This window comes from Bos indicus x Bos taurus, chromosome 6 (assembly GCF_003369695.1).
Source record: "Bos indicus x Bos taurus breed Angus x Brahman F1 hybrid chromosome 6, Bos_hybrid_MaternalHap_v2.0, whole genome shotgun sequence".
Taxonomy (NCBI): Eukaryota; Metazoa; Chordata; class Mammalia; order Artiodactyla; family Bovidae; genus Bos; species Bos indicus x Bos taurus.
This window is the reverse complement of record NC_040081.1, coordinates 12,374,413-12,951,128: the sequence shown is the minus strand read 5'-3', so window position 1 is coordinate 12,951,128 and position 576,716 is coordinate 12,374,413. Positions and strand designations below refer to the sequence as shown.

The following is a 576,716-nucleotide window of genomic DNA, read 5'->3' as shown; positions in this document are numbered from 1 at the left end:
TTCAAATCTGTAATTAATTCCAACACCTTGAATTCTCTAAATGTTTCAAAACTCTCATATCCTTTATTCTTTTCATCTGTATTGTCCTCATCTGTAAACTTGTTAGACTTTTACAGATGTAGCTATTTTTATTTAGTAGCTTGAAAGCTCTGCTTGGAAACTCTAGAGAAGTAGTGTTTGCAGTTTGAAAAGAGATCCAAGTCTTAATAAACATGGTACAATTTGCTATGAAATTTAGATGTAATAACATCTTAAAGATACGTTTTCTGTATGTATGTTTTCTTATATTAGGGAACTTTTCACAGATACTATTCTATGTTCTTTTCAATGGAAATGTTTTATTGCAGTAATAGCTAACATCTTTAGTACTTACTTGCTGCTAAGGACCTCAGGCACGTGTTACTTTGAGGTAGATTCTTATACTCATCTTGTAGAAGTAGAAACCAAGGCTTAGCAAGGCTGTATAACTTGTTTGGATAACGTCAGTTGTGGCATAGCTAGGGTTCAAATCCACATCTGTCTTGAACATAAACATAATGAAATATCCATTTGTGTAACACTTACTACAACCAGTCGATGATAGAATTAACATAGTTATGTGATGGCATACTGTTTCTAACATGAACTATAATCTGATTCCACACTTGCTTACTGTTGTTTCTGTAACCCGAGGGGGGAAAGACCCCAGCATACGCGTGTTCAGATTGAGAGGCAGTGGCACCTGTTGTTTCCTGTAAGTTAGAGCTTATAAGGGTCTTACAGAGCAGTCCAACCCCTGTTATCTTTAACATTCAAATCCCTAACTCACGGTTAGTCTAGGGTAGTCTAGGAAGAACATAATGTTTCTTCTGTTGGAGGTGAGATCTGTTGAGGATACATGAAGGAACATGTGAATTTGAAGATGTGAATCCTATTTTTGGAAAGCTTAATGCAACACTGTATTAATGTTAATGGTAATTACTCGGGCTTCTGAGGCTTTCTCAGTGACTGCTAGTTTCTTCTGAATAGTTAAAGAAATTACATCTAGACTAAAGGGTGTGACGAAATTTAGTGTCTTTTCCCAAGATAATAAGTCTATGACTTTTAGTGAATTGAATTGAGCCACAAAAATTAGATTTTGATTTCTTCTCTAGTTATTATTGCTCTTTCCATTTCCTGGTTTGTTTTCTAGAGAAAGCTCTTTCAGAGCAGGAGTCTTGTCCATTTTCTTAAGCTCAGGATTCTCAGTGCCTTGGAGCTCATGATGGAGCTTGGTAATCATATTGGGGTAAACAAACGGCAAATGGCAAACTAGATTTAAAGAAATCTTTGCCAAGAACAGATTTGACAGGAAAATTAGACTCCAAACAGATTTTGCTTAAAAGAATAAGTTAAAATTGTCAAAGCAGAATATAGGATGGAGTTCATCTTGAATAATAATTTTGAATTTTAAAAACTGATAGCAATATAGTATAAATTATTTTTCAGTTTGTGTTAGGTTTTGGTATTGCACTTGCTTTCATGATGTAGGCTTTGCAGTTTTGCTTCTGGGCACATGACTTTGCTTAGTATAATTACTAAGTCTAAATGTACTTAGTGTAACTTAACGTAACATTTGCCTGTGTATATCCTTAGTTGCTCAGTCGTCCAACTCTTTGAGACTCCATGGACTGTAACCTGGAGAGGCTTCTCTGTCCATGTGGATTCTCCAGGCAAGAATACTGGAATGGGTTGGCATTCCAGGGGATCTTCCCAACTGAGGGATTGAACCCAGGTCTCCTGCATTGCAGGTGGATTCTTTACTGTCTGAGCCACCAGGGAAGCCCAAACATTTGGCTATTAGCACAGAATTTTGTACCCAGGCCATCAAAATTAGCATATGGAAATTTTTTCCTTTCATGTACACTTTTTAGTGTTTTTAATTAATATTTAGCTTTGCATTGAGAAAAACTGATATATGACTTTCATCAAAATAAAAAAGTTGTTCAACTATCCAATATATGTTTTAGAGATCAAATGACACTTTTGGTTTGTGGATTCTAAACGTTACAATTCCTGAATTAATAAACCAAACACACGAATCTGTGGAATTTTTGTGTTCCAATGTGATTTGATGGGGAAATGGGCTAATATTAAGATCTAGTAGTTTATGGACATAGGTAATAAAGATCTGCCTTTGACTTTGTTACTGAAGGTTAATGCACTAAATGTACTATTGCATTTTTACCACTGAGCAGGACTCGGAACCTCAGTAATGGAAACCTTGAAAAGTGAGGTCACTTATGGAAATCGTCTTTGATGCACATTATAATTCTACTCAAAACTATAGTTATAAAGCAGAGGAAATTGATATATAAAGACTTGATGAATAACCAACGCATAAATTAAAATTTCTACCTTTAATCTATTAAGTATACAAGTATTTCAATGAAATATATGTAGTCTATGTATATTTTGTAGGAATTTGGTAATGAGAGTATAAGTATCAACTTGCTGCTAAGACCGTACTCTCCGTATAGTCTTACGGTACAGAGAGTACTATAATGGTCAGGACTGTGTCACTTTCATGTCTCCCATTCCTAGCACCTGGTCTGACACATTAAAAAGGTAAAAAACTAAAATCTCAATACGCATTTGTCAGATAAGTGAATAAATGAATATGTGTGAGAATATCTACAACCATTATATTGCATCAGGATTTCCACTCAGTGTATTTTAATGAATAATTCAATGATCAAATTACATATTTCCTTACTATATATTAATACAGAGTAATGTTACAGCACTTTAGTGGAATTAAGATGACTTAAACAGGGCTCTGCTTTTAAGGAACTTACAATCATAAAGGAAATATACACGAACAACTTGAATTCCAATTCCATAAATGCTGTGGGAGCAGAGAAGAGGGACGCCTTGAGTGAGGGACAATGGATATTTCAGAGGAAAGGAAAAGTGTTTGCAAAGGCACAGGAGTATGAAGAAAATGCCAGTTCCAGAATAGCAAGGGATTCAGAAGAACGAGTCCTCAGGGCCTGTGCACAGGGTTTGAGTAGAGGGTCCAGGAGTCATACAACTGCTTTCAGCTACCATCTTTCTGCACAGCATCAAACAACATGTAAAAAAGAACTCCTAAAAATCTCTTTATTGATAGCTCTCTTGGATATAAACTCACTTTGCATAACATTTAACATCCAGTTCTATAAGCTTTTGATGCTCCTGCTTCTAATGTTATTTCTCATTCTCCTGTTTTTGATGTTGCTTCATGACTTTAGATATAATGCATCCTATGCCCCCCCACCAACGCTGCCGTGAGTGGTACTCCTGCTGTTGGTACTAACTGTAGGAGGTAAGATTATAAAAAAGATGGGCTTCGATCACAGGGGGCCTATTTTCCATGTTGAGGGTCTGGTGAGAAAGAGGTAGCATTAGCAATAAACTTCAGCTGTTTGGTTGTTATGATGGATTATAAGATGGCATAGATCTCAGTGAATCCATCATGATTTTGTATTGAATCCTTACTTTGTAGGATCCTGTGGAGGATTCATTTCGATATTTGGCAAAACCAATACAATATTGTAAAGTTTAAAAATAAAATAAAATTAGATTTTGCATTAAAGAAAAAGAGTAAATCTCTTAGGGGTGAATTTCATGTTAACTGAACTCACAGAATGTGGTATCTAAAACAGGATTCCACTATATTGTTACAGCTTTGGGATAGTGCCAACATGAGTTTGATATTCTGACTATAAGCAAATGAAATTATATGGGTGTCAAATATTTACAGAAGATTTTTCCATAAGCATGAGACTAGAGGAAGAGGAAGATACTTATGTAATTTAATTGTCAGGGACATTAGCCTAAGACACCCAAGGTATCCCAAGACACCATCTGCATAAAAAGTGTTATCTGGCTAGCAGGGTAGGAGTGCAGGTGACCTGGGGTCCATGCATCACTTCCTTGCTTGGACTGGCACTGTCCATATGTTTCTTCTTTGACTCTGCTTTACCTGTGAGGCCACCATTGCCCAGACCCTCCTCTGGTCAGAGCATTCTCCTGATTAGCAGTGTATTCAGGAGATAAATAGGTTTATTGCATGGGCCATCTCCAACTGATTGGAAGTTGCTATCGAAGCTGTCTTGAGAAGGACTTGGAGACTCAGACAAGCTTAGAGGATTAGAGTGCCTGGAAGATTGTGGTTGAAGAATGCTCTGGGCTCCAGGAGGGGAGAGTAGAGATAATTCACTATATTTTCTTTCTCTGCATGAATAATTCATATTCTGTACTAGTACCTGAAAGAGCATAAGCAGAAAAGTGACCTCATCAGATTTTCCTTTAAGGAGGAACCAAGATAATGCAGTTGCCTCCCCAGTTTTGATGTACCCAGTATCACTGAGGGTAAGCTACTTGGAAATAGCCAAGGGAAATCGCAGAAACATCTAACCTTGGAGACTAATTTTCTATAGTTGCCTTCATCATGATGGCATTTGTTGTCCAAGTGAATACTGTTTTTCCTGTATGAAGAATAAGGAATAAGGAAAAATATTGGCTTTGTTGAGCAAAGCCGAGGGCCTTTTTATAGAGTCAGCGCTCCTCAGTTTAGTGGGAAATTCTTGCTTAATTCTGAGTAATGCTTAACTGAAAGACAAGTCCATCATACTTTATGGCCTAAATCTACTGGTGCCTTTTAATTTGAACACTGCCTGGTATTATTCATACCGTTCCACTAAGTGCTTTTAATGCTCTCTCCCTCATTGCCACGTCCACATCCGAGGATTTATAGTTTTGTTTGTTGCTTTATTTTATTAGTAAGTGGAGTCAGTTTGATAAATCACTACCTAATTGATAAAGAGGGTCGTTTTCATCAGCTTTGCTGTAGGCAGAATTAGGCAGTCCCTGACTGTAGCATGAGCTGAGGGCACATCTCACTAACAAGGTTGAGACTCTTTCATGAGCAGCTTTTTTTTTTTCCCCAAACATAGACTTTTTAATGACTGGAGTCTCATTTGTCCATTAAAGAATATTTTTAAAATGTTGTCTATGAGACACCTGGCTTAGGGATATAATTTATTGTAAGACATGGTGTTTTTGCAAGTAACTACCAGCTAGTAGACTTGGGTCTTTTATGATCCAGAACTGATTTTTTTTAGTTGATGAGCCAGACATCATAATTGATGCTTTTTTTTTTTCAAAATATTTTTATTTATTTTTGGCTGCACTGGGTCTTTGTTGCTGCGTGGGCTTTCTCTAGTTGCAGTGAGCAGGGGCTACTCTTCACTGTGGCGCACAGGCTTTCCATTGCTGTGGCTTTTGTTGCATAGCATGGCTTGTAGGACACAGACTTCACAGGCTCAAATAGGGGTACACCAGGCCTAGTTGCTTCGCAGCATGTGGGATCTTCCTCGTTCAGGGATCAAGCCCATGTCTCCTGCACTGGCAGGCAAATTCTTTACCACTGAGCCACCAGGGAAGCCCTGATTGATGCTTTTTATGTGCTAGACACATAGAAGATACTAGAAGGTATACTAGCATCTTCCATTCATCTGCTGATAGACATTTAGGTTGTTCCCATGTCTTGGCTATTGTAAATAGTGCAGCTATGACAGTAGGGGTACATGTATCTTTTCAAATTACAGTTTTGTCTGGTATATGCACGGAAGTGGGATTGCTGGATCATATGGCAACTCTATTTTTACTTTTTTGGGGAACCTCCACACTGTTTTCCATAGTTGCTGCACCAACTTATATTCCTACCCGTGGTGTAGGAGGGTTCCCTTTTCTTCTCACTCTTCATTATTTGTTATTTGTAGATTTTGTAACGAGGGCCATTCTGACTAGTATGAGGTGATACCTCATTGCAGTTTTTTTTTTTTTAATTAAATTAAAAATTTTTTTTTAATTTTTAAGTTTAAACTTCTTATTTTGTAACAGCTGATTAACAGTGTTGTGGTAGTTCCAGGTGAACAGTGAAGGGACTCAGACAGGCATATACATGTATCCATTCTCCCCCAAACCTTGCTTCCATCCAGGCTGGCACGTAACATTGAGCAGAATTCCATCTGCTATACAACAGGTATTTGTTGTTTATTCATTTTTAGTATAGCAGTATGTACATGACCTGATTTGCATTTCTCTAATAATTATTGATATTGAGCATTTTTTCATGTGAGAAGCATGTTTTATATTAAATGAATTTGTAGGTGACAGTGAAAATTTATAGCAGCTATATGGAAGTGTAGTTTATACTTCCATTAACTTTAGTCAGATTTCATTTCTTTATCACAGATGTTTTTCTTTATAGGTATTAACTATACTTTTAAAAAACATGATATTTTAAATAGAAACTTAACTTGAGAAGTCATTAACTGTCATTAATGTTGATTGAAATCCAAACTTTCAGGTGAGGAAATAAAACAATTAGTTTATTTCATGAAAGCCAATAGAGGATAATTAATGTAACTAATTTGGATATATATTACATTATTTTTAATTTTCCTAAATCCTAAGAATTTGAGATGCATAGAGTCTCTAATAGTCTATTTTTCCTAAGACAAATGAAATAAGTGCATTATTTTTGCTAAATAGCAAGCAGAAAACTCATAAGCCAGCATTTTGCTCATACTTCTGTAATAGGAAATAACCTTTTATTTGCTTTAGTCATATTAAGTGTCTTGCTAATGCTTGAAAATTTAAGTGCAGCCAAACTAAAGTTCTAGTTGGGAAATGAGAAAAGTGAATTTTAATTGCATTAAAATGTCTGCCATCAATGAAAATTGAACATCTTAATGAAAAAATTATTTTGTCTAGAAAATAAAAATAGTTTTAATTAATCAATCTGCTTATAATATTTTCTCATGCAGATATTAATAAAATTTATTATATTTTAGAGTAGAATAAGCATATTAAAAAGCAGAGACATTACTTTGCCAACAAAGGTCCGTCTAGTCAAGGATATGGTTTTTCCAGTGGTCATGTATGGATGTGAAAGTTGGACTGTGAAGAAAGCTGAGTGCTGAAGAATTGATGCTTTTGAACTGTGGTGTTGGAGAAGACTCTTGAGAGTCCCTTGGACTGCAAGGAGATCCAACCAGTCCATTCTGAAGGCAATCAGCCCTGGATGTTCTTTGGAAGGAGTGAAGCTAAAGCTAAAACTCCAATACTTTGGCCACCTCATGAGAAGAGTTGACTCATTGGAAAAGACTCTGATGCTGGGAGGGATTGGGGGCAGGAGGAGAAGGGGACAACAGAGCATGAGATGAATGGATGGCATCACCTACTCGATGGACATGACTTTGAGTCAACTCCGGGAGTTGATGATGGACAGGGAGGCCTGGTGTGCTACACAGTTCATGGGGTCGCAGAGTTGGACATGACTGAGCGACTGAATTGAACTGAACTGAATAATAATATTATAGGATTTTAGGTCTCCTAGAAAAGACCCTTATAGATCATTCAGTCCAGTCATCTTATTTCAAGTGCATTAGAAGTGAAGCTTTTCCACCGGGCTAGTTAGTGGCAATGCTAGGTTTAGAATTCATAGCTCCTGTCTCTAATCTCAGAATGTTGTTCCTCACTCAATGCTACCTCTGATTATGTTAATAATATCGATTAAACCTTTTATATTACACAAAATCAGTCTGCATTCCTAATGTTGAGGAGACGCAACTCACTTTTCTTTCCTTGAATATTTGTAAAATACATTATGTGTTGGCAACAACTCCTGAGATGGTGTCAGGTGAGAGACGTGATCTCATGACATTTGAGTTGGAAATGTCAATGTATACATACACCTTCCCACACTCAAACAAAACGTGTTCCCTATGGAAAAGCAATTAGCTAAGAAACGATAAATGTTTCAAAGATATTACACACATATCAGAGGATATAGAATGTAGTACTAAAGAAGATTTGTTTTTTTATTAAGAGCTATGCTTTTAAAATCTGAACAAAATAAAGCAATATCAATGAGTTTTGATTACAGATATACATTATTTTCAGTTATGAATAGTAATTTCAGCTTGAATATTTTATATTCTCTTGGAATTTTGAAAGATTTACCACAGTGGTTATAAATAATGTGCAGACTGGCACAGAGAAGCCATTTATTGCTTACCTGCTTCATAGATACAGTGTGTATAGACTTTGATAATACAGAGATGGTCTTTGATAATCAAAGATGGTCTGTTCTTTTTTTATTTAATTGAATCATCATGTTTACTTTGTTGACTTGCTTTAATTCTGGCTATGCCTTATTGCACACATACATACTTAAGGTTAAAGAATTTTCCTTGTACCTTCCCTCGCTTTCTGTTCAGTGTTGCTTTAAATGCCAAATATAAAATTGTTAAATTTTACATTTAACATCCAAACTTAAATCAAAACTTTGGCTTGGATAGCTCAGGGATTTCTGGTTAAGAAATATTCAGGCAGTCTTATTTATTTAAATACATCCATGTTATCAGAGTGCTTTTAATGGTGATTAGCCTGAATGAATAATTCTAAGTATTGCCTTCATGTGAGAAAATTTTCTGCTTTAGATTTCTTTTTTTTTAATAGTCACTATTATATGCTCTGATTCAGAGTTAAGTAAGGTGCCTTGAGAAATATGAGATACCGTTTCTCTCTAATTTTTATTAGATTTTTTAAGAGTGACTTTATTTATTTATTTTTTTAAGAGTGACTTTAAATACAATTCCACATTTTTACATTTCTATTTGTTCCTGTGTTTAAATGTTTGTGACCATGGCAACTAACAAGAATTTATTACTTGTTTCTTGTAAAATGTCAAACAGCATGATCTCCTGTATATAGTGCTTAATGCACAGCAATTCAGCTCTGGGTCTTTTGTCCTTGTATACATCTGCCTGGGGACTATTATCTGACACACAGCAGAGGGAACAGAAGTCTGGTCTGGAAGCTGGAAGACTGGGATGCTAGTTCCAGCTGGAGTGCTGTTTAATTTTGTGGCCTTGAACACCTGACCCACATGTTTGGGCCTCAGTTTCCTAAATTGTTAAATAAAGGTGTAGGACTGGATGATGGAAGAAATGCAAAGGGCAAGCTGCCGGGGTCCAGCCCCGGTGGATCCAGGGAATTCGAAGCGGGGACGGCGTCGGCGAGGATCAGGAAACAACTGCTTAATTAAACGTTAATTAAGGATATAAAGAGTAATAGAATGAGGATAGCTCAGTGAGGAAATTCAGTGTAGAAAAGAGGCTGAATAATTCAGCCAGAAGGTAAGAGAAAGAACGACATGGTGAGATCAAGTTTCGGTGAACAAGGCCCGCACTTTATTTTCCAAAGTAGTTTTTATACCTTAAGTTATGCATAGAGGATAATGGGGCAAGGGGTAGAGTCATGCAGTAAGCCAGGCTTTCTTCCTGCAAACTTATCATATGCAAACGTTTAGGTGATTTGCATCATTTTCTGGCCCGGAGGCCTTTTTCTCTAAAGGTGATTATTCTAAAGTCAGGCGCCAGCCTCCAAAAAGCATTAGATAAAGTTGCATTCCTACAGAGCAAAGGTGTGGTGGGCTATAACAAGAAAAAGAATTAACTCAAGGGTCCCAGGTTACAAACATTAAAGCTACTACTTACACCAATTATATTAATCAATACACTGCCAGGGACACAGCAGATAAGGGATATGGAAACTTAGCAGCAAACATTGGCCCAACAAGTGAAAATCCCTTCACCAGTACAATTTCTAATCAATCTTTTAACTGCTCAAAGGAATCTGTATTTAGACAGTTTAGAACATCTCATGCCTCTCAGTTTGGAGGCTCTGAGCAATCACATGTGGCCGGAAAAACCTATTCAGGCAGGCTAGAGGACTTCCAAGGGAGTTTGTAGGTTGAAACACTGTCACACCCAGGAATTATTAACTGGAGCTGTAAGCTAACTCTTTTTTCAGAGAGGTAGTGGGGGACAGCCCCCCCGTAAAGTCAGAGGTGTAGGTGAAAGCACAAAGCAGAAAGTAGGCAGACTCTGGTTTGGGGGGTAGATTGCTCGAGAATTTCCAGGGAGACTCCTGAGGCAAAGGCCGGAGCCTTTGCGTATGCCAAGCCTCCTTCCTCATGACCTTTGCCAGGGGCGGAGCTCGCTCCCCGCAGCAAGCCCTATGGGAAGGGGAGACATCTCACTGTTCACCAACCAAAGGGAAGCTCTCCAAACCCCCTATTTTGGGGATGTTTTTGGAACTTCATCATGTAGTAGGATTCTTCATGAACTCCCATTTTCAGCCCCTCTCCCTTCTCTGGAGAATGGGGGATGGTGGAGCTGAAAATAACAAGCTTTTAAACAAGGCTTGGTGTTTCTGCTGATCTGCCCCCATCTGGGATCTCACTAAGACTCACCTTTTTAGAACAAAAGGCACTCCTGTCTCACAGGGAAATTCCAACTAGTGTCAGAAACTGGGGCCAAAGATCAACTATTAGAACAGAAAGATTATCTTTTTCAGTTCTTGTTATTTACATGGATTTTAGGCTCTCTGTGCCAGGAACCAGTGAGAGACCAATATATATATACACTTTCTATTATCTTACAACACCGAAGTGCCTATTGATTAAAGTGTGTTTTGCTTGGAAATACTTGAGATCGTAGCAAGAACTGCTCAGTCTGGTATGAAAGATTCAGAGGTGGGGTGAATCACTTATTTTGAGCAAAGGTTTTGTAAAGAGATTACTTAAAGTTTCAAAAAGGTCTTGAAGTTTAATGTTGGCTTTTGAACTGTGGTGTTGGAGAAGACTCTTGAGAGTCCCTTGGACTGCAAGGAAATCCAACCAGTCCATTCTGAAGGAGATCAGCCCTGGGATTTCTTTGGAAGGAATGATGCTAAAGCTGAAACTCCAGTACTTTGGCCACCTCATGCAAAGAGTTGACTCACTGGAAAAGACTCTGATGCTGGGAGGGATTGGGGGCAGGAGGAGAAGGGGACGACAGAGGATGAGATGGCTGGATGGCATCACTGACTCGATGGACATGAGTCTGGGTGAACTCTGGGAGTTGGTGATGGACAGGGAGGCCTGGTGTGCTGCAATTCATGGGGTTGCAAAGAGTTGGACACAACTGAGCGACTGAACTGAACTGAACTGAATACATTAATCAGTTCAGACAGTTCAATATCAGTGTCACATTTTAGTTAAGTATGGCCAAACTCTGAAAAAACAGCTGTAATTAAAAATGATTGTCTAATATTATTGTCACTGACATCAGCCTAGTAAAACTCAAGATACACAAGCAGAGGGAACAGAGTTACTTACGGTTGTTTCTCTTTTTTCTAGTATTATAAAAGATAACATTTTAAATGTTCCTTTTAAAAAAAGAAAACTTACATAATTCTAAGATTATTTTTCTAACTTCAAAGAAAATAATACCTTCAATTTGTTGTTAGAAAAACATAGATTTAAATTTCATCAACAGGTAAGTATAAATAGTTTCAAAATGGAGATCTGGTTTTTCATTAAGCAGTATATTCTATTGGACTTATTATTCTATTTTTGGCATTTTTGTATTTTGACATATAATAGTGCTACAGTCAAAGCCAATCCCACTTAACACATTAATACTAAACTAGAGACTGGAGAAGGCAATGGCACCCCACTCCAGTACTCTTGCCTGGAAAATCCTATGGACGGAGGAGCCTGGTGGGCTGCAGTCCATGGGGTCGCACGGAGTCGGACACGACTGAAGCGACTTAGCAGCAGCAGCAGCAGCAGCATCAGCAGAGATTAGAGAAATGAAATTTATTTATATTCCAATAATTTAAATAATTCCTGTAGAAGATAATAATGAAGACTTTTTAAGAATGTCTTTAATGTTGTTGCTTCTTTCCCTTTCCAAATAAAATACTAAAGCAGTCGCTCTGGTAGAGAGTGTTGTATGTTGTAGGTACTTAAACTGCTAACTAAAATATTAAACTCTATAGTATAGTTTTGGAAGCTGATTATTAAGCTAATTGGTGCCATTTTGTTTTAAATGAGTGTTGGGCCAATAAAGTGCTAACAAATAGCAAGCTCAAGTTGTAGATGAAGTTGGGGAAAAATAACATGAACTAGATATTTTTTAAAATAAAAAAGACTGTGTTTTGCAAATATGAATTAACTATTAAGTAAAAAAAGTTCATGACTGCTCTAAAATTAGAATGTTTATTTTAAATACTCCTAAGGGCCGAGTGTTGAGATTGGAACAAAATGGGAACCAAAATATTAATATTAAGTCATCTCTTGAGTAAAGTTGTAAAAAAGAAAAAGAATTGGTCACTTTTTCTATGTTGTTAAGGCACTTTAGATATTGAAGTAGAGAGGAATGAGGATTTGGAAAGGAATACAATGCAACGCCCAAATTCCTGGAATTTGATTCAAACCAAAAGGAAATGATCTCTGAAATTTAGCACAGATTTAAAAATAATGGTTCTTCCAGTTGTGATGCACTGTAGTCACACCTCTGTTTTCATGACCTCAAAGGTACTTCTGTAAGTCTTGGTGTGAAAAACTAAGAGATGATATGTAAAAATGTTTTTTCCTTTATAGTTAATTTATTTTTTAAGAATCTTTTTTCCAGTTTATTGAGAAACAACTGACATACATCACTGTGTAAGTTTAAGGCATCCAGCATGATGGTTTGGTTTACATACAATGCAAAATTATTACCACAATAGGTTCAGCTAACCTCTATCTCTTCATATACATACAATAAAGAGAGAATGAAGAAAAAAGGGGAAAATTCTTCTTATGATAAGATCTTTTATAATTTGTTTTCTTAACAATTTTCCTATGCCTAGCTTATAGCAGTGTTAGCTCTCATCATCATTGTGCATTATATCTTTGTGCTTAATCATCTTATAACTGCAAGTTTGTACCTTTGACCAACTTCCTCCAATTTTTTCTCACTATACCCTACATGTCTGGTATCCAGAAGTCTGATCTCTTTTTATATGAGGTTATTTATTTTTTTTAATTCCACATATTAGTGAGATCATACAGTATTATCTTTCTCTCTCTGATTTATTTCACTTATCATAATGCCTTCAAGGTCCATGTTGTAGCAAATTCTTATTTTCTTTATGGTTGAATGATATTCCATTGTATTTATTTGTGCTGCAGTTTCTTCGTTCATTCACATTGATGGGTGCTTAGGATGTTTCCGTATCTTGGCTGTTGAAAATAATGCTGCAGTAAACAAAGCGTGCAGGCATCTTTTAGACTTAGTATTGCTGTTTCTTTTGAATGTATTCTCAGAAGTGGAATCGCTGAACCAAATGGTAGTTCTTTTTTTATTTTATTTTATTTTATTTTTAAACTTTACAATATTGTATTAGTTTTGCCAAATACCGAAATGAATCCGCCACAGGTATACCTGTGTTCCCCATCCTGAACCCTCCTCCCACCTCCCTCCCCATCAAATGGTAGTTCTGTTTATAATTTTTGAGGATCCTTCATACTGTTTTCCGCACTGGCTGCACCAGTTTTCAACAACAGTGTGCAGTGGTTTCCATTTCCTCTACATCCATGCCGGCATTTGTTATCTTTTATTTTTCTGATGATGTCCATTCTAATAGGTGTGAGATGATATCTCATAATGGTTTCTGTTTTTATAAAAATGATTTTTAAATTAATTAAAAAGAATATACTGATATTTTAAAGTTATGAGCTCCTTAGATTTCTTGAAACATCTCCAGAAAATTCAAGTAGTTTATCCATGGGTGACAGTTTTAGATGCCTAGTGCATAATATGGATAATGCTTGTTGAGAAAAGAGCTTTTTAAAAGCTATTTTATTATGACTCCAAATTAAAAATGATCATATATTTAATAATAAGGAAATTGTTAAATAAATTACGGTTTATCTTTATCCATGAAATGGAATATTATGCATCCATTCTTAAAGTCTCTTTTGAAAGAAAAGTTAATGATATAAAAATGCTTATGATTTATTAACTTTAAAATTCAGGATGAAAGAAATGCATCCAATATGCCATCAACTATATTTTTCATATGCATAGAAACATACAAAAGATATATGTAAATAGTGGTTTTATTGGATACTTATCATTTTTCTTTAACCTTTTAATTTCAAATTTTTCTTAGAATGAACACATTATCTTTATAAATTGCAAACTGCATTTTTTAAAGCTTATTTATTCCAAATCTTATTTCAAGCCACAGTGGTGAAATAATCATTATCAATAGTATGTGTTAAAAGTTAGGTTTTTTTCTGAAATGTGTGGGGGGAAAAGCAACAATGAATGCAAAAATACCTTTGTTAACCTGAAACTGGGATCAACTGCTTCAGTTCACCTCTCAGATTAGCAGTCATGATCTTAGAAGAATAACATTCATCTGTTTTCTATCTCCCATGGTAAATTGTATGACATTTTTTCATTAATACAGAAAATATATCTGCCTAATGTAGGTTCCATTGCTTATATGAATTATGTTCTGAAAGAAAAATTGCACATGGTTGGGAGAAAATAATAGCTTAATTCTGGCAAATCCCCACTTGGCATAGTCCTCCTAATACATAATGATAGTGATAGTAAGTAACTCAAAGAAATTCTTAATTAATAAAATCTGATGGTGCAAGTATACTGTAAACATTTTAGGGTTTTATTACCTGAGTGTAATAAACTTGGAAGAACTTTGAGAGGTTATTCAGAAGAGTTAGCTGGTACAGAATATAAAATTAATTAATGCTGTAGAGCATGGAATAAGTTTCTTTCCTGGGCTTCTCTGGTAATCAACACATTTATCTACTGTTGACTATAATTATGATAGTTACAGGGGAAAATTTATAGTGATCATGAAAAGGAAATACAGTGATACTTTGCTTTTGATAGGATAGTTGCAACTAAAGTCAGCTGTTAGTTTGTGTTCTGGACTCCCGCACAACAATTTCAGAAATAACTTCTTTGAACCTTTTCTTTTCTGTCAATCAACAGTGTGTCTTTCCTGTGGTCACACATCAGGATCATTAAAAAAGTCCAGAGACTTGGATTCTATGCCTGGAGAACTGGATTCAGTAGATTTCAGTAGGATCAGAGTGACTATATTTAAACAAAACAAAACAGAAAATCTCCCCTAGTCATTTTGAAGTGTAGCCTAGTCAGGAAGGACTGGGCTGTATGTGCAGAGCATTGAGAATATGAAGAGGTAAGACGTCCACTCGTCCTCAAAATTGTTACTCTCTGAAAGAGTTCAGAGTCTACTCTTTAAAATAGGTATATACTTATTTTTTCTGATAGAAAACAGATCTTTCTCTTATGAGTGCTCTCCCCGCATATTGATAGTTTTTATGTCTATTGTCTAAGATTCTACTGTGCCAGGAATACAGTGACAAAGAACAGGCTGATTGATTCAACTATGTCAGAATAAATTGTCAAAGATCTGAAATGGGCAGAAGAGATTTCTGGGTGTCTGTTCAGTGAAGTGGTAGGTGTTATCAACCAGACCTTCCTAGAATTATCTGATTTTGTAAGGCTTTGCATATTTAATTCTCTTTCCAGGCCATTTTATAACTTTGTAGCAGTAGAAGTTAATTTGTAGAAAACTGATAGGAATGCAAATGATTGTTTTCCTTAGAAATGCTAATAGACTTTGTCCAGTTTGAATATAATTAATTTCTGTTTTATATAAAAGATAATCCAAAACAATGTTTTTGTGTCAAATAGGATAGTAACCAGTTTTGTACATACTAGCCAATTATCTCAGCACTTAGTGTACATAGCGATCCATGTGTAAGTCTGTTCTTCAGATTCTCCTCTGAACCAGTTTTACTGATCTTGTCATTAATTGGATACATAAAATCTTTGACATAGATCATCAAATATTTGAATGATAGTTATGATTTTACCTTTTCAAAAATGATGCTTTCTCAACTGTAAATCCTCGCGTGACTTAGATTTGCCTTTGGAAAGGATTTCCTATCAGAAATATTTCTGTACTTGCCGCTCTTCCAAGTGGTGGCTGTTTTCTCACTTAATCACTACTTGGGACTGAAGGTGGAGATAGGATATATATCTTTCTTGCCCATTACTGCTTCTTTCATAAGCTGAGATGAGTCTGTCTCTGATATCACACAGAAAAAATTCTCAAAATCATCTGCTTTTTCATTTTCTAAAAATCTATTCTGGCAGATTTATTGAGAAAAAAAATCAACCATTCTGCAGCTTTTAATTACATCATAATCATTCTTACATCTTTTGCTAAGCTATAGTCATAAACTCCATTGTATTCACTGGAGAAACTTTCCTGTTGCTATGGCAATAGGCAAAATATGTCAGAGCTATATGTAAGTTGTAATTATTTCTTTGACCTGTTGTGTGGAGATGTGACTTTGCTTCTGAAACAATTCAAAGATCCTCTCTTGCTTTCCAGATCAGTAAACTTTCTCATACCAAATGATCAGAGCCATTATAAGGCTATCTCTATAGATATTTTTCATGTTTAATTAAGAAAGTCTCTTCTCTGCTATTAGCCTATAAAATGTATAAGCATTTTCTGATTGTCTTATTGGTTCATTTTTATCTTAAAAAATAAAATAAATTAATATGTACACTTTTGGAAATATCAGGAAAAATTTTGCTGTAGAATCACCTGTGACAACATGTTTAAGTTTTGAAATAATAAGTATAGCTGCATTTTAAGTAGTGCAAATATAGAGAAAATAATAATACACTGGAATTCACAATAAAACAGTTGCTGTGTTTTTTTTTTTTTTGAACTAGCTTTTGCAATAATTATAATTGATAGGAGGAAGTGTCTTATTTTCCTAAGCTGATGCAATCAGGAAATGTTTTAAATAGGAAAAGAATATATTCTCAAGTCATTAGCACTTACAATGGAAAACACACATGACACTATGAAATATTTCCATTATCAATCATAAAAATGTGCATTTTTCTTTTTTTTTAATTTTTATTTTTTAACTTTACAATATTGTATTGGTTTTGCCATATATCAACATGAATCCGCCACAGGTATACACGTGTTCCCCATCCTGAACCCTCCTCCCTCCCCCCTCCCCGTACCATCCCTCTGGGTCGTCCCAGTGCACCAGCCCCAAGCATCCAGTATTGTGCATTGAACCTGGACTGGCAACTGGTTTCATATATGATATTATACATGTTTCAATGCCATTCTCCCAAACCATCCCACCCTCTCCCTCTCCCAGAGTCCAAAAGACTGTTCTATACATCAGTGTCTCTTTTGCTGTCTCGTATACAGGGTTATTGTTACCATCTTTCTAAATTCCATATATATGTGTTAGTATACTGTATTGGTGTTTTTCTTGCTGGCTTACTTCACTCTGTATAATAGGCTCCAGTTTCATCCACCTCATTAGAACTGATTCAAATGTATTTTTAATGGCTGAGTACTACTCCATTGTGTATATGTACCACAGCTTTCTTATCCATTCATCTGCTGATTGCATTTTTCTTAAAACATCTAAGGTAGAATATTTTGGAATAGTAACTGTTATGGACTGAATTGTGTCCTCTCAAAATTCGTATGTTGAAGTGCTAAGCTCCAGTACTCCAGAGCATATTTAGAGATAGATCTTTAAAGAGATAATTAAAATGACATCATTAGAGTGGTCCTAGTCCAATAGGACTTCTGTCTTTGTAAGAAGAGACTAGGACACAGACACATCCCGAGTGAAAACCATTTGAAAATCTAGGGAGAAGATAGCCATCTATAAGCCAAGGAGAGAGGCTTCAGAAAAAACCAATCTTGACTACACTAGATTTTGGACTTCTGACCTCCAGAATTGTCAGGAAATATTTTCTCTTGTCTAAGCCACCCAGTCTTAAGTTTTGTTTTGTTTTCATTGAGTTCAAGATAGTATGAGGAACCATGTGTATTTAAGTTTATAAGTAGGTTGATTTGTGCTTACCAGTCAACATTTATTTGACATACTTTGGTCAAAGTTAACTTCTGTATTTAGGAAATCCCTGATTTGTACTGCTATATACCTCTTCATTTCAGAGAAGGCAATGGCACTCCACTCCAGTACTCTTGCCTGGAAAATCCCATGGATGGAGGAGCCTGGTGGGCTGCAGTCCATGGGGTCGCTAAGAGTCAGACTCGACTGAGCGACTTCACTTTCACTTTTCATTTTCATGCACTGGAGAAGGAAATGGCAACCCACTCCAGTGTTCTTGCCTGGAGAATCCCAGGGACGGGGGAGCCTGGTGGGCTGCCGTCTGTGGGGTTGCACAGGGTCGGACACGACTGAAGCAACTTAGCATACCTCTTCATTTAAAGATGATCATACCATTCTATAGACGTATATCTATTCTAAACAGTTTGCTATGATGAAAGCAAATTGTTTTTAGGACTATGGGAAAAATGAAGACATGAGGAGAGTTTTGTGGAAGGGACGTTGCTGACCTAGTAGCCTTGCTGTGACAAGTACACATCCTGTCCTTTGGATTCAGCCTGTAACTGTGTTCCTATGCAGCCTGTGCATTCATCTTTCTTTTTTTGTTTCTATCATGATCAACCTAGGCACTAGCCAGCTGCCCAGGCTGATTTTCCCCTTACCAGTCTTTGATTTCTTTACCTCAATGACTCTTTCTAGGTGACTGTCGAGATAAATGAGTTTGAATTACAATGAGCCATTGTTCTTGCATCCCGATGCAGGCTCTCACCATAACCATCTGATCCACAGATTAAACCTTGATTCTCTGATGACCACAGGTCTAGTGATATCCTTCCATAGGATGAGGACTGGTGTTGTGGCCTGTTCTCTCTTGTTACCAGAAAGTAGAGGCTGATATAGGTGTTGGAAGAACTCTCCTATACCTGTTTACGATGAGTTGTTACCTGGTGAGGAGACTGTGACGGAGTTTCTGACTCATGAAGTGCAATCTCTAAGTGATTCTCTTGCCACTGGCAGAATAATGCATTTTTTGCTTCCAGACCCATAAAATGGAGCTGGTGAATAAGATGGCACTGAGCGGGTAGAGGAATAGAATATTTGGTGGTGGACGTTCTTATCAGGATGGGAGCTCACCTTGTACAGTCATTTTCCTGATTATTGAAAATACTCAGGTGTTGTTTAGGGTGCTACCTATGAATACCAACCAGGGTATGAGGGGCAGAGAGAGAAGGTGAGATTGGACTGTATATGGGGGAAAAAGTGAGATGTAAGACTGAGACTCAAATTGATAAAGGACAGCAGTCAGGAATAGCAGGTGGGGTTGCCTTTGACAGGGAGAAGGCAATGGCACCCCACTCCAGTACTGTTGCCCGGAAAATCCCATGGATGGAGGAGCCTGATAGGCTGCAGTCCATGGGGTTGCTAAGAGTCAGACGTGACTGAGCGACTTCACTTTCACTTTTCACTTTCATGCATTGGAGAAGGAAATGGCAACCCACTCCATTCTTGCCTGGAGAATCCCAGGGACGGGGGAGCCTGGTGGGCTGCAGTCCATGGGGTCACACAGAGTCGGACACGACTGAATCGACTTAGCAGCAGCAGCAGTAGCCTTTGACAAGTGTAAAATGTCTTGGTGGGGAAACTGTATTAAGCAAGGATTGAGAATAACTGCCAGGATTTGGTCAGAAGAGCACATGTGGACCAGGACACCGAAGTTTCAAGGTGTTAGGTGGAGATAAACAGAAAGTTATGTTTTGTAACAGTACTGTAATCCTTTCCTCTTGGTGATAGTAAGGACTTTTAAACCCTTTATGGACTCTGCATGTGATAGGGAGAAAGCCTGGGGCCGTTTCTGGGAAAGTGGTTGAGCAGAACCAAGCCATGGAGACCAGAGTCTTAATGGTTGGAAATAGAGAGGCCGGAACCTGCAAAGTTGGTCTTCTCCTCAATCCCATGTTATCATTGGCTCACAGCATAAATGAATGGGGGTGCAGGAAGCCCTGTGTTTTTTGTAGGTTAATGATAACCTTGGTTGTACATACTAATATTACATAATACATACTAATAGTACATACTATTATTATGTACATACTAATATTATGTACTATTCCAGGATTTCTACTTTAACCAGTTCCATAAAGGCTCCTCTCTCACTTGAAGTTACTGCAGGTTGGTCTTGATACCTTGATTAGAGAATCAAGTGATAATTCCATCAGACAGCATCCCATAATGATTTATATCCCCAATCCTGCTATCTCTAGTTATCTTAATAGGAATTGCATATTTTTTCTTATAGACGAAATTAATTTTCACTCATATTTGGGAATTGTGATGAAATCAAACACTCAGGCTTATAGTGACTCTAAAAAATTGGAAACTGCTGCTTAATATAGGTGCTGAAGATTTGGTGTAATTTGTATTTGAAAAGACAACAGAATATCATAGTGTTCCTACTGCCATTGACTAGCTATCTATCAACAACTGTTAATATGTTGTTTAATAAGTGCAAGGTTTAGCCCCTAGCCTGATGAAAGTGATAAAGGTAAAACATTTGGCTGAAATATTGAACAGTCTTAGCAAGCCAGCCTCAGTCATATTTGCAGCTGTGACTTTCTGCCTACAAAGGATACAAGATTCAGTGTTAATCCAAAGTTTCAGTTGTTTGTAATCAGATTTAGTAGAATATTTTAAGACTAAAGACAAAGAAAACTTGCTGAAAATATTTCCCAGATTGCTACATATAATTTCACTTTTCAAAGTGTGAAAGTGAAAGTCGCTCAGTCGTGTCTGACTGTTTGCAACCCCGTGGACTTTATGGTCTATGGAATTCTCCAGGCCAGAATACTGGAGTGGGTAGCCTTTCCCTTCTCCAGGGCATCTTCCCAACTCAGATTGAACCCAAGTCTCCCACATTGCAGGCGGATTCTTTACCAGCTGAGCCACAAGGGAAACCCAAAACCTCTTTCAATTAGTTTTCAAAGTAGCTTCATGCTAGGTAAGATTCAAATTTCCCTAATGTAAAGCTAAAGGAAAGTGACATGTTAGTAAAAAACTTTATTAAAAGTGCTAATATAATTTTCCTTCATTTAATCAAAGGAGTTAACTTCATGTAGCCTTTGATATTCTGTTTCTTCCTATACTCAGGAAAATGTAAATATCAGTTAATTGATTAATCAATTTCCTCTTTCCTCTTTGTCTCCTTAAGCATATCTTTTCCCGTTTTGTGTATGATTTCCATGGAATGGATCAGGAGTTAGGGGCAGGCTGCCAGGCTCCTGTGTCCATGGGATTCTCCAGGCAAGAATACTGTAGCCATTCCCTTCTCCAGGAGTTCTTCCTGATCCAGGGATTGAACCCTGGTGTCCTCCACTGAGGGTGGATTCTTTATTCTCTGACCCACCAGGGAAGCCCCAGTTAAAGGATATGACTCATAAAGAAAATTCATTGCAAAAAATCCAGCCATTTTGGATATAAGAGAAATTAGAATATGGAGTGGATAATTAGGTGATATTGAGAAGTTATTGTTAATTTTGTTAGGTGTGATACAGTTCATGGTTATGTAAGCAGAAGTCCTTATAGTTTAGAGATGCATATTAAAAAATTTAGTGATGGAATGCCAGGATACATATACCTAGAATTTGCTTTAAAATACCACAGAATAAAATAACTTATAATTGTTAAATGTAGGGAAAGAGATATGGGTGTTCACTTAACAAACCTCTTTGCTTTTTGTATGTCTTGACATTTTTCATAATAGAAAGTTAAACAAAAACAAAACTAGAGACAGGTGTTTGATATTGGACCCATACTCTGGATATGTTAATGAGCCCTTCTGATTCTCAGTTTTTCCAACTTAAAATTGAAAAAAAAAAAAAAAGCATTGTACAGTGAGGATTGAACCATAGAACTCATGTAAAGAACTCTGAAGAAAGTAGAAAGTGTTTTCATAAATAAGGTACAAGTTATAAACAATCATTTAACTTTAACCTATCCTTATGCAAATTTTTTTTGAAGCAAACAAAAAATTATGATAGATATAAAGGAGATTGACTAAGATAAAAGGATGACTGTCTAGAAATGATATCATATTAGAGAGGCCAAAGACATTGTGGAGCTTTAGCCTAGAGGAGGAATGGTTGGGGGAGATGGGGCCAGTTTGTTGCTTTTGAATATTTGGAGATGTGTGGAAAGAGAATCAGTGTAGTTCTGGAAGGCAGAATGGGACCAGTTTATGGGAGTATAAAGTGGAAGGTTTGGGTTCAGGATTTAAAAGGTCTACTTAATGAGAATATCTCCAGATAGAATTTGATTATCTTGTAAAATAAGACTGTTTCTGTGGTTGAAGCTTTCAGTGGAAGCTAGTGACCTCCTGCAAGCCCTGCTAAGGCGTTTCTGTATTTAAATGGCAGGGGCGGGGGGTGGGGGTTGGATGCTCTTGAGCCTTGAGGAAACTTGCAGCTGTTTGTGGTTTTGTTGATCCCTGTAGCTCCATATCTTTCTATTTTTCATTTTATCTAAGTCGTTATTCTCTCTCAGCGTTCTTTGCTTCTCCCTCTGGTCTCCTAATTCCTTTCTACTTGAGGTTTTAGTCAACATCTCTATTTTTCCAGCATTTAAGTCAATTCAATGGTATTTTATTAGGTTCCATATTTTCTCTGTCATTAAAGGTCACTGTCAACCCCCCTCCTTCCTTCTCCCAGCATTTACTGAATTTATTTATTCATATCTTGTTAAATACATAGTTATACTTTAGGAAGATGATGGAAAATAAACTTAGAATAAATAACTATTAGGCATTTTCTACATGCCAGTGGTATTTTGGGTACTGGAGGTACAGCACTGAACAAAATTAGCAAAAGATTCTTGCTCTCATGGAGTTTATATTCTTGGAAGAAGACAGAAAGCAAGCTAATAATAATATATTTGTTAGATAGTAATAAGTGCTATATGTGAAGGATAGTTTATATGGAAGATATGTAAACTATATATGTAGGATAGTTGTTGGTTTTTTTTAACATATAAAATGGACAGGAAAGTCCTTTCTGATTAGAAGACATTTAAGCAAAGACGGGGGCTTCCCTGATAGCTCAGCTGGTAAAGAATCTGCTTGCAATGCAGGAGACCCCCATTTGATTCCTGGGTTGGGAAGATCCCTGGAAAAGTGATAGGCTATCTGCTTCAGTATTCTTGGGCTTGCCTGCTCGCTCAGATGGTAAAAGAATCTGACTGCCATGCAGGAGACCTGGATTCAGTCCCTGGGTTGGGAAGATCTCCTGAAGGAAGAGGGCATGGCAACCCACTCCAGTATTCCTGCCTGGAGAATCCCCGTGGACAGAGGAGCTTGGTGGGCTACAGTCCATGGGGTGGCAAAGAGCTGGATGCGACTGATTAACAAAGCACAGGACAGCACAAGCGAAAATCTGAAGGAAGTAAAAGAACAGTGTTAATGTTGGAGGAAAGAAGATTCCATATGCAGGGAAGAGTGAGGGCGAAGTCTTTAGCTGGAGTGTGCTTGGCTTGTTCCAGGAATTCCAAGGGGACCACCGTGGTTGGAATGGGGTAATAAGCAAGGGATAGTGTAGAGACTGCAGTCAGAGATGTGTGTGTGTGTGTGTGTGTGTGTGTATAAGGGTATAGCTGGGGTGCTGTAACACACAGAGTCAGGGAAGGTCTTTAGCTTTTCTCCTAGTGAGATATAGGGTGCCATTGGAGATTGCCAGCTGAGAAGTGACCGGAGCCAAATTGCATCCTTTTTTATTTTGGCCTCACCACACAGCATGCAGAACTTCTCTGGACCAGGGATCAAACGTAAGTCCCCTTCAGTGAAAGCTCAGAGTCTTAACCACTGGACCACCAGCCAAGTCTCAGATTGCATTTTAATGTTTTCTTTACTAAAGATTTATATTCCTGGAGGTGAAAGTAAAAAACAAAACAAACAAAGAAAAAAGAGTGAAACTGTGAAGGCGAACATGATGCAACTTTTTGTTTATTTGAATAAATACTTCGGGGCACATACCATGGGACTATGGGGCTTCCCTGGTAGCTCAGCTGGTAAAGAATCTGCCTGCAATGCAGGAGACCCCGGCTCGATGCCTAGGTCAGGAAGATCCCCTGGAGAAGGGATGCGCTACCCATTCCAGTATTCTTGGGCTTCCCTAGTGGCTCAGAATGTAAAGAATCTGCCTGCAACTTGGGAGACCTGGGTTCAAAACCTGGGTGGGGAAGATCCCCTGTAAGAGGACATGGCAACCCACTCCATTATTCTTGCCTGGAGAATTACATGGACAGAGGAGCCTGGTGGGCTACAGTCCATGGGGTCACAAAGAGTCAGATATGACTGAGTGACTAAGCAGAGCACTATAGGACTATAGCACCTACAACAATATCAGTCATGAGAGAAAAAGATATTTAAGCCACAACCCTGCCTTTGAGATCATCCACCTTGTCTTCTCAGTTCTGTGATTTTTAGAGACTACAATAAGCATAACAAGGATGACAACAAACATCCTTTTGAGAGTTTTCTGTCTATCAGTGACTGCTCTCACCATCTCTCAGTGGGAGATGCTTTTCTTCTAGAGCGTTACTTTGTCATCTCCGTAATTGTGTTAATAGAAAGTCTGTAAATGGAGGAGCTTCTGTATTGTATAGCACTAAAGGGAAGATGATTTGACCACCAAGTGCAAAGAGTTCCTGTGATTTGAGAAGTGGGAACAAAAAGAATATTGTTAACACTTACTGAGCTGTTACTATGTCCTAGGTCCAATTCTAGGCCTTTTCATGTATTAACTGATTTTACTCTTGCAACTTGAAGAGATACTATTACTGCCCCTGTTTTACAGATGTGGCGGGTCAATAACTTTCCCTCAATCTTTTAACTGGCAAGTGGGAAACCAGAATTCTCCAAAATAGTCCATACTCTACAGAAGTCATGTTCCAAACTATTATTTTTACTTCAACAACTTAAAAAAAAATTATCAACAAATAAATCTGAACTTGTTTTCAAAGAGCTTACACGTATATGAAGGGTTGGATGAAATAGAGGTAGTGTGAGGCAGGAGGCAGATGCCCCCTCCACAGCCAGCGTAAAGCAACTGGAGATTCATTCCCTATTGACCGAAATTCCAGAATGAAAATAGCAGGATGGTTAAAAGCGGGGAGGCTGGGCCCTACTCAGACCACACATTTCTCTAAGTTGGGAGATCTCTCTGACCACACATGCACAGAAGACACTCATTGGAAGTCAAAGGGGAGTTATGTCAAGGGATGTTCTCTACCCATACGCCTTTTTGGTAAAATCCATCTTCACTAAGAGATGCATGCACACATTGGAAGATCCTGAGATATACCAAATATGGACTGTGAGCCAGGCAAACCAGAATGATTGGCCAAAGCAAGCCCGAAAGAAATACTCCATAAAAGTAGTTCAAGCTGCCACGAGGTTGTGAGTCCGCTGCTCTCTCTTTGCTTCGGTCCATCAGCGTGCCTGTCCACACATAGAGTACTCTTTTCCTCCTAATAAATGCTTTGTTTCATTACTTTCCGTCTTCTTGGAAATTCTTTTTTGCAGAGCTGAAGGCCCAGAGCCCTTGTCACTGACCGCTGATCTAGGGGCTAGGATCTGGCGCTTCACTGCTGCGTCCCGGCCCCAGTCACTGGCTGGGAGCCGAGGCCCTACCCCAAGCTATTGCAGGATGAGGCCCCTGAGATAAGTAGGTGTTAAAAATCTTACCTTTCATTTCTTACCTTTGGGATGGCAGCTCTGTGCTGAAGCAGCTATAAAAGTACCCAAGATACGTGAGTAAGACTTTATTTGTATGATCACGGTTCTTATCTCTTTCAGTCTGGGCATCTTTAGGTCTGAACAGCTTGATTTCTGTATATGAAGCATTCATTACTCTGTCATGTTCTGGAAGAAATTCCGGTAGCATACCCTAAGTGTTCTGTTGGCTGTGATGTTTTCAGTGGTACAGGGGCTCCTCAAACAGCTCCTGTAATGGTTGATTTATAAAAATGGGGGAGTCTTTGGGAAGAGATGAGCTCTGCCATTTAATAACTGAGTGACCTCTGATAAGTTATTCTCGCTCTTTGTAACACAGTTTCCTCAGCTGTAAATGAGGATAATAATAGTATCGACCTCATAGTGTTACATTTAAAATATTAAGTGAGTTGATATTTTTAAAGCAGTTCAAACAGTTGAAGATAGATAGTAGATAGTAAACACTAATTAAAAATGCTATTTATTATGTTCATAATTCAAAAAATCCTGTATCTTCTCCTAGCCAAATTACCAGAACCATATAGCTAAATGTGTTCAAAATAGCACTTTCACAGATTTTAATCATTTGATCTTTACAAGACCCCCTTAGATGAGTAAGGAAAGTTCATGGTGCTTAGGTGAGTTGTCCCTGGTTGCTCACCTAAAGGTGGGTTAAAGGTGAGCTAAAGCTAGGACTTGAACGTACAACTCTAGACACCTTCTGCTGACTTCTCTTCCGTCATTCTACACTAGTTTTCAGAGGTTCTGTCCATTTGTGGTGAAGAGTCTGTCCACTGTTATATGCGTTGGGGTGTGACTAAATGATGGATCATATCTTATGTTAGAAGGTGGAATGTGTCAGCACACTTAGACTAATAGGTCTTCTTTTTCTATACTTTTTGTTTTCCCCCAAATGGTGTACTTTTAAATTGTGTTTTGGTCACAAAAAATGCAGGTTAAAAATAAAACCAAAGGAGAGACAGAAAGAATACATTGTGAACAACCATTTACATTTATTCTGATCAGTGAAAACAGTGCCACCTAGTGGAGTTTTTCTAGACAGCTCTGCACCTAGAGGAAAAGTGGAAATAATGGAAAACAATGCAAGGGGACATGTAATCACGGAGTCTGTTTACTACTTTTGAATCTCTAGTGTACTTTTAACCACCCATCAGTGGAATATTACACTGGAATGTAAGCACAATAATTTTTCCCTTCTGTTCACTACTGTATCCCCAAATCCAGAACAGTCCGTCACACGTCACAACTCAGTATTCATTAAATGAATTAATTAATGAGTTGACTTCTCATTTTTATGTTAAAAATATTATTTGTATATTTCCTTTAGCTGGAAAATTTTCTATAGTTCATATATAAAAACAAGATTGAAAGTCTTATTTGTACTTAATAATTTTGAATTCTATCTCCTTTTACACAGTCACTTTGCTAATATATAAACTTGAAGCGTATTTTTCAAAAAGACTAAAATAGGGTTTGTGGAAATGACTAGTTCGTTAAATTTGCTTGGGAAATGGCAAGTCAGTCAGTAGGAAATGGGAAAGCTCATGGGCAAAGTAATCAAGTACAAAGGAGTCCATTTAAAAAACAAAAGGTCAGGGAAAATCATTCTTTAAAAGTACAATTTTATTTTAAAATTTGGTAGTCGCTAAAGTGACTCAAAATTCAGAAAGTGCAAAAAATGTGAAAATTCTCCCTCCCTGTCTCTGTCCTCCAGTTTCCCAGCTCCCTTACCTGGAAGCCACCAGTGATGTTTTACTGTGGTCTTTCCTGAGTTGTCTTATATGTTTGCAAGTGAATACACCTGTCTGTAAGATTGTACCTCATATTATAAAACTACTAGACAACTTAAACCTATTATTATAAAGAACAAAATTTGATGGAAAACTTAGTCATCTTAACTTTCATAATATGCTTTTAATTATTAAAAATAGCAGTGTTTTCCCACTGAAAAAATTCCTTTAGGTATTCCCTGAATCATGTTTCAATAGGAGTTCTTATTTTAGTTTTGTCAATTTCTTAAGTCAGTTGTCACAGTACATTTACACTTGCGTGTACGTTATTTACAGAGAGTCTCTGTATGTTGTTTGACAGTTTGACCAGGTTGTTGTAAATGCCCACCAAGCACTTCATGTTTCCAGCGCCTTGGTGCAATCATAACAGCAGGTAGGAGAAACAAAGTTACAGGCATTTTACCTTATCAAATGTTAGTTGCCTTTTAACCTGGCCAGGTTTTTGCCTAATTTCTTTATTTTCCTATTAAGAAACCAGTGAAGACGCACAATACGTATTCATTTGACAAGTCATTCTTAAATATGCCTGTAAACCTAAAACTATGCTGAAGACTAAAAATCACGTAGTTATTATGTAGACCATTTGTGGTAAACATTCTACCTAGGGACACGTAAATAAAGAAACTAGTGACATTTTAAAACTTGTCTATATTTGAACACACACAAGGAATGTCTACTTAAAAAAAACTTACTGACACCAGATCACTTTCAGTCTTTGGATAATGAGAAGTGATGTCATGAGCTTTTTAAGACTCTTCCAAATGCTGGAGGCATTGTGCAGAAAACTTGGGTACCTTTTAATATCATGCAGTGGGGTTCAGACTGTCTGACACACGGTCAGTTGGATAACTATTATGGGACTTCATTTAACACAACAGCCTCTGAATCATACCTGCAATGCCTGCTCAGTATTTTGAATAAAGAACCCAAAGTAAAGGAATATATTGAGAATCTTTGAACTTTTTTTTTTTTTTGGTTTGTGTTTTGCATGGGAAAGCAGCATTAAAGCACATTGATTTGTCCCTGACCCATCCGTCTCTGTCTTGGTGAAAACGTGGCCAAACAGGGATTCTTGTGTCAAGCTGTAAGATTTATTTATGAACTGGAGCACAAATTTTAATGCTTGATTTCCCATTAAGAACTTAAGAACAACGGGTGAAAGGGACAGATACTTTCAACCCACCATACTGCTGTAGATAATATTTTGGCGTTTTAAAGGTTGAGAAAACATACTGAAACTCGACTGTCAGAGGAGTTTGGCTACTTTGCCATGAATGTATTAAAAGCATCTTTAAGATATTTATGGACTTCCCTGGTGGCTCAGATGGTAAAGTGTCTGCCTATAATGCAGGAGACCTGGGTTCAATCCCTGGGTCAGGAAGATCTCCTGGAGGAGGAAATGGCAACCCACTCCGGTATTCTTGCCTGGAAAATCCCATGGACGGAGGAGCCTGGTAGGCTACAGTCCATGGGGTTGCAAAGAGTTGGACACGACTGAGCGACTTACACTGAGATATTTGTTTTCTTCATTTACGTAATATGTACTAAAATTATATGGCACTAAATTATATGTACTAAAATTATAACTAAGAATAGTTAATAATATGGGAAAACGTTCATGCTATTTTGTTGAGTAAGTAAAACATATTAAAGCATATTAGGAAAGAATATCAACTGTGTTAATCTCATCTGGTTAAAAAGAAAAACACTTATACATGCACAGACAAAAACTGAAAAGTGTATATCAAAACTTTGATAGACTTCTCTGTGCCTCAGTTTCTTCAGTTTAAAAGTGAGATCAATGACAGGACTTATTTCATGGGGTTGTTATAAAGATTAAATAAAATAATAGTTATAAAATGCTTAGAATAGTGTCTCCTATAAATATCTATTATTGTCATCTTTGTTGCTATGAATAGTCTTTTATAGATTGTTATGTAGATTTATTTTCTTTTTTTCCTTACTTTACTTTTTAATTTTTCTATAGTCAATATATTAATTTTCTGATTGTTATTTATTATTTAGGGACTTCCCTGGCCATCCAGTGGTTAAGACTTCGCCTTCTAATGCAGGGGGTGTGGTTCAATCCCTGTTCAGGGAGCTTAGATCCCTCATGCCTCATGGCCAAAAAACCAAAACATGAAACAGAAGCAATATTGCAACAAATGCAACAAAGACTTTAAAAATGGTCCACATCAAGAAAAATCTTAAAAATGTATATATATTATCTATTTCTAGGAATTTTTTTAGTTCCCTAATGTTGTCATCCAAAGCTTAGTGAGGTAGCTAGGCCCTCATCATTCTCCTTTGCAGCCTATACTGATACTGTAACTCAGTATCTGAGGTTTGTTGTCAGTGAGCCGTACACTTCACTGAGAGGGCAGTGAGGATCTTGCTGATTTTGGTTTCCTTCGTGTCTAATGCTCTTCCAGTTCCTAGTCTGTGCTTAGTAAACATCTGTTGAATGAATGAAAGCTAAGGATGTGTTCAAAGGCATTTATAGCCGTTTAGCACTTTGTGCTTTGTCATTTAGTGATAGTACTCCCACTTCATAGATGAGAACACCAAGCTGACTCACAGCGAGCAAGCGGTGGGGTCAGGATATGGGGTCGCACAGAGTCCGACACGACTGAAGCGACTTAGCAGCAGCAGCGGCAGCAGTGTTATTACAGGGAGCTGTCTCTCATGAGAAAAATGAAGAAAAGTGATTAAAGCAATACTGTTAAGGAATTACACCAGTAATATAAGACATTCTTGAAATATCTGTTGGTACTGAAAAATAAAACTGGTTAGAACAGAACAGAATGTGTGCATATCGAGCATGCTTTACAGATGGGTTTGCATGTGTACACATACCACAGTCTTTCCTTATAATTTCCCAAGCCAATCATTTCTATTTATGTCAACTTTAACTTTATTTGCTTATCTCTTTATATTACCTCAGATTCATAAGATGAAGTTAAGAAAATAATTTTCTCCATTAATTTCTTACATGCTATCTCTTTTGGGGGAGGGAAGCCTTTAAAATTAACGGTAATCAAAGTATCAGCAACAAGACAAATGGCAAAATGGAACCTAATTTTACTTGCCCAAACATGTAAATAATTAACCTTGGTAGCCATTTAAAAAAAAGATTCATTCATTTAAGCTTGGCTGTGCTGGTCCTGGTTGCTATGCGGTCTTTTCTCTAGCTGGTTACGGTGGGGGCTGGTCTGCAGCTGTGGTGCGCTGGCTTCCCGCAGCGGTGGCCTGTCTGCTGTGGAGCGCAGACTCTAGGGCCTGCGGGCTTCCGTAGTTGTGGCACATGAGCTTAGTTGCACCATGGCACGTGGGGTCTTCTGGGCCAGGGGATGAACCTGTGTCTCCTTCATTGGCAGGCAAATTATTTATCACTGAGCCACCAGGGAAGCCCAAAACATAGTAACCATTTTGCAGCTCTTAATCTTTTTTTCTTTCTCTAGACTGAAAATGGCAACCCACTCCAGTGGTCTTGCCTGGAGAATCCCAGGGATGGGGGAGCCTGGTGGGCTGCCGTCTATGGGGTCACACAGAGTCGGACACAACTGAAGTGACTTAGCAGCAGCAGCAGCAAACTGCTGTGTACAGGGAGATGGCAGAGTCTTAAGTCTCATATTCATTGCGCTGTGTGCTCAGTCACGTCTGACTCTTTGCCAGCCCACAGACTGTAGCCCACCAGGTTTCTCTGTTCGTGGGATTTTCCAAGCAAGAATACAGGAGTGGGTTGCCATTTCCTTCTCCAGGGGATCTTCCCGACCTAGGAATCGAACCTGCCTCTCTTGTGTCTCCTGCATTGGCAGGCAGATTCTTTACCACTAGTGCCACCTTGGAAGCCTAAGTCTCATAATAAACCCTTAAGTCCAAGTTCAGCTTTAAGCAGAAAGATGGGGCTCAGTGGGTGGCTAAGTCTTCTTATTCTAGATGCTAGATGCTGATGTCCCAAATGTACAGCTTGAAAGGAAAGTGTATCCTCTGTGAGAACTCTCCCATTATAAACATAGTATCTCTCTGTGTCTCCTCGCTTCCTTCTCCCTCTGTTGGAGAAAAGTAGAGGTTATTGGGAGAACTAGATTCCTGTTAGTCTCCGTTCTGTTTATTTTCACTTGTGACCACTGTGCCCTGTTGGGAGTAACTCTTGACTAGAAGTCATATGATCTGAATTCTAGTCCTGGATTTGATTTCTGTAGGATTCTGTCTTCTCATCTTCACAGTAACAGCATTAGGCATCTGGAGATCCTTTCAGCTTTATACTGTTCTAATTTTATTGTATATTAAAGGGGTGTGTGTGTGTGTGTGTGTGTGTGTACACAATAATGTCAAGATTAATGACATTTTACAAAAAAGTAAAGTGGAGCCTATAATAATTTTTTTCTGTCTTCTCCTCTACCTCATTTTGCTATAAACATTTGGAAGATGAAATTGGGGTGGTGGAAAGATATGATTACTCAGAGAATATAATTTAATTCATTTTCTGGCATTCTTGGGTAATATTTTTTAATTAGGAAGGCAGAGTTGGCATTCAGTAACAGGCTTGATGGATTCAAATCTAATTTGTATGTCCGATGTAATTTAGATGACTTCAGACTACTTATATGAAATGAGAATGGATTTTGGTAGCCCTTCATTAGATAGGTCTAGGTTTTGTTTGCAGAATTTTCAGTCCATTGAACTAATATTTATATTTAATGAGGACTAGGGAAAACATGCATCAGGGTTATCTACATAGAAATCAGCTTTTAAACCCACTTTCCATCCTGGACAAGCCTTTCACTTATTGTTCTGAGAGGGCTTGGGCTTGGATGAATCTGTTTGTTATAGCCTGTTCCTAATTGAAAGATGATGATATATTGTATTAGCTGCTTTGTCTATTTGTCTACCATAATCTTATCCTCAGACTACTGTATAAGTATTTCCATTTCCAGTTAATAAACAGGCAGTGATTTTTGCAGTTGATAGACCTACCAAACAGTATTTTCTTTAACTTGGGTAAACAAAATCATGGGCTAATTTGGAATTTTTCCTAAGATGTAAACATTCTACCTCTTTGTGATAGGATAATGGGAAATTATTATTATGAATAAATACATTTAGTGAGTGATGTAGCACATAAAAGGTACCCTTAACTTTAAGAGCGTGGGCCTTATAAACTCTAATTTTCTCTTTTATATTCATTTCCTCCATTGTTGATGGTGTAAATGGGTGAATTCCTGAGGTCTGATGAGCCAGGTGGTTGCTTGCACATGGCAGTTGGGAAGTGATTCCAAGGTTAAGGCGCAATGTAGAACAAGAAAGGAAATGACAGCTTATTTTCAGCAGAGAGGGCTGAGGCAGATAGTGTAGAGTAAAAATGCAGCCTGTAGAGGACATTAGAGGGAAAGACATCAGTGGACTGGTGAGGACGAAACCTCACCTTTGAGGAATAAGATTTAGTGTAGGTATTTCTCCCTCTAGTGGCTGATTACCTTTTAGGAAAAAGCAGCTTATTGTATAGGCCAGTGCTACAGTGAAAGCTAATATTCTCAGACTAAGGATTTGATAGCCAAGGTTTTATACAAGTTATTACATAGTATTGAACCAGCTGTGTACCAGTCAAAATGGACAAGGTTATACTGAAAAATGATGACAAAACTTAGTGATTTACAGCTGCAAACATTTATCTCTTGCTTTTATCACATGTGCATCTTGGGTTGGTGGGGCCTCTGCCTCACACTGCCCTCGTTCACGGCACAGGCTCATAGAGCTTCCCATCTGCATATCACTGTGTGCCATGGCAGCAGGTGACATGGGCATTGACTGAGAGGCTTCTCCTTAGAGTAAAGGAGTGTTACTTCTCCTCATACTTTGGCTAAACCAAGTGCAGGAAAAGGACAGATCCACCTTGGGCCCAGAAGGAGGAGAACCAAAAATACTGGTGAATTGCACCAAGCTCAGCTGAAAAGAGCAAAGTTTATTCCCAATGACTATTTAGTATCAAGATTTAAGGAAAAAACAGACATAGTGACTAATCACAAAAAGTTATTTAATAAATCCCTGAGTTAAGGCTACTATTTCCTATCGGTAACCACATGGCAGTCACTTTGAGAAGTGTACCTGGAAACGCCTCCGTGGACAACAGACTGAGGAACCCCAATTTACGAAACTGAAGTTTTGTTTTCTGAAACTATTAATTGCAAATTATCACTAAGGAAAAGTTTGTTTCCTTGGGAAAGGGGTATAATAATTCAGCATGAGTACAATAGCAGACACAGGACTGCGCTCCCACCTGCAAGCCCCAGCCTCAAGAATTTAGATCAACAGACTCTAGTTTGAGAGATAGAAGGCTGTATCCTATCGTGCTTATAATAAGTGATGGTGGTGCTGTGATGCCTATTTTATGGACACAGAGCCCAGGCTGGAAGAGGTCAAGTCACATCTCCCGAGTAGCACGGAGCTTTGCCTGTCTGGCCTCGAAGCACGTGTGAAGTTCAACCACACACTCTGCTGGCTTGCAGCAGGCCCAGCGTCATGGGACACCTGGCTTCCGGGGCCCTGGGGAGTCAGGACACAGCGTGGGTATGGCCGGATCAGCTGACCCCCCGGGGAGAGTGACCGATCTTGGCACTCTGTAGTAGTTGTGCTCGTAATCTTACCAGAATAAAGTGTTTTTAAATGAGTGACTTTCTAGACTCCTGCTACAGAAGCCCAGTTATTATGGTTGTTTGCCCAGGGCCTGGGAGAAAGGCCTTGTCTGAGGCTGGGAGCCAGGGATCTCCCAGAAGGTGAAGACCAGAGCCCTTCCTGGAAAAGAGCCCTTGCCCGGCAGAGCTGGCTTCCTGATATTGGATGTGGTGGGGCTGAGGGCGAGGTGGGCTTTTAGGAGTCGGAGCTCTGGGGAAATGAACAGGCTGACCAGTATGCCCTAAGTACTGCCAAAGTGAGAACAGGGGTGTAAATAGCAGAGGCTGTGAGGGTTCTTGTAAATTGAGGACTCTCTAATTTGATTAAGGCACAGTCAGCTAATGGACCTTTAAAGGGGTGCTTAAAGCGAACCAAGCGAGGAAGAAAGCACTCAGGGAGAATTAAAAGGCAAATAGGGCAAAATTGTCAGTCGACCAGATGTAGCTATCTATTATTCACCATTTCTAACTTAGAAATAAATGAGGTCTACATCATATATATTGTTGTTGCTGTTTAGGTGCTAAGTCATGTCCAATTCTGTGACCTCAAGGACTGTGGTGCACCAGGCTTCTCTGTCCCTGGGATTTCCCAGGCAAGAACACTAGAGTGGGTTGCCATTCCCTTCGCTAGTGGATCTTCCCAACCCAGGGATCGAACCACATCTCTTGCATTGGCAGACAGAGTCTTCACCACTGAGCTATCAGGGAAGCCCTATATCGTGTATATATATACACCAGGAACAATATCAGTCCAACTAATTTTGATGTTTGCAATAGTAAAAAAAAATCTGCTTTTTCTTAAAATTGCTAAATAATGCCAGGTTCAGTTCAGTTCAGTTCAGTCACTCAGTTGTGTCCGACTCTTTGCAACTCCATGGACTGCAGCATAACAGGCCTTCCTGTCCATCACCAACTCCTGGAGTTTACTCAAACTCATGTCTGTTGAGTCGGTGATGCCATCCAACTATCCCACCCTCTGTCGTCCCCTTTTCCTCCCGCCTTCATTCTTTCCCAGCATCAGGGTCTTCAAATGAGTCAGTTCTCTGCATCAGATGGTCAAAGTATTGGAGTTATGCCAAATATAGCTTGTTTTATTGACTCCTCACAACAACCCTATGAGAGTTGTTGATTATGATTCCATTTTATAGGTAAGCAGACTGAAACTTAAGCAAATAATTTTCTCTACAGTTATACAGCTGGAAAGTCATGGTTCTAAGCTTCAAATATCTGCTTTTCTTTGAAATACACTTGAATAGGTGATTATTTTCAGTGGATCAATTCTACTTTTAAGTTGAAGAATTACAGCTTTTCTCGAAGTCTCTGCTCACCCCACATTTCTAGACTCCCTTTCCTAGTTAACACTGATATGAAACGGATGCAAAAAGAGCAGTGTTTTCTCTCGAATGATTCACTCTTATGAATGGGTACTGCATTAATTAAGTCCATATTATTTTACACATAATATGCCCTTTGGGAGTAGGAACCATAACTAAGCAGTTATTTAACCCCATTATTAATCTCAGTGTGGTGCCTTTCAATTAATAGCTGATTTTATGAAGTGTAGTTCTTTTATGGTTGGCATTTTACTTATTTCATTAACTGATGACATATGCCCAAAATTTAAATAAAAATCTTTGCTTTGGGATCTTGCTATCAAATATGGTGCTTATACTTTGTTCTGAGTTATGCCAAAAAATGAGCAGAATTATTTAATTTGCTTTCATAAAATCAAGATATGAGTAGTGGTGCTAGTGGTAAAGAACCTGCCTGCCAATGCAGGGGACATGAGAGACTCAGGTTTGATCCCTGGGTCAGGAAGACCCCCTGGAGGAGGGCATGGCAACCCACTCCAGTATTCTTGCCTGGAAATCCCATGGACAGAGGAGCCTGGTGGACTGTGGTCCATAGGGTTGCAAAGAGTTGGACACGACTGAAGCCACTTAGTATGCAATATGCAAGCACACAAGAGAAGCATGCAGGCATCTAGAGCAAAGCCACAGAGCGACGGCCTCGGAAATCTGTACAATTGAAGATGGTAATCTTACTGTTTCCAGGCAGATAGTATATGTTTAGCATAGATGTTATATTGATAATACATATGTATATATGTGTGTATATATATAGACACACACACACATCCCATGTCCACTTTCTATTTATAGTTCATTTTTGTGAGAATTGATGTAAAATTTTAACTGTTTGGATTAAAGTTGAACATATTTGCTGTTTGTGTTTGGGCAATTTTAAAGCAACAGTAATTCATCATTGAAATGGTCCCTGGTAAAGGGAGAGACAGACAGATCAATGAGCCAGGATAGAATCCAGCAAGAAATCCAATTATATGATAGATGTATAGCTGGCTTGATTCAATGAAGGGGTTGCACACAGGAAACAGCTTTGACTTTTCCCTAGCATTTCATTCAGGCTCTGTCATCCTTAGCTCTGGACGTCATCTCAAATCATCTGATAGCTTTTGGTCACTTTCAGGTGACCTTTTTAAGATCTTATTTTCAGACCTTTCAACAGTCTAGTCTATGTATATCGAAGCTGTATTTTGATATCTGGTCTAAAGGCTCCGTGTGCTTTCTGCTCAGGTCTGACTTTTGCTTGGATGTGGTGTCGGCAGGGGGTAAGGAGGGGTAAGGCCTGTGCTTTCACTCTCGTCCCATATTATCCTCACTTTCAATCTTCTCGGGTTGGGAGAAAAAGGATAATGAGTCATGTCATTGGTGGCACTCCCGTTTTGTATCAAACGTCCTCTTTATTTCAAGTATTCAGCTGCTGCCTCTTTTGTGAGGCCACCGTCAATAGAATTCTTTGAGGATCTCCCATGAGATTTCTTCAGTGAGTTTCTGAGTGTCTCTCACCCCTCAGCTTTTGTCCCAGGCAATTCAACCCCCACCATTTCCCGTTGGGTCCCTCCGTCCCACCAAGTAGCAGCTTTCTTGACAACGCCTATTAGTTACTTAAGCTACTTGAGTCTAGTTTCATTGGTCTTAGTGTGAAAGAAAAGATTGGTCTATCTTCAGCTGGGTAGAACTTGGAACCATCTCCCAGGTGGGTCCCTTGGTCCCTCCTTTTCCTACAAGGCTTGGTGGAGGGGAGATATCGCAGAGCATTCTCTTCTTAAAATTGTCTTCAGAGAAACAGCCTTAATGTGTCTAGCCATGTTGTATATATTCACTGGCTGACTCGTGTATTTTTTGATTCTTGAGGAGATGATGAATCTTTATTGGTTATTTTTAGAATATTTGTAGACACCGCTGACCTACTGGGGCTTCGACTTAAATTCTGGGCCAAAACAGAGAGTTATATTCCATGGTATTTTTTGAATATACTAATCATACATGTTAGAGAAAGTTCTTTCCATGGTATGGTATATCTTGCTGACCATCTGGAACAAAAATAGTACGATCTCTATTTTAATACCAGACACAAAAATAAACCTGAGGTGGGTAAAAGATTAAAATGACGAAAAAGTTGATAATAAAATAAATATAGTAGAGAAAAAGAGATATTATCATTTTAGTCTGGGAAAAGCCTTTCTAAATTTGATGCCAAAGTTAAGAAACTGTAAAGGACAGCGATGCTTAATTGAGATATGCAAAAGTAAAGACTTTTGTATGATGTGCACCATTTAAAAGACTAATTATACAATAGATAAATAATTTGCAAAATAGGCTAATATTCTCAATATATGAGATTAAGAAAAATAGAAACATGATAGAAAAATTAACAAAGGCTAGAAATAGGCAACTCAATAAAGATAAATATAGCTGTGATTATGTATTCAGTCTCACAAACGACTTGGCTATTTGGTTTGTGTTAAATGTTTCCTTCTTTTCCTCACAAATTTTATAGGCTTGATCCTTTTCCTTCAGCTCTTCACTATAATGCCCCTCCACTCTGTGTCACAGCCTGCCTGCCTCTATTTGAATAGAAACTTTCTAGGATGAGGAAACGAATCTCTGTTTATTTATTTATTTTTTACCATTCTTGCCTGGAGAATCCCAGGGATGGAGGAACTTGGTGGGCTGCCGTCCATGGGGTCTCACAGAGTCGGACACGACTGAAGCGACTTAGCAGCAGTGCTTGGTCAGGGTAGATTCTCAAATGTTTGTTGAGTAATTGTATAAATGAATGAAGGAGTTAATAGAAGGTAAATTGAAACATAATATTTACCTATTGAATTGAAAAAGGTTGAAAACAGAAGGTGCACAGTGTGGGTGAAATAATGTATTCTCATAAACTAGCACAATATTTCTGCAGGAAAATTTGGCAGATTGAATCAAATTTTTAAATGTATATGTCATTTTAGTCAAGTAATTTCACCATTTGGAATTTATTCTAAGAAAATTACTGGACAAATTATGCACGAAGATATATGCATATGGTTGATTATAAAAGTATTACTTATGATAGAGAAGGGTTATTAGTAAGTGAAGTGCTCATTAATAAATAGGAAATGATTTGTTGTAGCACATCCAAACAACCAAATATTACACAGTCACTAAAAATGACGTATAGATCTTATTTCTTGGCAGAAAACAATGTTTGTGATACAGCAGGGGAAAAATAAAATTATAAAAAAGTATGCATAATATGATACTGTTTTTGTAAAATGTATACAAGGATTTTCACCAAAATATTGACAGCAGTTAGTTCTTTAGTCATTTTATGGGCCATTTTACTTAATTTATATGGCCTTGTTCATTTTCTCAATTTTTATACTGAATGTGGCTTATTTTGATAACTAGCTAGTATGCGGGCAGCCTCAAAAATGGTCATAATTTTCTTTCTCAGTATTATTTAATGAGTCAATTGAAAAGAAAACAGATGAAGTAATTTCTTTGTAAATTCCTTTTCCTCTTAGTTTTTCTGTGATTTTCATGATTCTCGTTACTGCCACCTAGTGGATGAGGAGTTGTTTACCGTTTTACTATTTGAGGTTATAGCTTCTTTTTTCTTTCCCAAAGATAGCTCTATTTTTAAAGCAGTTTAAAAAAAAATGACCAGTGGTGTACTGGTAAATGTTTGACAACAAAATTTCCAAGAAACTATATATATTCATAAATTTTAACAAATTCTGCTCACATAAAAGATGCACACAATTAATGTAAAGGTAGCACACAATGTACAAGTGATAATAAAGTAGGAAATACTGTTTATTTAAGCTATATATACCTAATTGATTATCACAAAATGCTTTCATTGATTTTTTTGCCGACATCATGTGTCTGTAGCTAAACGATGGCTGCAGTTCAACCATAACTTGAAGTATAATTGATTTACAGTATTATGTTAGTTTCAGGTGTACAACAAAATGATTTTGTTACATACATATGTATATATACACACACACACATATATAATTCTCAGATTATTTTTCAATATAGGTTATTACAAACTGTTGACTATAGCTCCCTGTGCTATACACTAAATTCTGTTGCTTCTCTATTTTATATATAGTAGTTGGTGCCTGTTAATCCCATGCTCCTAATTTATTCCTGCCCCTGTCCTCTTTGGTAACTACAAATTTGACTGTCAGATCTGTGAGTCTGTTTCTATTTTGTACATAGATTCATTTGTAATAGATTCTACATATAAGTTATATCATATAGATTTGTCTTTGACTTATTTTGCAAAGTACAGTATTCTCTAGGTCCATTCATGTTGCTAAAAATGGTAATAACTCATTCTTTTTTGTGGCTGAGTAATATTCCATTGTGTATACACCACATCTTGTGCCAGTTTTCAGTTGATGGGGACTTGGGTTGTTTTCATGTCTCGCCAGTTGTAAATAGAGCTGCTGTGAATGGTGAGGTGCATATATCTTTTCAAATTAGAGTTTTTTCGGATATATGCCCAGGAGTGAGATTGCTGGATTTTATGGTAGTTGTATTTTTCATTTTTTAAAAGAAACTTCCTACTGTTCTGTGTATTGGCTATACCAATTTACATTTCCAGCAACAGTGTAGGAAGTTTTCCTTTTCTCCACATCCTCTCCAGCATTTATTTGTAGACTTTTTGATGATGCCATTCTGAAGGGTGCTCATTGTTGAGTTCAGCCATGATTTGACACATAGAGTTGTGTTCCAATCCACTCTTTTCCCAATTATATCTGATTTACTCTATAACTGTTTATCACTCTTGTACAAATTATGTTCATTAAACTCAAATTCACCTTTAGCACTAAACCAAGTCCCTTTTGTATAGCAGTTATAAATTTCTGCTGTGTAAATATTCCCACATGGTCAGTCTTAATCTAATCAATGTGGCCTTTCTAAACATGAATTTAGGAACAGTGGAACACCATTATACAGTATTTTCAACATAAACAGGTATAGTAGTACTATGTAGTAAATGTGATAAACAGGAAGAGATAGGTTTGAAATATGCAGTTTTTTTTAGTTTTAATATAATGTATTTAATTGTAAGTTACCATAATCTCAATAATTGTTACAACTGACTTGCAAAATTCTTGAAAAATTGACACTTGGCTCTTGCAAGCCTGTGTTAGCCAGTCCTAGCACATCATTGAATATAGCTTTTATCTTTGCTTTCTGAGTTATCTTTATTGTTCTGGGAAAACTGCAGAACCATGAAAGAGAACCATTCTTTGAGTTTCTAATTTGCATTTGTGCAGCATATTATGGCTTGTCTAATTGGTATCTGCCATTAGTACATGTTGAAGAAGAGTAGTTACTTACTTAACATGCATTAATTAAGAAGACTCTTGCTTGACATGTGTCTTTTAAATCTTTGAGCTTCTTGTTAAAACAGAAAGGTGGGGAGTGCTTCCCTGGTGGTCTGGTGGTTAAGAATCCCACCTCCCAATGAAAGAGACACCGGTTCCATCCCTGGTTTAGGAAGATCCCACATGCCTTGGAGCAACCAGACCCACGTGTCACCATACTGAGCCCAAAATCCACAACTGCTGAGGCCCACGTGCCTAGAGCCTGCCTGCGCTCCACGACAAGACAGAAGCCGCCACAAAGAGCAAGCTGTGAAGTGCAGTAAAGAATAGCCTCTGCTCACAGCAACTAGAGAAAGCCCACATGCAGCAACAAGACCCACCTCAGTCAAAAATTAAATATTAATTTAAAACGGGGGAGAAAAGCATAAAAGATATATGCAAAGTTCTCAGTTACCGAGTGGAATTATTATCACGCAGACACAGTTACCCAAAATAAAATATCTCTTGGGGATAGTTTTATGAAATCTTTTACTTTTGAAATTGTTTCTTCATGTTGTCTCATTTGATCCTGTTAACACCCCGTTAAGAGGGTATCATTACTCCCATATTATAGGTTAGGAAATGGGAATACAGAAGGTTAAGTGGCTTGACCAAGGTCAGGAGAGATTAGGAGAGTTATAATAATAAAGATTATAATAGTAGTATGTGAACCAAGAACTTCCAGATGTTCAAGCTGGGTTTAGAAAAATCAGAGAAACTAGAGATCAAATTGCTAACATTTGCTGGATCATAGAGAAAGTGAGGAAATCCCAGAAAAACATCTACTTCTGTTTCATTGACTACGCTAAAGCCTTTGACTCTGTGGAGCATAACAAAATATGGAAAACTCTCAAAGAGATGGGAATACCAGACCATCTTACCTGTCTCCTGAGAAACCTGTATGTGGGTCAAGAAGCAGTAGTTAGAATCTTATATGGAACAGCTGGCTGATTCAAAATTGAGAAAGGAGTATGACAAGGCTGTTTATTGTCACCCTGTTTATTTAACTTATATATGGAGCACATCATGCGAAATGCCAGGCTGGATGAGTTACAAGCTGGAATCAAGATTGTCGGGAGAAGTATCAACAACCTCAGATATGCAGATGATACCATTCTAATGGCAGAAAGCAAAGAGGAACTAAAAAGCTGCTTGATGAGGGGTGAAAGAGAAGAGCGAAAAAGCTGGCTTAAAACTCAATAAAACTAAGATCATGAAATCCGGTCCCATCACTTCATGGCAAATAGAAAGGGAAAAGGTGGAAGAAGTGACAGATTTCTTCTTCTTGGGCTCTAAAATGACTGCGGATGGTGACTATAGCCATGATGTTAGAAGACAATTGCTTCTTGGCAGGAAAGATACTACAGACCTAAACAGTGTTTTTAATACAAACAGTGTATTAAAAAGCAAAGACATTTTGCTGACAAAGATCCATATGTTCAAGTCTATGGTCTTTACAGTAGTCATGTATGAATGTGAGGGTTGTGCCATAAAGAAGGCTGATGCTGAAGAATAATGCATTTGAACTGTGGTGCTGGAGAAGACTCTTGAGAGTCCCTTGGACTGCAAGGAGATCCAGCCAGTCCATCCTAAAGGAATCAGTCCTGAATATTCATTGGAAGGACTGATGCTGAAGCTGAAGTTCCAATACTTTGGCCACCTGACTGAACCTCTGACTTTTTGGAAATGACCCTGATGCTGGGAAAGATTGAAGACAGAAGGAGAAAACGGCGACAGAGGATAATATGTTCGCATGGCATCACCAATTCAACGGACATGAACTTGGGCAAACTCCGGGAGATGTTGAGGGACAGGGAAGCCTGGCGTGCCGCAGTCCATGGGGTGGCAAAGAGTCGGGCACAACTTGGCGACTGAACAACAACTGGAACAGCAGAAACAGTGTCGCTACAGGAATTGTTGGCCAACAACTGGAGATACACTAAACGCTGTGGGTAGTGTTTCATTTAATCCCTTCAGCAAAGCAATAAGTCTCCATTTTTCAATTAAGGAAATCTGACCATAGAAGAAGAGCAATTTGTGCAAGATTATAAAAGAAGTGATGCACATGAATTTCACAGCCAGGTGTGTCTGTCTCTTGAATCTCATTCCAAGAGTTGCAACAATCTCCTGCCCCCCCTATTTCTAACCTGTACTCTGTACTCTATGCAGATAAAGAACTGGAAATGTAGTTTAATATCTGACTTATTTCTCAGGCAGGTATAATTTACTATTTATTTGAATGTTACAAAATAGTTCCAGGGAAATATCATTAAATACTACCTTTCTCCTTAAACAGGATTGTTTTTTATTTTCTAAAATTTTGGTTATTTTAAGAGCCTCTGAGGAATTTTTAGTATCTTTCCTTTAAATAAATAAAGACATCGTGATGGATGGCTTTTAAAAATATTTTCAAGTTTGTGATAGAAATAATACTGACTAAAACTTACTGAACTATTTTTAAACCATAGTTTCTGTTTTTATTTTTAACAGTATTCATACTTTGTTTCCCCTTTTCTTTCTTCAGACACTTTTAGCCTTATCTGAGTGTCTTCTTATCCAAGCTTTGATGTGTGTAGTAATTTCTCTTTAAATATTTTAACATCCGGGAGGAAAATACATCATAGCTGTTCTTTTTAATACCTAATTAAAGCTGATTTCTTGTAACACATATACTCTGTTGTACCACATCTTTGTAGAGTTTTGTTTGCTCATTGACTTTTGTTGCATATGAGTTTCTCTCTGCTAACTTACTAAAGTTAATATTCTGCTATTTAGGGGATTGTATATTTTCAAACAATTAGCCACTCAGTAATACAGCTTCATTGTTCTCAGTTTCTATTTTGCATCATTCCAGAAAGAACGTGCTGAATTCAGGTATTTGATTCTATGTGAAACTCAAAGGCTGGAGTTCTCTTCTGAGGTTCCAGTGAGGGAGATGGTCACACAGAGGGCTGCTCTGTCTCCCATTCCTGAGCCTTGTCACCTGGATGTAGGGAGAATCCCACCATTAGCTGTTGAGAGGATTACTTGTTTCAGTTCAGTTCAGTTGCTCAGTTGTGTCCAACTTTTTGCAACCCCATGGACTGCAGCAAGCCAGGCCTCCCTGTCCATCACCAACTCCCGGAGTTTACTCAAACTCATGTCCACTGAGTTGGTGATGCCATCCAACCATCTCATCCTCTGTCATCCCCTTCTCCTCCTGCTTTCAATCTTTCCCAGCATCAGGGTCTTTTCCAGTGAGTCAGTTCTTTGCATCAGGTGGCCAAAGTATTGGAGTTTCAGCTTCAGCATCAGTCCTTCCAATGAATGTTAAGGACTGATTTCCTATTTAGTTTGCTTTAATTTCAGAGCTTTGACCTTAGTATTTCTCATATGTGACTCTTTCTGATAGATAGTAAATTCCAATTAAGGAAATTAAACTTTTGGCATTCTCTGCAGGTCTAAGCCCTGGCTCTCCACTCTGCAAGAAGGTAGTTCTTTTGCATGATGGCACTAGAGCTTACCCCTTGAATTTTGTTAAGGATATTATCAAATGTTTGGTTGTCCACTTTTAAGCATCTTGTACATCGTGAAAATAAATAGGAAGTAGCCACAGAGATCTTATCCAGTTTATTCAAGTATTCCATTTTTTAAGTCTTCAGTTAGGTGATTGAAGTTACACAGATCTTTTCTTCTTTTGTATAAACGAAAGCAAAAAAAAAAAAAGACTAGAGAACAGTATAGTTTGATACTTTATAGACTAAGAAAAATGCCATAATTTCTGTCCACATTTTAAACCCAAACAGGATTTTATTGCCTAATTGCTATTCCTTTGTGAATAATTTGGTTCATTTTTATGGTATTGTATTAGCCATTGACTATTGATACCTCCCTCTGCCGTCTTCCTCCATCTCTACCTCCTCCCTCCCTCACCCTTCCTTCCTTTCTTCCTCCCTTGCTTCCATCCATTTATGTATCCATCCCTTCATCCCTTCTTATATTTCCATAAATCAATTCAGTAATACATCCGCCCTAAAAAGGCATAGTTCCCTCTACAGAGTTAGAATGGCAAAAAGCACTTCCATTAACTTATTTCCTGAACTGAGGCAGAATATTATTTGAACTCCAGTTATGCCATTTATTGTCCATGAGAATAATGTGATAAAGTATTTAAATGGAAGGGATGGTGCACCAGGAGCCCTGATGGCTCATATCTAACACACAAGTCAAATATAAGCACACTAGTAAGAACTCTAAATTGTTAAACAGGTGGTGGTTTTTGGGCTTCATTCAGTAGAAAATTGTACTAGCTACCTAGACCAGTAATGCCTGGTTTTTAACCTCCATTGATTTCTTAATAGATTTAATTTTATTTGAGCATTAGCTGGCATTTATTTCTAAACAAAAAGAATAGCAGTATATAAGTATCGTCTCTAAGAAGGATCTTGATAAACTAGAAAGGCGCTAGTTTTAGAAATGGAAAAGTTCAGAGAATTGAAGTGTAATCTCTGCTTTTTGTTTGTAGGTATAAATTCTGTGTAGACTAAGTATTATAAATAGGGTTTGCCTCCTGGCATGAGCATAAGATGGGTAATATGTTTGGAAAATAATTTTGAAATATGTATTAAAAACATGAAAGTGTACACAAGCAAGAAGTCAACGTCTAGGAATTGGTTCTGAGGAAATAACCCTAAATATATTTAAAAAAACTCTACATGGCTAAATATGTTTATAATTGTGAAAAATGTAGATCTCTGGCAGGAAATATGAAGTCACATTAACTATGCTCATATTACAATTATATTAACACAAGCAAGGCAACAAAATGAAAATTTATGGCAATGTAAGTAAAAAAAGTAGTAATCATTTTCTTTGATACAAATTATATAAAGTTCACTAAAAATAGGCAAAAATTTAAACTTTCTATGGAAGAAAATGATGTGTTAATAGTGGTTGTGGCCTAACATTTTCTTTTTTTTTAATTAAAAAGATCATATTATTTTTATAATAAAGATCATGAAAAATAAGAAGCTGCATTCTTCATTCAGAACTAGGCATCTGATTAACCTAGGCCTAATGATTTGTACAAACCATCTTTCATCCCTATAATCATTTAAGATTATACTGAAGGTAAGAAGTTTTAATAGTGAAAGGGCCAGAACCTTAGAGACACATATTCTAAATTTCCATTTGATATGTAGATGTGACAGCATTGTAGCAAAAAAGGCTAAAACTTAGTCTTTTAATTCTTAGTCTAAAATCTTTTAAACCCCAAAACATCTTATTGTAAAAACCTTTTTAAATGAAAATGAGGTTAACGTATACTGGATTACATAAGGAATTACCAATTTACTACATGCACGCATATAGCCTGATACAATGGAAGTCCAGTTTGTAATGTCATGAGTGTTATTTACTAAAAACAAGCATATTATATGCAGTAATATGCTGGGCATATAAAACATCAAATATGTAATTGCCAATATTTATGGACTAATCTTTGAATAGCAGGATTTGAGGGATGAGGGGAAATGAAGGATCTGTGTCTCTAGTTAGGGAAGTTTGTATGGATGTCACCCTTGTTTCCTTAAGAATTTTTTTTTGTTGTTGCAGCAATACAGGCATTTATTAATTTATTCATTTACTTAATAGGTACTTATCAATCACCAGTTGCAGTATTTAGTGCAGGAAAGATAATTATTAAAATTAAATGATTTTTATTTATTAAAATGATTTTTATTTTTATTCTTCCTTCAAAGAGAACTAGTGCATTTTACAAATATTAGGCATCCCAAGATAATCATTGAGGATGACGTCTAAGTCATTTTCTCTTGGGGTCTTGGTGAAACAGCTAAAATTGAAAGAAGGGAGTCAAGTGGATAAAAGATATTGAGTGCTCTGGGTGTCAGTTAAATATGGCTAAGGATAGGAAGGTGCACACTATCTATACTATGTAGTTGATGACATATTTCTTTAAAGTGGCCTCTTAATTTCAATATAGTGTATCTGCAATATTGCCCTTGTCTTGAAGATTTAATATGTACCACATAAGGTTGAGTTGATTATACTTGAAAAACAGTTAATGATCAGATCAGATCAGATCAGTCGCTCAGTCGTGTCCGACTCTTTGCGACTCCATGAACTGCAGCATGCCAGGCCTCCCTGTCCACCACCAGCTTGCGGAGTTCACTGAGATTCATGTCCGTCGAGTCAGTGATACCATCCAGCCATCTCATCCTCTGTCGTCCCCTTCTCCTCTTGCCCCCCAGTCCCTCCCAACATCAGAGTCTTTTCCAATGAGTCAACTCTTCGCATGAGGTGGCCAAAGTACTGGAGTTTCAGCTTTAGCATCATTCCTTCCAAAGAAATCCCAGGGCTGATCTCCTTCAGAATGGACTGGTTGGATCTCCTTGCAGTCCAAGGGACTCTCAGGAGTCTTCTCCAACACCACAGTTCAAAAGCATCAATTCTTTGGCTCTCAGCCTTCTTCACAGTCCATACATGACCACAGGAAAAACCATAGCCTTGACTAGACGAACCTTTGTTGGCAAAATAACGTCTCTGCCCAGTTAATGATAAATTACTCTTAATATGGAGCCTGGTAGGCTGCAGTCCATGGGGTCGCTAAGAGTCGGATATGACTGAGCGAATTCACTTTCACTTTACTCTTAATATACGGAGTCAAGTGTTTGTCCCTATCCAGTGATAACAGTTTCTCTTATTGGGAGAAAAGGAGGCGGAAATTCAGACCTAACCCCTAAAGAAGCAGATTTTCTGGGGAAAAAAGTGTCAGAATATGAAATATTATTTTGTTAATGAAGTGTTCCCTACTGCCACAAATAAGAGGATGTTCCTTAGGGATATTAATAAATTATTTTTGATTCTCTGATGCTTTAATCAATGTTTGCCTAAATGAACTGATGCAAAGGTGAAAAATGAAGGCTTAGGAACTTCACGGAGATTTCATAAGACACATACATGCATATGGATAGCTAGATGGATACTAGCTTATTTTACTTGAGATAGTCTCTAGTACCACCTTTTATGATCAGAATTCTTTCAAATTTGTTGATGTTTAGAAACATATGTACATTCAAGTTTTCTTGTTTGCCATTACTGAAAGTGCTGGCAGTAAGATTAAAGAATGGAAATAAGAAATACTAGCTGATGAACTCTAGGAATATTGGAGAAATATTGTAAAGTCCGGGCACCAGTCCTTGTGTGGTCCATGAGGAGTACCCTGGGACTTTCCTGTGCTCCAGTGCTGCCCTGGTGCTCCGCTACTCTGTGCTTGCAACACAGAGGGCGAGGGTTCATACCGGGTCAGGGATCGAAGATCCCGCATGCTGCCTGGGATAGCCAAAAAAAGAAAAACATGAGGAGAACCGTATGTCAACCCAGTTTGAGACACCCCTGTTTGATATCTGCCTCAGAACTGTCAGCCATTACAAATGCTCCTGCAATCTGGAGGTCAAGGCTTAGACTGATTTAAGATTAAACAGCTGAAATAACTTGAAACCAGACAGAGAAAGTGCATAATGGAAACTATGATGAGCCTTTCATTGTGTTGATCTCCTGTGGTAACACTGGTAATAATTAAGAATTTATTTAAAATAAACTAGGTGAAGACAAAAGACTGTGTATCCATGCCTAACAACTTGGACGAATAGTATCATCTAAGAGAAAAACTTTTGAGAAAACCTTACTATAATAGTACGAAGCCCATCTGTGTCAGGAATGTCAGGAGGTGCCCCTAGGCTTTAGGGGCTTCTGTATTGTCAGAAAGCCACTTTCTGAGGGCAAGGTTGTCTAAACATGATGACCGTAAATGAAATGTGTGTAGATTCTGGTAGATTCCAAATCAGAGAAGGAACAGTGTGAATGCTGCATTTTAAAAAATACTGTTATCTTTTGGTATCTCATTTCCAAAGTGACTCAAAATGACAGAAAATAGTTGACCGTCACACCAGACACATTTGTTGTTCAGTTGCTCAGTCGTGTCTGGCTCTTTGTGACCCCATGGACTGCAGGATGCCAGCCTTCTCTGTCCTTCACCATCTCCCAGAGTTTGCTCTAATTCATGTTCATTGAGTCAGTGGTGCCATACAGCCTTGTCTTCTGAGATCTCATCCCAGAGGATAGACACATAAAAAGTTTCTATTTTCTGATATGGTTTTTCTAGTTCCCAAGTATAATCCTTTCTTTTCTAATTTTTTAAAATTTTATTTATTTTTGGAATTTTTAGAGACATCCTTATTTCATTCATTCTTAAATATGTCTCTACAGCCATTAGAAAAAGCATGTGATCTCTATTCCCTGTTATAACTGTTTGCAATGCAGCTTGCAAGTGCCGTGTTAAAAATTAAGATATAATCGACACCAGGCATTGCAATAGAATGGGGCATAAGATGATGGTCATATCCCAGGTCTCAGGTGAGTCCCTGGGACATGCCACCAAGTAAGGGTCCTTGGCTTCTTGCTGGAAAGAATTCAGGAGTGAGCTGAAGCAAAATGAAAGGAAGTTTATTTAGAGAGATACCCATTCCATATATAGAACATAGTTCAAGTCAGAAAGTGAGAGTGACTCGTTTGTTTTTTTTCTGCTTTTTTTGTTGTTTGTTTTTTTAAGAACCAGAACTCAAAACATCTTTTATTTTAGAAGAAATTACTAGCCCTAATCTTGAATGCAATCATAATGCCCCAAATTAGATTGTGTTTAGCTCAAGACCAGAATTAAATCAATTTAAAATAAGCAAACACTATTATGTTGATAAATATATTCTTTAAAATAATAAATTAGTGATAATTCTTAAAATAAAATTTAACTCTACCAATATTTTCCTTAACTGCACCATTTTTATAGTATTAAGAGTAATTTATTTTATATATTGGCTTGCCAAGTTTCCTTCTGTGCTTTTTCCCCTCTTAACCTTTGTAACATCCCCATGAGGATATTGAGGATAGGTATCATTACTCTAATTTTACCGAAAAAACCAAGGTTCCTCAGAAAATAATAATTTGCTTTTTTCCTTAGGATGTAAGTTCCAGGTTATTCTCAGTTTGCCACATTGCCTTATCATCAGAGGCGTTTACAGATCATCAGATTTGTAAGCTATTTGCAAAACTCAATTTCTATGTGAATCTGTGTAGCATGGTTATTTTTTAAGATATATTGTAAATTCTTTAGCTTATGTAAATTGTTTAAGTAATTGCTATTATAATAGTGGGCTGAATTGAGGCAAATAGGTTACAGATAAAATTCCTTTACAAAAATTCCACTACAGGGAAGAGTTCTGTACAAACAGCTATTTCCTTGCCTGGGCAAACAGCCCGTGGAAAGTGTTTGTCTGATCTAGTTGCAATGAATTCTGTGTGAAGAAAAGCTGTCGCTTTCTCTGGATTCTAAAAATCAGTATATCATATGCAGCAACACTCCTGTGTGCTACTTTCAACACTGGTGGGCAAAGGAGAACTGACTTAAAGGATGTTTTTTTTTTTTAGGTATATAAGTGATCATTACTTCTTTCCATCACAAAGATACTACCAAACAGAATCTGTTTTTACACCAGAATTATCAAAACAAAGTTACGAACATAAAGATTCTGAACATAGGATGGAGAAAGGAAAATTCTGTATTTAATCAGCTTATTTCTTTAGTAGGTTCTAAATGCCTTAGAGACTGGGCATTGGCTTACCTGTAGGTACTGTAGCTAGACAATAAAATTTGCTTCTTGCAGACTATGATTTCTATACCCAGGATGAAAGCATATTGCATTTGCCTTCATTTTCAAGACCACTGAACCATGTGTCTTTGGTCAACTTCTTGTTAAAAGTTTTCTCCCCTATGCTGATGGAGCTTTCCAGGTGGTGCTAGTGGTAAAGAACCTGTCTGCCAAAGCAGGAGACATAAGAGATTCTGGTTTGATCCCTGAGTCAGAAAGATCCTCCCTGGAGACAGAAATGGCAACCCACTCCAGTATTCCTGCATGGAGAATCCCATGGGCAGAGGAGCCTGGTGGGCTACAGTCCATGGGGTCCCAAGAGTTGGACCCGACTGAGCGACTAACACTTTCACATTCACAGAGTAGACTTAAGAGCTTTCAAGAAAACAAAAGAATGCAGTGGTTCTCAACCTTGTGTGTCCATTATAATGACTTGAGGGGCTTTAAAAGGTACTGGTATTTGAGTCCTTCTTCAGAAATTTCTGATTTAATTTGTCTGGAGTGGGACCTGTGCTTAGGAATTTTTGTGAAGCTTTCCTTTGGAAGCTTCCTACCTACAATATGCTGTCAGAGTTAAGAACCATTAATCTAGTCTTTAGTCTTCAAACCTTGGTTCCCTGTAGATGAAAGTTAAAGTGTTAGTTGCTCAGTCTTGTCTTAGCCATGACTTTTTGCAACCCTACAGCCCGCCAGGCTCTTTGTCCATGGAATTTTCCAGACAAGAATACTTCCTGTAGATAATTGGAAAACTAAATATGGAATATATATCTAGTTTAGTTCAGTTCAGTCACTCAGTCATGTCTGACTCTGCAACCCCATGATCTGCAGCATGCCAGGCTTCCCTGTCCATCACCAATTCCCGGAGCTTGCTCAAGCTCATGTCTATCGTGTCGGTGATGCCATCCAACCATCTCATCCTCTGTCATTCCCTTCTCCTCCTGCCTACAGTCTTCTCCAACATCAGGGTCTTTTCCAATGAGTTAACTCTTTCCATCAGGTGGCCAAATGTTCGAGTTTCAGCTTCAGCATCAGTCCTTCCAATGAATATTCAAGACTGATTTCCTTTAGGATGGACTGGTTGGATCTCCTTGCAGTCCAGGGGATAAAAAAATTACTATTATAAAATTTAGAAAATTATTCACGTTAGTCACATTGCTGCTGCTGCTGCTAAGTCGCCTCAGTCGTGTCCGACTCTGTGCGACCTCAGAGACGGCAGCCCACCAGGCTCTGCCATCCCTGGGATTCTCCAGGCAAGAACACTGGAGTGGGTTGCCATTTCCTTCTCCAATGCATGAAAGTGAAACGTGAAAGTGAAGTTGCTCAGTCGTGTCTGACTCCCAGCGACCCCATGGACTGCAGCCCACCAGGCTCCTCCGTCCATGGGATCCTCCAGGCAAGAGTACTGGAGTGGGGTGCCATTAACTTCTCCATTAGTCACATTAGCCACCTAAATTAGTGTTAGTATTTTATTTTTCTTTCTAGTCCTTTTAAAATGATATATATATAGGTGTGTGTGTGTATATATATATATACCTATATTTTTAAAAGCAAATTTGTGATCATGTTGAAAATTAATCTTTCAAGTTAATTATATAATAGGAATTTCTTCATGTTTATAAATATGCTCAGAAAATGTTCAGTGTTGCCTTTTTTTTTTTTTTTTTTTACTATTTCAAGTAGTGCTACAGTGAATATTTTTGTACATATAGTTGATTTTTAGAGAATTAAAAATATCTATGCTTGAGTATGACTGAAAACCATAGCCATGCGTAAGATGGTATATATAGAAAACAATGTATTCTATGTAAGACTTTGAAAATCTATTATGAAATCATTTTGTAAATAATTGAAAAATCTTGATTGGTGGTATTTGATTGACAATGCATAAAATGTTGTAAAACCTATTAAATAAAAGTGTTACTCTTCTGACCCTTTCCTTTTGGAATGGCAGACTCTCATTTTCAGCCTGAACAAGCACTGTCAATAAATGTAAGAGAGCTTGATGAGAGCCTTGGGGTTAGCGTGTCAAGCGAACTGCAGGTTCTTTTGGCATAATAGTTGTTTGGGGATGTTCTTAAGACAAACTGAGCAGCTTTGAGTGGTAGGAGAAAATATATTCTCTACAGATAATTTAGAAATATTCTTAGTTGATCTCTTCATGAAATAAGAGATCTCTTCATGAAAAACAATAAGATCTCTTCATGAAATAATTTTATTATTTTAAAATGTTGCAATATTATGGTATTGTACTGAGTTTCAAATAAGAAATATAAATGAATGTCATCGCCACCCTCCAGGAGTGTGCACTTTGCATGTTTGTGCACATGGCCTGGCTCTCTCGGGCTGAAAACCAAGAGTCAAGATCAAGATTAAACTAATCCAGATCTTTTTTTTTTGAACGTGATTTTTAAAGAGGTGAAACAGTTTCCCCCCAAGCCACATTATTCTGTGTCAGAACTGAGACTTGCATCTGAGGGCTTGCGTTTGCCACCTTTCCTCTCCCCGCCACTGAGTGTGGAGGGTCAGAAGTCTCTTTCCTTTATTTGATAATCCAAATAGTAATTTAGATGATAAAAGTTGTCCATTTTTAAATGACTTTTGCCCTTTTAGAAAAATCTGTGAAAATGATTACTGAAATGTATACATTTCTAAAGGTGTAAAAAAATAAAAATGAACAAAGATGATACCAAGGTTGTAGCAAGTCAAAAGGATTAATGGTTTCACATTTCTCCTTAAAAACTATGTCAAGCCAATATGTTTTTGATGTTATATTGATTTTTATTTTAGTTAGATCCTTTATTTTTAGCTTATTAGTCATACTCAGACACCTCTTAAATGTAAAATCCTTAGATGTGGGTGGCAGAGAGACATAGCAGCTTGCTTATTTTAAATTTAATCATTTCCCCTCTCAGTTTGAGGTGAATAGACAGATACTTGTGGACATATCAAGGAAGACTGTCAAATCCATTGTCTCTCAAAATAGATAAAATCTAACTGATCCATTTTCTTTACCATCCAGACATTTCCCTAGAAATTGATGGTAAATTACATATGTTAGAAGATAAAATTAGATGATTCTTAGAGTGATTTTTTATTCATTTTGACATTTTAAAATTTATTCCAAAGAGATTTATTCAGTGATAGAATATGTAAATTTTGAAGGCATTGGACTTTCTTTCAGTTGATTATTTGTCTGACGGACTTTCCTATGAATCATTAATTATAATTTAACATGAATCATTAGTGGGTTAGTGAAATTCTTAAATTGAAATCTGTATCACTGCACAGGGTTCAAAGAGGTAGTAGTACTATTAAATCATGGTTAGATGCATTGATCCTCGCAGTCACAGATTTTATTCTCCGATGTTAGAGCAATTGACTGGGACATCTGCCACCTCACCATTGACAGGGCTCATCAGACTGGCTGGTTGGTGCTTTTTCCTGTCTCAGCTCTCCTATGCCATGCTGTTGGCTGAAAGGGATGGCCATCCCAGAGAAAAGCCTGAGTCTTTGGTTGAGGAATTGCTCATGTAGCCCTAGGCTTGGTTTTTCCTTCTACTTCTCTTTAGGAAATTTATCCTGCCCCCAAAATGAAGAACAGAGGAATAAGGATATAGAATTTCTGCCAAGAGAGATTCCCTATAGAATAACTTCCTTTTTCGTTTTTCCTCTTTTCCTACATTCTGACCACTGTTGCCAATAGCAATTACTGTTATAACACTCAAAGCAATTTTTACTACAATGGGAAGGAATCCCAAGTTAGAAATTACATGCTTTTTCCATAAGGGACACAAACATTTATTATATAATTATCTTAGTATACGGTTAAAGCATTAAATGATATGTCCTAGAGACATGTTTAGGAAATACAATTCAACTGAGTATCCCCTAGAGGAGGGCATGGCAACCCACTCCAGTATTCTTGCCTGGAGAATCCCATGGACACAGGAACCTGGAGGGCTACAGTCCATAGGGTCTCAAAGAGTTGGACATGATGAAGGAATTTGGCAGGTGCTCACATGGTTAATAAATGGTGGTATCAGGTCTCTCAGACTTTAGGCACTGAAGCTCTTTTTTCTTGACTCCACAACACTCTAGTGAGAGCTACTTGCATCTCCACTTAGATTTCAGGCCATAAAAATGCCCTGAATATTTTTTGCCCTGGACATGCAACATTTCATTTTTCCTGGGGAAGAGGCTACCATTTCCTAAGTGTCCAGAGAAGAGGTATTGCCGTTTCCCAAAATTTTCCTTCTTATTTTCAAATCTCTCACTTCAGTTCTTAGCCTTCTTTTCTGACTTCTCATGCTACTGGCCGTGCCCGGGACTTGCGTGTTGAACAGTTTATGCTGTTTCCAAACTACGTTTAGATGTTTCAAGGGAAAGACTTAAGGAAATGAAGTGGTAGGGAGGAAAAAAAAATGGAAAAGTGAGCTTGAGGCAGATGCTTTGAAAAGGCGGAATATGAACTGCATGGTGTGCAGGAGAAAAACTCAAGCAAACCTCATTTCAGTTCAGTTCAGTCGCTCAGTTGTGTCCGACTCTTTGCAACCCCATGAATCGCAGCATGCCAGGCCTCCCTGTCCATCACCAACTCCGGGAGTTCACCCAAACTCATGTGCATCAAGTCTGTGCCATCTCATCCTCTGTCGTCCCCTTCTCCTCCTGCCCCTAGTTCCTCCCAGCATCAGGGTCTTTTCCAATGAGTCAACTCTTCACATGAGGTGGCCAAAGTATTGGAGTTTCAGCTTTAGCATCAGTCCTTCCAATGAACACCCAGGACTGATCTCCTTTAGGATGGACTGGTTGGATCTCCTTGCAGTGCAGGGGACTCTCAAGAGTCTTCTCCAACACCACAGTTCAAAAGCATCAATTCTTCTGCATTCTGCTTTCTTCACAGTCCAACTCTCACATCCATACATGACCACTGGAAAAACCATAGCCTTAACTAGATGGACCTTTGTTGACAAAGTAATATGTTTGCTTTTGAATATGCTGTCTAGGTTGGTCATAACTTTCCTTCCAAGGAGTAAGCATCTTTTAATTCATGGCTGCAGTCACCATCTACAGTGATTTTGGAGCCCCCCAAAATAAAGTCTGACACTGTTTCCACTGTTTCCCCATCTATTTCCCATGAAGTGATGGGACCAGATGTCATGATCTTCGTTTTCTGAATGTTGAGCTTTAAGCCAACTTTTTTACTCTCCACTTTCACTTTCATCAAGAGGCTTTAGTTCCTCTTCACTTTCTGCCATAAGGGTGGTGTCATCTGCATATCTGAGGTTATTGATGTTTCTCCCGGCAATCTTGATTCCAGCTTGTGCTTCTTCCAGCCCAGCGTTTCTCATGATGTATTCTGCATGTAAGTTAAATAAGCAGGGTGACAATATACAGCCTTGACGTACTCCTTTCCCTATTTGCAACCAGTCTGTTGTTCCATGTCCAGTTCTAACTGTTGCTTCCTGACCAGCATACAGATTTCTCAAGAGGTAGGTCAGGTGGTCAGGTATTCCCATCTCTTTCAGAATTTTCCACAGTTTATTATGATCCGTACAGTCAAAGGCTTTGGCATAGTCAATAAAGCAGAAATAGATGTTTTTCTGGAACTCTCTTGCTTTTTCGATGATCCAGCGGATGTTGGCAATTTGATCTCTGGTTCCTCTGCCTTTTCTAAAACCAGCTTGAATATCTGGAAGTTTGTGGTTCATGTATTGTTGAAGACTGGCTTGGAGAATTTTGAGCATTACTTTACTAGCGTGTGAGATGAGTGCAATTGTGTGGTAGTTTGAGCATTCTTAGGCATTGCCTTTCTTTGGGATTGGAATGAAAACTGACCTTTTCCAGTCCTGTGGCCACTGCTGAGTTTTCCGAATTTGCTGGCATATTGAGTGCAGCACTTTCACAGCATTGTCTTTCAGGATTTGAAATTGCTCAGCTGGAGTTCTATCTCCTCCACTAGCTTTGTTCATAGTGATGCTTTCTAAGGCCCACTTGACTTCACATTCCAGGATGTCTGGCTCTAGGTGAGTGATCACACCATCGTGATTATCTGGGTCATGAAGATCTGTCTTGTACAGTTCTTCTGTGTATTCTTGCTAGTTTTAAAAAATATTTTAGAACAATTTTGCTTATAGACTATTGTATTGTTACATCTAAACCAACATTTGCCCTGTACTGTGCTCCAATAACCTCTTGTTCTGTCCTTGGTGGATATGTATAGCAATAGTTCAACCTTCTTATGTGTTTGATGATAAGTATTATGTTTCTTCATAGCTGAGTCCTTATATGGTGTTTTAATATACTAATCCCATTGGTGATAAGTATAAGAGGGCTAATATCAAATTCTAAATACTATTTTTGATACAAGACTTTATCATATCATTTTAATTGATAGTGCTGCCAAACTATATATATATGTATATATAGGTACCATATAAATCTTTTTTTATATGTTATCTCTATATAAATGATATTTGACATATAAATGCTAAATGATTCAGCAGAGGTTACAAAAGTACATATAACAAAATGGTAAACTATAAATGGAGATTTAAAATCTTGATTACATAAAATATCTTAGTGATTTTAAAAATGAAAAACCCTAATTCATGAAAATATAGAATGAATGCATATTGCAGATGTCGTTCATCATATTAATTGATGACGGAACAAGTAAAATGTTAAAAATCAGTCCAAATTTATTGTAAATTTATTATAATATATTAGATTACTAAATTAGATGCAAAATTGATGACTGTCCAACAGGGCTATAAACCAAAACATTCCAGTTCCACTGGACAGAAATTATTTGCAATTCTATTGACAGAATCTACATTTTAACTTCTGTCTCTACACAGTTGTAAATAGTCACTAAATAGAATGTCAAGCCCAGTACTGCACAAAATCATATGCAGTAATTTCTTTTGCTTATTTCCAAGTTTCAGATAATTTTTCTGACAGATAATTCATAAAATTAGTGTAAAGGATTAAGATAAAGGTGGGACATTGACTATATATAAGTTCATAGACTAGCTGTAAGGTCCTATATAATTGATATGTTTGAAATTTGTAGTTAGTTGTAGGTCTTCTGGTATCCAAAGAGAATAGAAGAAATGAAAGGTTAGAAGATTTTATGGCTGCAAAGAATACATCAATTCATAAAAAAAAAGACAATTTTATCCTGAGGAGCCTCTTATTAGGGGTCAGGGAACGGGAACTTGGAATTTTACATCTCAGTCCTCAAAACAATTCTCCAGAAAATGCAATAACAAATGTCATAGGGCTGTTTTCTTAGTACCCTGTGATGGAAGCCTCAAACATGATGTGAAAATCCACGCAAGTAAAGCAATTCTTACTGGGACTGAGATAGGGTGAGAATGGAGTGGGAACAATAATTATAGTTCAAGAATCTGACTTTAAGATGGCTTACGTGATCTACCTCTAGTAATGGTTCTTTTCAAAGAGATGTAGAAGAATCACCCAAGGTTCAATGAGCTCTTTTTACAGTTGAGCCAGGAGCAGTGTGAAATTTAAGGGAAAGGAGTGATAGCTTATGGTGAACGATGTTGGATTTGTGATCTCCGAAGCAGCAGATTTAGCTTCGGGACAAGGGACCAGTGTTGATCACTCGAGAGCTTCTGTGTAGCAGAGTTTTATTAAAGTGGAAAAGGGACAAAGAGCGCTACTGATATAGACATCAGACGGGGGACGGAGAGTGCCTCCCTTGCAAGTCTTAGAAAAGGGAGCTATATACTTTTTCGATTGGTTATTACAATAAATCAAAAGACTGTTTCAAGGTTGTAAAGGTCTTACCAGACCCATGCACACAATATACATTTTAAGATAATGGGATTAGAACTAACACTAGAAAGGTCTTACCAGACCCACTCCCATAATATACATTTTAAGATGACAGGATTAACTGGAAGGTTTTTAGGAAGGAGAAACCGTCCTCAAGCAGGATACATTGTCCTTATATAATCCTTAGTACAGAGTTTAAACAGAGTTGTTTGTTGTATAATCATCAGTTCCCTTAAAGAAAAAAAAAAAAGTTTTATGTAACTAAGACTAAGGAATGTAGAGAAAAAAAGACAAGACATCTGTCCTTTCCTCCTCCTCGAGAATTCCAGACCCCTTTCTCCTCCTCTTATCAAGCTGCCTAGGCATTGCCTCTCTCAGGAGGCAATAAGGTGGTATTGAAAACATATGCTGTATAGTGCCTGACATGAGGTAAGGGTTCAATAAACTAACTGCTATTATCATCATTATTCTTATTATAAAGTAAGCTTAGCCGTGCTTCTTAGATATGCAGGTGGGGATGTTAGGTGGACTGAATTGACTGAGGTTCAGAGCAGAGAAGGGATCTGGTGGTGAGTGTAGAGAGTCGTCATGCACAGATGTTACTCTAAGCCACGGCAGGGCCTGGATGTGAGGATGAGTGGCTGGCAGTGGCCTCGGCAGTAGTATTAGCACAAGTAATGCAAGCAGTCTTCCATAAATGTAATCCCCTCCGTAAAACTCCCATATGAGGAGGACAACAGAAAACTGAGGTTATTTTCTCTGGAATGCACGTTTTTCATGTTTTTATTTTTAAAATCGAGTGAACAGATGCAGTTTGAATTTCACAAAACTCTAGCAGATAGGTATAGGATATTTTTATAGTTGACAGATTATAGAGAAGCAGAGTGGGGATACACTCAAGACATAAATATATGTTGTAAAATATATATTTATACTATATAGTTATAATATGTTAATAAATATGTATTATATATTTATCTGTAGATGGCAGAGTTAGGTCTTGACCTCAGAGCTCTAACCAGCTTAGTGCTTTTCTCTCTTATCTTTCTTCCTCCACTGTGTCTATCTGACTCTCTTTGCCTAGTTCTGTTGTGTTGCTTTTGATAAGGATCCAATGAGACATGATCCCAGAGAACTGATTAGTATTTTCTCAGGTGTTGGCCACTGCCTTCCTTCAAACCTGGCTTCCTCTTCAGACTTAATAAGCATGTCCCTTGAGCTGTCATTTAAGATACTGACTGAAATGTTAACTCATCCAGTTGCGGGCCACTTCCGGCCATTGTTCCTTCAGTCTCAGTTGTCACACTTCGGATGATGGGTTGTGTGATGTAGGTTGTGCTCTATTGAGGAACAGGATTAAAATCAGAGGTGTATTTCTTACAGGCCACTGCACTGTTGTTAAGGGTCAGTCACTGTCCATCTGACTGGATAGATAACTGAAAGTAAGAAATATTTCATTATAATCTAGGAAAGCCTCAAATTCCTTACGCCACCAGCTCTAAATCTTGAAAAAGCAAGTCATTAAAAGGTACAATGATTAAAGCAGTGCCTCACAGTGACCTTGTCACTTGATTCTCTGAGACATAAAAATTGTTTGCAACCTCAGTCAGCTTTTGATTCGTGGTGTCTTTGAAGAACAATTCGAATCATGTATTGGAAAGAGGCCAGGAGACCCATCTGCTTGGAGTTTGTCTTTCTAAATTGGGTGCAGTGCGTAGTGCTGAGGGAAATGGCACACCTCTCTCATGAATGTTTTCATGAGCCTTCTCGGTCTCTAGAGTCCACCCATGCTCTGTGAAATTGTGTCATTTGTGGAAGCACAATGACAAGGGCCTAAATTGGAAAGCAGTGTAGAGTTAGCAAGAAAACATTTTCCTTTAAAAGAGGACCTTGCTAATTTCCTACGTCCAATATAAAGAGCCTAGAGGGATCAAATAAACATAAAATGCTAATTCAAAAGGCCTACTTTCTCTTGTTGCTAAATTAAAATACCACTTGACATTTCGTATAGATCATCACAGTGAAGTGGAACTGTAGATGTTTGCGAGGAAAGGGAAAAAAAATAAAAGGAAGAAAGAGGGGATATAGATGATTCTGGACTTGTCTTATTTCTCCTTCTACCTCCCTACTATAAACAAACAATAGCAATAATAGCCAGAATTTATGAAATGCTTTCTATGCAGCAAGGCCTACATATGGATTATCTCAATCCTTGGGCTAACTTTGTCATTTCACGTTATAGATGGACACAGTGAAGTTTAGGGAGATTAACAAACTGGTCTAGTTTCATTTCTCTAATTAGTGTTCTTTAAAGAACTCACATTTTCCATGGAAATGTCTTGTCTGTTTCTTCTCTCCAAGTTAGTCCCCAGTCTTGCCTTGGCAAATGTAGAAAAAGAAGAAAGGAAGTTAGCATAGGGAATTGATGCTTTTGAACTGTGGTGTTGGAGAAGACTCTTAAGAGTCCCTTGGACTGCAAGGAGATCCAACCAGTCCATTCTGAAGGAGATCAGCCCTGGGATTTCTTTGGAAGGAATGATGCTAAAGCTGAAGCTCCAGTACTTTGGCCACCTCGTGCGAAGAGTTGAGTCATTGGAAAGGACTCTGATGCTGGGAGGGATTGGGGGCAGGGGGAGAAGAGGACGACAAAGGATGAGATGGTTGGATGGCATCACTGACTCGATGGACGTGAGTCTGAGTGAACTTCGGGAGTTGGTGATGGACAGGGAGGCCTGGCGTGCTGCGATTCATGGGGTCTCAAAGAGTCGAACACGACTGAGCGACTGAACTGACTGAACTGAGCCTGTGCTTACTCAAAAGTGAAGAAGCAGGGTTATCAAAAGAAGAGAAGAAATACCATAGGAAGGATATTTCAGTTTCTCTAGTCCAATATTTTCATTTTCAGATGTTTTAACTATACTTTCAAGATGATAAAATAAAACATTTAGTTAGAAGTAAGCCTGGTCTTGAAACTAGTGTTGCCCATTTCCAGTCTAGTACTATTCATATGCTGTATTACATTGCTTTTCTTCATTTCAAATAAAAAAAATGCCCCCTTCCCAGACAATTTAAGTTAGATGCGGTTATTTAACTGTCTGACATAGACTTTTTGTAAAGGAGTATACTGGTTAGGAACTTCCATTCAGTTGCTTGTATTAGTATATTTTATTGATGTTTATGTTCACTTACCAGGAATTGTAATTTTCCTAAGTTCATGATGATTATTTTTTACAATTTTTTTCTTGCTAGAGTAAACTTGAAGTTGCCATTGCTGCTTCAAATAAAGTAATATAGTTTTCAGACTGTCAAATATCATTGAAGTCAATATAAACTTGGAAGGGAAAAACACTTACTGGATCCTAAAAAATTTTTTTGGAAAACATTACACAGAACTTCAAATGATTTTTCCTTGTTTGGTAGTACAGAAGGGCTTCCCTGGTGGCTCAGCTGGTAAAGAATCCACCTGCAATGAGGGAGACCTGGGTTTGATCCCTGTGTTGGGAAGATCTCCTGGAGAAGGGAAAGACTAAATACAGGAAAAAATGGGTTTAATTAAGCTAGACGAAATAAATCAAAAGGAAGGGCTGACAGTTTTATCTACAGTGACCTATTAATTGAAAGCAAACATCATCAACCACTCTAATGCTTATTCCTTCCATAAATAATATACAGCAGGATTGGAAGCAAACTCTCTTTTAGTGTTCTCTACTTATTTTTTTTTTACACAAATGCTTTTCTTAGTGTTGACAGTAATTAGGAAGCATGGCTTACAGTAGTTCTTCTATATTGTGGTAATCAGATAATTTCAATTAAACTACTAGTTTATTAGATTACAGCAGCAATTAATTACTTTTCAGAAAATTCTCTACACGTGGCGAATGGCTACCATTTGTGGGTATATTTGAATATGTCAAATCTGTGTCTAGTGTTAGTTAATCTTTCTTTCTTTTTTTTTCCTTTATTCAGAAAGCCTCAGAAGGATAAGAGGTTGTTTCCATTTCACTTTTAATTGATGTTTCTCAATTTGAAAATGTGATATACCAAAACTTGCTTCTGACATTTTTTTGTTTCTCATAGACTTGTTTCTGCAATCCACAATTTCCCTATGCCTTTGTTTTGTGACTATGTTGGTGTAAGTGCAGTGAAGAAGCAGTTTAGGAATTAAAAGAGTTTATCATGAACAATCCTGGGCTTCCCAGGTTGCTTTTAGCGCTTCCATGGTGGCTTAGATGGTAAAGAATCCACCTGTAATGCAGGAGACCTGGGTTCAATCCCTGAGTTGGGAAGATCCCTTGGAGAAGCCAATGACAACCCACTCCAGTATTGTTTCCCAGAAAATTTCATGGACAGAGGAGTCTGGAGGGCTACAGTCCATGGGGTCACAGAGAGTTGGACACGACTGAGTGCGCACACACACACACACACACACACACACACAGAGGCCTCCATGGGTTGTTTATATCCAGCAGTGTGTGAGGAATTGCTTAATAAATTTTACAATGAAACATAAGGTGATATTAGAAATGTAAGGTGATACTAATGTTTATACTGGCTTTTTTCTAGACATCCATTCCAAACTATGTGCTGTGCTGTGCTTAGTCGCTCAGTCGTGTCCGACTCTTTGCAACCCCATGGCCTATAGCCTGCCATATTCCTCTGTCCATGGGGATTCTCCAGGCAAGAATACTGCAATGGTTGCCATGCCCTCCTCCAGGGGATCTTCCCAAACCAGGGATCAAATGCAGGTCTCCCAGATTGCAGGCAGGTTCTTTACCGTCTGCATTACCAGGGAAGCCCATTCGAAACTAGAGAGACTTGTAATTTTCTTTTTTTTTGTTTTCCTTTAAGAGAGCTCCAGAATCACCATCTTCAAGTTGACTACTTCTTTGTGTCCCTACTGTACTTTGAATCTACCTCTGTTGTTAAGTCTACTTCTTTGAATCTCTGCTCACAACACAGAGATGAATTTACATGCATGTTGGTATTTTCCACAGACTTAGTTCCTTGAGAACAGGAAAAGAAGGTCTTAGTCATCTTTGTAGCCTTAGAGTCTCATACTGGGTTTTCCCAATTGTATGCTCTTGCAAGTCTCTGTTGAATTAGATTTAATTTGCAAGACAAGAGCGCAGGAATTGTGTATTCTATTTTTCACTTGTTTATCTTTTCTTAAATAAAATAGAGGTTTGCTCTGCTAAAAGAAAGTTTATACTGAACCAAATTTATTTTAAAGATTAGATGTTTATGGAAGGAGAAGCAAATAGCAGGTATTAGACTGTAATCATTGGAGAAGGAAATGGCAACCCACTCCAGTATTCTTGCCTGGAGAATCCTGTGGACAGAGGAGCCTGGTGGGCTGCTGTCCATAGGGTCTCATAGAGTTGGACACGACTGAAGTGACTTAGCATGCATGCATGCAATGGAGAAGGAAATGGCAACCCATTCCAGTGTTCTTGCCTGGAGAATCCCAGGGATGGAGGAGCCTGGTGGGCTGCCGTCTATGGGGTTGCACAGTCAGACACAACTGAAGTGACTTAGCAGCAGCAGACTGTAATCATATAGCTTTCTTTCATGTTTATTGTAATCTTTAAAGAAATGAATTTACAATGTCAAATATGCTGTTTTGATATGGAAATAGTTACTTTTAAGTTATTTGTTATGGATAATTACCTTTCTCCCTTAGAGAATATTGTTGAAATTAACAATAGCAAAGTACACTTTTCTTTATCAACAAGGTACAAACTGTTAGAAAGTACCTTTTGAATTCATTTTCAAGAACGATTTATATTAACTCTAAAACAAAGAAATTTGAAAAGTGAGCTTGAATCATTGACTGTAATGTCTTTTCTGAATTTCTTTTAAATGTGATTCTTTTTCTAATGTCTGTCATCATTCTTCTTTAAGCACTTAACATTAATTTGTTGATTTTTTCATAAAATTCTGATAAAAAGTATTTATTAGTCTTTTTTGAAAGTTTGTTTCCTATTACTTTCATTTAAAAATTCCTCTTACTCTGAGTTTGCAAGGTAGTTTTGATCTATTTTTTATTTTATTTTTAAATTTACCATTTAAGCATTTTTAAGTGTATAGTTCACTGGCATAAAGTACATTAGCATTTCTGTGAGAAAGTCACCACCATTCCTCTCTAGAACTTTTGCGTCTTCCCAAACTGAAGCTCATATCCATTAAATAATAACTACTTTTCCTCCGTTTTCTCAGCCCCTGGCAACCACCTTTCTTCCTCATACCTTTATGAATTGGATTATACTATATACCTAATGTAAGTGGAGTCGTATGATGTTTGTCATTCTGTGACTAGCTTATTTCAGTTATTGTAATGTCTTCAGCGGAGAAGGCGATGGCACCCCACTCCAGTACTCTTACCTGGAAAATCCCATGGATGGAGGAGCCTGGTGGGCTGTATAGTCCATGGGGTTGCTAAGAGTCGGACACGACTGAGTGACTTCACTTTCACTTTCCACCTTCATGCATTGGAGAAGGAAATGGCAACCCACTCCAGTGTTCTTGCCTGGAGAGTCCCAGGGATGGGGGAGTCTGGTGGGCTGCCGTCGATGGGATCGCACAGTGTCGGACACGACTGAAGCGACTTAGCAGCAGCAATGTCTTCAGAGTTCATCCATGTTGGAGTGTGTGAGAATTTCCTTACCCTTTAAGGCTGAGTAATATTCCATTGTACGTGTTTACCACATATTGTTTACTCATTCACCCTTCAGTGGACATTTGGTTTCCATCCCTGTTGAAAGGAAAAACTGGGAACTGTCGTTTTTTTAGACTGAAGTGGGCGTCTTCATGGAGGACATTTTGGAAAACATGGTGAAGGATGAGGTCACTGAAACAAAAGATGATAGAGAAGAAAATTTATCAAAAGAAGAAACTTCAAGACATTTTTCTGTTTTAAAGGGAAAGGTAGAGAAAGAGGAGAATGGAGGAGGTATGGCCACTGAGAGGTACAGGGAGAAGCATAAAGCTGGAGGAAAGTCTTGCCTCTCTAGAGGTCGGTGATCTCAGGCATTAAATTTTGAAAAAGGATCGTCATCTTTGACAGACACCGAAAAGCCATTATTGTCTAATATGCAGCTATCAATGTGAAATGATCAGAAAAACAGAATAATCTAGTTTGTATGACTCGCATAAATTGAACTTGTCCTGTAGATGGGGAGACAGTGACATAAAAGCTGGCCAAATTTGAATTGAACCACCAAGAACACACTGTTCACACCTTTAGTTTAGCAGTTCTAGAAAGTACCATCATTTAGTTATCTTCTGTTACTCCTCCTGATAGTTGAAGGAAAAAGCAGATATGGAAAAGCTGTTTTGCAGTCTGTGCGCTGGAATTTACTTCTTTCAGTCTTTGTTATTGATTGCAGAACTGTTTTATCCTCTTTTGTGAGAAGGCAACAGTATACACCATAGCAACCAGTGTTCCAGACCCACACGGCATTTCAGCCACTCCAGCAAGACTAATAATAGCAATCATTTTCATTTCTCTCATTAATTCTAAGTGATATTTTTAGCTATCTTTAAAGTCAAAATTCTCTTTATTATCTTGAAGGAAAACCGTCATGCTGAATTAGAAAAGAATACGCATTTCTCAATATAATGTGTTTATTTCCTCACATCATTATATATTTTATTTTATTCAGCATGCTAGATTTTTCTTATTTTCTAGATCATGTATATGTATATAATTATTCAGATAATGACAAAGATGATTATGTTTCCTTGGCATTTGCGTGCATTAAATCTCTATCTGAGGGGCATAGATTTTTAACATCAGAGTGCAAAATGTGGGCTAAAAAAATTGAACTTCCTTTATAAATGTATCTGCTGCAATTTCTTTTCCTCTTTCTCCCTATTTTAGTGGATAAAATGGAACAGACAGAACTGAGTTCTAGAAGAATGAACAGCTGTTTTCCCCTTTTGTCCCTTTCATCACCATGATTCAGGAGCCACTTTAGAAATTTTTGGGACCTCAGGGTCATCATTCAACAACCCAGATATTTTTCTGTAGATGTATGGAAGTTAATATAGAGTCTGCTTAAAAGAATTTATCTATATTTCTAATATTCTGAAAAAAATAGTGATGGTAATTTGATATCCTACTGCCTAAAAGCAATTTTAACAGTTAGTCCAGGGCGAAGCTCAGTCAATATGAAATCATAACCAGACTTCTCCTACCCTGTGCTCAGTTGTGTAGAATTGAAATTAGTGCAATACTATTTACAATAGCCTAGATTTGGGAGCAACTGGAAAGTCCATTGACAGAGGAATGGATAAAGAAGATATGGTACATAAATACAATGGAATATTAGCCACAAAAAAGAATTAAATAGTGCCGTTTGCAGCAATGTGGATGGACCTAGAGATGATCATACTAAATGAAGTAAGTCAGACAAAGACAAGTATATAATATCACTATGTGGAATCTAATTAAAAATAATACAAATGATGGTGGTGGTTTAGTTGCTGAGTCATGTCTGACTCTTGCAACCCCATGGGCTGTTGCCCGCCAGGCTCCTCTGTCCAGTATTCTCCAGGCCAGAATACTGGAGTGGGTTGCCGTTTTCTTCTCCAGGGGATCTTCCCAACCCAGGAATCGAACCCAGGTCTCCTGCATTGCAGTCAGATTCTTTACCAACTGAGCTATGAGGGAAGCCTCTGATAAAATACAAATACAAATGAACTTATTTATAAAAAATAATAATACAAATGAACTTATTAAAAAAAGCAGACTTATAGATTTCAAAAACAAACTTATGGTTATCAAAGGGGAAATGTTGGGGGGAGGGTTAAATCAGGAGCTTAGGATTAGCATACACACAGTACTGTAAATAAAATAGATAATCAAGAAGGACCTACGGTACAGCACAGGGAACTCTACTCAATATTCTGTGATAACCTAATGAGAAGATAATCTGAAAAAGAATGAATATATGTATATGTATAACTGAATCACTTTGCTATGTACCTGAAACTGACACAGTATTGTAAGTCAACTATACTCCAATAATGTTAAAAAAAAAAAAAGAGGAAAATCAAGAATGCTTCAATAAAAAGTATATTTTCAGAGAAAAAAAAAAATTTAAAAAATTGAAATTAGTGTCTTTGTTTTTCTGATGTATGGGGAGAGGATCAGGAAGATTGATGAGTATAAAGCGGTAGAATCAAGATCTGAACTATGATCCAGAGCCCAGGTTTTTATTACTAGATCCCTGCTTTCCATGTAAAGAATAAAGATGACTGGGTGTGTAGAGCCCCAGAAATTCATCTAATCCAAGTAGGTTACTGACTAATTTTTTAAAATTTCAGCTTTACTGAGATATAATTAATGAATAGTGATTTGGTATGTGTTTTAATATACATTGCAAAAGGATTTCCCTTTTCATCCTTTAAAGAAATTTCTATTGTTGTTGCGACTGTTTGTGTTCTACTCTCTTAGCAAATTTCAATTATATGAAATGTTATAAACTCATAGTCATAGTTTTATGTTAGGTCCTAGAACTTAGTCATCTTACAGATGAAAGATTGCACCCTTTTACCAACCTCTGCTTGTTTTCTCCACCCCCCCAGCCCCTGGTAGTTAGTTTTCTACTTTCTCTTTCTGTGTCTTTGATTATTTTTTAATATTCCACATATAAGTGATAGCATTCAGTATTTGTCTTTATCTGGCTTTTTTTTTTCACTTAGCATAATGCCCTCAAGATCCATCCATGTTGTTGCAAATGTTATTGACTGTTATTAAAGTTCATCCTAGCAGTCAGGAGTGAGCTCATGCACGACAGCCTGCAGAGAACATTCAGCCCGCCTTTAGATTCGAGCTGCTCAATTATGTTACCAGTATGTATCGAGCCGCATGTAGCCCCTGATAAACTAAGCTCAGTGAACTAACTCCTCTGTAGTGTGGTTTTTCCTCAACAGTGTCTAACATTTTATTATGAAAAATTCAAATATATAGAATAATTGTATTGTGAATGTACATATGCCTACAACCTAGATTCTATAATTAAATTTTTACATAAATTTATCTATATCTGCTGTTATCAAGGTAGCAATATTTGTATTTCTAACCTACCTACTAAATTACTGAAGGGCCTCCAACAAAATACCCACTTTTTTTTGGCAGTGCCATCTGGCTTGTAGGATCTTAGTTCCCCAATTAGGGGGTTGAACCCATGCCCCTTGCAGTAAAAGGGCAGAGCCCTAACCACTGGATCACCAGGGAAATCCCCAAATCTACTTTTGAATTCTGTCTGTGCCTAAGCCTCTTCAACTGAGATGAGTGTGTGTCTGTGTGCCAAGTCACTTCAGTTGTGTCCGACTCTGCGACCCAGTGGACCGTAGCACGCCAGGCCCCACTGTCCATGGGATTCTCCAGAGTAGAATACTGGGGTGGTTGACTTTTCTCCTCCAGGGGATCTTTCTGACCCAGGGATCAAGCTCGATTCTCTCATGTTTCCTACATTTGGCAGCCAGGTTCTTTACCACTAGCACCACCTGGGAAGTCCTACTGAGATAGAGCTCCAGCTATTACCAGTTGAGTGTTTTCTGCAAGCGTGTCATGTTTCACTCTCACAGGTAAGAAATTCATATTACAAATGCGACTACCGCACAACACCCACCTGTACCAGTATACTAAGAATGCTAACACAAGCCTGTTTTCTTCCCCCTTTCTCTCTAGTCATTTTTCCAAGGGTGGAAGATAGGCAGTGAGAACAAAAGGGCTTCTAGTGAAGGCTTTCAAAGTGATGTGCTTTCCCTCTGAAGCTATGTTGTGGTTTTAACAGAAAGAAACCTCTTTCTGAGCTTTTATTAAGAATAGTCCTTTTTTTATATTAATAAAATGGTTCTCATCTGGAAGTTTATAAAGATATTCACTCTTCCACAGGGATCTGATTGGCTTAATGTTAATTCTTTGAAGCTACTAGCCTCAGAAGACATCTGTGTATTACTTTAGTAATATAGCAGTCTACCTGTAAGTCTCATTATTCAAGTTGTTGGAGGGCCATGCTGATTAGGCTTCACAGCTCCCTTAGGAAGGCAGGATTTGGGACTGAAGATCTAGGGACCCTAGGCTCTGATTAAAGAAATATACTCTGGTCCAAGTTAATAGAATCAGGGTTTAAGATCCCAGTAAAGTCAGTTGGTTTCTGTTTGTAACTGAGTTCTACAATATATTTAGAAAAATGTACGATTCCTGTATCAGTTTCAGTTCAGTTGCTCAGTTGTGTCCGACTCTTTGCAGCCCCATGGACTACAGCATGCCAGGCCTCCCTGTCCATCACCAACTCCTGGAGTTTACTCAAACTGATGTCCATTGAGTGGATGATGCCATCCAACCATCTCATCCTCTGCCATCCCCTTCTTCTCCTGCCCTCAATCTTTCTCAGCATCAGGGTCTTTTCAAATGAGTCAGCTCTTCTCATGAGGTGGCCAAAGTATTGGAGTTTCAGCCTCAACATCAGTCCCTCCAATGAACACCCAGGACTGATCTCCTTTAGAATGGACTGGTTGGATCTCCTTGTAGTCCAAGGGACTCTCAAGAGTCTTTTCCAACACCCCAGTTCAAAAGCATCAATTCTTCAGTGCTCAGCTTTCTTTACAGTCCAACATTCACATCCATACATGACCACTGGAAAAACCATAGCCTTGACTAGACAGACCTTTGTTGGAGAAGTAATGTCTCTGCTTTTTAATATGCTGTCTAGGTTGGTCATAACTTTCCTTCCAAGGAGTAAGCCATCTTTTAATTTCGTGGCTGCAGTCACCATCTGCAGTGATTTTGGAGCCCCGCAAAATAAAGTCAACCGCTGTTTCCTCATCTATTTGCCATGAAGTGATGGGACCGGATGCCATGGTCTTAGTTTTCTGAATGTTGAGCTTTGAGCCAACTTTTTCACTCTCCTCTTTCACTTTCATCAAGAGGCTCTTTAGTTCTTCACATTCTGCTATAAAGGTGGTATCATCTGCATATCTGAGGTTATTGATATTTCTCCCAGCAATCTTGATTGCAGCTTGTGCTTTATCTAGCCCAGCGTTTCTCATGATGTACTCTGCATATAAGTTAAATAAGCTGGGTGACAATATACAGCCTTGACGTACTCCTTTCCCTATTTGGGACCAGTCTGTTATGCCATGTCCAGTTCAAATTGTTGCTTCCTGACCTGCATACAGATTTCGCAGGAGTCAGGTAAGGTGGTCTGGTATTCCCATCTCTTTTAGAATTTTCCACAGTTTATTGTGATCCACACAGTCAAAGGCTTTGGCATAGTCATTAAAGTAGAAATAGATGTTTTTCTGGATGATCCAGCAGATGTTGGCAATTTGATCTCTGGTTCCTCTGCCTTTTCTAAAACCAGCTTGAACATCTGGAAGTTCACGGTTCAAGTATTTTTGAAGACTGGCTTGGAGAATTTTAAGCATTACTTTGCTAGCGTGTGAGGTCAGTGTAATTGTGTAGTAGTTTGAGCATTCTTTGGCATTGCCTTTCTTTGGGATTGGAGTGAAAACTGACATTTTCCAGTCCTGTGGCCACTGCTGAGTTTTCCAAATTTTCTGACATATGGAGTGCAGCACTTTCACAGCATCATCTTTTAGGATTTGAAATAGCTCAACTGGAATTCCATCACCTCCACTAGCTTTGTTTGTGGTGATGCTTCCTAAGGCCCACTTGACTTCACATTCCAGGATGTCTGGCTCTAGGTGAGTGATCAGATCATCGTGATTATCTGGGTCATGAAGATCTTTTTTGTACAGTTCTTCTGTGTATTCTTGCCACCTCTTCTTAATATCTTCTGCTTCTGTTAGGTCCATACCATTTCTGTCCTTTATTGAGCCCATCTTTGCATGAAAATGTTCCCTTGGTATCTCTAATTTTCTTGAAGAGATATCTAGTCTGTCCCATTCTATTACTTTCCTCTATTTCTTTGCACTGATCACTGAAGAAGGCTTTCTTAATTTCCCTGCTATTCTTTGGAACTCTGCATTCAAATGGGCATATCTTTTCTTTTCTCCTTGCTTTTCGCTTCCCTTCTTTTCATGGCTATTTGTAAGGCCTCCTCAGATAGCCATTTGGCTTTTTTGCATTTCTTTTTCTTGGGGATGGTCTTGCTCCCTGTCTCCTGTACAATATCACGAACCTCTGTCCATAGTTCATCAGGTACTCTATCAGATCTAGTCCCTTAAATGTATTTCTCACTTCCACTGTATAATCATAAGGGATTTGATTTAGGTCATACCTGAATGGTCTACTGATTTTCCCCACTTTCTTCAATTTAAGTCTGAATTTGGCAATAAGGAGTATATGATATGAGCCACAGTCAGCTCCCAGTCTTGTTTTTGTTGACTATATAAACTTGTTCATTTCCAAGGCAAACCATTCAATATCACGGTAATCCAAGTCTATGCGCCAACCAGTAATGCCGAAGAAGCTGAAGTTGAACGGTTCTATGAACACCTATAAAACCTTTTAAAAGTAACACCCAAAAAAGATGTCCTTTTCATTATAGGGGACTGGAATGCAAAAGTAGGAAGTCAAGAAGCACCTGGAGTAATAGGCAAATTTGGCCTTGGAGTACAGAATGAAGCAGTTCAGTTCAGTTCAGTTGCTCAGTCGTGTCCGACTCTTTGCGACCCCATGAGTTGCAGCACACCAGGCCTCCCTGTCCATCACCAATTCCCGGAGTTCACTCAAACTCATGTCCATTGAGTTGGTGATGCCATCCAGCCATCTCATCCTCTGTCGTCCCCTTCTCCTACTGCCCCCAATCCCTCCCAGCATCAGAGTCTTTTCCAATGAAGCAGGGCAAAGACTAAAAGAGTTCTGCCAAGAGAACGCACTGGTCATAACAAACACCCTCTTCCAACAACACAAGAGAAGACTCTACACATGGACATCACCAGATGGCCAACACTGAAATCAGATTGATTATATTTTTTGCAGCCAAAGATGGAGAAGCTCTATACACAGTTACTGTATATAAATAGCCAATTTTTTCTAACTGAACAATTCATGACTGTATATTCCATTTATATGCATTTTAAGGCTTAAAAGCTTCATTTATAAAAAAATATGAAGTTATAGTATTTTAAATGCTTTCAGTTCTAGTTTTAAATGAGGGCATGTATTCTGGTAACCAACATGAGTATAAATCCAGCAAATTGTAAAAACCTCACAAAGGTGGTTAGCAGAGGGTTTTTCTCCTAAGTTACTCTAGCCAGGGAAGTGCTGAGAGTGGAAGAAGAATCACATGCCTAAAAACACTGGCTTTGACTTTGGAGAAGACTCTTCCTAGTAACATTCAGCTTGGAAAATCCTCAACATGTCTGAGATGCCCTATATATTGTGTGACTGACTGCAACATATCTCTCTGTAGATGACATTTTCCCAGAAGACAGTAACAGAGTGTTTGCTTTTAAGGCGTTTCACTATTAAGCATTCCAGCATTTCGGATTTGTGAGATATCAAATTGCTAAATGGTATTATGGGTGTACTATCTATCTATCTATATAGATAGTAGAGTAATAGTATTTTGGGTGACAAAATTGGTATAGCTGTTCAGAGGGAACATTTAGTGCTTGTAGACAACAACACTGTGCCATGTTACATCTTTTCTGTTCAAATTTCACTTGCACTTTGATACGCTAGATGGATATCAACACAGATTGCATGTATCTAATTCAGTTTTTCACAAATCAGCTTCCCAATTATTTCAAGATCTTGCATGGTTCTCTGGTCCCGTCTTCCCATCTTGTTCACCCTAGGTTGGCATACAGGGCAGATGTCTGCTCTTCCGGCTGAGACTCCCTGTCCTCTGGTGGGCAGTGCTGGGGTGTAAGCAGGTTATGTGCTCACCTCTCCAGGTGAGGTTAGTGGAAGAAGAGGGCGATAGAAGATGAGATGGTTGGATGGCATCACTGATTCAATGAGCGTGAACTTCAGCAAACTGGGAGATGGTGAGGGACAGGGAAGCCTGGCATGCTGCAGTCCATGGGGTCGCAAAGAGTCAGACAAGACTTGGAGACTCAACAACAACAACAGCAGCGGCTTATCCTTTGTTTCAGGTACTAGCCTGGTTCAGATTGGAGGTTGGCTTCGGGACCCACCTTTGTTAGAAGGTGTTCTGTCTTGGGGAAGGGAATGCCTGACTAAATGTGGCAGGACACAGGAATGACCTTCATTTACTGAATGATAAATGAATTGAATGATAATAATATCATTTCAGATTCCAGGAAGTGACAATATTAGTGTGTAACAGAATAGGAAATAGAAGAGGGAAGGTGACTCAGATACCAGAGCAGAACTAGCATAAGAAAGAAGGAATGGGCTCCAAATTAGAATATCATTTATGCTCTGGTGCTTTCTCAGTGCCCAAGTGAAAAGAAATCAGTCCTTTGCACTGCAGAGTAATAATAGCTATACATATGTGACTGCTATGTGAGAAAAGAATCTTTTAGAAGTTGCTAAGATAGCATACTTGAAGCAGGTTAATTTGTTCACTAGACATTTGTTGGGCACCTTCTATGTGCCAGGGTGTTCCCTGGTGGTGCAGCCGGTAAAGAGTCTGCATGCAATGTGGGAGACCTGGGTTTGTTTCCTGGGTTGGGAAGATCCTGGAGAATTCCATGGACAGAGGAGCCTAGCACACTACAGTCCTTGAGTTTGCAAAGAGTTGGACACAACTGAGCAACTTTCAGTTCACTTCTGTGTGCCAGGCTCTATTCCCAGAACTGGGTGCAACATTAAAACAGAGAAAACCCTTTGTTCTCTGGCCATTTACATTGTGGTAGGAATCAAGTGTCCTCAGCAGAGCTTGTCCCTGTTATTCTGGTGACCACATTAGGAGCATTGCTTACAGGATGATGGCTGAAGTACTTTGGGGGATCTACTTCTTACTTATGTGGACTTGTTATTCCATGTTTTACTCCAGCCCTCCACTTGGGTAGATTCTGAGATGTGGAAGTGAGGCTTTACGAAATCAGTGGAAAGAAGGATTGAACTGAAAAGAAATCCGGCATATACTTACTCTCAAAGCAAAAGGAAACAATTTGCTACAGGGCAAGCATCACCTCCAGTCTCTAGACTTAGGCACGGAAATTGGAGAATCCTATCTGGAGATATAATGACTGATTAACTTGGGATCTATTTTAGCTTTGTTTACTTGTTGTTTGTTAAATTGTTGTTGTTGTTCCATCACCATGTCATGTTCATGTCTGTTAAATAGTAACAGCTAAAATACATACAGTGCCTTATGATCTACAGTCTCCTTTCACCTAATTCATGCTTTTAGAACCTAACAGAAACCCTATAGGTAAATGGAAAAGGTACGTTAACCTGTATGTGTGTGTGAGAACATATAGATGAAATAAAGGTTAGAGTCTTTATTCTGCTTCTAACTTTTAATCAACTTCTGCTGAGTAACCCAAATGGTTAAAAAAAATCTGATGGGTGTCAACTGCAAATAAAGCACACCCTAAAATTTGAGAATTATTATTTTTAAAATATTTATTTATTTGTGTATTTATTCGGCTATGCCAGGTCTTAGTTGCAGCACTTGGGGTCTCTTAGTTGCTGCATGGAGGATCTAGTTCCCTCTGCAGGGACCCAACCCAGGCCCCTTGCACTGGGAGCACAGAGTCCCAGGCGCTGGACCACCAGGGAAGTCCTAAGAATTATTTTTTATTCAGCAGACGTACTGAGAGGACTTGACGCCTGGAAGACAGCCTCTCAGACAGCTGTGAGGGGCTGTTCTGAAGAGTTAAGGAGCAGCCAGGATACATAGGCATTTGGCAACAAAACCCTGGTGGTCTGAACATCAAAAGATTGTTGTTAATTAAAGAAAACCCAGACATCTCAGGTTAACGAATTTAGCATTTTTCAATGCATGGGAAGATTTTGCAAGAGTCTGTGCTCTCTGAAATCATTCTTTTGATATGCACCTTTACTGTCTAGGGTCAGTATCCTGTTTCCTGGTTTGTTTTTTTTCCCCAATCTGAATCCCCTCAGGGTACACATGAGGCAACTTCAGTTGCTGAGGGCTTGATGGGCTGCAGCATCCTTTGATTGCTGATATGGGAGGTGACTTTCTTCATCCACCTGGGAGAGTTAAAGGTCTTAGTCTGATGGGAGGAGGCAGATTTTCTAGGTGAGCCACATGCCAAGAGAATGATTCTGCTCAGCTCTCTGTAGACAAATGTTACTTTCATTTATGTGTAGATGTGTCTCCATGTTGTGTTTTTCTTAAAGCAGATAAAAACCAACACATGACTAGAGGTAAGCCTAGAGATCTAGTTCTTCTCAAACTTTAATAGGAAAACTGAGACACAAAGAGGTCATCAGTTTCCCAAGTTAAAAGTTTAATAGTGTAACAGAAACTCATAAAATAGGACAATTTACATTATAATATTGATGAAAATGAAATCTGTAGACACAAACATATGATACAACATGTGGTCTTACTGATTCATTGATTCCTCTTAGACATAATATTTACCTACCAAATTTCTATTTGTGGTGCTATTTTATATTTTTTGTATCTAATTGATTCTGGGGATAAAAATAAGCCCTAGTGCCTCTGACTCAGTAGTAGCCTTATACAGTACGTTCTCACTATAGTTTCATAAAATATGTCTCAACCGGGCAAATTGAGAATCCCAGGGACGGGGGAGCCTGGTGGGCTGCCGTCTATGGAGTCACACAGGGTCGGACACGACTGAAGCAACTTAGCAGCAGCAGTTTTGGAAAATACCCTGCAGCCTCGTGGTGTAGTCTTGTCAGCTCCCCAGAATGGGAAATTCATGAGAGGTCTTGGGAAGAGAAGAGTTTTAAAGGGAATGGTGGGAGGTCAGCGAGCTTGATGGTAGTATAATCGTGTGCCAGGTTTTGTACTGTGGGAATAAAACCTGCTTTTAAACCAATGGATCATAAGGAAATATTTTTTTTTTAACTTTGGATAATTCATGACTGTATCCTTCCAAGATGAAATTGAGAATTAACATTGAATTCCATAGCTCAATAGCTATTGTGGAAATTACAATATATTAGCAAACTGAATTCATAATTTTCTATAATAAGGTATGTATTAAGCCAAAACAAGAGCTTTGAGGCCCTGAGAAGGCTGGCATGAGCAGAATCTCTAATGTATGAGCCTCTATTCTCAGAGGGTAGATGACACTCTACTCTGAGTATTATTTTTGGATTAGGCCCAGATACTTCTTTGTTCTCTAATGTCCAGCATGTTTGTGGTTGTATACCTTCTGTATGGCATGCATTGTCGTGGGTACTAGGAACACAGGGATAAGAGAAACAGTCCCCAGGTACATGGAGCTTACGTGCTAGTGGCAGTTGCACTCCTTACAAACATATTTCTGTCTGATGGACTCTCATCTTATTGGAACATCTAATTCATTGCTAGATCTGCATGCTGATGCTTGGACCTGAGTGGATCAGTGAATGCAATAATAAAAACAGATAGTAACCAATTTTCTAGTGATGGTTTTGACTTTATCTCAGAGACATCTTTACAGGTTCTCTTTGACACTGAGGAAAGGAATTTCTTCTTCCATGTTTTTGTCACATATTGCAATAAACAAGTAGATAGATAAAATCCCTTTCACTGGTAGATTCATTACAATTAATAGCAAAAAGAAAAATGATGTGATTGTTTACAGAATTTGAAATTTACATTCTAGGGCCAATAATTCATAAGAGAATTAGCGAAGATTACTTTGGGTTTCCTCTACTATTAATAATAAAGTTTGGCAGGACTCAGACTGCAAGATTTTATGAGTAAGTTCTTCATTAGTTTAAAAAAATTCTTTGTCATCTATATGTTGGATTTTTGATAGTATGGTCTATTTTCATGGGATATTGGTGAGGATTCCACATCCTTTCCAACTTTCATACAGTGCTGGTGGGAATGTAAAATGGTACAGTCACTCTGGAGAAAAATATGATTGTGTCTTAAAAAGTTAAACACACACCTACCATACCCAGCCATTTCACTCCTAAATATTTACCCAAGATAAGTGAAAGCATGAATCCATACAAAGATTAGTATGCAAATATTTACAACAGCTTTATTTGTAATAGCCACAAACTTGAAACAAGCCAAATATCCATCAACTGGCAAATGGGTAAACAAAAGGAACAAACTATTAATATCTACAACAACATAGATTATCTCAAAATAATTTTCTAAGTTAAAAAAAACAGACATAAAACAAACACATACTGTATTATTCCATTTATATAAAACTCTGCTGCTGCTGCTGCTGAGTTGCTTCAGTTGTGTCCGACTCTGTGTGACCCCATAGATGGCAGCCCACTAGGCTCTCCCGTCCATAGGATTCTCCAGGCAAGAACACTGGAGTGGGTTGCCATTTCCTTCTCCAATGCATGAAAGTGAAAAATGAAAGTGAAAGTGAAGTCATGTCCGATTCTTTGCGACCCCATGAACTGCAGCCTACCAGGCTCCTCCATCCATGGGATTTTCCAGGCAAGAGTACTAGAGTGGGGTGCCATTGCCTTCTCCGATAAAACTCTAGAAAACGCCAACTAATCCATAGTGACAGAAAGCAGATTTGTGAGTTTCTGGGGACAAGGTTGGGTATAGAGAGGGTCAGATTTTATTATAAAGAGACATCAGGAAATTTGGGGGAGAGATGGATATGTTCATTATCTTAACTGTGGTGATTGCTTAACATATGTTATATGTATATACATAAATTAAAGCTTCTGATTGTATACTTTAAATACATGCAGGTTATTTTACATAAATTTTACCTCAATAAAACTGTATTAAAAAGGGAAAGCATATATATTCATTTTACACATCAAACATGGACTAGGCTCATAGAATGCAATAGGATCATTTTCTTTTATTGCACTGTCCACTTAATTTGTATCATAATATTTCATTCATTTCAACCCACATAAATTTTAGGGTTTTCTCCTAGTGCTTTTGTGCTAAGCATATCTTCACTAGTCAAGAGCATCAACTAAAAAGATGCACAATGTGAGAGTTGTGAGTTAAGTTTTATTTGGGACAAAATGAGGACTGCAGCCCGGGAGACAGCACCTCAGAGAGCTCTGAGCAACTCCTCCAAAGAGGGAGTGGGGGAAGGTCAACATATAAGATTTTGGTGAAGGGGAGTTCCATGCAATCAGTTACTTACTTTACAAGAGGTTTTCTGCTGGTCACAAGGAGCTGATGTCACCATGAAGGGATTTAATGCTTTTCTAGATATGAGGAGATGCAAGGATTGGGATCATGAAGTCAGTTCCTGAGAATATCTAACCATCTAAAGACCTGTCCCATCAGTGTCCCTGGCGCACAGAGTGCCTCAGTCTCCACCCTGAACTCCCTTCAGGGCGCGCTGAAGGTCAGTAGCTGCAGTAGCACAGGGTCCAGTCTCCATAGAAGCAGACGGCAAACGTCCTTGAAAAGCGCATTTGTAGGTGACAGGAATATGATGGAGTTTGTTTTCCGGTAGTAAGAGTAGTAAAAATTTTCCAATCGAACATGTATCACACTTTGTGGAATCTGGCAGAATCAAATCTAGGAGCTTGTCTCCCCTAGGCCCCTCTCCATTTCGCCCCTCCTCCTTTTCCCAGGAAACCACTGCTAATACAACAAGCTTCAACAGTGTCAACCAGGTCTTCATCTTGAAACCCTTCAGAGGCTGAGGTGATTTCTCCATCACAGTTCAGTTCAGTTCAGTCACTGAGTTGTGTCCGACTCTTTGTGACCCCATGAATTGCAGCACGCCAGGCCTCTCTGTCCATCACCAACTCCCAGCGTTCACTCAAACTCACATCCATCGAGTCGGTGATGCCATCCAACCATCTCATCCTCTGTCATCCCCTTTTCCTCCTGCCCCCAATCCCTCCCAGCATCAGGGTCTTTTCCAATGAGTCAGCTCTTCGCATGAGGTGGCCGAAGTACTGGAGTTTCAGCTTTAGCATCATTCCTTCCAAAGAAATCCCAGGGCTGATCTCCTTCGGAATGGACTGGTTGGATCTCCTTGCAGTCCAAGGGACTCTCAAGAGTCTTCTCCAACACCACAGTTCAAAAGCATCAATTTTTCAGTGCTCAGCTTTCTTCACAGTCCAACTCTCGCATCCACACGTGACTCTTGGATTTTTCACCCTTGGGAACTCATTTCTACTCAAACACTAAAAACACTCAACAGAACCCTTGTTGTTGGAGAGTGTAGCATTTTGTTTTATTCTCACAGTATGCATGTACACAAATATTTTGGCCATTATTTTCTAATTGTAGCATCAGTTTTCACAAAACTTTGTTGAATTATATAGCATGTGGAAAATTGTAACATACATCAAGGTCATCTTTTGAGCATGTGGTCCTCCTAAACATGATGGTCTTTTTTTTTTTTTGACTAAACATGATGGTCTTAATTCCTCATATTTTATTCTCAAAAGTTAAAAGAAATTTTAAAAGGTCTATTAGTTGAGACTAATATTTTTATAGAGTCTGGCACACTTTGAGTTTTTCACAAATCTCAGAAAATCCAATGGTAATAAATAATTGCCATTTTCAAGGTACATTTGGCTGTTTTGCCAAGGGCAGACTGACTGTTTCAAGCAGAAGTCAATTACGCCTGCCTCATATTAGGTGCAATTTTCCCCTTACCCCCTAGGCCCTGAGGGTATAATTCAGAAGCGGTTTTGTGTCCAAAATGACTGATGGTGTTTAACAACTGTAATACTTTGTACCATTTGCCAGAAGTGTCCCTCTGCCTTTCGTTCGATCTCAGTCACGTGGTGGCATGTTTCGTTTGCATTTGTCGGGGTTTTCCAGGATGACTTTTAGGTTGAAATGTTAGTGAGGAGAAAAGAGCTCAGCAAGCCTAGTGTAGAGTCGACACTGGGTGTCTTTTATTTTATAATGACTGTTTCATATTTGGAACAGGTTTCAGCATTTCCTACATTTTATTATGCAGAATACTGGAGGTTCATAAGCTATTAATAGGCGGTTAGTTAAAAAAAAAATGAGTGTCATGGTTAAATAAATTTGGGAAACCGTGTTAAATGAAGTTGAACAGATTCCTCTGTTGCAAGATTTCTTGGAACCTTTCATAAGTTGCTGTATTTTTAATCTGTAAGATAAGCATAGAGTCCACAGTATAGACTAAACATATTTGATCACAGCACATTTTTTTAAATTAAAAAATACCAATTTTCATCTTGCAGAAAATAAACACATGTCTAAATTAATTTGGAGAAATCTTTCTATATATGCTCCTTTTCCTATATATTTTATTGCAAATCAAAAAAAGGAGAAATCAGGAAGATAATCAGGAATTTAGCAAGAGTAACCTTGTTTCTATTCTTGTATATGTATAAGGTACACACATATATAAACTATTGCAGCACATCTATTAGACAAAATGCTCTGTACGTGCACATTATGCCTTTTTAAATATTAAAATAAAATTGACATGCATTGTACTCTGCCATTTTCCTGTGTGATGCAGATAGATGCCGAGATCATTCGTCATGGTTGAAAATATTTTGCTCTATTTTAATAATAAAATAGTGATAAAGAATACAATTTCAAAAGAGTAACTAATACCCTATATTAGTATGTCACAGATTACCAAGCAATTTTAAATGTATCATTTAACTTAGTCCTTGAAATCACACTGTGGAGTAGACAGGTCCAGTCTGACTTCCTTTTACACTTGAGGAAATGGAGATCAGAGAGGTTAAATGACTTGCTGAAGACCACACAGCCTGATGATCTAGGCCTGTCTCTCAGGAGGCAAAGGGTTAAAAAATCTAAAGTCTATATATAGCTTTGAAATATTCGGTTCACTGTTTTTGTTCACTGAGGAATATCTAAAATTGCATACTGCAAAAGCGGTAGGAGATTTCCAGCAATATGTCGTCTTCCCTCCACTCCTCAGTCCACTTCCCCTTCCTAGAAAAATTAAAAAAAGAAACAGAAAAGAGCCCCTGGAATACCGATCACAAGGGGTTTCACTGTGAATTTTAATTTTATTTGAATAAATAAATTTGAATTAAAATAAATCAAATAAATCAAAAAAACTTCCCGGAATCCTTTCTGGCTTTTCTTGACAAACATCGTAAGAAAGTTGATTTGGGGCCGTGAAATCTAGAGGGTCTTAGAAATGAATAAGGGCTAGAGAGCTAAAGAGACTTATTCAATAACATATAATAAAGCTAGGGCAATCTAAGGTTGTTAATACACCACCCAGTATTTTTCTCATACTACACTGGCCAGTGTGTTAATGGAGGACTATAATCTGATAAGTGGGTGGCAAGTTTCAGGGATATAGAAACAAATGAAGAAAAGTCGAATCTGGTAGCCAAAGACAGAGTCATAATTTGAGTAAGCCAGGAAAACTAGATTTGTGCACACAGCTTCTGATGAAAGCGTGTGAGTGGTTCAGATCAACTACCAACAAATTGACTCAAAACTCCAGATGCCTTCACATGGCTCCTTGTTATAGGTTCATGACCGAACAGTGTTGATTTTATTATTCTCCGTATTACCCAAATCATCATCTCTGTAAGGAAGACTGTAAAGACATAATTATTTGTCACTTTTTCTAAGTGTTTACAAAAAACACAGGAATAATTTCTACAAAATTTTGGTCTCATATCTGTGATGGTAAAGATATGAGATGAATGTTGAACATTTTCTTCCTTTCCATTGCATTTTTCTTGCTTCTTTTCTTTAAAAACAGTGTGAACCTTTTAATAAAAATACTTTTATTATACAGAAAAACATAAAGCAAATGTAGTTTATGAAGCAAAACTACTAAAGACAAGATTGCAGTCAAATGATTGACATATTCTTGAATATTCTGAGAGTGTATCAGATTAATAAATATTTAACTAAGATTTTTCCTTCCCCATCCCACTCCATCCCCCAAAACTAAACCACTCAAGTGTGCCTATATTTCTGATTAGGTGAAAATTATTCAAATATTATTTACCTTTGATATTAGTGACCACTCACTCTTTGTGAGTTTGGTCCTGCACTGGATTCTGAGACACCACTGAGCCAATGCCACTTACAATTCTGCTTATTGCTCAGTCTTACAAGGATTCCCTTCCTCCCCTTGACACTTAAAGTCTGGGATTTCCTAGGTCTCTGCTGTCACACTTGTCCCCTCGACCTCACCACTCGAGTGAATGGTAATGAGATAAACCACCACCAAATGAGTATCTTGACTTTGACAGTGTGTTTCATCTATCTCCAAATATTTACTGTCTTGAAGTTCTCTCTCTAGTCCTTGCCTGGTACATGCTCAAGGCAGAAAGCTGAAATCCTCCTTCTTACTTTACATATTCTATTATTTATAAGTCCTAAAATTCAAATTCTACTTCCTGAGAATCAGTTTAATCCTTTCATTGAACTCCATATTTCAGATCTTTGTTATTTCCTATCTTGAAGTTTGAAATATTCTCCTATTTTCTTAATTTCTGGGCTAGCTCCTAATTTCTGGGGTACTTTGGACCTTTTTTGTTTATAACCCTTAATGTCTATACAGTTTAAACACCTCGCAAGGACACAGAGGTCCCTTATGATTGGACTCTTACCCACCTTTTCAGCCTCATCTCCTCCTAACTCTCTCTAAGGTTCTGACAGATTTGCTCTGAGAAACTATTTACAGAACATCAAGTCACCTCTTTCTCTCAGGCATCTGTACAGATTTTTTCCATCTGAAATGCATTTGGTCTTTTGGGACTCTTCTGTGTGCTGTTCTCCATGGTCCCATTTTCATAGAGTGCTTTTACAGGCTTTTTAAATGGCACACATCACATTATATTTTAGTGGTTCTAGTAACCTGAATTTTTTATTATTGGAGTTAAACTCTTTTTAGGTATCTTATCGTGCAATTCTTTGTACTCCCAATTACAATAGCAACAGAAAAGATAAAATACTTTAGAATAAATAAAGCAAGAGATGTATGAGCTTTTATGAAAAAAAAAAAAAAAAAGTTATATCTATTCCTGAAGTCTGAAAGATATGAACAAATGGAAAGGCAATACCATGTTTTCACATAGGAAAATTCTATATCATATACATTTTTCCCAAGTTAATCTATACATTTAACAAGATGCCCAAAATAATATTATTGTTTTTTTTTTCTATTTCTTTTTTGAGCAAGACAAGCTGAATCTAACATTCAAATGAAAAAATAATCAAAAATTGACTAAAAGCTTCTATAAAAGGTGAACAATACACAGGGGAAGAGAGCTGTGCGTGCGTGCTAAGTTTCTTCAGTCGTGTCCGACTCTGCCCTCCAGGCTCCTCTGTCCTTGGGATTCTCCAGGCAAGCATACTGGAGTGGGTTGCCTTGCCTCCTCCAGGGCATCTTCCAGACCCAGGGATTGAACCCCTGTCTCTTATGTATCCTGCACTGGCAGATGGGTTCTTTACCACTAGCGCCACCTGGAGGCTGGGTATTTAAAATATGTTAAATATTTAAAATGTTAAATATTTGAAAATACTATAAAAGCATGAAACATAGAACATAGTTTTGGAATACGAAAAGAAACAAGTCAATGAAACCAACTGGAAGATGAAGAAATAGACTGGAATACATATGAGGACTGAATATACGATTAACATGACATCTCAAATCTGTAGGGACCACTGATCAGTTAGGAAAAATAATCTCATGTGACACCACAATAAATGGCAATGAATTAAAGATTTAAATATTTAGAATGGAAGCATAATATAAATCCTTCAATAAGCCACAGGAGAGTATTTTTATAAAACTGGAGTAGGGAAAAATCTTTCTAAGTATGACATAAAAACAATAAGCCATAAGAAAGAAAAATAAGTTCAACTACATATAAAGAATTTATGCATGCAGAGATCACTATAGTCAATTCAAGTAATAATCTCTTAATAAGGGAAACATTTGCAACTTGTGTCATGGACCTAGGACTTATTTAGCAAATATATAGAAGTGAAGAAGTGAAGTCGCTCAGTCGTGTCCAACTCTTTGCGACCCTGTGGACTGCAGCCTACAAGGCTCCTCTGTCCATGGAGTTTTCCAGGCAAGAGTACTGGAATGGGTTGCCATTTCCTTCTCCAGAGGATTTTCCCCACCCAGGGATCGAACCGCGGTCTCCTGCATTGCAGGCAGACGCTTTACCGTCTGAGCCACCAGGGAAGCCCCTGGTGTATAAAGGACCCTCATATATGAATAAGAAAAAGTCCAATGAACCAATAAAAATAGGTAAAAGAATTGAGATAGTTAACAGAAAATGAAATGTCTTGGACGTATGAATAGAGGCATGATTTTACTCATGAGAGTGGTACACATTGAAGCTTATTGGGGTATCATGTATCATCTTTCTGATTAGCAAAAATGAAGAAAATTCTGATAATTATGCTAGATGATGTGGGAAAACAGTTTTTCTCATAGGTTGTTGGTAGGAGTGTAAGTGGGTACAACTTTTATACAGGGTAGTTGGCAAAATTTGTCAACATTACAAATAAATATGCCCTTTGATTAGGTATTTTTACATGCAGGGATTAAATTCACGGATATATTTAGAACTGTATTAATGTATTTCCTATATTAAAATATAAATGCAACTTTATTTTATTTTTAAAAACCTTTCTTTCATAAGGTTTTAGTCTAGCATTGTCCTTTTCTCCCTACTACATTTCTCCACCACCAGCTAGGGCAGTGTGTCTCCCTATATTTTGCTTCAAACATGTAAGACCCTCATGAATCCACCATGAATCTGACAAATGCATTTCCACAGAAACTCATACTTTAAAGACTGCTAGCAATTAGAAAGGAGAAGGCGATGGCGACCCACTCCAGTACTCTTGCCTGGCAAATCCCATGGATGGAGGAGCCTGGTAGGCTGCAGGCCATGGGGTCTCTGGAAGTTGGACATGACTGGGTGACTTCACTTTCACTTTTCACTTTCATGCATTGGAGAAGGAAATGGCAACCCACTCCAGTGTTCTTGCCTGGAGAATCCCAGGGATGGCAGGGCCTGGTGGGCTGCCATCTCTGGGGTTGCACAGAGTTGGACACAACTGAAGCGACTTAGCAGAAGCAGCAGCAATTAGAAAATTTACAGAAGGAAAAGAGTTACTCTTCCTATCTTCTATTTTGAACCTGAAATGCTAGCATTTTATTTAGCCTGAGAAAAATAAATGGTCTAAAAATTATAGGTACACCATACACTGGCATGTACTATCCATTGCTTTTCTAAAATATCTGTTTTTAAAGCGAGTTGTATCTTTTAGAGTCCATGCTTTGATTTTATAATACAAGTGGAAAATATATATAATACATGGAATTTCTTGACTTGTTTTGTGGAGCTGTTGGTTGTAAATATTTTGACCTTGGTCTTGGCCTCTGGGGAGTAGAGTAAGCTTTAAGCTTTTCAAGCAGGTGGCTAAGTCTGACCCTGGCCCACAAACCCCTAAAGATTTAGCCCTACCTGACAACTATATTCAGAAACTGTGAACAATCAATAGTTCCATTACAGGACACCCAAAGTGCCATCTGCCAAAATGGGTAGATGCATTTTTCCCGTGTACTTTATTCAGAGTGTTATATTCTCCCCATCCCAGGAGAAAACTATTATTCAAAGAAAAGAAAGAGCTCTGAAGGACTTTGATGTAAGAACATATTATTTAGCATCACATCACGTTAATGATTTGGGTTGCTAAACAGAGAACATGCAGGGTGCAGATTTGTATCTGAAAGTACAACATTAAGATTTAAAAACAGAAACAAAAAGATAGAAGTGAATAAAAAGGCAAGGTTATAGAAACACAAGCATAACTCAAATGAAAGCCAGGATTAAAGTGGGTTGCAAAATAAATGTGGCACAATACTGTCATATGGTAGTAATATGGCATGAAAATGCAGCATACAGAAATTATAGAGTGCTATTTCTCCACACCATATAAATACAGCTAATGAGCTTCAGGATTCCAGTTCAGCTACTCTAAAATCTTCCAGGGTTAAGAACAGCAAATATTTTCTTCCTTGGAGCCACCATCACATACAGTTTTTATTCTTACATTTTAGAGTAGTTTTTACCCTGATAATATTGTATCTGCATCATTCACTTCTTAAGCTTTTTTATTTATTTTTTTGAATGGAATTTTTTCTTTTTCCTTATGAACTAAGTTTTAATGGAAATAAACTCAGGTTATAACTTCAGGATTTCCCATTTGCATAGGACTGTATAAACACTGCATAAAGCCTTGTGTGCTACGCTTTATTGGCTATTAAAGGCAGTTAAGTGGAGGTTTTTGTACAAAAGTCTTGTATGTGTAATTAGAGGAAAACCTCACATGATTGTCATCCATTTGTTTTTGCAAGTGTAGCCTTAGAATTTAGTTCTGATACGCCAATAGGAATGTTATTTTAGCTTTAGTTAAAATTGAAGTTTTTAGACAGGAAATTTAATTCTCATACCAGAAGGAGTATTTTTGACCTCTGCTTATGGCCAGTTTTAGGCTAAAAATTTGAAAATCATTTACAAAAAAATGGAATAGGTGATGAAAGAATTTAGTTTAATTCATGCTTATTATGTAGTTGAGGGGGGAGTTCCCCTGAAATAAGCCTTTGGTATTTGGTGTTTTAATGTGAATTTAAAAGAAATGAGGTCTTCTGTAGAAAAGTTAAACATAAGTGTATCCAAATACTATTGGGAGAACATCGAGCAGAAAATTATTGACTCAAAGGTGATTTTTCATTTTGTATCATTAGTGGGATAATTTTATTATCGAATATCCCAGACACTCCATTACTTAAACAGCACGCTTGTTGGCGGTTGGCAGGTGTGGCTCTGGGGTTCTGTATCCACGTCTGGGGTAAACAGGAGCAGTGCTGTCCAGATGCTCCCCAACCCCCAGACCCAGCCTGTTCATTAGGGAAAAGGGCTCAGTGACCAGAGCTAACAATGACACGCTCGGAAATAAAGCAAAAAACTTGCAGCTGCTGGTCTTCAGCTGCCTCACTTAAGGGGCCTCAGAGAAAGAATTCTGTGTTCTAAACAGCATGTTTTAAATAACAATACAACACACCTGCGCACAATAGTCTAGGCAGAGGGCTGGCGGGAACTGATTCCTCCACCAGGCCTGAACCAGAGATTTTAATTATAAACATTGCAGACATGCAGATAAAGGAGAACTCTGTTCTGGTGAGTGATTTGGTTTTGTTTTGCTTTTTGAGCTGCTATTAGAATTAGAGAAAGACCTAAGTGAGATGGATGTGGTGTCAAATGATTCCTCAAAATGATAGCATATCCATACTGTTCTTGATTTAAACGTATCCTGGAAACTACAGTGTTCACAAGATCCGGAGCTGTTTTAAATATGCATTAGTTACTTTAAAACTGTATGTGTTTAGGATGTATTTCTTCATTGTTTTGATACCTTTTCAGTTGAAGTATCTCTAATTTCATAGCAATGGTCCCAGGTACATTAATGTGAAAAAGGTATGAAATACAAAACAGAGTGTGCAAAAAATACAAAACAGAACGTGCGGAAAAAATACAAAACAGAGTGTGCGGAAAGTCTGCAAACACCGGGATATATCGAGGTGGTTTCCTGAAAACGTGTTTGGAGGTTGAAGAAAAGCATATTGAGAATGTTTTGTGTAAATGTGGCTGTAATATAATGTAGCTTTTCTGTTTCCAGGCGCCCTGCAGTTCTCGAGGCTGTGGGTGGCTGGGTCAGAGGACAGGGTGCTTTCTCTTGCTCTGTGCTGGACTGCTTCTCAGGATAAAATGGGTCTTGGCAACGAATATGGAAATTTTAGCATTTGGTTGTATGTGTCCTTTGTAAAATGATCCACAGTAACTCAGCATGATGAATCCATTCTAGAAATGCCTCCTTGTGGATTTTAAAAATGTTTTACCTTTATGAAGTAGGTTTGTGTTTCTAATTCTCAGCCTCTCTTCATCAATAGGAAGAGAGTGTTTGGCCCAAAGCGTTTGGTAGATTCTGTGGTTTTCAAGGCCTTGTTGTTGGGAAAGATCGCATATACACATGCACACACACCGTTATGCTGGTGGGACAGTATGGGTAGTGCTTTGGTTTGAGAATTAGGCAGGAGAGCAAATAACATAATAAATCCACACTTGGTGAAAAATTGACAATTTGAAACAGTTGAAGAAAAAATGTGCAACATCTAGAGAGGTTTACTTTTTTGTCGTTGACAATGTTTCTAGTTTCTGCTACACAACAAAGTGAAGCAGCTGTATGTATGTTAAGAGAGGCTTACTTTTATCTTTCATTTTTATTTTGTGTGGTTTCACATTTTGGTGGAGCTGTGCTGTGTGGTCCTGACTTGAAGAAATTGATAGTTGTGTACTTTTTGTAATTGATAGTTGTGTACTTTTTGTAATAGTAAGTATTTTCAGAGAAGTGTTTGGTGTAAGTGAAAGTCTCTCAGTCATGTCCAACTCTTTGCGACCCCATGGACTATATACTCCATGGGATTCTCCAGACCAGAATATTGGAGTGGGTAGCCGTTCCCTTCTCCAGGAGATCTTCCCAATCCAGGGATCGAACCCACGTCTCCGGCATTGCAGGCAGATTCTTTACCAGCTGAGCCACCAGGGAAGAATGTTGGTGTAATGTGAATCAATTTAATCATGGACAAGTGTGCGTGTGTGCTAAGTCGCTTCAGTCATGTCCGACTGTTTGTGACCCTATGGACTATATAGCCTGTCAGGTTCCTCTGTCCATGGGGGTTCTTCAAGCAAGAATACTGGAGTGGGTAGCCATGCCCTCCTCCAGGGGATCTTCCTGATCCAGGGATCTGACCCAGGTCTCCCATATTGCAGGCGGATTCTTTACTGTCTGAGCCACCAGGGAAGCCCAATTGTGTGAGTCAAATAAGGTCTGTGCCCTCCTAGAGCTAGTTAGGGGGAGACAGTCCTTAGATTTGCAAGCCAAGAAACAAATGAGGTCACCAATGGTTGTAGGAAGAACTGTGAAGGAAGAATAACCAGCATGTGTGGTGGAGAGTAACTACAGGGGTTTTGTTTAGACTTAGATGAGAACCAACACTGAGAGGAGACTTACGAAGTCCAGACCTGAGGGATGAGAAGAAGCAAGTCATGTAAAAGTCAAGAATCTTGACAGTATGTCAGGCAGAGACAACACCGTGTATATCACTGTCCACTTTTTTTTTTTTGTATAGAATTAAGGAATTTTTAAACTTTTGAAATCTAATATGGTTAAATTCTAATACTAGGAAACATTTTCAGCAGTGTCTGTGGTAGCACTCTGCAATCAAACACATGAGTATTTCTGCAGTAAACCATAAGAATAATCACACTGTGTGAGACAAATAAAGCCTCTGAATAGTCTCACTTCCAGTTAGATTTTGGTGTCAAATGAGTCCTGGTCAGATCAGGTTTTTCTGCCAGTTAAGTTATATATAAACTTTCGATTTTTTATATTTTTTTAGGTTTCAAGATGACAGGTAAGGGGGCTGTGGAGCAGGATTTCATGATACAAGACACCATAATTAATTTAGTCAATGCCATGTTTTTATATATTTAGACTGTTAGCAGTGAAGTTATTTGTTATTTTTGACTGCTGGGTTGAACATTCTTCTAACCATGCATATGTGCACGACAATAATTTTCTTATATTAAATTTTTATATAGGGATGTGCAAAAAATTTTCAATGCAGAATTAACATAGAATTGAAATTTTAGAATAGATATCAAAATTGGAGATCTCTCAAAAGGGTTTTCTAATTCTGTAGCTTAGCTGAGAGTCATTATTTTCAGAATATTGTATCCATGTCTCAAATTTAATAACTTTCAAAGGCAATGACAACAGCAGCAAAAGCTTCTGGTTATTTTTCACCTTAATTCCTTCCCACTGTACTCCTCTATTTATAACAGAAACTGTTTTTATGGAGAGACTGGGTTATTAACTGCCAGAGTATAGCCATTCAGGGGAGGCTAAGAATGTAATTGGGCTCTTTTCCATATCAAAACAGAATGATTCAGGATCTCAGTTTATAGAAAAGCACCCTTTATTTAGTTATAGAATCATAGACCGTGTTTGTAGCTTTCTGGGCTGTTGTTTTCTTTTCTGAGCCTTCCTAGATCTGATCCTGCTTTTGACCTTCCTGTTATGATCAGCCTGGAAATGACTCCAGAATTTGGTCTTCAAAATCTTATCCTGCTCAGGATGTGACAGATCCTTTCCTGCAGAGCAGTAACTCAATCCATCCCTTGTATCAGCTCTGGCTTAAGCACGTGTGACAAAGGCAGTATTTCTGCTGTGCACCCTCATAATTAGCCATACCCTCACTCTCAGTAGTGCCTGTGGTTTTTCAAGTGTGATACAAGTTTTGATGAAAGCTTTAGAATCAAAATGTCAAATTATTGCTGTAGGTCACAAACATGAAAGTTTATTGTTATCCCTGTTAATTCAGTATGAAATATACTATTTGAGAAGCATGTAAACTTTAGCTACTACAGTATGAAATTGAAAGGTTCTGCTGATTTACATATACTCCAAGGGCCAAATGAAACATCTTCAATTTTTAGCCATGTAGAATACACTTTTACATGTGCTTATTGTATGCATATAGGATGTGTTCAAGGCCCAGGTATATTATTTATTAACTTGCTCTTCCGTTGGATCTCACAGGCCTCTCATCCGTAGATGTCTGTCACTGAATTCTGTATATTTTAGAGATTGGAATGTCAACATTATTCTTCTTGGAATAAATGAAGGGACTCCGTGGGTGTGAGTTGTGGCTGGTTGCTAAGAATATCTAATCAGGTTGCATTGCTATAGCAACAGTGTTGCTAGGACTTTAAAGTTTCCCTGCAATCAGTTGGAATTCATAAGTGAAAGACATTATTTATCTCAGTGGTATTTTAAAGTGATCCTCACTAGCATAACGGAGAAGGCAATGGCACCCTACTCCAGTACTCTTGCCTGGAAAATCCCATGGACGGAGGAGCCTGGTAGGCTGCAGTCCATGGGGTCGCTAGAGTCAGACACGACTGAGCGACTTCACTTTCACTTTTCACTTTCACGCATTGGAGAAGGAAATGGCAACCCACCAGTGTTCTTGCCTGGAGAATCCCAGGACGGAGAAGCCTGGTGGGCTGCCGTCTGTGGGGTCGCACAGAGTCGGACACGACTGAAGTGACTTAACAGCAGCAGCAGCTAGCATAAGGCAGGAACTCCATACTTTGGAAAGGAACTGATATCCCCAATAAAATGCACTCTAGTTTATGGTTAGTTCAGAGTATGTAATCATCAGTACCAGGGTGGTAACTTAGCAACCTGTTTTTTGGAGTGTCTTGATTTCACAGATACTACCTAAGTCAAGGTCAGTACCATCTGACTCTTCTAAGGGCTCACAAAATAGTCAATCCATCAATCCTCACACATTGATTATTTGAAAGAAAACTATTATTTCATATTCTGTCATACATCAGAATGCTTGAGGACTCTAAAAATAATATTTGTATTTCTCTCTTTTTCAAAATGAAAATGATTTTAATTTTTAATTATACTTATTACATATTTTTTAATCTAAAATACAGAAAGTTTAGATCAAATAAAGCAGATAGTTAAAAATCTCCTAGAGCTAACTGCTTTGTGCATCTTATGGTAAAAATCGTGTATATCTATAGCTGCTAAATAAAGAGATGTACAACGTGTATTTGTTTCTAAGGCAGTATGTTTTTAAAAGATATCTACATTGAATTATCTTGTGATTTTAACATTGTTTTTCCTTCGCAAGTACACTGAAACATTGAAATGGTCAGGGCTTAGTCATAAAGTTGAAATCCTCTATGTTTACTAAATATCTGCGCTGTCCTGTTTCAAGAGGTATTCAAAATATTTGGCTTAAGGATTTGGTTAATCACCATCTTAATAGAACACAAAGCCAGCATTTTTTCTTGTTTTGGTCACTAAACTTTTGAACTAGGGAAAGAGACTATGTAACTGCTTTATTTCAACTTTGTAATGAAGAATGTTACTCAATTTATGGAATTAAAATAAGTACATATTTTAAGAGGTTGAGCACTGAAGCCTGGAGAGTTGGTTTTAGGTTGACTGAGTACGGGGTTGAGTCAGGCATGGACTGTAAGTGGCATCCTTTGTCATTTCATGGAGACCATGAATGAAAAATAAAACAGCATATCTTTGATTTCATAGGATGACTGGCTAATCAATAAAAATTGAGATGCTTGTGAATCTAAGAGAAATTACTAATAGCCAGTATTTTTTGAGAACTAAGTATGTGCTAGACACTCTTAAGAAGATTCCACTTCTATTAATAATAATAACCCTAGGAGAGTTCTATTATTATTCCTATTTTACAGATAAGAACACTGAGGAAGAGTGAAGTTGAACACCTTTCCAAGGTTGCATGACTACTAAGTATTAGAGCCAGAATTCAAACCTGGAGTGTACTTCAAGACCCCTCTTCTAAAACCTCTGTTCTTTGCTCTGTGGGATACTGGATGGTTGTATTAGGCTAAGTCATTCATTCTATTGGGGATATTCATGGCCCATAATTTTGTTCATAGTTTTGCTTGTCCAGACATTAGTTTTTGTATTTTTGTTAATTTATCCAGGGGCACACTATTTTTAATGGTGCGCTCATAGTAAGTACATGCATAGGGTATGGATTGATTAAGCCATTCACGAAATAAGATGCCACATTTTCAGATAGACACATCATCTGCACAGCTTGTTTTCTTTGTGCAAATCTACTCAGGGAACCAAATTACCAATCAGAAAGTTCTGATGAAAATGAAATCAGAATGACTGTTTCTCAAAGTATATTTTCAATTTCACTGTATCTGGTTTTCTTTAACTCTGGGGATTTATTACTATCAAAGAATAAAAAGTTGATGTAAGACCAAAGCACTTAGACTTCACAATGGTACTAGATAAAAACTGGCCAGTTAGTATTAACTGGCTGTTCTTCATGCATTTAGCTTACTTTCTGTTTTGAAAAATGAGAGTTCAGTTCATTTGCTGACCTACTTAAAGAGGTAAAGGCAACATTTCAAAGTGGTTTAGCATCATGGCTATTGTGGGCCAAGAGACTGGGTCCAATCCTGACTCAGCCACTTAGTAGCTACATGTCTTTGGCTACTTCTTTCAGCTGTTTTTGGACATTTTTATATATTATTTTACTGACGTATAGTTGATTTCAATGTTGTGTTACTTTCTGCTATACAGCAAAGAGATTCAGGTGTATATATACATACACACACATATATATACACACACATTCTCTTTTATATTTTTTCCATTATGATTTATCATAGAATATTGAATATAGTTCTCTGTGCTATACAATAGGGACCTTGGTGCTTATCTATTCCATGTATAATAATTTGCATCTCCTAACTCCAACCTCCCTCTCTGTCCCCCACCAACCCCATCCTCCTTGGCAACTACAAGTCTGTTCTCTATGTCCATGAGTCTGTTTCTGTTTTGTAGAAAGGTTCATTTGTATCATATTTTAGATTCCACTTATAAGTGATATCACATGGTATTTGTCTTTCTTTATGACTTCACTTTGTATGATAATCTCTAGTTGCATCCATGTTGCTGCAAATGACATTATTTCACTTTTTATGGCTGAATAATATTCCATTGTGTACATGGACCACATCTTCTTTATCCATTCATCTGCCAGTGAACATTTAGGTTGTTACCAAGTCTTAGCTCTGTAAATAGTGCTGCTATGAACATGGGGTTGCATGTGTCTTTTTGAATTAGAGTCTTGCCTGGATGTACATCCAAGAATGGGATTGCTGGATCATATGGTAATTGCATTTTATTTTCTGAGGAACTGCCATACTGTTTTCTGTAGTGGCTCTACCAACATACGTTCCCACCAACAACGGAGGAGGGTTCCCTTTTCTCCACATCCTCTCTAGACACTAATGCTCAAAGCCTCAGTTTTCTCATCTTAATAAATGGAAATAATAAGTAACTTTCTTCTGTGGATTGGATGTGTTTCCCTTGTCCCTGTTCATATGTTGAAAACCTAATCCCCAAGGTGATGATATTAGGAAGCGAGCTGTTTGGGAGGTGATTAGGTGATGAGAGTGAAGCTCTCATTAGTGGGATTAGTGCCCTTTAAAAGAGACCCCAGAGGGCTCCCTTACCTCTTCTGCCCTGTGAAGGTACAATGAAAACTCAGCAGTCTGCAACTCAGAAGCGGGCCCTCACCAGAACCCGACAATGCTGGCCCTCTGATCTTAGACTTTCAACCCCTAGAACTATGGAAAGTAAATTTCTGTTGTTTATAAGCTACCCAGCCTGCGTATTTGTTATAGCAGCCTGAAAGGACTAAGATACTCGCTGACGCTTACTGTAAAGATTAAATGAAAAAGTGTATATGAAAAACTTTTATTATTTGCGTCACTCACGTAGTGCTCTTAGTACATAGGAGCCAACATTCTTGTCATATGGATTAAACTTGTGAGATATCATTTCTGTAAATAGAGATTATGAAAAATTTTATCTATTGTTTATGGAGCAGGTTTAAAGAAGTTTTAGAAATTTCTGGCATCTAAAAGTATATGGCTTCTGGCAAACCCCTAGCCTCTTTTAAGCCTTAGTTTCTTACTTTCTTTGAGAAGATGTAGTGATACCTGATTTTCAAGGTTGTAATAGAGTTTAAGGATGAGATGAGAATAGACTTAGCTCAGAGCCCTAAGTAAATGGTTAAGACCACTTTTTAATAGTGTAACTAATTGAAATTTCAAAGGCTCTTATGTTCCTGATCATATGCCCAAACTTTGAGAGCATCTAACTCAGCCCTCTTGAGAGTCCCTTGGACTGCAAGGAGATCCAACCAGTCCATTCTGAAGGAGATCAGCCCTGGGATTTCTTTGGAAGGACTGATGCTGAAGCTGAAACTCCAATACTTTGGCCACCTCATGTGAAGAGTTGACTCATTGGAAAAGACTCTGATGCTGGGAGGTAGTGGGGGCAGGAGGAGAAGGGGACGACAGAGGATGAGATGGCTGGATGGCATCACCGACTCGATGGACGTGAGTCTGAGTGAACTCCAGGAGTTGGTGATGGACAGGGAGGCCTGGCGTGCTGCGATTCATGGGGTCACAAAGAGTCGGACACGACTGAGCAACTGAACTGAACTGAACTGAACTGAACTCAGCCCTCTGTGTGCTGCCCATTGCATTTTCAGTTGTTGAATTAAATGTCATGATTTAATATGTTCATGAGGTCATTAATATGAATTTATTAGTTTCCTTTTTTGCTGCCTGCAGTTTTGTTGCTCTTTCTTCTACTTCATGAATAGTGTAAAGTATATGGGCTGTTGGATCATACTGAATCATGTTCCGTTTTCCATGCAAACTACATGGTCTAACGATTACTGTTAGTGAGGATGCCATTTCACATAAGCAACTTACAAGTATTGTAAAAACTTGACAGATTTTAAATTCTCAATTGTGCATATATTTTTTGGTCCATATGTTTTTTACTTTCATGAATTTTTGCTCATATTCCTAGAGAGCGAAAGACAATTTAGCATAGATTTAAAAGGTTATGCTCAAGATTTGAGGAATAATGTCCTGTACAACAGGGGAGGCAAGCAAATGATTAATAAGGAGATTATGATATGGCCTTTTAAAAGTCAGTATTTGCAAAACACACAGGTAATATTTTTCAGGGAAAAAAAGATGTAGAAGCATTTGAGAGAATCATCAGAGAAAATGATGATTTTCCTCACATTGTTTTGTTTTTTCCAAGCAGGCTTCAGTCTTTAAGGGCTTTTGGAGAATGGTCAAGAGGGCTTAGCAAGATGGAAGCCCATAGAATCTTTCATGTGCATTCTTAATGTCCAGGAAGCATAAACTCTTGTAGGTTCTTTATCCACCAAGTCTCTGCTCAGCAACTCATAGCTCTTATGGTGATGCAAGGCAGTTTTGGGGAAATGGCAACATTGTCATGCTGTTTTGACAACCACCTGTTTCATTTTTCAGAGCTCCTATGTCTCTTTGCTTCAAGATGCTCTTCCCAGGCCTCCCATTCTTCCCTGGGTTGCCACCTGGGCCCTGCAAAGGCTATATACTATTGAAGGGTTAAAGTGGTAGTGTGGCACCTCCTTCTGCCTCTAATGGCCGGGACCTTTCTCCTCCACCACAGGGTTTTTGCTTCTTAAATGGTCAAGACCCAAAGGAACGAAAAGTTACACAATAGAAAGTAGGTCCAAGGTAGCAGTGTGAAAGGAAGCTGGATTCTGGTTCTGCTGCAGGAAAGGGGACTCCTTCCAGGGTCTGAAGGGCTTCTCTTGTGGCTCAGCTGGTAAAGAATCCCCCTGCAGTGTGGGAGACCTGGGTTCAATCCCTGGGTTGGGACGATCTCCTGGAGAAGGGAAAGGCTACCCAGTCCAGTATTCTGCCCTGGAGAATTCCATGGGCTGTATAGTCCACGGGGTCGCAAAGAGTCGGACACAACTGAGTGACTTTCACTTCACTTCACTTGCAGGGCTTGAAAGGGTGAGCTTGTCTAACACTCGGAAATGAATTGTCCGAGGAGACACATGTGTTGACAAAGGAAAGGATTCCTGGGCAGAGAGCAGTAGAGCAAGGGAACCCAAGAGACCTGCTCTGCCGCATGGTTGCAGTCTCAGGTTTTATGGTGACGGGATTGGTTTCTGTATTGTCTTTGGACAGTCGTTCTGACACAGGTCCTTCCTGGTGGTGCTCACATTGCTCAGCCAAGATGGATGCCAGTGAAAAGGATTCTGGGAGGTGGTCGGACATGTGCAGTCTCCTTTTGAACTTTTCCTGGCTTTTTAGTTCTGTGTTCCTTACCGGGATCTCCTGTTATAACTCACGCAAATGGTTACTATGGTGCCTGGCCAGGGTGGGCTATTTCAGTGAGTTTGCTTTCCTAACAGTTCTGTAGAGCTCACCTATACGTTCTGCCAGAGAGGCTATAGGAGGTAGTGAGGGAGAGATGAGAAGAGGCTCCGTCTCTGAGGGTCAGAAGCGTGTGGCTTGTCCCTGATTGCCCTACCTCACAGCAACAAGAAGGGCTTGGGGGCCACATCTCCATACCCCCAGCCCAACTCCTCTCTCCAGCAGACAAAGGAGAATTACCATTACCATTCTCTACCATCCCCTTCATTTCTAAGCAAGTATGTACTTAGAAAGGGGGCAGACCACTTCTGAAACAGCAAATAAATAGCTCTTAATTTCTAATGTAAAAGTATCTCAAAAGACTTTGTGGCTGATTTTTGACCTCTACGTACGCTACTGAATTTTCTTTTTGCAAGGGTTAATTTTCCTGTTTTGTTTAGCTAAATATTAAACTTTCATATTCTTTGAGTACATTGTGTAACTTAAAATTTCCCAGTAACCATTGTACTTTCAAGAAGTATCTTGGATGTTTGGAAACTCTGACTTGATCAGTTTTCTGTTTTTTGAATAACTATGGTTGTTATGACCCACCTAGATAGCATATTAAAAAGCAGAGATATTACTTTGCCAACAAAGGTCTATCTAGTCAAGGCTATGGTTTTTCCAGTAGTCATGTATGGAAGTGAGAGTTGGACTGTGAAGAAAGCTGAGCACCAAAGAATTGATGCTTTTGAACTGTAGTGCTGGAGAAGACTCTTGAGAGTCCCTTGGACTGCAAGGAGATCCAACCAGTCCATCCTAAAGGAGATCAGTCCTGGGTGTTCATTGGAAGGACCAATGCTGAGGCTGAAATTCCAATACTTTGGCCACCTCATGCGAAGAGTTGACTCATTGGAAAAGACTCTGATGCTGGGAGGGATTGGGGGGAGGAGAAGGGGATGACAGAGGATGAGATGGCTGGATGGCATCACCAACTCGATGGACATGAGTTTAGGTGAACTCTGGAAATTGATGGACAGGGAGGCCTGGCATGCTGCGATTCATGAGGTCGCAAAGAGTCAGACACGACTGAGTGACTGAACTGAACTGAACTGAATGGTTGACAGTATGAACTGTGCAAAAAATAGAAAAAACAAAAAGTGAAGCCTAGTGTGCTGCATGTATAGCATAGTAGTCTTTGATCCTTTTACATTAAAGAGAGAATTTTGCAAGACTGAGACTTCTACTTTGGCCTATCATAAAAGAGATAAGCTAAACCAACATTGCAGAAATCAGAACCCTAATACATTTCCCCGGAGAAGGCGATGGCACCCCACTCCAGCACTCTTGCCTGGAAAATCCCATGGACGGAGGAGCCTGGTGGGCTGCAGTCCATGGAGTCCCTAAGAGTCAGACACGACTGAGCGACTTCACTTTCACTTTTCACTTTCATGCATTGGAGAAGGAAATGGCAACCCACTCCAGTGTTCTTGCCTGGAGAATCCCAGGGACTGGGGAGCCTCGTGGGCTGCCGTCTATGAGGTCGCACAGAGTCGGACACGACTGAAGCAACTTAGCAGCAGCAGCAGCAATACATTTCCCAAAGACTCTATAATTTGGTTGATGGAGTCTCTCTTCATGAAGTATGCTGCAACTATAAATTTTTTAGAAACTCATATTATTTGGGTTCCATCCAAACCTTGGATTTGCATCTCTCATTAACATGCGGATTTTCATGTGGACCTTTAATGCTTCAGTTGTTTTAAGTGCACCTAAAAATGGATTAGAGATACTTGGCTAATGGGGTTGAATTTTAGCTGCAGCATGCAGTTTTTACAGAAGCCCTTATTAACTACACACTCTGAGCCAATGGTATATGATGCAATGAGATCCATACCAATTGCTCTGAAAAGCTTTTTCTCCCTACGTTTACTTCAGTGTCAAATGGCCCAGCAGACCTGATCATTAGATATAGAAAACATTCACTTTCTACATAATTGGATGTGGTGGGTGTGAGGGCAAAGGGCCACTGAGGCACTCCTTCTTATGTGAATGTAATGGATACAAAGAAGAAAAGTTCAAAGTCATACGTGCGAAAACAATGGGGATTTGTCACAATTCTCTGTGATGCTTCCCTTGAAAATAACAAGATGAAATGTTCCGTGTTTGGTTTTTAAAGAGTGTTTTATTTGTCAGTCATTCTCGATGTCTCTGTGTTCAAACTGACAAGGCCAGTATTCTGCTGCCTGAGGCAGCTGGCTGAAATTAATGATATAAAACACGGGCAACTTGACAGGAAGCCATTTTGCAAAGCTAGTGGTTGTGACTTGGAGGAAATTTGAAATTAAGTCTATCTTGGGGTGAGGGCCATCCTTTGAGGGATAGTAATCATTGACCATCCATCAAAACATCAGCTTGCAATTAAAGTGCATAATTTTGCTTTGGTAGCACAATTTCGAAGGAACCATTGTGTTAAAAATCAACATCATAGGAGTGGATCATATTCTCTTAGGAGAAAAGTCTGTATGAATGGATGAAAAATTAAACCATTCTTTACTATTTGACAGCTCACCAGTCCAGAAACTTAGAGTTTAAATTTAGAGTCTAAAGGGTGCTTCCTTTAGTGCTTCTGCCAAATGTGGTGAGTGAGATGATTTTTTTTAAGGCCATAGCCAGGGCTAATCAAAGCAAAACTGTAAGAAATAAACCAGCTCTAGCATCAGCATGGTTTCCCCTCTGATCATGTCGCAGAAGCAGTGGAGCCCAAGGCCTGGAGGCTGCTTCTTCAGGCTGTCCCTGGTGGTACTGCTCTTTTCACTTTCCACATTTCCTTGGGATGTAAATGGACAGAGTTGGGTTGATGATTCTTGCAAGAATATAAATTTCTTGTTTAATTCTGCAGTTCCCTCTGATTATCTATTATTCTTTTCATCCAAGTAGACACATAAATTAAAGGTGTAGCTGAATGTCCTAGAATATTGGACTTCACAAATTAACCAACTGAGGAGAACTATGTGACTTTCTTATTCTTGAGCATTTATGATAGGATTTCAAACACTTTTATTTAGGGTAACAAAGATGTGTGTACATATTTATTTTTAAAGATATCTGTACTTACAGATTCTGTGCTTAAGAAAAGGTAGTTAACCTACTGCCGGTAGGTTTGAAAGAAATTAAATATTTTAGTTAAGATATTCTGTATTTTTCAACAATATTTAGTTAAAAATTCTCATCAGTTCTCTGTCACTATACTTATAGTGAAGTAGATACACAGATACTTTAATCACACTTTTAAATAAAGTTGTGAGCACACATTTTGTATCTAAAATCTGCCCTAGGTATAAAAAGTCAGTTCTTCCAAGCAAAATATTTTCAGTTATATGTTTTTGTTTGATTTTTTTGAATAGAAAGAAATCAGGTGAAACAAAACACACAAAATATTACAGAAAAAATCATTTTAGTTTTTAATGACTGAGTAAATGCAACTATTTTTGCTCATATTAGTACTTGGATCCTTTTTAAAAAAATTAATCTTAAAAAGGAATTAAAATGTATTTTCATGAATGCATATTAAAAATTTGAACACAAAAATACCTTCTGTATATGAAAAATTATAATGCTATTCAAAAAGATTTAAGTACTTCTGAGAATCTGGTTTTGTAGCTTTATAATGTTTTAGGGAGAAAAGTTCCAATTTTCTGTTTTATGAAAGAGATCACTAACTTAAAATCTGAAGTAGCCAAACTATTTTTTATGACCATAAAAATCCAGAAAAATAGTGAATATATTGCTAAATACAACTAATATATTTATGCTATAGATTTTATTTCTGAACTAAATATAGATTAGTAAGGTATTATCACCTAATTAATATATAGATGCAATTGTATAGATAAGGAGCAAACTTCAAAGACTAGATCTTGTTAGTTGCATCAGTGATATATTGGTTCTTCTGTGATTCGGAACATCTGGGTAACTGGTTAGGCTTTCAGTGATAAGATTGTGCTAGCTGTGCAGAATTGTTCTGTTTTGAATGTTTATCATTTAAAGAATTTATATGCAAGACATTTCCCATTTTCACTGTCTTCAAATTTTCTTCTTTGTATTTTTTGGCTCCCTGAGACAAAGAAGTCTTTTTCACTTTTACTTACGAAACAGCTTTAATGATAAAATATTTCTGGTCTGTATTGTAGCAAAAGACAAGGGAGGATTCTTCATGAATTTATTAGAAAAATGGAGAGAATAACATAGCAGTTCATTTAGAAGATAGGGATATAAAATCAGATATTTTTTTGGGTTAGGGAAATAGAGAAAATATGTAACTTTTCTCCCTTTTTATTCTTTTTGACATATTCATTTACTATAAGGCAGGAGCTATAGCATTAATTAATAAATAATGACAGAATGGAACACATTCTTTGGAATGCAGTTTATGGTTCTTGCCCACGATGGCAGAACAGCTGTTTCTGCTGAATTATTGGAATGTGAGAAGAAATGATGTAAATGCTTCAAAGCACAGAGAGTAAAGGGGCTTTTTTTTTTCTCTTAAGTCCCTGTGAATAGAAGCTTTTATACACAAAGAAAGAATTCAGAGAGCCCTGTACTCTTTGAGCACAACACTTCTCCTTGTGCATTCCCATTATTCTGCCAGATCCTCAGGGTAAGATGTTTCAGGGGCTTCTGGTCGCACAGGACTATTCTGTTCTCCCACGGATCACTCAGAACCAGAAGACCCTATATTCCCCTTTGGGTGAACCTGTATAAGATCTCTGCAGGGAGAGGGTGGGGAGCAATGGCAAGCTGGGGTTGATGCGGTGGGGTAGTTAGGGGCTCTGGAGTTGAAAGACCTCAGAGCAGACCCCAGATCTGCTTTGTAACAGTGGGACCTCTGTCAAGTTACTTAATACAGAGAGCATGTTACTCAACTGTACCTCTATGTTTTATCAATAGCATGAGGATAATAATAGAATTGATCTCATAGAGTCTTTAGTGAGTATTATCAGAAATGATTTATGTAAGGGAAAATGTCTGGCTCATGTAAACACTGAATAAATGGTCGTTATTTTTATTAGGCATTTTATTCCACAGCACTTTTCAATAGGTCTGTTGTACAGAAGGTGACATTTATGGCATTGAATAATTTCTATACATTTAAAAAAGATACTGAAATGGAAGTCAAACCAGATCCTGATCAGACACCACTAAATACCTGCTGTGTGATTTAGCAAAGTCATTTAAATTCTTCAAATCTCAGTTCACTTACCTGAAAAATGAAAGTAATGATTTCTATTGATTCTATGACCTGAAAAATGAAAGTAATGATTTCTACTGATTCTATGCTTATTACATTCTAGGTGCTGTGCTAAGTGACATTATAGGGCTTAACGAGGTTTAGTCACCTTAACAACCTTAAATAATAGGAACTATCACATTTTACAGGGAAAGAAACAAGTACAGAGAAGGAACCTGACTCTATTCATTTAAACAGTATTTGCTGAGCCCCTGTTGCCTGTTAGATACCTCTTCTTGATGCTCGAGATGTAGCCATGACCAACTCAGACAAAAAAGGCAGGGTCTTATAGGCCTGTGTTCTAATAGGGAAGGGGAATGAAGGATTTTTTAAAAAAGAAAATATATCATACGTTGGAGTGATAAGTGCAAAGAAGAAAGAGAAAAAAAGAAAAGTAAAGCTGTGAAACATGTGGGATGACTTATAATTTTAGGTAGGGTCACCAGGGATGGTCTCACAGAAAAAGGAGGCATTTTGGAGGTAAAAGCCTAAAAGGATTAAGGAAGAGTCCCAGAGAAAAGAGAGAAGCAAGTGTTTGCATTTTCAAATGCTCCCTTATGTTTCTGGTATAACTACCTACCTCTTTGGGCTCTTGAGAAAATCAAGGGAAATAATATGATTAAACTGTGTAAACAATAAAGCACTAGGTAAGTGATAATTATTACTATTCAAAAGAGGAGAACATTGCGATGCAGTTTAGTATCAGACAGAGGTCTGTCAGGTTTTCTCTACTGTTTTCCTGTCCTTTTGTTCCTTAAAACTACGTTTTCAAAAAATGTTCTCGTACACACGATGTGAATTCACTTCCTAAGGCAATCACAATAGGAAAAACACTTCACTGCTGTTCCACCTGATACAGACTCATCACTGAATTTCAATAGCTCTTTAGAAACATTCAGAATAGTTTTCTGCCTGTAATGGAGACCAAACATTTTTTTATAAAACCATTCTTGGTTTCCCAAATGAAGGCCATTTGGGATATCAGAAATTTCCTCATCCTGTTGCTGATATTATCTTCAGTGAGACAGCTTGTTCAAAGTCACAGATTTTTATTAAAATGCTCCATTAATTATTAGGTCACCCATAGGATTCAGTCAAGCCTGACTGAAAACTAGCACTGAAAACACTTGTAAATTTTATTTCATGATTCTCTAATGACCCAGTTGAGACCAAGTTATTAAAAATGACTGACAGCTCACTCTTGTGATTGAATCCAGGATCCTCTTATTTTTCGTTCTTGTTTTCTTTTTTTAAGGTAGCTTTAAGTAGAAATTCTTTCAGTATTTTTTCAGTATATTTCAGTATATTTTCTGAAGTTCAGGAGTCTCAAAGGAATTCATTAAAGAGAAACTCATAGAACTGAAAGAAGGTTTTCTTTCAGGGGTGCAAAAATTGCAGGTCATGTAACCTACAAGGTACAAGGCCTTGTTTTCATTCTGAAAATAGCGAGTACGACTCTCATTTAAGTAACTGTTAATGCCCAGTGTGATGCTTCATTTCTTTTACTTTTTTAAAAGGAACTTTAAATATAAATATGAATTTCAGTTTTGTGGTAAAAAGGCTTTCCAAGCATCAATTCTTCTGTGCTCAGCTTTCTTTATAGTCCAACTCTCACATCCATACATGACTACTGGAAAAACCATAGCCTTGACTAGATGGACCTTTGTTGGCAAAGTAATGTCTCTGCTTTTGAATATGCTATCTAGGTTGATCATAACTTTTCTTCCAAGGAGTAAGCGTCTTTTAATGTCATGGCTGCAGTCACCATCTGCAGTGATTTTGGAGCCCCCCAAAATAAAGTCTGTCACTGTTTCCACTGTTTCCCCATCTATTTGAAATGAATTTTAGGGTTATATCATTCATTTAGGGCTAGCCATGATAGAAAAATTTAAAACTGTAAAAATATAGTTGCTACTTGTCTCAGCGTGGCTGACACTATTTCACTTAACCTTGAGGGGTTTCAGGGAGTGGCCTATTTTTAGCAGAGATTTCATTGCACCTTTCATTGGGTAATGCAGTGATGATGAGTCCTGAAAAATTAGCCAAATTTTTATCATTGTGCTTTCTTCTGTCCTGACAGGAGCAGTGTTGCTAAATTTCAAGAGGTTAGCATAATCAATACAATGAAGCTATAGCCAAAGAGATGATTTCTCCTTCCATTACTTGAATTTTTATAAAAGTAATACATGTTTGGATTGATTTTTTAAAAAAATCTGTGCATAGCTCCAGGTGGTGTCTATTATTCAAAAATGGCTTTAAAGTATGGGTGGGATAGGAAATTAGGAGTGAGTCAGTCCAAGAATATGAAGCAAAGAATAGAGTGAATTGAGGTCACAGCATAAAACACTGTTCTTTCTCATTAAATCCCCATCTCATTTCACAGGTTCCACGCCAGCATCTAACCCAGCAGTCTAACCCTATTTTCTAAAAGCAGTTCTAAAAGCAGTCCCTAGCCCAGAGGAACCAGGCTGTCCATGGATGGCCCTGGCTACCTCAGCCCCATCACTCTCTGCCTCCTATGCTTCACTCCATCCACCTAGACCTTCTTGGTCCTCACCACGTTCTCCATGCAGGCATATTCTAATCTGCTGCTTGGAATGCCTTGTAAAGAAAGATGTGCTAGTGGCTGGTTCCCACACTCCATTCAGGTCTTTGAGCAAAAGCCACTTTCTCAGAGCCGTTGTGTCTGAATACCTCATCTAAGACCTCGCCACCCTCACCACACGCTTACTGCCTCACCCTCTGTTGTCTTCGTGTTACCACCGGCCATATTCCGTCTTCATTTGTTTGTTTTCTGTCTCTTAGCTCTGTTACTCAAGCTTCATGAGTTGGGGTCTTTGTTTTGTTATTGTTGTATCTCCAGCATCTAGATCAGTTCCTGGTATTAAGTAGGTGCTTAATGATAATTGGAGTAAAATCAGTGAGTTCCTTCATGAGAAGATAATTTTGAAAGGCAAACAGTGAAGGAAACCAGCAAAGTTCCTTCCTTCATGGAATTTAACATATTTAGCCTCTTATTTTAGTAACTTTACATACGTTCTAGTCCATTAAAGTAGAATATATATCAAGCCTAGAAACCAGGAAATGAGACTAGAAACTGAAAAGGATACATATAAAGGAATTCTTTAACTTATTTAACAGCCTAAAATTGTATATTTACTCAAACAGCATCTTCTTCCGTTGCAGAATCAGGGTTTAGTAATGAACAGTATATGTTCCTCAGTTTAGTTTAAGGATTACAAACATACTAGACCATCTCTCAGAGACACAGGTGAGATAGTCTGTTGTTTGATTTTAGGATACCAGATTTCTTTTCTCCCATTAAAATTTTTTTCTCTCTACTAATTTATTTTGTTAATTTGTCACGTGAAGAAAGCACTCTTAAAAGGATGCAGAAAATTTCTTTTATCTACAAAAACAAACAGTAAAATTAAAAAAAAAATAATCCAAAACACTTTAAGGAATACTCCTGCAGAGTGTGTGTGCCAGAAGTTCTGTAACTACAGCAATAGTCACCTGACCTGTGACCCGCAAGACGCTGTGAAGGTCCCCAGGACAAACAATTCTCTGTGTCTTTGTGAGGAACATAGAGCTTGTAGATTAATGACCCTGAGGACATAATGCAAATTTAAATACACCTCCATTTCCCAGCCTTACAAAGAATATACAGGGAATGCCATGTATGAGTGATTGTTTGAGACTGGAAGCTCGTACGATTTCTGTTATTGGTTCTAAATATTTGTTAGTCACAAAATTTCAGTCCCTGTGATAAGAGTAAAAAGTATGAAGAGTGTATTATTCAAAATGTTAAAGATTAATATTTTCCAGCATGTACTTTCTTTTACATATCAAACTAAAAGGAATTTCTTTATTTTAAAAAAGAAAAAGAAACTATTTACTTATTTTGACTACACCATGCAGCATTCAGGATCTTTAGTTCCCCAGCCAGTGATGGAATCTTAGCCTCCAGCAGTGAAAGCGTGGAGCCTTAACCACTGGCCTACCAGGAAAGTCCCCAAACTATTTTTTTTAATTTAACTGGAGAATAATTGCTTTACAATAATGTGTTGGTCCAAACTATTTTCTAAAAGCAGTTCTAGGTTCACGTCAAATTTAAAAGTAAGGTACAGAGATTACCCAAGCAACCCCCTATCCTTAACGTTCATAGTTAATCTACTTTTGTAGATTTGTACTATTGTAGATTTGTAGATATGTACTTTTGTGTCAACTTTTAGAAATTAATATTTTATGTTAGTTTTGTATCTTTTTTTTTAAAGCATACAATTGATTTATAACTCTGGGAATGTTATTTCATTATTATTCAAAAACTAAAATTCTGAAAGTCATCTTTTCCCTCCTAATTCCTATTGTATTCTCCATCCTTGTTCAAAGTACCCCTCAATATTCCTCCAACTCTTTTGTACTTCTTTTCTTTTGCTCTTTTTCTGCTCTCTTCCCCAATTTATCCTAAACATAATAGCCAGCATCAATCTTCAGATGCCACTCTAATCACGTTGCATTTTTTTTTCCAACAAGGCAACCTGTCTAGAGTGGTTGCCTCTGTGAACTCTCCACTCTTTATCCCTTGCCACACACACACCGGGAATGTAAGAATTGTGACAGAGCAAGGAAGTGTGTATGTACACGTGGACTTGGAGAGGCTCCCTGGTTATTGTGTCTTTTTTGTTTTTAGATTTTTTTTTTTAATGTGGACCATTTAAAAATCTTTGTTGAATTTTTTATAATAATACTTCCTTTTTATTGTCATTTTATTTTTTTGCCTGAAGGCCTATGGGATCTCAGCTCTCTGACCAGGGATCAAAGCCACACCCCGTAAACTGGAAGGAAAAGTTTTAACCACGGGACCACCGGGAAGTCCCTCCTTGGGTATTTTTATATACCACTTCACTGCTGCCACCTCCCTCACACGTGTTTTACCTGACAGGCCCATCTCCAGTTGTATTCTTCATTTTGTTCAAGAAAATGTAAATTTTTCTTTTCTTTGAGCCTTTATGGATAATATCCAAACTCCTGATAACATAATGTTTCTACTATTCAAAGCATTGCTAAAAATTAATCTCTGTGACACTTTCTAAAGCTTCTTTTTAATCATACCCACATTCTTTCAAAATGAATGTAGCTATCTCCTTATGTAATTGTAATTAGCTCTGTTCATTCTTTCTTGGGCTCTTATGAATGGTTAATGAGTGCTTCTTTCTCTTTGTGAAATCTGTAAATACAAATTGTTAAGGGGATCTAGGGGGTTGGAGGGATGGGGGGGCATCTCACTCTGATGGAGGGATCAGGAATTATTTTCTGGGAAAAGAAGTTTTTCAGAGATGTGGAGATACGGATGTGTAACTAATAGCAGTGTAACTTTCAATAGTGAGCAATGATACATAGTTGAACTTGTGTGTGTGTGCTGAGTGCTTAGTTGCTCAATCGTATCCGACTCCTGCGACTCCATAGACTGTAGCTTCCCAGGGTCCATGGGATTCTCCAGGCAAGAATACTGGAGTAGGTTGCCATTTCCTTCTCCAGGGAATCTTCCCGACCCAGGAATCAAACCCAGGTCTCCTGCCTTGCAGGCAGACTCTTTACCGGCTGAGCTACGAGGGAAGCCCATAGTTGAACGTACGTAGATTATTTCATCTTTATGTATGTTAATGTCCTAGTTTATAAAATTAGGAGATCAGGAATATAAATTAAAATAGGAACAAACATGTTAAATAAACAAATGAAGCTGGATGGGCATAAGAAGCATTTCATTGTTTCTTGATCATTTTCCACTTTGACATTTAATAGCCACAAAGGATGAGATAAATTTCTTAAGGGAAACTGCCCCACAAACACAAGTGCTATGATGTATGGCAGCTGACACTTGGGACCTGATATGTGGAAAGCAAATACCCTATCTGAAAGGAACTGCAGCAATTTAGCTCGACTTATTGTTGTCATGTAGGATTGTGAGCTCAATGTGTCTAGATCTGAGTTTTCAAAAGAATTAAGAAATTGGAATTTTGATACAAAATCTCCTGATGTTTTAAAGTGACCTCTAACAAAAACAAAACTATGTAGACCAAACTAAACCCAATGAGGTCACACAATGAAGGCATACCCAGCTAAGGGCTGCCGAGATATGTTTCCTTAAGACTAGATCACGCTAAGATTCCTTTCTGTGCTAGAGAGCTCTATGCTAAGTTCTTTGAGGGCACGAACTATCTATTCTTTAACTATATAAAAAGTATTGCTACTGTGGATCAGCAACTGACAAAAACATGTAATCAGAACTTTCCTTGGATTGAATTTTTATGGTACTATAAAGGTACTTTTGGTGGACAAAGAACACTGATAGGTATGAAGGAAGCCGTTTTTAAGAAAGGGCCCAAGTGATAAACTGTGGAACCTATGTTAGAATCTGGTTAGAAAAGATTTAACAGGATGCAAAGGAAAATGACAAATAGCTGGAGTGTGTCTGGAAGTACAGGACAATGGGGAATCAAGGAGAAGGGAGTTATTCTTTCATAATAGTGGACTGTGCTGACCGGTTTTGGGGAGTGAAGAAATCAAGTGATTAGTCCAGGGAAGAAGCAGTTTGATTTGGCTGAGAGAGGTTATTGGAAACCTTGAAAAGGGTGGCCCTTTGCATGAGCTGGGATGGAAGCAGGTTGGAGAAGGTTACTGGAGTTAGTGGTGAGAAATTGGAAGCTCCAGAAGTATGCCACTTTCTCAGGAGTCTGGATACAAAGAGAAGAGAGACGAGGGGAGAATTGCAGAATCCATTGGTTTCAGGGAAGACAGTGTGTTGGAAATGGGGAGTACCTGTGCTCTCTTGAAGTTGGATGGTGATACACTCTCTTCATTGTCACTGGTATATTGGAAAGTAAGTGACCTCTTTTGACTAGCATGCCTGGTGACTTATGTAAACCCCTCTCTGGTGTGCATAGTTGAAACATAAAATTTCTTGCTAGCTTCTTCATGAGATAATTAATAAAATTATGACTCATCACTTGAGCATATTTGGAGTATATTCAGAAGTTCAATACCTTCACTATCTCACAGGTTGCCAGAAATCAACTATCTCTCCTATGTTTGAAAGTCACTTTAGCATGTAATAGTGTCTCCAGACCCATGGGTTAGTTCATTAAAGGTGGGTTGTACTTTAAAAAATTGACTGTGGCGCCAAGCTGAGCCAAGAGCTTTCTGTGGTTATTTTTGCAGGCTGTGCAGAACAGGATCTCTGCCTGTCTATGTGTAGCCCTTCCTCTGAATTCCATGTCTGTCCCCTTCCTGGGGCCACTATTACCTAAGCTGACCCACATGCTCTGGCCTTGGACTCCAGCATAATATCAGATTGCTAAGAGCTACGGATGGAGAAGGCAATGGCAACCCACTCCAGTACTCTTGCCTGGAAAATCCTATGAATGGAAGAGCCTGGTGGGCTACAGTCCATGGAGTTGCGAAGAGTCGGACACGACTGAGCGACTTCACTTTCACTTTTCACTTTCATGCATTGGAGAAGGAAATGGCAACCCACTCCAGTGTTCTTGCCTGGAGAATCCCAGGGATGGGGAAGCCTGGTAGGCTGCTGTCTACGGGGTCGCACAGAGTCGGACACGACTGAAGCGACTTAGCAGCAGCAGCAAGAGCTACGGAAGAACTCACATCCTCAGGTGTCTTACAGCCATTTCTTTTTTTTTTCCTTCTACTGAATAGTACAACGCACTGCTGTTTTCACGAATTTTAAAGTTCCTGTTAGCCTATTTGCAGAAATTAAACATAAATCCTGTGTTGTATGGTATATGGGAAATACATAGAAATAGAAATCTGTCTTTTTTGTTGAAATTCCCTAAAAAAACACATAAATAAAGCTTGTATACAGGAGGGGAAACTAGTGGATTTATCTTGAAATGGTGACTTTGGATGAAATGATTGATTTCCTTGGTTATAATACACTATTGTGGTGTTGTGTAATGTGACAGAGTTTTATTGATATTAAAAATAACATAAATCTGATGGTGTAAAAATGTGCATTCCTCCAGCGAATCCATTTATTTGTTTCAAATTTAAAATTAACTTACTTCAAATGTATTTATTCTCTTCTGGTAAAGGTATTAAAACAGGTGACTGGGGAATTCCCTGGCAATCCAGTGGTTAGGACTTTGCACTTTCACTGCTGAGGGCACAGTTCAATCCCTGATTAGGGAACTAAGATCTCACAAGCTGCCTTAGTGCAGCCAGAAAATTTAAAAAAAAAAAAAAAAAAAAGGTGACTGATAGTTATCCATCCAACTAGCATTTATTTAGCACCTTTGTGGATTATGTCCTAGTGCTGATAATAAAGAATTTAAATGTATTTATGTGTATCTAGCAGGGGACATGGTCAATTAAGTGACTGCAATAGAGTGGCAGGTGCCATACCATGAGAACACAGAGTAAGCAAGCAACTAATCTAGTGGGACAGGGGTTTCTCAGGGGAAGTCACCTGTGACAGAGACCTGAGGAGCATCGGTTCAGTTCAGTTGCTCAGTCGTGTCCGACTCTTTGCGACCCCATGAATCGCAGCACGCCAGGCCTCCCTGTCCATCACCAACTCCCAGAGTTCACTCAGACTCACGTCCATCGAGTCAGTGATGCCATCCAGCCATCTCATCCTCTGTTGTCCTCTTCTCCTCCTGCCCCCAATCCCTCCCAGCATCAGAGTCTTTCCCAATGAGTCAACTCTTGGCATGAGGTGGCCAAAATACTGGAGTTTCAGCTTCAGCATCATTCCTTCCAAAGAAATCCCAGGGCTGATCTCCTTCAGAATGGACTGGTTGGATCTCCTTGCAGTCCAAGGGACTCTCAAGAGTCTTCTCCAACACCACACTTCAAAAGCATCAATTCTTTGGCACTCAGCCTTCTTCACAGTCCAACTCTCACATCCATACATGACCACAGGAAAAACCATAGCCTTGACTAGACGGACCTTTGTTGGCAAAGTAATGTCTCTGCTTTTGAATATGCTATCTAGGTTGGTCATAACTTTCCTTCCAAGGAGTAAGCGTCTTTTAATTTCATGGCTGCAGTCACCATCTGTAGTGATTTTGGAGCCCAGAAAAATAAAGTCTGACACTGTTTCCACTGTTTGCCCATCTATTTCCCATGAAGTGATGGGACCGGATGCCATGATCTTTGTTTTCTGAATGTTGAGCTTTAAGCCAACTTTTTCACTCTCTTCTTTCACTTTCATCAAGAGGCTTTTTAGTTCCTCTTCCCTTTCTGCCATAAGGGTGATGTCATCTGCATATCTGAGGTTATTGATATTTCAGGAGGGAGCCAAAAGCAGGGTGTCGGGGGAAGGGTTCTGAACAGAGGGACAGGCCTGGCACTGTCCCAGACTCCAGCCAGACACAGCAATTCAGAAAATGCAGAGAACATTTGTTAGCTGTCATTCATCCAACAAACAGAAATATTAAGCACCTACGTGTGCCAGGCCCTATACTAAAGTCAGTTATAGAGTCAAAGCAACTATCTTCATGTGTTTGCTCTGTAGTCAGGAAGTAACATTAACACATTACAAATAATTGCAGGACAGTACATAAGTAGTGGAATAGACAGACATGTACAAAGGCTGCAGTAGAACAAAGGAGGAATAATCAATTATGTTTAGAGGTTTGAAGGAAGGCTGGAGATTTTTTTTTTTTACCACAATCCAAAAGTTAAAGGGACTTTTTGTTCAGTTTTTACTTAGGTGCTTAATTCTGAATTCAAGATTGTACTACCAAGGTAATATGTTTGCTTTCGGCTGGTTTCAGAATAAGAAACCTAGAGTAAGTGATCAGAACAATGCTTGTGGAGTCTACTCATTCTATTTGGGAGATTGTTTCCACGATGGAGAAAATGATTTGCTAACTCAAAGGTTGCAGGAGAAACTTTAAAGGCCATCTACTTCCATTGCATTTGGCTTTATGTAAACCCAATATATGTAGTTCCTTAGGGAAGAAGATTGAAGTAAACAATCAACTCAAGTACTCTGTATTAATATAAATTAGTATCTTGGAATGATGTGTTGCTCAGTGTTTTGTTTTGTTTTTTTTTAGTACATTTCCGCTTCTGAAAGCTTGATCATACCTTGTATCAACACAATTGAATTAGTTTAATACATATTTTTAAAAAATATGTATTTATTTATTTGGCTGTGCCGGGTTTAGCTGTGGCACGATGGATCTTTATTTGCAACATGCCAACTCTTAGTTGAGACATGTACGATCTATTCCCCGACCAGGGATCGAACTCAGACCCCCTGTATTAGGAACATGGAGTCTTAGCCATTAGACCACCAGGGAAGTCCCACAATTGGATAAATGTAGATGATTAAAATGAAAACCTGGATTCAGAGTAGCTGGGAACACTATAAGCACTATTAATATATATAAATAAAAGTAAATTATATTGATTCCTAGAAATTAATTCCTAGACAAATAATATTTTAAGAAAACAAAATTATTCTAAAGTAAGAACTTTTTTTTGTTTTCTTCTGAAGAGCAAGCGTCTTTTAATTTCATGGCTGCAGTCACCATCCGTAGTGATGGAGCCCAAGAAAATAGAGTCTGTCACTGTTTCCACAGTTTCCCCACCTATTTGCCATGAAGTGATGGGACCAAATGCCATGATCTTAGTCTTTTCAATGTTGAGTTTTAAGCCAGCCTTTTCACTCTCCTCTTTCACTCTCATCAAGAGGCTCTTTTTCAATTATGGTTTCCTCAGGGTATATGCCCAGTCATGGGATTGTTGCGTCATATGGTAGTTTTATTCCTAGTTTTTTAAGGAATCTCCACACTGTTCTCCATAGTGGCTGTATCAATTTACATTCCCGTCAACAGTAGAAGAGGGTTCCCTTTTCTCCACACCCTCTCCAGCATTTATTGTTTGTAGACTTTTTGATGATGGCCATTCTGACCGGGTGAGATGACAACCTCATTGTATTGATAGTTCTGATTCGCATTTCTCTAATAATGAGCGAGCTGAGCATCTTTTCATGTGTTTATTAGCCGTCTGGGTGTCTTTATTAGAGAAATGCTTGTTTAGGTCTTCCGCCCACTTTCTGGTTGGGTTGTTTGTTTTTCTAGCATTGAGCTGCATGAGCTGCTTGTATATTTTGGAGATTAATCCTTTGTCAGTTGTTTCATTTGCAATTATTTTCTCCAGTTCTGAGGGTTGTCTTTTCACCTTTGTAAAGTTTCCTTCACTGTGCAAAAGGTTTTAAGTTTAATTAGGTCCCATTTAAAATTTTTTTATTTTTATTGTCATTAATCTAGGAGGTGAGTCATAGAAGATCTTGCTGTGATTTCTGTCAAAGCGTGTTTTACCTATTTTTCCTCTAAGAGTTTTATAGTTTCTGGTCCTACATTTAGGTCTTTAACACATTTTGAGTTTATTTGTATATATGATGTTGGGAAGTGTTCTAATTTCATCCTTGTACAGTAGCTGTCCAGTTTTTCCCCCAGCACCACTTATTGAAGAGACTTTCTTTTCTCCATGGTATATTCTTCCTTCCTTTGTCAAAGATAAGGTGCCCATAGGTGCGTAGGCTTATCTCTGGGTGAAGAAAGGGCTTTTATGATATATGGGGATTTGGGTATTTGACAGAAGGTACTACAAATAAATATGGCAGACCTTTCCCTTAAAAAATGGACCTTTAGCACTTAAGAGACCAGAGTGATTAGTGAGGTCCATTGAGACCCAGCAAACTGGAGTTTCCTGTTCAGACTGACACATCCACAGGTCGGGCCTCACCTGTGCACCTTCTCATTTTTGCCTGTGCTTGCTCTCTGTACCTCCATGCTTCAGAATGACATCCTTACCTTGACAGCCCAAATACCCAGTAGAGTAAGGAGAGAGATTAGAGGTAGGGTTATAGGGATGTCTGTTGACTTGTTCTTAAATTTATAAGTGAGAGAAATAATAAAATGCACATACCTTATCAATTAATATTCACACAGTTTTACATGGTTTTCTCATTGTTCTATTTGAAATTGGTGTAAAAATTTCAAAAACTTGAAATTTAGTGTAAAATCTGGTTTACTTTAAAATTTACCTGCTACTAAAGTCTATTTTTTCAATGAAAAATAAATAATTCTATTTGTTATTTAGAATAAAAATATGTATTAAAAATAATGTCTAATAGACTGGCAATATGGAAAATAAAGCATGTATTTCATCTGTGGAACTAAAATAAGATCAGAAGAAAAAGTACATTCTTTATATTGTAGTAAAAACAATCAGATAACTTAAAGGAGGGGCCAACCATCTAAAGGATGGAAAGTCTTATATTTGACATCACTTGATAGGTGACTCAGGAATAAAGAAAGAATCCTGCCGATGCAGAAGGCACAGGAATTGTGGGTTCAATCACTGTGTCGGGAAGGTCCCCTGAAGAAGGGAATGGCAGCCTGCTCCAGTATTCTTGCCTGGAGAAGCCCATGGACAGAGGAGCCTGGCAGGCTACTGTCCATGGGGTTGCGAAGAGTTGGACACGACTTAGTGACTGAGTATGCATGATAGCTTCCTAAACAAAGTAGTTGTCTCCAGCCGCTGACTATTGTGTAGAAGAGTGACCTTGAAGCAAGAACCGACACAGTTCTTGGTAGCACATTTCCTTTCTTACGAAATATCAAGCCACTGGAATGAGTTTGGGGCCACTTGCTTTAGTATCTTTAGAGAGGACCTAGAGAAAATAATCTGGAATATATTTGTCAGATTTGTACTTGATGCAAGTCAAGACTCCAAAGGATACAAGTAAAGTTCAAGTTGTTTTACATACAGAGAAGTATGGTGCTTTTGTAATTTAAACACATAATTTGACTCAGCAAAAGAAAAGAAGGAAAAGACCAGGGGAAAATCTGGTATAAGTTGAATATTAATGATACAATGTCATTATTTTAAAATGTCTGTCCCATGATGATTGTGGTTTTTTTAATTCTGTATTTGTGAAAGGCCAATGTACTTTAAGAACTAAAAGGTAAAACTGAAGACTGCTGAAAAGTAACCCCAATGATATAAAAGAAAGAAAAAGAAGGTCATACGTGAGTACATATTTAAGAAATCAGGATGGTTCAGTCCAGAAAATTAAAAAAATAACAAATGAGCTTAAAAATTACTTAAATAGATGCTTTTAAGTACAGGAAGGAATTTTTTAAGTAAGAGGAAGGTTGATTATTTTGTTTTTAAATTGAAATGGAAGGAAAAGTTCAGTAAAGGCAAAAAGACATTTTGATGACTATCAGATTGATAACTATTAGAGGAGACAAGGAGAGTAGTGAAATTACCATCCTGGAAATCTTGACTGAGATAATGAATGGTTGTTTTTCCTGAAAATGTGAGATATTTACTTACTTGAAAAATACTTGGCAGATGACTTGAATTGTCTTGTCTACCATTCCCGAGACTATAATTTGAAGTTTGCCAAAAACTCTGAAATAAATGATAAGTTTTAATTTAAATAAATGAAAGGCAGAGCTATGTAATGTTATTTTTGAGAGTCCTATGAGATGCATTAGAGAAACTTACATTTTATAATTAATTTCTTAATTGCCTGAAAATTTCTCTTTCTTTTATCTCTTTTTGGGGAGATACTCATCTCTCTGTGCAGTAGTCATACATCTTGCCTTAGGTTTATTCATTTAAAGAGAGGGAGGGTGCCCTGGGGACTGTTGGAGAATAATGGGCAGATGGGCTGATTTCTTGCTTATTAGTAAGCTGGGAGGGTTTGACTTTAAACTTCTTTCTGAGGGAGAGGAGCCACTTAAAAATGAGGTTTACTCAATCATGGAAATATAATTAAAAATAAAGATATTATTTCGTTTCCCCCACCCCTCACTTATTTCTAATTTTTGGTATTCTGGTTTGATTTGGTGACTTGTGTTATCACTGATGAATCCTTAAATGGACCAGTGGTTTGTTCTTTTGTTCTTTGGTTATCAGAGTAGGACAGATGTAACTGCAGGGTTCAGCGGGAGGTAGCCAGGAGAAGCCTCTCATTAAAGAAGAATTGGGAAATCCCATCTGAACATCCTTCCTCCTATTATTTTGTAAATGTAGAACACATGATGAATAAAACAGTGAGATCCTTAATCTCAAATGGAAGGGTATGTGAGAACTGCAGTAAACCCTATGCTTTCTTCCTTCCTTGTCTTTTTTTTTCTTCCCTTAAACAAAACCTTCATGTTACTCAAGCATAGCAGGTTTTGAGGTAGTCCCATTCGATTTAATTACTGTGTGATCAAATTGAAGTGTAATCCCTCTATGAGCCCAATAGAGTACTTTAGAAATAAAGAGCTTCTCAAACCAAAGCATCCCAAATATCCATGGCAGAGATGTTAATGCCCTCGCACATGAATCAAAGCGTTATCTTGACTCTAATTAACAGTTCTATTTACTGTACTACCCTGGCTACACACACTATTTGAAAAACATATGCAACTGTGGTTTGGGGGGGAGAAACACATGAGGAATGTTTTGAATCCATCTCTTGTTTTTTTTCTATAATTCCAGTTGGCTTCTATGTTTAGAAAGCCCGTTGTCCCATGGATTTGTCCCAGACCTGGGGCACAAACTGTATGGAAAGTCAAGGGCATGGGTTAAATGTAAGCAGTGAAAGAGTGGAAATGTGAACTGGAGGACCTGCGTTGCAGCCTTTCTCTGCTACTGACTGGGGTTTGCTTTGGCTAGTACTTAACCTCTTTGAGCTACAAGTATCCTCCCACGTAAAATGAGAGAACTGAGGAGAACCGCTTCATAGAGGGTTCTGGTGTTAGACAAGGGCAATAAGGTATGTGAAGTCACCTTGCGAATGCCATGTGCTGTGATACCAATTTGGTTTCTCACTGGGGAACTGAACTCCGTTTTCCCAGTGGGGCATAAGAGGGATTCCAGAGCAATGACAAATCAATCTTTCTTTCTCTGAGTCCTTTTCTTGCCAGTTATTCTTCATTCCTGCCTTTACACTTACTCATTTTTGATCATTTGTAAGTTTTATTTTTTAGTTGAATTAAATTCGATTTACAATATTGTGTTAGTTTTAGGTGTAGTGCAGCATAGTGGTTCAATATTTTTATAAACTCCCTTTAAATTTATTACAAAATCATGGCTGTGTTTTCAAATGCTGCATAGTATACCCTTGTTGCTTACCTGTTTGACACATAGTAGTCTGTATCTCTTAATCCCCTACCCCGTCTGGTCTCCTCTCTCCTTCCCTCTCTCCAGTGGGATCCAAAAATTTGTTCTCTATGAGTCTGCTTCTGTTTTATTTTTCAGATTCCACCTATAAGTGTTAACATACAGTATTTGCCTTTTAACTGTTTTCCCAAAGGGATTCACTGAGAGTATAGATTATTAATTTCCCAATGTGGTAATGTTGGTGTTGAGATTCTGGAAATAGAGAGATGTTTGTATGGTTCCCAAATCTTCCACTTAGCAATCAGGGAAGGCTGTAACATGTCTGTGAGGTGTTTTCAAAGGTAGCTGCTTCTGTTTTCCAAAGTCAGTGCTACCAGTGAAAGATGTAAGAATCAGTTTAGTACAGCCAGCCATAGTGTTTTCTGTCTCATAGGATAGTGTTCCTAAGCTGAGTTAGAACACTCACTTAAACACTTATAGATATATCTTTTCTGAAAATATCTGCTATCAGGCAGGTGAAATATTCTTCTCTTACCCAGGAAAGCAATGAGTTCCTCCCAGAAGAATCAAATTTTAGAGTGAGTTTTGGAAGAGGGTCCAGTTGGCATTCACTATACTACAAAGGAGCTTCCATTAGCAGAAGCATCTGCGCCCTGGTGGAAAACCAAATGCTGCTGTTTGCCCACGTGGGTCATTTAAATTAGATTACACTTGAGAAACATCAAACAGCCTCTTTCTGATGTTTGAAAAGCCAATTATTATCTGGACTTAAGAAACGTGGTAAATAATCATGTATATTCCACAAGGAATACCATGTGGCCACCAGTATGATGCAGGATACATGACAATTTTGTATTACATGAGGTGAGAATGATTGAGTGTCTTCCAGGGTTACAAGCCTGTAGAACAACCCTGGAAATCATACCTGTAGTTTAACTTTCTTATTTTAGAAATAAAGACACTGAGCTTCAGGGAAAGTGACTTGCCAACCATCGTAATATAATTAGTGGTTGATCCAGGAATGAGATTCTTGAGTCTTGACTGCTTATCCTGTGCATGCATGTGTGCATGCTCAGTTGTGTCCAGCGCTTTGTGGCCCCATGAACTACACCCCTCCAGGCTCCCCTGTCCATGTAGTTTTCCAGGCAAGAATACTGGAGTGAGTTGCCATTCCCTCCTCCAGGGAATCTTCGTGACCCAGGGATCAAACCTGCTGTCTCAGGTGTCTCCTTCATTGGCAGGCAGATTCTTTACTGCTGTGCCACCTGGGAAGCCCTGCTTATACTCTACAGCAGACCAAAAACTCAAGGTGAATAATGGATGATAGGGGGAAAAAAGTGCTCTCTAGGGAATTAAACCTTAGAAAATAGAGAAATACTTTAAGAAACAAAGTCAAACAAAACTCCACATCAAATGTGAACTTTGTATTATTATCATATGCCTTTATTATATTTTTGGAGAGGAGAGAGTTCTTTCCCTAGTAATAGCTACTGACAATTTGAAAAAGAAGTTTGTGGATTCGATTTCAAGTTGGGTCAAATGGAAGTTGTCATCTTCACGACTGCTCTCATTTAATAGTATCCTGAAGCCCAGCCAAGTATGTGACTCTTTATGGTGAGAAGCAAATTAAGTGGGCATTTTCCATTTGTTTTAGGTGTATAGGGTCTAAGACAGACAGCATTGTAGGGACAATCTAACCACCATGTGTTACTAGAACTTGACCCCTATGTTGACAGTCTCCAGCAGTCGTAGCCTTAATCTCTCTCCTACATTGTCTCATTACTACATCTTGGATGACTGGTTGAGTCGTCCAAGGAATGAGAGTGTGTCTTGACTTCCTCCTTGAACCTCCTGGTAGAATCCAGTGTGTAGATCTATTTTCCTGCTTGCTGAGGCCAATCTGTTTTCCTGCTTGCTTCGTTTTTTTCTGTCAGTATGCTGTCATGTCAAATTAGCTGGAAGAATGGAATAAGTAAATTTGCTGCTGCTGCTACTGCTGCTAAGTCACTTCAGTCGTGTCCGACTCTGTGTGACCGCATAGACAGCAGCCCACCAGGCTCCCCTGTCCCTGGGATTCTCCAGGCAAGAACACTGGAGTGGAATTACCAAAAAATTTCTGGAGGAAGAGGCTCTGAATTCAAGGGAAGATCCAGGTTGAATGTTGGAACAGGAACGCCTTAAAGATGGGTGAATTTGAGAATGAAATGATAATGAGGGGAAATCAAGATTAATTTTCAGTATGTCACAGATGTTCTCTAAATAGGCCAAAAGAGACGAATCTCTGCTGTCTATTTGTATTTTTATGTAGCTTATAACCAGATGGAGTTTTTTCAGTTAAACTTATAATAACTAAGTAGTCTTGATTTATCTGCTGTCTATTCAATTGATGTGCATATTCAAGAAATGTGCACTGTCTGCTGTGTGACCAGCATTATTGGAAAGAAAATACTGATGAAAAGAAACTGTGACCAATACAAAGGCACCTCCTGGAGGTGGTTTTAACCTTCCTAATTTATAGTGAAGGTGGGAACAGAGAGTTTCATTGAGAAGAAAGCACCTTCGTATGTACCCTTGAAGGCAAGAAACATTTCTTAATTATCTTTGCATCTCTAGAATGGAGAACAGACCCCAGCACTTAGCAGGTGTACAATGATGTTTGCTGAAGGAGTACTGACAACCTTTTTGGACAAATATAAAGAATGAGTAAATGACTTGATTCTTTTCCACCTAATGACCTCCCTCTCTCCATTTCCCCCTATTTCCCTGCTCAGGCTACCATGTTGAGGAAGTGCATTTTGGCATCTCTAGTGGAAAATGAAATTCATTTTCCTATGGAAGACATGTTTAAAACAGCAGTTTGGATGTAATTGAAAAACCATTTGGGGGAATGCAAAGAGTTTTGTGGGTTATCCATCAGGTCACATATATTTTTTGGGACCAAATGTGTTCAAACTTGGGAACCCAATCCTTTTTATAAATTAGGCTCTCATGTCCCCCTTTTATATATATATATATATATATATATATATATATATATATATAAAAATAGGCTTTCTTACTATTCTTACTGTTTTGACTCTGTAGAGGGAATAAAAAATATCAAGTGCCTTTCACTCAGGATAAAAAATATTTATAAAGGGATAAGTGGTGGTATGGGGAGTTGTTCCAAGTTCATCCATGTTTTTTTTTTTTTTTTTAATTCAACATTGCAAGGCATTTAGTTGGGCATAAAAGATAGATATATATCAAACAGTTAACTAGCTTGTGTGATTAATACACAGAAGTAGCACAGTAATCTTGAGAGAAAGAAAATTCAGTGTCCTTTGCTGTTAGGAAAAGCTCCATGATCAGTTTGGGACTTGCAGTGGGTAGATTTTAGGGAGAAAGAAGAAAAGAAGAATAGGTATTTTTTTAAACTGGGAATTATTCACAGACCCACCTCATTGATGCAGTTCATGGACGCTCATTCTAAAAGATCTGATAACATTTTCTTAAGAAAAATTTGAACACATTGTATTGTGATATATCTATCTCCTTTAAAATAAACCATTGAATAAAACACTTGAAGACAGAAATATATGGATGAATGTGAGTAGTAATTGAGGGTATTTGAACTTTATTCTGAGGACGATGAAGACTAGAAAAAATGTTTTATGAACAACAGAAGTACAGCGGTCTGCAGGTCAGATTGAAGGAGGAAACCTGAAGGGAATGAGGTAGCAGATTCTGTTGATTTAAATAGTTCAGGTAGGAGAAAAAAGTGGTGGTACAGTGGGGACAGGAAAGAGGGGAAGACATAAGAATACATAAGATTTCCAAAGTAGAAACAGAGGATTTTACTTAATGGGTATGAAAAACTGAACAGAGAGAAGGGAAAAGCAACAAAAGTCTCTAGCCGAGCAGACATTTTATTTCTATCCAGACTGGTGGGTAAAACTCCACAGCTTCCTTACGAGTGCCAAATTTGTTATACAGGTCTACGTAATTTGTAGTATAACTGTCAGCATTTCTGTTTTCCCTAGTTATTTCTGATTTCATTTGTTGACCTTGAGGAAAGTTAGGTTCTATAGTCTCATGTGTTTTTCAACGTCTCTGTTTTCTATCAGAAGAAAGAAAAGGAAATTGAAAATAAAGATGGCCACACCACGTTCTGTTTGATACTGAATCACTGGCCATTTAATCTGCAATTAAATTCTCTTTGAGGCATATTTTTGTCCTTTAAAATGTGGATTCATAGATTCAAGGACTTGTAGCAGTAAAAAAGAAGTAGAGAATTATCTAGGAGAAAAATAAGAGAATGCACATATATTCAGAGATGTGGAAATTAAGGTCCAGGTAAATTATATGATTTGCTGTGAATCGTGTTGTCAGTTGATGACAGCATGCTGATGAAAACCCAGATGTGCTGACTTTCAAACCATTACTCCTTACTGTGTGCTATAGTAATATTGGCAAAACTACAAATAATGTGTGCTGCTGCTGCTGCTAAGTCACTTCAGTCGTGTCCAACTCTGTGCGACCCCATAGACGGCAGCCCACCAGGCTCCCCCGTCCCTGGGATTCTCCAGGCAAGAACACTGGAGTGGGTTGCCATTTCCTTCTCCAATGCATGAAAGTTAAAAGTGAGAGTGAAGTGGCTCAGTCATGTCCGACCCTCAGTGACCCCATGGACTGCAGCCTACCAGGCTCCTCCGTCCATGGGATTTTCCAGGCAAGAGTACTGGAGTGGGTTGCCATTGCCTTCTCCGACAAATAATGTGTAAAATCTTCTAAATGTTTACAAATAAGATAACTGTTAAAACGTACATACATGCACAGCCATGTATGTAGAGAATTTGCAGGAAATCTTGTTCAATTTCCACTTAGACAGTCACAAAGAACAATTTGGCATTTATCTCATCTGTATTTTTTTAAAAAGCTTTCTGTTGAAGAGAGAATTTCTGTTGGTTTCTTACACTTCTGTACATTTTGCACTGGTTTTCTTTGTTCAGATTATTTTTTCCAAGATGTTGGTATAGCATACAGCCCTAGAAGATAGCGGAGCAAAGATCAGACTTGCTTATTATCCAGTATAATAAAGATAATGACTCCCTGTGGAGTACAGATATGCTTATTGTCTGCTATAAAAGATTCAGGATCCTGAAACTTAGAGTTCCTCTCCTGTGTATAACCCACTGAGTGTGCAGGTATGCATTTGAGCCTCTGTGAAAATTGAGAGTAAGGAAAATTGACACAAGTATATCGATGTCCATGCTGCTTGCTATGCCATGAGTAATAATGTTCTTTATCTTGGGTGCAGGAGTTTCATATCTTCTACCAATATCCATGAACCTGTAGCAGGCTAACTTCTTAGCTTGCAAGTAGGATCTCAGACCCTTCACAATTCTTAACAGTTTCTAGGTAGAGAGGTTAATGGACCTTGGAAAAGTCTGATAATTGGCTAGGCATAAAGGAAATTTGCATAGGCAAAAAGGAAATTTGTCCATCATGTTGATGGACATAAGTTTGAGTAAGCTCTGGGAGTTGGTGATGGACAGGGAAGCCTGGCATACTGCAGTCCTTGGGGTTGCAAAGAGTCGGACATGACTGAGCAACTGAACTGAAAGGAAGTTTGAAGTGCTGTATATCAGTTTTTACTTGGTTAGACTTCTCTAATTTTATATAGAGTAGTCATAGATCCAAGTGTGGCCTTAATATCCTGGGATTCACTGATAGTAGCATTTGTGAAATAACACTTTCTATCACCCTTTACAACATATAGAGCATTGAATACATTATTCTTGTTATATTCTAAATGTTTGTGTGAAAAAAGTTATTTTGGGACATTTTTGCAGGATCAACTGGCAAGTAGATATTATATAATAATTTATATAGATAGTCAGTGTGACCAAAATGGATGGATTGACTATACCCTGGGTCCTGAGTTTTGCAAAAAACTTCCTTGAGGAAGATTTTTCTTCCTACCTGAATTTGGAAACTCTCTTTCAGGTCTGCTTATCACTGTAGTATCAAGACCCAAGGCACAATTTGCTCTTGGTAGTTAAGCAGATTGAATAATTAAAATAGATATTGCCAGTTTTAGTTTTGCCACCAAGCCATAAACACTAAATGTGAGGCCTAAATAGAATAGAACACTAAGAATATTGAATAATAAAGAAAACCCATTAGACACTTAGGATTTGTTAGGGCCCTGAACAAATATAATATCTAGCATTTATACATATCAGCCCTACAGACTAAATTCTGGGCTGTAGTAACTGTGTAGTTAACAAGTTAATAATCTTGTCTCCAGTTATTTGCCTGGTATAGTGTTTAAACCCTGCTTTGGGTTTAAACAATGAATATGGGTGCAGTGCATGCCTTTCTCTTTAGACATTCAGTTCAGTTCAGTTCAGTTCAGTCGCTCAGTTGTGTCCAACTCTTTGGGACCCCATGAATCGCAGCACGCCAGGCCTCCCCGTCCATCACCAACTCCCGGAGTTCACTGAGACTCACGTCCATCGAGTCAGTGATGCCATCCAGCCATCTCATCCTCTGTCGTCCCCTTCTCCTCCTGCCCCCAATCCCTCCCAGCATCAGGGTCTTTTCCAATGAGTCAACTCTTCGAATGAGGTGGCCAAAGTACTGGAGTTTCAGCTTTAGCATCATTCCTTCCAAAGAACACCCAGGACTGATCTCCTTTAGAATGGACTGGTTGGATCTCCTTGCAGTCCAAGGGACTCTCAACAGTCTTCTCCAACACCACAGTTCAAAAGCATCAATTCTTTGGCGCTCAACCTTCTTTACAGTCCAACTCTCACATCCATACATGACCACAGGAACTATAACATATTTTCATTTTCTTTTTAAGCTTTTTTATTATCATATTTTTTATACTGTAAAATTTAAGGTTGTTATGAGGTCACATTGATGTTATATGGAAGGATAGAATGGATGCAATAGTGAGTGAGAGGTCAAAGAGAATGGAAGGAAAGGGTAAAAAGAAGGACAAAACAAGCTGTACTTCAAATATACAAAATACTTCCTATGAATTTATTAGCCACAGTGGGTCACAGTCAGAAAGTGCCATATGTGAGACTCATCCTCAGTGATCAACAAAGACTTTGCTTTAAGAGGACATAGTCCAGTTTGACTCAGTAGTATAGAGTTAATCATTCCAGAAATTAATATTGGTGACATTTTTTTGTAATAAAATAAATTGAAAGAATGCAGAACACAGCATTGTAGCTAGCAGAGTGTGTTCATTTGGGAAAAGACCTTGTGTTTGTGGTATGCAGAATCAGCCCTTGTGCTTCCTGTCCCACATTGCCTGCTTCACTCGCCAGCCGTCTAGGGCAGGCTGCACTTTCCAAGACGGCTCCCGTCCCATGTGCTCTTCTGTCAGGTGACCTTACTGCCCTTCTCATCAGGAAGTGGAGCCCACTTCTTTACCTTCCGAATCTGGCTGGCCTCATGACTGCTTTGACCAGTACAATTCGGTAGCACCCTTAATTGGCACTTCCCACAGCCTACCCCTTAGAAGCCAGCTGTCACAGAAGGGTACAGTCGCCTTGAGACCACCATGCAGTGAGAAGCCACAGCCTCGTGGGGAGACCTGGAAAATGAAACGCCATGTGGGTAGAGAGAGAGACCAGTCAGCACCAGATGCACAAGGAAGGATGCCACTGTGGGAGTGGAGCCTCCAGCCCTAGCTGCCTCACTTGACCACATGAATACGAATGAATCCGTCAGCTGCGTGCTTCCTGAATCCCAGGCCCACAAGTCTGTGAGCCAAATAGAACTATTGTTTTAAGCCACTTAGTTTATGAGGTAGTTGGCAACAGCAATAAATATTTGGAATACCATCAATCTGGACAGGATGGTAGTTACAAGTCAGAGCACTAATAGATAATGAACTCTTCACTTTGACCTTTTATTTTAAATGGATGGAATAGTAGTGGTCATTCATTAGTAATTCATTCTCATCTGCCTTTTAAAATTATAGCCATTTGTTTAAAGTCTCTTTGAAGCTTTAATGTTCATATTATCACTAATTTTCTGTCATTTTTGAGTCTTTGGAGAAGAGCAACATTGTAGGAAAAAACATGCCTCCTTTGCCCTCTCCTGTGATTCTGTTATAGTAAACTCTGGTCCAAACCTGGGATATTTTGCAACATTAGAAAATATTTTGTCTCATTTAGTTCTCTACTTCTAATGCCTGAAACATTTAAGCCTGGTGTATAAGGAATCATATAATTTTTTCTCTGTTCTTTGAATAACTGGGCCATCACTGGGCCTCTGTGTTTGCTGAGGAGAGAGGGCTTCTTGAAGTCTATTTTAGTAAAGAGACACCCCACTGGAAGATACCAATCCTTGGTTAGGAATGAGAAAATTCGAAATTCAAAGTGCTAATAACTGTAGGTACAGCATTGAGTAAGTAGCATACAAACTTGGGCTTCAATTTTCTTGTTAAAAGCAAGGAGCTGGATACAGTAGTCTCTAAATTACCTTCTAACATTGTAATTCTTTGTGGTTTGTCACTTGTTACCACTGTGGTTGCACAACTTCTAAAATATGATTTATATCTGTGTGAGACTTAAGCCTCTGGATTATTTTAATGCAGGGTATTTATCAATGGCCACACGATTTCTCTTTGTAGTTTAAAAAATTGTTGTAACTTATTTTCAAGCTGGGTTAGGTTAAGGTTTAAAATGTTTACAGTAATAAAGTTAAGTTGCATTGGTAAAATGTCTGTCAAGGACACAGCCTGCCCGAATGTACCATTTGCATCTGCAGAGAAACTCAATTATAACAGCTATTTTCAAGAACTCATATCACTGGAGACTGAGCAGAGTCACCCTATAGTAGAGCAAGCAGATAACGGTGCGTCCTAAAAAACTGACCTAGACAGGGACATGTACATGGTGAGCTCACCTGTATTTTGTTATTCGCGCATAAAATTCTACCTTTGATCTAAAGTATTGTTTCTGATATTGATGTAAAATGAGACTGTAATTAATCACTATGCTAATTTTCAGGCTTCCCAGGTGGCTCAGTGGTAAAGAATCCACCTGCCGATGCAGGAGACACAGGTTTGATCCCTGGGTTGGAAAGATCCCCTGGAGAAGGAAACTCACTCCAATATTCTTGCCTGGAAAATTCCATGGACAAAGGAGCCTTGTGACCTATAGTCCATGGGGTCTCAGAGTCAGACACGACTGAACACACACACACACACACACACACACACACACAAAATAATTTTAATAATTAGATTCTTCAGGTTCCCTGATAGCTCAGTTGGTAAAGAATCCACCTGCAATGCAGAAGACCCCAGTTTGATTCCTGGGTCAGGAAGATCTGCGGGAGAAAGGATAGGCTACCTACTCCAGTATTCTTGGGCTTCCTTTGTGGCTCAGCTGGTAAAGAATCTGCCTGCAATGTGGGAGACCTGGGTTTGATCCCTGCGTTGGGAAGATCCCCTGGAGAAGGGAAAGGCTACCCACTCTGGTATTCTGGCCTAGAGAATTCCAAGGACTGTATAGTACATGGGGTTGCAAAGAGTCAGACATAACTGAGTGACTTTCACTTTCACTTTGCAGGTGAAGTGAGGTACTCAAATTGTTTGCCGGGGGTTCCCAAAGCTCCTTTTTATGCTGGACATGGTAGATTTAGCAATCAAATATCTCTTTGGTAATCCTTAAAGGGAAAGAAGTAGGTCCCTAATCAGTTGTTGCTGATGCTTCAAGATACATCTCGATGAAACATTCAATAAACCTGCTTCAATCTGGGCTGAACACATACGGTCTTACATGAGAAACAAGGGTCTTTCTTTCCAATCATTCCCTGAGAGTTGTGGTTCAGTGAACTAATTTCTCTCTAATTTCTGTTACATCTTCAGTAAATAATGAAAACAGCTAAGATTTGACATCAGCTTTCTAAGTGCGCCCATGTGAAGATTACCATGGTGTAAAGGCTGCTCGGTGAGGTGGCGTGAGTCCAGGATCCTGGTCTTCCTTCTGCTACTAACTAGTTGTAAAACCTTGGGAACAATTTCTAATCTTCCCGAGTCTTGTTCTTTCTTTTTTAAATGAAATGGATTTCCAAAATTTTTCTTTGAGGCCTTTCCTAAAATAAAACTTCACTGAAAAGGAGGTCTCTTTCTTCTCGCTGTTTAGGCAGGATTGCCCTCTTCTCACTTCCTCCCAGAACTTGAATTTTTGTTGGTGTTGTTCGGTTGCTCAGTCATGTCTGACTCTTTGCAACCCCATGGACGGTAGCCCGCCAGGCTCCTCTGTCCATGGGATTCTCTGGGCAAGAATACTGGAGTGTTTGCATGCTCTCCTCCAGGGGATCTTCCAGAAGCAGGGATCGAATCCGGGTCTCCTGCTTTACAGGCAGATTCTTTACCATCTGAGCCACCAGGGAAGCCTGAGTATATATTCTTCCTAAGCTAAAAGGGTCAGGTATCACAGTTGGATGGAGCTTCCCAGGTGGCTCAGTGGTAAAGAATCCACCTGCCAATGCAGGAGATGCAGGTTTGATCACTGAGTTGGGAAGATCCCCTGGAGAAGTAAATGGCAACCCACTCCAGTATTCTTGCCTGGAAAATCCCATGGACAGAGGAGCCTGGCAGGCTACAGTTCATGGGGTTGCAAAGAGTCTGACATGACTGAGCGACTGAACACACATGCATGATCACACTTGGATACCTACATGGGGCAATAGTCAGCCTGGGGACAGGTATACTTGTTGAAACATTAAGGCCTAGGATGAAGTGGTTACTACAGGCCTGACTGGGGCGACCATACAACAAAGTGGTCCTTGTCTCAATTGCAAGGATGTTGCATAGCATTACTTCAGGCCCATCTCTAGGCTATTCTCAAAGAATGGCAGTTGTGAGCTGGGAATGAACCTGATTGGTATTTGTTATAATAGGTATTCCTATTAATTCTATACAAATGATTCTCTCCAGTTGAAATGAAAAGACTGAGGGCCAGCTGAGTTCTGGGTACCTTGCTCCCTCAGTGATGACAACTGGGAAGCGTTGGGGACCCTGAGGGGGCCACCAGCTGAGATCTGCCTCTATAGTCATGCCTGGGCACTGGCAGGAGGACCCAGACTGGGTGCTGAATGAACGCTTTCAGACAGGTTAACTGGTCTGTGCAGGGACTCCCATCATCTCAAACGAAGACTGGACCTCAGAGGGTAAAAGTTGAGCCTCAGGACCTTGCCCTTTCTGGTCAGTACAGAGCATAACATTTGTTTTGGTGGAGGTGAACAGAGCATCGTGACCTGGCTGTGATCTGACCTCAAAAACAAAGGATCTGATACCAAAAAGTTTATAACAACTAACCACACCCTTCCCTTACCTTTCCTATAAAAGGGCTTTGCTGAAAGCTTTTGGGTAGTTTGGGGTTTTTAAGGCATGACTCATTGGAAAAGACCCTGATGCTGGGAAAGATTGAGGGCAGGAGGAGAAGGGGACGACAGAGGATGAGATGGCTGGATGGCATCACTGACTCGATGGACATGGGTTTGGGTGGACTCTGGGAGTTGGTGATGGACAGGGAGGCCTGGTGTGCTGAGATTCATGGGGTTGCAAAGAGTCGGACAGGACTGAGTGACTGAACTGAACTGAACTGAAGGCATGATCCACTTGTTTCCTTGCTTGGCCTTGCAATAAACCTCTCCCTGCTGTAACTCTGATGTTTTAGTGTTAGTGTTGTTTGACCTCACTGTGCAGTGGGCACGTGGACTTGTGTTCCATAATGCTAGAACAAGTCATACGCCTGGGTGCATTTGCCAGGGTGGCTGGTAAATATGGTTGTATTAGTTTCCCAGGATTGCCATAACAAAGGACCACAAACTGAGCAATTTAAGATAACGAAGCTTTGTTCTCTCACAGTTATGGAGGATAGAAGTCTGAAATCAAGGTGCTGTCAGAGCCAGGCTCCTTCCGAAAGCTCTAGAGAAGGATCCTCCCTTACCTCGTCCTAGTTTCTGGCGGCTGCTGGCAATTGGTCTTCCTTGGCTTGCAGCCACATTACTCCTATTTTTGCCTCAGTTTCACATGGCTGTCTTCTTGCTATGTGTCTCTGTGCCCAGATTTCTCCCCCTTTATAAGGATACCAGTCATTGGATTAAGTCTAACTCAATCCATCATGACCTCATCTTTACATGATTCCATTCACAAAAGGCTCTGTTCCCAAGTAAGGTCACATTCACAGGTGCTGCAGGGTAGGACTTAAATCGTTTTTTTTTTTTTTGGAAGAGGGGACGGTTCAACCCAGCACAGTGTTCTAGTTGGCCAGGAGGAAAAGAGATTTTCTGATGAACCATTGTCCAATCTCTGCCTGGTTGTTAAGATTCTCTACTACAAGTAATAGTGAGTAGGAAAGATTTTTGAGAATTTTGGAGAACTAAGCCTTTATTGATAGTATTGTTTCTGCGAAAAAAAGATTTTTAACACCAGGCAACTTTAACTGACAAACTTTTGGAAGATAACGTATCTTTAAGACACAATTGCCTACATTTCAGGGAAATTCTCCCCACTCAAATAATGCTATAATATGTCAGTATGAGTATGTATATGTGTCAGATTCTGTAATATTGTTAATTCAAATGGTTTAATAAAACATAGGCATATTAAAATTAATATAATTACCTCTAAAACTCCATGCTTATAAAATATGCTTAATATAAAACTAATAAAGATTTCCTTTTTCTACTTGGATCATTGTCATCTGACTATGGTTTCTGCTCTTGGCATTTTCCATCTTACTGTACTTTATTAAGTGGTTGCTCTTCATTGAAGCAAGCCATGATTTAATAAAAGAATAGTGACATTAGAATTAGGAGATGCTGAGCTCTGTATCTTATTAACCTTGTTATCTGGGGAAAGTCACCCAAACTGCTTTTTACCTCAGTTTTTTTACCTGCACTATATTGATGTTAATCTTTTTCCCTGTGTGGTTGTGAGAGCCCCATAAAGTCACTAAATAATTATGTCTGTCATCTGCCAGTATTGTTATAAGCCCTCAGGATAGATCAGTGAGCAAAGAACTCAGTCTTTATGGATCTTCCATTTTGGAGCTACAAAGTATATAAATTATAAAGTGCTTTAAAATGTAAGGTACTATCCAGTTCAGTTCAGTTCAGTCGCTCAGTCGTGTCCAACTCTTTGCAACCCCATGAATCACAGCACGCCAGGCCTCCCTGTCCATCACCAACTCCCAGAGTTCACTCAGACTCACGTCCATCGAGTCAGTGATGCCATCCAGCCATCTCATCCTCTGGCGTCCCCTTCTCCTCCTGCCCTTAATCCCTCCCAGCATCAGAGTCTTTTCCAATGAGTCAACTCTTCGCATGAGGTAGCCACAGTATTGGAGTTTCAGCTTTAGCATCAGTCCTTCCAATGAACACCCAGGACTGATCTCCTTTAGGATGGACTGGTTGGACCTCCTTGCAGTCCAAGGGACTCTCAAGGTACTGTCATCACTGTTATTTTATGTGCTGCAACTCCAGTTCCTCAAATATCTTTAAAAATCTTATTTGAAATTATGCTTATCTCCTAGATGTCAGAAAGTACACAAAATATGAAGAATTTACCCACTGGAAGTTTAGCCATAAGTATAAATTCATGGTAAATATTTAAAATGTTTCCTTATTGCATTGAAAAATGAGCCGTGGGCCCCTATTACATACCATCCAATGTCTTAGGTTCCATGTAGAATGCAAAGACAGTAGTCTTGCTGTCAAGAAGCTTCATGTCCAGGTGGACCGATGCCCACAAGGGAAGAGTGTCCACTAGAGAGGCACAGAGAAATTGATTGAAAGCTTCAAAAGAGAAACCCAGACACTCACAATACTATAACACATTGTTGATAAACTCTATGTGTATAAAATTCACCTTCTAATATTGTAGTGCACGTAATACTGTTAGCCCCTGTTTATCTACTTGCTGAGATGTTTATTCAACACTTTGAATATGGGTGCTTGCTTCTGTGGTATGCTGGTCTAGTATGTGTACATTACTTTCACTCTGTAAAGACAGTATGTTATGGAAAGGCTTAGCATTTCAAAGAAGCATGCACTGTCCAAATCAGAGGCCTGCATGTGTGTGTCTAAGCTGTGTACTATGTATTGAGAGAGAAGGCATTGTTACAAGAGGTGGTTCAAACACAATCAGAAGTTGCTGATTCATAAAGTAATGAAATATGAAGTACATCTGTTTGTGATTTGCATTGCAGAGATGATATAAAAACAATGATTAGGTTCCCAATTGGGCTACCAAACCCGTTGATTGAAAAGCACATTCTGGCGTCAAATGCGAATAAAGGGTATTAATATATCTGTCCTATAGATCCAGTTTCTGGGAAAGTTTTCCTTTTTCCTTCTTTTCCCCTTTTGGAATATCATAGTTTTTCTAATGTGTTTGACAAGAAATTCCCATTTCAGGACTTTTGAACTGCTTTTCTCTTTGCCTTGAGGGCAAGATTAGCATCTATCTATAAATCCCACATGGAACCTAACACATTACATGACATATAATAGGGGCCCGGAGAAGGCAATGGCACCCCACTCCAATACTGTTGCCTGGAAAGTCCCATGGGCAGAGGAGCCTGGTGGGCTGCAGTCCATGGGGTCGCTGAGGGTCAGACACGACTGAGCGACTTCACTTTCACTTTTCACTTTCATGCATTGGAGAAGGAAATGGCAACCCACTCCAGTGTCCTTGCCTGGAGAATCCCAGGGACGGGGGAGCCTGGTGGGCTGCCATCTATGGGGTCGCACAGAGTCAGACACGACTGAAGCAACTTAGCAGCAGCAGCAAAGTTTGTTTTTAATGCAATAAGGAAATATATTCTTCCTCCAGATAATTGCTTTGCTTGGTCCCTAACCTCATTCAGGTTTCTAGAGACTGTTCTGTCAGCAGCTTATCTGAAATTGCATCTGTTCCCCATCATTCTGTACCCTACTCCCCCTCCCCATAGCTCGTGCCACTGTTATTTGTGTTTACTGTGTTTTCCCTGTTAGAATATAAGCACCATGATTGCAAAAACATTGCCTGTTTTGTTCACCATTATATCCCTGGAGGTTAGGACAGTGTCTCCCTAGTGGTTAATTCCTAGCACATGAAAGGCATTCAATAAACATTTATTGAGTAAATTAATACAGTTTCCAGGCTGAGGGTGCTCCTGCTGCTGCTGCTAAGTCGCTTCAGTCATGTCCGACTCTGTGCGACCCCATAGATGGCAGCCCACTAGGCTCCCCCGTCCCTGGGATTCTCCAGGCAAGAACACTGGAGTGGGTTGCCATTTCCTTCCCCAATGCGTGAAAGTGAAAAGTGAAAGTGAAGTCACTCAGTCGTGCCCGACTCTTAGCGACCCCATGGACTGCAGCCCACCAGGCTCCTCCGTCCATGGGATTTTCCAGGCAAGAGTACTGGAGTGGGGTGCCATTGCCTTCTCTGGAGGGTGCTCCTAACAAAGGTCAAAAAAGGAGTTACTGTGGGAACAGGTGAGGGAATGAGTGAGGAGCTGGCTGAGGAGATAGTGGAGGAATGGGGGATATCGTGAGGGACTTTGGTGTGAGCTCTGAAAACAGTGGGGGTTAGGCTGTTGAGGCTTCTGTAGAAGTTCCTGTAGGATTTCATTTAGGAAAAAGCGTTCTGTTGCCTCTATCCTGTCTGTGGGATCTGAGGAATCACGTGGGACGGGTTTGCTCAAGCAGAAAGACGGTGGCGAGAGTGAGAGGCGGTGAGAGGGGGCTGCCATTAGATGAGGAAGTGGCCTGGGTCTCAGGAGTGAGCAACCCCGACAGCAGTGGGGAGAGAAGGTGTTTTTCTTTCTGTGTTTACTGGAAAGACGAATTCCCAATTTTGGTAGCCATTTTCCTGTAGGAAACATTTTTAAGGTAGATTTTTCTGAGTTGAAAAGTACCTGTATTTGTAATAATAATATGATTACAATAACACATTTATATAGGAGCCTTCAGTTTTCAAAGTGTATATATATAATATCTCATTGATTTAACCCTTTACTCTATTTTTACATTTAAGGATTCTTTGTGTTATCCTTTGAGTTTGTTTTCTAGGAATAGAGATGAGTGTTAAGTATGTGCATGTGTGTGTTTGTACAAAACATGTTGGGCTCTGGTTGTACCCACAATGTACAACAAATTGTGACCACCTCAATATACAAATGGCCACCACAATCCAATAGGTGAAGTTGGTTTTTTTGTTGTTGTTGTTTGTTATAAAAACAAACGCTGATTTCTTTTCTTATCGAGAAGAATTCTGGAACTTTATAAACTCCTGGAGAGCAGGAGTTATGTTTTGTTCATCTGTTAGTAGACAGAATTAGGTTAAGAAGACTTTTAAGATCAGTTATAAAATGTTTCAACTCGACAGCTTTCTTATGTTTGTGTTACACACACACACACACAATATATATATATCTCTGGCCATAAGAAGCTCCTGGCCTGTCAAAAATAGATAGCTGGGCAAACAGTTGGGTAAGCTGTTACAGGTGCTATGTCAGAACAGTTCAGTGGAAGGAGGAGGCTCGGAAGAGGGAGTGGTCTGTGTTACCTGGTTGCTGGGGAGCCTGCTCTCAAGGCTTTGTAACAGAAATCATCTTTGAGCTGAGTTTTGAAAGATTATCATCTGGAGTCAAATGAATAACATCTTAAAAATGTAGCTTACATTTCCTTTAGAATATTAATGGCTAACCCTGCTCATCGAGTAGCCTCTTCACCAGCTAAAATGTACCTCTTCAGGTTCAGAGATGCATTCAGGATGTTACAGTTTTCTGGTTACACATTGTGTCTGCTCGGTGTTGAAGTACCTGTAGGAAGAAAATTAAGTACAGGTTTTGTGTGTGGGTGGAAAGCCGATCGAATTGCGGGTGTGTCAAAAACCAACCAGCAGAGTCCCCAATCATTCGAGTCCCTGGCGTTTTTTTGTTTTTTGTTTTTTTTCTTTTCTGAAGGCTTTCTTCATTGTAACCGGTCCCTGATGGTAATTGGTTGAATCAGATTTAACAATGCAGTCAGATAAACAGTTGTGGCAGCTGCTGCCATGGCAACGTCACCGTCCTCACCCTCCCAGTGCGCGCCCCTTCCCCACCCCTCGTCTTCTGCCTGCTTTCCTCCAGTAAGTGCATACTCGCTAGTGGTCTGTACCGGCGGCAGGGTTTAATGGCAGAGCTATTTTCTTTCCAAACTGTTCAAAATGATGAACGAAGATGCAGCTCAGAAAAGCGACAGTGGAGAGAAGTTCAATGGCAGTAGTCAGCGAAGGAAAAAACCCAAAAAGGTAAATTGCTACCGTATAGCGGTGTGGTTGTGTGTGTGTGTGTGTGTAAGTGTGTAATATTAGTGAGGCTGTAGAAACCGTGGAGCGTTATGAGTAACTAGAGACTATAACTGTGCCAAGCATTGCATTTTAAAGAGGCAGGTGCAAGCTGCTGCTTTTTGAGAATAGGAAAAGAACTGGGGTTCATAATGGATAGGTTGACTGGAGCATGGTGAGAGAAGCACAGAGTCAAGGTGTGTTCTGCATATGGATTACTGAGAACTGTGGCCACAGACAGATGCTTCTGGTAGTAACTGGGTACAGAGAGAGTCATTTTATTTTTAGAATGGGTGAGTTCTTTAGAAAGGAATGGGTTAAGCAGTGTGGAGCAGAAGGAAGATTTGGGGCCAGATGTGTTTGCTCCGTGGTGATCTTGAGATGGCTGGACAGCGAATGCCTTTTGGTTCTGTGCTAGGTGTATTCTTCCTAAGGAGAAAACACTGTTGTGACAGGAGAAATTTGATCCCCACCATGATATTTCTTTGGTTTGCTTAGCTCCTCTGCAGTTTTCCCAGACATTAATGTGATAGCTCTTTCATTGATTAAGGTAAACAGCTAACAATGTTATGGGGGAGGGGGTGGTGGGCACACAGAGCAATACGTAGGATTTCTTGCCCTGGCATACATTCCCACATCTGTGATTATCATGGAAATGATACCAGTGAGAAACAGTGGGAAAAGATGCAAACTATTCGGCCCCACCCAGTGCCAGCACTTCTTTCTTTATGGCCTGACTCCTGGTAAACTGTTGCAGCCTCACAGAGCTCTTTGAGCTCCACCTCTGAAAGAGATGCCTTTTAAATAGTCTCCTAAAATCCTTTATTTCCTGAGTCAATAATATGGGCCGAATCTGTGATTCTAATGTAAATGGATTCCAGTGCTAGATGGTTTAGGGTTTTGAATGAGCAGATTAAAAAAAATAGATATCTTGAAGAAATGAATATGTTTTTATTTTAATAATGTGGAAATTGCATGGTGTTTGAAGTGATAGATCCATGATGTACTAAATGTGTCATAATCTACAAAAATTCAAAACCTCTGATATCAAAAGATCACTGTATAAGCAAACAAGGGGTTAGTATATTTGTACAATGCCATGTAATTTGATAAAAATAAGCATGCTCACCTATGATAATTTTTAGATAATAGCATGAAGATAATGATGCAATCTGATAAAAGCAAAAAGATAATTCAGGGCAGGCAGGAACATTGGTAGAATATCCTTTTGTACTTAAGAATTCTGGATACCCCAACCCTTGAGGTCATTTTTATAGTGTTAGCTAATTGATCAACATTAAAAGAAAACAATTAGAAAAGAGAAAGAGAGCTAGAGAGAGGGAAAAGGAAAAAGGGAATTTTGGCTTGAATTCACAATATCATTCCAAAATCCTCTTAATTTCTCTCTGAAGGGCCTGGCCTATATTAGAAACAATATACTCAGAACTATTAAAGGGTTGGAGAATGTATCTCAAGGAGATTTTAAGCTCTGAGTGATAATGCTAAATTCACACAACCAAAGCCATCTTAAAGTGTTTGAGGGGAAAAAGGAGACAAAATCGTCCTATGTGATAACTATAATATTTTTAAAGCTCCATTTTCTCAAACATATTTACTTTAAGAATAAATTCTCTTCCACACTTGCAGTCAAAATGATAGCAGCTGATAGCAAGCTTTGAATATGTGTGTGTTTGTACATACATTAATAGGCATATATTAAATGAGCTGTTAAGATAGTGAATTTTGAGTATTAAAGGTAATTTCATCTAAAAAGAATACACATACACATACACACGCATAAACATCCTTCAGTTTGGTAAATCAGACATAAGTGGGTTGGAATCTTAATTCTATCCTTTCATGTTATGTTTGGAGCCCATCGCTTAATTTCTCTGATCCAGGTCCTCATTTGTAAGATGTGAATAATCGTGAATACTTTTTGGTATTTTGTGAGGGTTAAAAATAATGTGTATAGTATTGTTTGAGCGGTATTTAATATATTGTTGACAGTAATTTTTAGTGTTGTTGCTGTTCCCTTAAGTGGAAATTATTTATTGGAATAAAGCATGTAGAAAGAAAGTCTATATATAGAGACTATAAAGATTATTTTAGAGAGGCATAATATACTATTGGTACTTTGCAAAGGCTCATACTCATTTTTTAAAATGTCACAAGTTATATGTTAAAATTGGAAACTTTTGATTTCATACAAATTATTGAGATTTACAGAAATGTACCCTAGGTCTTCAGAGTCCTGCTTCACATCTTTTGCCCAGCAGGCAACTTTAATTTCATATTTAGAAACTTTTAAATTGTCCAAGCCAGAAAACACTGGACATCCCTCTCTCCTGCTAAATTCAACAGACCATTGAATGTGCTTTGATGAGGAAATAATAATCAAGAGATAAGCATCCCTAATAAGGATGAAATCTGAAAAAAAGCAAGAACTGGAGCAAAGTCAATGCCGTATATCACTTTTAATTCAATTGTCTGCTTTCTACTAGAGGTTTCTATTGAATCCTCTATAGGATTCCATACAGCATCCAGGATTACGGACCACCAGGCTCATTGTGGCCTGGGTGTTGATCTAATATGTTGAATCTTAATTTTTGGAAATATGCCTCTTCCTGAAATAAATATTTAACAGATGAGCACAATCCACTGGTTTATTCTACGCCTCACAAAAGTAACTCTTCTGAGGGTCAAAACTAAAGGGTCCTTTGCCATAAAACCCACCATGTGAGAAAATAAACTCAAGGAGTTTATTTTGTATTAGAATTTTAGTGAGTATCTGGAAGATAGAAATTCTTTTAGCTTTTGTTAAGAATGTTCTGACTTCAGTCATTGAGTTTGTCGATGCTCTCCTGCAAAGCCCACCAGGAGCACACGTGTGGTTAGGTATGTTGGGATTACAGCCCATTGCACTGAGGATGGATGTTCAGTGGGGAACTGAGTGTGAAATGACGCATTAGATTTGGGCTTTGAATGAGTGATCTGGAGGAGGGTCCAAGAAAATGAGGACTCACTCTGGGTTGGGTGTTCTCGAAGCAGGGGCAGTTTTATGATTGTGTATCCCAGTAAATCTGAGCTCTAGGAGAGCAGACTAAAGCTGAATCAGTAAAGAAGTGGCAGACTCTCAGAAGTCTGGAATTTTGCGGCTTGGACAGTATTCATGTTTTGTCTGTGTTTAGACATGATAAGAGAGTGGTGTCATTGTTGTCCCTCTCCATCACGGTCACATAGTGGCCTGGTCTGATGATGGGATGCTCTGTGAAATCATTTATGTTCAACAGCAGAACACCAAAGTCAAGCTGATAGGAACAGTCCAGTTCCTGGATGTCAGTGATAGCTTTTTCTCAAGCTTGTACACAAAGATACTTTTGAGAGAGACAGATGTATTTATTATTGGCTGCTCCTTAGTGTCCAAAGAAAATAAATCAGATAGTGTTGTTGCCAAAGAATTCATAGAAACTTTTTCATTTAATGCTCCATCAAAATAATTTCCTTAAGGCCCAATTATTTCACACAAATATCAGTAAATATTAGCTAAGGCACAGATTTGGGATTGATGTTCTAGTGAGGTTCAGTGGAGAAGAGGATATGGACATGCTGGAATTCTCACCTGGTATCCTGAACGAAAAGGAAGCATTGACACTTGTGTGATGTATCCGGGTGAGTGTTTAGCCTGTTCTAAATCCCAACCAACTCTAAAAATTGCTTATCCCAGATAATATTTTGGCAGATTAGATGAAAAGAATCCAAGACCATATTCGTGTGCAGCATCCCACACATTTCAATTCTGTGTCAATGACATGACAATGGATTTGCCCTGAAAGAGGCTGCAGGAGCCTTAGATAATTTGCATAAATGATAATGGAAATGCCCAGACATCAATCACATATGGCAGAGCCATCTGAAGCCACTAGGTTTGGTGAGTTCTTCTAAAACAAGTAAATAATTAAATGGCTTTATAATTATTTTCCTTGTTTGGTGAAATGAATATAAAGATGAAGTTAAAATATAAATATGTACTGTTGTTTTTAACAGAATAGTAAGATAAAATGGCTTTGTATATACCTTATATTCATTTAAACAGTTTTGACCTGGACTATTATTTGAGAATATTTATGAGCATTGCAAGGAGAAGGCAATGGCACCCCACTCCAGTACTCTTGCCTGGAAAATCCCATGGATGGAGGAGCCTGGTGGGCTGCAGTTCATGGGGTCGCTGAGGGTTGGACACGACTGAGCGACTTCACTTTCACTTTTCACTTTCATGCATTGGAGAAGGAAATGGCAACCCACTCCAGTGTTCTTGCCTGGAGAATCCCAGGGACAGGGGAGCCTGGTGGGCTGCCGTCTATGGGGTCACAGAGTCGGACACGACTGAAGTGACTTAGCAGCAGCATGAGCATTGACTGCAACATTATTTTGATTTTATATAATTTTATTGCTGTTTACTTGCCACGGCCTAAATGGAGAGATGAAAGTAGTGCCAGATGTCTGATTGAAATACTGCCATTTGAAATACTACCATTGAAACGTGAGTGACAGATCTAGTGGAAGGTTTATTTTTATAGCAGCCACAGCAAGTATGACTTTTTTAGTGGAATCAGGTAGCAGAGCCAGTGTTTGGGTGTTGGATCTGGCAGTTGTCTGGCAGTCAAATTTGTTTTGATTTCAGTTAGTGCCTGATCTTGTTCAACCAGGACTAGAAAGGCTTCAATGTATAATTCTCCCAGAATAATACCCCATTTCTACAATTCTCCAAAAACTTATGATTTACCCTTTATTTTACATTAGTTTATAATCCAAAACAGTGTGTGTTGCTGGAAGACAGCAGTTCCCCATCAGTGAAGGTATTTAAAATGACCATCTGTCAGAGATGATGGAAATATTTTTACTGGATGGAAAAATCCTTGCAACTTGATATTCCATGATTTTCTTTCTATATGTCACTCGTTTCCATCTCTTTGGACTCACCTTCATGATACTTATTTTTTTTCCACTGCTAATTTCATATGCAATAACTAGAAAATTAATCCTAAAATGTCCTTTTTAGAGTAAAGTGCTGTCTGCTGACCACAACTGCCAGAATTACCTGGGTTGCCTACTAAAAGAATAAAATTCTTAGGATCCACTTTAGATCTGCTCAATCATTTTTGGTGAGTTTTGATAGGTGTCCCACTTTTTTTGATGTGTGCTGGAGTTTATTTATTTATTTATTTTAAAAATTCATTTATACATTTATTAACCTCCACTTGCTCTAAATCAGAAGCCATACTAAGAACTGGGGATCCCAAGAATAAAACAAGGTATTCCTGCTCTTGAGCAGCTCTCAGTGTTGAGTTTTATTTGCAAAAATGTAATATTTTAAGCCATCATTAATTCACAGTTGAAGTAGGCACTTACTCATGCTGCTGCTGCTGCTAAGTCGCTTCAGTTGTGTCCGACTCTGTGCGACCCCATAGACGGCAGCCCACCAGGCTCCCCCGTCCCTGGGATTCTCCAGGCAAGAACACTGGAGTGGGTTGCCATTTCCTTCTCCGATGTGTGCTGGAGTTTAGAACCATTGCTTTAGAATGTGGTCAGCAAGCTGAGTTCCTTTAGAAAGAAGAATCTCTGATTTCAGTTAGATATGTTAAATTGCTTCTTGGCTATTACATTTGTTTATTTTAAGTCTAAATGGCAATAGTAATGATACAAGAGAAGAGAAAGCATTTTTCTCCCATTGTATTCTTATTCTACATCTAGAACCTGGAATGCTTCACATAACACCATATCATTTAATCTTCACAGTAACTCCTATCAGAGTACTGTTATCCCAGTTTTGTAGATTAGCAACTGGAGACTCAGAAGCTTCATATAGAGATGGTGATGGAGAAATGATGGACATTTCCCCCACTAATCAAGAAGTGACATATTTTGAACCATTTCTCCCATGCAAACCAGATGCTAAGTTATTCTATGCTAAGCTATTCCTGTGTCTCTAGCAAAGCTTCTAAGCTATCTATAGTTTCATCCTCTGCTAAGATATCCTCCAGATTCCCCCCCCCCCCAATGTTACTTCCTCTCTTTCATCAGTTGATCACGGTTTCCAAAATGCCCACTCTAATCCCTGGAAATAATATGTAAAGAGGATATTTTTCCTGATTCTCTGAGATATGCTTCTAAGCAGGACTTCTCTTTCTATTCATTTTGCTTTCATTACATCTTGTGGCATGTTTGTGTAGAGGTTTATTTCAGTTTACACAGACAGTGTACTGGACTTTGAAAATCCACAAAGATGAATGGAACAACAAAAGCGTAAACAGGTATCTTGATGTGGTTTAGGCGTGTTAAATTAAGCTGGCATAAAAAGCTGATCCTACTTGCATAATTTGAGTTCTAATTATTCTTTTGAGGAACTCTGTTAGTGTGATATTCTCAGTAATTGTTCTATAGAAGACCGTTCTTCATGTACTCTTTTACGAAGTGTTTGAGGTTTCTTTTTCCTTCTTGATAAAGTTTCTAAAGAGACAAGTGATTGCATATTGAAATAGAATTAAGATCTTTAATCTGCATTTGTTAGAACATGCTAAATTATAAATGAGCCTACAGTTGTGTTTCTTTCCTGCTTGCATTCTGTAGTAGCAAAAACAAAATCACTATTTTTATCTTAGTTGGCACTGACCAGATTCATCACAGCAAATAAATTTACCATCTCAATTTCCTTTGACTTTGAAAAGTCAGAGTTGGGATTGCTACCAAATGAAACAATTTTTTGATAGAAAAAAATCTTTTATATACTTGAGACCAAGTAAATATGATAAGGCATTTCTTTTCTTTGAAATCCATTAATGTCTTCCAACCTTTCAGGGAGGGTGGATTTTTTAAAGCTGGTGGTGGTGGTCGTTTAGTCATTAAGTCATGTCTAACTCTTGTGACCCCATAGACTGTAGCCCACCAGCCTTCTCTGTCCATGGGATTTTCAAGGCAAGAATACTTGAGGGGGTTGTCATTTCCTTCTCCAGGAGGTCTTCTCGACCCAAAGATTGAACCCATGTCTCCTGCATTTCAGGCAGATTCTTTACCACTGAGCCACCAGGGAAGGAGACAGTAAGAAATGTTCTAGTTAATGATATACCTAAATCTAGAGGGTAAGCTTATGCTTAGCTACCAGACCTGTTTGTTTTTTTTTTTTGCCTCCTGGTAGCTCATAGACAACTATCATCTTCTACCCACTAATTTGTGTTTGTGCTCATTAAGACAAAGACCTTGATTTCTAACATTTACTTAACGAGCTTCAATTTCTAAGAATCAGCTTGTTTAACTCAGCTTAATTTAGATGTTTCTTCCTTATGCACAGGAAACCTCCTTTAATTCAACAATGGTTTGCTAGGTGTATAGTCCTGCAATAACGACTGTGGTATTAACTAAACTGAAAGTCAATGCTTGATACCCTTCCTTTGAGTTTATAATCTGGTTGAGCAGACATTTCTATTGAAAAATAAGCCATTTGGAGAAATATTATGAATATTATGTATAACCTATGTTATAATAATTATCACATTGTACATTGCCAAAAATGAATTCTGTAAGAGCCTGGAGGAGAGCAAGAGATCAGTATGATTTTTTTAAAACACTAAGCCATATGAGTGGATGAGCAACAGCCCTAAGCCTTGGATTTCAACGAATACTTCAGTATGAAGGAACACGGGCAATCAGATGGAGCAACTTCAGCCATATAATTTCAAGTTACATTAAAGACTAAGAAACTGTTGAGACATTGATGGTAGCTCACAGCTACAAACTTTGTGAGTGAACTCTCTCTGTTGTGTCCTGATGCTCTGAGCCTTGGTCAGTTCTGGGTTTGCATTTTGGAATCCATTTTCTTTGGGGAATTTTACTGTGTCCCTCTCTTATATATCTCTAGTCACTTATTTATGAAGGCCTTACCCCATATATATTTATATTTATACATTATTTCTGTAGTCAGGAGTAAATTCCAATAAATAAACATGGAGAACATTTTTATAAATTATCCGAGTTATCAGTCTCTACCTTAACCTTAAGAGATACTGATATGATTAACTCAGGACTGTAACTATCTAGAACACTTATCCAGGAATTTCTAAGATTTTGCATCTTAGCTGAAAATGGCTTTTCTTATTTGGTTATTATTATAGCCGTTGTGCATTAGCCTGCTTTGTGTATTGGCATACTTTTGAGTTCTCTCTGCGTAGCTAGGTCCTGTTGTATTTTCAGATCTTTGAATTTGAAATTCATGACTTTTTCCTTTGTCCCCGCTTACCTGGTCTGTCTACAGGTTTCTGCCCTTGGTTTTTGTCCATCTTCACTGGCAGGCGGAGTGACTCATAGCCAATTATTTTACCGCTAGCTGCCTTGGACTTTCTAACCATAAAATAAGGACCGTAATAGTTACTGCTACTTCAAAGAACACTTAAGGTTTGAAGAAGAAGAAGAAGTAAGGGAGTATTTTCGAAGTACAATTATGAAGACAGAAATAAGTGTTAGGATCTGTGTGGATTTTGCAAGTTTGAAGAAGTTAAAAATGAAACGTGGACCATTCTATAATGTTTCACCAAGTTCTAGGAAGTGACACCTTTATATAAGTATTTTAATGTAATCATTTATTGTCGTGCTGCTCTTTAACAACAGATATCTCTGGCAAATTGAAGCAGTTTAGGTGACGGTGTTCTAACTTGTAAAAAATTATTGAAAGCTTTAAAAAAGCAAAAATTATGAGAACTATGTATGAGAAGTTTGGTATTTTCTGTGTCAGGATTTCAGTTCTCTTTTCATAAAATGTGTATCCCTAAAGACTCCTTTTCCTAGGTGTTCTAAATATTTGCCCTGATTTGAGAGGGTGTGGTGCCAAGATGCCCTCCTCTCTTATTTTATAGCATTGTCTCATTGTAATCATTGCCCAGAGAGGTGGCAACAGAGCTGAAAACCAGTATTCTAAAATGAAAATCAGGAAGGAAAAAAAAACTAGAACAAGTACAGATACTTTATATTCAGTAATTTAGAGATACCATTAGAACCATCCATCCTATTGGCTTATTAAAATGAGTCTGAGTATCTGCTTTAATTAACTCACATCCTGTGAAATCTGTGTTAGATGTGTTTCACCTGCTACAATTGTATAGTATTTTCCATGTAAGACACAGTAAATCATTTCAGTGCCCTCTTAGTCAGATTCAAAAGACAAGAGACACATAGGATTTGGTATGCATATGTTGTTGTCATGAACTGTAGTAGTACAGTACAGTTAACAACTGTGTATGCACCTGAGGCTTAGCATGATTTATCATGTATCATCATTTGTGTTCCAAAGCTGGTACTTGATGGCCAAAGAATAGACTTTGTAAATAGCCTGTAGGAATCAGTTCTCTTCTGCCTCAGCATGAAGATGAGAGGGCTGTCATCATAGTGTGTGTGTATGAGTTATTCCTCTGTCCCAGGACTTTGATGTGGCTGTATGCCACCCGCCTGTTCCCTGCTGGGTCCCACAGCGTGTACTGGGGTGTGTGCCTGTGACAACGTCAAGGCAGGTTTGTCATATTCAGGTTGTGATGTTTCTTCTGAATCTCCTGAAGAAAGCTAGTATGACTTTCAGTATGAATCCTCTGTAGAACGTCAAGGTGCTGCTCTGCCCTGATGATGCTTTATCCTGTGTAGTACAGGTAAGGAGAAGGGTGGAGGGAATGTCCCATGGCCTCTTCCACCCACATCAGAAGACATGCATCAGAGTTTGTAGATTCAGCAGGATACAATAAATTTGCAACTAGAGTTTATCTGCACAGCAAATTTTTTTCTTTTGGGGTGGGTTTCAAGGTACTATAATTGTTCATTTTGAACAAGTAAATCTGATGTTAGAATAGAATCTACATTATAGAGTTTACCCTCTAGTTCTAACAAAGGGATTTATTTGGTTTTCCCAGGACAACATTCAGAACAAAATGAAACAAGTGATGGGGATAAAATAAAATACATATGTAAAATTCTTTTTGGAGAGTTTTGTATCTGTACTTTGAGAATTCCAAAATTGGCAACAGTTTCCTCATAGCCCGTAATTTATAGTAGTAATTAGGAAAAATCTTAATGTAAATTACCCATTTATTTTAATAAATTTAGACTATTTTGAAAACCATATTTGAGTAACATTAATAAAATGTTTGTAATACATTAGTCTGTTCTAAGACTCTGAATAAGTCCATATACTGGGCTTGAGCCTTTGACTGTGTAGATTATGACAAACTGTGGAAAGTTCTTAGAGAGATGGGAATACCAGGCCATCTTACCTGTCTCCTGAGAAACCTGTATGCAGGTCAAAAAGCAACAGTTAGAACCCTGTATTGGAACAACTGATTGGTTCAAAATTGAGAAAGGAGTACAACAGGGCTGTCTGCTGTCACCCTGTTTATTTAACCTATACGCTGAGCACATCATGAGAAATGCCGGGCGGGAGAAACATCAACAACCTCAGATATGCAGATGATCCCACTCTAATGGCAGAAAGTGAAGAGGAACTGAAGAGCCTCCTGAGAAGGGTGAAGGAGAAGAGTGAAAGAACCAGTTTAAGACTATTAAAAAAACTAAGATTGTAGCATCTGCCCCCATTACTGCATGGCAAATAGAAGGGGAAATGGTAGAAGTAGAGACAGATTTCCCCTTCTTGGGTTCCCAAATCACTGCGGATGGTGACTGCAGCCTTGAAATCAGAAGACAACTGCTTCTTGGCGGTAAAGTGATGAGAAACCTAGATATCGTGTTGAAAAGCAGAGACATTTCTCTGCCAACAAAGGTCTGTATAAGGCTATGGTCTTCCCAGTGGTCTCATCCATTTCGAGAGCTGGACCATAAAGAAGGCAGAACACCAAATAATTTATACCTTCAAACTGTGGTGCTGGAGAAGACTCCTGAAAGTCCCTTGGACAGCAAAGAGATCAAACCAGTCAACCTTAAAGGCGACCAACCCTGAATATTCACTGGAAGGACTGATGCTGAAGCTGCATATTTTGATCATCTGATGTGAACAGATGACTCATTGGAAAAGTCCCTGGTGCTGGGAAAGATCAAGGGTAGAAGGAGAAGAGGGCATTGGAGGATGAGATGGCTGAATAGCATCACTGATGCAATGAACATGAACTTGGGCAAACTCTGGGAGATAGGGAGGCTTGGTGTGCTGCAGTCCATGGGGTCACAAAGAGTCAGACATGACTGGGCGACTAAACAACAGCAGTAATGACACTGGGGTTTTAGGATTAATATTGACTGGGTTTTGGTTTGAATTGTTCAGCTATTTAGGGCATAGTGCTAGTCTAGCCAACCCACTCCAGTGTTCTTGCCTGGAGAATCCCAGGGACGGCAGAGCCTGGTGGGCTGCCGTCTCTGGGGTTGCACAGAGTCCGACATGACTGAAGCGACTTCGCAGCAGCAGCAGCTAGTCTAGCCACTATATTCCATACAGACCAATTATCTGTAGTCTCAAACCTTGGACTTCATTCTTAACCTTAAAGAGTAGTTGGTTGAAGGGAGGCAGAGAAGGAGAATTCTGCTAGATATGTGTAAATCCAAATCCATTACCCAACACATACACTTTAAGAAACGGATATTCTGTTGACACATTTATGTATCAGTATTCCTCCCTAATTACTTATCTTTCTCCTCAATAAAAAAAGTTCTCTTTTGTAGAGGATCCACATGAAGAGTAAGTCCTCTATGACTTAAGATGTTTGCCTAAGTCAATTAACTATGCTTGTTTGAATAAATTATGCTTTTTCCAATAAACTGAGCAATTTAGTAATAGAAAAAATATTCATTAAGAAAAATAGTTCACCTCATTGTAACAACATTTTACAAGAATAAATAAAAAGCAATAATTAAAAGTACTGAGAGCTTATCATAGTATTAGGTGCTAGCCATTGTGCTGAGTTCTGCAGAGATTAATTTTCTCTTCACAATTATTCAATGAGTGGGTGACCATATAATATTCATCTTAAAGATGAGGAAATTGATCTAAATGGATTGAAAACTTCCAAGATTGAATCTGTGTAGCTATCCCAGATGTAACCCCAGGTCAAACCTACCATTTTGCTCATCTCCAAAACCCCCTCATATGCTGATAGAACAGTTTAAATAATTAAGACAGGACCCAAGAATGAAAGAGATAAAGGTTTCTTTTATGTGCAAAACCCATTGTTACCAATATGCCTTCACCGATTGGCCAATGAATCTAAAAAGCTATTTTGATTGATTTTTTCAAAAATAGTTCAAAATAAAAATATAAATCCAAATAGGAAAATGCTTTTTATGTAGTTGTTGACTAAAATTATCAAAAGCTTTCATAATATCCAAGCCAGAGGTGAATTCTTAGTCTTAGCCCTGGAACACTGAAGAATGAAGCTTTATCCATTGGTATTTCCATCTGTGCTTCAGCTATTTTAGTCAAATGACTGACACCATTAACACAGCCTCTCCAATATAAGGAGGAATTTGTTGTGAGTTTCTGTTGCTTGTCCTAATTTGAAAGGTCACTAATCTATCATGTGTTCCATAATCTCATTACACAGCAAGGACCTCTTGCCAGTTGTTAAAGAATCAGTAGGAGTGATTGCACTGTTACATGGGGCCAATCAGGCATTTGTCTCCTGGCCGTAGAGTAACCTGGACCTTTTGAGAGGACAGGAGGTCCATTTCCACACTCTTCCAAGTGGCCTAATCCCAAGTGGCTTCCATGCCTGATTTGTGAAGATAGTTCTTAGGTAACAGCAACAAGTCTATGTGATTTGGGTACTTTTACTTTTGACAGAATACCTTGGTCAGACAAAGAACTACTCTTGGAACAATTTTCTGAATCACTGGCCAGAGTTCACTGAGATAGTGAAGGTCCTTTTCTTATTGCTTCTTTCTGATAATAATATTAAGGGATGATGATTTCTTTTATTGTAACATCTGACTTATAATTTATCCACATGTGAAGACAGTTAGTAGAGTGGAATTATTTTTTCCTTTGCAAAGAAATTAATTTTTCTTTTCATAAAGGATATTAGGAGATCAAGTTTTAATAGGTTGCCTATACAGCAATGTCAAAGGGTTTAGGAAAAAATTGTATACACACATACATATACATTTTTATTATTCTGAGTTTCAGCTATGACACTATTGGAAATGGCTTAGAAACGTTTTATTTGAAAAAGAAGTTATAACCATACTCTGACTCACATTTGCCTGGATGTTTGAGATACCTTTATTACTGCTGTTGTCCTAAAAAGTTTCTGTAATGAGTTATCTTCATTCTAAAAAGCTAGTGTTATGCCATATACAGATTTTAGATTCTTGTCTACAACCGGATTATTAATTTGGGAGTTATAAATTGAATTTCCAAATGTCCAAAAAGTCTTCCTTCCTCTTATGGTGGGTTAGACTACTTTTATCTGTGTATGTCAGGATCTATGAACAGTCTCAAGTTCCAACCCAGGATCATGTGGAAACTGTCATGGGATGGCCTGTAATTCAAATATCATGTACATCTCACCTTAACACTTTATAATAAAGAAAGTAACATTAGTGTGCGTTGTGGAATTTTTATTGTTTGGAGTGATTTCTCAAATTCATTTCAAGGTGATCAATGAGTTTAGATTTTTTATATTCTTTATTGGCTACAAGCTCTTTGTATATTCCTATATGAATGCACATCACCCTTTCATAGTACCTTTTTTTAACCTCCAGAGGAACTTTATTTTGAATAAAGATTATTTAATACTATATGAGCTGAAAAAGTGAACAGAATTCAATAAACTGAGAATATGGGATCCAACATGGAACTCCTAGAATGTTTTGGATACAAATAATTACATCATGGGGGTGATTGATACTTAAGCAGATATGGCTGACTATATTTTTCTAGATACTGAATGTTCTGGAATATGAAAATGATTCCTTGCATCTGCTAAATGGCAGTTGTCTAGTACTTATTCATCTATTATTTATCCAGTAATTTCAAGGCTGTATAGCTGAGATATTTAAAAATAGATTTAATATTTTACCTTTTCTTTCTACAGAACTAATTTGATTAGTGCCACCGTGAAAAGTGATTATGTCTATTGACCTTAAAATGACCTTGAGAAAATGAGGTGGTTATACCAATTTAGGTAACAAATGATGTGTCTGTATTATCAGTTTAGTTCAGTTCAGTCGCTCAGTTGTGTCTGACTCGTGACCCCATGGACTGAAGCACGCTAGGCCTCCCTGTCCATCACCAGCTCCCAGAGTTCACTTAAACTCATGTCCGTTGAGTCAGTGATGCCATCCAACCATCTCATCTTCTGTTGTCCCCTTCTCCTCCCATCTTCAGTCTTTCCCAGCATCAGGGTCTTTTCAAATGAGTCAGTTCTTCATATCAGGTGGCCAAAGTGTTGGGAGTTTCAGCTTCAAAAATCAGTCCTTCCAATGAATATTCAGGACTGATTTCCTTTAGGATGGACTGGTTGGATCTCCTTGCAGTCCAAGGGACTCTCAAGGGTCTTCTCCAGCAACTCAGTTCAAAAGCTATTATACAGAGTGAAGTAAGCCAGAAAGAAAAACACCAATACAGTATACTAACACATATATATGGAATTTAGAAAGATGGTAACAATAACCCTGTATATGAGACAGCAAAAGAGACACTGATGTATAGAACAGTCTTATGGACTCTGTTGCAGAGGGAGAGGGTGGGAAGATTTGGGAGAATGGCATTGAAACGTGTATACTATCATGTATGAAACGAGTCGCCAGTCCAGGTTCAATGCACGATACTGGATGCTTGGGGCTGGTGCACTGGGACGACCCAGAGGGATGGTATGGGGAGGGAGGAGGGAGGAAGGTTCAGGATGGGGAACACATGTATACCTGTGGCGGATTCATTTCGATATTTGGCAAAACTAATACAATATTGTAAAGTTTAAAAATAAAATTAAAAAAAAATAAAATAAACAATGAGGCAATAAAATTACATCCCGCAAAGGAAATGTTGTTCAAGCCATGTATATTTAGAATTAAATATAGAGTCTTCAAGATAAAAAAAAAAAGCATCAATTCTTTGGTGCTCAGCTTTCTTTATATATTTATGTATTTCTTTATTTTTGTATTGGTCTGTATTATAGGTGACCAAAATTCAAGTTCTGTAGTGTATTATCTACTTGAATCAAAATTTTGAAATTGAATATGATATTTAGTAAAAATATATCCAGCAGAATAGATATGAGCATGTATTCATATATATATATATATGTATACGTATAACAAATATTTGGATATTGCCAAATAATAGCAAAAGAGACCATAAAATTTGCTACCTTTTCTAAGTTATAGTACTGGATTATCATTTAGTAAAATCATACCTGCAGCCGACATTGCAGGTAAGATATTATCTTTAACAGTCATTATTAAAATAAATTTGGAGAAAGAGGGATTTCGGTATTTTCTCTCAGAAAATATATTGTAGTTCTTGAGTTCACTTTCACTATATGTCTAGTCAAAGTTTGTATTTGTTTAATGGTGCAGATGTTATTTTCCATTGTAAAAAGAATTGTGTTTTGTCACAATAAAAAGACTGTTTTTATGTGGCTACTTTCTCAGTTGGGAGAAGATGGAAGACCAAATAAACTGGTAAATAGTAATCTACATCTATGATATTTATTAGAGATTATTTTCATTTGCTGGCACTAGTTGTTTTTGTGTTTTAATTTTAAAAATTCTTAAAAATTAATGTACATATGAATATCTATGTACATTAGATAGATTGTAACAATCTATTATAATAATAGATTATTGTTATAATTGTAATATAATTATAATAATCTATTGTAATCTATTACAATTTCCATAATAATTATAGAATTATGGAAAATGATATTTTGTCTCATAATAAAATATTTCTACTTTTTAAAATTATGATACCAAACTCAATGCAAATGTAAAAGTAAGGCTGAAAACTAAATCTCTGGTCTATTTTGAGTAGACATTATAATAATTTTCAACTAAATTCATTAGAATTTATTTAGCTTGCAAAGGGAAATATATGTTTCTGCTTCTGTATTTCATTTGATGGCTCAAATGGCACTTTATTTATGGAAAACTCACCACTAAACTCATTTTAATACAATGTTTTATTTTGGGGTTGACCTAAAACATTAAACTGAAATTGATTTTTAAAAAAAACACACAAAAATTTTTATTTTTTTTTCCCACTAGACATGTGCAAATGGCTTTCGTTCTGTTCAAAGTCATTTTTGGAACTTTTAGCACCGTGGTCCAGTTTAAACTATATTGCTTTTAGGTATTAAAGATGTATATGACTTATTTTTTGAGAAATTTTGACTCAATTCTTTATGAATTTGAAACCCTTTAGAGTTTGATATGACATAAATGCAATTCACTGCAAATCTAACAGTTAAAAAAAAAGATCCCTTCCACTTACCTCATCATCTCTCTGTGTGGATTAAGCTCCCTCAACAATACTCCTTGGGGCTTATCATGGTGATAGGATTTTGTGCCTGCTTTAATCATGTTTCCCGTACGCAGGTGCCAATTGTTCAGTGAGTACATACATTACAGCAGGCGTGCCAGTCAGGATTTAGCCAGGATTAGCCAGGAGGACTCTACGCTCCACTGTGGCACAGAGCCACCTTTTGTTTTTCCCATGCCAGAAGCCCCTGTTATCCCTTTTTTTTTAAGAATATCCAGACTATTGTGAACAATATGACCTTGTATGATTCTTTGAGAAGCCATCTTTTATTTATGATTTAAATAATAAATTGCCATTCATTTTCTGTGTATCTGTAGAAGCTCTAACAAATAAACAATTTTAGAATTGAAATTTAAACAAATCTAATACCTCTCAAATATCCATAGTACCTATCCTTTGTGTATAATACACAGGATAAAAGGTAACATTTTTTATTATTGTAAAACCAATATATTTATAAATGCTTAGCGTCTCTCACTCTCTTGTGTGTATGAATATGTGTGTTAGTGTGTATGCATCCAAGTGACTTTACTGTGTGATTCTTACTAATTTCTTTGAGAGTATAAACTTCAGGGGTCCAAGTAGCTTAAGATGGAGCTGCAAGTAGCTTAAAATTTCTAAATCCAAATGTCTTATTTTATATGAGGAAACTAAGAAGCAGAGAAATCAGATATGTTGGCCACAATCAGAAGTCATTAATGGCAGACATGGGCCTAGACTTCACGTGTCCTGACTCCTAGAACAGTGATCTTTCTGTTGCTTAGGGGTCATCTTAAATAGCAATCAGAGCCTAGTAATGAGAAGAATAAAAAGTTTTGACTTTGAGCAAGGTAAAACTTTACAAAGGCCCCTTATATGCTTATAGAGGAGACTTAGGTCAGCTGACAGGACAAGTCATGTTTCTAATGCCAAGTGATGTGCTAAGTTTTCATCTGAGGGTTATTATGCAAAAGCTAATTTCTTGATATTTAGTACTCAAATGCTTCATGAGAACTTGTTATATTAGTGCTCTCAATCTAGCGCAGTCTTTCAGCTGGGATATGTGACGGGGGCTACTTTCCTGGAGTCACTACTTTTGTGCCCACTGGGTTCAGGTATATATTTTATAATACCTTAAGGCCTTTAAACATGAGAACTTTAAAACAAACTAAAAAGGTAGCTGGAATCAAAACATCATTAGGAAACTGAATATGGATTTGTTGAACCATTAACATATATCCATCTTATAAAGGGACTTGGTTTTACTTAACAGTCTGTGTACTAGTAGCTTCAATTTTAAAAAATCAATTACTCTTGCATTTATTCTAAATTATTAGACTATAAGACCTGTTGCACACACTTTACATTATAACAACCCACAGTTTACTCGATCTTTTTCTGTCCCAACTCCACCTCAAGCTTCAGCGTACATTTCCCCTCCTTAGTAGAGCCATCCGCTCTACTTCTCTATATCCCCAGTGGAGTTCGTCCTGCCTCTGTTCCTTGCCAGGCTCACAGAATTCAAGATAGATTTTTATAACACCTAAATGCTTGTATTATTCCCAGTCAACAGTTAATATCAGATGTTGGTGGAGTATTATTTAATATTCCATTCTCTGATGTTCTTTTAAGCATCTAGTGTTTAAGTGTAAACTTTAAATTTTATCTGGAAGTATGTATCGAGTTTCCTTGGTAACTCAGTGGTAAGGAACCCACCTGCCAATGTGGCTGATGCAGATTTGATCCCTGGTTCAGGAAGATCCCCTGGAGAAGGAAATGGCAACCCACTACAGTGTACTTGCCTGGGAAATCCCATGGACAGAGGAGCCTGGTGGGCTACATTCTCTAGGGTTGCAAGAGTTGGACATGAGTTAGCAACTAAACAGCAACAAACAACGTATATTGACTTACTGTAACTACAACCCAAGATGCAGTAAACATGCCAGAAGAGCTTGCCAAAATATTGCTTCTAAGAGCCTATCAAGCAGCTTTAATAGTTTATTTTGGATTATGCAAAGTTTATAAATAAGACTGTTAAAAAATAATGGGGATGAGAAGACTTCTATCACTTTATATCTGAGTAGAGGGAATAAAATGGGAGTTTATATCTCTACCCCATTGGGCAAGGACTGAGGACACACAGCTTCAGTTTTTAATCTCTTCCTACTTTGATTCATATTGTCCTCCCCCACCTCCCAACACACACACACACACACGTACACACACACATGTGCCTTATGGTTCTTGTAAGCCTTCTGCAGGGGCTGATAGATTCATTCTGTGAGTGTTGACATTTTTGTTGCTGTACCACTCTTATTAGGAAAGGCTCTTGGTTACTCTTGTGGGGTGCTCTTTATTTATCCAGGTACTATTAATCCTTCACTCAACACACATTTATTGAATGCCTCTGGACACTATATGGTGCAAAATACAGAATACTGATTCCTTGAAGCCCAAGAATATGTCTCCCTCACTTAATAGCTGATTCTTAGATGATAACTGATATGCTGGAAGTGTGCATTGTCTAGTACAAGAGCACAGAACGGCCAGGCAAAACGCCTGCAAGTGATGGTGATTGACCTGAGCTCTGGAGGGTGAGTGGGAGTGACCCGGGCACAGGTGTAGCAGAAGCATTTCCGACAGAAGTTAGAGCATGACTCACGTCATGGAGAAGTGAAAATAGGCCAGCTCACCTGGAGAAGAAGCACAGAAGGGGGCAGAGGTCAGAGTCTGGAATGGAACAGGTGCTCTGCTGTGTGTGAGGTCTGTAAGTTTGGATGAGCAATTTAGCTTCTCTGTGTCTTACTTTCCTCATCTGTAGAAATGGAGATAATTATAGAACTTGCTTACTAGGGTTTCTGTGAGAATTAGTGAATTAATATATGTAAAGTGCTTAGAGGAAGACTTGGCAATAATGAACATCATGTAAGTTTTCTTTTGCTAGATTATAAAATGGAAAGTAAGTAGGGCATGTGATAAATGAGGCTGAAGATATGCACAAAAGTAAAGCTCTTGCACCTCATGGTGATGAGCTTGGACTGTATGTTGTGTAGACTTTAAAAGGCTTTAAGCAATGAGGTGATGTGACCAGATTTAGTTTTTCCATCACTCTGGAGACTGAATTGGAAATTGTGCATGCATGCAATGGCACCCCACTCCAGTACTCTTGCCTGGAAAATCCCATGGACAAAGGAGCCTGGTAGGCTGCAGTCCATGGGGTCGCTAAGAGTCGGACACGACTGAGCAACTTCACTTTCACCTTTCACTTTCATGCATTGGAGAAGGAAATGGCAACCCACTCCAGTGTTCTTGCCTGGAGAATCCCAGGGATGGCAGAGCCTGGTGGGCTGCCGTCTGTGGGGTCGCACAGAGTCGGACATGACTGAAGTGACTTAGCAGCATGCTCAGTTGTGTCCGACTCTTTGAGATCCCATGGACTGTAGCCTGCCAGGGTACAGCCTGTAAATCTGTCCATGGGATTTCTCAGGGAAGAAGACTGGAGTGGGTGGCCATTTCCTCCTCCAGGATATAGGGAGAATTTATTTAGGAAGCTATAAAGCTTGGGAAATGTGATATGGGAATAAACTAAGATGTCATAGTGGTAGGTGTGGAGAGGAAGGGACAGATAAACATATATGAGTCTGATTGTGAATAGTGGTGAGGTGGATTAAGGGAAGAGCAAGAGTCAAAATGACTCCTTGGTGTCCAATTTTGATGATTTGGTGGCTGGTGTTGCTAACAACTGACATAGTAAATGGCATAGGAGGAGCAGATTTAGAGGGAAAGGTGTTGGGTCCTAATTTTCACCAGTAGGGCTTGTAGTTGCTGTAGGATATGTTGAGGGAAAATTTTAACAAATGTTTGAAGTGTGATACTTGGGGGAAAGATCTGGATAGGTATAATTTTAAGAACCATCAGCATGGTGAGATTGAAGTCGTGAGAAGTAATGAAATCATTCATAGATGGAGGATGGAATCTTGGAGTGACACCTGTAGTTACAGGAAAGGCTAAGAAAGAGATTCTCAGGATAGAGATAAGAGGAGATAGAGAGCTCCCAGGAGAGCTGGGAAAGAGCACATGCTCATCTTTGTCTCCAGGTATGATTTCCCCACTTAAGAATGCCAGGCCAAACCATGAGTCTAAGGTTACCTGGTTTTCCACCCAGGCTGCATGGCTTATAGTGAAAATGTTAGCTGATCACGTGTTGCTCCTTGCTTAGGTGGATCAAGCTCATTCTCTTGTCCATTGATCACACAGTCATTGTGTCTTTGGGGCCATTGAGTGGTGCCAGTTGATTTGCTAAGCATGCTGTTAGAGTCTGTATCATTGGAGCATTAACTAGATCATTTAGGTAGTTATTTCCAAACTAAAGAAGTCACTAAAGATCATTTGGGGAGGTTCAAGAGGGAGAGAGTGTATATATACTTATGGCTGATTCATGCTGATGTATGGCAGAAACCAACATAACATTGCAAAGCAATTATCCTCCAATTAAAAATAAGTAAATTAAAAAATGGATAACCAACAAGGACCTACCGTATAGCATAGCTGTACTTAGTCGCTCAGTCATGTCTGACTTTTTGTGACCCCATGGACTATAGCCTGCCAGTCTCCTCTGTCCATGGGATTCTCCAGGCAAGAATACTGGAGTGGGTTGCCATTTCCTTCTCCAGGGGATCTTCCCAATCCAGGGATCGAACCCAGGTCTCCCACATTGCAGGCAGATTGTTTACCATCTGAGCCACCAGTGTAGCATAGCAATTACTGCTCAATATTATGTAACAACCTAAGTGGGAAAATAATTTTAAAAAGAATACATACACATATATGTATAGCTGAATCACTTTGTTGTACATCTGAAACTAACACAACATTGTTAATCAACTATACTTCCTATAAAAAGTTAAAAAAAGTTCATTTGGGCAACTATTCCCAAAGATATTCAAATCATCTCTATGATATTTTTTTTTTCTTCAGTTTTCTCCTGAGTGTGGGAAGACCTGAACTTTATAGCTACATCTTTGCAGAAAAACAAATCTGCTAATAATTGCCTATGAATACCAGATAAAAATCTTTAAGCTATTCCTGCTTTTGTGAGTGAATTTCTCCTATACAATGACAGAATTGTAAAGATATACAAAATTGAGGCAATTAGTTATGTATATACTGGATGTTTTGCATGTAAGTGATGACAAAAACTATTATAAGAATATTTACCTTGTTATTTTAAAATAATTTGCAAAACAGAGATCCCTGGAAGTCCTTTAAACTTGTGTTACCTTTGTTTGCTTCCACCAGTTGCTGTATTGTGAATGTTATACAAACAGGCATCCCCTAAGTGTGTTGGAAAATTGTAACTTGATGATATATGATGAAAAGCAAATAAAAGTACACCATTTTAGTAATGGAATAGAAAAGTGCCTAAAGGAGCATCTGCATGTATTTTCCAGATTTCAGATTAGAGTTTGATATCAGATGAGGATCAGTGGGGTTCCTGGGTAGCTCAGCTGATAAAAGAATCCTACAATACAGGAGACCCTGGTTCTATTCCTGGGATAAGAAGGGATAAGCTACCCACTTCAGTGTTCTTGGACTTCCCTGGTAGCTCAGATGGTAAAGAATCTGCCTGCGATGGGGCAGACATGGGTTGATCCCTGGGTTGGGAAGATGCCCTGGAGGAGGGCATGGCAACCCACTCCAGTCTTCTTACGTGGAGAATCCCCATGGACAGAGGAGCCTGGCGGCTACAGTACGTCGGGTCACAAAGAGTCAGACACAATGGAGTGACTAAGCACACACAGAGGATCAAGAGAATGATCCCAAATGACTCATATGATTGTATACTTGTTACCAAGAGAATGATAACATGGCTCAGAGTCCCAAAATATAGGCAATTGTATAATAAATAAATAATAAAGTAGCAGTCTAGATTTAGGGAAACACTAAAAAGATATAAAATCAAGTAAGGGCTGTCAGACTCAACAGATGAGGAAAGTTAGAAATGAAGACCGAAGTCGTGGAAGGCATATGTGATGTGGACGAATTGCAGGGGACATTGCAGAACAAGGAGGGAGCTTTGTCTCTGGGCTTGTAATCAGTAAGGTCAGGGAGAAGTGAAAAAAAGAACATTTATGCCCTAATTAGCCAGCAATTTGTTGTAAAACAACCTTGCCACCTGGAGAGCAGAACTGTAGTCTTTACTGGCACAAGCCATCAAATGAGCCAAATTAGAGCAGGCCAACGTCCAGGTCTCCAGCACAAGATGCCGTGGACGATTAGCAGAAGCTGGGGGCGGGGCGGGGTGGGGGGAGTGGGGAGACAAGAAAGGGTACTTAGTAAGAGAAGGGATAATGCAATCCAGGAAGATCCATGAACGTTCATGAGACTTCCCTACTGCAGTCAGCCTTCCGCCCCGCCCCCCCGGCCCCCTCCCCCACCCCCAATTTTTTGCTGCACTGTGCTGCCTGTGGGATCTTAGTTCCCTGGCCCGTAATCCAGCCCTCACTCCAGGCAGTGGAAGCACAGAGTCTTAACCACTGGACCACCAGGAAAGTCCCGCCATCAGTCTTTTAAAAGTCTAATTCATTTGGCCTTTGGCACAACTACTGTATGTATTATCTTAAACTGAGTATTTTGCTACTGAGTGAAATTAAATAGGACAAGAAAAGAGCTGCTCATCTCTTTATTGCATCATCATTTATGCTGAACTTTTCCATTAACGGGTATTGTTTCTCTTTAACCTTGGGGACCACATGTGACTCACTGCTCTTCTTATGCTAAATGGCCAAGGTGTCTCTGTAGCTCATCACTTTACCTTGACCACTGTCCCTCTTCATTTTCCCTTCTCTGGCCTCCCTCAAGGATGTTTGACTGTTCTACCAGTAGTGCTGCTGCCAAAGTGCTATCTTCTGCTTGACAATGTTAATCTCCTCCTCCCTTTCATCTTGTTTTCTAGGTGAGGGGGCTTTACAGCTTTATATCCTGCTTTAAATGAATTATCTACCTCCGTGTTGACACTTGACCGGAATAATCTAACCCATTTTATCCCAAGCCCAGTTGGATGTCCGGTCAACTGGAGGTTCAGCCCACGTGTCAGTCTTTACACCATTTGTCTATTTTGTTCCTCATCCTGGAAGAACACTGCGGAGAACTGGTCCCTAAATTCTCCTCTCCATGCATTTCTGCTCAGAGAGAATATGTGTTATACTCTCCAAATTAAAAATGTAGCCTCTAGTATTCATTTCTCTGGTTGTGGAATGTTTTCTCTTCTAGACAAGGCTGATCAGCTTTCTTTTGTCCTCTGCTGAGTTCTAGTCCTAAAATATCAACATTGTCACTTTATCATTTTAAAAGTCTTGGTATCATTAAAGTTCATGAAACTGTGGGCCTTAATTTGAAGTGTAATGGCGATTTTCCACACACATAATTTCTTGGCATCTTTTACTCTGGAAATAATCAGTACAAATGGCATTGCCCCATGTTTGAATTTTTTCTTCTGATTTCAAGTGAATTTAGTGACTCAGTTTGCTGCTGCTGCTGCTAAGTCACTTCAGTCGTGTCCGACTCTGTGCGACCCCATAGACAGCAGCCCACCAGGCTCCCCCGTTCCCGGGATTCTCCACTGGAGTGGGTTGCCAGTTCCTTCTCCAATGCATGAAAGTGAAAAGTGAAAGTGAAGTCGCTCAGTCGTGTCCAGGTCTTAGCGACCCTATGGACTGCAGCTTACCAAGCTCCTCCATCCATGGGATTTTCTAGGCAAGAGTACTGGAATGGGGTGCCATTGCCCTCTCCGAGTGACTCAGTTTGAATTTCAACAAAAATGCACTTACTTGAATTTCCTGGAAATTCAAGGTATATTTGAAAAATCACTGCATTTGTCTGAAAGACGGAGTATTTGCCCTGTGAGGCTGTCACTACACTTCTGGAGTCAACCAGTGCTTATTTTCTTGGGCAGCAACCATTCCTGCTCAGTGAGATTGTACATTTCCTTGAAAGGCAATCCAGTGGCCTCATTCCCCTATGTGACTTTCCTGACTTTACTTGCTGTTGCCATTGAAAGCACTAAATCTTTTGAAAACACTTAAATACTAATTAAATTAATTTATGGCATGTGTCATTGGCATCCCATTCTGCCTTGGTCTTTTCTATATAAGACAATAAGCCCTTGGGACATTTGAAATGCTTCTCTTCACTTGCTTAGTAAACCCTTAGTATCCATCATACTATCCAGATTTGATGACTGTAATGGTGGTGGATAAAGGACACTATCACACCCCAGAGAAATTTTGAGCAAGAATGTCTAGTTAGGTTTATTTAGAAAGAAGTAACAGACAGGAGAAAGCCTTAAGAATAAAATTAAGTTCACTTTAAATTGAGATGACAATCATCCCATAGTTCTAAAATCATGACTGCTTCTAATATATACTGTTCTTGTCTTAATTACCTCACATTTATTTAAAAACAAGCCTAAATGAAATAGGAGGTGACAGAAGCTTAGGCCTGATGTCTTTTCACTCAGATTAGCAACAAGGAATGGCAGATAAAACAGCATGGTTTCCAACGTCAGTCAGCAGCTAGGATGGAAGGCTAGATAATAAACAGCATTTACAGTTTATTGCAGTGAAGGCCTTGCTATGTATTTTTGAAGAGTGGTATAGAAATGTACAATGCCATCCCCTACTCTGACTGAGGGATCAGGTACCACTTTGTGAACATCTCCACGTATTTCACACCTGTACCTTACCTGGACTACTTACCTTGGTTGCCAAAAAAAAACCAAAACTCTTCCCAGACTTAAATCCACCTTCTCCTTAACCAAGCTTTCTCATTCCTTGATTGACTAACATGCTTACTCTTCCCTACTCACTACCCATACCTCAGTAGAATCCATTGCTTCCTTTTTGTTGCTATTGCTGTTTAGTTGCTAAGTTGTATCTGACTCTTGTGAGACCCTGTGGACTGTAGCCTGCCAGGCTCATCTCTCCATGGGATTTCCTAGGCAAGAATATTGGAGTGGGTTGCCATTTCTTCCTCCAGGGCATCTTCTTGACTCAGGGATTGAACCTGTGTCTCCTGCACTGCAGGTGAATTCTTTACTGCTGAGCCACCAGGGAAGCCCTTTCGTTGCCATAATAGCTTTATAATCTGGTCTAGGCTTAGACTGTGGTACACCCTTGCCTTTCTCTCTTTTTAATAAAATCTGCTCCATACAGCCAGAGAGCAGAAAGACAAGTACGTTGAGGAGGCATTTATGAACTAACCTCTCCACTCATACCAACACTTTTACCATTGTCCTATTGTAAGTAGGAGTGGCCTTTGGCTTCGTGATAACCTAAGGGCTACTTGGTATGGGAAAGAAGGCCAATAAAACACAGCTTCTGTAACAGCATTTATGTGCTCATACCAGATCCTCTATGAACCATGCCGTGTAGGGTCACCCAAGATAGACGGGTCATGGTGAAGAGCTCTGACAAAACGTGTTCCGCTGGAGAAGGGAATGGCAAACCACTTCAGTATTCTTGGCCTTGAGAACCACATGAACAGTATGAAAAGGCAAAAAGATATGATACTGAAAGATGGACTCCCCAGGTAGGTAGGTGCCCAGTATGCTACTGGAGAAGAGTGGAGAAATAACTCCAGAAAGAATGGAGAGATGGAGCCAAAGCGGAAACAACGCCCAGGTGTGGATTTGACTGGTTTTGGAAGTAAAGTTCGATGCTGTAAAGAGCAATATTGCATGAGAACCTGGTCCATGAATCACAGTAAATTAGAAGCGGTCAGACAGGAGATGGTAAGAGTGAACATAGACATTTTAGGAATCAGTAGACTAAAATGGACCAAAGTGAAAGTGATGTCGCTCAGTCGTGTCCGACTCTTTGCGACCCCATAGACTGTAGCCTTCCAGGCTCCTCTGTCCATGGGATTTTCCAGGCAATAGTACTGGAGTGGGGTGCCATTTCCTTCACATGATAATTATACCTACAACTGTGGGCAAGACTCCCTTAGAAGAAATGGAGTAGCCCTCATAGTCAACAAAAGAGTCCAAAATGCAGTACTTAGGTGCAATCTCAAAGTGACAGAATGACCTCTTCATTTCCAAGGCAAACCATTCATTATCACAGTGATCCAAGTCTATGCCACAACCAGTAATGCTGAAGAAGCTGAAGTTGAATGGTTCTATACGTCTTCAAGACCTATAAGACCTTCTAGAACTAACACCCAAAAAAGATGTCCTTTTCATCATAGGGGGACTGGAATGCAAAAGTAAGAAGTCAAGAGACACCTGGAGTAACAGACAAATTTGGCCTTGGAGTACAAAATGAATCAGGGCAAAGGCTAACAGGGTTTTGCCAAGAGAATGCTCTGGTCATAGCGAACACCCTCTTCCAACAACACAAGAGAAGACTCTACACATGGACATCACCAGATGATCAATACCAAAATCAGATTGATTATATTCTTTGCAGCCAAAGATGGAGAAGCTCTATACAGTCAGCAAAAACAAAACCAGGAGCTGACTGTGGCTCAGATCATGAACTCCTTATTGCCAAATTCAGACTTAAATTGAAGAAAGTAGGGAAAACCACTAGACCACTCAGGTATGACCTAAATCAAATCCCTTATGATTATACAGTGGAAATGAGAAATAGATTCAAGGGATTAGATCTGATAGAAAGAGTGCCTGAAGAACTATGAATGGAGGTTTGTGACATTGTACAGGAGGCAGTGATCAAGACCATCCCCAAGAAAAGGTGATGCAAAAAGGCAAAATGGTTGTCTGAGGAGGCCTTACAAATAGCTGAGAAAAGAGAAGCTAAAGGCAAAGGAGCAGGAAAGATATACCCATTTGAATGCATAATTATAAGAATAGCAAGGAGAAATAAGAACGCCTTCCTCAGAGATCAATGCAAAGAAATACAGGAAAACAGTAGAATAGGAAAGACTAGAAAATTAGAGATATCAAGGGAACATTTCATGCAAAGATGGGCTTGATAAAGGACAGAAATGGTATGGACCTAACAAAAGCAGAAGATATTAAGAGGTGGCAACAATAACAGAAGAACTATACAAAAAAGATCTTCATGACACAGATGGTATGATCACTCACCTAGAGCCACACATCCTGGAATGTGAAGTCAAGTGGGCCTTAGGAAGCATCACTATGAACAAAGCTAGTAGAGGTGATGGAATTCCAGTTAAGCTATTTCAAATCCTAAAAGATGATACTGTGAAAGTGCTGCACTCAATATATCATCAAATTTGGAAGACTCAGCCTTGGCCACAGGACTGGAAAAGGTCAGTTTGAATTCTAATCCCAAAGAAGGGCAATGCCAAAGAATGCTCATACTATCACACAATTGCATTCATCTCACACACTAGTGAAGTAATGCTCAAAATTCTCCAAGCCAGGCTTCAAAATTACATGAACCATGAACTTCCAGATGTTCAAGCTGGATTTAGAAAAGGCAGAGGAACCAGAAATCAAATTGCCAACATCCACTGGATGATCAAAAAAGCAAGAGAATTCCAGGAAAATATCTACTTCTGCTTTATTGATTACATCAAAGCCTTTGACTGTGTGGATCACAGCAAACTGTGGAAAATTCTGAAAGAGATGGGAATACCAGACCACCTTACCTGCCTCCTGAGAAATCTGTATTCAGGTCAAGAAGCAACAGTCAGAACCGGACATGGAACAACAGACTGGTTCTAAAATGGGACAGGAGTATGTCAAGGCTGTATATTGTCACCATCATGCGAAATGCTGGACTGGATGAAGCACAAGCTGGAATCAAGATTGCTGGGAGAAATATCAACAACTTCAGATGACACCACTCATATGGCAGAAAGTGAAGAGGAACTGAAGAGCCTCTTGATGAAAGTGAAAGAGGAGAGTGAAAAAGCTGTCTTAAAACTCAACGTTCAAAAATCGAAGATCACGGCATCTGGTCCCATCACTTCATGGCATATAGATCGGGAAACAATGGAAAAAGTGACAGACTTTAGTTTTTCAGGCTCCAAAATCACTGCAGATGGTGACTGCAGCCATGAAATTAAAAGATGCTTGCTCCTTGGAAGAAAAGTTATGATCAACCTAGAAAACATATTAAAAAGTAGAGACATTACTTTGCTGATAAAGGTCCATCTAGTCAAAGCTGTGATTTTTCCAGTAGTCATGTATAGATATGAGAGTTGGACTATAAAGAAAGCTGAGTGCCAAAGAATTGATGCTTTTGAACTGTGGTGTTGGAGAAGATCCTTGAGAGTCCCCTAGACTTCAAGGAGATCCAGCCAGTCCATTCTAAAGGAAATCAGTCCTGAACATTCATTGGAAGGACTGATACTGAAGCTGAAACTCTAATACTTTGGCCACCTGACGCAAAGAGCTGACTCATTGGAAAGGACTCATGCTGGGAAAGACTGAAGACAGGAGGAGAAGACGATGACAGAGGATGAGATGGCTGGATGGCATCACCGACTCAATGGACATGAGTTTGAGTAAGCTCTGGGAGTTGGTGATGGACAGGAAAGCCTGGTGTGCTGCAGTCCATGGGGTCACAAAGAATTGGACACTACTGAGCAACTAAACTGAATTGAACTGAAGCAGATCCGTGTTCAGGGCATCTCCAGCAGGGAGAGATGAGAGGTAGATTTGTATGGAGTCATATAATAAGCAAACTCAAACAACATAGACAATTGGATTTTTAGGGGGAAAACTGTGTTTTGAATGCTCGAGTTCAAGTGGCAGTGTATCCAGGTGTTCAGACGTCAGTCTTCTTGCTAGACTGGTCTTGGTGACATCCAAGTAAAGTAAGTATCAGATAGTCTGAAATTTAGAAGAATCTTTTTTAGAGGTATTGGCAGTGGGATTGGAGGTATTGGTTGTATAGGGAAGTTGTGGTAATTGTTTAGGCAGTGCTGTCTAGTCGCCACATCGTGTCCGACTTAGCACGCCAGTCTTCCCTGTCCTTCACCATTTCCCAGAGTTTGTCCGAGTTCGTATCCATTGAATCGGTGATGCCATCCAACTATCTCATTCTCTGTTGCCCCCTTTTCTGTCCGTCTTCAGTCTTTCCCAAGATCAGGGTCTTTTGTAATGAGTCAGCTGTTTGCATCAGGTGGTCGAAACAATACCTTATTCAACTCAACCAAAATCTGAGAAATTATCATGATGGCTTTGATTGTAATTTCTATTTTCTTTAAAGGCTTTTTACCTCAAAAAAATTTTTTTTTGCTGTCCTTCCTTTCCAGCTCCTAAAGCTTTTGTTTAGATGATTTCTGGGTGCTTAATTAAAAATACTAGTGTCTCTATTCAAACCCTATTATAGAATTTATGACAATTGAATAGTATTGTTCACAGACCTGCCTGTTTTCTGCACAGTTTTGCACAACTTGGCACATAAATGTTGCTCAGTTAATTTCTTTTTAATATAATGAGTAAATTAACTCATTATTGATTGAACATATACAATTTAGATCTCTACTAAATAATATTGAAGAATACTTGAACAGATATATCTGGATAATATAGTCAGGGCAACCCAATAGACCTGGGTCATTTGTGTAATTCTGGTGAAACTAGGACTCAGCCTGAATTGTTTAAATGATCCCCCTGGTGCTTTATGGAGACTGTAAGGCAGAGGGAGAAGAAAGCAAAGAGAATAGCATTTTTTCCTCCAGCTGGCTTTTCAAACACCCTACTTCCTTGTTTCTATATAAGAAAATCTCCTGGCTACATTGCCAGGAGAGTCTCCCTTAGGAATTTAAAAGAAGAAAGAAAAGAAAGCAAGATACAGAAACCCATTGCAGTGTTTTCTGAAAACAGCTTGGCTCTCCTGCTGGTCACCCGCGGCTGCCAGGCCATAGAAACACCTCATCTGATGGCACCCAAGCCGCTTCTACTCAGCATGCTGGAAGCTTGTGATTAATTTCGTTTGACAGTGGCAAAAAGTGCACCCTATCTTGGATGTCAGCTGATTATTTCCAGTATGGTTGCTGCTGAAAATTCCATTAATGATTTGTAATATCTATTCAACTTGAAGAGAGGAGAAAACTGCTTGTCTGAAAAAGAAAAGTAAATTGGACCCAGTTTTATGGAAAATCTTAATTTACAGAGTGAACATTTGAGTGGAGGAATATATCAGCAATTTCACTTTTTTTTTCTTTTTTACAGAAGGATTTGTTCTGTTATTGACAGTCTATCATTAAAGAATGTGTTGTGAATAATAAAACTTTTTTGATTGATATGTTTTCCTTTTCTTCCCAGGATTCAAGTATGGAAGATTTACATGTTCAATTTGATGTGTATTTATTAAATGCCTACTGTATTTAAGGGCCTCAGTAAATATTTATTGAGTTGAACTGAGTGTACTGTTATGAATATTTATGCCTAAGACCTAGTGCGACCCTTTAGAGAGCCTCCCACCTAAGATAGTGATTCTCAACTGTGGCCGCATGTTAGAATCTGATGCCTGGTTCTCACTCCCCAGATACTTTGATTTAAGAAGTCTTAGGTGAGGCTTTTGGCCTCAGTATTTTTCATATGTCTCCTCATATACATAATGTGCCACTGGATTTGAGAAAGAACAGCTATTCTAAAGGAAGTGAAAAGGTACATGGCCAAGTTCCAGAAGATGTTTAAAGGACAGTGTTTTTAATGGTCTGTCTGTTTGAAAAGTATGAGGATTTAGAAGGGGGGTGAATTACATTCTACTGAGGCCATCAGTTAAAACTTCATGAAGGAGGTAATATTTCAATGGACTTTACATGTGTGAAATTTTGATTGGAACAATTGGGCATCCAGGAAGAGGGTCAAAGGCAAAGATCGGAAAGAATGGGCCCAGTTCTGAGAATGCTGAGAATGGTTATGAAAAGGGAGTACACAGTTGATTGTTGTTATACAAAGTACCATGGATTTGTATTAATTATTTTGGGCTAGCGAGAGCTCCAGTACGTGTATTAAATGATGGGCTATTTCAGCAACCTTTTTTCTCATGCTCTAAGAGTTACTCTTAAAACCACAAGGTTGAAAGTGTCTCATGATATAATAGATATCATGATAGGCATAGATATAAAAATGCACTTTAGACAGCATTGTAAATTATACTTCAGTGAAACATGGTAATAAAAAATGTACTTAAGTAAGTACCTGTTAGTTGCTCAGCTGTGCCCGACTCTTTGCGACCCCATGAACTGCAGCCCACTAGGCTCCTGTGTCCATGAGATTTTCCAGGCAAGGATATTGGAGTGGGTTGCCATTTCCTTCTTCAGGGGATCTTCCCAACCCAGGGATTGAACCCGGGTCTCTGTACTGCAGGCGGATTCTTTACCAACTGAGCTACAAGGGAAGCCCATATGTTGCTATTCAAAGTGTATGGGTCTCAGATCACGAGCTCTCGTATTATCTATCACACCATAGAGTCCCATGTGATAATTTCCTTAACTGTGATCAATACATATTTGAGAAAAGTGATGTCTTAATAACTATTTGTGATATACTGCCTCTTTTTGGTTGGAGGCACCGTTGGCAAATAGCCATTCATAAAATAGTCTGCCATTTAGCAAAACCTCTCTGAGTTACTATTTGCAGTTACTTGTTTAATTCCTCTTAAAGAGGTAAATAATGCTTAAGGTCCCATGCTGGGCCCTCTCCCTGTGTACATCAGGTCTGTTCTGACATTCAGGTTTCTGTGGATAAAGTTTCACAGGCCCCTCTTCTTTTCCATCTGCCACATGCCACCAAACCCATGTGCCGTAGAATGGCAGTGGCACAGAATATTGGATTAGAATGGCTTTCAGAGGTGAGTTTTGAGGACATCCATTTGAAAAGGAAATATTATCAAGGTTTACAGTTGAAAGATCCTCATTTAGGATATCAGGACGGGAACTAAAGAGGGAAACCTCTTCAAAGTCACACGAATTTAAATGTACAGTAGTTTTGGATGGGGTGATCTGGTTGAATATCCTTAGGTTGATATTTGGCAACAAGAGCTATTTTGGTTTATATACAAAAACCATCTGCTTTTCTCAGTCTTCAGTGTGCAAAAGAATATGTGAGGAAGTTGTTCAAAAAAAATTATTCCAATCTTACTGAGATTCTGATCTAGTAGCTTAGAAAAGGCTCAGGTATCTGCACTGAAACAGAGATTCCAAGAGATTCTGTTGTTCTTAGTTGGTGCTAAGAGTATTTACTATATTTTGAAAAAACATTGCTTGTAGGCATTATAATCTTAGGAATTAATAACTTCCTTCCAGTATCAGTATTTCTAAAACCCAATTGTCAGGCTATTACCTGAGCTTTGTAAACTGTAGATTGATCAACTTAATCCAGCAAACTTTCTGAAGGAGATGATATTAAGGAATGATTTTTTAATTCACTGTGGAATTTCATATTCTAGGCATTGAAATGTAAAATCTATTATATTTGAGTATTGATCATGTTTCATTTTTGTAGGAAATAGTTCAGTACATTTTTTGTAAGAAATCTACAATTAGCATCTGATTTTCCGAGACTGAAAACTGTTTTGTTGGTTTGGTTTGTTTTTTCCATACCTACTTACCATTGTAGAAGGGAGGAAGGGTAGGAGAAAAAAAAAGCGAAGTGATGTTTCTATCCATCTGTGGGCTGAGAAATATTAGATAATTAGTTATCTTATTGTAAATCTGCTGCAGGGTCAATATTGAGTTTTATCTTGGAAAGTGAGGAGTTTGTGCCACTTCTCATGCTTAATTTATCAGTGAAGTTTTGCAAATGTGAATAGTCAATGACTTCATTGCATTCCCATGTAAAATAAAGCTAAGATAATTTGTAATATAGAAGGAGATTGTTGTTGTTGTTCAGTGGCTATGTCGTGTCCAACTCTGTGATCTCATGAACTGCAGCACACAAGGTTCCTCTGTCCTCCACTATCTCCCTGAGTTTTGCTCAAATTCATGTCCATAGAAGGAGATACAAGAGTTAAAATACTCAGGTTGACAAATTTGAAATACCTTTTTGACAAGTAAAGATAAATATATATTTGTTATGCATATTTAAGACACCAAGAAATCTTATATTTGAGATATATTAAATTACCTCCATGTTCCATTTCACTTTATTTCTTGTTCCTAACTTTATTCTGCATCAAGTGACAACAACAAGTGTTTGTAGCATTTTAAACTTTGTTATATTCAGTCTGTATTCAGTCATTCATGTGGGATTTTGTCAAGGGAGGATGTAAAATCCCATTCTCTGAGTATCTTTAAAAATAAAAGACAATTCAGGAATACTTGCAAACTTTTGTTTATTTGTTTATTTTTATTATTAATTTTTGACTGTCTGGGCCGAGGCTTTCTCTAATCATGGTGAGCAGGGTTCGTCTTTGTTGAGATGTGCAGACTTCTCACTGTGGTGGCTTTTCTTGTTTTGGAGCACAGGCTCTAGTTTGTGGGCTTCAGTATTTGCAACACACAGGCTCCATGGTTGTGGCCCACAGGCTTAGTTGCTTCATGACATGTGGAATCTTCCCAGACCAGGGATCAAACCCGTGTTGCCTGCACTGGCATGAGGATTCTTATCCACTGCGCCACCAGGGAAGTCCTACAAGCTTTTGGATTAGCAAATTCAAACATAAATATAAAACATATTATTTAAAGGTGATGAAGGTTAAGAGTCCCTCTTATATATTGCTGGTGCTTTTTTGAAAACAAGAGTCATCAGATCAGATCAGATCAGATCAGTTGCTCAGTCGTGTCCGACTCTTTGCGACCCCATGAATCGCAGCACGCCAGGCCTCCCTGTCCATCACCAACTCCCAGAGTTCACCCAGACTCACGTCCATCGAGTCAGTGATGCCATCCAGCCATCTCATCCTCTGTCATCCCCTCCTCCTCTTGCCCCCAATCCCTCCCAGCATCAGAGTCTTTTCCAATGAGTCAACTCTTCGCATGAGGTGGCCTAACTACTGGAGTTTCAGCTTTAGCATCATTCCTTCCAAAGAGTCATAGTTGTATTAAAAAATCTGTGTGTGTGTGTGTATGTGTGTGCTCAGTCACTTTAGTCATATCTAACTCTTTGCGACCCTGTGGCTGTAGCTTGCCAGGCTCCTCTGTCCATGGGGATTCTCCAGGCAAGAATATTGGAATGGGTTGCCTTATCCTCCTCCTCCAGGGGATCTTCCTAACCCAGGGATCAAACCCACATCTCCTGTGTCTCCGGCACTGGCAGGTAGGTTCTTTACCACTAGCACCACCTGGGAAGCCCAAAAAGTCATAAACTCTTAATATTTCCTCAGCTAGTAATTCCCTCTGTCAGAATTTAAGGAAGTAATCATTTGAACAAATCTGAACAATCATTTCTGTAAATGGATGATCATTGCAGCTTTCTTTGTCCATAGCAAAGTGAACTGTACTGTTGAACCATAGAAACAAGGGTAAACATGTTATATTTGTATGAGAGAAAATGCAAAATGTTTTAAATTAATTTATTTTTTTATTGAAGGATAATTTCTTTACAGAATTGTGTTGGTTTCTGCCAAAAATCAACATGAGTCAGCCATAGGTATACATATGTCCCCTCCCTCTTGAACCTCCTTACCACCTCCCTTCCCACCCCACCCTTCTACTTTGTTACAGAGCCCCAGTTTGTGTTCTGAGTCATGCAGCAGATTCCCACTGGCTATCTATTTTACATGTGGTCATGTAAGTTTCCACGTTACTCTCTTCATACAGCTCACCCTCTCCTTCCTCCCCCGTAACCCATGTCCATAAGTCTGTTCTCTGTGTCTAGTGTCTTCTTTGCTGCCCTGCAAATAATTTCATCAGCCATTTAAATTTAATATTTTTCGACAGTATTTAACAGGAAGTATCTCATCACATAATCAAGCTTCTCTTATATAATGTTAAGAGAAAAAACAGGATTAATAAAGTTAATTTTGAGAACAAAAATAAAAACATACACATAAAAAACTGAGTGGAAACAAAAAACAGCAATGGTCATATCTAGAGTATTGACTTTAATTTCTTTCTTGATAATTTTCTGTATAGTTCAAAATCTTTTCAGTGAGCTTATGTGGCTTTCATAATTAGGAAAAATTTTTAAAGAAATTTAAACGTTAAAAATCTGAAATTGTGTTAAGTGTGGTTCTCTGAATGACAGGCGGATAAGTGAAAGGAACCTTAAGTGTCCCTTCAATTTGAAGGACCATCTGTCCAGTTCTGTTAACCAGTAACCATTGAAAGAGGTTAGATCCAGTTAGTAAAGGCAGAAAGAAATGTGTCTTTGTGAGTTCTATTCTGTATCCCTGTGCATATCTGCTGCCTTAAACTAATGGAGCTATTTATTGAGTTCAAACTGTCCCCAAGGAAGGCTGCTTTCTGCTTTGCTTCTATGCAAGTGTTGTTCACTTTTTACAACTGGCTACTGAATCAAAGCCAGCAGCTGGCCATCCACACTATTACAGAGAACAATAGTCCAAGCCCAGGCTTCTCAAGAGGGGCCCTGCTCCCGTATCTTGAATATGCCTGCGTGAAAGGCAGGCACTACTGAGTACAGTTTTATCAGCTTCTGCTCATCCAAAAATACAGAAACTCTGAAGACAAAATACACGATGGCTACATCTTATGGAACGACCTGGGAAAACTCAAGTGAACGTCAATTTATTCATCTTTAAAACTGGACTCATCATGGCTTTCTCTAACTCCTGTAAAACATGGAAGAAAGAAGTTTGTAACCTACATTTCTAAAACAGTTGTTAGAGGATTATGTTCACATTTTTCTCGTGACTTTTTTTCCTTTTCAAGTACATAGTGATGCTAAGGAGACAGTAAAATAGCATCAGACCTCCTGCCTTGCCCAGGACTTCATGCTGCTTTGTAATGTGATCTCAAAATGGAGTGCAACTGGATGGCCCGATGCTATTTATTACCACCACTTAAAGTGAGTCCATATGCCAGTAGCATATTGAGCTGACAGGCTGTGATGTCATTGGCAGGAGCAGCACTACAGAAGGCAGAGTCGCTGAGGATTGTTTGTGACATTATTCTCAGCATATTGCATGCCGCTGGTCAGCAGTAGCCGTGATGTCTGGGGAAATAAGGTCAAGTGCACCACCACATTACTACTGATTTAGTGGTTACAGCTACAGCCTGTCTGAGACGTAGGCTGGGCACAGATGAATTATGATTTCTTTTCCTAAAATTAAGCTTAAACCTCATAGAGTCATCAGCACCGAATTCTTTGCCTTCTAAAAGTTTATTAATTTTGTGGTAGATAGACATTTTCCTCTTACTTGTCAGAATAGAAAATACCCAGGTGTGAGCCTGTCCTGCTGTGTTTTCTTTAGCTGTTTTATTACTAAATTTATAAAGCAGTAGTCCTACCTATTTGAGAAAGGAGAAATACTATTGATGTTTGTTACAGTACAGTATACGGTTCTGATTCTCCTCCTGCCTGACTAATTAAACCTTCCCTGATGCTCTCCATAAGATTTTTGTGATTTTTTTTTTTCCTGGTATGCAGAGGTGAGCAGGCACTGTATTTTTTGAGATTCTTAAAAACTAAGGTACATTGTCCTTTAGGCAATGAAGTTTTGATCAGGAGAGGAAATTATGGCAATATTTGTAATTATAGAAAAGTCACTTTGGCAGCTATGCAGGCAGGGAGACATACATATAGGATGTGATTATCATCCAGGCAACAGACGGGGACTTCTTCAATAAGGCATTGGAGTCAGGGATGGGAAAAAGAATTCAAGAAACATTCAGGAGGTGAGATCAAGGGGTAGAGACTGGGTGTAAAGCTGACTGCCAGGTCTCTAGACTGGGGGTCTAGGATGACACATTAACAAGTAGCTGTCAATATTCTCTGTCTAGTTACAGTCTAGCAGAGAAAAGAAAGGTAAAAACATGTAAGGATGTTTTGAATTCAAAACATGAACACGTGCCAGGCATTATGCAAAACATGCTTTGTCTCATTGATCCTTCTCCTCAGTCCTGTGATATACTGCTGTTCCTGCTATTTTAAAGATGAAGAAACTGAGGCTATGAAAAACCCGGCAGTGCACTCAAGGTCAATGGACCAAACTTTGGAGCCTCCCAGGTAGACTGATTGTAAAACCTCTGCTGCACAGTATCTAGCAATGTCTACCTAGAAATATTCTAGACAAAGTTCAAAAAGAAACACTGAAGCACTTAGAAGGCCCAACTGCCAGAGAGTATTTTAGGATTAGTCATTCATGTAAAAATAATGCAAAGTAGTAAGCTGCTTTCTTCTTAAACTCATAGCTTAACATCCAAATAAAATTGCTAATTCTCAAATTAGAGACTCAAAGAGGGGAGTTTCAAATGGAGTTTCAGATGGAAAGTGGCAGAATATTTCATATAAACCATTTCTTTCCTAAAAATGAAAAATTAAAACCTAGAGAAAGCTCACTTGCTCCAAAAATTCTCATGGTAAAACAGATGGAACCTACACAAGAACTAAAGCAAAGAATATTCAAACCTAATCAACGATGAAAGCAGAAGGCACTTTTAACCATTGAAGAGAGCAGCCAGTTGCCGCCCTGACAGTCCTAATGTCTTGCTTCTGGTGGATACAATTCTAGCTAATTTGGCTATGGTCCTTTGTGACTTCCAAGAATTAGGAACTTGCCAATGGTTTTACTCCTGCCTGGAAAATGCCATGGACGGAGGAGCCTGGTAGGCTTCACCCCATGGGGTCGCTGAGGGTTGGACACGACTGAGCAACTTCAATTTCACTTTTCACTTTCATGCACCGGAGAAGGAAATGGCAACCCACTCCAGTGTTCTTGCCTGGAGAATCCCAGGGACGGGGGAGCCTGGTGGGCTGCTGTCTATGGGGTCGCACAGAGTTGGACACGACTGAAGCGACTTAGCAGCAGCAGCAGTGCATATCAATTAATGGCAACCTCTTAATTTATTCCCTTCACTTCCTTCCCCCTTTGGTAACCGTGTTTGTTTTCTGTGTCTGTAAATCCCTTTCTGTTTTGTACATAAGTTTATTTGTATCATTTTTTAGATTCCATGTATAAGCGGTATTACATCTTCTTTATCCATTCTTTTTCTGGTAGACACTTAGGTTGCTTCCATGTTTTGGTTATTATAAATAGTGCTGCTCTGAACATTGAGGTGCATGTATCTTTTTGTGTTAAAGTGTTTGTCTTTTCTGGATATGTGCCCAGAAGTGGGAATGTTGGGTCATATGCTAACTCTATTTTTAATTTTTAAGGAATCTCCAAGCCATGACCAGTTTTTAGATGATTATAATTGTGAGTGACTAAGTTACACAGGAAAACTGATTTCATGATTTTATGCTCTTACAGGTTAAAATTTTCAAGCCTGGAATTAATATAGGTTTATGCAAGACTTTTAAAAGCCCTTCAAATGGACGGCAAGAAATTCTGCTACTTGGCAAAAAAAAATCTGTTATATCTGTAATTGGCTTAGTCTGTTCACTAGTTTTCCTGTTTGTGCCATCACCTGGTGGTTAGTGGGCAAGTAACTCACTGATTTTTTTCTTTTTTACAGCTTTGTATTTGGAATCAGTCTCCCTAGGACAGAAAGGCAAAGGGGGATGTGGTAGAAAGTGAAACCAGGGATACTGTGAACAGGAAATAACAGGGATGAAAAGGGAGAGGCTGACAGAGAAAAAAGATACAGTCAAGTAAGGACAGTGTGGTAACCTCCACATTGATCCATTAGAGACACATTGACAGTATGAACAAAACTCTGTGGGAAGATTTTAATCTATAAAATACACGAACAAACTATTTTCAGGCTCTTCGAAGGTATTACTTACAAACATATATCATTCTTATCAGACCCTAGAAATCTATTATTTTGTGTTTTTTAAAGAAGTTGAATTTCTTTTTAAAAATATTATAACAGCAAAAGAGACACTGATGTATAGAACAGTCTTTTTGACTCTGTGGGAGAGGGAGAGGGTGGGATGATTTGGGAGAATGGCATTGAAACATGTATAATATCATATATGAAACAAATCGCCAGTCCAGGTTCGATGTATGATACTGGATGCTTGGGGCTGGTGCACTGGGTCAACCCTGGGCGGTGGGGGCGGGGGGGGGGGGGGGGGGGCGGGGGCGGCGCGGAGGAGGGAATGGTATGGGGAGGGAGGAGGGAGGAGGGTTCAGGATGGGGAACACATGTATACCTGTGGCAGATTCATTTTGATGTATGGCAAAACCAATACAATATTGTAAAGGTAAAAAATAAAATAAAATAATAAAATAAAACAATAAAAATATTATAATATAGAGATTTCACTAACTCGACTGTCTTTTCATTTAGTTAGGCCTGTTAATAAGATTTTTACTGTGTATATCTAGTACCACTTACCACTTTAGATTTTTAAGCTCAGCATAAACTGATATCAGTGGGAATCTCCTATGTATTTTGATTGCTTTTAAGTTTAAAAGGAGTGTATTTCTAAATAGTCGTTAGTTCCTTCAAAGAACGTGATTCCACTCTGGGGTATCAGTTTATGATGCCCTGCTGAAATGGGCATTTTTTCCTAATTAATAAAGCTGGCTTCCATTGAATTTTGAGTTCATCACTAAATCGTTCCTTAGCAGCATGACATTAAGGACTGTTTAGTAATAAAGTAATAAGAAGCCAAATATTTAATAGAATTTAAAAAAAGACCTGTTCTTTGGTGTGAAAAATTTATTGTCATTGACAATTCTTGGGGAGATTTTTGCTGTCATGTCAACTGTTCATAGCAGAATCTTGCCTTATTCTTCTTCTTTAGGCCCAAGGTGTTTTGATGGTTGAATAAATTATTTAAATCACTTGTGGAGAACATGTGATCATTGTTGGTTCAGACTTCAGATAGTTTTATAAGTGCTTTTAATGATGATGAAAAGTTATTTATTAATAACAGGCAGAATTGGCCAGTGTGTCAAGTCTCTCAAGTCTCGGGGTAAATCCTGTTTCTCTGAGAAAATCTTTTCTACTTGAGTAAACTCAGTCGTTCTATACTTTTTCATCTTGCTCCCTGTAACATAACTTGATCCTCCTTACGGTCCCAGCAATTAGTACAGTAGCTGCGCCTTCTAAGTACTTGATAAATATTTGCCCAATAAATCATATATGAAAATCTGTAATATACAAAAATTTTACATTTTATACCAACTTGGATTTGGATTTGCATGATTGACATTTTGTTTTTAAACATGCAGCAAAATGTGTATAGTAATCAACTTCATTTAGTACAAGAATGTATTGCTTCTTATTTCTGTAGGATTACTTTTATTTTCAGGTTTTATAATAGTTAAACATTTTAATAACTTATTTAATAATATTGTACTACTATTAATGATGAAATGCCATGATTATTAAAGTTTAATGAAACATGTTTAGTTTTAGCATACAATTTACTCTTTCCATTTTATCCATTGGACTGTTTACAAAACCAATTCAGCGTTAGTATTTGAAACATGATGAGAGTATTCCTCTGCTGTGGATAACTGCTTCAGTTGAGAATATTATACAAGAGGGGAGAGAAAACATGGTTCACATATTCTGACTCAATATACTTTTTGTCTTGTGAATATTACAAAATAGAATGTAATTTATTCTTAGTTCTGTCTTTAAATTTAATATATTTAGGGTTCATTGTTATGTTTCTTAAAATATTGTGTAAATTTTGTTATAAATGTTGAGCCATCTTTGTGAAACTGATTCTGCTTAAAACTGCAAAATCTGTCTGAATCTCAAAGGTGGAAACATGTCTTGGTAGCTTGGGTGCAAGTAGTGTGAGTTCCTCTCGAGTTACGAGGGCGTAATTGACACAAGCCCTCAGCTTCATCTGGACAGAACAGTGCATTTCCATATAATTTCCTAGTTACTTCTAGGAATTAGAAGTAACTTCAGTTAGATTACACAAATGGCTTGCGTCTTGTTCTCAACTCCATCTTCTTTCAGAGTCACAAACCAGGTCCATGATGGATATAAGGAGTGGGAAAGGAGGATTACAATGTATTTCTCCCACTGTGTAATCTATAAGGCCCTCTGAGTCAAGCAAAATCATATGGGCATTGAACTTCAAAGCCATAACATAGATGTGTTGATTTATAATGACAGCTTTGATTAGGAAATAAGAAATCTCAATTTGATTAAAGATACTAGCCAATAGCAAGTTTAGTACAGAAAATATTTATGTATCTGGAAAAATCATTCATTCATATTATTTTTTTTTTCTGAAAATTCTCTTGGATATTTAAGATTTTATGCTAAATTTAGGTGACATAAGAGTTATGGTTGATGGTCACTATCACATAAAAGCCTGAAATTTCATGTCTTCGCACAGAAGAAGCTTAGTTTTTGTTCACATAAAGTCTAGTGCAATGATGGTGGATTGGGAGTTGAGGTTCTTACATCTTCTGCATGCCGTTGTCAGGGACTTGGCTTTATATGCGTTTCTTTAGAGACTCGGGTTGATAGAAACTCTGCTTCTTCTAACATTGGGCTTCTGAGGTCTCCCTCAGGGTTGACCAGCTAAGGAAAATGTGGAGAATTGTGCAGGATATCTTCATCTGAAAGGGGTGTGTATTTCTTCTATTTGGGTTCCATTATCTGTCTTACTGTTCATGGGGTTCTCAAGGCAAGAATACTGGAGTGGTTTGCCATTCCCTCCTCCAATAAGAAGGAGGGGCAACAGAGGATGAGACACTTAGCATCATTGACTTAATGGACATGAGTGTGTGCCGGGGTCCAGCCCCGGTGGATCCAGGGAATTCGAAGGGGAGACAGCATCGGTGATCAGGAAACAACAGCTTATTTAAATGTTAATTAAAGATATAAAGAGTGGTTAAATAAGGATAGCTCAGTGAGGAAATTCAGTGGAGAAAAGAGGCTGAATAATTCAGCCAGAAGGTGAGAGAAAGAACAACATGGGGAGACCAAGTTTCGGTGAACAAGGCCCGCACTTTATTTTCCAAAGTAGTTTTTATACCTTAAGTTATGCATAGAGGATAATGGGGGAAGGGGTAGAGTCATGCAGTAAGCCAGGCTTTCTTCCTGCAAACTTATCATATGCAAAAGTAGGTGATTTGCATCATCTTCTGGCCCGGAGGCCTGTTAACATTTTAAGACCCTTTCTTCAGAAATCTTATTTTTCTCTAAAGGTGATTAGTCAGGCGCCACCCTCTAAAAGTATTAGATAAAGTTGCATTCCTATAGGGCAAAGGTGTGGTGGGCTATAACAAGAAAAAGAATTAACTCAAGGGTCCAGGGTTACAAACATTAAAGCTACTACTTACACGAATTATATTAATCAGTACACTGCCAGGGACACAGCAGGTAAGGGATATGGAGACTTAGCAGCAAACATTAGCCCAACAAATGAAAATCCCTTCACCAATACAATTTCTAATCAATCTTTTTACTGCTCAAAGGAATCTGTATTTAGACAGTTTAGCACATCTCATGCCTCTCACAGTTGGGAGGCTCTGAGCAATCACATGTGGCCGGAAAAACCTATTCAGGCAGGCTAGAGGATTTCCAAAGGAGTTTGTAGGTTGAAACACTATCACACCCAGGAACTTTATTAACTGGAGCTGTAAGCTAACTCTTTTTTCAGAGAGAGGTAGTGGGGGACAGACCCCCATTAAGTCAGAGGTGTAGGTGAGAGCACAAAGCAGCAAAGTAGGCAGACTCTGGTTTTGGGGGTAGATGCTCGAGAATTTCCAGGGGGACTCCTGAGGCTTGATCTCGCCTTTGTGTATGTCGAGCCTCTTTCCTCATGACTTTGCCACGGGCGGAGTTCCTCACGCTGGCTCCTGGCAAGTGTGAACACACTCTGGGAGATAGTGAGGGACAGGGAAGCCTGGCGTGCTGCAGTGTGTGGGGTCGCAAAGAGTCAGACACGATTTACTGACTGAACAACAGCCGTGTCTTATAGTCTAACCGGATGTAAAGGGAACAAGAAGACAGGGTCTTCAGTGGGTGGCCATTTTCCAAAAACAATACTTTTCTGTGAAAGGACAGCATGAACTTTTAGTGAATAGCTGGCTTCCTCTGCTTTGGTTTGAAGGTGATTATGATTGCTATATTCAAGCAACAACTGAGAATTGTCTTTAGAGTAATGGTATTAAAAATAAGGCTATTTTTAAAAACAGCAACTAAGAATTATCAATCCATAATTGAATAAATTTAGGACTATTGTTTTAGAACGACATGGGTTGTGTCATCAAGTAGAATCCCATTTAAATGATTATGGAGATGTTGTTAAATTTCAGAAGTTTAAAATAGTCATTTCCTTTTTTTCCCCTCTGGTGGTGGTTTTTAAGTAATGCAATAAAAGCCCTCTTTCTGTAGCTGCTTAAATAAAATTGCTAAGCAAGATGATAGTTTTATTTAGAAGATATATTCAACACATCATTTTGTATTGTAATGATTATGACATATAATCATCCTGTGCTGCTAAAATAAATTTCTGTGATTAAGAATAACTATGTCCTTAGAGTACTTTTCAAAGTATTCCTGAGTCCTTATATCACTTGAGACAATCAATGAGCCTTTGAGAAACATAGAAAAGGTGTTATTAGTCCCCTGTTTGGATAAGAAATAGAGACTCACAGTATTTAAATGACTAGATTAAAATCCTTTGGATTGTAAGTATTAGATGCCTTAGAAGTATAATCTTGTAATGCTGTTTTCTTTACTTGTGTGACTGCATCTGTCTGAACACTGGAAAAGACCATTAGTCTAAATTTTTCAGTTTGTACAATCTATAAAAATGACCACTGATGCAGGTGATGTGAGAATCACAAGGTGACTGAAATAACAGATCAGCATTGTTGGGCTTACTCATTTTTGCTGGTGTAGGCATATCTCATGTATTAGCTTTTAAATATTTATAGAGTAGAATTCCAGGAGTGGACAGATCTTAAGGCTTTTTCTTTTAATCCAGAAAGGCCATCGAAACTGTAGCTCCAGTGTATTTCTAAATGAACCCAGAACTCTTCTGTATTTTTCAAAATGCCTTTTTTTTTTTAGTATAGTTGACTTTTAACCTTTTTGTTCATTGATACATTAATGAGCTTTTATTGCCTAAAATTGTTGTTACAGATATAAAAGACTAAGTCACTTTTCTCAAGAAGATCAGTCTCATGAGGGTCAGAGAGTAAGCAGAGACTTCTCAATCCATAAAGCTGATGAAAGAAGAATATTCAGGGAGCCTTATGAGCCCCCAGAGTAGGGTGGGATGGAATGGGTGGGATGGGATGGGTGCTATAGAAGGTGATGTTTGAATTGGTTCTGGAAGGATGAGTAGAAGTTCAAACCAGACATGGTGTTTTTTAAAATATAAAATACAAAGTTCAGTTACATTATAATTATTTGACTTAAAATTCTGAAATAATATCAAAACATAGTATCCACATCTGGGCTTCAGAAAAGGAATTCAAAGCACGGCTCAATAGAGAGCCATTGGTTCAGTTCAGTTCTGTTCAGTCACTCAGTCGTGTCCAACTCTTTGTGACCCCATGGACTGCAGCATTCCAAGCCTTCCTGTCCATCACCAACTCCCAGAGTTTACTCAAACTCATGTCCATCGAGTAGCTGATGCCATCCAACCATATCATCCTCTGTCATTCCATAAACATTGGGAAATAAAACCAATTAAAAACATTGGATACTGTAGTAGGCCTGTATTATGGTTGAGTGTGTGTGTTAGTCTCTCAGTTGTGTCCAGCCAGCTCTTTGTGGCCTCATGGACTGTAGCCAGCGAGGCTCCTTTGTGTATGGAATTTCCTAGACAAGGAGACTGGAGTGGGTTGTCATTCCCTTCTCCAGGGAGGGCAATCCATTCCATAAATATAAACCTATTATGGTTAGATTTATAATTAACTTGAGCTTATTCTGTGCTTCCTCACGTATAGTGACCTATGTGTATTTCTTTGTAGTGTATCCTTCTCTTTACTGTCTCTGTGCTACCTCTGGCTAAGCCTGCATTAATCATTTCTCGTGCCTGCTGTGAGGTACTTGTTATGTGTAGTTGTTTCCATGTGGGTAATTTACGCCCAACTTTATTCTGTTAGTCCTTGTCCCTCACAGGTTTCTGTAACACTTTTGTTTCTGCAGGCTTTGATTTTTTTTTATTAATTCCAGTGGCAATATGTATTGCCTACCTAGAAGTCACCAATGGATGCAAATTGTGACTTTGCATATTAAAATTCTTTGGGAGATCAGAGAAAGCTCATTATAGAGAATAGACCTGAAACACTGCTGAACCCTCTGAAGGCCCTGTTAGCAGAGAGGCTGGCTGTGAGGAAAGGGGTGGAGAAGCCCCACCAGCCCAGATTTAGACGCAGCCTAAGAGGTTGAGAGGAAGGAAGGACTTTCAGTCACTAGACTTTGTAAAACCTTGACCTGTTTTTCCTTAAAAAAAGAGTTTCTCAACATCTGGACCAGTTTTCTTGAAGCGCTGCATAAATATAGACAGGAGAGGGAAAGATGGACAGAATGGAGGACCTAGCAAGATTCCTTTTAGCTTCGTGTCCTTGTAAAATCTGTCAATTGGCTAATTGGTTTTTCCTTATATATGTCCCCAAATCTGTTCCAGTGTTAATATATTTGTTGATCATTTATCAGAAGATTATAGTAGAACTAATTTAACATAAACACAGAAACTGCCTCGGAACTCATTTAAGAACCACTGTACTTTCTTAATATAATATGTTGAAGGCATAATAATGTTGAAGGTAATATAATATGTTCTTAAAATAATATGTTGAAGGCATCTTGCCTGCCTTTAACATGAGTTTCAAAGTCAATAAAAGATAGTATGTCTGCAGGATTCTCCCTTCTTTTTTAAAAAACCATTTTGTTTTTATTGAAAAAGCAATACAGTAAAATTAAAGAAAAATTTAAAAAGAGATTAATTACTATGTTATCTTAAAATCATATTTATATTCCATTCTTTGTACTCATTGATATTTTTCTAGAGTTGCAATTCAGTTTAACTCAAGCATTGATCATTCATTTATTCAACAAATGTTGACTAAGTGCCCCCCTGTGACAGGCCCTGTTCTAAGTGCAGAGCACACTGCCGTGGATAAAGCAGTGTCCCTCCCCTTATGGTGATTATGTTCTAGTGAAGGAGGGGTAGGGTAGACAGTGGAGACATAAATCAACAGACAGACAATGTTAGATGGCAATAAATTCTATGGCCAAAGCTAAAACCCAGTAAGGGGCTAGAGAGTGATAGGTAGTTAAAGAAAGGAAGTGTTGGTGATATTTGATTGGAGACCTGAGAGGGAGTAGCCTCTGTGACTCTCAGGTACGCCATTCCTGGCAGAGAAACAGTAGTTCCTGAAAAGGGAACTTTCTTGGCATGCTTGATGAGGAGCAGAAGGGTCATTAATTCTGAAGCATATGGAGCAAGAAGGAGAATGGTCAGAGGTAAAGTCAGAGGTCACCAGGGGCCACACTTAATTACTGCTGTAGGTGGCATGTGTATGCTGGGAGACAGAAATACAGAAGTGACTAAGACAGCCCTTAGCTTCACTGAGCTTATATTCAAATAGCACATAGATATAAAGTGAATAAATTACATACAGTGTCTTAGGTGCCATTGTGAAGACAGGAGCAAAGTGCAGTGGATAATACAGCTAAGCGCACTGAGGGGACAATGATGCCGAAATGGAACCTGAAAGATGAGGACGAGCTTTCCAGGATGGAAGAGAGGAGCATATGCCAGAGTCAAGGTGCATTTTTAGATTTAACCAAACTGTTCAGTGAGATTAAGAAAAAGCCAAACAAAACCCCCAAAGATGTATATTGGAAAGTAATGGGAGATGAGGCTGGAGAATAGATTAGAATCAAATTTTAAAAGTTCCAAGTTAAAAAAAAAAAAAAGAAAACTGAACATTAAGTATCTCAGACAGTTTTTCCTTTTTAATTTGAGTTACTTTATGCTATGGAAGTTTAACATTTTATCAATTACATTAAATTCATTGTTTTTCTCTGATTTTTTTTGGGGGGGGGCACTCCTTAAAAGTAGGGCAAACTGTTAACAAGATTTAATAATATCAAAGATAGATGAATTTTTCTACTTCTTCAGGGCAGGCAAACAAGAAGAATTTCCATGTTTGCTTTAACTTTCAGTTTTGGGGGGAAAAATATCAATATTTCAAAGCTGTATCTACTTTACTTAATAATTACTTTTAAAAAATGATGGATTTTCTGGTTTCCTCACAGAAATTGAGTTAGTTCTAGGGACATAAATATAGTAATCTATTTTTTAACAACTCTTTCTTGCTCAAGTAATATTTTCAGGAGATTCCATATGTTTTGAATGACTGTTAGCATTATTTAAAATGTATTTGCTTTATTGTCTTACATCCTGGCTGGAATTTTTAGAAATGAATTGTAGATAAATTCTAGACTCTGAACATAAATTTCCCAATGCAATATTTTCATCGGTATTGTTGTTTTTTATTGTTTGTTTAGCTTTGATTTTGTAATCATAAACCTAATTCTGTAATCCAGCTAGACCTACATGGAGACAGGAAAGCACTGACCTTGAAGAACTGCAGTGAGAGCATGATTATGCGATATTGCCTGCCAATGAGGGTGGAAAGGTGTTCTCCTGAGCTACAGGAGGACGACCTGGTGGCTAAGGGAACGCACAAGTCAAATTTATTAGAATCACTCACAGTGGACATTAGTGAGCTTCTTGGTGGTCCTGCCATTCCTTGACCAAAAGTGCTCCGCGACTTCTACTATATACCTTCTTTTGCCTTACTGACATGTGCCATCCGACCACTCTGTCTTGACAGTACAAGTGAAAAATGGAACTTTTTGTGTTGGCCCAGTATTTGCCATGGACAAGATGCCAGGCTATGCTTCAGGAAGAAGTCTGCATCATCAGATTTCTCCCCCTACATGAACTTGCCACTAGGGCCATTAGCACGTGAGAAGTCCCCACCTTGGCATGCAAACCCCAGAGTAGTTCTGTGAAAGCAGCAACCTTTACAACCAAACCTTCTCTCTCTAGGGATCAGAATGCAAATATTCTGCTGTCTTTGGAACGCTGTTTGCAAATAGCTTGAAAGGGATGTGGCTGAAGGTCTCACCCTTGACTGTGGTGTCAAAGAACAGGGTGGGTTGACCTTGGCTGGGTGTTGACATTGGTGGCACCTGCACAGCCTCATTGGTACTGTTTTTGAAGATTAAAGTGCTCCTAGAAGTCCTCTAACAGTGCTGTTATGTTGTCTATAAGAAATCAGAATTCACTCATGAATGTTGTTCACTGGGTAGGTTTAAGGCTGATAAATTGCTGAGTCAAACTCTCCCTTGACGCTCTTCATTAGAATTGAAAGTACTGTGTGAAGTAATGTCTTGGGAACCACAGGCTGTGTAGAACCTGAGCTCAGGGACTCTGAGGTTCTTCAGAGGGGTAGGCAGCCCCCATAGAGGTACAGTCAGGTCACTGGGAGTTTTTCATGGGCGCCTCTCTGACTATGTGAGAGAGAGGCCTTTCTTTAGTGGTTGCCGATAGTCACAGTTCATCTAGGAATGATCAAATAACACTGGTATTTTAGAATATGTATGTCCTTGTGAACAAAACATTAGCATCTTCCTTAATTTTCAAACATCATTTTAAAGTGGAGATTTTCAGAGCATGTCATCATCCACAATTGGCCTCACATGCCTAAAAGCGTGATTGTGCTCTTTCTTTAATAAGCTTTATGTAATAAAGCTCAAAGTCCCCAGAATATTAATCTTTTACAAAATGTTATTTAGAAAAGAAGACCATTTCATGTCTCCAAAAGACAGTGAAACAGAGACAAATGACCTAAGTTGGGAAGGCAACCAAACTGTATTTGGGTTTTTTGTATTAGTTCATGTGTCACAATTTGTTACACAGACATTGTTAGCACCATATTTTACAGATGAGTAAACTGAGGCTCAGCGAAACTGGATGACTCGATCATGACTTGGAATCCAGCCTTTCTGGCTCTGACGTCCACGGTCTTGCCTGTCGTGAGTCCCGGTTCTGCTTAAACACATCATTAGTTTGTTGTGACCCTTAGTTCTGCTCTAGTTAATTATTACAGCATAACAAACCACTGGAACACTTAATGGTTTAAAACAACAGCAGTTTAAATTCTCTCATACTCTAGTAGACTCAATCAGTTCTTTTTCATGGTGGTCTCAAGGCAACAGAAAAGAAGGTAGAAATGAAAGTTGCAAGGTGTCTTGAGACCTGGGCTCTGAAAGTCCCATGGTGCCGCTTTACCACATCGCACTAGTCAAAGCGAGTCCCGGGGGAAGCCCAGACTCAGTGGGGTGGAAAAAGGTTTCGTCTCCTGATGGGAAGGACTACAACATATTATGATCATATTTAATTGGCTGCTATTCTTTTCTGTTTTTAATTTTTAATATGTGATATTGTGTGGCATCATTACCAAAACACTGAAGAATGTTAGAAAATGATGCTTTAGGTTCTTGAATGTATCTCCTAAGTTTGTCCTACTTTACCATTTCAAAGGAGATTTGAGCATCAAGATATCTTGGAAGCTTATAAATAGAGCCCTCTGTAATTTAAGATGTTATGATTTATAAAAGATGGTAGATTTGTAGTTAAAAGGAATTTTCAGTAGATTAAAACGAGATTAAAAAGAAATGTGAAACAATATCTAGTTCATAGGGCATAGGAATTTTCTTCTAGACTTACAGGAGCATTAATAGTTTCCTGAAATGCAGTGAAATGTGATTTTTTTTATTGTTTTTTTTTTTTTTTTTCATGGAATCAAGAAATAAGTAAAAGCTGTGTGAAGTCCAAGTCTTGCCATCCTTTGGATGGTTAATACTATTAGATCCAGTTGTTTTTATATCAAGAATCTATAGAGTCATATTATGAGCATGGAATGGTTCTGGCTAAAGGAGGAGGAGGGCAACAGAGGATGAGATGGTTGAATGGCATCATCGACTCAACGGACATGAGTTTGAGCAAACTTCAGGAGATACTGAAGGATAGGAAGCCTGGCGTGCTGCACTCCGTGGGGTCGCAGAGAGGTGGACACAGCTGAGCAACTGAAAAATAAACAACAATGCAGAAATGCCTGCTAACTCCAAAGGGGTTCTCCCAATATAACATTTCTCAATGACATCCTTTCTTTCTAATTATTATTCTAACCTTGAATATGACTTTCATAAAAACATCAAATAATTGATGAGCTTCCATTGTGTGTAATAAATCATGACTCTTAATTAAGACTCAAACTCTTAATGGTTTGAGACTGAATAGAAATTGCCCTCTTTGGATAGGGGGAATGCAGTCTTGGTCACCATCACCCCTGCTTCTTATGCTTACATAACCTGTTTGCCTGTAGATGCATTTTGAGTTTGAGATAGCAGAGGGCTATGGCTGAGAGGATCCAAACACCCATGTGATGTTTGAGAATCAGACTTTGGAGGCTACAGTGGGGTTTCAGTGGTAGATGCATGACCAAGTGTGGAGACCATCAGGTGTACGGGCACAAAAACAAATGCAAAAAAAGAACCTCTGTCTATCCACCTCCAGATCAAGCTCTGAACTGCAGTGGTACAGATTCTGTCTGTCTCTGAACCATATCATAAACCTGATTTTGGCAGTAATACTTCAGCGCCAGATTGCACCTGCTGTTTTAAAAATACTTATCAGTCATCTTTAGCATCATATTGAAATGCAAGCCAACATAGCCTGAAATTGTGACTCCTCTGAATACTCTTCTAAAGCTACAAAAAGTAAAAAAATACAATTTCAAGTTACCTTGAATTCTGAATTCAGGAATCTAGGCAAACTAAATAGTAGTCAAATTCTTTCATCATATTCTGGATTGATATCCAAGCCTCTTTTTATGTATAGTTCTTCTGTGTAGTCTTGCCACCTCTTCTAAATATCTTCTGCTTCTGTTAGATCCATACCATTTCTGTCCTTTATTAGGCCCATCTTTGCATGAAATGTTCCCTTGGTATATCTAATTTTCTTGAAGAGATCTCTAGTCTTTCCCATTCTGTTGTTTTCCTCTATTTCTTTGCATTGATCTCTGAGGAAGGCTTTCTTATCTCTCCTTGCTATTCTTTGTAACTCTGCATTCAAATGGGTATATCTTTTCTTTCTTCCTTTGCCTTTCACTTCTATTCACAGCTATTTGTAAGGCCAACCATTTTGCCTTTTTACATTTCTTTTCTTGGGGATGGTCTTGATCCCTGCCTCCTGTACAGTGTCACACACCTCTGTCCCTAATTCTTCAGGCACTCTATCTATCATATCTAATCCCTTGAATCTATTTGCCACTTCCACTGTATAATCATAAGGGATTTGATTTAAACATACCTGAATGGTCTAGGGGTTTTTCCTACTTTCTTCAATTTAAGTCTGAATTTTGCAATAAGAAGTTCATGATCTGAGCCACAGTCAGCTCCTGATCTTGTTTTTGCTGACTAGGGCTGTATAGATCTAAGTGGGCCTTAGGAAGCATCACTGCGAACAAAGCTAGTGGAGGTGATGGAATTCCAGTTGAACTATTCCAAATCCTAAAAGCTGATGCTGTGAAAGTGCTGCACTCAATATGCCAGCAAATTTGGAAAATGCAGCAGTGGCCACAGGATTAGAAAAGGTCAGTTTTCATTCCAATCCCAAAGAAAGGCAATGCCAAAGAATGCTCAAACTACCGCACAATTACATTCATCTCACAAGCTAGTAAAATAATGCTCAAAGTTCTCCAAGCCAGGCTTCAGCAATATGTGACCTGTGAACTTCCAGATGTTCAGGCTGGATTTAGAAAAGGCAGAAGAACCAGAGATCAAATTGCCAACATTTGTTAGATCATCAAAAAAGCAAGAGAATTTCAGAAAAACATACAATTCTCCTTTATGACTATGCCAAAGCCTTTGACTGTGTGGATCATAACAAACTGTGGAAAATTCTTAAAGAGATGGAAATACCAGAGCACCTGACCTGCCTCTTGAGAAATCTGTATGCAGGTCAGGAAGCAACAGTTAGAACTGGACATGGAAGAGACTGGTTCCAAACTGGGAAAGGAGTACATCAAGGCTGTATATTGTCATCCTGCGTATTTAACTTACATGCAGAGTACATCATGTGAAATGCTGGGCTGGAAGAAGCACAAGCTGGAATCAAGATTGTCAGGAGAAATATCAGTAACCTCAGATATGCAGATGATACCACCCTTATGGCAGAAAGTGAAGAAGAACTGAAAACCCTCTAATGAAAGTGAAAAAGTTGACTTAAAATTCAACATTTAGAAAACTTATGATCGTGGCATCCAGTCCCATCAATTCATGGCAAATAGATGGGAAAACAGTAACAGACTTGATTTTTGGGGGCTCCAAAATCACTGCAGATGGTGACTGCAGCCATGAAATTAAAAGACGTTTGCTCCTTGGAAGGAAAGTTATGACCAACCTAGACAGCATATTAAAAAGCAGAAACATTACTTAACCAACAAAAGTCTGTCTAGTCAAGACTATGGTTTTTCCAGTAGTCATGTATGGATGTGAGAGTTGGACTATAAAGAAAGCTGAGCACCAAAGAACTGATGCTTTCGAACTGTGGTGTTAAAGAAGAGTCTTGAGAGTCCCTTGGACTGCAAGGAGATCCAACCAGTCCATCCTAAAGGAAATTAGTCCTGAATCGTCATTGGAAGGACTGATTTTGAAGCTGAAACTCCAATACTTTGGCCACCTGATGTGAAAAGCTGACTCATTTGAAAAGACCCTGATGCTGGGAAAGATTGAAGGCAGGAGGCAAAGGGGATGACAGAGGATGAGATGGTTGGATGGCATCACCAACTCAATGGACATGAGTTTGAGTAATCTCCAGGAGTTGGTGATGGACAGGAGGCCTGGCATGCTGCAGTCCATGGGGTCGCAAAGAGTCGGACACGACTGAGCGACTGAACTGAAGTGATCCAAGCCTTTATGTGTTTCTTGATCTCTCTATTTTAAAATGCTTGTTATTATTAATTTTTTCCAGAATTAAGTTATGAATTTCAGGTCAATTTTAAGGTTGTTTAAAAAGAAAAAATTAACAATTTTCTCTTGTTCTCCTTTCTGAATCAAAGAATGGATCACCAAGAATAATTTTGAAAATGATCAAAATTAGTTTTTGGCAGTAGTAGCTAACATTATCGAGTGCTTATTACATGCTAGTATTTTAAGTTCCATATTAATTAACTCGTTTATTCCTATTAGAGAGCCCTACTTTATAGATTAAAAAAATTGAGGCATAGAGAGGGGATAAAATTTGTCTAAATTCACAGAGACAGGGATGTGTTTCCTGGCAGTCTGATTTCCAAATCTGCTCTTAATCACTCTTTCTACCACCTCTTGCCTGGTTTCTCTGACACATTCCAGCCTCTGCTGAATTTCATAAAGGCCTGTTTCCAGATGTTTTAATAATGTGCAGGAGTCTGCAATGTTTGTGGCTTCTGGAACATATTGTATGAAACTTAAAGAATTTTCATCCTAGGTACTATGTATGCACATGTGTTAGTCTCTCAGTTGTATCTGACTCTTTGCGACCCACCTGGTCCACTGTCCATAGGCTTCTCTGGGCAAGAATCCAGTGAAGTGAGTCGCCATTACCTTCTCCACGGCATCTTCCTGTGTCAGGGATCAAATCAGGGTCTCCTGCATTGCAGGCAGATTCTTTACCACCAGGAAGCCCTGTAGGGACCATATGACAGATAACAACAAGATTCTTCAATCTGAAGGTTTGTAGAATCTTATAAAATAAAATCATGTGTTTCTACTCTAAACATTACTTTTCTTCTCTAAGATGGCTTGAATAGAGTCAGTGTATATTCTCAAAGTTATTCTTAAAATGTGGTAATGTGCAAAGATGAAAATGAAGGTTAGAATTTTTGAATTTACCTAGGGCTTCCCAGGTGGTCCTAGTGGTACAGAATCCCCCTGCCAGTGCAGGAGATGCAAGAGACACAGGGTCAGTCCCTGGGTTGGGAAAATGCCCTGGAGTAGGAAATTGCAACCCACTCCAGTACTCTTGCCTGAAAAGTTCCATGGAAAGAGGTACCTGGCAAGCTCCGTGGGGCCACAGAGTCAGATATGATTGAGTGATTGAACGCAGAGCACAGATTTGAATTTGTTTAGAATGGCATCTGGCCATAGGATTAAAATCCATGTGGTCAAAGTGTTTACTGTACACGATAGCAAAATACCACACTTATCCCAGTGCAGAACTGCCCTTACCCCTGGCTGTGGGCACTAGGGTTTAATAAGTATTAAGCTTAATAAATATAAGGAAGAATTAGTGAGAAGCAACTTGACGCAGAGGCAGAAACAATGGTATAAATCCTTGCTAATCAAAGTATAACCATAGGCCAGAAGCACGGGCATCCCCTGGTAAAAAATGCATAATCTCAGATGCCAGCCCAGACCAGGGAATCAGAACCTATGTTTACATTAACGGGTGATTCATGTACCTGCTGAAGTTTGAAAAGCACTTGGCTAGATATACTGGATTCCATCGGTTATTAGTTGGTACAATCTTTAGTAAGCCACTTACTATGCTCATATTTTAGTTTCCTCCTGCCTTGTCACTTGCCACATTGATTCTGGACAAGTTATTCTGTATCTCCATTTAGTTGCTTGGAAAACAGAGGTAATAATAATACCTACCTCACCCTTTTGTGAGTATTAAATGATGTAATTGTTAAAAGGCGTATGGACTATCGTTCACTTGTTGTATGTCGTAAATAAACTGCATGCAGTGATTTTTTTCATTGTTTCTCTGATGTACTGTATTATATTACCTTTACCACATGGCAAGTGAGATAATACACTTATTTCAGAGTTACCTATACCTATAGATATGTTTTATGCATGTTTTCAATTTTATGAGTTAGTACAAATTTGTTTTCCAAAGTTATACCAATGTAAATATGCTTTTAAAAATTGAAATTAAAAGGAGCAAGAATTTCCAGTTAAAGAGCATTGAGGTAGGAATTAGACAAACTATATTCTAGTCCCATTCTCTTGACCTTGAACCTAAAGTCTAACATCTTTGGATTTCATGACTATTATCTGAGAACATAAAATGCTATAAAATGCTTATAGTACTATTTTACAGATTTTATAGAACTGGCAAAACCACTTATCATCTTAATGATGAGAATTTGTGTTCAGATGACTATTTTTTTGTGGTACTGTATTGGGTACTTTTAGAAGTTTCAGAAAATCATTCAAATTATTGTTACTGTTTCCACCACACATATATGGTCTAATTACCCATATCTACAGAGAAGGAAATGGCAACCCACTCCAGTATTCTTGCCTGGAAAATGCCTGGAGTGTTGCAGCCCGTAGGGTCGCAAAAATCGGACACGACTGAGAGACTGAGCATTCACGCAATCCATATCTAATCCCAAATCCATTATTTCTATAGGAAATACTTTGCTATTTGAAAATGCAACAGCTCATTTACTAAAGCTTGGAACAGAAGTTGGCTGTCCTCTCCTTTTTCTGTCACCTGATTGTCTAGGCCCTATGTGAGCATATTGGCTGAATCTGCGAACACACAGCACATCTTCATTGGATGAAAGACAGAACCTTCACCCTAATTGTCTGTTTTCCACTGGAAAATTCTCTGAAGTTTGTTGCTTCTCTTTTCTGGTTATAAAGTTTGTAGCAAGATTTCAACTCTACAATAACCAAAAACAACTTGTTTTTGGTTTGGAGTTCATTAATTCTTCTTTGCCTGAAAAACCTCTCCCAAATTCCTAATCAACTCAGTCAGTGTTTATGTGGAACCAGAGTGTATTATGAAAGTTTTATAAATGAATAGAACTTCTTGGACCTTTCTTCATTTGCTGCTTTCAGTTCTCTTTCTCAATTAGTGATGATAAATTTTCCTGGTGAACATGTGGCCAGCACATTGAATAAATATTTAAACTGAATTGCCTGTTAACGTGAATACAAATTAAATGGGGTCATTTTTTCTGCTTATTTTAATTTATCTGCAAGTCATATCCCATTGAGGTACTCTGAGATTTTTTAAAAAAAGGGTAGTTTTTTCAAAACCATGAGAATACTGTTTTGCTTAATTGTCAGACTCATAAATAAGTAAAGACTTTATTTATCAATAGATCTCTGAGGCAGAGACTTTGTGTCATTAGAAAAGAGACAGTCTCAAGGGAACCATGTTTATCTAAAGTTTAAAAGTTTGGACATTCATCTGGAGAAGGAACTTTGGTTATGGATTCAAAATTATTACTTCAATACTGAGAAGGCCAGAAAAACTTTACTGCTATGGAGAGGCGTGCATAGCTCTTGTGTGGGCGTGTGTATCTTATTTTCTACTGTGTGTGTGCTCAGCCATGTCCGACTCTTTATGAGTCTATGAACTGTAGCCTGTGAGGCTTCTCTGCCCGTGTAGTTTTCCAAGCCATTTCCTACTCCAGGGGATGGGATCGAACTTGCATCTCTTGTGTTTCCTGCATTGGCAGTTGGCTTCTTTACCACTAGCATGGCCACCTGGGAAGCCCCTCTGTTTTAGTAACAGCTTTTAAAAATATAATTGACATAAATATTTAGTGTGCATATTTAGTGTAGTGTATACAATATGACAAGTTTTGCCATATGTGCAAACCATAAAGCCATTACCACAATCAAGATAATCAATATATTTAGTTATATTTGGGTTGATTGAGATGTTTAATTGAAATATCCAAACCAAATTCCATCTCTTCTCCAGAAAAAAGTTTTACTATTATGTTTACTATTATGTTGGAGAAGGAAATGGCAACCCACTCCAGTACTCTTGGCTGGAAAATCCCATGGATGGAAGAGCCTGGTAGGCTACAGTCCGTGGGGTCGCAAAGAGTCGGACACGACTGAGTGACTTCACCTTCACCTTACTATTATGTGTTCAGTCACAAATAAATGTGAACATTAATTGTGTACATTACAATGTATACAAATGTATATGTTTATTGTGTACATTTATTTGTGTTTAGTCATTGTTTTTATAAGTATCGTTTAGGTACAAATATATTTTTAATTTAGGGTGTGGCTGCAATTTAGACTGTAGCATGACTGGCCTCCAGTGGTATCTTGGCAGAATAGCATTGCTGCTAGATTCAAAACAACAGATGAATTTAGAGAACAATGATACATCAGCTAAGATCATGCATCACGTGCTAATCAGCAGGGCTGGTGAAAGGGAACAACAGGTCTACCATAATGGGAGGTCAGAACTGCCTTCCTCTAATCTTGGGATTCCCCCACCATGGAAAAAGTGTTCTGATGCTGGGAGTCACTTTAATGCAGTTGTTGCTGAGGCCTTTTTCACAGAAAAAGTTTTATACTGATTTTCTTTTTCTCAGTGAAAAGACTTATTTCTCTCTGGCTATCTTCTCTCTGCTATGCTGATAGTTCTCCAGGATATACCTTTATTATATTACCTGTTTTTTCTTTTCTGCCTTTTTCTCTGGCAGCTTTTAATTTTGGCTAGATACTCTAAGAATTCTGAAATGGTGCCGGTATAGGTGAAAATGAAGGATCCACATAACAAGAGCCCTATTAATTTGAAATAATTTGAATTTAAAATAAATGATAGTGTGGGTAACTGAGAGGTTTGCATGAAGACAAAGAGTATTTAGACCTTAAACTGTTGTTTCGGCATGTCCTTTCTCCTTATTGTTTTTCTCTGTTTTTCCATTGTCCCCAGAAATGACACCTCTTGTCACCATAAATAAAAGGATGCGGACTAGGGAAAGAGCCTAGATTAGAAGAGGTGAAGCAAATATTGTATTTCTTTTTAAAATTATAAATGTATTGATTCTTATGCAGAAAGTCAAATTCTTCAGCATATTTTTTTTAATTTAAATTTATTTATTTTAATTGGAGGCTAATTACTTTACAATAGTGTGTTGGTTTTGCCATACATCTCTTCAGCATATTGAAAGGAGAACCTCAGCTCTCAGTTGGGCTGGTTAGGACCAGCTGTGAGCAAGTCTGCAGCACTGCTGAGTGTTTTCCAGGATTTTGCAGCTCGCCTCCTGCAGGCCGCTGCTGCTACACCCTTTTTCTCCTGCTTTCCTGGCCCAGCAGCTCTGGAATCTTCATCCCTTGCTTCAGTGTCTCATCTAAGTACATTCATACTGTATATCTCACTGTTCCTGCTCATACTTATTTTCTTCTGTAATTTATGTGGCATTTTGTTTTAGTTAACTGAAACAATGGCAGTGGCTGATGGAAACCGCATCTGGGAAACCACATCTGGGTTCCAAACTTTTTTAGGCCTCACCACCAGCCGTGGATACAAATGAAGTCAGTTTAACAGTCACGGGTCTTCTTTAATGACCCATATCCCCATCTCAGTCTCCTGAGAAGCCTGCTGTCCTTGCCCTCATTCGCCACTCTTGTGTTTAAGGAAGGGAGGGATCACTGGTGTGGTCTAACCAGTGTCCGTCATCAAGTCTGGTGAGCCAGCTCATTGGCTGTTGAAAGATTTCTGAGCACATCACTGCTTTCCTTCCACTGCCCCCTGCTCTATCACCAGGCTCCACTGAGGCATCAGTGCCCTTGAGGTACCAAGGAACTGACTGGAACGCATTTCCCACTGTGCCAAACGGGGAATGGCAGCCAAAGCGGTGTAGCTTGTGCCCCAGTGTCTTACAAATTTCATTCCAGTTCTTTCTGTAAAGTTCAAATATGAGAGGACTCAGGAGCTGACGGGGAGTTAAATTTCTGTGACAGCTGCCAGCTCTTCCTGTTTCCTGAAGATGACCTTGTGACTGCATGAATCTTCTGTGAATCACTCCTTTTTCTATTTGAATGAGTTATTTTATTTTTAATTGTTGCAGTATATTTGATTTACAATATTGTGTTAGTTTCAGATGTGTGGCAAAGTGATTCAGATATCTTCTCGCTCTGTAAATGTATCTTATATGTGTCTTACATATAGAGATATCTGATATATATATAGATACAGATATAAATATAGGTTTTCAGATTCTTTTCCAGCTTCATTTCCATTATAGGTTATTACAAGATATTAAACATAGCTCCTTGAACTATATATTAGGTACATGTTATTTTGTATATAGGAGCATATATCTGTTAATTCCCATCTCCTAATTTATCCCCTTTTCCTTTTTGGTAACCATAAGTTTGCTTTCTATGTCTATAAATATGTTTCTGTTTTATACACAAGTTCATTTGTGACCTTTTTTAAGATTCCACATATAAGTGATATCACATGATATTTGTCTGTCTCTGTCTGACTTACTTCACTTAGTATGATAATATCTAGGTCCATCCATGTTGCTGAAAATGGCAATGATTTATTCTTTTTTGTGACTAATACTCTGTTGAATATATGTACCGCATCTTCTTTATCCATTCATTTGTTGATGGACACATAGGTGGCCTTTGTAAACAGTACTGGTGTGAACACTGGGGTGCATGTATCTTTTCAAATTAGAGTTTCCATCTTTTCCAGGTGTATGCCCAGCAGTGGGATTGTTGGATCATATTGTAATTCTATTTTTAGTTTTTTGAGGAACCGCTGTACTGTTTTCCACAGTGAGTGCACCAGTTTATACTCCCTGCAACAATGTAAGAGGGTTCCCTTTTCTGCACACCCTTTCCTGTATTTATTATTTGTGGATTTTGTTTGATGATGGCCATTCTGACTCATGTAAGGTGATAATATATTGTAATGTTAATTTGCATTTCTCTAATAATGAGTGATGTTGAGCATCTTTTCATGTGCTTATTGGCCATCTGTATGTATTCTTTGGAGAAATATCTATTTAAATCTTCTGCCCATTATTTGATTGGGTTGTTTGTTCTTTTTATATTGAGCTGCATAAGCTCCTCATTTATTTTGGAGACTAATCCCTTGACAGTCACATCATTTGCAAATATTTTCTCCCATTCTGTGGGTTGTCTTTTCATTTTGTTTATAGTTTCCTTTGCTATGCAAAAGCTTGTATGTTTGATTAGGTCCCATTTGTTTATTTTTGCTTTTATTTCTTTTCTTTGGGAGACTGATCTAAGAAAGTATTGCCGTGATTTATGAGAGAGATGTTTTGCTTACGTTTTCTTCTAGGAATTTAACGGTGTCGTGTCATACGTTTAAGTCTTTAAGCCATTTTGAGTTAATTTTTTAATATGGTGTGAGGGAGTGTTTTAACTTCAATAATTTATATGCAGTTGTCCAACTTTTCCAGCACCACTTGCTGAAGAGATTGAATGAGATGTTTTTTGTTTTTAACCGGAAAGTTCCCTGAAAAGTGAAAGTGTCAGTTGCTCAGTCGTATTTTAGCCCATCAGGCTCCTCTGTCCATGGGATTCTCTAGGCAAGAATACTGGAGTGGGTAGCCTTTCCCTTCTCCAGAGGATCTTCCCTACCCAGAGATTGAACTTGAGTCTCCTGAATTGCAGGTAAATCTTGTCATTAATTAGGATTAGTTAGTTTACTGATTGATTTATCGCTGGAACCATTAAAAATTCATAGTAATAGTGGCCTAAATGAGATAGAAGTTTATTTCTCTTTCACATAAAATAATCTGGGGCTAATGAGGTACTCCACTGGGCCAGGAATCCAGGGTCCTTTAATCTTTTTGCCCAGCTATCCTCACCATGAGTCTTCTTCCTCATAGCCTGGAATAATGGCTTACACTCTAGTCATCATATCTAGCAGTTGGAAGGGGTTTTCATGCCTTGTCATTAAGGACACTTTGAAAAGTTGCAAGCAGTCATTTTAAAAAAAAATCCTATTGGTTAAAAATCAATTTATCAGAATCAATTAATGTTTAGATCATTCTCAGAGCTATCTGCTTTTGGTACACATTTATTTCAGGAAGCATTATGTGGTTGAAAAAATGTTCTAATTTTTGCCTAAGGCTGATCCAGTTTGAAGGGAAATTAGTTTTTAGATACAATCAAGAGAAATTGTAGACAGATTCAGTAACATCATATGCTGCAGATATTTGAGAACTGCTAATCATTTTACCTTTTAGAATGCTAATTCTGAAATTTCAATTAGCCATTAGCTCAGAGGAAAAAACCAAGAAAGCTATAGGCATTTTTATTTTGTACATACACATAAGCATATATACATGTATGATTTGAATAAAATGTTACACAGGTCTAACATATCTTAGTGATCATTAAATTCTATCCATGTTTCAGAATTTATATTGCTTTTCTGTATTTGCCTATGTGTGTAATAGGGGCTTTCCTGGTAGCTCAGCTGGTAAAGAAGCTGCTGGCCAATGCAGGAGATGCAAAAGACAAGGGTTCAATCCTTGGGTCGAGAAGATCCCTTGGAGAAGAAAATGGTAACCTGGTCCAGTATTTTTGTCTGGAAAATTCCACGGACAGAGAAGCCTGGTGGGCTACAGGTGTTGCAAAGAGCCCAACATTGCTGAGCACACATGCACAGACTCATGCATATGTGTAATACACGTTGAGTTTCTTTTGAAAAGTTAAAAGTCCAGATGAACAAAACAAAACAGCAAGAACAGTGCTTAGAAGGACATTTATGGCCTTGAATGCAGTTTTAGAAAAGAAAATCCAAAACCCAGTAATCTAGGCTGCCACCCTAGGAAGCTGTAGGAGGAAGAGCAACATAAACCTCAGGCAAGCAGAAGAAAAGAAATAATAAAAACTAGAGCAGAAGTTAGTGAAATTGAAAATAGTAAAACAATACAGAAAATCAACCAAACCAAAAACTGGTTCTTTGAGGAGATCAATAAAATTGATAAAATTCTAATGCTTGGGACTTCCCTAGTGGTCCAGATGTGGGTTTGATCCCTGGTTGGGGAACTAAAAATCCCACGTACCAATGGACAATCAAGCCCACCAGCCACAATTAAAACCTCATACAGCCAAAAATAAATAAATAATTTTTAAAATTTCTAACCAGGCTAACCAAGAGGGAAAAAAAGGGAAGACGTAAATTACTAACATCACAGATGAAAGAGGGACTATCATTACTGACCCCATGTACATTAAAAGGACAATAAAGAAACATTTTTTTATTGAAAAAAGAAATTGATCAATTCACTGAAAAATGTAATTACCAAAACTCATATAAGGAAAAATAGATAGTATGAATAAGCCTGTGTGTGCACGCTCAGTTGTATCTGACTCTCTGCAACCCTATGTACTGTAGCCTGCCAAGCTCCTCCGTCCTTGGGATTTTCCCAGCAAGAATGCTGGAGTGGGCTGCCATTTTCTCCTCCAGGGGATCTTCCTGACCCAGGGATCAAACCTGTGTCTCCTGCATTTACAGGCTGATTCTTTATGACTGTACCACCTGGGCCTATGAATAAACCTATATCTATTAAAAAATTATATCAGTAATATTTTTTCAATAAGAAAGCATCAGGCCCAGATGATTTCACTGATGAAGTCAACAAAACATCTAAGGAGGGAATAATATCAATTCTCTACAATCTCTTCCAGGAAATATAAAGAGAGAGCACACCCTAAACCATTCTATGAGGCCAGCATTACCCTGATACCAGAATCTGATTAAGGACATGAAAAGAAAGGAAGACTGCAGACCAATATCTGTCTTGAAAATAGATGTGAAAATCTTTAATAAAAATACTGACAAAGTAAAACGATGGTATACAAGGTTATTTCAGTAGTGAAAAATCAATTAAAATAATCCATTACATCAATAGACTAAAGCAAAAATATTATATGATCATCTCAATAGATGTAGAAGAAATGTTTGACAAAATTAAACATCCTTGCAATATTCTTAGTTTTGTGGCACCAGGAACTTGCCTTCATGGAGTTTACATCTCATTGGGGGGGAGGGGAAGACATTAACCAAATAGGAACCTAATTAACTGGATCATTGTAAGTTGTGATAAATGCTATAAAATAGAATACAGATTGTTATAAGAGAGTTTTGTAAGAAAACCTAATTTGGCTTGGTTGAGAAAGTTATCAGAGGAACCTACTATAAATAAGCAAGTAACACTGAATCTGTGGTTTAAAAGATAAGTGAGGAGAAGAATGAAGACACCATTCTAGGCAGGGGGAAGTAGATGTCCTCAGGTGGGACAAGGCTTGTCACACACAGGGAGAGGGACTGAAGTAAGATCAGGTCACTGGAGCAGAGTCAGGAGAGAGGAGCAAAGAACAGCCAGATCATGAAGACTTTGTTGCTAATCTCAGTGTGAATTCCTTGGAACTGTTTAGGCATTTGCTAAGCAGGATACAATGTATACTTTGACACCTTTTTACTGAGAGGAAGGGAGGAGGGATGGAGGGAAAGTGGGGAGTTAATAAGAAGCTATTGTGATTGCCTTGGTGAGAGGCAGTGATAATGAAGGGATGCAAGGAACATATAGTCGAAGATACATTTAGGTGAGAAAGCACAGGTACAAGATAGATTAAATGTGGACAATTCCCAGGGTGTTGGCTGGCTGCTGGGTAGATGCTGCTGCTGGGGAATATGTGTAGCATGAGAAGAGGTAAGACCCCAGGACAGGTCTGAACATGTGAGTTCAGATAATGGATAAGGAGGACACCTCAAAGGAGGCTGAAACATAGCTAAAATGATGCGGGGAAGAACAGAAGTTTCTAGAGCCAGAACCGAGGAAAGAGAGTTTTCCAAACGAGTAAGGAATATTCAGGTATATGAAATACTGTTTGAAAGTCAGGTAATACAGGGACTGTCAGCCCTCTGTTAGATTTGGCAACATGGGGGTCACTGGTAACTTAGGAAGGTATTTTGAAGGCACATAACTAGACTGAACTGAATTTCTAGGACATCCTCGTCTTTATCCTTTTCACATTTGTATTGTCCCCAGAGAATGACTGCATTTTCTGTTCTACTCCAACTTATCCTCCCCTATCTAATTTTTCTCTCTCTCTCTCTCTTTTTTTTTGAGCCAAAAGAAACGTATGACACATGGAGAGGGCAGGCAGGGAGAATGGAACAGGGCAAAAGAAAAAGTTAATGCAACATATGTCCAGTTATTTTCTACTGTCCTTCATAGAATTACTTTTCTTCTTTTTTATATTAATTTACTTACCTTCATCTACTTAGAAGAATCAGTAATAAAATATTATCTGTTTTGTCAAACCCATGTGAATACATCCTTGTTTTGTCTACTCCTGATGGGTTAAGTCACAAATAGAGCTCTCTTTGCAGTGTGATTTGCTGGAACCCATTACATAAAATGAAACTGGCCTCAATTTGGAACATAAATACTTGACATGGCTTATGTCATGTTGACTTGAAATTTCTCATATTTTTCCACTTATTTAATTTTTTATAACATTCATAGAAGAAAAGACATGGCATTAAAAGCTAAGAAGTAAATGCTTACCTGGCCAGGAATTGATGGCAACTTTGATAGCATTTGTGGTACAAAAACATCAAATGTTTTAAATGTAGCATTAAATGTAGTGTTAAATATAGTTAAATGTAGTTTTAAATATAGTGATATCTGAGACTGAAGATTTCTTCTAAATAGAAAACGTTTTTGAGATAAAAAAGAATATAAGTGACATTTTAAAAGCAATTTTTGGAAGTAATCAAAAGTTGCTCCAGTATATGCATCATTGTGAATTTACTATAAATGACTTAAATAATCTAGAATCTTGCTTGACACTAAGCAAAATCCAGTTAAAGTAATGCTTAGTACTTTTGAGCATGTAAGATTTCTGGAAATGCATTCCTGGATATAATTTGTGCCTGAATGGTTGATTCATATTTAGGAATATTAGCTTTTATTGCCACTGTTTTAAAAGTCAGCTGTATTAAGTTGATAGAGTATATACATTAGATGTATCCATTAGTCATTTTTAAGGATATTGCATAAATTTTTCATGAAATATTGAATGTTTATTCAATATTTATAAACATATGAATGTTTATTTAACTACAAAATAAGAGGAAGATGTTTAAGCCTAGTTTTATAGTAAAAGATTTTAGGAAGTTAAAAAATATGAATTGTCATTTTTGTCCCTATCCTCCTACATGCCTCTCATTCTTGTCCTTGGAAAACAGACAAAATGCTGACTTGGGCAGTGCTTTTTAAAATATCAAGGCTCTAAGAGACTTGGGCTGTGATGAGTATTAACGTTAGAAGCAGATTGAAGGGTAAACCCGCTTTGCCCACGTGATCAGTCCCCTAGTCTGGTTCTTGTTTCAGTATCAAGCTAAGAATGTAACCCCTACTTCGTGTTACTGTTCCCCAGGGGAAATGTCATAGTCTTTCCCCCCAAAAGTTAGTGATTTATGATTTGATGAAGACATCATGGGACTTTTCAGTTGGGAAATAAGGAGAAAAGGAAAAGCATACTTTTACCTTAAAAAGAAAATTGAAAACTTTAATATCACAAAAGAGCTTTATAAATCTGGACAGTTGTTTTGAAGAAGAGTGAAAAGCAGATATAATGAAGGAAAAACTGGAGGACAAGGGAGGATCGTTAAAAAAATCAAGTGGAGTGTCCTGTGATTGAATATAAATGAAATAAAAATATAGTGGGTGAAGGTGAAGAACATTATTTTGGTAGTAAGCACCGTACCTTGGGACTCCTCCAGCAGTGTCTCATTAGGAACAATGAGCAGCAGAAACAGAAAACAGTGAGACTTGGTATACTCAGTAGTTAGGGTGGTGGTAGAAAGTGGCCTCAGGAAATAGGTGATAATCCAAACATACTGAGAGGATCTAATGTATGTGACAGGGGTGTCCCAGCAGATAGGTAAGGCATGGAGATGGAAATTTGGGAGGAGGGTTGTTCCCGGTATTTGGTAGAATGATGGGCAGTTGGTGACAGGTAACTGTGGAACGCAGGTCTCCTGCTTGCAGGTGGATTCTTTACCATCTGAGCCACCAGGGAATCCCTGTCAGTAGCACTTCTGAAGTCATAATTTTACTACCCCAGGTTGAGATTAAATTTTGATATTAAAGCATAAACCAAGTTATCTAAACTGAGATATAAAAGTGAGTTGGTCCTGCATTTTAGATAATTGGAAATTAATTCCTAAACCCTTTTTGCCTTGGGACAAGATGAAAAAAATTTGAAAGTGAATATCAAGTGGCCTCTGCTGTGAGGATGGGAACATTGAAGACTGTGGACTGGGCAAAACCTTATCAGTTAGTTTTAGGAAGCAGTAATGACAGAGGCTGGGCATATCCCATCCTCAGTGATACAACAGGAAGATGGGATTTTGAAAAGATTGGATATGTGAAATAAAATTCAGTTCAGTTCAGTCACCCAGTCGTGTTCTACTCTTTGCGACCCCATGAACTGCAGCACACCAGGCCTCCCTGTCCATCACCAACTCCCGGAATTCACCCAAACTCATGTCCATCGAGTCGGTGATGCCATCCAGCCATCTCATCCTCTGTCGTCCCCTCCTCCTCCTGCCCCCAGTCCCTCCCAGCATCAGAGTCTTTTCCAATGAGTCAACTCTTTGCATGAGGTGGCCAAAGTATTGGAGTTTCAGCTTCAACATCAGTCCTTCCAATGAATTAACCAGAAATTAATCCAAGATTTAAAGAGACTATTTCAAGGCTCATTCATTTTTAAGGCTTACTATTAAGGCTTCAAAATATACAACAAATAATTTTCCAATTGGGTTTAATAAGCATGAAAGTTGATTTGTGAAACAGGTTTTGTGAAAATAGTATTGTTCTAGGACCTGGCTTGCTTCAGAAATTGCACATCCAAACTAACAGTTGAATATTCTAAAGTGATTCTACCATCATGTTTAGAAATTTACTTACTCTAAGCAAAAGGCCTGATTATATTTTATTAGTCAAATGTATGTAAGATTAGATCTGACAGTGCATATTACTAGGCAGTTTAAGACTCCATCAACAGGTAATTTTTAATTAAGAGAAATCTTGGTTTGGGATTTGACAACTGAGAACCTTCAAATATATTTGTTGTCTGCAAATTTTACTTGCTTTTTTCAATTTCTGTTTTTAAGAAAACTGCAAGGTATTTTAGTAATAATCTCCATTATATTCTTCTAGTTAGATGTTACATTACATGGCTTGGCAGAGAGGATATTTCCTGTCTCTCTTCTGCAATAACAGAAAATATCCACTAAAAAAATACGCATATAGTAAGCATTAAAGGAGTCCTGTAATCCTTATGAAAACATTTAATTCCTCAAATAATACTTTAGAGCAACTGGATTTAATATCTTTCAGCCAGCAGAGGGCTGCCAAACTCTATCAATTTCTATTTACACACATGACTACAAATTTACATAGTTTATTTCTCTGATATAAACTATTAAATCCAGTTGCTCTAAAGTATTATTTGAGGAATTGAATGTTTTGATCCCAGGTGGCTCAGTGGTAAAGAATCCACCTGCCAATGCAGAAGATGCAAGAGATGTGGGTTTGACCCCTGGGTTGGAAAGATACCCTGGAGAAGGGAATGCCAACCCACTCCAGTATTCTTGCCTGGAAAATTCCATGGAGAGAGGAGCTACAGTCAGGAGGAGCTACTGGCGGGCTACAGTCCATGGCATCTCAGAGTCAGACAAGACTGAGCACAAGCACACTAGATTTCAGTTTTCTAGTTTTTGTTTGTCTGTTTAAGCACCAGATCCTTTTCCTAAAATGGAGTTTTCCAACACATAGAGGAGATACACGTGGAGCTGCTTTAATTTCAGAAGAGCCCCTGAATGCCTCTGCAGAAACCCCAGTGAGGTGAGGAAGATAATCGAAACTCTCGGCTCTGATTTATCCAAAAATATTCTTCCAAATTCAAAGTCAGCTCTTCTTGAGTAGTGTTGTAAATATTTTTCCCTCTGTGAAAATCCTAATGCTGACACTGCAGGAAAAAATATGAGCAGAATAATGTGCGAGTTACGAAAGTTCCTCACACAGGTTTTTGTCTTCAATTATAATTCCTACTGTGTGGTTGTATGTCTTGTTTGTTTGTTTGTTTGTTTTGTTTCAGGAAAGATGGCAGTTTTATTTCCAATCTTAGGAATGGAAAAGACTTTTTTTTAAAACTATTTATTTTAAAGTGGAGTATATCTGATTAACAATTTCAGACGAACAAGATGAACAGTTTCAGATGAAGAGTGGAGGGATTCAGCTGTACCCATTCATGTATCCATTCTCCCCCAAAACTCCCCTCCCATCCAGGCTGCCACATAACATTGAACAGAATTCCCTGTGCTGTACAGTAGGAGGCAAAGGCATTTATTTTGACCGATTTTTCTCACAGTATTTCATAGGCGTGCCAAACGGATAGACTGTGTAGTTGTTGCTCTTTACTAAAATTGAATTTTAGCGATTAATTATGAGAGTGAAAAAGCATTCCATCTCCTACCTGTTTATTACTTTGCCTTGGTTATAAATCTATTTACAAAAGAATCGTTACAGAACCTTCCATTTGGAACTGTGCCTCCCCAGTAGCCAGACGGTAATTGTTCTTTGTTTTTCCAATCAGAGTGAAGCTTTTGTAGGATGTCCCTTTATTCTGATTGAGGCCTGGTCTAAGTCTTTGGTACTTAATTCATTTAAGCAATACAACTCTAAAAAGTCGTACTTTTATAGGGGCTAATGAATACTTTCCGAGGCACATGTGTTATCTATTCAAGGTACTATAACAAAATACAGACTGGGTAGCTTATAAGCAACAGGAATGCATTATTACAGTTCTGGAGTCTGGAAGTCTGAGATCAGGGTTCCAACACGGTCAGATGAGATGAGGGCCCACTTCCAGGTGGCAGGCTTCTCGCTGTATTCCCCCATGGTGGAAGGCAGGCAGGGAGCTCTCTGGGGTATCTTTTATAAGGGCATTGATCTCACTCATGACCTAATTAACCTCCTGAAGGCCCACCTGATAATGTCATTACATTTGGTATTAAGATTTCAACCTGTGAATTTTGGGGTTAAGGAACAAACATTCAGACCATAGCACGTGTTCATTGACTTTAAGATTTATTCTGTGTTACAAGGACTGTGTTGGCTTTCATTATACATATAGTCCTGAGAAGTGTGAGTTTATTAATGATGTTGGTTATCCAAAGTGATCAGCATTTTCTATCTACACACACTATTTTGAAGGGTTATTCTATCTCATGTCCTATTTCCTGTGTTTGTGTTTTACAGTTGAATTTGCTTCCCTTTCATGCTTTTATATTCATGTTTTTCTTTTTTTTCCCTCAGAACAGATGTTATATGTGCACGAGTTCTCTTGATTCTATTTGATAGACATTATCCCCATTTATATTTTTTAAAAGGAAGATTGAAGTCTTTGTAGACTAGATAATATACCCAAAGTTATAAGGCCAAAGTTGGAATTCAAAACCCAAACTCAAGACCCTTTACCACACAAAAGAAACTTTATTTTGTAACATTATCAAAACTATTATTTAATCCCTTAGTAAAAAAACAAAAAGATGGTTAATGTGGAGAATCAAAAACAATGATACATACATATTTAAAACATTTTATTTTAACTTGAAATGTATACATTGGAATTTTTCTTACCGATGGTTTGATGTAAGATCATAACATTTCATCTAAGAATATTTTGTTTACGAACTTGCCACTGTTTGGGGCTTCACCTTATCTTTTTTAACAATACATACTCATAGGTATTGTCTCATCTCTATTTTCCAGTTTGATATCTTTTAATTGGAGTCAGAAGTTAAAGACATTTTCAAAACAATCTGCTTGTATGATTTCTAGATTTTTAAAGCCACTTCCCCCATCTTTTACATTTGTTTCAGCAAGTTTAATAATTATACCTATAATTCAACAGTAATATTTGTTAGGATTCATCTTCATCAAGTTCTTACAAAGCATTTATGTTAATTTTCATGAAACAACTCTTTTGCACCCATATTTCATTAGAAAAGATTTATTAATTTATATTATATAATTGCAATAAAGTTACAACTGAGATTAAAAAGATTAGTAGTAAACATACCTGGCTTTTGGTAAGCATACAACTTTACTGGTGGGAGAAAAATATACACATAATATTCAAGAGCTAATAAGCTACAAGCTTTTAATACACAGTGAGCATTAGTCAGTATTCATAGAGAGCATAGAGACATTTTATTAAGTAAAGGTGTGTTAGAACTTCTACTCTATGTTTTTTTTAAGAAATGAGGGGAGGAAGAAAACTCATTCCCTTTCTCTGAAGACACTGAAATCTAAATGTATCACAGACTTGAAACATTAAAAACTCTCTATGCTGCTGCTGCTGCTGCTAAGTCACTCCAATCGTGTCCGACTCTGTGTGACCTCATAGACGGCAGCTCACCAGGCTCCCCCGTCCCCGGGATTCTCCAGGCAAGAACACTGGAGTGGGTTGCCATTTCCTTCTCCAATGCGTGAAAGTGAAAAGTGAAAGTGAAGTCGCTCAGTCATGTCCGACTCTTCGAGACTCCATGGACTGCAGCCTGCCAGGCTCCTCCATCCATGGGATTTTCCAGGCAAGAGTACTGGAGTGGTGTGCCATTGCCTTCTCCGAAAAAACTCTCTATAGTTGTTTCTATTTTACAAAGTTTGGTTGAACATTGTCTAAAGTTTCTACCTAAGCCATCAAGTTTGTTTTTTATATAAAACTTGTAACTTGTGAAAAGTATTTCTATTGTATTTTTTCAGTAACATGTATTTATTAGATTTTGGTGCCATTTTTGAATTATCAAATATTTAAGGATGCAATTCTTTATTAAGATTTATTACTTCATTGTTAAAACTTTTTATTAAGAAATAGTATATTGTTCTAAAGTCCTATAGTACATATTGCTTCTACAATTCATTTGATGCTTATATTGCCCATTTATTTAACATTTATTGCTATTTGTTCTTATGCAAATAGTGTAGTTTGGTGGAAGGGTACAGAAAAAAATGAGATAAGATTGTGCTTGAAGAGTTCAGATTATTTAACTTCTAATCTACGTAATGCTACTTTGGGGAACCAGAACTGATTATTTTTTCCTTTAATTTATCTCTTTTGTGTCTGTGCCTTGTTCATAGTTGCCTTTTGTTCAAGTCTTTATAGGTCTGTCTCTCTGCTCTGTGGTTTTTGCTGTATGTTTGGTTGTCTTTGATTGCAGGCAGGTACTTGAAAAATTAATTTATGTAGATAATTTGAGGCCAAGGACGAAGGTAACTTCTTCAGAGAAGATACGTATTTAGTTCTCCCAGGTTCTGTGGTCACAAATCATTTGGAAATCACCCTGATCCAAGTTCAGGGTTTGAGTTTTGTTCAAACTCCAGGCAATAAAACCTCTGCTGAACAGGGCTGCTTATTTATTATTCTATTCCTAGCTTGAGAATGTAGCTTTTTGTTGTGGGGAGGTACTTAAATGATTCTGCACCTTGTATAGACATTGATTGCTCTTTGATTTCTGCCTTCCTTTTTAAAATTACTTTTTATTGGAGCATGGTTGCTGTACAATGTTGTGGTAGTTTCTGCTGAGCAGCAACGTGAATCAGCTGTATGTATAAATACTGGGTTGGCCAAAAAGTTTGTTGAACTTCTTGGCCAATCCAATATATCCCCTCTTTTTTGGTTTTCCTTGCCGCAGAGCACTGAGTAGAGTTCCCTGATTTCTGCCCTCTTGCTGATGAACTTTGCAAAATGAAAGTTCAAATTTCCTAGGAAATACACTCAGAAAACAAAAGGAATTTCTCTGCTTATTTTATCTCCCGGTAGTTCCATTTTCCTTCAGTTTTGCCTAGGAATTCCTTGTTATCACGTCAGTTATTTGTTGCTATTAAGAAGTTCTTTATATTCATCCAACATGGCTAGTGTGTTTCAGTAGCTGGAAACACGTACTGTGTATGTCGGTGTTTAGTATTTCCATGATTGATTTGATTTCAAAGTGATATTTGATTTCACCAGGTCACAGAAAAGACTTGACCATGCCTTACCTCTAAAATGTGGTTTCCAAAGAAAGTTTGGTTAAATCTTGTACTTTGGCTCCCTATTCATGGACTATGACTTTGCATGAGTAAGTATAAAATGAAAAGTGCTGGTCATGCCTAAAGGAAGAAACATTGACTGCCTACCAACAGATTTTATTTATAGGTTAATTAAACAAAGGTTGCAATAAAAAGAACATTTTTTGTGAAACAGTTCATGGACACTCAGTGAGTCAGAGAGGAGATGGCTAACTATATGTAGTAGCACCAGAAGCAACAATAATCCAGATCTTTATAAAAATTTCTAACTACCTATGGATATAATGGTAACACTTTATGGTACTTCAGTTTTCTGGTACCAGCAATTCTGTCACAAGGGGATTTTTTTTTTAAATGCTTGTATTATTGAAACAACATATTTTATGTCTTTTATACCTATTGAAGTATCACAGAAACTCTACTAGGCACTAAAGTGGTTGTTGAAACTCTAGAAAGTGTTTATGTGCCTGTTTTAATGATAAATGCATTAGATTGGAAAATCAGAGATCTGAAATGTCTATCACTGATTGGATATTTGATCTTATTTGCTTATACTCTAAGATTACACTTTGCCCTTTTTATATGGTTAATTTTGAAAAACAACGAGACCTTTTGGCTAATAATTTACTGGCCAGGAATAATGAGTTAGAGGGCTACAATTCATGGTCCATAAAAAGTATAGAATAATAGCCCATTCATTTAAACCCCCCACTCATGGGCTTTTAAGCCTTACTGATTTATATGCAAATATGTTATTTCACAAAAATTTAGGATACACATGGCTTAATTTGGATTCACACAAAGAATAAGAATTAAAAATAATTTTGTCACAATCAAGAAAATAATCTGTTTTTGTGTCTAACTAAAACGTGTTCTGTCAAACTATCTCAGTGGCACTTCTGTAATTGACATTGTACAGATATAAGCCTTCAAGTAGTGATCAGACTCCTCTCCCTTACCAATAAGTTGTTTCCTTTGAGATGCTAAAGCTACTGTCAAGTAATAATTCCTGAGTAAAAATAAAATTTCTAAAATAGAAATTCCTTTATGGATAATAGGCACACAAAAATATCTTCAGGGTTCTTTAGGACTAACAGGCTTGGGATTGCATTTTTACATTTTAACCACAATTCAGTGTTCTTTACTTTACCAAAGTAAAAAGGTTGAGAAACACATTCTGAGTTTTTATAAAAAGCTGTTACAAACCCCAAAGGGAAGTTTTATGTTGTTAAAAACATAACAGTAAAATTTCAGGAGGGATTAGAACTTAACCCCAATATTTCAATCCCTAATAGACTGTGGGTCTTTCTTACCCATGATCATTATGTTTTTCAGAATAAAAGTTTAAATAATTAAAAGAAGAGTGTAGTCCCGAGAAGACATTTGAAGATATCTAAGAAATAGTTGCAAACTTGAAACAAGGCACGTGAACCTTGGGAAGGAGCTTTCTAGTCAAGATTTGAATATTCATAGTTCCAGAAACTAGACAATACAAAGAGACTGAGATGCCGCAAGGAAGTCTGAGAATATGTAACACCTGGATTTTCTTCTCCATGAGGGCAGAGATTGCCATTTTCACTACGAGATCCCCAGTGCTCCTTGACTGGCTCTTATGGGCCTTCAGTAACTGTATTTGATGAAAAGATGGCACCAGAGATAAGCTGTGCAGTAATGAGGTGAGGATGGGGAGAAAGTTTTTATTTGAAAAATATTTTAGAAGCGCTTTTTAAGATTAATTCCTAGGCTTTTAATCTAAGGTATTATAGTGTAGATTAAAAGGAAGACAGATTTTTAGCGTTGTGGGGCTTTTCTGATTCCCGAATGAATTTGTTTCTTTATTTCCTGTCCAACTGAGCACAAGAAAATAAATTTGAATAAGAAGCCTCAGCGGAAGGGATTTTCTGTCAGAAGTTTTTCACGACGGGCAAATACAACCCGTGCCCACAGGCTCCCATCTTCACCAGTGAGGCTGAGGAACAGTCATCTTTGTTCATCTAAATTTGCACTTGGGGAATGAATGATTGGAGATGAGGGTTGGCAAAATTCAGGGAGAGATAGGCTTGTGTTTCTTTTTTTCTTCTGAATTGTGGCTTTTTTGATTTTCCCTTTTCTGTCTGTGCTTTCCTCTTACCTCTCACTGTTACAGATGTGGCTGCTGCCCACGATCCCCTGACTGTCCTCATAGAGCCAAGGCCTGTGCTGACAAAGTGTTAGCTATTTATCTCCTATAATTTGTGTGGCTTGAAGTTTTTCACTCCTTGTGCCCTTACCATTGTTACCAGCTGGAAAGTTTCTGGGAAACCTCAGAAGTGCTGTGAGCTTGTTTCAGAGGCTGGAAGGTGAGGGCCTTGGGACCACTTCTGCTTCTCCATCCTGAGTTATGATTTTGTTGTTCAGTCGCTCAGTTGTGTCGGACTCTTTTGCAACCCCATGAACTGTAGCCAGGCCCCTCTGTCGATGGAATTCTCTGGCAAGAATACGGGAGTGAGTTGCCATTTTTTTCTCCAGGGGATCTTCCTGACCCAGGGATTGATCTCGAGTCTCCTTCATGGCAGCAGATTCTTTTACCGCTGAGTCACCAGGGAGGCCCATCCTGAGCTATGGAAACTGTTTCCATTCCTCAGGCAGAAGTGGAAGGAAGACACGATTTGGGTATTGTAATTTTAACCAAGTCATCTCCCTACAGAAAGTAGGACCTATTACATTACTAGCAAGCTCTGCTTTATTAATTTGTGTTATCAAATTGACTTTTGGTTTGGCTCGAGTAAAACAGATTGGGGGCTTCTCTGGTGGCTCAGTGGTACAGAATCCACCTGCCAATGCAGAAGACACGGGTTTGATCCCTGGGTCAGGAAGATGCCTTGGAGAAGGAAATTGCAACACACTCAAGTATTCTTGCCTGGGAAATCCCATGGACAGAGGAGGCTGGTGGACTATAGTCCATAGGGTTGCAAAAGAGTCAGACACAGCTTAGTGACTAAACAACAACAAAACAAATTGGGCGGTGATATGTCAAGGTAGTCACTCATTCGGTCCGCTTTACCTTACCCTGACCATTCATTTGTCTGAGAACACACATACATTTTTAAATATGGATAAACACCCTTGAACTTGAATAGAATGAACTCTTGGTTCATAGTGCAAGTTAGCAGAGCCTTTTATTTTTTCCTGATTAGGTGATGGTCTAAGTCTTTGTAGTGCCTTTGCTTCTTTTCCCACTCACCATCCACTTTCCATCTGTGGAGGAGTGACAGGATATGCTGTTTAATTGTATAGCTGCTTCACTTGGTGAGGCTGGGCAGAGGCAGGGAGATTAAACTGCATATGGCTAGCTCAGTTGTTATTGAACAACGTCCCGACTGATGCCTGATGTCTGCGGAGGATTTTCTTGGGATTCTGGATCAATGGAATGCTAGAGACTGAGAACAGCAAATGGCCGTTTTCTCTCCTGTCTTTAAAGTGAAGTATGTCCTCTCTGAAGGGCAATCTATCTAAGCTGGCTCTCGAGTTTAAATGTAAACGACAGTGCATTCCTTACTTTGAAGGCAGACACAAGCTTATCCCAGTGATGGCCAAAATGCTTTGTAAAAGGAAGCAGCTTTTGTTACAAATTCAGAATTCAGCCAGTATTCTCTCTCTGCTAGAGGCTTGATGGGAAGACTCCTTTTTTTGTGGTACATGCATCATTTAAATGGCCCGGAGCTCCTGGGACTGGAACCTGGTGCCCTGTCTCTGCAGAGGTCAGCTGGTGAGTGTATGCTGCTCTCTTTGTTCAGAAAATTGAGACTTTTTTTTTTTTTTTCCATTCAAATAGAAAATCATAGGAAGGTGTGAGCAACACAAATATACAAGAAGGAATGATTTTATAAAATGATTTTCTCAACAGTTTACTATTAAATAAGTCAGTAGTAGAGAGGCAACATTATCACTGGATAGGAATGTCCGATCTGACACTCCAAAAAGGATTATGTGCATCTATCCATCTTATGTGGGAAGAAAACTTTCTGTGATTGGGAAAAAGATGAATGAAAAATCACGGGCTAAAAAAGAACGTGTGATCAGTTTATTTTATTTAAGTGTATTCATACTAGTCCGAGATTTCCTGTAATTTGAGTAGGAGAGCCCATAGTGAGGCTTTCTGGGTGGGTTCCTTCTCCCGAGGTGGGCTGACTTAAGAACACGGAACCTCAGCCTTCCTTCCATTCCTGGGGAGGGCTATCTGGAGCAAGTCACTGGCCTTCTGGGGTCCTCAACTGTAAAATCACGGTGACTTTGCTCCCTGAGTTGCATGCAAAGATATTATGAGAAAATGTAATCAAAGTAGTGTAATTATTGTTTTTAAAGATCTGGCAATCATGGTGCTTTGTGAAAGATTAATGTCAAACTAACATCTGATTCATTACCTTTTCTTCATGTGACAGAATGAAGAAAAGAGCTCACATACTTTTTGTAGAAAAATGGAGGGAATCTAGAGGATTAAGACTTTGTTAACTATGCCTAAAAAATTTTTTTGTAAAGTTGTTAGATTGTAGTTTTAAAAATGTGTAATTCTCCTGGTTGTAGAAAATCAGATAATTAAACTGATATTGTCCACTTTTACAAGTAGGCCTATTGAGTTCATTAAAGGCTAATGAAACAAACAAATGCTTTTAACAGCAGGAACTCCCCACTTTCCTCTCTAGCTGTGCTTGTGGTTTTTCGTTTTCCTCTGGGGAGGTTTATAGAGAGGAGAAGATATTGTGATCCAGTATAAGCAGGTTCTAAAGGGGTGTGGGACAGGCATCATCCCAGACAAGCCCAGAAAGATTCTCACTAAAGAGAATCTGCTTTAGGAGACTCAAGTACAGTTTGTTGGGATTCATGTTATTAAGTTAAAAGGATATTCACAAATCAAGTAAGACTTGTTGGTTGTAAACATTTAAAAAAATGTTTAGAGGAAAAGAGAATGCCAGATGGCATTAGGATCACCCTGTGCTTCAGTCTTTTATTCTCACTGAACCACTTTCATTGCTAATAACGGCTTTGATACCATCACAGATGATTATCTCAAAGACCCTCAGAGGAGAAAATGTTTGAATTATCTTATATCAAGTGGAAGGCAACGACTCACCTGGTTAAGGAACTTAAATATCTATGTATGGTTCTTTGTAAAGACATACAAGATTTTCCAGAGGAGGGAGTTAATAAGCTGGTTTGTTTGTTTTTTTTTTTTAGAAGATGAATTCTCAGCTGGTCAAGTCAGAGAAAGTTATGCTCATCATATATAAAAAAACTAGTCATGCTGGCTGAAAGTTAACCGACCTGTGAATCTTCATGGTGCCAATACAATGCTGGCTCATGCCATGGCAATTATTTCTATTTTTTGACTGACTTTTGAGTCTGATTTAAGTGCAGGGTTCACTGTATCAGGGGTCCCCAACCTCCAGGATCTAATGCCTAATAACCTGAGGTGGAGTTGATGTAATAATAATAGAAATAAAGTGTACGATAAATGTAATGTGGTTGAATCATCCCCCAAACTTCCCCCCATCCCAGGCTATCGAAAAATTGTCTACCATGAAACCTGTCCCTGATGCCCAAAAGGTTGGGGACCACTTCCCTGAACTACCATGAAGTACATTTTGCTTGCTTATGGGATATTGTATTAATCCTTTCTTTCAACTCAGTTTAGGTAAAAATGAAAAATTACAAATTATGTTGTAATAGGTAAAATACGTAGAGACGACCCACAGTATAGAAAATTAGTATGTTCCCTCCCAGAAGAGTTACTCTCTTCATGTAATATTGGAAATGAAACATTACATTTTCCTTTATCTGGGTAGATATGTCATAGAATTAGGATACAAAAATATGCCATTTTGTAAAAGAGCACTTTTAATATTTTACCTTTTTCCTAATAATAGGATATAAGTAGGATAGGATTCTATTGTTTAAATGTCAGCAATTATAGTACTAGTTAAAAATTTTCTTCTAAAATGAGACAACTGTGTGATTATATGTAGGGATGGAGGGGTCCATAATCCACTGTGTTCAACGCAGTGTTATGACTCTAGAGTCCAGAGATGAATAATTAAGAAAGGAGTGACATTTTATTGGCCCTAGATAAAATTGTAAACTTCTAAGCAAAAAGACTGGTACTATAAGCAATTAAAACAGTATACAGAGCTGCATCTTCTTGAATTAACAGGTTGTATCCTTTCTCTCCTTTCATTGCATCTCTTTCTTGGGTATACATGCAGGAACATCCAGAAATATTAATCCTGCATGACCTCATCACGTTAGTTAATTCTGTATTTAAGGAAAGCCTTTGGTAATGAATGATGAGTACCTGTGTGCCTCAGAATGATGGAGAGTGACTTCAGGTGTGGCCTGCTTCTCTCTCTCTCCCTTTCTCTGCCTCTGCTCTCCTCTCCCTCTTTGGAGGGCCCCCTCTTTCTCCCAGGATAACCTGGCTGAGTCCAGATTATACTGTGTACTCGCTGACAGCTCCTTTCCATTCCCTGCTTAACGCAGCTCCCTAATGCGGGCTCACGCGTGACAGTATTCCCAGCCCTTCCCAGACGGGCTCACCCCCGTGTTTCTCTGGCAGTGGCAAGTGACTCCAACTGCGCTGGTCTTCCCCCCGAACTGCAGCGTTGATTCTTCCCTCTTAAATGACCCTTGGAGAGGGGAAGGGCTGAGAGATTTAAGAGACGGGAATTCATGTCATGTGCTACAGCAGAGCAGCCCTAGCAACGGCAGTAGCGGCAGCGGCAGCAGCAGCAGCAGTAGCAGCAGCGAGTCATTTAGCAAGACCGCACCATTTTCTTCTCACCCTGCATAGAGGTGTGGTTGCAAGCGGCAATCAACTACCCACCCCCTTCCAGTTCCACGGTGGCCTCTTCCTGGCTCCAGTTGGAAGACACAGACTGTCTGGAGGAGTCCCCAAAGACCGTTCCAATTGGTGATGTGTGTCTAAGAGGAAGGCTTTTTCAACTAGTAGGATGCTTGTCTGCCCTTGCGGCCATCCAACGGCTGAAGAGCTCGGAATCTAGTGCTCCGCCTTCCCCGTGGGACCATTTCTAAGTGTGGGCGCCCACCTATGCCCGCGTGTGTGCAGGTGTGCGCTCCTGGAGGGGGTTGGCCGCAGACCTTGGTACCTTGTGAATTATGAATGCTGCGGAGGCTGGAGCAAGATTCCGACCTAGCTCGGGGGCGGAGTGGATTATTTTGTGAGTGTTCTGGCTGCCAGCCATTGCACTGGTGGGGAAAATCTCCTCCCCATCTAGCTCTAATATCACCTGGATTGCTGGGGAGTGGAAACTGAGCTGCCGCAACTGCTCCTGCTGCTCTCCTCTGCAAAAATGGCTCACGCTGCTGCTTCTATTAAAAAAGTTCGAGAGGCTGAACTGGATGAAAAGGAGAAAAACCTGGAGAGAGAGAGGAAAAAACAACGGAAAATCCCCAGGGAACGTATGGAACGGAAAAGAAAGGTATGAGGAGCATCCCTTTAGGCCCTTGCTTGTGAGGCTCAGTGTAGAACCATCAGCCTCAGAGCTGGCAACTTCCTCCTCCCTTCCCTCCATCATTCCCCTGCACCATTTCCAAGCTCAGTTTGCAGCCTATAGCTCATGCCTAAATTTGCTGCATTGGGAAGAGATGCCTGAGCAGGGCAAATTTCCTTGGCTTAACCAAGTAAAGACAAAAAAAAAAAAAAAGTCTCCACTTCATTTTTCTGCTTTTCCTTAATATCTTTATTCAGTCTCAAAGCTAGGCGTTTTTTTTTTATTCCTCCAAGTGACTCTGAACACTTGTCATAGAAGCAGGAAAGATTGGTTGGAGGGTTAAAGTATTTTCTTCTTGTTCATCACCTCTACTACAGGATCTTTAGCCTGTGCCTTCTCTCTGACTTTATGTATCTGCTGTAGATCTCTGGTTAAGAATAAACCACAGGTTTTATTTACTCTGCCCCCCTCCCCTTCTAAAGGTTGACACTGATCCATGTAAAACTATACTGAGAGTCTTCATGCAGTGAGCTGTGTCTCAGAATTTTTTAAATTATAATTTTAATTCACTTTTTGGTTTTCATTAATGATCTTATGCTTTTCTCTTCTGACTGTAGCCACTAAGTTAAAAGACCAGGGTTAAGTAAATGGAACAAAATGTTGATTCCATTTACAGTAAAGTAGAGAATCATTGTCTTTCTCTATCTTTTAAAATATTTTTTTCTTTAAGACAGAAACAATCTTACAACTTGATGGAACTGAACTATTCCTTTAGCTGGTGGTCTGTTTCTATAAGGCAAGGAGATTTCTGTAAGTGCTTTAATTAACAAAGTGGGTCAGTGAATAATTTCGGAAGATGATAAATGACATATTACATTAGCAGAGCATAAAAATAGTGGTTTGTACACAAGCTGTTAAACATAGCTATGGGATTAGGGATGCATTGGGGATCCATAGGCTTAATAATCCATGTGCTCAATGTCTTTTGTTTCTTCAGTAATAGATGCGTCTACCTTTTCATTTGGGGGTTGTTATCTTTGCTTCACTCTTGGAAGGACACTTGAGGACCCACATTAAGTTCAGATCTTACTGTGCAGGGATTCCTTACATTTCAGTGTTACTACTTATTTCATCAGTAGTTAGATCAAATGATTGTCATGAGGCAATACAAACAAATAACATTTGCCGTATATTATTATTTTCCTTCTGGGGAAAACTTTAATACTGCCTGCCTGACCTTTAAATGGCCTTGTTTCAAGGATGCGTTCATTCTTTTTTATAATATCAAGGATGTTATTGGCCATTTTGGTGGGAGTTGGCTCCCTTTTCGACAGCTACTGCAGTCTGTTTCTAATTGTCTAAATGGAACATTGTGCCATAAAGCAATTTCCTGTGATTATATCTTTTTTTATCTTTCGTTCTCTGAAACACAGTCTATTATTTTTTGGCCAGGAGTGCTCGTTTAGCGTATACTGTAACCTAATAACTTTGCTTACCTAAAGTACCACTCATACCACTCTCTTGTTCTCCCTTTGGCTTGCTTCTGTATCTAGTTCAAGCTTCTTTTTCTATACTTCAGTAAAATTGCAAAGCCACATCATTAAGATGGAAGACTGCCAACAGCTGTTGAGTCTCAGTTGCCTGGGTGCTGCATTGCTTTAGCTTGAGTCCAGCTCGGCAGGGAGACATCATTGGTTGAAACTGATCATATGATGGGATCATCTGATCTTCGTATTAAGATGGTATCATTAAATTAGGGAAATAATGGCATAGCTACTATTTGTTTCTGTTCCTCTTTTTTTGGGGGGGGGGTATACAAATCTGTTGGTCCTCTTCCCTTTTGTACTGCAGATGCATGTGGCATTACATAGCTATTTACACAGCACAAGAAGTGCTTGCTAAGAGTGACTGGGTTTTTTAGCTGTGTCAGCTTTATCTTCTAGATATAGTTCCACCTCCCCCTCCCCTGGCCCCATGCACACATAACCAAATTGAGTTAGTTCTAAAATTTGGTTTAAAAGAAGAAAGCTCTACCTCATAATTATTCCTTAAGGTATGCTGCTACTGCTACTGCTAAGTCGCTTCAGTCGTGTCCGACTGTGCGCTACCCCATAGAAGGCAGCCCACCAGGCTGCCCCGTCCCTGGGATTCTCCAGGCAAGAACACTGGAGTGGGTTGCCATTTCCTTCTCCAATGCATAAAAGTGAAAGTGAAGTTGCTCAGTCGTGCCGACTCTTAGCGACCCCATGGAGTGCAGCCCACCAGGCTCCTCCATCCATGGGATTTTCCAGGCAAGAGTACTGGAGTGGGGTGCCATTGCCTTCTCCCTCCTTAAGGTATATATAATGGTAATTCCAAAAGAAATGAAAAAAGCATGTTTGCTTATTAGCAGCACTCTGGAACACCATCTCCAGAAATTAACCTAAAAATGTTTATACTTTATTTGCTGATGCCATTTTATAACCATAAGGGAATACATCAGTTGTAGCGATGATTGGGTTTACCATTTACATATCCATTTGTAAAGTGTATTGTAGATGAACCAGTTTATTAAAAAAATTCAGATGAGACATTCCCCTGTGGTGTTAAAACCAACTGTGGATCTTGAAAAAAATAAACTGATTTTGAAAATACTTTTACTGAAGTAAAATATTATAGAGTATTAAATCAATTAAGCATCCTCATATTTAGATTTCATTTTAATATTCTTTTATAAACTTGCTGTTAATTAAAAGAATTTTTGTGTTGTTATTTTGTATTCCATAAAACATTTCAAATAAATTTTAATTATTTGTAAAGTTAAAACACTGCGTGCTTGGCTGTAACCCCTCTACCAGCTTCTCAGTGGTACCGTCTTTGTAATGCTGGATTTGTATACTAAGGAACCTAGTTTCAACTTCATGACAAGCAAGATTTATCTTAGAATAAAATTTATTTTATTCTAGATTCAAGATTTATTCTATATTCTATATTCAAGATTTATCTTAGAATAAAATGTTCAGGCTTCTTTCAGTTCAGTTCAGTCCAGTCGATCAGTCGTGTCTGACTCTTTGCGACCCCATGAATCGCAGCACGCCAGGCCTCCCTGTCCGTCACCAGCTCCCGGAGTTCACTCAGACTCACGTCCATCAAGTCGGTGATGCCATCCAGCCATCTAATCCTCTATCGTCCCCTTCTCCTCCTGCCCACAATCCCTCCCAGCATCAGAGTCTTTTCCAATGAGTCAACTCTTCGCATGAGATGGCCAAAGTACTGGAGTTTCAGCTTTAGCGTCATTCTTTCCAAAGAACATGCAGGATTGATCTCCTTTAGAATGGACTGGTTGGATCTCCTTGCAGTCCAAGGGACTCTCAAGAGTCTTCTCCAACACCACAGTTCAAAAGCATCAATTCTTTGGTGCTCAGCTTTCTTCACAGTCCAACTCTCACATCCATACATGACTACTGGAAAAACCATACCCTTGACTAGACAGACCTTTGTTGGCAAAGTGATGTCTCTGCTTTTGAATATGCTGTCTAGGTTGGTCATAACTTTCCTTCCAAGGACTAAGCCTCTTTTAATTTCATGGCTGCAGTCACCATCTGCAGGGATTTTGAAGCCCCCCAAAAATAAAGTCTGACACTGTTCCCACTGTTTCCCCATCTATTTCCCATGAAGTGATGAGACCAGATGCCATGATCTTCGTTTTCTGAATGTTGAGCTTTAAGCCAACTTTTCCACTCTCCTCTTTCATCTTCATCAAGAGGCTTTTTAGTTCCTCTTCACTTTCTGCCATAAGGGTGGTGTCATCTGCGTATCTGAGGTTATTGATATTTCTCCTGGCAATCTTGATTCCAGCTTGTGTTTCTTCCAGCCCAGTGTTTCTCATGATGTACTCTGCATATAAGTTAAATAAGCAGGGTGACAATATACAGCCTTGACGTACTCCTTTTCCTATTCAGAACCAGTGTGTTGTTCCATGTCCAGTTCTAACTGTTGCTTCCTGACCTGCGTATAGGTTTCTCAAGAGGCAGGTCAGGTGGTTTGGTATTCCCATCTCTTTCAGAATTTTCCACAGTTTATTGTGATCCACACAGTCAAAGGCTGTGGCATAGTCAATAAAACAGAAAAGATGTTTTTCTGGAACTCTCTTGCTTTTTCCATGATCCAGCAGATGTTGGCAGTTTGATCTCTGGTTCCTCTGCCTTGGACTGTTTTAAATATAGTGTGTACCAATCATATATGGTACATGTGTCATACTGTGGTAGACCGAGAGTAAAACCAAGCTTCAAGCAAATGGACCAAGAGTAAGATTATTTGAAGCAAGCTAATTTATCATTTATTTGTTCAAAAGAGTACATTGATGTTCCAGCTTTTTTACAGAGATGAGAGCTCATTATTTGCTGATTAACTTGTCATTTCTATGTACATCTGGATATCTAGTTTTCATACTAAACTCTGAGAACTTTAGACTTGAGAAGGATTCCAAAAGGAATCTTTCTCACAGACTTCTACGACTTTGTTCTAGAAAGCGATTTTGAGTATAATATTCATTCCACAGTCATATATTCTTTTCCAAATGTACTTTTTTTTAATTTGGAAAAATGTATAATTTTCAGAGGATCACTAAACAAAACAGTTTCATTCTTGAAAGGAAAGCATATGTTTAAATTATCTTTGTCATTTAAACTTATGATTACCAGTTCAAATAAATAGATGTGTTCTCCATTTTTCAGCATGGACAAACCGTTCTCTAATGCATCATACTGTCTGCAATATTTATTTAAATCATATAGCATGAAAGGCAGTTTGTATGACTAGTTCTTGGCATTGTAATGCTTGAATTATTCCTATTTTATTTATACTATTAAAATGCCAGAGTTCATATTTTGTGTGAAAATTATGGTAATATTTACTGAGTACCAAGGTGGTCCCATGTCTGGTACACACATTGTACTATTTAATCCCATTGGCAGTTTGATACATTAGATATTCTCTCCATTTCACAAGTGAGGAAACTTAGGGTCAGCATTATGGAACTTGCTTAATCATATCCAACTAGTATATGGCAGAGTTGGGATTTGAACCTCAGGCTCCAAAATTCACTGGGAAAAAAGGTAGTATGATTTCTTGGTCTTGTACCTACACTAAATCTAGAGCATAAGTAAATCATTTAATCTGCCAATGTCTCAGTTTTCTAACCTCCAGAATAATCTTCATATAACTGAAAGAAATTTAATTACTGTGAGAATAAGTTAAATGACATATTTTAGAGGAAACTGAATAAATTTCAGGTTATGCTTCTACTATTAATGCACCAGAGTATTCCATGAGATTTTTTGGAAAATCAATTGGTAGAAGTCAACATTTGCTTCTTAAATATAGTAATTGCTGTCAGTGATAAATGATTACATATGATCATTCTTTGTTACAGTTTTATCAAAACATCAGATGTATTTGCGTATTTACACTTATTTAACTAGCACAGAAAGGTGATTTTGCGTAGGATTAAGTAGAAAATAAAAGCAAACTTTTTTTCAAGTCCTTTTCCTTGATTCTCATAAAAAAGTGTTCTGATCAGTTATTTGCTTTCTTTTAAATGTATATAATTATTATCTTTGAAAGAATAAGACTTTTTATTTCTAGGATAACTTTTTTTCAAGTCCTTTTCCTTGATTCTCATAAAAAAGGGTTCTGATCAGTTACTTGCTTTCTTTTAAATGTATATAATTATTATCTTTGAAAGAATAAGACTTCTTATTTCTAGGATAACTTTTGGGTACTGTGCCAACCATATTGTTCTTGTCCATTTTGTTATTGAATTGATGACAATGAGAACTCTTACTGAGTATATTTAATGGACCTATCACCAAGTTGTAAGGGAACACGGAAACATATAGAATATTGAAAGTTAGTTTGTTAGTATACTTTGTTAAAATGGAGGAATGCTTATTTACAAGTGTGGAGAGGAAAGTATTCTGTAACTTTTGAATTATGTTATGGGTTTAAAATAAGCATAAAATACAATGGCCAGCTGAGCCTGCCTTCCTGGCGGTCTGAGTGCATTCAGTCGTAGAGGACAGGCCAGTCAGCTCTCCTGTGCTGGTTCCTTCTGCACGGACGCCCGGCCTGCTCCTGAAGGGAAGCCCTCCTCTGAGATGAGCAACGCTTAGTTAAGAACCACGTATGCAGTGTTCTGGATACTAAGCCAAATGCAATATGATTAAACGTACAAATCACAACAGAATAATGTGGGTCCTGTATAATGTATTACATTCTGGAACTCTTCAAGTTTGGAAAATTCCAATAATGTATTTTAGCACTTATATCAAACTGTCTTCATATGGTTTCGTATAACCCCTTCAGTGATACATCAGTACTTCTAGAAACCACATTTACATAAAGTAGATTGTGAGGTCTTGAGCTTTATCTGGACAGCTTTCTCTCTTTTTATGTCTTAATAGTCAATTGAGTCTAAATAAATATGTTCAGGCATATCTGTTTACATGGAGAAGCTTCTATAGAATCATGATTTTGTTTTTTGAGTTTTGGCTGCACCTGCATGGCTTGTGGAATATCAGTTCCTCCACCAGGGATTGAAGCCATACCACAGCAGTGAGAGCACCAAATCCTAACCACTAGATCACCAGGGAACTCCCAGAATCATGATTTTTTAAAAACCTATATTTTTTCTTTTATATTCCTTCTATCCTCCTCTCTTAGTTCAGTTCAGAAACCCCTTCCTGGCTAGAACAATTATTTTTATGTAAGTGACTTGCACTATTAATGGTACTCTTGTATAGCACCATAATCTAAGTTTTTATTAGTTTTTAATTATAAAGAACCTCTTTCAACCACTTGAGTGGGTGACTAACTACTAGTTTAGGATTACAGCTGTCAAATTTGTGGGATTGTGGCAAAGATAATCCCAAGTATATGACTTGAGATGCATTTTTAAGAAGACTAAAAAGACAAAAATCTTAAAGTAAATCAGCTACTATGAGTGGGTTCATTTTTGGAATCTAAATTCTTTAAGCACACCTCAGTGGAATTTGCCACCCCCTTTTGTTTATGCTAATCTGAATTCATATAAATGTTTTAATCTTTATGAAAACAGATTTCATTGGTGACCTTTATTAAAAAATTTTATTATTTTACTGTATTTATCACTTGGATAAAAGTAATGCTATTTATCATACATTTTTACATCATAAAGAATACTGAAATATTTTGTAGAAGTATTATAGGAGTCAGTGAAAATACAAGGAAGTTAAGAATTCGACTCGTGCCATATTTAATGATTTTTTGTGTTTGTGTTTTTCCATTATATCACTCTTTTCGTTTGTATTTCTCAAAATAATTTCTTCACAAAGAATGACTACCTTTATTATCAGAGACAAGGATATAGTATATTAAAATGAAGAATAGTACAAAAAAAGGCATTTCCCAAACTTTGGAATTCTGCAGAAATTGCTAGTGGAATCATCAGCTGTTTGAGTATGACCCTTTTGCTTCAAAGGTGACGTGTCATTTTTAAATGCATATTGTGGAAAATCTCATTAAAGTCATTTAGCTCCATTCCATTCATAATAAATCAGGATCCTGGGGTAGGCTAAAAAGGAAAGAAGACCATAATCTATATACATTTAAAGCTCCCCTGGTGAGTCCAACCAGAATTGAAAACCACTGCAATAAATACTTTCATCTCCCCATCATCCCTTACTCTACCCACCCCATCTTTGAATTTGAAGCAATAGCAGACCTGCTTTTAATAATCAGTATGACTCTACATTGCGATTTGAGAAAAAATGTTCCATGTGTATATATGAGACACCCTGGCAATTTTTTGAATGTTTAATGAGACTAATTGGTCTATCTAATAACCAATTAATTTGGGGGAATTTTTAAAAATTGTAGGATAAAATTGCTTCACGATGTGGTGTTAGTTTCTGTTGTACAACAGCGTGAGCCAGCCATAAGTATACATGTATCTCCTCCCTTTTTGAGCCTTCCTTCCACCCTGCCCTCTAGTTACCTTTGAGCATGGGAAAGAGGAAACAGTTTTATCAGATAAGTTGAAAGGCTTTATGACCTGCATGAAGTATGACTGTCTGTCCTGGTGCTATGATCTTCAGGAATGAGGCTGTGTGTTTCTGATACATACATATATAACTAAACTCATTGAGGCCCCAGGTTGAGCAAAAATTACTCAAGCTGAATTTTTGAAAGAAGACCACTAAAGTGTGATTTAAAAGTTAAGCCTTAAATAGACTGTGCTGTTTTAAGTAAACTTCAATAAATATCCTGGGGATTTAGTTGGTAATTTGGCAGCCTTGGAGACCTCAAACCTTTAGAGACATCAGCAGTTCTAAAACTCCTAAACACAAGACAACATCTACTTTTTGCTCTTTGTCCTTGACTTTGGTAGATTTTCTATATCTTTAAAATAGTATAAAATCCATGAATGTAGGGAAGAAAGAAGGAATGAGCAGCTCATAGATGAAATCTCTCTCCCAGTTCCTCAGATATCTCCTGTTAATAGTTCTAACTCAACAAGCTCTTTATGATGCCAGGGTTTTGTTTGTTTGTTTCTTTGTTATATTTTTGGTTACTTGCGTGAATATTTTACCAGCTGTTCTTTCACTCTCGTCCTCGCTCACCAGAGCTTCCAGGGTAGGCAGAAAGGGATTCCCCACTAGGTTATACAGAATTCTGAAATGGACTTTTCAGCATGTATAGCTGGACTATTGCTCCCTCCATTTTCCTTCACTTCATTAATACCTTGCCAAAACTTTTCCCATTAGATCTGTGTTGACGCCAACTTAGCCCTTTTCTAGAGATGTCCCTATACTGTCTATTTATCATTACTATACTGCTCATATCATGAGGAACACCTCAATAAAAAAGTATGTATTATTAAGGAGAAATACCAGGGATACAAAAATTATTATAAACATATCAACCTCATCTTTATTTAGTTAGGAGAAATAGTATCATGTCACATTAATAATTTCACATTAATGTATATTCTTGGCTCTCTATATATTTTGCATGCATGCATGCTCAGTGGCTCAGTCATGTTCAACTCTTTGTGATCTCATGGACTGTAGCCCCCCAGGCTCCTCTGTCCATGGGACTGAAAGGCATACTGGAATGGGTTGCCATTTTCTCCTCCAGGGGATCTTCCTGAGCCAGGGATAAAACCAATGAGTTATATGACCTTGAGCAAAGTACTGAACTCAAATAAGCCTCAGTTGACTTGTTCATAAAATGTATAGGACTATATGGACTAATTTAGGAAATACAAGTAAAATCCCTAAGAAGAGTACATTGGGATAGCAGACACTCAGTAAAAGTACATTTTAATACTTTAATAGGTGAATTCTTCACCACTGACCCAAATAGAGACCTGTTAATTACCAATTTTAACTCATCTTTTTCACAGTTTGTCTGTAAAAAAATGTTGAAATCAAAACTACTTTGACCTTTATGTATCTTTATGTGAATAATGATGGTTTTGCCAAATTTCTACTTTTTTCAAGGGAGTTATTTAATCTCTAGATCAATTTTTTTGAGAGTAATGTGTTATTTGGTGGGTATTCTTAGGACTTCAAGCCTAGGAGACAGCGTTTCAAGAGACCCTGAGAGAACTGCTCCAAGGAGGCAAAGGGAGGAGCCAGGTTATATAGAAGTTTTGCAACAATGAAACTTAGCTTCAAGTGCTAAAGTAATATTTGATCCCAATGTATTAATAAAAAGCTAACGTAGATTATCTTAGAGTTCATGTTTGTGTTACTAATATAATTTAAAAAAATCTAATCAATAAACATCGATTAAATTTTTAAAAAGTAAATTATGTTAGCATTACAAACATGAACTCTTAAGAATCTACTGTAATTTTTTTATTAATTATAGGGATCAAATATTACTTTTGCATTTGAAACTAAGTTTAGCTGCCAGTCCTTGTAAGACATTCAGCATGATTGGAGGTGGATATGGTACATAGGGTTATAAAGAACAGAAAACATACTAGAAAGCTGTTTACTAATTTAATAAGTGATATTTACATAAAATTACCAGATGCTCCTAAAGCTCCATAAAGACAAATTCGGGAGACCTGTGTATGATTGCATCTGCCAACTGTGACGCTGGGCAAACTATTAACCTGACTTCAGTTTTCTCACCTATGAAATGATGTGGCCCTGAAATCTATTAGCGATTTTTCTTGTTCCTGTATGATTCTGCAGTGTTTTCAATTGTTTTTGCTTCTCTTTATTTTTGTAAGTGATTGAGGAGTTCCATGGAATTTCCAAGTTTTCCTTCATATGATAGGAATTGCTTTGGCCTGACACTATGTCCCAGACACAGTTCCTGCAACCAAGAAGCTCTGATACCACTTGGGGTGATGGGTACAAATAATAAGAATAAAATGTTATTTGGGCCATTAAGTTGGAATGGAGATTTGTCTATTTTTGTGTATATGACGCAAGTTTTATTTAATAGACTGTGTATTTTTGTGAGCTTTTATTTGGCAGAAAAAATAATGGAAGAAAATAGTTCCTGTTGTGGTAACACTTGAAATATTCTGGAAGCAGTTAAGACAGAAGATACAGAAAATGAAGTAATCTTATGAAGTTGTGCAGTTGTTTTTTGTTTTGTATTTTAGGTACTGATTTGAGTCATTTTGCAGGAAGGAGTTTATTGTGGTTCCATTATTTTCTGTTAGAGCCTGTGTATCCTGATAATGCCGCATCTTATAAACCCACAGAAAGTATCATCATGGTGTTAATCGTTTTACAAAGATCCAGTGGTAGTAATGACAGCTGCCTTTGAACTAGAGGGTGCTATGGCGAAGAGAGCCCATAGTAAGCACTTAAAGGAACCTCAGCAGTTTACAAATAATTCAGCTGTATAACTCAGTGAAAATAAGACATCTCCTGCATTCTTCTAGGGGTAGTGGTACAGACTTCCTCCTTATTTTTGGCTTCTGCCTCAAACTGTGCCAGATGCTTAATTAAACTATGTCACATCCTAACATGACTGAAACCAATAAAGTATAAGTAGAACAGGTAACCTGGAACAGGTAACCTCTTCCTCTTTGAGGAAGAGGTCACTTAGGAAATGAGAAGCTTTTGCTCAGGGCAGTTACCTACAAAGCATGGGGCTGCAAAACATGTGGGCTCCAAAGGACAGGAGTCCCAGACTGGGCGTGGGTGGTGGAGAAGAAAGCCATCTGTGAAAGCACAAGTTGTCATTAATGGGGAGGAAGCAGATGACAAAGGACCCAGGAGCAGATGCCAGTCCTGTAACTACAAGCACTTTATCAGAGCACAGAAAGGACTTTGTATATAACATAAAACACTCACACTCACCCATTTAACACAAGTGGCGATATTTCAGAACTTTTGACTTTTTTACTAGAAAACAGCACTGGAAGAAGAATTTATAGTAAGCTAATATGAGAAATCTTTTTTTGCCATCAAAGGAAGCTTGATAACTGAGATGCATGTCTCCTTAATCACTGTAATTAGCCTTCACACATGAGCCTTCTGGATTATGTATTCTATAGTAAGTTGCATAAGAGTTTACAAAACAATTTGGTCCCTCCAGTGATCTTTAAAATTCTATGAAAGTCAATCAAGAAACTGAGATGATTATGCTAGAAAGTTGAACATTTTCCACTTAGAGCCACCCAGAAACTTTTATATTGTACTTATTAATTTCTCTTCTTTCTTGTGTTACATTAAAAAATATTATCACAATTCATTTCCCATTAATCCTCCTCTCTATTTCCATTATGAATGCAGATATACTTCAGCATATTGCAGTACCTTGGATAAAATAATTAAGTGAATAACTACTACAAACTAGACTTTGAGTGGTAAAGATTTTTGATTGAGTAAAAAAATAATTTATATCAAACAACATCTCTTCTAGGTAGGTCTTGAGTTTGCTTTGGTAATGTGTATATTTATTTGCTGGTGATAAAATTACATTGGCAACTAACATTTGCTGAGCACTTTTCATCCTCCCATTGGTGTGCAAAATTATAGTTTTACATAGTTTGGACTCCTGGGATAATTGTGCTACTTCTCTGTCTCTTTTGTAAGTTGACACACACTGTGAATCTGCAGAACCTTATACAGTATGCTCCTGCTGTTTCAGTGGTAACAAGGTATGTCTTGAGTAGTCCTTTTTCTGCCTTGGCCATGAGAATTGACTTTGTCTTTAATTTACCATACTCAATTCTCTGATTATTTTCAGAAGCAGGCATCTGCTCTCCACATACAGATAATAACCTCACAAATTATGACTCAATCCCTGGCCCCTCCCAAAAGTATACTTCGTTTCTAGTTTCAATTTACTTTCCTACTGAATGGCCAAACTCAGTAAATTTTTTCCTTTCTGATTTCTTTGCCATTAGTCATCCGCTTGCCTACCTCAGTCTAGCTTGGTAAAATATTTAGATGTGTAATGTTGGTTCATTTATATGTGTAATGTTGGTTCACTCTTGACACTGAATTCATCGCTGTGATCAAGGGTATGATGACCTTGTAAGCTGAGCTGTTTTCAGCAACCTCCTGTAGAGAGCACTTGTACTCTGATCAGAGCACACACAAGTACTTCTGTTAACGTTCCATGCATTTTTCTCTGTGTAAGTGACTGCATGATACAGTGATAACTAAATGTCTTTACCTGGGGGGACTAAAGTTCTTTCTTTAAGCCTACATACTTTGTAGTTTTAATTTATGAGAACAGTGTCCCACATGCCCTGGTGTCATGGAATTTGACCAACTTGCTGTGTCCGTAATAATGGCTGATTTTCTTCCTATACTATGCCACCATTGCCTAAGACACAGTAGATACCCTACCAGTTCTAAACACCTAAGTAGTATTTTTGTGTCAGCAACTCTAATTTGTCGTAGCTTAGTCTTTTGAAGCAAACCTAGGAAGAAAAGTTTATTTGGTCAACTTGTGGATTGTAGCATAAACAGTTATCACAGAATCAAACAGAACCAGAAATTTTAACATTTTGTGAAAAGCTATTCTCAATTACATTTATTAACAAGGAAATTAAAGATATTATGAAGGATGGGACAAAAATTTTTCTAGAGGAATATTTTTTATCTTCCTTTGTATATTTAAAAGTGAATGCACAGAATTTGCATCTTTAAAACCACACTAATGTTTAAAACTATAAATTAATAATTTTGTAAACTATTAATTTCCAGTTTTCAGTGCAAATTCCCTTGTCTGCATAGTGTTTGAAACTTTCCTCTGGGGTGCATGAAGTCTGCTGCATTAGGCTGGCAACACTCTCTCATAACTCCTGTTTGCCCCGTTTCTCCTCTCAACCTTGATCCTTGTTCACACATAATAAGGGCACGCTTAGCTGGCCAAAGTCAGTAACTATTTCTGTTCTCTTCCTGCTCTATTTTGATGAATGTGACCCAGGCTTCTGTGATGAAGTGTCTGCATGCCAGTGACCCATACATGTAGCTTGTTTAGGTGTAGGCTGCATTACTGAAATCATGATTTTATCCTTTGTGAGATAGATCAAGGTTCCAGTGATTTCTAAAACTTTTGAAGGATTCTCTCCTCTGACTTAGCACACATGCATGCATGCTAAGTCGCTTCACTCATGTCTGACTGTTTGTGGCCCTATGGACTGTAGCCCACCAGACTCCTCTGTCCATGGGATTCTCCAGGCAAGAATACTGGAGTGGGTTGCCATTCCCTTCTCCAGGAGATCTTCCCAACCCAGGGATCAAACCCACATCTCTGTTGTCTCCTGCGTTTGCAGGCAAGTTCTTTACCACGAGTGCCACCTGGAAATGGCAACCCACTCCAGTGCTCTTGCCTGGAGAATCCCAGGGATGGGGGAGCCTGGTGGGCTGCCGTCTATGGGGTCATACAGAGTCGGACACGACTGAAGTGACCTAGCAGTGCCACCTGGGAAGCTCTCTGACATGTGTGGGTTTCTCCAATGGAAAGCTGCTAGAAAGTGTACACATCATTGTAGTGTAAAAATAAAGCAAGGAACTGTGAAGCTCATTTAGACTTTAAAGACTGGCAAAGAAACTGTGGCCTGTCAGTGTATTTTATAGACTGTCAAGTGGAGACCAACCTGCAGAACAGAACACCAAAGGCATACTTCTGTTAAAACAAGCAGTATATTGTAACCGAGTATAAAACCTTCTAACATTCCTGTATGCAAAAGCATGGTAGAATTAAACGGGATTTGTCGTGAGTCTTCATATTCTGAAGAAGCAGTTTTTTTCTTTGTAAAAACCACATTCATTTTCATGGAAGATTCAGGGGGTAAAAACACACACAGGCAAGATATAAAAATGAAAGATAGACTTCATGCAAAAGCTTCATACAGCTTTTATAAAGATAAAAGCTTTAACGGTTCAAAGGCTCTTCCCATCCCCCTTTCTTCTTTGATTTCAATGATTGTGTAATTCCTTGGAGTACATAGGTCAACAGTGTGACCTACTAGAGAAGTAAAGTTGACTAGGAAATTATCATATAAAAGAAAAAATAGAACACTGTTCTGAGATGTCACGAAATGATAAATTCTATTGCAACTTGATTAGAGGTTTGTTTTTTTTTCCTTCTTCTAACTAGCTTATTTTGAAGTAGTATCTTTTCCGAGAAAACCTTTCCTTGGAACTCTGTTCCTAAGGTATGATGTATATGTACGCACATAGGATCTAGATTCTATACATCTGCATTTCTCAAAATTTTATTTCTCTCTACTTTTTCTCCTCCTGAGTTTCCAATATATTGAAGCTACAGTGTTGTCGTCTTATTGTAGTATGTACTTCAAGTGTACTTAAAGGAATGATCATTTTAGTAAGATTTAACAAAAGAATGGATCCATTTCATAAGTATGTGAAATTAAAAACAAATTTTGTAAGTTAAAAAGTATCAACATTTAAAATATAGAATCATTTCACAGCACTACTTTCTATCTTGCAGCTCTGGCTTGAGACCTGATGACACAGTCTCAGTGAGACAGCCCATGAGATGGATGGGAACGTTTGGGGTCTGGCTTACGTTTGGGGTCTGGCTTTAGACCCATGGAGTTGCAAAGTCTGGGCCCAGACAGGCATGCCAGGCTTTGCTGTTGTTTAGTCACGAAGTCACGTCTGACTCTTGTGACCCCAGGGACTGTGGCCCTCCAGACTCCTGTGTCCATGGGATTTCCCAGGCAAGGTACTGGAGTGGGTTGCCTTTTCCTTCTCTGGGGATGTCCCCAGCCCAGGGATTGAACATGGGCCTCCTGCATTGACAGGCATATTCTTTATCACTGAGCCATCTGGGAGGCCCATGCCAGATGTGGTGTCACATAGTCACCTCATCCACAATGTAGAAAGCAGCAAACACTGGGGTTTGTATTGGGCGGGAGGAATATAGCAATGGGGAATTTCAGCTGCTTGGCAGTCAAGCAAACTTCTCTTCTTGGCCAGGATGACGCAACTCCACGTTATAGATTATGGGACAAAGCTTTGGTATTGGAAAGGAAAGTGTCGTAAGTGTACCTTGGAAGCTATACCACCTACAACCTTCTTCACGACAACCCTCCAACCAGAGAGAGGCACACAGACTAGATTTAGAAGGAAGGGTTACTCCTTTTTAGTGACAACATGGAGAGAAAAACGGAGAGGAAAATGAAATTATATTTTGGGAATGACATCATTACTGGTTGTCCTTAGACACAGGTGAAGGTTCAAGGACTTGCTTCCAAATGGTTGGTAAATGAGACAGGAGAGCAGGAGAAACTTTTCCTGAAAATGACTTCATTGATAGCTACCACTAGGTGGAAACCTGAGGAAGTTTGACCCATTTGCTTTGAAATTGAGGATGAATAGAGGCAGCAAATGGGATCTAGAGAGAAATAAGACCATCTAGCCTCTGTACTTAAAAAAAAAATTATTCACTATATTATTTGATTCCCACAATGAAGTATATTTTCAGCCTCATTTTTCAGGTGCATAAATGAGGTTTAGAAAGATTAATTTATCTTCCCCCAAATCTCAGGGCAAAAACATCCCAGATATCCAATTCTACAGCTCATGCCTTTTCTCTAAACCATGCTGGTGTGTACTATGGCACAATATCTAATTTTTCAGTACTTTTAAATTATATTGTGTGTGTGCTCAGATGCTCAGTCGTGTCTGACTCTTTGCAACCCCGTGGACTGTAGCCCACCAGGCTCCTCTGTCCATGGGATTCTCCAGGCAAGAATACTGGAGTGGGTTGCCATTTCCTCCTCCAGGGCATCTTCCCAACCCAGGGATCAAACCTGCTTATGTTACATCTCTGCATTGGCAGGTCGATTCTTTACCACTAGTACCACCAAACTGTAGAACAGATAAATAAGTACAAGTGCAATTCAAACAAAGAAAAATAAAGATGAGGAAAATTTATCATAGCTAACATTTCCTGAACAATGCAATGTGCCAGGTACTATGTTAAATATTTATAAAGCAACTATTTCAACTCTCACAACACCATGAAATAGAAATGATTATAACCCCCTTTTGTCAAATGGAAAAATGAGGTTTAAGGAAGAAGAAAGAGAAAGCTCTCGACAGCTTGTATGTGCACTTCTACTTATAATGCTGGAGAGAAAAGTAGCTGTGATGTAGGATATATAACACCACGACACATAAAAATATTTCTGACATTTCCAGGAAGAAAGCAAGCAGGATAGAGCAGCCTCTTAAGAGTCATGATGTGGTTTACACTATATCAAGTTCTTCAATAGGTTATAGAAAGAAGGACAAAGCGATTAAAATTATTAAGTGCTCAAGTATGACTTGCATCTCCAACAATCAAAATAACTTCAAAGCAGATGTCTAAGGCCTAGATGTCTCTACGAGGAATATGTTGTAAGAGTGGAAGACAGATGAGGTAGGTCTCATAGAGCTGTGAGTATCAAATAGCTGATTAAGTTGAAGTCAGTTTATCAAACTGTGGATGTAGGTGGTTCTAAATTTTCTTGAAAGTTAGTTTTTTCACTGGACCGTAGAGAGAACCCAAGGACAAAAATACAAAACAAACTGGAAAAGGAAGATCACTGAGGCATTGTTGACTCTGGACACAAAAAGGTATATAGCACGTAAAGGTCTTCGGGTGCCCTTTCGGCTTTGCTGAGCAGCGAGGACCAGGGTCTGTATGTTGTCTCTGTAACACAGGGAGATCGATCGTGCTGTACCTTAGCGTGCGCTAATAATAAACTGAACTATTTTGGGTTCCAGAGCAAAGAGAAGCAAACTTTTAAGAAATGATTTTTAACATTTGATCCCCAAAGCAGCTAAAATCAAATGTTATTAAAATAGAAAGAACACATTACAGCAAAATTGACATTTTAAAATGTCAGTGGTTAATGAAAGCTACATTCGCACTTATCGATGTCATAAGTTTATTCTTAGTCAAATAAAACATTACCTATGTGTTTATTAAAATTTGACAAAAATCTGACTAGAATCTTGCAATATAATCCTATGAGTTATTAAAATATGAAGTTAGGAATAAATGTTATTGCCATAGGCATTTAGAAATTGTAAATTGTAATTTTAAGCTTCAGAATTATCATAAAAAAGAAGGCAAGACTTTGAATTTTTATGGTGCTCCTTTCTTCAGGACACGTATTTACTGCAATTAGCATATATCAGAATCACTGGCAGCTAATAGTGGCAAATATCAGAGAGTTCCACTTGAGAACTTTAACTGATTATTTTTTGTGAACTAAAGTTGAAAATGCAAATCTTTTCTATGAGTACTTACTGTAGACGGATCACTATGGGGTGTTTTCACACTTATGGATTTTCTGTGTTATCGGTTGTTGTCTGCAAATGTTAGTGTTTTTCACTGAAGGTTAGATATGTTAGAAATAAGGGTACATGTGAAGAATAAAAACTGGCGAGAGGAGATGGAAGTGGGTTTCATAGATTGGAGCCAATGTCAGAGGAGGTCCTGACTGCATAGAGGTGATGGCCATGAAGAGGATTAGATGTGACAGTAGAGGCAGGGATTTATTGATAATCTATCATCATCAATATAAAAGAGCCAATAATGAAAGAGTACAGAGCAGCATCCCAGGTGGAAAGAATGGAATGAAAATAGGTTTCTACCACAAGTAACACATTAGAGACCCAGAGTGGCCAAACCACAGAGCGGTGTGTGTGTGTAAACATTCATTGCAAGAGTAATCTATTTGGGCCTCTAGAGAACAGTCATTGCATTTTTCTGGCATTAGCAGTGATTACTCTCCATAGGTTTTAGGCATGGATGAACTATCCATGATAAAAATCAATGGTTTTTCTCTTAATAAACCATATTCTGGTTTGTGGCTACTTTTGTGGTCATTTGTATTTTTGTTCTTTTCACTCCTGCTCATATGCAAATGATTACCAGTAGGTTCAGTGCCTAGACTGTTTCATGACAAAAATTAAACATCTGAAAAAACAATCATATGAGAACTGACAGAATAATAATGTGAACAAAACCAAGGATAACTGGTAATTGAATAGTTTGCTGTGGATTGCCATTCTCAGAGATTTATTGAAGGATTTCTGTATGTACATCAGAAATATTACACATTTGCCTCTTTTTATATAAATGATATATTTGGAGTTGGCTCATACTGCTGAATACATATTAATGAGATGAATGAAATGTTTTTAAAAACCAATTTTATTTTAAATGTGTTAAGGAAGATTTTTATTTTTTTATATATTCAATAGTCAATTACAAGTGGCTGCTGTATCAGAGGCATTATCAGAAGCACTGGAGACAAATAGAAAAATAAATATATAATGAACTCATACTCTTGTGAAGGAGACAGGCGTGTAAAAAGGTGATTACAGTTCAGTGTAGCCATCACTGTGATGGTTCTGTTTGCAGTAGGCCCTTAATCCTGTTGGCCAGGCAGGGCTTCCAAGAAAAGTCTTGCAAATATAGAGGGAGGGAGGGAGGGGATCCAGATGGAATACTAGTTGTTTATAAAAGTCTGGAAGAAATTACAAGAGAAAAGGCTGAGGTAAAGGGAGGAGGGGACCAGATCCTACAGGACTCTGCAGACCACATTAAAGATTCTCTCTTTTATCACGAAAATTGTGAGACGTGTCCTGAACAGGTTTAAGCTTTGGAAAGATCACTCTAGCTATGGTGTAGAGAATGGATTGGAATAGAGCAAGGCTAGAAGTAGGAAACTGTTTAGGAAGTGGTTATAGTAAAGCAGCCAGGAAGTGATAAATTCCTGACGTAACACAGTAGCAAGTGAAGTGAAGTCGCTCGGTCCTTGCGACCCCATGGACTGTAGCCTACCAGGCTCCTCTGTCCATGGGATTTTCCAGGCAAGAGTACTGGAGTGAATTGCCATTTCCTTCTCCAGGGGATCTTCCCAACCCAGGGATAGAACCCCGGTCTCCTGCATTGTAGACAGACACTTTACCGTCTGAGCCACACAGTGGCAAAGGGGTGTACAAAAGTAGCCTCTTCAGGCCTGGGTGTATGGGGAAGGGAACGTTAACTACATCAGCAGTTTCCAGCTGGAGCAACAAGGCGTGCAAGGGTGCTGCTCAGGGAGCTGGAGAAGACAGGGTCGGGAGTGGGTTTTCAGAGGAGAGAATTTTAATGACCTGGGAAAGCCCTGAGCATGTTTAAATGCTAACCTTTAAGATCTATTAGAAAGGAGAACCTTTTTTAAAAGATTTTAAAAATAACCTCTCTTAAAAATACTCAAGATTTCGAAACAGATCTGTTTTCATATCATATTTACGTTCCCTCTTTCCTTCCTTTCCTTCTTTCTTATCTTCTGCAGAGAAGATATCATTTGCTGAGCTCATAGCATGATTTATAGGTTATAACTCTAAAGATTAAAGACATACTGCTGCTGCTGCGAAGTCGCTTCAGTCATGTCCGACTCTGTGCGACCCATAGACGGCAGCCCACCAGGCTCCTCCGTCCATGGTATTTTCCAGGCAAGAGTGCTGGAGTGGGGTGCGCTCTAGTACTAGCATAAGAGTCTGTTTACCGTCAATTCAGTTCAGTCACTCAGTCGTGTCCGACTCTTTTCGACCCCATGAATCCCAGCACACCAGGCCTCCCTGTCCATCACCAACTCCCTGAGTTCACCCAGACTCATGTCCATCGAGTCAGTGATGCCATCCAGCCATCATCCTCTGTCGTCCCCTTCTCCTCCTGCCCCCAATCCCTCCCAGCATCAGAGTCTTTTCCAGTGAGTCAACTCTTCACATGAGGTGGCCAAAGTACTGGAGTTTCAGCTTTAGCATCATTCCTTCCAAAGAAATCCTAGGGCTGATCCCCTTCAGAATGGACTGGTTGGATCTCCTTGCAGTCCAAGGGACTCTCAAGAGTATTCTCCAACACCACAGTTCAAAAGCATCAATTCTTTGGTGCTCAGCCTTCTTCACAGTCCAACTCTCACATCCATACATGACCACAGGAAAAACCATACGCTTGACTAGACGAACCTTTGTTGGCAAAGTAATGTCTCTGCTTTTGAATATGCTGTCTAGGTTGGTCATAACTTTCCGTCCAAGGACTAAGCCTCTTTTAATTTCATGGCTGCAGTCACCATCTGCAGTGATTTTGGAGCCCACAAATATAAAGTCTGACACTGTTTCCACAGTTTCCCCATCTATTTCCCATTAAGTGATGGGACCAGATGCCATGATCTTCGTTTTCTGAATGTTGAACTTTAAGCCAACTTTTTCACTCTCCACTTTAACTTTCATCAAGAGGCTTTTTAGTTCCTCTTCACTTTCTGCCATAAGGGTGGTGTCATCTTGCATATCTGAGGTTATTGATATTTCTCCCGGCAATCTTGATTCCAGCTTGTGTTTCTTCCAGTCCAGCGTTTCTCATGATGTACTCTGCATATAAGTTAAATAAGCAGGGTGACAATATACAGCCTTGACGTACTCCTTTTCCTATTTGGAACCAGTCTGTTGTTCCATGTCCAGTTCTAACTGTTGCTTCCTGACCTGCATACAAATTTCTCAAGAGGCAGGTCAGGTGATCTGGTATTCCCATCTCTTTCAGAATTTTCCACAGTTTATTATGATCCACACAGTCAAAGGCTTTGGCATAATCAATAAAGCAGAAATAGATATTTTTCTGGAACTCTCTTGATTTTTCCATGATCCAGCAGATGTTGGCAATTTGATCTCTGGTTCCTCTGCCTTTTCTCAAACCAGCTTGAACATCAGGAAGTTCATGGTTCACATATTGCTGAAGCCTGTCTTGGAGAATTTTGAGCATTACTTTACTAGCTTGTGAGATGAGTGCAATTGTGCGGTAGTTTGAGCATTCGTTGGCATTGCCTTTCTTTGGGATTGGAATGAAAACGGACCTTTTCCAGTCCTGTGGCCACTGCTGACTTTTCCAAATTTGCTGGCATATTGAGTGCAGCACTTTCACAGCATCATCTTTCAGGATTTGGAATAGCTCAACTGGAATTCCATCACCTCCACTAGCTTTGTTCGTAGTGATGCTTCCTAAGGCCCACTTGACTTCACATTCCAGGATGTCTGGCTCTAGGTCAGTGATCGTAGCTCATTATTATACAGGTAAGAATAAATATCAGCATGGCAGCTAGCAGCACTCTGTCCAATATTCATTCTTTATCAACATGTGGCCAATAGCATTGTAGCTCAGAGGACATAAGACCAGACTGACACTATGAAGACTTGAGTTTTCAGTATTAATTTTATGATATTTTAATTTTCATGATTTTTGATTGGCTATAAAATTATTCTGCCTTCAAAAGATACAGGACATTATTAAAACTTAAAAAAAAACTTTTTACTTTTCAGGGAGACTGACATTTAATCAGGATATTTATTCATTTAAAAAATTTACTGGAGTATAGTTGACTTACAATTTTGTGGTACTTTCTGCTGTACAGCAAAGTGAATCAGTTACACATATACATGTATTCACTGTTTTTAGGTTTTTTTCCCCTATAGATCATTATAGAGTGCCAGTAGAGTTCTCTATGCTCTGCAGCAGGTTTTTATTAGTTGTCTGTTTTATATGTAGTGGTGTGTATATGTGCTTCCGTGGTGGCTCGGACAATAAAGGATTTGCCTGCAGTGAGGGGAGACCTGTGATCGATCCCTGGATTGGGAAGATCCCCTGCAGGAGGAAATGACAACCCACTCTGGTATTTTTACCTGGAGAATCCCATGGACAGAGGAGCCTGGCAGGCTACAGTCCATAGGGTCGCAAAGAGTTGAACACGACTGAGCAACTTGTACATTCACATGTGTACATATCAATCCCAATCTCCCAATTTATTCCTGCCCCCATTGGTTGCCATAAGATTGTTTTCTATGTCTGACCAGAATATTCTAGTATAAATAATATATGAAAATAAAGTTGTTTGTACTTTAAAGTGCATAGAATACATTTGTTCTAGAGAGAGCTTAAAATAGATTCTAAATTAATTATCATTTGGACAATGAAATCAGATGCTTTCTGGTGCTCTAATTTATCACAGCCTTGGAATAAATTCAATTTAGTCTATCATCTTATAGTTGTAGTTCATTGAATTCTTGATTAAATGCACACTCAACAAGTACTTTTAAAAGAAAACTGCCGCTAAGTCACTTCAGTCGTGTCCGACTCTGTGCGACCCCATAGACGGCAGCCCACCAGGCTCCCCCGTCCCTGGGATTCTCCAGGCAAGAACACTGGAGTGGGTTGCCATTTCCTTCTCCAATGCGTGAAAGTGAAAAGTGAAAGTGAAGTCACTCAGTTGTGTCTGACTCTTCGCTACCCCATGGACTGCAGCCCACCAGGCTCCTCCATCCATGGGATTTTCCAGGCAAGAGTACTGGAGTGGGGTGCCTAGTGATACCATATTTTACAGTCAAACTTGGATGAAACTAGTTGTTTCATTGTTTTAATATAAGAATATTGGGTACCGTACTCATAATAATTCAGTTTTATTTGTAATTTTTATAAATACTCATATCTGCTCCAGTTTGGTTAAGTACTTAGTTTGAAGTTGAATTTGTTCTTAATTGATCAATACTTGGCTATAGCCTGACAGTCTGTTTCAAATGGTGTGTGTGTGTGTGTATACATCTGCCCTTATTTTGTTTGGAAAATATTATTTTAAAATATTTGAGACCAACAAATTAAAATATCTGAGTGATTGCATTGAACTGGACTCTGTTTTACAGCTGAAGAATTCTTGCAGTAATGACAAATTGATTAAAACATTTAAACCATCATATTGGATGGCATAACCCCCAAAGTTTATGAAAAGTTGCTATTTCTCTGGACCCTCCAAGGTGAATGTACAAACTTAGAGTATAAATGCATGTAGCTTAATGCCTGTGAACCATCAAAGGAAAACATTGTCCAGATTCTGAGTAAAGTGAGAATTGAGAAGTACGGAAAGGATAAGTAAATTTTTATTTTTTTGTCTCAGTTATGGATAATTAATTTGAGCTTCCTGGTGGGATTTCCTATATGCTTAATAGTAGAACATTATTTGAAGAGATTGAATATAAATTCTTACTAGTAGAGCTCTCCTGTTTACCTTGTCCTAAGGTTCAAGTCCTGTGTCTAATCACTGTGGTGTTCAGAGACCTCTTTGATAGGTAGGTCTGGAGAACCGTGGCAAACAATGGACAGAACAGAGCTGGTCAGCTTTCTCCTCAGCCTTGGAGAATGTTGTTCCTTTGAACACTAGACTGTCCCCATTAACTGATCCACAGTTGTGCTCCACACCATTCATTGATTTTTACATCACCTTAACAGAGTCCTTTTCAGATTCCCTTTGTCAGCTGTCTTTCTCGTTTACAGGTGGAAATTTACAAGAAGTGTTAGTAAACTAAAACCAGATTGTAGTAGAGCCCTCTACCTGCTTTTTCATTTTTGTCACTTGGCCCTCTCTATGAACAATGCTTGTTGGGAACCCCTGCTTTAGTTGTTACCCTCTTTCTGAGTATTATGTTCGCACATAGTTTTCTTCAGAAAAAGTAGGAGTGCACAATGGCTAAATTGTTTTATTCATGTTGTGTTTCAAAATCCAGTTTAATATGACAGGCCATAGAGCTGGTCAAATGGCCCTTTAGACCGCGTTTGCACACCCTACACTTCTTGCCTCATGGTCTCTTGAGTGTCAGTCAAAGACATTTGTTGAATGCCCGCTTTGTGGTGGGCATTGTGTGGAGTAGCCTTTAGAAAACTTCTCAAGTTTTTAGCACTGTTTATTAAAGAATGTCCTCCTTTATGTACTAGACGTGAAGAGCCAGCAGTCTGGAATGAAAATAATCACTGGCAGGAATGTAAAATTAAATTGGTTAATTGATGTTTGTGGGCATATGAATAGCTTGGCAATATTCATCTTGATTAATTTATGTACAGCATAAACAGTAAAATGCCTTTGCACTGACCTCAGTTAGGAAAGTTATGCCACATGTTACTACAGGGAATCTAGTGTAGATCTATAAATTATGCAACGGTTTTTCTGATCGATCAATTATATAACAGTTCTGACTGGTGAAAATCATTATATATTTAACTTCTAGTCAAAGAAATGACATTGAATGTATCCAGACAAGGGAGAAAATAACATGCTGCCTTGGTTGTTGCACAGTGTTCCAGTTTTATTTCCACAGGTCAGTGGTTCCAAAGTTAGAAGAACCTGTCCTTGGTTCCGTGTGGTTGGGCATGGAGAATTTTGCACACAATTGGAGTAGCAAAATACTACTTTAAACAGATAAATACATTTGACCATAACAATTAATCTTGAATTGGGGGAAAAAGGCAGAAAGACAGAGATGGTTTGTAATCTAAGCAGATTTCTAAATTCAGCAGAAGTAAAATAAATTTTGCATATTAAGTAGCCTTCAAAATACAATCAAAGTGTTAACTAAATATCATGTTAGAACAGTATAATTTGTACATGATAGTTCAGATTAAGAGAGATTCTACCTTTAGTTTTTCATCTGTGTAATAGATATTCCCGAAAAACCCTTACTACTTGGAAGAGAGGAAAAAAATTAATTTCCACGATTCTGGGTGAAATTTTCTTTCTGATTTGCCACTTTTAAGAATTTTGGCAAAATATTTTTCTTTCAGTATTTTGAATATGATAGCACTTGCCCTTTAAGAACAAATGAATCAAAATATTTGAGGGAAAATGAAACCCCTCCTAGCATTTGCAGTTGATTTTCAAAAACATGTCCTACAGAGTCCTATAAAGCTATCCTACCATGCCCATTTTGGTGAATGAGACCATTCCAAGTGAAAGTTCTTTTGCAAATTGTGAAATATAGAATACTGGCAGGGTGCAGTTTCCAAAATGTTTGAAAGTTTTCAGTGGGGCTCATATTCAGAAAGGGTGGGGCAAAAGGAAAAGAGTCTACATCCTAGATCCCAACAAAGAGTTGGCCATATCTCACACTATATGGAGAAGGAAATGGCAACCCACTCCAGTGGTCTTGCCTGGAGAATCCCAGGGCTGGGGGAGCCTGGTGGGCTGCTGTCTATGGGGTCGCACAGAGTCGGACACGACTGAAGCGACTTGGCAGCAACTTAGCACACTATGATCCTTTCTTCTGTGTTAGTCTCCCAGGGAAATGCTGTGCGTCATAGTCAGCTCCTAGCCAGGGCCCGTGACGCAAGACGCTGAGTGGTTCTTATTCTTTTTGTTTGTTTTTAACGCTAATGAACTGAATAGATGTCACCTTCACTCATCACCCTGTATTAGATGTATGTTCAAATGTTAACTTGTTTCATATAAGTAAAGGGCTTCAGAGCTGGAAGGAATTTAGCAATCATTCAGCCTAACCCCCTTATGTTAGAAAAGAGAAAATGAAAGCCCTGATTTGATATTGGTTACACACATCTGCACAGGTATATTAGTGGTAAAACCAAAATCTAGGATTAGTTACTGCTAGCTATGAGGTCTTTTCATGCCTCTGTAGCTGTGATCTTAACTCTATAGGTTAACTTGTAGAAGCTTGACAGGTATTTCTTCTCCAAGGTGTTAGTTTTCTGCTGATTCTGTAATCATTGCTTCTTACTTAGGAGGTGAAATGTAAAACTACAGGGGGTGGTTTTCAGATTTGCCACCATAGGGACTGCAGGAGCTACTTTCAGAAGATTAGAGCTGAGAAGATGGCCTTTGTTCTCAGTCCTGAAATACTTCTCTCTTGATGGATTTGAAACACAGCAATATAGGTGAAATAATAACAGTAAAAGTACCTGGAAATTTATGAAGATATTGCAAATATGTCACATCGCAGGTGTCTTTAATTTCACTTTCTACATCATATACCAAGTTCAAGTATTCTGCTCCTAGTGTGGCCAAACATGCAAATATTTGCTTTCTGAGTAATTTGCCCTAATGACTTTGGAACATTTTTGAGAAACAGTGGTGACATTGTTCTCCCCTAGCAGAAAACATACTCCTTGTTGTATCCACAGAGATCCTAGCACTCTGTGGGCATACTGTCAGGACATGGGTGCTGCACTGCTGCTGCTGCTGCTGCTGCTGCTGAGTCGCTTCAGTCGTGTCCGACTCTGTGCGACCCCATAGACAGCAGCCCACCAGGCTCCTCCGTCCCTGGGATTCTCCAGGCAAGAACACTGGAGTGGGTTGCCATTTCCTTCTCCAATGCATGAAAGTGAAAAGTGAAGTCGCTCAGTCGTGTCCAACTCTTAGCGACCCCATGGACTTCAGCCCACCAGGCTCCTCCGTCCATGGGATTCCCCAGGCAGGAGTACTGGAGTGGGTGCCGTTGCTGCACAGTATGTACTAACTTGCCTTCTAGATGACACCATGTTAGGTGTACACATTGTCATACCACCCAAGACTTCGTAACAGACTTGTCTGGCAGTCACTCTTACTTAAGCACTAGGTGTGAAACTGGAAATGTCGTAACTTCTGAAGTGATGCCTTTTTCTGTGGGCCCTTCCCATCGTTTCGTTTTGATCAGACTGACAGCATCAGACCACTGGCAAAGTTTGGAATGTGAAAGCTGTTTGTTGGAAGTTCTGTTTTAGTAGCTATTATGTCTTCCAAGTCAATACTTTGATCTAAAAGCCAGAAAATAGAAAGTGTCAGCAGTTACAGGAGCACCAGTCTTGTGTACTTTTCCTTTGCCCATTTTTTTCAGCCACTGAACTTTGGCAATGGGATTTTGGTACCACTATGGGACATATTTTGGGCTGCTCAAATGATAGCAGCGTGGATATTATAGTCAACAAACATGACATTTCTCTTCTGGGAAAAGAATGAGAAGATGTCCCTGGAATAAAAATGTAAGAAAAGGGTTGAAGATTGATTTCTAGTCATTTAGAAAAAGTATCTTCTAAGAGTTGGTAACAGCTTCTTTGTTGGAATTTTTTTTCTTTTGTAACAAAACACTACAAATTCTTTTCTAGGAAGATTTACCCAAACAATGTTAATGTTTTTTTCAAAGACTAAAAAGGGTGTTTATTGCAGATCTGGAAATAAAATTAAAGATTTGTCATGTTTAAAATGTTCATAATGATTAAATCTGTCCCTGTTAATGTAGGAAAGAACAAGTTTAGGTCAGTGTAGTCCAGTTAAATATTGAAGTTACAAATTGTGCTCCTATCTGCGGCTACCTTTTATTCATTTACTTAACAAACATTTAAGACTCTTGTGTGGGTTTTACCCCTGAGAAGATCAGTGAGAGAGATGAATATTATGTAAAAAGACAAGAGCCAATGGTAGTCTCAACTTTATTAAAGATAGAACAAATAGAAAAAGAGACTAACAGATGTAATTAAGACTTCCAGAAGGAAGTGAATTTTAAGAGTTTTGCAAAAGACAATAAACTTGTATTTGCAGAGGAATGGCAAAGCATGCTTGGCTGAAAGAGAAACAAAATCTAAGGCTCCATGGTGGTAGAATAGGTAATGTATTAACATGGCAGAAGCATGCCAGGAAAGACTTCATGCTGGTAAAGCACTGGAAAAGTATTTTATCAAGCACCTAAGAACATCTTTTCCAATCTGGAGTAGTTAAGTTTTTCTTTTTTTTCAACATGGTTTAGTACTGATTTTCAGATCTCAGCTCAATGAAGGCTCAAGGAGGCTAGAGAGAATTTTTAGGATTTGCTTCCAGTTATTAAGTTGCATAATTCTATATAAAAAATTGAATATTAAATGTCTTGTTTAAAGAAAGTCAACTAATTGATTCTAAAGGTGGGGATAAATGGCTGGTGAAACCTTGATTTATATTTTGAATAAAATACTTCATATATATCCAGGAAGAAACAGCCATTGTAAGAGTTTGTAATGCATTGTAAGGCTTTTAAGTACCTTCTAGAAAAGAGAGGGAAATTTCAAACATATCCTTTTGATAGAATTGGTAACCACATTGTTAAACATCATAGCTTACCTTATTCCTACAGAACATGGTTCAAGTACATGAAACATTTGATGAAAAACTACCATACTATGCAAATAGTTTATTTAAGAATAATTCAGGCAACATGGAAGGCTGTTGCTTGATATATCTCAGTTACCAATCCAATCGTGTAACTGATACTGAAACTCCATCTTTTTTAATACCTTCATCCAAACCTTTAACATTTAAAGTGTTTACCTTATGTTCCTCTTTAACATGAATGAAGAAATGTCCACCCCTCCATCCTAATATTGTTGGTTCAGTCAATTAAAGAAAAAAGTGTGTATATATATATATATATATATATAAACACACACAACACACACATATATACTGTGCTGTGTTTAGTCACTCAGTCGTGTCCGCTCGTTGTGACCCCAGGGACCATAGTCTGCCAGGGCTCCTCTGTTCATGGGGATTCTCCAGGCAAGAATACTAGAGTGGGTTGCCATGCCGTCCTCCAGGGGATTTTCCCAGCCCAGGTATCAAAAGCAGGGTCTCCTGCATTGCAGGTGGATTCTTTACCAGCTGAGCTACCAGGGAAGCCCATATATATGTATACTTAAAGCTGATTTGATCCCTGGGTTGGGAAGATCCCTTGGAGGAGGAAATGGCAACCCACTCCATTATTTTTGCCTGGAGACTCCCATGGACAGAGGAGCCTAGTGGGCTACAGCCCATGGGGTTGCAAATAGGCCGATACAACTGAGCATGCATTCGACACAAGCAAATAGCTGATTCACATTGTTGTACAGCAGAAACTAAGACAGCATTGTAAAGCAATTATCTTCCAATTTAAAAAAAAAGAAAGAAATCAAATGTTAAAACAAAACAAAAATAAAAGCCAGTATTGGTAAAAGAAAAGCAGCGTGAGGCTCTTACAAAAGTCAGCAATCCAAAAGTGTCATTCTCAGGTTGAAGTTCATAGAGTTTTGGACAGCAATATACAGTGATAGACTATTTCAGGACTGACATTTTTAATGGAAAAAAATGACAAAGCATGTTTAGTTTTTTTTTTAAATGACAAATTGAAAGGTGAGCTCTATTTATCAAGTGTAATGTGTTTAATTCATAAGTATCTTCTACTTCCTGTTTTCCACAAATGATTATTTTCAGTTCAGTTGAAAACATTTAAGCATTTACTGTTTAATATGTAACATATGGATGGATGATACAAAAATCAAAACTCCCTACAAGTGAATAGTTTAAAAACCTATTTGGAAGAGAAAATATGCATACACAAAACAAATAACAATTGAGGAAAGACAGAACTACTAAAATAACTAAATATGTAAATTTTAGAGGAAATTCTATGGGGGGAATAAAGTTCAACCCATAATACGTGTTAGTCACTCAGTCGTATCCGACTCTTTGCGACCCCATGGACTGTAGCCTGCCAGGCTCCTCTGTCCATGGGACTCTCCAGCAAGAATACTGGAGTGGGTTGCCATTTCCTTCTCCATCAACCCATAATGCTATGCTATGCTATGCTAAGTCACTTCAGTCGTGTCCGACTCCGTGCGACCCCATAGACGGCTGCCCAACAGGCTCCCCCGTCCCTGGGATTCTCCAGGCAAGAACACTGGAGTGGGTTGCCATTTCCTTCTCCAATGCATGAAAGTGAAAAGTGAAAGTGAAGTCACTCAGTCATGTCCGACTCCCAGCAACCCCATGGACTGCAGCCTACCAGTCTCCTCCGTCCATGGGACCCTCCAGGCAAGAGTACTGGAGTGGGGTGCCATTGCCTTCTCCGATAATAGTCTATAACAATGTCTTGATTTTTTTTTAATCATAACTGGCTTTAAAACCTATGGTGTATTTGCTGTGTTCATCTCAGTAGAGAACAATTTCTTTCAAAATCTGTAATATGGTTTCAAAGACAGTATGTATTGTGTTGAAAACCATTCTTGAATATCTATTATAAAGCTGAGTGAAACATTTTCAAAATAGTACAAATAAAAACAAATTATGTAAAAAGTATTATTTACTCAGTCTGACTCTGCGACCCCGTGGACTGTAGCCGGCCATGCTCCTCTGTCCATGGAATTCTCCAGGCAAGAATACAGGAGTGGGTTGCCATTCCCTACTACAGGGGATCTTCCCGACCCAGGGATCCAGCCCTGGTCTCCTGCATTGCAGGCAGATTCTTTACTTTCTGAACTGCCAGGGAAACCCAAAATGAATTATAAATGAAGCAAAATGTTTGTTCTTCCTGAAATGCTGGTAGATAATGAAAAACTGTGGATAACTTATCAAATTTCAAACATCCATATTGGTGTAAAATGAGCCATTTTGATCGATGTTTTTCCGGTGGACTTTAAATGCTGCAAGCATGGTTAATTGTCTTCTGTAAATGATTATGAAAAAAAATCTGTTTAAGCCAAGAGGCTGCTTCTTGGTTTATGCAATTACAAAAGTAATTTTTACCTGTTATGTTGGTGAAGTGAGGTTAGCAGCTTTGGTGTTCTGTGTGAGTGGAAAGACTGAGGGGGAAAAATCAAAGGCATTCATTGAGTAATGCAGGAATTCTATGTAGAGACATTTTACACAGCAGGAACTTAAGTCCATGTGTAAAGCAGGCTGCTCGCATGGTGAAAAATAAAACAACACCGCCCCCTCCCCTGCCCCGCCTTGGCCTCGCCCCCCCTCACTCCATTGACATGCATAGCTGGCCTGGTAGGTGTAAAAATAGACTGGCAGCGCCTGAATTGGAAATGGTCACCGAAGGCAGCCTGCAGTTGCTGGGGTTTTGAGTTCTCTGACACCAGCAAGCCAGCCAGCAGATGGGGAGAACTGGTGAGGGGCGTGTAGGGGAGTTGAGCAGAGGAGCCAAGGATCGCCTGGATGAGTCGTCCACGTTAGTGTCCCCCTGGGAGCCCTGGACAGAGCATAGAGTGCAAGGACGGGCCTACTGACAGCAGGAAGACTGGAACTGAGATGGGGAATGCAGCTCTCTGCCCGGCTTGCCATGCGGATAAGAGCGTAAGAGCACAGGGACACTTGCAGGAATTGGACAGAACCCCAGACTACTATGGCTGTAACGGCGAGGACACCAAAGAACTTGGGCCGCGGGTAAGTTCTAAGCTACAGACCTGAGGAGAGGAGGATGGTGGCATAAGAATCAACATTGGACCTCATTGGTTAAACCTCTGAACTTCCTGGAAGGAAGCTGACAGAATAAAACCAATGTGATCAAACCAGCTGACTGCCTCTGGTTCTGTGGCCTGCTGCTGTTTCCTCTTCGTGATCCACAAGGTTCATGTTTGACTTTAGCGATGAACTGACATTTGGGAGTATACAAGGATGCCATCTCTTTAATTTAAAATTTACAAAACTGAATATATATTTTATTATGGAGTGACTTGCAGCAGTATTGCACAGATTCACTTACATTCAACCGGTTAATATATTTTGCCTGTTTATATATTGATAGTTGATTTTTCATTAGGATCACAGATTATTTTTGAAAAGCACATGCTAACTTCAAATCTCAGTTTCAGCCTGTAAAGGCATTTTTTCTTCTAATATTTAATTGACGTCAGTGAAAAGCCCTTTAAATATTGTTTTGATTATGATAATAATATTTTGTTCAGAGTCCTAGAGAAGTTGAGCCATCACTTATTTAAGTTGACTTACATGCTTTAATAATTCAGTCGTGGTAGGTTCCCTAAACTGGTAACAAAGGCTTATTGTGAATTTTTTTGGTGGGGGAGAGGGCCAGAAATCTTTCTGAAATATTTTGATTTTCATTTTTGCTGGAGGATAAAGTGTATCTTTGATCTGTCAGATGCAGGAATTTGACCTGCATTGCAAGGCATTTATTTCAGAGTGAAACCATGAAACTAAGATAAGGAGGATTTCCGAATCAGAGAAGCATACTTTGTATTAATACTTTGAAGTGTGTGCCTGATGTTTCCAGGAGTGAGGACTTTAAGGGAGACTCCCTATTCTCTTTGGCTTTTACTCTGACCTGGATAATTTCATAATAGTGTAGCATTGAAATTCTGTCAGCCCACAGTGAAACGGAAAGAGAAACTAAGAATTTATCAATAAAAATAACGTGCAGGGCCAGTGTTTGCAGCTCGCAGTGAAAAGGAAGTCTGTCAGGACTGTAGTGCAAAGGAAGATGGTGCTTCTGGAATTAGAAAGACGCCACCCCAGGCAAGAGATGAAGCAAAAAGGTGGGGAGGGAGGTGCTCCCCTGCGGAGGGAAGGTGCCTGCCTTTAAAATTGCCTTAAAAATAGCTTGGGTTTGTGACCCGGCGCTGTCGCAGGTTATGGTTTAAGGTTTAAATTTCCCACATCCACCAGGAGTGTCATTCAGAATTTCTGAGTAGCCACTTGGAGTGTAGTTATTGCCTGAAGGGGCTAGAAAGGGTGAACTTTTGGGTAACTGTTCAGTAGCCTCTACAAGCTTGCTTAGTTGCATTATGTATTTATATTTTCTAAGCAGTGACTACCTTGTTCAAAAAATAGCTTCTAGGGATTTTTTTCCATTAATTTATCATTTAGGCCATTCTTTAAAATATTAACTAATACTTCCTTCAAGTTACACAACTCTATTCCGTGTTTTCACCTCTTAAAAACCAATAAGGAAAATGTAAAGCATGAAAGTAAATTAAAAGTACTTTAAAAGTCCAATATAAAAGCCCATTTTTAAAATGTAGAGAAGAGACAGTATTCTGATGCACTGATAGTTTCTTTTAGGTAAAGAAGAGCAAATGTTAGAGTTAATGAGTTAAGAAGAACAAGAAGAGTTAGTGTGATTTTGAGATTCAAGGGCTAAAATAAAGTCATTTAAAACTTCTGAGTTCAGAAAATGATTTTAAAAAGCTTTTTAAGAAGAAATAATCAATAGCAACCTCATTCCCTTGTTAAAAATCCTCATATCTCTTTTAATATACATATTAGCCCTAAAAAATTTTGAGTTGATTTTTAAAAAAATAATTACAATCTAATTTCAGTGAATTAAATAATATACTTGTAGTCTGCTGATAGTTAAATAAAGTCTTATGTCAAAGATTTTACAGGCAGGAGCATATAATGATTGCTGTGATATGGAAAAAATGGCAGAAGTGAAATGCACCTGGTGTCTACCTTATGCAGTGATATTTTGCTCAGGATGTTATCACTTTAATCATGGGCAAAAAAGATTAATTCTTAATACCAATAATAGCAAGCAAAATATGTGGTTGTCTCTAGCTTAAGTTCCCCAAATTTAAGTAATCTACCATCTTTCTTTACTTTTAAATGGGTACTATAAGACTGAAGTCACTCACTCCTTAGACCATCTAGATAACTACATATCTTAATTAGTTTCTTATTGTATCATTCAGGCTTATCACAATTGATGATTCAGTTAGGAGATTCAAGTCTTATTATCTTATATTTTTATAATTTTTTTAAAGGGGAAAAACAGAAACAGAGGTTCTTAGCACTTCTTTTTCTTCTGAAAATTAACTTATACAAGTTTTATAGAGTTTGTTGTGTTTGGGGACCAAAAATTTCAAATAAATAAATTTCCCAACTTTATTCATAATCAGAACTAAACTCATGGGGAAAATATAAATTTAAGATTCTAAAATTGCTGGGCTTTATGTAAATTAATACTTCATTCTTTTCCTTAAGTTTTTATTTAGAATTTTGAATATTCTGACATTTGTTTGTATGGGTAAGTATAGTAATGAGGAATAACTATATTACTAGGAATTGTGTTGGAAGTAAGCAAGCAAAAAGAATTTCTTCTTGTGTGTGTATATTTGAAATTTCACTTATAGACTTATTCATTAAAAAAAAATTTTTAACTGGAAGAAAATTGCTTTACAGTGTTGTGTTGTTCATTTTTTATAAGATAAAAAAATCAGATAATTTCCAAGTTTGTTACATAGTTAAGCCCAGAAGTTATACCAAAAAAGTAGAAAATGAAGCTAAATATTGTGGCGATATAATAATTTCCTAAGCTTTAAATCAACTTTAAAAGATGATAGCAAAACAGATGAACAGTTCATACACCACAGCATTTAAAAATTCTACAGCTGGATAAAAATAGGTTATTTTATGACATGTACAAATTAATACTTAAATTGCAGAGCCAAATTCAACAAACCCCTCTGTAAAGGGCCAAAGAGTGGATTTTATAGGCGTTGTGGGCATGTGGTCTCTGTTGCAGCTTCTCAACTGTGTTAGGTTGTAGAGAAAAAGCAGTCGTAGACAGGAGACAAATAGCTGGCTGTATTAAAACAATTACTAAATTTTAAAATAAAATTTTCGATTGCTGGTTTTTTCAGCCACTAAAATATTAATTTTAGTTGCTTTTTGTATTTTGTAATACTATCCTTTAAAAAATAATAAAATATCATTCTATTTGTAAACAAAGAATATAGTGATATTCAGTCTCAGAAGAATGCTTTGAGACTGGTAGACATTCCTGGGTATGCTGTAAACTTTTTCTAAATATTTGGAATACAATCTGGAAATACATTTCAAGCTAGTTACAGTGCCTCTCTTCGTTTTGCTAGTGCAGTGAGGACTCTGGTAGCAAGGAGGTATTTGCAATGCATGGAGAAAAAGAGTAGGCAAACCTTCTGGGCAGACTTCTACCCCCAACTATACTGGACTTCAACCCCTCTATTGTGAGTATTCCCAAGCCTACCCCTCCCTTAATGCAAGCTTTAAGGGCGCCAGAGAACTCTACCCTCAGAGACCTTATTCCAAATCCACCAAGAAAAAAATGTCTGGAGAGGTAAGACTCCTGAGCATATGTTAGGGTTTTCCTCTGAAATGTGGTTGTCTCTTAAATTAGTCCTTAAAGGACTCCACAATCTGCTATTATCACAGTCAGCTTGACAGTTCCAGAAAGAGGAAGCATGTGGGGCAGGAGAGAGTCAAGAACAAAATTCAAATTCTTATTCAGAGTAAGTTCTAGTAATAGTTCTAAATGTTTCTGTTGATCACAGAAGGGAAAACGGCATCATTTCTCAGATACCTTTTCCTTTACGCAGATGACTAGTATGTTTATTCTAGGTTCACTTATTAAAGAAGAAGTTCTAAGAGATGCCTTACAGAATTTGTCCTGGGTCCTTAGGGGAGCTCTATCAGGGACATAAGTTTGCAAAGCCATGCAGGGGCTGAGCCAGCTTCCAGAGAGACAGCTTCCCATGCTTTGGTAAAGTGCAGTCTAGAGCAGCATCAGAAATGTATCTTTATTTCTTGTTCTTGGCTTGTGTTTTTTGTCATGGCATCACTTATAGATTTGCATTTTGGTCTGTGTGTTCTGTATATTTTTCTTGCATTAAGATCATGTACTTTTCATTGTAGTTTCTTTACTATTAATTTATCTTGTCCCAAGAGCAAAACCATAAATGTGATGCGTCATTGCAAATGTTACTTAGATTATCTGTCCTGATTTTTGAATTATGATATCCTTGTTTTATCAGGTTGTCCAGAGATTTTTATTTTCTTGTTTCATTTATTTATTTCCCCAGTTGTACCAAAGAATTTTATCTTCTTTATTTCAGGCTTTTTGTCACTGTATAAATTTTCTGTGACTTTAGTCCGTGATCAATGAACTCTGGTGTTATTGTGAAAACAATTCAGTACTTTTCTTCTGTGCTGAATCAAAAGGTAGTAAGTCAGTCAGAAAATATTTATTGAGCTAGGTATTGATCTGAATGCTGGCAATATGTTGATGAGACAGAGTAAGGGGAGACAGACTTTAACCATGCTTAGGGAGGTTGGGGGAGCATGCTGCCCAGAGGTAGGAGTGTGTTGGGTTAATTTAAGGGGCAGAAAGACAGGCTGGCTGCAGCATTGTGAACAGAGGGGCTGGCAACAAGGTCTGAGAGGCGGACACAAGCCTACCTTGGCAGACGTTTAGCTTTCTTTCTAATTGTAGTGGGTCTTGGTAAAGGACTTTGGATTTCATTCAAAGTACAGTGGGAAATCTCTGAAAGGTTTTAGGGAAATAGTAGAACCTCTTTTATGCTTCAAAAGATCTCTCTGTCCCTGCCTCCCACTCTTGCTCCCTCCCTATGTCTCTGTCTCTGCCTCTCTCTTTGTCTGTCTTTGCTTGGTGGAGAATGGGTTGTACATTCTATCAAGGGAGAAAGAAGCGGGGGCCGATTTAAGCTGCCCAGAAACCCCTGAGGTGAGCAATGTTGTCATTTAGTAGCTAAGTCATGCCCAACTCTTTTGCAAGCCCATAGACTGTAGCCTGCCAGGCGAATGATGATATAGGATTAAATTAGGGTGTTATCAGTGGTAATGCGAAGGGATCAGTTTCTCAGAGTATTTTTTGTTTTTATCAAAGGTTGTATTGGCTTATAAAAGAAAGACAAGGAGTTATTGGTTTAAGCAACTGGGTACCAGATGGTGCTGTTTACTAAGATGGAGTGGCATGTGTAAGAATGTGAATGAATGTGGTGTGTAGGTGAGAGAAAGAGATAATTCCTTATCCACGAAGTACACAGAATGTCAGGAGAGTTAAACTTTTCAAGTTTGAGTTCTAAGAAGACAGAAATAAGAGACTTTGATATTGTGAGCATTATCTTCTGAAGTCTTTTTATAACTGCTATGAGAAAGGTTCTTCATATAGTTTTACTATTAACCCTAAAAAGATCTGCAAGTATAATGAAAATCTTTCTGGTAAAGCATTTTTAAAAGTATAAAATGATACAGAGCATGGTTATGTAATTTTTGGATGATTTATTAAAGGTAAATATTGAAAGAAGAAAGATATGGCTTCTGTCCTCTAGGAATTTTCCATCTAGTTTTAGAAGCAGGACTTATTCACATGAAATCAGTGAACTCTTAAATCAGTGAACCCTCAGTAGGAGAGTCGGTGGCAGTGTGGGTGGTGAAATGAGTACCTAAAAGATGCCAAGGAAGGAGCGGAGCAGCACAGACCACAGTGTCTGGGGGATGGCCAGAGACAGGGTTGAGATTCAGCCAGTGTGGAGCAGAACAGCTGCACCAGCTGTTTACAGTTTGAAACGTTTCCATGCAGACTAACTAAATAGCTGCTTCTGTGAGCTCACCAAGCTGTTCCTTCTATAATGCCTACCTGGAGCCCACCCCCAGCTTACTTCCAACCCTAACATGAGCAAACAAAGGATCAATGTGTGGACCAGCCAGGGGCCTTCAGGACCACTGTCCTCCAGTGCTATAGCCAGCATCCATTGTGATTGTTTGATGTGTGGACTGTACCAGTTGTTAAATATTCTGAATATCCAGTCTGTTAATGGATACATTGTAGCCTGTAGTAGATCTTTTTATTTTTAAATGTTTTTACTGCAGTATAGTTGGTATATAGTATTATATAAGTTTCAGCTGTACAGCGTAGTGATTCACAATTTTTAAAGGTTGTACTCCACTTATAAGTGTTATAAGATATTGGCTGTATTCCCTAAACTATACAATATATCCTTGCAGCTTATTTATTTTATATATAGTTTGTACCTTCTAAACCCCTAGCCCTAACTTGCCTCCCCACGCCCCGCAACTGGTGTTGACCAGTTTGTTCTCTACATCTGTGAGTCTATTTCTTTTTTGTTAAATTCACTAGTTTGTTTTATTTTTTAGATTCAACATGTAAGTGATATCATACATTACCTGTCTTTCTCATTTCACTTAGCATATTACCATTTAAGTCCATCCATGTTATTGCAAATGGCAAGTTTTCATTCTTTTTTATGACTGGGTAGTACTCCATTGTACACATTGTATAGATATGCTAGCCTGCAGTAGATCTTGGAAGCAGAGTACAATCTTGGTTCCTGTTGGGAAGAAGGCACATTTCCTAAGCATTTTTTGAACATCTATTAAGTGCCAGGCACTGGGCCTACTAAGGTGAATAAGACTTGCAAGCTTGACTTGAAGGAGTGTGATCCAAGGATGGGCAAAGCAGGAGTCCCAGTACTGTGTCACAGTGTGGTGAGAAGGCACGGGGTGTGTGGAATGCCTTAGAATGGCAACTGAGTCTCAGAGGGTTATGGAAAAGTCAAATGTTGAAGCGTTATGAGCAGATCACAAACTCCGTCTTGGAGTCAGTTGTATATTAGAATGATAGAGAAGCAGTGTATGAGTGTCTCTGGAGGTAACACCTCATTTTTATTGGACATATGTGGAATTTGTGAAATGTAGTTAGTATTTATGACATCAGGCTATCAAGAGCTTCATAAGCCAAGCTTCAGAATTTGGCCTCTGTTCTACTGAAAGACCCCTGACAAAGGTTTTTTTAGGAGAACTGGTTGGATTGTGGTTTGCATTATCAGAAGCTTCACTCTGTTTTCAGTGCCTAACAAGCACCGAGCACCTAACAGATGCTCAATAAATGTTTTTGGAAAATATGAATTAATTAATAGCTAAGAAGTCACCCAAGGTGGCAAATCTGGTTGTGGGCATTTTGTAGTTACAGGTGACAAGCCCCTAGATGAAACCAGAGGCTGTGAAGATTGAAAAAGTGATAAAGATACAAAAAGCATTTCTAAAAATATTTAAAGAACATGGAAAAACTAAGAATTGAAACTAAGAAGTTTTAATTATAACCTTCTGCTCAAAAAAAAATGTATTCTACTTCAAGTGCACACACATTACTGCTGTGAAATATTAATTGTATAAAGAATATTTACTATAATAATTTCTTGAACTATTATGCATTCTCCATATAAAATTATACAAAAATGGAATACATGCCTTCAGTGAAAGATTACACTGTGATAAGAGGAATCATTTTCATAACATAAAAAATCAATATATAATACTATTTCTGTTATATTTTTCTTACAGTGTTGTTCATCCAAACCAAATTTGAATGATGTAATAATTTTTACATCTTCTCTCTGCTATATTTAATAAGATTGGTTCTACGGGATATACAGTGGCCTTTCTAAGGTCACATGTATGGTGGAGCTGAGAAGACTGTGTTGAGAGAGAGCTGTCTTTTCAACCGTGTTTTGTTTTCTTCCCACACAGGCATCTGCTGTTTCTTACCCACTTTCAGTTGCTGTTTTGGACTGAATGCCCTTTTAATGGGTGAAACTTAAAATTTATTTGCTGTAAGAAATAGCTACTGGCTTTCTGGTTTCTTCATTTTCATTTAAAGATTTCTCTTAGAAATTTGGGGCATATAATATTACGTTTTTATTGCCAAAATTTTAAGGCATTAAAATTATATTTTATTTAATAAAATATATAATATTTTATAATATAGTATAAAATAAATTATAATACATTAAATGTTAAATATATTATAATATACAATATATTATAAAATATATAATTTATATTATATTAAAATGCAATATATTTATAAAATACGTATAATTTACAATTATATTTATAAAATATAATATATTAAAATTATATATTAAAATATTATATATATTATAATATTTATAATATATAAAATTATATATTTTATATTATAAAATAAAATAATAAATTTTAAGTTGGACTTTTCAAACCTTACATTCGTGTCATATTTATTTGAGCTTATGTGTTTATAGTAAAACTTCCCTTAATATTTGCTTATATGAGGTAAAATGTTACAGTGATTGCCAGAATCATAATCATTTCAATGGTATCTTTGAGCTAATGAATTCTGTCTAAAAGCTATGTGAAAGCCAGGTGTCGAATAGAGATTGTGAGCTGAAACAGTGTTTTTGATTAATTATAAATGTTGCTGACATATTGTTTATTTTAAAATTTGAATTTTTCTACTCTTTACCTACCTCAGTTATCAATGAGTTTCAAAGGGGGCTTTGAAATATAATCTTATGTTTTACCTGATACCATAGCAATTTCTATATCTAGTATACTGCTGCTGCTGCTGCTGCTAAGTCGCTTCAGTCGTGTCCGACTCTGTGCGACCCCTCTATTAAATAAACATATCATGTAGTTAAAATTAAGTCTCTAAGACTAATCATTTGTCTAGTGAAGAATTCTTACTTTATCATGGGAGGGATCACGTCAGGCAGAAATAATGCCTTAACACTAGAGTTGAAGTCTCTTTAGATTTGCTACTTTAGAATCATATCTTTCTAGACTGTCAGCCTTCTGAGGGAAATAAGTTAGAAAGCAGGTGTCAATACTGAGACAACTAGTAAAACAGAAGTAAATAGGAAGATTTGTGGTTCTTTTTCTTTTGGAAAACCACTGGTTGTCACATATAATTTTTTCTTTAGATTTACAAAAGAAGAAGCTCATTTTTCAAAAGTGAAACTCAACAGTTCTGTTCGTAAGGTGTATGTTTCACAAAATTGTCCATGTACCTGTAGTATATAATCATTTCTTTAGAAATGGCTTGTCATTCAGCTTCTTATGCACTCTTACCTCATACATTCTGACTGCCTAAGTGACTGCAGATGGATAAAGTGTATTTGGGTTGTGTAATAAATACATAGAATGAAAGGTCTAGTTAATCCCTTGTGTCATCACCTCTCAAAGTGTGTTCCTTGGACTGCTCTCATCAGAAGAATCATCTGCAGTGTTTGAAACTGATGTAGATTGCTGAGCTCCACTCCAGACCTTCAGAATTAGAATCTCTGAGGTGGGAGCCAAGAATATTTATTTAACAGGATTAAGCATGATCTCTAAGTAACCCGTTAAGTGCATTAATGTATGATAACCACTGCTTTATGTTCTAAGTGGTTGACTTCACCGAAGAGATGGGGCTGAATATGTCACAACTGCACATAAGGGCATAAGAGTATAAAAACCCTTCACATTAAATTAAGTTTCCTCTATTTCAGGTTAATTCAACAATTGCCAAATTCCATTTCCGGACAAAGACACCAGGACCACGTAGGACTTGGGAACTGAGGATACTCTGCCAGTGAATAGGGCTTCCTGTAGTCTATGCGTTATCTTAAAAGTAAAGGTGTCTGCATTGTATTGCAATGAAACTTTAAACCACAACTCTTAAATTTAAACTCTACTTCCAAAAAGTAATCATTGCTATATACCTATATAGAGTCCTTTCATCGCTTAAGTTTATAAACTTCCATCAGAAACCTAGACTTCCATCAGAAATCTAGACACTGAGGTACCGTAAGATGTTGTTATGAAAATGTGCGCCCAATTTTTTGTAAAAGTCAAAGTTTCATTCCATGTTGAGCTAGAACAGTAAGATTGTTCTGAATGATTTGATACTTCCTTGGAGTTGAAGTCTAGTATAATTTCCTGGTTCAATTCCACACTTGTGGCTAAAATGTCATGTTGCATATGAGGGATGATTGACAGTTCTTCTGGCCTTATTAAAATTTCTTAGTAAAATAAATTAATGTGAGGTGTTCAATATTCACTCTGTTTATTTTTAGTTTTAAGAAGTATATGTGCATTTCTGAAAGACCTGTAAAATTAAGTATTAAATCAGTTTTTTTCCAAGAAAGTAAATAGTGAACTCCATTGTCTACATACTCTTTTCTTTCTTTCTTTTGTGATATAGTTCAGTTCAGTTCAGTTTAGTTCAGTCGCTCAGTCGTGTCCGACTCTTTGTGACCCCATGAATCGCAGCACGCCAGGCCTCCCTGTCCATCACCAACTCCCGGAGTTCACTCAGACTCACGTCCATCGAGTCAGTGATGCCATCCAGCCATCTCATCCTCTGTCGTCCCCTTCTCCTCCTGCCCCCAATCCCTCCCAGCATCAGAGTCTTTTCCAATGAGTCAACTCTTCGCACGAGGTGGCCAAAGTACTGTAGTTTCAGCTTTAGCATAGTATTAATATATAAATACAGATTAAAGAGTCTGTCTTTTCTTTGGTGTTGGTCTGTATGAACTCACTAGTGAATTCTTTGAAGAATTAAACAGTAATCCAGATGGACAGGTCAACTTCCATTTCCATTTAAAGTGTGACCCCTGCAGTTCTAGCCATGTGTCAGACCCTAGCCATGAGATCGCTAGCCAAGTTATTGATCCTGGGGTGCCTTCTGGTCTATTGCTAACCGCTTGATTTGGCACTGGGACTAGATCTATTTTTCTTATAATAAACAGTTGACTTAGATGTGGAAAACAGCAGGAGAATAACAAATAAATAAAAAGGTGTAGAAATGTCACTGCATCTATCATTTATTGAGCTCCTATTGTTTGCTGGGTTATGTAATGCTGGTCTACATACCATTTATAGATACAACTTTCATTTACTCCTAATGATAGCTCTGTTAATCAAATATTAATTATTGAGTGTCTGCTATCCCAATGTACTCTTCTTAGGGATTTTACTTGTATTTCCTAAATTAGTCCATATAGTCCTATACATTTTATGAACAAGTAAACTGAGGCTTATTTGAGTTCAGTACTTTGCTCAAGGTCATATAACTCATAGTAAGTGGTAGAACTAGATGGAAAAGGTAGTTCTTCACATTTCTTCTTCTTTTGTTCTCTTGTGATTTGATGGTTATCTTTAGTGTTATGTTGGATTCCTTTTTCTTTTCTGTGTGTGTATCTATAACAGATTTTTGGTTTGTGGCTGCCATGAGGTTTTCTTTATAACATGGAGAATCCCAGGGATGGGGGAGCCTGGTGGGCTGCTGTCTGTGGGGTCGCATGGAGTCGGACACGACTGAAGCGACTTAGCAGCAGCAGCATCATATATGTATTTGTGATTAATTTCTTAATTTTAAATGCATTAAAAACCCTACATTTGTACTGTCCTTGAAAAGATAGTTCTAAGCTCATTGTATTGGACTTTTTGAAGAAAGCAAGTTGTATAAAGGAAACATTAAAGAAAATTAATAGTGGGTTCAATGATTTTCAACAATTGAAAAAATTGCCCACTTGGGAAATTTCAAGTAAGATCATTACTTATACTCCATACCCAAACAAATTTCAGATAATTAAAAGTTAAATGGAAACAAAAATAATTTTTTAAAGCTAGAAGAGAATGAAAGGAAGTATTTCATTGATTTTAGGGTTGTAAGACATAAAAGCAATGGAATAAAAATCTAGAAGTAGAAGTTAATACTTTTAAATTTAAAATTTCCATTAAAGAGAAAATAGAAAACTTGGAAAATTTTGCAACAAATATGGCAAAATATTATCTTGCCCGTATGAAGTTTTTAAAAATAATAAAAAAAAAGACATTTGAAACTCTAAAAGGACGAAAATATGGGCAAGTCAAAGAAGACAAAAATTGCAATAGGCATTAAATGTATGACTGAGTTTTTAAACTCTTCAAAAGTAAAAAAGATAAAACAAGACCATAATGATAGATGTATTAATTGAGCAAAGCAGATTTGAGCATGTGACTGAGTTGAGAAAGGCTCTTCCACAAACAGTTATGGTGACATCTGCTTCAGCCTCTCTGAAGGATAGTTTAGCAGTATTTAATATGTATCAACAATCTGCACCCATTGACAGCACTGTTCCATATTTAGGGATTTAAACAGTGGACATAGTCAAGGCCAGGACAAAGACTTAGGTATGTAACTTTTTGTCACAGCAAGCGTTCTTTCTCCATGTGGGATCTTAGTTCCCTGATCAGGGACCAAACCTGTGCCCCCTGCCTTGAGAGCACAGAGTCTTCACCGCTGGGCTGCCCGGGGAGTCCCTATTGTAGCGTTCTTAACTGCAGTGAAAACAAAGGCACTATTCTGCAAATAACTAGGGAAAGCTAAAAAAAAGTTGTAATCCAACTACAAACTACTATATGAGATTTTGAATTTCCCTTACAACTTTTGAATGGTGTGAAAGTGAAAGTGAAGTTGCTCAGTCATGTCCGACTCTTTGTGACACCATGGACTGTGGCCTATCAGGCTCCTCCCTCCATGGGATTCTCCAGGCAAGAGTACTGGAGTGGGTTGCCATTTCCTTCTCCAGGGGATCTTCCCAACCCAGGGATCGAACCCAGGTCTTCCGCACTCCAGGCAGACGCTTTAACCTCTGAGCCACCAGGGAGTGGTGTAGGCATTATCAATTTGGTGATGTTAGTTTTTATTTTTATTTATTTATTTAAATTCATTGGGTTTACTTTAATTTACAGGCTTTTGAAAATAGACCATCCACTCAACCGATTTGCTTGAACAGCTCGTGTACATCAAGTAATGTTAGTTTTTAAATGAAAAAGCCTAGGTATTATTATCCCAACTTTGTAAAAATATTACATATATGCATAGATACAGTGTATATGAGAAGACTTCTAAAAGAAAATACATAGAAATAAGCAGTGTTAAGTTTGAGTAATGGAACTAGAGCTGCTGGCTGTTTTTCTTTAATGTATGTTTTATTTTTTAATTTATTTTTGGTTGTGCTGCGAGGTTTATGGGATCTTAATTAACCTGACCAGGGATAAGCGCAGAGTCTTAACCACTGGACTGGCAGGAAGTTCCCTTTAACTCATTTTTAAAATGTTCTATGAGAATATGTATATGCTTTTATAGTGATTCCCCAAGGTTTTTTTTTTTTTTTTTTTTTTTAAAGAGAGGAGATTTTAAAAACAAAAAAGTACTTAAAGAACCTAGAGAGTTGTATGTGCATGCTAAGTCACTTCAGTCTTGTCTGACTCTGTGCAGCCCTATGGGCTGCAGCCCGCCAGGCTCCTCAGTTCATAGTATTCTCCAGACAAGAATACTGGAGCAGGTTGCCATGCCCTCCTTCAGGGGATCTTCCCAACCTAGAGGGATCAAACCCAAGTTTCTTGGGTCTCTTGCATTGGCAGGTGGGTTCTTTACCACTAGCGCCCCCTTGGAAGCCCAGAAAGTTATATAGTTTTAGACAAATAACTCTGATGGAATATGCTTTTCTGTATCCTTTAGGTTGCATAAGAAATTATTATTTCCTATTCTACATTTAACTTTTCAATTCATTTTGAGGAGAGGACTTTTTATAGGTATACTTTACTAAATTTTTCCTGGGAAAACAAGATTTACTATTATAAGTGTGTATAGGTGTAATCAGCATTTAAATAGCAGGTATGGTGATTAATTAAGAACAGCTGAGAGAGGTTTTATCCACTTTGGAAGCAGTCCAGGTTTAAATCCCACTCAGGAAAATGTGTCAGTACAAGCTCGTAAAAGTCTTCATGCTGCTTTGAAAACAGAGGAACAAATGTTGTCTTTGAAGCCTGCTGTGCTCTGGAGCTTGAAACTTTTTCCCTGTGCATCGTAGTAATAACAAGGGTGATGGAGACGTTGCTCTGGATTCACTTGTTGAATATAATACGCAATAATATTTTGAAGTACGGTGATTGAGTTCCCGAGAATCACAACTCTTGAGTTAGCAACATTAAAGAAAAGAAACCTTGGTATTCCAGTGGTGTCAGTGCCATATGCTCAAACTTCAGGCCCTGCCCCTGGCACAGGAGAGGGAGTTGGGTGCCAAGGGAAGTCAGAACATGATCACTGGGGCCCCCAATGTGACTGCATTAATTTGCCCCCAGAACAGGAAGCAGCAGACACTGGCATTCAATAGTGGAAAGATATATGGCACCTTTGGGCAGAGCCTGGGAGGTGGTATCTTATGGTGATATGATCATGGCCTCTGAAATAAGACTGACTGGGTACCAATCACAGCTCTGACACTTATTAAAAATATCCATGGACAAGTGCTTTTTCTTTTTTTTAAGTAAAGTATCTTTATTATATTAAAAATAAATCAAAAGGAAATCTTTCATGTAAAACACTGGGGAAAATCACTTAAAATATTTATCTTCACAGCCAAACCTAAGTTTGGCGGTAGAATAGTCAAAAAGTGAGTGAAGTCGCTCAGTTGTGTCTGACTCTTTGCGACCCCATGGACTGTAGCATACTGGGCTCCTCCGTCCATGGGATTTTCCAGGCAAGGGTACTAGAGTGGGGTGCCATTTCCTCCTCCATGGACGAGTGCTTTAATCTAACTAAACCTCAGGTTCTTCAATTGTGTGTTTTATTAACTGAGAACATAAATATTTTTGCATATAGTGGGATTAGCCTACAGTTAATATTGTAGTAGTAAGTGTGAGAAAGACAAAAAGTACCAACTATTATTCATTCCTTCAGGGAGTTGAATAGCCAGAGTGTAACCACACAAAGCATGTCACACAGTCTCATGAGTAGAGGAATGACTTATAAAAAAGCAAATCTAGGGGGCATGTGGAGAAGGCGATGGCACCCCACTCCAGTACTCTTGCCTGGGAAATCCCATGGATGGAGGAGCCTGGTAGGCTGCAGTCCACGGGGTCGCTAAGAGTCGGACACGACTGAGCGACTTCACCTTCACTCTTCACTTTCATGCACTGGAGAAGGAAATGGCAACCCACTCCAGTGTTCTTGCCTGGAGAATCCCAGGGATGGGGGAGCCTGGTGGGCTGCTGTCTATGGGGTCGCACAGAGTCGGGCACGACTGAAGCGACTTAGCAGCAGCAGGGGGCATGTAGAATTCTTTTTTTGTTTTATTTCTTTTTGGCTGCACCATGTAGCATGTGGAATCTTAGTTCCCTGACCAGGGATTGAACCTGCACCCCCGGCAGTGGAAGCACAGAGTGTTAACTACTGGATCGCCAAGGAAGTTGCATAGAATTCTGATATGGTATATGTCAGTTCATATTCTATAAGAAAATATTTTTTAAATTTAGGAAAAAATCACTAAAACTACATAAATGTGCACAAATCTTGTAAAAATGGTGAACAATTGACTTATTCAATGTGCCTTTGACAATTATCTTTGAACAGAACATAGTGAACAAAAGTGTGGTGACTCTAATCAAAACATGTGTAATTAATCCTCTTAAGTGAAATTATAACCAGAAGAGAAAGGCTTTAGGTCAGGGTAATCTTTGTAATGATTTCTTTACATAATTCATGTTAAAGTAATAGTTAAATCTATGAAAAGATGTCATTAGTAGAGGGAACTGAACTGCTCAAATATGCCACACTTCTTACATGTGGGAAAGTGTTAGTTGCTATCGTGTCTGACTTTTTGTGATTCCCTGGACTGTAGTCCCCAAGGCTCCTCTGTCCATGGAATTCTCCAGGCAACAATACTGGCGTGGATAGCCATTGCCTTTTCCAGGGCATCTTCCTGACTCAGGTCTCCCGCATTGCAAGTAGATTCTTTACTGTCTGACCACCAGGAAAGCCAGGAAAAGGAAACCAAATAGAAGTGGAGCTTCTCCGATTGTAAAGGACTGTACCTTGTTGGGATGCCGCAGGATTTTAATATATACCCAGATTCTCATCAAGCTTCATATTATGTGCTGGGTTCCCATATTAAACATTGCTAATCAGAAGTGGCACAATCTAAACATCTTTTGTTTTTTATTTTTATTGAGGTATAGTTGATGTACAATATTATATAAATTATAAGTATGCTATGCTATGCTAAGTCACCTCAGTCGTGTCTGACTCTGTGCGACCCCATAGACAGCAGCCCACCAGGCTCCCCCGTCCCTGGGATTCTCCAGGCAAGAACACTGGAGTGGGTTGCCATTTCCTTCTCCAGTGCATGAAAGTGAAAGTGAACGTGAAGTCGCTCAGTTGTGTCCGACTCTTAGCGACCCCATGGACTGCAGCCCACCAGGCTCCTCCATCCATGGGATTTTCCAGGCAAAAGTACTGGAGTGGGGTGCCATTGCCTTCTCCGAAATTATAAGTATAGTGATTCACAATTTTTAAAGGTTACACTCCATTTATAAATAAGTTTATAAAATGTTGGCTATATTCCCTATGCTGTAAATTATATATCGTTCTAGCTTATTTTGTGCATAATGGCTTGCATCTCTTATTCCTCTACTCCTACGCTCCTCTGCTCCTTTAATGCTCCTCCTTTCCTCTCCCCCTTGGTAACTGCTAGTTTGTCCTCTATATCTGTGAGTTTGCTTCTTTTTCGTTACATTCACTAGTTTGTTGTATTTTGGATTCCACATATAAGTGATATCATATGGTATTTGTCTTTCTCTATCTGACTTATTTCACTGAGCATAATACCCCCCAAGTCCACCCATATTGCTGCAAATGGCAAAATTTCATTCTTTATGGCTGAATATTATTACATAGAGTGTGTATCTCTATATATGTATATATCTCACAGCTTCTTTACCCAGTCATATGTTGATGGACATTTAGGTTGCGTCCATATCTTGGCAATTGCAAATAATGCTGTTATGAACATCAGGGTGCAGGCATCTTTTTGAGTTAGTATTTTTGGTTTGTTTCAGGTGTATACCCAGGATGGAGTTGCTGAGTCACATAGGAGTCCTATCTGTAGTTTTTTGACCTCTATACGGTTTTCCACCATGGCTGCACGAATTTACCTTCTCATTGACAGTATACAAAGATTTTCTTTCTCCACATTTTTACCGTTTGTTATTTGCTGTCTTTTTGATGATAGCCATTCTGACAGGCGTGAGGTGATATTTCATTGTGGTTTTGATTTGCATTTCCCTGATGGTTAGTGATGTTAAGTGTCTTTACATGTGCCTGTTAGCCATCTGCATTTCTTCTTTGGAAAAATGTCTGTTCAGTTCTTTTCCCCTTTTTTAAAAAAATTGAATTGTTTGGTGTTCTTTTGCCCCCCACTCCCGTTTTTTTTTTAATTGAATTGTTTGGTTTTTTGATGTTGAGTTGTATAAGCTCTTTATATATCCTGAATATTAACCCCTTATCCATCATATTGTTTACAAATATTTTCTCCCACTCAGTAGGTTGTCTTTTTCACTCTCCACACAAATTCTTACACACACACCACGCATACACCTGTGCACATATATGTTAGTTTAATTTTATATATCTTGTTACAGATACAAGAATGTGGAGGTAGAAGTAAATATATAGTTTCCCTATGAGTGAAGTGAGGTGTATTTTATATGCATAATAATTCTAAAAGGAAATAGCCTCTCTCACTGGTATCTTGGTCAAAATAATTTAAACATGCCGATCATCTCTTTCATTTAGAAGTTAGTCTTATTGTAACTACTGGGGATAGTGCAGTGTATTGCTATGTGTTGTTATACATTATAATCCCTTCTTCTTTGGATAATTTTTGCAATAATGGAAGCTTATGTTACTGCTTTATGTAAAATTTCCCCCTTCAGAAAAGAACAATTTTATAATAATAGAACTATAACAATTTTACCAATTTTATTAAAAATTGTTTAACAATTTGAGCAATAATAACAATTTTATAATAATAAAATTATAGTTTATTATTTCTCAGAAACAGGATCCTAATAGTTCTATGTAGTCAGTATCAGTAAAATACCATTTCTTTCTGTGTTTCTTTACTAATGTCATAGTTGGCAGTTATCTGTTAAACTAATTAAGCTCAGAGAATGTTGAGTCCATGGCCTATCTAACCAATTCCATTGTTAAGTTTTCCCGTGATTTTAACTGTAAGATAATAATGATGCAGATGGAGGGCATACATGCATGCTAAGTAGCTTTAGTCGTGTCTGATTCTTTGCTACCCTGTGGACTGTAGCCCGCCAGGCTCCTCTGTCCATGGGATTCTCCAGGCAAGAACACTGGAGTGGGTTGCCATGTCCTCCTCCAGGGGATCTTCCCAACCCAGGGATCGAACTTGCGTCTTCTGAATATCAGGCAGCTTCTTTACTGCTGAGTCACCGGGGAAGTCCTATAGTTGGAGGGCATCCTGACCTCATTACTCTATATTCACATACCCTTAGGAAGAGTTAGGCAAGATTCTATTTATAATTCTATTAGATAACCACAATAAATGGTTATCTAATAGAATTATAAAGGTGAAATAATATAATAAGTGTAAATGTTGCTAATCAGGATTTTATTTTTGAATTTATTTTTTAATTGGAGGAAAACTGCTTTACAATGTTGTGTTGGTTTCTGCCATATGAGAATCAGTCAGAATGACATATATAATCTCTCCTTCTTTAGCCTCCCTCCCCTGCCCCCATCCCATCCCTCTGGCTTTCACAGATTGCCAGGCTGTCATATAGTGTATGTTATATGGCAGTTTCCCACTAGCTATCCATTTTACACATGATAGTGTATACATGTCGATTTTAAACCAAGTTTTACAATTTAGTGAGTCGTGAAAATGTACTTGATTCACCAAACTTCTCATTAGTTTAATTCATAGTGACCAGTGCTGCTTCATGTGTCTATTTGGCCTGTTTCACTTTGTTGAACTTCTTCCTTTATTTTATCTTATTTCCACAAAGGTTTATTGATCTACTCTCTGTTAAACCCTGTGCTGGCCAGTGGAGACAACCCAAGATGAATAAGTCATGGCCTCATCTAACCTGGAGGGTCAGGCTAGTTGGGGAGATAGATATGTCAGCATATATTTGGGGATCCTGCTATAGCCATTGACAACATTTAGTGCAGTGTTGTTTTTATGACTGGTAGTCAACAAGCGTTTATGAATGACTGAATGATTCTCAGGGTGTTATGGAACCCCAGAGTAATGGAACTTGGTCAGACTTGAGGGGAGAAGGGTGGGTTGGGAGGGTGTTGTGAAGAAGTTTTCCGAAGCCTCTGGAAATAAACCCACAGGATCCACTTAATACAAATTCTTGTAGAAAATTAAAGGCAGGAGGAGAAGGGGACAACAGAGGATGAGATAGTTGGAGGGCATCACCGACTCAGTGGACATGAGTCTGAGTGAACTCCGGGAGTTGGTGATGGACAGGGAGGCCTGGCGTGCTGCAGTCCATGGGGTCACAAAGAGTTGGACACGACTGAGTGACTGAACTGAACTGTAGAAGTCAAAGAATAAAAAACAACTAATAGAGAATTCTCCATTTCTCATTAAACCTGGCTTAAGCTCAATTTTTAAAAAACAGTCTTGAGCATCTGAACCAAAGCTTAGTTTCATGAGATGAATTAACCCTACTTTTGTTTTTAGTTATGTTTAAATTAGGAGATCCCTTACTTTTCAAAATTCTCTTTGGAGTTGATGCCAATACTCTTACCCCAACCAGTCAAGAATTTGTTTTGAAAGCTGCCTCAGAAGAAGTTCAGATATTCTGTGAAATGCAGTTAATAACTGGAGGGGTTTTTATTGACTGATTTCCAACAGAGAATTTGTAGTATAAGCTAATTTTTTTTTAAAGGCAGTACAAGCTACAAATACTTCATTTGCTAGTCCTTTCCCACTGCCATGTGTCAGGTACTATAATTAATTAAACACATTTCTTTTTAAAGCCACCTTTCCATACCTTTTTTACATTTCAGTGTAAAGTTAAGGAAGCTCTTTACCCTTCATAGAGTTAGAACTGAATAGCTGGAACCATTCTAGACAATTATAGTTCGTACATAGCACAAGGGTAAATTTAGAAAGTTACAGCAGGTCACATCCATTGTGGATAAAGCGGTACTTCAGTTGTGCCCTGGTCTTATGGGGAAATGTCAGCTGCATGCTATTAGTATTCTGAGCGCATGAGAAACCTCCCGTACAGATTTCTGTTTTAGTCTCATTGGTGTATGTATATACGTGTATACTGAAGTATATGTATACCTTGCAGTTTTTATTGTATCAGCACTTCCTGGCGTTCATGCAAGATGTTGATAGGTCAGCAGTATTTGCTTCCACAGGCAACACAAGAAGTGCTTTCCTATTCTTGGGAGTCTTGTTGACAGAGAAATGGTAAGGAATGAAGACAAATCCAGTATCACTGCAAAAAACCCCAGACCATCTCCCAGAGGTTACACCGTGGCCTCTGTCCATAGTCCACACACTCTCCCAGACCTTTGAGTCTTGCATTTTTAGCACATACCATGCTGTGATGGCACATCAGATTTCATTAGACCAGAACCACACTACTGTGTTCTCTCCAATTTTAGGTATGCTCTTTCCCCAGTTTTCTGATCTTGATTAGTATTATTGCTCATTACGTACCAAAGCTAGATGTTTCCAGGGTTTCCTTAATTTCTTCTTTTCCATAAACCCTTAAATTCAATTCCCCTAAATTGTATAACTTCTTTCCCCTGCATGTATGACACATCACTTCCTTTTTCACGTTGCTGTCCCCCAAACGTTGCTCACTAGGACCATTGCAATAGTATCCAGATTATTTGACAGACTTCATTCTCTTTACCTCTAACTCACCCTCCATATGTTACTCCAGTGATTATTTTGAGGACAGCATTCTGATCTTAGCAGTTCGTGCCCTTTCACCTAAAGGGTAATATTCAGTCTTCTTATTACAGCATGTAAGAACATTCACAGACTGGGCCCTGCCTTACGTTGAGAATTTTAACTTCTTTGTCATTTCCGAGTTTATAATTCACCACGCTGCATTACTCATAGTTTCGTGCATACTGTGTTCTTCCCTACCACTATGACATTTCACTCGCTAGTCCTGTGCCTGCTGTGTTTTCCACCTAACTTATCACCAGGAACTTTGTAAAATACTGTGTTGCTATTCCTATTATATGTTCCAAATGTAAAATAGATTGTAAAACACACAAGCATTTATTGCTTGGATTACTGTTTTTAAATGGATATCCATGGATCCATTCTTGCCCACTTCTATCTAATTCATGGACTATGTTGCAGCTAAAACATATTTTCTAAATGCAGATCTTAAAATCTTTTGAGGGGATATATGTGTGTTCCGTTGCTCAGTCATTGTTACCCCATGGACTGTAGCCTGTCAGGCTCCTATCCCCATGGAATTTTCCAGACAGAATACTGGAGTGGGTTGCCATTTCCTACTCCAGGGAATCTTCCTGACCCAAGGATAGAACCCAAGTCTCTTGTGTCTCCTGCTTTGTCAGGCAGATTCTTTACCCACTGAGCTACCTGGGAAGCCTTTGAGGGGATAGATCATGTTCATTTCTTCTGTATTTAATTCTTTGCATTTAACACACTGCTTGACTTCAAAATTGTCTTATTCTCAACTAAATAACTTCTTATAAAGAACTGGTTAAATTCTTTTAACTATTAATTTTTTTTTTATTGAAGCATAGTTGATTGACGATTTTGTTAGTCTCTGGTGTACAAAAAAAGTGATTCACACACATACATATATATTCTTTTTCCTATTCTTTCCGTTATGATTTATTAAAGGATACTGACTATAATTCCCTGTGCTCTGCAGTTGGACCTTGTTGTTGATCCATCCTATATGTATATTTTATTATCAAAATAATCTGTTTTTAGACTAATTTGTTTTCACTTTTTCCAAACTGAAGCTTTGATTTTTCTAATATGTACACATTTATGTCTTTTCAGTGATTTAATCAAGTTAATAAAATGAATCAAACTGGGAAATGATTTCCTTCTTATACAGTACACATATTGTGTATCCTTTAGGTATTTTTTAATTTAACTTTAAAGTTTTGTTGACTTTCAACTGTGCACCACTGGGCCAGCATAGAGAGAGTCAAGAAATGAGTGTAAAAAATGATTTTGTATGTTATATTTAGCATAATGTAGACTTTTTGAGAATTGGAATTTTGCTTTCCATGTAGATCATCACAAATGTGCAAAGAGCCTGAAAACTGTGTATACTCCTTTGGGACCCACATGCTTTGGAGAATGGGTTGAATACACAACTTCTCAAAAATTATATGCACATTAGAAGTATTGACTTTTGCCATTTTATAGATAACAATAAACTTAAGAACAGTTTAACCAAAGGGACTAGTGACTCAAATTATTTCCAATAAGCAACATAATTACCATGCTGAAATTCCTGACACCCAGTAATTAGAAAGATTTCTAAAAAAACAGAAATGCCAAGAGTGGCACAAATAGAGTTCTTAGGTCTGTTATTCCTATAGAATTAAAATATCGTCTTGGGACAAAAATGATACTAGAAAGTAATGAATTCAAATTCTTATTCTCTTCTGGAGTAGATGTTAATATTATATAACATATGTACTCAAAAAAGTACAATTAAAAAATCGAGTTACTCAGTTTTGATGCATTTTCCCTAATTTGGTCTTTTATGGGAAATGATTTCCTGTACATGGGAAATGAGTCCAGAGTTACATTTTAAACAAGTAGAGTCAGGTTGTCACTGTGTGTGGTTGCTAAGCTGTAAATAAGTGAAAATCTTCTAGAAAATCAATCAGACTGCCAATTACAGATGTACACTGGACTATTGTAAACAGAAAGCCCTTCTGTATTTCCATGTGAGTTTCAGGAGGGCCACACTAAAATTAACAATGTAAGCATTGGAAAATATATGCAAGTTCTTTTAAAATAGTGGTCATATTTGAAGGTGAGCCATTGTGAAGCCTTCCTTGGAAGAATGTATTTTCTTGTTCAGCCTTGAATAATTCAGTGCTAGAGAAGCAATCAACCTTTTTGTGTGTGCAGTATGACGGGGTGCGGTCAGTGCCTCATTTGTGCTGTGTCACGAAGCTGCTTTTGACTGAGTGATGTCTGCTTCAGAACAGATGGTCTAAAGATGAATAATCAAACCAATGGGGATAGAAATTCAGTGCCTACCTCAAGGGGGCAATAGTAAATTAACACTGTAGGATGCCCAGCGTAATAAAGAATTGATGAAAGACATTTTCACTTGGTTGGGTTTATTTTTGTCATATCACGACAGTTCTAAAGGCTTTCAAGGGAGACTAAAACCTAATTCAGGTTCATTTATCCTGATCCTTGAGTATAGCAGTGGGATAAACTCTAATATACCTTTCCTCCCAAAGGCTCTGTAATATTTTAACACACGGATTAGGCAGGGAATGAGAAGAGTTTTGTGTAGAGAATATTTCTTAAAGAAAGAATTAAATAAACAATGGTTACCAAATTATATCAAAAGCTCTGTCTTTTTTCTTCTGACTGGAGTGTTATTATGGTAGGTTATTATTCATTTATGAAACCTACTCTTATGGCCAGTGCTCGGCAAAGGGAAATTCCTTTGGGGATTTGTGTGTATGACAGAAAGCTTGATAATCTCTTCCATGTTTTGGCCCATGTTCATTTAAGTTTAAGATGGTGGCAGAACATTTTTACGGAGATGTCCAGCTCGTTGAAAATTAGGAAAGATATTAGGCTTGGGATACAGATTGTTTTAAAAATATGTTTTTAATGTTTTACTCTCAATTAATACTGGTTGGAGATCCCAAAGCAATAGTAGAGAACTGTTTAGAATTCAATCCTATACAGATGCAGTGTGTGCTATTAAATTTCTATTGTGGAACTCTAGGTTTTCATTTTTTTTTTTTAATTGGAGGATAATTGCTTTACAGTGTTGTAGTGATCTCAGCCATACATCAACACAAATCAGTAATATTTATATATATATCCCCTCCCTGATAAGGGGCTTCCCTGGTGGCTCAGATGGTAAAGTGTCTGCCTGCAGTACAGGAGACCCGGGTTCAATCCCTGGGTCGGGAAGATCCCCTGGAGCAGGAAATGGCGATCCACTCCAGTACTCTTGCCTGGAAAATTCCATGGACGGAGGAGGCTAGTAGGCTACAGTCCATGGGGTCGCAACGAGTCAGACAAGACTGAGCGACTTCTGACTTCCATTTCCTCCCTTGTAAGCCTCAGCCCACACGGCCACACCCGCCGCCCCCCATTCAACGTCCCCCATTCCCCATTCAAAGTCCCCTGCCCCCCATTCAACGCCCCCGCGCCCCCCATTCAACCCCTCTAGGTTGTCAGAGTGCCAGGCTGGGCCCTCTGTGTTGTGCAGCAGTTCCCCGCTTGTTATTTACTTCACACATGATAGTATATACATGTCCATGCCACTTTCTCAATTTGCCCTACCCTCTCCTTCCTCCAGTGTTTCCACCAGACTGTTTTCTATGTTTGTCTCTATTTCTTCTCAGTATATAGGTTCACCAGTACTGTTTTTCCAGAAATCAGAAAGATAAAGCCAAATATCAAATATTAATGCATGTATATGGAATCTGAGTTTTCATTAATTTTGGTGTTGGCATGTGAAATGCAGATTTCCATTATACCTTGGCTATTGAAAAAATTAGCGAATATTATGGAGAAACTAATATTCAGTAATATAAGATTTGTAGAATATTTTTTCTGGCCTTTGCATTGTTAGCATTCTGAACATAAATAAATAAAGCAGAACTTTTCAAATCCATCCGTTCAGGTAGTAGTGTGAGGGGTGGTGTATGGCATGAAGCCATAATGTGACGGGGTACCTCTACACCAAGAGGAAGCTGCAATGCTTGAAAGTGGGGGTCACATGCCTGATCATATGCCATTTTTTCCCAAGTATGATATGCTCTTTAGGGAGGAATATTAACTCTAGATAAACAGTTTAAAGCAATTATTAAGGTGCTTAGCTCACTGACTGTAGTACTACCTTTAATCTGTCTAATTGAAACCTCCCAAAGAGCTTCCCTGGTGGCTCAGACAGTAAAGAATCCACCTGCAGTGCAGGAGACCTGGGTTCCTTCCCTGGGTTGGGAAGATCCCCTGGAGAAGGGAATGGCTACCTACTCCAGTATTCTGGCCTGGAGAATCCCCATGGACAGAGGAGCCTGGTGGGCTGCAGTTCATGGGGTCTGCATAGAGTCATACATGACTGAGTGACAATCACTTTCATACTTTCACTTTTGCAGAGTGTCTTATCCCTTGAAACAATCTGAAGCATTCAGTTGCAGTGTTCTAAAATTTAAAATTTTAAGATGAACCTGAAACTGTTTAATCTAATGTCTGACTTATAGCTATGGCAAAATTTTTCCCTTTTTCTGATTTCCTTAGATTTGTAAGTATTGTGGTGGAGGCATTACCATCTTCCCATTTAAATTCAGAAAAAAAAAATTGACATGTTGTACTTTGTGACAGAATTTCTGAGTTCTGTAGGCGTTTTGGAGTCATAGGCAGAACACATAACTAGAATACAAATAATCAAAACCTGTTGATTTTCCTGACTTAAGAGAAGTTGTTTTAACTTTCAATTTATGATAATGTTCAGTAGAAAACTGAAACTTATAACCACTTAAGAAAGTTTCTACCTTTTCTTTGTAAAAGTTCCTGTTTTAGTGAAGGTTTCAGTATGTCTCATTTGTAATTTTTATTAAACCAAACTCATGTCAGCAAAACAGAGTTACTTTTCAAGTCAGACTTCTACTGTCTGATGATATACTGAGGAATTCATATTTCTTCTGTTTAATAATTATTTTTAAATGGATATATCTATATATAAATCACAGGGAGTCTGAAGTATAAAATAGTTATCAATCAAATGTACACTAGAATGATATTTTTGATTTAAGGTTTTTGTTCCTATTAGTTTTGTGTTCTTGCCATATTTTTAATTTATTGAGGACAGATATTATTACATTATTAATATTTTGACTCAGTGTTCAAAAACGTGATGCAGAAATTTTTTTAAGGTATAACATTATCTCTAACAACTTACTTCTATTTATCATAGAAGACTTAACAGTCAAGATCTCTGAGCCATATCTGGTCTTCCTGGATTCTTGTTAAATATTTTTGAAGACCAGAGGAGTGCTATTAGAATGGTATAATAAAAAGATGCTCCAGACGTTGACTTAGCGTCATATTTTGAGTTCAAGTACATAGCCGTGTGTACTTAGTAATCTGCATTGTTTCTCTCTTACCTGTGTGGCACCTTGAAAGTAAAAGAGCAAGTCATCCAGTTGTGTCTGACTCTGCCACCCTATGGACGGTAGCCCTCCAGGCTCCTTTGTCCATGGAATTTTTCCAGGCAAGAATTCTGAAGCAGGTTGCCACTTCCTACTCCAGAGGATTTTCCCGACTCAGGGATCCATCTCTTGGTCTCTTGGTCTCCTTCATTTGCTGCTGGATTCTTTACCTCTAGTGCCACCTGGGAAGCCCTGCATAATATGAATAATCTGCATTAGAAAAACTGCCTCCACAGTAAAAAAAAAAAAAAGATATTGCTTTTGAATACTAATTTTTTCATCTGTTTACTCTTCAGTGATTTTGTCACCATTGTGTAAGTTAGGAACAACTAATTTTCAGTGTCACCATCTTTTTGAAGATGGTATCCTATAGGCAGTTCTTCTCATGGATAATAATCTCAGGGAAAACATTGATAAAAAAATTTATCTAGTGTGCTAGTGCAAATCAATGTCAAAATGTCATATGAAGTTAAGAAAAAAATCTTTGTCTTTATGTAAAAGTAATTTCAAATGATCTTGCATATCAAATAGGTATTTGCTTGAAATATTCAGGTGCAATTTATTTGTTTAATTAAAGTTAGATATTGTTTTGATACAATTCTCAATTTTATGTGTTAATCATTAATTATCTTAAGTAATATTTTAAAAGTGAAAATAGAAACACCTATATTTGAACTAAAATTCTTAAAACATATGTCACTGAAGTAAAAACGACCTTTCGAGAGGTTATGTTAATTCTTTCTGAAGATCAGAGCTCCTTCAGCATTTTCCATTTAGTTGCAGTGTAAAGACCTGTTAAAATGACACTAAAAATGTAGCGTAATCAACATGCAGTGTTAATCAAGCTGCAGTTTACAAACTTATGTTTTATCGCAATTTTTGTTATTAACAGTCAGCTGAATTGAAACTAAGTGGGGTTTTGCAGTGTCAAGTGTTCATACGGTTAGGATACTTTAACAATTAGCAGGATATTTTCAAATACTCTGGTCTTCCGGCAGCACTTTCTTATTTAAAGAAGATAATATGTATGCATCTATCCTTTGATTTGCCATTGTTGTTTTGCCTTTATAATTTACAAGATAAACTGCAATTTAAAAAAGCTCCGTCAGTGTCTACTGTGCCTGTCATTGGGCTAAGTATCTTAAATCATATTTCATTCTTACAGCAATTCTGTAAAGCACATTTATTTTTTTGATAAGGAAATTGAGACCCACAAAGACTCAAGATCATACAACTTGTGATTTGCTGGACATAGTTTTAACTTATCCAACATTCCTAAGAAAAGACCTAAGGAATTGTAGAAATGTCCCTTATTTTATTATATTCATATTAAGATTTTTCCCCTCAAGTGATTTTAATATATTTTGTTTACTTTGTATTACTGTAAAAATGTAGATCTCAGGGTAGGCAGGTAAATGACCCCATTTATTTTACAAGGAATAACTGTATCCTAAGAAAATAAGCAAATTCCCTAAGTTTCACAAGGAACATGTGCTTTCTTATGGTTAATCAGTTGGAAAATATTTGTGGAGGGTACAGGATAAGCCACAGAGTGAGGGGAGGTACCAAGTGTCACTTGCTAGGTTAGTTGAGGCTGGTGGCTAATTCATGCTAGAGGATGTGAGCGTCTCAAATATTAATAATATATTCCTCTCTTTGAAGTATGAAAATAGTTTGTAACCTCTAGAGTTATTTTTATTAGACTAATAATTAATTTTTTATGAAAAACATTTTTGGGGGGCCTCACCATGTGGCTTGCAGGATTTTAGCACTCTGAGCAGGGATTAAACATGGGCCCTTGGCCTGTGAGAGCTTGAGTCCTAACCACTGGACTGCCACAGAATTCCTTATAGTGGTAATTTAAATGTAAAAATCAAACTACATAAAACTCCTTAAACTCTTAGACCATTACTAAAATGAAAGTTTTACAAGCTAAGCATGAACAGAAGTACAAAACTAGTATTATTCAAAAAAAAAAAAATAGCACCAATGTAATAGAATGGACAGGACTGTGTAAAACTAAGTCACAGATGTTGGTTTAATAGTAAAAAAATTTAACCTTGTATTTCTATAATGTATTTCTGAATTTTCCCTAAATAAAAATAATACAGAGCATACATTTTTAGAAGCATGTTATACAAAAATTATTAATACATTTAAACTTTTGTTTCCTACTATAGAATAAAAACATAAAGCTATCAGAGAACTTTGCCAATGCCAATATTGAAAGTGAAAGTGAAGTCGCTCAGTCATATCCAACTCTTCGGAATTTCCAGGCAAAAGTACTGGAGTGGGTTGCCATTTCCTTCTCCAGAGTATCTTCCCAACCCCGGGATGCAACCTAGGTCTCCCACATTGCAGGCAGACACTACCATCTGAGCCACTTGGGAAGCCAATATTAAAGGCATGCTATTTGATAATCATTTAAAACTCTCTTCATTTACTTAGTGATGGAATTAGTATTGTGCTAAAAATATGTACCTAAGCCAATAACACTGCAATTAGGAACCGAAAAACGTTTTACTCTGGATTTTCTGTTATACTTACTGCCAATAGTCAAGCCAAGTTGGACCACACAGAGATAGCATCTGAGCCTATTATTTGTAACTTTATTTTTTATTAGTTTTTTTTTTTTTTGGCCATTCTGTGCAACATGTGGGATCTTTGTTTCCTGAGCAAGGATCAACCTGCTCCCTCCACAGAGGAAGTTTGGAGTCTTAGCCACTGAACTGCCAAGGAAGTCCCTATTAATATGCAGGGTCTGTAGCTCAGTTAATAAAGAATCTTCCTGTAATGCAGGAGACCCAGGTTCAATCCCTGGGTCAGGAAGATCCCCTGGAGAAGGAAATGGCAACCCACTCCAGTATTCTTCCTGGAAAATCCTATGGACAGAGGAGCCTAAAGGGCTACAGTACCTGGGGTCACAAGAGTCGGACACAACTTAGTGACTAAACCAATGCTGATGTGCTACTGAGTGCTGTGCTCAGGTTCTGTAGTGCATCCTGCCATGTGTGATGGCCAGATTCTCTGACGAGTCTCTGTTCTAAGGCAAAATATTTTTCGTATTGTGCATCTGTTTGTATACCATCTCTCCTTCACCTGTTATGCATTGAATTATAAACACAAAGTCACATTCTAAAGATAGATGGCTGTACTCAGTAAAAGGGTAGCCATCTAGATGACCTGGAACATGCTTATATTCTCCTTGTTAGGCTGTTATTGAACTGTAAGCATAGACGTTTTGCAAAATCTTGGAGCAAACTCAAGGACCCCTGTGAGTAAGCCCCTGGATCTTTCGGGGAAGTGCTCCTTCAGGCCGTAATGTGGCTCTGTGAACGCACATTCCTCCTTGCCTTTCATGTCCGCTCTGCTGGATGCTGAGAAAGTATTGTTTTTCTAACATTTGGATCAAAAAACGTACAGAACTGTGTCGAGAATAATTGAAGAGGAAATTTTTCTTTCTCGGCTTGAGATGCCACACTCGGGTTGTAAAAGGGACAAGTTTTAATGACATCCATCTGTTGCAGATTAAAATAAATGGAGCTCAGCGTTTGAATGCCTTGTTCAGAGTCAGACTTTATATAGGCATAAGTACAATTGGTTTTAGGATTGAGAGTTCTAGGGACAGACAGCAACAAAGCATAAAAAGTCTGTATGTCAGACTTTGCTCTCAAAGGATTGTTGTTTCCTTCTTCTCTCTTTCTAGTGCTTTTTGTGCGTGAAATCTCCCGGGTCAAGCCAAGAGACAACAGTCTGTTTTGAAAGCATGCCTCTCCCACCACTAATGCCTAATTTTAATTTTTAAATTCTTACTTTTGTCATACTCAGAGGGAAATATAGCATGGTAAACATTGCTGCATCTCTCACCAGGAGTCCCGGAATCCTCTTTCATCTCTGTGTTGATTGAAGGTAACCAGACTAAAAGCTGTTTATCCTAAGCTCTTATGTCAAGAGCTTTAATCACAGATTGACCTCTTTGTAGTACAGGGTTTGCAAGTGTTTATCTGGAAGTAGAAAATATATACTTCTGTACCAATCTATACTTTTAACCTTCAATAATGTCAGTATCTACATATACATTTTGAAGTTTCATTTTAAGTTTGTTCTTGAAACTCATGATCTGAAAGCATTTTATAATAACACACTTAGTTGCATTTGCAAAATGCATTTCCAATGCGTTTTCTTACTTTGGAAAAACTAAATCCCTTAATGGGGTTCTAGAAGAATACAGCTTATAGCAAAATTTACTGTGACTCAACTGCTGAAGAGATCCTTGCCAGGATAGCTCACGTGTTTCCTTTCTATTGGCTCTAGCCTGTCTAAAAACCTGGAAACTTTTTTTTTTTTTGGCTAGAATTCCAAGGACTGGACTTAAGTCTTTTACTTGTCTTTACTTTTTAGGAGTTTGATTCAGAAAAGAGAAAATTAGTTATTAAAACTTGTTATTGTGTAACAGCAAAAGCAATCCTCAATGTCATGCCCAGCCCCTACAGAAGGTTCTGAGAGGGTCTAATAGGTACCCCTCCATGACACCTGAAGTCCCTTCAGACCAACAATAGCACCCCCCTCAAGCTTCTGCAGGGTGTCTCTGGGTGTTTCTTCATTCCTGCAGGGTCAGCTGCACCCTCTGGCTCTACTTCTGTTCATGGCATTCTTTTTTTTTTGCAGGAATGATAGCGAACCCTGATCTTAGTTTGTGAGTTTGATCATGTTAGGCATGTAGACAGAGACAATCAACTGGCTTTTTAATGTAGTGTGTACTTTACTGTCTCTTTCCTTATTCCGAAGTTAATGTGTTTCTAAGTAGTTTGTCTCAAGCCAACTCTTCATTTTTCTCGGTGCATAGATGGCTGATAAATTTGAGGCTAGAGCTGTCAGCCAAGAATTCTCTCTCTAGCTAAGGCACTCTATCAAGCAAGTGCCAGGATTTACAGAGCAAATAGGTAGACCAAGGGCATACTGAGGTTATCACAAACAAACTAAACCTATAGCTGAGGTTAGGTAGCTACAGTAACCTCTGCTTTGATACCTTGCACAGATGAGGCATTACAGCGGAGAAGACTTGCTTTGACACTGAGAAACAGGAGTTAAACCTTGGATCTTCCACTGAAAAATTCTGTGACCTTGAAAATTTTCTAAACCTCTTTCCTCACCTATTAAATGAGCATAATAATAGTTGCTTTCTCCTAGTATTATTGTAATCACAATACAATGCATATGACTTCTTAGCTCTGTGCCTGACGCACTATAAACATTCATGTGCTCAGTCGCGTCTGACTCTGTGGCCCCATGGACTGTAGCCCGCCAGACTCCTCTGTCCATGGAATTTTCCAGGCAAGAACACTGGAGGGGGATGCCACTTCTTACTCCAGGGGATCTTCCAGACCCAAGGATTGAACCTGTGTCCTGCGTCTCCTGTGTTGGCAAGTTGATTCTTTACCACCAGTGCCACCTGGAAAGTGCTTGACATTCATAAGTATTACTTATAATTATGAAGCCTTGTGTACTGGATGGAAGTACTTTCTAGGCATCATCTTTAATATAGTATGTAATATTTGTGCATACTAAGTCACTTCAGTCATGTTGGACTCTTGTAGCCCGCCAGGCTCCTCTGTCCATGGGGATTCTCCAGGCGAGAATACTGGAGTGGGTTGCCATGCCCTCCTCCAGGGGATCTTCCCAACCCAGGGATCGAACCCGAATCTCGAGGCGAATTCTTTACCACTAGTACTACCTGGGAAGACCATGTAATATATAGCATGTGGATTCATTTTTAAAAACCTAGATATGGGAAATAATGTTGTCATACTTTCTGTGACCTAATGTTATTTAATGGTTGTTTTGTAATAACTAATGTTTCTTGTGGGATATTGATGGAGCATAATGCAAAGAATTATCATGTTTCACTTTTAAGTGCTGGGGCAAGAAACTTGAAGGAGGAAACTCTTCCTGGAATTTAGAATTTGCTGCAAATCACAAATACTTCCACAGAATAGGCATTTCAAAGTGAGTTCCCATTCAGTCCCTGCAGCATTGCAGATATGCTGGGGGCACACTGCCATGAGCAGAGCTTTCAGGAAGGATGAAGTGTGAGGCATCACAGCAGAGCAGGGCGGGGGAAGGCAGCACTATGTTAGTCACACCGGGATATGTTTCTGAAGGCTCCGCGCGTGCAGTCCCGATGTGCAGATTCCAGTCACACCTTTCGACTCCTCATAAATTATCTATCGAATTTGTAAATATATATGGCATTGTGGTATTTGGCTTAAATGTGAGGTGATTTTGTCTTAGGGTGTTCAGTCTTCCCCTGTGGAAATCATCCTAACAGTCTGCAAGTAATTCCATATTTGAGACTCCCAGAGGAAACACTTCCATTTCTGTATCTGTACTTCATCACCAGTCATAATAAATAGGTCCAAGAATATGCCAGGGGCCCTTGCAGAGTCCTTTCGAGAGAGAAGGAGGCAGGCAGTATAGCCTACTGGGGAGAATGGTGGATTAAGAGCCATCCCACCTGCATCTCCCTTTCTAGTAGGCCCCTTTTCATAGGGCTCTCCTATTGTAGGTAGGTTGCTGTCTTCTCTTTGCACGTGTGTGCGTGCTAAGTTGCTTCAGTCGCATCTGACTCTTTGCAATCCTATGGAGCATAACCTGCCAGCCTCCTCTGTCCATGGGGATTCTCCAAACAAGAATACTGGGCTGGGATGCCATGCCCTCCTCCAGGGGGTCTTCCTGATCCAGGGATTGAACCCACATCTCTTATGTCTCCTGCATTGGCAGGTGGGTTCTTTACCACTAGTGCCACTTGGGAAGCCCATTTCCTCTTTAGTCAGATGTTATACCACAAGATCTATAAAGTGATGCCAGTATCTTGGAACCTAATGAAGTTATCATCATCCTTGTGTTAAGGTTTGAAAATCGGACTTTGTCAGCAAGTCAGAGAGGCAAGGTGCCTATGGCTACGTCTCTGAAATAGCCTCCTTTGGACATATTTCTTGGTGGGGGTGGGGGTTTTCAGCTGATTTTACCAGGATCAGGTTTTGAGAGGAATGGACTCAGGATGAGGACTTAGAAGGCAGTTTCCACTCGGACTGATCATCTTTACCAAGAGATTTGAATCTGGTATTATGTCAGCTGGTTTAAATTTAATCTTGTTTTTCCAAAATCACTATGATCACAAAATTTGCATTGGCCCAGTCTGCACCTGCCAGCTAGCACTATCTGCTTTCCTCAAAGCATCCTTGCAACTTTCTGTTTTTCCCGTATCATAAGGACAGATGACTGTCAGGCGACCCATAGTCAGTATTTTCCCTCAGATGCATCTGAAAACCAGTCAAGGAAGAAAGAGGAAACCCAGTACCTTTCATTTCTTTTCAGTTTTTGATTCCTTTTTGGCTTCATACTAGGCTCAGTATAAAGTCCCTAGCTTCCTGAAGCAAAAATGAATGGGTAACAGTGGATTTGGGGGTAGTATAAATTCATCTTTACATGTCTTTATTTGGAATAAAGCAGTAAAATTATTTTAATGATTCTTTTACACTCTTTAATAGAGCAGAATGTATTCCCATTGACCTTAATGTCCTTAGCTCTCTAGAAATGTTGTGAGGTTGCTCACTTGTCCTGTTAATTATTATTAAGTGTTTTAAATTCAGGTTTGAATTATTTTGCAGCCAAAGCTTTTCTGATCTGCGGTGCAAACATTCTTGTTTCTTTGTTTTTGATATGTTCTCACTTGATCAGTAATTCACTGAAGCTCTTTTCTGTTTCTCACAGTCTGACAGCAATGCAAGCTTCCTCCGTGCCGCCAGAGCAGGCAACTTAGACAAAGTTGTGGAATATCTGAAGGGGGGCATAGACATCAATACCTGCAACCAGGTAAGCGCCCTGCAGCAGCCTCTGTATTATACGCTGAAGGCATACCTGTTACCTATAGGTACACTCAAAGAGCCCAGCAGGGTTTTTTGTCTTTTATTAAATTTACTAAAATAGCACCAGTCCAGAATTATGAAAGTTTATTTTTGCCTCCTTACCAACTTTTGAAGCCTCAGACATTTGTATCTAGAGCTAATAATACCAGCAAAATAGATAGATCAAAAATGATTGAACATCAGTTTTGCCTATGAAATGATCTGGGCTGCCCTTAGCTGAAATACTGCTCATTTATTATCAACTAATTATCCAGATGCTGGCTTCTATTCTTGTCTGCTGTAGGCCTTTTATTCAGGTGGTAACTGATTATTACAACTTGGGATAGAGAAATAAAAGGATAAAGTCAAAATTATGTACCCATTTACCCGTCCCTACCCTGCCATTACTTTTAAAGTATGGATTTGAGTGAGAAGAATTTGAAACTGTTGGCTTAAATGAGGTGTTTGGATTATTTATTCATCACACCCATTTGCTAAGGACTTTAGATGTTATTATACATTTTGGATATTATTTGATCCCAGGGATGTTGAGATTTTTGTGTTTTCTATAAGATTTTAATACCATGAATAAAAGTGTCTTGTGAACTCCAGTATTCACTATAATGTGCTAAATGTTGTGATGTGTGTGTGTGTGTGTGTGCATGAAAGAGCTAACTGGGAAATGAATAATCCTGGCTAATTATAAGCTGCTGCTGCTGCTGCTAAGTCGCTTCAGTCGTGTCCGACTCTGTGCGACCCCATACACGGCAGCCCACCAGGCTCCACCATCCCTGAGATTCTCCAGGCAAGAACACTGGAGTGGGTTGCCATTTCCTTCTCCAATGCATGAAAGTGAAAATTGAAAGTGAAGTCGCTCAGTCATGTACGACTCTTAGCGACCCCATGGACTGCAGCCCACCAGGCTCCTCCATCCATGGGATTTTCCAGACAAGAATACTGGAGTGGGTTGCCATTGCCTTCTCCAAATTATAAGCTAGCAGGAGATAAATTTCATTGTCTAGTTCGAAATCATCTGTAGAATGTCATATATATCCTGATATATATACCTGATGTGTATTATACCCAGTTACGTTCAATTTATACTCCCCTGAAATTAGTAAATCTTTCAAATACAACTTCTCAAAAACTGAATCTGGTGTCTTTTCATAGTCAAACTTGCTCTCCTCCCAAATTCCTACCTGCTGATTTTCTTTTTGTTGTTCAGTTGCTAAGTCATGTCCAACTCTTTGTGACCCCGTGAATTGCAGAATGCTAGGCTTCTCTGTCCATCACTATCTCCCTAAGTTTGCTCAAACTCGTCCATTGAGTTGCTGATGCCATCTCATCCTCTGTTACCCTCTTCTCCTTCTGCCTTCAGTCTTTCCCAGCATCAGGGTCTTTTCAAGTGAGTCACTCTTCCCATCAGGTGGCCAAAGTATTGGAGCTTCAGCTTCAGCATTAGTCCTTTCAATGAATATTCAGGGTTGATTTCCTTTAGGATTGACTGGTTTGATCTCCTTGTTGTCCAAGAGACTCTCAAGAGTTTTTTCTAGCACTACATTTCAAAAGTATCAATTCTTTGGTATTCAGCCTTCTTTATGGTCCAACTCTCACAAGCGTACATGACTACTGGAAAAACCATAGCTTTGACTATATGGACCTTTGTCGGCAAAGTGATATCTCTGCTTTTTAGTACACTAAGTTTGTCATAGCTATTCTTCCAAGGAGCATCTTTTAATTTCGTGCTGCAGTCACCGTCCACACTGATTTTGGAGCCCCAAAAAATAAATCTGACACTGTTTCCACATTTTCCTCATCTATTTGCTATGAAGTGATTGGACTGGATGCCATGATCTTCGTTTTTTGAATGTTGAGTTTTAAGCCAGCTTTTTCACTCTCCTCTTTCACCTTCATCAAGAGGTTCTTTAGTTCCTCTTCACTTTCTGTCATTAAAGTGGTATCATCTGCATATCTGAGGTTGTTGATATTTCTCCCGGAAATCTTGATTCCAGCTTGTGCTTCCTCCAGCCCAGCATTTTGCATGATGTACTCTGCATATAAGAAGTTAAATAAGCAGGGTGATAATATACAGCCTTGACATACTCCTTTCCCAGTTTTGAACCAGTCTGTTGTTCCATGTTTGGTTCTAACTGTTGCTTCTTATCCTGCATACATGTTTCTCAGGAGGCAGGTCAGGTGGTCTGATATTCCCATTTCTTTAAAAATATTCCACAGTTTGTTGTGATCCACACAGTGAAAGGCTTTTTCACTTTTCATTGAAAAACATAGTCACTTTCCTTACTGATACTTAGTTCCCACAGGTTTCCACCCTTGTCTTCTCCCTTACTCCCGTCCAGCACTCCTTTCCTGGTTCATTTTCCACATCCGCAAATTTGCATTAACCCACAGTATGGTCACTCACCATAGTTGCCGTAAGATCCTGCTTAATTAGGTTCTGTCTTCATCTTGTCACTTTGGTCAATCTCTATGCTGTCTTGAGTCATCTTTCTAAAATAAAAATATTTTTATGGTACTCCTCCACCCTCAAACTTTTACGGCTTCCAATGCTTAGATCAGTGTGGTTGTTATATAAAAATTACCTGCAGACTTTTGCAAAGGGTGCAGGGTTTTCCTTGCTCCTCCCAAGACTTTCCACCATAGGAAGTATTGTCACCAACGGCAATATTTCTTGTCCTTTAGGGAAGTATATCTCTTGGCATCAAAAATATTGAGTGCAGCTTGCTTTTAGGAATCAGTCTGCTATAACCCTGAGCATCCCTATGTATTCCTTTGGGTGTGACAAGAATGAAAGACACTGAATGCTATTTATCTGGGGAATTTCTCAGGGTAGTGTTTGCAGTGAGCAACCTTGAGGGATTAGGTAGCTCATTCCTTCAGAGAAAACGCAGGCTTCTTCATTCTTAGTTTAAAAGCTGTGAATCCCTGAAGGTTAGTTCTTCTTTTTTTTTTTTTTTTCATTTTCTGAATGTTGAGTTTTTGTTTTTTTTTTTAAATTTTATTTTATTTTTAAACTTTACATAATTGTATTAGTTTTGCCAAATATCAAAATGAATCCATCACAGGTATACATGTGCTCCCCATCCTGAACCCTCCTTCCTCCCTCCCCATACCATCCCTCTGGGTCGTCCCAGTGCACTAGCCCCAAGCATCCAGTATCGTGCATTGAACCTGGACTGGCATCTCGTTTCATACATGATATTTTACATGTTTCAATGCCATTCTCCCAAATCTTCCCACCCTCTCCCTCTCCCACAGAGTCCATAAGACTGTTCCATACATCAGCGTCACTTTTGCTGTCTTGTACACAGGGTTATTGTTATCATCTTTCTAAATTCCATATATATGCGTTAGTATACTGTATTGGTGTTTTTCCTTCTGGCTTACTTCACTCTGTATAATAGGCTCCAGTTTCAACCCACGGTATGCACAGGTACCCATGGTCCTCTGTGTCCCTTCCTTGGGATTGGGAGGGGACATAGGGAACTGGTGTAGGCAACATGTTGACAGGCAGCCGATTCTTTGCTATGAACTCTGAAGTCAATTGAGCTTCCCTCGTGTCTCAACAGTGAAGAATCCACCTGTAATGCAGGAGCCTCAGGAGATGCAGGTTCAATTCCTGGGTCGGGAAGACCCCCTGCAGTAGGACATGGCAACCTACTCCAGGATTCTTGCCTGGGAAATCCTATGGATAGAGGAGCCTGGCAGGCTACAGGCCATAGGGTCGCAAAGAGTTGGGCATGAGTGATGTGACTTAGCGCGCATGCATGAAGTCCATTGTCTCTCATCTAGGAGACTCGTGTCTTCTTCTAGCATCAGGAAGCAGTAGCAGTTTATCAGTGTAGCTTATAGGTAAGATAAAACAGCAGACCTTACATAGTTCTTGGCACTGACATATGGAATCAAGCCAAACGCCTTTATCCTAGTATATAAGATCTTCACATTTTATGACTCCATTTCTTATCTATCTTATATTTCGTTATGAATTCATTTAATATGTTTCTAGTATTTTTTTGCACAAATAATTTGGGGTTTTCATATATTAAAAGAGCAAGAACATCCAAATTCCTATTGTTGTTGCTGTTCAGTCTCCAAGTCACGTCCGACTCTGTGACCCCATGGGCTACAGCATGCAAGGCTCTGCTGTCCCTTACCGTCTCCTGGAGTTTGCTCAATTTCTTGTGCATTGGGTCGGTGATGCTATTTACCAATCTCATCTTCTGCTGCCCCCTTCTCCTTTTTCCTCAATCTTTCCCAGCATCAGGGTCTTTTCCAATGAGTCAGCTCTTCATATCAGGTGACCAAAGTATTGTAGCTTCAGCTTCAGCATCAGTCCTTCCAATGAATACTCAAGGTTGATTTCCCTTAGGATTGACTGGTTTGATCTCCTTGTAGCTTAAGAGATTCTCAAGAGTCTTCTCCAGCACCACAATTCAAAAGCATCAATTCTCTGGCACTCAGCCTTCTTTATGGCCCAGCTCTCATATCCAAACATGACTATTGAAAAAATACAGCTTTGACTATATGAAATTCCTGTATAGATGTATGAACTTCCTCCAAATTCCTGTATAGACATAGGAACTTCTTCCAAAACTGCCTGTGAGAATGAATATAAATTGTTTGAATATTTTAACATGCTATTTTAGAATTTTTTCAAGTACATGAAATACGTTCTCCCAATTTTAATACCAATTCATTAACATTCTATATGCTAGTAAAAAGGCATGAAACTGTTTGAAGTATTAGTTCATTTAGATAAAATCATCATAAGTGATGCCGGAAGAGGAACCCAAGGAAAACAACATTAACCTCAGTCAAACCAAGTCCACTTTACCCTAAAATATAAGAAATATCTTAATCATATAAAAGATCTTAGGTCTTTGTGTTTTTTAAAAGAAAAACTCTCAGCAGTAAATGCTCACTTCTTATCTGCTTTATAGAGTTGTGAACCTGACTTCTTGAGTTACCTAGAAAAGTTTTTAGTAGCTTAATATTTTTCTTGTGGCCCAGTGTGCACTAACACATGACTATAAAAGGGAAGAGCATTTGTTTTTGTGAGAAGGCAACAATGTCATGAAATCACACAGAATTTAGATCCCAGACGCTCAAGTTTAAGTTCTGTCTCTACTTTCATCAAGTCATTTCAAGTTAGAAAGTCACATTTTTCTAATCTCTAGGACAAGAAAATAATAATACATTCAATTTTACACACTGAGCAGCAATGTGAATTAAATATGAAATATGAAAGGACTTTCTAAGGTGTACATATTCTAACTGCAATGACTGTGTATTATCCACCGAGAACCAGTAAAATTGAAGTTGACCTCCTTGCAAAGTATGAGGTTGATTCTCCTCAGTCACCAGAATTTACCAGGTAATAAAGTAATGCAGAGTTCCAAAGAGTAGCAAGGAGAGATAAGAAAGCCTTCCTCAGCAATCGATGCAAAGAAATAGAGGAAAACAACAGAATGGGAAAGACTAGAGATCTCTTCAAGAAAATCAGAGATACCAAGGGAACATTTCATGCAAAGATGGGCTTGATAAAGGACAGAAAAGGTATGGACCTAACAGAAGCAGAAGATATTAAGAAGAGGTAGCAAAAATACACAGAAGAACTGTACAAAAAATATCTTCATGACCCAGATAATCATGATGGTGTGATCACTCACCTAGAGCCAGACATCCTGGAATGTGAAGTCAAGTGGGCCTTAGAAAGCATCACTACGAACAAAGCTAGTGGAGGTGATGGAATTCCAGTTGAGCTATTCCAAATCCTGAAAGATGATGCTGTGAAAGTGCTGCACTCAATATGCCAGCAAATTTGGAAAACTCAGCAGTGGCCACAGGACTGGAAAAGGTCAGTTTTCATTCCAATCCCAAAGAAAGGCAATGCCAAAGAATGCTCAAACTACCGCACAATTGCCCTCATCTCACATGCTAGTAAAGTAATGCCCAAAATTCTCCAAGCCGGCTTCAGCAGTATGTGAACCGTGAACTTCCAGATGTTCAAGCTGGTTTTAGAAAAGGCAGAGGAACCAGAGATCAAATTGCCAACATCCACTGGATCATTGAAAAAGCAAGAGAGTTCCAGAAAAACATCTACTTCTGCTTTATTGACTATACCAAAGCCTTTGACTATGTGGATCACCACAAACTGTGGAAAATTCTGAAAGAGATGGGAATACCAGACCACCTGACCTGCCTCTTGAGAAATCTATGTGCAGGTCAGGAAGCAACAGTTAGAACTGGACATGGAACAACAGACTGGTTCCAAAGAGAAAAAGGAGTACGTCAAGGCTGTATATTGTCACCCTGCTTATTTAACTTGTATGCAGAGCACATCATGAGAAATGCTGGGCTGGAAGAAGCACAAGTCGGAATCAGGATTGCCAGGAGAAATATCAGTAACCTCAGATATGCAGATGACACCACCCTTATGGCAGAAGTGAAGAGGAACTAAAAAGCCTCTTGATGAAGATGAAAGAGGAGAGTGGAAAAGTTGGCTTAAAGCTCAACATTCAGAAAACGAAGATCATGGCATCTGGTCCCATCACTTCATGGGAAATAGATGGGGAAACAGTGTCAGGCTTTATTTTTTTGGGCTCCAAATTCACTGCAGATGGTGACTGCAGCCATGAAATTAAAAGATGCTTACTCCTTAGAAGGAAAGTTATGACCAGCCTAGATAGCATATTCAAAAGCAGAGACATTACTTTGCCAACAAAGGTCCATCTAGTCAAGGCTATGGTTTTTCCTGTGGTCATGTATGGATGTGAGAGTTGGACTGTGAAGAAAGCTGAGCACCGAAGAATTGATGCTTTTGAACTGTGGTGTTGGAGAAGACTCTTGAGAGTCCCTTGGACTGCAAGGAGATCCAACCAGTCCATTCTGAAGGAGATCAGCCCTGGGATTTCTTTGGAAGGAATGATGCTAAAGCTGAAACTCCAGTACTTTGGCCACCTCATGTGAAGAGTTGAGTCATTGGAAAAGACTCTGATGCTGGGAGGGATTGGGGGCAGGAGGAGAAGGGGACGACAGAGGATGAGATGGCTGGATGGCATCACTGACTCGATGGACATGAGTTTGAGTGAACTCTGGGAGTTGGTGATGGACAGGGAGGCCTGGTGGGCTGCAATTCATGGGGTCGCAAAGAGTCGGACACGATTGAGCGACTGAACTGAACTGAAATTAAATATTGTTGTCTGGTGTTGGCTCTTTTTTATTACCATTCAGGAATGTACATCAAGTAGAGATTAGGCAAATGAAGTGAAAAATGCGTGTTGGTGGCCTGATACTTCATCAGTCGGCAGAGACAAATGTAAGGGAGACACTCCCCTGAGTTTACAAATACAGGAAGAGTCCATAAGTGGTTAAGTGATGTCCCCAGGGTCACAGAGGTCTGTTCTCTTTCAGCTTTTAATCTTCCTGAGATGTTTGAATCTGCCCTTCCCAATTTGCCATGGTGCTGCCCTTTATTTTAAAGCTCAAATCTTTTTTAATCTAATGTTGCTGGTATAAATGGGACCTTATTCATCCACAGATTAGCATAATATGCAGTTAAAGGAACTTTTAAGTCAAAGAGCACCACCACCAGGATTACTACTAAAACTCAAATAAAATATAGAACAGAAATAATTCCCAAACATCCAGGAGAGCAAAAGAGGCAACTTGTTAGCCAAAGTATTGCTATTTCTAAATATATAAAATCTCAAAGCTAACATTGCATATCTTGCTCATAAGCCTGAGCTTCTGGGGAGCATTATGACATGTAACATAGAAACCAGGACTTTCTGTACCCTGTTGTATTTCTCAATGAAAGGCAATCTGGGCTGCACCAGCTTTCCAAAAATACCATGTGTGTTGGCATGCTAGATTCCTTAAACTAAAATATGGATGAAATTCCTTTTCTTTATAAAATTGGTCTCATAACTACCATGAAAATTTTGAAATTTAATTGAAAAATGCCATTTGGCTTCTACTTTCATTTGAAGGACATGAGGAAAATGCAAAATTTGGCATAAGATAGATTTCTTTAAAAAAAAAAGAACTGAATTTTCATTTTTCTCTTTTCAAAGAAGTCACAATTTTGTTAACTTTCATTTTTCTTAAAAGATGAAGCTGGTAATGTATTTATTTTTTATCTCTTGTACATTCAGAAAAAGAGAGTAAATCTTGGCTTTGGCTCCCTATTTTTGAAACTCATGTGTACTTATTTTATATTTACTTAGTAATTGTTCATAAGATAATATTGCAAACAAAGTTAACATCTAGATATTAAAAATAGCCTCTATGACCTTTTCATAAGATTTTATAGCCACTTTGTGGCTCAGACCGTAAAGAATCCGCCTGTAATGCAGGAGACCTGCGTTTGATCCCTGGGTTGGGAAGACTCCCTGGAGGCGGGCATGGCAATCCAGTCCAGTATTCTTGGCTGGAGAATCCCCATGGACAGAGGTGTCTGGCGGCTACAGTCTATGGGGTCACAAAGAGTCGAACATGACTGAGCAACTACGCACAGCACATACATCAATGAAAGCCTCTGAAGGTTCAGATACTTTCACCATGTACAAAATTTATTGGTTCCACAGCAATGACTTCAGAATGAAGGATATCACGTATCATTTATTGGACATAATTCTAATTATTACCTTAAAGGTTAACAGTTCTTAAAGCGTTCTGATTTTTGACCTTGACATGTTTACCACTGAAGTGATAAAGTGCTAAATATCAGTTACAGCCTACGTTTCATTTCTCAAAAGCAGAGGACAATGTCGGCGCACCCACAGTGACTTTATCATAAGCTCACATAGTTAGGACTCAGACCACACAGCCTTTTGGGAAGCCACATTAAAAATGTGGGTGCTGAAATCCAAATTCTCATTTTAGCCACCTCTCAGCTACCTGACCCTGGGCAATCAGCTTCTCCAGGACTCAACTGCTTTCTCAACATAACATAGTGATCATAGTAACACTGAAGTCATAGGGCTTTTGTGATAATTAAATATGATGTTTGCCAAATGCAAGCATTTTAAAAATATTAGCAAATTATAATCCTTGTTACAATGTAATATTTTTAGATTGATTCTCAACCTGAGCTTTAGTAAAAGTAGTGCTTGTTCTCATAGGCAGAACATAAAAGGTATTATCATAGCCTGTGTCATCAAATAGGCAAGATCCCATTTAGTAGCAATTTGGTAACAGTTACTGTTTATGTGAATTATTTTAAACTAAAATCTTTTTTGGAACAAAAATCTTTTTTATGAATGTCATTTGGCTCCATCTGGTCAGAACTTCTTTTTTAAAATGCCAAAAACAATTTTTAGCCTTGGACTTTATAAAGATAAAAAGAAAAATGAATAGCTGAGAACTGAATTCATAAAATTAATGGAATATCAAAATGAACTACACACAGTTTTCTAACAAGTTAAATGAGGTACAAATATTTGTACAAATAATCTAGGTGTATATCTATGAGTTAATTGTGACACCTCATTTAGAGGAAGCAAAAGGTGGTGCATTTTTCTGGTTCAGGTTAACCTTTTGTTATATAACTTTTTGTATAATAACTTTTGTTATTATTTGTTAACCTTTTGTATAATAACTCTTTTGTTATTGGATTCTGCATCATTCTCTGATTTTCTTCAATACATTAATACTAATTCTTGCTTTATACTGACTAGTGTTGACTCAAACTGGATTTGAATGATGTCTCCCAAATAATTTGAGCACTTAGAATTTTTAGTTTCAGAGATAAGTCATTCAATGTAAAGAAATTCCAGTAGAGACTTTTCCTCAGCTACTTCTCCATAGATCTAAAAAGCTTCATATGTATAACCACACAGATTTATGAAACGTTTGAAATGTAACCCTTCTTTCACTTTAAAACAGCTTTCCCTGGTGGCTCAGATGACAGAGTCTGCCTGCAATGCAGGAGACCCGAGTTCGATCTCTGGGTCAGTAAGATCCCCAGGAGAAGGAAATGGCAACCTGCTCCAGTATTCCTGCCTGGAGAATCCCATGGACAGAGGAGTCTGGTGGGCTACAGTCCATGGAGTAGCATAGAGTCAGAGAAGACTGAGCAACTAACACTTTCACACTTTTCATTTAAAAACTCCCAAGGGTAGCTTCCTGCAGATTATTCCTGTGACTGTCTTCTTAAGTACTTTGCTAAGTGATTTAGACTGAACAGAACAATTTATATTCTAAGAATATTCTTCAGTGCTTGCTTTCTATGACTTAAAAGATGTTGATTTTTAAACATCACTGACTCGATGGACGTGGGTCTGAGTGAACTCCGGGAGTTGGTGATGGACAGGGAGGCCTGGCGTGCTGCGATTCATGGGGTCCCAAAGAGTCGGACACGACTGAGCGATTGAACTGAACTGAACTGAATAGCAAAGACAGGGCATAAACTGACTTTATGTTGAAAAGTAGCCCTTAAACTGAAAGGGAGCAAGGGCAGATGGAGGAAATGCTTTGGAATACTTTATGAAGAAGGAATGTTACTCTTTACACAGAAGCATACATTCAGTTCAGTTCAGTTCAGTTCAGTCGCTCAGTCGTGTCCGACTCTTGGCGACCCCATGAATCGCAGCACGCCAGGCCTCCCTGTTCATCACCAACTCCCGGAGTCTATTCAAACTCATGTGCACAGAGTTGGTGATGCCATCCAGCCATCTCATCCTCTGTCATCCCCTTCTCCTCCTGCCCCCAATCCCTCCCAGAATCAGGGTCTTTTCCAATGAGTCAACTCTTCACATGAGGTGGCCAAAGTATTGGAGTTTCAGCTTTAGCATCAGTCCTTCCAGTGAACACTCAGGACTGATCTCCTTTAGGATGGACTGGTTGGATCTCCTTGCAGTCCAAGGGACTCTCAAGAGTATTCTCCAACACCACAGTTCAAAAGCATCAATTCTTTGGTGCTCAGCTTTCTTCACAGTCGAACTCTTACATCCATACAATACCACTGGAAAAACCATGGCCTTGACTAGATGAACCTTTGTTTGCAAAGTAATGTCTCTGCTTTTGAATATGCTATCTAGGTTGGTGATAACTTTCCTTCCAAGGAGTAAGCGTCTTTTAATTTCATGGCTGCAATCACCATCTGCAGTGATTTTGGAGCCCCCGAAAATAAAATCTGACACTGTTTCCACTGTTTCCCCATCTATTTCCCATGAAGTGATGGGACCAGATGCCATGATCTTAGTTACACTTCTTTAATACTTTAGGTGAGAGATGAGGTGTTCTGTTCTAAGGCATCAGGCAGGAGAGATATGAGACGTGGTTGGAGTCTGGATATATTTTTAAGATAGAGCTGATAAATGTTGTTGATGGATTTAATGTAGTCTGAGAGCCAAAGAGAGATGTTGGGGATGAAGATTGGGGCTGTAAGGAGACTAATGAGGGTTGAAGATTTGTTACTGGAGAGGAGAGAGAAGTTGTGAAATAATCATCTGAGACTGGAAGAGAGTGATGAAGGGTAACCGAATGGTTGTGTGTGTATGTGCTCATTTGCTAAGTCGTGTCTGAGTCTCTGTGACTCCGTGGACTGTAGCCTACCAGGTTCCTCTGTCTATGGAATTTTCCACTCAAGAATACTGGAGGGGTTGCCATTTCCTTCTCCAGGGGATCTTCCCAACCCAGGGATTAAACCCAAGACTCTCCCGTGTTTCCTGCCTTGGCAGGTGAATTCTTTACCACTGCACCGCCTGCAAAGTGAATGGTTGCCAAGCAGCGAAGTAGAATGAGTGGAAACAACAGGAGTTGGGGATGAAGGTTGGGGTCACAAGGATAGTGGAAGTTAAAAGCTTCATTAACTGAAATGGGAAAGAATGTGATTTTAGCAGGTTTAAGGAAATAATCATAAGTTCAGCTGTGAATATAAGTTCAATTCATCTATTTGATATCCAAAATGTTGAGCATGTAGTTGGGCATATGAGTCTTGGGTTTGGAGGAGAGCTTTTTACCAGAGATACATATTTTGGAGCATTCAGTGTTACAGATGTTATATAAAGCCATGATACCGGACCATGTCACCAAAACAATATGTGAAAATTATGTGAGAAAACTGAAGAGGTCCAAGGACTGAGCCTTGGGACATTCCAACTCTTAGAGGTCAGGAAGATGAGGTGGAGCTGGGAAGGAGAAAGGGGGAAAGTGCCCCGAAAAGTGGGAGAAAACCTGGAGTTGTGGTGTCCAGGAAACCAAATGAAAGGTTTATTTTCAGGTGGAGAAAAATGTTCTGTAAAACACTGTTCAAATAAGCTGAAGAAGGGAACAAGAGCCTTAGTAAAGTGGTGATAGCTAATGACTTGATTAAAGCTTTCCTGGTTGCCTGGTGGGGTAAACATCTGACTGGAGTTGATTCAGTCGAAACGGGAAGACCAGATACTACTGCATGGACTCTATAAAGGGAAGGAGAAAACGGAGGAGGCAGCTGGAAGAGGAAGTAGAATCAAGAGAGGCTTTTTAAAAAACAATATGAGATAAATTATAACATTTTTGTCTCATTAATGGAAAAAATAAGCAGAAGGGGGAGAAGTCAATGAGGCATGAGAGAGAAGAGAGAAATGCTGGATGCTGTCCTAAGGTGGGTAAAAGGGGATGGGGCCTGGTATACACATGGGGATTTGGCCTTTGCTAAGAACAGGGATAGTTCAGGAAAAGGGAAGGGTTTATGGATAAAAAAGCAAGAAGCACTTTGGATGAGGTGCTCGGAGCTGGATGTGGAATGGAAGTTGTTTTCCATTGCTTCTATTTTTTTTTAGTGAAATCTGAATGAAGGTCATCAGCAGAGAGGAGAGATGGGAGAGAGGCAGTATTGGAGATTGAGGAGAGAGAAGATGTGAAATAATCACCTAGGGGAATAGGAGAAACAGTAACAGAGTATGATTGCCAGGCAGCGTGATGAGCAAGCTTGTTATGCATGGGTTCTTCTGCAGCCGCATTCAGACGTGGTGTCAGATGGAGAGGTCCATCACCAGGAATGTGGTTCAGCTAAGCATGTGTGGTATAGCTAGAGAAGGCCAAGCCAACTGAGGATACCTGCAATGGAATGAATAAAATTATAAAGATTATGCATGGAATTTAGGCTGAGTGAGGAAAGAAATGGACACAGTGAAGAGGTGAACAAACTCTAGGTGTCAGGGACTGAAGGATTGCTGGATTTGGGTCAGGATATTGGCAAGAGAGTAAATGGTAGCAAACAGATTCAATACTTGAAGTTGAAATCCTGGAGGAAGATTATGTTACTAGGAATGACTGTGGAGAGAGTAGATGAGGTAGAGAGAAGGAAACATTATTGATAGAGAAATCAGGAACCTGACTGTGGTTTTGGAAAAACCACCTTCATATTTGTTGGAAAAAGTGGCAATAAACTAGAAGCTAAAATCTTCAAGAGATGAGGATGGAATCTGAAAGATACAGGCTGATGGCATCTGGAGATTTATGTAAAAGGAGAAGGAAAAATAGTTTTGAAGAGCAGTGAGGAGCAAGAAGCATCAGCACAGCTCCACCAAGTCCAGTGGTTAAGTGGGGCATGGGGGATGAATATAATATTATTGAGTGGACTTCAGGGAAGCAGTGGTTTTGTGTTTCAATTAGAACAGAAAGGTTAAAAGGAATGTTTAGAGAAGAGATTTAAGGCACCGCTAATAACCACATGCATGTGTTCTAGAAGACCTTGTGTAAGAGTTTCAGAATATGGGAGGTGATCAGAGATGATCAGAAAAAGGGACACGTATGGGGGTTGCATTTGGAGGGAAGAGGATTGACCTGGTGACTGGCATACACAAAGATACAGGGTATGCTAAGTTTTGTTAAATTTAGTCTATATGGTCCCAACCAGATAGTGATGGTGAGATTGTGAAAGTTGTCTGGAAAAAGATGTGAGGCAGTGGGGAGTCTAACCAGGAGCCCACAGAGCTCTGGAGTCCCGCCTTGATTTTGGCTGTGGAGGGTCAAGAGAGGGAAGATCTTTATCCAAACATATATTCAATAGAGCTGTTCAGATACACACAGCAACCAAACACAGGTGGTGTGTGAAGTGAGATGTATTTAGATGCCATTCTTGCTTAGTCATTTTTCTGCTTGGTTTCTTTCCTTGTGCCATTAAAAATCAGCCAGCCCTTTTGCAGTGGCTGAGCTTTTGCCCACTCCTAGTCTAACAGTCTCTTTCTTTGCTAATCACTAATTCCAGTCTTTTCCCACGTTTCTATAGACATTTTCCAGGCCTTTACCATGCCTGTCTACTCTTGTAATTTTCTCTTTCTCCTTCTGTGTGTGTGTGTTTTGATGATTGTAAAGGAGCAACCCCAAATCCTAGGATCTCTAGTCTTCAAAGTCTTCTCTTAGGGATAAGGAGTAGGAAAGAAAAGGAAACCTTGTTTTCGGATGGTAACTTCTTCGGATTCTTAGAAATGAGGAAAACAGACATGCAGAAGAGAATTCAGCAGCTCCATGTGGTTGTCCATTGAACCGGACATGATCGGGAGCTACCTGTCGGTTGATGAACCTGTGTCTGTACAGGTGTATAACTTGATGTAGGTGATTGATTTTAGTACCACACTGTTTTTTCTTCAGCCTCTTCCCTCAGAAATGAAAGGTCTTCAGGGTAGGATAAAACAGTCTAAAATGCAGATGAATAAGGGCTCATAAGGGCACACCTTGGAAAAGGTAATCCATGGCTCTTCCCTTCTTCTGACTCCCTTCACTGCCACCACTACCACCAAAAAAAGTTACCAACAATACAAAGAAGACAAGTACTTTGTGTAGGGTAGAGGATGTGGTGGGGACAATCTGATATCAAACCCTGCACCTGATCATGTATACAAACCCATTGCTGGGGTGAGAGAAGGATGCTACTGCTCTTGGGAAAGAGGTTTATTGGAGTACGTGTGATGTGATATTTCCCTTAAGGAATGAAGGAAGACAGCAAAGTGCCCAAGGGAGGCAGGGGAGAGAAGTAGGGATGGAAGGAAGCAATTTATCAGGGAGATGAGAAAATATTTTCTCATCCAAAGCAACCAAAGAGAAGTTGCTTAAGAGATTTGCTGTTCAAGTTCTCTTTTTTTTTTTTCAATGGTCTTTCTTTTTTTTTTTAATTTTATTTTATTTTTAAACTTTACATAATTGTATTAGTTTTGCCAAATATCAAAATGAATCCGCCACAGGTATACATGTGTTCCCCATCCTGAAAAACTAGCTATGATCTCTATAGCCTTTTTTAATGACTCCTTTTAGTGGGATTTTTATACCTCTAAAGAAGGCACTATATTCTTATTAACCATTTGTATCCAGAGCTAACAATTTAGCAAAACGCAGAAAGGAATGAATGCACAACCCACAAACAGAAAACTTGGAACATTAACAGCACAGGAAAATTAAGGGGTTTAAAAAGAGAAGTCCTTGAAGCATAGCAATGTAAATATGGTTACTGACTTATATGAACCAGCTCACAAAGGATGATTTATAAGCTAAAATTTAAGCTTCAGTGTTGTTCAGTGAAAAGGGTACTTTGCTGGAAGGCCTGGCACACAATAGGTTTCCAATTAATATTCACTAAGTGAATAATTGAATAAATATGGATATTGAGCCATTCTCCTAAATCATTCTGAATCTCATATTACCCAGTCATGAAATGGGAAATAACACCTGTGGTATTAAGTAATACTTTATTGCATGCCGGGTACATGCTCATCACTGTCTATGTACTTCATATATGGAACCTTCACAGTGTAGTTCTCTTCCTCAAAGCAAGACTACTTTAGGCTAAAACGATATCAGAGAAAACCCACTGTGTTGCACACACTTACTCAGGGGACCAAATTATGGCTGTGTCAGTTGCAGTTGGATAGAAGTTAACAAAAAAGTTGGGCTGGCCACAGTTACTGATTTCACTCAAGCTAGAGTAGCTGGATGGACAAATTCTGGATAAATTCTAACAAGTGTATTCCTTCCAGTATGATCAATATTGTTATTATTCGTTTCAGGTAATTTACAATTCTCTGGGACATAGTAAAGCTTCTAATGCTTATGAAGGTTGTTTTATTTCAATTGGAGGATAATTGCTTTACAATGTTGTGTTGGCTTCTGCTGAACAACAGCCACCATCAGTCATAATTATATATGCAGGGGCCTCCCTCCTGAGCCTCGTTCCCCTCTCCCATCCACACCTCTAGGCCATCACAGAGCATCAGGCTGAGCTCCTTGTGTTACGTAGCAGCTGCCTCCTACGTGCTTCCTTTTACACATGATAGTGTATGATGTCTCTACTACTTTCTCAGTCAGTCCCACCTCTCTTCTTCCCCTTCTGTGTCCACAAGTCTGTTCCCTATGTCTGCATCTCCATTTCTTCCCTGTAAACACGTTCATCAGTACTCTTTTTCTAGATTCCACATATATATATGGATTATTATATTTGTTTTTCTCTGACTTCTATAACAGGCTCTAGGTTCATTCACCTCACAACTGACTCAAATTTGTTCCTTTTTATGGCTGAGTACTTCTTATCTTGCCTCCTCAAGCATCTGTTTTACTTTATAAATGGAGCAACCCAAGTTTCATTAGGTTATGTTTACAAACCATCTCTTGAGGCCCTATTTCTTCTACTTAGAGAAGGAGACTATTTTGAGAACCTTGAGAATCTATCTGTATGCTTCAGGTTCAGAAATACTGCATTAAAATTCATGTTCCTTTAAATGATCCTTTGGAATCAATCACGAATATGAGAACAAGAAATTGCCTGATGATATTTAATTAAAAGTGATTATCCAGATGATCCAGCATATATGTCTATTAACTTTAAGATTGGCACTTGCATGAAAATGCTAAATTAAAAAAGTTCTCAGAGAATTCAGAGATCCTTAAGAGCACATCCAAGAATTTCAGGTTGAGAAAAACCACTTTAAATATTTATCTCAGAGTCTAATTTGCTCTTATACATGTTAATGTTAACCAACTTCAGCCTCATAGAGTGTACTTTTCTTGATTGTATTTCCAAAGGCTAAAGGTGGGTGTAATTGTTCCTGACTTGTCTGTGCACCTGTCTCATTCACTGACAAAATGCACAGTTACTGGGTGAATTAAGCAAACTCTTATTTACCTCTGCATGGCACATACTATTTATTAGCTCATTCATTGTAAGAACATTACTGCACTGGCCTTCCTCTTGTTCCAGGTACTATGTTAGGTGTAGAGTTTATAAGGTTGAATGGATTTGACTGTTGTTCATGAGAAACCTTGTTTCTCATAGAAGATAAACAGGAAACACAAAATACAATCAATTGTGAAAAGAAACAAATTGTGTGATTGTGTAAAGGATAAACTGACTAAGCCAGTGAGTGCATCTGAGACAAATCTGAAAGTGATACCAAATGCAAATTGCAAGAATCATTTTCAGTTCAGTTCAGTTCAGTCGCTCAGTCGTGTCCAACTCTTTGAGACCCCATGAATCGCAGCACTCCAGGCCTCCCTGTCCATCACCAACTCCCGGAGTTCACCCAAACCCATGTCCATTGAGTCGGTGATGCCATCCAGCCATCCATCCTCTGTTGTCCCCTTCTCCTCCTGCCACCAATCCCTCCCAGAATCAGAGTCTTTTCCAATGAGTCAACTCTTCGCATGAGGTAGCCAAAGTATTGGAGTTTCAGCTTTAGCATCAGTCCTTCCAATGAACACCCAGGGCTGATCTCCTTCAGAATGGACTGGTTGGATCTCCTTGCAGTCCAAGGGACTCTTGAGTCTTCTCCAACACCACAGTTCAAAAGCATCAATTCTTCAGTGCTCAGCTTTCTTCACAGTCCAACTGTCACATCCATACATAACCACTGGAAAAACCATAGCCTTGAATCATTTTATTATGATGTAAAACAGAGTGATGATGCGGTTCTTAGAGGACTGCTCTAAGCTAACTTTTGTTGTCTGAGGGTTCCCTCCTCTCTCTTCCCATAATCCTTTAGAGCCCAGTAAGCCAAATTTGGCTTATTTTTAATTAAAATTGTAAAATGGGGGGAGAGATGATTAATTATTAATTCCCTAATAACATTACTAGATTTTTTTATGGGTACCTTGAAATGTAGACTTGGTACCTAGAATGATGCTTGGCATATAATGCATGTACAAAACAGCTTAAATAGTTGAATAACTGATATTCAGTTATTGATTATTGAATTTAAGCCTTCTCTAGTCTATATTAATATAAAACTCTGTGCCAGGTTTAACAGTAGCAGGACACGGTGCAACTGGAATGAACCGTGTGGGACCTTTTAAGAATCTGTTCTCCTGCCTTACTTCCTTCCCTTGGAGATCCTGCTGTTCTTTCCCTCTCTCACTTCAATTTTACCCTTTACCCCTGAATGCATATCCAATTCAGGTTGTCCTACTAGGGGAGTTTTTTCATTTCATTTTTTAAAAAAGAGATTGCTGATTAATTCTGATGTGGACTCCTTCCCCTGCTTCCAATCTTGCTAAATTCAATGTCAGAAGGAGAAGAGCCATGTTTTGAAAGTTTTCTGTCAAGATGAGTTGATTGAAAAGTTAAACGTGATAAATATACAAAGAGAAGACTTCATCTCATGGATACTTTCTTTAAATCATCTGGAAATTATACTCTCATTACTTGTCATTTCAGAACCAAATAATTTTATTACTATATATAATTTAAAGGATCAACTACACTGAACCTGCTTAACCAACTGAGTTTGGCATGTACATGATAGAGCAGTCTAGAACTCACTGTGGAATTCGTTTCTAATTTTGACACATTTAGACATTGTAAGTGTAGAGGCCTAGAGGAAATCATTTTTCTCCTTAACTGCTGACTTATTATCAAAGGCTGAGATATTTTTATTCTAAAAAATACCAAATAACAGTTGATGAGAAACTGAGGTCTAAAGAAAGTGAAATAAAATTATAAAACAGGGCCCATATAGTTTGCTTTTGTCTTGATTATAGAAGTGGAGTGTTGTTTCTAGAATCACCAGGTAGTTCATAACTCATAATGTTCAATTCAGGGTTAAATAAGTTAATGCAATTAAAAGCTTAGAGCCAAGCCTAACACATGAGTATAAATTTGAATAAGTTTTAGTTATTATTTAAATGGTTTGCTGCTGACTTTTAATGTTTAAATTGCTTTAAACCATGATATTAGAATAAGTAGCTCAAGTAATTTTCTGTCTTTGAGTGTCATGGTAAGTCAGATGTCTTTCTTTAACACAAGTCAAATACTAAAATAATTTATCATTTCTTATAAAATTAAATTAACCAAAGAAATGAGACCATGTGAAAATGACATTTAAGTTAAGAGAGTTAAAACTGAGAAGTAAAATAGCAGTTCTTTGAATTATTGACAGGATGGCTACTAAGGGACCAGGTTCCCATCTGCTTTTTTTGGTTTCATTAGAATTCTAAAGAATAAAAATGAGGCTTCCCAGGTGGCTAAGTGGTAAAGAATCCACCTACCAATGCTGTAGACAGGGGTTCAACTCCTGGGTTGGGAAGATCTCCTGAAACAGAAAATGGCAACCCACTCCAGTATTCTTGTCTGGGAAATCCCCTGGACAGAGAAACCTGGTGGGGTACAGTCCATGGGGCTGCAAAGAGGTAAACACGTCTGAGTGCCTAAGCACACACACGCTCGCACACACACAGACAGCAGGGCATTAAACACGTGTGTGTGTGTGTGTATGTGTGTGTCTAAGCACACAGAATTCAAAACACTTTTTAAAATAATAATTTCTGTTTAAATTAATAATTTTCCCAGCCCAGGTAAACATTATAGGTTAGACCCCAAACATTCAAAACTGGTTTGCACATGCTGTGCTGTGGGCTTTAAAGATGGAGAAAGGGGCCACCAGCCAAGGAATGCAGGTGGCCTCTAGACGCTAGAAAAAGCAAAGAAACTGTTCTACCCTAGAAGCTCTGGAAGGAAAACAGTGCTGCCGACACCATGATTTTAGCCCAGTGAAATTCGATTTGGACATCTGACTTCTAGAATGCCATTTGCTTGTGGTCCATTTCATGAAAGAAAAAATACTCAGTTCAGCTTATCATCCTTCAACCAAATCTCTGTGATAGAAAACAGAAGGAAAGACTTAGGAATATGTGTGAATTTATTACTTTTTGCATCTAACCTACACTTGCATAGTACTTCATAGATTTCAAACAGAAACATACATTATTTTATATTCTCTTTTAAGTAGCTATCTGAAGTAAGCAGAGTGGAAATGTCCCCATTTCATACTAGTGAAGAAACTCAATTATATTGTCAGTAATGGAGAGACAGGACTGGGTTCCCTAATGTGTGTGTTGTCTACTATACCACAACCCTTCTTAGAACTCAAAATGTAGATGTCATTTAACTGTGATTCTGCCAGTATTTTCAAAATAAAGAAATCTTGTTTGTGCCAATGTCATTCATTTTATTTACATCACAACACTCATCTAAAATGAAAATTATTTTTGAAATTTTATGAAATTTGTGAAATTTTATTTCATGAATTCAAATAGACATATCAGAAAAACCATTTTTCTTTTAGAATGATCTTTGTATCAGCTTTTTAACTTACTTATTGGTCTGAAACAACATTTTGTTTCCCCAAGATGCTCTCATGTTTTGGGTCTTCAAGCTTTTCTTCTAATGTAGAGCAGTGTGTGTGTACACATACACACACAAACACAGGTGCACACTGCATGCACACCCAGTGCAGATGTGTGCACATGTGTTCAGTTCAGTCACTCAGTCATGTCTGACTTTTTGCGACCCCATGGACTGCAGCACGCCAGGCTTCCCTGTCCATCACCAGCTCCCAGAGCTTACTCAAACTCATGTCCATCGAGTTGGTGATGCCATCCAACCATCTCATCGTCTGTTGTCGCCTTCTCCTCCCTCCTTCAATCTTTCCCAGCATCAGGGTCTTTTCCAATGAGTCAGTTCTTCACATCAGGTGGCCAAGTATTGGAGTTTCAGTTTCAGCATCAGTCCTTCCAATGAATATTCAGAGCTGATTTCCTTGAGGATGAGCTGGTTGGATCTCCTTGCAGTCCAAGGGACTCTCAAGAGTCTTCTCTAACACCACAGTTCAAAAGCATCAATTCTTCGGTGCTCAGTTTTCTTTATAGTCCAACTCTCTCATCCATACATGGCTATTGGAAAAACTGTAGCCTTGACTAGACGGACCTTTGTGGACAAAGTAATGTCTCTGCTTTTTAATATGCTGTCTAGGTTGGTCATAACTTTCCTTTCAAGGAGTAAGCTGCAGTCACCATCTGCAGTGATTTTGGAGCCCAAAGAAATAAAGTCTGCCACCATTTTCACTGTTTCTCCATCTATTTGCCATGACGTGATGGGACCAGATGCCATGATCTTAGTTTCCTGAATGTTGAGCTTTAATCCAACTTTTTCACTCTCCTCTTTCATCAAGAGGCTCTTTAGTTCTTCTTCACTTTCTGCCACAAGGGTGGTGTCATCTGCATATCTGAGGTTATTGATATTTCTCCCAGAAGTCTTGATTCCAGCTTGTGCTTCTTCCAGCCCAGCATTTCGCATGATGTACTCTGCATATAAGTTAAATAAGCAGGGTAACAATATATAGCCTTGACATACTCCTTTCCCAATTTGGAACCAGTCTATTGTTCATGTCCTGTTCTAACTGTTGCTTCTTGACCTGCATACAGATTTCTCAGGAGGCAGGTAAGGTGGTCTGGTATTCTCATCTCTTTAAGAATTTTCCACATGTGTACATGTGTATGTGTATGTAAAGCTTCACCAAAAAAACCCCAAATAATATCAACACTTGCCATCCACAATGTACTCTGTTTTTCTTTGTTCTACTTCATGTTTTGAAATACATTGATTGGCAATCCATTGAATAGATTTTAGATGTACTTGTGCATGATAACCTACCGTTTGAAACACTAGTGTAGAGCTACATTGTTTTAACTTTTTTAAAAGCGTGAGTTTGGAAATCAGATCTAAGTTTGAGTTTTTTCTCTTCCTCTTCTTAACGGTAAGGATCTTTGAGGCAAGTCACTTGGAGTCTTAGGGTTTTAGTATCTTCATCTGTAAAATATTATAATGTGATATAATATATGTAAAGTGTAGAATATAATAATGATATTTATGTCATAAGCTTATCTTTCATTCATTAAGTATTTATTTCTCAGCTCTGATAATATTTTCATTCTACTTGGTCTTGGTAAGATTTTGAAGGACTTTTGCAACTCTTTCTTCTCTCAGGTAACTCACCGTCATGTTTAGTGTCTTTCTCTATCTTTGGGGATTGTACAATAGAAACATTTGATAGGGCTGGAAAGAGGAGAAGGACCAGTGGCCATAAAGGGAGCTACCAGCTAGGGGTGCTAGGTAGGCCTTCCATTATGGTTGAAATGGAGAATAAGAAACAGGCTTTATAAAGTAGTATCTTCAAAGCATTTGTATTCTCACTTTTCCCTATAAATTATCAATGAGTCACTAAATTTCAAGCCCCATTGTAAATATTTTTAAGTTAAAGACTCAGTAAATCCTCATTAAATATTCGTTTGGGAATTAAAAAGAAAGTCTTTAGGATTTGAGAATAACTCACTAACAAAACAAGATTCCTCTTGGATTATCCATAGGTTTATTTACATATTAAATCAGAAATCTTTGGACATCAAAGACCCAGTGTTGTTCATTCGCTCAGTTGTGTCCAACTCTTTGTGACCCCATGGACTGCAGCACGCCAGGCTTCCCTATCCTTCACCATCTCCTAGAGCTCAAACTTATGTCCATTGAGTCAGTGATGCCATCTTGTCTCTCTGTCATTCCCTTCTCCTCCTGCCTTCGGTCTTTCCCATCGTCAGGGTCTTTTCAGATGGTCAGCTCTTCACAACAGGTGACCGAAGTATTAGAGCATCAGTCCTTCTAATGAATATTCAGGATTGATTTCCTCTAGGATTGACTGGTTTGATCTCCTTGCAGTCCAAGGGACTCTCAAGAGCCTTCTCCAGCATCACGGCTCAAAAGCATCTATTCTTCGACACAGTAAAATCAGTTAAACTGACAAAGATGACACATGCTTTACTTTTCCCTGTTTTCATGAAAACTGAATACATTCTTAATTGTGTCACACGGTGAGTACTCTTAGTTTAGAGCAGCCACCGTGAAAGAGATGGGAAAGGTGCAGGTAGATTCTGGATGAGTTTACCGAGTGGGAAGTGGATTAGGAATATGTAAACAGTCATTTTCATTTTGAGTTTGATTTTTTCTTCCCATTATAGGTGATTCCTTTTATCAGTGTTATTTATGCTAATGGCAGAGTAAAATTCTAAATGGTGGTGTTTTATTTACTAAGTTGTGTCTGACTCTTTGTGACCCCTTGGACTCTAACCCACCAAACTCCTCTGTCCATGGGACCTTCCAGGCAAGAATACTGGAGTGGGTTGCTGTTACCTTCTCAAGAGGATATTCCTGACCCAAGCATCTCCTGCTTGGCAGGTGGATTCTTTACCACTGAGCCACTTGGGAAGCTTGAAACAGTAAATAGCATTTCACAATTATTTGTATCTCTATATGTGGGCATTTAGTTCCTTTTGAAAAGAGCTCCTGGTTTAGTGTCTGACACAGGAATCCCATTAAGAGTGGGGTTGGGATGGAGGTTAGGGACCAAGTTTTGCTTTCTCCTTTTATTTGCCTTTTGATGTATCCACTTACCCTCCATCTTTTTCTTTTAATATTTTTTAAGAACTCATATTTATTTGCAGTTGCCTCCTTTCAGATATTTAAATTTTAATGTTATTAAGGAAGGTATATAAGTTATACTTTTCAAACAGATTGAAGAACCTTTAACTCTACATGTAAGATTTGCAAAGTAGAATAGACAAAGATTTGAAAAAGTCATGGACAAGTATATGCTAGTGCAGAAGCAATTTTCAGTAGTTTAATAATAAATATTTCAGGGCTGTTTGGGGCTGGAAACTATGCCATGGGTCCTCCCTTAGCACCTAGCACCTAGAGCTGATCACTTGGTTGGAACTTAGCAAACACTTGTTGATTAACTGCTAAGTTTGTATTAATTACAGATTTGTCCTAAGATGCAAAACAGTTTAATGGATTTCAATGCTTTTAACATTCAGTTATATTTAGCTGTTCTTGAATCTGTTCTCAACTTTTAGAAATAGGTTAATCTATGCATATTCTATATGTGTCAGAAGTGTAAACAATGGTCAGTGGCTCTATAAAATTTTTATTGACTGTTTTACCTGGGTTTTCATCCACTAGTTTTATATGATCATGGAAAAGCAGTCAATGGGCAAAATATCTCATAAAATCAGTAAGAGAAATGGGGAATAGAGCTTATTGTAAAATTTAATTGTAAATAAAATAGTACAATATTACTTTATATAGGCACTTAATAAAAGTGCTAATCAAAACAGGTAACTCTGTCCTTCGATTAATGTACACATGGTTGTTTCAAAGTAGTGGTAAGATCTTATTTTTTAACTATGTGGAATATTTAGTCATTCTGATGATATTATATAGAAATAGCATTATTCCAAAAGTTGTGTAGATCCAGGTGATATCTTGCTTGGGATTCACAGGTGTATAAGCCCAATCAGTATTTTGCTCTCAGTAAGCCAGCTCAATGAATATTTTTTGATTGTTTCAAAAGACTCAAGTTCATATTTTTTTGCTTATTCCTTTTTTTCAAGTTCATATTCTTTTATCAACATTAGCTTACATAAAGCCAATATCAAAGAGTTATCAACAGTAGCCTGTTTTGGTTGGTCCGTATTCAGGATGCCGCCACAGGAAAGACATCAGCTGGCGGGTCAGCCTCACAATCCCTGGGTCCAGAAGGAGCCCTGGCCATGGGCCCTGGTTCCAACAGCCAGGCGAGGGCAGCAAGGAATGTTTGAAAGAGATGGAGTCAGAGATGGCCCTGTTTTAGCAGGCAGTTCTGGGGTTCTGACAACCAGAATCCCAAGTATATCCTGCTTCACCCACAGTCCCCAGAGGAGAAGCAATGCAGGTCCCAGCAGTTCCAGTGACCTGCCCAATGATCACACCCCACACATACTAGCAGGCTCAACAGACTCTCCAGTTCCGGGTAGCCGTTGTAGCCACAGTGGTTCCTCCCATGGCGAATGACCCTCCTTTTGTGGACTCAGGGACATTTTGCCACGGTTATTGGAGTCACCTGGACAGTCCAGTGGCTTGAGAAGCCCTGTCTCTGCCACCAGCAGCTGTGGCCCCCTCGAGGGCTCCTCTCCTGCATCCAGCCCTAATCCCCTGCATGCTACAGTGAGCACCATCTACTCTTTCCTCTGCAGCAGGTGGCCCTCCCCTCATGGCCTTGCAGCTCCATCATTAGGCCCATGTGGGCCTCCTTTTCTGCCTGGGCCATCCCTGAACTACTTCTAACACTGCTTCCAATGGCTTGGAACCCTGGGCCCCTTCTCTGGGTTCCACACTGCTCTGAGACCTCTCTCAGAAGAGCCAGCAGCGCCTCAGGAGGTGGGCATTGGTTTGGGATTAATCCTGAAAGAGAAGAAAGGGGCAGTGATGATATTTACCTCTTTGCCTCTCTGAATCAAAACCATTGGAAATTAGTCTCTGTGAAATTAACAGCTTCAAGCTAATGCAAAAAGAGAGAAAATGAGAGGATCAGAGTCTGTCTGTCCTCTGGGTTTTATACTTGCTTAGATCAGCAACGGTGTGCCTCATCATCACTCCACTTCTGAGCCTTGTTGCTTTCTCCTTTCAGAATGGACTCAACGCGCTTCACCTGGCTGCCAAGGAAGGCCACGTGGGGCTAGTTCAGGAGCTTCTGGGAAGAGGGTCTGCTGTGGACTCTGCCACCAAGGTAATGTTTGTGCTGGTCATATTTATCCCATGGTAAAGAGGAAACAATTGAAAACTTCTTTACCTTGGCTGTGTATTTCAGAGGTTTGCAGGAACACCAAGATTCTTCACAATGCAGAACTGAAATTGAAACCCCTGTTCATTAAATCTTGCAGAGTTTGAATTGTTTCCTATAGGGACTTAACAGAGACTAAAGAATTCTGTATCTTTAGTTTTTAATATTTTATCTTTTATTTTCCTCGTTTGATTCACATAGAGACTAGATTACTATAATCCTCTATAGACAAAAGTACCTATTTTCCCAAGGCTAATTCATTTTTTAAAATAAATTGATGTAGTAAACTGCTTGATGGAAATGAACAAGTAATTTTCATGCTTTCAGTAAGTTGTTATAAGTTTTAATATATTCATTTAACTTGATAAGAGAATATACAGATACTTTATACTCTAATGGAAAAGAAATTTTTGATCATAGGTTGAATTATTAGGGTAAAACTAGATTTTTGTCACTATAAGGTGAGTTTGTAAAGAAATTGGGCTCATTTTTAAAGGAGTTTATAAGATGCTTGGTACACTAGTACCTGTTACTTGTTGATGCTGTTTTTGGTAAATATATTTGAACTTTGGGGGATCATTTCAGAAACAAGTATTTTATAAAATATCATCAGTGGTGACAAATCTTTATCTTTAGAAGGTGAAAATTTAATTTGGAAAAAAAAAAAAAAAAACCCATAGCCAGTCAGAGTCAAGCCTGTTGACTAGGGCTGAATTATGACAATTTGATTGTGTGTGATGCAGAGAGAGGTTGCAGGCACCCCAACCCCCAGCTGGGTCATTAGCCTAGTCAGGAATAGACAAAAAGAGTGCTGGAGTAAACTAGAAATATGACCATTTAACCTGAATTTCCAATACCTCATGCATAATTGCCAAAATGTGGACTGACACTACTCCCACTGTATACAGCCATTCCATTGGAAATACAGCCATTCCACTGGAAATAAAAAAACACAACCAAGTGAAAAACTCTTTGGCAATTCCAAAGAAGTTAAAATATAAGTTCACCAGATGCAAGAAATTGCTTACTTTTAAGTCTAAAGAGAGAATAAACATCTTTAACATTTCTCTTGACAACGTCAAATAAATGTTAAATATTTAAAGAATGTAAATTTTAACCTATATCAAATTATTTGGTTCCCCTGAGTTGTCTATATTAATGTATTCATTAAAGCAACTGCTTTTTCTAGCTTAACTGTTTATTATCATTTGTTTCCTTTTCTTTAAACTCGATGTTTTAAAATACAGGTTCATTTTTAATCACCGGTTACAACAGTTGTAGAGGTTTAGATCCAGAAACGAGTCTCACTGAAACTCCTCATTTGAAGGGAAGGCAACTGAGCCTCCAATGTAGTATGTGAGTGGTAAAGGTCCACAGTGAATTAGTGGCGAAAAAAGAACCAGTTTCCAAAATTTATGACCTTTTCCCCCCAAAATTTATGACTTTGAATGTACAGATTTTTAAAAAATGATTTTATTTATTTATTTTTGACTATGCTGGGCCTGCATTGCCGTGTGGGTTTTTCTCTAGTTGCGATGTGTGGGCTCCTCATTCTGGTGGCTTCTCTTGATGTGGAGCATAGGCTCCAGAGCGCACAGGGCTTAGTAGTTGTGGCCCCTGGACTCTAGAGCACAGGTTCAGTAGTTGTGGCCCTTGGGCATAGTTACGCCATGCATGTGGGATCTTCCTGGCTGCTGCTGCTGCTGCTAAGTCGCTTCAGTTGTGTCCGACTCTGTGCGACCCCATAGACGGCAGCCCACCAGGTTCCCCCGCCCCTGGGATTCTCCAGGCAAGAACACTGGAGTGGGTTGCCATTTCCTTCTCCAATGCATGAAAGGGAAAAGTGAAAGTGAAGTCGATCAGTCGTGTCCGACCCTCAGCGACCCCATGGACTGCAGCCTTCCAGGCTCCCCTGTCCATGGGATTTTCCAGACGAGTACTGGAGTGGGGTGCCATTGCCTTCTCCGGATCTTCCTGGATCAGGGATCAAATCTGTGTCTGCTGCATTGTCAGGTGGATACTTGACCACTGAGCCACCAGGGAAGCCCCAGATTTGTTTGTTTTTTATTTTTTATAATTGTTTTAATGATGTCATAGGCCTTTTTTAATATCTTAGCCTTTATTTTCTTTTCATGATGGTTTTAAATTATTTTTCATTTTTGTTTAGTACTCTTAATGGTAACTTTTTGATGTAGCTAATGGTTGAAATTGTTGGTAATATCATGTAGTACATGTAAAATTTATTATTTTAGTCCCCAAATATTTTGAACACCTATGTGCTCTGGTGACTCAAAATCCAACTGTGAATTGTCATTTTCTTCACCACTTAAAATTCCTAGGTTTCTCTACATAGAGAAATGAATTCAGATAAACTCTTTTTTTTTAGTTAACTTTATCTTAGGGTAGGACTTTTTTTGTTGTTGATTAAATAACATGAATGGTAATATTGTCACTCACACACACGTATGCACATACGTCCCAAATTATTTACTTCAGTAAGATCTCAGTCTTTCCATGTTCCTCACAGTAAACCAAGATTGTACAGAATAGAGAAGGAAAACATTGTATAGAATGGCCAATGTTTGATGGTAAAAATTATTTTTTCCTGAGGTGGGCTGCTATCTTAACAGAATGACAGGTTTTAACCACTTGAAATAATCAGCAAAATTGAAAATATCTGTACATTTTGATTTCTACAAGGTTTAGAAGCCTCTTAACATTTTCTATTTTGTTTCAAAATAGAAAGGAAATACTGCTCTTCACATTGCATCTTTGGCTGGACAAGCAGAAGTTGTCAAAGTTCTCGTCAAGGAAGGAGCCAATATTAATGCACAGTCTCAGGTATTACATTCTGATTTTCTATAATGTAAAGAAATTTAAATTAACCTTGTGAAATTGATTTAATATGTTTAGCCAGCTGTTGGGTACATAAATTTACTATAAACACTCTGTGATTTATTTCAGCCAAGTTATTTTACTAACTCATACCATTTCTGATTTTCGTTTTGTATCATCATCTTCCTCTTTTTTTCTAGCTTTTTTCTCTTTTCTTTTTATTTTGTATGACATTGTTATGTTAATTTCTACTATACAGAAAAGTGATTCAGTTTTACATATATATGTATACATTCTTTCTCACATTCTTTTCCATAGTTTATCATAGTATGTGAATATAGACCCCTATGCTGTATAATGGGACTTCGTTGTTTATCCATCTAGAGATATAATAGTTTGCATCTGCTAATTTTGGACTCCCAATCCATCCTTCCCCCTCCTTAGCAACCACGAGTCTGTTCTCTGTCTGTGAGTCTTTATTTGTTTTGTAGATACGTTCATTTGTGTCATATTTTAGATCCTACATATAATTGATATCATATGGTATTTGTCTTTCTCTTTCTGACTTATTTCACTTAGTACATCATCTTCCTGTTAATATAACTGAAAATTTGACAAAATTTGACAAGTTCACAGTCTATCGTTGTCTTTAAGTGCATTAAAAAATGATATAGTGTTTTTCCTTGAAAGTAACATCTGTGAAAGATGAATTATTCATGCAAGTTATGTCACTCTATAAAGTATTTTCTTTCCTTAAATTAAAAAAATTATCAAAAATTAATAGTCCAGTGGAGAATCTGTTTTAAAGTGGGAGTCATACTCCTTTGGGTAGTTTCATGTCAAATGCGGGCTTTACAGATCTCCTTAGGGAAATAGAAAAATTCAAGACCCACAGCCTTATGGTGCATGTTATACTAATTATATGGTATAGAGAATGATAATCTTAAAATGAAACTAATTACAATTTTGAAATAATAAAGCACCATACTACAAACTTGATCCCTGTTTTTTCTAGTTGAAAAGTCGAGAAATATTGGTTTGCCCAAAGCTTTATTCTGTTTCTCTTATAATTTATGCAGAAATTGAGGTGCATATCTTTGAAATTAAATCCATTTGTTCTGTTTTTAAAGTTTTTAGCCTTTCTAGTAACATAGACCACATCAGGGTGCTATTGGCAAAATAAGCCAGTTCCTCTCTGTCCATTCCTTGGGTTAATCTCTCCAGCTTGCCTTTGAAGACCTTTGTACAGGAATATATATTACCTGTAGTGCTCATTCATTCATCACATAGACATGGCTCTGCTTGGATAAATGACACAAGTTCTGGACCGTAAAACACTAGTGGGTGGAACTTAAAATCAGCCCTATTTTCTTTGACCTTACTTGTAGAGAAGAATCTGTTGAAATTACAACAGACAAAACATTATCAATTTTTATCTCTACTTCACAGTGTTTTGAATAATCACTTTTCCCTTTATAATCCACGTTTTAAGTGTGCATCAACATTTTAACACTTATTGAGAATATGCCATATTCTAAAATCTTTGTTAAATGAAATTCTTTAAAAAATCGGTGTCATTGTAAAGAACTCTAGTATATTCTATAAAGTATAATGGCATCTTGGGCTTAGAGACATAGGACACTACAAAATTGACTGCTCCAAAGTAAGGGATAAAAACGTCTTTTCATTCATGTTGATGTTTCATAGAAACCAACACAGTACTGTAAAGCAATTATCCTTCATTTAAAAATAAATATTTGGCAAAACTAATACAATTTTGTAAAGTTAAAAAAAAATAAAAAAATAAAACCAACAAAAAGAAAAGTTAAAAAAATTTTTTTAAAAAAACAGACAAACTTTTCTTCATAGCTAGAGAGTATCTTTTTGCTTTAGAGCAGAGTTTCACAAACTTTAGCCTGCATCACTTGCATGACTTGTTAAAACACCTGTTTCTGGGCCACACCTCAGAGCTTCTGATTTAGTTCTGATGAGGGACTTGAGAATTTTCATTTCTTACGGATTCTCAGCTAATGCTGATGTTGCTAATATAGGGACCGCACTTTGAGAACCTCTGCTTTGGAGAGAATGTAAGAGAAAACTGAGTGTAAGGATATTGCAGTAAGATTGTCTAAATACAGATTCACCTGCATATGATACATCAGTAGTCTGTGACCTTAAAAAAAGCATGGAAACAGAAGCCATCCTTTGCCCATAGGAGGTTGCTTTTGATGGAAAGTTAACATATATGTTGGTACTGGATATCTATCAAAAGAACTTGCCTACTTTCCTCAAAATGGTCAATTAAGCATAGTAATTTCATATAAGCTGACAGGTATCAAATGCTGTAAGGTAAAAACTTGTTAAAAGTTATATCAGTTATTTTACTGTCTATTAGATATTATATGCTTTGGAGACTTTTCAAAGAAAACAAACCATTTAATCAGTGATTTGCTTTCAGTGTCAATGAGGCTGTTCTTTATAGTCGCACCATGCCAGATTATAACAGATCTTAAAGGAAAATTTATATTATCTTTGAGATTAAAATAATTTTTATTTGTCTGTATTCAGTTAACTCGATTTAGGTTTATATTGTAGGGAATACTGACAGATAGCTTCACACTAATTTCTATATTTTCATATATTTTTGTGAGAAAGTTTTAGAGTAAGAAAAATTCATAATTAAAATTTAGTTTTTCTGAATGCCTAAATCATTTGATAAGAGCTATAACACTATTCGCTATATTAAATTTAGGTAGCCATCACTACCAATTAACAAAAATTATTATAACTTAGAATATTTTATAATTTATAATTGAACTTAAAATGCTGGGATTTATATAAAACAGATTGATTATTTTGCCATGTGTGTGAGCAAATCCCAAAGGCGTCATTTTAAGGATTGTTGAAGGGGAATGCGAGCCCTGCTCCACGTATGACTCTTGTCGGTGGTGGCTTGTTAAGGTACAGATTTCTTGTGTGACAACAGTGAATGTCAGGTGAATCAGTAGGAACTGTGCTTGTGATAGTTGGACACTCACTCCCTTTTGAGAACCAAAAAAAGAGCATAGGAATCCCAGATGTATAATGTAAATCCTGAATTTTGTACTCAAATTATGTCTTCTACTTCTTTGTAAGAACCTAATGCATGGCGAATGCAGAATCGTCTGTCACTATAGCATCATGGGTTACTGCACTGTAGTTTGGCTTTGACAAACTTCTGAGTTATTTGGAAATGGAGCACTAAGGTTTTTGTTGAATTGAGAAAGGAGGAAACTCTGAAAAGCTCCAAGGAACCATCACTGAGTCAACATTTAGAGACTCCTAGGTTATGGAGATGTATGCCTCTATGGAGTCCTATGCATTCTCTACATAAACAGTGAGATCCATGGGAGGCTTACCTTCAAATGGCACCGTGCCACGTTTGGTAGGTGGTGTCCTTCATTCAAGAAGAATTCCAGAACTCCAGCAGGAGCAACTTAAGTGTTTTAAATAGAACTATGTGATGGATACAAAAACAGTCAACAAATGATTCTTTGTTCAGCAGTGGTAGCAGTGTGGTCTCTACTGAGTCAGTTCTTGGTGTGATTTTAAGCCTCACCTTGACCACATAGTTCCATGGCTTGGTTCTTTGGTCTCCTGTATTTAGTGGTGTGAAGATCTCATCAAGACCTCAGTTCTACCTTCACTACAGACCCCAGAGAATAATTTTTTTCTTCTGGCTAAAATCCTATTAAGGTCGAAATAAGCTGATTCTCCTGAAGCAGAATCCATGCAAAAGGTTTAATGTGAAAAAATTTTAACTAGTATTTGTTGTATAAATATACAACAATATATAAATGCTGTATCTTTGGAGAATGTTCAAAATATGAACATGTGCAATTTCTGCAAAGATATGTGGCCTGAGAAATCTCCCCTATTTAATTTCCTCTATCAACATATGTTAACAGAGAAACATTTCTCTACCAACTCTTGTTCCTCAATAAGTGTATGTTTTTAGATCTTTATTATAGTCTCTCTATATAAAATTATTAAAATAAGAATGCTGCTGCTGCTGCTAAGTCACTTCAATCGTGTCTGACACTGTGCGACCCCATAGAGGGCAACCCACCAGGCTCCCCTGTCCCTGGGATTCTCCAGGCAAAAACACTGGAGTGGGTTGCCATTTCCTTCTCCAATGCATGAAAGTGAAAAGTGAAAGTGAAGTCGCTCAGTCGTGTCCGACTCTAGCGACCTCATGGACTGCAGCCTACCAGGTTCCTCGGTCCATGGGATTTTCCAGGCAAGAATACTGGAGTGGAGTGCCATTGCCTTCTCTGAATGACTGCTCTAATAATAGAACAAAGTGACTTAAAATGTGTATTTGGTTTTTGATTTTACAAAGAAAACTAGCTTATCTTATTTATATTTTACCACAGCTTTAAAAAAAGCAAACTGAGCTCTAGAATAGGTGATACCTCCATACAACTGAGGGATATTATGGAGCATGGGGAGAGAACTTGTGGTCAGCTGCAGCTCTCTAACTTTTACCTTCATTCAGTGGAGCCCATAGTGTTTGAGTTCCCTGGCAGTCATAGAGAAAGGAAAATGTGATTTCATTAGAAGAATATCCAGGGAGCTGAGTGTGGCTTGGAAGACATTCCAGATGCCAAAGAACTGCAGCCCAATTGTAATACCTTGCATTTAGATGCTTAATTGTAAAAAGTCTTTTCATGTGTTATTTAATTTCATTTTTTTATAATTATGTGAATCAGCAATGATTATCCTTATTTTGGATATGGGGAAAACTGAGGCACAAATAGGAAAACCAAGGTCTCATCCTCAATTAGTAATGGAGCTACAGACGAACGGCCGTATGGTATGGCCCCCTTCCTTCCACAAATCTTTAGGATACTTCACTGTTTCTTGTTGAGCTGTCGCTACACCTTCCGTCTCCTCTAAGGAGGTCCAAGACCTACTTACCTCCCACCAGAGCCAGGTCTATGGCTTAATGCCATCCATTCTCTCCTGGTCTGGTCACTCAGATGCTAAGGAATACTGAAAGGATTCCGCAAAAGCTAGACAACTAGCACACAAAGGAGTTCATTAGCACTGTGACACTCAGCCATCCATTTTTTACAGAGTTCTTTTACCAAACAACTTTTAACAAATGGAATATTTTATACTTTCAGAAATGCAGTTTGTGATTTTTTTGATTCATTTTTCTTATCTAGTCTACGTTGTTCTACTTTTTCTTGGAATTTCTTGTGTTCAAGTTTTTTTATGAGACCTTCAGGAACACTGTAGTTTTTATTTTATTTTAATGGTGAGTGCCAAATAAGATATTCTGATTGGCTATTCTTGATACCATATTTTACTAAATTTAGTTCTATTTTCCTTGAATCCTTTTGCCTATTTTATGATCACTACTCTTTGTTTGTTAAATCCTTGAAATTTTATTCTAGAAGAAGACTTTTCAATTTGTAACACAAACATGATTACACCACTATTTTATTAGCTTTCAGACATACTATGACCAGTTGCAAGATTAAATATCCATCGACTACTCCACCAGATTTACAAGGGTTCATATACCCACTATGCTTCCCAGGTGGCTCAGTGGTAAAGAAATCCACCTGCCAATGCAGGAGATGTGGGTTCAGTCCCTGGGTTGAGACCCCCTAGAGGAGGAAATGGCAACCCACTCCAGTGTTCTTTCCTGGGAAATACCATGAACAGAGGAGCCTGGGGGCTATAGTGCATGGGATTGCAAAAGAGTTGCTCACGTCGTAGTTAACAAACAACAGCAACAACCACTATATGCAAAGATGAGTATCTTTTCAGGTGTGGCTTCCAATAGATTTGTCTTCATTGGCGCTCACTCCTTGTCTCATAATTTGGATTGGACTGTAAAGAGGAAGAAAGCCTACATAGTTGGCCGCCATGCCCACTACACCAAATTGCTTCCATATGACCACAGAGCCATCCTTGGCTCTCAAAACAAAAGCTCAGAATGGGACATTCCATTCTGTCTCTCTCTCTCTCTCACACACACACAGTATAAAATGGGATCCATGATCACACATTTCAAAAAATATTTCATTTTCAGTTTTTTTCCCAAATATATACATATGATTCTTAATAAGGGTTGGTTTTTTAATTAGGAAAATTGCTATAGTAATACAAATTCTCTGATGTTAAGATGATGACACATACTTGCATTTACCTGGAGGTAAGATTGAAGTCAGAATTTTTTTTTTTTTTTTTTTTGACTCTGAAAATCAGTTTACTGGGTGATTACAGGTTTGCAAGAGTATCTGCATTCTTTACCATTCCAAGTTAAATGAAGGTAATATGCTTTCTCCAGTCTCTACCCTCCAGTATGATTGGAGAAATGATGAGGATTCATATATATATTTAAAAATTGCCTTGAATGGAATTATTGTCTCAGATCCCAGTACTATTCTAACATTAAATTTATTAGTCTGCTAAATACACACACATATCTGAAAAGACATGGTAATATTTTCATTTGTAGTAAAATAAAGCAAATTCAAAATTTTAAAATAAAATTAATACACATATTTTGTCTTTCTGTTCATCTTTCTGAAGACAGGTGAGGTAGAAAGACTGAGTGCTAATTTTCATTTTTTCCTGAAACTTGAATGAATTAAGGCATCAGTTCAGTTCAGTTCAGTCGCTCAGTCATGTCCGAGTCTTTACAACCCCATGAACCGCAGCACACCAGGCCTCCCTCTCCATCACCAACTCCCAGAGTCAACCCAAACCCATGTCCATCGAGTTGATGATGACATCCAACCATCTCATCCTCTGTCATCCCTTTCTCCGCCTGCCCTCAATCTTTCCCAGCATCAGGGTCTTTTCCAATGAGTCAGCTCTTCACATCAGGTGGCCAAAGTATTGGAATTTCAGCTTCAACATCAGTCCTTCCAATGAACACCAGGGCTGATCTCCTTCAGAATGGACTGGTTGGATCTCCTTGGATCCCAAGAGTCTTCTCCAACACCACAGTTCAAAAGCATCAATTCTTCGGCACTCAGCTTTCTTTATAGTCCAACTCTCACATCCATACATGACCACTGGAAAAATCATAGCCTTGACCAGATGGACCTTTGTTGGCAAAGTAATGTCTCTGCTTTTCAATATGCTGTCTAGGTTGGTCATAACTTTCCTTCCAAGGAGTGAGCGTCTTTTAATTTCATGGCTGCAGTCACCATCTGCAGTGATTTTGGAGCCCCCAAAAATAAAGTCTGACTGTGTTTCCATTGTTTCCCCATCTATTTGCCTTGAAGTGATGGGACCAGATTCCATGATCTTAGTTTTCTGAATGTTGAGTTTTAAGCCAACTTTTTCACTCTCCTCTTTCACTTTCATCAAGAGGCCCTTTAATTCTTGTTCACTTTCTGCCATAAGGGTGGTGTCATCTACATATCCGAGGTTATTGATATATTTCCTGGCAATCTTGATTCCAGCTTGTGCTTCCTCCAGCCCAGTGTTTCTCATGATGTACTCTGCATATAAGTTAAATAAGCGGGGTGACAATATACAGCCTTGAAGTACTCCTTTTCGCCCAGTCTGTTGTTCCATGCCCAGTTCTAACTGTTGCTTCCTGACCTGCATATAGGTTTCTCAAGAGGCAGGTCAGGTGGTCTGGTATTCCCATCTCTTTCAGAATTTTCCACAGTTTGTGGTGATCCACACAGTCAAAGGCTTTGGCATAGGTAATAAAGCAGAAATAGATGTTTTTCTGGAACTCTCTTGCTTTTTTGATGATCCAGCAGATGTTGGCAATTTGAGCTCTGGTTCCTCTTTCTTTTCTAAAACCAGCTTGAACATCTGGAAGTTCACAGTTCACGTATTACTTAAGCTTGGCTTGGAGAATTTTAAGTATTACTTTACTAGCATGTGAGATGAGTGCAATTGTGCAGTAGCTTGAGCATTCTTTGGCATTGCCTTTCTTTGGGGTTAGAATGAAAACTGACCTTTTCCAGTCCTGTGGCCACTGCTGAGTTTTCCAAGTTTGCTGGCATATTGAGTGCACCACTTTCACAGCATCATCTTCCAGGATTTGAAATAGCTCAACTGGAATTCCATCATCCCCACTAGCTTTGTTCATAGTAATGCTTTCTAAGGTCCACTTGTCTTCACATTCCAGGATGTCTGGCTCTAGGTGAGTGATCACATGATTGTTATTATCTTGGTCATGAAGATCTTTTTTGTACAGTTCTTCTGTGTATTCTTGCCAACTCTTCTTAGTATCTTCTGCTTCTGTTAGGTCCCTACCATTTCTGTCCTTTATTGAGCCCACCTTTGCATGAAATGTTCCCTTGGTATCTCTAATGTTCTTGAAGAGATCTCTGATCCTTCCCATTCTGTTGTTTTCCTCTATTTCTTTGCATTGATTGCTGAGGAAGGCTTTCTTATCTCTCCTTGCTGTTCTTTGGAACTTGCATTCCCTGTTCTCCTTTGCTTTTGGCTTCCAGTCTTTTCACAGCTATTTTTAAGGCCTCCTCAGACAGCCATTTTGCTTTTTTGCATTTGTTTTTCTTGGGGATGGTCTTGATTTCTGTCTCCTGTACTATGTCACAAACCTCCGTCCATAGTTCATCAGGCACTCTGTCTATCAGATCTAGTCCCTTAAATCTATTTCTCACTTCCAGTGTATAGTCATAAGGGATTTGTTTTAGGTCATACCTGAATGGTCGAGTGGTTAAGCATCATCAAATCTAACTCTTTGGTAGATGTATTCATTCCTTCACAAGCCTGTCCAAGTCCTCTATTACTGCATTTTAAAGGAACTAAATTTGTAGTAAGGTAGTACTTGTAGGGAGAAGAGTAACATGGCAAAGATAGCTCCACATTTCTCTTAATAAATGTGGAGTTCGAATTTCATAGAGGACTCCTTTTTATTTTTTTTCTCTCATTCTGAGGTAATATGGAGGATAAGCTACTCTGGCAGTAAGTAGGTATAATAGCATTGTAGCAGTTTGCCTCTTATTTCAGATCTCAGAGCTCAGAGCTCAATGTGTACATTCCACAGCAGCTAAGATGCTAGGTGAAGCCATTGGGAAGACCTCAAAAGAATGATCCTTCAAGGCAAAGATCACAGAAAAAAAATTGACATTGTAATGGTCAAATATGTAATTACAATTGGAAAAAAATATGCAATTACAATTGTAATTTTGAAAATATGACACTAAATAAAACTTGCCAATAGAAAATTGTTGGAAGTAATCCTTTACTCCTTTCCTCACATACTCAGCAGGTATTTGTTGGCTAAAGATATGATGATTTGGTGGAGACGAGGGTGGTGGAGTTGGAGGAAATGATGACTGATCTCTTTTTTTAAAACTTATAATTTTTCAAATTTTCTTTTTTCCCCATGTTTATTAAGGTATAAATGATGAATAAAATTGATAGTTGGTTGAAGTGTACCACATGATAGTTCGTTATATATATTCTTTGTGAAAGGATTCCCCCCCAAGCTGTGAAGTTAATTAACAATCCGTCACCTCAAATAGTTCTTCCTTCCTTCCTCTCTGTCTTCCCTTCCCTTCTTTCTCTCTTCCTTCAGCCCTCACTTCCTCCTCTTCTTTATTTCTTTCTTCCCTCCCTTCCTTCTTTTATAAGAACATTTAAATTCTATTCTCTTAGCAAATTTACATTATACAAGTGTTATCAGCTGTAGCCACCGTGTTATACTTTAGATCCTCAAACTTTATTCACCTTATAACTGAAATTTCATACCCTTTTACCAACCTCTGTTTCTCTCATCCCCCAGCTCCTGGCAGCTACTTTTCTATCCTCTTTATATGAGTTTGGCTTTTTTTTTTCAGATTGCACATATAAGTGATATCGTGTGATATTTCTCTTTCTCTGTCTGACTTACTTCATTTAGCATGATTTCCTCCAGTGACCTGTTCTCTTAAAGAATGGAGTTACTATTAGTATTAGGGATAAGAGGAGATAGTGTGTGCTACGGCAAGATGAAATACTGCATCCATGAGCCTAAAATAAATCTGAGGGTTAAAACATTAAGGGGAAAATGAGATATATATGAGGCCTGAGAGAGAAAGTCAGAGCCTATGGGACCCTGTGAACCATGTTGAGGATTTTGTTTTAAGCTATTTATCCTAAGCCCAGTATGAGGTGGAGATGGGAGATAACATAAGACTTAGATTTTGGAAAGGTCACCTGCTACAGTTCAGAGAACAACTGGGAGGGAGACAGGACAGATGCAAAGCAGACTCTTTGGAGATGATTGCAGAGGTCGACTCTAGCCAATAGGTGATGTTAGCTTAGACTGGAGTGTTTGCTGGTGCTTTGCGTGATGGAAAAAGTGAACTGCTTTGATGGAGATGTAGGACCTCGTTCATCACTCGGTCATGGTGGCGTAAAGTAGGTGAGGAAGAGGATGGTGACAGTGATGACCTTTGGATTTCTCGTCTGTCAGCTGCTATGGGTGGTGATGCAGTCCATTGATATAGAGGACGCTGGATAAGGACAAGGTTTTGTTTGTGTTTTTGTTGTCAGGGGTGGGGTGGGTAAAGAACATGAGTTTTAGGTGCTAGTTAGACATCCAAGAGGAGATTTTAATGGCAAACTTGAGCTGCAAGTCTGGAGTTCAGAGAATTCTGGAATGAAATGAAGACATTTATGGGTCATCTGACAGATTAGTTATTGAAGCAGTGGACTTCAATGAGACTGCCACAGCAGTGAAGCCAGGGAGAGGTGGAGGAGGGTCTAGGTTTTAAGGAAATTTTTCATGTTGAAGAAAACTTGGGACATATGGCTAAAAAATGGAAAATGTTATAGTAATTGTCTTGAAGATTCTGGGTCCTTAATGTAAAGTGAGAGAAAAATAGCACGTTTTGAAGAATTAGAATGAGAACCATTTAAGACCAGTGTAATGAGCACTTGATTTAAAGTTGAACAGACTTCAATTTAAGAGTAATTAAGAGCATCAACTCAGGAGTCAGATAATCTGGAATTCCAAATCCTGCCTTACTGACTAACCTTGTGATTTTGGGCAAGTTCCTTATCATATCTGTGTCTGGGTTTACTTATCTGTAAAACAGGAGTAACTATAGTACGTGAATCTAGGATTATTGTGAGGATTGATGTATGGAGCACAATCCATGGTACATTGTTGTTATTTTTATTCTTTTTGTTGTTAGCTTCATGGGCATGGGAAGGATATCACTCTATGTGGAAAGCAATGGTTCAGTTGTTATTGATTCATTAGGCCCTAAATTACTTTTCCTCTTTTTATTAAATTTATTGATTCTTAGGAATAAAAGCATAGGGCGCAATCTAAGTTTGCATTCACAGGTCAAGCATAGTGTAAAAGAAAGTAGAGCAGGTAACAACTACGGAAGGAAACCTGGGAACCACTGAAAACAACAACAAAAAAAGAGAAGCCAAGAGAAAACCAAAAATATGAAACTATATCAAGGCCTTTTAAACAGATCAGAGATTTGCAACTTATACACCTACTTCAGTTCTGATTAACAAGTGATTCTTGTATCAATGTGCACACCATGTATTGTATATAATGACAAACATTCTAACAGTCATGAATTTGTTAGTTGTGCCATTTTATAACTCAGACATTTGATGACTGGACCAACTGCAAAGACTTTGGAGATGGCCCATCTTTTCCTTTATTCTAATGTGTCACTCATTAGCAATTAAACAGCTTTGCAGTTTGGAGCTAGGTTCAGTATACTATAGAGAAGGAAATGGCAACCCACTCCAGTTTTCTTGCCTGGAGAATTCCATAGACAGAGTAGCCTGGCAGGCACCAGCCCACAGGGTTACAAAGAGTCGGACAAGACCGAGCGACCGCCACTCACTCCCTCACTCAGTGTATTACACCTTCCATGGATACTTTGGTGTTTTTTCTACTTTATAAAATTGTTTTGAAGAGCTTTTGACCTTCTGTATTCACTGTATTTTGTGCTTTAGCAAAAACAGTAGAGGTAATAGGATGGGGACAGTATTCTATTTTGAGGGTAAGTCTCCTGTGGATGAACTATTAAGTATTTGCTTTATTTGGGGGCTGTGAGTTCCTAGCATTCTCTCTTTATGTCCCTCACCAATTATTATAGTTTAGACGTGAAAGAGTAGTATTAGAGACAGCCTAGCTTTAGCACTAATTATAGGAATGTGAGGTCCTTGAGCCAAGTGTCTTACCCAAAGTCATGTTGGTGTCGCTTGTCTTCTGATATCCGGTTAAATACTCCATGTGATTTGAGTGTCTAGCTCTTTATCTTAACAGGTAACATGGGAATTTATTCTTATTGTAAACAGTCAAAACAATGCAAAAGTATACTTAAAAAGCACTAATTCCTGTTTCCCAACTACCATGCCCTTCCTCAGAAGTAATGATTTTTCTGGTTTCTTTCTATGCAGTTAAACTCTCTTTATACTATTTATACATTATAATACTTCATAAGTATTTGCATTTTTATTGTCCCTTAATAGAACTTTTTAGGTGTGTGTGTCTGAAACTCTGAAAAGCCCAAGGAAATTTATTGAGAATATTGTATTATTCCTCGCTGCATTATTTGTGCAGAGATCAGCCATTTCTTCATTTTATAGAGAGGAAATTGAGAATTTAGATAACACTCATGGTCTCAAGGGATTTTGTTTATATCCCAAACATTGATTGATTATATAACCATAATTGAAGGTGAAAATTAGCATCTACATTATGTCTTAATTTTTTAAACTTTCATATTTGGTACAATTCCTCATAATTCTTTTCAAGTGTTATTCTAACCCATATCTTTAAAAATTTTTTATTTACATATTGTTGGCCGTGCTGGGTCTTTATTGCTGCGCACCAGCTTTCTCTGGTTGTAGTGAGCAGAGGGTTATTCTTCTTTGCAGTGCGAGGCTTCTTACTCTGGTGGCTTCTCCTGTTGCAGAGCTCAGGTTCTAGGCACATGGGCTTCTGTAGTTGCAGCTTGCAGGCTTAGTTGCCCTGCAGCATGAGGAATCTTCAAGGACCAGGGATTGAACCCATATCCCCTGCATTGGCAGTCTGATTCTTCACCACTGGACCACCAGGGAAGTCCTCTAACTAATATCTTAAGTATTCATTTATTTTCTTATTTGCGAAAATTTGCAGCGCCAAATATGCAAGAGGCCTGGGTTCAGTCCCTGGGTTGGGATGATCCCCTGGAGAAGGGAATGGCAACTCACTTCAGTGTTCTTGCCTGGAGAATCCCATGGACAGAGGAGCCTGGTGGGCTACAGTCCATGGGGCCACAAAGAGTTGGATATGACTGAGTGACTAACACACACAGACACACACACACACAAGCAGTGCCCAGTAATATACTGCACGTGTAAAATACTACAAACTTATATGTAAATATATTACGCCATTGGGGCTTCCCAAGTGGTGCTAGTGGTAAAGAACCTGCTTGCCAATACAAGTAGACGTAAGAGACGTGGGTTTGATCCCTGGGTCTGGAAGATCTCCCGGAGAAGGGCATGGCAACCCACTCCAGTGTTCTTGCCTGGAGAATCCCATGGACAGAGAAGCCTGGTGGGCTACAGTCCCTAGGGTCACAGAGAGTCAGACACGACTGAAGCGACTTAGCGCTGGAACATATTACAGCGTTAACTATAGCATAACTACGTATGTGTTATAACTGAAATCTTAGATTACTTCTACTTTTTATGTCCACTCTTGAATCCATAAAAGCAAATATATGTTTTTAAGATATTGAAATTTCCTATAACCACTTTTGACATTGCATAGGTAGGCAGCGTAGTAAAGTGGATGAGAATACAAATTCTGAAGCGAGATCATCAAACTCTTCTACTTTCTCCTCATGTAACCATGCTTCAGAGTCTCCCTCTCTAAAGTGAAAGTGAAGTCGCTCAGTCATGTCCGACTCTTTGCGACCCCATGGACTGTAGCCTACCAGGTTCTTCTGTCCATGGGATTTTCCAGACAAGAGTACTGGTGGGGTGCCATTGCCTTCACCATTCCCAACCCAGAGACTGAACCCATGTCTCCTGGGTTGTAGGCAGATGCTTTACCATCTGAGCCACCAGGGAAGTCTTCCTCTCTAAAAGGGGCATAATAATAATAGTACTTCCCTCACAGAAGCTGTTGTGAGAATTAAACTAGTTAAGTCATGTACAGCACCTAGAATGAGGCCTGGCGTAAGACTCAATGACTGTTAGCTGTCATTATTGCTGGATTCAGTGACAGTGCATTTGTGTAGTAACAGCCACTCACCATGCTCACTGCTGCCTGTTCTTAGCACAGTGAAGAATGTGACAAAATCAGTTCATTGACATAGATTAAGAGATTGCTACTCACAGTGAAATCTGTAGTTCACATGACTGGCTTTTTCCATGTGCTCTTCAGAACACTGCCATTTGGCTGCATAGTTATTCTAAGCATAGATACAGTAGTAATTTACTTGGTTAAGTACTTGAATGATCAGGTCTTTTAGCCTATAAACATCGATTACCCAGAGACCCTCGCAGCTTCATACTAATGGATTAAAGAATGAGAATTCTCAATTTAGATATTCTGGACAGTGAACATTGAGGTACAAATAGCAAAATGTGGTTATAACAAAATGCAATTATTTTGAAAATCACTTTCAGAGGCAAATTCCAAATGTTGAAAATTCTAAATAGAATACCATAAACCTTATAAGGATGGTTTACATTTTGCTTATAGTACAATAATAAAAAATCTTTTTGAAAATATCTAAAATATAGTGCTAGTATACCTTAGTTAGAATAAGGTATCAATGTTGCTAAAGTCCCAAGTTGAAGAGAAAGTTTAAATTCTTTAAAAAACATCCAAAATGTTTGATTGATATGGACTGGTTTTCTTTAAAGTTCCATACTACATTTATTATTTGGGCAGATAGCACTTTTCAGGATTAATTGGTGGTACTTTTAAGGGTTGTTTTAGTCCTTAACTACTCATATTTTTGTATCTAACATTGTAGTATCATTTTAAATGATGTTTCAAGCATGTATTTAAATTAAGAAATTAAAATTTAATTTTAATAATGTAAAAAACATTCAACTAGTAATATTAGGCTGCTTATGAAGGAATATACCAAAAACCACTGAAATGTCAGCCTAAATGTTAAAATATTTGAAGTATTTTCATTAAAGTCTGTAACAAAACAAAAGACTCTTATTTGTGGTACTATTCAACATTGCATTCAAGCCCTAGCCAATGCCATGAAATAAGAATATGATACTAATGCATATATATGGAATTTAGAAAGATGGTAACGATAACCCTGTATGCACGATAGCAAAAGAGACACAGATGTATAGAACAGTCTTATGGAGTCTGTGGGAGAGGGAGAGGGTGGGATGATTTGGGAGAATGGCATTGAAACATGTATAGTATCATACGTGAAATGAAACGCCAGTCCAGGTTCGATGCATGATACAGGATGCTTGGGGCTGGTGCACTGGGATGACCCAGAGGGATGGGATGGGAGGGAGGTGGGAGGGGGGTTCAGGATGGGGAACACGTGTACACCTGTGGCAGATTCATGTTGGTGCATGGCAAAACCAATACAATATTGTAAAGTAATTAGCCTCCAAATAAATAAATAAATTTAAATTTAAAAAAATCTGCCTGGCTATCATAGACATGTCAGAGAGAAGTAAGCACAGAAATCTTCCTTCTAATAGTGTCAAACTTCTGTCTAGCTGGTAACACAATCCCTATTGTGTCATGGCATAAGCAGTGTTGAGTCAGTGATTGAGTCAGTGATGCCTCCAACCATCTCATCCTCTGTCATCCTCTCCTCCTGCCTTCAGTCTTTCCCAGCATCAGGGTCTTTTCCAAAGAGTCAGTTCTTTGCGTCAGGTGGCCAAAGTATTAGAGTTTCAGCTTCAACATCAGTCCTTCCAATGAATATTCAGGACTGATTTCCTTTAGGATGGACTGGTTGGATCTCCATGCTGTCTAAGGGATTCTCAAGAGTCTTCTCCAACACCACAGCTCAAAAGCATCAATTCTTCAGTGCTCAGTTTTCTTTATAGTCCAACTCTCACATTCATACATGACTACTGGAAAAACTATAGCTTTAACCAGATGGACCTTTGTTGGCAAAGTAATGTTTCTGCTTTTTAATATGGTATCTAGGTTGGTCAAAGCTTTTCTTCCAAGGAGCAAGCATCTTTTAATGTCATGGCTGCAGTCACCATCTGCAGTGATTTTTAGGCCCCCCAAAATAAAGTCTGACACTGTTTCCACTGTTTCTCCATCTATCTGCCATGAAGACATGAGACCGGATGCCATGATCTTAGTTTTTTGAATGTTGAGCTTTAAGCCAACTTTTTCACTCTCCACTTTCACTTTCATCAAGAGACTCTTTAGTTCCTCTTCACTTTCTGCCATAAGGGTAGTGTCATCTGCATATCTGAGATTATTGACATTTCTCCCAGCAACCTTGATTCCATCTGTGCTTCTTCCAGCCCAGCGTCTCTCATGATATACTCTGCATATAAGATAAACAAGCAGGGTGACAATATACAGCCTTGACGTACTCCTTTTCCTATTTGGAACTAGTCTGTTGTTCCATGTCCAGTTCTAACTGTTGCTTCCTGACCTGCATACAGGTTTCTCAAGAGGCAGGTCAGGTGGTCTGGTATTCCCATCTCTTTCAGAATTTTCCACAGTTTATTGTGATCCACACAGTCAAAGGCTTTGGCATAGTCAATAATGCAGTAGATCTTTTCCAGGAACTCGCTTGCTTTTGCGATGATCCAGCGGATGTTGGCAATTTGATCTCTGGTTCCTCTGCCTTTTCTAAATCCAGCTTGAACATCTGGAAGTTCACGTTCACATACTGTTAAAGCCTGGCTTGGCGATTTTGAGTTTTACATTGCTAGTGTGTGAGATGAGTGTAATTGTGTGGTAGTTTGAACACTCTTTGGCATTGCCTTTCTTAGTATTGGAATGAAAAGAAACTGACTTTTTCCAGTCCTGTGGCCACTGCTGAGTTTTCCAAATTTGCTGGCATATTGAGCGCAGCACTTTCACTGTATCATCTTTTAGGATTTGAAAGAGCTCAACTGGGATTCCATCACCTCTACTAGCTTTGTTCATAGTGATGCTTCCTAAGGCCCACTTGACTTCACATTCCAGGATGTCTGGCTCTAGGTTAGTGATCATACCGTGGTGTTTATCTGGGTTGTGAAGATACTTTTTGCGTATTTTTCTGTATATTCTTGCCACCTCTTCTTAATATCTTCTGCTTCTGTTAGGTCCATACCATTTTCGTCCTTTGTTGAGCGCATCTTTGCATGAAATGTTCCTTGGTATCTCTAATTTTCCTGAAGAGATCTCTAGTCTTGCATCTATATTTCACTTCCACTGTATAATTGTATGGGATTTGATTTAGGTCATACCTGAATTGTCTAGTGGTTTCCCTTACTTTCTTCAATTTAAGTCTGAATTTGGCAATAAAGAGTTCATGATCTGAGCCACAGTCAGCTCCTGGTCTTGTTTTTGCTGACTGTAGAGAACTTCTCCATCTTTTGGCTACAAAGAATATAATCAGTCTGATTTTGGTATTGGCCATCTGTTGATGGCCATGTGTAGAATCTTCTCTTGTGTTGTGGGAAGAGGGTGTTTGCTATGACCAGTGCATTCTCTTGGCAAAACTCTATTAGCCTTTGCCCTGTTTCATTCTGTACTCCAAGGCCAAACTTGCCCGTTAACTCCAGATATTTCTTGACTTCCTACTTTTGCCTTCCAGTCCCCTATAATGAAAAGGATGTCTTTTTTGGGTGTTAGTTCTAGAAGGTCTTGTAGATCTTCTTAGAACCATTCAAATTCAGCTTCTTCAGCATTACTGGTCGGGGCGTAGACTTGGAACACTGTGATATTGAACGGTTTGCCTTGGAAATGAACAGAGATCATTCTGTCATTTTTGACATTCCATCCAAGTACTGCATTTCGGAGTCTTCTGTTGACTATGAGGGCTACTCCATTTCTTCTAAGGGATTCCTGCCCACACTAGTAGATATAATGGTCATCTGAGTTAAATTCCCCCATTCCAGTGCATTTTAGTTCACTAATTACTAAAATGTCGACGTTCACTCTTGCCTTCTCCGGTTTGACCACTTCCAATTTGCCTTGATTCATGGACCTAACATTCCAGTTTCCTATGCAATATTGCTCTTTACAGCATCCGACTTTACTTCTATCACCAGTCACATCCACAACTGGGTGTTGTTTTTGATTTGGCTCCATCCCTTCATTCTTTCTGGAGTTATTTCTCCACTGATCTCCAGTAACATATTGGGCACCTCCTGACCTGGGAAGTTCATCCTTCAGTGTCCTATCTTTTGCCTTTTGATACTGTTCATGGGGTTTCAAGGCAAGAATACTGAAGTGGTTTGCCATTCCCTTTTCCAGTGGACCATGTTTTATCAGAACTCTCCAACATGACCAGTCCATCTTGGGTGGCCCTGCACAGCATGGCTCATAGTTTCATTGAGTTAGACAAGGCTGTCGTCCATGTGATCAGATTGGTTGGTTTTCCAAGGCTGTGGTCCATGTGGTCAGATTGGTTGGTTTTCTGTGACTGTGGTTTTCAGTCTGTCTGCTGTCTGATGGAGGAGGATAAGAGGCTTATGGAAGCTTCCTGATGGGAGAGACTGACTGAGGGGGAACCTGGGTGTTGCCACAGGCACAGGAATCTGGCAAATTTTACATTACTTCTGAATAAGAGATATAAGGCAATGGAATATGTTTAATTAACCCCGGAAAACTGTATGTGGGGCTGTAGACTCCAGGAGAGACGCTGAACCCCTACTCTGTGATTTACTATTTGTATGACCTTGGGCTTGTTACTGAAACTCTCATTGACTCCACATCCTTGACTTTAAAATAGGGATAATTGTATTTACTGCACAGGGTAAGTATAAAGATGCAGTGGGTTAGTGCACGTAAAGTGCTTAGAACAAGTACCTGGTATACAATAAACGCAATATTCTCCTGTTGTTAGTTTAGCCACTAGTCGTGTCTAACTCTTTGCCACCCTGTGGACTGAGTCCACCAGGCTCCTTTCTGTCCATGGGTTTTCCCAGACAAGAATATTGGAGTGGGTTGCGATTTCCTTCTTCAGGCAATTGTCCCAATCCAGGGACCGAACCCATGTCTCCTGCTTGGCTGGCTGATTCTTTACCACTGAGCCATCTGGGAAGCCTACATGCAATTTATATGTTAGCTATTATTCTAATTATTAGATATATTGGTATTACCTGCTTAAGTTATTGAATGAGAGATAAATGGTATGGAGATTAGTTTAGGACAATATCTGTTATTTTGGATGATTGTCCTTTCCAGCTATGAGGTCATTATATTATCTGGAGAGAAGCAGAGGAAAGATTTCACAAAAATTTTATCTTTAGTGATTAATATATAACTTTTCCTTGATATAATGTAGGTTGACGCAAAGGGCATGAAGTTGAAAGATGAGAAAAGGAACTTGCTACAAACAGCAAGGAAGAAAAAACGCTATATTCATTGAACACATACCATATGCCAAGCATTGCTGTTGCTGCTGGCAGTGCATGGAAAAGAATCTGTTTTATCAACTTTTTCGTAGTTAAAACAACCAAACTGGAAAGTATCACCTTTCTCTTGTATTTTTTTGAAAATTTATTTTTAATTGGAGGATGATTGCTTTGCAATAGTATACCTTGTGTTATCTTTATCTAATAATTAATTTTCTCTTTTCCATTATTTCAACATAACTTACACTTTCAGTTCAGTTCAATTCAGTTCAGTTGCTCAGTCGTGTCCGACTCTTTGCGACCCCATGAATCACAGCACTCCAGGCCTCCCTGTCCATCACCAACTCCTGGAGTTCACTCAAACTCATGTCCATCGAGTCAGTGATGCCATCCAGCCATCTCATCCTCTGTCATCCCCTTCTCCTCCTGCCCCCAATCCCTCCCAGCATCAGAGTCTTTTCCAATGAGTCAGCTCTTCACATGAGGTGGCCAAAGTACTGGAGTTTCAGCTTTAGGATCAGTACTTCCAAAGAACACCCAGGACTGATTTCCTTTAGGATGGACTGGTTGGATCTCCTTGCAGTCCAAGGGACTCTCAAGAGTCTTCTCCAACATCACAGTTCAAAAGTATCAATTCTTTGGCACTCAGCTTTCTTCACCGTCCAACTCTCACTTCCATATATGACCACTGGAAAAGCCATAGCCTTGACTAGCCGGACCTTTGTTGGCAAAATAATGTCTCTGCTTTTGAATATGCTATCTAGGTTGGTCATAACTTTCCTTCCAAGGAGTAAGCATCTTTTAATTTCATGGATGCAATCACCATCTTACACTTTAAACCACAATGTTTAATAAATTTTCTTAAATATGATTTCATAGTGGGAAAAGCTGTTCTTTTTATCTTGTTACACGTGAAAAACACATTTTGAAGGCTAAAGATAAGAAAATTGCTTGCTTAGAAAAATCCTATTTTTTCTTTTTTAACTGTTAAACTAAGCTACTGTCTCCACATTTTCTTGGTACATTTCAAGTCCTACCCTCTTAATATATTACTTCGTGTAAAAAGCAAGCTATTTTTGGCAAAATTATTACATGACTAATATTTGTCATCATCTTTCAGTTTCCTGAGGAAATTATTAAAACAGTATACATTTTCCTGAACCATTTTACCAAATTTTTTGTCACCTTCTGATTTTGTAACTGGAAACTGTTTGAGCTCAAGTTACAGGATGCTGTGAGCGACCTCACACAGTACAGGCTTTTCTCAATTAGTGTAGTTTATAACACCAGGAAGGAAAAGCACTGTCTACTGACAAATCAGAGTCTAGTTTTAGACCTGTAAACGTGCTTAGGTCTAAAACAACCTGATTCTGTACTTACATGATTTAGTAAATATTCACTTGCCGCAGCCAAAAGAAAGATAAGAAGTCTGTTCAATGGCAATGATGATGACTTTATGAACAGAAACTAGTAGTACTAACTGCAAAACCCTTTTGCAGTTAGATCTGTTAAGACATCATCATTTGAAGACATAATAATTATTATCATCTCAGAGACCATGACAAGTGTGGGAGGGCATGCTTCAGAAACACATCCAAAAGCCGGTTGGTTGTTGCTGTGTACGGTTTGAAGCCACTGCATTCAGGAAGGACCATCAGAATGTTTTTGTTCAAAATCTGATTTTTAATGGCAGAATAAGGAATGGATTGGACTTCCCTGGTGGCTCAGAAGGAAAGAATCTGCTTGCAATTCAGGAGACACGAATTCTATCCCCATGTCAGGAAGATCCCCTGGAGGAGGGCATGGAAACACAGTCCAGGATTCTTGCCTAGAAAATTGCAAGAATAAAGGAGCCTGATGGGCTGCGGTTCATGGAGTTGCAAAGACATGACTGAATGACTAACACTTTCACTTTGAAGGAATGAACGGGGCATATTTATATCCACTTATGTGTGAACTTGAAGGGTACATCTTCCCTCAAAAAAGTTTGGTAAAAATTTTAGCTTTTCTATTTTGAGATCAAGAATTCCATGCACTCAAACTTTTTAAGCAGATCAAACACAGTTTTTGAAGAGAAGGGTTGCTGTTGGTACCTCTAAGTTGCAGTAAGGCAGCCTCTGACTCAAGAGGGATATGTCACGCTCATAGCTTTCAGGAATAGCATGAATCAGCCTTGTCACCTCAGATGCTAATTAGAGTTTATTTCCCTGGAGAACTTGCTCTCCATTCAGTGACAATTCTTGCCCTGACATTTTTGCATCTGAGACCACTCTCCCAAGGAATAGCCTCAGGCATGCTTAGACAACCGGCTTCTGTGTCTTCTCTGTCTCTTGTATGAAATCAAGATTCTAGAGGACAGTCAGCAAGTTTCCTTTTCTCCAAAATATGGAAACTCCAACCATCTTTCACATTTCCCTTATTTCTATGGCTGCCAAAATTCAAGTGTTCAGTGATCACACCCAGCTCATTCTGGGCCCTCCTTATCCCCACTAGATTTCTGCAACCAAAGTTTGTTGATTGAAGGCCTTTATAGCCCTATCTTAACTATAGGTATATATGTTAACCCTATGTGTATATGTAACCTAAAATCCTTTGTGAATATGAATATATTTCAAATTATAAATAGCACTCCAAGGGACACCAAGTCTGAGTACATGACTGAATGGTTTCGCATGTTGTCTACATGAGTTTCTGAATCACTACATTATTCATTCTTTGAGGTTATATCTTAGGCAAGTTGTGAACTACATGTGTAAAGCAGCTGTTAAATATTGAGTATATCACGTGGGGCTGGTTATTTTAATGGATCTATTTTCTTTCTCGGTCTCAACACTGCTTGGAAGCACTGTCTGCTCTAACTCCGTGGCAGCTTTTAAGAGAGCTTAGATAAGGGTAAATCAACACAGATAAAACCCCATACTTAGTAAGGGAAGAGTTCTGTATTAAGGCTTTTATTGCCCTACTACTCTGTTATTCAAATATTACCAAACCTGTTTATATTGTGGAGTTTTGTTCTAATTTCTGTTGGTGTAATGTGTCTAACATGATACAAAATGAGATGTTATTTATATCAAACAAAATGAGATGTTATGAGATGTTATTTATATTTATATAAATTGTTATTTATATAACAATTTATATAAAATTGTTAACATTGGATAAGAGGTAAAAATTGCAATGTAAGTCTGACCACTATTGAGTGACTGAGAAAACTTATAGCAAATATTTTGGAAACAAAGAAAAGGAAACTTTTACTTGGGAAAATTAAGAAAAAAATGTTTGAAACCCACTGGGGTTGGGTGTCTGCATGTACTCAACTATATGGTTTAATTTTTATATTAGCTTTCCAAGTACTTTAATTATAAAAATGGCAAAAAGTGACTGGCCTTACTGAGTGAAGCAATGATGTCATTTGATTAAATATTTAAATTTTCTGGATACGTGTCTCAGGTAATAAAGAAATGCTACTTGATTGCATTCTATATTTATTAACAAAACTAAGTTTCTTAGTGGCAGCTGTTGACAGGATTATAAGAAATATGGCTTAACATTTGTTGGTCTAAATGAATCATATATTGTTCTGATGTTAGATGTATTTTTAAAAGACTTAGAGCAGCATTTTATTTTCTCAAAGGCAGCTGAGTAGAAATAAGAAAATATTTAGTAAGCATTAATTTAATATTTTTATATAATGTGCAAAAGAAATACTTATTACTCCCTTTATACTTATTTTGAGTATTTTAACCTGGTGAGTCAAAATTCTTTGATCCTTATTAGATTTAATCAACCTCAAAATAATAAAACAGTAACCAATTAAGTTAGTGCTGCTGCTGCTGCTGCTGCTGCTGCTGCTGCTGCTGCGTCGCTTCAGTCGTGTCCGACTCTGTGCGACCCCATAGACGGCAGCCAACCAGGCTTCCCCTCCCTGGGATTCTCCAGGCAAGAACACTGGAGTGGGTTGCCATTTCCTTCTCCAATGCATGAAAGTGAAAAGTGAAAGTGAAGTCGCTCAGTCGTGTCTGACTCTAGCGACCCCATGAACTACAGCCTACCAGGCTCCTCCGCCCATGGGATTTTCTAGGCAAAATTACTGGAGTGGGGTGCCATTGCCTTCTCCGAATTAAGTTAGTACTATAGCTTAATTTGGGGCTTCCCTGGTGGCTCAGACAGTAAAGAATCTGCCTGCAGTGTGGAGACCGAGGTTTGATCGCTGGGTAGGGAGAATACGCTGGAGTAGGGAATGGCTACCCACTTCACTTTCCTTGACTGGAGAATTCCATGGACACAGAAACCTGGCCGGCTATAGTCCATGGGGTTGCAAAGGGCTGGGCATGACTAAGATTAATGCTTTAACTTTTCATAGCTTAATCCAGGGCTTCCCCGGTGGCACTAGGTGTAAATAACCCTCTCTGCCAATGAAAGAGAAGTAAGAGACGTGGATTCGATCCCTGGGTGAGGAAGGTCCCCTGAAGAAGAGCATGGCAACAACCCACGCTAGTATTCTTTGCTGGAGAAACCCATGGACAGAGGAGCCTGGTTGAGCTACAGTCCATAGGGTTGTAGGGTTGCAAAGAGTCGGATGTGACTGAAGCAACTTAGCATGCATGCATAACTTAACTCAAAATAATTATTTCAGTTTTAGGGATTTTACTCTGCTGAGGGAAAATAAAAGCACCCTTCAGTGATTGTTACTGGCTTAATTTTCTCAATCTCTTGGACCTGTACAATAGTCGATATTTTTGCTTTTGGAGGTGACACATTTCTTGATTCAAAGGTTTTGGGTCATTATGAAGCTGCCCCAAAATGCACATTTTTTAAAGCACCTGCTACATATACCAAGTAAATTGTATTACAAACTAAAGTTCTGAACCTAATAATCCATGTTATTCAGCAATTTGAACGTCTAGAAAAGTGTACTTAAAGCCTATGTATCAGATAATTCCACTTAATTTCAGTATTCAAATATTAATTAACTTTATGTTAAATTTTCATCTTTGATGTTTAGGCAATTTTATTACTTCTATAGAGATTAATTTTACTAAAACATTTGCAAATTTAATTTTAGTTTTTTTTATCATTAAAATCATTTACTACACATGCAACATAAAAATATTTATATAGATTATTATATAAATTTTATGTGATTAGTGAGAAAGCATTTAATCCAGGAGTACATAAATTTGCCATTTCTAACTATAGTTTAAATAAAAGTTAGCATTTATATGTGCAAAAACAGTAATGGGAGAAAACCTACCACTGAATACCTTAGTTTGTATTTGCCATTCACACAGAAATATTTTAAATCCTAGGCTTGGAAGAACAAATTTATTTCCTTACTGAAAATGACCCATTTGCCTTTTTGTAGTTTAACCTCATTCTTAAAAGTCTAATTATATTTTTATTTTTTCAGTTTTATTGAAAAAAATGTTTCAGTTTTATTGATCACGTAAGCTTAAGGTGTATAGTGTGATGGTTTGATTTACATATACTTTGAATAGTTACCACATAGTTTCAGCTGACATCCACCTTTTCATATAGACATGATAAAAGGAATAAGAAAGAAAATAAAATTTTTCTCCTTGTGATGAGAACTCATAGGATTTACTGTCTTAACAGCGTCCTGTATACCATACAGTAGTGTTAGCTATAGTCATCTTGTAGATTGCATCCTTATTAATATTTCTATTTCTGTGATATACTTTGTAATACTCCGGATTTCCTGGAATATGCTGTATTTTAAACCAATGGCAATGTAAGCTTTATTTTAGTGTAGGTGTCTGCATCAACTAGGATGCCTTCAATTGCAAACAAGAAAAAACTTACTTCATATTTGGGTAAGTAAAAAAGGGACTTTCTTAGTTTTCATGAGTACAGCGTTCAAATGCAGCCATGCCATGCCTGCTGCTCAGTCACGTTCAACTCTTTGGGATCCCATGGACTGTAGCCCGCCAGGTTCCTCTGTCCATGGAATTTCCCAGGCAAGAATACTGGAGTGGGGTGCCATTTCCTACTCCAGGGATCTTCCTGATCCAGGAATCCAACCAGCATCTCTTGTACCTCCTGTATTGGCAGGCAGATTCTTGACCACTGTGACACCTGGGAAGCCCTCAATGTTGAAATAGATGAATGCTAAACTCCAGTACTAGATTATTTTTGTTGTTTACCCCCGCCTCCCCTGCCAGGTATTCATAGCCAAGAGCTCAGATTCACTCTTTCTCTATGCTGTGATTTCTGTAGCTTTATTCTAGACTGGGTTTCCTTGTGGATCTAAGATTAGAGCCAGGCATTTTCCTGCTCAGGGTTAAAATAAGGGAACTCTGCTCCAGCTTTCCATAAGAAAATCCTGAGTCTGACTGATTGGGCCATCTTAATTCTCTTGGCCAAACTGGAGACACTAATTATATGTAAGAGAATGAAAAGTGTTGATTGTCTTAAGTCATCTGATACTCTTCCTGGAGCTAGACGATGAGGAGAGAAGTTCAATTTTGTTGGAATTACATGAACTGTGTCAGGAAAGACACAGATATCTAGAGTATCTCTTAGATGGTCTAAAAGGAAACCAGAATGCTTTTTTAAAAAAGTGGAAGATTTCAACTGTAGCATCCATTAAAACTATGTATTTAAATCAACTGAAAAAAAAAAAAGTAGAAGGATCCTGGGTAGGCATCAACCTACTGCCATATCCTGGGCATTCCATTAAAAAAACTTCATTTGCTTTCTTCAATTTTAAAATGCCATTTACTTTCTTTTAAAATGCATTTGCTTCCTCTATGTTTATTTAAAAATTCATTTGACTTCTCATTTTTTGTTTGCAAATTCAAGAACATAAACTGTGTAATTATTCAGTAGTGGCTTAACAATGTAATGAGATATCTGTTTACCTTTGTAAAGTATAACATGGAGATGAATGTTTTCAGTATTTTGGAATTCTGTGAGAATGAATAGAACATCACCAGCTACCTTAGCTCCTTTGTAGAATGAACTGGTGCTATGTCACCTGTTAAATTTAAATTTTTAAATGAGAAAGGAGAAAAGCACAAATCTAAGCTCTTGGTAGTTGTCAGGAACTGAGGGTAAACTGTTAGTCAGAAGCTCTTTATTAGGTGCTTACTGTGTACTCAGCAGAGTTCTCATTGCTGTGGAAGATTCTGAACAAGTGTGAGGCAGGAAGCTGCTTTAAAAAGTGTATAGGCTACCTGCAAAGTCCAGGCAAGCACACAAGAAAAGGTGAATAACAGAAGATGGTAGACAGTTTGGTATAACTTGTATGGAACTGGCTATATTATAGAGGGGCTTCCCTGATAGCTCAGATGGTAAAGAATTCCTTTATAATGCAAGAGACCTGAGTTCGATTCCTGGGTTGGGAAGACCCCCCTGGAGAAGGGAATGGCTCCCTCTTCCAGTATTCTTGCCTGGAGAATCCCATGGACAGAGGAGCCTAGTGGGCTACAGCCCATGAGGTCACAAGTCAGACACAACTGAGCGACTAACACAACCACATAGAGAGGACGGTTGAAATTGGCTAAATTCTGTTAATGAAAAATTCTCAGAGGACTGAGCCCAGCATTGAGAAGGAGCTAAGGTCTGCAGAGGGGAAATTGAAACAGAAGACTTTCCACATGGGAAGATTAATTACAACAGTGGCAGAAGGTACAGTTGAGCTTGGTGAGTGTAGAAACACTGATGAGAGGCTGGTCTGGAATGACACCCTATTACGCATTGAAGGTTTGTTCTTAATATGACAGTGGGTGAGGATAGAAAAGGTCTTTGTCCTTAGCTGTGGTCTTTGATTATGGTCAGTAAGATGACAGTCTTACTGTGCAAGAAAGTGTTGAATATAGTTTTAAAGAAATTGGTTCAGGTTGATGTATAAGGTGTACTGGAGTGAGTAACTTGAAATATGTAAAATAAGTCATATACTTTCATGGTAATTTATCCATGAGAAGGTGACAAGAGTGGTTGTAGGAATCCAGTATTTTCAGTTGTGTTTCTGATTACTGGCAAAATCCAGACATCATATAATACTGTCTGTTAAATTTGCTGCTAAAAACATGGCGGATTAGTGTAATAGGAAGAACATGAGCTCTAGAATTAGTTATACGTGGGTTCAAATCCCAGGTTAGCACCCTTCTTTTTTTTTAAGTTTTTTTGATGTGGACTATTTAAAAAGTCTGTTTTCAATTTGTTACAGTATTGCTTCTGTTTTTTCTTTTTGGCCATGAGGCATGTAGGATCTTAGCTCCTGAACCAGGGGTTGAACCCACAACCCCTGTATTGGAAGGTGAAGCCTTATCCACTGGACCACCAGGGAAATCCCTAGTCATGCTTCTTAATCCCTGTGAATATTAATTTCTTTGAGTCATATAGAGATGTATGACTTACTGCACTCGGCTCTTAGGGTTAAATAGCAAATGTAAAGTATGTAGCCTTCTCTCTCCTCACACCCCCTACCCTAAATTTCTTAGTCACTGGAAATAAAGACTGGAAGAATTCTTATGCCTAAGAGTGCACTTGGACATTCTTCATCAAGCATCATTTCTAATGCTGTCACCTCTAGTGAAGAGTCTAAGAGAAGGCTCGTTGTCCGATTACTAGAGAAAAGTCTGTTCTCTGAGACAATGGAATTCTGGTTGAAGGGGACAGCTGAGGGGAGAGGAAGGAGCACTGTATTTGGAGTCGTTCAGGGTTCAGACCCTGATCGTACCACTTGTGCTGTGCCCTTGGGTGAACTGACTGCACTATGATCTTTTTAAAAATATTTATTTATTTGGCAGATGTGCTATCTGTGTTGCATCAGGTAGGATCTTTTGTTGCAGTACACAGACTCTCTAGTTGTGCTGCTCAGGCTTCGTGGCTCCAAGGCGTGTGGGATCTTAGTTCCCTGGTTTGGGATCAAACCCGTGTCCCTTTCAGTGCAAGGCAGATTCTTAACCACTTGACCAGCAAGGAAGCCCCAGCCATCGTCTTAAATGACCTTAATAACATAGGGTGGGGATGAAACACGACGACATAGCAAACACTTCATAAAGTTTAACCTTCCTGGAAAAATTTAGTATTAATAGTTTAGTGTCATGTAATAGTTTAGCTATAATCCTTTAAAGAGGACCTTTGGAGAAAAGATGGTTATAATAACATACAATATCCTAACCCTTGTAAGGAATTGTCATGTTTAGATTATCTGAGAAAATTTATATGACATTTTAATTAATAAAATGCCTTCTTAACTACTAAGCAAGTGTATAATTGTATCTTTTGTTCTTTTGCCCTAAGCACACCCCCGAAGTACACAAAGTAGCCTTTATTTTTGTGACTGCAGTTAGTACTCCTTGGCTTTTTACATCCTTTGCAGCTGTGCATTTACGGTATATTTAGGCAAATAATTTGAATCATCCTGACTTTAAACTATGTGATAATTTGGGGATGCTTTCTAACCTTATCCCTCATAATGCTAATTCAAAAGAAGAAGATGATGCATAGTATTTGGAATAGAAACTAGAGGAGTAATTCCTAACCAGTGCTAACTGGTATATGACAGAGCCTCTGAGCACGTCATAGCTGAGGCTGCTGAATAATTCTGCTCTGTGAAAAAGCTAAATGTTGATAGTGACCTTCCTGCAAAAGACTGAAGGTTTCATCAAAAAGGAAATTCTACTTTCGCTGAGTTCAAACCCAGAGTTATTTATGTGCTCAGTCGTGTCCGACTCTTTGTGGCCCCATGGACTGGAGCCCGCCAGGCTCCTCTGTCTGTGGAGTTTTCCAAGCAAGAATACAGCAGGGTTGTCGTTTCCTTCTCCAGGGAATCTTCCCTACCCAGTGATAGAACCCAGGTCTGCCGACTCTGACGACTCCTGCACTGGCAGGTGGATTCTTTACCACTAGCGCCACTTGGGAAGCCCAGAGCCATTTATAGCCATTACCATTTTCTACTTTTAGGACTGATTGTGTAACTTGTTGATGAGCTTTCCAGTAGATATGGAGAGTATATGTAATGTTTTATCCACTGGCAAATGACACAGGGAATTAAGAGTATTATAAATATTTAAAGCTGCAGTTTTCAAACTCTGAAATATAGATTGCTCCATCTAAGCAAATATATGCAAACTGCCTACTCACTCATTTCTTCTTATTATTGCAAAGACTGTATCATTTTTGATTGTAGAATGCTAAAGGAAAAGTAACACGTTACTATGAAATTATGCTGCTCTGTCTTTTGTGTTTTCAAACAATGATAACTCATAAAACTCACTATTCTACTAGGAGGAACCCTGATATACCTCCTTGGAACACAACAGTTTATAAACGATTGTCCTGGTAGTCTGCAAATAAGGAAGACATTGTTGAACAGTTGTAACTCTCTCAACATCAAACAGAGGACCCCTGTTTATTTAATATTTTATTTTCAAAGTTTTTAGGTTAGATAGCATTTGAAGAAAGTTATATGATTAGAAAATTTGAAAAAACAAAACAAAACAAAATTAGGATCTGAATTTCTTTTGTAAACAGAAAGGGAGTAGTTTAGCGTAAGAGTGGTAAGAGACGTGGTCGGCAAGGTGGGCCATGGCCCGATCGTGTATGGCTTTGTTGGACGTTGCGTCAGTTAGTTATTGCTATGCAACAAATTATCCCAAAACGTGGTGGCCTAAAACAGTAATAAACACATGTTATTCATTAGGAATTCATTAGTAGCTTAACTGTGAAATTATGGCTCAGAGTCTCTTATGAGGCTGTAGTGAAGAGGCTGACCAGGGCTTTCCTGAGGCTGGAGGATTCACTCCCAAGATAGCCTTCTATCACGTGGTTGACAAGCCAGTGCTAATTGTTGGTGAGAAGTTTCAGTTCTTTCTCTTGTGAGTCTCTCCACAGGCTGTCTGAACGTTAACACGACCTGGCAGCTCATTTCCTTCAGAGCAGACAACCTGAGAGAGACCTAGTAATAGGATAGGGACTTTAAACCACAGCCCCAGGACTCACACATCTCAGTTCCACCATAATCAGTGCATTGGAAACGAAGTATTAATTGGCCCACACTTGAGGGAAAGAGAATTACGCTCCACCTTTTGAAGGGAGGAGTGTCAAAGAATTTGCAGACACATTTTGTTTTATTTTTGTGTATGAATTTAAAATTTTTCTTTATATTTTTATTTTTCAAGATACCGTTGCCAATAACACAGTTCTTTTCCAGAATTCTGTCGTGATATATACATAAGATTTGAGCTTCTAGACATATGCAGTGCTCTTTTTTGGTAAATTTTTATTTTATATTGGAGAATACTTGATTGATTTACAATGCTGTGTTAGTTACAGTTGTACAGCAAAGTGATTCCCTTATACATATACCTATGTCTATTCTTTTTGAGGATTTTCATATACATACCACTATATATAAAATAGATAATAAGAACCTACTTTACAGCATAGGAAGCTCTGCTCAATATTCTGTAATAAACTTTATGGGAAAAGAATAGGCAGACATATTTTAAAACCAGGACAGACATAAAAAAATCTTGGGTCCTATTCCACTTTACTGATTCATCCACTGTTAAGCATTGTTATGGGTACAGATGAGGCCTCCCAGGGAGGGTGACACTTGTGTCAGGGCTTGGAAGATGAGAAGGAAAGGGTTAGAGATCCTGAGCATCTTTGCCTCTGCTGTGCCATTTACTTCCAACTGACCTCCTGTTCCAGGCTTCCCAGGTGGCTCAGAGGTAAAGAATCTGCCTGCCAATGCAGGAGATGTGGGTTCGATCCCTGGGTTGGGAAGATCCCCTGGAGAAGGGAACGGCAACCCACTCCAGTTTTCTTGTCTGAGAAGTCTCATGCACAGAGGAGCCTGGTGGGCTACAGTCCTTGGGATCACAAAGAGTTGGATATGACTTATCAGCTAAACAATAGCAAACCTTCTGGTCTCTGCTTAACCTCTTTCGCTGCCCCGTCCACTTGAAAGTTCACTCAGTCTCCAGGTTAAAATTTCCTCATTGTAAAATGATGAGTCTCCTTTTAGATATAACATTTTCATCTAGAAAAATAGGACCTTTTTTTAATCATTGAAATATACTTAATTTTAGCAGCATAGTGCTGAAATTAAGAACAAATAAAATGATAATGAGCAGTTATAAAGAAATTAATTTATACACCATCTGAAGTTTCCACAATCATTTTCTACTCTTTTAGCTCACTCTTGATTTATAAAATTACCTGAAGCATATCTTTAGCTGGGTAGTAATATGCTAAATGTGAATTGCCGTTTTCTGTTAGAAGCCTAAGAGATCTTTGAATTTTTCCTTTTAATTTTTAGACCTGTAAGAATCTTGACTTTTCACAGAAAAACCACATCTCTTGAGAGATAGAGAAAATGAAACAAGAAAAAAAAAAGCTGCAAAGAATGTTTCATTTTCTCTGGATCTACCCTCTTGATTTCATTAGTTCCTGATTTCCTCTCAGATCTGTGTGCTTAGGCCAATGATACCATTTTTCAGTGTTAATTGCTCACTCTTTAGTGCTCTGAGAGCATTTTATTCATGTTTCTCTGTTGGTAATTATAATGTGTCTTGTGCTATGATTCTGTATATGTGTAGTAATCAATGAATTCTGTTGCATTTTCTGCTCTTGAGGGCAGGAACAATATTATATTCATAATTGTTACTCTCAAAGTACCTAGTCCAGTGCTAAAGTGAAAAACTTTAGAACAAATCTGGTGCTGTTAAAAAAGACCTTTTTTTTGAACTTTTCATTATTGTAAAAATTATTTTGATCTGAGAAGATAACTGGACTTACTTTGTTAATCACTTCTCAATATGTATAACCTTTAAATCATTATGTTATGCACCCGAAGCTAATTAATATGTCAATTATATCTAATTAAAAAAATACCTATTGAATTGAATGGTAACATTGACTCTTATGTTAAGATAAAAGTGATTTTGTATGATCAACCATTTCAAATCATCCAACGGATAAATCTTAATTTGTGTAATAGAAGAATAAGGTTATATGTTCTGGCACAATTAAGTCTGAAAAGTTAAGATTTGTTAAAAATTGGTGATAATAATAGCTCTTAGAGTTTTGGTCCTTATCTAAAACTTTGATTCTAATCCATTCATTACTTTTCATACTCACTTATCTGTTGCTGTATAATTTCTTTGAAATGACATATAGATAGCATTAGATTGATTGCATTAAAATGTTCCCAAAACTGCAATAAATCTACGTTTGATAGGAAAATTATTAGCTCATGTTAATTCAATTTTCCAAAATAATCCAATTACCAAAAAAATTTCTCTCCAATGACTAAAACCTCATTACTGGTTTATAGTTATATCACTAACGAAAGTAGGAAAAATATTTTTGGTAATATTGCAAGTGTTTGAATTCTCCAAAATATAATTTCTGGATTTGAAGAAAACTCTTTTAACTTTTCAATAAATCTGAGAAATGTTATAATGACTAATAAATCATGCATACTGAAACCACTTCCAATCTTTAAGTGGCATATAAATACATATAAATAGTTAATGACAGTTCAAAATCCCCAAATCATATTAAATATTTCTAATCCTCATTTCTCATCTGAATTATTACAAAAATCTTCTTTCTACTCTTCCAGACTCTTCTCTGACCACTTTCTAATTCATCCTCCCCATTCTGGCAACTTAATCTCTTTAAAATGCAAATGTGAATATGTCAGACCCCTGCTTAAAACCCTTTGTGTGTGCATGCGAAGTCACTTCATTCATCTGTGTGACATTATGGACTGTAGCCCGCTAGGCTCCTTTGTCTGGGATTGTCCAGGCAAGATTACTAGAGCGGTTTGCCATGCTCTCCTCCAGAGGATTTTCCCAACCCGGGATGGAACATGCGTCTCTTAATGTCTCTTGCACTGGCAAGAAGATTCTTTACTACTAGCGCCACCTAGGAAGCCCTAAAACCCTTCAGTGACTCCCAAGACTTAAGAATAAAATTCAGATGCCTTTGAGTGATGAATGGGTGCTGACCCCTGCCTGTCTCAGCCTGTTCTCGCCTGTCACAGTGAATTTTCTGGAAATCCCTATACGGTCAGGATTTTCTCTTCTCATGGGCTTTCCTCTGTTTGGAAAACCTTCCCTACTTCTGTGCCTAAATTCTGTGTTTTTTAGCTTGAAAAGTCACTGGAAGTGATCTTGCACAGTTGTGTCCGACTCTCTGCTACCCCATGGACTGTAACCTACCAGGCTTCTCCGTCCATGGGATTCTCCAACAAGAGTACTGAAGTGGGTTGCCATTTCCTTCTCCAGGGGATCTTCCCAACCGAGGAATTGAACCCGGGTCTCCCGCATTCCAGGCAGACGCTTTAACCTCTGAGCCACAAGCCAAATCACTCCCAATGTCTTCCAAGTGTCACTCCCAGAGTTTCCTTCAGATATAATTTTTTTATTCAGTTGACTTCTATGTCCCTTTATGTTCTCCTAGTATCCAACACATAATTTTTTTTTAAAAGAAACTTAACTAGATATGTGCTCACTGAATTGTAATACTGTTGTTTGCTTACTTGTCCATCTCAGCTTCTGGACCATGAGCCCCTCATAAACAGGGAGCTTTCATTTCTGAATCACTGGAGCTGAGCACAATGCCTGGCAGTGAAGTTACCAAACACAGTTTTGTTTAGTGAATAAATATAAATGAATGGCAAATAATTAATAATTGCTATGGAGAGGAACAGCATTCAAAATATTTAATAACCACTTGGTAGAGGCTGCTGTTGGTCACCTTGGAACTACCCTGACAACAAATATTTAATTTGTTGTATTTATTTAAAATATGTATTTATTTCTTTGTCTGTGCCAGGTCTTAGTTGCGGCATGCAGGATCTTTAGTTGCGGCATGTGGGATCTAGTTCCCTGACCAGGGATTGAACCCAGGCCCCCCTGTATTGGGAACGTGCAGTTTTAACCACTGGACCACCAGGGCAGTCCCTCTGACTTTTTGATACCAACAAGGAGGAAATATCAAATGTATATTTTGATGCCTACATGCAGTCAGACTATTACAGGAAAACATGGAGACATAATTTACTGGAAAGTACTTGTATACATGGACACAGGAGCCATTAATCCTGTGTTGAGGACCTATCAATGTAGGAAGATAAAAGCTTCCCTATAAAACTGACAATGGTGTTAAAGTGTTGCCATGCCCTTTCCCAGTTACCCAGATGTGTTTCATATTGTCTGGTAGACTAATTCTTACTAAATAGCATCAGTAAGTGAAGGAAGGATAATTTCCAACATCTTTAGCACCTGTAGTAAATCTTTACTGCCTTCTTACTTCACACATTTAGTAACAGTAAATAGCTCCCCTTCCTTCTTAGCAAAGATGATGTCTTAGCTCATGTGTCCTTCATCTTTTCCATACACTGTCTCAAATATTGCAAAAGCTGATTAATCCCATATTTCAATTTCTGTCCCCTGCCATCCCAAACCAAGGCATCTGTGGTCACCAGAGTGACCTGTCCAAAATGCAGATGTGATCCCTGCCAAAAGCCATGTCGTTTTCTGCATTGCCTAAAGGTAGTTTAAAAACAATTTTTTTTCTTAAATGCATGTGTGTTGATTTCATATCTGGATACTCCACTTCAGGGGAGGCAGGGTAGTCCCTAGGGTTTTGTATAAGTTTCACAGGAGATTCTATCACACAGCCAGGCTGAGAATCACACATCCAGAGGATCAGGTCCTTTATAGGGAAGAAGGCTCTCCATGGACTGCCTCCTGCCTGTTGCTTCCAGCTCACTTAATACCTGTGAGATTTTGGCAAGGTTACCTAATACTTGAGCCCCAGATGCCTTATTGCAAATGGGGATAATAATACCAGTGTTACAGCACAATTTTAAATATTCGAGATAGTATTGGGCCTTTTAATTTATCACCTGATAAAAACCTGAACTGAGACTCTTAATAATTACTCCAAGATACTGTTCATAACTTAGACCATCCCAGACAACTGAGACATGTGGTCATAGTAATTTGAAGCCATATATTCAAAGCATTTCTCACAGTGAATGATATATAGCATGTGTTCAGTAAATCATTTTTATTTTCATTGTTCTTCACATTGGCATCCCGCACTCTGCTGGAAGCCCTTGCATGCTGAGGTTGGGGCACAAAGAGCAAATGGTCATCAGGGTGCCCCCTAACCAAGATCCTGGACATTTGTCACTGCCTTTCCCCCCTAGACACTATACACTGTCACCGTTGATATTTCTCTGTTTTTAGATTTTGCCTTTTCTTGTCTATTATTCTAGTCTACCATTAACGCTTACAGGGCCCAAGACAAGAGTGCAAAAGAGGTCCACTCATAGCATATTTTTAAATTAAAAGTTATGTATCAAGCTAATACATTATCAAATCCTGCTACCTTGGGTTTCCCCAGGGGCTTAGCAGTAAAAAATCCACCTGTGATGCAGAAGATGCAGGAGACATGGGTTCAATCCCGGGTCAAGAAGATCCCCCAGAGGAGGGCATGGCAACCCACTCCAGTATTCTTGCCTGGAGAATCCCATGGACAGAGGAGCCTGGCAGACTACAGTCCATAGGGTTGCAAAGAGTTGGACATGACTGAAGAAACTGAACATGCACACATCCTCCTATATTCATAAATATATCTTTCTAGCAATATGATAGGTCCGAATTTAGACTTCTTAAAAACCCTGGAGTTCATTCTTTGCAGGATTGGGACTGATTCTGGACTCTGGCCCCTTCCCCTTCCTCACCCTAGGCTCCATCCATACCACAGGAACATCATGTGTAAAGGTGTAGACACCTCAGCCTGTACATTCAGGCTCTGTTCATCTGTTACTTGCACTCTTCCTCACAAAAACATCTAGTAGTGTGTGTTAGACTCCTGTTGCTGCTGTAACAGTTATCACAAATTCAGTGACTTAACACAATTCATTCTTCGTATATTAACACACGTGTATGCAATCTAGAAAGATGGTGCTGATGAACCTATTTGCAGGGCAGCAATGGAGTTGCTTTTAGAAAAGGCAGAGGAACCAGAGATCAAATTGCCAACATCCACTGGATCATCAAAAATGCAAGAGAGTTCCAGAAAAGCATTTATTTCTGCTTTATTGACTATGCCAAAGTCTTTGACTGTGTGGATCACAATAAACTGTAGAAAATTCTGAAAGAGATGGGAATACCAGACCACCTGACCTGCCTCTTGAGAAACCTGTATGCAGGTCAGGAAGCAAAGTTAGAACTGGACACAGAACAATAGACTGGTTCCAAATAGGAAAAGGAGTACGTCAAGGCTGTATATTGTCACCCTGCTTATTTAACTTATATGCAGAGTACATCATGAGAAATGCTGGGCTAGAAGAAGCACAAGCTGGAATCAAGATTGCCAGGAGAAATATCAGTAACCTCAGATATGCAGAAGACACCACCCTTATGGCAGAAAGTGAAGAGGAACTTGAAAGCCTCTTGATGAAAGTGAAAGAGGAGAGTGAAAAAGTTGGCTTAAAGCTCAACATTCAGAAAACTAAGATCATGGCATCTGGTCCCATCACTTCATGGCAAATAGATGGGGAAACAGTGGAAACAGAGTCAGACTTTATTTTGGGGGGCTCCAAAATCACTGCAGATGGTGACTGCAGCCATGAAATTAAAAGAGGCTTAGTCCTTGGAAGGAAAGTTATGACCAACCTAGATAGCATATTGAAAAGCAGAGACATTACTTTGCCAACAAAGGTCAAGTCAAGGCTATGGTTTTTCCAGTGTTCATGTATGGATGTGAGAGTTGGACTGTGAAGAAAGCTGAGCACCAAAGAATTGATGCTTTTGAACTGTGGTGTTGGAGAAGACTCTTGAGAGTCTCTTGTACTGCAAGGAGATCCAACCAGTCCATCCTAAAGGAGACCGGTCCTGGGTGTTCATTGGAAGGACTGATGCTGAGGCTGAAACTCCAATACTTTAGCCACCTCATGCGAAGAGTTGACTCATTGGAAAAGACTCTGATGCTGGGAGGGATTGGGGGCAGGAGGAGAAGGGGACAACAGAGGATGAGGTGGCTGGATGGCATCACCGACTCGATGCACATGAGTTTGAGTGAACTCTGGGAGTTGGTGATGGACAGGGAGGCCTGGCGTGCTGCAATTCATGGGGTCGCAAAGAGTCGGACACGACTGAGCCACTGAACTGAACTGACTGAACTGAATGGAGTTGCAGACATAGAGAATAAACTTGTGAACACAGTAGGAAGGAAGGAGAGGATGGGATGAATGGAGAGAATAGCATGAAAACGTATGCATTACCATATGTAAAATAGATGACCAGTGGGATTTGCTGTATGTCTCAGTGAGCCCAAACCAGTGCTCTGCGACAACCTAAAGGGGTGGGATGGGATGGAAGGAGGGAAGGAGGTTCAAGAGGGATGGAATATAAGTATACCTAAGGCTGATTCATGTTGATGTATGGCGGAAAGCAACACAATGCTTTATAGCATCCTTCAATGAAAAATGTCAAAGTGTAGTAAAAAAAAAAAACCCACAACTTATTCTTTTATTAGTCTTTTATAATTTTAGAAGTCTGAAGTCCAAAATCAGTCCTAATCACAGGGTTAATGCCAAGGTGCTGGCACTGCTGATTCCTACTGAGTGTTCTGAATAAATCTCTCCTTTCTGACCTACTGCCTCCCTCTTGTAAAAACCTTCTGTGATTACATCAAGCCCACCTGGGTAATTCAGGTTACTCTCCTCATCTCAAAATCTTTAACTTAATCACATCTGCAAGATTCCTTTTACCATTATAGGTAGCATTTCCACGTTCTGGGGATTAGGGTGTGCACATATTGAGGACCATTTTTCAACCCTGCAGGGTGTGCATGTCAGTGGACCCTTGAGTGGATGATCCCAAGGAAGCAGTCTGAGCAGCGCTGAGGCACGCTTGGGGCTGCATGGGACGGAACTCTGGGTGGCGGCATGTCTGATGTGTGATCTGAGGGCAGGGGAGCTGCAGGATCAGAGAGGGCATGTCCCCTTAGCCCTCTGGATCCCTTACCCTCCTCAGCTAGAGGAGGTCCCTTTAAAGTCCACGACCCAAGACAGAAGCCTAAGGATGGCCCGTGGCTCCTTCCCCCTGCCATCTGGCAGCCACAGTCTATTTACCTTTCTCCTGATCCACATACAAGGTTCTGAGGGAAACATGTAAGCAAATTATTTTATTCTGTTCCAAGTTCTTTTTTTCTTTTTGCATCCCTGCCTTTTACTTGTCGTGAAAGAGCCCCAGTCCACACCCACTCATTGTTTGTAACCATCCTCACTGGCTTTCCCTTCCTTTGAATCGCTAATTCTATCCTTCCGCCACCTCTTCAGTTCTTAAAATACACTAGATTTCACCTGTTTTCTGTGTTTTTTTAAAAATATGCCCTCCAGCTAGCAAGTTATTCCTGAATCCTACAAAACTGTTAGTTCATTCCTCTTGTAATATTTCTTTGTTTTAAAATTTTCACCACCATTTGAAACCTACAATTTTTCTTTGGTAATCAAATTTTAAATAACTTTTCTTATTCCACTTGTATTTGTGCATGCGTGCTCAGTTGCTCAGTCATGTCTGACTCTTTGTGACCCAGTGGACTGTGTGTGGCCTGCCAGGCTCCTCTGTCCATGGGATTTCCCAGGCAAAAATACTGGAGTGCGTTGCCATGCCCTCCTCCAAGGGATCTTTCCACCCAGGGATCAAACCCATGTCTCCTGCATTGGCAGATGGGTCTTTACCACTGAGCCACCTGGGAAGCCCATTCTACTCATACCCTTGTGTGTTTGTATTTTGCTGTGTCCTGACCATTTTCAATAACATTTCCACACTTATACAATGTATACGGAAGAATTTTTCAAAAAAGCCATTTTTCTTTCCTTGTAAGTTTTTGAAACTCCCTGAAGTTTCATCTGTATTTCTACTTACTCTCATTAATGCATTCAAGTTCTCAGGGAACCAACTGTGTTTAAGATTCTGACATAATTTTGAGAGAATGTTGAGTTTTGATAGTTTATGAATTATTTCATGTGTTTTTAAAAATAAAGCTTTATGAGTTTTTACCTTAATAAAATATTACATATTGCAAAGGTTCTAATGAAAAGAAAATTTGCCAGTTTAAACTTAGTTTCAAACTCATTTATAAAATGTAAATGCTTTGAAAAACTATGACTACATGATATTGTCATATTGCTGTGGAATGTTCTCCAGGAGGGCAGATGTCTGTCTTGTTTTTCATCATTTCCCAGCAATGGCCCAGCTACCAGTGCTTGGATTTTTGTAAATAATTGAATAAATGAATATGAGAATTAACAAATAATAGAATTTCAGAATGGATTTTAAAAAGTAAAGAGGGTTCAGTATAAATCATGCTACCTCAGTCAGAACATTGAAATACAGATTTTTAAATTTTCAATCAGATCTATAATTTCTCCCAGCCTATTTTGATATGAGTAACATTTTATACCTTTAAGAGTATTAAAATGTGTATATTCAAGATAATGATCTTCTGTTTAAATGGCTTATGAATTGATAAATACAGGAGATATTACATTAACATTACTTTATATAGATAGTATATGTAATGAGAATTCTATATATTATAGAATTATATAGATATTTAGACACTAAATATCTTTAGTTTTAACACAGTGTTGGGTGATAAGAAATGTGAATCTCTGATACTGAAATGAAGGCAGGAAATGAGGGGGATATTTCTTCCATTTCTCCTCCTCCTTTGAAATATCTTAGGTGGAAATTGGTTAACTTTGATTTTGTCTAATTTTATGATGGTAAATGCAGGTATGACTTCTTCAGTGTGAAGGTATGTTATTTGTTTCAACATTTCAAAATTTTTCTTCATAGTATTCATTCTTTCCTTGTCTTGTATTCTTCCCTGGTTTAAACTTGTCAAATGATTGAAGATACCTGTTTCACTGTCTGTCCTCAGAATGGCTTCACTCCTTTATACATGGCTGCCCAAGAGAATCACATTGATGTTGTAAAATATTTGCTGGAAAATGGAGCTAATCAGAGCACCGCTACTGAGGTAAGACTGTCAGCTCTAAAGACTTGAATGTTTTTGACTTAATGTCCATTTTCTTCGTATCTAGCTGTAAAAGGTCTCCATTATCTTTATTTTAGGAATGTTTATATCACTATTGTACAACAGTGGCCATGAACGAGCAATCCAGTGCACAGTTCAATGAGTTTATAATTTGGGATTCATATCAATGTATTCTTATGTGAAATCACGCTTCCATCAATTTTGCCATTCTGTAGCTTTTTTGGAGCTTTATACCATTCTAAAATCAAATTATAGTAAATTCTACCCATCTCTTTTCATCAATATTTTATCTTTGTTAGGATCTAATACAATTCCTTAAAGGGGCTTTTTTTTAGTGATAAGCATTGATTCATAGTTCTTTGTATTTGTACAGTTTCATGAGGAATAGGACATCAGAAAGCTGTTCGTATTTCTGAAGTTCAAATTATGATGTGGTTGTATGAATGTGGTTATGGCAGCCACTGAGTAGAATGTTCAAAATCAATCCAGTCTCCAAATATTCAGGGCCTCCAGACATAAAAATGGTTTTGGAATGAGCCAACGTAGTGTATCACTTTCCTTTCCCTGTGTGTGTCCTCCGATAAGCAGAACCTGCTTTGATTTTCCTTCTGATTTTTGCCCTAGGCAGATTAAGGAGTGAATTTAGTGACTGTTTGGAATAGTGATTTGTACCTGATGGTCAGGATGTTTTCAAGCTTGGGGAAAATGCTCAGGGGCCCCTGGAAGGTTGGGAGCAGGTGACACAGGAGAGGAAGAGAGGAGACCTCCATCGGGACATGCCTCTCCTCACCAATTTCAATCAGCTTTAACGTCCCTGGTTCTTGTTCTGTGGCTCCACTGACAAAACTTTAAAATTCCCGGCCTGGAGTGAAAGATGACTAATAGAAACTACCTCATTAATTTTTAATGTCTAAATGACCTCCTTTATGGGCAATTAAATCTCCAGATGAAATAAACACAACCTGCATTCTGTCCTGCATTGTGCGGAGAGGTCATTATAATCCATTGAATTCATGTCCAGGCCCTCTGATAGAAAGCTTTTTGTGGAGCCTCATAGTAACTTTCTGACAGCTTATTCTCATTAGCTAAAAACAATCCCGAGACATCACTATTAATGAGACCACATTTCCTGCTTATGACTGGAAAATACAACTGCTGCTGCTGCTAAGTCACTTAAGTCGTGTCCGACTCTGTGCGACCCCATAGACGGCAGCCCACCAGGCTTCCCCGTCCCTGGGATTCTCCAGGCAAGAACACTGGAGTGGGTTGCCATTTCCTTCTCCAATGCAGAAAAGTGAAAAGTGAAAGTGAAGTCGATCAGTCGTGTCCGACCCTCGGCGACCCCATGGACTGTAGCCTTCCACACTCCTCCATCCATGGGATTTTCCAGGCAGGAGTACTGGAGTGGGGTGCCATGGAAAATACAACTACCCAGTGTGAAACGATTCCATGTTCTCTACTCAGCACACACAGATTTTACCCTCTTACCACATGAGTACAGTGTGATTTTTATAATTATGATTTTATGATTGATTTTATGACTTTCTGAGACACTAGTTCTGTCAGTGCATGGCATGTGAACGTCCTCAGGCACAGCTTGGGTAACAATAGGAGACTATATCTCTACATCACATCCTCTGAGAATTGTAGCTAAATATGCTTATCTGCATGTGTTTTATTTCCTTGAAAACAGAATCATTTACCTAGAGAAATCTGTACACTACAGAATTCTGCCGATCATACAGACTTACTATTTCTAGCGTATGGTTTAGGGAAACGCAGCCTGCCAGCACTCTCAGCTGTCTCATGGCTCCTCCAGACTAGACCTCTGTGCCATCTCAGTCTGTTTCCAGAAATATTAACACCTTTTTATGTATGTTGCGTTGGTTGAGTCCATGTCACACTGTGGTTCTCAGAAAATGAAAATGGTCTTTGATTTCCGCACAGAAGTGTGGCTCTTGCAAGTCAATCGCATGGGGTTTTGAATCCTGGTTTAGACTCATTTACGCCTGTTGTTTCATTTTTTAATCATTTGTGTTAGGAATCCTCAGTTGTGTCCGACTTTTGCAATGTCATGGACTATAGCTGTCCAGGCTGCTCTGCCCATGGAATTTTCCAGGAGAGAATATTGGAGTGTGCTGCCATTTCGTCCTTCAGGGGATCTTCCCGACCCGGGGATCCATCCCATATCTCTTGAGTCTCCTGCATTACAGGTGGATTCTTTACTGCTGAACGACCAGGGAAGCCCCTTAATCATTTAAATAACTATAATTTTTTCTGAGTGGACATATAGAAACTTAATTGGTTATTCCACACCACTGGCCTTAATGGTTATCAGAAAATGCACTAATGGAAAACTCTTTGCATGTTTCGCTTTAGTCTATTGAGCTTCTCAGGTGACACAGTGGTAAAAAGTCCACCTGCCAATGCAGGAGATGGGAGTTTGATCCCTAGCTCGGGAATCCCCTGGAGGAAAAGATGGCACCCCCACTCCGGTATTCTTGCCTGGAACATTCCGTGGACAGAGGAGCCTGGCAGACTACAGTCCATGGGGTCGCAAAGAGTCAGACCCAACTGAACATGCATGAGTGCATGCTTTAGTTATCATTCTGTGAATAAATGACATCTTCACAGGGCTTTATAGTTGATTACTATGTGATATTTTAGGCTGTATTGCTAAATACCTTCAACGATCATGTGTGCATGTATGAAAATACCTAAAGAAGACACCCTGAACCCATTAATAGCCCTAATTTGCAAAAATTACTAAGCAAGACATTACGACCAGTTTATCAGATAGTTTGAGATCATTCAGTATGGCAGTGAAACTCATATTTGAAAAGAAATATTTAAAATTTTGAAATTTCCCATAATTATAGCACTTGGCATTGGTAAATAGATGGTGAAAAATGAAGTGTATTGAATTTTAATATTGGTTTCCTTTTCATAGAGTTAGTGGAGATACTTGAAAAAAAATAATTTCAAATATTTACTCTTCTTCCATGAAGTGTAGATTAGAATGAAATCATGTGGTGGAGATTCAAAGTTAAATTCTCTGCAGGGAGTTATCTGTCCATCCAGTATCATTTTTATAATTTTCTGCTTTCTTCCTTCTTCCTGAATGTTACCAAAATTGAAAGCTAGGAATTTTTAAATCAGGCCCTATACTGTCAGCAAATGACTCGTCTCTAAGAAAAAAATAAACTTCACACTCTTTTAATATAAACTATCCCACTGTTGCGGGGGAAATCAAATTAAATATGTAAATGATAATGAGCCTGTTCTTTCCTCCTTCACAGAGGACTTAATTTGTGCCAAAGTTCCAAATTTAGGCTACTCTCTTTCATCTTAACAACACTACATGCTTTACTCTTCCATTTCATTAAGTAATGTGTTCATTTGAAATTCAATTCTAATTTTAAAAGTTTAGTCCTTATTGTGGTAGTGCATATATGATATGGACATTTGAGGAAAATAATTTTCCCTCCAAAGTCTACAGTTACCTTTTTAAAAAATTGGCTAGTTAATTAACGTATTTTTGGTTGTGCTGGGCCTTCATTGCACTGCGCAAGCTTTTTCTCTAGCTGTGGCAAGCGGAGGCTGCCTTCATTGCGCTGCGCAAGCTTTTTCTCTAGCTGTGGCAAGCGGGGGCTGCCTTTATTGCGCTGCGCAAGTTTCTCACTGTGGCGGCTTCTCTCGTTGTGGAACCCGGGCTCTAGGGCACATGGGCTTCAGTAGTTGTGGCCTGTGGGCTCAATAATTGCAGTTCTTGGGCTCTAGAGCACAGGCTCAATAGTTGTGGTGCACGGGCTTGGTTGCTGACAGCACGTGGGATCTTCCTGGACCAGGGATCAAACCCGTGTCTCCTGCAGTGGCAGGTAGGATTCTTTACACTGAGCCACCAGAGGAGTCCTACCTTTTTAAAAATCATCTTTGGAAACAAATGGAGCAGTTAGATGTGGTTAAACAGCCATTGTCTCTGGTATGCATTTGTTAGATGTGCCATCCAGTTCCTCTTGTCTCCTCTATGAATGGAAACTTTTAACTCTGAGACTTGTTTTCTAGCTTTTGTGAATTAAGGGAGGTTTTCACATTAACAGAGCCTAGAGTATATTTTTTTCCTACTTGTCACCTTTCCATTTTTGAATACATGTTTCTAGAGAGAAAATATAGCTTCCCAGTTTTCTAGCATGGTTATCCATCTACGGCTAAGACTCCTCTAGCTTTGATGATCTGTGGTATTTCTTTAATTGGTTTTGAAGTTTCAAAGTGAAAGGCTGATTTTCTACATTATTTAGCACAATTTTATATTCAAAAGACAATATATAATTCAACTAAGTGCAAAATTAATGAATTAGCCTTATTTGCCAAAGAATTTTAGATCATATTATGCCCCAGTTTTCCCAAATTAATTGGTAATAGAGCATTCCATTAACTGTTGTTGTTTTCCCTAATCAGTACAGAGATATTTAGCAGCTTGCAAAGTTAATCATGTCATTTATTTCCCCGTGTTGGCTACCATATCAGTCAGACTTGGTTTTCATTATTTCTCCCCTTCCCACAGTTTTCTTTGTATAAGCAGGCATCACTTCGGGTTGCTTCTAATTTATATTTTCAGATTCAAGACATAATTGAGCATATCCTGTGTGCAGTATGCTGCATTAGGAAAGGCAGATGTTTTTAAAAGTATGTATAGAATAGATATTTTAAAATATCTGATGAAGCCAGTACGTAGTATAATAAATGACTATAATTTGCTTCAGTCTTCACAGTAATATTTATTCCTTCCACTGTTTTTGTCAATCTTAATCTTTAATTTGAAAATGAGATGCACTGTCTCTTGGAGTTGAATCCCAGGCTTCCCAAAGTTGATGGAAATTTTTTCCTTCTGTCTCCCCAGGATGGCTTTACGCCCCTGGCGGTGGCGCTCCAGCAGGGACACAACCAGGCAGTGGCCATCCTCCTGGAGAACGACACCAAAGGGAAGGTGCGGCTGCCAGCCCTGCATATTGCAGCCAGGAAAGATGACACCAAATCTGCCGCCCTCCTGCTTCAGAACGATCACAACGCTGACGTACAGTCCAAGGTAAAAGCTGCACGTATTTGTGGACAGGAACTCTTCCGCTGCCGACTTCCTCCTGGGGGATGATAAAGAAGTAGGCCATGGTGATAATGCAAAATTACTTCTGGTCATCAAAAGAGATGTTACTTTCAGAGGTATTTCAGAATAAAGGGGACTGTCTACTGGGTACAGTAAGAAAACAAAAAAGAACCCTATGAGATAATTTTCTCCAAAAGGTGAAGCTTTTTAGAAACCTTCTTATTTATTCTATTTATGATAAAAAATAACAGGAACAGAAATAGAAAGATACAGTTGTATTGTATAGTGTTATGGTTGCCTTTGCTAAATAGAATGCATTTTGGCATGCTGGAATGGTGTAGCCAATTGCAGAGAGCAGGTTGATGGTTTCCTTAATTTTGCACTGTGTAATATCTTCCCTCTTTTCCCCACACAACACTGCTTCAGATGATGGTGAATAGGACCACCGAGGTACAGTATTGCGGTTATACCGAAATATATCTTTTTAAAACTTTTATTGTCTTTTTTGTCCAACTAGAATAAATGCTCACTAATTCATACTAATGATTAGAACTTTCATTATTAGGAAATTAATTTGGAAACTTTGCCCATAATTAGGGCAAATAGGTAATTCAAAAATTTTAATATAACATATTTATGAAACACTATTAATCAGTATAACTATTTAAAAAGCTCATTAGAGTAGAGCATGAAACAATACTGTTCCATAATATGTATTTTACTAAGTGAGCTTTATTATTAACTTTTTGCCAATAAGAGATGTGACCTCCTTCTCTTAATGAGAATTCTCCATTTAGAATCGAGTGAAGTGTAATTTAAGGAGGTTGCTCTGCCAGTGTTTCATCCTCTTATCTCTTTGCAATTGCCCTTTTTTGTAATTTTTTGCCACGTTGTATATAATCAGTAATGATGTTGAGCATATCATGAGCAAAATATTTTCATCATCTTGCTATCTGATAATAGTTGTCATGAAATCATCTATTTTCCACATACCTAAATAAGTCCCATCCACAAACAAAATCAAGAAGAGCATTTGGTTTAGAGTGTGTGTGTGTGTGTGTGTGTGTGTGGGGGAGAGAGAGAGAGTATGTGTGAGTGTGTGTGTGTGTAGTGGTCTCTCTCTGTTGCTATCAAGAGGCACTAATACAAAAACCATTGAAAGTGTATTATAAAAATTAACCTGCATTATAAAATTTAACCTTCAAAGGCAAGTGACTGTTTCTGTAGACTGATTTTCACTTTGCTGAGGAAATTGTCTAGATTAACATTTCATATGATCACTGGGTTGTGGACCTGGCATTTGCGCTTAATATTAGTAGTGTATTTCTAAAACTAATACCTGTTTATTAACTAGTTTATTCATTGAGATGTGAATAGACTTAAATTATTCATATCATTTCTTCTGTTCCAAATGTTAGGTCAGAGACTTTTTAAAAAATGCCCAACTGCTTGGTGAAATTGCTCAAGACTGGAATAATACAAATTGATATATCTTAATTACTGATTTTAATATTTTTTACTTTTAAGTGATTTTTGGTAATTGTTTACATTTTTGAAAGCAGTGTTGGTTCTAATCATTATGCAGCAATTTGAGTAGATACATACTGAGTTAGAAGTATTTCTTCAAGGACAGTAGAATAACAAAGAGAAACCCATCAAACCACAGTCCTGTAGAATCGTGACCTGAGCCTTCCATATCCCTGTTAATCAGGGAAGGATTCCTGAGGGGCTTACACCAACCTCATGCTAATCCAAGAGTCACAGCCTGAGGCATCACTGTGGATTTTCAATGAGGCTGTGTCAAGCAATAAATTAGTTTATTTCTGAAAATGGGAAAAATAATATTATTATACTTGAATAATTTGAAAATGATTCATCAGCGATTTCTGTGTTTTTCTGAAATTAAATTGTAACTCAAATAATAGATACATGTTCAGGATATGACTGGGTGACAGGAAATATCAAGATAAAAATAAAAAACATCTAGTCAATTATTTCCTAAAATATTAAAGTTTGACATTTTGTAAAATAGCCCCCAGGTTGTAGGCTGGGTTTTTTTCTTGTATATTGACATGAATATTTGGCATCATGTAGACACAAAATAAAAATATCATGACTATAAGCGTAGGCTTTGGATTGATAGTTGCTATTCTTATTTTGTATCTTGCTTCACTAGAGTCGGAAATTATTTGCAGCTAATTTGGCTACTAGCACAGAGGAATTTCTGTTACCTAAGGTATCTGAATACTTATTTAGGCTATTTTAAAAGCAAAGTCACCAAGTGAATAGGAAAATAATGGTTGTGATGTGAGTAACATTTCTTAAAAACAATATTGTGTATATCAAAATTCATTTCAAACAAAAGAAGGCAATGCAAAATGGCCTCAAAACTGCAGGATTTGATACCCAGTTTTACAGGAACAGTCTTTATTGTTCCTATTATCTTTTATTAAGCAATGGAAATTATGGAGAGCAGGAACAATGCTTTTTTTTTAATATGGTAAATAAGAAAAGAATCAGTATGCTTCTGCTGTGAAAATGGCAGAAATTTCTAATTATGCTTTCATTAGCAAAAATGAAAGGAAATATGCTTTTCTCTATTTAAGATTTTCAGACTCATTTTTAAAACACTCTAAGAATAAATCGTTCTCTAATGCTCATATGATTTATTTATTTTTATATTAGTCTTACTGATAAAATTTAGTTTAATTAACGTTCAAATTGGGATTCCACTTAATTTTTTCTTTGTTTTATATTCATATTTATTCTACTGTATTGTTTAACTATTGCTTTTTAAACTTTTTTCAGAACAATATAACTGACAAAATTCAGTTGTTAAAGAGGATAGAAATATCAGGATAGTATAAATGATGTGGGATGAAATTGTATATCTTCTGTAAGAATTTCTCACAATATATTGAATTTCTCACAATATATTCATAGTTCCAAAGATACAATATCAACCAATGCTATTTTTCATTTTGAAAAACACCCAAACCAAAACACAAATTTTAAAAATAGAAGATGTGAAATTTTCTCTGGAGAAAACATTCTTTATTCATAGTTATATTCTATGGCTGAAAAAATACTGTTGTTTAATCATATTTTGTTTTGCTTTAAAGCTAAATCAACTCAGGAAACATGGTTTTATATAGACAACCAATCTCATAAATAAATTGTTATAGTAATTAGAAATAATGTTGCCAAGAAATATAGGATATTTGTTTACCTTTTCATGTTGACTTATTTACCACTAAATTTAAATAATACCACTCAAACTTGAAAATCTTATTAAAGCATTTATGACCTGATTTACTTTGCTCACTTGTTAGGTAGACAGTTCCCATGTAATTTTCTTCACTAATCCAGGGACTACCACGCATGGAGGTAAAATGCTTTACTGACTGCTGTTTTCTTTGCTTTCCATAGAGTGGATTCACCCCTTTGCACATCGCTGCCCACTATGGAAACGTCAACGTGGCAACTCTCCTTCTAAACCGGGGAGCTGCTGTGGACTTCACAGCCAGGGTATGGATTAAAATAGTTGCTCTTTTAATTTGATTGATTGATTGATTGGCCACATGGTGTGGCTTGCAGCATCTTGGTTCCCTGAGCAGGGATTAAACTGAGCCCTCAGCAGTGAGAGCATAGCGTCCTAACCACTGGACTGCCAGGGAATTTGGCATTTTACTAAAGTAAAAATAAACAGTGATAAAGATTTTATTTATTTTTTTCTTAATGGATCCATCTGTGCTGGAGAAATTAGATTTTCCATTTTTTTTTTCCTCTTCAAATCGTAGGAAGTCATTATGACCCAGCAAGTGAAAAATAGTGTGTAAATTCACATGCATGCAGATCATTTTTTGTAAGGAAGATGCTGATTCTGACATCAGTATGAGCAGTTACATTTAAAGGTCACACCGTGAATCATGGATGAAAAACTTCAAGTCAACAAAAAACTGTTAAAATGTTCAGTATAAAATATATAAGTACATTTATACTATATCCTAACAGTGATTATAGGGCACATAATTTGACACAGATTTTTTAAAATAAATTGAGAATTTGGTCATATGAGGAGTCTTATTAGCTAAAGATATTACAATGTGTTATACGTTTAATGGTATACTTTCCTTGGAAAGAATTCACTTACATGACAGATATCAAATTCAGTATACTTAATATACTGTAAATGCAATACTTGATTTTGCAAAATCATAGCATACCAAAAATCAGGTACATATCCTTGACATCATGATGATTATAGAATAGCCAAGAAAAGAAATACATATGATTCATGCTTACAGTGCTTTTGTCCTTAGAAGTCTTCTGCCCTGAAACTATATTGTGTTATTTTCAAGTTTTTCATACTGAATTATTCCGAAGAAGATGTTTTTAAGAATCATTTTTCCATTGGGTATTTATTGGCATATGTGTATTCCATTTTTAAGCATAGCAAACTTTAGGATCCCGGAATCTCTAAGTGCATGAATGTTTTAAGACTTTGGACTAGGGCTCTATCCTAGGTAGGACCTGAAATTTTGCTTCTATTATGCAAAATTGCTTCCTTTGTCTCTTGACTGTGATGTGTAGATTTAGTACATGTGTCATAGTTATTGATTAACTTAGTTATGCAGTTTTATAATGTTTTCCATTCTCTATAGTGCTATATGGTTTGTGTGCTTTTTTTGTTCCTTAAAAATCAAAAGCACTGAAGGCATAGAAACCTTGGATAAAGTTGCAAAATAGGTCACAATCTCCTTTGTGCTCTTCAGCACAAAGCCATCACCACCATGCCCTGTCACACCCACCATGCTCTTGTTTGGTCTCTCCACGATGTAGAATGGAATCACTCCTCTGCATGTGGCCTCCAAAAGGGGAAACACAAACATGGTGAAGCTCTTACTGGATCGTGGTGGTCAGATTGATGCCAAAACTAGGGTGAGTGTCTCTGTTCTTTCCATTTCCTACCATATTATTTTTTGTATTCTTTTAGCAGGCTCTTTAAAATAACAGTCCCTAAACACAAGCAATGCATTTTCAAGGAAATTACCTTCTTGGATTTGATTTAAACTTCATACATTATATAGAGGTTTTACATGGTCAAGTGGCATTAATATTTGCTCATAAGTACCCAGAGAAGCAGAATGCTAGCTCCTCAATTAAGTTCTTGCTTACTGATTTTCTGGGCACAAAGATCAAAGGTTGAACTTGCTCATCTGAGATTTGGCTAGTCATAAACATCAAGAGCCCAAACTCATTAGGACACATTAAGCTATGAGAGTGTGGTTTTTACATAAAAATATTTTGAAACATGTTGAAAATCTTTTGGTTTGAACTTTTCAATTCCTAAGTCGTTTTTCTTAACTAGCTATGCTATAGGGATCTGAGCAGGAGATCTCTGGTTATGCTTATGGAAAAAAAGGCATACAGTTATTACTATGCTGCATGTTTACTCATGTCAACATGCCAAGAGGCAGTGCCCTTCATTGATTTCAAATTTTTTGAGTAAAATATAGCTCTGAGTTTTTATGCACTCCCAAAAACTAGATAATAAGATATCAGGAGAACACAACTGTTTAAAGTGCAGACTCTGAATGCAGACTACCTGATTTCAAATGCTACTTCTGCTTACTAGCTGAGTGGTATTAACTTTTTACTTGTCTTCTCTAAACTTAGTTAGGCTAATAATACTACCTACCTCATAGGGTTGTGTGAGAATCAACTCTTAGGTATTTTTTTAAGTGCTTTGTGGTTAGTCGCTCAGTTGTGTCTGACTCTTTGCAGCCCATGGACTGTAGCCCACCAGGCTCCTCTGTCCATGAGGATTCTGCAAGCAAGAATACTGGAGTGGGTTACCATGCCCTCCTCTAGGGGATCTTCCCAGTCCAAGGATCGAACCCAGGTCTCCTACATTGCAGGTGGATTCTTTACCATCTGAGCCACCAGGGAAGCCCAAGAATACTGGAGTGGGTAGCCTATTCCTTCTCCAGAGGATCTTCCCGGCCCAGAAATCAAACCAGGGTCTCCTGCATTGCGGATTCTTTACCAGCTGAACTACCAATAAATTACTTAGCTACTCATAATGTTTATCATGTTATGGAAATGATGTACAATTACTTGCTTAAACATTAAACTAGTACCTTAGTGTTAATTCTCGAGTACATTTGATTAATCATAGACTTAAGCAAAACTTTAAACATCCCTATTATGTCAAATTCTGAAATGTATGGTGGAAGAAGTCTATATAAGTTAGTAGATAGAATATGTCCCTTGTGATATTTTATTGTCACTTTGTTTAATCCTGGGACTTTGCATGCTCATAGTCGAAGGAATAAAGATCTAACCTAATTCCCCTGCAAATCTTAAGACTAAAAAATATTTTAATAAATCTTATCATCTTTGAGCTTTTAGAAACTACACGAGTCCCAGACTATACATTTTGGTTTTTAATGACTTTAGACTATGTTGCTTTTTAAATCTCATTTCTCTACGACATTTGGTCCAGAGCACCTGGGTCATATTATCATGTGGGAACTCTGAAATGGTTTGCTTTTTCTGTCAAGATCTTTGCTGGGGTGTCTAGTGTCTTTCACCAGGGTTTTATGTGGTTTCTACCCTTTGCTTTGAGGGCATGCCTTTTCTCTTGCTATGCTGTAGGTATGCAGAATTTGGAATAATTACATATAATGTCACATGATTTGCTTACTTGTTCTCTGTATTTGAAAGAAAGAGTTTCTGTACCTCCTTCTTTAAGTCCATTACTTACATAATGAGTCCCTTTACACTCACCTGTCTGTCTCTATTGAGACTCTCTAGTAATTGAGAGGACCAATGTAAAGATAGCACTTTGTAAATGCAAAAAAAAAAAAATTATCTTCATCAGTGTTTTAAGGATACATGTTCCTCTTATTAATGCTTTTCTGGTGTATTCATTCATTATTGAGGCAATTGATTTTGTTTTTATTGATCATCACAATATTTGCTTTGTCCTTTACAATATGCTCTAATTTGCTTGCCCTTCATACATTTGCGTATATGATTTAAAAGTGTAACTGCAAATGAGCGTTGCTTTTTCATAAAAAGGGTACTGAGAAATGGATTTTTAGGCTAGTTCTGTCAGTGTAAGCATTGCTTTCTTCTTAAAGGGAATATTTGGACTGTATTTCATCCAATGTAGCTTTTAGATATAGCAAATAAATAGAATTTCACTCAGGTATTTATAAAGTGAAAATAGATTTTCTAATTGTACACATTGTGCAGATCTTCTGTTCATTCCTTCCTTAAACAAATAATTATTGATTTCCTACTTGGTGTTATGAACCCTAGTGATACAGCTGTTAACAAAGACAGACTAGATCCCTGTACTCAGAGATGCGTATCAACAATACCCAAGGGAGCAGGTTAGCAGCGTACTGGTAAAAAAGCTTAATATTAAGCTCTTTTAAAAAATAAACTATAGACTCTGATTTGTAGACTTTCCCTCTGGTGATTCGCATGGTTAAATACTTCCAAACTTCTATCATGGCCAACGAGAGCTACCAATGTCATATCCCTGACGCAGAATTGAGAAAAGCTAGGCAGAAAATTGACTCTCACCGATTTGCACGAGCTGATTCCAGTGTACCCTGGGATCAGTCACAATACTGAAGGTGGCACTGAGCTTTTCCTGTAAGTGAAAATATTTCCTCATTTCTAAAGTAGAATTTTAAAAGCAGTTATGTTCTTTAGGTTTTGGCTATAATCATTAGACCCATATCCTTCTTACCAAAAGTAAAATCACGTAGAGGTATCTGCTGAAAATCCAGGACTATGTCTGGAATCAGGAGGCCAATTCATGGTTTGTTTTTTCTTTTGTCCTTTAAAAACATATTTTAAAATTAAAAAATGTTGTATTTGTTTTTGACTATCTTTTTAGGTACTATAATAATGTATCTATTGATGGAATTTTTAATAATATAAATATTATTCTGTAATATTATATGTAAAGGCTTTGGGGCAATTTAAAAAATCATGCCCACAATCTCTCACCACTTTCACCAGCATTATATCAATCACTGAGACATTTTGCATCTCAGAGGCATTCTCATCATTGACTAGAATCTCATGTGAAACTTTAAGACATTTTCACCAGAGCCTTGGTTTTCTGGTGTCTGAAAAACCTCATTTTCATGTTAAAACAAAATGTTATAGCTAGTTAAGCATGATATTATTAACTTTTATTAAAGGCATTATTCTTTTTTATTTTTAAACTTATTTTTATCTAATGTGGAAATACTTCCTATAAGGATTATGGTTAAAATATTGAAATATGTATTTCAATGCAAGCAATAAAAGTATACAAAAAACATGTGAGGATGATTAATGAAAAACAATGCATCAAAGAAAGAGATCACCCTTGCTACTCATTATTAGAAGTAATAATTAAAGTAGTAGTAGGGGCTATAAGTTGTCATATGCACATGCTGTTCTAGGCACCCTGTTCAGTACTATGCTAATATCAGCTTAATTCATCTTCCTAACAACTTACCAAGTATTATTGTTTACTTGTTGAGAAAATATGGTGGTTTCAACTGAGAAATAAGACTACCAGTGTGAAAAATGAGTTTCAGAGGAGTTAAATAACTTAACCAAGGACACACAGCTTAGTAGTTAGCAGAGCTTATATTAACACACAGACTTCAGGATACGTTACTGGAAGAATAATCTAAGCTGACAGGGAGGAGAGGAAAAGATAAGAGAAATGGTTGTAAGAAGCTAATGCTGTGGGTTACTAGCCAGATAAATGGTGTTCCTTTAAGGATTACAAACATTGCAGTGTGATTTGAAATGATTCCAATGTGGTGGGGGGAAGAGAACACAGGGAAGCGGGGGAAAAGGCAATCTTCAAATACAGTCTTAAGAATGTAAGTTAAAAAAAAAAAAAGGTAATGAATAGGTAATAGCTCCTAAGAGTAAAAAGAGTTTAAAACATTCTTGAATACAAAACATCTCAATAAAGATTTGGGGCAGGGGATGAGACACTGTACTTTTTAGAATATATCCAAAATCTTCCCAGATTGATAATGTTGGGCAACTTGAATTTGATACAATTTACATATCATTTATACAGGCAGATAAATTACATCACTAAATTGTAATATTTATTTGTAGAACCAATTATTTAACCCTTAGTGTTCCTTGATATTCTAGTGGGTTTTTTAAGTGTTCTCCATATTTTCCTATTATTCTGAGAGCATTTTGGAGGTTTCAAAATGATTATGCCATGAATATTTCATATAATCTTTAGAAAGCAATACTCTGCCTTTTCTAAAAGTGATTTAAAATAGCATCCCTTCATCTTTCAAACAAGGCTGTAAGTTAAACTGGGTAAGAAAAACCATCCTCATTCAACATATCGTGAAGCGGAGCCTCAGGCAGATTCACCCATGGTGGGTTGATCCAAGACACACTCACACCCAGAGCTCAGTGGTTCCAGAGACCACGTGCTGGACTGTGCACGTCATGTCTTCATTCACTGTGTTGGATTTCACAAACTCTAGATCTCCATGAAGCCCCCACCAAGAATACGTTTGAGATATGAAGTTGCATCTAATTGCTGTTTCACTTATAATACAGCAACCAGTGCTCAGTATGTCCACCACCAGTCACTGGTACCAGTATACAAATGCGTCAGCACGGTAATCACCTTGCCCACACAGTTTTTCTTTTAAGTTCCTTTTGGCAAACTTTAAAATAAATTGGCATCCCAACTGCAGTAGTTTATATATATATATATATATATTTGCTGAGAAGACAGTCTTTTCATGCTAATTCTCAGATACCCCAAAACTGCAGGGTCTGTTTTGGTAATTAGTATCTCAATACTGGCTAAATAGATTTAACAAAGCAAGGAATAGTTATCATTAAGGTCCTAGCCAAAATCAGATGACTGGCCAAATAGATTTAACAAAGCAAGGATCAGTTATCATTAAGGTCCTAGCCAAAATCAAATGACTCAAATTTGATAATTTGAATAGAGATTATTCAAGGGCTTATTTACACCATTGTAGCTGGACTGAAGGGGAGGCAACAGGGAAGGTGACATATCCCTGGGGCTAGTTGCCAACAGGGCTCATTACCAACCCTAGGTCTGAAAGGTGAGAAGAGGTCACCTGCCCTTCAAAGGAGAGAGCTGTACACAGAAGGCTGCTTTGGTAGGAGTGCACACTTGGTTAAAGAGTCACTGCCAGACCCAGGAGATCCTTCAGGAAGTTGCTTCCATGTCTTGCTGTGTATCCCGTTGGCCAACCCCAGCCAGAAGCCAGGGGGCAGGGTAGCCCACAATGGAGAAGGGTAGAGCACAGATCTGGAAGGGCAAATGGAAGATAGCTAGCTTAGACATCACAGAATGTTGGATCACCTTTAGAAGAAGGTGAAAAAAAAATGACCTTTTTTTTTTATAAGCCTCATGGAACATTTCAGAAGAATTTATCAAAAGTGACAATTCAAGAGAGAAGATAGATGGACAAGTTAGATTAAGAAGAATTTTTAGAAGCTGTGTTAGGATAACCAGAATGAAAATAGAGTCATCAAATATCATCTCTGGGGGTGGCTCCAGGCAAGTAGGACTTTGAAGTTCAACAAATGCAGCACACTTTGCTTCTCCATCTTCCTCAATATGCAAATTCATGACCAGCCACAGTTTTTTTTTTTTTACGCTGAACCTCTACACATGGGATTTCTCTTATTCTCTCCCTCTTTCTGTTCTGTCTTTGCCTTTCTTTTTCTCTCTATCAAGATTTCTCTATGTTGTTTTCTCTCTTAAGTTTTCTTCTCTCTCACTTAACTGATAGCAATTCTATCACTGATCTGAGTCACTGGGACTGAATTTAGGAAACCCTTTCTTCAAGATGGCAACAGATACAGTCTTGGTTTGTTTGTTTAAAATGAACTCAGGCCTATCTTTCATTCTTTTGGCAGGATGGGTTGACACCCCTTCATTGTGCTGCAAGAAGCGGTCATGACCAAGTGGTGGAGCTTCTGCTGGAGCGGGGCGCTCCCTTGCTGGCAAGGACGAAGGTGAGTTGTTATGAGGAAGATAGTGTCCAGCACTCTTTAAGACATTTTTTGATAGTATCTATTCTTAAAATCAAAGCATCAGCTGAGCATATTCTGGTTCCTCAATTGTTGTGTTTGAGGAATGAGTCGTAGGTATCAAACTTTAAAAATTATTTTAAAAATACATGCATTGAGGTGTATTAAATGTGTCAGTTCATTTCAGTTCATTCGCTCAATCATGTCCAACTCTTTGCGACGCCATGGACTGCAGCATGCCAGGCCTCCCTGTCTATCACCAACTCTGGGAGTTTACTCAGACTCATATCCATTGAGTTGGTGATGCCATCCAACCATCTCATCCTCTGTCCTCCCCTTCTCTCCTGCCTTCAATCTTTCCCAGCATCAGGGTCTTTTCCAATGAGTCACTTCTTCTCATCAGGTGACCAAAGTATTGGAGTTTCATTCAACATCAGTTCTTCCAATGAATATTCAGGACTGATTCCCTTTAGGATGGACTGGTTATATCTCCTTCAGTCCAAGAGACTCTCAAGAGTCTTCTCCAACACCACAGCTCAAAAGCATCAATTCTTTGGCACTCAGCTTTCTTTATAGTCAAACTCTCACATCCATACACGACTGCTGGATAAACCATAGCCTTGACTAGACGGACTTTTGTTGGCAAAGTAATGTCTCTGCTTTTTAGTATGCTGTCTATGTTGGTCATAACTTTTCTTCCAAGGAATAAGCATCTTTTAATTTCATGGCTGAAGTCACCATCTGCAATGATTTTGGAACCCCCCCCCAAAATAAAGTCTGTCACTGTTTCCTCTGTTTCCCCATCTATTTGCCATAAAGTGATGGGACTGGATGCTGTGATCTTAGTTTTCTGAGTGTTGAGTTTTAAGCCAACTTTATTTTAAATGTATAACTTCCAGTTATTTCTATATTTTTACCTGCTGTTCTCTCTGTAGATAGAAATGTGAATATTACTGTATTATATGTAAATGTGGATATTATATATGTGATAATGTCTCTAAACATTGTTAGTTTACATTTTTATGATACTCTGAGATGGCTGTAAAATGCATATAAAATTATGTTTTAAAGAAGTACAAGTAGCAATACAAGATAAGATTGTATGGGATAAGCTGTCCAATCTTTATTTCTTAGACAGTACTATTAAAAAGAATTTCGTGTTGGTTGATTATAATTGCAATTAATAGGTGATGTGAAAAGCAAAAGTTAGGATAGCCTAGCTACAGAGAACCATTAAACAAGCATATTGTTCTCTATGGCATAGTACATCTTGTATATTCTGGTCTCATTTCATCAATGTTCACAGCCATGAGGAAAACTCTTATCCATACAAATAGAAACAGAGTGATGAGCTGATTTATTGGATATTTTCTTTGAGTTACCAGAAGATAGCGTGAGACACAGTTTGAAAATAATCACACAGAGTTATTTAATGGGAAATGTAACAACACTTGGATCCTTAAATACAGCAGAAATTTAGACAGGGGACATTTCTTTTATTTTCTCCCTATTGCATTTCTCCCATCCCCTGAACATGATTCATATCAACCAATGCTGTAACTAGGGTAAGCTGAGAAAAATAAGGCAGCCAACACAAGTACATATTTTTCAATTTATGTTATAATTAAATATTTAATTGAAATTATTGGAGCAAAAACCAGCCCACAGGTTCAAAATTTGTATAGAATGAACTTAGTCTTTAGAGATGTGCCTCATAGGTCCTGAAAGGGTGGCTTCAAATCAGAAGTATATGAAGACAAAGAATAAATCATCTGCATCATTTTCATTCTCATATCTATACTATGAATGTTGTAGAGATCTGTCTTTAAAATGCAACATTTTGGGCTGGGTAATGCATGCATATGGAGAAGGCAATGGCACCCCACTCCAGTACTCTTGCCTAGAAAATCCCATGGACGGAGGAGCCTGGTAGGCTGCAGTCCATGGGGTCGCTAAGAGTCGGACACGACTGAGCGACTTCACTTTCTCTTTTCACTTTCCAGCATTGGAGAAGGAAATGGCAACCCACTCCAGTGTTCTTGCCTGGAGAATCCCAGGGACGGGGGAGCCTGGTGGGCTGCCATCTATGGGGTCACACAGAGTCGGACACGACTGAAGTGACTTAGCAATGCATGCATAATTAAGGAAAATTTTGTTGAGGAAATAGATTGAAATTTAAATGGAAGGAACAAAATTTCACACTGCTCATTCTATAACTAATAAAAGACCTGTATCAAATTGAGGGTAGGCAGATAGGCCATTCCACAAACAATAAAATAATCTCATTTGCATAATTTGCCTGTAATTGTAATCACTAATGAAGACTATGGTTTACCTTGATGGAATTTTTTAATGGCCTACTTGTAAAAATCAGATATCATTCATGTATCATCAAACTGGTCTTCCCAGGAGACTCAGTGGGTAAAATATCTACTTGCAATACACGAGATGCAGGAGATACAGGTTTGATACCTGTGTCGGGAAGATCCCCTGGAGAAGGGCATAGCAAGCCACTCCAGTATTCTTGCCTGGAGAATCCCATGGAGAGAGAATCCTGGTGGGCTACAGTCCTTAGTGTTGCAAAGAGTCAAACATGACTGAAATGACTGAGCATGCATGCATGCATCATCAGTCTATCATAGTGAGTAGCTACAATGTGCCAAGCAGTGTTCTGGACACCAAGGGATTATCAAGAAAAATAATATGCTATCTGTAGTTTCAAGAAGCTCGGAATTTACATGGGTAAGATAGACAAGGAGTTAGTACAAAAAGTAGAGCTATGTTTGTGGTAAGGAACAGAAGAAAGTGAATTAACCATCTTGGAGTGAGGTGACACCACTGGCCTGGAAAGGGCCAAGGCAACTAATACCAGACTAGCTTCCCTCCCTCTCCATATCTCCCAGCTTTGTATCATCTTTTATTCCTCCTTCAAGCAAATATTCATCTATCTAGCTGTCACTCTCCCTCTTTCTTTGAAAATTCAAATGCTCAGTAAACTGTGACTCTTCTCCACAACTTATCCTTTAAAAAAAAAAAGAAGATGTATCCATCATTTATTTGGACGCACTGGATCTTAGTTGTGATACAAGATCTAGTCCCTGACCAGGGATCAAACCTGGACCCCTTGCATTGGGAGTGTCAGGTCTTAGCCACTGGACCACCAGGGAAGTCCCCAAAAGCCCTGTTCTAATTGGTGATTTTAACAATCTTGGTGAGGGCAGTAGATGATCGTTTCACTTGGCCTCTACAGTTTGCTCACTGTAAAGCCTCTGTAATTTCTGTGTTTAACCTCCCCTTTGTCCAACCACCTCCTCTGTTTCAGTGAATACTCTCCAGAAGCCCAACTCCAGAAAAATGTTTATTGTTCTGGTGCCATTAGCCAGGTGTTGAACTGTCTCTCATTCACCTTATTCCCTCACCTCTATGCACCAGAAATTCCCTGGTTACTTGTACCACTCCCTGACATACTCATACACACCTGCTACATTTCACCCTGATATAAATCCAGCTCCCATTTTTGAGGCTGAATGGGGCTGCAGAAAGCATCCAACTGCAGTGATGCGGCTCTCTTTAACTTTGTAATCCCTAATGATCCCTGTGATCCCTAAGTCGACCTGATGCTGCCTGACTACACACTGTATTTTCCTGTCTGTTTACTCTCACTCCCTGCCATCGGATTATTCTATACATTTTCTTTTTCCTTCAAACTTCTTTTTTAAAAAAATTTTATTGGAGTATAGTTGATTCACAATGTTATGTTAATTTCAGGTGTGAGTGTTAATTTCAGCAAAGTGAGTTAGTTATACATACATCCACTGTTTTTTAGATTCTTTTCCCATATAGGCCACTGCAGAGTATTGAGTGCCTATGCTACACAATAGGTCCTTATTAATTATCTATTTATTTTTAGTAGTGTGTATATATCAACTTCAATTCCCCAGTTTATCCCTCTTCCACCCTTATCCCGCCATAACCTTAAGTTTGTTGTCCGCATCTGTGATTCTGCTTCTGTTTTATAAATAAGTTCATCTGTGCCCTTTTTCTAGATTCCACATATAAGTGATACCATATGATATGTCTTTCTCTCTCTTACATTACTCAATATGACTAAAATGTGGGCCTGGTTTGGTTTTGATGTGCAGAACGGGCTGTCTCCACTTCACATGGCTGCACAGGGGGACCACGTGGAATGTGTGAAGCACCTGCTCCAGCACAAGGCGCCTGTTGATGACGTCACTTTGGACTACTTGACGGCCCTCCACGTTGCCGCACACTGCGGCCACTACCGAGTAACCAAACTTCTTCTGGACAAGAGAGCCAACCCGAACGCCAGAGCCCTGGTAAACCTGGCCCAGTCCACGTTAAATGAATACAGGTTGACACCAGCGAACCCACACTGATTGATCAGTGGTTGCAGACACCAGCAGTGCACGGTTACAGATACACAGTTAATTCTAAATTTGTCACCTCCCGCAAGTTGCCTGCCTACTTCATACCGTCACAGTTTGCTATTAAATAACGGCAGGGATAGATTTAAGAGAACACCAAGGTAACATTGCCGTAATTAGCAAGTCATAGATAATATGAAACCTCTGGAGTGATCAGCATTTTTAAATGGAAAATCGGAGTTGCAAAATAGGCAGTTATAAAAATAAGTTCTATACACCTCTATATAGAGTCAGAATAAAATTGTAAAAAAGCTAAACTTTATAATCTTTGGGGGAAAAATGTTTAAAGTGAACAGATTTGACAGCGTAAGGTAATGTAAAATGTAAGCTGTAAAGAATTCACTTGGAGGTGTTCCTTATTGACCTGATTCCTCAACCATAGACTAATAGAAAAGTGATGCTGGTCATCTTTTTACTTCAGGAAGCATTTTATATGAACTATTTCAGCAGTTGCTCAAGAGAAATCTGCAAATGGTTGTCCCTAGAGCACCTTCTGTGTCCCTCACAGTCTAATGTTGAATAAGTCTCCTTGCTTCACTTATATTTTAACCATAATCATTGGAAGTATTAGGCATGTATTAATTTATGCCTCTTGTTTCCTAATTCTCTAACTAAAGGCAAATCCTTTTTTCTATTTGTTTATGTCAGTTAAATTAGTCTTCAGGCAATCAATATTTAAGAGAATGTATTAGAATTAGAAAATATTGGATCTTACTTTTATGAGAAATTTTCCTTGGAATCAACTTATTTATTGTTGCCTGGGAAACAACTATACTTTTTGGGTTATGTGCAATTACATGAGGATGTTTGTTTTCTTACAAAGAAAAAAGTACTCATTTTTAATTGGATAGTGGCCAATAAGCTTATAAGATATCATACTCTAATCATTGAAGATCTTTTAAGTGCTACATATACATGTTGTTATTTATATCTGGCTTATTACATAGCTAATAGATGGGAAATTTTAAAATGTTATGAATAATAATGTCATAAGTTAAAGAAAATTATATACTTTCCCAAGAACTGTTAATGTAGAAAAATATTTTCTGATAAAAAGTCCCTATTGGGACATGCAAAATTGTTAACTAGCAGAATGGATACAGCTATTCTATATAGAGTCATCATTGTTCAAATAAAAATATAATACTTAACACATAAGGATTAAGCATGGGGTTAACAAATTTTTATGTAATTTCCCCCAATTCCTGCACATTATCCTAGTATGAAAAGTTAAAAAGTACCTTAAAGACTTCTCCACATTTCTTTGCTTTTAAGAGATATCTTCTTACAGTTATTTAAAAAATTCTTCATACTATTTTTGAAAATATTTCAGCACTTATTACTTTCTTTCTAAAACAAAATGTATCTTGATTGGCATGTTATAAAAATGTTATATTAAAGATATAAGAAATATAACATGGCTATAAAGATATTATCAACATAAATAATGATTTCTGCTAATATACAACAATTCCTCATAAAACATTTTTAATATAAACAGTATAACTTCTGGCTATAAAAAATGATCAACACAAATAATTTCTGTTAATTTGTAACACCTGTTCCCTAAAAAAATAGTAGCTAACCTGAAACATTTATTATAGAGGTAGTCATAAATCTTAGATTTTCAAAATAAAACAGGTAATGATTTTTCACTCTAAGAAATAGCCCATCATCAAAAAAAATGTATTCTTATCTTTGAAGCATCTTTAAGCCATTTAATAATCTGTCCTATTAGTATACTTTAAACCATTTTAGAACTAAACTATAATTATGTGTGTTTTTTCCACCATAGAAGAATAGGCCCACGTCCCTTTTGTTTTCTCTGTAACCACACAACAATGCCATACCTGCCCCCCACACATGACACAAGCCTCCAGGAATACACCATCGCTGTCTAACTCCAACAGCTACAGCATTTGAAGAAATGGTAACATTATGTGACGATGTAGCATTACTGCCTGCAATGTGCCAGCATGGAGTTGTGTGAGACTCGTTTCTGCATGTTTTCAACTAACTTGATTGTCTTTTGCACAGAATGGTTTTACTCCACTGCACATTGCCTGCAAGAAAAACCGCATCAAAGTCATGGAACTGCTGGTGAAATATGGGGCTTCAATCCAAGCTATAACAGAGGTAGAAAAATGTTTCAGCTTGTCACGAAACATTCCTTGTCTTACTCCTTCTTCCCCTTCCTTCCACCCATCTTCTGTCCTCTCCGAGTTTTATTTATCTGAAGAAGCCCCAAGGCCCCCACCGGTGCAGAGGAGTAAAACTGCTGTCGCTTTGTTTCGCAGTCTGGCCTCACACCAATACATGTGGCTGCCTTCATGGGCCACTTGAACATTGTCCTCCTTCTGCTGCAGAACGGAGCCTCTCCAGATGTCACTAACATTGTGAGTATGGCTTGGGTCAGAATAACCACAGGAGAGAGAGTGAGAGGATGTGTGTGGGTGTGTGTAGAGATGTGTGTGTGTAGAGATGTGTGTGTGTGTGTGTGTGATCAAAGCTCAGTGGCTGGCCGAGCTTTGGGAAGCACCCCTGTGATAACTTTATTGAAGTAATTGCTAGAATGTTGGTGAGGACAACCTCCATAGGGTAAGAAATATTTTACACAGTACATTGGAAGCTGTGGAGCAAGACTGTGTCAGCTTCCTGGTGCAGATGAATTGGCCACACATCTTAAATACAGTTATTAAAATGCATTTTAAGAGGTCCTCTGAATGTGAATGAATTATTGGTTGGAATAAAAACTTTATGGCTCAAGTGAATCATATTCCAGGTAATTTTGGTTAAAATATTGAGTACCATAATTGGTTATATCAAATGATTAACCAGAGGTAGACCAAGAGTTTTTTGTTTAATTTTTTTTTACTTAATATCAAATTCCACCCCTTTAAATCACATGGATTTTCCATTTTCTAACCTTACTCTGTCGATTTTTCCTTTTGATTTGATTTTGTTTGCTAAAGTAGTTATACTTTGCAACTTTTTGACGTATCCTAAAGTCCATGTTGGTCGCCAGACAACTTTTGTTCTGCCAATAAATGCTGGATATTTCAGAATTCTTCTACATAATCTAAGTTAGGATTTTTATTTCCCATTTCTTATTTCTCTCATTTTCTTGGAGTCTGCCCAGTTAAACTTTGATCATTGAATGCAGATTTTCTTTTGAACAAGAGAACTTGCTCTGTACAAGGTGATGTCAAGTATTTGAAGCTCACCAGGACCCACTGAACCACTGAGAGGCTTTAAAAAGTATTCAACAGAAATAACTACCCCAATACATGTTAGTGTTTATTATTAAAGTGAATCATGCTTTCAAAAGCAGTTGGTTTACTATGGCTATTAATTTTGGGTGTCCCATTCCTTTTCGGTTGTAAAACAGAATGTTCAATTTCACTTTTTATTTGTATTCCCTCTCACTTTCTCATTTCCTTGTGTTTTGCACACTGTTTCCATGCTGAAGATTCTGATGTGTGGACAAATCCATATGAAATAAATTCATTAGATTTTAATTATGATTTAATACCTCTCCATAGTATTCACAATTGGAGTATAAAACCACTAAAGAATTGAAATATAGTCTATATTTATAATTCCCCTACTTATACCTTATTGATCCTAAAGTAATGCTGTATGCAAATTTTAATTTCTCCATTAAAGATAAATTTCACAACATGCCAACTTGAGTTTAATTTATGGTCACTTCTTAGGACTTTAAAAGAAATCAACAGCATCTTTTTTTGTGTTCAGAAATGGCTGCCTCTCTTTTTTTAAATTGAGACCTGTACAATCCAGTACCTTTAAAAGAAGTTCTCTGAGTCCTTTCTCACTGTACTGTGCTTTCCTTCTCTGCATTAAAATGCCTGCGGTATCTCAGGAGCAATGTTGACACCATGTGAATTCCATTATCATGCTGTAATGCTATAATAATATAGATAAGTATAGTCTATGCAATGCTTGATTGAAACTCCCTGTGTTTCTGAGGGGAGACTTTTTGGAAAATCTTTTTGAGGGGAGATTTTTGCTAAATATTTTCTTAATCCAAGAAAAGCCACAAGAAATGGTTGTATGGTTCTGTGGCACTCTTAATTTGCTTTTTCACTGACCAATTCCAAATTATTTGATGCTTATGGATTTACTCCATATTGATATGCTCCATTCCACACACAAAAAAACAAACCACAAAAACCTGTGTAGGCTACATATAGATTTTCAAGTAAAAATAAATAGCAATTAAAGCAAGAAAAATGTTGACGTCTTTAGGTTCTTAAATACTCCCAAATTTGGCAATTGCTGTATTAAACTTTAACTTCCACCTGTTGGTCATTATGAAGTTCTTCATTCTTCATCTTCTCATTTGTCCATCCATACTCTTTTCCTTCAGATCCTTCAAAGTAAATATTTGAGGGGCATCTGCCAACATAATCCTCTCCTTGAACGTGTTTCCTAGTTGCTTTTTGTTTGTTCATTTTAAGTTTTGTATGATGTGTCCTTCAGGGAACAGATACCATAGAGATAGGACTGCCAGAAAAAATACAGTACTCCCAGTTAAATTTGAATTTCAGATAAACAACACGTAATAGTTTTTAGTATATGCATTCCCCAGGCAATAGTCAAGACATGCTAAATTAATATTCTTTGTCTGGAATTCAAATTTAACTGGCCATCCTGTATTTTGATTTGGTAATTTTGGCAACCCAACATTTAGAGGAATCTAACTTTCTCTAGCAGTGGGATGCCTGTGAACTGATGTCTTCTCAGAACGTGAGGCTGTAGCTCCTGGATCCAAAACTCTTTGTGGTTGATTAAGAAACCATGTGAACACTGGCTGCCTGCTTGCTGTGTCAGAGTTGGGCATTTCCTGACCCCAAAGTACCCCGCCCGTGGAGCCTTTGTGTGTTGCCTGAAATCATGTTGCATTTTTGAATGCAATGCTGTCTGTTATGCTTTGATGCTTTCCAACTGATGCAGCCAAAGTGGAAGTCAACATAGCTGTCAGCAGAGTCGGTCTTAATGACTGGGAGGAGGGGCATGAAATTTAGTACCTGCTTTGGACATGAGCATACTCATTCTCCTGCCAGTCTTGTTTATATGTCTCAAAATTCACTCCAAGCTTGAAGTGTACCAACAACTCAATCATGTGCAAATATTATTACTGCAAAGTTCCCTTTCCAGAAAGTTCACAAATGTACTTTAAAACCTAGAAAGCTGAGCTGACAGTTGTGATACATCCATAATCCAAAGTATGCATTGACAAGCATGGGAGTAAAAACCCCAGCACTTTGAGGGCTCTCCAGACTGCAACGTGGGGGACACAGAGCTTTTCTCTTCTTATAGTTAATCAATGGATTCATGGCTTAAGTTCACACTGCATATTATATTTAAGACTGTCCCCTAATCCTTAAAGTTAATTAGCTTAAGATAAGGAAAACAAGATCATTGAATAAGATGAGGTACCCATTAACTAAGAAATGGAAGTTACTGATTAATATAATATATAACATCTTTCATTTTCTTATTTATACTTATATATAAACAAGGATAACATAAAGCTAAAAGAATAAGGATAGTTTACCATAAAAGTAAGTTATCCAAAAGTCATTAAATAAGAATTGAACACGGCCATTGTTTTAAAGTGGACAGACGATTTGCGTGTATATATGTGTAACTTTTCTTTGAATATAATGTTTAATATTTTAGGGTTTATATCTTACTTATCAATTTCAAATGTGTAAACACTATAAAAAATAACTTATTTTAGGTACAAATAAGGATATTGAAAATACTAAGACTAATACTGGAAATACTACATTTTGAAAACTCCTTATTGATAAAGTTTGGCTTGTAAAGGAAACATAAAATTCATCATTGAGTAGGTACTCCTGAGACCTCTTTGATTTAACTTCTTATAAGAAAATTTATTTTTGTCTTCATTTCTTCCAAAATTAGTAAAATTGCCATATTATTATAGGACTCTGAATAAAAAATTTGAGTTTTTTTTTTCTCTAAATCAGAAGATCTAGCTTCATCTATTTAGGAACAGGTTTTAAGTGATACAGAAAAGTTAGAAATTGTGGTTGTCTGAAAAGGAAAAATCTTCCCATACATCCAAAGGGTGAAAACAAATACAGCTATTCTGATAATGTTATTTGATGTGATAACATACTCCGATACATTTACAAAAGTCAAAAGATAGCATCAGAAAATAAGGCCATTAGAGGATAAATGAATCACCAACAAAAAGAACATTAGAGTTAGACATCCAATTCAGTGCTTTTAAATTCAGATCATTGGAAATGAATTTCTTATAATTTCATAAGGAGTGGAACACTGAACACTAGCAAAAAATGAACTGTGAGCTAAGTACCAAACGAAAGTTTGGTAAAAACTTTGTACTTTGGTAAAAAGTTTGTCTTAAATCTTCTTAGTCTGTTTGTTGTGCAAGGAATCAGAAGAAATTATTCACCGGGATTTGTCAGGTGTATCCAATTACCTCAACCAACTTTGAAATCAATTTAGTCTATTTGGAATGGTTTACCAGGTTGAAGTCAACCTTCTTTTCTAGTATAGTTGTGGTGACAAAAATAACTTTTATTCTAGAATCTTATTCTTTTGTAGTTGTAAAATTGTTTAACAGAATGAACCCCTGCTTTCTTTAGAACTACTGTGGATTTAGTATGCTGATTGGGAAAAAAAAAATCTCTCTTTTAGAGGCAGTAATTAACAGGCTTCCTAATGAGAAAATTCTCTTATGTCTAACCATCATCCTTCATGCTGCAGGGTAAGCTGCCTTTTCCTGATAGGTGCGTCTGCCTTGAGGCAGCACGGAGATGCTTAAGGAGAGACCCGAAGCTCAGTGCTGCCCACCTCAACCTATGGCATTGTTAACTTTGCTGTACTCACTTCTGAGTGGTTCTATCAAATAACTGTCTGTAATTAAACATGCTGATCAATGATAAGCAGGGACCTCCTGGGCAAATCAGATTTCTCATATGAACTGTCTTTAGTCTCAGAACACCAAGACAAATGTGAAATAATAGCTTATTTCAGAAGTAAATGTTGAATTCTGGAAAGGAATGGCTTCCGTATGGTGCAGGTGCTGCAATTTTTTGTGTTGACTTGATCTTTAGCATCTAGAGTTTCTCATTAGTAATAACAGAATGAAGTCGTAATCACATGGGCAAGTGTGACAGATTTTAGGTTTGCCGGATAAAAGATGACTTCATGTCACCAAAGACAAGTAGTTTATGTTGGTTACAAAGTCAAACCTCAGGGTATCCTGGATGTTTGGGTAAGTTCACTAGTTTTTTTATGGAGTGAAGTGAAGTGAAGTGAAGTGAAGTCGCTCAGTCGTGTCCGACTCTTTGCGACCCCATGGACTGTAGCCTACCGGGCTCCTCCATCCATGGGATTTTCCAGGCAAGAGTACTGGAGTGGGGTGCCATTGCCTTCTCCAGGGGATCTTCCTGACCCAGGGATCGAACCCGGGTCTCCCGCATTGTAGGCAGACACTTTACCATCTGAGCCAGATGTTTATATATACATTTGTTCTATCCTTATGAAGATGGAGAACGTACCAAACTGTGTTTTTCCAGACTGAAGAATTAGGAAGTAATTATGCCTTTACCAAGATTTCTTACACCTTTGGATATAATGCTATCTTTCACAAAAAGGCACATTTTTATTGTGTGCTATCCAGAGCAGTGGGTTTGCTTAAGATTCAGCAATCTCTGTTTCCTGGCAGCGTGGGGAGACGGCCCTGCACATGGCGGCCCGTGCAGGGCAGGTGGAAGTGGTCCGATGCCTCCTGAGGAACGGTGCCCTCGTCGATGCCAGAGCCAGGGTAGGTGCTGGTGCTTGGGGTTTGCTGCTGTTACGAGCATGACTTCCATCTCCAAGGGATGCTGCTGTCCATCTCCTGATGTGGAAATGCCAAGGACTGTAGGTGAACGCATCAATTCAGTAACAGTTTTTCAGGCAGAAATGAAATGGTACAGTGAATATACACAATGGAAAATACACTCCAATTTTAGAAACATTAATGTTTGAAAAAATATACAGTATATAAGAAATTGGGCATTGAGTAACATTTTAATGATTTTTTTTAACCTATGAAAGCACTTCCACAAATATCTTCATTTTCATGAGCTTTAATATTTTTATCTATATTATAAAGATACTTACATAATATTTATTTCTTACCACCAAAGCTGATCAAATTTCCATAGACATTTCTTACTAGTTACTGAGAAACAAATCGTGTTCAAAGTTTTCATGTTTCCCCTTCATATGCTTTATTTTCCTCCTTTTTGTAATGAGTTCTACTTTTCTTCTTTTCTGATTCTCCATATTTAGACGTTCTGTCCTTCTCCTCTTCCAAAATATGGGAGATTGTGTGATTGGATTCTTCCATTTCTAATTCCCCCACAACTTGAATTTTTTCCCTCTTCTTTTAAAAAAAAGTTTTGCTTCCCTGTTTCTTTTTTCACCTTCTTCCTTTACACTGAATATTTTATCAATATCTTCTGTTTCCTTTTCCACGCTGTGCTGTTAACTTTTGCGCTAGCTTCTTTGGGATTCTCATAGAATATTTAAATACTTTTTCTCTCCTTGTTCAATATCTAAGCTAGAGCTCACTTCAGCATGAATCCCACCCTTGTGAGTCCATTTCAGAAACATTAGTGTACTGGAATGAAAGCATTCTACCGGAGTCATACAAATTGTCATTTTAGGCAAGTCATTTCACTTCCGGGTCTTTATGATTAAAATGTAAGCTTGGCCTTAGAAACCTTGAAAATCCTGTAGACTTCCTTAACATTCTCTGACTCTGTGCATGTTGCAGCATTTTTTCCTGCAGACCTTCATGCAGAATGCAGTGATGCGTGGGCAGCCTTGACATTACTGTTGTGCCTTTAGATTTTATCCACCTTTCTATCCACTGTACAAGTAGTGTAACTTATGTTCTTTGGTAATCATTATTGTTGTTTTATGCTCTTATGTGTTAAGTGTTTTGTTATTCAATCTCTATTCTTCCCTGCCTTGGCATTTTTCTTGGTTCCCTCTCCCTCTCCCCCTCGCCCACCCTTAAAGACTATTTTTTAAAAGCAGTGTTAGTTTCACAGCAAAATTGAGAGGAAGGTTCATAGATTTCCAAAAGGCACCCGACCCCATAATCTCCCGATTATTAGCATTCCCTGCCGGAGTGGTACATTGATTATGAATGATGAAGCTACATTGATACATCATGATACCCCCAAGCCCATAGTTTACACAAGGGTTCACCCTAGGTGTTGTACATTCTCTGGGTTTGGACAAATGTATAATGACATGTATCCATCCTTAAGGCATCAATCAGAGTAGTTTCACTGCCCTAAAAATCCTCTGTGCTCTGCCTATTCTCACTTCCTTTCAAGTTTGCCTGGCAATTCAGCTATTAGAAAAAAATTTATGGTCAGTCAATGCCCTCTGAGTACTATGAACTTCACTAAGTTTACCAGAAATTATGGTAGTGTTCTGGTAAATATGTTACAATCCATGCTCAATCATAAAAGGCCTTCACATTTATCTCTCTTAATATGAAATGAAGTGAAAGTGAAAGTCACTCAGTTGTGTCCGACTCTTTGCGACCCCATGGACAGTACAGTCCATGGAATTCTCCAGGCCAGAATACTGGAGTGGGTAGCCTATCCCTTCTCCAGTGGATCTTCCTGACCCAGGAATCGAACCAGGGTCTCCTGCATTGCAGGTAGATTCTTTACCAACTGAGCTATCAGGGAAGCCCTCTCTTTTAATATGAAACTACCTAATAGTTTGAGTAAAATTCCCACATGCAGGCACTTCTGAAAACTCCCTCTCCTAACCTAATACCATTGTGCTAAAATTCACTTTCTTACAAAGGGGAGACAGTAAAAATTTTACCCGGTTACCACACAGATCTCTAAGGTCAAGATCTCTGGGTAGTATGTATTCTTATCTATCGGGTTTTAGAAATATTACCTCATGGTTATATAATCATGGGGCTAAGTCATATTTATGAGTGATATATAATGAAAGAAATGTCATGTCATCACAATAATATCTTTCACTTAAGAAGTGCAAGAATACTCAATTCACTAGTCAAGAGCACGTGTCACATTTTGCTCGACAGACTGGAGAGCAGGGGCCGCCGTGGCCAGGTTCCTGCTCACACTCTGTGCTTGCCCCACCCCCAGATCCAGATCCTTTCTCACCCAGTGTCCCCCACGGACGTAACTGGGGGCGCTGTGACGACCTGCACTTCTGAGAGCTCTCTTGCTTTTAAGCGCCCACGTTCTGTTGGCACAATATGGGGCTCTGGCATTTTCTCTAGGGATTGAGCAATCATAGGGCTCCTGATTTAACCTCACTTCAAACTTAACTGAGACTTTAGTTACCTGCCAGCAGATATGGTTCCTGGGGATCTTGTTAGCTAGAAACTAGTAGCGGAAATTTTATCAAACATTTAAACCCTGTCCCAGCCATTGCTTTTTTGTCATTTTGGTTAAAGGGGTTGGGGCTCAGAAAGTCTCCCTGATTTTTCAAGCTAGTAGTGATGGTAAGGCTGAGCTCATGTCTGCCTGGATCAGGCTGTATTACAGTCAGTGATGCTTTATAATGAGAGAATTATTGCCCCTCATATGGTTGATGGTGACCGCAGCCATGAAATTAAAAGAGGCTTGCTCCTTGGAAGAAAAGCTTTGACCAACCTAGACAGCATATTAAAAAGCAGAGACATTACTTTGCCAACAAAGGTCTGTGTAGTCAAGGCTATGGTTTTTCCAATAGTCATGTATAGATGTGAGATTTGGACTATAAAGAAAGCTGAGTGCCGAAGAATTGCTGTTTTTGAACTGTGGTGTTGGAAAAGACTCTTGAGAGTCCCTTGGACTGCAAGGAGATCCAACCAGTCCCTTCTAAAGGAGACCAGACCTGAATATTCATTGGAAGGACTGATGTTGAAGCTGAAACTCCAATACTTTGGCCATCTGACGCGAAGAGCTGACTCATTGGAAAAGACCCTGATGCTGGGAAGGATTGAAGGCAGGAAGAGAAGGAGACAACAGAGGATGAGATGGTTAGATTGCATCACCAACTTGATGGACATGAGTTTGAGCAAGCTCTGGGAGTTGGTGATGGACAGGGAGTTTTGGCGTGCAGCAGTCCATGGGGTCGCAAAGAGTTGGACACGACTGAGCGACTGAACTGACAGTTGAAGGAGACCAAGAAGGTCAAGATACATACAGTTTTTCTTTAATATTATCTTCTGTGCTTTCCCAGTTCTTTGCTTTGGATTGAATTAGCTTTAACTGGGGGTGGCAAATTAAACCTTTGTTATTCAACAGGAAAACAACAACCTGAACATTCAGAAGTCTTAGAATCTCTGATTTCAGGTGGAAAAAATTTCTTATTGAATCTGTATGTTCTTTCCTTTTCAATTTTCAAATAGGATTGTACCAAAAATTAAAGAAATTAGGCAAGAAAGCTTATTTCTTTACTTTAACAAACAAAAAACGACTACCTTAGTGCTCTATGGTCTAAGAACCGAGACACTGATAATTTAGCCAGTTACTCAGTCACCACTAGTCAAGGTTTGTTGCTTCCCAGCTATGCATTGAGGGGTTATCATTGCCCCGACTCTCTCCCTTGCTCACTGAAAACACATGTTAGAGTGTGTCACTTGCAACACCCACCTCTGTCAAAATCTGCTGGGCGGAAGTCCAAGAAAGGACACCCAGAAACAACAGATGTTCATGATTGCTATCCTCAAGTTCTTTGGTCTTTTGATTGTTGCTGCTGTTTTTGCTTTCCATTTATTTTGGTAGTTGTCCATTCTCTTCACTCCTCTCTTATCTCCTCTGTATTTCAGAGAAAGTTGTATCTTTTAAAGTGTTGTCAGTTTCCTTTCCTCTTGAGAATCCCCCACTGCCCTCTTAGTTTTCCTACGTGTGTGCTAAGTCGCTCAGTCTTGTCTGACCCTTTGCGACCCTTTGGACTGTAACCCAGCAGGATCCTGTCTCTGTGGGATTTTCCAGGCAAGAATACTGGAGTGGGTTGCCATGCCCTCCTCCAGGAGATCTTCCCCGCCCAGGGATCGAACCCATGTCTCTTACGTCTGCAGTATTGGCAAGCAGGTTCTTTACCACTGGCGCCAGCTGGGAAGCCCATTAGTTTTCTTAGTGGCCATCATATTGTCTCTGTAGAATGAACAGACAAAGAAATGTCTTTAGAATCCATTGCCTGAATTCACGTTCTGTTTTAATAACTGAGTGACCTCGGACAGTCCTGGAGAACTCATTTAATTCCTCTGGAAAAGACCGACTAATACATCCTACACCTTCCTTTGAGGTCTGTTATAAGCATAGGACTTGTTGAGTACATGAAAAAAGTTTAGAAAGTGCAAATTTTTCTAAAATCGCAGTTCTACATAATTCCTATTTATTCTTTTGTTCTTACCATCCTGGATCCATCTCTTCTTGTCACTCCCTCTTAATACTTCTTTTCTTATAACTTTCAGATACTGCGTTTTTTGAACAATTCTTCCCCGCTCTATCTTCTCTATTCATTCTTAGCCCTGGAAGCTGGCCCAGCTTCTCCTCCTTCACCTTTGTTAGGACATGCCCTTGGGCAGATTAGAGATATACCTCTGTTCCTCACTAAGGTTACCCACAATTTTCTTTTTATAAGAGAATAGTTTGGCCTGGTTTTCTGAACACTGAAAACGTTTTCCTGACCACACATTAGAGTCAGGTGTTTTCTTGAGCCTCCTTGAATGTGTCCTTCCTGTCTCTTATACCAGCTATATCCTCTCCCTTTTTTAAATGAAAAGCACTTGGCAAATTCTTAACCCCATTATCTTCTCGCCAGACTTCCATTTGATCTTTGAAGCCCTGGATGCAAGTCCCAGACCCATCTGCCACATTTCCTGGAATGACATCTTTTTAAATCAGATTACAATATCATCTTTATCCACAGTCTCTCCTTGAAGAAAATAACCAGCATGTGTATCCTTGGCTTGCTAAGTGGAATAATAACAACGTTTTCCCAGCATCCTTTGTTCTTTTTCTCTTGATTCGGTTCCCAGAATACTGTCTCTTGGTGAAAGCTTTTGGATGAGAATCTAGGTCTTAGGACTTCTGGACTACATTTCTTTCTTATTCAGAACCATAAGCTGGTTTATATTTAAACATCAGTGAGGGCTGAAGCCTTAATGAATTGAGAAGCATTTTGGCATGTACAGAAAACGATGACCAAGTTCATGGAAATATCTACTTTTAAAAAATCTGAGGAAGAGTTTGTGACCAAACAGGTCATTCTGTAACAAGATATAAACTGTGGTCAGAGTTGAAATAATTTCCTTTGGGGTAGAGGTTCCTAGAGATTCCGAGGAGACATCATGAAACATCTGGGTAAAATGCACTATTGGTAAAGTTCGGTGTATCCTGGCACTAACTTTTTACTTGACTTGAGTTGTAGGAGGAACAGACGCCTTTGCATATTGCCTCCCGCCTGGGTAAGACAGAAATTGTTCAGCTGCTTCTGCAACATATGGCTCATCCAGATGCGGCCACTACAAATGGGTACACGCCGTTGCATATCTCTGCCAGGGAAGGACAGGTGGACGTGGCCTCGGTCCTCCTGGAAGCGGGGGCAGCCCACTCCTTGGCTACCAAGGTAAGAGGGGTGGCTTCATGCCGACGTGGACCGGGAGCAGCCCTGAGTCACAGAGGCAGGGAGGGCGGAGCTCCTGTCAGCCTCCCACTTACTTCTTTCTCTTTGAATGTTTGAGATTCATTTTCTAGATGACCAAGGGGGATTTTGAGATTACGTATAGTATCTTCAATAAAGAGGGCTGGATTTTCTTCTCCTAATTTAATGCTGGTGTTATTTCTAGAACTTTATTATTATTATTTTGGCCAGGCTGTCTGGCTTGTGGGATCTTAGTTCCCTGACCAGGAATCAAACCTGGGCTCCCTGTGGTGGGAATGTGGCGTCCTAACCACTGGATTGCCAGGGAATTCCCCCTAGAACTTTAATTAAGATGATTTCCATAAAGCAGGGGCTACATTCTCTTCACTTTCCATGGTAAAATCTGTAATATATTGCCACGAGGAAAAAAAAATACTATTCCCAAATAACATTGAGCTAGTATTCCTAGTGAGGAAAAGAACACTTCATTAGACTAGCAGTACTGTATTTGTTACGAGTTAAGAGTTTGTCAAGAGTATCACCTAGAAGTTCACTTTACTTAATCTTGCATTTTCCCAACCTTGGTGTCAGTGATCACGCCTTTTCTGGTTTCTGCTTAACCAGCTCACAGTGGTTAAACAGAAGTGGGCTGCAGAATCACACTTTATTAGTCACTATTGTCTAATAGAAAATTAGACAATTTTAATCTAATTCTAATTTAAGTAGAAAAGTAGATTTTCTAAAGAAAATCCGTATCACAGAATTTTACTTGTGTTCCAAGTTTAATGCTAGGGCAGACAAATTTTTTTCCACTTGACGCATTGTGTTTGAGATACACTATTTGAATGTGACTTAGAATGAAACATGAACACAATTTACTGGAGCAAAAGAAATGAACTAGTCCAGAAGAGGAGAATGAGCCGTGTTACAGCCTACAACAACTGAATTGTTTGCAGGGCAAAATAATTCCGACAAGTCCAACAGTGATTCAGATTGTAAAGAGACACCTTCAATTTGCTCATAATAAGTAGACATAAATACAACCTCTGAGAGAGAAGGAAGTTTTCAAGTATAAACTGAAGTATTGCGGTGGCTTCTGTCCTCTTAGCAGTAGAAGCAGTCCACTATCCATTGTGACCTACATGGTTGCCTATGACTGCAAAACATGTTTTGATGTAAGAAACTGTTAGTTATTCAAATGCTGAAATCTAAAGGGTTGAAAGTATTTTTAATTTTTTTAAAATCATAAACAAGAAAAAGCATGTTTGATTCTTGAACACTGAGGAGGTTTGGGGCACCCACACTTCATGCAGTTGAAAATATTCATGTAACTTGTAGTCTGTCTTCACATCCGCACTTCCTCTGTATCCTGGTTTCTTCCATATCCATTGTGCAGCCTTGCTAAGTCGCTCAGTGGTGTCCGACTCTGTGCGACCCCATAGACGGCAGCCCACCAGGCTCCCCCATCCCTGGGATTCTCCAGGCAAGAACACTGGAGTGGGTTGCCATGTCCTTCTCCAATGCATGAAAGTAAAAAGGGAAAGTGAGGTCGCTCAGTCGTGTCCGACTCCTAGCGACCCCATGGACTGCAGCCCACTAGGCTCCTCCGTCCATGGATTTTCCAGGCAAGAGTACTGGAGTGGGGTGCCACTGATTCAGCCAGATGCAGACTGTGCAGTACCATAGTATTTGCCATTGAAAAAAATCTGCATATAAGTGAACTCCCACAGTGCAAACCCATTTTATTCAAGGGTCAGCTCCATAATAATAATAAGAATAGCAGCAATAGCAACCCAAGAAAGGTTGGGTGATTGTCTCCTCAGACGAAGGTGATAAATAAATGAAATTCAGATATGCAAAATACAGAAATAGGGAACAAAATATAGTCCCTTGTCTTTCAAAGATTTTTAGAATTAAAGTCATTTCAGTCGTGTCCGACTCTTTGCAACCCCGTAGACGGCAGCCCACCAGGCTCCGCCGTCCCTGCGATTCTCCAGGAAAGAACGCTGGAGTGGGTTGCCATTTCCTTCTCCAATGCATGAAAGTGAAAAGTGAAAGTGAAGTCGCTCAGTTGTATCCGACTCTTAGCGACCCCATGGACTGCAGCCTACCAGGCTCCTCCGTCCATGGGATTTCCCAGGCAAGAGCACTGGAGTGGGGTGCCATTGCCTTCTCCGTTATTAAAGCTATGTGAGTGTTTATAAATATCAGAGGGCAAGTGAAATCCTGATGCGATTAACATAGGGGAAGAAGGAAAATGTGTGACTCAAGAGAGATTTTCCACCCTCTATTCTGTGATTCTACAGTAAGGATTCTATGTAGTCTTGTCTAATAATAGTTTCCAAATTTATAAAGGGGCTGGATCACTATTCCAGCAAGACTTTAAGGATAAAAGTTTATTTTTTTTCTTCTTTACCACGTGGTTTATACTTCACCCTGGGGGTCACCCCGGTCATTGTGTGTAGGGAGGAGAGTATTAATAACATATGTTGGCTTAAATGGATTTCTTATATTCTTCCCACACTTGCAAAAAGCAGATTTACTTTCCTCCAAAGACTAACTAGTACCTAAGGTTCAAAAAAAGCAAAAAGAAAAAAAGACATCTTAAAAATAATTTGTATAGTGATACCGTGAGAAAGCAGTGTTGTTTCTTGAGGGATGTTCTGTATTCTGTATTCTGAGGGCCTAAGTGCTCTGGAGGATAGAGCATATCTTAGACCACTTAACCCAGGCATGTTTGTTGTGTGTGTTTTGCAAGCCCTGGTCAGCTTTAGAGTCCTCCCACGCCCACCCCAGTGCCAAAAGAGCATGTGGTTAGACTGTCTGGCCAATAGGATGGATTTGAGATCATGATGTAGGAGCTGTGCCATCCTAGAGATCTGAGTCCAGGAACTTGGCTATATTTGTAACACACTGCTAATTACAGAGTGACGTGGATTAGGCACACAAGACATTGAATCTGTATATACAAACGTGTAGGAAAGCAACAGTTAGTCTGGTGTTAATCAGCTCAATAGAATGCCAGAAGTAAAGCGTATTTTCCAAAAGGTATTAGATAAAGTGTGGGTCTTCTGAGAAAAGGGATAACATTCAGGAGGAGAGGTGGTTTTTAAGGTGAACACTTTTTGTTCTGTCCACCATTTATCTTGCTATTTCTGCAGAAAATGCAATCAACTGAATCACAAATCACTTGTTTTTTTATCATGACTGCTAAAATACCCTAAACCTTAAATGAAGAAATTTGGAATTCAGGTATTATAAAAAGAATAGGAAAAAAGAGTCTGGACAGAAGGCACTATTGTTTTAATCCTGTTAATTTTAGAGGTAAGAAAAATACAGGATTTTTTTTTTTCCACTCACAGATCAGAGCCATTTTACTGACCCTTGCACATTCCAAGCCTATAAGGTCCAATTTCAGTCTCGAAGCCCTCAAAATAAGATTTCTTTTGTCAAGTCTGTCAAGCCAAACTCTTGCTTGTTAAATTTCATTCCTTATTCTAGTCCTCATTTATGACTAACAGATTTAATGTTTCCAGTATTTTTCCCAAGTGGAGAATCAACATAGTTTGCTTAATAGGTTTTGTTAAAAGGATTTTGTTAGCAGTCACAAAGACAAATGCTACATTTTACTTTTGTTCTTCCCATTTTCAGAAGGGTTTTACCCCCTTGCACGTAGCTGCCAAGTATGGGAGCCTGGATGTGGCAAAACTTCTCTTGCAACGCCGTGCTGCCGCAGATTCTGCGGGGAAGGTAAAAGCTTTCAGTAATGCATGTTTGTTCTTAGCCTATAACTCGGTTAATTTCAAAACTTGGGGGATCGCTGTTTCAAGATATTTTTCTCAGTCTTCTGAAAGAAATATCAATGTAATTGTTGAATCTATGCCAAATAGACATGATGCAGGTGTCTATCTGTGACCTATCCACATACATACCGATTCTGAAGGTGTTTAAAAAGGCTGTGTCTCAAACGTGTGTTGATTTAACAACAGGGTCCAGAACTTCTCTATATTAGAAAGAATCCTTGCAATGTTAATGTAATAATTCTTACATGGCATTTTAGACATTTTTTTATGGTGGAATCCAGATGCTCTGTGTTAATTGTAAGCTCAACTGCTCATTTTCAGGTTTAGTTACATTTCTAACCTGAAAATCATGAGATATTTACTTTGATTTTTTCCTATTGACTATATTAATGCATTAACATGAACTTAATCGGTATCATTTTCCATGCATCCTGGCAGCTTTACAGCAGCTAATGCTAATTTATTAATACTGAAACTTAAACACACCCTTTACAGAATGGCCTTACCCCGCTCCATGTTGCTGCTCACTATGACAACCAGAAGGTGGCGCTGCTGTTACTGGAGAAGGGTGCTTCCCCTCACGCCATGGCCAAGGTGAGGACCACAGAAAGGGCTTACAGGTGTAGGATGTAACTGATCTGACAGCACATGGGAACTGGTTTTTAAACATACGGTATTGTTATAACTGCAACTAGTACTGATAGTAGCTTTTGGTATTAACATTTTTCCCCTTCCATTTGATTCCACGAAACCTTTTAAAATTTTTTACAAGTCAGCAAAAATTAAGGAGATGTGCCCAGGAGCCAGGAAAGATGACTCTTACTGCCAGGACTCCGTGTTTTAGACTCAGAAGTATGAGTTTTGACATAAGTTCAGGTTTTTTCTTTTCTCGTATAAACCAAATGTGGTACACCCACCCTTTTATTTGCTCATTTTTTCTGACTCAGAATTTTCATTGTGCTCTATGAAATGCTCTTTGGTTTTTAGATGTTGCATTCTTGTTAACTATAGCATACATCCTTTTAAATTTCTAGTCTAGGAATGCATTTTGGAAGTATGTATAGCAGCAACTCATAAAAGAGCTCCAACTAAGATTTGAACCTTGGGATGATGTTTCTATCATTTGAGCTGCCTCTTTATTACACTGAAAGTACACATGAATGTCACATAACACCTAACGTCATTATTGTCTGCTGCATTTATTCATTCAGCAGACATATATTGAAAACATGTCAGAGTTTGTTTATTTAAAAAGAAACTATTTATTGTGGTAGAAAAATATTCATGCTATATTAGATGACATAGTAGAGCCACAGCTGTTACTACCTATATGCCAAAGACTTTACGTGCAATATCTCGTTTACTTTCATAATGATCCTGTGAGAGGAGGGTAATTCGATTTTACAGATGAGGAAGTGAGATTTAAATAGGTTAGTTTGCAAGTCCAAAGTTACATGACTAAGAATTGACAGAGCTAGGATTTGATCTCAGACAGTCGGACTTTAGAGCCAGCTCTTAACTACGAGGTCTATTGTATCCCAAAGCATTAGAGAGAGACGTATCCCTCTTCTGGTGTAGCAACATGTACATATATACTTACATGTCTATATACATTATACATGTGTAATAAAGTGGAATACTCTATTTAGAAGTTGATTTTGTATAATATTTTGTATATAAAAATGTTATATATGATAAACTATTACAAATACTTAAACTTTGTACCCATACCTACATATGTGCCTATATGTGTATGTGTAAATATGTATATACATATTTTATTGTTACAAATATATAGCTTGTGATGTTTATCAAAAGAGCAGGACATATTTTATTATTGCACATACTATTCTTATTTATAACTCCTTTTCTCTATAATGTCATCAATTCTGCATTTGTCATAAAATGTCTTTCTTCTTACTAGACTATAAACTATTTGAGGACAGTAATCATGTTGTATTCATATTTGTATGTCTCTGAGGTGTCTCATACACGATTATGTAGGTTCTCAATAAATTTTAATGAAAGAATGAAGACTGAGCAACTATCCCAATGGAATAAAAAATACCTGCTCATTTAACATCCCAGTGTTTTTTCCATTAACTTTCTAGGCTGAACATTTTAAACAAAGATATGAAAGACTTTGTCAATACCCAACACAACTCTTTATCTGAACTCTTAATATGTATAAAGAAAGGGTTGTTGTAAAACTAAAATGGATGTTCTCCCCCTACAAGACTCTCAATCTACCAGGGAGAGAAGACCTAACTTATACTGTGTATGGTTTTTCTAAAGAGACAAATATAGCCTTGATCTCTCACCGGACAAAGTGTGGTCCTTACTCAGGAGCAAACATACAGAGTCCCTAAGACTAGGGAGAGCAGCGTCTGCTCCAGGGTTTGCAGTGGGCGGATTTCAGAGGCTCCTCTAGTATCTTCTGCTCGCCTGCCCCAGCTTGTCAGGGAGCATGACTCCTGTAGCTCTGAGGCTGCTCCAAGAGCCTGCCAGTGGGTGGACCCCAGCCCTGCTTCCACTCTCGACACTCTGCTCACTACAGCGCCCTAACTGCCCCCAAACCCCATCCATCCCCCGACCCCACCCCACCTCACCCCACCCCATCCATCCCCCACCCCACCCCACCCCGCCTGCCACACACACACACACACACACACACATATAGCTCTGAGGCTGCTCCAAGAGCCTGCCAGTGGGCGGACCCCAGCCCTGCTGCCACTCTCGACACTGCTCACTACAGCGCCCTAACCGCCCCCAAACCCCATCCACCCCCCACCCCACCCCATCCATCCCCCACCCACCCCGCCTGTCACGCACATACACAGTCCCTGGGAGCCTGGAACCTCTTTGCTTCTTTCTAGCAAACTCCAGAATCCTTTCTTAGTCTTCATTGGGTTTGTTGTTTTTATTTGGTTCCCCCAAATTTGACTCTATATGGAGTTAGGAGGGCTCTTCAGACTACCAGGTTAAGTATCTGCTGGACAGTCAGACCTCTTATATTGCTACAACTTAGCATTCTCTTTGATCTCTTATGTTGTTTTTTTTTAATTTTTTAAAACCTCTCTGTCCTTCTCTACATGAGTCCCGGATTTTACCTAACCTTGGTAGGTTTACTGATACTTTGCTTAGCTTTGGTAGTCTGTGCTACAGGACTGGGGAGAGTTGGGGCTGAAGAAAGAAAGCCCACTGCAAAAAAAAAGAAAGAAATGTGTAAACTGATAGGGTCCACAATAATCTCTGTGCCCTTTTATCCAGTAGAGCCCATGGTTCGAGTGCAGTGTTCTAGATCATGTGGAACGTAAGGGACCTGTGAGAAGGCTTCCAGGAAGAGCTGCTGAATTTCCCGAGCAGCTCAGAGGGAAATGTTCATTGGATCTGAAAAATGCTTCTGTTGACTTGGAGAGAAGGAGACAGTGGGATAACGTAGGGCTGTGTGAGGATCCAGATTTCATGACCACACAGAAGGCCTTTTAAATTCTCAAAGCCCCTTTTCATTTTTCGGGACACTTTGCAGTTAGACTTCAGGAATCTCATAAGAAGCACTTCGTCAGTATGCTGTGCTTCCCTTCAGTGTCTCCCAATTAATGGCAAGTCACCGCTTTTAGTTTCCACCACATGTTTTTCATGAAAAATTCTACCAGAATTGACAAAGAAAAGGAAAGGAAACAGTGTAGGTTCCAGACTGACACTTGTCCCAGAGTTTTGTTAATCTGTTTGTCCTTTTAACCAAGTGTGAGGCTTAAACTTAGGCTGTTATAAGCAAAGTCTGACTTCCTCTGGTTTCTGGTAGTAGCCTCATGTTTCTACCTTTGAGTAGCTTTTAGAGACAAAAAGGAGGTTGAGGATTTTAATTGACCACAAGATTGACCACAAGATTAATATAAGCTGATTTTATTGTTTAAATTAAAGAAAGTAGGGAAAGCCACTAGGCCGTTCAGATCTAACCTAAATCAAACCCCTTATTAATATATAGCGGAGATGATGAGTAAATTCAAGAGATTCGATCTAGTAGACAGAGTACCTGAGGAACTATGGACTGAGGCCCATAATATTGTACAGGAGGCCATGACCATAACCATTCCATAGAAAAGGAAATGCAAGAAGGCAAAATAGTTGTCTGAGAGGGCTTTACAAATTGCTGAGGAAAGAAGAGAAGTGAAAGGCAAGGGAAAATGGGAGAAATATACCTAACTGAATGGAGAGTTTCTGAGAAGAGCAAGGAGAGATAAGAAGGCCTTCTTAAATGAACAATGCAATGAAATAGAGGAAAACAATAGAATGAGGAAGATGAGACTTCTCTTTAAGAAAACTGGAGATATCATAGAAACATTCCATGCATGAATAGTCATGATAAAGGACAGAAGCGGTAAGGACCTAAAGGAAGCAGAAGAGATTAAGAAGAGGTGGCAAGAATACACAGAAGAACTATATAAAAGATAGGTCTCAATGACCCAGATAACCACAATGGTATGATCACTCACCTAGAGCTAGACATCTTGGAGTGTGAAGTCTAGTGGGCCTTAGGAAGTATCACTATGAACAAAGCTAGAATGTGTTCCAGCTTTGATGGAATTCCATCAAATGATGGAATTGCAGCTGAGCTATTTCAAATCCTAAAAGATGATGCTGTGAAAGTGCTGCACTCAATATGTTAGCAAATTTGGAAAACTCAGCACGGCCACAGGACTGGAAAAGGTCAGTTTTTATTCCAATCCCAAAGAAGGGCAATGCCAAAAAATGTTCAAACTGCCATACAGTTGTCCTCATTTCACATACTAGCAAGATAATGCTCAAAATCCCTTAAGCTAGGCTTTGAGTATGTGAACTTAGAGCTTCCAGATATACAGGTTGGATTTAGAAAAGCAGAAGAACCGGAGATCAAATTGCCAACATCCAATCCATTGGATCATGGAGAAAGCATGGGAATTCCAGAAAAAACATCTACTTCTGCTTCATTGACTATGTGAAAGCTTTTGACTGTGTGGACCACGACAAACTGGACGTTCTTAAAGAGATGGGAATATCAGGTCACTTTACCTGTCTCCTGAGAAATGTGTATTTGGGTCAAGAAGCAACAGTTAGAACTGGACATGGAACAACAGACTGGTTCAAAATTATGAAAGGAGTATGACAAGGCTGTATATTATCACTATGCTTAACTTATATGCAGAGTACATCATGTGAAATGCCAGACTGCATAAATCACAAGCTGGAATCAAGATTTCTGGGAGAAATATCAACAATCTCAGAAATGAGATGATACTACTCTAATGGTAGAAAGTGAAGAGGAGCTAAAGAGCCTCTTAATGAAAAGGTGAAAGAGGAGAGTGGAAAAGCTGGCTTGAAACTCAACATTTAAAAGATCATGGCATCTGGTGCCATCACTTCATGGCCAGGAGAGAAAAGAAAGAAAGTGAAAACAGAGACAGACTTTGTTTTCTTGGGCTCCAAAACCACTTCTCACAGTGCCTGCAGCCGGAAAGTTAAAAGACTCTTGCTTCTTAGAAGGAAGACTTGGACAAACCTAGACAGAGTATTATAAAGCAGAGACATCACTTTGCTGACAAAAGTCCATATAGTCAAAGTTATGGTTTTTCTGGTAATCATGTCCACATGTGAGAGTTGGACCATAAAGAAGGCTGAGCACTAAAGAATTGATGCTTTTGAATTGTGGAACTGTGGAAGACTCTTAGACTCCTGAGTCTCTTGGATAGCAAGGATATCAAACCAGTCAATCCTAAAGAAAATCAACCCTGAATATTCATTGGAAGGACTGATGCTGAAGCTGAAGCAGCAATACTTTGTCCATTTGAGGCCAAGAGCCAACTCACTGGAAAAGACCCTGAGGCTGGGAAAGATTGAAGGCAAAAGGAGAAGAGGGTGGCAGAGGATGAGATGGTTAGATAGCATCACTGACTCAATGGACATGAATTTGAGCAAACTCCTGGAGATGGTGAAGGACACGGAGGCCTGGTGTGCTACAGTCCATGGGGTCGCAAAGAGTTGGATGTGACTTAGCGAGTGAACAATAACAACAGAAATCTTTTTCACCACACCACACACACTGCCTGGCTATGGTAGGCACATACTAAATAGTTGTTAAATGATTAAAAAGTACACTCCAACTAGAAGCACATTAGTAGGGGTGTTATAACAAGATCATGGGAATAATGTTGTTTTATTCTGTTATTAAAATCATATCTAAAGTATACTAACAAACTAGAGTCAGTCCAGAGCAGGTCCTCCTCAGTGGAGAACTCTAGAAATGGGGCTTCTGTCAGGAATAGTTGAAGGAATGGGAAATTTAACCTGAAAAAGAGAAGACTAAAGGGAGATATGAAAACCATTTCCAGGTATTTAAAGGACGGTGATGTAGACAAGGAATCTGGCTTGTTGTTCTTCAGGAGCAGCATTATGATGGGGAGATTCTAAGCTTTGGGGCATTTGTGTCTATATCTGTCTTATAAATATAGTAGAATGGTTTGCAAAGATTTGGGCGTTATTGGACTGAAACTTATGATGAGCAAGAATTTGGATTTCTTATAACCTTACTTTTTAACTTTTCTATTGATTAAAGAATCTTATTTCCATTAGGCATACATCAGGGCGATTGCTAAGCTTACAACATAGGTGTGTTTTTTTGTTTTTATTTTTTTAGAATGGCTACACTCCTTTACATATTGCTGCCAAGAAGAATCAAATGCAGATAGCTTCCACACTCCTGAGCTACGGAGCAGAGACGAACATCGTGACAAAGCAAGGAGTCACTCCACTCCATCTGGCCTCGCAGGAGGGACACACGGATATGGTCACCTTGCTTCTGGATAAGGGAGCCAATATCCACATGTCAACCAAGGTATTCCGGTTTGGCCTCTTGCTTTCAACGTAAATAGAAACCAATCTAAGACAATTTGAAACAAAAAGGGGGCATGTATTGGAGAGAAACAGGGATGTCTTATAGAATTCAAGGGTAGCAAAGGAGTCAAGCCTTATGAGGGGCTGGAAAATCAGAAGGAAGTGAGGGCCGAGGCTCACAGACTCTGCCTGGAGGGCTGTCTGGTTGTGTCTTGACTTTTCTGGCAAGTTGGTGTCATTTTCCTCTCTCTGTGCGCCTGCTCCCTTTGCTTCTCTGTCTGTGACCAGAGAGGCTATCCTGTTGCTCCCAAGAGTTAGTATCACCGCAGCTCAAGCAGCTGTCCAGATTGCTATAGAACCTGCTGGCCCTACTTCCAGATTCCAGAGAGAGAGGAGAGTTGGCTGTTTCATCTGGGGCCCAGTCCAAACACTTGCTTCTAAGCTGTTGTTCGGTGCCTGCCACCCAAGTCATCCTCAGCGGGGCTGAGCATCAGAGGCACCTGTTGATCAGTAGCGGGGAACTCAGTAAAATGATGATTTCTGCTTAGCTTGGGTGGTTATGGTGGTGGTCAGAGAATCAGTGTTTTTAATAAAGCATCTCTCCAGAGAATAGCCTTTGTGGACAAGTGTATTAACTATAATAGAACAAGTCAGGGACATGTCGGAAAAATATATTAAAATTTTTGCAAGTACATGCCAGTCTTTCTCCATATATATCTATAACCCTGTCTATTTATGTATCTTATCTTTTTTTTTTTAACACTTCTTTGTACTACATTGGAACTAGCTGCTGAGAAACAAAAATATTGGAGCCTGTTTATAAGTTAGCTCATTGTTTACATCTTCTGATGCTTTTTTTTAACACATGGTGTGGGTTTAGTGAAAGTTAAGTTTCTTAGAATTTCCCACAAATAAACAAATAAGATACTTTCCACATCTCACTGTTGAGTTAATTATTACTTTTGGAGACTCAATTATAAGTTGGTCGTAATATTTGTAAATAGGTTATGTAGCTTATGTCCTTTAGAAAGAGCTGTGAAAAAGACAGGTTGTCTTGACTGCCTCCAGAGTCCTGTTCTGTGCCTTAATCACTCAGAAGTGTTCCAGTACATTCCTTGCCCTTATGCATTTCTCTCTTCTCTATCAAAAGGCCTCAGAGATCCTTTTTTAAAGTATGGTGAGACTAATTATAGGCTTAACCCTCCAAAAGATATTTGCATTTTTAACAAGAATGAACATGATGACGCTTTACGGTGAAATTCAATGTGTCAGCCAGACAATCCTTAAAGTCTGGGGCATGGATTTCCTTGTGATTGTTAAAATCATGGGACTCAGGTGGTCTGTGAGCTCCCTGGGGACAGTCTCATCATGAAACCAGTGGTAGAATATTTCATTTTACATCAGTACACAAATGAGTCATATGTTTATTGTCCATTAAAAACAAATCTTCATTTGAAAATAAACACAAGAAATCCATTAACGAATCATGCAAAAATTTGAGTAGAATTGACATTTCATGAAACTGATCACACTGTGCTTCTGATGGGGTAATTTTTAATTCATAAAAATGGCACACACATATATGTAGAATCAGTTTGCTATGTCCTCCCTGATGGTATTCTTTTAAACATATTACTTCTTTTGAGACAATTTTAGCAGTCAACAAATACTTAGTGAGTATTTTTGAATATTTTCTCCACTCAGCAATGGAGAAAAATATTCCATTTGAACCACAAAGTATTTATGTTAACTATATAACATGATTTCAATATTGGGTGATTTCCTAAAGATCAATGATGATGTATTTGTTACTGGAGTAAAACTTCAGTAAATATGTTAAGATATATCTGAATAACTATGATATCGAAAAATATAATCTTGCCTTTTGGTTGGTGTTATTTATATTATAAATTATAATAATAAATTTATATGAAATAAATATAGGAAAATGCAACTGTGAAGGTATCTTAGATAATAAGCAAAGCTGATAATAAATTTCCCATTGCTTTTTAAAACTACATATATTCTTTATCTATTTAAGACCAACTAAAGTCAGGGACTTCCTGGTGGTCTGGTGGTTAAGAATCCATGCTTCCACTGAAGGGCGCATGGGTTCAATCCCTGGTTTGAGAACTAAGATCTCTCATGCCACTCAGTGTGACCAAAAAGAAAGGTCAACTAAAATCAACTAATATGCTCTAAGTGACTATTCCTTAATAAGAACTATAATACAGAAATAGATATTTCATTCCTTATCCAATCACCCATCTAATAAAGCAACCAATTGTAGAGTCTGCCAGTACATCTTAGGAAATAGATTACTTTTTTTTTAAATAGATTATTTTTTTTTTTGAAAAGAACTCTTTCAACATTTTCTGTTTTCTTAATTTATTAGGAAGGTTTACATAATTTAGGCATGAAAATTTACCATAATAAACTGTAGAGGATTTTAACACTGGTTGTTAGTTTGCCATCTTATATTGTAAAAAATCCATTCTGCAAATAATGTAGAAATCAGCATGTACATTTGAAATGCCATTAAAGATGCCTTTGAGACATCTGATGATTACTTCATTTAATGATCACTTCAGTAACTTTTTTTTTTTTTTTTTTAGAGAAGGACTGCTGTTAATTTTTCTTTAAATGTTGGATAGACTTGATCAGTGAAATCACCTGGTCCTGTCAACTTGGCTGAGCTATAGTACCCAATTATTCAATTTAAAATGAAGTTAGATGTTTCCGTGAAGACATTTTATAAATGAGGATAAGATGGCCAATTAGCTAACAGTAACATTTTTAAAAGACTGATTATTTCTAAGGAGAAATAATTTTGTTTTCTATTTTAATATAGAGAATAACAGTATGAAGAAAAATCTGCTTTGTCCTAATATTCATAATGTTTATACTTTAGGACTATATACTATTTGTTTAGGAATGATAACATTTTAATGCAGAAGGGTGTATCTTCCATCTCATTCTTATGGTTTATGAAACTCAAAGCTGAGCTCAGCCAGAACTCTAAGAATTAAAAGGCCTCAGACTCTTAAACATAAAGCCCTTTCTCTAGTTGGAGAATCTTTTTCTTTTTTTTTTCTCTATAAATACTACTTCGATTTTTTAAAGGTCAGAGAACTTGTCAGTTTATAGATGTAACACCATGGCTAGAGAGCATGAAGAACATGGTTTAGATTTCTCAACCCAAGCAGACTGTAGGAGAGCCGGCCTGCAGGCCATGGTTGAGACGCTTTGATTGGCTATGAACTCGGGGAGTGGGCGTGCCAACTCAGAGGACAAGTAGGATACCGCAGCATGCAGATGCAAGATGCGCCGGGAGAGGAGAAATACACTAGGTGTTTGAACAATAACAGCAGGAGATGAACATGTGGTATGAATATCCTGTTAGCTGGAATGTAAGTTCTAAAAGGGCAAAGGCTTTTGTTCACTGATGTATTCAAGTGTCTAGGACACTTCCTGGCATATGAGAGCTACTCAAAAAACACGTTTTAAACGTACAAGTGATTTAGGTTTTAAAGATACCCTTTAAATTTCAGTTTTGCTTGATGGGAGATACTTGCATATGTAGTGAGGCTGTCAGATTGTGGCACTGACTGAATAAATCACTTTCTCTATTCTTTCATTAATTCTTAACTGTACTTTATTTGCATGCCTAAGTACTTAAAATAATTACTTGATGTACATATGCCAGGAAATTTACATATAACTGGCCAAATATATGGTGTGATATATGAGTGATCGGGTCACTATTTAGCACTTAGGTAAATCCCTAAAATAGTATTCTGTCTTTGGGTGCTGGAGAAATTTATTCTGAACTCATTTCCTGTAACTCTGGATGTTTTTTACATTGATGTGATGTTTTACTGATGAAAATATACATTATTGCTGCAGTTATAAAGTAGAAGTAGTAATTGGTTGCGGAGAAGGCAATGGCAACCCACTCCAGTACTCTTGCCTGGAAGAACCCATGGACGGAGGGGCCTGGTAGGCTGCAGTCCATGGCGTCTCGAGGAGTCAGACACGACTGAGTGACTTCACTTTCACTTTTCACTTTCATGCATTGGAGAAGGAAATGGCAGCCCACTCCAGTGTTCTTGCCTGGAGAATCCCAGGGACGGAGAGCCTGGTGGGCTGCAGTCTGTGGGGTCGCACAGAGTCGGATACGACTGAAGTGACTTAGCAGCAGCAGCAGCAGTAATTGGTTCATCAATTATTCAAGTGAATAAATAGACTCAGCAGGAGAATCAGAACGGGTTTGAAATGAATGTTGTTTGGAAGCTTATTAGCTGGGTTATTTTAAAGTCTTGCATCATAATATAAGTATCCAATACAGAAAATGTAATTTGAGGGCAGTGTTGATTAGCTTAGAGAGCATGTCTTTGATGGAAAGTTATATTCACTTGGAGGGTTTGTTTTAGATATCAAAAGATGCAGTTTCTAGGGAGCAGTTCTGAATTTTCCAGGATTTTTTTCACTACATGCTATTATAGATGCTACTGTGTATTTTCTTCTTCACATGTACCCCTTTGCTTTCATTCTCTCCATAGAGTGGACTCACATCTTTACACCTTGCAGCCCAGGAAGATAAAGTGAATGTCGCTGATATTCTCACCAAGCATGGGGCTGACCAGGATGCACACACAAAGGTAAAGCCAATCACTGTTGATATCGGGACAGGTTCTAACCTGGATGATTCCCAGTAGCCCGCATTCATGTCACCCGAAGTCCAAGTCCCTGCCTCTTCAGATGGCCATTCTGATTCAACTGTGGCTCTCTCTGCTCACAAATATTTAATGGTTCTCCATTTTTACTGGAATCAAGTCAAAATGGATAGCAAAAGATACCAAAGGATTCCAACTTTGCAGGCTTAAGTTTACCCTCTCCCCCTCATCACATCAGAGAAGGCAATGGCACCCCACTCCAGTATTGTTGCCTGGAAAATCCCATGGATGGAGGAGCCTGGTGGGCTTCAGTCCATGGGGTCGAGAAGAGTTGGACATGGCTGAGCAACTTCACTTTCACTTTTCACTTTCATGCATCGGAGAAGGAAATGGCAACCCACTTCAGTGTTCTTGCCTGGAGAATCCCAGGGACGGGGGAGCCTGGTGGGCTGCCGTCTATGGGGTCGCATAGAGTCGGACACAACTGAAGCGACTTAGCAGCAGCAGCAGCAGCCTCATCACATCTGTTAGGCAAAATGACTTCCTTTCTTCTTCCTGTGCCTGCTTGCCTCCATGTCCTTGATTTCTAAACAGCTTTTCTCTCTCTATGTCATTAAATTCTACGAACTCATCTTATTCTCATAGGTGAGCAAAAACAAAAAATTCTGTGTTTTCTGTGCATCTCCTCTGGATCCTATTAGACTCAGTCTCTCTTCCGTGTTTTCAGAGCCTATTATTTGTGTCTTTCTCTTAGCTCTTTGTCAGATTAAGTTGCCCAGTGATGGATCTCCTGTGCTGCATTAAGTTCCTGTGCTCAGGGGTCTGCTCCTGTCCATCTCTATATCCATAGGATGTATATATCATCTGCTAAGTAATATCTATACAAGCAAATAGAATTTCTACCAATCCTGCCAGAACTGAAGTTCTCCCTAATCCCTCTCCCCTTCAGTTTTAACCACTGGAATAGTAATTTATTTATTATTCTTTATAGCTTGGTTACACTCCTTTAATTGTGGCCTGTCACTATGGAAACGTGAAAATGGTCAACTTCCTTCTGAAGCAGGGAGCAAATGTCAATGCAAAAACCAAGGTAAAATACTTGTACTCATTTCTGTTTTCTGTAAGCCATTGGTTCAGCCATAGGGACACTTCACTAGCTCACCATAGTTACATATTTTCCTTTTAGTGCTTCTAGTGATTTTGAATAAGCCATGAAGCTTTGTGCAATTGTTTGAGACTTTTCTTTTTAATAACCTTTGACAGCCATGTACGTCAGCTTCAGAACTACTTCTGTTAGGAAGTTCAAGTAGCTGACAGCAATTTAACAATTCGCTGCAGGATGCAATAGATGCCAGCAAGAACATCTTGATGTTCAGGCCAATTTCCTTTACCTTGTTTCAGAGCCTTGACCCCCTTCCCCCAGCCTTCATCCCGTAGTGAGAAAATACAATTAGGCCGCCTGGACTGCCTGCCTTTCATTTTAATGAACTCTGTCACATTTGGGATACCACGTGGTCGTGCTCAGTGAGGCAGTAATATGTAAGCCTGGGCTGGGAGTTTTCAAGGATAATATAGAGCTGAGTATGTTTCACACTGTAATCTGAAGGGTTCTATCCTGCAAAGCATGATGGGAACATAACACCACACTTCAGTACATTCAGATTATTTCAAGGGAAGAGAAATGGGTAAAATATTGGTACTATGCATAGTGTAACCTAGGAGCTCCAATGTTTTTAGTCCAAAAATGTATGTAATTGCATCGTTTATGTATCACAGATCCCTAATTTTCAGCTACGTGAGTAGGCGCAAGTAAATTACTGTGAGCACATTCAGGATTTTTCAGTCATCATTCAAGATGATACTAATTAGAAACAACAAATTTCAGAAGTTAGCTTTTTCATATCCTCTTTGAAGCATAAACAAAAGCATGTCTATACATAAGTATATTTGTAAGTGAATTAAAGTTATTTTTAAAATTGTACTATTAACATTTGAGATACAAAACTTCTAATCTGACTTGAGCAAGAATGGTGACTGCCTAGTTTCTGAGCAATTCTTGAGTTCTCATGAAACTGTACTTGGAGACATATTTGAAAGCTCCAACATGAGGTCTCCCTCAGGCATTAATGTGTAATACCATTTTGGCTGAGTCAGTTCACATACAAGTACTACACGAAAGACTTTTGGAATCCAGGTATTCTCTTGTAAGGCCTAATGCAGCAATGCAATGAGATTTTGGCAGAACTTGAAAATATTTACTATATTTTTATCTTAGGTGTTTGTTGAAATAGTTATAATATTGAGAAGCCAAACATGTGGTCTGGATAGCATCATTTGTCTCCCTCGGGTTTGATCTGCATTCAAATGGACATCTGGAGAAAAATCTCAGTTTAACTTTCAAGGTTTTTAAAAAGTGAACTATGTAGATTTTACTTGCAATTGGAAGTATCTTTTCATATATCTTCAGAGGAGTGGATTGATCCATACCTCCAAGGACAGTCTTTTAATAAACACTTCAGAATGTTTTCACATAGAATGACACTTTTGGAGAAGAAATTTAGTTTTCTTCCTCACATCTCATATGTAACCATAGTTACTACAAATTGTTTTGTTGCTATGAAAATATGTGTATTTCCTTTACTCTTCAAACATTCATCACTTGGTATAAAAATTTGGAAAAGTTTGTAAAACTTCAGTGTAGTATTTATAAACACAATGGAAAGGAAAAAAAAATTTTAAGAAAAGAAATATTACTTATTTTATGCTCCTGAAATATCCATGGATTGCCTGATTTGAGAGCAGAGTGCCTGTAACAGCTATGTTTTCAGAGTCCCTGAAGTTGATTTATAGTTCCAGGTTTCCTGGAGTCATCCCATTACAGGGATATATAGCAGACAAGGCTGAGCTGATGACATTCCAGTCTGAGAGATCCTCAGACAGACTCTCACACATACGGTACATCCCCATGGATGGAAAGGCCCAAGTGAGAGCACAGACGGGATCAAGTGGCACCCTGTGCGGTGCTTTTTTAAAAGTCTTTTAAGTCAAGTAAATTTTAAAGCTCTACTTGGCCTTACTGAATGATTCATGAAGGGTGGCATCCATCTAGCAAGTAGGGAGGAGTTCCCAAGGAAGACAGAAAGGGAAGGGTTTTTAAATGCTGAACAAGGAAGTCGTAAAAAAAAAAAAAAAAAAAGGTAACCTATGTATGGCAGACAAAAGGGGTCTCAGTGGCAGACTACCTCATCTTCCTTGTATGCAGGGGCCCCACGTGGCAGATTATCCCCTTGGTGCTGACCAGAAAATTCCTGACTGACCGATTAAGATGACATTTCTGGGGAGGTTGAAGCTTCTGTTAGGTTAGGTATTAAGCCCCAATGTGGTGGGGTTGCCTGGCATAAGTGACTCTATTTTGGGCCCGTAGTTTTCTTTTTAACAGCATAGGGATAGTCACTTCATGCAGACGGGAGAAGCAAATGTTGGTCATGAAGAGGTAGTGACACTGGAAATAGGGGATGTATACTCTTACACGTTTAAGGTATGAATGGGCTACTCAGAACTTAGAGCCCAGGACCCTGGGGTGTGACATATACAGATACATTTTTATCAGGGTGAGGCAGGGAGACAATAAAAAAGTAATCTGATGGTCATTGTCTTCATGATCTTCTACCTCGGATCTGAACCTAGAATGACTGTGAACAAATTACTTAGCCCCGTTATTTTCAGTTTCATCATCTCTGAAATAGGGAGACAAGTATTCATGCATTCACTCATTTGTTCATGAACTCATTTATAAGACACCTGCTGTGTACCAAGCACCCTCATTTTCAGAATGGTAGTAAAGATTAAGAGAATAAATATAAGGTCCAATATCTGGCATAAAATGGGTGCTTAGGACACGACAGCTATTACCGTTTCACTGTGCCTCCAAGGATTCCAGTGCAGTTTGCTTGAATTGATGTCCGCATGCAACCAATCTGTACCACACCTAGAACTCACTAGAGTTCTGAGCAAGATTGGCTTCTCACTAACCTCAATTTTTCACAAATCACAGTTGCAGAACTTTCATCCAAGTGAAAGTTTAGACCAGAATGTTTAAAAGAACCTACTTTTAAAGGAGTTTTTATTTGAAAGTGGGCCACTCAGCTCCCAATGAAGTCTTTTGTTAAGTGTGTACATCTTTGAGGATTTTCTGAAGGGGATAGAAGACTGCAATTTACTGTCACTAGTTTAGAATTCCTAAAGCTAGCCCAGAGGTTAGTGACGCAGGAAGTCACAATGAACAAACTGGTTTGTATGATCCTCCTAAGTTTGAGTTCAACAGTTGATGCTCCCATTTTTCCTAGGGAAGGAGTCACTGTGATAATACTCTTCCTCATTATAATATCTCCTTGCTCAGCATATTCATTGTGAATGCTAATTAGAATGCTAATTGGTGAAAACATAATAATAGTTACCATTTGGAGTTTGTTGATCTTGCTAATTTTAGAAGCCAGCCTCTTTGTTTAGCGGACCATAAGGTGTGAGGGAGTTGTGCTGCTGAGAAAATGGGTTGCTGGTGATATCTTGCTCCAGAGAAACAGGCCTCCGCGCCGACTTGGGTGTAAATAAGACCAAGAAATTCAAAATGAAGGCTAACTAGTTTTCTTCCTTCTCCCGCACACCCCTGCTGGGTCCGCCGCCGCTGCCGTCGTCTACAGAATGGCTACACGCCTTTGCACCAAGCCGCCCAACAGGGCCACACGCACATCATCAATGTTTTGCTGCAGCACGGGGCCAAGCCCAACGCTACCACCGCGGTAAGGGGGCGCCGGCTGCCCCTCTTTCTCTTTGATTGACTTAGAATCCCCCTTCCCGGGAGCCGCTTGGCGGAGCTGAGTCCTCCAACCCCCCACATCCTTCTTAAACCTCCGCACTCGGGGGGAAAGCCCAGGATTTCCAGAAATCAGCATGTGATTTCTGAGAGCGCTGGTCCCAGGAGGGAGCGCAGCGTCCTGACTCAGTCTTCCCTCCCGGGAGGGGGCCCCGGGCTCGGGCTGCGGAAACTGGCTCGGCTTCCAGCTGGCTGTCGGCTGGGAGAGGAGTCCACCCCTCCCGCCCGATCTTCTTAAGGGAGTACGCTTTCCGAGGCCGCTGGCTCCAACGGAGCTCTTTGGGATGTTGAGCCATTGAAATGTAAACTAAGCGGTGCAATTAAACCAACCGAGATCCCCAGTGGCCTGGCCTGGGGCCTCAGTTGCTTGTTTGTGTTCTTTTGCTGCACGGGGAACTTTTGCACAGCTGTAGCTAAATATGTTGCCGCGTTCCCTGTGGTAACATCTTACCTGCAGCAGATGGCCTGACTTCTGATGAGGACTGAGTGTACTTGATTCTTGAATAGTTTTCTTCGGAGGCCTCCTTCTGGATTCAAAGGTGACTCTCCTAAGCACAGTACAGAATTCGGAGCGCTAGCTCGACAACCTCAGGGTTAAAGCAATCGAGTGCTTCTTATTAGAGCAGGCAGATGCAGCTTGTTGTGTTACCATGGTGACCTGGGCTATAGTTTGAAGAAGTTACAAAGAAGATTCAGATGTAATGGTAAAAACTAGTGATTTTCCTAAGCTGTGCCTTGTTTTGGAAGAAAATGCTGGCTCATGTGGAGCCGCGAGTGAGCTCATTGGCTCACCCCGCCATCCCCCCACCCCGCTCTCACTTGCCTTTCTCTCTCTTTCGCTCGCTCTTCAGAATGGCAACACTGCCTTGGCGATTGCTAAGCGTCTGGGCTACATCTCGGTGGTGGACACCCTGAAGGTTGTAACGGAGGAGGTCACCACCACCACCACGGTAAGTAAAGGGAACCCATCGACTTGGGCTCCGTTGTTGTGGTTTTTAAGCCACATGCATTTTCATTTACAAGATGTTTTGAGCGTTTGAACTTCTTTGTGTGAACAGGTTGTAGAGACTTTGGGCGAACATATTGTAGAGCCTTGTGTACCTTGAAGTATGCAGATGTAAACGCATTTACACAGCTCATACAGGGATTTCAGCTTCCTTTTGTCAACGTAAATCCGTATAAAATGTGTGAATGTAATGTTATAACACTTCGCCCTTTTTCTGTGACTGACTTCTTTTTCTCTGGCTCGTCTGCCCTGTTGCTGGAGTTGGGTGTGACACCTACTGCTGGCAAAGTGGTAGGACACTCCACTTTTTATCTCAGCCTGAAGGTCACTCCAGACGCTGGGAAGACCTTGACCCCTTCTTAGCTCAGGACTAGTTCAGATGCATTCGCAGTGAGAACAGTTCATCCTGATTTTCTTCCTATTTCTGAGTATTTTTTTATTCAAAAAGAAAAGTGAGTGTGCTTAGGAGAGAAACCGTGTCTGCATCATGACAGAGTATATATTTAATTTTTTTTTCCACTATATGGAATATAAGTGCTGATTCTTTAGGCCAGTGATCATCACTGGCCTTTGCCAGAAACTCTGGAATAGTGAAGACCGTGATGGAATCGTTGCTAATGCTCTTGTGCTATTCAGTTGGAGCAGAGCTTAAAGGAGGCCTCCTGAGAGGGAGACTTACAACTAAAAGTGCTCTTCTCTTTGCTTTTATTTATTAACGTTCCTCTTTGAGCGAGAACAACAGCTCTGTAATTTCTCATCGTAAAGTAGAAAAGAAGAGCGACAGCAGATCACTAGCTGTTCCTTAGAGATGAGATGAGATCCAATGAGATCATGAATCAACAAGTAAAAAATTCTGAATGAGGTTCTAATACATGCTCCAAGCTGGGAGTGATGCATATAGTTTGACAACTCTTGATTGTTTTGATAGATGTGAAGGAGAAGAAGAGAATTTTGTTCTTCAGGCTGACAGCAAGTCCCTGCTGACAGACCTTGAAGTAGTTTGACATGAAGTTTTAAATAGAGTGGAAGGATGATGTATTAATGAACTGCAAGATGCAGACAGAATCTAGATAAGAAAATGGCACTGCTTGTTTCCCCAAGCAAAATCTTTGGCCAGTGTACCACAATATTTTTAAAGATTTAAAGCATAGCATTCATAAATTATATAGGAGAAAAACAAGTCTTGTCACCATCTAGCACCGTCCTGAGTCACTGTATATGGAAGAATCGTGATGCCTTTTTCTTACTGTATGGTTTCTTATACCAGGAGAATCTTCATATTAGGGACCTTTACATATGTCTTTATTTGGAACCTTTGAAACAGTGTGCACATCACAGATAAATGAAACTTTAGGTGGCAAGATTGGCTACACATTTGTTCTAGTCATCTCTCAACTTTATTACCTCTTCCATGTTCTAGGAATCATGTATATACATTTTTATCAAATGGCCACTAGATGGCATCTTTTCGCTATCGTGACCTGCTTTTCTTTCATTTAGTGTTTATTGGATATAAAAGGTGTGTTGGATTCCATACTGGGTGCTGAAGAGTCATCAATGGTAAAAACATTATTCCTCCTGACCAATAACTTACAGTATAGGGGGAGTGGAAAATGAGGTTTTAAGTTTTGAAAGAAAATCTTCTTTAATATCAAAACTATAAATTTTACATGTTTCAAAGCGATCTCAGGCTCATAGATATTACTTAGAGTGATACTTTAACCATTCAGAGCTATATTTTGAAAGAGGAGCAATTGCTTTTAAATACTATTGCCACACAGGTTCTCAGATACCTTGTCACAAATCAGACATAGGTCATATCTCCATATGTAGCTCTAGGGGGATGTGAAAACTCCTCAAAGCTCCTCCGTGAGCTTTTTTTCTTGTATCTATTATTCTTTACGCTGTCTCGCTAAAGCATTGCTCCAATAAAAACCACCGTACTTAGCAATCGAATTTCTATGTGAAAAGCCAGCAAATAAATATAAAACATGATAAAATGTTTTAGATTTTAACTGCTTTCAGTACTCAAATAAGAAATCGTCGCCCACATTAACCACACGAGTACCCCCTTTCTCTAAATGGGTGGTTTTACCAGTTACATGTTTTGCTACTGTCCTGTCTTTACTTTCTGCTTCTCTTAGAATTGGATTCTTAGAATTATGAGTTTTATTGTTTTACGAGATGGAATTTGGGTCTAAGGATTGAAAATACAAACATTCCTCCTGTGATGTAGGTCTTCTGACTTTATACTCTTTTTCAGAAGAGATTTTCGGTCTTTCTTTTTCCATATAATGATGATATTTAAAGCTATGACTATTATTTAGTAAGTTGCAAATATGCCAAACATTGAGGGTAGATGTAGGATTCAAATTTAAGTTGTCAGATTACAAAATCCATATTCTTAATCTTTCTGATATAATTGACCTTGGCTTTGCTAAAAGTAGTTTAATAGGAATTTTCAACTTTTAAAAACTTACATAAATAATGCCCTTTATTGATTTTCATGGGAGGATCATATTCAGTATCATTTTCTAAAGTCTATAGATTCACTAAAAATTATTTGGACTACTCACTGGTGGTAGGCAAATAGCATGAAGCAATTTAATAATATGTAAAATAAACCAAATTAAATTTAATAATTATTACCATTTGAATGTATTAGCTGAGCTACAGCCACACACCTAACATACAAACCTCACATCATTCACTTAGTACAATGTGCCAGTTGAGCAGCCATGTGAGTTCTTTGTCATCAGAGAAAGTCTCCTTAGCTATTCCTCCTTCCAGAGTTCTTCACCCCAAAGTATGAATAAAGTCATTGTGTGGAGAGGAGAGTAAGGTAGCAGTTTGTACAGGAAAAGTCATTACTTCAGAAATATGTGAGACATTTTGGGATTGCAGTTTGTTTCCTTAACCTTTGCTTTTCTAACTTCATAAGATGCAGCAGGGAATATGAGACAGTTGAGCATTCTCCAGGGATTACAATCATTGTCTGTTTGCCGGAATGGACATCAAAGTGGGAGGGACACATTTCTGGCCACAGAAGCCAACAAGCTCAATCTCCTAATGCAGTTTGGAAGAACTGTGAGATATGACTCATCCTTTTGTTATTGATTGTGCGTGCTAAGTCACTTCAGTTGTGTCCAACTCTGTGCGACTCTATGGACTGTAACTCGCCGGGCTCCTCTGTCCATGGGATTCTTCAGGCAAAAATACTAGAGGGGGTTGCCATGCCCTTCTCCAGGGGATCTTCCCGACCCAGGAATCAAACCTGGGTCTCCTGCATTGCAGGCAGATTCTTTGCCTTCTGAGCCACTAGGGAGCAGTGGCTCAGATGATTGATCAGCAATCATCAGTTATTTGCATAGTTTTAAAGTGTTGTGTTTTATATTGCATATGATCACTGATATGTAGGGCATATATACTGAATAACCTACTAAAATAAAAATGACATTATATTTATATTAGCATTTAAACATTGGTTCTAAATCTTATATGATACCATGAGTCAGATAAAGTGGGAATCATAGAAATGGCAATGCAATAAATACGTGTAATCATTTGACACCTTTTAAGGTGGAGTCAAGAACTCTTCTTTGAATACAGGTCCCTGACTAGAAAGCTAAAAGTTGTTATTCTTGCACAAACAACATCAATAATACATAGTGTATTGTGGGTGCATGTGTGGTATCCTACAATATCTGTATAAATTTATCTGATGTGTTATCTTAAAGAGATAGTCTGTGTACAGAACTTTTTAAAACTTTTAACCCAGAAGACTAGTCTGAATGCAGAACCTTTTTAAACTTTTAGCATATTTTTTCCCAATGTGCTATAATTGTCTCAACCACATGTGAGTAGCAGTTACTTTTGGTAATTCACCTTCATTGAGACTTTCCAACCTTTAATAGAAAAATATTACTTACATAGTACTTAATTATATGCAAGAATTACGTTAACATGTACAATTGGTATAAAGGTTTAGCTTGTACTGATGGGGGACTGCGTGTGGGCCTTGGAAGGCGGTACACTAGCTAGGGTCGCTCCGCATGCTGCGACTTGCAGAGTCTGTGATACTAAGGGAATGGTTGGCCAGGGGAGGGACCATATGAAGGGCAGTAAAGCACACTTCTTCTTTCCCATGAAACAAACCAGGCATTAGCCCCCATTTATAAAAATACCATGTTAAGGACTCATGTTCTGTTTTCTACATTATGACGTAAGTTGAGTCTGCCAGGTATCACATAGTTGTTTTGCCACAATATATGATTTAACTACATCCTATTAAGCTTATGCTTTGTGCACTACTCATTTTAATTTTAAAGTTGTTTCTAGTCTTGACCATAGAATCTGAGATTCTATAGCAGAAGATGCCTATGATCATTTAATTATATCCTTGTTTTCTGTGGACTATTCAGATGGAGTTGCACAAAACTATATTTATGTTTGGCTAATCAAGTTTTCAAAGGACAGTTCATTTAAAGGGATGGTTGTTTTTTTTTTTCATTTCTTTTATCATGAGTCATGAGTACAAGACTTATTATCCATTTAACAAATATTTACTGATGATTTTTTAAAGGTCAGGCACTATGTCATGTAAAAATGCATCCTATATTTACTACTTTGTAAATAGAAGGCATTTTTAACATCTGTGCCAAAAAATATCCATGACTAATATGATCAGTGTGTTACTTTTTCTGTTGCCACATATATTTGCAGATAGTAATTTTAATAGCACGCAGTAACCAAACTAATGCAAAGCTAGTTCCACTGTCACGAGTTCAAAGAAAATACAGTCACATTATCAGCATCTGAAATAGAAACTGAGAATGTTGGGCAAGATAAGTTACCTATTTAAAGTATATTTCCATCAGTTTTTAAATTGAGACACATCCTCTTGTGAAACTGTTTCCAGTGAAGGACAATTACTCTAGAACGTATCTGCAAAAACTGACTTTCTGGTGTAGTTTAATACAGTAGATATCCCTTAACTTTTTAAATCATTTAATTTACACTTAAGACTTATTTTTAAAGTTTCCCCAGCAGTCATAATTTAATAGGATCTCATTGTCTTCTATCTTATATGCTAAATGCAAAAAAAACGTCGTTTTTCTGCAACCTATGCACTTTCTTAATACAGGAAAGTGTAACAGGTTGCAAATTGAGTTGCACAATAGACCCACCTGAGGAACTATTTTTAAACACCTGTAATTGGTTCCGCTCTCAAACAATACAGATTTAATTGACTGTGTTGAGACCCAAGCAATAATATGTTTTAAACTTCTCTAATAATTATAATACGCAGCTAGAGTTGAGAATCATTAATATAGAACTTAGATTATCATCTTTTTGTGTTAAATTCATAAATTAATGTTATAATTAAATGGTATATTTTTAAAATTTGTTCATTCGTCAAATACTTATTTACCACCTGTTAGTCTCCATAATTTTGGATAGGTGCTTTTGTCATTCCTATAGTGCTTAATTTGTTTTCAGTGAATAAGACATTATGGAACTATTTGAACAACAGAAGCAACATTCTGGAAAGCTGAACTTACTACTCTAGTCTTCAGTGTGCCTTCATCTGGATAACATAAGGCTTTCTCCATTTCTTCCTTTACTTTTCTTCCCCAGAGGAAATCTACGCAGTCATTATGTGAATTTTAAATGTACTTTGCATAATTTTATGTCATTGATTTATTCCTCTATGTATTTGAGAAGCCCCTACTATGTTTTTGGTTCTGTGGAAACCATGTCTTTAATGACTCACACTCAGGTAGGAGGCGGATGAGGCATATACAGGTGTGTGTGATGTGGTTCACATGATGTTGTAGGAGGGAGTAGTAGCAGATAAACACGGCTAAACAAATACATTCATTGGGGAGGGTCAAGGAGTGTTTCTCCAAGGAAGTTACATCTTACATGAGCCAAGAAAAGAGAAAAAGAACATTTCTTGTAAAGAAAAGGATAAGGGAGGAAAATGGAGGTGTAAGAGAACGTGGCTGCCAACACGGATGCAGGGTTGGGGGAGCGATGTGGTCTCCCTGCCTCTGGCTACATCACCAGGCATTATCAGAGCCAGTTCATCTGACCCCCTGACAACCTAGGCAGTTCATCTGAGAGTAACTTATAGTCAGCCATGCCCCCTCCCACATCCATGGATTTAGCCAACCTCGGATCATGTAGTAATGTAGTATTTACTTTTGGAAAATAGTCTTATGTAAGTAGACCCAGGCAGTTCAAATCTGAATTATTTAGGGATCAAATGTATTAAGTTTTTTCTGAAGAAAATGGGAAACCACTGAAAGGTTGTTCAGTATCATGTTATGATTTAATCACTCCCTCTTAATACAAAGACATTATACCTGTATATTGGCCTTCCCTGGTGGCTCAGACGGTAAAGAATCTACCTGCAATGTGGGAGACCTGGGTTCAGTCCCTGGATTGGGAAGATCCCCTAGAGGAGGGCATAGCAACCCACACCAGTGTTCTTGCCTGGGGAATTCCATGGACAGAGGAGTCTGGTGGGCTACAGTCCTTAGGGTCGCAAAGAGTCAGACATGACTAAGAGATTAAGCACAGCACACATATAGATATATTTTCAAATTAATCAACTGAATTTCCCTATAAATATATTTGAAGTTCTTTACTGCTTTTGGAAAGAAACAAGCTGGTAATGGGATACTAGAGACAAACAAGTCTGGAATATCTATGCAGCAAAGTTTAAAAACCTTGACAACCTATTGACTGTATTTTAGTGTCTTTAGTTGAAGATTATACTCTTTATTCTGAGAGATTAGTATTTGAATGTTCTCATGGCTTTGCCAATTGATGTACTTAATACACTTTCAATACAGAAACAAGAGACAGGGACACAGAAAAAAAGAGCCTCAGCCATCTCTAAGTGATATTTAAAGTTGTGGGATTTGACTTTTTATCTTTAATTTTTAATCACCTTGGTATCCCTGGTGTCTCAACAGTGCCTATCATGGAATAGGCACTCAAAATGTTTCTTGAGTGCCTGAATGACTAAAAAGTTCAGAGAACCTTTGTTTTTAAGACTAATTTAATATCGAATTATTATGATAAGTTATGCTAGCTAATATTTCTTGAACACTATTATATTCTAAACACTGTTCTTAGATCAGATCAGATCAGGTCAGTCGCTCAGTCGTGTCTGACTCTTTGCGACCCCATGAATCGCAGCACGCCAGGCCTCCCTGTCCATCACCAACTCCCGGAGTTCACCCAGACTCACGTCCATCAAGTCAGTGATGCCATCCAGCAATCTCATCCTCTGTCGTCCCCTTCTCCTCTTGCCGCCAATCCCTCCCAGCATCAGAGTCTTTTCCAATGAAAAGACTCTTTTCAATTCTTCGCATGAGGTGGCCAAAGTACTGGAGTTTCAGCTTTAGCATCATTCCTTCCAAAGAAATCCCAGGGCTGATCTCCTTCAGAACGGACTGGTTGGATCTCCTTGCAGTCCAAGGGACTCTCAGGAGTCTTCTCCAACACCACAGTTCAAAAGCATCAATTCTTCGGCGTTCAGCCTTCTTTACAGTCCAACTCTCACATCCATACATGACCACAGGAAAAACCATAGCCTTGACTAGATGAACCTTTGTTGGCAAAGTAATGTCTCTGCTTTTGAATATGCTATCTAGGTTGGTCATAACTTTCCTTCCAAGGAGTAAGTGTCTTTTAATTTCATGGCTGCAGTCACCATCTGTAGTGATTTTGGAGCTCTTCTATATATTATTTCATCAATCTTCATAACAGTTTTAGGATGTAGTGTTATTGTTCCCATTTTATAAACAAGGGGATTAAGGCATGGAAAAATAGAGGACTTGCTAAGGCCTCATAGCTGATAAGTGATGAAGTTAGAATCTGAACTTAGGCAGCCAGACTCCAGAGAGTGGTCTCATAACCTTACCTGGTCCATCAGGGCTGGAAGGCAGAGAATTTGGCAGCTCTGGGGTGCTATTATGGAGGGCAGCCACTAAGCAGCAAGCCAGAATTGTAGCCCAGTAAAAGACTACAAGGATGATTGACTGTCCACTGTTGATCTTCTGGTCCAGAACAGATGCATCACATTTTCTGCCCAAGTCTGTCACATTGCTTACAACTTCTAACCAATGGTTTTGTTTGTAATAGATTGCCTGTGTTCACTGCTGCTTTTTAAAGATTGTCTAGACACATAACTTAGTCCATTTTAGGGAAGCCCTGAAAACACGAATCTGCTTTCTCCACATGGCTTCTAATGCCATTGCTGAAGAATGTGTTTTGCAAATGGGAACTCAAAATGATGAACTTTCTCTTAACAACTTCACTGGAGTAAATGGTCATTTATCTTCAGAAAGAACAAAGGAACTTCCGTAAAGGAGAATAAGAGACTAAGCTTCCAGAATGTCCACATGGAGAAGATGGCGTGCTCAGGGCCTGATCACTTGCTGATGCTACTGACTGTGTTCTCCTCTGTGATTCTTTTAATCCTTTGTTTTAAGTTGAACAGTAATGATTTTTCTTTTTCCAGACTATCACTGAAAAACACAAGCTAAATGTTCCTGAGACCATGACTGAGGTTCTTGATGTTTCTGATGAAGAGGGTAAGACTTTTATTCAATCTTCTATGACATCTGTCATGATCTTACATGAAGGAAATCATCTTTTTTTTCAGGGACTAAGCTGGTACAGTGGGTTTAGATGACAACATCTTAGCACTTAAAGTCACTTTTTCACCTTTGTTTCAGTACATTTACTTTTTCAATTTGGGGGGGAGGGAGGATTCTGTTAATGTATTTTCAACTGATATTATCTTTAATGACTTAGTAAGTAACAGGACTGGGAAAAGGGAAAGAAACTGGAAATTGACCATCTGTTAAAATATCTACCTGATAATACAATTGTTGTTAGTATATTTTAACTATGCTAAAATATGTTTTTTATTAAAATGCCTGAAAGCAAAAGAACTTAAAGCATGTTTTATTGAGGGTATGTTGAGAAATATCTGCTTTCTAATTGGTTCAGTCACACAGAATCGACTTTAAATCCAGAGGAAAAGAGCCTTAGAGAAGGTTAAAAATAGCACAGCAGTAAGTCATACAAATTAAATCTGAGATTTGATTCTTTAAGTCGGAAAATGTGCCTGCTATAGTTTTAAAGTTGATAAAAATTACCTAAGCCAGTGGATTTCAAAATTCTGAGAAGCTCTATGAGGAGCACTAGGGACTCGGGTGGGTACGAGGCATTATGCTTGAGGTCCAGCCAGCAGGTTTCCACTACTGTACTTCTCTAGAGTAGCTGACTTTTCTTGAACAAAAAGAAAAACCTAAAAAATTCATGAATGAATAAAGTGAATAACCAAGTTTCAGGCATACATGTTTGAAAAATATGTGTACATATGTATGCACATAACAAGTGTATGTGTTTGAAAAACTATTGCCATACTGGCCCTAGTAGTAGGCCCCATGCTAATTGCTTTTATGGAGAAATGTTAAAGATATTTCTTTAGGTTCTTCACAATAAAATCATAAGGTCAGACTTTCCATTGAGATCCCCTCATTTGAAACCAATTCATTAATTCACTTATCAGTGACAGACATTGAGTTGTCTCAACTTTTGTAAGAACTTATGATAAGAACAAACAAATGTTGGGTCAAATTAAAAGATGTTGCCAAAAATAATGGTTCCAGGTATTTATTATGATAATTTTGTGTTCCATCCTAATACTTGCCAATTTTCTGAATTTGTATTTGCACACTATATTTTGCTTTGTGTGATCATCTTTCTTATCTTCACTTACATGTTAACAGCTTTTAAACAGTTTGGTGACCACTTTATTGATGGGGAAGTTCTTAGTGATTCAGGTACCTTTTGAGGAAATTGTTGGAGTGAAAGCCTGTCTTTGCTTTTAATTTTTCTTAACTGGCTAGAAGCAACTTGCTTCATATTTACATCTGGGTGCCTAATACTCATCTGTTTTTGATTTTGTTTTATATAGCACGTGTAATATGAGTGGAATTGTTTACATGTGTATTTGAGTGTGTGGATTGTATTAACTTGGAAATTTAATGCCATGAATTGCTTATACTATAATATTAATGATTTGAAACTATTATTGAGACCTATTAACTAATTACATTATCTAATGACACTATAGAAATATTTGTAGAAATTAATATTTCTTCTTAGAATACAAATTTAGAGAAAAATTAATTTTTGATAAGTTGACATTGAATTAGCATGAACATATTAACTTCATTAGACTGCTTGAATATGTAGTCATACCATTCTTGGATAAAGCTACGTTTTAGATGTAGTTAAAAATAGGTTAGTAATTATAATCTAATTTTTTTAATTACCTAGGAATAAAGTAATCTTTAAAAATTTAGGGGAGACTTTGGCATATAGGGGAAAATGAATAATATAAAATATCTTCTCTATCAAGAAGACTCCAAAATACATGTGGTACCACTTTAAGGAAACCTATTACATGAAAATCTAAATTTATAAATGAGATAAATTAGGTAGTGATTATTTAATTTAAAAATAGTTATTTATTTCTAAAATATTTGATAAAGAATTCCAATAGCTAATGCTTCCAAAGTATGTACTGAGGTTTTAGAAATTTCATTTGTATGAAACAACCTCTTGAACCTACACATTGCATAACATAAGGTCTAGTTATAGCATCTTATATACTTTTGTTAAAAGTGTTACATGTTAAAAGTTGTTAGTGATAAGAACTCTTGAAGGAATATTGGTGAATGATCAAGAATATCTTTCATGGTGAGAGAGGAAGCTTTCTGTGGCTTCCTGCGTGCTAAGTTGCTTCAGTCGTGTCTGACTCTTTGTGACCCCATGGACTGCATCCCACCAGGCTTCTCCGTCCAGGAGATTCTCCAGGCACGAATGCTGGAGTGCGTCGCCATTCCCTTCTCCAGGGGATCTTCCCGACCCAGGAATCAAACCTGAGTCTCCTGCATCTCTTGCATCGCAGGCAGATTCTTCACCGTTAGTGCCACCAGAGAGCATTTTTCCCTACTAAGAAATTCAAGTTGAATAATTTTCTTGTGTAGAATGTAGCTAAGTATTGTGAAGTAACATTTTAGTACAATTAGTATAAAAGAGTTTGACTAGTTGACATTGCCAATCCTTTAATTTTTTGTGAGTTTAAAATGTTTTCTTGGAACCTACCATCATTTATATGGGTGAAGTACAGCGGCATGTATTTGGACAGTATTAGCTAATCCCTGTTTTCTTTACAACTCTACCATTTTAATAACAGTCTGTGTATCAATACTCAGGAGTATTCAAGCCAAGTATAGATGTCCTAACAGCCTAACTTGCAATAGTGAAGAAATCAGAATTTTCCATTCAAGAATCCAATCTACAGATGGTGAAAGTCATGTTATTGTGTGTAAGCTCTATGACCGGTACCATGGCAGAATCAAAGATGAACATATATGGAGATGCAATGTATAAACTCATGAAGCATAACTGAAGGCACTATGTCATCCGCTTGTCATATCTGCCTGGGAACATCACGAGCAGGACCCAGCACAGTCGCATGGACTTGCTCAGAGCTGAGAGCTGAGTAGGAGGGTGGCGCAGGTTTTAGGGCGTGGAAAAGGAACAGGATGGAAGGTCCTGAGATAGGAAAGTACAAGAGGGGGACACAGAGAGGCAAATAATCTAGCCAGTGTGGCTGATGCGTTAAGACATACAGATCTCGCTGTGGAAAGCAGACATCTGAGGGAGGAGAAAGCAGTAAGCATCTCGGTGCCAGGTGCGTTATCGCATCCCCAAAGCATCCGTACGAGATCAACTGTGGATTTCCCCTCATTTTTTTTTTTCAGGTGAGAAAGACTCACCTAAGTGTGAGGAAGCTAAGGCTTAAACATACTCAGTAGTTTGTTCAGTGACACAGAGCTACTAAGTGGTAGATGTGGAATCTAAACCCACTTGGAAAGCTGCTGTAATAGCTCAGTCAGGATGTAAAGTAAGTCGGATGGCAGAGAAATGGGAGAAGAAGAGAAATGGGAATTCAGTCTAAGAATATTCTACTGTGCAGACTAAAACCAAGCTGTCAGTGTAATCCTTTACATCTTCATAGGATTGTGAGCTGCTTCCTACCTTTGTTGACTCAGCTCCCCAGCCGTAAATTATATGATGGGGCTCTGGGATTATAACACCTGTGTAACTAAATTACTTGTGGAAATGTGACCCACGTATCCCTTATACTCAGGGATTTGTGAGCGGGAGGTTTGTACAAACTTCTCCACTAGTTCTCTGGGATGATGTGTCCTGATAATCAAGAGAAATCCAGAGTGGCTGAGCGTTGGGATGAAATACAGAGGCGCATCTCTCTTTGCCTTTTGACCTACTTCCACTGTGGACACTTGACCCTAAGATGGCACCGCCCCCAGATTTCAGCTCTTTACACACTTAACTGCAGAAGTGCTAAGTGGTCTTGAGAGGGAGAGACCTCAGGAACATTTCAGAGAACCTCCTTCTTCCTGGCAGTGTGAAGAGCTGTCAGGAGGAAGAATCCTGGGCCCTTCCCACTGTACGTATGTATCTGTTCCCATTCTCTTGTGATCTGCACCCTGTAGAGACTGGCTGTGGTTCTAGCTCTGAGGACTCTTTAGTTTCCAGATATTAAAACAGGAAACTTTGAAAGCAAGCAATACATTAATGTTATACAATTAGTAGAAAGGGTTTTCATGAAGTTGTTTGGAATAATTGGAGAATACAATGAAAAACAAATTAACTCCTAAAACCTGAAAGTTAGAATTCTGTTGCTGCTGCTGCTACTAAGTCGCTTCAGTCGTGTCCGACTCTGTGCAACCCCATAGACGGCAGCCCACCAGGCTCCCCCGTCCCTGGGATTCTCCAGGCAAGAACACTGGAGTGGGTTGCCATTTTCTTCTCCAATGCATGAAAGTGAAAAGTGAAAGTGAAGTTGCTTAGTCGTGTCCGACCCTCAGCAACCCCATGGACTGCAGCCTACCAGGCTCCTCCATCCATGGGATTTTCCAGGCAAGAGTACTGGAGTGGGGTGCCATTGCCTTCTCCGAGAATTCTGTTAAGTAAGTACATATGTAATGTCAGGGAAGGGGTTGTTCAAATATAAGAAACAGAAAGGAAGTTCACTTTAGGTTTGTTATGACGCAAAAAATAAAAAGGGTTTGCTTTTTGTTTATTTGTTTTACAACAAATAAGGAAGTTGATAAAACAGAGAATGCTGGGGTATAACCACTCTGTCATAAACTCTTTCCAAGCCAGTAGAACTAACAAATAAGGGTTAAGTATTTAAATTCAGAATCTTATTTGAAAGTAGTCCTGTATCCCTTTTCCCCGCCTTGGCTCAGGTAGGGAAGTAGTTGTACTGTGTGTTCACGTAGGGAATTTGCAGAGAGAAGCAGATGGATAGAGAGGAAGGTGGGGAAGAAGATGAGTCGGGGGTCACCGTGCTGAACCTGAGACGCTTATAGCAAGTTGAGGTGGGGCAGCCCTGGAAACATTTGAATCTGTGTGTTGAGTTTGTGAGAGAGGTTTGGGATGGATGCAGAAAGTGTGTGAGCAAAATATAGGTGATCTTTGACGTTTTAAAAATACATGATTATGTATCAAATAAGAAGAAAGTTTGGAAGGGAAGTATCAACATTTAAGGAGAGTGGAGACTGGAAAGAAAGACTCCGATGGAAGGGGGAAGACCAGGGAGGGTTTACATCTGAGAAATTAAGAAGGGTAGTTTTGCAAAGAAGTCACCTCTTGGCCACTGATTAATTTGTAAAAACAGAAAGCCTCTGTTTGTGAAAGGAAAAGGACTCAGAGTATGAAATAAAGAAGGCCTAAGAGTTGGAGGAAGAGGTTACTGTATTTCAAAGAGGGCAGAAACATGGATGTTTCTGAGGAAAGAAGGGGCTGGCAGAGAAGCAGAGGTCGAAGATAAAGGATCTAGCAGACAAGGAGTTTAGGAAGATGAAAGAAGATGAGGGTTTAAAGGCCGGGATAGGCTTGCCTTGGACTGTAGAAGTCATCTTACTTACCATGTTGAAAGGCAAGAATATGATTGTCTTATTTATAATAAGACATTTAAATAATAATATTTAAAGCATTAGCTCTATCATGTTTTCCCCAGACTTATTTTTCATTAATTTCTATAGACATTTCTGCTTCCCATCCCACACTGCAGACACTATCAAATAGCATGGTTTATGCACACATGTCCTGGGAGAGGAGTTTCATGGCGAGAATAGTACCTAAGTACATACCTTTCCAGGTAATTCCAACATTGGGTTAGCATCTGGCCAGTGACACTAGCATGTTGGGATTCTGCATCTTTGACCATTTCTCTCTGAGACGTAAGTGTTCCCTGGTGGCTCAAATGGTCAAGAGTCTATCTGCAATGCAGGAGACCTGGGTTTGATCCCTGGGTCAGGAAGATTCCCTGGAGAAGGGAATCATAACCCACTTGAGTATTCTCTTTTTTATTATTTTATTTAAAATTTTTATTTTATATTGGAGTATAGCCAGTTAGCAATGTTGTAATAATTTCAGGTGGGCAGCAAAGGGACTCAGCCATATATGAAAGTGAAAGTCAAAGTTGCTCAGTCATGTCTGACTCTTTGCAACACCATGGAATTCTAAACAGTCCATGGAATTCTCCAGGCCAGAATACTGGAGTGGGTAGCCTTTCTCTTCTCCAGGGGATCTTCTCAACCCAGGGATTGAACCCAGGTTTCCAGCATTGCAGGCAGATCCTTTACCAATTGAGCTATCAGGGAAGCCCACCAGCCACACACATACATATACATTCTTTCCCAAACTCCCCTCCCATCCAGACTGCCACCTAATGTTGAGCAGAGTTCCATGTGCTATATTGTAGGACCTCCACTCCAGTATTCTTGCCTGGAGAATTCCGTGGCTAGAGGAGCCAGGTGGGCTACAGAACATGGGGTCACAAAGAGTTGAGTTGGACGCGACTGAGCAACTCTGAAACATAATCGAGCATCAGGATAGACACAAGGCCACCATAGGGGTCTCTGAACCCTTGAACTTCACATTTGGTAATACAAAGCCTAGGAGGCAATTTTTTTAATTAGCAGCTGTCTTAGGCAGATAGCATTGTAATAAAATCATCAAAATGCAGAAATGTGGGAGAATGTAAAGGACATCCACTCTCTCATGAACTCAGTGAAATAAGGGCTTTTTCACTTGTGCATTGACTTATCACCACAGTCACTCAGTTTGATATATTTGATAAAACTGTCCTCTTCCAGTTGCTTTCTTTCTGTCTTTTAATATGACTACATGCACAGGAGGGGAAGGCTAAGTTCATTTGCATCTTGTACAAGGTAAAACTGCTGACACTAGGCCTTGCTTCTCCAGACTGGGAGTGAGTCCGGCTGAGTGGACTCAGTGACATTCTCTTCTCTTTCCTTCACCACGTAAACCTTCTGTCCACTTAGGGATGACAAGAGGGGAAGAAAAAGGGGAGGAATAAGACAGAGAACCTGAAGTGTAAGCCCTACTTTTTATTAAGGAATTGTGAGTAATTTGGGGGCTTTCTTGGTGGTTCAGGTGATAAGGAATTTGCCTGCAATGCAAGGAGACCTAGGTTTGATCCCTGGGTCAGGAAGATCCCCTGGAGAAGGGAATGGCAACCCACTCCAGTATTATTGCCTGGATAATTGCATGGACAGAGGAACCTGGTGGGCTACAGTCCATGGGGTCGCAAGGAGTTGGACCTGACTGAGCGGCTAATGCTTTCACTTGTGAGTAATTTCAAGAAGAAATTGAAGCTCATTGTGACTTGTCTTTGTTCTCTGTAACCATCTTGGTTGCTAAGAGACTGGTGAGAGCTGACAGATTATGAGAAGCAAGATGAAATGTAAAAGCCTGTTGACTCTGGGGATGGGTAGGATGCCTCAGTCTGGGTGAAATTAGGAATTTGACGCTAGAAGGCAAAGCTCAACTATTTGATTGCTGGAGCTTAGAGGAGGGTTGGGGTAGTAGAGTGGGGGATAGAGCAAGAATGAGAGAGTACATTCAAGCACTTTTGGGTTTTAAATAGTTCTGTAGGCCTTTTGCTCAAGGGATCCATGAAGTATAGCTTGTTTTATATGTAACCGTGAATTCAGCCATTCCCTCTACTTTTTCATAAATAAGACTTAGTTTTCTCAAAGGTTAACAAAACTTGCATTTTCTTTCTGAAATAATTTAGGCTTATATCCAATCAATACTTGTGTTTTAATAAGCCAAGTCTTAGAATTGTCTTAGAACTTTTTGTCTCCCAGAAATAAACCAAGGGGGAATCCCAACTTATTTGACTCATAAAAATACTCCTGTGTAAAGACTTACCAGTTATACAAGAGGGAGAAATAGTGGAAAGTCCCACAAGTCCTGTAATAAAATGTCCAAGCTTCCTGATCTCATTGCTGTGTTCAGAGACCGACTTTCTTCGTAGATTCTTCCCATTGCTCGCCAACATGAACACTGACTAATGCTAAGTCATTCTACTTAGTATTCTCTCAGTAAGTAATGCATGTTACTCTTATATTCATACTGTTTTTGCTGCCCTCCATGACCCCTCACACACCAGCCTCTCCTTAAAATACACTCATCTCTGCCAATCACACAACCCACTCCAGTACTCTTGCCTGGAGTCTGACACGACTGAGTGACTTCACTTTCACTTTTCACTTTCATGCATTGGAGAAGGAAATGGCAACCCACTCCAGTGTTCTTGCCTGGAGAATCCCAGGGACGGCGGGGCCTGGTGGGCTGCCGTCTGTGGGGTCGCACAGAGTCAGACACGACTGAAGCAACTTTGAAGCAGCAGCTGCTGCCTATCACAGTTGCCCCCAAGCAGTTGACTAGCTCCCATTCCTTCTTCAGCGATTCCTTTTGCAGCTTCCCTGGAATTTCCTAGGACTACTGCAGCAAATCACCACAGATTTATTCCCTCACAGGTCTGGAGGCTGGAAGTCCATGGTGGGACCATGCTCACCTCCGAGAGCTGTAGGGAAGAACTCTTGATCACTTCTTCCAGCCTCGGTGCCTGTCAGCAGCCCTTGGTGTTCCTTGGCTTATAGACACATCTCTTTAACATCTGCATTCCCATGGCATTCTCCTCTGAGTCTATTTGTGTCCTTCTCTCTCTCTTGTGAAAACACTTTTTTTGAAATTATCGTGTATGATCTCATCTAAATCCTTCTTTTACATCTAGAAGGACCTTGACTCCACATAAGACCACATCCTGGGGCTCCAAGTTGACAAAATGAAATTTTGGGGGGACACTGCTCAGCCCACTGCACTACAAGAGATCTCCCTCCTTTGGCCTTTTTGGTCCTTAAAGTTAACTAGCATCATGCATTTCACGCGCATCTGTATTGTTATTTATCTGTGGGTTGCTGCTGTTGCTGCATCTGATTTTGTGAGAGAACACTTTGAAGAAGAGATTATATACAAGATTTGAGGGGGAACCAGTTTAACAAAATTAATTTTAAAAATTTACTCATGTTTTCATTAGAGTTACCAGATTTATGAACTGTTTAAGCAGTGCAATTACATTTTTCTTTATATATTTTCAAAAATTATTTTGCATAAATAAAGTTTAGCTTATATTTCAGAGTGTCAACACTTTGACCATTTTGTATTAACAAAAATAATACCTAGTAATATTATATCCTAGAACTCTATAATATGTCCTTATGTATTATTTAATTCAGATCCCCGGCATGTGAGATAGATTATTAGTATCACTCTCATGGGAAGATTAACTGGCCAGTAAGTAGCAGAATTAGAATTTTAAACCAGGTCTATCTGATTTTAAAGACTCAACTTTTAATTACTATTCTGGGTAGCCTCACTCAACTAAAACTAAATAAAAATATAATTATTTCACTGAGGAAAAATAAAAAGTAATTTTAATGATGAGACTTGTAACTGCCAAATATTAAGTGTAATGATTCTGAGAAAAACCTCCAGTGGTGAATAAATTGCATTTCTATTCACTGGAAGATCTTTTGTTCAAGCTGTCTTTGGCTTTAAGTAATTTAGAAAGCTAATAATCTTTTGATTATGGGCTCTTCTGATCATGTATACAGGGAAGTGATGAAATGCTGAAGACATGCTTTTATGGTTCTTTGATGCTGTGTCTTTATAAATAACTTAGTGCTGACTTGAAATAGTTATTTTAAACAGAAGAAATTAAAATAATGTTTAACTTATAAAAATGAAGTACATTCCTTCAAGTTTTCCCTTACATAGGTTTTCAGGCTTTGTGTGATTAGTACCCTTCAAGGATCTTCAAAAATAGTTTCTCTTAGCTAAATTATTCCCCCATTCTAGCACATTAATGGTATAGAGAGCATTTGTGTGAATGAGGTATCATTTATTGAATTTCCTGAAATCTGTATTTTTGACAGCATTCTATTCCAGTGCATGGGCAGGGAATGTGCTCTCGCCATCTGTGCTTCCAAATGACAACTACAACACTTAGTCATCGCTTTCTGCCACTGCTTTGTTACTTAGCTCACTTTTTCCCTGGTACTTCACCTTTGGGAAGCCATCCCAAAGCATCCTTTCTAAGCTCTGTAATGTTTTTAAAATTAAATCCCTGATTGTTTATTAAAATGTCACAATCTGCCCACTTCGTTCTAGTGTTCTTTTCCTAATGTGCGTATTTTGCTAATATCTGTATATAAGCCGTATTAACTCCATTTAGTACACTTCTTCTTTGTTTTAGAGCCATAGATATTTCTTAGCATGTTGTTGATTACATGAAGACTGTTAATGCTGGCTACTGTGTATAAAATTATTGAAACCACATTCAGAAGCTAAGTTGTACATATTGTACTAATTATTAAGTTAAATATAAAGCTATAAATCAGCTATTATGATAAAAAATGAGTAAAGAAGGTTGACTAAAAATTAAAAGACTTCCAATTCAGGTAATTATTTCTTCTTGTTAAGTAATAGGAAAATGAGTCAAATATTGTTCCCCCGAGTTTCAGCACTTTTTAATTGCATGTGTTCTGTTTTTTTTTCCAGTATGCAGTATTTCAGTGATGACAATGCTATTATGCTGATTTTTTTCACAATTATAATTGTATTTTGTAGTTGATACTACATTCAACAAGTAAGTCTCCATCTCTCTCTGACTGTTTCAAGGTGATGACACAATGACGGGTGATGGGGGAGAGTACCTTAGACCTGAGGACCTAAAGGAGCTGGGTGATGACTCCCTCCCCAGCAGTCAGTTCCTGGACGGGATGAATTACCTGCGCTACAGCTTGGAGGGGGGCCGCTCCGACAGGTATTCACCGAAAGCGCTCCCTTTGTGATGATAGTGTAGACAGGATCATTGACACTTCATAGGTATCCTGTCCTCTGGGCAGTTAGTGTATTATCTTATGGTATTCTCTAACAACTTTGTGTCTGTTTTAAAGGCAACCGAGGCCTAGAGAGATTGAGTCATTTAGTGAAAGTTTAACTTTGTAAGAAGCAGAGTCGTGACAAATAAAGAGCTCTAAACTGTTAAAGTATGATACTTTCAATCATCTACGACTTTTTCTCTAGGGGCAAATTAAAAGGACAGTTTTGCCTTATGGGCAGTCTTTACTCAGTGGCAGTTACAGGTACTCCCAAATCCCCTTGCGGTTTTTTGTTAGTGGAATCATTTCTGTGAACCAAACTATACTGTGAAGAAGGATTTAAAAATAACAAATTGAGAAGGAAACATTGCCTGGAACTGACTGTTTTATGAAAAAAAATGGAATAGAATCCCCCAAGAGGCTGGATACCAAGAGCAATCTGAGCAAAATCTTGACGGAGAACAGGTTTTATCACCAGATCCAGGGAGGTTTACATTTTATTCTGAAACATACAATCAATTTTGGGGTTAATTACTAACTAGCACCTCAGGTGTTTATTATTTTTTGCGACAAACTGACTAAGAACGTTCCATGGTGCCTCATCTATCACTGCCAATTTAGATTGTGTGTGATTGTTTATATAATGTAATATCTTTTGCCAGTCAGTAATCTCAGGTTTATAATTTTAATATTGGCTCTATTTTTGGCTATATCCAGCATATGTGGAGTGTAAGAAATAAATACCTGAAAGCCTAGTCCATTTTAAAGGGATAATTAGGAAAAACAAGCCTACCTTGGGTTTTTTCCTTGAGTACTAATGCCTCCCTCCTATCTTTTTTTTTAATTCAATGTGCATATAAGTGCCCTTCTGGACTGGCTTTGTGGTAGGTGCTGGAGGTACAAAGATGATTAAGATATAATTGCTGAATTCATAACTAATGGCATGAAAGATGAGGCCAGTGGTACCACAGTGCACCTGGATCCCTGAGGCTCAGGCTTCCTGGAGCCGATGAGCCTAGATCGAGAAGGGATGATGAGTAATAGTGGTGAGGAGAGGCGGGGAGGGCATTTGAAGCTTTGGTGAGGTGAGCAAAGGCTTGTGGTGTATGAGAGAAACAGAGTAGTGTAACAGTGTAGCGCGGCTGGAGTGCAAGTGTGAAGGAGGGGCGGCCTCGTCTGCATTTTGGATGGATCTCTCTGACAGGGAGACAGAGGGTGAATTCAGCGGCTTTGTCAAAGGGCTACCTACCTCTGGCAGTAGTAACCATCTGAGAAAATACTGCTGCAATGGTTGCTGGAGGAGCTAGGACAAGACTTGAACTCTTAACCTGGGTGGTAGCAATCCTGGAGAGAATTTTAGAAATGAAAAATTTGAGAATATATCAGTGAGGCAAAACTGGCCAGATATGATGACAGATTTTATGGGCTGTGTGAGGAAGAGGAAGAAGACCCAACTGGCTCGTTGGCTTCAGTGACTTAGATGGAGAGGGTCCTTGGGATCAGGATATAGGGGGAGCTGCTCAGAGAGTGAGGGTAGGGGAGCTTGTGAGGGGTCAGTGTTCTAGATTCTGAATTTTGATACACTGATTGATTTGAGCCTTACAATCTGAGATTCTTGAAAGACTTTAAATTGCAATGAAATATTTATGGCCTTGCAAAAATTCACAGTAGTCTGTGAATAATCATATTAGTGTTATCCAAAAATCCTTTTTTTTTCAGCTTGATTTCTCTTGTTACAAATAAGTGCTTAACTTGATCCTTTTGCTGACTTTGAAATACTTAGTATGGAGAAAGATTTAGAACAATGCTTTCTATAAGACGAGTATCAGTGGTTTGAGGATTCTACCTAAACTGAATACTTCTCAGCTTGTAAAGACAGGGGATATGAAACAAAAAAGACATGATCGGTTGTCCGGGGCCACACTTGCATTAAAGACACCAGATTCATTCATCCTTTCCGAGTTGGCATTATAGTCTGCATTTCATTTTCATGGTTGCTTTTTTTTTTTTTTTTTTTAGTTTTGCTTAGCCAATTGAATATGTTATCTTTTTCGGTAATCATTTTTTCCTTCTCATTTCTTTATTTGGTGTGCTTTCAATAGTACCATACCCAGGTAGGTATTAATCGCATATCATGAAAACATGACCTTCCTGGATACATCCACATTTCCCTGCTCTCTGCTCAATATATGTGTATTGTGTGTGTGTGTGTGTGTGCGTGCATGCATGCACACTTGTGTGTTTTGGCAAGGATTGCTTATATTCTAGAATTATGGATTTATTCTCAAATTAGGATTTTTATGTATTAAATTGAGTATCTATTAATATTTGAGCTAGAAGGAGGAATATTTTACTAGGATGAAAGTCTGTGACACGCCCCCACCCGACTTTATTTTAACTGTCACAGCTCCACCTTGTGGTTGATCAAACATTAGCACAGTTTCCCCAAAAGAAAGGTGTTTGTGTGAAGTCACTCAGTCATGTCCGACTCTTTGTGACCCCATGCACTGCTGCCCACCAGGCTCTTCTGTCCATGGGATTCTTGAGGCAAGAACACTGGAGTGGGTTGCCATTTCCTTCTCCAGAAGAAATGTAATTAGCCTATTTATAGTTGGACATGATAGAAAAAATTACTCTGATGCCCGAAATGTATATGGATGCAGAGGAATAAAAACAGCTAAACTTTGATTACATTGAATAGGAACACAACCAAGATGTGATTAGTTGGATTTTGTTTCCATTTTATTTTATTATTGCTTACAAATTAAAAAGTGCTATTCAGAGTCAGTGCAGAGCTAAATAACAGTGAACCACAGAAGCTTCCCCATGTATTAAAGCAAACACATTGAATTTTGGGATATTCACTTGTTATAATAGGTTTGAAAGCACCATTAATTGAATTTCTAATAAATATTGCAGCTTACTAAGATAGTAATTATTGCACTTTTCAGTGAAATTGCAAACTTTGATACCACCTAATATGTGTCCATAAAGCAGCTGTATCATGGTGAAAAAGTATAAATTTAAGATTATAAAAAAAAACTTTTGGCTCATCCCTTAGCTGAACAGCATGTAAAAATTTACACTTCTATAGATATTTTATTGCAAATTTAACTGAACAGCACCACCTCTGACCTAATTTTTTAAAAGTGGCAATTCTGTTGCAAAATATTTGAATTTACTTGCAGTGTTTTAAAAACACTTTCTGATCCAGAGACTTGAACTAGAGAAGAATTTCCTTACTCTTGGAATATTCTCACTTCATTTCATTTAAGTAGATTCTTTGATATCATAGAAAAAAGAGCAATTAGAACTATAAACATTGATTAAATACCAATTAGCATTTTAGAAGGCAGTAAACAGAGAGAGCTAAAATAAAATCAGAGGGTAGAGATATTCAGACATATGGTTTTAACTTACTCATTCTCTTCACTCTGTCTCTCTAACTTCCCTCACTCTCTGTAGATCCTAATATCTTTTTCTCCCTACCCTAATCTCCTTTTTGTAATCATATTGTCTCCTTCTTTCCTATCTTCTCCCTCTGTGTTTCTTTGGTGTTTGGACTCTAGGAAAGACAAAAAATAACACCAACATCCCTTTTCTCCTCTTGGTTCAAAACCAGTTGAAAAGTAGACCCAGGTATTAGGTCGATGGATATCAGTAATCCACCGTTATTACTGATACAGTGATTACAGGATGTGGCTTTAAATTCGCGCTCCAAGGAACTCTTAAAAACCTCATTAATACCTCTTTCCATTCACACCCAAAGGAGCCCTTAAATACCTCATTCCTAAAGCAGACACACCCCCACTCAGATATGGGGCCTCCCTGAGAGTGGCAGTTGAGACCTGGCTGCCCTTTTACAAGTTTACACTTCGACAGTGGTGGCAGCCACGTCACTGGGTCTTAACTGAGGCACCTTTTTTTTTTTATCCATTCAGTTTTTTCCCATCCAAGCTAAATATCTATTTTGCCTTTGAGACCTGTGTTTCTACCATTCCATGGCTGCATTTAAGGGTAAAGTTACATAGTGATGGAGTCTCTACTTGCCGTTATGAGCAGGCATTTTTGTTCTTGTACTCCAGTGCCTGTTGGTCCTTTTGTGCTGTTCATTAATATAAATCTAGCACTTTTAAATGTATCAAGTCACCGTCTGGATCTATGAATTTCAAAGCTGAGCATAGAGACTATGTAATTAATACATCTAAACCCAGTAGATCTTGATGGGGGAAGATGATGAGCCCATAGACAACATATCATTTCAAGAGGTTGACCTCTCTGTTTTTCCCTTCTTGGTTCAATTCAAAAGAAAATAAAGGAGAATAGAATTGAAGAGCTGTTAACCTAGTGCTGCCTGGTACAAAACACATACAAGTGAATCTTTAGCTATCTTTGTAGTTTAAAGCAGGAAAAAAAAAAAATACTCAGTCCACCAGTTGAGACAAGCTTTTGCTGAGATTAAAGACCCCTGTTCCCAATAGTTTAATCCCCTTCCTATCCTCAATTTCAAAGTCAGGCCAGGGTTCGTCACAGTAGCCTATTTATGAAGTGCACCATCAAAATCTAGCTGCACAGCTGTAAAAATAACTATAGTATAAGCTGCTTCCAGGTGCCAGAACTAAAACCCCTGTGAATTGTTTGCTTGGCATCCAGGCTCCTCCTGCCATGGCCGTGTCAGGAGCCTCTATCTTCCCCAAAAGCCTGTAGAGCATAAAATAGTGTATTGACAAATTCTATTTAGATTTAATTGTATTATAAACACACAGACTTATATAGGTGTAAAAACATAGGATCAGATAATTTAACTTTTTTAATACATGAATTTTAATACATCAATTACACTTACCGTCTAATATTCAGCATTTACTTTGGGGCATAGATCCTACAGCAAAATAGGAGAAGGCCCCAAATTACTATAAATTATCTACCAAGTGATAATTTCCTCAAAGATAGTTGGAGATGTTGACACCTCTCAAAGATGACAATATATGGCTTACAAACTTAGGTATATTTGCAAAAGAAAATAGTTTCTACTAATAGATCTGCTAAATTGATGTTTAGTCCATAATTCTATAGCGCTTCACTGGTCAAATACCTACTAGCTGAAAGTAAATGAAATCTTGCTTCCATAAATAAGCTGAAAGTTTGCCTATCTCTTTATTTTCCCTTGTGGGCTTTGGGCGAGAGTATTCTGAATACAGATCTTTAATTCTTGGGCTAACATGTATAAAATATAGTTTATTTAAGATACCAATGTGTTTGTCATTTGATTGTACAAATTGACTAGGAAGTAAGCAAATTGCTGCTAAGTCGCTTCAGTCGTGTCCGACTCTGTGCAACCCCATAGATGGTAGCCCACCAGGCTCCCCCATCCCTGGGATTCTCCAGGCAAGAACACTGGAGTGGGTTGCCATTTCCTTCTCCAATGCATGAAAGTGAGAAGTGAAAGTGAAGTCACTCAGTCGTGTCCGACTCTTAGCAACCCCATGGACTGCAGCCCACCAGGCTCCTCCATCCATGGGATTTTCCAGGCAAGAGTACTGGAGTGCGGTGCCATTGCCTTCTCCGAATTGCATCTATGCAAATATCGAGTCTCACCCATTACATATGAGTATGTAATTCAGAACTTTGAAATTCAGATTTGCCAAAAATGTAAAGCATTGCTTATCAAAGCCTAAATCCCATTGTGAAGCCAAGCCTCAGTTTTGGTCAGTGTCCGCTGGCAATTCATTTTCACGCTGGCAGATGTGTGTGTGCGCGTGTGTTGTTAGAAACGGTTTTTTGTGCTCTTGCATCTCATTGCCACAGCGACCAGCGTTCTTTGGTGCCTCACTCACCACACACAGGACATGCACAGGGAATGGTGCTGTCCTTTGAAATCCCTTTATTGGAAACACCAGAGACAAACAGGAGAAACAGCACTTCCACAGGAAGCATGCATCTGGCCCCCATTCATCTCACTCTGTCGCTTCCAGGGGTGTGCACCAACACTCAGTCATTCACAGCTGGAGAGGAGGAGAAAGAGGTGTGGAGAGAGAGGAAAATGAGTGAAAATGAAACCTGTGCTTTCGTTTCATTCTCTCCGAGGGCTGTCTTCTACTAATATTTTTTCTAGCTGCAGGGAGATTTACATTTAACACAGATTTAAGCAGTCTATCCTGGGATTACTTTCTGTGTGAATTTCTTATACTAGCAGTAAGCTACAGTTGCTGGTTTAAAACATTTCTGGGAAGAAAATGAATCAGGTTAGGAGTATCAAATTTTATCTTCTGGATTCCCTTGTGCCCTGGCCATTGAGTGGTAGGAACCAGTCAAAAGATGTGTTAGTTTAGTTGCTGGACAGAGAGGTGTGGCAACACAGAGACCTGGGTTTCCTTCTTCCACGGTTGCGATTTATGTCCCCCTGGAAGTTGCACTGTTAGCTAATAGCACGCTTTTTTCACTCTCCTGCTCGGCTCATCATTCCATCCTCCCAACCCTACTACTGCTGTTGGTATATCACCATGACCTCCTGCCAACCTACCAGCCTTCGATCCTTCAGTTCCGACAGGTCTCACACCCTGAGCCATGCCTCGTACCTGAGGGACAGTGCCATGATCGACGACGCAGTTGTGATCCCCAGTCACCAGGTATGTGACTTTTTGCCTTTGCGTTTCTGTTTTCTGGAGGTCTTTTTAACGTTATCTGATGTTGGCTAGGTCTGGAAGAAGATTTTTTAACCTAAAAAAAAAAAAAACAAAAAACTGTCTTAATTCAGTCAATAAGCCTAGCATAAGAGATTTACAAGTTTTTCAAAAGCATAAAGAAAGTTTGCTGCATTTCTCAATGAGCAGAGTTTTTCTAAAATAATATACTACTTGTGTCTTAAGCTATACTGGATTCTTCTGTGAAGATTATATATAAAACTCAATTTCTTCGTGAAATCTCTGTTAAAGGAAAATGTAAGGTTGGATGCATTTTAAAGTATAAGATAAAAGGTACAGGTTAAAATATATCTCTCAATATTTAAAATTGTTTTCTATGAGAAAAGGTGTAGAATTTGTTATGAACTTAATTTTAGATATGGTTTTATCAGTTTGACTATATATAAGGAAGTAAATGAAACCAATGATTTTCATAGACAACTACTCAAGTGTAACCCTACATCAGTAATGTAATTTAAATTGGAATGCATTATAAAGATATATTTTTAAATGCCTTAGTCTCATATCATATTTTTAAATGAATGTTTTTCCATGTAATACCACTTTCCTGTGATTCCAATTATTGAAGTTCATTATATTTTAATTTAATTGAAAGAAGTCTTTCGTATTAAATCCAGTGTTCTTTGTGTTTAGGTGACAACTCTAGCCAAGGAGGCAGAAAGGAATTCTTATCGTCTAAGCTGGGGCACTGAGAACTTGGACAACGTGGCTCTTTCTTCCAGCCCTATTCATTCAGGGTGAGTAAATCAATATTGTGTATCCAGATCAAGAGGTAAAAAGAGATGAGTGAAAATAACAGCTTTGTCCAGTAGCTTTAGCTGATGGCTAGCTTACAGGGGAAGTGACCTTTTTTAAAAAGGTCATGCTTTATCTGCTTTATCCGCCATGGAGTCTCTCCACACAAACAGACCAGCAAAAAGGGTTGAATTCCGCATAGAAGAACTGACCATTGTTTTAAAATAACGCATAGAACTGCGTCAAATAGCTTGTTAACTAACCAGAGTATACCTGTGGCCTCCTTATTGTTCATATTTTTGTCTTTAAGATACCTTGAAAAGAGGGGCAAGATCATTTGCTTTTGAAAGTTCTGCTTACTAAGATTGACTAGTTTAATAAATGCCTTTCCTTGCGTATTAATGCATCTAAAATAATGTTTACAGGAGTCTGAGTCATACAGATATATAGAGGAGTTCACATGGTGCTTGAAGTAAAAATATATTAAAAAGGGAGATTTGAGTGCAACCAGTTAGGTTCTCAATTATCGTTTTAAAGTCATTCAGGTAATATATATGCCACTACTTAAGAAATTCTGCCTATTTATATTAGCTTATTAAAAAGTAGGACTTTGAGTTAATGATTTTAAATATCCTTAAAGATGTTCTTAAGTTAGAAGAATTCAATTATTTGTAATATAAATTCCTTAAGGGGTTTTAAATTGTAATACTCTTTACAATTGGTCTTTTCCTTACATTTTAATGGTTTCAAGTTGTATAGTAATTCCATAATTATGAATAAACTTTAAAAATGTTTTTCTTTAATTACTTTTTAAACCCTGCTCATATTTTATCTAACTAAATGTAATATTTTGATTTAAATTATTATCCCAAACTCCTTATCCATTATCCACAGAATGATTTTGAGTGATGGATCCTTTATTGTTTTTATTATTCTAAAATATTCTCCTTTCAGGAAAGCATTCTAAGATACTGTAGTTTAAAATTTGGGACTTCTTAATCTGATCTTCTGTTAAAGGCTCTTAAAACTAGTTACATAGATATAAAATTAGTTACATAGATATTGAAAATAATCATAATACTCTTCTATGTTAAATAAGTAAAAGCTAGTTCTTAGTGCAAGTGTTATTCAGGGGAATAAAAACCAATTAAACCTCATTCAAATTTACTTATTTTAAGTATAAAATGAGATAATTAAAATCTGACAGCTATATGTGGTTCAAAAAGCATAACATCACATACTAAATTTTTCAACAACAATAATAAGAAAAAAACCTTGGGCCTAGAGTGTTGATGGATAATAGGTCAGAATTTAGAAACCATAATCTAGTATTTGAAGTCCATGTCCAGCCTACAAAGTGACAAGATTACTTTAAGCAAAATGTGACAGAGAAAATTTGTCTTATTGCAGACCAAGATTTTAAAGATCCTTATTTTTTTTTTACTATGAAACATGGTCACTGACTCTGATCCTCAACTCTGGCTGTACATGGGAATCACTTGGGAGCTTTAAAAATATTGATGCCCAGGCCCCAACTGAAACCAGTTCTATTACAGTCTCTGTTGCTGGGGCCTTGCCATTGGTATTTTCTACAAGCACCAGTTGTCAAATATATTTGTTTTATGTAGGCGATTAGAAAGGAACACCATTGCCTAATAAAGCTTCGACTATAAGTTTGACTTAGGTAATTAACATATGACTAGTTACCTCAAATATCTTTTTATCCTTTCCATTTACTTCAGTATTCTCTCTTCACACACTGTTGAATTCTGCAGCGCACCAAAGTTTGTGCCAGGCACTAAGGAAAACAGATGAGTAAGCCTTAGCCAGTACCTTTAAGAAGCTTGCTGAGGGTTGTTATTTGAATTTGGAAGACAGTCTACGAAAGAGCAATAACATGGGGGGAAGGCGCCAAGATGGCGGAGGAGTAGGACGGGGAAAACACTTTCTCCCCCACAAATTTATCAAAAGAGCATTTAAACGTCGAGTAAATTCCACAAAACAACTTCTGAATGCCGGCAGAGGACATCAGGCACCCAGAAAAGCAACCCAACTCCTCAAAAGGAGGTAGGAAAAAATATTAAAGACAATAAAAGAGACAAAAGAGGGAGGGACGGAGTTCCGTCCCGGGAAGGGAGTCTTAAAAAGAGAGAAGTTTCCAAACACCAGGAAACCTTCTCACTGCCGAATCCGTGCCGAGCTTTGGAAGCACAGAGGACAACATAACAGGGAGAAAAAATAAATAAACAATTAAAACTCGCAGATTGCGAGCCCTACGGTAACTCCTCCAGCGGAGAAGCAGCGCAGACGCCTGCATCCGCCATTAGCAAGCGGGGGCTGGGCAGGGAGGCGCGGCGCGGGCTGCATCGCTGAGAGTAAGAATCTGGCCTGAATACCCTGAGCACTATCTGAGCGAAATAATTTGGGCTAGCAAACCAGACTGTGGGATATCTACCATGCGAAAAGCCAGCCCTAACCTAAGACACCGCCAGCCCGCGCACGGAACAAAGGACTAAACAGAGGTAGCCGGCTGCAAACCTTCCCCCTCCGGTGACAGGCAGTTAGAGCCGGAAGGGGGCAATCGCAGCCCCAGAGAGACATTATCTATAAAACTGGCTTCTTTGCTAACTAAAACTTATTGGGGGTCTGGACGGTCAACATCTGCCTGAGAAGGTGCGCCGGTTTTACACCCAGATAACCAAGTGGCGGGGAGGCGATAAGTCGCAGCATTGGCGCTCACCAAACACCTCATCACCTGAGCTGCTCGGACCTGGGAAGAGCACAAAACGCAGCCCCAACTGAGTCTGCGCCTCTGAGGACTACCTGAGTGCCTGAACCTGAGCGGCTTGGACCTGGGAGGTGCATGCAACCCAGGCCCAGCCTCGGATTGTTCCCGGCGGAACAACCTAGAGCCTGAGCAGTGTGGGCAGGGAGGCTACACGCGCTGTGAGCGGGGGCAGACCCAGTGTGGCTGAGGCACTGCGAGCGCACGCCAGTGTCATTTGTTTGCAGCATCCCTCCCTCCCTCCCCATAGCGCGACTGAACAAAGAGAAGAAATACAGCTCCATCCACCAGAACACCGACACAAGCTTCCCTAACCAGGTAACCTTGACAAGCCACCTCTACATACCCACACACAGCGGGGAAACGCCACAATAAAGAGAACTCCACAAACTGCCAGAATACAGAAAGGACTCCCAAACTCAGCAATTTAAACAAGATGAAGAGACAGAGGAATACCCAGCAGATAAAGGAACAGGATAAATGCCCACCAAACCAAACAAAAGAGGAAGAGATAGGGAATCTACCTGATAAAGAATTCCAAATAATGATAGTGAAATTGATCCAAAATCTTGAAATTAAAATGGAATCACAGATAAATAGCCTGGAGACAAGGATTGAGAAGATGCAAGAAAGGTTTAATAAGGACCTAGAAGAAATAAAAAAGAGTCAATATATAATGAATAAGGCAATAAATGAAATTAAAAACACTCTGGAGCCAACAAATAGTAGAATAACAGAGGCAGAAGATAGGATTAATGAATTAGAAGATAGAATGGTAGAAATAAATGAATCAGAGAGGATAAAAGAAAAACGAATTAAAAGAAATGAGGACAATCTCAGAGACCTCCAGGACAATATTAAACGCTACAACATTCGAATCATAGGGGTTCCAGAAGAAGAAGACAAAAAGAAAGACCATGAGAAAATACTTGAGGAGATAATAGTTGAAAACTTCCCTAAAATGGGGAAGGAAATAATCACCCAAGTCCAAGAAACCCAGAGAGTCCCAAACAGGATAAACCCAAGGAGAAACACCCCAAGACACATATTAATCAAATTAACAAAGATCAAACACAAAGAACAAATATTAAAAGCAGCAAGGGAAAAACAACAAATAACACACAAGGGAATTCCCATAAGGATAACAGCTGATCTTTCAATAGAAACTCTTCAAGCCAGGAGGGAATGGCAAGACATACTTAAAATGATGAAAGAAAATAACCTACAGCCCAGATTATTGTACCCAGCAAGGATCTCATTCAAGTATGAAGGAGAAATCAAAAGCTTTTCAGACAAGAAAAAGCTGAGAGAATTCAACACCACCAAACCAGCTCTCCAACAAATACTAAAGGATATTCTCTAGACAGGAAACACAAAAACAGTGTATAAACTCGAACCCAAAACAATAAAGTAAATGGCAACGGGATCATACTTATCAGTAATTACCTTAAACGTAAATGGGTTGAATGCCCCAACCAAAAGACAAAGACTGGCTGAATGGATACAAAAACAAGACCCCTACATATGTTGTCTACAAGAGACCCACCTCAAAACAGGGGACACATACAGACTGAAAGTGAAGGGCTGGAAAAAGATTTTCCATGCAAATTGGGACCAAAAGAAAGCAGGAGTCACAATACTCGTATCAGATAAAATAGACTTTAAAACAAAGGCTGTGAAAAGAGACAAAGAAGGTCACTACATAATGATCAAAGGATCAATCCAAGAAGAAGATATAACAATTATAAATACATATCCACCCAACATGGGAGCACCGCAGTATGTAAGACAAATCCTAACAAGTATGAAAGGAGAAATTAACAATAACACAATAATAGTGGGAGACTTTAATACCCCACTCACACTTATGGATAGATCAACTAAACAGAAAATTAACAAGGAAAAAAAAAAAAAACATGTATCTATAAAGCTCACTAAAGCAAAGCACAGTAAAATGAGGTATGGCAATAAAAGGCGTTAAATTTATCAAAAAAAAAAATAAAGTGCTGAAAAATTAAAGCTGTCAAAAAAAAAAATCCAATAGCAGCAAATATCTAGACAATTTATATAGAAAAAATGATTTTTAAAAGAAAACATTAACAAAGGAACAAAACCAAGTCAATGTCTAGTAATAAGTCTAATTAAAAATGCATTAGATTTGTATAGAAATATGTATAAAACCTTACTGTGGAATATAAATAAGGATCTGTAGATTCAGTGTGCTCATATACTGGAAAACCTGTTCTTACAAAGGTGAAAATCTCAAAAATTAATTGGCAAATTCAGTGTGTTTGAAATAAAATTCCCCACCATGTTTGAGGAGCTTAAAGATGAGCTTTAAAATGTTGTGTAAAAATAAACAGTCATGAAGGTACAAGAAAATTAGGAAGAATGTGAAGAATAAAAGAGGACATGTCTTTCTATATTTAAGCATTCCTTTTAGTATTAATGCAGCAAGAGAAGCATATGTCAATGGAACAGAATTAATAACCTAGAAAGAGAAATTCTCAAAAGAAGCTCTTGGAATATGACAAAGGGAGCATTAAAAATCAATGGATAGCTATTTACAGTAGCCAGGAAGTGGAAGCAACCTAGATATCCATAGACAGATGAATGAATAAAAATGTTGTGGTACATATACACAATGGAATATTACTCAGTCATAAAAAAAAAAAAAAAAAAGAAAGAAAGAGCAATAACATGATGGTTAAGAGTGTGCTTTGGAATCATACCAAACAGAATTCAGATCCTGGCCCTGACATTCAATATGTGACACTGGGCAAGTTGTGTAAAGTGCTTTCGTTTATTTATCTATAAGATGAATGTTATGTTATAGGCTCCGTAGGGGGGACTTAAGGATTAGGTGCTTCTTAAGTAGTTAGCATTTTGCCTAGAAAGAATAAGTACTCAATAGATTTTAGCCATTAATATTTATACAATCCACACACACATCTTTAGCAAATTTCCAGTTAGTGAAACAAAAGTATTCCGGATTCTCTAAATGGGAATAACCAATGTGGTATAATTCATAATGGCAGTGTTTGACTTATTTTTTATCAGGTAATCTATCGTAAAGTTGTGTTTCTACCATAGTATTTGAATGAACACTGCAAAAGATGACTCCAGTGGAATGGATACTTACACTAAAAATTCAGTATTTCTGAACGTGATGGTATTTGAAAGCTACTGTGATATTAATATACATAGTATTCATAATGTATCATATAAAAATGACTTCTTATAATTTTATTCATTATATATCAGGTTCCTGAGTAATAGTTTTTATGTAATTTACAAGGAGCTGAGTTTATCTTAAAATAATTAGGTGAATTCTAAGTCACTTCAAAGCCTGCCCAAATTGTAAGAAAAAAAATAATTTTTGATAGAGGAGATAATAAAGTTAGCTTTTATATGCATATGTCACTAATTTTGTGGATAATGATCTATTAGATTAGATGAGATTTTAGATTAATGGAAGACACAACTTCTACCAATAAGCACCATTATTTTCTTTTATTTCTACTGTTTCCAATGACTAGTGTTCATCACAATAGGAGAATAGGTCACGGTGATTAAAAAATCTGTTCTGACCAATACATACAGCCAGTATCTAGCAAAAGAAAGGCTGACTGTAATATTTTTGTTGTTGTTCTTAAAGAAGTTGCCTTACTGATTCACAGTGTGATTATTATTTCCAGTATCCTAACCGTGATCACATCCAGTGCAAGCTTTGACAAGAGCTTAAATTTTACATTTCTTCCCCATTTCATAAGTGCATAATGAATCAACAGATGTAAGCCACAAATTCCTATCAATAGCTAGTTTTGTGACTCATTTTAAGTATTATTTCAAAAGTCTTTAATGTTATAGTTTTTTAATGTCAGCCAAGTGCCAACAAATAAATGTCAGTTCATGACGTCGTATATAAGACATAGTAACTAGAAGTCAATAGGAAAGTAATCTTTTATAGGACTTCTTTTTCATGAAAACATGTTGAAGATGGTTTTGCTGTGAACCTAAAACTACTCTAAAAAATATAGTCTATTTTAAAAAAAATGTAAAGATGTTAGCCCAAATAGTGGAAGTTGATATTTGAAATTCATAGAAATTAAAGATGTTTTTCATTTGACGACATCAATATTTATCTAAGTACCTGTGGCAGTTAATTTAGTTGTTCATGTATTTCAAACACTTTTTTTTTTAATGGTGCATGAAGGTAAATTCTTTGGGGTGAAGAAAATTGTTTCATAAGTAGTGAAACAACTGTTTCGTCAAGTTAGGTTTCTGGTCCAGAGTATACACTTATCTGTAAATCATCAGGTGCCGAAAACCCAAGTGGACTCTCTGAAAAGGTACGGAGCGTTTTGAGGAAGAGCAGCCTCAAGTAGAAGAGGAATGAACGACAGGACTTAGAGCGAGGTCAAACAGTGTGACCAGTGAGGAAGACAGGGAATGGAAGTCTTGGAAAAGCACCAAGACTTCGTTCACATAGTTTTTGTTACCTATAGTAGGTAATTAGTGTTACCTACTCTGCCTTATAGTTTATGCTGCTGTTTGTCATTGGAGCCAATTTTTAAATTGCGCCTTTTCTGTTTGCATTTCTTATGTAGCAGCCCAAAGGGCATTACCACTATTTTGAAAATACTAAAAGTGTGAGTGAAAAGCTATGGAGGCAAAACTATGTCTATCAAATGAAAGACTTTTTATCTTTCATTAAACTGCCCCTTGATGTTGTGTAGCTTCTTGGATATTTAGACTTTGAGTACCCACATACGCCAGTGTTGAATAAGGCCACAAATCCCTCTCCATTGGTTTTATATCCCAGTTCCCTAACCTGGGAGTTACTCCATAGCCCCCATATCTGGGTCTTCTCTCAGCCTTTTCAGAGAGCTGTATCTCATTTGTATTTCCATCCTTTTTTTTTTTTTTCAGTGAATACGGTATTGGTATATAAATATTTCATTTGAAAGTCACTTCTGATTTCCTTCTTTATATTTCACTTGATCCATTCCTTCTCTGTGCTAAAGTATCTATTCTGTTGCAGCCGCACCTCTCCATGTCTTGATCGTGACAACAGCAGGTGAACTTCCGCATAATTCCTTCTCTGAACATGTTGCCTCCCCTCTTCCCCTTTCTCCACGTCCTTCTCCCTGTACCTTGCCTCGGGATGCTTTAGTGTGACCATACCTAGCCAGAGAGAGCAAGAGAGGGAGCACATGAGGGAGAATGATTTATTGCCTCCACGTCATGACCATTACTGAACTCCCCATTATGGTACAGGGAAAGCGGGTATTTGTTATTTTGTTGGAAATAAGTGGGGGTATGCTAAAATGAATGTAGACCTCATGGCCGTCTTCATCATAAGTCTCCGTGTCTCTGCTTCATTTGAGAGAAAAAGGGCTACATAGAGCTGAAAGATGTTATTCCCAGCAATTATGCAAATTGGTTAAGCTATTTTCAAGTTATAGTAAAGGTTATGATTTTAAGTGTCACTTAGCAGTTTTTTAAAGCTATAGTCTAGGGGAACCAAAGGCTGAAAGTTTATTAATAGTGCACTTGCTTGCTAGTAGTGCTTTAAGTGCAACTTTTGATATTTTGGAAATTGTACTATAGAATGATTCCAGTGTTCTAAAAATATCTATGATTCTATGTTATTTTGATTCTATGTTATTTTGATAAAGTTATTTTTAAAAGTTCTTATCAGACTACTGGTTATAGTATTTTTATTATATAGTCATCCATCAAGATCAGGATACTGAAGATTGTCTACAATCAGGCAATTTTCAATTTTTACACATTTATATCCATTTTTTTACTTTTTCTGCAATACCCACTAAATATTTTGTGTCTATACATGAACATAGTGATAAATACATTTTTGGTGATGTTAACAGGTTTGAGGCATTTTATTTCAAAGCTGTTTTTCATCAGTTTTTCAGTTGATGGAATTTGGAAGATTGGGAAGAAATTAAGAAAATTATAGAGGACAGGGAGCTCACGGTATGGTTTTGTCACAGTTACCCAGAAATCAGATTTAATTTAAGGCCCTCTTGCTATGTATGTGTAGATCACTGAAGCACCCTGATGACAGATTTTTTTTCCTATTTTCACTCAGTAACTAACTCTGAATGCTGCAATCTCCCCCCCATCCTTACCCCCATGATCCTGGATGAATTAAACGTAAACCTAAGGATTCATAACTTTTGGGGTGGAGGATATAGTCCTCAAAAGACCAGAATCACTGTTTTCTGCTGCCTCCTCTGAAGCATGTATCTGTCTAGCTAATCAACTACAAATTCCTAGGCAAGTCATCTGCATAATAATGGTGGATTGCTTTTGCTTTTATTCCTTTTAAATTGTGATAACACTATATCTCACAATTTAGAAAACTTCAATAAGGATTTCTACTTTGCATGACTGCTGAATTTCCTTTGAAGAGTAAGATAAACAATTAAAACCAAGTATGTTATGTGATGTTTTTTTGTCTGTACAGTCTGAAGTCAATGTTCAGTGGAGTATGTGTATACATTTTCTGCAAAACTACTCCTGATTGTTTTAGCCATACAGCAAAAATAGTATATATTTCGTGGAGGAATAGCAGTTTGTTTTTCAAATAGAAATGCTTCCAGAACTTCTGAAATGGAACATTCCAGTAGGTTGCCTAACCTAGTTAGAATTTTAATACCAGAATGCCACATTAGAGTTTGAGTTTAATCAAAGTCTCTCATTTTGGGGATGAGAAAACTGAAACCTAAAGATGTTAAATGCCTTGCCCGAGGTTAGAGCAGTAATTCAACACAGGGTTAGATCTCGTGATAGATCCAAGCTGGAGCCAGGAAAGAATGTAAAACTTGTTGAATTATCTTGTGCTCTGTAATAATAGTGTTTTTTACCTCTTCTTTAGTATAGTTCATAAACTAATCAAAACTCCGTATTAAACTACTTTAGCAAAGTTCTAGGTTCATTGTAGATATTTAATAAATGTTAGTTACTCTGTTTAATTTTTAATATGCTAATTTTAAGACATTCAAAATATATAAAATTATATGCATTTATTGAATTCTATCTGCTTGACCCACAATGATTTAATTCTTGCTCTACCCTTAAGTGGTGATAGGATTATCCCCCATTGACAAATGAGGCTTCAGTCACAGCTCACAAACAGTGAAACTGAACTTCAATCCATTTATCAATACATTTTACTTTAGTTCTTTTCATCTCCCAATGTTAGGGTTAGGGTTATCTTGTCCCATTTTTAATCTCCTGAAAATATGAGAAAATCAAATTTACTTAATCAAATCTGGTATGTGAACTAATTTCTCTCATGATTCACCCTAACCTTTCACTTTTTCCTGTGATACAAAAAAAAAATAATGATCTCTTACAATCTGCTTTTTGAAATTGTTATACATCACAAAATAACTATCCACTAATCTGTTACCTAAGCTTCGCTGGTGGCTCAGTGGTTAACAACCCGCCTGCCAATACAGGTGATGTGGGTTCGATCCCTGGGTTGGGAAGGTCCCCTGGAGAAGGAAACGGCAACCCACTCCAGTGGGAAATCCCATGGACAGAAAGGAGCGTGGCACACAGAGTTGGACATAACTGAATGACTCACACACACATCCAGGTAGTAACACCTTTGGATATCCTGGTATTTTTGATGACAATATTCAAATGCTAAGCCAATTTTATATTATAAACTATTAGGATTAACTGATTAGCATGTTGACTTTTATCAAAAGACTTCTCATCAGTACCTAGAAAAAAAAGTTGCATAATTATTTCTCTTATTCTCTTTTAGTTGAAGAAAAGACTTTTACATATGATTCTGCATAGTCAGCTTTTTAATTAGTTGTTTACTTTAATGAGGTCTGACTGGTGTTTGGTCCCTGGTTGTCCAGGGACCAAAGAATTAAACAACTTTCTACTTTAGCCTTCTTTTCAATTAGAAATAAATATATACAGCTTCTCACAACTTACCCTTTTCACTCTTCCATCATTCACTGTTAAGCAGCATCTATTTGAGTCTGATTTGCTTAGAGTATTTTCTAACTAAATTTGTAAACATTTTTATTCATTTTGACTATCAATATTTAGCTCTTTCATGACTTCCCATCCTTTTGTTTCTTTCTTGATATCCTTCTGATTTACTTTCTTCTCTGCCTGCCTGCCCCTCTCTTCCTTCATCTCTCTCTCCCTCTCTCGTCTAATAATTCTCTCAGTAGAGCTTGTTGTTTTTTATTAGGCTAGTGCACTTCCTTTAGTTATTTCATAAAGACACAAAAGCTTGTTTTTGTTGGAAGTTTTCTCTGAATTAGACACATTGCCACTTTAATTTTTCAAATTTGCTTGCTGTTCTGGTGCGATACTTAAATATAATTTTCTAGATCTATGATGACACCAAGACATATATAGTTAAATTTATCTACTGCAGCTCCAGTCTTTAAGTCCTTTTACTTCCCAGTCTTTGGTCTTTCTTCATACAGTTTTCACTTCTAACAAAATCATTACTTTGGTGTATCCAAACTCTTGGCTTTTTGCTTACTTTCATTTTCTACTAATCCTCTATCAAGGTAATTGAATATATTCACTCTCTCATTTTCAAGCAGGGAAATGCCTGTAGAGGAATATTTAATATTGAAGGCAGTCCTTCTCAACTAAAGCTATTTTATGAACTGAAATGTCTGAGTGTAGTAATTTGAGTGAGGTCTGACTGGATTGGTTGTCCAGGAATCAAAGAATTAAATAACCTTCTACTTTAGCCTTCTTCTCAATTAGAAACAAATATATACAGCTTCTCACAACTTACCCTTTTCACTCTTCCATTCATTCACTATTAAGCAGTTACTTATTAACTGCCTACTGTGTGCCCCATTCACATAGCACTAGGCACTTGGGACACAGGAAGAAATACGGAGCACAAGGTCACTGCCATTGTGACACTGATATGGACCTGAGTGTGGTCTAGTTCCTTCCTCCTTGACCAGGAGAGTAAGCGATTCCGAGGAAGTGAAATCGTCATGTGACATTTGGGGCTTAGACTGTGAGCATCCTCGGCAGCAATGGAAGACATCTGGGCTATGTCTTTACTTTCTGTATCCTTGCTAAGTTCCTAGCAGCATGGAAATTATGGGGTAAAGGAGAACAAAAGAGAATTTTAAAAGAAAGTCAGTAACATAGAAATCAGAGAAAGTAATCAAACATGTAGGTGCTTAGACATTGTTACAGCCAAGTATATAGCTACTTCAATTCACTCCTTACAGAATGCACCGCTACAAGATATTCTAAATGGAATATATAGGCTGTAAACCATTACTGGAATAAATATAGTGAAAATATAATAGCATGTACCATGAATGGGGAAACACCCTGGATGCTTTCAAAAAATAGATAGTATTGGATATTGATGATATTAATCAGATGTATTATAATAATTCCTTACTTTTTTGAGTCCCTATTCTTCAGCAATGGTGCTAGTAATCAAAAGATGAAAAAGAAATCAAAGAAAGTAGAGAAAGTCAGAAATACAGCATTGAGTTTGAAATAGCACCTGTTGAAACTTCAGTCATTTTTTTCTAGTTTTTATAAACATCAACATAAATATCATGCTGCTGTTGCGGCTAAGTCGCTTCAGTCGTGTCCCACTCTTTGTGACCCTAGAGACGGCAGCCCACCAGGCTCCCCTGTCCCTGGGATATCATAGTCAAATGAAATTAATAAAATGGGAAAGAAACCTTTATAGTCATCTAGACGTTTTACCAGTTCTTTCATTCTTTTTGAGCAATAGTGCATTTTAAAAAGCAAATAGGAAATAATTTAAGAATTCCTGCTTAAACACTAGTAATACGAAAAGCAGCCAACATTTTCTCGCTGTATTTTGATAAAGACCAGAAACATCCACACTTCAGAACTGACCTGCTGCTTATACTCCCCAGTGTGTGCCCCGTACTAAAAGCTGAGAGGATGGGGTTTAAACCGGTAGGTCTAGACTGGCTCCTGCATGGGGAAAGAAGTGTGAGACCTCCTCTCCTGGTCTCATTCTGCGTGACCTGCTTCAGATAGGCACTCTGGGCTCCTTCACAGACGTCTGTATTACTAGCAGCAGGGTTCTGTTCAATAGCATGCTTAATGAGGTCTGTGTTCTGCTATGAAGAGGATGCTAAGGTATTTTTCCTTCACTTATTTAAAAATAACACAAATATATTGTGTTTCTATCCCATAACTTACTTTAATGAAATACCTTTCAAATGTTTTACATGTTTGTCATGGATGTAATATCTGAGTGTGATGAATCTGGTATAGTTCTGTGCTGGTTAAGCTATCAGTAGATCTTACGACACCTGTGTGTTGCTTTCCTCTTTCTGTTTTGGTATAAAATTCTTGCAAATGCAAGGAGAATTGGGAAAGACAGTAGGGTGTGCACATTATTTGTGTGTGTCTTTGTGTATATGTACACGACCATCAGATTGCCTGGTTTAATTTTTCCTCCTTGACAAAGTAAGTGCCTCCCAGACTTTGAGTTTTACACTAACCTAGTGAGACAAACTCACACTAAGCTGCAGAAACATCCTGAAGGAACCAACTTCAGAGTTGAGACAAACCCTTTCTCTTGGTACAGTTAAAAAAGTAAACAAGCCAAATCACCTTGGATCATTACTCCCTTATTCATGAACAATTAGGTTGGCAAAAAAGAAGCAAAAGAAGAGATGCCTTTACATTTCTGAATTACTAGCTGTGATTTTCCATGTTTAATTTATTATAATTTGGGGAAAATCACGATGCCCAGATGTCTTCCATTAGCATGAGCCCAGGATTTCCCCCTCAAAACCCAGAGCAGAGGGGATTGATAATCTTGTTTTCTTTCTCTCCTATCAATTAAAATGGTATAGAAGAGATATTTCTACTTAAGAAGTGAAAAAGCACCTTTGAATCGGTAAATGGGCTCTTTCCAAAGCATTTGATTTAAAAAAAAAAAGCATTTGATTATTTTGGTTTTCCTCTTTTTTAGAATGTAATCAGTTAAAAACCTGCATCCTGGGTATGACAGTGTTGGAGCAGGATGCATGTACATGGGTTTGGTCTTGAGAGAAAGCCTTTGAATTTTTTTTAAGTTGTAGAATTATGCTGAAATGATCTGGACATGATGTAATTTTTAAAAGTCAAGTTGAGTTAACTTAGAAAAGCTACAATTTAGTCTTTCCTCTCTGCTCTATCTTTATATTATTTCAAACTATGGATTTTTCAGGACGCATATAGCAGGAAGCAAATGCCTCTGCATTTATAACAAAAGGAGACTCATATTCTTTATGTAATTTCATTCCACTTTCTAAGTCAATTGGATGTATGTTTAATTTACAAGTTCATGTTTAATATCACCATTGTCAAATTAGGAGCAGAACTGTTCTTTAGTAACAGATCAAAAAATACAAAAATTAAAACAGCAACCAAACTGAAATAAAGGCACTGGTATAAAGTAAAATTACTTTTTAAGGGCATGTTTTTGGCCACTATGCATATAAATAAAAAATGTTTTAAGAACAGAGCGTTATGGGAAAAAAAGCTAACTTGACAAAGCTTGTTTATCTGCCTTCGATATTTCAAAACACCATCTAACCTTCCATTTTAACTTTTAGTTTCCTGGTTAGTTTTATGGTGGATGCCCGAGGTGGTGCTATGCGAGGATGCAGACACAACGGGCTCCGCATCATTATTCCGCCCCGGAAATGTACCGCCCCAACACGAGTCACCTGCCGACTGGTCAAACGCCATAGACTGGCAACAATGCCTCCAATGGTGGAAGGAGAGGGCCTGGCCAGTCGCCTGATTGAAGTTGGACCTTCTGGTGCTCAGTTCCTTGGGTAAGGGTTTCTGATAAACCTCCCAGTTAGTCACTGGTGAGCTTGTGTCCTCTACATGAAATCACTAGGATGGAGTGGAAACAGGTACGTCAAGCTTTTGAAAGAAGATTGGCCCCTGTGAAATTTTTTAAGAATTGAAACTAATGCCTCAATGTTTGACCGCACTTAAATGCCTCTTATTTTAAGGCATTAATGGGTTAAGCATTCAGGTTGACTATTACTCTTTCTCTTTGGATGTGATAGTAGCTGCCAGGCTTCCACTATGAATAATCATACTTTGGTTGATGGTAGGTATTTTTTAATCTGGATTTAAGTGGGAAAGTCGTAGAGAAAAAATACAGTTGGTCCTTGAAGGACGCAGGGGTTAGAGGTTCTGACTGCCCCCCACACAGTCAAAACTTGGCAAACACCTGAGGATTGGCTCTGCCTGTAAGAGGCTCCTCCACATCCCAGGTGCTGCGTCTGTGGATCCAACAACCGCTGATGGACCACGTGGTTCTGAACTATTTGCCATTGAAAAAAATCAAATGGACCTGCCTAGTTGTTCAAGGGTCAACTGCACTAGTCTGTTCTGAACATAAACTTGACGTCTTGTATAGTTACAACAAACAGAATCATCATCTTCGCTTTGGAGAGCAGTGTTCTTTATAGAACATACAAAAATTTAATCTATGTGATTTGTCTTTTCTGTTATCAAAATTGCTACCATGACTTAAAAATCATCCTGGCAGTTTTTTATTTGGCATAGATTTCATTAAGAGGACAAAAATCCAGAATGACTTTTACCATGCTCATTTTAGCAATTTTGAGCAGAAATAAGCTTTTCTTCTATTTGTACTGCTGCTGTTATATTACCTGGTATCTCAATATGCCAAGAAATGGGTAGTACCTGCTGAAAACTGACAAAACCAAGTTTTGGAGGGGGACAAGTTTCAAAATATTTTGAAACAAATCGGTTGTATTTAAGTCTTATTATATAAAGTCTTTGTGCTAAAAAAACTGGGAGAAAATCCTATTAATTAGGAACTCTTTTGCTTTGCCAGTGTCATACTGGGGAGAGGATTTCTTACTTTAGAACTCAGGAAACGTTCTAAAGCCTCGTAATTTGGAGCAAACTATTAACAGGTTGTTCCAAATTATGTTCACACCTGAAAAGGTGTGTGTATGTATTTCCCAGTTATGGAAACTACCTCCCATGTCCTCCTATCAGACAGACCAGAGATTTAGAAGGAGCCTGTGAAGTTCTGGGTTGCATCAGAAAACTCCATTATGGTTGGAATAATTCCCCAGTGATTCCTTTCATATTCTGTGCCAGCTCCTTTCCCCTTCCTCATGCACAGATAGTTGTAGGCTTTTTAATAATTGTCAGATCTGTTGAGAAATACCCATGAAAACTTCTGGCCTCATTACAGAGTCAGAGTTTTTATTGTATTCCCAACAGCTTTGTCTTTCCTGTGGAGCATATTTTATTTTATATTTTTGGCTCATGCCCTGGCGGTGAACCTAAGCAGGAATAGATCCGACCCCAAGCGCCCTCCTTCCACGCGCCTCCATTGTACACTCTGGGTCTCTTGTTCTTGCTCTTTGTGACCAATGGAGGGGGCAGAACCAAACGCAGTGTGAAACCAAACTTCACTCTGTTCATCAGCTGGTGACGCTGGGGTTCTGTGGAACACAACACCTGAAGCTTACCTATGTTCTTTCTTTCACTGCTGCTTTGGATGTACTCAGTAAACTTCACCTGCCAACGGCTCCTCCCCCACTTAATGAGGGAGAAAGTTTGGTCAGCCGCATCCTTCAGCTGGGGCCTCCTGGAACCAAATTCCTTGGGTAGGAGTGACTTAAAACAAATTGATGGCTGCGGGCCCCCATTCTTCTCCTTCTTCTGCAATATGATTTCTCTTTTTGTCATTGTGCCCATGACATGTCCCTCTCTATGATTTAAATTCTGTACAACCTATCTTTAGTGGACCATTTCTGACCCTTGTGGTATGTGACTTTTATTTTTGAGTGATGTTTTTATATCTTTTCCCTTAAGTGCTGTGACCTTCATTTTCGTTTAAAGCATGAGATCTGCCTAGTTGTACTATGTGCTAGTTAACGATGTCGTTATGATAAATTCGGAGTCTGTATCAAAGCAACCTGGACTGAAAAAAAAAAAATCAAAAGCCTCTCTGGATTTTGAGAGTGAATGTGACCGAAACACAGTAGGGTAGTGCATGTTCTGGATCCTGAAATGTAATAGGCATTGGACACACCTGGCCGCCTGCTGAGGCGCTCCCATAGGGCCACGCTGTGTGCACATGCCTATGTCTCCTTGAATGGAGGAAATAGACGGAAAGAGTCCTGAGTGCATGCCTCTCGAGTTCCGAAGCAGTTGACTCTTCTGACATCTCCTCATTTATGGCACATGAAATTACACAGCGTATGAGCCATTTTCCCTCTTAAACCATTTTGTCATTCTGCACCTTGTAGAAAACGTTTTAAGAGATTGGCATACCTCATAGATGTGCATGTACATTTCTTTTGGTTAAATGTGTTATCCTTACGTTGATCAAAGGAGAAGTTCCAGAATGCCACATGCACTCACAGGGAGACATCATTGGCTTAAGGTAGCAGCATGGCCCCGAGGATTGGCGCCCCCAAGGTGGAGTGCTAGCTACTGTGGGACCGTCTGCTAGCTGCAGGGCTCCGGAGGATGGCCCCGCTCTGTCCCTGTCCCCAGAAAGAGAAGAATTCCAGGTCACTTTGCAACAGACAGAGTTGAGGTGCTTGTCTTGCTGGTGGTTAGCTCCTGTCCACACTGAATGTTCTGCCTTGCTGTGTCAGGCCTGTGATCGTGGAGATCCCTCATTTCGCTGCCCTGCGAGGAAAAGAGAGGGAACTGGTGGTCCTGCGCAGTGAGAACGGGGACAGCTGGAAAGAGCATTACTGTGAATACACGGAGGAGGAGCTGAATGAAATCCTGAACGGCATGGATGAAGGTACTCCATATTGAAGGTTTTAAAAGAACTCTGAAGTGGAGGCATGATAGTGATGCATTTGTTTATATCCTAGGGGGTATGTGTGTGTGTTACCTAATCCAATTTTCTCTCCTGGCGCTTGCACAGTAAAGCCTGCCTACAGGCTACACAGTAAGCCTGCCTACACCACAACATGAGGTTGTGGTGAAGGAAATAATACCATGTTATTGCAGGTGCAAAGCAAGAAGTCTGGGTTTTTGAGCATTAGCTGCCCAGACCCCTTGTTTAGCACCAGTGACTCAGTGGTAAAGAATCCATCTGCCAATGCAGGAGACGTGGGTTTGATCCCTGGGTTGGGAAGGTCCCCTGGGGAGGGAAATGACCCACTCCAGTATTCTTGCCTGGGAAATTCCATGGACAGAGGAGCCAGGCAGGCTACAGTCCATGGGGTTACAAAAGAGTTGGACATGATTTAGTGACTAAACAATGACAACAGAGTGTTCTGGTATATTACCATGGTGATGCATTGGAGTGCACAGTATATTTGCCTAGTCTTATTTTTGTTGCATTCAGGAAAATGAAATTCTTTAATAGTAAATATCTTAGATTAATAAAGAAATACGGCCCATCTCTATCTTTCATGCAAACTTTTCTAAAATATGAAATAGAATAGATGCTGTTTCCAGAGAAGGCAATGGCACCCCACTCCAGTACTCTTGCCTGGAAAATCCCATGGATGGAGGAGCCTGGTGGGCTGAAGTTCATGGAGTCACTAAGAGTCAGACACAACTGAGTGACTTCACTTTCACTTTTCACTTTCATGCATAGGAGAAGGAAATGGCAACCCACTCCAGTGTTCTTGCCTGGAGAATCCCAGGGACGGGAGAACCTGGTGGGCTGCTGTCTATGGGGTCGCAGAGTTGGACACGACTGAAGCGACTTAGCAGCAGCAGATACTGTTTCATAACAAAATGAATAGATACTGGATAATATATCCATGATTTTCAAAAATGCCTAATCTGAACATTTAGATATTTAAGACACTGATAAAAAGTGCTAAACTTTTCTCCAGGAAAACTTACATATACCCATAACTACTACGTTATAGGACAATATAATTTTTTCTTTCATCAACTTATTTTTCAGTTGGAGGAAAGTAGCTTTACAGTGTTGCATTGTTTTCTGCCATGCAACAATGCAGATCAGCCATAATTATGCACATGCTATGTGTGCTAAGTTGCTTTAGTTAACTCTTTGCAACTCTGTGGACTGTAACCCACCGAACTCATTCTCTCCATGGGATTCTCCAGGCAAGAATACTGGAGTGGGTTGCCATTTCATTCTCCAGGAAATCTTCCTGACCCAGGAATTGAACCCACACCTCTTACATCTCCTGCATTGGCAGGCAGGTTCTTTGCCACTAGTGCCGCCTGAGAAGTCCTTTACCTCTCTCTCATGCCTCCCTCCCCTGTCCCATCCCATCCCCCTAGAGCATCACAGAGCACCAGGCTGGGCTCTCTGTGCTATATAGCAACTTCTCACTAGAATAATACTTTCAACTTTCTATTAAGGAGTTAGGAAAATTAAATTCACTCACAGTTTACACTTAAACAGAGAGGTAGCTACGGTTGAATTTCATATGCACACTTACACATATAGTTAAGGAACGTATTTTTCCTTAGGGCTTTAATCTCTGTAAATCTCAAATCCCAGTTTAGGCCATTTAACCTCAGGTTGAAATACCTTAGTTTGACGAGAGGGAGGTGCTCTTTCTTAGGCCTCCTGAGGCCGTGCAGAGATGAGGTGTCAGTCCTGATAGATAACCAGAGATATGTTCCACTTTACGTGACTACACAAACAGGCACTTTTTTTTTTTCCCCAAGTGCCAAGAACATACCAAAATTTGCACCGACCTGGGCACACAATTGTGCGGCTGTTTGCCAGATTTTATCAGTCTTCCAGGACCACTAACTGTGGCTTCATGTGTGGCTCATGGATGGTAAGGTGTAGCCTGACAGCAGCTGCTTTAATGTTTCTTCCTGTTCTGCTGAGGGTTAGTAAGAAGACAGGCCACAGAAGAGGAAATTATGCCTTCTGGACGTGTGGGTCAGTATTTTCCAATTAAGATGAAAAGATCCGGGTTCTTACCGATAAAGCTTGTTCTGTGCTGTATTTAGCTGCTTCTGCTTCTGGGAACCATTTCTTTTGCATCGAGTTTAGGATATTTCTCTCTGATATATTTACCTGTCATTAACACTGCCATGTTGTCCTTAGATAGGGACCCACTCTTATAACTTTCTACATAAGTAAAAAGCTCATTTTGAAATAGAATCGAATTTGTATATTTTTATGTTTGTTATGTTTGTTCTGTGAAAACCTCTTCTTTCATAAGTATATGCTAGTAATTGCCAATGTATCAGTCTTCAGTCATGAAGGATCAGATCCTGGGACTTCAGACTTTTGCTATCTAGTTATATTCAAGAGTCAGGAAAAACACAGTTGCTGTTCATGCGACTGTAAGAATTGTAAAATGCTTTCTAAAAATGAATCGCTTTCCATAATCTCTTAAAATTCAGTGATCTACTTAGTTCAAATTTTCAAATTTTAAACCAGTTGGATTTACTGTGTTGCCCTGCATATCTACACTAATGCAATTTATCAAGAGTCCATTATCCCATTCTCCTGATGTTAGATGATCTGCTTGGTAAGTTCATGATTTCAGGGGAATATCAAAACCCTAAATTTGCAATCACTGATCTTTTTAAAATATCCACAGTGATTATCTCCGAGACAACCATGCCACTGGAATGAACACACTAATACACGTCTTACCCTTCGAAGACAGATTTTATTCCCGCACTACTCCCCTGAGAACCAAAAGGACCATATTACTTCTTAAAACCACAAATAACTGGTTTTGAACTAACTTTGAAATTTGCAAAGAAACGAGCCCATAGTCAATTTCCTCTTTGTCACGTTGAGCCAAAAACAGGACAGGTTCATTTCATTGCCCTCAAACCCCCTTATTTACAAAGACAGCCTTGCAATACCACGTCTAGAACTGGATGCTTTTGTTTCACAGTGCCCTGGAAAGTCCTAGTTTTCACAAAGAGAGAAAATGTGCCAGCCAAATGCTGACAGGTCTTGAGAGATTCTGATATTGCTAGGATAGCCTTGCTTTTTAAATTTTCCTATTATTTAAAAAGGAAGGTTTTTGCTGCCACATCTGTTCAGGGTTAACCTATGCCAGTGAGTTTGCTAGAATGCTTTCAAAAGAGAATCCTTGCTCTATGAAGATGGGTCATTTCTTGTCTCAGTGCTGGATAGCCCGGAAGACCTCGAAAAGAAGCGGATCTGCCGCATCATCACCCGTGACTTCCCACAGTACTTTGCGGTGGTGTCGCGCATCAAGCAGGACAGCAACCTGATTGGCCCGGAGGGAGGCGTGCTGAGCAGCACCGTGGTGCCGCAGGTGCAGGCCGTGTTCCCCGAGGGGGCGCTAACCAAGAGGATCCGTGTTGGCCTACAGGTACGCCCACGTCAAGATGCAGGTTAACCTGACGGATTTTATTCCCGGGATTCAAAATCAGCTTTTCAAAAGAGAATGAAATGGCTAAAGAATCAAATTGTTCCTGGGTGAGCAAAAGCTGCCCTTAGAAATCATCAGTGTCATGAAGTTTTATATGAGTGTTTGGTAACAGTAGGAAATTGCAGTTGCCATATTTGAAGATACAAAACTGATTTATGAAATAAAAATGTATTAAGAAATTTGACATGGAATATAATGATGTATTGTTTATTTTTATATTTTTGCTATTTTTTTAAAGGCTCAACCTATGCACAGTGAGTTGGTTAAGAAGATTCTGGGCAACAAAGCTACCTTCAGCCCTATAGTTACTTTGGAACCTAGAAGAAGAAAATTTCACAAGCCAATTACCATGACCATTCCTGTCCCCAAAGCTTCAAGTGATGTCATGTTGAATGGTTTTGGAGGAGATGCACCAACCTTAAGATTACTATGTAGCATCACAGGTGAGTCACATAGGACTATTGTGTTAATAATAGAAAGTTCTGGAAGAAGAAACTTAGATTGTAAATACTAAATTACCTTTGTCCTAAGATGCCTGCATCTTATTAATATGCATTAATTCAGGAAAAGCACACTGACTAGGGAAGTGAAAGGGGATAGGAAGTGAGCTAATATTTTCTAAATAAAGCCTGATGCCAGACTTTTAGGCACTTCATACACATGGTCATTTTTATCTCCAAAGTAGCCCTCTGAGGAAACTTTAACTCCCTTTTACTAGAAAGGAAACCAAGACTGAGAGAAGTTTTTTTTTATAATTTGCCTGAGATTAATTATACTGTAAATATCTGACAGAGTTGGGATTCAAACCCAAGTCCATGTACCTCTAAACCCGAGCTTTAGGCCTTCATTGAAGATATCACCTTATACCTGTGGCAAACTAAATGATATCTTGAATAATTATATCAACCATTTCAAACTTTTCTGTCCAGGAATTGGTTATGACTTTATCACTAATCTGTTGACTAACTTTGGAAAAAAGGAGGATATTTAGTCTTCTCAATTGGAAGTTGTAATAGCTTTCAGTTAACCATCAAACTCCAGGAAGATATTCCCAGGACACTGGTTGTCTCTGACCAATAATACTACCACAGATGGTGAGAGATTAAAAAAATATCCACACAAGTAACTGAAACTACATAATTGAGAATTTCCCTATTTAACAAAAACTGAATGGTACTAGCATTCAGTAAATATTCATACTGTTTTTAGTAGAAATAATAACCATATCTGCTTCAGTATTATTATTTTTTTTCATTTTTCCTCATTAGCAGGAATGTTCACCCTTCTTTTATCCTCTCTCTCATTCTTCCTTCTTATCAGTGTTTTTTTCTGTACTCTTGATAGCAAACCATAGAGACTTTACCCCATAAGTTTAATAATATGACATAATTTTAAAATACATGGGGGTTTCCCTGGTGGTCTAGTGGTTAAGGCTGTGCTTCCAATGTAGAGGGTTCAGGTTTGATCCATGGTTGGGGGAACCAAGGTCCTATATGCCACATGGCATGACCACAAAACAAAACAAAACAAAAAAGACACTCAAAACCAAAACAAAGCAAAAATAATAAAAGAAAATACATACCCTAAAATGAGAGTAGTGAGAGATGTCATGCTTCACTTGGGGCCTCTCCCAGTTATTTGTTTCTGCTTATTACATAGCATTCCCATGCTTTTTGATTCATGTGTATGATTAATCATCCTATAATATGCTATGTAGCAGCCTGGACGCAAAACAAGTCAGATTGAAAAATGTCCGTGGCACATCCTGCCCTTCTAGATGATCAAATGAAGATACCACCTGGGCCTTGACCCCATCTAATCTAGTTATTCTGGGCCTCTATCTTGGGATGGATTTGTTCTAAACAATTTCTTTCTTTTTTCTTTTTTTTTAGGGAAAGCTTTATCGTTTTTATTTTTATTTTTTTAAATTTACTTGTTAATTTTTACAAATACAGTAATAGATTTTTGGATTTTTGTGTTTCGCTCTATTATATAAATCTGTTTAGAATGTGTATTTTATGGGCCTCCTAGAATAAGGAACTTTGATAACTCATTCCCTTCTTTAACAATCCTTAGAGTCAAAATTTGTTTTCATCTCAAACATATATTTCTCCTGCAATGCCTGAAGACAGTTTTGTCTTTATTTACGCCAACTTAATGTCTCAGTAGAAATGAAAGTCAGCATCACCCTCCAGAGTGATGTGTCAGTGTTCAGAGGCATTCAGTCATTTGTTCTTTCGCTTTGCAATATTTCCTGAGCTTTTAATATTTTCCAAGGATTTTTGCCAACCTTCAATTGCAAATTGAAAGGAAATTTTGTTTCTTGAAAATAAGTGCCTAAAATATCAAGGTGAAGGAATATTTGGATTTTTGTTTTAACAAAGCATTCAGCTCCTTGGTTAGTCGAAGGATCTTTTAAAATCATCAACGGAATACAATTCAAAATTATCTTCAGAAACTAGCAATTACAATAAAAAAACTTTAGGATGGCAGGGAGAGAAAAGAGCACCTAGTAATTTGAAGCAGTTATTCAAATGGCCTCCCTTTAGTTCTGTGATATGTGGTATTAATGTCTGTTTTCCGTGTATCATTTTTTTAGCACGTAGTTTTCAGTCACTTTGTTTCCAGGGTGTCATCCTGAAGAGTGAATGAACGTAGCCAGAAGCCAGAACCACAAAGCCTTTATTTTATGACACCGAGTTTGGAGTTCTGCCTAATTTTTTTTTTCAACAATCATGTTATTTCAGGTGGAACCACCCCTGCTCAGTGGGAAGATATTACAGGAACTACGCCATTAACATTTGTCAATGAATGTGTTTCCTTTACAACCAATGTGTCTGCCAGGTATGGTTATACTGCACAGAAAAACCACTGAAATTGCGTGCCCAAATGTCTCGTTTTACTTTGTTTCATGCATTCTTTAAAAGTCATTTTAATTTTGGTTTGGTTTTAAAAATGGTCTGCATTTACTTTCATGTCTTAAACCAGACTCGCCAGTAAATGTAATAGTGATAATGCATTAATGAAGTATGAAGTACAGCCATTCAGATTAAAATCTAAAGAAAGTAAATTATTGCCAGCTATTACTGTATGACCCAGACTCTGGCTTTAGCAGCCACAGCTGATTTTTCCAGTCCTGAAGGACTTAGGAATGATGGATTTCCTGCTGACAACAAAATAGCCTGAATTGTTTTTTTTTTTTTTCAAACAGAATGATAACCAAACCACAGAGCATATCATGGTTTGCTTACACAGTTTAGAGTTTTCAGTGACTTTTATGCACCATAGCATGTTTACACATTATCCTTTTTGTGTCCCATATCTTTAAAAAGCTTACACTGTCTAGCTTTATTGCATGTGTGTAAACCAACTCAACTCACTAGTTCTCATTTGCTTGATCTTTAATGGATTTCCAAGTGTTTTCCTATTTGTTTAATTTGGTTACTGTAAACTCTTGTGACTTAAGAAGGGTGAGAGGCAATATGTCCATTTTAAAGATGAGAAAGCTGACCATTGAGAGTAGTTAAAGCTTACATTCTTATTCGGGGGTAAAACGATAGATGCATGAATAACAATGCACAGCCATAGCTGGGTTTGTAGTCGGAGCCACCCAAAGGGCTCAGCTGTGAGTCTCTGGTTCTGTGTGTCTGTCTGTGTGCCCTGCCATTCACTCATCTCCACTCTTATGCCAGAAAATGACAAGTTCTGGATGGAAAGGTACAAAAGAGTTACTGAAAGAATTCAAAAAAGGGTGTTCACATTAGAGTGGTCAGAGAGAAGGTAGTCCATGAGATAGAAACCTAACTAACAGGCAGATAAAAGTGGAAAAGAAGGTAACATGAGCCAAGATGCAGAAGGGCATTGCAGGCTGGTGACAATGGAGTCTATAATTCAGAAATAACGCCGGAATGTTGGTTAACATTATTTACAGCAGGCCTTATAGGAGAGACAAAGAAATTAGGAGTTATTATATTATTATAGGAATAATGTAATTCTTTCAGACAGTCGAAGAAGCAGTGAATCAAAGATAGTTGAATCAGTATAAAGAGGAAGGAGGTAATACTGAGGGCCTGCCAAGAACCAGGAACTAGGCTGCCTTCAAAGCATTACAGTAAATGAAATAGGCCAGACCCAAAAGAACAAATATTGCATGTCTCCACATAAATGAGGTACCTAGGATAGGCAAGTTCATAGAGACAGAGTTTAATAGAGTTTACCAGGGACTGAGGTGAATGGGAAAGTTCAAAGTTACTGTCTAATGGGTATAGTGTCTCTGTTTGGGATGACGAAAAATTTCTGGAAATGGAGAGTGGCTGTGGTTGTATGGTATTTTAAATGTACTACTGCCAGTGAATTGCGCACTCAAGAATTGTTAAAATGACAAATTTTATATTATCATTAGTGCACACAGACCACTTCTTGGATTTGAGGCTGCCAATTAAATTATATTTTATCACAATTAAAAAGTAGAAGAGAGATGGATCAGGAACTTGAAGGAAAGAAAAGCTAAGAAGATAAGGAAATTTTCAAGTGTTTAAAGATTATGAGCAATGAGTCAGGAAGGAGGGATCAGTGATGGAGGAAGGTTTCAAAGTGAGAGGATCTGGAATAAATCTTTGACGTGTATAAAGAGCAAATTGAGAAAATGTGCATCTGATGGTTACTGCTTTTTCTGTGAAGTTAACCTTTCTGAAGGCCTGAAGGGTGTCATAAAGGTTTAGGAACATTACTATAGTGTATAAAATGATATCTGAGGAAAAAAAATTACCAAAACATGTCACAGATTTGACTGAGGCTAGAAATCATAAATTATTCACAAGGCCAATAATTTCTTCTATGGATTATATTAAGCAGTATTTAGGAGTTCTGAAGCAAAAGCAGATTTTTTTTAAAAAGTAGTTTGGTTGATCCAACCTTGGTGACTGTGAGTCCTTTGGAAAAGAATGATGAGATGAAGAAACGTTAGGTAGATTTTGTTGAAAAAAGTTTTAGGAAATGAAATGAGGAACAGCAGGGGCGATCAAAGAAAATAGAAACTCATCCAGCAAGATATTGGTATAATACCAGGGTGCACCACAAAAGGATTCTAGACGCTGAAGATGTATTTCAGAAGCCTGAATACTCAGAAGACTTTCCAAGGAAAAAAGTTACAGTGTTTAACATTTGACCTGAAACACCGGGCACATCCTTGTCTTGCCCTCCTTCTCATCGATCCTCCTCCATTTCCCCTCCCCCGTCTTTTCTTTCCCTTTGCTTTTGCTTTCTCTCATTATCTCCCTCTCCTGCTTCTCACTTTTTCCAAGAGGCATGCAATGATTACTCTGATGATACTGAAGGAACTGATTTGTTTTTCATGTAACTGACTATCCTTTTTCACAGTTGTGGAGTCCATGGATACAGAGGGCCGACTGTATTCTGCCTTTTTGTAAAATGAACCTGAGCATCTGTGGATCGCGATATCTGTGGAGTTCTAAGAACCAATCCGCCGTAGATACTGAGGGATGACTGTAATTAAATTTCAGATAACTGACTTTGTTTTATTTTATAGGTTCTGGCTGATCGATTGTCGACAAATTCAGGAATCTGTTACCTTTGCATCACAAGTGTATAGAGAAATTATCTGTGTACCATATATGGCCAAATTTGTAGTGTTTGCCAAATCACATGACCCCATTGAAGCCAGGTTGAGGTGTTTCTGCATGACTGATGATAAAGTGGATAAAACCCTGGAACAACAAGAAAACTTTGCTGAGGTGGCCAGAAGCAGGGATGTGGAGGTACTGTGTTTTAAAAACCAATTTATGTTAGTATGTTGTTTATACCTCTTTTAATATATTTAAAATAGTATTTAATAAGTGTTATTCAGTCGCTAAGTCATGTCCAACTCTTTGCGATCCCATGAACTGTAGCCTACCAGGCTCCTCTGTCCCTGGGATTTCCCAGGCAAGAATACTGGAGTGGGTTGGCATTTCCTCTTCTAAGGGATCTTCCCAACCCAGGGACTGAACCTGCATTTCCTGCATTGGCAGATGGGTTCTTAATGCTGAGCCACCAGGGAAGCCCATCTAATTAAATAATGCCATCAAAAGCAGACCAGTCAACATCTTGATCAGTTAGAAGGCCAGTGTCTAAAATGTGCCATTTTTAGCCAATTTGGACCCATTCAATAGGGATAAAAGGACTCTTTTAAAGATTATTAAGGGAAAAATTATGCATTATTAATAAATTATAAGTATATAAATGGATATAGCAATTCACATGTTATATTTCCTTTTTCTTTTTTTTTTTTAAGGGACTATTTATTGGATTTTTTTTCCCCCTATTATTCTTTAATCATAAAGAAAACAGCCTGGAGGGGTGGGATGAGTGGGATGGAGGTTCAGGAAGGAAGGGGCATGTGACTCCCGTGGCTGACTCATGCTGATGTTCGGCAGAAACCAACACAACATTGTAAAGCAATTACCCTCCAGTTAAAAATAAGCAAATTTTAAGGAAACTTAAAAACTAGTAAAGGAAACAGCCCAGGAGGTATATCCTTTGTGTAAACGTAAAAATACATTATCCAGGGCTTGCTATACTACTTTTTCTTATTTCTTAATTTTCCATCAGTGTGGATCTTTGATATTGAATTCAAGTAACCGAATTCATTGTGATGTCAAAAATATAAATTTATGATTTAAAGACATTGATTTGGGAAAATAATATGGTACAGTGTTAGAAATGAGTATAGAAAGATTAAAGGCCCCCATGCATTTGAAGATTCCTATTACTAGTGAGAGGGAGTGCTGGTCCAAGCTTGTCACAGATAAGACAAAATGTCAGTCAGGATTTTAAAGATTATTGTATGCACATTTTAAGAATTTTAATGTTCCAGTAATGTAATAATTTCAGCTATGGTATTCTTTTTGTTTTTCTCTATTTTCATCAGGTCTTAGAAGGAAAACCCATCTATGTTGATTGTTTTGGCAACCTGGTGCCATTAACCAAGAGTGGCCAACATCATATATTCAGTTTTTTTGCCTTCAAAGAAAACAGACTTCCTCTCTTTGTCAAGGTAATATATACATGGAATTTGGGAATGTGTTTTATTCAGCATCAAGTAAGGCTTTGACTTCTTTTGGTAGAAGAGAATATTTGCTTTTCAGTCATTTCTAATGATTTTTTTTAAAGTATTTCTATAAAATTTTAAACTCCTAAAAACTATTTTTTAAAATTTCAAATTCAACCTTGATTTTTAGTTATAGGCTAAGAATGAGGGACAAATGGCCAACTGATTAATTAGGAAAACTGGTCATTCTTTTCCAAATGTTAAAAGAAGCCTCTCTTTATTTTTTTTAACTATTATTTCTTTTAAATATTTGTGCTTAAATTTTTTTAATATATGAACTTCACAAATGTGGAGACCAAAAAGAGTTGTTAGTGACAAATTTTTATAGTAAAAGCTCTTAAAAGACCCAGTTAATCTATCAAGAAGTTATCCCAGATAGAGCAATAGACTGGATACACGTTTATAAATTCATTCAACAAACATTTGTTGAGACACTTTAATGTACCATGAATTTGTTGTCCCTGTTTAGGAATGTTAATCTAGGTTAGGAATTTATCATATTTAACATATGCAATTTATCATAATTTAACATATGCAAGTTGCATTTTAGATACCAGTTCTGAAGAGAACAAAAATGAGTATGAGGGAGAGATTCATGAAATAAAAGGAAATAATTCTATTTAAGTTTTAATGTCTGTTTTCTCAAGATCTCTGCTGAAGGCCTTCATTGTGCCATTTCTGGTTCAATGGTTTTCCTGATTAAAGATAGGTTCTTCTAAGGGATCCATTTACCATAAACGGCTATGTAATTATGCTAATATTTGATATTGTTAGTGGTCAAAAATTATCCTATAGACACAAAATACAAAAATAGGAAAATGACTTAAACATTTCTATAAAGTAGATGTACAAATGGCCAATAAACACATGAAATAATGTTTAACAGCAGAGAAATTCAAATTCAAACCACTACGAGATACTACTCAGTAACTCATTAGGATGGCTATTATCAAAAACAAAACAAAATAGCAAATATTGGTGAGGATATGGAGAAATGGGGACCCTGATGCCTTGCTGGAAGGAGTGTAAAATGGTGTAGCCATTCCATACTGTGGAAAAGCGTATGACAGTTCCTCAAAAAGTTAAAACATAGAAATAGTATATCAATCATCCAGCAATTCCCCAAAAATTGAAAGCAGAGACTCAACCAGTTACTTGCAATGTTCATAGCAGCATTATTCCCAATAGTCAAAAAGTGGAAATATTCCAAATATCCATCGACAGATGAATGGATATACAAAATGTGATATATGCATACATTGTAGTATTATTCAGCCTTAAAATGAGTAAAATTAGTCAGACACCAAAAGACAAATATTGTATGTTCCCTCTTGTATGAGATACCTAGAGTCATCAACTAGTCAGAAAATAGAATAGTGGTTACCAGGATATGGGGGAAGGAAGGAATGGAAAATTATTTTTTTATGGAAACAGTTTCAGTCTGTGAAGGTGAAAACATTCTGAAGATGCATGGTGGTGATGATTGTACAACAATGTGTATGTACTTAATGCTAGTAAACTATACATGTAAAAATGGTTGAAATGTTTTATGTACAATTTAACACAATTTAAAAAAAAATGAAATTCTGGTATATATTGCAATGTGACTGAATCTTGATAATATTATGCAACCTGAAATAACAGATACAAATGAACAAAGATTGTATAACTCTGTCTATATAAGGTACCTAGAACAAGCAAATTTATAGGGACAGAAAGTTAAGTAGAGGCTATTAGGTGCTGGAGGGAGAGGAGAATGGGGAGTTATTGCTTAATGGTGTAATGTTTCTGTTTGGGATGATGGGAAATTTTGCACAGTAGTGATAATCACATAACTTTGCGAATGAGCTTCATGCCACTGAGTTGTATGCATAACAATGCTAAGAATATAAGTGAAAATGGTCAGTTTTATGTTATGTATACTTTACCACAATTTTTAAAAAGTTGAATGATTTTTTTAATCATTCTAAATGATAATAGGAAAGGGCAAAAGGAACACTTCCAAAGCAAGTGAATTTTACTTTTCTCTGGTTCTTTTGAGTGTCATCTCACTAAAGTAAACAGTATGTGTCACACGTGAGTGAAGCATGTATGTCTTTCTTGTTCAAGGTACGTGATACGACTCAGGAACCTTGCGGACGACTATCATTTATGAAAGAGCCAAAATCTACAAGAGGCCTGGTGCACCAAGCTATTTGCAACTTAAACATCACCCTGCCAATTTATACGAAGGTATTATAATCTGCTGTAGTGCAATTCAGGCTGTAGAGGATTTGATTTCCAAATCCTTTAGAATAGATACAGGCAAAGACACTGAATGCAACCATGTATAATAGTCATTTTTGATACCCTGTCCAATTTGTGATGTTCCATTTAAGTAAGGAAAAAAGTAGCTCTACCTTATTTTGCATTAAATTCACTTTGATGGAAAAGTTTCTATAAATATGTATTGGCTATGGAAGAGAGAAAATTTCAATGTAAGGTGTAACCTTTTGGACTGATTTTGAACATGAAATTATTCACTTTGCCTCCCTTATGGTTTTTGTGCGCCCTCCTGGCACCATGCTAGTGGTGCTTTTGGCCCTGCCAAAACATTATGAGTCTGTTAGCTTCTGTTTACTGCCAGTTCACAGGTGGACTATGTATTATGAAATTCAAAGCAACTTCAGGGTATTTTACCTTGTTGCTAAAATAATTATATGTTCATTTTGTAGCCTGTACTATCTGGGGAGCATCAGATTCATTTTTTCCAACTATTTTAACATGATTAGTATACAAAATACTCACATGTTATAGGAATAGATTTGAAACATTGTTGAAAGGAAAATTAATACTTGACCCAAATCTACTAGAAGTTTTTCTTTCTATTCAAACCTCTCCTCTTTACAGAATTCCTTGATTACTCTGATCAAATCAAAGAAGACTAGGGAATAGATTAAATGTTGGGAAAAGCTTTTTTTGTTTTTTGAAAAATTTTGACCAGTATTCCTTTTTAATGGAAAGTTCCCATATGGCAATTTATAGAAGGTTATAGCAAGTTGTCAGATACTGGCAGGTGAGACTTGGAGGAGAGGTGAAAAGTGAAAGTGAACATTGCTCAGTCATGTCCGACTCTTTGCAACCCCATGGACTCTACAGTCCATGGAATTCTCCAGGCCAGAATACTGAAGTGGGTAGCCTTTCCCTCCTCCAGGGGATCTTCCCAACCCAGGGATCGAACCCAGGTCTCCCTCATTGCAGGCTGATTCTTTATCACAAGGGAAACCCAGGAGGAGAGGTAGAAACATATTTAAAATCCTAAATCTTAACTCCATGAAACAGAACATTTTCTATGTTTATTTTCATTCACCATTTTTCACGATTAATTATTCTTACAAATTAGAAATCGGTCACATAGAGAAAACCATGTAGTATCATATTTAACACTAAATTCTTATTTAATGGTCAAAATGAAATGAAATACCAGAATCTGCATGTGTAAATTTACATGTTAATTACAAGAATTAGAATACAGCAGTAGACATATGCATCCAAGTAACTGTTATCTAACAGCATTCCAGTGGTAAAGAATGTACTTTGGGGGTTGTAGTGCTGAGCACTTTTGAATCACTGAAGCAGAATGCCAAATAAGAACCACAGAGAAATACGTAAATGCTGGGGCAATCCATCTGAGTGATGTGTAAAGATGAATGAGCTTTGTCTCTGATTCAAATGAGCTTTCAGTATGCTATAAAAGAAAGCATTTAGTTCATTATTCCTTTTTGTATCTAAGTCAAGATATATCCGGCACAGTTATTAATTCTATGATGGTCCAGGACAGCTCTCCACTTAGTAACTAAAACAAAAAGAAAACATTGACAAACATGGTAGAGTTTAGATATATTTTAGAACAGGGTAGCTCTTTATTACAAGAGAACTCCTAAGTATTGCCTGTGTATTGAAAATATCTTCACTGCATGTTCATTTGTGGCTTTTAACATGTTTAATCAATACCTGTAATGGCTGAGATATTCAGTTCAGTCAGTTCAGTTGCTTAGTTGTGTCCGACTCAGCAACTCCATGGACTGCAGCACAGCAGGCTTCCCTGTTCTTCACCAGCTCCCGGCGTTTGCTCAAACTCATGTCCATTGAGTCGGTGATGCCATCCAACCATCTCATCCTCTGTCGTCCCCTTCTCCCGCCTTCAATCTTTCCCAGAGTGAGGGTCTTTTCCAGTGAGCCAGTTCTTTGCATCAGGTGGCCAAAGTATTGGAGTTTCAGCTTCAGCATCAGTCCTTCCAATGAATATTCAGGACTGATTTCCTTTAGGATGGACTGGTTGAATCTTCTTGCTGTCCAAGGGAGTCTCAAGAGTCTTCTCCAATACCACAGTTCAAAAGCATCAAGATATTATGCTGAGATATTATCATCACCATTTCTGTAGACATATGCCATCCAATCCATGAAATGTTACACTTTGTGGCTGCTGGTAACCTATATCTGAAATGAGTACATTTATAATATTAGTTCTTTTGTCTGATAGATTAGTATATTTATAATTTTGGTTCTTTTGTCTTTTGAATCTACAGATGTTTGCATTTAAATCAATCTTCTTTAATTTTTGTGCTTGTCTTCTGTAAACTGTTAGTAAGAAAAAATATGCAAATGCTAACTGTATGCTTGCCTGCTGATGTTTGCTGTCAGGGTATTTAGTTTTGTCTTCTCTTCTAAATGCTCTCTACTCTTCCTGCTCTCTTTCTCCATCTTGCATGGCGTCTTGGGGTGGCCAGGAATCAGAGTCAGATCAAGAACAGGAGGAAGAGGTAATTATATGGCGTTGTCGCTTGTTAATGGCTGTGTCATTGCTGTAACCACTGATAAGAGCACGTGATTAACAGAGAAGGGTTATACAGTTGTTTTTAGTAATTGAAGGGTCACAATTTTACTTAACCTCTCTGAGCCTGTTTTCTCATGTTATGGACTGATTTCATAGGACACTAAAACTTCCCTATAAATTATTACCTGTCTGTGCAATAATACAGATTTCTCTACCAATTACTGAAAATCAAACCACAATCTCAGTGGTTCTCAAAGGTTGGTCAGGAGATGCCGGGAGGATAAAACTGTTTCCTTAGTCCTGAGTCATCATTTGCCTTTTAGCCCCCATATCCTCACAAGCTACACAGAAGTATTCCAGAGGCTGCACTGCATATGATGACATTATCACCCCGACACTATGGAACGTGGGCTTGTTTACACTTGGGTTCTTGTATTTTCTCAGCTATCATTTGTAATACAGACACATATTTATATATGTTAAACATAAGCAAAAGTTCTTCACACTCCCCAGTGTTTTTTTAGGAGTATAAAGGGCGTCTTGAGAACAAAAGTTTGAGAACCACTGAAATCAAAAGGAGTATACAGTTCATCCATCTTACTATATTAATATTATAATGCAGAACGCTACTAATAATGAGCACTTCTTATAAGGTAGACACTTTATTAAGTATTCCACATACCCCATCAACAGTGATCTCACAGTCATGCTAAAAGATGTATGTTGTCATACCATAGGTGCTATATGACAGATGAAAAAAATGAGTCTTAGAGAGATTACCTTGAATAAATAGCCATTTGAATTATACCTGCTTTGATAGTCAAAGAAAGTATGTTTTTTTCCTAATAAAGATCTGAAAATGCCTAAGCATTACAGAAATGAAAGAAATTATTGAAAAAGTTCTTATACTTAATTAACATATTGCTTCATATCTCTAAGACAGACAAATGGAATTGTTATTTGTTTCACATAAATGTTTTCAAATACACCATTTTATTTTTTAATGTTGTTATGATGGATTTGAAATACAAAACCATGAAGAAAAAGATAATAAATACCCTTGTGCTCACCAGCTTAAAATGTAAGGCCTTTATCAGTTCAGAGACTACCCGTCAGTTCCCTTCTCTATTCATACCAGCCGTGGAGCAGGATGAGAGGGGTGATTATAGCCTCGTTGTGCTACCGTGTATGACCAGATGACAATAAACTTACAAGACTGAAGCCATGCCTGCCCCCAAGTGTGCAGTCACTCTTTGCCTCACGTATTCAGTTTCCCTTCTGTAGCTGACGACTTGATCCCCAGGCTGGTCAAATGATACCTACATACTTTGTTGAAAGAGCAACACAGTTATGAAACCAGCTTTGCTATTATATCCAAATGAATTTTTCTGTTAGGCTTACGATTTTCTATTGAATATTTTCAGGAACTATTCAGTGCAAGAGATCTAGTTTGTGTTATTTTGGGGATTTGGAATTCTGTCTTGTAACTAATAATGGAACAGTTTCTATAGAACATATCACTCGGGCATGTTCTTTGCTTTTTCTCAACTAAATTGACGCTGTTTTATACCTACTTCACTTTTTTTTTTTCCTGGCCCTTTTCCCTAATATCTATTTCTAATATCAAACACCTCTAGGTCATATCTTCCAAAGAAACATGTTGGAAAGGACTTTCTACCTATAGTGTCTAGAAAGCAGATTTGTTCTTTCCAAAGTTAGGATAAGAATCAAAGACACTCTTGGGGAAGAACCGTAGCAAATTACTCTGACCTTCCTATAACTTATGGTGTCTCCCATGTTTATAATTATGATAGAGTTTATTGTGTACATCGGGGATATGGGACACAACACTATTTGTAACCATTCAATTTATGTATCTTTTCTTTCAGATCGATATGACATCAGAAAAAAGTAAGATTTCAAATAAAACTGAGTTTGTGTGAAAGCTGGCTACAATAAAGAAAAGCATGAATTAAGATGCAAGCTAGTTGCCATTACTAACCATTATAATATTTATATTTTTATATTATCCTTATTAATCATTAATATATTTTTAGAGAAGCAGCTTGGCCAGTTAAATTATGAATATATCTAATTTGTGAGCAAATTATCAGTAAAATGCAATGATTATTCATCTAAGCATTCACTTTCTTTTGGATCCCTGTTAACCCTGCTTTTGCTGTTATGCTTGTTTAGAAACTCACCCTACCGTTTTTGTCCATTTGTTAGCATAACATTGTCATCTCATTTTTTTTAAGCTCTGATGTGACAGTATCACTTTTTACATCAAGCGACCCTGACATCAGTAGAGAGCTCATTACTTATGTAGGCCACATCTGCAAAAGTGATACTGTCTTAATAGTTCTCAGCTAAAGCTAACGCTCCCCTCACACCACCCCCCCACCCCTTGCACCTCTTACTGTGGTGAAGTGTAACTGACTTCTCTAGGGCTGAGGTCTGATGGACTTTTGTAAAAAGTGTTCTGAAAAAATTAAGAACCAGGAAAAGCAAAAATGAAAACCTCCTGGATGAAATTACTAATCATAACAGTATGTCGTAATGTCATAATAGGGCTAATTTTAAATAATGATGCAAAGCCTAAGCATAATATAGTACAGAAAGAACTGATTTTTATAGACATTGAGAGAGCTATCTTAGAGCTCATTTTAGGTTTGTAACATTCAGTTAAATTTTCAGTTTGTTGGCTTGTTTCTGGTTACTAGGTTCTTGTGTGGAAGAAATTGAGTTTTTCAGGATTCTTTCCTACTCTTATGTCCCAAATGCTTTAGAAAAAAATCTGATTTTTAATGTTTATTCATCTTAAGATTTATTTTGATTCACTGTATTTCAGAGTGCTATTCCCAAAAGGAGAAAACTTAGAAGTATGTTTAATATGGTCTTTAGGCCCAATGCAGTAATCTTTGGACTTTCCCCCCCCTTTCTTGAAGTCCTAGCACAATGTAATTTACTGCTAAGTTTTTGAAATACTTTTAATTAAGAGTCTCCTTACCCTCTTAAATATGAGGGTTAAGATCATGATGTAAGATACAAGCTAGTTGCCATTATTAACCACCATTACTAACCACTATAAATCTTTGTTTAGGACTAGCATATTTAAAATTCTGGATATTTTCATTGTTTTATATCTGAACAAATCTGTATTAATATAAGTTAAATATATCTTTATATATGCATTTCACAGAGTATATCTCAACAAATATTGATTCTCTCAAGAGAAGGCGCTTATGTTTATAAAAACTTTTACATTATTATTGCTTTCATTAATTCCTTTTTATAAAGAGATTTTATTATTCCACTTTTTTCTTTGGTACTAATATGTTTATTTAAATGACCCTTTATTCCTTGGATATAAGCTTATAGGAATTAAAAATTCATCCATCTGGCTCAATCATTTAAAAAAAAAAGGTTACTATATTGATATAGTGCCATTAATCCTCCTGAATGAATCAAGGTATCGTGACTGTTTAAAAATTTTCAAATATAGGCTTACATTTGGCCTCCCTTTGTGGGGGGGCTACATTGTACAGCATGTGGGATCTTAGTTCCCCAACCAGGGATCAAATGCTTATCCCCTGTAGTGGAAGCTCTTAACCACTGAACTGCCAGGGAAGTCCCATGTTTGGCTTTCTTTTAGTGTAAAAACAATCATAAAATAATCTTCATCCAGGTATGAAGTAATCTCCAAAGAAGAGCTCTGTTGAAAGGGCTTTTTGAACCACGGTCTTTTCATGAGTGAATTCTAAACGAGTTTGAGTTGTCCTCCTTGCTTTAATGGATGCAGGCACCCACTACCCATGCCTCACGCATGCTGCGTTGAGCATCTTGTGTATGGGCTTTTAGGGAAATAACTATGCTTCACCACAGTCGTTTTCCACATGTGTTCTAATTTCTCACCATCTTCCCGCCCGTGCATCTCGGCAAGGCTGCCTCTCCACCAGTTTTAGTCCACCTTTGCTTTGCATGGAAATAACTTGGCTTACATAAACTGTGCGTGTGTCCCGTGTGACTGTCTCTGATTTGGGTTGCCATGCATCACATTTTAACTTTGGACTCACATATAAGTTTAATCACAATCGTTTTTGTTGTTTTTCTTTCCTTTCCTTTCTTTCCCTCCTTGGTCTGTCCATTACGTGTCTAAGCAAGGAGGTTGCTCCAAGGAAAGGACCATGCCTCTCAGCACAAGACTGTTTGTTTCATTGTTAGGTGTGAATTTCCCTTAGATGAAATGCCGGTTTGCAGCTGATTCAGATATATTTTATATAGTCATTGTATATTGGCAGAACTAAACATGCTGCGTTCCAGATTTTTCTATGATTAAATAACGTATATACCTCATTAGGAAGTATTCTGAGTTTGCTACTACTGGCTTTCTCCTAGAGGAAATCAACTATCTGCGATTTCTAATGCTTTTTTCCTTTTTTTCCCATATTCATTTTTTTTCGACATTGATCTGTAACATCTGAACAATCTTGAGATATCTCTGTGTAATTTCACTGCGTTCGTTCTTTGTTTTGTGATTTTGTGTGTGTGTGTCTTGATTATTTGTTAAAGCTTTGTTATATGTGTGGATGTGCTACAAGTGAGAAAATTAAGCAAGTTATTTCCTGCTCATTTTTCCTTTTCAGTTTTTTTTCCGTTAGCCTTGCTTTGCTTTTGTATCCTGAGACCTTGTGGATCCACCATTCCCAGCCCATTTTGTTGTCCCTCCCGCCACGACAGGAAAAGACACTGTGTCGTTTCAGTCCTGATTACATTTGCCAATATCTTTTTTGATTTCCATTTTACTTTCGATGTTTTTCCATTCACATCAAAGATGATGAGACAGAATCTACAGAAACATCTGTCCTGAAAAGTCACCTGGTTAATGAAGTTCCTGTCCTGGCAAGTCCGGACTTGCTCTCTGAAGTTTCTGAGATGAAACAAGATTTGATCAAAATGACCGCCATCTTGACCACAGATGGATCTGATAGGGCAGGTTCCATCAAAGTGAAGGAGCTGGTGAAGGCTGCAGAGGAAGAGCCAGGGGAGCCTTTTGAAATTGTTGAAAGAGTTAAAGAGGACTTAGAGAAGGTGAACGAAATCCTGAGAAGCGGAACCTGCACAGGAGATGAAGGCAGTGTGCCGAGGTCTCAGCCAGAGAGAGAGTTAGTGGAGGAGGAGTGGGTCATTGTCAGTGAGGAGGAGATAGAGGAGGCTAAGCAAAAAGCATCTTTAGAGATCGCCGAATACCCATGTGTAGAAGTTAGACTAGATAAAGAGACCAAAGTAGAAGTAGAGAAAGACTCAACGGGGCTAGTGAACTACCTTACTGAGGATCTGAATTCCTATGTGCCTCCTCACGAAGAGCAGCCCCAGAAGGAGCAAGGTATGGTAGGGGAGAAGCCTGAGGCTCAGGGTCCCAGCAGGCGCTCAGAAAGCGAAGGCAAAGATGCACCCTCAGAGGAGACACAGAGTACACAGAAACAGCCCAAACCAAGCCTGGGGATCAAGAAGCCGGTGAGAAGGAAATTAAAGGAGAAACAAAAGCAGAAGGAGGACAGTCCACAAGCTAGTGCAGAAAAAACAGAACTTAAAAAAGGGAGTTCAGAAGAGTCATTAGATGAAGACACAAGTTCAGCCCCCGAGCCTCTTCCTGCTGTAAAAGCTACGTCACCTTTGATAGAGGAAACGCCCATTGGTTCCATAAAGGACAAGGTGAAGGCCCTTCAGAAACGAGTGGAAGATGAACAGAAGGGTCGAAGCAAGTTGCCTGTCAGAGTCAAAGGCAAAGAGGATGTGCCAAAAAAGGTAACACAAAGGACACATTTGACTGCATCGCCCTCTCTGAAGTCAGAGAGGCATGCGCCAGCGTCCGCCTCCTCTAGAACAGAAAGACACACTTCTCTTTCCTCCTCTGCCAAAACAGAAAGGCACCCTCCGGTATCACCATCGAGTAAGAACGAGAAACACTCGCCTGTGTCACCCTCCGCGAAAGCTGAAAAGCAGTCCCCTGTGTCATCCTCAAGCAAAACTGAGAAACACTCACCCGTTTCACCCTCGACCAAAACGGAAAGACACTCCCCTATGTCCTCTTCTACAAAAACAGAAAGACACCCTCCTGTTTCGCCTTCAGGTAAGACAGATAAACGTCCCCCTGGATCTCCCTCTGGGAGATCCGAGAAACATCCGCCGGTATCTCCTGGCAGAACAGAGAAACGCTTGCCGGTGTCACCCGCTGGAAGGATGGAAAAGCATTCTCCTGTCTCAAGCTCCGGGAAAACTGAGAAGCACCTGCCCGTGTCACCTTCTGGGAAAACAGACAAACAACCACCTGTCTCCCCCACCTCAAAAACAGAAAGAATCGAGGAGACCATGTCTGTTCGGGAGCTGATGAAAGCTTTCCAGTCAGGTCAGGACCCATCGAAACACAAGACTGGACTTTTTGAGCACAAATCTGCAAAACCAAAACAGCCACAAGAAAAGGGTAGAGGTCGGCTAGAAAAAGAAAAGGGGCCGATAGTAACCCCAAGAGAAGCGCAGAAAACGGAGAGTCAGACAATCAAACGAGGCCAGAGGTTCCTGGTCACGGGATTCTCAGAACCCAGAAGAGCAGTCCGTGCTTCCTCCACAGGGTTTAAGAGAGAAGATGGGGCTGGAGAAAAGGAGAAATCTCTCAACCACAAAACACCCGAACCTGTTCAGCCAGTGCCTGAAGAAGAAAGCCATAAAGATAGCGAAGTCCCCAAAGAAAAGCTGGCTGACGACCAGGGAGACATGGATCTCCAGATCAGCCCAGACCGGAAAACCTCCACTGACTTTTCTGACGTCATTAAGCAAGAACTGGAAGACAATGACAAATACCAGCAGTTCCGTATGACTGAGGAGCCTGAGAAGGCACAGCTTCACTTAGACCAAGTGCTCACTAGTCCTTTCAACACGACATTTCCACTAGATTACATGAAAGATGAGTTCCTCCCAGCCCTGTCTTTGCAGAGTGGCGCTTTACATGGCAGTTCTGAGAGCCTGAAGCCCGAAGGGGTGGCAGATTCTCCATGTGGCAGCCTGATGGAAGGGACCCCTCAGATTAGTTCAGAGGAAAGCTATAAACATGAGGGCCTAGCCGAGACCCCCGAGACAAGCCCAGAGAGCCTTTCCTTCTCGCCAAAGAAAAGTGAGGAGCAGATTGGGGAAACACATGAAACTACCAAGTTAGAAACAGCACCAGAAAGTCATTCCGAAAAAGGACATCCCTCAACCAAAGATGTTGCTGATGGTTCTGAAGGGCAAGGTGCTGCAGTCACCGAGGCAGTAGAGTCCTCTGCTGAGCATCAGCTGACAGAGGCCACCCCAGACCCTTCCAAAGACATATGCCCCCCACAGGAAGGTGACAGCCTTGGTGGTCAAAGTGTATCATTAGCAAAAGAAACATCCGAAGGACTGACTGAGGAAGTGACCTGTGACGAAGGTCCACGTGCACACATTAGTCCATCCCACGAAACACAAACTGATACCGAAGCTCAGGAATCCACAGCCACCAAGCCCTCAGGGGAGGCAGAGGCCTCACCGTTGTCCGAGGCTGCTGTAAAGGCAGGTTCAGGGACTGAATCAAAGCCCCAGGCAGCCATTAGAAGTCCGCAAGGGTTAGAACTCGCACTCCCTAGCCGCGAGAGTGAGGTTTTCAGCCCTGGGGCTGATGAATCCTTCGCTGTGAGCCACAAAGACTCCCTGGAGGCCAGCCCTGTGCTGGAAGATAACTCTTCGCACAAAACTCCCGATTCTCTGGAACCAAGTCCTCTGAAGGAATCCCCTTGCCGTGACTCTCTTGAAAGCAGCCCCGTTGAACCAAAGATGAAGGCTGGAATTCTCCCAAGTCACTTTCCTCTTCCCTCAGCTGTTGCCAAGACCGAGCTCTTCACGGAAGTGGCCTCTGTGCGGTCCCGGCTGCTCCGAGACCCCGACGGCAGTGCCGAGGATGACAGCCTCGAGCAGACGTCACTCATGGAGAGCTCGGGGAAGAGTCCCCTTTCCCCAGACACCCCCAGCTCCGAAGAAGTTAGCTACGAGGTCACGCCCAAAACCACAGACACACCAAAACCAGCTGTGATTCCTGAATGTGCGGAGGAGGACGACTCAGAAAATGGGGAGAAAAAGAGGTTCACACCGGAAGAGGAAATGTTTAAAATGGTAACCAAAGTCAAAACGTTTGATGAACTTGAACAAGAAGCAAAGCAGAAAAGGGACTACAAAAGAGAACCCAAGCAGGAAGAATCTTCTTCATCCTCTGATGCAGATGTCGACTGTTCAGCAGACACGGATGAACCAAAACACACAGAGAGTGTCGAGGATGAAAGTGACGCTCCTGTGGTAGTAACAACAGAGGGCAGGGAGGCTTCTTCCTCCTCAGAAAGTGAACCTGAGTTGACACAGCTGAAGAAAGGTGCTGACTCAGGTCTCTTGGCAGAGCCAGTTATTCGAGTGCAGCCTCCTTCCCCACTTCCATCCAGCATAGACTCAAATTCCAGTCCTGAAGAAATACAATTCCAGCCTATCGTTTCCAAACAGTACACTTTTAAGATGAATGAAGATGCTCAGGAAGATTCAGATAAATCAGAAGAAGAAAAAGATTATAAATCTCGCTTACCCGAAGACAGTCATGCTCTTCCCACTGATGGACCAGATATGTCTTATGATGATCTGAATGGAGATACTTATCAATCAAAACTTTGTGATGGCCTTGAGTATGAGATTGGGAGTCCTAGCGACTCAGCTGCTCCTGTCTCTTCAGGTCTCCGCAGTTCCCCTGGTGACGATGTCAGTGAGCAGCTAGTTATCCATAAGGAATCACTAGCCCTCCAAGACACTGGTGAGAACGACCTAGAAGAGCTTGATGTTCCTGAAGTCGAATCTTCACAAGCAGATCCCCCCAGTGAAGGCTCTCCATCTTTCTCCTCTTTACCTCTTTGTCCAGCATCTGAAGCAAAAGAATTAGATGAAGACATGGTCTCTACAGCTTCTGCTACAGAAATGGAGGTCACAAAACCTGACCAAGCTTTTGAGAGCTTACCAGAGGACTGTTCCATTCAAGATTCACTCATTACTACTCAAACTGATAGATCATCCTTGGATGTTCCAGTGTCAGACCCAACAGAGACTGAGGAAATCTATGATCCTCAAATCATAAGCCCTTATGAAAATGTTCCTTCTCAATCTTTTTTCTCTGGTGAAGAAAGCAAAACCCAAACGGATACAAGGCACACAAGTTTTCATTCTTCTGAAGAGTATTCTGTTACCATCACATCCTCTGTTGAAGATGTAGTAGAGACAAGCTCCTCTGATAAAACTGTTTCAAGTAAAGAAGCTAATTTTGAGGAGCAGGTCTTGGAAGTAGAATCCAAACAAGAGAGTACCTTGCAGGAAATACAGTCACATGGAGCCTCCTCATCTTTGGAGCCACCTGTACCAAAAACATCAACAGTTGTCAGTGAACAAATAAGCAAAGTCATCATCACAAAAACTGATGTGGATTCTGATTCCTGGAGTGAAATCCGTGAGGATGACGAAGCCTTTGAGGCTCGAGTGAAAGAGGAAGAACAGAAGATATTTGGTTTGATGGTAGACAGACAGTCACAGGGTACCACCCCTGACACCACTCCTGCTAGGACCCCAACTGAAGAGGGGACCCCAACCAGTGAGCAAAATCCATTTCTCTTTCAGGAAGGAAAATTGTTTGAGATGACCCGAAGTGGTGCCATTGATATGACCAAAAGGTCCTATGCCGATGAAAGCTTTCACTTTTTCCAAATTGGGCAAGAATCCAGGGAAGAGGCTGTCTCACAAGACATGAAAGAAGGAGGTACAGGTGCTGAGGCCCCACAGGTGGAGACATCAGCTGAGTCATTAACACTCTCAGAATCAAAAGAAACAGTGGATGATGAAGCAGAGTTACTCCCAGATGACCTGAGTGAGGAGGTAGAAGAAATACACACTTCAGATACCCCACTTAGCTCCCAAATAGACATTTCAGCCTCCACAGAAACATCCATGAAAGAGGCTACTTCTACAGGGCTTGAGGACCTACCCACCAGGCAAATGGGTGATTCTCTTCCTCCATCCAGCGAGAAGCAGACCACTTGCCCTGACTTCCCTGAACAAGTTGTACAAGTTCAGTTAGATTTTTCCACAGTCACTAGGTCTGTATATTCAGATCGGGGTGATGATTCTCCCGATTCCTCCCCAGAGGAACAGAAATCAGTCATTGAAATCCCTACTGCAACCATGGAGAATGTGCCTTCTACTGAGAGCAAATCCAAAATCCCTGTAAGGACTATCCCCACTTCAACCTCAATACCTCCATCGGTGGAATATGAGAGTTCCCTTTCTGAAGATTTTCTGCCCAGCCTGGATGAGGAAAGTAAAGAAGATGAAGCAAAACCAAAGTCTAAAATCCCCGTGAAAGCACCTGCCCAAAGAGTGGAGCAGCAGCCTTCACATCTAGACTCACCTCTAAAGAAGACAGGTCGTCCCCAGGGACAGGACTTGACAAGCAGTGCACCAGATGATAGAAGCAAATCTGAATCTGATGCCAGTTTGGACGTGAAGACCAAATGTCCAGTAGAAACTAGAAGTTACACTGAGGCAGAAATAGAAAGCACAGGTGAGGAAGAGGAGCTTGAGTTAGAATCAGAGGAAGGGGCCACAAGACCAAAGATATTTGCATCCCGATTGCCAGTAAAGAGCAAAAGCACCGCATCTTCCTGCAGGGGGCCCACAAGCCCCACAAAAGACAATAAGGAGCATTTCTTTGATCTTTACAGGAACTCCATAGAATTCTTTGAGGAGATTAGTGATGAAGCTTCCAAGTTAGTGGATAGACTTACACAGTCAGAAAGGGAGCAAGATTTAGTTTCAGATGATGAAAGTAGTAGTGCCCTGGAAGTTTCAGTAATTGAAAATCTGCCACCTGTTGAGACCGAGAACTCAATTCCTGAGGACCTCTTTGACACAAGGCCCATTTGGGATGAGTCCATTGAGACTCTGATCGAACGCATCCCTGATGAAAATGGCCATGACCATGCTGAAGGTATTTGCCAGCCACTGGGATTCCCTGTGCTACGCATGTCATAAATTTGATATAGTTTTATTTTTTGTATGTCTGTTTTAGTTGGTGATTTGTGTCTCATTTCCTTTAAGCTTTCTGTAGTGGTTACTATGTTTGTGTAAGCCCTTTGTGTTTTGTGGCTTTCTCTGTATACTCTTGTCCGTGGAAACAATCTCAAGATTGAGTAATGAGAATGCTTATGGAAAACATAAACATGATCGGCAGGCAACCAGGATCTTGCCTTTCCTCTAGCCGCTGCACGTGAGGCCATGCAAGCTTTGAGTTTTGTTGTTCTGACTTTCCAGGCTTTAGCCTCAAATTAAGCACATGGATTTATTTGGTTTCATTTTGTATTATGAGGATTCATTGCTTTCTCTTCTTTTGTGTACTTTGAAATAATTAGTACTTCGCAATTTTGTGATCATTAGAAAGCCGTTTGCACAAGAAGATTTCACATATCATGAAATTCTAATTGTTGTGGATTTGTTTTTATTTAGAAAGGTTGGATTTCAGATACCAATGGTAAATACTTTAAGCAATCATAAGGTAAAAGCATGCTTTTCATTTATGCGACAGATGAATAGAGAATGGACTCTGAATAGATGCAGCAGACAACGAAAACTCAAACTTTGCATGATTTAAGTTGACTGTGAGGGGATGATGACCCTTTGAATTATGAAAAAAGGAAACCATAGATGGCTTTGAGAAGAAGCCTCTGGTCTTCCAATATCTCTACAATAAAGACTATTATTCTTAAATTTGGATTATAAAAAATGTCATGATACCATGACCTAAAATGCTGCCCATCGATTAATGGAAGTTAAAAATAAAAGGCAAAATTGTAGTCTGTGGGAGCATTATCTGAGTTTACTTAGTGGTAAGCAGACAGAAACTTTGCCCAAAAGGCATATATACATACTAATATAACATACACGTACAACTATGTACATTTTATTCTTCCTTCTTCCAAGGTCACCAGGACCAAGACAAACGTTGTTTCTGGCCATACGGAAAAAACCGGGATGGTCCGATCAACCGGTGATCTAGGTCTCTTGAATCTTGGATGTGATTTTTTGCTATGTGACTCAGAAGTGATCTTATACTGCCACAGGCAATAATAGGAGGTCCTAACCAATTACTCCACTTCTCCATCCCATTTAAGATTTTTCTGCTGTTTGATGAGCAAGATGATTATCTTAGGGTGGGCAGTATCCTCTCAGACAATTTAAGAGGAAAGTCGTAAGATTACTAGAAATCAGTAACTTATGCAATTATGTCCAATGGCTAGTCTTGATTAAAGAGATATGGAAGCAGATGGTTTCCATGATTTTTATTAAATGTACCCCCCCATTCCATTCCAGAAATCAGGCAAACACACAATTTAATATGATTTAAAATGTTATAGTTAACTTGTGCTGTAATCAAATATTTGGACAATTGACTGTCTTTCTTTGGATGATCAGTACTGTGGTCCCTCTCCTGTCATGGACAACTTTTGGCCATTCTGTTTTTGACCTTCTATAGATCAACAGGATGAGCAGGAACGGATTGAGGAAAGGCTGGCATATATTGCTGATCACCTTGGCTTCAGCTGGACAGGTAAAATGCATATGACCCATTTCTTCAACAAAACCTGCTTGGTTTGAATGACATAGTTTGCATCAGCCAAGTGTCATTGACAAAGTAAAAGGTCTTTTTTTTTTTCCCCTTGAGGAAGACCACATGGAACAGTGAAAAGAATGATAAACTGTGAACTCAAAAATCTGGGGTCTGCATTAACTCACTTTGTGAACCAGGGCAAGCCTTTTATTGTCTCTGGAATTTTGAATAATAGAACTTTAGGTTGAGAACAAAACAACTCCCACCACCCTCCTTTGGATATCTAAATTTTGGAGAGATTACTGTGTTTCAAAACCATTGTTAGATGCAGTTGTCATAGAATTTAATTTTAAATTCAACCAGAATTTAATTTGAAATTCAATTTGAATTTCTTGTTTTAGATACCTTGTTTCAGATATTTTCATTGTAAACAGTATTAAACGTAACTTCAAATGAAAGTTAAAATACATATGAATGAGATGTTCACTAATTTTCTGAGAAATAGGCATGTTTCAGTTTAGAAATGATATGTTAAATAATTTTTCTGATGTGAAGTAAATTCTAAAATCAATGTGGTTTATTTACAAATAAGCATTTAAAAGGTATACCCTTTTATCTTTCCTATGATATAACATACTAAAGCAAGATTGTCAAGATTTTTTGCTTTTTCCTGGTTTTTTTTTTTGGTCTGACTTTTATGTCATTTGTGACTACTTAACTGAAACAGTATAAGGGCTTCCCTGGTGGCTCAGACAGTAAAGAATCCGCCTGCATTGTGGGAGACCTGGATTCGATCCCTAGGTTGGGAAGATACCCTGCAGAAGGGAATGGCTACCCACTCCAGTATTCTGGCCTGGAGAATTCCATGGGCAGAGGAACCTGGAAGACTACGTAATTGAAACATTATAAAGTTAATATTAAGCTCCTTTAAGTTTCTTAAAGATTGGGTATGAAGTCATAATACTCTTAAAACAAAGATAATTGATAATGTAGAATAAATGAAATAGTTTAAAGTAATTTAATAATACTGATCATATTTATTTAATTGAGGAATTTAGAGGAAGGGAGGATCTCAAAATATCCCTAGTTGACTTATTAAATAGCTAGCATTCCGAATTATTTACTTTGCTTTTTAAGTATGTATGTATATGTATGTTAAATGCAGTATCTGTTATAGTTGGTGAAAATTCAAACCTTAAAATCATATGGAATGGTATAAAATGTAAATAAGTCCCTCACACTACCTACATCTTATCTTCGAGCTCCATTCCTCAAGGGTAACTGCTAACACTTTCTCATGTATTCAGACAAAATCTGCAGTGCTCACATCTATGCCTATTATTTAAAAAATAAGCTGAGTAATTAACAGTATTTCTCATAAATAATCCATCAGCATAGAAATATCTATGTAATTCTTTTAAATAAATATTTAATTCCACTGTATAGGAGGCCATTCCATCAGTGGCCTTTGTTGATGGATGCCTAGGCTGTTTCTTATTAGTGGCAGTAAATATCTTTGTGCACTGGTAGATTTGTGGCTGTGTCTGTAGGGCATGGGCTTCTCTGGTGGCTCAGAGGTAAAGAATCCACCTGCTAATGCAGGAGATGCAAGAAGTGTGGGTTTGATCCCTGGCTTGGGAAGATCCTCTGGAAAAGAAGTGGCAACCCACTCCAGTATTCTACCTGGAGAATTCCATGGACAGAGGAGCCTGGCGGGCTACAGTCCATGGAGTCGCATAGAGTCAGACACAACTGAGCACGCACGCACTGTAGGGCATACCCCTAAAAGGAAAATTGCTGGGTAAAGGATATGTATATTTTTAATTTAGAAAGATATTAGCAAATTACCCTCTAAAGAGGACACCTCATTTATACACACACACCCCTCAATACATTAGCATCCATGTAGAATGTTAGTGGTATAGACTTTAAATAAGAACTTTGTGGCTTCTTCCCTAGGTCAGTTAATGCTTCCCAGACCTTTTATTCATATGACATAATGTTGTAGAAAAGAGTTTATCCAACCACCGTAATACAGCTGTAACCAACATTTATCCAAGTACTCAGAAACAGGATTTATAGTATTTGAAAATTACCTAATTATGATTAAAAGTGAGACATGGTCTCTTCTACTGTTTTCACTCATTTATTTTCCATTATCTTGATTAAGAATATAAGCCAGTATTAATGGTCTCTTCTAATTTTGGAATTAAATGAGTGGGCCTGAATTTACATGTTTTATAATCATTGTTTCAAACTTACTTTTTCCACTATGACAGTGATCAACTCCAAACCCAGTTGTAAGGAAAATATCTGGGGTTAGTGCTAGAAGAACAAAGGCATATGAGAGTCTTTTCTAATAGGAAAACATAAAGGAACTCTGTTACAGCAGTAGAAAGAACTCATCATTTGCAAGATCACAAGACGAGGTGTTGAGACTCAAACTTTGAAGTTAATGTGTTTACAAAGTATTTTCTCTTCTAGAGTTGGCAAGAGAACTGGACTTCACTGAAGAGCAAATTCATCAAATTCGAATTGAGAACCCTAACTCCCTGCAGGATCAGAGTCATGCGCTGTTGAAGTACTGGCTAGAAAGGGACGGGAGACATGCTACAGGTGGGTGGGGAGCTCTAACTAAAAGGCAGTAGGGTGGAGGTGGAAATAAGCCTTATTCAGTGCCTTTTATGTCAGGTGCCCCCAATCTGAAGTGCGGCTATAAGCAAATGAGAAGAAGCGATAACATTTCTCAAATAACCACGTTGCATGAAACTTCTTGTACTGTGTTTCTGTGAACAGCATTAAGTAGTGAAAAGTGATCCTAGCCCTGGTTGCTAACAGGAATGTTATTAAGATCCTTAAATTTTCTAAATATTGACAGCAGACACTTGCTTTACTAATCATTGTTTTATTGATGGTATATTACATTCAGTTCCTGCTTCCTTTACTCCTAAATAACTAAAATAGGGGGAAAATGTCAAGTGGATATTCTGACCACATCAAATAAAATGGGAAGTAGCCATAACTGCTTCTTATCCTTCAGCTAGTCTAAATTTGCTATTTCCTTTAATATCTCTTTGAAGACCTTACCTAGAGACTTCCAGCCCACATTTATCTTTCCTTCTCTTACCATTTTTCTCGACAGGATTGCCAGAAAATAAAAATAAAAATAGAGAGTACCCAGTTAAATTTAAATTTCAAGTAGTCGGAGAAGGCAATGGTGACCCATTCCACTACTCCTGCCTAGAAAATCCCATGGACAGAGGAGCCTGGTAGGCTGCAGTCCATGGCGTCGCTGAGTTGGACACGACTTCACTTTCACTTTCACTTTTCACTTTCATGCATTGGAGAAGGAAATGGCACCCCACTCCAGTGTTCTTGCCTGGAAAATCCCATGGATGGAGGAGCCTGGTAGGCTGCAGTCCATGGTGTCACTGAGTCGGACACAACTGAGCGACTTCACTTTCACTTTTCACTTTCATGTACTAGAGAAGGAAATGGCAACCCACTCCAGTGTTCTTGCCTGGAGAATCCCAGGGACGGGGGAGCCTGGTGGGCTGCCGTCTATGGGGTCACGCAGAGTTGGACACGACTGAAGCAACTCAGCAGCAGCAGCAGCAGCAGCAGTCAACAAATACTTTTTCTAGTATGAATATATCCCACGCAATATGTGGGATATACTTTTACTAGAAAATCGCTTTTTATCAAAGGATCACATGTGACAGGACCTTCTCCACGCCGTCTGGTAGCTCTGCTTTTAGGGCTTATTACCATGCCGTGTCACCCGTTTTGTGTGTTTGTCTTGTTTGTTTGCTTACAAAGATCCTTAGTTGGGCTTTGGCTGTTTTTGGTACAGATAACAAAATTTTAGTAAATTTTTTCCTATACTTAAAATGTATCAACAAAAAAATTCACTAAGACAACTAAAGGAAAGGGTTTAAAAGACTAGCCCTCTGATGTAATCAATGTTTTTTCTTTAATATCCCAGATACCAGTCTCGTTGAATGTCTCACCAAGATCAACCGAATGGATATCGTGCATCTCATGGAGACCAGCACAGAAGCTCTCCAGGAGCGCATCGGTCATAGCTATGCAGAGATTGAGCAGACCATTACACTGGATCATAGTGAAGGTCAGACAGCTTGCGTGTGTATGAGTGCCTGTTGTGTATGAGTGCCTGTTGTGTATGGTTAATTCAGGCAGTGAGACCCACCATCTTCCTTTTTCAGAGGGTTGCCTATGGTCTTTGGTCATACATTCTTCTCCTCACTACCCTGAGACTTCCTTGCCCATTTTAGGTACCTGAATACTGCTCATAGTTTGATATTTCATCACTGTCTCAGTCGTTGTGAGCTGCTCCAACAGAAAACCATGATCTCCAACAGAAAACCAGGGTAGCTTAAACAACAGAAATTTATTTCTCTTGGTTCTGAAAACCAGGGAAGTTTTCAGGAAGTTCAAGGTCTGGGTGATAGCATAATCAGGGTCTGGTGAGGGCCCTCTTCAGGGTGGTTCGTGGCTGTCTTCTTGCTCTGTCCTCACATCAAGGACAGCCAGCTCTCTAACCTCTTCTTATAAGGGCACTCACTAATCATATTCATGAGGGCTCTCCCCTCATGACCTAATTCCCTCCTAGGGATACATTGTCCAAATATCATCACAATGGGACTAGGGTTTCAGCATATGAATATGAAGGGGACCTGGACAGAGGAGCCTGGTAGGCTGCAGTCCATGGGGTCGCTAGGAGTCAGACACGACTGAGCGACTTCACTTTCACTTTTCACTTTCATGCATTGGAGAAGGAAATGGCAACCCACTCCAATGTTCTTGCCTGGAGAATCCCAGGGACAGGGGAGCCTGGTGGGCTGCCATCTCTGGGGTTGCACAGAGTTGGACACGACTGAAGCGACTTAGCAGCAGCAGCAGCAGCAGCATTCCCAGGTGGCTCAGTGGGTAAAGAATCTGCCTGCAATGCAGAAGACACAGGCAGATGCGAGTTTGATTCCCAGGTCAGGAAGATCCCCTGGAGAAGGGCATGGCAACTGACGCTAGTATTCTTGCCTGGAGAATCCCATGACCAGAGAGTCGGGTGGACTTCAGTTCATGAGGTCACACAGTTGGACATGAGTGAAGTGACTCAGCATGCACACAAATAGTGCATAGCAACCATCAGCATGGGTGATACCCAGTGCCCTTTCTTCAGCTCCTTGGTGGCACTGCTGATGCTTGTGTCTTTTACTCTACCTTAGTAACCCGTTTCTATGCCTGCAACCCAAACTGAGTCATCAGTGACTGTACTACTTCCAAGTCCTGACTTGAGGGATTACACTTGCATCCTCCTTTGCTTCTACACAGTCATCCTTCAAACCCACTGGACCTCCAGCCATTGTTCCTACCTCATTTTTTATATTAAAATTTCCCTAATTTACCCTCATTCATTTCCATTCTCACTGACTCTTTCTCCTTCATCTGTCTCATCAGTATTTTTGCATTTTCTCTTCTTCTTTCAAGCCTCCAATATTTCTCTTCTTTTCATTTTTTCCAACCTGATCATAATTGACATTCCTTAGAAAAAAAGAATAACTATAAGCAAATGTCCATATCCATTCACCACAAAATCTCCCAACGTAAGTGCATCTCAGTGCTTATACTCGACCTTCCCTGCTATATGAAATGGCCTTGCTTTGCTAAAACCATCATCTCGCCTTTCATACTGGATTTCATCCCCTTTACCAGCTGTGGGCTTCTCTCCTGCAGTGACCCACTCTGTCTTCCTACAACTAGACCATGCTTTAGAGCATTACAATGTACTTCATAGATCCCAGCTTTAAAAAGCAAAGCAAAGCAAATATCTTCTTTCACCCAACATGTCCCCCTGTATGAAGTTCTGTTTCTCCAGCCATTTCATGGGAAGTCTCTTCCAAAGGAGAGTCTAACTTTCCCATCTCTACTTTTTCTCTTCCCGTTCTCTATAGAACTGTCTCTAGAATCCATACAGGCCATGTGTGGTCATCATCACTCAACAGCAAAGAATCTTGCAAAATTACCAGTTTCTTCTCATCACCAAATGCACTGAGCAACTCAGTCTTCATCTTCCTTTACCTGCTTGTAACATTTGAGACAGAAAACTAATCCCTTCTTCTTCTTCTTAAAATGATACCCTCTCTTCTTTTTTTCTCCTATGTCACGGGGTAGTCTCCTTCAGTGCCTTTGTGCAGTTTACATTCTGTAAATTCACACAGTGGCATGTATTATCGTCAGCAGGAGCCTCATAGCTTGTCCTGTCTCCTATCTCTCCCCGTCTTTCCAAGTCCAAGACACCTGACTTTTGCTCCCTGGGCGCCTCCGTCTTCTCAGGCTTCTAGGCTCTGGTGCTTTTTGTCCCCTCCATTCTGAGGTGTTCTTCCCTCAGATCATCACGTGCCTTTTTCTCTCACTTTATTCAGGCCTCTGCTCAAGTATCAGCTCCTAAAAGGAGCCTTTTCTGACAAGTTTATCTGAAATACTGGCCCCGTTTTACTCTGTACTTTTCCCCTGGCTTCCGTGCCCCCTAAAAGTTATTATAAATCTATATCCGCAGAAATGCAAGTTCAGTGAGGCCAGAAACTTTTACTGTCCTGTTTACTACTATGTATCCAGTATCTAAACACCTATTAGATATAAAACTCAACATATTATATCTATTGAGTGAATAGAGAGAGAGATGAATGTCAGTCACATCTCTGCCAAAAAAATTTTTAGTGACTCCTTATTGCCCTTGATATAATGAAATTCCATGGCCCGGTCTAAGAGACCTTTCATAAGAAGAGTACTAACCTCAGAGTGTTTGTTTAATACATGTTCATACTTGCAAAGCACCTATAATATGCCCGTGCTGTGCTAAGTTGCTTCAGTTGTGTCTGGTTCTTTGCGACCCTATGGACTGTATGTAGCCCCTCAGGCTCCTTTGTCCATGGGACTCGCCAAGCTAGAATACTGGAGTGGGATGCCACACCCTCCTCCAGGGGATCTTCCAGATGCAGGGTTCAAACCTATGTCTCTTATGTCTCCTGCTTTGGCAGACAGGTTCTTTACCACTAGCACCACCCGGGAAACCCATAATGGTACCTGATGTATAGTATAAAGATTCAGAACGTGTTAACTATTAGTAGGAGTAGTAGTATTTTTATTACCATTCGTATTAACCCTCTTCTTGCTATGTAGATTTATGCCTTGACTATTGCAGTTGATTCCTGCTTATCTTTAGGTCTCCTAAAGCTGTCTCACCCTCTGCATTTCCTTTCCTGATTCTTTGACCCTATTGAGTCCTTGGCATTCATCAGCTAGCACTGGTGGCCCAGTCATGTGCATTTTAATATTTCTTACTTGCCTATGCTTCCCTAGATGGTCAGTATTAGATGGAAAGCAGACACAGTGCTTCTATCAACTTTGTAACCATGAACCTATCACAGGCGTAGCATGTAGTAGTTACTTAGTAAATACCTACTTAATAAGTTTAGCTTCAATTAAACACTTACTTGGAATCATTCTCCCCTCCAGGGTTCTCAGTACTCCAAGAGGAGCTTTGCACTGCCCAGCACAAGCAGAAAGAGGAGCATGCTGCTTCTAAAGAGGACGAGGCCTCTGACCACCCTCCCATCGTCTCAGAGGAAGACATTTCTGTTGGTTACTCCACTCTTCAGGATGGCATCCCCAAAACTGAGGGTGATGGCTCTGCAACAGAGCTCCTTCCCCAGACTCAAAAGGAGCAAGTTCAACAGGATTTCTCAGGGAAAATGCAAGACCTGCCTGAGGAGTCGGCTCTTGAACAGCAAGAATACTTGTGAGTTCCAAAAGAAAGGCTGTGCTGGATCAGTCCAGAGATGCCAGCCAACATGGCTAGGGTGCCAGCCATATCCAAGCATAAAGCGTTTTCAGATAGTTCTCAAATGACCCCACTAATAACAAATGCCAGAACTAGAGGAAAAGAAGCAAGATATTTAATAGACATCATGTGACAGCATTGCATGGCACAAGTCTGCTTGAACCAATTTCCAATTTGGTCACCTTGGGTGAATGCCTAAGCCCTTTGAGATTCCGTTTCCGTATCTATAGATTATGATAGTAATATCCACTTTATTCACCTTACAGGGTCAAAGGTCAAAGGTGTGTCTCTGAAGGCATTGTTGACACTGTAGACTGTGTGGTCATGACTTGTGTATCTGCTGTACCTCACTTCTCTGTGTGCGTGCCGGTTGTGTTCTGACTGGTGCAGAGTGTGAACAGGGCCAGTGCAGGAGAAACCACCACAAAGCTATGAGGTGGCTGACAATAAATATAGAAATGCCACACAAATTACGCACACAGATTGAAAGACCATTAGAGGTTGGAATGGGAATGAAGAGAAGTCGTCTGGAGAGCTTCTGGCTAAAGGAAGCTGCAGAGTGCAGTGAGCTTAGAACTCAAGCTCTGGGCTTCCTGGAAGCAAAAGCAAAAGAAAGTTTCTTAAATGACACTTGTCTAGAAAACCAACCAGATCATGAGAAAGGCAAGCGTGTCCCCGCTCTGAAATGTGAGAATAGTGTGTCAGGAGGCTCTTTGTTGTTGAGTGAGCTCTATGCTGAAATCACTGGATTTGGAGAAAATGGGCATTGAGATGACCTTGCCTTCCGCAGAGCACCGCCTTCTCACCCACCCGCCTTTAGATTGTAGGGGAGAACATAAAGGAGAGGCCAGGAAAAGCGAGAAGGAAGAAGGAAAAGATGGGAAGCAAAGAGGGACTATCAGAAAAGCACTCGGGGCATTTAACATCTATAGAGTGACAGAAAATTATAATAAAGTAGGGGAACATTTTTTTTTATTTTAGAAATTGGGATGATAGGAACTTCCCTGGTAGTCTAGTGGCTAAGACTCCATGTTCCCAATGTAGAGGACCTGGGTTCAATCTCTGGTCAGGAAACTAGATCCCACGTACCTCAACTAAGACCTGGTGTAACCAAATAAATAATTATTTAAAAAAGAAATTGCAATTATAAAGATTGTGTTACTTACACTATATCAATAGAAAAAGTTTCAATACCAAAAGATCTTATCAAGTAATAATGATTTTCCAGAGATATAACAAGAATCTCCCTCTATTTATGATTATGGTAACTATATTTAACATGGGATTTATATATTGCTTTTTAAAATTTTTGCCAAATTTTGGTCTTGCTTCAGAAGCCTATTGTCCACGGATTTTTCTTATATAAACCTCCTCAGATCATCAATATTACCTTGAGTTGTCAAAGAAAGATGAAATTATTTATTTATTAATATCTCATATTATTTATTACCCTACTTTGTAGAGATTAGGAAATGGTAATACATTTGAGAATAATTTTTATCTTTTTAAAGCGCATCTTTCCCAGTCAATGCTACATCAATGTGCTGTAACTATATTTTACATACAATTTTTGTTCACATTTCATTTCTTGGCCAAGTTTAGAAACATATTTAGACTTCCACGGACTATGAAGACAGATTTCATCTTCCCTTCCTTCAACGGGGTCACAAATGCCTGTGTTCTCATGGTATACTGGGGCTTTTCCGTTTCAGCGTGACAACCCCAGGGACAGAAATGTCAGAGACTCAGAAGGCCACGGGAACATCGGGCTCCCCCACCAAGACACCTGAGGAAATTGTCACCCCTTCCGAGGAGGAGAGGCTGTATCTCCAAACCCCAACATCGAGTGAGCGGGGAGGCTCTCCAGTTGTGCAGGAACCTGAGGAGCCCCCCGAACGCAGGGAGGAGAGTTCACCTCGGAAAACCAGCCTCGTGATCGTGGAATCGGCTGAGGACCAGCCTCAGGCCTTCGAGAGGCTTGATGAAGAGGCTGCTTTTCAAAAGGTAAAATCTCCTCCTCTGTTTCTTTTCCCACGTGGAACAAAGCTCCACACCCTCTCCCATGTCCATTTCTCCAGTGACCTGTTTTTTTTCACAGAACAGCTTGCCAAATTAATTAACTTGGGCCATGGGAAGCCCGCCAATCCCTTTTAAAAACCTGAGAACCCGTGAATCTAGAGAGTAGTACATGGTTCTAATTCTAGCTCTTTGACCATCAGCCCCAGTTTTATAGTTGGAAACCCTTTTGCTAAGAAAAATGAGCATTGGGGTGAAATAATATACCTGATATTACCTTTCAGAATTATCTTATAAATAAAGACGACTAGTGAGGGGAATTTACCGAGCATCAGGTAAGCTGGCCAGCCGTGGGAGAGTGCTGGAATCTGCCCTCGTGGCAAGTCTGTCTGTGCGGTCAGGTGATAAGCACACCACCTGTGGGTATTGAGTGGGGTTTACCTCCCAAAACAAATGTTTCTCATTAGGGGAAGTATTATTTCCAAGTGAGAGCTCCTATTTATTTTAAGAATGACTCAGGAAAAGGACATTACACCTACATTAACGGCTGGTTCCAAAAGTCAGAAAACCCATAGCGGCATGAGTATGCATCACTGTCTCTTCTTTGTTTTTAAGTGAGGTTTTGATATTGTGAAGACAGGTGGAGACCATCTTAAGAAACTGAGTTGAACCATTTATTCTCAGAACACGGTCTGAATGGTTCGTATCGCTCCCTCCTCTGAACTCCTGGATCAGAATGAACCCAGGGAGGGGAAAGGACAAGAACTGGCATTTTCAATAGCTCCCTGAAGGAGTCACACACACACACACACACACACACACACACACACACACACACAAGTGTGAACATCTTTCTGAATTAAACTTAATGTAAATTAAATTAGATATATTTTTCCTTTTTTGGATTTAAAAACATTTTATATGTCAGACTATTTTTAAAGCATGCATATACATCTTTTAGGAAAGAATGTTTTATAAAAGAATTAAGACTCTGGAGGGAAAATATCTTTGGGCTTAACATCTACATTTGTTTTTGTTCACTCTGAGTGTGATATCTGCTGGCAAGATTTCTAAAACCATAGTTTAAAATTAGGGGAGATCCAGGCAGATAAGAACTGCTCCAAATTTTGGCAGCTATTTTAAATAATGAATTCATCCCATGAATGGATGTTTATTCCAAGTTTGCATTTGTACAGCCTTTATTCATCTCTCAAGTTCTTGGCTTAAATGAATTCTAGTAAAAATGTTTCATAGATGCTATCTGAACTTAAAAGTTGCCAATTTTAGTCTAAGAATCTGTAGGCTAACTGAAGTGTACACTTGAAACAATTATCTGGATAATTCATATATTTAATCTGTCCTATGCATATGAATACATTTTGATAAATTTCCCTATATTCCACATTATTTATATGGGCCTGTTCTACTTATTCTTGATGAATGTCTAATTCTTTCTCTTAAGCTTCCTATTTTGACCCTTTTCATCTCATGACCCTGACTTAAGGGTCCAATTTCAGTCACTTTTCTTCCTGACCATATTTCTAGGCAGCAGATTCCTAAGTGTACTTAAAGTATAATTTGGCTTGGAATTTACATGTTTTCCTGCAGCAGGAAAGAATATGGAAATATAAGTGATATTTTAAAGTATGTTGACAAAATTTCGTTGAGTAATCTTTTCTATGTTTCAATAGAATTTTTAAAAATAGCATTCCATTAGGAAAGAATGATTCCATATATGTGCTCCCATGAGATATGTTATCATCTAAAGTTATGATCTTAGCTCCAGCTTTGGCTTTGGGCCAGACCCATAAAATTGGATTGGCCTCTGCACCTCAGCTCCTGTGCACAGGGAGTCTAATACTATTCATAGCCTGTCTTCCTTGATGGCAGGGAAACTCACTACTGGCCAGATAATAGCTACAGGAAATTTTGACTTCCTGCAGAAAGTTCTGCTACAAGCATAGTATTTCTGTGCCTTTGGTGGGTCATTCCAAGCCTGAGCCCAAGAATCAACAGCTCACTAGAGTTTCTTGTTCTGCCCGTGATCTGTGTCTACATCAGGAGTTGAAGTCCAAGAAGAATGGGCAAGTTGCTTCTTTCTTCTGATGTATTTTGACGGATGGGTGCTCAGGCCACTCTCAGAATTTCAGATTTTTTTTTTAATTCAGTAAACAAAAAGCTATATTCTCGGTGAAGTCTGAGCCCAGCATGTGCTGTTTTCATCCCTCCTGGCTTTTCCACCAAAGCCTCCACGAATAGAACTTGCAGAAACCACTGTGGGCTAAAACAGAAACCTGTAGTGAAGAGACATTCCTTAGCATGATAAACAAAAACCCTGCTTCCATGCTTCCACCAGGAGCTAACAGAGGAATTAGGTGAGCTGGAGGCCAGCTCAGATGAGGAGGCGATGGTAACAACCAGGGTTGTCCGCCGACGATTGATTATTCAGGTACCAGTTGTTCCGTTACTGCACGTCCAGGACACTTCTGTCCCCATAACCCTTTGAGAGTGACCAATCTGGAGTGGAGGGCTTGGCATGCTCCTTAGGTAGTGCATGGCCTTCAGAAAGCAGATCCTTAACCCTCCTAAGTTCTGTTTGTAAAGAAATGCAGCAGTAATGACATTCACAGCCTCCCTCTGAGAGAACGAACAGCAAGAGCAAGATTTAGCATCTCCAGCTCCACCCACCTCACCTCTGGCTGATCTATTTTTGTTTGTTTGTTTAAGTTTGAGCTAACTTTGGTCAGATTTTCTAGCATGTTATTACCTCTTTTTTTTTTTTTTTTTTAAACTTACTACGTGACAGGATTTGGCATCTCAGCAATGCTTCTCAAAGCTCCTTTAATTTTCTAACCTTCCTTGTATTATAAGCACTTGGGAGTAGTTCTTCAGCACTAATGTCAAACACGGAAGTGACCCTTTTCTCTCAACTGTGTAGGGAGATGATATGCCTGACATACCCCCAGAAACAGTCACAGAAGAAGAATACATCGATGAGCATGGACACACCGTGGTAAAGAAGGTATTATCTTAAGTATCTTAGCATGATTGATTCAAGTTTCCTGTCTAAACGTGTATCAGTACCCTGGCACCGTCCCTTAAAAACAAGTTACATGAGTAAAATATCTTCTAGGTTACTAGGAAAATCATTAGGCGGTTCATCTCCTCTGACGGCACAGAGAAAGAGGAGATTACGATGCAGGGAGCACCACAGGATTCTATCAGCGTTGATGAAGGGGATGGTTATTCCAAAGTCATAAAGCGCATTGTATTGAAGAGTGACACCGAGCAGTCAGAGGTGAGCCCACAACGTCTCCAGAACTGACTTTATGGAGAGGTGTGAAATAGAGCTCACAAGAGATGGACGAGATAGTTCATTCCTGCTGGCCTCACTTCTCCCCTTTATAAGGCAGTCTGTGTTTAGTTACACGTTGATTTTTTTTTGTCTTTGTGATTTGGAAAATTTTTAAAGAACCACGAGGCAGATTTGTAACCACTGTACTCATTGTCTTTGGTCCTTTTCATTTCCACTTTCTCATTAATTCAATTGACAGCAGCAGACATCCAAAAGTCAAAATTTAAAAGACAGCAATCCTATTAGCTGGCAAGTGGTAGATTCTGAAAAAAATCTTGTGCCAAGGCACTGTGGTGCCGTGCCCAGTCAGTCACCGCAGCCTTCTCTAGGGCACCTTTGATAAATACTGGATTTCTAAACTTTTGCATTTCAGAGTCACTGAAACCAGGATCCAGAAACTCCCTTGATTTGTAGCTTTATTTCTTCCTGTTTTACTTCCCTCTTTCAGAAGCATATTTACTCTCTTTGACATGTAATTTGGGACATTCTCACCATCTTGCATCCATTCACATCCTCAAAATTTTATTATTACACACACGAGGTTCTCTAAACATCTACATTTTCAGTTTCTCATGTCTCTGTAAGTTCCTTCTTTGATGGTTAATTTTGTCTTCATAATGTCAGAACAACCCATTTACACTTGGGAAAAGAGAGTTCATCTGCAGGGCACTGGGTGCATTGCACTGAGCAGCCAGTTCCTCAGCCATGAAACTTCCTGACCAACCTCTGTCCAAGCAATGAATTAAGTGGCTGATTTGGTGCTGTGTCTGTATAGTCATTACATAGATGTTACCAATTGATCATAGTCTTTTGCTGCTTCTTGTTGACAAAATGCTGTCTTTAAGATACACCATTGTAGCATGTGGGTTTTGGCATAGAAAAGTTCATCACTGTTACATCTTGGTCATCGAAACTGTATACTGTGTGTCCTTCATTCATCAGGTAACTTTGTCTGAGCCCAGCATTCTGTCCAGTACCTCACAATTTCAGGCTGAACCAGTGGAAGGCCGTAGAGTCAGCAAAGTTGTTAAGACAACTGTGGTCCATGGTGAGAGGATGGAGAAACATCTGGGGGATTCTAGTTTAGCCACTGATCTTCCTTCAGCCAAAGATGACTTTGAAGAGGTATAGAAGCATCATCACTTTGTCTTTATGTGTGTGCTTTGTGTTTGAGAAGAAAATGATTTATCATTGTGTCATTCCATACCTGTACTCATGGAAGGATGCAGAATAATTCAAGAGCGTAGAATTCCTATTTGAATAATGTGTACAGTGAAATAGTTTTCCTCAACTTGTGTTCATTTGAGCCACCTGAAGAGTTTTAAAAAATCCATATGACCAGGATTCCCTTCAGCTCATTCTGGATCAGAATCTCCAAAGTTGGGGCATGATGGTACCTCCTGCCTAAAAGTCTCAGAACTGACTTGTACTTCCAATTAGTAAGGGAAAGAATTAGATATTGCCCCTTATTTTTGCTAATGGATATTCTCAGATATTTCCAATAATAAGCATTAAAGAAGATTCAGATATCGTTCATAACCATAAATAAATCAAGCATTTATAATTAAGTTCTGATTTTCAATAATTATGAAATGGGTCCACAGCACAGTGATATCCATAAACACTTACTACAATACAAAAATTCCCCAAATTTTGAAAACCAAAACAAATTTTTAAAGTTAGTAGCAAGCTAGTTTGGCAGAAAAACTTAGTGTGAACTGACAAGGAATTGTAATGACTTGGAGTCTTTTTTATTCCAAAAGAATGAATGTTTGTTTTTTACTATTGATATATTAATGGGTGTGATTTCAGGATGCTGTCCCTACCCCAAATGAGATATTAGAATATATAGTGTATACCTCATATTACCTTTCTAAAATCCAAAAAGAAAAAAACCCTGAAATTTGAAACACAGCTGGTCTCAAAGATTCAGCTAAGGGCTGGTGGGCGTGTACAAAATATGTCTATGAAACATTCTTTGCTATTGAAACATTTTGAAGTTAAATCTTATGTGTATGCCCTCTTTTATACCCACAGTATGCATTGAGATTATATATGAATGCCTTAGGATATTAAGAGCATACTTTATTCATACTACTTTTAGTTCTTCAGATTTGACACCTGGTGAACTTGAACTATCAAAAGAAGAATCACCTGAGTTATACACTTCGGGCTTTGTTTGTTTGTTCCTTGTTTTTGCCTCTGGTCGTTATTGATTGTATTTGTCATTAAAGTCTGCATTGTGGAGAGGAGCAGGGTGAGGTGAGGAGGAAATTAGAACTCAACCAGTATAGGTAGGGACAACTGTGGAGTAGTTGAACCAGTCTCCTTCATGAATGCAAGAAATTTTACAGACCTGTTAAATAAAACTTGATCCTTAGGTCTGCTCCTAAGAACTGCTTTTCTTTATCCTTTCAAGCATGTATTTTTATATTGACTATCCATTAAGCAGAGTGATAGATTAAGTTAAAGTCTATGGTTTATGATAGACTTTGTCTTGTTCTGTTTTTTCCTTATTTCAGGCTTTGAGTTACACAGGTAGCCACATGAAAGTCTACTCCCCCAGTTTAGTAGAGAATGAAGTCCTGAAGGAGGATGGATCAATAATTAGAAGGTTTGGGTTAGCATGGGGTGATGCTTTGCCAACTAACACTTTTTAAAAGTTTTCTAATATTAAGAAAAGATAAATAGAATCCACACATCTACCCTAAAACCCCCTTGGAAGCTACAGACTCACCCTGCATTTTAAGACTTCCATCAGGTGATACATCTGTCACTGTATCATTCCTGAAGTGTTCTCCTGATGCTTTAAAAGTAATACTAAGGTGCTTCCCTGGTGGCTCAGTGGTGAAGAATCCACTTGCCAATGCAGGAGACTTGGGTTCAATCCCTGGTCCAGGAAGATCCCACATACCACGGAAATGAAGAGCCAGCACAGCCATAAATAAATAAACAAAGAAAAAAAAAATTAAGTAATACTAAGACATGATAATGGGAGAAGGCAATGGCACCCCACTCCAGTACTCTTGCCTGGAAAATCCCATGGACAAGGAGCCTGGTAGGCTGCAGTCCATGGGGTCGCTAAGAGTCGGACACAACTGAGCGACTTCACTTTCGCTTTTCACTTTCATGCATTGGAGGAGGAAATGGCAACCCACTCCAGTGTTCTTGCCTGGAGAATCCCAGGGACGGCGGGGCCTGGTGGGCTGCCGTCTATGGGGTTGCACAGAGTCGGACACGACTGAAGTGACTTAGCAGCAGCAGCAGCAAGACATGATAATAGTCAGATGACTTTTAGACAGTCACTTCCTAGATTTCAGCAAGTCACCAATTTCATTGGGCAAACCATCTCGGATATTCCATTGTAGAATAGAGTTCAGTTCAGTTCAGTCACTCAGTCATGTCCGATTCTTTGCAACCCCATGAATTGCAGCACGCCAGGTCTCCCTGTCCATCACCAACTCCCAGAGTTCACCCAAACTCATGTCCATTGAGTCGGTGATGCCATCCAGCCATCTCATCCTCTGTGGACCCCTTCTCCTCCTGCCCCCAATCCCTCCCAGAATCAGAGTCTTTTCCAATGAGTCAACTCTTCACATGAGGTGGCCAAGGTATTGGAGTTTCAGCTTTATCATCACTCCTTCCAAAGAACACCCAGGACTGATCTCCTTCAGAATGGACTGGTTGGATCTCCTTGCAGTCCAAGGGACTCTCAAGAGTCTTGTCCAACACCACAGTTCAAAAACATCAATGTTTCGGTGCTCAGCTTTCTTCACAGTCCAACTCTCACATCCATACATGACCACTGGAAAAACCATAGCCTTGACTAGACAGACCTTTGTTGGCAAAGTAATGTCTCTGCTTTTGAATATGCTATCTAGGTTGGTCATAACTTTCCTTCCAAGGAGTAGGAATCAAATTAAATTGCTCACAAATTAATCTAGCTGAAGGCAATGGCACCCCACTCCAGTACTCTTGCCTGGAAAATCCCATGGGTGGAGGAGCCTGGTAGGCTGCAGTCCATGGGGTCACTAAGAGTCAGACACGACTGAGTGACTTCACTTTCACTTTCACTTTCAGCTCAATCTTGGTAAATCTTTCCTTTGATGGGTTTTTGTCTTTAACAAGCTGTTTCATGATTCTGCATGTGAGTGGCAAATAACATGAGCGTGAATTTGATACCCATGAAGCTGAATGTACCTAGTGAGGCTGAAACCAGGGACTTTAATAAATTCAGAAAATATTATAAAAGCAGTAGGCAGCTCATGTCTGTGCATATGAACAAGGATTAGCTCTGAGGCTTTCTGGTCTACCCTCATCCCCATTGCTTGTTCGATGTGTAAACTTGGGCACCATTACCTCACTTCTTTCTGGGCTTCTAGCAGTGCCGTGTGTATTAACAAAATGTTCTCAGCTTCTCATTGAAGACACAATGGAAATTGAAGTTACTGCTGTGCTTTTCATTTCAGTGAAAAGAAAGGAAAGATTGTCATTTATAGTACTCTACAAGGCTATTTTTAGCCTGTAGAACATAATAATTAGAACAGTGAATTTAAAGGTTCTGTCACAATTCCACCCTCCAACCACATGTGAAAAACAGCCCCAGCTAGGAATTTAAGAGAGAGTAATTGCTCACAGAACTTTAAGAATGCTATATAAATTAAGGATAAAGTGCTTTTTATACTCTGAACTCTTACATCTTTTGCTCAGTTATGCATATGGGACCACATAAACCACGCACACCCTAGCATCGTGAGATCTTAAGATGGAGTTAGATTGAGACCAGTTCATCCAAAACTCTCAGTGACACCTGGTGAATTTGAAGCCAGGAATATAGACATCTCAGTCCAGTCCCACAGCTACTTAGTTTATGGAAGTCTATTTGTGATCCACAACACTTCATCTTACATGTTGCTGAAGACATCTGATCATACCCACTGCTCCCCGATAGGCATATAATTCATTCCACTGTTTGAGTCGTATATGTAAGTGTATTCATAAACACATTCATTGACATATGTGGACACACAGCACCAAGAAGTGTCCTCTGATAGAAGCTTAACCCCCAGTGCCAGTGCCCTAAAGGTTTATACTAGATCTTGGTGGCAATAGCAGAAATTTGCATTTTGGATGAAAAAATATATATGGATGCTGAATAGTTATAAAACAATCTGACTTCAACCACTGGCGCCAAATTTGACATTTTACTCAAAAGGAACAAATGAAAGTTTGCTTGCAGATACAAAATAATTCAGGTAGACTCAAAGGAAAGGGGAGATAAGAGAACACAAGAGAAGGAAGGAGACAAGATGTCCAAAGGTAAGCCAGAAGTGTTTTGATTGAAGTCAGCCATTTTAAAAACCAAGGTGATCTTAACAGATGTGTAGAGATGTCAGAAGGAAGAATTAAGCTTAGGGAATTAAGAAGCATTAGCTTAGGGCAGCCCATGGGCAGAACCCTCAGCTTCTTGACACTAGGAATCGGTAAGGAAAATACTGGGTAAAGCTTCAAAAACTGATACATCCAATGCTGGTATAAAGTTGGTCCCTATGGCCTCATGGTTATAGATTCAAATCCTGAAACCTTTGATTTTTGGCCCTGTTGTATAATAACTGAGTTATTTTTTTTTATTTGGAGCACTGCTTAAATTCTCTGAGATCCAGTTTCCTTACTTGCTATATAATAATAGTACCTGGTCCATAAGACATGTTTACCACATATTTGTGGAATGAAGAATTGTATTTACAAGCAGAGAGGGAGCAAATCACAGTATGATCACTTTGCAGTAAAGATGCAGGAAAATAATCATACCAATATAACAGTACATGGAGATGAAGCAGTGCCCTAATCAAAACAGGCATGAGTGTATGGTTAGTTCTTAAGAGAATCATATGAAAACATCATTTCATTTATTTGAAATATTTCTTAAAGTTTAAAAAAAAAATACTCCTTGTTCCAGAATACGTTTTAGAAATTTCATGAGTCATTTAAATAGGAGAGCTGTGTCTAAAAGAAAGAAGTGCAGAGATGGCTGTAGTTGGTAGTAGCCCAGGACAGAGGCGTCAACAGTAAGTATCACTTTCATGTCTTAGGTCCTCTCATACCAAAGGTAGTGGCTGCCTTTAGCAGGAAAGAAAGAACGTAACATTCTCTTGTCTGCTTTCCTCCAGGACGACAATGAGTAAAGCTAGAACCCAGAAGAGGGCTGTGGTGAAGGACCAGCAGGGAAAACGCATTTACTTGGAGCACCTGGAGGATGTCCCAGAAGCGCTAGACCAGGACGACCTCCAGCACGACCTCCAGCAACTCCTTCGGCATTTCTGCAAGGAGGACTCGAAGCAAGAGGCCCAGTGAGGGGCTGCCCAATTCTCACACCAGAAACCACACCTTCACTCAATATGCAACGTCCCGTTTCATTAGAGGAGTGACCTCACTGGCCTGATTAATGGGATACCCTGACATTTCACTTTCAGCAAACATGCGGCATTTGGTTTGAGTTTTCCCCCATCCTCTTTAACTGTAAGCTAATTTGTGACCAAAGATAGCATCCCTCACTCTGGATGCTGTATCCACTGCTCTGTTGTGTCTGTGCTGACCTGGGACCTGGCCACCTCCGTTGTTCTTCTTGGCTTCTGCACAAGCTCCATGAAAATCCATTCAACGGGAGAACTTCACCTTCGGACCTCTTCAAATGGTGACACATAGGAATCCTTCCAAGAGATACCCGTGTACGATGTATATAGCTAATGCTCAGACGAACACTATATTAAAATTAAAACCACTGCCTATCATGACTACACTGGGCATCACGGAGTGAAAGGCCTCTAGAGGAATTGCTGAACCACAGTTCGTTAAGATATTGCTAACACAATCGAATGATAATACAGTTCTACCACAAAAGAAGCACTTCAGACCTACCATGTCCTTAGAATTTCCAGAGTAGCCCTGGCTCCTAGTTAAAGATGGGTTCATAACCTTGAAGAACTGTCCTAACTAAGCACTTAGCGCTGGTGCTGGCCAGCCATGATTTATGACTCTCCAGCCGTCATCGAGGGCGGGGAGGTGGGGAGCCGAGGCAACGAGATGAAGCAGTGAGGTGTTGAGTTGCCAGTAGCAGCATCCCACAGCTGTCTAGCATCTTCAGGTCCTTTAGATTTGGGACATGTTGGCAGGGTATTTTAAAAAGCTATAACTACTGTAGTTTTCCAGTTTTCATTGCTGCTTTAGCAAACCACGCTGTCTTATTGGTGGTACTTTCTCCTGGCCACTGCACTGTAGATAATTCATCGGAAACAAGATTTGCCCAACACAAATGGTTGAACTCCTTCACCATGTTGAAGTGGTTTCTTCTTTTTTTTTTCTCCAGGTTTATATCTTCTCTAATACCTGCATGTAGCATTTAAGAATCAAACCACAAACCCCTCTTCTAATCACATCGATGGTTTTCATTCTTTTTACCCTCAGCAAGCACTTTTCACTTTTCTGCTAGGTCTGTTTTTAGCTTGCAGACGAGATTGAGAAATCCTGAAAAATTTGGTTTGGGTTTAAAATTTTTAGTTTATTTATTTGAAATCCGAACTCCCTTGGAAACTCTGAAGTGCATTTGTGCACTTCCCTGTCTGTCTGTTTCAAAGAAGGGACTTTGATCAGCTGAGTGATTTCCATGTCCTATTCCTCATTCCTCTAGTGGTTGAAGCTGTGTAGCATTTTAACATATATATATTCACAAATATATTCATATAAACAGTATACATTTTGAATCAGTTATTTGTTAAAGAAAAGTATATTCAATGAAGATGAAATTTAAAAATTTTAAAAACCAGAGTCTATCCTCCAGGGATTGAACATTTTCCAATTCTATCTGGTCTTTTCCTGTTGTGCAAAAATGACTCATTGTTCCGAATGTCAAAAACAAAGATGACAAACAATGGTACTTCTTCATTTCAAGTAACGTTGCCAAGAGAGAAAATTTCCTGGGAGGGAGGTTTCCCACAAGCCGAATCTCCTAAGCCTCAAATGATAGCACTTTTTGGCAATTGGATAGGAAATAAAGCATTCTTTGGCAGCCAAAATGAGTGAGGCCAGTGGTGAAACTTTTCAAGCGCACCATGGCCTTGTTGTCCAAACCTTCACTGGAGCTCAAGAAAAGCACTTCTGTTGTGTTATTTGCAGTGCAGATGATGTCTGTAACAACATAATGGTTATTCACCTTTTTTTTTCTTTTTTGGTTTTGATTTTTGCTGTGTAATCAAAAAACTTGAATACTGTGAGAAGAAGTGAATTTTCAGTTGATGAATCAGCATCTTGTTCCCATGGTGATAACACTAATTGAATATATCTATGAGGGCATGTATTAGTTAACGGAAAAAATACAACACTAACAATACATAGCTGCAATGTGTACAATGGCTGATTTAATTAAATAAAATGTACAAGTGTTAAATGTGGCAACGGTGATTTGTTCTTCTTTATCACTCACCTTTGATTCCAGGAGATGACAGATGAATATTAAAGAGATGAAATAGATGTGAAGCCTGAAGGAAGACACACTGGCTTTTGTTCTTGTTTGGGAACTGAATATGCTTCATGCCCAATGCTATTAAGCACTGGGAGAAACAGACTGTATTCTGTCCTGAAAGAATTTTTATTGTTATGCAAAAGGAGAAAAACAATGATTTATTTTTAGTTTTAGGATCATGAGTAAATGAGAAATGGGAATTTGGGGGCCTGGAAGAGATGAGAAGAGGGGCCATGATTCACCTCTTTTCTATGCGGTCATGGTGCTCAGAGAACGCCTTCTGCCTTTGGGAGCAGCATTTAGCTCTGGGGCTTTACTCGTCTCTCGTCGACTTAGGGTTAGAAATGAAATGGATCCATTAATGCAAATAAAGAACAGGGCAGGGATGTGCAAAACTGAAATCAGTTGTGTTTGGAGAGTATCTTTGGTTTTGTTTTTGGAAGAAACCCTTTAGTGCTGCTATAGTATTTTTACTGCAAAAACAACAAAGACACAGCTTAAGAATTGAGTCACCTTTTATTTATTATTTTATGCTTTTTTATTGACATATAATTGCTTTACAATGTTCTGTTACTTTCTGCTGTATGCTGAAGTGAATCAGCTGTGTGTATACATGTATCCTTTCCTTCTTGCACCTGCTTCCCACCATCCCCCACCCCTAGTCCTACCCATCTAGGTCATCACAGAGCACCGAGCCGAGCTTCCTAAGTGTTACAGCAGGTTCCCGCCAGCTATCTAGCTCACACGTGGTAGTGTATATATGTCAATCCTAGCCTCCCAATTTGTCCCACCCTCCCCTTCCCCTAACCCCCCGTCCACATGTTCATTCTCTGCATCAGTGGCTCTATTCCTACCCTGGAAGTGGGTTATCAGAGAAGGCAATGGCACCCCACTCCAGTACTCTTGCCTGGAAAATCCCATGGACAGAGGAGCCTGGTAGGCTGCAGTCCATGGGGTCTCGAAGATTCGGATATGACTGGGCGACTTCACTTTCACTTTTCACTTTCATGCATTGGAGAGGGAAATGGCAACCCACTCCAGTGTTCTTACCTGGAGAATCCCAGGGACGGGGGAGCCTGGTGGGCTGCCGTCCATTGGGTCGCACAGAGTCGGACACGACTGAAGCGACTTAGCAGCAGCAACAGCAGTACCATTTTTATAGTTTCCACATGCATGCATAAATATACAATGTTTCTTTTTCTCTTTCTCACTAACTTCACTCTAGGTCCATGCACTTCTCTACAAATGACCCCTTTTCATCCCTTTTTCTGGTTGAGTAACATTTCATTGTATATATGTACTATGTCTTCCTTATCCACTCACCTGTCGTTAGATGTTGCGATTGCTTCCATGTCCTGGCCATTGTGAATAGTGTTGCAGTGACATTAGGGTTACATGTGTCTTTTTGGATTATGCCCCAAAAGTATATATGCTCAGTATATATGCCCAGTACGGGGATTGCTGGGTCTTACGGTAGTTTTATTTTTAGATTTTAAAGGAACCTCCATACTCTTTTCCATAGTGGCTTTATCAATATACATTCCCACTAATAGTGCAAATTCAGTTCAGTTCAGTCACTAAGTTGAGTCTGACTCTTTGTGATCCCATGGACTACAGCACGCCAGGCTTCCCTGTCCATCACCAACTCCCGGAGTCATGTCTATCAAGTTAATGATGTCATCCAACCATCTCACTCTCTGCCATCCCCTGCTCCTGCCTTCAGTCTTTCCCAGCATCAGGGTCATTTCTAATGAGTCATCTCTGCCTTTTCTAAATCCAGCTTAAACATCTGGAAGATCTCTGTTCTTGTACTGTTGAAGCCTAGCTTGGAGAATTTTGAGCTTCACATAGTGCAAGACGGCTCCCTTTTTTCCACATCCTCTCCAGTAATTTATTATTTGTAGATATTTTGATAATGGCCATTCTGACCGGTCTGAGGTAGTATCTGTACTTTTGATTTGCATTTCTCTAATAATTAGTGGTATTGAGCATCTTCATGTGCCTCTTAGCCATCTGTATGTCTTCTTTAGAGAGATGTCTGTTTAGATCTGCCCATTTTTTGATTGGGCTGTTTGTTTTTTTGATACTGAGCTGCATGAGCTGTTTGTATATTTTGGAAATTAACCATTTGTTAATTGCTTCATTTGCAAATATTTTCTCCCATTTTGAGGGTTTTTTTCATCTTGTTATGGTTTCCTTTGCTGTACAAAAGCTTTTATGTTTAATTAGGTCCCACTTGCTTATTTTTGTGTGTATTTTCATTACCCTAGGAGGTTAAAAAAAGATCTTGCTGTTGTTTATGTCAGAGTGTTTTTCCTATGTTTTCCTCTAAGAGTTTTATAGTGTCTGGTCTTACATTTAGATCTTTAATCCATTTTGAGTTTATTTGTGTGTGTGGTGTTATGTAGTATTCCAATTCATTCTTTTACACATAGCTTCCAGTTTTCCCAGCACCATTTATTGAAGAGGCTGTCTTTTCTCCATTGTATATCCTTGCCTCCTGTGTCATTGATTAGGTGGCCATAGATGTGTGGGTTTATGTCTAGACTTTCTATCCTGTACGATTGATCTATATTTCTTCTTTTGTGCTGGTACCATACTGTCTTGATTGCTGTAGTTTTATAGTATAGTTTGAAGTCAGGGAGCCTGATTCCTCTGTTTTACTCTCTCAAGGTTGCTTTGCCTATTCAGGGTCTTTTGTATTTCCATACAAATTGTAAAATTTTCTGTTCTAATTCTGTAAAGAATGTGATTGGTGGTTTGACAGAGATTGCATTGAATTTCTAGATTGCCTTGGGTGATATAATCATTTCACAATATTGATTCTTCCAATCCAAGAACATGGTACATTTCTCCATATGTTTGTTATCTTAGATTCCTTTCATCACTGTTTTACAGTTATCTGAGTACAGATCTTTTGCATCCTGATCTTTTATTGTTAGTATATAGGAATGCAAGAGATTTCTGTGCATTAATTTTGTATCCTGCAACTTTACCAAATTCACTGATTAGCTTTAGTATTAATAATTTTCTGGTGGCATCTTTAGGATTTTCTATTTACTATAGTATCATGTCATCTGCAAACAGAGACAGTTTTACTTCTTCTTTTCCGATTTGGATCCTTTTGGTTTCCTTTTTTCTGTGATTGCCATGGCTAGGACTTCCAAAACTGTGTTGAGAAGAGTAGTGAGACTGGACATCCTTGTCTTGTTCCTGGTATTAGAGGAAATGCTTTCAGTTTTTCACCATTGAAAATGATGTTTGCTTTGGGTTTGTTGTATATGGCTTTTATTATGGAGGAGTAGGAGGACATGGAGTTCACATTTCCTCATAACTTAGGGCACCTACCAGATGCTGGTGGGGGACCTTGACACACAAGGGGACAAGAGGGACCCCCAAGTGGCCAGATAGAATGTTGGGGTGGGGAGGGGTGGGGGATAGGACTGCACCCCTGAGGGGTGGCTTGGGGAGGAGAGGTGTCCCCACACCTGGAGAGGCCCCTCATTGCAAGGGGATCAATGGGGATGGGGAGAGACCTTCCAGGATTCGAAAAATCTGGGAAATGCTGCTAGTGTTTCCCCCACTCTCAGGCCCTGGGGAGCCTGCTAGGGTCCTAAGTCCCACCCCCACACCCCAGGCCCTGAGCCTAGACCCGCCCCCTCCTTACACCCCAAGGCCTTTTCTGGTCCTCTTTTTTTTTTTTCTTTTTGCTATTGTGGTTCTGTTTTACATTCCAGTTATTTTTTCATTTCTATTTTTCCTAATATATCTGTTAGCTTTATAATTTTAGTTTTTATTCTTTCGTATCGTTCTGCTCCCTTTTGTTTGCCACACTGTGCGGCTTGCGGAAATCTTGGTTCATGACCCCTGAGCTCCTGTGGTGGGAGCACTGAGTACAAACTGCTGGACTGACAGAGAGCCTCAGACCCCAGAGAACAGTAACTGGGGTGAAGTCTTCTGAGGGTCCTCATTTTGGCACCAAGCACAGCTCTGCCCAACTGCCTGCAGAGTCCAGTGCTGGAGGCCTCAGGCCAGATATCCAGTAAGACAGGAACACACACACGCACGAATGAGATGACAAAAAAACGTGTTACAGATGAAGGAGCAAGGTAGAAGCCTAAGGTCTATTTAAATCTCACCTGGTATGAGATAGAAAGCTCACTGGATCTGGCTTATCTGCCTGGTTGATTTGCAAGATCTTCCAAAATTGAAGTACCAGATATACTTGAAGAAAAAAGAATCAACATTAAAAGAATTTTTTCCAGAGTGGGAGTGGCTGTGTGACCATCCCATGTATTTCATGTGCTGTGCTTTCTATGGGCAGGAACTCTGAGCTTCCACTTCCTTGAGTCTGATTAGGAGATTAAAGCATCAGAGAATGTTCAACGTCTTCCCATGTTTAATTATGTGATTTGCAACCCCAAATAAAAAATGAGCAGTGATTCATATCACATTTTACAGAAAAATATTTAAAATGTGAAGTTGAGGGGAACCCCCTGGATGGAGGGAAGATTATGCACATCTCACAAATGACTTGAATTCACCATGGATAGATGCAGATCACCTGTATGCACATTGATACAGACTTGAATTTAAACTTGACTTGCCCTTGTCATTTATGTCACCATGGAAGTTCTGGGTGTGGGCAAGTAGATAATAAGCACACAGTAAAACAGGTAAAGAGAGCTAAACAAATATTTAATGAGAACCAAAATCATTACAAGATTTTCTTGGTTCACAGAGTAAAGATGGCCTGCTTGTTTTTATTATGCTATAAAAAAGGCGGTTGGGAAGTCTGTCTTCAGTCATCACGCCCTGTTGAAAAACTACACTGTCCTCCCTTCAGTTAAGGTATGATTTTTATTTCCGATCTAATTAAAACTAGAATTACAATCTTAGAATGAATCACCTATGTAAATATGTAATACAACTTTTTCTCACTCAATATTTAAGAAAATATTTTAAAGACCTTAAGAAAAACCTGCATTCCCATCCAATTCCTACACACAATTTAAACTATTCTTTTTTTATTATTATATTCAGACTTCCTGGGAAAAAAAGAAGTACTCCCTTGTTTTGAATTACTCCATGGGATCAATATACATCAATATATTGATCAATATACTTTATATGTCAATACACATCAATATACTTTGGGCTCAGCTGTTATGTATGAGACTTGACAGTGGTATTAAGGTCTCTTCAATCATTGGAAATGTTCAATTGATAAATCCTTGATCTGTCTCCGTGGAGCAAAGGTTAAATAGATGACCGTGAATAAGCCTGGATTGGAATCAGCCTAGCTATGTCAATATTCATGTGACTTTGTGAATAAATAGGTTTATCCACTTGAATACAATTCCCTTATGAGTAAAATAAGAGATAATAATCAGTTATCCCTCATTATCCTCCAGGGATGGTTCCAGAAGCTCCCCATGGACTCCAAAACCCACAGATGCTCAAGTCTTTTGTATAAAATTGCCTGATAGAGCCAGCCCTCCAAACCCATGGGTTCTGCATCCAGGGACTCAGTGGGCTACAAACTGATCCACAGTTGGTTGAATCCGAAAATGGAGAACCCACATAAGGAGGGCTGACTGTACTTGCCTCAGAATCCTCTGGCCTTACCAGATGCAGGGAAGGACAGCAAGTCCTGCCCCACTCGTCACCTTTAATCCAGAAACGCCACCATGCCGTGTGTGTCCTGGGAGGCCATTAGGCAGGGACCCATGTGTGTGACCTTCCACCTCTGTGGGAAGGAGTGAGCCTCTGAGTTGGAACTGAAGGTGGGAGCCCTCTAGCTTAGAAAATAAAGTTTAGCCACTTCCTCCCAGAGACTCACTGGACATGCTTGTCAATTAAGCCTTTGCTTTACTTCCCTTCTGAGGAAGGATTCTTCAGGATCTTTTTGTTTCTCATCAGGTCCTTAGAGCACAGTTCTAGTTTCCAATCCTTTTTCAAACTTCCCACACATACTCTATTGGTGGTTTTCTTTCTTTCCTTTTTTTTTTTTTTTTTTTCACTTTCAAAACTGCAGAATTGGATAAAACCCCTCAAACTCCTAGGTCCAACTTAGCTGCTGTAGAGAGAAGTGCTGGCAGGGGCCTGAGCTGGACCGGAGGCGGGTCTGAACACAACAGCTGTCTTCGTGGTTGTGCAGAAACAACTGAGTTATAACGTCAGCATGAAATCCTCATCCTGCCAGTTTTTTCCGGGCATTGAACTCAGACCTCCTTTAAGCCATGATGTAGGCAGGGTTGGCATGACACCATTGTAGCAGCAACTTCTGCATGAGTTGGCCTTGTGTGCATTTTCTGAGTGACTCCTAAATGTCTGATACCTTAAAGAACCACCTCCCCAACCATACTGTGTCACTCAAAGTGCCAGAGGGACAATTTGGAGCATCTGTTGTTCTAAAGATGCAGTTACTGTTTAGACTGGTGTGTTCGTTTCCTAGGACTGTGATAAAAGAACACGACATATGAGAGGGCTTGAAAAGCAGACGTGTTTTCTGGCAGCTCTGGAGGGCCGGAATCAGGTCCAGATGTTGGCAGACTAGCTTCTCTTCTCTCTCTGTTTGCCTCCTTCTCACTGCGTCCTCACAGTTTCTTTCTTCTGTGTGGAGGTAGCCTGGCATCTCTCCGTGTGTCCAAATGCCACCTTACAGCACACCAGTCAGATCCAGCTGGGCCAACTATAGTGGCCTCATTCTAAACAAGTCCCCTCTTTAAAGGCCCTGTTTCATTTTAAACAAGTCCCCTCTTTAAAGGCCCTGTTTCCAACTACAGTTACATTTTGAAGTACTGGAGCTTAATGCTTAATTATAATCCAGTGTGAATTTTGGGGGCATACAATTCCAATCACAACAATTGGGTTTAGTCTACTTTAGAAGTACAAACATCTACTTCTGCTTTATTGACTACCCTAAAGCCTTTGACTGCGTGGATCACAACCAACTATGCAAAATTCTTAAAGAGATGGGAATACCAGACCACTTACCTGCCTCCTGAGAAAGCTATATGCAGGTCAAGAAGAAACAGTCAGAACTGGACCTGGAACAACAGACTGGTTCCAAATTGGGAATACATCAAGGCTGTATATTGTTACCCTGCTTATTTAACTTATATGCAAAGTACATCATGTGAAAAGCTGGCTGGATGAAGCACAAGCTGGAATCAAGATTGCCGGGAGAAATATCAATAACCTCAGATACGCAGATGATACTACCCTTATGGCAGAAACTGAAGAAGAACGAAAGAGCCTCTTGATGAAAGTGAAAGAGGAGAGTGAAAAAGCTGGCTTAAAACTCAATATTCAGAAAACTAAGATCATGGCATCCGATCCCATCACTTCATGGCAAATAGATGGGGAAACAATGGAAAAGTGACAGACTTTATATTCTTGGGCTCCAAAATCACTGCAGATGGTGACTGCAGCCATGAAATTAAAAGACACTTGTGCCTTGGAAGAAAAGCTATGACGAACCTAGACAGCATATTAAAAAACAGAAACATTACTTTGCCAACAGAGGTCCGTCTAGTCAAGGCTATGGTTTTCTCAGTAGTCATGTACGGATGTGAGAGTAGGACCATGAAGAAAGCTGAGCACCGAAGAATTGATGTTTTTGAACTGTGGTGTTGGAGAAGACTCTTGAGAGTCCCTTGGACTGCAAGGAGATCCAACCGGTCCATCCTAAAGAAGTCAGTCCTGAATATTCACTGGAAAGCCTGATGCTGAAGCTGAAACTCCAATATTTTGGCCACCTGATGCAAAGAGCTGACTCATTGGAAAAGACCCTGATGCTGGGAAAGATTGAAGGCAGGAGGAGAAGGTGATGACAGAGGATGAGACAGTTGGATGGCATCACTGACTCAATGGACATGAGTTTGAGCAAGCTCCAGGAGTTGGTGATAGACAGGGAGGCCTGGCGTGCTGCAGTCCATGGGGTTGAAAAGAGTTGGACATGACTGAGTGACTGAACTGAACTGAAAGTCTATTGGGTATTTTTAGTAGGAAAGGGTTTAATGCAGGGAATTAGTTACTTATACAAATGTTGGAAGGCAGCGAAGTTGATGCTACTTTAAAGAAATTCGTAGGTGCAGAAATCAGAACTTCAGCCACTGACAGGTTCAGCTCTTTGCAGCAACAAGTGTGGGCTGCTTAAGAGAAGGCCTGGACGTGAGTGCAGAAAACCCTTCCTCTGTCTTCTGCCAAAGCCCAGCTGCTCCTTGACAAATAAACTTTTCCTTCTCTTTCCCTTTCAGACATCAGATGAACACATATCATTGGCAGAATCTATCACACAACATGACTAGAAAGGGGGTGCCAGGAAATAGAGTTCTGAGGATCTTCCCCCAGCCTGAAAGGAAGACTGTAGAGTGGAAATGATGCTGAGTTAGCAACAAGCAGAGGGGCTGAGCCACAGAATAATCGTGTTCCTCCATCCACTCATTCCTACATTCAAGCCCTATTCTGTTCCAGGCATTGTGCTAAGTCCTCACGGTAGATGCAGGCCAAGACAATCATGAGCTTTTCCATTGACAGTCACCATTGAAAGTGGCTTTGAAACTTCTTTAATCTCTGGCAAAACCTATGAAGTAGATACGGCTGAGGAAACTGAGGGGCAGAGAGGCTGGGTAATGCACTCAAGACCAGGCAGGTAAAAAACAGCAAAGTTGGGATAAAAATCCAAGCAATGACTCCAACAGTAACCAAGCTCCATCTTCAAAGGACACAGTCTCTACCCCCTTGAGTTTATAATCTTGCAGTAGATATGGAATCACTAATTTGACAAATAATTAAAAATTAATTTTCTTCTAGAGAAATATCTTGTTCCTTATTTATAAGGAAATCAGCCCTGTTCAGTACCATCCTCATTTCGGCTCTTCTGCAAAGTCTCTCTCTTTCTCTTAAAGTCTACTTTCTCTTTCTCATCTACTTCACACTCAGCTGATGACCTTGACTCTGGTGGATAAGAGAGTAGATGTTAATGGGCATTCGTTACTTCAATTCTGTAATAGGGTTCTACAGAGAAACAGAAACTATAAGATGTATGCACAAATAGAAACTAATTATAATGAATTGGCACGTATGACTTTAGAAGCTGAGAAGTCTCACAGTCTGCAGTCAGCAAGCTGAGATCCAGGATGGTGTATTTCTAGTCCAAGAGCCAACAGGCTCCAAATCGAAGAGGCGGTGTCTCAGTCCAAGTCTGAAGGCAGGAAAAGACCAATGTCCCACCTCAAGGCAGTCAGGCAGCAGACAGTGTCTCCTACTTAAGGTAGAGTCAGCCTTTGTGTTCTGGGCTGGCCTCCAACTGCGTGGGTGAGGCCCACCCACACTGGAGAGGGCAGTTTGCTTTACCCAAATTGATGACCAATTCAAAGGTTAATCGCATCCAAAAGGACTCTCACAGACACTCAGGACAATGCTTGACCAGGTATCTACCACCCAGGACCCGGTCGAGTTGACAAAAAGTTAACCATCACAAACGCTTTTCCCATTCCTACCTCCCAAATTACTCGTGCTCACTTGCTCATGAGCCCTCACGGACCTCCGCACCCATGCTCTCCGCTGGCTGTGTCAAACAGAGGCACACACGCAGCTCTTTCCCAGTTTCTGAAAGTCATCCTACAACCTCGGCAACCAATTCTCTTTCTGCCTTTCCCCACATATGTTCCCTCGTTTCCTCTTTCACTATGCTCAAGTCTGGCTTCAAAAAAAATATCTACAAACTTAATGGATTAGAAACTATGTGTCTAAGCAGAGGTCACAGGAAAACTGAAAGCCTCAAACCAGGGGACATAATTCTTCCGCCCTGAACTGCCAGATAGGAAAACAACGTGTGGATTGTCTGGGCAAAGAAAAGAGCTAGTTAGGCCTGTGGCAAAGCTAGAGTTTGCCACATGTTATATATATTGAGATATTACAATAGAAAAAAGTAAAAATACAAGATATATCCGAGCTGTCTTTTGAAACAATAATACAGAATTGCCACTAACATAAATAAGAAGTCAAAGAAAAAGCAGAAATGCGCAGTGTTAAGAAAGAGAATGGATGAATGTGATATTGTGATATATAGTAAGAAATATGTTCGATCTTCATCTGTTTCTGGCACAGAGCTCCCCAAACCTTGGGAATTTCCTGAAGGACAAGAGCAATGGGAGCATCTTTTGTTATAATATTTGGTCGCAGTTCTTTAAATGGCTTCAGAGCCATAAACATGAAATGGATGTCTTGTTATTCTCAACAAGCCCTTTCCACCACACCTGAGTTTAGATTAATGAGGTGACTTTTGCAAAGTACCTAAGGATGGGGGCTGGTTGTCAGGGGAACCAACCATGAATATTGTTGCTTAGGAGCTAAGTCATGTCTGACTCTTTTGCAACCCCATGGACTGTAGCCCACCAGGCTGCTCTGTCCATGGGCTGAGTAGAGAGGTGGAATAGTCAGTCCCACCCTAAGATTTCCAGGGAGAAGCGAGCGGCTGGAGGTTAAATGAGTTACCAACAGCCAGTGATTTAGTCACTCATGCTGTGTAGTGAAGCCTCCATAAAAAGCCAAAGGAAGGGGTTTGGAGAGTTTCTTGGTGGGTGAATGAACCCTGGCAGATGTGGGGAGACTGGGCACCAGGAAGAGAGGGCATGGAGGCGCTGTGTCCCCTCCCACACCTCGCCCCATGCTGCTCTATCCGTTGGCGGTGCCCGAGTTGTGTCCTTTTATAATAAACCAGTGGCCTAGAAAGCAAAATGTTTATCTGAGTTCTGTAAGGCACTCTGGCAACTTAATCGAACAGAACAAGGGGCTTGTTGGAGCCTCTATAGCTGGTTGGTCAGAAGCAGAAGGAACAACTTGAGCTTTTGACTGGTGTCTGCCGTGAGGGCAGAGAGGGTGGGTGTATGGGAGAGAACAGTCTCATAGACAGGGATCTCAACCTGTGGGGTCTGATAGGGTCTCTGGGTAGGAATAGTGTCAGAATTGACCCCATCCAACTGGTGTTGGCGGATTGCACCCTAAGTGTGGGGAGTCCCTCCAACACACACACACACACACACACACACACACACACACACCAATTGGGAACACAATCCCTTTAGGAAGAAATATTTCCGAGGGAGGAAATAATGATAAAAAAAAAAAGTACCTAATTTTATGAAAGTAAATGTAGAAACCTGAATAAAAGAGATGATTTTGTTTAAAAATTGACTGCAGAAGAGATAGTAACGGTAAACCCCAAAGGGATGGTTCATTTTATCTGTCAGTTTGCCTGTGCTAATGGGTGCTCAGAGAGCTGCTACAACATGATGTCTGGGTGTCTGTGCAGCTGTTGGTAGTAGAGCATTTGATGGGTAGACTAAGTGGCATTTGATAAGGAGACCCCGCCTCACCCACGCAGGTGAGGATCATCCATTCCATTAAGGCTTGAACAGAACGAAAGGCAGAGAAAGGGTGAGTTTGCTTTAGCGGGCGTTCATCTTCTGCTCTTAGATGTCAGTACTCCTGGCTCTGGGGCTTTGGGGCTTGGGCCATACCTTACACAATGGACCCTCTGGTTCTTGGGCCTTTGGGTTTGGACTGGAGCCCCACCGCTGGCTTCCAATGGCTTCCAGCTTGCAGACAGCAGACCTCAGGCTCCATAACCGGGTAAGTCAATTCCTCACAGTAAATCTCGTTCTGTCGCAGAGCTATCGGACGCAAGAGGATGGTCAAGCCCCAGGTCTCAGGTGGGTCCCCAGGAGGGCCGCCCAGTGAGGGGCTTTTGCAAGACTGAATTCAAGATCGAGTGAAGTGAAAGCAGGTCTGTGCAGAGAAATAGACATTCATAGATAGAATGAGGTCCAAGTCAGAAGGCGAGAGTGGCGTGGGATAAAAGGGCAGGGAGTTGTAATGGGCTGGGTAATTTCATAGGCTAGAAAATGGGAGGATTATTCCAGTTATTCTGGGGAAGCAGAGAGGATTTCCAAGGATTGGGCCACCACCTACTTCATGGTTTTTATGGTCAGCCTGGGAGCTGTCATGGCACCCATGGGTGTGGCATTTACAGGCTAACTAATGTGCTACAATGAGCATACAGTGAGGCTCAAGATCCACTGGAAGCTGAATTTTTCACCATCTTGAATCCAGGTGGTTCTAACCAGTTTATGTCATATCTGCCATGGCTGTGTCATTTTTTTAGAGGTTGTCCCCTGCCTCCTTCTCTCCTGTCTGATTTTTATATATATATATATATATATATATATATCCAATTGCTTCGGTTTCTCAGGAGAACACTGATTAACACACCCAACAATCATGAAAGAAATCAAGAAAATAGCCAAAGATTTGACCCCACAAGAAAGCTTTAGATCATCGTGGTGTCCCCAATGGATTATACTATGTTTTCAGTAAACAAATAATTCCAATACCATTTTAACTGCCACAGGGCCCTGGGAGAAAAGAAAATTTCCCATTACTATTATTTTTTTTTTTAACAAAGCATGTATATCTTTGGACAAAATGCAACCAAAAAAAAAAAAAAATCCAAAATAACAACAACAAATAAACCTCATAGACCAGTTTTACTAAGGCGTAACTGAAATGGCAACCCACTCCAGTGTTCTTGCCTGGAGAATCCCAGAGACAGCAGAGCCTGGTGGGCTTTCATCTATGGGGTCGCACAGAGTCGGACACGACTGAAGTGACTTAGCAACTTAGCAGCAGCAACTATGCAAAAACTCACAAAATAACAAACATAATTTGGCACATACTTTTAAAAATAATAAACTGTGACCAAGTGGCTTCATTCCAAGACAAAAGTGGCTCATTGCTAATAGCTCTTAATATACTGCTCATGTTCTATGTGCTCAGTCATGTCCAACTCTCTGTGGTCCCATGGGCTGCAGCTCACCAGGCTCCTCCGTTAATGAATTCCCTGGCAAGAATACTGGAGTGGATTGCAGTTTCCTACTCCAGGAGATCTTCCCGACCCAGGGATTGAACTCATCTCTCCTGCATTGGCAGGCAGATTCTTTACCACTAGGGCCACCCCTGGGAAGAACTGACTTATTGGGAAAGACCCTGATGCTGGGAAAGATTGAAGGCAAAAGGAAAGTGGGGTAGAAGAGGATGAGATGGTTGTATAGCATTGCTGACTCAATGGACCTGAGTTTGAGCAAACTCTGGGAGATACTGAAGGACAGGGAAGCCTGGCATGCTGCAGTCTGAGTCAGATATGACCTAGAAACTGAGCAACAATAACAACAGTGCTTCCCAAGTGGTGAAGTGCTCTTCCGGAGGGTTCTGAAGTCAAGAGCAAGTTTTACAGAGCGTTACAGGAGGCAAATCAGGAAAAGGGCATGACTGGCAAGGAGGTCGAGGATTTCCTTATAAGGCTGCTGCTGCTGCCAAGTCGCTTCAGTCGTGTCCGACTCTGTGCGACCCCATAGACGGCAGCCCACCAGACTCCCCCGTCCCTGGGATTCTCCAGGCAAGAACACTGGAGTGGGTTGCCATTTCCTTCTCCAATGAGCCAGGTGAGCCACCTGAAGCCAAGTTGAAAGGTTGTGATTGGTAGCCATTCCCTTCTCCAGGGGCATCTTCCCAACCCAGGGATTGAACCCACATCTCCTGCATCAGCAGGCAGATTCTTCACCATGAAGCCACCTGAGGAGCCCCTTGCAAGCAAACCAAACCTAAAACTTTGAGGGTTGTGATTGGTATATTAGCTTTTCTTGACAGTAAGGTGTTTCTTGGAAGTGTGGACTGACAGATTTGTGACATGGCTCAGACCACTGGGGCAGCCTCCACTCTGTGGGTCCCAGTGTAAAAATTTCCTTTACCACCAGTGAAAGCACTTTTTCCTTTTTTCTTCCCCTCAACCCCCAAGGCTTTTTTTTAATGAGATTTTTAAAAAATTGACCTGTCATACAACCTAGATAGCATATTCAAAAGCAGAGACATTACTTTGCCAACAAAGGTCTGTCTAGTCAAGGCTATGGTTTTTCCAGTAGTCATGTATGGATGTGAGAGTTGGACTGTGAAGAAGGCTGAGTGCTGAAGAATTGATGCTTTTGAACTGTGGTGTTGGAGAAGACTCTTGAGAGTCCCTTGGACTGCAAGGAGATCCAACCAGTCCATTCTGAAGGAGATCAGCCCTGGGATTTCTTTGGAAGGAATGATGCTAAAGCTGAAACTCCAGTACTTTGGCCAGCTCATGCGAAGAGTTGACTCATTGGAAGACTCTGATGCCGGGAGGGATTGGGGGCAGGAGGAGAAGGGGACGACAGAGGATGAGATGGCTGGATGGCATCACTGACTTGATGGACGTGAGTCTCAGTGAACTCCGGGAGTTGGTGATGGACAGGGAGGCCTGGCGTGCTGCGATTCATGGGGTCACAAAGAGTCAGACATGACTGAGTGACTGAACTGAACTGGTGTACAATGCTATATAAATTTCAGGTGTATAATATAGTGATTCACAATTTTAAAGGTTATATTACATTTTAGTTATTATAAAATAATTGCATTAGTCTCCATCTGTACAATATATCCTTGTAACTTAATATTTTTTAAATTTATTTTGGGCTGTGTTCGGTCTTCGATGCTGTGGGGCTTTTCTCAGGTTGTGGCAGGTGGGGGCTACTCTCCAGCTGCCCTGTGCAGGATTCTCACTGCAGTGGCTTCTCTTGTTGCAGAGCATGAGCTCTAGGGTACTTGGGCTCAGTACTTGTGGCACGTGGGCTCAGTAGTTGTGGCACGTGGGCTCTAGAGTGCAAGCTCAATGGTTGTGGTGCACAGGCTTGGCTGCTCTGTGGCATGTGGGATCTTCCCAGATCAGGGATTGAACCCATGTCTCCTGCATTGACAGGCAGATTCGTTACCTCTGAGCCACTAGGGAAGACCTATAGCTTAATTAAGACCTTAAGACCTATAGACTTATACCTAATAGTTGTACCTCTTAATCCCATCTTGTCCCTCCTCCCTTCCCTCTCCCCACCGTAACAGTTTGTTCTCTATGTCTATGATCTGCTTCTATTTTGTTTTATTCACTATTGTGTATTTTTTTAGATTCCACATACAAGTGATATCATACAGTCTTTGTCTTTCTCAGTCAGAATTATTTCACTCAGCATAATACCCTCCAAGTGTATCCATGTTGCTGCCAATGACAAAATTTCATTGAAAACATACATTTTTCATTTGTATCCAAGCTTGTCTCTCTGTAAGATGATGTCATGTATGGAATATTTATGAATCCTCACATGTAAAAATTTCAATATTAATACATTCATTAAATTATTTAAAGCGTAAGAACAGAAAAAATGTGCAGCAAATTTTGTTATGTATGTAATGCAGATAGAAAGAACTCACTTATGTTCTTCACAAATGATGCTGCAATTTTAAGCAAAATTTGTGCCTCATAGAAAATAACTTTTATTTCATTGCACAAGCTGATTTTTTATTTATTTATTTTTTTGATTTAAAAAAATATATATATGTTAAGAGCACAAAGGGGACACACCATAATTCATCTTGTTTAATGTTGAACACTGGGAATATTCCTATTTTAAAACTGTGAACAAGACAAAAAAGTCCATTATTTCCATTACTTCTTGATCAATTCTAGGTAGTATTAATGCAAATTCAAATGAAAAACAAAGAAATTAAAGCATAAAAGTTGGAAAAGAAGAAAAAAAATTACCAACTTATGCAGATAATATATTTGTGAAACCAGAAAAACATAGAGAAACTGAAAGAAAAATTAGTCAACAATTTTGTCACTTTTTTCAAAATTAACATAAAAAAAGTCCATTACTTTCTTTAACATAGAAAATCTCCAGATTAAAAATAAAAGTGAAAGAAATAGTAAATTTAATTTATAATAGCAACAAAAATGATTAAAATGTCTAATTATAAATTTAACAAGAAATCTACAGAGCCTATTAAAAATGTTTTAAAGGCTTTACTTAAATAATTGGATACATATAAACTGTCTTGTATGTAATTATAAAATATTGTAAAGGTGTCAGTTTTCCATTAATTTGTTTCCTAATATTATTACAATAAAATTTCTTGTAGAATTTTATTTTAATTTGAGTTTGTACGACAAAAATCAAGCATGTGAAATTAACCAAGATTCTAGGGGTTAAAAAAAAGAAATATCTATAGCAAGGTAGACCTACTAGATGCTAAATGTATTTTAATACATTCTAAAATAATATTTCTTTTTAGAAGTGGTGATAGTCTACGACTTCTAAAATAGTGTATTATTTGTGTAGCAAGTGACAGCAAGAGCAATGAAATAGCATGGGGAATCTAGAAAGATAAATTGATCCCCCCCAAAATTGAAATTTTGTATATGATCAATGTCGCCTTTCAAATCAGCCGGAAAAGAGCAGATTATTCTATATAGTGTTAGGTCAAATGACTCATTATTTAGGGGAGGGAAAAAGCTAAATTCCTATTTGTTTGCTTCACAAAAACAAATTAGAGATAGCTCAATTATTTAAATGCCAAAAAAATTTTTAAAAGAAACCATATAAATAATAAAAGAAAGTGATAGCAAAAAAAGAAAAAAATCACCTTAAATAAAAAAGATCTTTGTAGACAAGAAAAAAACTCAGAAGCTTAGGTGAAACAAAACCCATACATTTGACTGTATAAATATCTAAACTTTCTATGCAGAAAAAACATTATAAGCAAAATTAAAAGATAGATGGGAAAGTATGAATTCACTCATTGTATAAGGAGACTGCACATATCAACAACCTAACATGAAAACAGAAAAGAATGTGGAGAGACTTCACACAGGCACAGGAAAAAATTCAAATAACTTGTTTACCTGAGAAAAAAGCCCCATCTGGCCTACAATTAGACATCATAAATTAAAACAATAAGATGCTATTTTTAAACCAAGTTGGATACACTTAGAATGTTCATTGGGCTTCCCTGGTGGCTCAGATAGTAAAGAATCTGCCTGCAATTCAGGAGACCTAGGTTTGATCCTTGGGTAGGGAAGATCCCCTGGAGTGGGGCATGGCAACCCACTCCAGTATTCTTGCCTGGAGAATCCCCATGGACAGAGGGCCTGGTGGGGTCCACGGGGTCACAAAGAGTCTGACATGACTGAGTGAATAACCACAGCACAGAATTTTCATTAAGACCTAGTATTAGCCTAGGTCTTAAGGCCTAAAATTAGACCTAGTATTCCAAATGCAGAAACATGGGGCTCTTATATGCCAGTGGAAATGAAAAATAATTTACAAAGCAACACCTTTCAGGATTAAATATGTACAAATCCTTTGACTCAACAGTGTTACCTTAAGGGATTTATTGATGGTCTCCATGGGAAAGGAAAATACTATACTTAAAAAAAAAAAAAAAAACAGGAGACAAATTTTATATCCATAATAGGATACATATTGGAAGAGTATGTATCTGTTATCTTCAAGAATGTCTTTCATGAAGTAAAGTCCAGAGGAAGGGGAATGTTAATTGTATGCCCACATCTGTGTACAACTTAATTTATATGTGTTGGCGTGAGTGGGTGAATCTGTTGGCAATATTTTCCCAGGTTGTATGCACAGGAGACTAACCTAGCTTCTGGCTGTGTTTAACTTCTTTCTTCTTTTTCTAAAAACCACCTGCTGTTTGAGAGAGAGGATCCAGTCATTGTACAGGGAATTAAGCCCACGTAGAAATAGATAGGCTTCCCTAGTGGCTCAGCTGGTAAAGAATCTGCCTGCAATGCGGGAGACCAGGGTTTGATCCCTGGGTTGGGAAGATCCCCTGGAGAAAGGAAAGGCTACCCATTCCAGTATTCTGGCCTGGAGAATTCCATGGACTGTATAGTCCATGGGGTTGCAAAGAGTCAGACATGACTGAGCAACTTTAATTTACTTACTTGTGTATATTAAACACATTTTTGACTTACAATATTTTCAACTAACGATGGGTTTGTCAGCAAGTTAACCCCATTGTAAGCTGAGGGCAGTCTGTATACAAAAGAGGAATAATCTTTTAGGTGTGTGGAAGAATTTTAACTACTTATAAACATAATAAAACATCTAGTAATTTTAACTCTCATTTTATTATAGAGACCATGTATAGAGACTTTGGTCCATGCCTGTGGAGCTTTCTACAAAAAAAGTTCTTGCTATAGGGTCAACCTTGAACAACATAGGTTTGAACTACGCGGGTTCACTTAGCTACAGATTTTTCTCATTAGTGAACACTGCAGTGCTGCATGATTCTTGGTGGAGAACTTTGGATTTGGAACTGCAGATACTGAACACCAGCTACAATATATCCCTGAGTTTTCAACTGCTTCTAAAGTTGGCACCCCTAACAACTGCTCTCTCATGTTCAAAGGTCAACTGTAATATCGTTGGGCTTCCCAGGTGGCGCTAGTGGGAAAGAACCTGACTGCCAAGGCAGGAGGCATAAGAGATGCGGGTTCGATCCCTGGGTCAGAAAATGGCAACCCACTGTAGTATTCTTGCCTGGAAAATTCTATGGACAGAGGAACCCGGCGGCCTGCAGTCCGCGGGGTTACTAAGAGTCGGACATGACTGAAGCGACTTAGCACCACTATCCTTAGTACAAGATTCTTATCTATTAGTGTCCATAAGGGCGTCTGTGGTAGCTCAGCTGGTTAAAGAATCTGCCTGCAGTGCATGAGACCCCGGTTAGATTCCTGGCTTAGGAAGATCCCCTCGAGAAGGGATAGGCTACCCGCTCCAGTATTCTTGGACTTCTTGGTGGCTCAGACAGTAAAGAATCCTTCTGCAAAGAGGGAGACCTGGGTTTGATCCCTAGGTTGGGAAGATCCCCTGGAGGAGGGCATGGCAACCCACTCCAGTGTTCTTGCCTGGAGAATCCCCATGGACAGAGGGGCCTGGCAGGCTACAGTCCATGGGGTCGCAAAGAGTCGGACACGACTGAGCGACTAAGCAAAAGCACATGGTAACTAAGAAAAATTCCCTAACGTGCCACAAGAGGGCAACAGAGGATCAGTCATTTGCCCGACTGCGCCAGGTGGCGGCTGCCACAATAGAGTGGAAATCTCCCAGCTCAGGAGCTGTGCGACTGGAAAAGTTCGGGAACTTTTCCAGTCTCAGTTTTACCAGTAAAATGGGGAGGGGCTGTGAAATAAAACCTCTGCTAGGTCTAACAGGACGTTATTGTAACTCGCAGTTAGATTCACTTAGTGACTGTAGCAACTATTAGAATTTAACCTTGTTAAACTTTACCCATTAAATAAACAAACCCGATTTAAGCCAAAGTCTATGTAGATACGATTCTATTCCTTTGGGGGGGAAATGCTAACAGTTACTGATAGCATTTTATGAGCCAGGTACTGTTCTAAGCCCTTTGCTGGTACACAATCTTCCATTTACTGCTACCCAAGTGCTCCCATTTTGCAAAAGAGAAAGTTTGGGTATAAAGAAGTGAGATAACTTGCTCAAAGTCTCTCAGCCAGGTGGGGTAGGGCCGGAATGTGAGTGTTCTGATGCCAGAGGCTGTATTTATCATAACTGCTCCATCACACAGGAAACCTGTGCAATGAAAGGCAAACCCAAATGTCTAATAAAATGTTATTAATTGCATCTGGCTGGCAATTCATAGTTTTGTCTTTATAGAAAATGACTTTCTTGGGAGCTTTCCTAAGGCACATTACCATGCAACTGCATCCCATTCCTTGCTATTTGAGCACTGTTTTGTTACCACAAGAGCACTGTAATCTGTCCATTGCCATGGCTGTTGGTCTTGGAAGCAATCTCTCCCCACCCTCCTCTCCACAGCACTGGCAATGTCCCTTTATGGCTTTTCTTAGCCCAACTTAAACTTGACTACAATCTGCTATTTCCCCCAAATACATTCCATATCTCTTCCTCCCCACACTTAAGGCCAAAATGTTTACCTGCTAATCTTGGATGGGTGGAGAGGAGCCCCTGAGGAATGTAAAAGCACCCCCAGGGAGGTGGGTGCAGGTGAGGCCTCTGCGGGGAATACGAATAGTTTTCACGACAGAGGAAGCTAGTTTTGGGGAACGATGAGAAGTAAATCTGAAAAGGTCTTTTTTTAAAAAATTAGATTACAGAAAGCAAGAGTTAGGGTTGCCAAACTGGTTTCTCAAGCCCAGACTGTCCTGGGATGGAGAGATGGCCAGGTGCCTGTAGTTCCTGCCTTCTGGGCTCACAAAGGCTCCAGGCTCTGAGTCAGCAGAAAACGACCCTTTAGCATCTGAGACACACACACTCACACACACATGGGTACACACTCCTGCTCACACTTACAGGCTTTCATACTTACACACATACCTCACATACTCATGAGGAATGGCAAGATGGACAGTAGTCATCTGTGAGTACAAAAATTAATTCTTATTCTTTTTCTTTCTGCTTTTCTGTGCTTTTTAACTTTTCTGCCTTGAAAATATATTTCACAAGTAACAAAATATTAAATATTGTAAAATGTAAGAAAATAAAGGCAAAATTAATTCTATATAATTCACTCAAATTTGGCAAAACTCCTCCGGGAAAGAATATTTCCTCTTGTATATGTTTAATGAGCCATTAGACTCATTTCTATTTGTGAAACTTTATAGTTTCATTCTTTATGTTGAAGAAATCTTACTTTTGTAATACAAAGTAGTGTACAAAGCTGTGAAATATTTATATATGTTAAGTTATTACACCTTTAAAAAGACTTTACAATTGTGCTGATTTCACCTTTGGTTGAAAATTCAATTTGGGGCTTTATAATGCATTAGAAATGAGTATGGTTCATAAATATTTATTTACAAAATCTGATTAAATCATGATTGCTCTTTTCCTTCGAACAGTCACAACAGGAGCCTAGAATCACACACATGACGTCAGCAGAACTTCACCCCCACCCCTGCTTATCTCCACACAGACTGCGGTTTCTGAACGTCCCCTCATTCCGGCCGCATGTGTCACAGGCAGCCACCAAGTCATCACCAGTGAAACTCACAGGTGATCTTGGATTTGGCCAACAACAAACTCAACAAACCATTCACAAGGGATATTGGAATTTCCACTTTCAAAATGAATTTTTGAAAACAGTTTTCATAAACCAAATATCTGAGTTTATGTATAAGGAAGTGAATATTCTTCCTTGATCATCCACCCCCCTGCTCGCAGCGAGTCACATCTCCTCTCCTCTGAGTTCTCAACCAGGTGGGAAAAGCTGCGGAGTGAAGATCAGCTTCACTTAGGCAGCCAGATAAGGTAGGAGCAGGCAGGGGTTTGGGCCAAAATTGGGCTTCCTTACTCTGTTCCACTTTTCCTTACTGATTTTTCCACCCAGTGTGAAAGAGTGGGTGGAGAGACTTACTTTTCATGTGGTGGCAGCATTCCTGATCCAAACCTGGGTCCCCTCACCCCTCCCAGGAAAGCCAATCTACTGGCATTGGGTTGTGGTGAAGGAGAGTGTGGTGTTTATTGTAGGGAGCCATACAAGGAGTCAAGGCAACTCATGTTTAAAAGGCCTGAACTCCCCTAAGGCTCTCAGGGGGTTTTTTAAGACAGGGTGAGGGAGATGGTGGTGTGGTGTGTGATGAGGTCATAGACTTTCTTCGGATTGGCTGGTGGTGAGGTGACCAGGGGTCAACATTTTCAGTCTTCTGGTTCCAGCTGGTCTGGGGTCTGTCTGTGTATTTGTGGTCAGCATACAGTTAACTTCTCCTACCTGGTGAGGGTTTCAGAATCTGCAAAAGATCTCAAAGATATGACTCAGAATATTATCTATAGCCCTTGAGGAGGAACTAAAGGTCCTCGACTTTGTTTAGTGACTAACCTATTAGTATTTTGTCTTCTTGACTATTTTCCTTTGTTTCTGGATTTTCTCACTTCTCTGATTAAATTTATTCTTTGGAACTCAGGAAAGGCCTGAAAATGAAAGTGTTAGTCACTCAGTCATGTCTGACTTTTTGAGACCCCCATGGACTGTAGCCCACCAGGCTCCTCTGTTCATGGAATTCTGCAGGCAAGAATACTGGAGTGGGGTGCTATTTCCTTCTCCAGGGGACCTTTCTGGCCCAGGGATCAAACTCAGGTCTCCTGCATTGTAGGCAAATGCCATCTTGAGTCACCAGGGGGCCCTGAAGCAGGGAAGGCCTAGGAGGGTAGAGTTTTACTACAGACAAGAAGCAGGGAGAGAACGTGGGTGCAGTGAGGTCTGACCTGGGAAGGCCCAGTAGGGTCCTGCTTGGTTACAGTATGTGTCCTGCAGGAGGATATGTGTCCTGCAACCTTTCAGGACCTGCCAAACCAGGGTGAGAGGAAAAACAATCATTTTCTTCAAAAGCTGTTCATTCACAGGGAATAGAGCTTGCCTCATTAACAATAGGAGGAATGTGGTAATAAATATCATGCTTACAACTGAACATGTCTGAGTTCTTTCTTCCTGTTCCTAAAAACATAGGACTCTGTATATGAAATGGGTTTTATCAGTGGATTGCCTCATGCAATGTCCATGGTGTTTGTTTCAATTGCACTTACTTAGGATTTTATATATTTCCTTCCTTTGGATTAAATAAATGGATTTAATGATCATTAAAGTGAAGAGGGTAAATCATGAAGGGTTTTAAAATAAGAGTTCAGTTTCAGGAAGAGCTAACAGCAATGTTTATCGGGCTTCCTGTTTGGCTTAAGAATGAATGGAGTAAACAGATCATTATGGCCTCATGTCCTCCCCTATCAGGGAGAGATCTGGTAACTGAACTCTTCCTGAAACAGCCTATGAATCTTGCAACAAATGGAAGCTGATGAATAGAGGTTTTATTTGTTTCTGGCCTTGATTCCTCAATAACAGTCCAAGATTTTAGGCAGAGAACTGAGGTTTGGTGTGGATCCAGGGTTTTGTGTTAGGAGCCAATTTGAATCAAGAGCCAAGAGCTGAGGAAAGGTCAGATGCCTTGATTAGGGAGGAAGGCTGGGAGTGGAGACAAGGAAGAAGGCTCTCTGTTCAGCCTCTGTGTCCACAATGGCCCGGATCCTCCCTTGCCCTCAGCTCCTGCACTAGTGGAGGCCGACCTTGTCTCACAGAACACAGACAGATGTTCCATACAGGTAAAGTTCTTCATCTTCAAGGAAAAAGAGGAATGTCAACACTCTCAGTTCAGTTCAGTCGCTCAGTTGTGTCTAACTCTGCAACACCATGAACCGCAGCACGCCAGGCCTCCCTGTCCATCACCAACTCCCGGAGTTTACCCAAATTCATGTCCATTGAGTTGGTGATGCCATCTAACCATCTCATCCTCTGTCGTCCCCTTCTCCTCCCGCCTTCAATCTTTCCTAGCATCAGGGGCTTTTCCAATGAGTCAGCTCTTTGCATCAGGTGGCCAAAGTATTGGAGTTTCTGCTTCAACATCAGTCCTTCCAATGAACACTCAGGACTGATCTCCTTTAGGATTGATTGGTTGGATCTCCTTGCAGTCCAAGGGACTTTCAAGAGTCTTCTCCAATACCACAGTACAAAAGCATCAATTCTTCTGCGCTCAGCTTTCTTCACAGTCCAACTCTCACATCCATACATGACCACTGGAAAAACCATAGCCTTGACTAGACGGACCTTTGTTGGCAAAGTAATGTCTCTGCTTTGGAATATGCTGTCTAGGTTGGTCATAACTTTTCTTCCAAGGCACAAGTGGCTTTTAATTTCATGGCTGCAGTCACCATCTGCAGTGATATTGGAGCCCCAAAAAATAAAGTCTGACATTGTTGCCACTGTTTCCCCATCTATTTGCCATGAAGTGATGGGACGAGATGCCATGATCTTCGTTTCCTGAAGGTTGAACTTTAAGCCAACTTTTTCACTCTCCTCTTTCACTTTCATAAAGAGGCTCTTTAGTTCCTCTTCACTTTCCGCCATAAGGGTGGTGTCATCTGCATATCTGAGGTTATTGATATTTCTCCCGGCAATCTCGATTCCAGCTTGTGCTTCTTCCAGCCCAGCATTTTTCATGATGTACTCTGCATATAAGTTAAATAAGCAGGGTGACACTATACAGCCTTGACGTACTCCTTTTCCTATTTGGAACCAGTCTGTTGTTCCATGTCCAGTTCTAACTGTTGCTTGGTGACATGCATACAGATTTCTCAGGAGGCAGGTCAGGTGGTCTGGTATTCCCATCTCTTTACAGTTTGTTGTGATCCACACAGTCAAGGCTTTGGCATAGTGAATAAAGCAGAAGTATATGTTTTTCTGGAACTTTCTTGCTTTTTCGATGATCCAGCAGATGTTGGCAATTTGATCTCTGGTTTGCCTTTTCTAAAACCAGCTTGAACATCTGGAAGTTCACGGTTCACATATTGTTGAAGCCTGGCTTGGAGGATTTTGAGCATTACTAGTGTGAGATGAGTGCAATTGTGTGGTAGTTTGAGCATTCTTTGGTATTGCCTTTCTTTGAGATTGGAATGAAAACTGACCTTTTCCAACAAACACTGAATCCCTAGCACACAGTATGTATTCGATAAATGCTTTTCTACTAAATTGAAGTAGTTTGGAAATGGCTGTTTGAGTCAGGAGGACCCTTGTCTGATTCACTGCTGACTAGCACATGAACAATTATACAGTTATATATATATATATGTGTGTGTATGTATATATAAAATCTGATATATATAGATGTATAATATGATATATATATATGTGTGTGTATATATATATATATGATAGATGGTAAAAAAGGAGATTGAGATGGTAAAATAAACACAAGCCTGGTCATTACTCCTTAGGACTGCTGAAAGCAGAGTTGATGAGTTGCAGCTAAAATGCACTTAGAACTGTTGATAATCATTCTTTGTCTCCTCCTGGTCTCATAAGCACAGATATTTGAGAGATGTCTGTGATATTAAGTAATGCTCTGACTTTATCACATATTCATATTAAGAGTTTAATTTTTTTTCCTCTGTGTAACACTGTGTTACTATGATTTATAATGAGAAATACGTATTTGGTTAGCAGCAGAGCCAAAATTAGTTCAGTAGATCAAAGCTTCCTTTGGAAGCAGGCACCTTTATGAAAGATATCAGTCTCACATTGTCCAAGAGGATCCTCAGCCACGGTGACCTTGAATAGGAGGTGTGAGCCCCACTTTGCCCTGTAGAAATCCCAGCCATAAGAATCCGAGGTCTGTTAATCCCAGCAGGGGGAAAGCAGCTCTTTGGGACTTTGCATGTACATTAACTGACACATGGTGGGTGCTCAGTCGATAGAGAAGAACTCCTTTAAACATGCCCCAGAGAACAGCAGATAGCGGGTTTTCTGCACAAGGCTGGGAGAAAAGCCATTTCTCCAATAAACACAGAGAGGATAGGATTTGGTCTTAATCAATCCATCACATCGTTAGAGGGAGTCCACGAAAAGTTGGGAAAGACTTAAAGGTCATGCTCACTTACTCTCTTGGCGTTCTGATCTCTCCTCCCTTCCTACATGTGTTCCTGCCTTTTTATGTCCCCTTGTCTGTGATCCATGTCATAATCACTTTTCAGGAAATTTCTGATTCACTCATCTCACTAAGGAGAAAATAACTAAGAAAGCATTTATTTTATATATCCCGAGTATATCTGTCTTTTATTGGGGTTGGACAATGGAATAAACTGTAATCCAAAGTATGTTTCCAGCAGTGGAACTGAAGGTAGTGTATGAATTGGGACCAGCTAAACCCCAATGTACATGATCAAATACAACAATTTTTCACAGCCGGTTCACACAGCAGTTCAGTGTGTATGCGACTGGATAGCTTTCCTTCATATGGTGATTCAGAGACCCACACGTTGGGCCTTACTGGTACACTCAGACAGCAGTGGAAGGGAAAGAGGGTGGGTGCCCTGCTGCTCTGAAAAGTCTGGCCCATTAGAGTCTTGTCACCTTGGAAGAAAAGGGAGGATGGATTTGGGCAGACGACCAACAGTCTCAGCCAAAATCCCAGAGCGGGGAGCTCTGTTGCTCTAGCGAGTGCAGACATGAGGGAGGCTGATCTTTTACCAGTCAGGAAACCATGTCCTGTAACCAGTCATCACCTAAACTGGAGCCTCTTGCTGGTGCTGTGCTAAAATTCCCAGGATTTTCTGGGCAGATTCACTTAATGTCATTTAAACCTTTGTAGTTTTCCTCAGGTTTGTAACAGTAGAAAGTTACAGCATGGACCTGTGTGTCAGTGCCCACGGGGCCCAGAGCTGCTCACATTTCCTCCACTGCTCCCAGCAGATCCTGAATTCAAAGAGTAAACCCCATGAGCCCCTTGACTGCATGGGGCTCCTGCCCCCCAACTCAGGGCCTTTGCTTGTTCAGGACCAGCCTGACACCAGATTTCTCCTCCTTTGTCTGTTTCTTCTCTTTTCAACTATTTCTTCTCAACTACTTTACTGCTAATAAGCACCTGAACCAAATGCTGAGGAGGCGCTGGAGATGAAGTAAACAAGCCTGTTAATTACTTCTTAACTTGGCAAAACTAATACAATTATGTAAAGTTTAAAAATAAAATAAAATTTTAAAAAAAATCATTACTTCTTAAATCTGGTGAAAACAATTGACCAGTTGCAGTTGAAATGCAGTTAGAACTGTGGATGAATCATCCTTTAACGCCTCGCGGTCTCCTAAATGCATATACTTAAGAGGCGTCAGTGATATTATTTAACGCTCTAAATGTATCACATATTCATGGGAAGAAGAGTTTAATGCATTTTTTCTCACATTGTGATACTGTGATTTAAAATAAGTCTATTTTATATCTTTGTCCCCTTTTTTGCTCAGAGCTCCTAAAACCATTAGAATTTCCTAAAGGGTAAGAATACAAGGTATTTTATTATGTTAATGAGCTGACCTTCGCAAAGCACTTAAGTGTTGAGGGGGTTGCCAGGTGGAGCCAATGAAGTAATTAGGTTAGAACTTTCAGTCCCACCCACTACCTTCCGGGGAGGAAAGAAAGGCAGGAGGTTGCGTCAATCATCATTGGCCAATGGACCCGTCAATCATGCCTACGTACTATCACCGCCATAAAACCCCCCAAAAGGGCTGGGTGAACTTCCTGCATGGTGCAAGGTACCTGGAGAGGTTGTGGAACCTTACCTTATGAGTCTTCTATGTGGATGTTCACCTGTATCCTTGATCACATCCTGTAAGAAGGCCCAGTAAAGGTAAGTAGGTCTTTCTGTAAATTCTGTGTGCTGCTTTGGCAAGCTAAATTCAAGGATGGAGTCTTTGGAAGCTCTGTTGTTAGTAGGTCAGAAGCACAGGTGACATCTGGGTTTGCAAATAGCATCCCAGTGAGGGGCAGCAGTCTGGTGGGACTGAGCCCCGACTCTGTGGAATCTGATGCTGTACTTGAGTAGATAGTGTCAGAGTTGAATTAAACTGTAGGACACCCAGCTGTGCTGGAGAAATGGGTGGTGTGGGGAAAACCTCAAGATATTTGGTGATTAGAAGTGTCAGAAGTGAAGTGTGTTTTTTTGTTGTTGAGTAGTAAAGGAGATACACAGGAAAGAAAAACACAAGAGAAAGAGGCATAGGAAGAAAAGGCTGTAGGAAAGAACTCTAGGTTTTTCTTAAAGTTATAGCAAGAAATCATTGTAACAAAATCATAAGTGGGGTGCGGCTACTCCCTGTGCAAAAGTCAATAAAGAGGCCAAGCTGTTGGAAAGGGAAGTGTGCTTTATTTTGGATGCTGGCAACCTGTGGGGGGCTTGTTGGGCCCATCCAGAGGCCAACTCCTTCCCATTAACAATCAGTGGGTAAGAGCTTTTATGGACAGAGTTGGGGAGAGGGGGGCTGCGTGCAGAAAGAGCACAGACAGCTCTGAGTGTCATCTTGAAATTGGTCACCTGTGGTCTGACCAGCATCATGTTGATTAAGTATTATTCATTTTCAATTCCAGAGTCAGTTTGTCCCCATTTCTTTCAGGCCAAGTCTCAGAATCATGGCAGCTTATGTCATGGTTACAGTTTGGTCATCATGTCGTTAACTTCTTCCACCTGCTGGGGGTTTCAGTCTGTAAGACTGCTCAAAGGATGTGGCTCAATTTTATTTGTAGACTTTGAGCTGCGTGTGTGCTCAGTCACTTCAGTTCATTCAGTCATGTCTGACTCTTTGCGACCCCATGAATTGCAGCACGCCAGGCCTCCCTGTCCATCACCAACTCATGGAGTTCACTCAGACTCAGGTCTATCGAGTTGGTGATGCCATCCAGCCATCTCATCCTCTGTGGTCCCCTTCTCCTCCTGTCCCCAATCCCTCCAAGCATCAGGGTCTTTTCCAATGAGTCAACTCTTCGCATGAGGTGGCCAAAGTATTGGAGTTTCAGCTTCAGCATCAGTCCTTCCAATGAACCCTCAGACTGATCTCCTTTAGGATTGATTGGTTGAATCTCCTTGCAGTCCAAGGGACTCTCAAGAGTCTTCTCCAACACCACAGTTCAAAAGCATCAATTCTTTGGTGCTCAGCTTTCTTCACAGTCCAACTTTCACATCCATACATGACCACTGGAAAAACCATAGCCTTGACTAGATGGACCTTTGTTGGCAAAGTAATGTCTCTGCTTTTGAATATGCTATCTAGGTTGGTCATAACTTTCCTTCCAAGGAGTAAGCGTCTTTTAATTTCATGGCTGCAGTCACCATCTGTAGTGATTTTGGAGCCCCCCAAAATAAAGTCTGACACTATTTCCACTGTTTCCCCATCTATTTTCCACGAAGTAATGGGACCGGATGCCATGATCTTTGTTTTCTGAATGTTGAGCTTTAAGCCAACTTTTTCACTCTCCTCTTTCACTTTCATCAAGAGGATTTTTAGTTCCTCTTCACTTTCTGCCATAAGAGTGGTGTCATCTGCATACCTGAGGTTATTGATATTTCTCCTGGCAATCTAGATTCTAGCTTGTGCTTCTTCCAGCCCAGCATTTTTCATGATGTACTCTGCATATAAGTTAAATAAGCAGAATGACAATATACAGCCTCAATGTACTCCTTTTCCTATTTGGAACCAGTCTGTTGTTCCATGCCCAGTTCTAACTGTTGCTTCCTCACCTGCATACAGGTTTCTCAAGAGGCAGATCAGGTGTTCTGGTATTCCCATCTTTTTCAGAATTTTCCACAGTTTGTTGTGATCCACACAGTCAAAGGCTTTGGCATAGTCAATAAACCAGAAATAGATGTTTTTCTGGAACTCTCTTCCTTTTTCCATGATCCAGTGGATGTTGGCAATTTGATCTCTGGTTTTCCTTTTCTAAAACCAGCTTGAACATCTGGAAGTTCATGGTTCATGTATTGCTGAAGCCTGGCTTGGAGAATTTTGAGCATTACTTTACTAGTGTGTGAGATGAGTGCAATTGTGTGGTAGTTTGAGCATTCTTTGGCATTGCCTTTCTTTGGGATTGGAAAGAAAACTGACCTTTTCCAGTCCTGTGGCCACTGCTGAGTTTTCCAAATTTGCTGGCATATTGAGTGCAGCACTTTCACAGCATCATCTTTCAGGATTTGGAATAGCTCAACTGGAATTCCATCACCTCCACTAGCTTTGTTCGTAGTGATGCTTCCTAAGGCCCACTTGACTTCACATTCCAGGATGTCGGCTCTAGGTGAGTGATCACACCATCGTGATTATCTGGGTCATGAAGCTCTTTTTTGTACAGTTCTTCTGTGTATTCTTGCCACCTCTTCTTAATATCTTCTGCTTCTATTAGGTCCGTACCATTTCTGTCCTTTATCAAGCCCATCTTTGCATGAAATGTTCCCATGGTATCTCTAATTTTCTTAAAGAGATCTCTAGTCTTTCCCATTCTATTGTTTTCTTTTAGTTGTGAACAATTCTTTGTGACCTTATGGGTTGTAGCCCACCCAGCTCCTCTGTCCATAGGATTTCCCAGGCAGGAAATACTGGATTTGGTTGCCATTTCCTCCTCTAGAGGGTCTTCCTAATCCTGGGATCGAACCCACATCTCCTGCATTGCAGGCAATTTTTTTGTTTTAATCCCCAAGCCAACCAGGGAAGACTGTAGCCCTTGAGAAGGAACTAAAGCTCCTTGACCTCACTTAATGACTAAATTATTATTATTTGGTCTCCTTTGACTGTTTTGTTTCTGCATTTTCTCACTTCTCCAATAAAATTTATTCTTTGGCTAAATTTTTTTCACAGGCAAAAGGCAGGCTAAGGACCTGGGGGTCAAGGACCATAGGGTCCTGCTCCATTTCAGTTAACAGTAAATGTTTATGGAGAAAAATGTTTATGGAGAAATTCTGTGTCCAGCATGGTCTTAACTATTTTATGTACATGGTTTCATTTAATTCTCACTACAACCTTAAGTGGTAGATCCTTTTTTGCCAAATCATACACACCTAATAAGGGGTAGTGCTACCTGATTCAGAGCCCAAGAGCTGAACCTTTGTATTATTTACCCTCCATACTCTAGTAGGCCTTCTCTGGTGGTTTAGTGGTAAAAAGTCTACCCACAACGCAGGAGACACTGGTTCGATCCCTGAATTAGAAAGATCCCCTGGAGAAAGAAATGGCAACTCACTCCAGTATTCTTGCCTGGAAAATCCTGTGGACAGGGGAGTTGGGCGGGCTACAGTCCATGAGGTTGCAAGAGCTGGACACGACTTAGCCACTAAACCACCATACTCTAATAGGAAACCATGGCATGCTCAATTTTAGGGAAAAAAAAAAAAAAGTATGGTGAATATGTTTTTTTTTTTTTTGAAAAAGTGAATTAATCTGTGAAATTAATCTTTTCTTCACAAAGTGAGAGTGGAATGAAATATTTCAACAGCTGAAATTTCCTATTCTGTGTTGATAACGCAGTCATTAAAGCCACACTCCCTAGACAGGCTTCATCAGAAGAGTGACAGTAGAGTACAGGCGTCCCGAGTTTTCCTGCAGTTCAATTCATGGTGCTTTGCAGATACCATGTTTATAAATCGAAGCTTTGCAGCAATCCTATGTTGAACAAGTCTTTCAGAGCCATTTCTCCAATAGCATTTGCTCACTTCCTGTCTCTTTCACATTTTGGTAATGCTTTACACTTTTTTTTATTACTGTGTTTGTTATGGTGATCAGTGATCTTTGTTACTATCTGACTCACTGACAGTTCAGATGATGGTTAGCATTTATTAGTAATAAAGTATTTTTTTAGTGAAAGTGTATACCCTGTTTTCTTTAGAGGTGATGTAAATATAGCTTTTATATACACTGGAAAATAAAAAATTTTGTGTGACTTGCTTTATTGGGATTCTCTTTATTTTAGTGGTCTGAATCAAACCACAGTCTCTCCAAGGTGTGGCCATGTCACGGAATTTAGACAGCCCGGCCTACTATAAGGGGGAGAAGAAAGTTCACAGCAAGCGACAGTGGTGGGCAGAGGGAGGGCGGCGCCGTGTATGTGCCTTTGTCGCCCCAACAAAAGACAAAACTGTTGCCAGTTCTGTTCACTGGTCTATCCAGCTTATGAAGGAGCTCTCCTGAGAGGTGAGGTGGCCGCTGCGGGCTGCCATCGAGCCTCACACTAAATCCTTTTCTGCTCTTTCACTCCTGCAACTCAACAGATTGTAACCATTTCTCTAGCAGGCACTGAAGGAAGGCACAGTGAGGCCAGAGCAGGCAGCCGGGGTCACCTGGGGCACGCCAATAGCTGTGCCTAATGACAACATCGGAAAGCCCAGTCAGGCTCCAGAAAGTTCCCTTGAGCAATCCCTAACACTGTGAGGGACTTTTGTGAGGCCTCCTCAGTGTAGGGCACCTGCAAAAAGGCTCATTAGCTACAGGAAGTCTCTTTTGCTGTTCAACTGCACCTCCAGCTCAGAAACATCAGACTCTTGGCAGGTAGAGCCTGTCAGCAGCTCAGGGAAATCTTTCCTTTGGTTTCAGTTCATGAGGTTTAGCAGCCTCTTCAGTCACCCATGAAGGAACTGAATACCCACAGTAAACTGCAGTGAACTCATCTGTTTATTCGTATAATAATGACCATGCACACTGTTGTAGAGTTCTGAGCACTGTAAAGCCCTTTTGAGAATTAGCCTCTAGATTCAAATATAGAATTTGTATGTTTTTCTCCCCCACAGAGCTTGCCCTTTATTCTTTCCTATAACATTAAAAATTACATTATCACATTTATTATCACTATTTGTTTTAGTTTGTTTGACTTGTCCTGCAAATAATTTTTTATGATATATTTTTCCTGAATATATACAGATATTCTTCACCTTACGATGGGGTTATGTCCTTATAAACCTCTTGTTGTAGCCACGCATTCCGGGAAAGTAATTAACCTCCAATTAAAATAAATAAATTTATATTAATAAAAGAAAAAAAATAAAATAAAATATACTGTCATCTCTTATTCAGTGACCAATAAATTCTTCTTGTGAAAATTTTTTTCAATTAAAAAAAAAAAGGACAATGCAGATAGTGGAGTGCAATTTATTACACCTGCGGGCCCAAGGCAGAGTCTCCTCTTAGCCAAGGACCCCGACCAGCATTTGTGAAAATCTTTTATACCCCACGTGGATGTGTCTGAACCCACCACTCCAAATTCCTTGAGACTTACATAAACCAAGGAAAATACAATCCCAATAACCCCATCATTCACGTGCTATGTACTCATGTGCTCAAAAAATCAAACAGTTAGCCAATAATCAATAAACCTGAGGTTACACTCCGATTGATACAGAAAAATTTACGGCCTGTCTGGAGGAAGGGGTGATTAGTGTATGTTTTCTCTTAAGCGATGAGTAACCTAGATATGATCTTCAAGGCTCCCCTGTCTGGAGGGGGTCTTATCCTTCTGTTGTTGTTTTCATAGGCACTAAACCCAGAGTTCAGAGTCCATTGGAAAGGTAGCCGAGCATGATCAGCATGAACAGGCCTAAGATGGAGTCCAGGCCCTATGAATTCCTTCTTCATTGTAAGTTCAAAGTATCCTAAGTGAAAAATACATTGAATACACCTAAGCTACCTATACATCATAGCTGGGTTTACCCATGCTCAGAACACTTAGATTAGCCTGCAGTTGGGCAAAATCTTCTAAGACAAAGCCTATTTTATGATAAACTGTTGACTATCTTGTGTTATTTGTTGAATACTGTGCTGATAGACACAAAATGCTTGCATGCGTCCAGAATGACTCAGTATGTTGGTAGTTTACCCTCGTGGTCACGTGGTTGACTGGAAAACTGCAGCTGCCACCCAGAATCATGAGACAGTGTGGTAACACATATTGCTAGCCTGGGAAAGATCCAGATTCAGAACTTAACATACGATTTCTACTGAACACATACAGCTTTCGTACCACCACAGAGTCTAAGAGTCCTTAAATGGAATCATTCTAAGTTAGGGACCATTATAGATTCCGTTCATAGTAAAGCGACTTCAAGGATGATTGCAAAGCACATTTTCCAGTAAACAAGTCTCTCCTTCCGTCACACAGTCAGTCTTTATTTCCCGCATATTATATGTCTATATTCTTCTAGATCCTGGGAATATAACCGTATTTTGGATTGACTGGGCAGGGAAGGTTTCACTAAGGTGACACTTAAGTAAAGATATGAGGATTTCCCTGGTGGCCCAGTAGTAAAGAGTCTGTCTGACAATGCAGGGGACTCCAGTTCAGTCCCTGGGTCAGGGAGATCCTACATGCCACGGGACAACTAAGCCTTGCACCACAGCTGCTGAGCCTGTGCTCTGGAGCCACACACTCAAGAGCCTGCAGTCAGCAACGAGAGAGAGAAGCCACCACGGGGAGAATCCCGAGCATTGCAATGGAGAGTAGCCCCCTCTTGACAAAACAGAGAGAGCCTGTGCAGCATTGAAGACCTGGCTCAGCCTAAATAGATACAGATTTGAAAGATGCAAGAGTGTGGTTTACAGCTTGAGGGGAAGATGGGCTGGCCAGAGAGAAGAGTCAGTGTGGTTGTTTACATATACGGGTTGATTCCCTTTGGTCCTTGTGTTGCGAAGGGAGACAGTAGTTACATAAGGATTGGCTGTGTTTATGACTGAAACCTACTGCAGTGGATTGTGAGTTTGTGCCCCCCTCCCAGCCCCCAAACTCATACATTGAAACATCCCAATGTAATGGGTTCTCTAAGAGGTAATTAAGGGCTTCCCTGGTGGCTCAGAGGTTAAAGCGTCTGCCTGGAATGCAGGAGACCTGGGTTCGATCCCTGGGTTGGGAAGATCCTCTGGAGAAGGAAATGGCAATCCACTCCAGTACTCTTGCCTGGAGAATCCCATGGAGGGAGGAGGCTGGTGGGGTACAGTCCATGGGGTCGCAAAGAGTCGGACACGACTGAGTGACTTCACTTCACTTCAAGAGGTAATTAGGTGATGAGGGTGGAGCCCTCGTGAATGGGATTTGTCCCCTTACAAGAAGAGGCTAGAGAGCTCTCTTGCTCTTTACTTGCCTCTCCGGATACAATAGAAGTTGGCAGATTGTAACCTGGAGGAAGGTTTCTCTGGAACTGTACCATGCTGTCACCCTGATCTTGAGGTCTGCAGCCTCAAGAACTGTGAGAAATGAATTTCTGTTGTTTATAAGCTACCTAGATTATGGTAATTTGTTATAGTAGCCCCCAAAAGACTGAGATACCTATATAATTAACTAATTGGTTTGGAAAGGTAACATACTGTGAAGAAATTTCAGAAGTGTTGGTCTAAAATGGCTATATAAACAAACTTGACTGTTTTATTTCAAGGCTTTGTTAAATTCAGAAAAAACCACTGTTTTATCAAATAACTGATTCAACTGTATTTCCTTTTGAAGCAATTATTTTTATGACAAATAACAGAAAAGCTGCTCTGTAGAGAGAAAAAGTATAGGTATGAGACAGTGATCAATAAATTCAGGTAAAATAAGAGAGTAAATCTCACGTTGAGTATGCTTCACTTCAGTCAGTCAGTCATGTCCAGCTCTTTGTGACCCCACGCACTGCAGCATGCCAGGCTTCCCTGTTCACTGTCTCTTGGAATTTGCTCAAACTCATGTCCATCGATTTGGTGATGCCATCCAACCATCTCATCATCTGTCATTCTCTTCTCTTCCTGCCTTCAATCTTTCCCAGCATCTGGGTCTTTTCAAATGAGTCAGCTCTTCGCATCAGGTGGCCAAAGTATTGGAGCTTCAGCATCAGTCCTTCCAATGAATATTTAGGGTTGATTTCCTTTAGGAGTGACTGGTTTGATCTCCTTGAGTCTCCAAGGGACTCTCAAGAATCTTCTCTAGTACCACAGCTCAAAAGCATCAATTCTTTGATACTTAGCCTTCTTTATGATCCAGCTCACATCTGTACATGACTACTGGAAAAACCATAACTTTGACTATATGGACCTTTGTCTGCAAAGTGATGTCTCTGCTTTTTAATATGCCATCTATGGGGTCACACAGAATCGGACACGACTGAAGCGACTTAGCAGCAGCAGCAGCAGCAAGGTTCATCATAGCTTTTCTTACAAGGAGCAAGCATCTTTTAATTTCATGGCTGCAGTTACCATCTGCAGTGATTTTTAGCCCAAAAATAAAGTCTCTGTTTCCATTTTTACCTGTCTATTTGCCATAAAGTGATGGGACTGGATGCCAAGATCTTAGTTTTTTGTATATTGAATTTTAAGCCAGCTTTTTCACTTCCTGTTTCACCTTCATCAAGAGGTTCTTTAGTTCTTCTTTGCTTTCTGCCATAAGCATGGTGTCATCTACTATCTGAAGTTATTGATATTTCTCCTGGCAATCTTGATTCCAGCTTGTGCTTCATTCAGTCCAGGATTTCTTATGATGTACTCTGCATATAAGTTAAATAAGCACGGTGACAATATACAGCATTGATGTGCTCCTTTCCCAATTTTGAACCAGTCTATCGTTACACGTCCGGTTCTAACTGTTGCTTCTTGACCTGCATACAGGTTTCTCAGGAGGCAGGTAAGGTGGTCTGATATTCCTGTCTCTTTAAGAATTTTCCAGTTTGTTGTGATCCACACAGTCAAAGGCTTTAGCATAGTCAATGAAGCAGGAGTATGTTTTTCTGGAATTCCCTTGCTTTTTCTTTTTTTTTTCCCCTTGCTTTTTCTATGAGCCAACAGATATTGGCACTCTGGTTCCTGTCTCTTCTAAATTCAGCTTGTATGTCTGAAAGTTCTTGGTTCATGTATTGTTGAATCCTGTCTTGAAGGATTTTGAGCATTACCTTGCTGCTGCTGCTGCTGCTAAGTCACTTCAGTCATGTCCAACTCTGTGCGACCTCATAGATGGCAGCCCACCAGGCTCCCCCGTCCCTGGGATTCTCCAGGCAAGAACACTGGAGTGGATTGCCATTTCCTTCTCCAATGCATGAAAGTGAAAAGTGAAAGTGAAGTTGCTCAGTTGTGTCTGACCCTCAGCGACCCCGTAGACTGCAGCGCACCAGGCTCCTCCGTCCATGGGATTTTCCAGGCAAGAGTACTGGAGTGGGGTGCCATTGCCTTCTCCGATTACCTCACTAGCACGTGAAATTAGCGAAATTCTGTTGTGATTTGAACATTCTTAGGCTTCCCTGGTGGCTCGTGGTAAAGAATACGCCTGCAATGCAAGGGCACAGGAGACACCGGTTTGATCCCTGGTTCAGGAAGATTCCCTGGAAGAGGGCGTGGCAACCTACTCCAGTGTTCTTGCCTGGAGAATCCTCATGGACAGAGGAACCTGGCAGGCTACAGTCCATAGGGTCACAAAGAGTTGGACATGACTGAAGCAACTTAGCAGGCATGTTGAATATCCTTTGGCATTGCCCTTCTTTGGGATTGGAATGAAAACTGACCTTTTCCAGTCCTGTGGCCACTGCTGAATTTTCCAAATTTGCTGACATATTGAGTGCAGCACTTTCACAGCATCATCTTTCAGGATTTGAAAGAGCTCAACTGGAATTCCATCACCTCCACTAGCTTTGTTTGTAGTGATGCTTCCTAAGGCCCACTTGACTTTGCACTCCAGGATGTTTGGTGCTAGGTGAGTGATCACACCACTGTGGTTGTCTGGGTCATTAAAACCTTTTTTGTACAGTTCTTCTGTGTGTTCTTGCCACCTCTTCTTAATATCTTCTGCTTCTGTTAGGTCTATACTGCTCTGTCCTTTATTGTATCTATCTTTGCATGAAATGTTCCCTTGGTATCACTAATTTTCTTGAAGAGATCTCTAGTCTTTCCATTCTATTGTTTTCCTCTATTTCTTTGCATTGTTCACTTAAGAAGGCTTTCTTATCTCTCCTTGCTATTCTTTGGAACTCCACATTCAGATGGGTATATCTTTCCTTTTCTTCTTGGCCTTCCTCTTCTCCTCTTTTCTCAGCTATTTGTAAGGCCTCCTCAGACAACCATTTTGCCTTCTTGCATTTCTTTTTCTTGGGGATGGTTTTGGTCACTGCCTCCCGTACAATGTCGCGAACCTCTGTCCATTGTTCTTCAGGTCTAATCCCTTGAATCAGATCTAATCCCTTGAATCTATTTGTCACTTCTACTGCATAATCAGAAGTGATTTAATTTAGGTCATACTTGAATGGCCTAGTGGTTTTCCCTACTTTCTTCAATTTAAGTCTGAATTTTGTAATAAGTTCATCATCTGAGCCACAGTCAGCTCCTGGTCTTGTTTTTGGTGATTTTTCAGTCCAGTCGCTCAGTCGTGTCCAACTCTTTGCGACCCCATGAACCGCAGCACGCCAGGCCTCCCTGTCCATCACCAACTCCTGGAGTTCACTCAAACTCATGTCCATTGAGTCGGTGATGCCATCCAACCATCTTATCCTCTGTCATCCCCTTCTCCTCCTGCCCTCAATCTTTCCCAGCATCAGGGTCTTTTCAAATGAGTCAGCTCTTCGGTGATTTTTACCACAGTAAAATAAAATGTTAGAAAATGAATTCAGGTGAAAGTCTTCCTTCAAGGGCAAATTAACCTGACTTCATTTTCCACCTTCTATTTATGAGTCAAATAAATCTAATAATTTGAGAGTGTTTCATTTTGCAAGCCTGATATGATCTATATCTCTGAATCTTCTGTTAATGGCTGTGAATATCCCTAAACTGTCTTATGTGTGGAGGCAAGCATTCTAGTCATCCTCCCCATATCTGAATAACCACAACAGGAGTCCTTCATTGCCTGTGCATTTATTATCCAGTTTTCCGATATGAGAAACTATAGGGAAGGAAATGGTAAGAAAACAAGGGCACTCTAAGCCTTCAGCTGGTTTTGCTCGATGGTGACATTGTCAAAGTCCCAGGAAGAGAAGGTAAGCACCCTTCATATCTGCCCTGTGTTGCAGAAGGATCCACACTGTCCTGGGCTTGTGAGGGTCCATCACCCCCTCACCTTCTTGGAAGGTCAGTACAGTTTCTGCCCTCAGCATGTGTTCAGGAAACTTTTCAGTGTGGACACAATGATTAATTTTGTCTTCGAGTTCAAAGGCTGGTTCTGTCATTTTGAGTGATGGTCCAAAGAGTGCAGGAAGAAAAGAAAAAACCTAAAGACTGGGATCCAGGCTCTCTGGCAGGGCAAAGAAGGTTCCAGATAGGGCTGTGCGGTGTGGTCAGGCCTGACCTTGTAGGCTCTGCCCCCTGAAGCATCTGAGCATGCAAGGTCACAAAAGGTCATGAGCCACCAGGCATTTAAAATCTCTCATTTAAACAGTGCCAACTTCCAGATAAGAATGTTTATTTTTTATTTTTCTAGCTCCTTTTAAACACAGTCGGTATTTCTTACTGTTTGGGGACAATAAAATTGTAATGGCCTCTTCCTTTGGTAGGAAGTTAAGAATCTGCCCGGATTTTCAGGGACTTCATGCTCTCCAGCAGTGGTTTTAAATTTTTGTTTTTCTGTGTGTGTTTGCTTTTAATCCAAAATGCGTTATGTGGCTTGTCATCTAAATGGTTCTCTCTATCTGGTGTGTTGTTCTTAACGATCCTCTGTGGCATCCTTTCCATTCCTCACTCCCCAATCACCAGAAGTTAATAACGGTAGAACTCTAAACAAATGAGCCATTATTTCCAAGGGACCATTTCTGCCAGCATTAGATTATTTTTGTATTGTATGAGATGGTTGCCTAGGAGGCTTTTATTTTCAGTAACCACAGTTTTTGTTGTTTCTTGATTTTATGGATGGTAGAAAACAGTTTTGGATTCTACATAGAAAAATTGTCTAAAATCTTCAGCTACACAGCATATGATTTCCTGTAAATTTCTTACTGTGAAAAAAAGAAGAGCCTTTTAATGGAAATAATCACAGGGGCTTTAATACAAAGCTTGTAGTGGAGAGAGCTTCAGTAAGCTAAATCCTGTATCTTAGAGCCCCTTTAAGCTCAGTGGATGAACTAACTATAATAATATGATTTCAGCCTGTAGACAGTAATTTTTCCAGACTGTTTATTCACTTGAGAAAGTCTCTAATGATGGAAAATGACTCTTAACTGGTGAGGTAACTATTTTTTGCAGATCAAAAATGGTAGAAAAGTAGCAGTTTTATAGGCCCGATTTTATAGAAGACTTAAAATGATAGTTTTTTTTTTTTTTTTTAAGGACAATGCTTGATGCATTCAAAGACCCGGAGAAGTGGGAGAGATGGGAACTATAAAAATAATACGTATTGAGCAATTGGGTGACCAGGGGCTGAGTCTCCAAATGTCTGCTCTTCTGCATTAGTTCAAAGTTCAACGCTCTCAGATTTTGTGGAACATTTACAGTGAGCTAGTTACTGTGCTAATTAACCTCTATGTGATCTACACATGCTGTTTAGAGATACAGTCTATCAGTAATCTGTAAGGTTTTAGGACAGTCAATCTGAGATATTTTTATTTTATCTATATGTGGGCTTCCCTGGTGGCTCAGATGGTAAAGAGTCTGCCTACAGTGTAGGAGACCTGGGTTTGATCCCTGGGTCGGGGAGATCCCCTGGAGAAGGAAATGGCAACCCTCTCCAGTATTCTTACTTGAAAAATTGGGCTTCTCTGGTGATTCAGACAGTAAAGAATCCGCCTAGAATGCAGGAGACCTGAGTTCGATCCCTGGGTTGGGAAGATTCCCTGGAGGTGGACATGGCAATCCACTCCAATATTCTTGCCTGGAGAATCCCCATGGACAGAGGAGCCTGGTGGGCTACAGTCCATGGGGTAGCAAAGAGCTGGACATGACTGAGCAGCTAAGCACAGCAAATTATAATGCTGTGTTAATTTCTGCTGTACAGCAAAGAGACTCAGTTCCACACGTATGTATCATATGTATTCTTTTTAATATTCTTTTCCATCATGGCTTATCACTGTGTTTTTCACTGTCAGAGATGAGGGAATTGAGGTTCCCGTAGCTAAAATATCTCACGAGGCCAGACAGCATTTAAGCCGCGTCTGATGCTGACGTTTCTGCCCTGAATCGTTACGCCGTTTTTGTCTTGTGACCAGAAAGCAGGAGAAAGCCTGGGTGCTGGGGAGGTTTGTGGGGGGCTTTGCTTTGTGTGTTATCAAGAAGGAATCTACCCCCAGAGGAAATTCTATGGGGTTTCTCTTTTTCAGGCTACTCTTCTTTCTTTTCTGCATCAGAGCATTAAAACCACCAGGTGTCAGTCTTGCAGATTTTAAAGAAATCATTCTATTTCCTGCTGCACCCCGTAGATTTCTTTATTACAGCTAGGTGGTGCAGTGGTAAAGAATCTGCCTGCTAATTCAGAAGACCAGAGTTCGATCCCTGGGTGGGGAAGATCCCCTGGAGAAGGAAATGGCAACCCACTCTGGTATTCTTACCTGGGAAATCCCATGGACAGAGGAGCTTCGTGGGCTACAGTCCATGGGAGTCAGACATGTCTTACTGACTCAACAGTATTACAGTTAAAGGCTCAATTACAAATGCCAGCATTTATTTTTCTATTTAGGATGTATCAAAAGTAGATAACATAGCTCAGCTTCAAGAGTTATGGTTGGATGGGAATGGGGCAAGAGAATGCTAGGGAGACAAGTTTTCCTTTCCTCTTCTTGGTAAAAGTGTTAGTCGCTCAGTTGTGTCTGGCTGTTTGTGACCCCAGGGACTGTAGCCCTCCAGGCTCCTCTGTCCGTGGAATTCTCCAGACAAGAATACTGGAGTGGGTAGCCATTTCCTTCTCCAGGAGATCTTTCCAACCCAAGGATCAAACCCAGGTCTCCTGCATTGTGGGTAGATTCTTTCCACTCTGAGACACTAATGGGATTGTCTTCATTTCATTCCAGGCTCCTGGGGCACGAAGAGCATTTTAGGAGATGGTGGATGATAAACTCTCCCAAATCGCCATATTTCCTTTTCCAACTTATATCCAATTCATATTGTAAAAAAAATACAAATGTATTATACAAAAGGACACAATGTTGTCTGAAAATGGAGGAAAGAAAAGCCTTCAAATTTTTTTAAAATTTAAATTTAGTTTTTATTGGAGTATAGTTGATTTAATATATTGTGTTATTTTCAGGTATACGGCAGAGAGAATCAGTTACACATGTGTATACAACCATTCTTTTTAAGATTCTTTTCCCATACAGGCAATTACAGAGGGCTTCCGTGATGGCTCAGTTGGTAAACAATTTGCCTGCCAAGCAGGAGACCCCAGTTCAATTCCTGGGTTGGGAAGATCTGAATGGAGAAGGCTACCCACTCCAGTATTCTCAAGTTCCCTTGTGGCTTAGATGGTAAAGAATCCACCTGCAGTGCCGGAGACCTAGGTTTGATCCCCGGGTTGGGAAGATCTCCTGGAAAATGGAACAGCTACCCACTCCAGTATTCTTCTCCTATACAGACCATTACAGAGTATTGAGTAGAGTTCCTGTGCTATGCAGTAGGTTCTTACCATAGGTTAGTTATCTGTTTTATACACAATAGTGTTCATATGTCAATCCCAGTTTCCCAAATTCATCCCCCACTTCCCCACTTGGTATCCATATATCCATTCTCTATGCCTCTGTCTGTCTCTGTTTCTGCTTTGTAAGTAAATTCATCTGTCTTATTTTTCTAGGTTCCACATATAAGGGATATTATTAGATTTGTTTTTCTCGTTCTGATTTACTTCACTTTGTATGACAGTCTCTGGGTCCATCTACATCTCTGTAATTTGCACAAATTTGTCCCTTTTATGGCTGAATAATATTCCATTGTATATATGTATCATATCTTTATTCTTGTATTGATGGACATTTAGGTTGCTTCCATGTCTTGGCTATTGTACATAGTGCTGAAATGAACACAGGAGTGCGTGTATTTTTTAAATTATGGTTTACTCCAGGTTTATACACAGGGTTTACTCCAGGTTTATGCCCAGTAGTAGAATTGCTAGGTCATATGGTAATTCTGTTTTTCTTTTTTTAAGGAACCTCCATAGTGGCTGATTCAGTTTACATTCCCAACAACAGTGTAAGTTTCTCTGTACCCTCCCCAGGATTTATTGTTTGTAGATTTTTTTTTTTTTTTTGATGGCTATTGTGACAGGTGTGAGATGATGCCTCATTGTAGCTTTGATTTGCATTTCTCTAATAATTAGTAATGTTGAGCATCTTTTCATTGTTTGTTGGCCATCTGCATATCTTCTTTGGAGAAATGTCTATTTAGGTCTTCCATCCATTTTTTCATTGAGACTTTTTTTGATTTTGAGTTTCTTGATCTACTTGTGTATTTTTGAGATTAATCCTTTGTCACTTGCTTCATTTGCAAATATTTTCTCCCATTCTGAGGATTTTCTTTTTGACTTGTTTGATTTCTTTTGATGTGAAAAAGCTTTTAAGTTTAATTAGGTCCCATTTGCTTATTTTTGGTTTTATTTTCATTACTCTAGGAGGTGGGTCAAAAAAGATCTTGCTTCGATTTTATGGCACAGTGTTCTGCCTATGTTTCCCTCTAAGAATTTTACAGTATCCAGCCTTATATTTAGGTCCTAAATGCATTTTGAGTTTATTTTTGTGATTGGTGTTAGGGCGTATTCTAATTTCATTCTTTTACATGAAGAGGCTGCCTTTTCTTCATTGTATATTCTTGCCCCCTGTATTAGGCAACTGTAGGTGTGTGGGTTTATCTCTGGGCTTTCTATTCTGTCCCATTGATCTGTATTTCTGTTGTTGTGCCAGAACCATACTTTTTCGATGACTGTAGCTTTTCAGTACAGTGTGAGGTCAGGGAGTCTGATTACTCCAGCTCTGTTTTTGTTAAGATTGCTTTGACTATTCGTGGTGTTTTGTGTTTCTATAAAAATTGTGAAATTTTTTGTTCTAATTCTATGAACAATACCATTGGTGATTTGATATGGATTGCACTGAACCTGTATGTTGCTTTGGATAGTATGATCATTTTCACAATATAGATTCTTTGAGGCAAAAACATGGTATATCTTTCCATCTGTCATCTCTGATTTTTTTCATCAATATTTTAGTTTTTTGAGTAGAAACTTTTGCCTCCTAAGGTAGGTCTTTTGCCTCCTAAGGTAGGTTTTCTGCTGCTGCTAAGTGGCTTCAGTCGTGTCCGACTCTGTGCGACCCCATAGATGGCAGCCCACCAGGCTCCCCTGTCCCTGGGATTCTCCAGGCAAGAACACTGGAGTGGGTTGCCATTTCCTTCTCCAATGCATGAAAGTGAAAAGTGAAAGTGAAGTCGCCCAGTCGTGTCCTCCATCCATGGGATTTTCTAGATAAGAGTACTGGAGTGGGTTGCCACTGCCTTCTCCAAGATAGGTTTATTCCTAGGTATTTATTCTTTTTGATGAAATGGGATTGGTTCCTTGATTTCTATTTTCTGATCTTTCATTGTTATATAGGAATACAAGAGAATTCAGCGTATTAATTTTTAAAGATTTTTCATGTGGATCATGTTTAAAGTCTTTATTGAATTTGTTACAACATGGTTTCTGTTTTATGATTTGATTTTTTTCATCTTGAGGCATGTAGAATTTAACTCTCTCACCAGGAATCAAAACTGCAACTCCTGCACTGGAAGGCGAGGTCGTAACCACTGGACCACCCCGAAAGCCCCTGTGTATTAATTTTGTATCCTGTCACTCTACCAAGTTCACTGAGCTCTAGAAGTCTTCTGATAACATCTTTAGGGTTTTCTCGTATGGTGTCCCATCATCTGCAAATAGTGATAATTTTAGTTCTTCTTTTCCAAGTTGGATTCTTTTGATTTCTTTTTCTTCTCTGATTTCCATGGTTAGGACTTTCAAAATTGTGTTGAATGATGTTGTCAAGAGTGAACATTCTTGTTTTGTTCCTGATCTTAAAGGGCGTGCTCTCAATTTTTCACCATTGAGAATGATATTTGCTGTGGGTTTGTCTTATATGACCTTGATATGTTGATGTAGGTTCCCTCTGTGCCCACTTTTTGGAGATTCTTTTTAATCATAAATGTATTGCATTTTGTCAAAAGCTTTTTCTGCATCTATTGAGATGATCATATGGCTTTTAGTCTTCAGTTTGTTGGTGAGACGGATCACAGTGATTGATTTGTGGATATTGAAAGATCATTCTATTCCTGGGATAAATCACTTGATCATGGTGTATGATCCTTTTAATGTGCTGTTGGATTTGCTTTGCTAGTATTTTGCTGAGGATTTCTGTGTCTGTGTTCACCAGTGATATTGGCCTGTAATTTTCTTTTTTTGTGATTTTTTTTTTTCTGGTTTTGGTATCAGGGTAATGGTGGCCTCATAGAATCAGCTTTGGCGTGTTCCTACCTCTGCAATTTTTGGGAAGAGTTTCAAAAGGTGTGTGTTAACTCTTCTCTAAATGTTTAATAGAATTTGCCTGTGAAGACATTTGGTCCTGAACTTTTGTTAAAAGATTTTTAATCAATTTCAGTACTCGTGATTGATCTGTTCATATTTTCTCTTTCTTCCTGGTTTATTCTTGGAAGACTGTACCTGTCTAACAATTTGTCCATTTCTTCTAGTTGTCCATTTTATTGGTATATAGTTGCTTGTAGTCTCTTATGATCCTTTGTTTTTCTGTGATATTCATTGTAACTTCTTCTGAGGAAAGGGTTTTTAAAAATTAAGGTCTTGAACACATCCCTAGTATATAGATTTATAAATGTAAATTCAGTTGTGAAAGGTTAGTTTCAGAAATTTTATAAGCTGTGAGAATGCCTTTAACTTCCCACCTACCACGCACACACGCATACACATTCCCCCTTCATGCGTCTAAGCTTGCCCTTTACTTTGAACATCTCATGTTTGAGAGTTGAAGTTAGATGTCTTTCTAAATCTTTCCTTAACCCATCCTTCCAAAACAAATCTAGTGAAGCAGATGCAATGCAGGGCTGAGATGTGATGGACCAGTTGGGCAGCAGCATGGGTTTCTGTACGGATCTAATACAGCTGGGAAAACTAGAAATTTTCCTAGAAGCTTGCGGGAGAAACTGGCTCTCCTTTTTCAGGAGGTTGGTTTATTGATTCATTCATTAGACGATTGGCTTTTTCATCGTCTCCTTTAAGTCAGTCGTTTTGCCGAGAGTTGTGGATACACAGATGTTCTTGACGTAATTCCTACCCTCAGTGAGAAATGACAGTGGGATTCAGACAAGTAGATTGTCAATGACACAGTATCGAGGGGGCTAGAAAGGAGCGAGGGGGCAGAGGATGCTACACTGCACCGTACAGGGTCAGGGGAAGCAGCTGTGGGGCACTGAGTTAAGAGGTCTTCATACAGAAACCTCACCCCTGGTGTCATGGCGCTGTCTACCGGGTACTTTCCTTCATGTGCATTATTTTTGCAACTGATAAAATAAATGCATCCAGGTGGCTCAGTGGCAAAGAATCTGCCTGCCAATGCAGGAGACTCAGGAGATGCAGATTCAATCCCTCGGTTAGGAAGATCCCCTGGAGGAAGAAATGGCAACCCACTCCAGTACTCTTGCCTGGAAAATCCACGCACAGAGGAGCCAAACAGGGTACAGTCCATGGGGTCACAGAGAGTCGGACACGACTGAGCTGCACAAACACGCACGACCGACATCAGACAAATGTAAAGACAGGTGACATATGGAGAAACAACAAAGAGAAGTAAGCAATCTTTTTAACTCTAAACACTTTTTCATTCATACGTTGTCAGTCAGAGAGAGAATAGACATCCTTAAGAACTGTAGCCAAGGGGTTGTATGGACCGAAGAAAAGAAGTGGTTTGAGTAACTTGTCTAGGAATTAGTGGCCATCTCTTCTACCCAGGGAGGGGAAAAATCCATCAGCCCTTTCGTCTGTTTCTTAGTAGCTAGTGAACCATGTAAGACTCCATTTTTGTACAGCAGGTTGGCTATAAGGAATACTTAGGCAATTAGCAGTAGTCAGCACCTAGAAGCAAACATCTCTTGACATAGTATGTGCTCAGTCGCTCAGTTGCGTCAAACTCTTTGGGGCCCCATAGACTGTAGCCCACCAGGCTCCTCTGTCCATGGGATTCTCCAGGCAATAATACTGCAGTGGGTTGCCATGCCCTCCTCCGGGTGATTCTTCCTAGCCCAGGGACTGAACCCAGGTCTCCTACATTGCGGGTGGATTCTTTATCGTCTGAACCCCAGAGAAGCCCTTGGCATGGTATAAATCATCTTAAATGGAATTAGTCCCTATCCTTCATGTTTTTTTCCTAATGTTAGGTCCAAGGACCAGCTGCATCGGCTCCATAGACGATGCTTGTTACAAGTACAGGTTCTTGGGTCTCTCTTACATTTGCTTACTAAGAATCCGTTTGGATAATGGCCCAAACATGCATTTTAAAAATAAAATTCGTTGATTTTATGCACACCACAGCTTAGGGAGTACTGGTACGGCAGTTTACAATCTTAGAGTACAACTTGGCATAGATACACAAAGAAGGTGATAACAGAGAGAGAAATATAGGGAATATATTTAACCCATGATAATAAACGTGGATAAAAAGAATAATACTTCCTATACTGCAGTTCCAGAAACCACTGAAGCAATTTATATTGAGCAAAAATGCATGAAGGAAACAAAATGATGCTTCAGAGTTTTTCTTGGACTTAAGATTATTAAAAATATCTTTCAGCTGGACTTGAAAAGAGTCTGAAAATCATTCTTTACTGAATTTTCTGAATCATAAAATAGTTCCATGCATTTGGCATGAAACTTCTAGACATATTGCATACATACGTGGTGGGAGGAAGGTTTACCATGGGTGAGAACAGAGACAAACTCTTCTTCCATGTGTCTGTCATGCCTTTCAGAGGAGGAGCAAACAATTTTGAATACACTACATGCCTTTCAGCATTAGAATCCTCTTTACTAATAAGTGCTAAGCACAGAGATGCTAATTGCTTATCAGTCTCAGATCCAGGAACTTCAAGTAGATTTTTCTGGTGAGCTTAATTGGCTTTTGTACTATGTTTCTCTTGCTAGTGGTAAGTTCAAGGTGTATTTCACAGCGCTTTATTGTAAGTACAAATTTCAAACCAGAGCCAATTTATTCCATGACAATAGGCTGGGGGTGAGGGGGGTGTCCCATTATAACCAAGAAGAATTGTGCAAATTTTAAAAAACATTTTTATTTATATTTGTATGGCTGTGCTGGGTCTTCCTTCCTGGGTGCAGGCTTTTTCTTGTTGGGGCGAGCAGGGGCTCCTCTCTAGTTGCAGTGCCTGGACTCCTCATTGCAGGGGCTTCTCTTGTTGTGGGGTGCAGGTTCTAGACTCAATATCTGCAGCATGTGGGCTCAGTAGTTGCGGAGCGTAAGCTCTGGAGTGTGGGTTCAGTAGTTGTGGTGTGTGGGCTTCGTTGCTTCTTGGCATGTGGAATCTTCCTGGACCAGGTATCCAACCCACGTTCCCTGCATTGGCAGGTGGATCCTCTACCACCAAACCACCAGGGAAGTCCAAATTGTACAAATTTTATCAGCAGCTTTACAAGCAATTTTTTAAACTAGCCAAGCCTAGGTTAATGGACTTGCAAGTATATAATCTCCACTTTCCTTGCCCACTATTCATTTCATGCTGATTCCTCTCTCACTTGCACTTAACTCTCCCTCTTTCAGGGGTTAAGCACTACATTTTTCTAGCCATCTGATCCACATTGGCTGAAGCTAACTTGATGAATGAGATAATTAAAAGGAAAAACAGAAAGCTTAAAAGTCTACATCAAGTTCTTGGATTTTCATATATAAAGGAAGAAAGAGTGGAGGAAGGGGAAAAGGAGAAGAAAAAGAAAGTTATATAAATATGAAATGAAAGCAAGATTATGCCAACTAGACATCAGATGACATTATCATTTTATAAAGGTCAAACTTGGAAGAGGAAATATTTTTACCTGTTATTAGGACTAACAGTTTTTCCCTTTCATTTCATGATTTGAATTGTGTGTTTCAACAATGAAGATGTGGAAGTCCTAATCCTCAGTACGTGTGAACGTGAATTTATTTGAAAATAGGGTCTTTGCAGATCAGATTAAGATGAGGTCGCTAGGGTTAGCTCTATTCAATATGACTGGTGTCTATAAAAAGGAAATTTGGGCACAGAAATAGAACGTGATAGAAAGCAATTTAAAGACGCTGGAGAATGCCTGAGGCTACCAGAAACTAGGAGAGACAGGGAACAGTGTCTTCCTTCCAGACCAAAGAGAGAACCAGCACTTCCAACACTTTAATTTGTGACTTCCAACCTCCAAACTATGAGACAATACATTTTTGTTGATTAAGCCAGCCAGATCATGGTAGTTTATCATGGCAGCCCCGGGAAATGAGTATACTTCTTGAAAATATTTAGAATGAAAAAGAATAAATTAAAATGTCATCAAATTGTAGACCTTTGCTCTGTGGGACATAAAAATTTTCTAAATTTTTTGGTTTGGTAAATGGACTGTTAGAAATGGAGAGTGGGCAATAAGGTTGATAGACAAGTTTGTAACTCAAGCTGAAGTCAAATTTTCTGAAAAGCAATGAAGATAGAATTACCATGTGCTGAAATAACAACACAAAAGCTCTGAGTCTCAAGTAAATCTTGGGCTGGATGTGGATTGACAGAACTGAGATGGCTATTAGAATCTGGCACAAACAACCCCTTCGCACATGAGGAAATGGAGGCCCGGGGAAGTTAAATTACTTGGCCAAAAAAATAACTCTTAGCTTACAAAGCTGTCACGCTGGATATATGAACAGACACTTGACACAGCAGAGCCGATTCCATATACTTTGTTACACAAGGTGGTTAACCCAGCCAGGCGTCCTCGTGTGCGCATGTGATTCCTGAATCCAGCCCAGGCTTAGGAGGCAAGGGCATTAGGTTTCTGCTGGGAGACTTTCAGTCAGTCATTAGCTATATGCCATATTTACTCAAAGGAGCAAAGAAATCAAGGTTTTAAGGGACAGAGGAGAGTAATTATTGCCTCTGTTGTCACGTTTGCTTGGAATGAGGCATGAAGATAAACAGGTGACGTCTCCCTCCTTACCTTCCTCCCCGCTTCTTATCATTAGATAATAAGCAGAAACTGTTTCAGAATCAACCAAGATTCATGGACATAGTGTAAGAATCTCTAAAATCTCAGATAGGATGGCTGTTTTACACAACAAAAAAAGGAAGTCTCGAATGCTACAATTGAATGTGAGCCCCATTTATCCGGTCTCCGTGTTTGGAAGTACTTGTTGGACATCGATGTAGAATGCCAAAATCATAATTTGATGAAGCGGTGGCTTCTTTTCTGAACAAATGCTAGTATTCACAAACTGTACTGGTATGCCGGTGAGTGCTTTGCTGAGAAAGTCTCATATTTATCAGATGTTTCCTAAACTAATCACTTGGTTCTAATTTTTAGGAGCTGGGCCTCAAAGAAATATACTTTTTAGGTTGACTATCCCACTGATAATGGTATTCTATACACATGTGTGTAGAATTAGGGCAGGGATTCTGTAATTTGGTCAACTTTTTTCTGTCAGAGTAAACTTTCATAACCCCTCTGTAACAGTAACTAAACAAACAAACAAAAACCCCTTATTTAAGATTTATAGGAAAAAAAAGTATACAAAGAGTTTCTGTATACTTCACATCTAATTTTCTCTGTTGTCATTAGCATCTTACATTAGTATGGTACATCTGTTAGAATTAATGATACAATATTGATACAGTAATATTAGTTAATTAGCTTATATACATATTAATTAATTAGCTTGCTCCTTGGAAGAAAAGTTATGACCAACATAGACAGCATATTAAAAAGCAGAGACATTACTTTGCCAACAAAGGTCCGTCTAGTCAAAGCTATGGTTTTTCTAGTAGTCATGTATGGATGTGTTGTTGGACTATAAAGAAAGCTGAGCGCCGAAGAATTGATGCTTTTGAACTGTGGTGTTGGAGAAGACTCTTGAGAGTCCCTTGGACTGCAAGGAGATCCAGCCAGTCCATCCTAAAGATCAGTCCTGTTCATTGGAAGGACTAATGCTGAAGCTGAAACTCCAATACTTTGGCCACCTGATGCGAAGAGCTGACTCATTTGAAAAGACCCTGATGCTGGGAAAGATTGAAGGCAGGAGGAGAAAGGGATGACCGAGGATGAGATGGTTGGATGGCATCACCAACCAAATGGACGTGGCTTTGGGTGGACTCTGGGAGTTGGTGATGGACAGGGAGGCCTGGCGTGATGTGGTTCATGTGGTTGCAAAGAGTTGGACATGACTGAGCGACTGAACTGAACTGATACATTTGAAATACGGTTAGATTATATAGTCACATTCTGCAGTCCATCTGTGGATCCCCTGATATCCTATGTGATAAATTTTTTAAATTTGCTTTATGATTCATTCTGTACTGTAAAATTCCATAAGTTTTGACAGATTCAGTGTCATTTATTCACTGGTGCAGTATCAATACAGAATTGCTTCATAACCTTAAAAAATGTCTTATGTTTCACCTGTTCAGTTCATCCTTAAACCTTTGCCAACCATTGATTTTTTGCACCATTGCTAGACATTTATCTTTTCCAGAATATCTTATAATTGGAATCACATATGTACCTTTTCAGACTAGCTTTCACTTAGCAATATAGAACTAAGAATTATACATAATTTTTTGTGATTTAGTACCTTGTTTTTAATCCCTCCACTAAAAACACATTCTATTGTAACACTGTAGCAGTTTGTTCAGTCATTTACCTTTTGAGGATGTCTTGGTTGCTTGTAGTTTGGGGTATGAATATTGCTATAAACCTTCTAATATAGATTTTTGAGTGGACATACATTTTCATCCATCTGGGTAAATATATAGGAGTGTGATTGCTGGACTCTGTGGTAAGACTACGTTTAGCTTTGAGAGAAACGAACGCACTGTCTTGTAATTTGTTTTACGGTTTTATATTCCCACCAGCAAAGAATGAGAATTCCTGTTGTTTCACATTCCCATCACCAATTGGTATCAGTTTTTAAAAAATTTTAACCAAATTGAGTGTGCAGTGCTGTCACTTTGCTGTTTTAATTTGTGATTTCCTAATGATATATAATGAGTCATATGCTCATTTGCCATCTGTATACATACTTTGAGGTGTCCAACAGTTTCTTGCCTATTTTTTTGCACTTACAGTTTATTTTATGATAGCGGATACAAAATTATCCTCTAATTTAAAGTGACTGTTTAGCACAGCAACTGTAATTTCTTGCAATATTATTAAAATGGGAGTATAGTGCTTTACAGTATTGTAAATTTAATTCCTTTTAATTGCTGAATAATATCACAATAATGAACGTTCCTCTGTTGATGGACGTTTAGGTTCCTGCAATGAACTTTGAGGTCTCTGTGTCTTTTTGAATTATGGTTGTGTTTTTCTGTTGTTGACTTTTAAGAGTTTTTGTGTGTTTGGGGTCCAAGTCCTTTGTTAGATATGTGTTTTGCAAGGTTTTTCCTCCAGTCTGACTTGTGTTCTCATTTTCTTAACAGTGTTTTTCACAAAGCAAAAGTTCAGCTGACAGTTTTTATGGACAGTCTTTTCATGTTTTATCTAAAACAAAAAAAGTCACCAACACAAAATCACATATATCTTTTTCTCCTAGAATTTTTATATTTTTAGAGGAAACTCGGACACTACAGAAGAAGTGCTATAGCTTTCCATTGTTTGGGGGAGGGGGTTATGATGCATTTTGAGTTAATTTTTATGAAAAGTATAAGGTCTATGTTAAGTTCATGTTTTTGCATATCGACATTCAATTTGCTTCAAATTTAGCATCCTTTGTTGAAAAAAAAATCCATTCTCCATTGGATTGTCTTTTCTCCTTTGTCAAAGATTCATTGACTCTATTTGTTTGGGTCTGTTTTTTGGCTCTTTAGTCTGGTCCAGTGATCAGTGTGTTATTCTTTCACCAATACCATGCTGTTATTGATTACTTGATTGTGTGTGTGTGTGTGTGTGCGTGTGTGCGTGTGCATGCACACGTGCTCAGTCATGTCCGACTCTTTGTGAGCCCATAGACCGTGGTCAGCCAGGCTCCTCTGTCTGTAGAGTTTTCCAGACAAGAATACTGGAGTGGGTTGCCATTTCCTACTCCAGGGATAACTTGATTACTGGAGCTTTATAAGAATTGAAATTGGATAGTGTAAGTCATCCACCTATGTTCTTCTTCAGTATTATGTTGGCTATTCTGCGTTTTTTGCCTTTTCATATAAAATGTAGAATCATTTTGGTATATATCTACAAGTTATCCTCCTGGGGTTTTGACTGGGTTGCATTGAAGCTATAGAACAAGTCGAGAAGAAATGACATTGTAACAGTATTAAGGCTTCCCATCCATGAAAGTGTCAAAGTGTCAGTTGCTCAGTCATGTCCGACTCTTTGTGACCCTCTTTGAGTCCACCAGGCCCCTCTGTCCTTAGGATTTTCTAGGCAAGGGTACTTGAGTGTTTTTCCATTTCCTTCTCCAGGGGATCTTCCCAACCCAGGGATGGAACCTGGGTCTCCTGCACTGCAGGCAGATTCTTTACCGACTGAGCTATTACAAACATGGAGTATCTCTCTGTTAATTTATATCTTTCTTGATTTCTTTCATCAGAGTTTGTAGTTTCCTGTATACAGATCTTGCATATATTTTATTAGTCTTTCGTTACTATGAATAGTATTCTTTTAAACTTCGCATCTCACATTGTCTATTGCTGCTAGGTAGGCAAGCAATTGAATTACTTGTATAGGAGAAGGCAATGGCAACCCACTCCAGTGTTCTTGCCTGGAGAATCCCAGGGACGGGGGAGCCTGGTGGGCTGCTGTCTATGGGGTCGCACAGAGTCGGACACGACTAAAGCGACTTAGCAGCAGCAGCAGCAACATTGTATTCTGCAACCTTCCAGTATTCACTTATTTATTCCAGGAGTTTTCTTGTCAGTTATTTGGGGGTTTTGACATCAGCAATCTTGCCATTTGTTAAAATTTTTTTTTTCTTTCTTTTTCCAATCTGTATACTTTTTGTTATTGTATGAGTTCCTTATGTATGAGTTTTTATGACAACTAGGAGTTGTGAGGAAGCACATCTTTGCCTTGTTCCTAATCATAGGGGATGTGTGTTCAGTTTTTCACCACTAAGTATGATGTTAGCTGTTGGTATTCTGTAGATTTCTTTACCAAGTTGAGAAAGGTAATTGCTTTTTCTTTTTCCCAATTTTTTATGATATATAAAAGTTGTATAGTTAGGTTGTACTATACGTTTTGATATTCATATACATTGTGAGATGACTACCACCATCAAGGTAATTAACATATTCACCAAGAGTTACTTGCACCCTTTTTGTGGTGAGAACATTTTGTCTTTACTCTCTTGACAAATTTCAAATGTATAGTGTTGTTGTTCAGTTATTAAGTCATGTCTTACTCTTTGGGACCCCATTGACTGTAGCACACCAGGCTCTTCTGTCCTCCACTATCTCCTGAAGTTTGCTCAAATTCATGTCCACTGAGTCAGTGATGCTATCTAAGTATCTCATTCTCTGCCACCGCCTCCTCCTTTTGCCTTCAGTCTTTCCCAGCATCAGAGTCTTTTCCTTTGAGTGAAATTTCCATCAGCTGGCCAAATTATTGGAGCTTCAGCATCAGTCCTTCCTGAATTAGAACTTTCTGAACATTCAGGGTTGATTTCCCTTAGGATTGCAAGGTTTGATCTTGCAGTCCAAGGGACTCTCTGTCTTCTCCTGCACCACAATTCATAGGCATCAGTTCTTCAGCACTCGGCCTTCTTTATGGTCCAGCTTTCATATCTGTACATGACTATTGGAGAAACCATAGCTTTGAGTATATGAACCTTTGTTGGCAAAGTATGCAATGCATTATTATTAGAATAGTCATCATTAAGTCCATTAGGTCTCTAGAACTTATAACTGAGAGTTTGTCCCCCTGACTCACATCTCCCTTTTCCTCCTAGTCCCCAGACCCTGGTAACCACCATTCTACCCTGCTGCTGCGAATTTGGTTTTTTTCTTAGATGCTACATGTAAGTGAGATCAGGAGTATTTGTCTCTTGTGTCATACATGGCAATATTTCTTTCTTTTTCAGTCTTTACAATGTTCTGTTGTGTGAGAGTGTATAGTCTTTATCTATTCACCCATAGCTGTATTCTTAGATTGTTTCCATATCTTGGTGACTGTGACGAGTGCCTCAATCAACTGGGTGTGCAGTTATCTCTTTGAGATGATGATTTTATTGCCTTTGCATATATATCCAGAAATGGGATTACTTAATCATATGATGGTTTTATTTTTAATTTTTTGAGGAAAATCCACTCTGTTTTCCATAATGGCTATAAAAACACCAACAGTATACAGGGGTCCTATTTTCTACATCCTCACCAACACTTATCTTTTGACATTTTGGTAATAGCTGCCCTGACAAGGATAAGGTGGTACCTCATTGTGGGTTTTATTTAATTTTCCTTATAATTATTGATGTTGAGCATCTTTTCATATCAGTTCAGTTCAGTCACTCAGTCATGTCCGACTCCTTGCGACCCCGTGGACTGCAGCACACCAGGCTTCCCTGTCCATCACCAACTCCCGGAGCTTGCTCAAACTCATGTCCATCGAGTTGGTGATGCCATCTAACCATCGCATCCTCTGTTGTCCCCTTCTCCTCCTGCCTTCAATCTTTCCCAGCATCAGGGTCTTTTGCAATGAGTCAGTTCTTCGCATCAGGTGGCCAGAGTACTGGAGCTTCTTCCAATGAATATTCAGGATTGATTTCCTTTAGCATTGACTGGTTGGATCTCCTTGCAGTCCAAGAGACTCTCAAGAATCTTCTCCAACACCACAGTTCAAAACCATCAATTCTTCAGCACTCGGCCTTCTTTATAGTCCAACTCTCACATCCATACATGACCACTGGAAAAACCATAGCTTTGACTAGATGGACCTTTGTTAGCAAAGTAATGTCTCTGCTTTTTATTTTTTAGCTTTTTATGATTCTTTTTTATTTTATTTTTTTATTATTATTTTTTTTTCACTTTACAATATTGTATTGGTTTTGCCGTACATGCATGTCTCTGCTTTTTAATATGCTGTCTAGGTTGGTCATAGCTTTTTTTCCCCCAAGGAGCAAGCATCTTTAAATTTCATGGCTGTTTCATATAACTGTTGATTATTTGTATGTCTTCTCTGGAAAAATGTCTATCCTATTCATTTGTGTATTTTTAAATTAGCTTTTATTTTGGTTTTGCTATTTTTTAAATTGTTTCCTTTGCTGTGTAGAAGTTTTTTATTTGATGTAGCCCTAATTGTTTTCATTTTTTGCTACCTGTGCTTTTGATGTTAAAGTCAAAAAATGCCTCCGCCAGTGTCAAGGAGATTTGCTCTATGTTTTCTTCTGAAGATTTTACAGTTTCAGGTCTTATATTCAAATCTTTAAATAATTTTGAATTGGTTTTTTGTGTATGGTGTGAGATAGGGGTCCACTTTCAGTCTTTACCATGTGGATAACCTGTTTTCTCAACATCATTTGTTGGAAAGGCTATCCTTTCTCCATTGCATACTTTTGGTGCCTTTGTAGAAGTTTAGTTAACTATATGGATAGATGGCGGAGAAGGCAATGGCACCCCACTCCAGTACTCTTGCCTGGAAAATCCCATGGACGGAGGAGCTTGGTGGGCTGCAGTCCATGGGGTTGCTAAGAGTCAGACATGACTGAGCGACTTCACTTTCACTTTTCACTTTCCTGCATTGGAGAAGGAAATGGCAACCCACTCCAGTGTTCTTGCCTGGAGAATCCCAGGGACGGGGGAGCCTGGTGGGCTGCCGTCTCTGGCGTCGCACAGAGTCAGACACGACTGAAGCGACTCAGCAGCAGCAGCAGCATGGGTAGATGGATGGCTTGTGATGATGTGCCTGACTCCTTGCGACACCTTGGACTGTAACTTACCAGGGTCCTTTGTCTATGGGATTTTTCAGTCAAGAAATACTGGAGTGATTTTCCTGACCCAGGGATCGAACCTGCATCTCCTGTATTGCAAGCAGTGTCTTTACCTGATGAACCATGAGGAAGCCCAGTTGATCATATATGCACGGGTTTATTTCTGAACTATTCTATTCTACTAGTCTCTGTGTCTGTCTTTTTGCCAGAACAATACTGTTTTGATTGCCCTGGCTTTACAATAGAATTTGAAATCAGAAAGTATGATGCCTCCAGCTTTGTTTTTCTCGCTCAAGAGTACTTTACCTTTTAGGGATCTTTTGTGATTCCATAAAAATTTTAGGATTTTCTGTGAAGAATGCCATTGGAATTTTAATGGGGACTGCATTAAATCTGTGGATTGCTTTGGGTAGTGTGGACATTTTAATAATATTCTTGCAGCAGATGAACACAGGATATTCTTTCATTTATTGGTATCTTTAATTTCTTTCATCAATATGTTGCAGTTTTCAGTGTACAGATCTTTCACCTACTTGGTTAAATTTATTCCACATTTTTGATACTCTTGTAAATAGGATAGTTTAAGTTATTTTTCAGTTAATTTGTTAATATATAGGAGTGTCACTGATTGCTGTTTTTTTGAGTGCTTTCCTTGTTCCTTCCTCTCTTGCTGTCTGTCTTTATTGTTTGATTTTCTGTAGTGGTATGCTTTGATTTATCTTTTGTGTATCTATTATAAGTTTTTGCTTTGTGGTTTCCATCAGGCTTGAATAAAACACCTTAGAGCTGCAACAGTGTTTTTTGTTTGTTTCTTTGTCTGACCTGCCATGCAGCTTGTCAGATCTAAGTTCCATAACCAAGGATCAAACTGGGCCGCCCTACAGTGCAAGTCCAGAGTTATGAACTGCCAGGGAATTCCCCTCTAACACTATTTTAAGCTAATAATAGCTTTATTGCATACAAAAACTCTACCCTTTTAGTCCTCTACCCACATTTTATGTTTTTTATGTCATACTACTACTACTACTACTAAGTTGCTTCAGTCGTGTCCAACTCTGTGCGACCCCATAGACGGCAGCCGTCCAGGCTCCCCCATCCCTGGGATTCTCCAGGCAAGAACACTGGAGTGGGTTGCCATTTCCTTCTCCAATGCAGGAGAGTGAAAAGTGAAAGTGAAGTTGCTCAGTTGTGTCCGACCCTCAGCGACCCCATGGACTGCAGCCTACCAGGCTCCTCCGTCCATGGGATTTTCCCGGCAAGAGTACTGGAGTGGGGTGCCATCGCCTTCTCTGTTTTTATGTCATAATTTCTTTTTATATTGTATATTCATAACTAATTATTGTAGCTGTTATTTTTGAACGCTTACTTTTATTCTTGTTTTTAATACTGTATACTACAGTTAATAGAGATTTACACATTATTACAGTATTACAGTATTCTAAATTAGACTATATATTTACCTTTACCATTGTTTTATACTTTCATATGTTTCATGTTAGTTATTCTCTTTTCATTTCAGTGTGAAAAGCTCCACCTGTTAGCATTTCTTCTAAGGCACGTCTTGTGGTGATGAAATCCCTCAGATTCTGTTTCCCTAAAAGAAAGCTCTATCGCCATCATTTTTGAATATAATTTTTAAAATATTTAAAAATTTTTATAGGGATATAGTTGATTTACAATGCTATGTTAGATTCAGTTGTATAGCAAAATGGTTCAGTTATACATATACATGTATTCATTCTTTTTCAGATTCTTTACCCACTCAGGTTATTACAGAATATTGAGTACTTCCCTGTGCTACACCACAGATCCTTGTTGGTTACCTATTTTATATATAATACTGTGTTTATGTTTTTTCTTCCCCCCATCTTTTCCCTTTGATAACCATAGTTTTCCCCCCAAATCTGTGAGTTTGTTTTTAGTTTGTAAATAAGTTTATTTGCATCCTTTTTAAAATTAGATTCCCCATGTGAGTGATACCATGTATATGTCTTTGTCTGACTTACTTCACTCAGTACGATACGATCTAGGTCCATTCATGTTGCTGCAAATGGCGTTATTTAATTAATTGTATGGCTGAGTAACATTGCATTGCATATGTGTACTGCATCTTCTTTATCCGTTCCTCTCTCGATGGGCATTTAGGTTGCTTCCCTCTCTTGCCTGCTGTAAATAGTGCTGTTATGAACATTGGGCTGAATGTATCTTTTTGACTTATGGGTTTCTCTGGATATATGCCCAGGAGTAGGGTTGCTGGGTCATATGGTAGCTCTATTTTTTGTATTTTAAGAAATCTCAATACAGTTCTTCCTATGGGCTGTACCATTTACATTCCCACCAACAGTGTAGGAGGGTTCCCTTTATCCAGCTTTTATTTGTAGATTTTTGATGATGGCCATTCTGACAGTTGTGAGGTGATACCTCACTGTAGTTTTGATTTGCATTTCTCTGATAGAGATTTTGAGCATCTTTTCAGATGCTTTTAAATCCTCTGTATGTCGTCTTTGGAGAAATATCTATTTAGATCCTCCACCCATTTTTCATTTGAGTCATTGGTTTCTTTGTTTGTTTGTTTTGACCTAGAGCTGCATGCTACTGCTGCTAAGTCACTTCAGTCATGTCCAACTCTGTGCAACCCCATAGACGGCAGCCCACCAGGCTTCCCTATCCCTGGGATTCTCCAGGCAAGAACAAAGGAGCGGGTTGCCATTTCCTTCTCCAATGCAGGAAAGTGAAAAGTGAAAGTGAAGTCGCTCAGTAGTGTCCGACTCCTAGCGACCCATGGACTGCAGCCCACCAGGCTCCTTCATCCATGGGATTTGCGAGGCAAGAGTACTGGAGTGGGGTGCCATTGCCTTCTCCGAGAGCTGCATGATGGCTTGCATATTTTGGAGATTAATCCCTTATCAGTTGCTTTGTTTGCAAACATTTTCTCTCATTCTGGGGACTGTCTTTTTGTTTGCAGTTTCTTTTGATGTGCAACAGCTTTTAAGTTTAATTAGATCCCATTTGTTTATTTTTATTTCCATTATACCAGGAGGTGGGTTAAAATATTCTTGCAATTTATGTCAAAGAGTGTTCTGCCTCTGTTTTCCTGTAAGACTTTTATAGTATCTGGCCTTACATTAAGGTCTTTAATCCATTTTGAGTTTATTTATCTGTGTGGTGTTAGGGAATATTTTAATTTCATTGGTTTAGATGTAGCTGTCCAGTTTTCCCAGCACCACTTATCGAAGAGACTGTATTTTCTCCACTGTATACTCTTGCCTCCTTTGTTATAGATTAATTGACCATAGATGTCTCCTTCATTTTGGAAGGACATCTTTGAAGGTAAAGTATTCTACAGTCACTTCGGTTGCTTAGTCGTATCTGACTCTGCAACCCCATGGACTGCAGTACACCAGGCCTCCCTGTCCATCGCCAACTCCTGGAGTTTGCTAAAACTCATGGCCATAGAGTTGATGATGCCATCCCACCATCTCATCCTCTATTGTCCCCTTCTCCTTCTGCCCTCAATCTTTTCCAGAATCGGGGTCTTTTCCAATTTGTCAGTTTTTTGCATCAGGTGGCCAAAGTATTGGAGCTTCTTCCAATGAATATTCAGGACTGATTTCCTTAAGGATTGACTGATTGGATCTCCTTGCAGTCCAAGGAACTCACAAGAGACTTCTCCAACACCACAGTTCAATTCTTTGGTGCTCAGCCTTCTTTATTGTCCAACTCTCACATCCATACATGACTACTGGAAAAATCATAGCTTTGACTAGACGGACCTTTGTTGGCAAAGTAATGTCTCTACTTTTTAATATGCTGTCTAGGTTGGTCATAGCTTTTCTTCCAAGGCACAAGTTTTTTTAAATTTCATGGCTTGATTTTGGAGCCCAAGAATATAAAGTCTGTCACTGTTTCCATGGTTTCCCCATCTATTTGCCATGAAGTGATGGGACCAGATGCCATGATCTTAGTTTTTTGAATTTGAGTTTTAAGCCAACTTTGTCACTCTCCTCTTTCACTGTCATCAAGAGGCTCTTTGATTCCTCTTTGCTTTCTGCCATAAGGGTGGAGTCATCTGCATATGTGAAGTTACTGATCTTTCTCCTGGCAATCTTGATTCCAGCTTGTGCTTCATCCAGCCTGGCATTTCGCATGGTGTTCTCTGCATACTCCTTTCCCATTTTGGAATCAGTCTCTTGTCCCATGTCCAGTTCTAGCTGTCGCTTTTTGACCTGCGTACAGGTTTCTCAGGAGGCAGGTAAAGTGGTCTGGTATTCCCATCTTTTGAAGAGTTTTCTACAGTTTGTTGTGATCCACGAAGTCAAAGGCTTTCGTGTAGTCAATGAAGCAGAAGTAGGTGTTTTTCTGGAATTCCCTTGCTTTTGCTATGATTCATCGGATGTTGGCAATGTGACCTCTGGTTCCTCTGCCTTTTCTAAATCCAGATTGTACATCTGGAAATTATTGGTTCACATACTGTTGAAGGCTAGCTTGGAGGATTTTGAGCTTTACTTTGCTAGCAAGTGAAACGAGTGCAATTGTGCAGTAGTTTGAACTTTCTTTGGCATTATTCTTCTTTGTGATTGGAATAAAAACTGACCTTTTCCAGTCCTGTGGCCACTGCTGAATTTTCCATATTTGCTGTCATATTGAGTGCAGCACATTCACAGCATCATCTTTTAGGATTTGAAATAGCTCAACTGGAATTCCGTCACCTCCATTAGCTTTGTTCATAGTGATGCTTCCTAAGGCCCGCTTGACTTTGCATTCCAGGATGTCTGGCTCTAGGTGAGTGATCACATCATCGTGTTTATCTGGGTCATGAAGATCTTTTTTGTATAGTTCTTCTGTGTATTCTTGCCACCTCTTTTTAATCTCTTCTGCTTCTGTTAACCATTTCTGTCCTTTATTGTGCCCATCTTTGCATGAAATGTTCCCTTGATATCTCTAATTTTCTTGAAGAGATCTCTAGTCTTCCTCATTCTATTGTTTTCCTCTATTTCTTTGCATTGATCACTGAAGAAGCTTTCTTATCTCTCCTTGCTATTCTTCGGAGCTCTGCATTTAAATGGGGTATATCTTTCCTTTTCTCCTTTGCCTCTAGCTTCTCTTCTTTTCTCAGCTATTTGTAAGGCCTCCTCAGACAACCATTTTGCCTTTTTGCATTTATTTCTGGGGGGGATGATCTTGATCACTGCCTCTTGTGCAATGTTACAAACCTAATCCCTGTCCATAGTTCTCTATCAAATCTATCCTTTGACTCTATCACTTCCACTGTATAATGGTAAGTATTCTTGGTTGGCAGGTTTTCCTTTTAGATTTTTGAATGTATCATCGTATTCTATACCGGTCTACAATGTTTCTGCTGAAAAATACACTAATAAAATGTAGTGATAGCTTTATGGGATTTCCTTATATGTGAAGTTTCCTTTCTCTTGATGCTTTCAAAATTCTTTTTCTTTGATTTTTGACAGTTTTATTACAATGTATCTTAATGAAATCCTCTTTGGATTGAACTTGAAGACCTATGAGCATCATGTGCATAGATGTCAATGTATATCCTCAGATTTGAGATACTTTCAGCTATTCTTTCTTTAAATATGCTTTGTTCCTTTCTTGCTTTTACTTTATGGACTCCCATCCTGGTAGGCTGCAGTCTGTGGGGTCGCTAACAGTTGGGCACAACTGAGCGACTTCACTTTCACTTTTCACTTTCATGCATTGGAGAAGAAAATGGCAACCCACTCCAGTGTTCTTGCCTGAAGAATCCCAGGGATAGGGTAGCCTGGTAGGCTGCTGTTTATGGGGTCGCACAGAGTTGGACATGACTGAAGTGACTTAGCAGCAGCAGCAGCAGCATAATGTGTTTCACTGGATAATCCCCAGCAAAGTCCATATGTTTTATTTACACATTCATTTTTGGGGGGAATTTTGATCTCTTTGTTGAACTTGTTTGTGTATTGTTTTCCTGATTTTATTTCATTTTTTTTCTCCTCTCTCTTGTAGCTTCCTAAGCTTCCTTAAGATGATTATTTTTAATTCTTTGTTCAGCAGATCTTCAATCTCCATTTCTTTGTAGACAGTTACTATAAGTTATTTTGTTCCTTTGGTGTTACCATTTCCCTTGATTTTTTTCATGTTTCATGTAGACTTGCCCTTTTGTTCACACATTTGCTGGAACAGTCATCTCTTCCAAACTTTATGAATTGGCTTTAATAGGGAACGATCTTTATCTACCAGGGGGTGTGAGGGAAGGGTGTGGCGTGTCCAACACTGGGGAGGGTGTGGCAGCGTAGTCTCCATGCCCGTCTGTCAGCAAAGCTCCAGGGCTGGGGTGTGTGCTCTTGCTGCAGAGCTCATGCTCTGGTGTCCTAGGCACAGGCATTCGTGGACTGGCTGGCTGCTGAGTCAGGATTTATGGCATGGGCAGAGCAGCCACAGAGCTGAGCTCTTGAGTGTGGACATGCGCAGTGGCTGCAGCCTCAGACCTGGGGCATGTGCAGGATTGTGGGCTGGAGAAGGCCTGGTCCTGAGGTGGTGTAACAATGGCTTCTTCTTGGGAGTGGGTGAGCATGCAGCAATGTCCCCCTCTCCAGGGATCCACCGCGGTGATGGCTGTCATCGCGTCAGTGGCAAAAGCTGCTGGAGCAGGCCACTGGGCTTGACACTGATGAGCTCCGTGGAGCCCTAAGCTGTGAAAACTAGAGGGTGTCTGCAGCTGTCAGTTGTCACCAGGGCCACTGGAAACCAGTGTGGCACCTGATGCATGGCCGATACTGACAGTCTCCACATCTCTGTTTTTGCTCCTAAAATCAAATTCCAGGAACTGAGAATTCCACAAATCTTAGTTATGCTGATCTCTCCAGAGATCTTGGTTTGCAGTTACTCTTTTTCTTTCCGCACTGTGTTACTGCAGGTCCTTATTGTACTCTCGAGTCCTCCCAGGGTTATTTTCATTCATAAATAGCTGTCTCATTGTTGGGTTTGAAGGAGGAGCAAAGGCTTATATGTCCTTCTCCATCATCTTGCTGACATCTCTCAAGAAAGCCACTTCTCTTCCTACTTTGCTGAGACTTATTGTCATAAATGCGAGTTGATTTTTGTCAAATGCTTTTTATGCAACTAATTATGTTTTAAAACATTGATATGATGGGTCACATTAATTTTCAAATGTTGAAACAACCTTGCATATTTGAAATAAACCATTTGATTATAGTAAATAATTTTTACTGAGTCATTGGGTTCACATTGCTAATATTGTATTGAGGATGTTTATATTTATATTCATGAGGGATATTGGTCTCTAGTTTTCTGTTCTCATAGTGTTCTGGCTTTGATATTACGATAATGCTAACCTCATAGAATGTGTTAGAATGTGTGCACTCTGCTTCTGTTTTCTGGAAGAAACTATGGAGAATTTGTATTTTTCTTAAGTGTTTGGTAGAATTCACCAGTGAAATGGGTCTGGCACTTTTTTGTGTGACTTTTTGAATTATGGATTCAGTTCCTTTAATACATACAGCTCTATATAAATGATCTGTTTCTTTCTGTGAGTTTTAGTAGTTTGTGTCTTTAAAGGGAAAAGTCATTTTAATCTTTGTTATCAAATTTGTGCACAGAGAGATGTTTATAGTTTCCCTTTATCATTCTTTTGACATCCATGAGATTGGTAGTAATGACTCCTTTTTCATTTATGATATTAGTAATTGGTGTCTTGTTTTTTTTTCCCTTTGTAAAGGCAATGGCACCCCACTCCAGTACTGTTGCCCGGAAAATCCCATGGATGGAGGAGCCTGGTGGGCTGCAGTCCATGGGGTCACTAAGAGTCAGACACGACTGAGCAACTTCACTTTCACTTTCTACTTTCATGCATTGGAGAAGGAAATGGCAACCCACTCCAGTGTTCTTGCCTGGAGAATCCCATGGACCGAGAAGCTTGGTAGGCTGCAGTCCATGGGGTCGCACAGAGTCGGACACAACTGAAGCAACTTAGCAGCAGCCACAATAGCTCTAAGAATCTCTGAGTTTTAAAATTTATTTCTATCCAGGAAATCATTATTCACCTTGTCAAAATTTCTTTTATTTTAAAAATAAGCTTCCTTATGGTTTGTATTGGAATGGGTACCTCTTGATAAGATGCACAGTTCTTCAGATACCATTTTGTTCCAGGGTAAGGAGCATCCACTAGAGATGGATTCTAGACTCACACTTTCTAATCTACAGCAAATTAAAATCCCACTTAACTGAAGAAACATCACAAATAACCCTAACGCTTTTAATAAAGTGTCAGGGCATGTTTTTTTAGACTATATTCATTAAGTCATTTTCAGTCCTACTTTCTGGCATATTAAATCTTAGTGTAAAATATCTTCCCATGCATGCCTCAAAATGTTTGAAATTGTCTAAAGAAAAAAATAGTCTAAAAGTTTGTACAAATCCAACAATCTGTTGGTACATATATCTTACCTTTGTAAGTCTGTCTACTTGTAAAGTTTATTATACCTACATGCAAAGAAAATTTAATATCTTCAACTGGAAACATTGAACCACTGCCTTAATTCTCTTCAGATTTTTGGATTTCAGTGAATAATTATGTTATTATGCTAGTTGGGTGGTAATCTGCTTCCCAAAGTAAAGAACTAGATTAAAACTTGATTATCCAAATAAAATCAAAATGAATAGTTAGAAAATATGATTTAAATTCTCTTAAACCTCATGGAGGATGGGGCATGTAAAATGTGAAATCATCATATCGTCATACATAGTTAATTTTAGAACGGTGCCACTATATTAACACATGTGTTTTGTTCTGTTTCTACAACACAGGTAATGTACTCATGAAGCAAGTCTGGAATCAGAAAGAGATTGAATCATGGTTTTGATATCACTAACTCCGTAGTCCTAGACAAATTACTCAGTTCTGTCTAAACCTAAATTTTATCATACATAAAGTGGTAAAGTGAGTAATTGGTTTTAATGCATAAGGACATTTTTATTATAAGGTAAAAGAGATAACAGACTGAAAGACAAAAGAGATCTGGTCTATAAACCAAGAAGATGGAATAGATGGAGCAAAATCAATAATGGCAGCAGCAACAACAACAAACCCAACGTAAACAGCAATCCAAAAAAAAATTTAACTGAGAAGTATCCCTGCCTTAACGTGGAAGCTCATACAGAGTTTCAGAAATACTAAAGTCATGACAGCTCCCTCTTTGTCTATAACTAATATATACTAGTCTATAACTAATATATCACTAAAGTCTGGTTTTTTTTTTTAACTTTTTCCTTTATATTGGAGCATAGCTGATTAACAATGTTGTAATAGATTGAGGTGGACAGCAAAGGAGCTCAGCCATACCATCCATATGCATGTGTTAGGTCTCCCCCAAACTCCCGTTCCATCCAGGCTGCTACATAACACTGTGCAGAGTTCCTTGCGCTATATATATGGTAGGACCTTGGTTATCTATTTTAAATACAGTAGTATGTATATGTCAATCCCATGCTCCCTAACTGTTAGTATCTCTTCCCTCAATTCCTCAAAAGTGGGGAAGCAAATAAGTGTTGGTTGATATAGAAATGAGATAATGGATGCAGTGCATTTTAGATGAGTGCCTATAAATATTCATGATGATGATGACGTTGCTGATCGTAATGATGATTAATTGACTATGTTCAGACAAAAAACAAGTACATTTGCCTACCACACTTTAGTGGTGACCCTTGTTAAAACATTGAAATCTACATAGCAGACTATAAAACTCATTGGTTTAAACATTAAATTGGATGGTTTTAGTGTGTTTACAGAGTTGTGCATCACAACCATTGAAGTTTAGAATATTTTATCATCCCCAAAAGAAACTTCATTTATATTAGCAGTCATTTTCCTCGCCCCACTCCCAACCAAAGTCCTAAGCAACCACCGATCTGCTTTCCGTCTATATAGATTTGCCTATTCCAGATATTTATATAAAAGAAATCATACCCTTTGTGATCTTTTGTTGTTACTGTTCATTCGCTCAGTTGTGTCAGACTCTTTGCAACCTGTGGACTGCAGCATGCCAGACTTTCCTGTCCTTCACTATCTCCCAGAGTAGTTTGTTCAAACTCATATCCAGTAACCAACCATCTCATGCTCTGTTGCCCCCTTCTCCTCCTGCCTTCAGTCTTTCCTGGCATCAGGGTCTTTTCCAGTGAGTTGGCTCTTCACATCAGGTGGCCAAAGTATTGGAACTTCAGCATCTGTATTCCAATGAATATTAAGGAGTGATTTCCTTTGGATTGACTGGTTTGATCTCCTTGTTGTCCAAGGGACTCTCAAAAGTCTTCTCTAGCACCACGGTTTGAAAGCACCAGTGCTTAGGCTCTCAGCATTTATGGTCCAGCTCTCACATCCATACATGACTACTGGAAAAACCATAGCTTTACCAGATGGACCTTTGTCAGCAAAGTGATGTCTCTGCTTTTTAATATGCCATCTAGGTTTCTCATAGCTTTTCTACCAAGGAGTAAGCATCTTTTAATTTCTTGCCTGCAGTCACCATCCATAGTGATTTTGGAGCCCCCCAAGATAAAGTCTGTCACTGTTTCTGTTTTTTCCCCATCTATTTGCCATGATGGGACCATATACCATGATCTTAGTTTTTTGACTGTTGAGTTGTAAGCCAGCTTTTTCACTCTCTTCTTTCACCTGCATCAAGAGGCTCATTAGTTCCTCTTCACTTTCTGCCATAAGGGTGGTATCATCTGCATATCTGAGGTTATTGATATTCCTCCCGGCAATCTTGATTCCATCTTGTGATTCATCCAGCCTGGCATTTCACATCATGTACTCTGCATATGTTAAATAGTCAGGGTGACAATATATAGCCTTGACATCCTCCTTTCCCAATGTGGAACCAGTCCATTGTTCCATGTTGCTTCTTGACCTGCACACACGTTTCTCAGGAGGCCGGTCAGTGACTCTGGTATTTCCATCTCTTCAGAATTTTCCACAGTTTGTTGTGATACACACAGTCCAAGGCTTTTGTATAGTCAATAAAGCAGAAGTAGATGTTTTTCTGGAATTCCCTTGCTTTTTCTGTGATCCACCAGATGTTGGCAATGTAGTCTCTGGTTCCTCTGCCTCTTATAAATGCAATTTGCACATCTGGAAATTATTGGTTCACATACTGTTTAAGGCTAGCTTGGAGAATTTTGAGCATTACTTTGCTAGCGTGTGAGATGAGTGCAATTGTGTGGTAGTTTGAACATTCTTTGGCATTGCCTATTTTTGGGATTGGAATGAAAACTGACCTTTTGCAGTCCTGTGGCCACTGCTGAGTTTTCCAAATTTGCTGACATATTGAGTGCAGCACTTTCACAGGATCATCTTTTAAGAATTGAAATAGCTTAACTGGAATTCCATCACCTCCACTAGCTTTGTTTGTAGTGATGCTTCCTAAGGCCCACTTGACTTTGCACTCCAGAATGTCTGGCTGTAGGTCAGTGAGCACAGCATCATGATTATATAGGTCATTAAGATCTTTTTTGTACAGTTCTTCTGTGTATTCTTTCCATCTCTTCTTAATCTCTTCTGCTTCCGTTAGGTCCTTGCCATTTCTTTCCTTCATTGTGCTTGTCTTTGCATAAAGTGTTCCCTTGGTTTCTCCAGTTTTCTTGAAGAAATCTCTCGTCTTTCTCATTCTATTGTTTTCCTCTATTTCTTTACATTGTTAACTTAAGAAGACCTTATCTCTCCTTCCTTTTCTCTTTAACTCTGCATTCAGATGGGCATATCTTTCTCTTTCTCCTTTCCCCTTCACGTCTCTTCTTTTCTCAGCTATTTGTAAAGCTTCTTCAGACAACCGTTTGCTTTCTTTTTCTTGGGAATGGTTTTGGTCACCACCTCCTGTACAGTATTACAAACCTCTGTCCATAGATTTTCAGGCACTCTGTCAATCAGATCTAATCCCTTGAATCTATTTGTCACTTCCACTGTGATATGGGATATGATTTAGGTCATACCTGAATGGCCTAGTGTTTTCCCTACTTTCTTCAATTTAAGTCTGAATTTTGCAATACGGTGTTTATGACCTGAGCACAACCTGCTCCCAGTCTTATTTTTGCTGACTGTATAGAGCTTCTCCATCTTCGGCTGCAAAGAATATAATCAGTCTTATTTTGGTATTGATCATCTGATTTTGGTGTTGGTCATCTGGTGATATCTATATGGAGTCATCTCTTGTGTTGTTGGAGAGGGTGTTTGCTATGACTAGTGCATTCTCTTGGCAAAACTCTGTTAGCCTTTGCCCAGCAGCATTTTGTACTCCAGGGCCAAACTTGCTTGATACTCCAGGTATCTCTTGACTTCCTACTTTTGCATTCCAGTCCCTTTGATGGCAAGGACAATTTTTTTCTCCCCCCTTCAGTGTTCTAGAAGGTGGTGTAGGTCTTCACAGAAATGTTCAACTTCAGTTTCTTTGGCGTTAGTGTTTGGGTCATAGAGTTGGATTACTGCATTGTTGAATGGTTTGCCTTGGAAGTGAACTGAGATTGTTCTGTTGTTTTTGAGATTGCACCCAAGCACTGCATTTCAGACTGCTTTGTTGACTATGAGGGCTACTTCATTTCTTCTAAGGGATTCTTGCCTGTAGTAGTAGATATAATGGTCATCTGAATTGAATTTGCCCATTCCCATCCATTTGAGTTCACTGTTTCCTAAGAGGTAGATGTTTGTTCTTCCCAACTTCCATTTGACCATGCCTGATTTACCTTGATTCATGGACCTAATATTCCAAGTTCCTATGTAATATTATTCTAAACTATTCTATTTAGAATTTAAATATTCTAAATGTTATTCTAATATTATTCTGGACTTTCACCACCAGTCACATCCACAACTCTTGTTTCCGCTTTGGCTCACTCTCTTTATTTCTTCTGGAGCTGTTTCTCTTCTTTTTTCCAGTAGCATGTTGGACACCTACCGATCTGGGGAGTTCATCTTTCAGTGTCATAATTTTCACACTTTTCATGGGGTTCTCAAGGCAAGAATGCTGAAGTGGTTTGCCATTCCCTTCTCCAGTGGACCACATTTTGTCAGAACTCTCCATCATGACCTGTCCGTCTTGGGTGGCCCTATATCACATGGCTCATAGTTTCATTAAGTATACAAAGCTGTGATCCATGTGATCACTGGTTAGTTTGCTGTGATTGTGGTTTTCGTTCTGTCTGCCCTCTGATGGATGAGGATAAGAGGCTTGTGCAGGCTTTCTAATGGGAGGGATTGGTTGTGGGGAAAACTGGGTCTTGCTCTGGTGGGCAAGTTCATGCTCAGTAAATCTTTAGTCCAGTTTTCTGCTGGTGGGTGGGGCTATGTTGCCTTCCTGTACTTTGGCCTGAGGCCACCTCTTGCAAAAGACTTCTGTCAGCATGCTGCACCTCCCAGGACTCCTGTTGCCTGTGCCCCGACCCTTCGGCCAGCCCCTGTTGGCTCACACCGCCACTGGAGACTCCCAAAGCTCACAGGAAAGCCTGGCTCAGTCTCTCAGGGGGTCACCCTCCTCTGTCCTGGGTTCTGGTGCGCACAAGGTTTTGTCTGTGCCCTCCAAGAGTCTCTGTTTCCCCGAGTCCATGGAAGTTCTGTAATCAAATCCCACTGACCTTCAAAGTCAGATTCCCTGGGTTTCTCCGTCCCTTGCTGAATCCCCAGGTTGGGAAGTCTGTTGAGGGGCCTAGAATTTTCACAACAGTGTGAGAACTCCTTTTGTATAATTGTTCTTCAGTCTGTGAATCGCCCACCTGGCAGCCCTATGGTGGGGCTAATGGTGACCTTCTTCAAGAGGACGTATGCCTCCCGCTGCCTCTCCCAGAGTCCCTGTTGCCGTGGCAGCCCCCTGCTGACTTGTGCCTCCACAGGAGACCCTCAGATACTCACAGGCGGGTCTGGCTCCATCTTTTTGGGTGGGTAGTTTCTCCTTTCCCTGGGTCCTTGTGTGCACAAGATTTTGTTTGTGCCCTACAAGCGTCTCTGGTGAGTATTTTGTTGTTTAATTGCTCAGTTGTGTGCAACTGTTTGAGACCCCATGAACTGCAGCATGCCAGGCTTCACTGTCTTTCACTATTTCTTAGAGTTTTCTCAAACTCTCCTTTGAATCAGTGATGCCAGTCAACTATCTCGTCCTCTGGTGGGTATGAAGTTTGATTTTAAATGTGATTCTGCCCCTCCTACCATCTTGTTGTGACTTCTCCTTTGCTCTTGGACGGGGGGTATCTTTCTTTGGTGGATTTCAACATTCTCCTGTTGATCGTTGTTCAGCAGCTAGCTGTGATTTTGGTGTTCTCGCAGGAGAACATGAGCACACGCCCTTCTACTCTGCCATCTTGTTCTTACCGCTCTGCTGTGGTCTTTTGTGACTGGCTTCTTTGACTTAGGCTTATGTTTTCAAGGTTCCATGTTGTAGCATCGATCAGCACTGAACTCCTTTTCATTGCCAAGTGATATTCCTTTGGGTGGATACACCACGTTGTATTATCCACTCATCAGTTGATGGGCATTTGGGTTGTTTCCTCTTTGGTACTATTTTGAATATTTGTGTGGACATATGAGTCATGACCATTTTTAAGAGGAAATTCAAAATTTCCCTTTGATAAATGTGAAGAAGCACTGTCCAGATGCCTTTTGAAGAAAAATTTGCCACTCAGTTTGTGGAAAGTGTGATTACCAGACAATCTGATAATCTGTCAGCTCCTTCAAAGTCTGCCTCGTTGGCAAAGAAACCCCTCACTTAAGTCCATGCCCTTCCCAGGGCAGCCCACATAGAACAACTGACCAGAGAAGGAATACAAAAACCAGGCATTTCAGTTCAATGTGTGACATCTTGACAGGCCACGTTTGCTCAAGAGTTTCTGGTCTGCTTGGCCACGGTCTGCTGGCAAGTCCATTGTAGTTTCACTTCTTCCTATCCCCAGATCTATGTCCTCTCCTTTCCTTCATAGCTGTTGGTTCCTAATAAATAAATATCTTGTGCTCCAGCTCCATCTCATTGTCATTTTCTTGGCAGTCCAACCTGGCAGATTCTGGATGGGGATGTTATTGAGAAATAATGACAGTGATCACTTGATGATGAAGATCATGAGTCCTTCCTATCTCCGGTCCATTGATTCCAGGATCGCTTTCAAATCATAAAACTGAGATATTCTGAATGGTGCCATTTTATAATCCTTGGTTAAAAGTAGAATTGAGAGATTTCAGATAAAGAGATCCTTACATATCTAATGGCAATGTAAATAAAAATGAACATCAAAACTACAAAGCAAAAATAGACCCTGGAAAATTCAAAGGATAAATCTGAGAATGGACTGACTTGGTTAAACATTTGCAGATCCTATGGAACAGTCCTTCACAAATTCAATACTGCTTGACTCCTCAAACTTCCTAACCTTAGTTCTATTGATCCAGATGATGCTAATTAGATATTTACCAGGAGATAAAAATGTAAAGATTATCTGAACTTGTCTTAGAGTCTTGTACTGCTTCACATAGGGCTTCCAGTTCAGTTTGTTAAGAAACAAAATGAAGATTTTAGACAACTAACTGTTTACCTGCTATTGAATATATCTCATGTATGAAAAGGGATTTCTTCCTGCATTTGTGAACATGCTTTATCTATGAAACAAACGCCATATCCTTGATTTAGTTGGAACATCTATTCTCCCCTGAAGATCTTATGTAAGGTGGGTGAGGGAGAGAGAAACACTGATAAGCAATTCAGTTCAGTTGCTCAGTCATGTCCGACTCTTTGTGACCCTGTGGGCTGTAGCATGCCAGATTTCCCTGTCCATCACCAACTCCCAGAGCTTGCTCAAACTCATGTCCATCGAGTTGGTGATGCCATCCAACTATCTCATCCTCTGTTGTGCCCTTCTCCTCCTGCCTTCAATCTTTCCCAGCATCACAGTCTTTTCAAGTGAGTCAGTTCTTCACATCAGGTGGCCAAAGTACTGGAGTTTCAGCTTCAGCATCAGTCTCCCAATGAATATTCAGGACTGATTTTCTTCAGGATTGACTGGTTTGATCTCCTTGCAGTCCAGGGGATTCTCAAGAGTTCTCCAACACCACAGTTCAAAAGCATCAATTCTTCGGTGCTCAACTTTCTTTATAGTCCAACTTTCACATCTGCTCATGACAAAGTAGTGTCTCTGCTTTTTAATATGCTTTATATGCTGTCTAGGTTGGTCTTTCTTCTAAGGAGAAAGCATCTTTTAATTTCATGGCTGCAGTCACCATCTGCAGTGATTTTGGAGCCCAAGAAAATAGTCTGTCACTGTTTCCATTGTTTCCCCATCTATTTGCCATGAAGTGATGGGACCAGATGCCATGATCTTCATTTTTTGAATGTTGAGTTTCAAGCCAGCTTTTTCACTCTCCTCTTTCAATTTCGTCAAGAGGCTCTTCAGTTCTTCTTCATTTTCCGCCATAAGAGTGGTGTCATCTGTGTATCTGAGGTTATTGATATTTCTCCTGGCAGTCTTGATTCCAGCTTGTGCTTCATCCAGCCCAGCATTTCTCATGATGTACTCTGCCTCTAAGGTAAATAAACATCAGTTCAGTTCAGTTCAGTTGCTCAGTTGTGTCCGACTCTTTGCGACCGCATGAACTGCAGTACGCCAGGCCTCCCTGTCCATCACCAACTCCCCGAGTCCACCCAAACCCATGTCCATTGAGTCGGTGATGCCATCCAACCATCTCATCACCAGTAGCATATTGGGCAAGTTAAATGCGAGTTTAAATAATTCAGATAAGCAATTAGCTATCTGAATTTCCTAGACAGGGTAGATATCCCAGGAAATGAAGTAAGGGGTTGCCAATAGCCCTTAACATGGACAGTGGGCTGTTAGTAGATCTGAGATACCACAGATTTTATTATCTTTACAAGCATTTTGCCATCAATCCCATCTTGTTAATATGCAGTCTTATTTTTAACTGCTGTGCTCTTTTCTGTGAGAAATTGTATATCTGTTCAACTCAAGCAAAGTCAGACTGCTTTAGGAAATGTGAAATCCAATTGACTAGTACATTTCAGACTAAATATAGTCAAAACTGGCTCTTTATTCCTGCACTTGTTTAGTTTACAATTCACATTTGGGTTTTATCTCCTCAGTAACCACATTTTGTTAGAGGTCTCTGGAGCCTGAGTCTATTTTGTTTATTGGATTTCTTCCAGAGCTTTGTTTTGAGACACAGAGATAACTTTTGTCCAAGCAGCTGGGAACTAACTCACTGTTGCCCATTCAGTGTGTCTTCGACCTTAGAGGACCCTCTAAGATGCTCTCCACTCGCACGTGTATATGGCAGCTCTCAGCGCCATCCTGGATAGACTCCCTTTTGCTTAGCTTTTCTGTCCTTTTACCAAATAGTTCTATGTTGTAATGTTTTTGAGAATGAGATCATGTTCACATGAGCTCTTTAAAGATGCTCCTAGCTCTTCATAACTTCTGTTGACAAGTTATTAGCCTCTCCTTTCATCCTAATGAAGAGTCTTGCTGCTGCCATCTCAGTCCACAAGACGGTGTCTTTGGAGCCAGAATCATTAGGAAAGGCTTCCATACAATAATACTGGCACAGTTGCTGTATTAGAGATTATAAAATTTTAGAGTGTCATCTTTGCAAGAAAAAAAAAATGTGGCTTCAATTAACTGCTTGTGCTGAAGGTTGCCTATACATTTTTGTAGGGGGTGGGTAGGGGAAAAAATTGCTAGTTTGAACTTTGTATTTTCTATGCTGTGTGTCTGTATTTAACCCTGGGAAAGTCTGATCACTAAATAAGGATATTGGACTAATATTTGATATTTAGTCAAATATCCTTATTTAGTCAAATTTGAGCTGAACAGTTGCATTTTCTTATGGTCTCAGTTCAGTTCAGTCGCTCAGTCGTGTCCGACTCTTTGCGACCCCATAAATTGCAGCACGCCAGGCCTCCCTGTCCATCACCAACTCCCGGAATTCACTCAGACTCACGTCCATCGAGTCAGTGATGCCATCCAGCCATCTCATCCTCTGTCGTCCCCTTCTCCTCCTGCCCCAACTACCTCCCAGCATCAGAGTCTTTTCCAATGAGTCAACTCTTCGCATGAGGTGGCCAAAGTATTGGAGTTTCAGCTTCAGCATCAGTCCTTCCAAAGAACACCCAGGACTGATCTCCTTCAGAATGGACTGGTTGGATCTCCTTGCAGTCCAAGGGACTCTCAGGAGTCTTCTCCAACACCACAGTTCAAAAGCATCAATTCTTCGGTGCTCAGCCTTCTTCACAGTCTTATGGTCTAGCTCCGTCTCTTTCATGTATCTTCTTTTATTTAACAACATACCTACTGTTCCAAAAGCCACAAAGTTGCTTCTGAATGTTCCTAACTGACTCCTGTCCTCACAAAACTGTTACTGGGCTTCCCATTTCCTGTCCACTCAACCCTCCATTTCAGCAGCAGCAAGACACAGTCTCTCTTCTAACTCCAAATCCCTTTCGAAGAGGCATATTCAATTGGGAACCCTTCATGATAACAACCTTGTTTGTCCTTCAGAGATAAGTGTATGTTTAAATCAACATTTTCTTCTAACAACCAGGTGCCTCTGCTTCTTTAAAGAGCTTGGATTATGTATTTAAAGGGTTAATGTAGCTTTCTAGAGTTGTGGGTTTTGTCTTGTTTTTTAGTTGACCTTTCCTTCATCCAATGCAAAGTTGAGATTTGGAGTTATTTGCCATAATTCTCACTGCCTGGCTGCCCCATTTTACTCATTTGTTGAACTGAATTCTCTTTTTTTTTTAATACCTGGTTGTTAGCAGACATAAGGGCTATACCGTGTTAATGAGGCCAAAAACAGTGACTCATCCCTTGTCTGGAAGTACTGATTTTACCCTCCCGGAATTGAGAGCAGAGACCTCTTTAGTCAGAATGAGATGATCAGTCTTGCTGCTATGGTGATGGAAGCCTGTTTTCATAGGCAGGCAGACCTGGATGGCACTGCACCATCCCCCTGGGGAGAAAACACTGCTGCCAGCAGCTCCACCCTGATCCCAGGCGGTTTCAGGAACCAACTGCTTACGCCGGCCGGCGAGGGCTCTCGATTTGCGAGTCACAGCAGTATTAGGTCAGGCATGTCTGGAAAGCTGCTGTGTCAGCCTTACACTTTTAAAACTGTGCCTGAGTAAATTTCATTTTGGTATTACTTTCCAATCACTCTTATTTTAAAAAATGACTTACTCATGAAGTTGCTTTTTATTGAAAAAAGAACATCTTCGAGCACAACTCTGAAAAAGCACCTGTATAACCCTCCACTTCTATCACCAACCCCTGGGCAACTAAAAGCTACTGTGTGAGAGCCTCATTGGTAATTATTATTATTATTAAGTAGATATTTGTTGAGAACCTACTATTTGCCAGGACATAGTAGTAATGGTTTATGTCTTAGAGATATTCACATCTAGTTATTAATAGCAAAAAATCTTAAAAAAAACCCTTTTTCCTTATGTCAAAAATATCTTAGTGTAGAGCATTTGGAAAATTCAGAAAAGCATAAACTGTGACAGGAATTATCAGTAATACCAGTATTCAGACATGTTTATTAATATTTTAATCAATATTCTTCCATGTTTCTTCTATTTATATGGATGGTGGTTGTTAAAACAATGGCATGATTATTCCATACATATGTGCTTATACTGCTTTTGAAATGAATGTATCAAATGTTGCTATTGATACATATTTTCCATCTTTTATAATTAGCCCCATGCATTAGTTAGAACAATACTACCTACTATTATAAATATTGGAGAAGGAAACAGCAACCCACTCCAGTATTCTTGCCTGGAGAATCCCATGGACAGAGGAGCCTGGCAAGCTACAGGACATGGGGTCGCAAGAGTCAGACACAACTTAGTGACTAAACCACCACCACCATTATAAATATGCTACCACATCTCAGTGGCTTAACCCAAGAGAAGTTAATATCTACATTGCCTGTCAAACCACAGTGAGAACCTCTGGTCTGTGGGCAGCTTTTCAGATGTAGACTCAGACATTTAGGCATCTTCCCTTGTGACTTGGCCTTTCTCTAGAGTTCAAAAATACTTTTCCTTCAGTACCAGAGGAGAAGGAGAACATGGAGAATGCACATCTGTTTCACAGATTTCCACTTTGAAAGTAAGCTGCCTCACTTCTAGTCTCATGGCATTCACATTCCTGGGACCAGTCCCAAGGCTTTACCTACCCTTGCAGGAAGATGGGAAATGTGGCCTCCAGCTGGGCAGCTGTTTCACAGTGATGATTCTAGGCCATGGAAGGGAAGCCCAAAATTTGTGATGATCAGGTTAAGTGTTTCCTGCTTGTTCCACC

At 38.9% G+C, this 576,716-nt stretch overlaps 1 protein-coding gene and 1 long non-coding RNA gene across 43 annotated transcripts; one reads left to right on the top strand and one right to left on the bottom strand.

Moving 5' to 3' along the window:
* Positions 1-134,685: 134,685 nt before the first annotated feature.
* ANK2 (ankyrin 2) lies at positions 134,686-499,982 on the top strand. Of its 42 annotated transcripts, none has more exons than XM_027543764.1 (52): positions 214,214-214,910; positions 280,610-280,711; positions 306,504-306,602; positions 309,399-309,497; positions 349,977-350,075; positions 354,994-355,179; positions 355,621-355,644; positions 358,624-358,722; positions 360,037-360,135; positions 366,157-366,255; positions 370,413-370,610; positions 372,756-372,854; positions 373,016-373,114; positions 378,469-378,567; positions 384,216-384,413; positions 388,080-388,178; positions 388,727-388,825; positions 394,905-395,102; positions 399,664-399,762; positions 400,769-400,867; positions 404,478-404,576; positions 405,502-405,600; positions 414,193-414,265; positions 415,472-415,525; positions 424,842-424,986; positions 427,147-427,158; positions 431,571-431,673; positions 432,382-432,485; positions 440,313-440,348; positions 446,905-447,129; positions 448,861-448,959; positions 449,959-450,113; positions 453,410-453,621; positions 453,920-454,124; positions 456,429-456,525; positions 459,230-459,458; positions 460,610-460,735; positions 462,899-463,021; positions 465,559-465,591; positions 467,495-467,516; positions 470,440-476,685; positions 478,228-478,302; positions 480,787-480,918; positions 482,288-482,431; positions 485,839-486,121; positions 487,876-488,167; positions 490,536-490,628; positions 491,118-491,201; positions 491,313-491,477; positions 492,477-492,659; positions 494,057-494,148; positions 497,705-499,982. In XM_027543764.1, exons 1-52 carry the CDS (start codon positions 214,782-214,784, stop codon positions 497,886-497,888), a joined length of 12,546 nt encoding a protein of 4,181 aa, XP_027399565.1. In that variant the 5' UTR covers positions 214,214-214,781; the 3' UTR covers positions 497,889-499,982. The 42 variants fall into 42 exon arrangements, with proteins under 42 accessions (XP_027399573.1, XP_027399579.1, XP_027399580.1 ...); XM_027543766.1 differs by lacking the exon at positions 214,214-214,910 and adding an exon at positions 246,044-246,414 and having other exon boundaries at positions 431,586-431,673; XM_027543767.1 differs by lacking the exons at positions 214,214-214,910; positions 355,621-355,644 and adding an exon at positions 246,044-246,414.
* On the bottom strand, positions 382,852-405,181 carry LOC113894014. Its single transcript, XR_003511435.1, has 2 exons — positions 405,102-405,181; positions 382,852-382,936 (listed from the first exon to the last, which is right to left on the bottom strand). It is a non-coding gene; the product is annotated as an uncharacterized LOC113894014 (long non-coding RNA).
* Positions 499,983-576,716: the final 76,734 nt, after the last annotated feature.

Excerpts from the sequence above, each read along its gene's own strand:
- ANK2 (XM_027543764.1), top strand. The coding sequence starts at position 214,782 with ATGGCTCACGCTGCTGCTTCTATTAAAAAAGTTCGAGAGGCTGAACTG. Across the intron at positions 414,266-415,471 it reads TGATGTTTCTGATGAAGAGG|CTTTTAAACAGTTTGGTGAC; the intron begins GTAAGACTTTTA and ends ACATGTTAACAG. Across the intron at positions 432,486-440,312 it reads TCCAGCCCTATTCATTCAGG|CCGCACCTCTCCATGTCTTG; the intron begins GTGAGTAAATCA and ends ATTCTGTTGCAG.